The sequence below is a fragment of the Pinus tabuliformis genome, chromosome 6 (genome assembly GCF_031772625.1).
Source record: "Pinus tabuliformis cultivar Carrire ecotype Pingquan chromosome 6, CPIR1, whole genome shotgun sequence".
Classification (NCBI taxonomy): Eukaryota; Viridiplantae; Streptophyta; class Pinopsida; order Pinales; family Pinaceae; genus Pinus; species Pinus tabuliformis.
Genome location: NC_142292.1, coordinates 1,016,374,882 through 1,016,951,597, shown reverse-complemented (window position 1 = coordinate 1,016,951,597; position 576,716 = coordinate 1,016,374,882). Strand labels below are relative to the sequence as shown.

The following is a 576,716-nucleotide window of genomic DNA, read 5'->3' as shown; positions in this document are numbered from 1 at the left end:
AGTTTAGTGTTATGAAATGTAATAGGAGAATCTATAGCCAAGGTTTTATGGGATGAGTTATAGGATTTTTATCGGTCCAAGTCCCTAGTAAACAAACATTTCCTTCAAAACAAATTGCACCTCCTAAGAATGAAAGTTGGAGACTTTGTGTGGAGAATCTAAATGCTTTTAATATTGTTGTGTGTGAATTATTTCTATCGATATTAAAATTTATGATGAAGATAAGTGGATTTGTATACTAGGTTCTTTCCAGATTCATAAGATAGTCTCAGTGTAGCTATTGGCAATAATGTGACCACATTGAAGTTTGATGAAGTGGTTTCATCCTTTCTATCTAGAGAAATGAAAAAGAAAATCATGGATGGTTAGAGCACCAAGTTCCTGAAAAAAAATAAAAATAAAAAATAAAAAAAATAATAAAGATAAAAATGATAATAAAAATAAAAATAAAAAATAAAATAAAAAAATTGATGGGAGGGAGATCTAAACCTATGGGTCCTATATAATATAATATTTAATGAATTGCTAGAAATGTGGTAAAGTTAGGCATTAAAAAAAGGAGTGTGCATCTAAAAATATTGATAAAGGAAGAGGCTTGATGTTATTCCTTCCATATAAGGGAATACCTTCTCAAAGCATGGAGGGGATGTGTACTTGGCTTCGACAAGCACATATTCAAATCATGATGTATGGTTGAGTGAACTAGGTGTTTCTATTCATACGACTCCTCATATTGTGAATATGAAAAGTATAATGGAGTTCATGTTTCCTTAAAAATGGCTCGACAATGAGAATAACAGGGCATGGAAGAGTTAAGTTGTTACCCAAGAATGAAGGATGATCTCTTAGACGAGCTACACGATGCTAAGTCCTTCTCCAAACTTGATCTTCACTTTGGTTATCATCAAATTTGCATGAAGGAAGAAGATATCCTTACAATTTCTTTCCATGGTCACAAAGGTCATTACACATTTGTGGTGACACCTTTTGATATTTACAACGTACCTTTCACTTTTCAGAGCCTTATGCACAAATTAATTTGACCCCTTTCACACCATCTTGCTTCAGTCTTCTTTGATAACAACTTGGTCTATACCAAAGCTTGGGAAGCAAATGTGGCACTTTAGGATCAAATCTTACAACTCCTCCATAATCACTAATTGTTCCTCAAATGTTCTAAATATACGTTTGTTGTCTTCGAAGTGGAACATCTGGGACATATGGTGAATGGGTAGCTTATGTGTTGATCGTACGAAGATTTAGGCCGGTAAAAATTGGCCTCACAACAAGACCCTCAAACTTTTTTAGGGATTTCTTGGCCTTATAAGAAATTGCAGGAAATTCACACATGGCTATGGTAAAAAAATTCTTCCCCTCACCACATTTCTCAAAAATAATTTATTCAATTGGAATGAGGAGGCTAAACAAGATTTTCAAGTTTTAAAATATATTGTGTACTACCATAGTTCTAGCCAAGCTTGCCTTCATTAAGATTTTGTCCTGGAATGGAACATCTCTTACAAATAAATTGGGGTAGTGCAAGAGGTACATATGTTGGAGTTCACTAGTAAGAAATTATGTGATAGAAACTTGGGAAAATCCACTTATAAAAATGAAATGTTGGTTATTCTTCATGAATTTTTTTGTTGCATTCTCACTTAATTAGGTGTTGTTTCGACATTAAAACAAGGTACTGCAAATTGAAATATTTATTGGAACAAAGTTTGTCCCCCCTAGAGAAGCAAAAGTGGGCCACTAAAATGTTAGACTATGATGATGAGGTCATCTACTAGAAGGGAAAGGCGACTGTGGTGGTTGAATGTGACATTTTTTATCGCAAAAAGAGAAACATCTAAGTTCCCTTGAACATTACAAATTTTGCCTACTATAGCCACAATGCAAAATTACATTCATGTGGATTTCTTTGTGGAGTTACCAAAATTAGTTGGAAAATAAATGATCATGGAACTTGATGGAATTTCTAATTATTCTCAATTTTCTTCTTTACAAATCCCATTCAAGGCCTACTCGATAGAATAATTATTCATGGACAATATTTTTAAACTCCATGGCATGCCTAAATTAATTGTGACTAATTATGGCCCCACCTAAACTAATAATTTCTAGCAAGAGTTGTTTCAACTTCAAGGTACCTAATTCGTTCTTAGATTGGCATATCACTCCAATTAGTATTTGAACCTCAAAGGTACTAGTTATGTTGTCTTTACTCAAATTAGCAAGCCCAATGGGTCCATTTGTTATCCTTGGATGAATGGTGGTACAATAACACCTATCATGGTGCTACTAAAATGACCCCCTTTGAGGCATTCTATTGACAACAACCATTGTTAGTGATCTCTTACTTTTCAGGCTTCTCTAAGGTTCATGACGTGGTAAAAACCTTAACAATTTGTCCTAACATTCTTCATACCCCCAAGGATAATCTTTTGTTGGTACAAATCTACATCAAATACAATTTGATTACCATCACTCTAAATTCTAGTTTGGAGAAGGGGACCAAGTCTTCCTACATATTTATATCTATAAGAATACATCACTAAATGAGTAGAGCCACTATATTTTACCGCCTAAGTTTTGCAAAAACTATATTATACTAAAACATTTAATTTGATGGATTACAAATTGACTCTTTCGAGCCCGTATGAGTGTCATCTAATCTACCATGTGTGCTTGTTGAAGAAAGTCTTTGGGCCCACTTGTCGAATTCAAACTAGCTTTATCTAACTAGATCATGAGGTTTTCGTTTGGTTGCAACCTGTGGTTGTTTCAAAAAAACAATAGAGTCGTCTTCTTAAGTGCACTTTACAGGAGGTCTTGATCCAATGGAAGAATACACATTCTAAATATGTTACATGTGACCCACTAGTGATTCTCCACTAATTTTCCTCATCTCTAGCCTTCAGGACAATGTTGCTTTGCAAGGGGGAGGGCATATTAGGGTCCCACCCTAAACTTCCCTAGTTATGAGAAAAGGTCTTTACTTCATGTATTTGGGACATATCTGTTAAATAAGGCCCATGACGTTGTGGAGTGTGAAATCAATAAATCTAATTTAGCCTCGGTAAATAAGGTCTATTATTCAGTGGTTGAGGCCTCATTAAGGGAGGTACAGTAGGTTATTAGGCTTTTGACCAACTATAAACTATATATAGTACTAGAAGTTATGCAATCTATTTCCAAGTGAATATTGTTGTATGTGGAGCTATGAGTAGTAGTAGGTTTACCTCTTGGAGAGGCAAGTGAATATTATTCACAACTATTATATTTAGAGTTCCTAACTTTTGCATGAAGTGGATAAACTAGAAACATTTTTTCCAACCCTTGAAGATAAGTTAAATTTTAATGTTTTTATGTAGCAATGCACCCCACCCTCCAATTCGTAGGCAAAGGTAAGATATTCTTCAGGGTTCAAGGCCATACAGTAATAAGGTTCAAAGCCATTACAACAATATACTAAATATGAGCTCAACATCTCACTTGCAAGAAATAAAGTTGGGGAGGGAGGATAACAATCATTCCTCCCAACCACCCAAGATAAACTCGATTGACTACTAAATTTTACTATATTAATATGCGGTAATTAGAAAAAAAATCATATATACCTTTCTTATTATTTTTATCGTGATGGTGATGTTTATTGTCTCTTATGACCAATGATGTTTAATGGACATGTAAAGAGAACCATTTTTTGGCATGTCAATTTCTATATTGGAACAAGATAGAAATGAAAATGTCATGATCATAATGGTTTTTGTAAGCCATGAGGTCTTCTAGATGTAGCTAATGTATCTAACAAGGTAAAGTCACACATATTGTATTATTGAGGGTGTGACAGGTTAAAATGAAATGGTATTCATCCTCAACCTCTTTTATATCATATATTTTTATAAATTTGCTCATCCCAAGGTGTTTTTTAGTTAGTCCAATGGCCAATTTCACTGAGGTCATGGACATTGGCCTTAATTTTGGTGATGTTCATTTCATTCTTTATGTCCATATTATATTTATAGATGTTAAAGGTTTTTATATTAAAAATATTAAATTCACATGTAATTTATCTTTCCGTAGTCTATATGTTATATTTTTTCCCCAAGGGAAAATCGTATTCTTCATTAATGAGTTGAAAATTACATGTTGTATATTCTTGTAAGCTTGTGCTATAAGGGTGGCTCTGCCACTATCTGTGTGATGCTATCAATAATTATACTATCCCAGATTGGGAGACTAAGAAAATTTACATATGACATGTCTCTCAAATATAAATTATGTACATAAATAACCAAAATTATATTCATAGTTAGAAGTCGTGAAAAAAACATACAATCAGGGCATGTCAACCCCATTTTGTTGTTGGTCATCATATGGTCGATGAAAATATCTGTAGAATTCATGCTTTGTCTTCTCCTGGATCATCCAGAGCCCCCGTGGTTGGTGCGTGGCCTCCTTGGATAATCCATTAGAAACCTGGTTGCGCTCCCTGTATATATGATGACAAGAGATATAATCAAATTGAGATTTCAGAAGCATAGTCTCATCCAAAATGTTTCGGAGTGTGTGCACGTGACATGTAGATTGTTGGTTAAACCAATTTATGATAAGTTTGGAATCACCAAAAATCTGTATGCGACGACATCCCTTCTCAAGTGCAAAATATAGTAAATGTTAGAGCGTAATGAGTTCAACAAAATTATTTGTTCCATCCCCCAATCCCATATGTATCTTATAGGAAAGATTTTCATATATATGTAGTAATACACCCCCACCACAACCATGTTGTTGTGCAGAACCATAAAATATGCGCATGGAATATGTTTGTCGATAATCTCATCATTTATATTGCGGGTTGTGTGAGGGTGTTCTTCCTCCAGAATTTTGTGATAAATAGAGATGAGATATGTTGTAGCATGTGGCCATCGTGGGGTAATACCAGAAAAAATAAATTTATTTCTTTGTAGCCAAATACACCAGCAAATCAAGAGAGGGAGGTTCCTAATCCTAGGAGAGTGTGCTGCAAACCACCACGATTTTCATGCTTCCAATATATTAGCTCCTTTCCATCTATAGTGAAGGTGTATATTTGTACGTACATCATGCCAAAATGCTATAATAATAGGGCATGAAAGAAATAAATGATCAATAGATTCTGAGGCCTGTTTGCAGAGTATACACCAAGTTGGTCCATGATATGATCGCTTTTGTAAATTGTCCCATGTGGGTTCCTTGTTTTGGAGTATACACCACATAAGTAGTTTAGCTCTGGGAGGCACCTTCAGTTTCCAGAGAGAATGCCACCACCAATCAGAAACAGGGGGTTTGTGATCAGAATAGATGAGTGGGTATCATTCCCTTGGGGAATAAATACCATGTTGCGAGTGTGCCAAAATGAGCTCATCCTCTCCCTCAGAGATCAAGACATGTGATTCTATGAGAGAACTAATATAGGTTTTCCAAACAATAAGCTAGTTGGGAGGTATGCCCATTAGGTCTATAGATTTCCAGGCTTGATAGAAGATAATGGAATTGTCCTGATAAGCTATATGAGTAAGTTTAGTAATACCTGTATTCGAGAGGAAGTGTAGGAGCTCCTGTGGGAGCTGAAAAGCGTTCCCACATCCAGACCAGGGATCCAAGACAATACGAACCAAGTTGTCACTACCAATCCTCCAAGTTAATCTATCACGAATGAATGATAGAGAGTTAAGAACCACTCTCCAAACCGTGGATATATTTGTTCTAATCCAAGTTAGTTGCATGATCCAATCAAGTTTATGGAGTGGGTAATTGTACTTATGTGTGACCACCACAAACCATAGATTCTTAGAAGTGAGAACATTCCATCCCATTTGGGCTACTAAATCTTTTGCAAAGGCGTCCAAATTTTTCATTCCCCATCCGCCCCATTTATTTGGAAGTGAAATGTTATCCCATCTAACCCAAGCATATGTATGGCCTTCTTTTTTTCCTTTTCATAATAATTTGCAACGCAATTGTTGTATTATGTGCAGTATGCCCCTAGGAATCCATGCCAAGGATATCCAATACACCAGAGTAGCTTCCAATACAGATTTGATGAGATTGAGTCGTCCTACCCTCGAGAGCCATTTATGTTTCCAAATATTCAGTCGCCTTTCAATTTTTTCCACAAGACAAACCAATCAACTATCTTACACTTTATAGGCTTGAGTCTAAATACCATGTATTTAAGTACATCATCAAAAGGGAGGATAGTATAAGGAAATCATTGTTGTGTTGTGTGTACTTCATTTAAAGAGAAACCAACAGTAGTCAGAGTCAATTTAAGTTGATTTCTTTCCATGCCTGTGGAAAAACAGGAAGATCTGAGGATAGTGGAAAAAGTTGTAGTATCTCCAATCAAACCATTGAGAAATATAAGAACATCATCAACGAAAAGGAAATGGGTAAGGATGAAATTGTTGGTGATCTTAATTCCCTACAATCTTCCCAATCTCTTATCCTCGGATATGTACCAACTCAAACCTTCCATGACCAGTACGAAGAGTAGAGGTGAGAGTGGAGAACCTTTTCTAAGGCCTCGTTTAGCGTGAAAGAAAGATGAGGCAGATCCATTGATGAATACACTATATGAAACATTGGTAATACAACACATGATCCATTGTATGAAGCCTAAAGGAAAACCCAGATGAGTCAATAGCTTTATCAGGTAAAGCCAATTGGTACGATCAAAAGCCTCTGCCAAATCAATCTTGAGTATCATACCTTTTAACCTCTTGATATTGATGGAGTGGAGGACCTCTTGTGTAGTACCAATTGCTTCATGAATCTTCCAGTGGTTAAGGAAAGCAAACTGTTCTGGAGAGATATGCTCAGATAAGCTAGCTTTAAGGTGGTTGGAAATAATCTTGGCAATGATATTATATATACAATTGCAGAGAGAGATGGGCCAAAATCTGAGGGGCATCCGACCTGGGTATGAGAGCAATGAAAATAGAATTAAATGCATCATACATTCGACCACTAACCTGACATTATTCTGTAACATGGAGAAGATCATTACCCATAACATCAAAAAAGGCAAGATAAAATTCTACCAGCCATCCATCCAATCCAGGGCTCTTTTCTTTCTTGAACCATTTGAGAGTGCCTTCCAATTCACCCATAGTTATAGCTTGTACAAGTTTCTCTGCTTCTTCATGATTTACAAATCTAGGGCCACCTTGATAATCTCAGCAAGGGTAGCTTCCTGTGGTACTTAGTATAGCCGACTGAAGTGTGAGGTACTAAGGGTGGCTAGTTGATTGAATGTATTTACCTGATGGCCAGTATCATCCTCCAAGTTCCAGACGGTATTGATGGCCCGCCATCCATTTGCAAACTGATGATAATACTCCGTATTGTCAACCCCAGATTGAAGCCAGTTACCTCGACTCCAAAGTCTCCAGTTTTCCTCTATGTCTTTAGAATTTTGTTCCACTCTGCCTCAAGTTTGATAAGTCGTTCTTTAGCTTCAATAGGTTCAAATCCTCGACCATCCTTATCAACCATATTTTCAATTTCTAATTCGATATATTTTAGGAGATGGTAATCCCTTGCTCTTTTTTCTCTGGCCCATTCGATTATTTTTTATCTAAGACAGAGCATCTTTTTAGCAAAATCTTCAGTGTGTGTCTGTCCGAGAGTAGGGGGATGAGATTTCCAATAATCAGTAACCATATTGGTATACCCCTCATCCTTGAGCCAGGTCGAGCTAAACTTATAGGGGTCTTTTGGCTTGCAATCAATGCTTGTGAATTTCAGGTATATAGGGGAGTGATCAGATAAGCCACCCGAACCCACCCATTGCTTATACAGAGATAAATTACCCAGAAGATCTTCTCTAATAAGGAACTAGTCCAGAATTCTTGAAAACATAGCCTCTCCAATCCTCCGATTATGTCAGATAGGTTGGACCCGAGCCATAGGAATATCAATAAGGTGATGATCCTCCAACAGTGAACTGATGGGATCAGATAGAGGGTCAATCTGGGCATTATGACCCCAATATTCCGCATGGACAATAGATAAATTAAGATCACCTACAAGGATGATGTTATCAGTTTGCATGAATGAATTGAGTAGGTTTTCCCAAAAAGAAGCCCGATTAATCCAAAGACCATAGACATTGATCAATCTCAATTCCTTCCCAAGATCAGAGGTAAATATATCTGCCCCAATGATACCACCCCCCCCCCAAAAAAATATTGAGAAACTTTATAGTCTGAAGGTTATAACCTAATGCAATGCCTCCATATCATCCTCCGAAGGAGGGGATGATAAGTAAGTAAATGATATCCACCTTCTCAAGTTCAAGAAGTCTTCTGAAGGCTAGTTTTTTTCAAGACTAGCGATCCCACGATAATTGAAAGATAACCACTTCATGGAGAACCAGGGGGGGAGAGGTCAGTGCTCTAAGGACCTTGTTAACGGGTAATTGTTGGCCATGAAATACATCCAATCTAGCTTGGATGATAGCCTTGGAGATATTGGAATGTCTTCCTCAGGGAGGTTTGATGGACATGGAGGAGGGGACAATACCAATGCCACAACAATCTTTGGATGAGGATTAACTAATGATCAGAGGAGGTAAGGATGACTCTGACAGGAAGGCTCCAATGAGGGAGTAGAGTGAGGGACATTAGGGATACTAGGAGGAGTAATAGAGAAAGTGGGGGGAGAGGATAGCAGGGGGCAAGTAATAGGAGGGTGGTCAAATGCAGGTGCAAAGATGCAATACGAAATGGATGCACAGAGATGAGATACAGATATAGAGGCAGTAAAAAGAGGAAGAGTAGAGGAAGAAATACCCAAAGTGTTGGCAGCAGCAGTTGCACGTGATCTGGTGATGCGAGGGGAGGTAGGGCGAACAGGTTCCTTGCTCAGTCCATGCATTTGTGAGGAGGTCTTCGATGGGCACCCAACAGCCTTTGCAGGTCTCTTGCCCGGTGAACCTATTGGAATACTTGCTACAATGTGATATGGTTGTGATACAAAAGAAGAACTAGAAGTGACCAAAGGCCAATCCTTGTATAGGTGCCCAATTTTATGGCACCGACGACATCTATAGGGTACCCCCTCGTAATCTAGTATCTAGATGTGACATGTGTTCCTCCCTTGAATTTGTAAATTTTCCTCCAAACCTTCTCACGTATCCAAGTGCACCAAGATGCAAGTCATTTCCATATTCCCGGTGACGATGTATGATTTATCATAGTCCAGAAAGGTCCCCAGGACATTACCAATTCACTTAAAGACATCCTCGGACCATAAATGAAGCAGAAGTCTAGGCAAATGAACCCGGATGGGCCAGCCCCCAAATGCTCACGTTATGGGTCAAATAGAGGACTCCATTTCTTCAGTTATACCGGTGTGAGCTCAATGTGCCAGTACTTTGATAGGACCCAAGGGATGTATTTAGGTCGCTAGAAACGAAGGGTGAACCAACCTCAGGAGAAAGTAACCACCGAAGGAATTTCATCACGCACCTGGCCCCAAATTTCCAAAATCCATTTTTCTCAATGGAGCAACAGTATAAGATCAACCCCAGACCCGACCGACCAGTACCCTATCAGCAGTGTCGAGCACATCGACCATCTCAAGGTCGTCACCAAAAGTTAGTGAAATCTTCCTGCTCCCGACCCTAATTCATTTGAACTTCTTAACAGTCCTATCCAGCTTCCCAAAGGGTAGATTAACAGAGGGATCAGAGGCAATACCTAGTCCATTACTAGCCCTAGGTCCTTCTCTAAAATCAGGTGGCGGAAGAGAGGTGCCTTCAAAAAACCAAATGTGGAAGGGTTGGTAACCCGAGGAGGGGAGACAAGGGTGGAATGATTCGATGTGAGAGAGAAATGAAGACCAGGGTCCAGTGGGTTAGATGGGAAAGGGTCCACAGAGGTGGTAAAATACGTGAGATCCTGTGAGAAGGAGGATGAAGACGAGTCTAAATAGGATGCAAAGAACTGAAGCGAAGCCAGAGAGGGTTGTGAATTGTCAAAGCCCAACAAATCAAAAGAAGCGTCCAATGAACCAGAAAGCAGCAATGATGATGATGAAGGATCAACCAATGACACAAAACGCCGAGCCGGGGGACAGGGACGAGAAAATATCGACATCGAGAAAACCTTAAGGTCACATGCCAACGTCATAGGGAGCTACAGGGAGATGTTTGAGGAGGTCACCAGCAGCTGTGGAGGAGAAGGCATCTAGATAGGCACAGAGTCATAAGGATCCTCAGAGTAATCGATCATATCCACCTCCATCTTAGCCGACATAGAGCGAAAGGAGGTCTGCACAAAAATCACGTTGACCGACAGTTGCCCAGACAAGTGCACCGATGTGTGCCCCAGGTGCCAGAATAACGGAAGACGAACAGTGCTAGCAGAGAGCTGCAGTCAGCTAAGGAGATAGAAAAGGTGTCTAACCCCAATCATGAGGTGTACATGCCCTAGCAATGAGTGATCGAGTTCCAGAGTGCTGAGGTCACAGAGCCTCCATCATCGGCCCGTCCAATCTATTTTTTTCATAGTTGCAAAGAAAATCAATCTATATCTTATATGTTTTGAAGCCTTTCCAACAATATTTTATAGTCAAAGTTTCCTAAAATCCAACAGGAATTTGATAGAATCACAGGTTTGAGTTATGAAGTCTCCACAATCCAAGTGATCCAGGACTATTTCAAGGTGTTGAATCCATATATGCAATTAAAAACACATTTTAAACAACAAACAATCACAATTTCACCAAATTCCAACCAAAACTCCAAACGTATAATAGTTAGACAATGTTATTTATATTTACATGTGTTATTAAACCAAAGAATCAATGGTAAAACTATTGATAAATTAAACTTACAAAGGAAGCATAGATATTTTCATTTCATGTATCTTTTATTAGTCCTTGCCAAACCATGGGGTATACTTTTCATTTGTAAGTCAAATTTATTTAACTTTATATTCGTTTGATTTCATGATATAAAGTTTTATAAAGTTTTTCTATAATTAAAAAAACAATTTAATAAATTTATTTTTAAAACTAAAACTAATTTATTTATTTTTTAATTTCATCCATTCATTTTTTTGTTCGTTCAAAATGACTATCAATGGAAAATTAATCCTAGAGAGTAAAACCTTATTTTTAAGGGAGTTGCCTTTAGTGCAACTTTTTGGGCTTTCTGGTGTTGGAATCTGGCTGAAACAAAATGAGGTAAAATCTTGATTTGTGTTATTTAAACTAGTATTTTGACTGTATATACGGATTCAGCACCCTGAAAAACTCCTAGGGCACTTCGTTATGCAGGGTTACCCATCAAGCTTGTGATTTCAATAAATTCTTTCTGGATTTTACAGAAATTAGACCGGAAAAACCCACCAGAAAAGCTTCCAAAAAGTCTCACTAAAGACAACTCGTTTTTTAAGTACATAAAATAAGATTAAAAATATTTAATATGGAATTTCAAAAAATGGCATGTCATAACTTTCGCATCTCTTGTTTACTAAAAGACAAAAAAAAATCACAATGCTTGTAATTGATATATATATTCTCAATTTTTATTTTCAACCTAATGCTTATTTACTTTCTCATCTTCTACAATTGGTAAAGGATAGCCACTTTAATGCATGTTATCTTATTGAAAAATGATCGCAACTTACGGGTTGTTGGTGGTAGTGTTAAATATTAATTGTGTAAGGTTTCTTTTTTCTTTTTTTCTTCTAAAGAACCGAAAGAACCAAAAGAGATGTGATATTTATATTAAAGGGATGTGCAAAAACCGTTGAAATTACATACTTGTATACAAAAAGAGTATGTTACTTGACAAAATTTATAGATTTCTGATATAGCCTCTACATCATTTTTCTTCACAATTACCTTACTAATCCAATTTTTTTAACAAGTAGCTTGCTTTACAAAAAGACCCAATACACGTAAATTCCAAATAGACATAAAACATTTTAATTATTTTCAATCCCAAATAGACACAAAACATTTTAATTATTTTCACTACCTTTAATGTCTAGGCTCTCATAGTGATGGGGTTCAGTTCCTCAATCTCCATTAACTCATTGTTTTGTTGAATAATTTCTTCTTTAGCTTGCCTTGCATGTGAGAATGCCCTAAAGTTAACTTATTTGAGGCCAAAGGCAAAGCATCCATACATGGAAAAAGGAACATGTTATGAATATGATTTCATACCACTTCCAGAGAATGAATCCATTGATTTTGCAAATGCAAGATACTCATTATGTTTTTACTATGAGTTGTATTGGCTTGTTCCAACTTTGTTAACTTAGTAGTAATGACCATCAAGGACTTTTGTATGATTTATTTATCTCTTCCTATTTACATAGGACGTAATAAACCTTCTTACTGTTCTCCTTATGCATCTCTACCATGTCCGATGAACATGGCCCAGGACAAAGAAAACTAGGGAAAGTGAATAGTTGCAAATTAAAACCAAACACTAGTCAGATTAAAACTAGAGTGCCCTTCACTCAAGATCAGAATAATTTTGATTATAGAATCGTATTTATGAGTGAAACAAATTTATTCAATCCACTTAAAGCCATGAAAGGACGCTGGAAGTACAAAGGGACCTAAGTAAATGATTTTTTAGGAATTATCCTATTGTATAACTTTGTTAAACTAATAAAGTAGTTAGAATTTATTTTTTAAAGGACTTATCATTGTTAAAAAAAATTGTTGTTTTTTTTAGGACCATGGGTTTCTTAGAAATAAACATTTTGCATGATTATTATTACCCTCTTTTCTTTGTGCCGTGACTTTTATAGCAAAATATAATTGTTGATGTATTTTAGTAATAAACATTTTGCATGATTATTATTCCCCTCTTTTCTTTGTGCCATGAATTTTATGGCAAAATATAATTATTGATGTATTTTGTTATAGTATTCAATGTAATCCATTTTTCAGCATGAAAAAAAGCTCTATAGTTATATTATGTTTGTCCAAAAAACATCATGAAAAATACAGCAACGAGAACATGTGGACATCTGATTTGAGAAGAGAAAGAAGGCATAAGACCTCCAGGAGAAAGGATATGTGCCTCCTAGGCAGATCTGCTTCATAGCAGCCATGAGGAAAAAGATGTATATTGGGGATATCTTCATATAGAAAAACTAATAAACAGTCCCATGAGCCGGAGTTATGAGTGAAATATCAACAAAAAATGAGACAAAAGATGGGGAGCAAAATTCCTATCAGTGAAGTTCTCACAAAATAGTGAAAGAAGAACCCTGCATAGAAAAGTCTTGGATCTGGTGGGAGGAGTTGTCAACTGAAATCAGCAGCCTCCATATTCCTTGCGGCGCTGACAGTCCCTGCTTTGACAATGCATCAGCTCTCTGGTTTTTTCCTCTGTCGATGTGGGAGATTGTGTAGTCCTTCCTGTTAAGCCACAAAGCCTCAAGCCTGTCCAACCAGCCAGATAGGTGAATATTTTTAATGCGATTTTTGGACAAAACATGGTCAATGGTGACTTTGGAGTCTCCAAAAATGTGAAGATTTTTGAGACCAAGGAAATCAGAGAAAATGATGAGACCAGCCAGAGCCATGATTTCCGCTTTGTTATTGGTTCCAGGTCCTCCATTCCAATGAATATCAAAAGCTTGACCTTCAACTGGAATAATATAAAAGCCACAGGCGCAAATGTCCAGCTGAGCAGCGCCGTCAAAAAAAGCATAAGGATATTCGAATTTATCTATGGGTCGCTGATTCACTCCATGCTTGATTTTGGGAAGACGGGGCTGGTCAAGCGCTTCATATAGTTGAAGGATAGATTCGAAGACCAAATTAAACGGGCTCCTTTTGGAATCAAAGATCAACTGATTGCGCCATTTCCAGATGGTCCATATGGTGATCAAAGGGATCGATCGCTTCTTGTTACACATGTTGCTCCATATATAGAAGGCCTCGTAGATTGTAGGCAAGTTGGCATAAGTGAATCCAAAGTGTGCAGATACTTTCTGCCAAATCAATAGGGTTTGGGGACATTGTAGAAATATGTGAACATTATTTTCAGAATTCGATCTGCAGAGGGGGAAAATAGCAGGTCCAAACCAATGACGCCTCTGGAGATTCTCCCAAGTGAGATTCCGGTTATGAAATACCAGCCATGCAAAAATATTAATTTTAATAGGGCAACCAGATTTCCAGAAAATTGGCGGAAAGATATGATCAGAGGTATCGGATTCTGTAAGTAAAATCTGGGAGTATATGTGTCTTGCACATACAGCCGAGGATCCACTAAGTCCTTTCCAAATGATGCCATCCCTGTCCAAAGAACGATAGAGACCACGCGTTTGTAATGAAAGAGTGATGTCTTTCCATTGGGCCGCAAGTACACCGTTCAGCTGTAACTCATTTGCAGATTTCCATATTGGGATGGCGCCGTCCCATTTTTTGATAACACTGGCCCAGAAATAATGTCCCCTGCAATGAAGATATCTTAGGAGATGTTGGGAGAAGTGGATCGATTCACCTGAACCTGCAAACTCATCATAACCCATAATAATGTTGGACCCAGTTTGGAATTTCCATATCAAATTTTTCCTGAAGAACGGCTCCAATTTTTTAAACCCTCTCCAAATGATTGAGCCAATGGAGCGCTGCCTGAACCAATAAGTTATGTCGCGGTCATCCATGTATTTCGCCCTGATAGAATTGCTCCAGCTGGACTCTCCCATTATCGCCTTCCACATAGTTTTGCATAGAAGTGCTCTTATGAAGGAGTGTAAATCTAATATGCCCCAGCCCCCCATGAATCTTGGCCGGGTCAGCATCGACAGCTTGCAGAGATGGAATTTATTCTTCTCTTTCTGTCCACCCCAAATGAAAATGGTGATCATCCTGTTTAATTTGTTAATAATGGCGGGGGGGATATAGAAGAGAAGGGCCCAGTAAACCATGATTTGAACCAGCACCGATTGGGTAAGGATGGCACGACCCCCAATTGATAAACATCTAAACTCCCAAGAGGAAATTTTGTTGTAGAAACGATCTAGTATCCATGTCCAATCAGCCACTCTGTAGCATGCAAGTTTCAAATAGAAACCAAGGTATTTGAAACCCTTCATAATAGGAAAGCCCTTAATATGGAAAAGTTTTGAAATAAAAGTGATGGTATCAGCATTTTCATCAGCGACATGGAAAGAAGATTTCAGATCGTTGATCAGCATTCCGGTGGCTTTTTGGAACCTCTCCAGAATTTCAAAGATACACAGCCACGTAGATCTGCACAAAATCGCTGATAGAAGAATATCATCGACAAAAAGAGAGTGAGACATGTAATTATGCTTGCTAATGGGAAGAGGCTTAATTCTCGCTTGTTGAACCACTATCTTGATGTGTAAGCTTAGGGATTCCATGACAAGTATGAAGATAAGTGGAGATAGGGAGCAGCCCTGGCGTAATCCCCTGGCTGCTCTGAAATAAGGAGTAGGAACCCCGTTTATGAGGACCGCGAAATTTATATCCACCACACAAGCCAATATCCATCGAGAACACCTGTCATCTAGGCCGATCCTGGTCAGAAGGCATCTGATAAAGCTCCAGCTCACACAGTCGTAAGCCTTTTTCAGGTCGATTTTCAGAAGTGCCGCATTAATTTTCCTGCTGTGCATAGAATGTATACATTCCTGGGTGAGAGCCACCGCTTCAGTAATGCTTCTGTCTTTGAGGAACCCGTGTTGTTCTGTAGACAAGTGGAGAGAGAGAGTATTCCTGATTCGAGTGGCGATAATCTTAGATATTATCTTATATAGCACGTTGCATAAGGATATGGGGCGATAATCAACGAATGTAGATGAGAGCTTCTTCTTAGGAATAAGGGCGATATATGTAGAGGAAATATTTTGACTGATGAATCCTTGAGTTCTGGAAACCTCGACCATCTTGAGGATATCTTCCTTGAATAATTCGAAGAAATGGATAAAGAAGTCAATGGTCCACCCATCCGGCCCGGGGCACTTATCTTTCTGGAAAGTTTTCATTGTAGCCAATAATTCTTCTTCTGAAACTTCAGCAATGAGCGCATTGTTTAGGCCTTCATCATACATAGAGGGGTAAGGGTCAATACCCCAAAAAATATCCTCAAAACCGCAGACGGAGCCCTCGTTGTATGCCCTTTTGAAATATTTTACAGCCTCTCTAGAGATGTCTTCCTGTGTGGAATGAGAATTTTCATACTCATCCTCGATAACATTGCATGATCACACCATGAATTAAATAAGAGGATTGACGAAAATATATCTTAGTATAGTATTATACATGGTCGTATTTTATTTCATAATTAGAGTTTATAATGCATTATTTTTATCATTTTTATATGTAATGTATCTAGCACATAAGAGTAAGGGTGAGATATCTTTCAAGTCTCACAAGGAGCTTCTATCAACAATTGGCTTCCAAAGAGCGAACATGTCATCAGTGGGATTTGAGCCTAGGTAGGGAAGACAATAATTCATCCTCTCTACCACTCAAGTTAAATCCAATTAGAAAAACATGGCAATAGACATTATGATTAGCGTCTAATCTTAAAAATGGCAAGAATGTGGGCTTTGATGCACTTATGTGTGCATGGGATTGCAATGTAAGCCTCACATGTTCCACTACCTCTAAGTGACCCATGCATTCTTAAGGGCCATATTATTACAGAATGCAGCCTTATAATACAACCTCATTGTGTTATGTACATAGTCACAGACAACTGCCTCTATGTCAATCATATTTAACCTTTTACTAAGTGACCTTATTAGTCCCTACCAAAGAAGGGAGTATAGAAATCAAATTATATTCAACACCTTCAATACCCCTAGTTAAATTTTAAAAAAATATTATATTTTCAATAATTTGTTGTAATGTTCCCCAATCGGGGTGTGAGTTGGCCACAATGGGCACACCCTAGCCCACAGCTTAATGCATATCTCAAAGATATCTACAGTGATCCCCTACATGCATGCAACACTTGGAGATGTGGTGGTGCGCATATGAAGTTTTATTTCCAACCTTGAAGGTGGTAGAGTCATTACGACAAGCGTTAAGGTGAGTTTTCCCTCCGATGAGTTGGGTAAGCTAGTCTGCATCCTTCATTCGTTGTGGATCTGGTTCGGGTTGTTCGTGCTAGGGAAATCCCGGTCATTGTCTTCTTCCAGTCTTGGATGCAACCACTGGTAAGTCCCCACTCTTAATTTTTCTCCCTCTACATATATGGATCTATGTATCTGCCCTTCGGTCTCTAGGATGCATGGTACAGTGGTTTGGCGAGATTGGAATTGTAAGTTCCTGGAGCATGGCATAGTATGGTTTTAGTTATGTGTTGAGTCATTAGTCTTTTATGTCTCGATTTCTATGGTCTATGAGATTTGGTTGTCCCGTATGGGCTCACATAGGGTTTGGCCAACGGGCTGCTTTGGGTGTCGAGGTACTCCCTACTTGGATAATTTCGTAATTGTAAGGGTTTTGGTTTATGGTAAATTATGTTCATTCTTGGGTATTATTAATTTGTATGGGTTAGATATCAAGCCAAAGTTGTTTGTAATCATTGCCTTAACCTTATTCGGTATAGGGTTGTGGTTTGGGGAGCTCTATTGGAAATGCTTAGCATCAGTCCAACCCTAGTGGATAGGGTTCGTTGTATCTAGTTATATCATCTGATTGTGAGTGGGTACTGGTCAAAGGGAAATTCTCGGCTCAAATCCTATTAGTATAGGTCTGATTATGGGCAATTAGGTTTAGTTTTTGCAACATGGGCATATCGCATTTGGTTTCGGTGTAAGGTTGTTTGTGGGTTGCGGGAAAGGGGAAGCTCTCAGCTCAAATGTTCTTTCTTTATTTCATGCATTGTTTTGTTGGTTGAATCGACAAACTTTGGGGCTTTCTCGGACAATTTTTGGGTTTTGCCTATGGATGGTGTTGTCAACGAGTTTAGGCCCATAAGTGGGCACCAGTGGAACACTGGTAGAAGTGGGCGAGTAATAATGTGTTGGCTTCCGGTTGACAACATGCTTCAGAGCTAGTTCCTTACTCAGTTAGTTTCATTTTTAATTCATTTGGCAATTCTATAGAGCTGGAGTGACCCTTGGCAACATCATGCTTCCAAGCTTCGACTTTGTGAGGGTCAACCTCCAAATCTCAACACAAGTCAGCATTTGCTTGATAGGAGCTGAAACATGGTATGGGCCACTAGTAAAGGAAGGAATGGTCGTGGAGGTCGTGGCCGTGGGAAACTGAGGAAAGCCTCCTCGTCTCAAACTAGTCAACTTGGTTCATCCGGGGGGATTGTGTGTGGGCATAAATCGACCTCTCTAATTATTCAGGAAGTCACTCAAGCTTATCATTCAAGCAGTTCAAATCAGGACAAGCAACTTATTGCAAATTGGGAAGAAGAGATTTGACACACCGAGGAGGTATTTCAAATTGATTGAGAAGATTAGAAAACTTTGATTCCGGACCCTAGTCACACCCGTGGCAAATCCTCTCAATATAAAAAAATAGTCCACATGTTTTGATGATGAAGAGCATTCTAGCCAAAGCCTTGGAGTCGTTTCCACCTGATATGCATATGTTCTCCCATGGACACTCAGATTATACCAAAGAGTTTCAAAAGATTCATTTTCAATTGCAGCAATAGAATGGTCGACTCAACTGCAAAGAGCAGCACATCCCTTGTATTCCCCACACGAAGCTGTCAAGTTTCACTGTAAAGGACCCTGCTCCGTGGATTCAGCTGATGATGAGTAGTGGCAATGCATCTTTGGTTACATTTTTGTATGAAGCAATTTTAAATTTTTAGGTATATTAGTAGTTATGTTTATCGATATCTAGCAAAATAGGAAGAACAAATACTCTCAGACATATATAGCGTGGCTAGTTAGAGTTATTATTTTTTGTTTCTGGATGGCATATTTTGCGGTTAGGTGGCCAACAAACTCAGTTTCCCTCAGGCAAAGTTGAGGCCACCTAACCTTCAGACATATGGATGTTACCTGCATTATGTTAGAAAATTAATGGAAAGGTACCACCAAGCTTGCAAAAATAAAAATAGTTTATTGTAATATTTTGAAAAATTAAATAATTATGGGAATATTGTAAATAAAATAAACATAGTTTTTAATTTTTGAAAAATGAAATTCCAAACTTTTGATTTGATTGAGAAATATGGAAAGAGTAATTAGTTGTGATTGGACATAATAGAACAGAGAGAGAGAAATATATATATATATATATATATATATAACAAATGGCATTGGTGGCATTTATTTTTGGTTGGGATGTAAAGGCCACTTCACAATTTCTATTTTTTTCTAGCCATATATATATATATATATATATATATATATATATATAATGCCACCAATGCCACTAACAAATGTTCCCAATCCCCATGATTTAAATGGTTGATGGGACTAATAAACCCTAGTTGGAGGTGACTTTTAAGAAAAATAAAAATGCCATCTATAGGTTTACATTTATTCATTTTCTCCACATCACGCTCGGAGATTGAATTAATTGTGTTTGGAGGTGGGAGAGTTAAAGTGCCATCAACAATATGACAATGTTTCTGACATTTCATCCCTTCTAGCTAGTGCAACCATAAATCGCTAGACTTAATTGAAATATGCAAGGGGTGAAAACATTTATTATAAAAATTAAGCAGAATAAATTACTTAGTTAATATGCATTTAATAAGTCATAATTTGGTATGAGCTTCAGTTTCCTCATCTACTTGTTAATTCAAATTTAAGCGAAGTAGCAATTGAAAGTGTTGTTAAAATTGTTCACACTGGCAAGGAAAAGACTATTGGTTTGATTGATGATGAAGGAATTGCATAATTGACATTCAGTGATACGAGCTATTCAAGGTATGGGATTTGAACTAGCACTAGGTTTCAATTTCAAATTATATGTGGGAATTTTGTTGAAAGATTTAAAGTTATGTTTGATTTGGTCTTGGAAATCAATGTTATTAAAAAGTAGTTCCTCATAAAAATGCTCAAACCCTAGCAAGGTTGGGCCTTGACATTTCTCCCCTAGCCTAGTCATGGCTTTGATTAAGACTATCAAGTTGTCTAGCTTCTTTACACATGCAAGACCTAGGAGAAATTTGTTGTTACTTGACATGACTCTCCTCATTCCTTCCAACATTATGACCTCAATTTGAATTCGAATAATTTCCTCTTCACACAATGAGTGACAAAGTTGGATCAATTTTGACATCAAATTCACTATCTTGCAAGCCAAAACCGCAATCAAAGCCTTGTTGGATTTCAACCTATTCTTTTTTTTCTAAGGTCGAAGTTGGCCTTTTTTATGGTCGTTTTGAAGGTATTTCTCACAATATTTCCCAAGTGATTGAGTCATGTTTCCAATACCATCTTGATCTACAATTCGCACAATGAAGGTGGATTTAAGGATCTTTTCTAGATGGGTTACTTCTCAAATGAACCAGGCCAATGCTTTGCTACAAATTAAATTCATGGATTAAGCATTGATTTGCACTAAAAAATTGCAAAACCCTATCATTTATATTATTGATAGAGAACTGATTAAACATGTGACACTATAAATAGATATCATCATATTCACTAATTTTCACTGACATAGATTCAAATTATCATACTCATGATATGTCAAATGGAACTTCAATCATACATTTCCCAAATAAGATCTTGCTTATCTACAAGCAAGCATATACATGAGCAAGATGTCCTTGTACAAAAGAACTCTAAATACCATGAAATAAATATATAATGCATTTAAAAAAACTAATTATATAAAAAAAATTCAACACAAAAATATGAAATGAATTAGAACGAAATATAAAATTACTTTTGGCAACACAAATCTATAGTTGTCTCTTACCACTCAACGAGATCTTTTTCTACAATAAAAATTTTATCAACGTGAAAGTATAGTTTCTAATTGCAATTGCTTTATTCGATCAAAAATGTTTGAAGTTTGTATGCATTATATTATATCATATTTTATTTATATTATAAGTTAAAACATTTTTATTATTTTTTTTGTAAGCTGAGGCGGTACTCTGTTTTTCCATTACTGAAAATAAAAGACAATACATATATAGGCAGGTCTCAACCCGCCCTTAAGGGAAACCGGGTTTCTTGACCATCTGAAGTTTTTAAAAGCCATCCAAAAAAAGTATATTACCAGTCTATCTATCCAAGCTAAATACACCTCTATTCTTGCTATAGTCAAACTGTTTTTTCTCTGAGTCATTGACATCTAATATTGCAAAAAACAAAATAGAAAAATATAAAAACCTCCTTGCAGCAGCTCCATCTTCTACTGGTTCATTGTATCTAACTTTGGCTCTCTCTCTACCTTGACTCCCATTCCACCCGCTTGAAGCATCTGCTGAATCTCGTCCATCTTTCTGTCTTGCATAAGTAGAGTGACCTGGATATTCTTCAATTCCTTTTTCAGGGTGGGGATTCCTTGGACCAATTCGGCCATTTCCATGGCCACCTGCTCCATTGCTTTGGCCAGTAACCGCTTCATTCCCCAGTAAACATGTAACGATTGTTTATACAGGGACATTCTTCCTCTCGTATGCCCCGGGTCAGGGAGGAACCGCTCCCAATCTTCCATTTCGGGATCTGAAATCTCCTGCATGGCTTCTTCCTCTAAGTGATCAATTATCCTTCTGATATTCGGATTTGTATCGTGGTAATACGCTTCTTCTGCTTCCTGTAGCTTTTTCCTCATGTCCTTCTTACCTCTTATTCTGCCTCTTGCCTCACTGGCTTCTTCCTTATCGTGTCCCCGTCTTACGCCCCTACTCCCTCGACCGCCTCGTCCACCAATCCCCTCTCTGCCTCTCTGGTTACCGCGCCCTCGCGTTCCTCTACCCCTTACTCGTCTGCCATCCTCCTCTTCTTCGTCTTCTTCCTGGTACTCTTCCTCGACTTCTCGGTCTCCCGTTCCAGTCTTTTTCCCCTTCAACTTACCTTCTTTTCCAGCCTTTGCTCGTCCTGGCTCCTCATCTATAATGTAATTCCGGATGTCAAACTCTTCCTCCGACTCATCCGGGATCGTTAGATAGATCTTCTGCAGGGCTTCCGCTGCTATGCTCTTTCCTTTCTCCTCTGGATTAGCCGCCTTGCTTCTCATCCACCTTCCTGCTCCCCTTTCTTGGTCCTCTGCCATTTTCCTTGCTCTCTTTTGCTTCCGCTGACCCACCCTCGTCTGCTGCGATTTCCTAATTCTCCCCCTCACTCGGCTTTGGTTCATTAATACAACCAATATAATTAATTAAAAATTAATACTTTAAATTATTTAAATTAATCTAAATTTTCTATTTAAGTTGTTATCATCATAATTTTTTATTTACATTATTGATTTACATTGAATTCCGATGGAGATGTTTAAAAAGTATTTGCCATGTTTTGGGGGCTTAGTTCAACCTTGGTAGTCATACTTGATTCATTTGAGAGAATTCATACTTAACTTTACCGAAACGAAAAATAGAGCGACAAAATAGCAATCACATTAATCTATGATGAAGTCACTCATATAGGTATTTCAATGTTCATGGCGCAATTCAAACATCATTGTTATGGTTGTTAATTTGACTGGACATTATTTACAACATTTAAAAGATTAATAGAAAGGAGTGTACATGTGAGAAGGCATTAATGAAACTATTCTGTGATATAATTTATAAAAGTTCTTTTAATAAATTTGAAATGTTTTTAATTTTTTTAAATAATTGAGATTAATTTCTAAATATTAAAATATTTATTTTATTTATTTAAATATTTAATAAATATAAATAATTAACAGTTTAATTCATGTTTATTAATGTATTATTAAGGATGTCGAGTGAATGTTAAATATCACTTTATTTCTTTGTAATAAAATTATTATAGTATTGTTTATGGTAAATTTTAGATATAATTATCAAATTTTAAAATTTGATTTATATGAATGGTAAAGAATAAAAATCATTAATATTTGTATTGTTTTCTTATTGAAAATATTTATGTTAATTGTTTGTTTTTCTTATTTTCTAAAAGATCCTCTCAAAACTAGTTTTCCTATATTTCATTTCAATTATTAGTTTTAATTCTTGTGTATTATGGATACTGTGAATAATTCGATATAATGTGCTTCTAATACGTTTAATTTATTGATGATTTTTGTTCGAGTGATTGATGGCATGCCTTGTTTAATGTAGGATTAATATAAAAATGACTTGTTTTGAAGAGACTTCAAACAATAAGATTAAAGAAATATTCAAAGTGGTTGATGACTATATCTTTAAAAATGAACTTAAAATCAATATATAGTGGTCCAAATGGTTGTACTTGGTCACCCTAATTTCAATGGTTTTTATTTATTGCACGGTCTTATTTCTTTAATCAAAAACAACAACAAGTTTGGCCCCTCCAAGCACACTATACAAAGCACAAGATGGGATCTTTGGGAAAATAAATATCCATGAACACCATAAGCTCTATTAGTTGAACCATCTATGTTGGTGAAGCAACATCCACTCCATCTTGAACCAAAATTACTAGCTTACTTGTGTTTAAGGACTATCCTTGTGAATGATGGTCGACTTTATATAGCTTAGAAAACCATCATGGTTTTTTTCTATGTAGAATATGGATTCACTATGTGCATCTAAAGATAGCCATTTTTATTTCAAAAAGTCATGCCTGCGAGTATAGAACGACAAAGCAGTCATCAATCTACGACTAAAGTTGCCTTTATTGAGAATCAATGTAATGTTTTTAGAAATAAGATAACCAAAAGCTCAGGACTTAGTAAGTTTAGATTGCAACCAACATTAGTGTTTAACTATCACTTATGTAATAACAAATTCGTAGAAAAAAAATCTAAATCAAATATTTCACTTAACCTATATTGGTCAAATGCATTTTGGTTTTTGTTGATTTATGCATTTCTATTTTAGATTAATTATTTTTCTCGACACCATTTAGTACCTCATGCTTTTCTCCACAAAATCTTTCTTCTCGCACAACTTGTCTCCTTCAAGAAGCATTGAATGATGATTTAAAAGTGATATTTATGACCTTCTTTCTTCAAATGCTCTATACCATAGAAAATAGTACATATAAAGGGAACAATTGCAGTAAAACTTTGTTGTGAGAGTTCGAATGTTAAAATATTCAACAACACCAAAACTATTTTTATGCACGATTTTGCCCTACATACTATGTCATAATAGAATTTGAGCACTATCTATTGTATAAGCATTGCATCAAAAACTAAATATAATTTTATGAGCATCATGCAATAACTAAAGTAATCTTGAATAACTAAAATAATTTCATCAAAACCAAAGCTTCCAATAGATTTCTTGTAACCGTGAAAACAATGCCATCCCATTGCATTTGTGATATTTGTTTATTTTTAATTAGGTTGAAAGTTTACTTATTATGATGCAAGCATGCATGTGAATGTATATTGATATGTTATTTTCTTCAAATAAACCATTTTGTAACAATTATTAATTGTTTTTGAAAATATATTAATTTATATTAAATAAAATTGTCAAAATAATTATCATAATCTAAGTTTGTACAATAAAAATATTTTAGTTTACAAAAAAAATAGACTCTAAGAATTTATTAAATGTGAGTATAGTAAAAAAATTGCTATTAGGTGACAAAAATTTTATTATCAATCCTTCAGCAATTTCAAATCATTTTGAACCTAATTACATTTTTAAATAATTTAAATTTAATTACATGAATTTCCATTCCATATGTTGTATTATATACAATCTTCTTATAACATATTTTAATTTTACCAAATGGATATGGTGATGTCATTTTTTTTGTATCACATATTAATTAAACATTAATTCAAGCCAATAAAAATTAGAAACCTAATACAACTCAAAGATATATAAATATTAGAAGATTGCAAATAAAATGTTGAATTATCTTGAAAACTTTGTCATACTAAGGTACAGACTAACTACTTAACATTTGTTACTCTAGTTTTTAAATATTTTATTGTGTTGCTTGATCAATGTTATTTATATAATAAATACACAAATCCTTTATCAAAGTTGTTTAACATAAATATCATTCAATATAATTAAGACAAATTGATTTATTAACAAGCAGGAATTGCAAATCAAACTGTCATACATTTATATCATTAATTCAATATCTTTAAAATACATAAGAACAATCTATTGTGTAATCAATTAAGTATAAAAAACCAATCTACTGGTTAAAAAAACACATTAACATTTTCATTTCCAACTTAATTGTCAAAAATGCGCACTAACATTTTCATTTCTATAAGTGAATCTCTAGATATAATAAATGTTTTTAAGATCTACTAAAATTAATTTGGTGACCTAATTCACTATTCAACTCACACTCTTTAGAGGAAATAGCCATGTTTTTTTATAGCCAAGTTCATTAGTGATCTACACATTTTGAGATATGAGACAATTTTTTTGTATTTCATTTTTAAGTCATAATTCCTCTTGATACATGGGAATTTTAATAATAAGTAAATTAGAGTGTCTGCAGGCTCGCGCATATGAATTAAATGTTCAGGAGGGTAGGATTAATCAACCCAAGGGCCGATTGCTCATTCCAAGAAGGAAAGGGGACAGGGTACCGAGGACGGGAGGTAGTTTTGTCAGAGTGATGGTGATCGTTCCCAATTATGATAACACAAATGGAATGCGGATTAATGACGAGGCCGGGACGCAAGGAAGCTTCAAGAAGCTAAGGTGGTCGAGCAACAATACATTAAGCTATGCATGCAGTCGAATAAACCGAAGTAGGAAATTATTCCTGAACCAGAGCAAGGTGAAGAGAAGTGATAGGATTTTGGAGCAGACGGGGGTAGAAGAAATGGCAGAGGGTCAAGACAGAGATGTTGGGAGATGGACGAGAAGTAAGGAGGCCAGTCGAGAGCTAAAAGGTAAGCGCCAAGTCGAGGAGACCATGAAGAAGATTTTGCTGAATATCTCAGATGATTCAGAGGATGAGTTTGATATACGGGATTATCTTTTGGAGGAGGAACCCCGGCGAGTACAGGCAGGTAAAGATGGTAAGGGGAAGGAGCAGAAGACTGAGGAAGAGGACCGGGAAGCAGATGATGAGTATAAGGAAGCGGGCGAACAAACGACGGGTGGCCGACGAGGGAGGAGAAGTGGAACGCGAGGGCAGAAGAAGGAATGTGTCAGCCAGCGAGGCAGAGGGGGATCGAGCGGACGAGGAGGACGAGTGAGTAGGAATGAAAGATCAGAGTTTGAAGAAGGAACTGCGAGTGAGGCCAGGGGAAGGAAAAGAGGTAAAAGAGATATGAGGAAGAAATTGCAGGAGGCAGAAGAGGCTTATTATCAGAACACCAACCCGAATATTCGAAGAATCATTGAGCAATTGGAAGATGAAGCTATGCAGGAGATCTCAGAGCCAGAAATGGAAGATTGGGAGCAGTATTTGCCTGACCCGGGGCATACAAGAGGGAGAATGTCATTGTATAAACAATCTTTACATGTTTATTGGGGAATGAAGAGATTATTAGCCAAAGCAATGGAGCAGGTAGCCATGGAAATGGTTGAATTGGCTCAAGGTATCCCTGTCCTGAAAAAGGAGCTGAAAAATATCCAAGTTACTTTACTGATGCAAGAGAGGAAGATGGACGAGATTATGAAGCTATTCCAAGCAAGCGGTGTGGGAGTCAAGACAGAGAAAGAGGCCAACCCGGAGACAAGGCATCAGTAGAAGATGGAGCTGCTGCAAGGAGGTTTTTTACTTTCAGTTTTGTTTTGATATACTAGTTACTAATGACTCAGATGAAACTTAGTTTGAATGTAGTAAGATTAGATGGATATATAGCATGGACAGAAAGACTGGTTGTATTCTTTTTTTGGATGGCTGTTAAAAATTTCAGGTGGTCAAGAAACTCGGTTTCCCTTAAGGGCGGGTTGAGACCTGCTCATGTATGTACTGTTCTTTTTTTCCAGTAATAGAAATATAGTATCTCGCCTCAGCTTACAAAAAAAAAAAAAAAAAGTAAATTAGAGTGGAACCTTCACAAAAAAATGGAGACCATTTACTAGGGAGAGCCTTCCATAATTTTAAATTATTTTAAATCTCTATGTAGGTAGTGCTGGATAGAAACAAGAAAACAAAAGACAATTTAATCTACTAAATAATGAATTAATCTAATGAATTATATAAGAATTTCAAAAAAGTTGAAGATTGCTACTACTTTATTCCAAATTGAAATGACACTTGTGGAGTTTACTGCAATTAACTCAAGTTCAGTTCATATTAGGCTTTACATGAGAATTCCCAAGTAACCAGAGATAGTGTTTTTTTCTTTGACTAGATATTTATGGACAAAAGACAATTTAATCTACTAAATAATGAATTAATCTAATGAATCATATAAAAATTTCAAAAAAAATGAAGATTGCTACTACTTTATTCCAAATTGAAGTGACACTAGTGGAGTTTAATGCAATTAACTCAAGTTTCAATTCATATTAGGTTTTACATGAGAATTCCCAAGTAATTAGAAATAGTGTTTTTCTATTTGACTAGATATTTATGGATAACAATATTTATGAATAACAATAGTAAGTGATATCTTAAATTTGAATATTCAAGGATAACAAAATTTATGAATAACAATAGTAGGTGATATCTTAAATTTGAATATTGATAGATGCAATATGTAAAGAATCTTTGAGCTAAATATCAATTTCATTAAAGTCATCCAAAACTTAGTAGGTGATATCTTAAATTTGAATACTGATAGATGCAATAGGTAAAGAATCTTTGAGCTAAATATCAATTTCATTAAAGTCATCCAAAACTTTTGGCTAAATTCAATAATTACGTTGGGTTGTTTTTTACCATGTAATTCAAGATAAATATATATTTAATAAAATATTGGTATTTATGTTTTATTAATAAAATATTGGTATTTGTGTTTTATTATTGAATTTATTAATTTTTTGATATTTATTATATTATTAATATAAAAATGTGATATAATGTAAATGTTTTCTATATATATTTAGCAAGTTTCGTTTCTTTGTGTGAAGAAAGAAAACTAAATCTAAATACTTATGTAATTCTAGAAAACGAAATAAAACTCAAATCTTTTCTAATAACATCAAACTAAACAAAACCCAAGTCCTTATAATAAGATAAAATAATATCGCATATTAGACCCCCGGATGAGGTGACTCTCAAGATGGATGGGGGAGGTGGCAACACGTCCCCACATAAATTAATGTATACAAGCGATATACAGGATATGTTTCATAAATGACACATCAAATGATTAAGCATAGTATTGAAGAACGGGGGTGATGGACATAGAGCACACATCTTGAGCCTGTAATTCATGTGAAGATTAAAGGTAATAGGACCTCCCTTACGAAGTATCCCTACAAAAAAAAAAAATATGGCTTTCTATATATCTTCTTGGCAACTCCTCGTGTGGATAGGGAAGGTGAAAAGAGAAGTCTCTCGTAAGGTGGCAATGGAATTACATAGGCTTAGGGTACTTTTGCATTGAGATAAAAACAAACCAACCGGTTTTTCAGTATTATGGGGATGTTGTTTCCTTTCACAGTATGGAAAAGATCTAGCATGTGGGTAATTCCTTTTTATTTTTCAGTGTTGTTTTTGGTATCTTATTCTCTAATCGCAGAATTTTAAGCGTCAAGAACGAGAAAGGAAAGAAGGTGGTGGTGTTGTTTTTTTAGGTGTGTAGAGGCTCTGTGTATGAAAGAAGGTGAGAAAGGAAAGAAGGTGGTGGTGTTGTTTTTTAAGGTGTGTAGAGGCTTTGTGTATGAGTCACTCCTTCTGGGTTTGATGGTGAATTTTTTGAACCTCATTGTCGATTATATCTTTATGTCTATAATTCTGAAGCATTCTCTATATACTTAAATTTGTTTTTTTTTGTCGTTATCTTATCGGTGTCTCTGCTACACTCCTTAAAGTTTTATTGTAAACCAATTGGGTGGTGTTTTTGGTAAATTTGGAGGGACTAGTGGTTGGTTATCCTAGTACCTAACTTTGGTACATTATTTTATCTAAATCCATGTCTGAGGCATCTCTCTCTTAGTAGTAATTGTGTACGTGTTTTTAATGACAGTGGGTGGAAATCAATTTTGAATCTGATATGTGTAATTTTCCAAAATAGGAAAAACAGTGATATGCAAGAAAATAACAATTTTCACCATAGAAATTTTAAAACAATTTAGTAAACACCCAGAATAATCAGAAATATGGAAGCAATGGAGCCATTTTATTATATACTAGTGCAAGAGTACAAAATATGGAAGGAATGCACTTGGGCTTGCCTCAAAGGCAAGCGGAGCAAATCCCAAGTGAAGCAATGACAATGTAGAGCTACAATCAACTGACCAACTGTTGCGCTGCGCAATCCCTAGTGATTATGCATTGTTTGTTACAAATATGTGGTTGAAAACCCCACCTCCAATGCTTAGAGAATTCTAGAAATTTATAAATAGGCTCCTCAGGCAAAACCCACAAAAACCCAAAAATGGTTTCGTTTGATTTTGACCTCCCAAAATCGACCCCCAAAGGCACTGTGCAGTCCTTGACAATACCACATTGTCTGCTACAAAGATATGGTTGAAAAACCCACCTCCGGTGCTTAGAATATTCTGAAAATTGATATGTAGGCTCCTCAAGAAAAACCCCCAAAAACCCAGAAATGGTTTGGCCTAATTTTGAGGTTCCAAAATCGACCCCCAAAAGCCCTACGCTTTCCAATAGTTGTTTAAACACGTTGTCTATCAAACCACCAGTACAATACTCCCCAAACACTCCTGAAATGTAGCAATAAACTCCACCAATACTTCCCTTATTTCTCCAACAAGAAATAGCCCCAATGGTTGAAACTCTATCTCCCACATATGCTTAGTTTCTCTCTTTTGCGCTTGCCATAGAGTCTACAAAATCACTCATGAATATTGTTGCCACTTCCATCCCTAAAACTCACCCAATAGCCAACAAATCTATTGAGACTCCTTCTCCTAATTTCTCCTGGAAATAGCCCTCTGGAAGAATGTTTCAATGGCCACACTAGATCCACTACTGCCTCCTCCAGAAATATGCACTGCTAGGGCGAACTTAATACAAATGCTAGAAATATCTCTACAAGTCTCCTCCGGATGATAATGGATGAACCTCTCTAGGGTGGCACTCAAAGTCCCCAGAATAAAGGGTGAGTTCTCCACTTGGAAAACTCTTGCTAAACAACAAGTGACCCAGCTAAACAACTCGAGCAATAGAATCAAATTCGATAAGCCAAGAATGCCAAATGAAGTGTGCTATCTTCCTTTTATAACTTTTGTGGAGCCTTTCTTCCTGCCTTTTTTTTTCCTCTCATGCATTTCGAATCATTTGCTTAGGGAGTGTGTATTTCTTATGTGGGTCGTCCCCACATATCATTAACAAAACAAAATAAAATAAAAATAACTTGTCTCTAACTCCTAAGTCTTCTATCAAAAATCAAATGGACCCCGTCTTCACAAAAATTGGCCCCCAAAATGTAGAAATAAATCATGTTCCAAAATAATTTAGGAATGGACATTACAGTCCTCCCTACCAAAAATTTATTTTCCTCAAGTAATTCCTAAACAATTTCCCTCTCTGACTATTAATCACCATTGTAACCACCAATAATACCAGGGTCCCAAATGTACCATTGAGTCATCCCCAATCTAGCATTGTTCTGACATTAAGGAATCCCTCGATACCAGGATCCCAAGCCATCCTAATCAATGTGAAGCACACCTTTCTCCACTCACTATCCAACCAGATACAAGTACCAAAAGCCCTATGCATACTACCAATAATTAGAGCATCATGATAATGTAGGAATCTTCCCAACTCCCCATGAAATTTTCCTCCTGAGTAGTCCATCTCGTGCACTACAAGAGTAAACTCTTGAAGATGCAATCCAATCCTGGTGGGATTGAACCCTCGTCTACCCAGGCCTCCCCTAATCTCCTCTTGTCGATCATCCTGCCACACCGGTGAAGTTCCCCACACCATCAACGAATCACTAAAACCAAATGGAAGATCATGATGACCCTCCCTTGTAGAAACCAGCACACCTCTACGAGTAGCTGAACTACTCAACCCTGTTATGTCGAAATCCCCTGCCCATCGCAGAAGGAACCTATCCTACTGACATTGTGACACTCTGGTCATGATTGACTGCCTAGCATGCTCGTACCAGAGCCTCCTCTCCCATAACTCTCGGCCATAATCTATGCGATGATCGAGGCTAGGCCAATCTTGCCAAAGCAACTCAACAATGTCAATGCCTATCACTCCCTGGCTAGCCCCAATCCTGAGAAACAACCTGTGTCGTCCTATGGTGAGGGCTTTAATGATCCCTCATGTGTTTGCATGTGAATGAATCTGTCTGCCAGTTATCCCGAACATGCTCACGAGGAGTGGAGTATCCCACCAATCCACTGGATCCCTAGATCCCATAACCATACTGGAGGTCCAAAACCCCCAATCCTCTCTATCTATCGTTGTGATATGATGCTAGCTGTTGGGACCCCTCTGTGCCTCGTCTCTACCTCCTATAGGTATCCAATAGGTAGGCACCGAGCATCAAGGACCTATTTCGCGAATATCCAACTACTTTGCGCCTGCCAAATCACACAGTGAGATTTTTTATCCCAACCCCTGATGATGTGCCCAGGTACTATTGGAAGCCTAGGCATCATCTTTCCAACAAGGACTACCATCCTCTGCACCTCATGCTCACCTAATGCCTCGAGTTGTCCAGCTGAAAAAGCACCATGTAACTCCCTCTCGGTCACCTCCCCAAGTGTGAGCCTAGGGGTGGAACATATGCTACCTCAACAATCAACCATGTCATCTTTAAGCTTATAACCGTCAACTCGTGCACCTACCAAGTGTCTTAACTGGAGAGTCTCCTCTCGGCCCATGACACGCGGTGTCTCATCCAACTACCTAGGATGAGCCTCCCATACCTTGCTGCCTGAATTGAGAGTGTCAAAGGGAAACATCCAAACCCTCTATGACTATAAGCAACACTAGAGGATGATAGGTGGGTATGTCCCAAAGAATATGATCAAGAGTCTTCCGGAATTCTCAAGAGTAATCTTGTGGACGACCCTCTCTGCCTCGGATCTGCTGATAACCCCCTCGAGGCCTTGCCTCCACTAAACATGTTGTCCCAATATGCTCAACAATGTCCTCATCGATCCTAGGTGAGTTGCGTCCAATGGTACAACTATTGTCCATGTCCATAAGTCTCCCTGGAGGCAACACTCCAAGAGCCCGTTATGCTACATCATGTGTCATTTCATACCACCAAGTACCACCACACTCCTCGACATGCCACTATACGTCGCAACATGTCCCTGTACACCACTAGATACCCCTGGCTACGGCTATACCATCATGTGTCATTCCTGTTTCACTGCACCTGTAACTTCCTGCACGTCCTCAATGTGATGCGAGTCACTCCTCCTACCCCACAGTGTAAACTAGCATGATGTAGTATACCAACATGCATATTCATGCTCCTCTACAGGCCACTGCTCCTTGCTACATAGCCCTACACACTACTGGGTGTTATGGCCTAGAATTGCGTTTGTATGCATCAGGCCACATCCCTGTATATAACAATGGATGCTACAACCTGACTCTGTGTAGTCTTGTGTACCACTGCCTACTGTCATACCACCCTGTAACATATGGTATCCCGCATGTGCCAAAGTGTCTGCCACTATGCTAGTGACCCCACCATGATACGTGTCATGTCCCCTCGTCCATCTTGGTAGACCTAAGCACTGTAACTCCACTCCTGCTAGAGGGGGTATCTCTCCTGTGTCAGTTCTCTGTGACCCCTGAGTCCTAAACGTCAATGGGAGAACATCGTCTCCATACAATATCTGGTCTAGTAGCCTACCCATGCCACCTCCTCTAACCAGCTCCTACCAAAGAATGCTAATCATCCTGCACCCCCATGCTCAACCAACATGCCAAAACAACCAATGGATCCTGCTCACAAACCACCTAGCCACTAGCACCGACTGGAACTCCCTTAAGGAATGCATGCGCTCAGGCACTGGGTTGACTACCAATTACATAGCCATCCCACATGTTTGATATCAGATAGGAAGCCCTGCCTATATCCCAATGCCAACCTGAGCCTCCAGTACCCTCGATGTCTAAGAGCTCCCACTGAGCTTTACTTTGGACTACAACCATCTCCATGAGTCTAGCCCACTCCACCGAGTACCAAATCAAAATCTCTCACCATCCAACCCCAAGAGAGGGATCGAATGCACAAACTCTAGCACATATAACAAGCCCTCCATCCTACGAGTGTTGCACCCTATGTAACTCATGTCGCCTCAACTCACCATCCTGGTCAATACATAAAAAAAAAATTGGGGGTCTCTGCATCTCTCTCTCTATGTTGCAAAGGTAGTTTAGCAATGCTATGAACCCTATCTATATAAGCCCATGGAGAGCTACTATCTAGAAATACTACAACTTTGTTGACGGTTTGTGCATCTATCTGCTCTAAGTCAGTGATTGGCCCAAAAGAAGATTGCTCGTCCTCCTCCACCATGGACTCAACATGAGTAATAAACTACCCCTCCATTATTAGCTCACGCCCCTCTATGTGCTGTCCATGTTTTTGTAGGTGATTGTCATCCCGCAACTATGTCGTAGATCTGGGTTCTTTTGTACCTATCGGCTCCTCATCAAGGGTAGTAATGTCTCTCGGCACCTCGTCATCTTGTAGTGCGTTGTTATTACTTGAAAACTCGGTCACAACCTCGGATACCTCATCAATGGATACCTCAACAACGGATGTCACCTCCTTAATGTTGGACATGTTTGTGTCTCTTGACACCTCGTTAATGGATGGCCCTATGGGTGTAGGCTCTACACTCTCCCCCAAGGTGACAACTGGTGCTATCAAAGAGGCCTCCAACAATGGCGACTCTTGTGCCACACTGAATATACCAATGTTCTCCTCACACTCCTGCGTTTCCTCTACCTCATGCTCAATCTCCTCCTCAGGCCACTCATATCTAAATCTAGGTCTCCACCAGTAGAAGTGCTTCCTAGTCTCACCCTCTAATTGTTCTTGTCTTGTTTTCTCCTTTGGAGGAGATCTAGTGCCTTGAGTCTGTCGATTTACCCCACATGGTGTAGATGCTTGCACCCCCACAGTTTGTGTACCTGTAGTGTCTCTACTGTAAGGATGAGGACGAGTTTGGTCTATCACCCTCCTCAACTGGGCCAACCTCTCATTGTCCCAATGGATTCCACCCCAGAATTTCTGCACAATAAATTTCTCTTGAGCCATGGGTTTGTCTATGGTTTCATCTATTAATGTGCCTACATACCCGAATATACCAAAATCACACCAAAACACCAAGCCAAAACTGTTTTGCCTCAACCGGAAAACAAGGAAGGATACATAGTCCGCATCTAATCCGCCATCTCCCATGTAGCTTCATCGGGCCCAAAGTGTTTCCATTGCACCTTAACTTGCTCGATTGCTCTGTTCCAGAGCATGAGCACCTTTTTCTGCAATATACACTAAGGCTCCGCTGGAATTCTCCATCTGGTTCCACCTGCAATACAGACCAGGCAATCACATGAGCAGCATCCTTAACATACTTCTTAAGCAATGATACATGGAAAACATCATGGACTTTGACTATCAGAGGCAGTGCAAGTCGACAGGCTATTGGTCCAATCCTCTTAATAATGTTGAAGGCTCCACAAAATCACGGTGCCAACTTGGCACATGATCCAATCCACAAGGAGATCTTGTTCGGTTTGATGCGCAAGTACACCTGTTCCCCAACCTGGAACTCCTTGAACAACCTGCTCCTATCTGCATAACTCTTCTGCCTATCATGTGTTGCCTTTATATTCTTCTTGATCACCTACATTTCCCTGTTCCATGTCTACCAACATATCTATTCCAATCAATACCCTGCTAACCGGATCACTCCAACTAATAGGAGTGTTACAACTTCGTCCATACAATGCCTCAAAATGACTCATCCTCAATGACTCCTGGTAACTGTTGTTGTATGCAAACTCTACCAAAGGGAGATACTCTTCCCACTTTCATTTTTGATGCATCATATACATCCTCAGCATGTCCTCCAATATCATGTTGACCCTCTCTATCTATCCATCTGTCTATGGATGATAATTTGTGTTGAAGTCCAACTCTATGCCCAAAACTGCAAATAACTCCTTCCAAAACTTCGAAGTGAACTTCGCATCCTTGTCTGACACAATATTCTTCAGAACACCATGCAATCTGATCACATCTCGAATGAATACTTGTGCTACATCACTAGCTAAGAATGTAGACTTCACCAGAATAAAATGTGCAACATTTCTCAACCTGTCCACAATGACCATGATGGAATCATGTTGTCTCACTGTCTTCGGCAACCCTGTGATGAAGTCCATGGAAATAAATTTCCATTTCCACTCTAGAATCACAATCAGCTGCAGGAGTCCACCTAGATGTTTACACTCTCCTTTCACTGCTGACAATTGAAACACCTCGCCACAAACTCTGCAACATCCCTCTTCAAATTCAGCCAATAGTAGAATCTCTTCACCATTGTCAGTATCTTCTAATAACTTGGGTGACCTGAATAAGGTTTCACATGAAACTCCCTCAAGAGCACCTTCTTGAGCTCACTACTATTTAGTACATATACACTGTCTCGGAACCTGACCAATCCATTTGATATAAGACAATAATCATACCCTATGTACTTGTACCTGCACCTGTACCTATACCTGTACTTGTACTACCACCTGTACCTATACTACTACCTGTACTTGTACCTGTACCTACACTTATACCTGTACCAGCATCTTGTTGCAACCTGTTCACAATCTCCATATACTTGACATCCCGTTGACATGCTTGCAAGATCATATCCTGTAAGTCTGTCGCTCCCTCCTCCTATAGTCCTTGCTAGTCTCCTGCTCTACTCTCGCTTACTTATAATGCCATCCTGATCCGATCATCCTGCATCCAATAATGCCATCCCATAATAAGGGGTATAGTTAGTAACCCCTTGAGTAGTTACGTAGTCTAACCCTTGATTAGCCCCATATTACTTAGGGGTCACTCACTCATTCATATGCCCCCACCCAATAAGCAATCAAGGACCGGCAATGGCCACAGGAACTCATAATTGCCATGTGATTTACTTGTACTTGTTTGCTGAGAGAATTTTCCATCTTGTTCTCTTTACCTTTGATGTACTTGATCTCGAAATCAAACTCGCTAATTGTGGCCAACCATCTAGCCTGCCTGGAATTCAGATTCGGCTAGTCAAACAAATACCTCAACCCAATGCGATCACTCATAATTACAAATCTCCTGCCAAGAAGATAGTGTCTCCACATCTTCAATGCCTATTAGATTGTTGCTAACTCCAAATCATGTTTCAGGTAGTTCTACTCGTGCTCGTTTAGTTTCCCAGACTCGTAGCATACCACATGTCCATCATGTATAAGGACTCCACCAAGTCCTCTCTTGCAAGCATATGTGCATACCACAAACTCTCTGTCTAGATCTGCAATCTGTAGTACCGGTGCATGCGTCAACAACTGCTTAAGATTTTCAAATCGAGCCTCACACTGCTTTGTCCATTCGAACTTCTTACCTTTCCTTTGCAATGATGTGATAAGATAAGAAATCTGTGAGAAGTTCTTGATGAACCTCCTATAGTAGTCTGCCAAACCCATGAAATATCTCACCTCGTCCACACTCTTAGGAGCTACCCACTCCATGATGGCTCTTATATTTTCTAGATCTACTGAAATGCCCTCCTTGGAGACTACATGCACCAAGTAGTGTACCTCATTCTGAAATAAACTACACTTGTTGAGGTTAGCATACAACTGATGCTCCCTCAACAACCTCAATACTGCTTCTAAATGCTTGAAATTCTCTTCCTCATTTTTAGAATATACCAGTATATAATCAATGAACACAATAACAAACTTATCCAAATATGGACGCAACACACCATTCATCAAACACATAAATATAGTTGGAGCATTAGTTAAGCCAAATGGAACTACAACAAACTCATAATGCCCATACCTGGTCCCGAACGCAATCCTGTAAATGTCCTCCTCTTTGATGCGTACTTGATGGTATCTAGATCTCAAGTCAATCTTCGAGAACATTGTTACTCCCTTCAGCTGATCGAATAAGTCATCAATCCTCGATAAAGGGTACTTGTTCTTGATATTCACTTTGTTCAATTGCTTGTAATCAATGCATAGTATGAGAGTACCATCTTTCTTCTTCACAAATAATATCAGTGCGCCCCATGGGGATACACTTGGCCTAATGTATCCCTTTTCCAACATTTCCTTCAACTGCAACTTTAACTCAACCAACTCAGGTGTGCTCATCTTGTAAGGTGCTTTTGATGTCGAAGCTAACACTGCAACTAACTCAATAGAAAATTCTACCTCCTTGTGAGGTGTTAACTCTATAATGTCCTCAGGAAATACATCCTTGAACTATTGTAAAATGGGTACCTGCTCAACACATCCATATCCTCAACTTCCTTACCCTTATCACTAGAAATGTGCACTGCAAATAGCTTACACCCTTTCTTGTGGCTACGCTTTTCTTTCATAGTTGTCACCATCCTAACTGATGTAGATTTCTTCTTACCCTATAAGACTCTTGGTTATCCATTGTCATCAACACACTCAATGGCTTTGTCATAATTGTCTACCTTGGTTCTATGAAGATACAACCAGTCCATGCCCAACAGCATATTGTATGAATCGGTTGATGCCTCTAAAATCGTTGCAACAACATTGGGGGATAACCACCCGGTCCGGCCCTTAATACAGTTCCTTTTCCGTTTGATATGGTGGCTCCGACTAGATAATATGGGACCAGTTTCCCTATAAAGATGTGTTTTGATGAGTGGGTGTTTAAAATATGTGAAAGGATGATAGATGGTTTGAATGGTAATACTTCTGAAAAATATACTAATATATCTATATATATATTTAACCTGGGTAACTCAATATCTATGCGATTTATGATGACTTCAGGTAATCAATCACTAATAAAGATTAATCAATCAATTACAGAAGTTAAGCATGAATGATGATTACTTCAAACAAAGTAATATAAGATAGATCGCATATCATAATAACATTAATTTCTAGCATACATGTTCAGGATATCAATTCCAGAATTACTCAGAAGTGATATAAATGCAGAATTGAATGGATAGTCACATATACAACAATATTGAATCAAAAGACTGTTAAATTGCCTAACATGAAACAAAATGACATAGATATAAGTACCATATGTATTTGAACGTGCTACTGAAGTAACAGTCTGGTTCATTCCTTTTTATTTCTGAAAACTCCAAAAAGATACAGAAATGCAAGTCCTTTTGAAATCTGCTTACAAAAAAAAAAAGTTTGAACCTTGATCCTTGCTTTCTACAAAAAATAAATTAAGAAGTGCAAAAGTGCTCTCTTCTTCAATCCAATTTTAATACAAATTTAGGACCCTTTCTAAAATGACATGAAAGGGTCTTTATAGTAAAAATAAAAACAAACTGTTCGTAAAAGATGCTTGGAGTGGTTGGAACAGCCTCTCTAAAAATATGGGATTTCATGACAAAAATAGAATTGCAAATAACTTCAAAAAGATGCATTGCATCTATCATTCCTCCTGTGGCTTTAGTTGACAAATCTCGAGCATAGTTTGGACTTCTGGTGGATGACTCATCCTGGCATGCAATTGACCTGTGTACACCGCATCCGAGAGTTTGGGTATCATGCGATCGACTGCATCCGCAAGACATTTGACTATCATTTGTTGGCTATGCGGTTTGACCAAATAGATCCAATGTGTATCCCAATTGAGGCCTTTTAATTTTTTGAGTTTTTCTTCTCTGGTGTTCGAATCTTGCTTCCATTGTTTTTCCAATATTTTTACCTTAGGAAGATTTTCAGGGGTGCACTCAAAAATTAAGTTGGCGCTGTGTAAATTATCATTTATCAATTCAATGATATTATTCCTTGCTGCCTTGGCCCTTGAAGTTGCTCTTTCTACTTTGATCAGTTGTGTCTCCCATTCTGAGAATAATATCTCTTTATGAGATTCTTCAATCACTGGTAATTTAGTAGCCCTTCCCTTTTCTGTGTTTTGCCAAGAGATATAATCTGTAATCTTGTCATCTGCTTCCTCGAATTCCAATCTAGAATTGACCGCTTGATCTACCAGTGTGTTGGTTTTGATGCATAATGGATGAATGAGGGATATCTTTTGGCAGAGTTGGGTTAGCTGTTGAGATAAGAAATTATTTATTGCTAAGGCTTCCTTTATAAACTCTTCAACTTTAGGATTTTCTTTGAACTTCTCTATTGAGAGTTGTAGCTGCATTATTTTCTCATCCTTAGCTTTAATCTCTTCATGATGCGCCAATTTTAGCTGTTCAAACTCTTGGGATAGCTATTGTTGTCTTTCAATTGCCTACTGATTAATCCTATGTTTCTTGGCCTTTAGCTGATCTTCAAGTTGTTTAATATTTTGATATTTTTCCTTGATCAATTGATTAACTTCAGTTGCTTTATCAATCGTGGCAGTTGTATATGCACTTGCAAACTAAGATAATTTAGTCAAGTCTTCGGAGGGATCAACTTCTGAATCTTTCCAAATGACATTCATGTATTCATCTTGAGAGACGGTTGCCGATACTTGGTCTATTTTCCTCTTCTTCCTCTGCCTTTTGACTACAGCCCTGTGTTTAGGGCTATAAAACACATCCAACGGTGGGATCTCCTCAATACTCAATATAATCTCTGATGAAGGATTCTCAAGGATTATCTCGACTTCCCTCACAGTTGAATCCTTGTTGGATGCCTTTTCAACCACAGGATCATGAACTATGGGTTGTTGTCTTAAGGGAGATTGCAGTGTGATAATAGTTTGGGTATCACTTTGACCCTTAATCTAAAGGTCAAATTGTTCCCATTCTTTGATCAACACCGGATCAATGTGAACATCTGTATCCAACTGTTCACTGGCTTTCTCGCTTGTCTCGACTTCACCAAAATTTTCTCTATGTCCTGCTTTGTGCTTTGCTTTGTGATGTGCCCTGTTTGATGGATGACCGATGTAGTGTTCAATAAGTCCAATGGTACTGAATGAAGCCTTTGTACCCTATACTGAATGAATTGGTCCATTTTTCCTGGTCCCAGCTTGATCTTTGCGAGATGACTCACTTGCGCAAATGTCTCTGCTGATCTAAAGAAGTCATCAAATTCATCTTTTTTATGGATGAATTGCTTAATCTTTACCTGAGTAGTAAAATTTAAAGCAACTTTATTTGGCTCATATTGTCTTCTGGGAATAACAGCTAGGTTCAGACCCCTTATTTTCTCAACTTCAACTTGTGCATGTTTGTATTCATGCAACGAATAGATACCGCATCGGATCGAAAAGGTAGGCCATAACTGTTTCTTGGCGTCTTTGAGATTTTTTGTAAGGCCCTTTTCAACCGTCTGACAAGCTATTTCCCTAGCCAATAGTTTATCTAGGACATATAGAGGAAGGACATGCGGATCAGTGATGCTACCATAAACCCTAATGTATGTAAACAATTCTTCCCCAAACCAACTGCCAATTGAAGTTAGATCAATGCTAGCTTCCTCGGACAGCCAAGGGGCTGGTCTATTAAAGATAGCCTGATGAATGGGTAGGATGAAGCCATGGAAAATATTGTAAAAATGTTTCTTATATTTATTTTGCCACAGGTCTTTATGGTAAATATGGATAGGGGTTGGGTCCTGCATGATCTATTTCCATCCCATGATAGGAAAATCGAAGTTAAAACAAATGGTGTCAACTATATATGCACTCATATAAAATGGGGGAACCACTCGAGTGGTAACAAACCTATTCTTCCTATAATCAAGTATTTGGACAGCCATTTTATCTGATAGAATGGTTGCCCAATCCATCACATAAGAATTCAAAGCCGCTTCTATTAAGGGAACCATTTCAATGGAAAACTTAGCAGAATTGGGGCTTCCAAATAATCTACACATCATTGTGGCAACATAACAATATGGAGATGCTAGGGAGTCCATAGAATACATACCGGATGACTCGTGCTTGTGTTTGTTAGGGAAATGCCTCCATTGTTTGATGGGGTTAGACTCTACTTCATTTTCCTTCGCGAAAGCTTCAAGGAATGATTTGTTGTAGCACTTCTGAGGCTTTGGCAAATGATACATTTTCTTTAAATCCTCAGGCTTGAAGGACCCAAATATTCTCCCATCAGATGTGAAGAGCGTTCTGTCTATTATGTTGATACCTTCAACTACCCATTTTACCATGTCATTGTATGGCAAAATCTTTGCGCGGGCCACTATTCGGTGAAGGAAAGAATCGGCTAAATCACTAAGTGTATTTTCTGACTCTGCAGGTCTGTCAGTCGTTGCTTGTCCTTCTGTTACCTTTGGGTTTTCCCTTTCCAACATATCATATATTCCTTCCCATGAAATCTTCCCACAATCCTGGCATGTCGTATCTGAGATCAACACAACTTTTTATGTTCCTTTGGCTACTGCAGGGGAAGCTTTCGTCTTTCGGGCTTTCTTTGTCATTTTAGCTGGCTGCATACTTCCAGATTCAAACTGCAATTATATGAAACAGAAAAGAGCGATAAACTTAAACTTTCAGAGCGGCTAATGCTTGAACAGATAGTGGTGATAATAGTACAGTCGAAAATCAGGGTAGGAGCATTTGGTGCGAAAGATTTCGTATTATGAATTGATATTAACACGCAAGACGAAATCTTTGAAGGACCGAAGTCATTACTGTTCTTAATGCCTCACCATATTGAATGACGTCAAACTTAAATGCTTCAATAAATAGATCGCATCGCAGTTTTCCCAAGGCCTAATTAGAATGTGTGCCATCAATCTTCCGATTTTGCGATGAGCGATTTCAATATATATTATTTTAATATTCTGAGAGCCATCGCATATCGCAAATTGGGAGGTGTAGGCACCATGTTCTAAAAGCCTTTAGAATTTATGCGATTGCGATGTATGATGACTTGGCACAAAGAGTTGGGGAAATCCTTATTTACCCGCCCGCATAATGTTTTCTTTTTATTATCACTTTATTTATATTTAACATTGCATCGCATTCCCCGAAGTGAGTCTTATCTATCTCTGTTGGGATTGCGATATGCGATCAATACATATCGCATCACAAGTTTTCAAGTGTGGCTTCATACGGTTTTTTAGCGATATGCGAGATGCGAGAATCTTATCGCATCACAAAGTTTCAATGGCCCATTACAACTTGTTTATTGGAATTGGTGATATGCGATATGCGATAGTTTTATCGCAATCGCATGTTCACCGATGAATTGTTTTAAGAAGCCTAACGTTTAGGATTGTGCGGTAACTTCACATTACTACACTAATATTTAGATTGAATGCCTTTTGGCCTTAAGCGCATGCGATGTGTGTTGTTTTTAGAGGGTTTTTTGAAGCACTTTTATTTAAAAAACGAGAAACAAAGAAATTGATTTATATGTAAAGATTTTATTGCTTTTTACAAACTAAAGGGACCCTATTTCCTATTTAGCATCTAAGAATAAAATTAAGAAAAAATTGAAATTGGGAAGGTTGTTGTATAGCACAACAAAACCCAACGGTAATACATTCAAATGTGATGCGATAAGAATATCATTCAAGTCAAATGCACAAGCTCTTACCCAATGATGAACTTGTTTCTTTGTACCTGTATCCAACTGCACTAACCAAGACTCTGCATGCAATTCCTTACTCAAACCACACTTATCCACCAAGTCAAAATAACATAGACATAATTAGATCCAAGGTCAATCAAAATAGAAATAACTTGATCAGAAAGCTTACCGTCCATCTCAATGATAGATGCCTGATGCTCTACTTGTTTTTCATCCAATGTTGCATAGATGCATGGAATACTCTGACCAACATATCCAATAGTTTGTGCCTTCTACTCACTGTATATCTTAGGCCTACCACTCTGGTATTGTGGATAATCCTTCCTGCGATGATCTCCTCCACAAGTCCAACATCGCACGGGCTCCTTATTCTGCTCCTCAAATATGTGTCCTTGTCCTCTATCTGATGCATTGAACCTCTTAGGTGGTGCAACATTCTCCTTGTTACCTGTGTCATGTGGTCATACTCGCTTCTTGTCCCATTTTCCTTTATTCTTTGCATTACCTCTCTAGTTTGGCTTAGTCTCAATTTTGCGCTTCAATTGTTCATAGCAATGCTTCAGTTTTCAGATAGCCTCCTCCAATGATCTAGGCTCATTGAACTCAATCCTATATTTGAATGCAACTGGTAACCCACTAACGAATCTATAAATATTAGCCTTCTCCTCCTTGAGGTAAGGCACATACCTCAACAACTCCAAGAATCTGCTAGTGTACTCATCATCTGTCATGGATCCCATCTTTAGCTCATAGAATTCTTTCGCCCTGTCATCAAAGTATCTTTTCGACAAATACTTATTCTTGAATAGTCACTCAAACTCACTCCAAGTCAAATCATCCTCATTTATACCTCTGACATTCTTCACGTCTTCCCACCAAATGTCCACTTTTCCTTTGAGAGTGAATGTAGCCACTCTAGCTTTCATGTTCTCTGAATATTCATGCAATTTGAAGAACTTATTCATGCCTAGCAACCATGCCTCTGTATATTGTGATTTCTTTACCTCTCCATCAAAAGTAGGTGGCTTTGATTTCTTAAACTCATCTGGAAAATACCCTTATCACTCCTCCTGTAAGGATGATACCAATGACGATCATAGTGCTTATCTGAATCAGAACTAGAATCATACATGTGTCTATCCCTTCTCCTATCTAGAGTGTCCAACAATCTTCCATCTCTAATTGTGTCATCTATATCTGATATGTGACCACCATGCGATCTACTACCATATGCCCCATTAGTTCTATCCTCCTGCTCATGGCTAATCTGAAGCAGTCCCTGTCACTGCAAATCTGACAAGCTCTGAAGTATGACTGCATTTACCTCTGCTAATTTTTCCTGTGCCTATATGATTCTGTCATTATCTGCCTTACAACTCCTTATCTCTTCCTTTAAGCTTCTCAATGTAACTACCAAATTGGAAGGGTTCCCAACACCATACTGCTCTTCGGATTCATAAGGAGAGTCTTTGCAGTCAACCATCTTACTAGCCATTTGATATTTCTTCAGCAAGGTATATTATGTCAGCTAAACCAAATCATAATAAACCAACATACCTTAGTACATCTCAGGGAGGATACCTTATCTGCAAGATCAACAAATCAATTTCATACATGTATAACACAATCATGACATCATATAGAAACATAAAACATAAGCATATGACCATGCAACTATCATTCTAGCTAGAGTCCAGTCATTAATGCATGACCTCAACAACAACACACACCACAACCTCATGCATGAAAACCACCACTACATCAATGTACACTTGACCACATGCAAACATGAACATGCATAAGCAATGCATAACCATCCACACATACGCATAAGCACATATTATCAAGCATGAGTGAACGATACTTGAAATCAAACCTGCAAGAATGATACATGCAACCAAGCATACAATAATGTAACCAAAGCATGCAATAATTTAACCAAGCATACTACAACGATACATGTAAGTGACATAAATTGACATGTAACCAATCATACACTCACAATGTTGCATTCCACCACAACAACCTCAAGTTCCACATAACGACGTCACTACAACCATGATCAACATCATGCAAATGCAACAAGCACATGGAATGCAAGTGTGAGATACACACATGTAACTGACATGCATGCATGACCAACACATAGCCCATCCAGTCTGAGGGATGAACCATGCTCTAATACCACTCTGTAACACCCTCCTTCCACATATACCCAAGCAACTGGGTAGCTGGGGTAAACATGCGACGAGAGGTAACTATGATATGAGTCGACCTCCTAAGTCATGTTAAGGAAGTGGAACTAACAGAAACACACCATACACACACCCAACATCAGCTTCAGAATCCTCAGGAGACATTTCAACCACTCAGACAGCCTGTCCCTAGGTCCCAGTATTTTTTTATATCTCTTGGGCCATAGTCGCTCTCATGCTATGGGCAAGGGAACGACCAGAAACATAAATTCCCTCTCACAAGCTTGCCTACCAGTGACTAGAGACCAAAGTTTCCAATGCTACGCAAGCAAATCTCATATTTGAGCCACTTTTTCAATCCCAGAGCCCAGGTCACTGCCCAGAATTGATTCATCTCTTCAAATCAGCAAAACAACATGGAAATGACAGTATTAAAGCAATCACTTGTTCAAGACCTTGACTTGACCCCTACTAGCCATCACAGGCATTTCGTCAAACATATTGCAGATGTGTAATCTACATGTGTAATTAACAGTTCTTAGCATAGGGGTCTCATGCTTATCTGAGAACCGCTAAGAACCATTGATGCCTCAACACATCAATTTCCATTCCATATGTTAGATCACAGATACATTGATCATTCAATTACAAGTAAAAACATGATGAGAGCCACACATGATTGTTGTCATAAAACACATACGTAACCAGTATAATAGAAGCAAAAATACTCATGAAAGTACAACCATATAGACCACATACAATCCATCAAAATGCTCATAGAAATACAAGGAGAAATAACCTTTCATTAATGATGCAAAATCCAAACTTGGGATGGGACTTCCACATTCCACCCGACTGTAGAATGGCTGAGCCAAATATCTCTTCATTCATTCACCCTCGTGCCATATTCCAAGCATGAATGTGGGATCTCATAGAACACATTAATCAAAACACATCCATGGCTTCCAGAGGCCATCCACCTCAACCCATCAAACATTGATTCCACCTCATGGTCGGACATCACAAAACCATCGTCACATCGGTCTTTATCCAAGCCTTCCAAGGCTCCAGACCTTTTGTCCAACCAAGGCTCCAAGACTAGTAACTAAACCCACAGCTTTTACCGGGCTCCAGAGCATTTGTCCAACCAAGGCTTTAGGACTAGTAACTCAACCCACCAAGGGCTCCAGAGTGTTTGTCCAACCAAGGCTTCAGGACTAGTAACTCAACTGAAGCTAAGGAAACATGAGAACCAACCAAAAACACAACAATGAAAATAAGCCCACAATCACCATGGCTATCTAGGAAATGGCAAGGCTAGGAAATCCACTGTCAATCTCGGCCATCCTCTATGCCAATGACAGATCACAAAGAAAAATCCACATGCATGCCAAAACTAGTGAAGGAAATAAATATGCAACTCGGTACCTGCAAGAAAATCTGATGTAACTGCCAATCTAGATGCCTTCTTGCGCTTTCCCGCTCTTCCTTTGCCTTCTTGCTCCAAGAATCCAAGTATGACACACCCTCCAAGAGTGCTCCAAGAAAAATCTAAGTCTCCAAGAGTATGAGAGAGAGAGAGAATAATGATAGAGCTCCAAAACTGAACTGAAAAAAGGTTACCAATTGATCCTCTGAAGCCTTTTTATGAATGAGGCCTCTATTTTCTTCATTTTCTGTTATTTTCCTTCAATTTCCTCCTCACGTGAAACCTGTGACCTTTCACCTCCCTTTTCTCCTAATTTCCACTATTTTCATAAATAAATGTGCCAAAAATGCCATTTTTCCTTTCCAAAGCCTCAGCCATTGCTTTAGTACTGTCATTTCCATGTTTTTTTGTTGATTTGATGAGATGAATCAATTTTGGGTAGTGATCTGGGCTCTAGTCCTGAAAAAGTGGCTCAAATCCCGGAGTCGCTTGCATAGCACTGGAAACTTTGGTCTTTGGTCGTTGGCAGGAAGCATGTGAGAGCTACTTTGAGTTTCTGGTCGCCCCCTTTCCCATAGCATGAGAGTGACTATGACCTAAGAGATCCAGAACATCAATGGAACCTAGGGACAGGTTGTCTGAGTGGTTGACATGTCTCTTGAGGATTATGAAGTTGATGTTGGATGTTTGTATGGTGTGTTTCCATCGGTTCCACTTCCTTAATGTGACTTAGGAGGTCGAATCATATCATAGTGGCCTCTCGCCACATGTTTACCCCGTCTGGTCAGTTGCTTTGGTAGATGTGGGAGGAGGGTGTTACGCATTCAACTAGAGGTAACCACTTGACCCATTGTGTTTGTTTATTAGATACAAAGCAACGAAGATATCCTTCCAAACATTTTTTCACCATCTCAGTTTTCCCATCAGATTGAGGACGATAAAATGAGCTATGAGCTAATTGAGTACCAAGACAAGAAAATAATTTCGTCCAAAAGTTTCCAGTGAAAATGGGATCTCTGTCACTTACTATAATCTTTGGATTTCCATGAAGCTTTTGAATTGTTTCAATAATTACAGTAGCAACTATGTTGGCTTTAAAAGGATCAGATAATGCAAAAAAGTGAGCATATTTAGTAAGTCTATCAACTACCACTATGATGACACTCTTTCCTTCAAACTTGGGTAAACCTATGATAAAATACATTGAGACCTCCTCCCAATGCTGACTTGGAATGGCTAAAGGTTGTAACAGACCCGAGGTCTTAATTGTCTCAACGTTATTTTGTTGCCAAACCAAACATTCTGCCACAAACTTATGAACATCAGATTCAAGGTCATCCTAAAATAAATCCTTCATGACCCTATGATTAGTTTTTTAAAATCCTAAGTTCCATCCTAAGGGAGAGGTGTGCAATTCCAAAAGAATCTTTTGTTTGGGTTGGGAATTCTTACAAATATATAAGTGATCTTTGTACCATAATGAATCATTTTTCCAGCGAAATGTATCAGATGTATTAGGATCTTGCTGCAACTTTTGAGTGAGTCACCAAACCTCTTCATCATTCTTCCATTCATTCCTTGCTTCGGTTATCCACTTAGGTTGGATAATAGAAATCGCACAAAGCAATGCTTTCACATCCTCATCCTTTCTTGAGAGTGCATCTACAACAACATTTTTCTTCCCTTTTTTGTAGATGATTTTCAAAGTCATAACCCAACATCTTTGTCACCCATTTTTCCTGCTCTTATGAAGATAATATTTATTCCAAAAAGTATTTAAGACTATAATGATATGTTTTTACCTTGAAGTGTCTTCCCATTAGATAAGGTCGCCATTTCTTTAGTGCCTGTAATATTGCCAACATTTCCTTCTCATAGATAGGTTTCTATAAATATGTTCCTTTGATTGGATGATTTTCAAAACCAATGGGTCTTCCTTCTTGCATTAAAATAGAACCAATTTCATTTCTTGAAGCATCGCATTCCACAATAAAAAAAATTGTTAAGTTTGGCGTAGCTAAGACAGATGTCGCGCACATTACCTCTTTAATATGTTCAAAGGCTTTCATTGCTTCTGGAGTCCAAGAAAAATGAATCTTTCTCTAGTAATGATGTTATAGGTCTCGTTATTCCCCCATAATTCTTAACAAACTTGCGATAATACCCTGTCAACCTGAGAAATCCTCGAAGATTCTTTATGGTTGTGGGGATTTTCCATTCTTTAATGGCTTTAATTTTGTTAGGGTCTACCTTAACACCCTCATGAGATACAATATGACCCAAATATTCCACCTCTTATGCTCCAAAGAAACATTTGGAGCTTTTTGCATATAATTTTTTCTCCTCTAATAGTTTGAGCACCCTATCAACATGTTAAACATGATACTTCCTAGACTTGTTGTAGATTAGTATATCAACAAAAAATACTAACAAAAATTTTCCAAGGAAGGGTTTGAAAATGGAATTCATCAAACCTTGAAATGTGGAAGGTGTATTAGTAAGGCCAAAACGCATGACCAAAAATTCATAATGAACCTCATGAGTTCTAAATATTGTTTTCAGAATGTCTTCAATCTTCATTCTAATTTGATGGTATCCTGAACGAAGATCCAACTTGGTGAAGTAAATTGCTCCATGTAATTCATCTAAAAATTCATCAATGGTAGGAATGGAAAATTTATCTTTAATAATAATCTTCTTGAGCTCCCTATAATCTGGATACATACGCCATGATCCATCCTTCTTGTGCACCAATACTATTGGAGCAAAGAAATAACTTTGACTAGGTTGAATTATACCAACCTCTAACATTTATGTAACCATACGTTCAATTTCACTCTTTTGGGCATAAGGATATATGTAAGGCCTGATGTATGGAGGAACACTTCCTGGAATCAAGTGAATCGCATGATCATGATCATGAATATGTGGGAGGCCTTTGGGAGTCTCAAACACCTTGGAATGATTTTCCAAGACTTTTTGGAAATCTGGAGAAATAGATGTTTTTGATGTTTGAACCCCTAATGAGCATAATTGTGCAATTATGCCCTGTTGTTCTTTCTTCAGAATACTTGTCATGCCATTAGAGCTTATTATCTTTCCTGGTTTCCCTGTGATACCCCTTAATTCAACTTCCTTTCCTTCCCAAAAAAAAAATTTAAAAAAGTTCTTGAAAATTGAAAGCTATCATCCCCAAATATTATAACCATTGGACTCCTCATTAGAGAACTTTTGAGGTCTAAAATGGGCCTCCTAAGAAAAATGTACAAACAAAATCAACTTTATGAGAACCAATAGGATTCAAGATGATTATGTCAACCATGGGGGATGATTCACCATTTTTTGGGTAAAAATGTAAAAAGATTAAAAAAATAATAAAATAATAAACTATTTTTTCAACTTGTATTTCCAACTTATCTCCCAAAGGTTTAACTCAAATTTCAAGCAGGAATACTTGTTGGATGACAAATTTAATTCCTCATCCAAGGAGTACCCATGTTGCATAATTTCGATGGACCCCGCTACATGAAAAATGAGAAATACATGAAAAACGTGATTGCAATCACGTTTTTTCATGTATTTCTCATTTTTCGTGTAGTAGGGTCCATCAAAAGTATGCAACAAAGGTACTCCTTGGATGAGGATCAAATTCTACATCCAATTAGTACTCCCGCTCGAAATTTGAATAAACCCATAGAGAAAAATTGAAAATACGAGTTGAAAAAATAGTTTTTTCTTTTTTCCCTCTAAAATTTGATGATGTAATTTAATCTTATTTTATTCTTTCCACTATTATTTTATAATTTCCTTAGGACTATTCAATACATATTCCCCCATGGTTAGCTTGATACTATGGCACTTTCCGGAGTAATTTATAGTTCCTCCATTTGCAACCATCACTTGACACTTTGGTGTTGGATATAGGAAGCAAATCAATTCCTTGGCTATCTTACAATGAATAAAATTATGGGTACTACCTGAATCAGTCAGCACTATTACATTTTTCTTCTTGATATATCATTCTATCTTGAGAGTTTTAGGATTGGTAATTCCTACCAATGCATTACATGATATGGTCGGATTCATTTCTTCTTTCTCTGGGGTTGGTTCCTGGTGTAGATCCTCCTCTTTTGATGTTTCTTGTTCATTTTCTTCCTCCTCTTCACAATCTATGTAGAATAATTTCTTCTCAGCACACTTATGACCTTTAGTGTATTTGTTATCACAACTGTAACAAAGCCCTTTTGGTCATTTTTCCTCTAATTTTTGTGGTTTCAACCTTGTAGGTTGTGGAAGGCTTTGAGCAGCAACACTTCCATTTTTATAGTTGTGAGTGGTAGACTTCCTTGTTTCCATAATTTGCTTTCAACTTTTCTTGCACCCAAAATGCCTTCTCCAATGAATCGGGTTCCCAAAGGTGAACTTCATGTTGGATGTTATCGTTTAAGGTTCCTATGAATACATCAATCATATGCTCCTTTGGAATATCATTTACCCTAATATTGAATTTTTGGAAGACCTCAATGTGCTTCGCCATTGAACCCTTTTGTTTGAGATTTATCAATTGGCTAAAGAAGGTGTTTCTCTTTGTATCTTGATAATTTGCTATCATTTCCTCTGTACAAATTGACCAACTGACAAGTGGTTTATGAGAACAAATCCATCGATACCATACAAACTAATTGGGTTCTAAATATAAATTTTCAATGTGTACCTTTTGTGTGTTTTGCACATTACGGAGATTGAAATATTGCTCCATCTGTAGTATCCATCTTACCGGATCATTGCCATCAAACTTCCTCATATCGAAATTTGGAATATGGTGGGTCTTCAATCCAAAGTTAGAGTCTATGGAATCATGATTAACATTCATTTTATTTTCATCACGAGTTTCATCTAATACCTTTTCGCCATTAAGAATAATTTCTTGTAACAACTTTGTCAAACCTTCCTGCAAACATTTCATGTCTTCTTTTAAACCATTATTCAAATCTTCCATGTTGTCTTTCATTTTTGCTTTTATACCATCCATTTTAACTTCCATACCATTCTTCAAGCCATTTATCTTAGCTTCCATTTCATTTTTGGTTACTCTTTGCGAGAGCGAAATTTGTTGCACTTGGTCTCGTAATTTTGATATATCATGTTGCATTTCTTCCTCTTCTTCATGCACCATAGTAGATATTTCTGGTTTCTTATTAGGTGTTTCCATTTTATTGCTTTGAGTCATTTTGTAATCAAACAATGATATTTATGCTTTACTATGCCCCTTGAATCACTTCAAACTGATTTTTCAAACAAAACTTATGCCAATTAAAATAAATAAATAAATAAAAATACATACATTTTTCTGGCTTTGTAGGAGCTCGATATTGAAACTGTTGTCTCTCTGTAAATTTGAATCTCAAAGGTCTGAAATTCAGTCCTGTGATATCCCTTTGAGTTTTCTTTCCAATGACACAAGTTAGACCAAATTTGTATTCTTCAAGATAAATTCATGTTCAATCTCCCATAATGGCCTGATTATGGACTAGTTCAATAGAGCGAACTTATACAGAGTTCCATGTGTCACTGTTTCGACCTTCATCCATGAAAATGATACACAACATCCTATAGTACATGCAATTTCTGTGATTTTTTACACAATTGAAATATGATACTCGTAGAGGAAGACATGACGATTTTCCCAAGGTCACCTATTTGAGACGAAATTCTAGAGCATGCAAAAACTCTAACTTTCACAAATCATATATTTGAAAATATAGTGAACCAAGATTTGAAATTTGTACACAAGGTTCACCAATATTTCTTCTCCTTGTTATTTCAATTTTAGCTTCTGAAGCTTCGTAGGAAAAAGTTATAGCAAAACTTCCAAGATGACCTGTTTGAAGAAGAGAAACCCTAGAATCCAAAGCTCTGATACCAAATGTTATGTAACGAGTTCACAAAAAGATAGATCAATGACTTAAAAAGTATCCTATTGGATGATACAAATGAAAATACCTCCTTTTTATATATAGGAGTCTAAGGGGTCACAATATCATCAGAGCCTACATAACAATAATAATGTAAGGGAACAAGTCCGCTTGGGGTAGCTCAATTGGAAATGGATGTGGAAATGAAGTATCACCGAACCGAAAGTCTTGGGTTCAAATCTTGTGTTATCCCCCCTGATCAGGGTGAGAAGTTGGACATGATGAAGATGTATTCCTACCAAGCTTACAAAAAAAAATAATGTAAGGGCACAACAATAACAATAGTAGGATTCTATGGGGCACAACAATAAAAATATGGGGGCTACATGGGCAAAACAATAATAATAAGGGGGATACACTGGTATTATAGGGACCTAACACCGACTTGTTGTATTTATTTGGGGGTTGCTTGTAGGTGGGATGGAGCATATTTTGAAGTTATTTGGAAAGGCTAGAATGTTGATCCTTGCACTTACACATTATAAACTCTACCTCTCATTATATCATGGGGTATTTGGCTTGCTCACAACTGGACGATTTTCCTAGACTCCCTCTCCCTCCTGGTTAGGATTGCTGCTGATTGCTTCTATATCCTTAAGCATTATCCTCGGACTTGACCTATTGCTTAGGGTCATACAGTCCTTGTTGAAACTCCAGATATTAGTTTTCCCTAGGGATATTTTGATGGGGATTCATAGGATGGTGGGGCTTCTTATAGTGGTAGATTTATTCTACATCTCATAGAGTGGGTTTATTTCCATATCAACATGGGTATTAGGAGGGGCACATATAACTAGGTTGAGTTAATGGCTCTTAAATCCCCAATGGTCTTCGCATTAGAAAAGGGTTGTGATTGTCTTCAGATATTTGTGGATTCTCTCTTAGTGGTGAATTGAGTTAACTCAACCCAAGAGTGTCATACTATATATCTTTCACATGTTTGTTTGATATTATTCAACTGAGAGATGCATTTGTCTCCTTGTCTGTTCATCATGTTTACAGGGAACCAAATCGGGTTGTTGACAGGCTTTCTAAAGAAGGCATGCAATTGGATAGGGGGCTTTAGAAAGTGACTGATTTCAGTAGTGTTTCTCCTTTTTAATTCTTTCATCGACCCTTTTTGGACGAGCCTGTTCCTGATGATCATGGTTGATTGCTATCATCCCTTTATATTGTGTACATATTTATGTTTTCATTTTCATTTCAGTAAATAGTTTTTATTTATGTTTATGGACATTAGATTATATATTTGGGTGCTTAAGGCAGAATGATTGAACTTATTTTGAAGTTGTTCATATACAACTTATTTTTGGGCCATTGTATTTTATGGACAATATTTGTAACCTTTGGGTATTTACATGACTATTTTTTTCCTCTCGTGGGATCAGGGTAGATTCCATTGAATACACACTTGATTGCATATACATGATGTATTTTGATTAGTAATATGAATGAAAATACAGGATTTTTTCGAGGAAAAAAATACTTTCTTTCTTTTCTAATTCAAGATTTAAATCATGATTGAATATCTTCAAATTGATAACAATCCCCTACAATACCTCCTTGATACTTGAAATCTATTCAAAATAAAAACAAATTCCTTAATTATAAGCTCAAAATAATTAACAAATTGTTATAGTTAAAGAATCACTAACAATAAAATGTAAAGTAAGAAAATAATGGAAGAATATATTAGTATTCCTTTCACTCCTTTTCTCTAGGATGTTAGTTTTTATTTTATAGAATTAAATAATAAAATCTCTATTATAAGAACCAAAATATATTGGGTTTTCCTCTGGAGTTCATCAATTGGATAATGTGTTGTATTAATAAGGTATCTTTCAGTGTTCTTATTAATGACTCTGCTTCTCCATTTTTTCATGCGGAAAGGGGACTCAGACAAGGATATCCCCTCTCCCCACTTCTATTTTTGCTTATCATGGAAGGACTTAGCAGACTTATATTGGAAGAGAGCCGCTTGGGGGACATTCAGGGCATCAAAATCACCAACGACTACACATTGACTCACTTATTATTTGTAGATGATGTCCTGCTTTTACTTAACGATAGTATTGGGGATTTGACTGATTTACATTCAGTCATGCTACTATTCAATATAGCCACTGGAATGGAGATCAATGACAGTAAATCTACCATCACTACATCTAGATGCTCCCCACATGAGATTCATTATGCTCTTCATAGGTTCCCCTTTACATTACAATCTTTGGATGAAGGACTCAAATATCTTGGGTATCAGCTAAAACCTCAGCACTACAGAATTGCAGATTAGATATGGTTGGTGGCTAAGATTGAGCGTAGGCTCAATATCTGGCATCACAAATATCTCTCAAGAGCTGGTCGACTTGTTCTCATAAAATCTGTTCTAGAAGCTACTCTTGTCTACTGGATGTCCTTGGCATGGATCCCAAGGGGCATCCTCTCGAGAATTCAAAAACTATGTTGCAGATTCCTATGGAAGGGAAGTTAGGAAGGAAGACTATTTGCATGGGTACGTTGGGAGCTGATTGCCCTACCTAAGAAATGGGGAGGGTGGGGTATTAAAAGCCTGTCACATTTTTCATCTGCCCTTACAGCTAAATTGGGGTGGAAAATTCTCACATCTCGAAGCTTATGGACTGTGGTTGTCCTTCAAAAATACATCCACCCTCTTGGCATTCTAGATTGGATCAGACTACCCTCTTGGAGCAGATCGGGCATATCGATTATATGGAAAGTTGTCCTCAATTATATATCATATATCTGAGATGGGCTAACCTAGCGAATTAAATTAGGCTCCTCTGTCAGAGTTGGTATGGACTCATGGACAGGAAGTGGCAATGCATACAGGCTTCCATAGGAACTGATCAATCATCTATCCAATTCGGGCATCACACATCTTGAATAGATAGCAGATCCTGAGAAGACCAATCTATTTTCACAAGCCTGGAAATCAGCTAATCAATTGGACATCCCAGATATTTGGCATCAAGATTGGGAAATCTACATTAATGCCCTCACAGAATCACATGTCAGGATCACTACAGGAGACGATGAAATGATTCAGGCTATGGAAAAGCATGGCAAGTACACACCTAAGGACGGATACCCTATCATCTTCTCAGCTCATCGACTACCAGTCCTTGAGAGGTGGTGGTGCTTACTCTGGAAGTTGAAGCACATCCTCGCTCTTGAGTTTTCATGTGGACGGTACTCCGAAACAAAGCCCCCACTGGGGATAATATTATGAAACTCTCATTCAATGGTCCTTCATGGTGTTGTTTATGTCAACAAAGCTCTGAAACAACTGAACATCTTTTTTTGCATTGTCCTGTCACTTTGGATCTGTGGGGTATGCTCCTTATGTCTATCCCCATTCATACTCGATGGCAAGGAAACACTATTCAGGAGGCCTGGATCAACTGGTGGTCGATGGTCAAGCCACTTAAGGCCTAGAATATCCCCATCCTTATCTACTGGGCCATTTGGCTAGCTAGGAACAAGATTATTTTCAGTAACCTATCACCTAACTGGAACCTTATATCTGCTCGGGTCCTGTCCATCTATAACCTTATTCCTGATGATGATACTCCCACTTCCCACCGTACTGTTATCCTTGAATCTATAGATAAAAACATACCCTCGACATACTTCGATGGTTCTGCACAAGAGGAGGGGTGTGGGGGGGGAGTTGTACTACATCTTTTTGACACACACTTCTACAAAATCCAAATGGGGCTGGGTAATGGGACAAATAACTTTGCTGAACTAATCACCCTCAGACATCTTCTACAATTTGCATTAGAAAAACAATGTAGACATTTGCAAATTTTTGGGGACTCCAAGATCATTATCAATTGGTTCAACAATATATCTAACTGTCATGCATATTCTCTGAGGCATATATTGGATGAGGCACTTCGATTAAAGGCACAATTTGATTCCATTGTTTGCCATCATATCTACAAGGAACGTAATCAAATTTCCGACCAGCTTTCCAAGGAGGTTGCAGTCCGGCCTAGGGCTTCATGGATGATACAGGAGCAGAGGGACGGGGACCACTACCAGTACTACCACAGACCTTACATGGACATCAGAGCATAGGTGCTCGATGGGCCTATTTTTTTTGTATTTTTTATTTCCTTAGAGTATATACTCAGATACCATTATGATGTAAATATTGACAGATATCACTATCAGCACTCCCACTGAGGGTTTTTTGTACACAATATTTTTTGAAGGGCGAGTCATGCCAACTTACAGCATATGCTTTTATAAGCATCTACAACATGTAATTTTCTTATCTTAATGAAAATTACGATTTTTCCTTATGGAAAAAAAAAAACACCAAAATATATTTTAACGCTTTGCAAAATCTTTTATATATTTATTTATTTTAAATATTGAAGAAATCCTAATATATAGAATAAATCTTTATTATTGTATGTGTATTTATAAAGTCAAATAATTAATAAAAAGAGAATAAATTATTAACATGTCACAAACTAATAAAATTGGTGAATAAAACTATGAAAAATAACAAGCATGGCAATTGAAGTATAAAGTCTTTCTTCATTTAAATAGTTATTTAAAAAATTGAATATAAAAAATATATAATAATTAAAAATTATTCAAGAAAGTATGCTAATAATCCAACATATTTCATCCATGAGATACCTATAATTTGCACTTTATCAAACTTCTATCATTTGAAATGATTTCATGAACATCAAAAACCAAGAGTAAATTGTTCGAGAGAAAAAAATAATCAAATCCATGATAAAAACAAAATAGTTAAAAAAACATTTTTTAATGAAAATAAGAGCTTTGTAAAAACGATGTCTTGCTTAAATTGAATATCATGGGCTCATCTCTAATATTTAAGATATATTCTTTTAAGACGTAGAGTGAGTTACATATTTGTAAGTCTTAATTGAATTGTTTTAATTTTCCGAAAAATGTAAAACAAATCGGACATAATTTTGAAACAAAAGTTAAAGGCTTATAAAATATGATGCATTATTCAAACTAAAAACTATTAGTTCATTTTCACTCTTTAACATATATTCTTTCGAGATGTAGATTCAACTTTTAAGACTTAACTTTTAGTAAATAGTTTTTATTTTTGTTTATGGACATTACATTATATATTTGGGTGCTTAAGGCAGAATGATTGAACTTATTTTGAAGTTGTTCATATACAACTTATTTTTGGGCCATTGTATTTTGCAGACAATATTTGTAACCTTTGGGTATTTGCATGACTATTTTTTTCCTCTCATGGGATCAGGGTAGATTCCAGTGAATGCACACTTGATTGCATATACATGATGTATTTTGATCAGTAATATGAATGAAAATACAGGCTTTTTTCAAGGAAAAAAAATACTTTCTTTCTTTTCTAATTCAAGATTTATATCATGACTTAATATCTTCGAATTGATAACAATCCCCTACAATACCTCCTTCATACTCGAAATCTATTGAAAATAAAAGCAAAATCATTAATTATAAGCTCAAAATAATTAACAAAATGTTATAGTTAAAGAATCACTAACAATAAAATGTAAAGCAAGAAAATAATGGACGAATATATTAGTATTCCTTTAACTCCTTTTCTCTAGGATTTTAGTTTTTATTTTATAGAAGTAAATAATAAAATATCTATTATAATAACCAAAATATATTGGGTTTTCCTCTAGAGTTCATCAATTGGATAATGTGTTGTATTACTAAGGTATCTTTCAGTGTTCTTATTAATGGCTCGGCTTCTCCATTTTTTCATGCAGAAAGGGGACTCAGACAAGGATATCCCCTCTCCCCACTTCTATTTTTGCTTATCATGGAAGGACTTAGCAGACTTATATTGGAAGAGAGTCGCTTAGGGGACATTCAGGGCATCAAAATCACCAACGACTACACATTGACTCACTTATTATTTGTAGATGATGTCCTGCTTTTACTTAACGATAGTATTGGGGATTTGACTGATTTACATTCAGTCATGCTACTATTCAGTATAGCCACTGGAATGGAGATCAATGACAGTAAATCTACCATCACTACATCTAGATGCTCCCCACATGAGATTCATTATGCTCTTCATAGGTTCCCCTTTACATTACAATCTTTGGATGAAGGACTCAAATATCTTGGGTATCAGCTAAAACCTCAGCACTACAGAATTGCAGATTAGATATGGTTGGTGGCCAAGATTGAGCATAGGCTCAATATCTGGCATCACAAATATCTCTCAAGATCTAGTCAACTTGTTCTCATAAAATCTGTTCTGGAAGCTACTCTTGTCTACTGGATGTCCTTGGCATGGATCCCAAGGGGCATCCTCTCGAGAATTCAAAAACTATGCTACAAATTCCTATGGAAGGGAAGACAGGAAGGAATACTATTTGCATGGGTACGTTGGGAGCTAATTGCCCTACCTAAGAAATGGGGAGAGTGGGGTATTAAGAGCCTGTCTCATTTTTCATCTGTCCTAACAGCTAAATTGGGGTGGAAAACTCTCACATCTCAAAGTTTATGGACCGTGGTTGTCATTCAAAAATACATCCACCCTCTTGGCATTTTAGATTGGATCAGACTCCCCTCTTGGAGCAAATCGGGCATATCAATTATATGGAAATTTGTCCTCAATTCTATATCATATATCTGAGATGGGCTAACATAGCGAATTAAATCAGGCTCCTCAGTCAGCGTTGGTCTGGACTCATGGAAAGGAAGTGGCAATGCTTACAGGCTTCCACAGGAACTGATCATTCATCTATCCAATTCGAGCATCACACATATTGAATAGATAATAGATCCTGAGAACACCAATCTATTTTCACAAGCCTGGAAATTAGCTAATCAATTGGACATCCCAGATATCTGGCATCAAGATTGGGAAATCTACATTAATGCCCTCTTAGAATCACATGTCAAGATCACTATAGGAGACGATGAAATGATTTGGGCTTTGGAAAAACATGGCAAGTATACACCTAAGGACGGATACCCTATCATCTTCTCAGCTCATCGACCACCAGTCCTTGAGAGGTGGTGGTGCTTACTCTGGAAGTTGAAAGCACCTCCTCGCTCTTGACTTTTCATGTGGACGATACTCCGGAACAAAGCCCCCACTGGGGATAATCTTATGAAACGCTCATTCAATGGTCCTTCATGGTGTTGTTTATGTCGACAAAGCTCTGAAACAATTGAACATCTTTTTTTGCATTGTCCTGTCACATTGGATCTGTGGGGTATGCTCCTTATGTCTATCCCCATTCATACTCGATGGCAAGGAAACACTATTCAGGAGACCTTGCTCAACTGGTGGTCGATGGTTAGGCCACTTAAGGCCTGGAATATCCCCATCCTTATCTGCTGGGCCATTTGGCTAGCTAGGAACAAGATTATTTTCAGTAACCTATCACCCAAATGGAACCTTATATCTGCTCGAGTCCTGTCCATCTATAACCTTATTCTTGATGATGATACTCCCACTTCTCACCGTATTGTTATCCCTGAATCTATAGATAAAAACATACCCTGGACATACTTCGATGGTTCTGCTCAAGAGGAGGGTTGTGGGGGGGGGAGGTGTACTACATCTTTCTGACACACACTTCTACAAAATCCATATGGGGTTGGGTAATGGGACAAACAACTTTGTTGAACTAATCACCCTCAGACATCTTCTTCAATTTGCATTAGAAAAACAGTATAGACATTTGCAAATTTTTGGGGACTCCAAGATCATTATCAATTGATTCAACATATATTGGATGAGGCACTTCGATTAAAGGCTCAATTTGATTCCATTGTTTTCCATCATTTCTACAAGGAACGTAATCAAATTTCCGACCAGCTTTCCAAGGAGGCTGTGATCCGGCCTAGGGGTTCATGGATGATACAGGAGCAGAGGGACAGGGAACACTACCAGTACTACCACAGACCTTACATGGACATCAGAGCATAGGGGTCCGATGGGCCTATTTTTTTTGTATTTTTTATTTCCTTACAATATATATTCAGATATCATTATGATGTAAATATTGATAGATATCACTATCAGCACTCCCACTGAGGGTTTTTTGTACACAATAGTTTTTGAAGGGCGAGTTGTCCCAACTTACAGCATATGATTTTATAAGAACCTACAACATGTAATTTTCTTATCTTAATGAAAATTACTATTTTTCCTTAAGGAAAAAAAAAAAACTCCAAAATATATTTTAAAGCTTTGCAAAATCTTTGATTTATTTATTTATTTTAAATATTGAAGAAATCCTAATATAAAAAATAAATCTTTATTACTGTATGTATATTTATAAATTCAAATAATTAATAAAAAGAGAATAAATTATTAACGCCACAAACTAATAAAATTGGTGAATAAAACTATGAAAAATAACACGCGTGACAATTAAAACATAGAGTCTTTCTTTTTTTAAATAGTTTATTTTAAAAATTGAATATAAAAAATATATAATAATTAAAAATTATTCAAGAAAGTATGCTAATAATCAAATATATTTCATGATACCTATAATTTGCACTTTATCAAACTTCTATCATTTGAAATGAGTTCATGAACATCAAAAACTAAGAGTAAATTGTTTGAGAGAAAACAAAAAAAAAAAATCAAATCCATGAAAAAACAAAATAGTTTAAAAAAAAAAACATTTTTTTAATGAAAATAAAAGCTTTGTAAAAACGATGTTTTGCTTAAATTGAATATCATTGGCTCATCTCTAGTATTTAAGATATATTCCTTTAAGACGTAGAGTGACTTACATATGCGTAAGTCTTAATTGAATTGTTTTAATTTTCCGAAAAATGTAAAACAAATCAGACATAATTTTGAAACAAAAGTTAAAGGCTTGTAAAATATGACGCATTATTCAAACTAAAAACTATTAGTTCATTTTCACTCTTTAACATATATTCTTTCGAGATGTGGATTCAACTTTTAAGACTTAACGTTTAGTTGAATTATTTTAATATACCAAAATGCCAAATTAATTCATTCATTCACTGGAAACCAAATTTTGATCAAAGTATCGAGACATCATGATATCTCAGATTTAAGCAAACAAAGACATAAAATCACTTTAAGTTAATCTAAATAACTGTTTAAACAATAATCATAAAGCAAATAGACTCAAGTGGCACAATTATTATACATGCCAAGAAATGCAATGAAATAGCTAGCTTTCATGACATCACAAGTTTGTTATGAAATCATGATCATTAAGCTACATGTATTTAATGGTTCTTCACTTTCATTCAAATTATGCTCATACTAATCATCTTTTCAAGGTTCCATTCCAATGAATAAGGTGATCACTCCATGAACCAAAATCAATCATAAAACACTTCAAAACTTAAAAAGAATGAAAATATTGAAAAAGAAAATACCATAGAACCACCCCTTCAAATTAAGAAATGTAAGATCAAGTGACATGAAAAAGACAACAATTTAAAATTGTAATGGGGGGCTTTTATTTTTGCCAAATATTAAGGGGAGTTGTTGAGGGTTCAATAGGTTGATACACTTTGAATATTCTATCTTGACCTTATATTCCACTATCATGATCCCAAATTGTAGTTTACTTGAAGGTTCTAATTAAGTGGCTTATTGAACTACAAATAAGTGAGGCAGTTGGCCTTGAGCTAATTGCTCCATTTTTTTGTACTAAGGTCCTAACTATATTTCATCATTGAGCATCAAACATTGATTTATTATAACATCAAATGATTTTGATTGATGTAAGGCACAATAATAAAGCTTTTATGTTTCTCTCACAATGTTCCCTTCTTAGAGAGTTTTACCACATAAATCATGATGTTCTTTCTCTAATATTTGTGTGCGCTGGTGCTGAGGTATTCAATCTTACTACAATATAAAAATATGGTTAAGGGAACAACATTTGTGGGTTAAGACGTCGATGGAAAGATATTAAGGCTTTTTGGGTCATGAGTTTTGGGTTGAGAGTTAGTATGTTAGGACCTGAAGGGTTAAGTGGTTCAAGGTTAGTTAATTAAGGGGTGATCTTAATAAAAAAAACGAAAATAAAAAATGTAACATTAGAAATTATCATTTTGTGGTCGTGACTAATTAATTAACTGTTGAATTAATGGTGGCTCTAAGACAACCTTATTAGTTTTAAGAGTGGATCAAAAACCCATTATCAAAGGAGATCAAATGATCCATTCTTTTAATAGTGGTTATTATTCAATCATTACTAATAAATATGAATTTACAGTAGAATTAACAATGTTCTAAGCTACCATTATTTCTTAGGGTGGTTAAAAAAATCATCATAAATAAAATCTAAAATGATATATTATTTTAACAACATAATTAGTCACCTTCGTGGGTAGTTTTCAACCATTATTATAGGCACTATAAGAGGAAATTATGAACTTTCCTTATTGGCACTTTTAGGAGTAGTTTTGAACCCTCTGCATTACCATTTATGAGGATGATTTTAAATTGTTGCCATAAGTTCCTATAGAGATAGTTCAAAATTGTGCCAAGCACTTTTTTTTGGAAATTTTGAGATATGACCATAAGTTTCAATGAAGGAAATTCAAAAATTTCCCTAAAAGTGCATATAGGGATAGTTCCATACAACCTCCAAATATGCATACAGTAATAATCATGTTACTACTAAAAAATCCTTTTTGGGCGACAATTTTTAAATCAACTCAAAAAGCATTTTTGTGCAATAATGATTTTGCCGACATTATTTTTCTTTACCGATGAGTATGTCCAAATGAAACTTAATTCCACTTTTCATGACAAAAAACAACCATTGCTAAAGTTATAAAAGTTAGTGGTGAGAAACATTGCAATACTAATTTATTTAAGTTTATATTGATTTAAAGACAAGACATATCATGTAGTTTAAGATTCTAGGAGCAAGAGATTTCCTTCATAATGTCAATCAATTTAGAGACCTATTCAAGTATAGGGTATAAATTTCACCATTTAGTTAATCTTCCATTTTTTTCAAAAAAATGATTTGCTAATTTTCATTTTATTCCAAATTATTTTATTTTAGAAATCTTCATTTTTTCTAAAAGTAACATAATTTTTTAGAAATGTCAATATCTCTATAAAAATATACATAAACATATTATAGGTGACATTTAATGATTTAGTAAGATTCACCAAAGTTTTTATAGTTTTTTTTGTAAGTTTAAGTTTATATTGCCTCAAAATTTCAAAACATTAGCATACATTTGTCATATGTCCAAGTTTTTCAAAGGTCAATGAAGGCAGTCTCAATCTGCCTCTAGGAAAATCAGATATATTGACCTCCTTCTTGAAAGAAGTCATACCAGTGCAAATTTAACTGAAATTCAAACTTCATATCAACTAAAGCATTGAATAACAGAATATCTATGGAAATCATTAGAACTCAGGGATCGAAAGAGGTCACATGTGTAGGATCTTTCGCATTGGAACCAGGAGGAGCTGGGGGCTTAAGCTCACATTAGAGGTGGATCTTCATGTGAGCTAGACAAGCATCCAAAACTTCTAGACGTGAATGTTGAAATCTTGAACACGATTTATATCATTCGGAGTAACAAAAATAGAATATTATTCCTCTTGATTCTCCTTTAATACTCTTCTAAGAAGATTTTTGACTTTCCAGTGGAGATTTATTGAGTTAATATATTGTTTCCATATTCCCTTGGTGCGTTCAAGGTCATGAACCCGATGGGAATCATCCTCAATAATATATGCGTCTGAAAAAACTAGACGTTCATTAAAAGGTTGAGTCTCTAGGTGTCTAATCTATACTCAAATCTCAAAACGAACAACAACGTAATAAATTTCCACAGCTTCATGTGCCTAAGCTTGGGCACGGTTTCTATTCTGGGGAGAACAACCACTCTCACCTCCACATCCACCCCGCCCACCTAGGCAGTTCCACATGTGCTATCAAGGTTGGTTGTCGATGTTGTACAAACACCAAGGAAATAATACAGTAGAAAAATAACCAGCAAAGAATGAGGAAACAGCAAGATAAAGTTAAGACTTATATAAGTAGAAAATGGGAGCAAGCTTACAAACAAAGGAAAAGAAACAAAGGGAGCTAGAGAAAAGTAAAAAGATATCCCAACAAAAATACAAGATATATATATATATCGAAGCTTCTATAGTTATAAGATATTTATAGATCCTTAAATTTTTCCTAATTGAAATTAGAGAAAGAATGCATCAAATTTGAATAAGTCAAGTCCGTCCTTCTTTTTCCTGACATTCTTCTCATAATCGATAATTTGAAGATAAACTTATTAGTTTGGATGGTGATTAAAACAAACCATTATTGAAGGAGAGAAAATGATATTTAATTTTAGGAACCGTCATTTTATGATCATGGTTGAAATATGAATTGATTTTCAAATTATCAATGCAATTTTGGGGTGGATATTAAATATGGATTAATTATTGAATTAACAATGGTTTGAAATTACCATTATTATTTTTATGGGTGGTTTAATAAAATTATGGTTAAAAATAAAGAAAATAATACATTCTAATGGTATTATTAATTTTTTAGGTAGTTTTTAACTATTGCTATAGTAATTTTAAATAATGTTTTGAATTTGTCTATATTGGCACTTTTAATGGTAGTTTTTAAACATCTTCATATGCATTTGTAGTAAACCACCATCACAAGTGTTTATGGAGATATTTCAAAATTACACCAAATTTTGTTTTTTTTGTGGTTTTAAATTATCGTTATAAACTTTTATGGAGGCGACTCAAAACTTTTTATGAGTGCTTATAGAGGTTGTTCAATTCCACACTCAAGAGTGCTTATAGTGATAGCTATGTAGTTGTCTGTAAAATTCTTTTTTTAACGATGGTTTTTTAATCGCCACTAAAACTCTTTTCTGTAATCGATATTTTTAGTGGTATTTTTTTTAACAACAATTATGTTTAAAACAACTTTAAATTCCACTCTTATTAGTCCATGTCGTCTACAACATGGGACTCTTAGTAATCGAATTATTACGTTAGCATTAGTACTTTCTCAAATTAACGTAAAGTTTTATTTCATATTTAATAAAACATAATCGTTAAACCTATCAGTAGATGAAATTATTTTCCCAACGAATAGGATTTTTGGCCATCTTATTTGGCCTCTTTTTGAGAGAAAGATTTATATTCTTAATATAATTTCTTACTTCAAAGGATTTACGTCTTTCGTATTTTTCCAACCGAAAATAATGCTGCCATTAGTCACTTAGCATCAAATGTTTGGTTTGGGAATGTTGGCTTTGGAATGTTTGGTTTCATAATATATATGTTGACTTGTCACTTAAGCCACGCCACATGGCTATATGTATGTATTGGCTATGTGCATGCTTGACCACCTGTCACTATCTTTGCATTGTTACCATTGCATAGCAATACATCATCTACTACCTCTGCATCGCTACCTTTGCACAACAATATATCGTCTACTATCGTTGAACGGTTCAGCGAACTATGTTTTCCTCTCCCCCTGCAATAGCTCAAGAGCAAGGCATTTTATTTCTATAATACTCCAGTCAGATGACTAACCGAAAATATGCCATGTGCTTGATGGTGCCCCATCCAGTTGGCTAGGAGGCACGACGGTGCCCTTCCTGTTGACTAAGAGGCATGACAAACCTCCGATGAGTTCACTGTAATTTTCCCTTCACAATATGGAATAAATCATTTATTCAACCTTTTTTTATTCTAATCTAGAATAGCATATTAATAACTGAATGATATTGTGTCATGCAGGAGGGACTATAACAGGCACTGGAGGTTGGTTTCCCCTGATGTGTGACTTTTTTTTATAAATTTTCGTAAGGTATATACAATAAGTGAGGGAAAAGTGTTTGACTACAAATCCATGGATATCTATTTCCAGACCTAGCAGCATAAGTCATATCTATTAATGGCAAGCACTACAATGCCACCATTACCACGAAAGGTTGTGGACTATATCGACTAAGAAAACCTTTACGGTTACAAAAGCTAGGTCTCCCACCTACCCTTTAAAATTGAATCAGTATGATTATAAACAATCTTTAATGCATAACTTGTAACTATTGCGAGAGGACTTAACCTATATGCTACTTCAAAAATTTGCAATGTTTTTGGTTAAGCAATTCATTTATCCTTGAGAGTGTTTTTTCATTTATCTTGTGAGTGTGTGTTTCTTCCCATAGTGCTTTAGTTTTTTCCTGCAAACATTTTTGCAAAGTTGTCTGAATTCGTCAATTCATGCTTATGTTTTTCCTACAATGAAATCCATCAATCCATAACACAACACTCATGAATATGCAAAAGTAAACCATTATGAAACTTATTTAACTAGCAATTATTTTATTTAATTAGAAAATAATTTATCTATTTATCTATATGTTGTTGATCCTCTGTTTTTGTTTGTAAATTAAAGTGAATGCTTTCCTAAGGTTGAAGAAATTGATTCTAAATGCAAAACATCAAGATGTGCAAAAACATAATATATATTGAAGTAACAATAGTTTCTATTAACTATTTAAAAAGGAAATTCTTATGTTATTTTTTTAACCACAAGTTTTACCAATAGTTTTAAATTTCTATATGTTAAATAAATTGATTTAGTTAGCACTTAATAGAACAATTGATTTATGTATTTATTTATGTGCTTTTTATCTATTTATTTATATATTGCTTCGTTTAATTTATTTATGTATTTATTTATGTGTTTCTTATCTATTTATTTCTATGTTGCTTATCTTTATTTGATATATTTTACTACAAATGTTACCAATTGTTCTGTTTTTAAGTTTTTTTAAAAATAAATAGATTTAGCTAACAATTAAATTACGAATTTAACTCTTGTTCTATTTTTAAGTTTTTAAAAAATAAATAGATTTAACTAGCAATTAATTTACAAATTTAATTGAATAATTTATCTATTGATTTATTCATTTGTTGCTTATGTTTTTGTTTATAAAATTGAAGAAATTGCTTCTAGAATTTAAAATGCAAAAAAACATCTTAGAAACACTCGTTCAGATTTGAAACCACACTCCTCTTTTAGCTAGCTTGGATTAGCCCAAACTTGTGATTAGGCGGATGGTGATGCTATAAAAATGGTTTTCAAATAATAATGATGATAATTCTTCTTTGCAGTGAATATCCCAAGCCTAAAAGACTCGAGGATGGAGAAATGAAGCAATCCACCTATGTATGCCAAAGGTCCTAAACGTATTCCGAAAGTCCTGAACCAGAAATTGTACCTAAAGTTGTACCTAACCATCTTGCCCATCACCTGTTTCCAATTGATAGTAGCCTAACTTAAGTTGGACCTAGTGGAAAACCCATCTTGCTTTTGTATTATTCTTGTCACCTATTTGATTGATAACCATTCAACTCAAATTGGACCTGGTGAAAAAAACCCAACATGATGAGAGGGAATTTCACTTTATATTTCTCAAAAAACTAAAATCAGCAATAAAGGATTTGAGCCTTAGCTTGAGATATGGAGGACCAACATTTGATACTAGGGCCCGTCATTTGTTCCAAGGATGAGTTGTTCCTTCCATTCGGGGTTGATTGTGAGTCATTTTTCTGTGTCATTTGTTTCGAGCTTCTCATCTCATGTGGGGTTTGATTCAAAGGCATTTTTACATCATCGTAGCAGGTGGTTAAAGTATTTGGCACGTGGTTGAAGTGTTTCCTTCAATAATACAACACAAGTGTATGAGCATTGGCACATGGTTGAAGAGTTGTCTTAAATAATGCAACACATAATTGTGAGCATTGGCGCGACCTTTGATACAATTGCATTGTATTCGGATGCCATACACCTAACTTCACCATATTCCAACAAAAAATAACAACATTCTTTGGTGAACATCCAGTTGTAGGTTCACCATATTCCAATAACATACTTTGGGGTTTGGAGTTGTGCCACACGTAACAACCCCTATTAAATTTTATGTATGAATCTATTGTATAAAACTTTTAATTTTTTTATTAACAAATTATTATGTGCATTATTTTAATTAAAAAATTATTAAATTGGTATTCTTTCTTTTCCTATTTTTTTTTGTATGTTATACTATGGAGGTTATATATAGAGGGAGTAGATTACTATTTTTCTTTTTCATCATGTTTATGTTATTTTAAGAAACTTGTATTCAAAACCATGCATTTTTGGTTTGGAATTCCAATCACGAAAATCATTTCATAATGTTAGAAAATAAAAATGTGACATTTTTTCATAATAATAATAATAATAATTATTATTATTATTATTATTATTATTATTAACTTGTTGCTATGATCTGGTTCATCATCTTGTCCTAACATTGAACCACACTTGTTGGTTCATCTTGTCCTAACAATGAACCACACTTGTTGGTTCATCTTGTCTTGACGATGAACCACACTTGTTGGTTCAAACACGTCGACAAATGAATTTTGATGATTTGGTTCATCATCTTGTCCTGACGATGAACCACACTGGTTGGATGATTTGGTTCATCATCTTGTCCTGACGATGCACCACACTTGTTGGTTGGAAATGTGTCGACAAATGAATTTTGATGTGATTATCATCGAAAACACGTCTTAATAAATATGTAAAAATATTTACAAATTTTTTCTATAATCCATAATATTAAATAAAAATATTTAATTATGTTGATAGACATGTCCATTTTGGAATAAGGCTTCTATAATTTTAATTTAATTATCAATAATTATTAAGTAAAGGGTAAGGATTTAACTTTCATAGAATATTCTTAAAATAATTAATAGTATACATATATTTTTAATATTTTTAATAGTATGAACAAATCAAGGATTGTGATTTATTTTCAAATATGTTTTTTTTATCATTAAATATTATGTTTTTTTGTCATTAAATAAAAAAACATATCATATGAACAAGTGTCATTAAAATACCTTATGGTTTTTTGGGCATGTGGTATTGATAAAGTATATCAGATAAACAAGTGTCTTTTGAAATATGTTATGATTTTTTGGTATATGGTCTTGATAAATCAGAATATTGTAACCAAACTTATTTATAAATTAAAAATCTTGATAAAGAAAATTATCTTTTTTTAATACATATGTTTAATTTATATATTAATTTTGTACCATTACAAATAATTTAATAAAATTATAATTTAGTTAAAAAAAAATTAATAATAATAATAATTCTTTAAAAAAAACAAAAAAAACTACGTATTTTTAATATAAAAAACAAAAGTAAAAAGAAAAGTGATGAATTCGAAGAAGATGGAGCCTGCAGCTAGGGTTTATAGAGATCTCTATTTTTGTCGTTAATCAATTGGAGATGGCCAGAGTATGTTGTGTTTTGTAGAGTATGCTGAGATAGATGACCAGTTCCCTATAACAGAAAGGGTGGCATGCCTCTAGTTTCTTGCCTATGGCAGTCGCGAGTCTGCACAGGGTAGGAGAAGGATGCTTCGACTAGCAGAAGTGGAGAACAGACTCCCTGACAGTAACGGCCAGCGGCGGAACTGTGAAAACAATGGGGATATGGAGTTTTTTTTATCTTTGTATTTTTTTATCAACATGAGAACACGCTCGTGTTTTTAATGGTTGTTGTCGTTGCAGGTTATGCGGACGTGCCATATAGAGAAGAAGGGCGTCGATTGGAAGACAATTTTCGCCTTTTTCTTCGCTGCAGCGTTCGCATATGGACCTGGAAACAAGATTCTGCATCTGATGATCGCTTTAGTGATGGGGTGATCGGCCAAAACGAGTTTTCTTGACATTGCGATGACAGGAAAAAATCCCAGATCTTCCCTTAGAATCAAAGATCTCGGGAGGAAAAATCGGATCTGAAGGAGCCCTTTCGGATCTTTGTTAAAACCCTAAAAGGGAACACGAATTTTTTTGGGTTTCTGGAAATGATTGTGCTATAGTTTTAAAAAGGCAAATAAAGCATCGGACCGGGCACTCCCTTCCCTATTATATGAAGGGAAACAGGTAAAGTATTTTTCTTCGTTGCAACGCTTTAGTATCTCAAGGAACTCCACCATTGTCATGGTTGTGAGAATATGTGGTGGAGCTACATTGTAATAAAAAATTCAAGAGGTCTTAAGATTTCATTAAGAAGTTGATGATCCAGACACTTCATGGGTGGAGTTTCAGGATTCAGAAACTTTAATACATCAGTGTTATCTAAAGATGTAGTGAAAGGGAAGGTTTCCATGTAGGATTTTATTTTTGCAAACCATATTCAAAATGTGTCACTGCTCTATATTGTCCAACAAATAGAACAAGTTCTATTTATGGAAGTTAAAAACACAAAAATAAACTTGCTTTTCTTTGATATTCAATCATTTGCTTATAATATGCAAGTATTCAATTTTTGGCTATAATATGCAAGTTTAATGGTATTTTTTGCTAAGACTTGAAAATTCACACCAATGGACACCCAACTGTAACATCTACTTATGGTCACAAGGTTTTTTCAATGTTGAATTTGAAACACAAAAAGATCTAAAGAGAGCCTTAAATAATGGGCCATGGTTTTGAGGTAGAGTAGGGCTCTTTATTACCCCATGGTTTCCATATTTAGATGCCACAAGCATGGTGGTCACAACAATGCCAATTTGGATGAAATTACCAAACCTCTATCTTCCTTTCTAGCAACATCAAGTGATAGAAGATATTGGAAATACGCATGGTGGTCACAACAATGCCAATTTGGATGAGATTACCAACCTCCCTCTTCCTTTCTAGCATCATCAAGTGATAGAAGATATTGGAAATACTCTCGCAAAATTCAAAAAGATGGATCTTGATAGAACAGTAAAAAGAATCTTCACTTTTGCCTAAATTTTTGTAGAGATTAACCTCAGTAAATGTCTACATGACAACATCCATCTGAAACACAAAAACTTTTAATGTACCCAAGTATTGGATTAAGAGAACATGACATTTAGATGTAGAATTTGTACCCAAGTATTGGATTAAGAGAACATGACATTTAGATGTAGAATTTGTACCCAAGTATTGGATTAAGAGAACATGACATTTAGATGTAGAATTTGTTTTCAAACGGGACACCTACAAATCCCCAAAAAAAAAACCCAAAAAGAAAAAGAGGCAAACCCATAATCCAAATGGTTGTCAAGTATTTGACCCTCTCTCTTTTGTGAAAGAAGAAGAAGAGAACGTGGAGGAAAACCCAACAAAGGATGCACGGGCACAACATGGTAATCAAGCAGACAAAGGGATGTTGACTAGTCAAGAATTGAGATCCACATCTAGAAAGATATTGAACTAGTAGAGATCAAAGAAATTGAACAACAAAAAGAGAAAACACTCAACAAAGAGAGCATGGTGGGTATAAAGAGAACTCATGTATGTGAGAGCCCTGACTCATACAAAGAAGTATCTATGCAAACAATAGGAAATGAATTGGCCATGGCAACAGTTGAACCACACTCAACAAAGAGAGCATGGGGTATAAAGAGAACTCATGTATGTGAGAGCCTTGACTCATACAAAGAAGTCCCTATGCAAATAATAGGAAATGAAGAGCATGGGGGGTATAAAAAGAACTCATGTATGTGAGAGCCCTGACTCGTACAAAGAAGTCCCTAGGAAATGAATTGGCCATGGTAACAGTTGAACCCAGCGAGCAAGTAAAAAGAAAGGCAAAAATGGGAAGTTAAGTGATTTTTATCACACTTAACCCAAGCAAACTTTATGTAATTTTTACTTTTTCTTTTTATAGTTCATCAGCCAAAAGGTTGACATGGATGAATGCTTAACAACATCTGCATGTAATTTTCTTCCTTGTTTTTGAGGTTGAATAAAATTACGATCTTTTCCTTAAAATATATATATATAGTGATATATTAAATAATTAAATATTTACTTATGTAATTAAAAATTAATTTTTATTGTCCATTGGGTCTTTGTTAGACTGTGATTGGGTCCTTTGTTAAGGCACTTCTTGATGTGAAGTCACCGGTTCAATTCCCTACCTCGATCTGCATGATATATTGGACATGATGAAGATGTAGTCCCACCAAGCTCATAATATATATATATATATATATATATATATATATATATATATATATATATATACATGATGAAGATGTAGTCCCACCAAGCTTACAATATATCTATATAATTGGTAAAGAGAATTGAAAATTTATTTTAAAACAATGATTAAGTAGCAATCAAATTGGAAATAGAGGAAAAATTAAAAATACTAAATAATAAAAACAAACAAACTTTACCACAATAAAAATAAATAAATAAATTTTAAAATAATAAAAAAATTGATTTACCAAGAAGTGGCACAAGCGGGAGGGGTTATCTTTTGCCACGACGAAAAACATGAGATTCAATATGCTTGGGGTCTGGGAGTTGCATCCAATAATTGGGCAAAATTTTTTTGCTCTTTGGAAATGCTTAGAGCCAGCAATTGCAAGGAAAACCCCAAAAAATATGTTGTTTAGAGACTCATTGATATAATACGGTGGGTTTGGGAAGTAAAAGGATCACAGTCAAGAAGTTTGTCCCCCATATTACAAAGAATTGTCAATTAGTTACACGAATTCGAACAAATAGAATGCTTCCACATTTTCAAGCATCTAAATTCTAAAGCGGATGCATTGGCAAATAATGGGACCATACTAGACCAAGAGTCCTTAGAATTGGGCAATAGACCCCCAATAAACTCCCCATTGTCATGATGTGTTTCTTCCAACCATGTGGCGTTAAAGCTTTATATAAAGGCTTAAAGCGTCATCAAATTGAGAATAAGAATGGAGAGACAGAGGTGTAGGCATATGTTAATGATTTAACCCATCTCCCAATGAAGGGAATAATGGATTGGTGACAAATAATTAATCACTAGCACTAGAAACCATCAAATTGGTACCCCTACCCAAATCGCAATTACGTTTGGCATATAATCTCTGCTCAGCATGTGCATAGGTGTCTACAGTTCTTAACAATCAACCATGGCAAGTGGAATTCTAAAGCGGTGAGAAGAATGGAGTTGATTTCACATTTAATTCGTCACAGGTTGGCGTTAATCCTTCATCCCCTCCATATTAGCTTGCAATTTGTGCAAGGAATTCGAAGTAAATCTAGAATGTCGACTATGCTGCTATGCAATTAAATGCTACAAGGAGGATGAATGATGGTCGAGGAGGACATAACATGCTTAGTGTCAGGCTCATCAGAGTACACATAATGTTGAGTGCCCACCATCCTGCTCTACGCAGGTGTTGATAGTACTGGATCTACCAACATGTAAGGGGATCTCCTGGTAAGAAATCCCAATTAGACCTCAGACCGTTTGGTGTAGGAGTCCCAGCAGTGGGTCGTAAAGCAATGCCTTGACCGTGATCTCACACAAAGGCAAGTAAGATAACACTGTCAGTAGCAAGGGTGTGACTGTTGCAATGAGTCAAGGGAGGTATATGAGAGGTTCTAACACAGGTGGGTTGAAATGAGGGTGAAGGTGAGTTCGAGGTTGAAAGGGATCAGTCCCAACTCGGCTAGGAACACACAACACACAGGACACACACAGCTTCTGGTGGACGAGTCCACTCGGATGCGGTAGTCACAACATACAAGGTAAGATAACATGTAAAGCACTCACGGATCGGTCAGAACGAGTGCAATGGTTGTTACAGCAAGGGTCATGTGAAAGGTTTGTCTAATGTCCGGAAGAGCAGTCGACATGGACGGTATAACATTAACAACATATACAATACATTTCCATTAATATATTATCCATTACAAATAATGAATCAGTTCAGATGTAGAACACAAGTTAAAGCAACATGCATTACAAGTGTTAAAGATCAGTCTTACAACAGATACAATACATGTGTGAAAACGTGTTGGCTCTTATTATATAAAGAAGTGTAAGTTCCAATCATACAATACATCCATGTAAACCCGCTAGCCCCAACAGTGGAATGTTACAGCCACATCCGCCTGCTCCTCCAAAGAGATGAACTAGCTTCGTGCAGTGGAGAAGCCAAGGCACGTTACAATATTGTCCAAGCTCTTTCCAAGATAGTCTTATCGGAAGCTTAGCTGACCAAAAGCCTCTACAATGAGTTATGAAGGACTATTTATAGCAAAGGGTGGGGTCACCCTTAACATTCCCCTTTGTGACAATTCAACTACCCTCATGACTCTTCACCTACTCTATGACCGTTACATCCAACTATTAACACTTGACTTACACTTGACATGACTCAACATTACAATGCACATGTACTCATGTGATACAACATGGCTTGAGCAATCCTTGCAAGACATCACTAACACTCGGTCCGCTGTGATGAGACCAACTCTTTGACATGCTTGTGATGGTGAAGGTGGTGAGTTGATGCCAAGCTTGGTCATCCGTGATGGTGTGTATGCACCTCATGGTGACATCTTGCTGAAGCGAACTCTTGCCTCCGTTGCAACCGGTGCATTGGTTCACCCCTTCATCCAACTCGTCTGCTAACATGCGCATGGTCTTCTTGGGTGCGGCTAAACCGGCAACACACTAATGCATAGTGTTTGTGCTGATCTTCAAGTGTGTGTTGGTGGTCATGCGCATCAACTTGCCGAAGTACCTGTTCAACTCCAGTTGGACTTGCTTCTTGTCTTCGCCTTGGTGAGTGTGTTGAATGGGTTGGATTACATGTGTGCCCATAATGACATGCATGCTGCTGAATCCCTTGCATGTGATCAACAACATTGTTCACCATGTATGTTCCGTGTCAACTATTGGGATGGATCTTTAACTTATACGGGCGTAGTTTCATCCGTGAGTGAATGTTGCGCCCACTATTGTTCCTGTTCCATTCTTTGTCTTCACATGATCTTCATGTCGTGCTGTCACCTCATAGCCTGAGTCTCCAAAGTTGCTTTCATTATTAGTGGATCTACTTGATCTTGAAACTTTGTTCCACCTCTGTGTTGTCAACAACCTTCCTCTTGCATTCATTGCATCCGCTGCGTTCAGTATGCTGCCTTCAGCTGTTGTTCATGATGTTGCTCGTTGTGATATCTTGATGTTCTTATCTATGAACAACTTGACATCTTTGTGAGTAGGCAAGCTCATAGACATTTGATCAACTACATCTCCAAGTGTGCTCTGAACGGTGTCTTCAACTTCGCTCTCTTGGAAACCATTGTACCTGCACTATTGAGAGGCAGATGAACACCTGCAATACCTAGAGACATGGCAACACTCATGGAAATAAATCTGTCAGTTGAAAACCAAAATGGACTTGAGAACTAACTTGCAACATACCTATGTGACTGATCATGAAGGTTGCGCAATTTCAGCCGGGAGGTCGGGAGACTGACTGCCAAGACTGCACAAGGCATAGTCTAGGCTGCTGGGAGACTGACTGACTACTGGAACTGCGCAATGCACAGTCCAGTCTGGCTATTGACTACTGGAATTGTGCAATTCGCAATCTCAGCTGGAAATGGTTGCAGGATCAGTAACTGCATTGCACAATTTTCTTGGCCAATAGTCATTGTCCCTCATGATTGTGCAAAGCAGGCCTGGGGAACAGTTGCTGGGCCAAAATGCACATTTCTGGAGAGGAAGGTAGAGCCTTCCCTCTCAGGATTATGCAATGTTGTCTTGGTGAGGCTCTTGGTGGGGCAGAGTCTGAGCCAAGGTTGGCCAAACTCGTCGACAGGAAACTACAAGTGAATGTGAGTACGAATGCATGTTGATACTGAGTGTAAGCATAAGTGAATGATCATGCATGCAAATGGTGAATGACATATTCAGAAAATGGAACAACATGCATGTGGGTGAGGCAAGTCGTCGAATTGGCGACTGTTCGCAAAAAACAGTTTCATGCATGCGACAGCAGTGAGATGTTGACGAAAACTGAAACGGTGCTAGGACAAGCTAATATACATGTAAACGACAGCAAGCATTCAAAGAAATCAAGCAAATAGTACTCATACAAGCGAAAACACAAAAAGCGACAAAAATGCAACACAAGGCATGGAAAGCGGGCTTACCCCAAAACAATTGAGTTGAATGTGCCGACTGCACCTAGATGTGATGTGGGATGTCAGAGCTACAAGGTTGATGTGAGGAATGAGCTCTGCAGTGTCTGGTTGATGAGTTTTGATAACATCGAGGTTGTGACGCGCATGCCACAAATCTAGGGAAAGCGACACTTGATGAGAGGTTTCGGAAATGATCCTTGCATGTAGCCTCCAACTGCTAGAAAAAGATCCCTGAAACAAGAGATACCTTTGTATGCTGCCTTGGGAGACGCAGCCCATGCATGCAAGCCAGTTTTGCTCGGTCCGGGAGGAAACCAGTCAACTCAGCTGCACATGCAAGAGACTGCTCGACTGCTAGGAGAAAATGCGCATTTCTCGCTGGGAGCTGAGTTGGCTGCCTAGGAGATTTGCACAATTTCTGGGCAGAGCAACTGACTGCTGCCCATATTTGCGCAAATTCTGGGCTGAGCAGCCCTGCTAGGGAAGAATGTGCAATTCTTGCTGGGAATGTTGCCTAGCAGAATTACGCAATCTTGGAGCCCAACAGGCTACCAGACATGATTGCGCAATTTCTAGAGGGAAGGTTAGTTTCTCTCTAGAAATGCACAACTTTCTTGTTGAAGCTGCTTAGCCTGCAGCTGGACCAAGTCTGGGTGAACAGCCTGTGAGGGGAATGCATTAAGTTGTGATCGACAGGCTACCTTTTGCGCAAGCAAAACACTGAATCTTGTGAACCTGATGAAGCAAGACAAGTTGTTGTGAAGGTTGGAAGGGAGGCTCCAAAACGAAGCTAAGGAAAAATTCTGGAGGGTGGTTGTAGCCGCTACAACAGCAGGGTAATGATCGGAAGGAAATTTCGACAAGGTGTGGCTTTTCTCAAGCCAACTTTGTCTTGGTTCTAAGTACCTACATATGTGTGTTGAGACAATCATTCTCACCGGGGAGCTAAGTTACATCGCTTCGCAACCCTCCCATGGAGAACATAGGCACTTCATCCCTTGGAAATGAACAAGGGCATACGAGACAACTTCTAGAAAGGTTCTTGAAGGCACTGGAAGGAATTCTAAACGCTCTGAACCACATGAATGAAACAGAGGAGAGGGAGAGGAAAACATTACAGTTGCTCATAAACACTAAACTCGAGTTGATGCAGAGCAAAATTGAAAGGTTCCAAGGAGAAGTCACGATATAACTGGCAGTCATCAATTGCAAGATGGTCGAGGTCGCAGAAAACTACACCAATGGAGCATAGATTGCACTGGCAAAGGTCAAACCCAATGCAAGTCAAACATGGAAAAAATAAAGAAAGTCCAAGATCTGAAGTGACAAGTTTGACTTGATGAAATCAAGCCTGAACGAGAGCCTAGAGTGACAAGCTAGTCATCCATCTAATAACTTCCCTTGTTAAATCATGTTTGATGCTATGTAGATTCATTTGTTTTTAGGGCTTTTCGTTGAGAATATGGTAGGCACCTCTCTAGGATATTAGGCAAAATGCTATAAGCACAGGCTTTTAATTTTTTGGACAATGGAATGTAGTATTATTATGGAATTGGTTGAAACATGTAAGGGTTCTGACCCATAAACCAATCTCTCTTTTTAATAGAAAAATCTTAATTGTTCCTTTGAAAAAAAAATACCAGCCAACGGGGCTTAGAATAGATAGTGACAAGGTGCTCTGTTAAGACAGAGTATGGTGAAAAGGTCACCAGTTCGAAACTTCATAAGTAAGAATCCACGCATGCTAAGACTTAGTGTGCCACATGCCAAATGTGATCCTCGGGTGATTTTGATGACTTAGATGCCCCTAGATCACGTCTGCTCAAACCACAAATTAGACGAGTTGGTATGCCACATGCCAGATGCAATCCTCGGGTGATTTTGATGGCTTAGATGCCCTTAGATCATGTCTACTCAAACTACAAATTAGACATATAAATTATCTCAAAACTCACATTACCACAATTTACCCATATATAATATTTATTAAGTGTATAATTAAAATATGAATTAATACGAAAGCAATGAAAATATAATTACCGTATATTGCAAATAATATTAAAAAAACCTTCGAAGAAAAATCGTTTATCCTTTATCCCAACCTCCCAGGTCAAACATGGCAAGTGAATTTAGGTAAACATATCATAGTCGTTTACGTTGGTATTTCTTATCAAATGTTACTTTTTAGCTTTTACTCGCCTTTTAGCTTTTATTTTTTAATTTAGTGAGATTGCTACTTTAACATTAAAAAGTTCAAAAACATAAGATACATTGGATCGTATCAATATGCTTTATTCACACGCATTTAAGTATTGACTATTTCATCAGCTTTATATTAATCTATCTTTTATCTTTTATAAAATAAAATTATATATTTACGAGTTTGATGTAAAACATTAATAAATACAATGATGATCATGATAATGATGGATACTATTAACTTATATAGGGTGCTAGTTTTGAATAGCCTAAATATTATTGACTTTTTCCAATAAATCATCATTATTTATCTTTGTAAGTAATTGTTACATCGGAGAATGGAAACACTTTGATAGGAGTGACAAGATGGGGTTTTAAGGATTATCATCTCATATAGTGAAGATATTTATGGAAGGTTACTTAACATATGAATATAATTACGGTCGAGCTTAAGAGTCTTTTTTCATGATGATGGAGAAGATCAAGGTCTTTGGGTAAGATGGTGTTAAAAATATCAAGTTTGTTTAGCTTTGTTGCAATTTCTTTTGGTATTTTGGGTAAGTTTCCACCACATCACTTGGTCTCTCCATTCCATTATGCATATGTCTATGATTTTCTTCAAAGTTCAATCCACAGGGCATCCTTCCTCATCTGGTCTCCTTAACCTAACTCTTTGCATTCTTTCTTGTTTCATTTTTCTCTTCAAATTATTAGTCCCAAATAGGGTTCAATAGCTCAAAACCTCCCTAATTTAACTCATGGGCTAGTGGGTTTTGTCTAGTTGGTTACTTCCATGGGCTCCTTCCCCTACACACTTTGTCCCTTCCCCTCGCCCCTCAATCTAGTATACATTGTTTTATGACCTGGTTCTTCATGTAGTCATCATATAAGTTGAGGTTGAGGAGTCTCCTCCCGGAAGAGCACAAGCACATGAAGAGGCCTTTACAACACACCATCAAGAGCACACCTCCAAGGCTACCAGAGAGGAAATAGAAATTGAAAAAATGAAGTAAAAGTGGAAAGAAGATTTCTATCAGACATAGAGGTTGAATAAAAGATAGGGAAGTGGATTCCAAACCTAGATAATACTAGCTCAAGATAAACCTGGAATATGCATACCACAGACCTCTACTAGCAAGTTAAAACTATTTTGGGCAAATTCTTGGTAGAGAGAAGCAAAGCACAATAGGATATTCTTGTGTGCATGGATTCTTTGTAGCTACAAGTGACTAAGTTGGATCACAAGTTAACTACTCTTGCCAAGAAAGCAACAGACCTGGAATTCCTAGACAACAAGGAGGAGGAGGTTGAACCTTCAACCCAATAAGAAAATTCCTTCACTGAATAAATGGGTAGGATATCTATTTATGTTTTTACATTTTAGTGTAGGCTATACAACCTTCTCATTAGCTCCAGTATTAAGCCCTTTATATATTTTCTAACAGTCTTAGACTATATGACTTACATATTTCTGCAATTACAATCAAACTAATAATTTTGTCAAAGATATTATATATGTGTTATTGTCTCAGTTTCCCCATTGGTAGACCAATAACTACATGAATAATGTCCTTTGATTAAATTAATACAATGTTGTGACTAGCTTATAAAAAAATAACTATGGATATTATTCAACTTCATCCTCAAAGGAAAGTTACCTTACTCCTTTTGTAATTCTTATTTTGCAGGATTGCACTCTTACTTTGGTTGCTTCAACTTCTACTATTTTGAAACTTTGACAAACCTTGCATCATCATTGGATTCATCATATAAATATTTATATATGTCATCACTTGAATTCGATATTGATCCATAGGAAAGACATTGTGTATTTTTCAGCAACTAATTCCAGACACTTATTGAGCCATGTCTTGTCCATTTTGACAGCCTCATCATTGTGTTTAGAGCCCTCCTCAACCTTCATTCATGTATTGGAATTCCTACCAAGTGGTGCTTCTTAGAAATATTTTGGGAAGAGTTGCAAGAGGGAAGAACTTGGATTGATACCTTCTATGAGGATTTTATTGTTGGATTGATGATTTGTCATGGCATTATTCGAGTAATAGTTTTAAGGGATTTATTGATTTTTTCATATATTAAGCAATACTATAATATGTGCTTATGTCTTTGATTACTTGATTATTATTGCCAACATTATGGTTTTCCCCTTACAACTCTTACCACTTGTGAATTTACCCTTTTAAACTTGTTTTTGCTTCGCCATTTATTGTGAAGGAGTTTTGGAGGCTATTCTTAGTTGCATGTCTCTTCCTTAAAAACTATTTTTTTCTTGATTATTTTCCATAGGGGATAATGTGATGGTCTTCAAAAGGTTTTAGTTATGCAAATGGGGTCTCTAATTAGAGTTTGTTAGCACCTTTTCTTGATTATAATTATCATTTTTAGTATTTCAATTGCCTTCCCTTTAAACAACTCCAACTTCTTCATTTGTATTATTTGTGAACAATTGAGGATGGAAATTACTTCCTACTCTCATTTTCCCAAGTTAAAAAGCTTGAGGAAAACCCCTGAATACTTCCCCTCATTTCAAGGATGGTGCCCAAAGTTTTCAGGAAACTAGGTTGGTCAACAATATGGCTCAGAGTAATTACAACAATATACTCATTGTGAGCTCAACATGTCACTTGTAGGAAGTGAACCTAGATGGGGAGGATAACAATCATTCCTCCTGACCACCTGAGATAAACCCAATTGACTTACCTTTTACTCTTGCAATTGTGTCTTACTTTAATTGTAGTTTTGGTGTTTTCTTGTATTTTATATAGTAATTTTATATCTTTGTAAGCTAACATGACCTCATGCTTAGAGTGCTTACACTGACAAGTCAAAAGTTATTCCCTTTGGAGCATTTACTTCAGATATTCTTCAACTTCGAAACATTTAACCATATTGACTATTTCCATGCTTGACTTTCACGCCCCTGTTTTGTTTCTGGCATCTAATATGCTAGTCTTAATTCATTAATCCATTTCCATAAACAATTCCTAACTCATTTAGCATATTTGCTAAGAGTGAAGGAAGATGTAATTAAGGGAAAATCGCCCGTGATGCCTCCTTCCTTCTTTTTATCTCTAGGTAAATATTATAGAGGGTTGTTAATGCATGATTATTTATGCATCTTGGAATCATTGAAATTAAGCTTTGAAGTTATCAATACAAGGTTGGTGTACCTTGAATATTCTATATTTACCTTATCTTCCACTTGGCATGATCCCAAATTGTATGTAAACTTAACTTGGAGATTCTAACTAGGTGGCTTAGTGAGTTGTGAATAGGTGGCTTGTCGAACTGCAAACAAGTGAGGTAGTTAGCTTCGATTTAATTACTCTCTTTATTTGATCATCAAGTATCAAACATGGATATATTGTAGCATCAATGATTTTGATTAATGTAAGGAACAATAATACAAAATTGATGTTATTCTAAGAAGGTTTCCTTCTTAGGGGGTTTTACCATGTAAATGATGATGTTCTTCCCCTAATCTTTATGTGAGATAATTCCTAGGTATTCAATCTTATGACCATCTCCAAATTGTTGTAGTTATGGGATTAACATTCATTGGTTTGTCGAAGGAACTTAGCTTGAGTGGTAGGGCACACATTTCGTGTCCCCAACTACATGGGTTCAAGTCTTCGGGTACATTATGTTAAGTCGGCCCTAAAGGAATTTATGAAATTGTTGTTCTACTTGGTGAAATAGTGGAAGTCGTTTATATGAAGTTACCAATTCCATCAAGGCATAATGTATTGATTCCTCTTAAAAAAAAGGATTTGTTGGTTAGGAGTCTAGAGGAAAGGGATTAAGGCTTTGAAGGTCATGGGCATTAGGGATAGGAGTTAGTATGTTCCATATTTAGGAGTCAAGGGTTCAAGGTTAATTAGCTGGGGATTTATTTGAAAAAAAAATAAACACTTTAGAAATGATCATTCTATGATTGTGACCAATAAATATGAATTAATTATTGAATTAATGGTGACTATAAGCCACCTTTATTCGTTTTGAGGGTAGTTCAAAAAACGATATGTCGATTCATTTCCTTGATTTCGTGTTCTCATAAGTGTCTAGTCCAATTACATGCGTGATCTCTCTGGACATGATCAATTCCATCATTTCAGGGAAAACATAATTTCACAAATAAAAATTAACATAATTTATTCATTTGGATCTTTATGTTTGAGAGAAAATTATGCATACTTTTGACAATAGTCATCCTACAACCATGACTATTAAATATGAACTCACTATTGAATTAACAATGTTCTACGATATCATTATTATTTTTATAGTGCTTAAACATGTCACCATAAAACTAAATTAATTAATTAAAATTATACATACTTTTACAAGCAATAATAGTCTTTGGGGTAGTTTTTAACTATCATTGTAGGCACTTTGGGGGTAGTCTTGAACTTTTCTTATTGGAGCTTTTAGGTGTAGTTTTAAACCCCACACATTGATACTTATGGGGATGGTTTTAAGTTGTCACCATAAGTTCCCTTGGAGATAGTTAAAAATTATGCCAAATGTTGTTTTTGGCACAATTTTGAGCTATGACCACAAATTTCTATGGAGGCAATTCAAAATTTTCCCAAAAAGTACATATAGGGATGGTTTAATACCACCCCCAAAAGTGCATATAGTGATAATAATGTCAGTACCACTAAAACTCATGTATAGGGATAGTTCCTAATTGTGTAGTAAGACCCTTTTTTTTGCAATGGTACTTTTGGTGACATTTTTTCTTTTGCGATGATCATGCTTAAAATAAAACATAATTCCACTCTTAATGACAAAAGAAACCATACTAAAAGGTCGAAAAGGTATCAGTGAGAAATTTTGTAATACTAATTTCTACAGGTTTATTTTCTTTTATAGAGGAGACACCTAATGCTAACCAAGTACAAGATTCTAGGAGCAAGGCATTACCTTGATAACATCAATTGAAATAAAGAATTGCTTAGGTAGATGTGGATTAAAAATTGAAAATTTTGGGGTTTAAATTTCATTGTTTGACCAATCTTTCATTTTTTCCCCAAATTTCAATATGGGAATTTGCCCAAATTTCAATATGTTCAATTATTTTACTTAAGCATTCTCCAGTTTTTTTAGAAGTAATATAAATCCTTAGAAATTTCTATATTTAAAAAAAAAATACAGCCAAACATATTGTAATTAGCATTTTAAGAATTAGTAAGATTCACCAAGGTTTCTATAGGTATAATATATGTATGGATCCTTAACTTTTCCCTAATAATTATAAAAAGAATGAATCAACATCTTCTTTTAGGGGACTAGTGGAATTGACAACTAGGATAGACGCGTACTCACATGACACGTGTTTTACTCCAATTGCTACCTATATAACCTCTAGGTGTATGCATACAACCCCAAACATGGTACACAAGCTAGTTAGTGTTTAAACCAACGATGTCGCATGGAGTGTCTTAACAATGTACCCTATCACAAGTAAGTCTTATCCATCCATTATTTGCATAAAATTATTCTCATAAGTAGTAATTTGAAGCCACCCTTATTAGTTTTGATGGTGACTATAAAAAACCATTGTCAAAGGAGAGAAAATGATTTACAGTTTTAATAACATTTATTCTACAAATGTTTACTAACGTATATGAATTGATTTTTGAATTAAAAATACAATTTTGGTGACGGTGATTCTATAACCATTTCTTATAAATATGCATTGATTATTGAATTAACAATGGTTGTAAGGTACCCTTATCACTTTTGAGGGTGGTTTAAGAAAATTACTGTTAAAAGGGAGAAAATGATACATACTTTTAGCAATGGTATTAGTTACTTTTGGGTGTAGTTTTCAACCATTATTGTAGGTACTTTTGAGAAAAGTTTTGAATTGTCCATATTGAATATTTATAGGTTATTTTTTAATGGACTTCATAGGCAATTAAGGGAGTGCTTTTAAATCACCATCATAATTTCCTACAGAGGTAGGTATTTCAAAACTGCCCCCAAAATTGTCTCTATGAGTGGCTTTTAACATCACCATAAGCTTCTATAGAGGTAATTCAAAACTTCCATAGAAATGCCTATAGGGACTATTGAAATCTACCTCGGAGAGTTCCTACAGTGATCATTATGTGAATGCTTCTAAACTCCTTTTTAGTAATGGTTCTTTAATTGCCACTAAAACTTTTTTTTGTAATGATATTTTTTACAACGTTTTTTCTTTAATAAAGATTGTGTTTTATTTTACAGTAAAATCCACTTTTAGTGTAAAAAAAACCATCTCTAATAGTTAAAAATGTGAGAGTGAAAAATAATTACCACTAATTTCTAGGGATTTGTATCACTTTGCAAAGAAGACACCTCATGCTAACCAAATATAAGTTTTTATTAGCAACACATTTAATCATTAATGCAAATAATTATATATACTTTTCTAGGTAAGTGTTGGTTGAAATTATAAAAAACATGTAACCAATATAATGGTGTCTCTAAGTTGCCCTTATCATTGAATTTTGAGGGTGGTTCAAAAGCCAGTGTTAAAGGAAAGAAAATGATACACACTTTTAACAACAATTATCCTACAATCATTACTGGTAAATACAAATTCATTGTTGAATTAAATAATGCCAGAGCAACCATTATTAATTTTTAGAGTGGTTAAAAAATCATCATAAATAAAAGTGGAAGTGATACATAATTTCACTAATGATATTAGTCCCTTCTGGGGGGTAGTTTTCAACCATCGTTGTAGGCACTTTTGGGGAAATTTTTTAACTTTCCTTATTGGTGCTTTCAAGAGAAGTTTTCAACCACTTGCGACAGCACTTATGGGGACAATTTTAAATTTCCACCACAATTTCCTATGGAGATAGTTCAAAATTGTGCCAAAAAATATTTTTGTAGGTAATTTCGAGCTATCGCCATAAGCTTGTAGTAAGGAAATTCAATAATTTCCCATAAAGTGTGTATAGTGATAGTTCCATAACGCCCCAAAAAATGTAAATAGTGGTAATCATGTGGCCATTACAAAAACTCATTTTTAGTTTCAAATCTTAAATCAACACTAAAACCCTTTTTGTTTGCAATCGTACTCTTAGCGATATTTTTTCCCTAGCAATGACTATGTCTATAACAACACCTAAGTTTGCTTTTAATGGCAAAAAGTAATTGGTCTTTAATGTGTAAAAGTTAGTGATGAGAAATATTATAATACTAATTCTTAGAGGTTTGTATTACTTTAAAGAGAAGACACTCTAAGTTAAGTAAGTACAAGCTTCTAGGAGCAAGACAATTACTTTGTAATGTCAAACAATTTATAGACTTGTTTAAATAGGTACGGATTGAAATTGAAAATTTTAGGGGCTAAATTTCACTTTTTGATTAATCTTCCATTTTTTTCTAAAAATGAATTGTTAATTTTCATTTTATTCCAAAAGGGATTTCATCCAAATTTAAATAGAATCAATCGTTTTACTTTAAAAATCTCAAAATATTTGTAGAAATAATATATATCCTTGAAAATTTAAATATTTTTACAAAAATATGGCAAAACATATTATAATTAATTTTTATAAATCACCAAGATTTACCAAAAAAAATTAAGTATAAAATATGCATGTTCTTAAATTTTCACTAATTAAAATTAATCCATCTCCAATTTTTCATAAAATTCTTCTCATAAGTAATAATGTGAAGTCGCACTTAATAGTTTTTATGGTGACTACAATGTTAGTAATAGTCATTCTATGACCATTGCTCATAAATATGAATTGACTTTTGAACTAACAATATATTTTTGGTGATGATCATACATTAAAATTAATCCATCTCCAATTTTTCATAAAATTCTTCTCATAAGTAATAATGTGAAGCCGCACTTAATAGTTTTTATGGTGACTACAGTGTTAGTAATAGTCATTCTATGACCATTGCTCATAAATATGAATTGACTTTTGAACTAACAATATATTTTTGGTGATGATCATACGACCATTGCTAATGAATATTTATTGATTTTTTAATTAACAATGGTTATAATCTACCTTTATTATCTTTCCTTGTAGTCCAAGAATTTTTTGTTAAAAAATAGAAAATGATACATACTTTTAGTAATGGTATTAGTAGCTTTTGAGGTTAGTTTTCAATTGTTGTTGTAAACAATTTTGAGGGAAGTTTTGAATAGTCTATATTGACACTTTTAAGGATGGTTTTTAACCACCTTTATAGACACTTATAAAGGTGGTTTTAAATTACCATCATAAGTGTCTAGGGAGTTATTTCGAAATTTCCCCCGAGCGTATCTATGTGGGTGGTTTTGAATCATCACCATATGTTTCCATGGAGATAATTCAAAACTTTCCCAATAATGCCAATAGGGACTGTTGAATTCCATCCCCAAAGGTTTTTATCATTGGATAGATGATTAGTCATAGCAATATTATTTGAGGAATAGTTTCAAGGGATCTTATTGACTTGTTTTATCAATTCATCACTAGTATAACATGTACTTCTCTATTTAATTGCTTCATTGATCATTATCAACATTATGGTTTTCATCTTACCACTCTAATGACTTGTGAATTTTCCCCTTTTCTTGATTATTTTCCACGAGGGATATTGTGATGATATTCAAAAGGTTCCAGTTATGCAAATGGGCTCTCTAATGAAAAACTTGTCGGTACCTTGTCTTTGTTAGTTTATCATTGCTAGTATTTGAATTCCCTTTCCTTTAACAAAACTCCAGTTTCTGCATTTGTAGTATTTGTGAGTAAGTGAGGATGATAGTTACTTTCTATACTTGCAGTCATGTCTTTTTAACTATTGTTTTGGTCTTTACTTGTATTTCATGTAGCACTTTTATATCCTTGTAAGCTAGCATCACTTTATGCTAAGAGTGCTTATGTTGACAAGTCAACAATTATTTAATTTTGTGCATTTACTTCAAATATTCTTCAACTTCGACACGTTCAATCATCTTGACTATTTTAATGGTTGACTTTCACGTACCTATTTTGTTTTCCAACATCTAATAGGCTAGTCTTACTTCATTAAGCCATTGACATAAGCAAAGTTCATAATTCATTTGGGATATCTGCTAATAGTGAAGGAATATGTAATTAAGGGGGATAGCATGTAATGCCTCCTTCATTCTCCTAAAATCGAATTAAATCTTATAGGGGGTGTTGGTGCATAATTATTTGTGCATCTTGAAATCATCAAAATTAAACTTTGTAATTATCAAGATAATCTTGATACACTTTGAATATTCTATGTTGAACTTATCTTCCATTGTCATGATCCTCAATTGTAGTTTACATATAGATTCTAGTTAGGTGGCTTATAAAACTACAAATAAGTTGGACTAAGGATGTAATTTCATTTCGTCTTTGAGCATCAAGCATGAATCTATTATAACATCAATTGATTTTGATTTTTATAAGCACAATAAGCTATGAGAATGTTTCCTTATTAGTGGTTTTTACCATGTAGATCATGATTTTCTTCCTCTAATCTCTGTGTGTTTTAGTGCTTAGGTATTCAATCTTATTTACATCTCCAAATCCCTATAGTTTGGGGATTAAGTTTTTTGGATAAGGAGGTTAGAGGCAAGGGATTAAGGCTTTTGGGGTTATGGGGTTCAGGGATAGCAGTTAGTATGTTAGGGCTGAATTAAGGGGTTTACGATTCATTGGTTAGGGCGGTTACTTGAAAAAAAAAACAATAAAAGATGTGGTAATGATCATTCTATGACTATGACTAATAAATATTAGTTAATTGTTGAAATAATGGTGGGTTTAAGCCACCCTTATTAGTTCTAGGGGTGATTGAAAAAATATTTTTCAAACAAGAGAAAATATACATACTTACAGTTATTCTACAACACTTACTAGTAAATATGAAATCTCTATTGAATTAACAATGTTCTAAGTTGTCATTATTATTTTTTAGGGTGGTTTTAAAAAATCATAACTAAAAGAAAAAATAGTATGCTCTTTTAACAACAATATTAATCACCTTTGGGGATAATTTTCAACCATAGTTGTAGGCACTTTTGGGGCAATTTTGGAATTTCCTTGTTGGTGATTTTAGGAGTAGTTTTGAACCACCTACATTAGCACTTATGGGGACACCTTTGAATTGTCACCATAAGTTCCTATGGAGATAGTTCAAAATGTGTCAAACATTATTTCAATGGGCACTTTTGAGTTATCACCATAAGTTTCTATGGAGGCAACTCAAAAGTTTCCCAAAAAGTGCATATAGGGACAATTCCACTCCACTCCCAAAAGTGCATATAGGGACAATTCCACTCCACTCCCAAAAGTGCATATAGTGATAATCATGTCATCATTAAAAACTTATTTTTGGGTAATGGTTTCTAAATCAACACTAAAACCCTTTTTTTGCAATAATAATTTTCACAAATTTTTTTTCTTTAGTAATAATTGACACCTAATTCCACTTTTTGTGGCAAAAAGCAATCATTGCTAAAGGTCTAAAAGGTATTGATGTGAAACACCTAATTCCACTTTTTGTGACAAAAGGTAATCATTGTTAAAGGTCTAAAAGGTACTGATGTGAAACATTGTGATACTACTTTTTGTAGGTTTGTATTGTTTTAAAGAGAAGACGTGTCATGCTCATCAAGTGCAAACTTTTAGGAGCAAGTCATTTCTTTAATAATGTCATTTGATTTAGAGACTTGTTCGAGATTGGAAATAGAAAATTTTAGGATATAAATTTCACCATTTAGCTAATCTTCCATTCTTGTTTTCAAAAAATAATTTGTTAATTTTCATTTTATTATATTTGTTGCACACATGTTATTACGCATTTAGCTTTGCCTCTAACTCTGTGTTATTTTGTCTTTGACCAAAAATTTATGTCGCTTATCCATAGTTTAACCTTGGGAATTCAATTTTTGTTATTTATTATTATTATTTAAATTTATTTATCTTTAAGGTGATTGGTTGAGGTCTTATTATGGGTTATCTAGTAACTTCCATTTCTATTAATTACTAATTTTTTGTTTTTAGTTTTATTTCCTTTTTATTTAACTTTTTGATTTTTTTCTCTTTCTTCTATTATTTCCATTCACATGAATTATAATTTTTTCTTCATATTTTCAATTTAAGATAACTTATTATTTTTTTTTCTCAGTAAAGACTAATTCTATTAAGAGGACATATGGTACAATAAGAAGTTACAACCTAGAGAAGCAAGAAAACAGGTAGCCAGAAAGGATAGACTATCCACCTCGGCCCCTAAGAGAAAACAAGAAGAGAGCAAAGCTGAACAAGAAGTGACAAGAAGAACAGAGTAACAAGAGCGGAACAGAGGATTCTACCCAACATGGGCAGAATCAGCTATTCGGCATTTTTTTCCTTTCTTTTTACCAACTGTGACCCAACCAAGATTACTCTGCTGAGCTGGTATGATTTGCAAACTGAGCTGGGCTGAAGGAGAGGCCTCCTTGTCTGAATCCGAGGGAGAGGACTCATGAGTTCTTTTCTGTGCGTTGGGAGGAGCAGAAGAGTCCTCAGGACCAGTCGAGGGCGGATCCTGTGTCCGCATTGCGTCCATTCCTTCCACATCCCCTTCCTCTTCATCTGAGCTGGAATCAAAATCATCCATGGGGGGAGGATCATGAGGTTTCCAGCTTTTTGATTTCGGCTTAGGATTGGCTTTCTTCTTTTGGGCAGGCCTCGAGGGACAAGAGCTCTGGAGGTGCCCTGTGAGATGGCAATGCCGGCAGCGAAAGGCTGTGTTCTCGTAATCCAGGGTCTGAGTCCAATGAAAGTCTCCAATTTTGAGATTAATCTGATCAGGTAGACCTTTGCTCATGTCTATTTCTGCACAGATTCTGGCGAAGGTGTACATGCCCTTTTCCCCTCTAGAGGTGTCTGTGGCAAGAAAGTGACCTAGAGAATCGTCGATCCCTTGGAATACAGCAAAGTGCCATAGATGCGCCGGTAGATTAGGAAGTCTGACCCAGATGGGGAGCTTGGTGATGACTGCTGTAGAGGGATCGAAATCTGGAAACCAAGGGGTGAGGAATAAACCTGCAGAGCCCCAGAACCATGGGCCTTCAGTTAGGGCTTTTTGGTAGTCCTCACTGAAAGCAAACACAACAATGAAGAAACCCTTTGAGCAGAGGAGAACCTTGCAGTTTTTGGTCCAGTTAGAGTGGATCCATTGGTAGAGATCTGTTGTGCATGGCCAAAGCCCATTGAACCTGCAAATAATGGCATGCTCTGCATACGTTTGGATTTGCTCATCCAGCGATGGGTGCATTATTTCAATGGAAGGGGTTTCCTCCAATTTGTCCACTAAAAAAGGTTTGGGAGCCTGAGCTGGTGGAGCTGTTTTCTTGGGCAACTGAGCATGGACAACATCTTTGTATGAAAAAGCCGCAGCAGAGGATGATTGTCCAGCAGCTCCCCCTCTCAAACGAGCAGAAAAAATGATGGAGGCATTTCTCTTAATGTTGTAAAAAGAAAGGGGAGAAAGATCCTCAAGTTGTTTACCTTCGTGGAGGAGTCGTTGAAATGCTAAGGGAATCCCCAGCCTAAACTCCAGGGCTTGCTTGAGGTCCTGCACTAGATCCGAAGGGCTTACCCATTGAAGCAGAGTTTTTCCAGAAAGGAGCATGATCTAGATCTGGAAAGAGACAGAGTGCTCAGCCTGCTGATTCCCTTTGCACAACTGAGACGAGCGGCTTCTGGTGCTTTGGAAGCTCCTAGACGATTCATTTTTGATGGTGTTTCCCTTGGAGCTAGGGCTTTGCTGCCTGGTGAACTCTGTAGTAGTCCTTTGGAACAATGGACTGTTGAGGAGCCGGGGCTGGCAAGAGAAATCCCATCCTTGCTCCATGACTGTTATTGCTCGTGAGTTCCTGGCTAAGTCGTGCTGGATCCAAAAGCTATTAGGATGTAGGGTTAGACTGGATCCCTCTAGATTTGATTTGTTTCCTTTCAAAGCATCCAGAATCAAGGCCGCCTGCAAAAATCTTCCGAGGCTGGGGGTTATCCTTATCCTCACCGCAAGGTTGCTAACGACCTGAAAATGAAGATTATCTGCCTCCCTGTAGGGCACCGCCTCTGCGAGATGGAAAAGAATAGCATCGGTTTGATTTGGACCTGCATTTAGGGGCGGCAGGGCCAAGGGAATATGGCGCGGCAGCGATATTATCTCTGCACCTGCGGATATAGCTTTTGAAGATACCAGGTCTAAGCCTGAAGAATCAGTTTTTTCCAGCTTCAAACCCTCGCAGACAAAACCGCCCTCGTCTCTTATCCACTGCATCAGATCTGGCTTGTCAGGGTTCCACATCAAATCTCGCACGGCTGCGCTCAATCTTGCAGAATACAGAGCCATTGAGGGAGGCAGCCGCAAGTGTTCATTCCTGAGGACGCGTCGATGTGTTCTTTCCTTCCAACAATCACTTCCTGAGCTTGAATCTGACGCCGAAAGCAGTGGGAAGCGAAGGCAGAGTCCAAACCCTAGCTCCATGAGTAGTTGCAGAGCCGAAATTTTTTCTCCAACTCGTGTTGTTGAGATAACTTATTATTATATTAAAAACATATTTTAATAAATTTAATTATAAAAATTATATATATTAATACAAAATAAAAATAAAAAACATAAACATATATATATATATATATATATTATAAACAATATGGTTATTTTTGGTGATGACATTCATAAATATAATATTTTATTAGTTGTTTTATTTTTGTGATGAAATTTGTCTTTATTGATTTTTAGTTGCATTAAGCTATATTTAAGTTAAGCGACATGTACTAGCTACCATATAACTCTGGTTCCAAAAAGAATTGGCTCCAATTACAATGGGATTAGTTATTTTACTTAAAATATCTTCAAATTTTATAGAAATAATATAAATATTTAGAATTTCAATATTTATAAAAAAATATAGCCAAACCTAAAGTTGGCATTTTAAGAATTACTAAGTTCTCTATAATTATAAGATAGGTATAGATTTTTAAATTTTCCATAATTAAAATTATAAAAAAAATTGCTAACAACTTTTAAGCTAGTTATATTCATCATTTTTTATTATAAAATTATGGTCATAAGTAGTAATTTGAAGTCATCCTTGATCGTTGAGAAAGTGAAGCCATCCTTGATAGTTGAGAAGGCGACTTAAAAAAAACCATTAATAAAGGACGGAAAATGATTATTAATAGTTATTCTTAACTGTTACTAATGTATTTGATTTGATTTTAGATTAACAAAATAATTTTATGGTGACACTGGTTCTATGATCATTGCTACCATTATTATTTTTAAGGTCACTCAAGAAAATGACACACACTTTTAGGAATGATATTAATCAGTTTTGAGGATAGTTTTCAACCACTACTATAGCCACTTTTAAGAGAATTTTCAAACTATCCATATTGGTACTTTTAAGGGTAGTTTTTAACAACCTTCATAGGCACTTAAGGTGGTGGTATAAACCACCATAAGTGTATATCAAGGTATTTCAAAATTGCCCGCAAAATTGTCTCCATTGGTAATTTTTTACCATGGGCATAAGCTTTTATAGAGGTTGTTCAAAATTCTCCTATAAGTGTTTATATGAATTGTTAAATCCACCTCCAAGAGTGTTTATAGTGATAGTTATGTGTTTCCTCTAAAATCTTTTTTAGAAATGGTTCTTTAATTACGACATAGTCTAACTTATAGGCGAAATAACCTTTTTCATTGGAATTCGACAATACAATTTCAAGCAAGAATGTGAATTTTTGTTGTTTAAAATATATTTTTGAATGCATAAATAGATTCAACACCCTAAGAAACCCCTAGGGCACTCAAATTCTATACATTAAACAACTTAAACTGAAGTGTTTAAAAATCTCTATTGAATTTTGGTTAAAATTAACCAGAAAAATTACCATGAAAAGGGTTATTTCATCTATAAGTTAGACTAGGCCTTTAATCACCACTGAAACTATTTTCTAGTAATGGTGCTATTAATAAGATTTTTTCTTTAATGGTGGCTATACACTAAATAACATTTTTTGTGTAATATCCATACTATGATTTCTATTAATATTCCGAAAAGAGAATAGATTTACATATGTTGTTTCTTGAAGACCGTGATTTACATATGAAGACCATGTTGACCTGGTTGAGAACTAGTATCTTACTAACAAAAGTATGCATATTTTTTAAAAGCCAAAGTAACATGGTTTCCTATCATATTCCCAAAAATATCCAGAGTTTAAAACTACTAATCAACCCTTGACACACTGGTAGTAGGAGGCTAAAATGAGGACTTAACAGTGAAACAGTGAACAAACACACACACACATATATATATGAGCTGACTATACTTCCAGATAATGAGAGACCAGACAAAACTAGAAACATTGGTAAATTTAGTCATCCAGTATAATCACCGAGGGATCCAGGGAAGGAAGTGCACTATGATTTCTATTAATATTCCGAAAAGAGAATAGATTTACATATGTTGTTTCTTGAAGACCGTGATTTACATATGAAGACCATGTTGACCTGGTTGAGAACTAGTATCTTACTAACAAAAGTATGCATATTTTTTAAAAGCCAAAGTAACATGGTTTCCTATCATATTCCCAAAAATATCCAGAGTTTAAAACTACTAATCAACCCTTGACACACTGGTAGTAGGAGGCTAAAATGAGGACTTAACAGTGAAACAGTGAACAAACACACACACACATATATATATGAGCTGACTATACTTCCAGATAATGAGATACCAGACAAAACTAGAAACATTGGTAAATTTAGTCATCCAGTATAATCACCGAGGGATCCAGGGAAGGAAGTGCATAAGCCATGTTGTGTTGGGTCCCTATAATACTAGTGATTACCCCATTACTATTGTAGTTATACCCCTTATTTATATTGTTGTGCCCCTATTACCCACATATTGTTATTTCTGTGCCCCTTAGAATCCCTCTATTATTATTTTTGTGGCTTTATATTATTATTGTTAGGTCGGCTGGATTATATTGTGACTCCTTAGACTCCTATATATAGAAAGGAGGTTTTGTCATTTGTATCATCCAAGAATTGTTCATTTATGTAATGTAAAGGAGGTTTCCCCTCGAAGAGGCTGAATTCTAAGGCGTTGATCTTTCTTTTCTATCTTTTCTTGAGCTGGTTTCATAACATTTGGTATCAGAGCTTTGGATTATAGGGTTTCGCTGCTCCAAACAGGTCATCGTGGCATTTTCACTATAACTTTTTTTCTGTGACTTTTCAGAAGTCGCAAAAAAAACCCATTTGAGAAGAAATCGCGCTGAACCTTGGGTCCGAATTTCAGAGTGTTTCGCGCGATATTTTCGGAGATATGATCTGAGGAAGTTGGTCTTTTTGCAGACTCCTGAATTACACTCAAAACAGGTGACCTGGGGAAAATCGTCATAACTTTCTTTCTGAGCATCGGATTGAAATTTCGTAAGAAGGTACAGAAAGAGGACGGACTGTAGTTTTCTTTATATATTTTTTAGAGTCAAAGGTTGAAACAGTGACACGTGGCATGTCGTACAAGTTCGCTCTACTGAACTAGTCTATAATCAAGTCACTGTGGGAGATTTCGCATAACTCTTCCTTGGAGAATCCAATTTGGGTCAAACTTGTGGCATTGGAAAGAGGACACAGAGGGCTACTACGGTCACAAATTCAGAACTAGATAATCAGAAAGTACAGAGATACATCGGAGGCAATATCGAGCTCCTACAAAGTGAAAAAAGGTGTGTAGATTTTCTTTAATTTTTGCTTAAGCTTGGTTTGAAAATTTATTTTGAAGGCATTCAAAGGGCATATTAGAGAATTATTATCGGTAACTGATGCCCCGAGGAAAGAAAATGCAAACACCTAGTAAGGAGCCTGAAAGCTCTAGCATGACTCATGAAGAAGAAGAAGAAATGCTATATGATATATCAAAATTACAAGAACAAGTGCAACAAGTGTCACTTGCACAAAAAGTAACAGAATCTAAAATGGATGGTTTAAGGAAAGATGTAGAAGCTAAGATGGATGGTTTAAAGAAAGGTGTAGAAGCTAAGATGGATGGCATGGAAGCTAAGGTGAATGGCATGGACGCTAAAATTGATGGCATGGATGATAAGATGATAAGTTGCTACAAGAAATAGTCACTAAGGTGAAAGAGTACTAAAGGAAACTCATGATGAGAACAAAAGAAATGTTAATCATGATTCCATAGACTCTAATGTTGGATCGAAGACTCACCATGTTCCAAAAATCGATATGAGGAAGTTTGATGGCAAGGATCCCGCCACATGGATATTACAGATGGAGCAATTCTTCGATCTCAATAATGTGCAAAACACACAAAAGGTACGTATGGCAACTTTATATTTGGAACCAAATCAGTTTGTATGGTATCAATGGCTTTGTTCTCGTAAACAATTTATCACTTGGGCAATTTTTACGGAAGAATTGATAGCACATTATGAGGATACAAAAAGCAACACTTTTTTTAGCCAATTGATAAGTCTCAAACAAAAGGGTTCAATAATGGAGCACATTGAGGAGTTCCAAAAATTGAACATAAGGGTAAAAGATATTCCAAGGAGCATAGGATTGATGTGTTCATAGGGTCTTTAAAGGATAATATCCAACATGATGTGCGCCTTTGGGAACCTGATTCATTAGAGAAGGCATTCAGGTTAGCAAGAAAAATGGAAAGCAAAATTATGGCAACTAGGAAGCATACCATTCACAACTATAAAGACGGAAGTGTTGTTGCCCATAGTCTTCCACAACCTACAAGGTTGACACCACAACAATTGGAAGAAAAAAGAGCAAAAGGGCTTTGTTACAATTGTGATAGCAAATACACAAAAGGTCATAAGTGTGCTGAGAAGAAATTATTCTACATAGATTGTGAAGAGGAAGAAGAAAAGGAGCAAGAAAGGTCAAAAGAAGAGGATATATTCCAGGAACAAAGCCTAGATGAAGAACAAATAAATCCGACCATATCTTGTAATGCATTGGCGGGAATTACCACTCCTCAAACCATCAAGATAGAAGGACAAATCAAGAAGAAAAAGGTAATAGTGTTGATTGATTCAGGAAGCACCCACAATTTTATTCATTGTAGGGTAGCAAAAGAATTGAATTGCTTCCTATATCCAGCACCAGAGTGTCAAGTGATGATTGCAAATGGAGGAACAATAAATTGTTCTGGAAAGTGCCATAATATCAAGCTATCCATGGGAGAATATGTATTGACTAGCCCAATGCTTTCCATTCCAATGGGAGGTGCTGATGTTGTACTAGGAGTCCAATGGCTACAATCCTTGGGTACAATAGCTTTTAATTTTCAAGAACTTTTCATGAAATTTTCTGTGGAAGGAAAGGAAGTTGAATTAAGGGGTATTGCAGGGAAACCAGGAAAGATAATCAGCTCTAATGGCATGACAAAGCTTCTAAAAAAGGAGCAAAGAGGTGTAATTGCACAATTATGTTCGCTAGATGTTTCCACATTGGAATCATCTATTTCTCCAGATCTCCAAAAAGTCCTGGACAATCATTCCAAGGTATTTGAGACTCCCAAAGGTCTCCCACCTATGCGTGATCATGATCATGCTATTCATCTGATTCCAGGAAGTGTTCCTCCAAACATCAGGCCGTACAGATATCCATATGTCCAAAAAAGTGAAATTGAACGTATGGTTGCAGAAATGCTAGAGGCTGGTATAATTCAACCGAGTCAAAGTTCTTTCTCAGCTCCAGTAGTATTGGTGCACAAGAAGGATGGATCATGGCGCATGTGTCCAGATTATAGGGAGCTCAACAAGCTCACTATTAAAGATAAGTTCCCCATTCCTGTCATTGATGAATTACTGGATGAATTGCATGGATCAATTTACTTCACCAAGTTGGATCTTCGTTCAGGATATCATCAAATCAGAATGAAGATTGAAGACATTCTGAAAACGGCATTTAGAACTCATGAGGGTCATTATGAATTTTTGGTCATGCCTTTTGGCCTTACCAATGCACCTTCAACATTTCAAGGTTTGATGAATTCAATTTTCAAACCATTCCTTAGAAAATTTGTGTTAGTATTTTTTGATGATATACTAATCTACAGCAAGTCTTGGAAGGATCATGTTGAACATGTTGACAAGGGTGCTACAACTATTGGAGGAGAAACAATTATATGCAAAAAGATCCAAATGTTTCTTTGGAGTCCAGGAGGTGGAATATTTGGGTCATATTGTATCTCATGAAGGAGTTAAGGTAGACCCTAGCAAAATTAAAGCCATTAAGGAATGGAAAATCCCCACATCCATAAAGCATCTGCGAGGATTTCTTGGGTTGACAGGGTATTATCGCAAGTTTGTTAAGAATTATGGGAGAATAGCAGCACCTCTAACAACATTATTGAAGAAAGATTCATTTTCATGGACTCCGGAAGCAACAAAGGCCTTTAAACATCTTAAAGAGGCAATGTGCCAAGCACCAGTCTTAGCTACACCGGACTTCACAAAAACCTTTATTGTGGAATGTGATGCTTCAGGAAATGGAATTGGTGCTGTTCTAATGCAAGATGAAAGACCCATTGCTTTTGAAAGTCGTCCAATCAAGGGAAAGTTTTTAAGCAAAGCTATTTATGAGAAGGAAATGTTGGCAATACTCCATGCACTTAAGAAATGGCGACCCTACCTAATGGGAAGACACTTCAAGGTAAAAACGGATCATGATAGCCTTAAATACTTTTTAGAACAAAGATTATCCTCTGAAGAGCAACAAAAGTGGGTCACAAAGATGTTGGGTTATGACTTTGAAATCATCTACAAAAAAGGGAAGCAAAATGTGGTGGCAGATGCACTCTCAAGAAAGGATGAGGATGTGGAAGCATTGTTGTGTGCCATTTCTATTATCCAACCAGATTGGATAAATGAAGCAAGGAGGAATGGAAGAATGACGAAGAAGTGTGGGCACTTATTCGAAAGCTACAACAAGATTCAAGTACTTCTGATACATTTAGCTGGCAAAATGATTCGTTATGGTACAAAGATCGCTTATACCTCTGTAAGAATTCCCAGCTAAAACAAAAGATTCTTATGGAATTGCACACTTCTCCCTTAGGAGGGCACTCAGGATTTTTAAAAACTTACCACAGGGTTAAGAAGGAATTTTTTTGGGATGGCCTTAAATCAGATATTCAAAAGTTTGTGGCGGAATGTTTGGTTTGCCAACAAAATAAAGTTGAAACAATTAAGACACCGGGTCTATTACAACCTTTATCCATTCCAAGCCAACGTTGGGAGGAGGTTTCAATGGATTTTATCACAGGTTTACCCAAGTCTGAGGGAAAGAGTGTCATCATGGTGGTAGTTGACAGACTTACCAAGTATGCACACTTTTGTGCATTATCACATCCATTTAAAGCCAGTACAGTTTCTACTGCATTTATGGAAACAGTTCAAAAGCTACATGGAAACCCAAAGATTATTGTAAGTGACAGAGATCCCATTTTCACTGGAAATTTTTGGACAGAATTATTTTCTTGTCTTGGTACTCAGTTAGCTCATAGCTCATCTTATCATCCTCAATCTGATGGGCAAACTGAGATAGTAAACAAATGTTTGGAAGGATATCTTCGTTGCTTTGTATCTGATAAACAGACACAATGGGTCAAATGGTTGCCTCTGGCTGAATGGTGGTATAACACTTCCTTCCATACAGCAACAAAAATGACCCCATTTATGGCACTTTATGGGTACCAACCACCATCAATCACATCATATTTAAGAGAAAATTCTAAGGTTCAGGCAGTGGAACATCACATCGAACATCAACAACAAGTCCTCCAACTCTTAAAGGATAACCTCGTGTTGGCACAAAATAGAATGAAACAACAGGCAGATCAACATCGCAGTGAAAGAAGTTTTGATGTAGGTGATTGGGTATTCCTACGGCTACAACCATATAAGCAAATGTCCCTAAAGCAAGCTAAGAAGGATAATAAATTATCACCAAAGTATTATGGTCCGTACAAGGTGTTGGAAAAGATTGGTACTATGGCATACAAATTGGAGCTTCCTGCAGCTTCTCGATTGCACCCAGTTTTCCATGTTTCATGTTTAAAGAAGGTTATAGGCGACAAGCTCCCAGTTCAAACAATATTGCCAGAACTTGACGAGGAAGGAAAAATTATATTGGAACCGGAAGCAGTCACAGAAACAAGAACTCGACAGCTACGAAATCGATCAATTTCAGAGTATCTTATCAAGTGGAAGAACTTATCCGCTGAAGATTCCACATGGGAGGATGAGAATTTTATGCAGAAGTATCCAGAACTGCTCAAGCGTTGAGGACAACACTTTTTTGAAGGAGAGGGGCATGTTGGGTCCCTATAATACTAGTGATTACCCCATTACTATTGTAGTTATACCCCTTATTTATATTGTTGTGCCCCTATTACCCCATATTGTTATTTTTGTGCCCCATAGAATCCCTCTATTGTTATTTTTGTGGCTTTATATTATTATTGTTAGGTCGGCTGGATTATATTGTGACTCCTTAGACTCCTATATATAGAAAGGAGGTTTTGTCATTTGTATCATCCAAGAATTGTTCATTTATGTAATGTAAAGGAGGTTGCCCCCTCGAAGAGGCTGAATTCTAAGGCGTTGATCTTTCTTTTCTATCTTTTCTTGAGCTGGTTTCATAACATGTTGAGTGGAGTAGCATTGATGATCACCTTGCCATTTTGGGGTTCCTCAGAGGTAGTATCTAAATTTGATACAATGTAACGTTCCATTTTATTGAGACGAACAATGATTTCATTCATATCATAGCAAATGTCCCATAGAATCCTCTTTATATCTTCTTGTCTAGTGAACAGCTTGTAATTGTCTACCTATTGTGAAAATTTTATCTATTGTAGTAACTGGAAATTATTCTCCTAACTGTAAATTGAATTATGTAGTTTGTTTGCTACGGACAACAATTAATAAATCACTACTGCAAATTTCACCATAAAAATACTACAGAAAATAAAAATGTTGGAGACTAAGAAATTCTAGCATACACACACAAATTTAACACTATTGTTTTTGGACAATTTCCCCCCGAAAAACCCAATGTGAGAAAACTAGTGTACCAGATGAGGGTTTTATTATTATTCTCCAGCAGCGAATTTGAGTACAAAAAATTAGATGTGAAACTGGCAATCCAATCTAAGAGAATCACTGGCAAAATTATTGTGAGGATTTTTCCTCACCCCACAACTGATTTCAGCTTCCAAAATTGGCCCCACAGTAATACATCTTTTCTTTTGTGTCAGCCTCTGCGCAAGAATTGTTACTACCTTCAGAAACTTCTAAAATCTATAACTCTGCTTCTCTCTAGCTCTAGAACTGATTCATTGGTCCTCCTGATAAAAATCCCAATCACCAACTACTAAATCAACTTCTCCCCCGACTAGATCGAATTGTTCTCCATTTGTTGCCTACATAGTCCCTCTGGGCCAACTTGCACTCACTCAATCTAACTCTTTAGGCACTAAAAACCTCCATCGGAATATTGCCTTACTCCTCTCCCACCTACTACTTGATCTATGGCTCGAATTCTCTTGTTGAATCACTCTGCTACTGGAAAATGAATCTGCTTAGATCATTAAGTGTCTGCACCGGTGTATCTTCTCTAAGTGCCCATCGACTTCCTCTTATAATCCATTGTTGGAGCACCAACAACCAAGATTGAAACTTAATCAATGGCCAAGATCATCTTGGAGTCGATTGTGTGAGTTTCTATATTATTCTCACCTTATCTCAATTAATATTGATTAATTAACCATATTCCCTAAGTTTAGACTTAAAAAAAAAATTAAAAAACAACTAATAATCTAATTGAGACACTTATAGGTGTAATTTTTAGAAATAATTTATGGGTTTTGGAGAACTCATGTATTCTAGCCTCTCCACCAAATTTCGTGGCTAGAACACATCGTATGCTACAAAAACTAGCACTCCCTCTTAGCGAGGAATGTGTTCTAGTGTTGCACACCCTGTCACAAGACCCTGTCTTTGCATCACCTCTTGTCACGTTGGTGATGTCTGGATGTTGTTGCCCACCAACTACTGCGCAAATCTGATGTTCCAACTGTGTTTATGCTGACATTGTTGTATTGTTGCCAACTCTGCATTTGCATTGCAACTCCCTCTCATATGTTGTTGTTGCAACAACAACAACTCTAACTGAGAAGAATCCAAAATAATATGTCCATGTTACTGAAATGGGTTCTCCACCATACCCATTTTTTCTCTGAAATAGACGAACTTATCTCTCCCTAAAGCTTCTGTGAGTATATATGCAACCTTCTCTTGTGTGGGAACATACTATAGCTGGAACACACCACGTTGTACACAATCTTTAATGAAATGACATCAAATATCTATATGTTTCGGCTTGTCTAGAAAAACTGGATTCTCAGAGAGCTTGATGCAACTCTACTTATCACAGTAGACATTGGTCACCTCCATGCTCTGCCTGAACAAGTTTACTAGTAGCTTCCAAAGCCATATGGCTTCGCATGTAGTTGTGCTTGCTACCATATACTCTGCTTCTACAGAGCTCAATGCTACTGACTTTTGCTTCATGTTGCACCACGAAACCATCCCTGATCCAACACAAACACAGTACCTGGAGGTGATTTTCCTGTCTATTGAACTGTCTGCCCAATCTGCATCTTTGAACCCACATAGTCTGACGTCATCCCCTCAAGTATATCTCAACTCACACTCGACTGTGCTACGCACATACCTCGAAATATGCCTCATTGTTGCCCAATGTACCCTCTTCGGCTCTACCATAAACTAACTAAGGATATTGACTGTGAAGCAAATATCTGGCCTAATGTTGACCAGATACATGAGAGATCCAATAAGTTGTCTATAAAAGGTGGGGTCAATATCCTTCTCATCTGATGCATTTATCTTCTTCTAGTTGGTGATCATGGGTGTAGACATGGGTCTACAATCCTGCATTATGAACCTCTTCAGAATATTTGTAGTGTATCTTCCCTACCCAAGGAAGATCTCCCCATCCTTCTACCACACTTCCAATCCTAGGAAATAGTGCATCAACCCCAAATCCTTCATATCAAACTATGTTGCTACGTTCCTCTTGCAGTCCTCTATGAGCCATGATGATCTTGTCAAGAAGATATCATCCACATACCATACTAGGATGAGTGGGTCACCCTCTACCATCAAGTAGTAAAGGTTGGGATTTTCGTCAACCTTGACGACCATTTGGTGTAAGTAGTTGTCAATCCGACCATACCATGCCCTGGGAGCCTGCTTGATTCCGTATAAGCTTTCTTCAATCTACACACATGAGTGCACCTCTCATGAGCCTTGAATCCCTATGGGTATTCTATGTACACATCTTCCTCTATCACCTCATTCAGGAATGTTGTCTTGAGGTCCATCTGGTGAATCTGCCATCACATTTGAGTTGTTAGGGATATAATTGACCAAATAGAAGTGTATCTGGAAACTAGGGTGAAGGTCTCCTCATAATATATCCCTTCTTTCTGTGCATACCCCTTTTCCACGAACCTAGCCTTGTACTTTTCCACACAGCCATCTGCATCATACTTGATCTTGTAGATCCATCTAGAACCTATAACTAACTTGTCTTCAGGCCTTAGCACCACCTCCCAAACATCATTTGTCATGATAGAGCTATACTCTTCTACCATGGAATCTACCCACACCTAATGTTGTGCAGCCTCCTGAAAGATGGAAGGTTTTGCAACTTGAGCCACCAATGCTTGGTACATGTTAGGTTGTCTGCGTTATCTCTTGTTCATCCTAGGAGTTCCAATAAACTCCTCTGCATCTCTTAATTTCTGACGAACCTCTTTGCTGGCATGACCACTAGTGGTGGGAGGTTCAACCAGCTCCTCCTCATCCTACATTTGTCTCTTTGTCTGCTGTGAACTCCCTGGATCTCTTGAAACTGAGGAAATACTCATACTAGTCATTGTACTTTGTCCCTGTGACTATCCTACTATCAGTCCCATTGGTTGCCCCTGTTGTTGGACCAAGGGAACTTCTGTTGATTGATTACAATTACCTACAAGCATCTCAGGAGATCTCCTGAAACCTGAATCTCCATGAACTTCGCGTCTCGTCTCACCACAATCTTCTTATTTCTAAGAATGTAGATCATGTATGCCTTTGAGGTTTTTCTATACCAAAGGATAAACCCCTTCTCTACTGTTTGGTCCAATTCGGTGTGCTTCTCATCTGGCACATGGCAATAAGAAATGCTGCCAAAGGTCCTGAAGTGACTAACTTTTGGCTTCTTCCCAGTGAAGACCCCTTCTGGAATTTTCTTCACCAATGCTCTATGAGGAGTCTTGTTCTGAATATACATTGTTTTGTTACATGCCTATGCCCATAAAAACCTGGGCAAATCCTAGTCATACAACATAGCTTTTACAACCCCTACTATGGTTCTTTTTTTCCGCTCCGCTACCCCATTTTGCTATAGATTATATGGATTTTTCCATTCTCTTATGATGCCTTCCTTCGGACAAAAATATGTGAAGTCTTTATTAATATATTCTCCACCATTATCTGAGCGAAGCACCTTGATATTCTTCTATGTTGCATTCTCCACAAGAGCCTTAAACTCTCTGAAATGATTGAAGACCTCATCTTTTGTCTTCAAGAAGTAGATCCAATATTTTCTGGAATAGTCATCAATAAAGGTGACGAAGTATTCGGTAACACTTAGAGCTCTAGTATACATCGGGCCACAAATATTTGAATGTATAAGTTCTAATCACTCCATCTACTCTATTGTCACTTCTTGGGAATGTTGCCTCGGCATACTTCCCAAGTACACATGTTATATACCTAGGGGGGGATAATATGGGGTACAAAGGGAGGTACCCAAGGGAATAATATAATAATGGGATGGGCCATAGTAATAAATAAGGTGGTTAACCCATAACATGTAAGGGACCACAAGTAATTAGTAATAATGTAATGGGCCTATGGTATTAGTTCGATGGTATGAGGGATCCATAGTAATGACCCATGGTATTGTATGTATGAGGCCTATATAGAGGCTAGAGACTCCACATGGAGGTGTGTCAAGGAATATTGTATGAACAGGCATATGGCTTGTGGAGTGTTCTCCTTCCTTAAGGAGTGAATGTATGGTGTTGCCCTACCTTAAAGGTTTTAATCAATAAAGAATCATTTCATATTATTTCTAGGTATATGTGCATTATCTTATATTTTTAGATCAGATCTATAACAAGTGGGATCAGAGCACTTTCTTGGGCAAAAGTGGAGAATTTTTTTTCATTTTTGCAGGAACTTTCAGGGGTGGCAAGTTTGCATATTAGATATTTACATTTTGGGGCAAAATATATAAAATCTAATTACAGATCTGAATTCTTTGTGAAAAAATACCCGATTTCAAAAAAAAAAATCAGCCGAATCGGAGTCTGGATGAAGGAGATATCGTTGATCTAAAAATCAGTGGTGTTGTAGACAATTTTTCGGGGCAGCGAGTTTGCGGTGCAGTTTTGGACGTCCTGGTGCAATATCTGCAAAATCTAATTGCAGATCTGGATTCTTTGTGAAAAATACCCAATTTCAAAAAAAAATCAGTCGAATCAGAGTCCAAATGAGGGAGATATCGCTGATTTAAAATCAGCTCTTTTTTTTCAGAATTTTAGGTGACGGCGGGAGAGTTGCAGCGCGGATATGAAATTCCAGTGCCTAGATCAGGATTTCTATTACATGGGCAAATGCAGAATGGTTGTTCCATTTCTGAAAACAGGTCATGATAGATATTCTGAGCAATATTGATGGAATTGTGGCCATTTCAAATTTTCGCCAAGTAGGTGAATTTTTTTCAAAACCCTCTTCATGGCAGTTCTATGTTTTACAGGAAAAGATAATGGTCCTACTATTGAAGAATACATAAAAAAAAAAACATAAGTCATTATGGAAAAACAATTGGAAATGGTGGGTAGTGGAGCTATTTAGAGAGGAGGCAGCCACATGGTGGGGATTACTTAACAAAACGAAGTGTTACAACCTGCCTGATGAAGAATTTGAAAAATTCCTTTTAAACAGATGGTCTCATGCTAGAAAACAAGATAATGAGAAACATGTGGGGTTATTTTCTACTGGTATCTCCTTATTGCAGGTTCATGGATTCATTCAAAAGGAGAAGATCATTGTGTTTATAAATCCCAGGTGTAAGCATAATTTTATCAATTTTAATTTGGCAAAAACATTGCAAGTTCCAGCAAAACACATTGAAAAATACCACTTGTTATAGATCTAATCAAAAAATATAGAAATAAACCCAGAAATAATAAGATAGAAATAGATAAAAATGCTTCTTTATTAATCAAACCCTTAAGGTAAGGCAACACCATACATTCACTCCTTAAGGAAGGAGAACACTCCACAAGCCATATGCATGTTCATACAATATTCCTTGACACACCTCCATGTGGAGTCTCTAGCCTCTATATAGGCCTCATACATACAATACCATGGGTCATTACTATGGTTCCCTCATACCATCGAACTAATACCATGGGCTCATTACATTATTACTAACTACTTGTGGTCCCTTACATTATATGGGTTAACCACCTTATTTATTACTATGGCCCATCCCATTATTACATTATTCCCTTGGGTACCTCCCTTTGTACCCCATATTATCCCCCCTAGGTATATAACAACACATCCTCTGCACACAACATCGTGTTTTGTGCTAAGTTTTGGAACCCATGTTACCATTTCCCTGAGAATCATGAGTGCTCCATTGATCTGAAAATGGGGCGTTTAAGGCTTCTTGCCAGCTTACAAGAACCTCTCCCACTTCCAAAGCTTAAATATTCCCAAGATATTATGTTTAACCAAATGCGGAATTAATAATGTGCTTGAAAATAAGTGTATCCTTGTGCTTATTTTTGAACTGTTTATGTGCTTTGAGTTTTGTTACTTATGTTGATATATAAATACATGTAATAGTAATAATGCACCAATAAAACAAAGACACAGAACATCGATGTAATATGGAGTTCACCCAAAACTCTTGGGTTACGTCTCCTTGAGCTCTATTCAACTCGACTAAGCTCTTTGGGATTATGGCAAAGTCCTTTTACAAGCTCCATGCTCAACTCCACTAGTTTACACAGAACACAACGGGCTTAGAACACCATCTTATCCCTGGCTCTGAAGCTCTCTGGCTTTCTGGCTCTAGCTCTCGGCTCTGGCTCTGGCTTTGGCTTTGGCTCTGGCTCTTGGCTCTGCCTCGTGGCGCTGGCTCTGGCTCTAGCTCTGGCTCTAGCTTTGGCTCTGGCTCTTGGCTCTGGCTCGTGGCTCTGGATCTGGCTCTAGCTCTGGCTCTGGCTCTGGCTCTCGGCTTTTAGCTCTGGCTCTCTCTGAGTTTCTCTCAACCTCTACATGCCTGTGTAGTCCGCTTAACCTCCAAGCGACTCTCAACAACCTTTTTTAGTCCTCCAGCTCCCTCGACAACCTTCAGCTCTTTGGCTTTTCGCTCAACCTCCGAGCGACTCCAAAAACTCCCTCAGTTGCCTGCGCTTTCCGCTCTGCCCGCTCTCAATCGTGCTCTCTGGCTTCTTTGAGGCATTCTTCCGGCTTTGCGGCTTCCTGTTCATTTCTCTACGTATAATCATTCCTTTGTCTCTTCATCTGGCCCTCTACCTTCTGGCTCTATGGCTCTGCGCATTACAAACGCATCATTGTTTACAAAACGCCCGCTTGCCGCGTGGCACAATGATCAGGGTCTATTACAAAGGAATCGTGCCCTTTCCTTAGGCGAAAACCCGAGAATGGAACAAAATTCCAATACACAGAGTTTTACCGAAAATACATTATAGGGCGCGAAATATGGACTTCAAACATTATGAAATCGCCCCTGTAAACCCCTTTAGGTCCACCTTTTATGGTTGTCGCAAGCCCACCGTTGATCTGTGTGATCTCCGATCCAACAACTGACAGTCCGTTTCGGGTGGCTTATGTGCATGGAGATTACTCGCCCAAAAAGGCAGTTTTCTCTCTCATGCGCCATGCCACGTGTCGGCGTGTGTATGGGTTTAGGCGGAGCCCATTCAATACCACTTACCGCCTGAGGCCCACCTGAAATCCCGCTTACCACGGAACTCAAATAACCCAAAGCCGCATCTATAAACCTTTCAGGTCCGGCTTTATCGCTTTTGAGTCATTTCCTTTGTATTTCGGTTTTATAGCGGAAATGCGTTAATACACAGAAAACTTGAAAAACCTAGATTTAAAATTTTATGCAATAGGGCTTATAATTCCAATCGAGTTCGGCCTTGATCGCTAATCGCAATCGCGTTGTGTCAACGACCCTTTGTATCAGGGATCACCGATCACCCGATCGTCGATCTGCCAATCCACTGATCCGCCAATCATCGATATTGCACCTCACGTATCGCATCGGCGGGGGTCTATGCCTTCTGCTCCTCCAATCGTCGATCGGCTGATCACTCCGATTGCTGATTATCGCAATCACTAATCGCATGTCACCTTGTCTTGGGTCCCGATATCGGGCGAAGGCCTACCTCCGATGCGATAAGTCGGAAGTCACAATCGGGGGAGTCCTTCCGCCTTTGCCTTAAGTCCACCCCTTTGCACATTTGCGATGTGATTTCTTTAAGGAGCCTTTTTAGGCCATTTTTAGAAGAAATGCCTCCTTTTCCAAAGGACAAAGACAATCTTCTTTCTGCGATAACTTCTTCATCCAAAGTCCATTTTAGCCCATTCAAGTTGCCATAGATTCAGAATGAAAAGAACTTTTTGTCTCCAAAAGACTGATATACTAATCTGAACAGTAAATGAGAGTACCTCACCCTCTTCTTTCAGCGCCCATACGCTTGCCTTGCATAGTGCCTCTGAACCAAAGTCTCTGACCACTCTCCTTCGTGGATGTGCTGGTCCTCTTGGGAAGAACTGTGTTCCTTCTTGACTTCATGCAGAACTCCTGCTGAGATGGTCACAGAAGGTAGTTTGAACTTCTCTGCCTTGATCATTGTTCCAAGGTGGCTCAAACAAATGTGAAGTTACATCTGCTTCACAAAATTTTCATTTGTACCCGCTTGAAAAGCTGTCAACAACAACTGTTAACAATAACAGAAATACAAACAACAACTAGATGGCTTAACCTCCTGCTTCAACAAAAGAAACAGATTTCACATCTTGTGAACACCTCCATGTCTTACATCTGCATACAAATGATGGACTAGATAACAAGCCCACAAAACATGCCTTTAAACAAATGACCCTTCAAGTCAAGCATGTAGAAAAAGACCATTAGGACTCTTTTTCAAAAGATGAAACACTTCATCATTATCTCCATCTTGGAGACCAAGTTAACTTCTCCCAAGTCAACATTACATGCATGTTTACAACAAAGCAATCAACCCTTCAAGTTATGTGCTTTGAGTTCTATTACTTATGCTGATATTTAAATACATTTAACAGTAAATAATGCAGCAATAAAACAAACACACAGAATAGCAATGCAATATGGAGTTCACCCAAAACTCTTGGGCTACATCTCCTTGAGCTCTAGTCAACTTGACTAGGCTCTCTGGGATTATGGCAAATTCCTTTTACAAGCGCCACGCTCAACTCCATTGGTTTACACATAACACAATGGGCTTAGAACACCATGTTATCCCTGGCTCTGAAGCTCTCCAGCTTTCTGGCTTTGACTTTGGCTCTGGCTCTTGGCTCTGGCTCTTAGCTCTAACTTGTGGCTCTGGCTCTCTGTGAGCTTCTCTCGGCCTCTGCGTGCCTCTATAGTCTGCTTGACCTCCAAGCGACTCTCAGCAACCTTCCAGCAATCTTTTTCAGTCCTCCATCTCCCTCGGAAACCTTCAGCTCTCTGGCTTTTCGCTCAACCTCTGAGCGACTCCAAAAACTCCTTTAGTTGCCTGCACTTTCCGCTCTGCCCGCTCTCAATCGTGCTCTCTGGCTTCTTTGAGGCATTCTTCCAGCTTTGCGGCTTCATGTCTATTTCTCTGTGTATAATCATTCCTCTGTCTCTTCATCTGGCCCTCTGCCTTCTTGCTCTGTGGCTTTACACGTTACAAACACATCATTGTTTACAAAATGCCCACTTGCCACATGACATAATGATGAGGGGCTGTTACAAAGGAATAGGGCCCTTTCCTCGGGCAAAAACCCGAGAATGGAACAAAATTCCAATACACAGAGTTTTACTGAAAATACACTATTGGGCACGAAATCCGAACTTCAAACATTATGAAATCACCCCTATAAACCGCTTCAGGTCTGCTTTTTATGGTTGTCGCAAGCCCACCGTTGATCTGCGTGATCTGCGATCCAACCGCTGATAGTCCATTTCGGGTGGCTTATGTGCACGGAGATTACCCGCCCGAAAAGGCGGTTTTCTCTCTCCTGCGCCATGCCACCTGTCGGACTATGTATGGGTTCGGGCAGAGCCCGTTCAATACCACTTATCGCCCGAGGCCCGCCCGAAATCCCGCTTACCACGGAACTAAAATAACCCAATGCCGCATCTATAAACCTTTCAGGTCCGAATTTATCACTTTCGGGTCATTTCCTTTGTATTTTGGTGTTATAGCGGAAATGCGCTAATACACAGAAAATTTAAAAAACCCAGATTTAAAATTGTATGCAATCGGGCTTATAATTCCCATCGGGTCCGGCCCTGATCGCTAATCACAATCATGTTGTGTCAACGGCCCTTTGTATCGGGGATCACTGATCACTGATCTTTCGATCCGCCGATCGTCGATATCGCACCTCGCGTATCGCATCGGCGGGGGTCTATGCCTTCTGCTCCTCTGATCGTCGATTATCGCAACCGCTAATCGCATGTTTCCTTGTCTGGGGTCCCGATATCGGGCGAAGGCCTACCTCCGATGCGATAAGTTGGAAGTCGCAATCAGGGGAGTCCTTCCACCTTTGCCTTAAGTCCACCCCTTTTCACATTTGCGCTGCGATTTCCTTAAGGAGCCTTTTTAGGCCATTTTTAGAAGAAATGCCTCCAATTCCAAAGGACAAAGTCAATCTTCTTTCTGCAATAACTTCTTCATCCAAAGTCCATTTTAGCCCATTCAAGTTGCAGTAGATTCAGAATGAAAAGATCTACGCAATGGGACTATTTCCAAGAGCATCCTTGGACTTTCATTTTCCTCTGTGAGGAACACTTTAGACTTAGAAGTCTATCCAAGATCCATTTTGGATCATCCATGGTGTAGATGTATCCTTCTTTTATGCCATAACTCTTTCAGTTCCTTCCCATTGTTATTGTTATAACCTATTAGTGTCATTGGAGAGTTGATTTGTAACCTATACAATATGTTGCCTTGAACTCCAATTTTTCTTACCTTGTTCTGATCGAGTGTTTGACAAACACTTTCTTCCCCACGAAGTGGATATCATATCTATTATCCTGTAACTAGGATACTGAAATCAGGTTCATACCCAATCCTGGCACATGTTATACATCTGTAGCGTTGGTTCTTGCTCCTGAATCCCTCTAAAAATCGATGGTACCTATCCCTATTGGAGTACACTTTGTTTTGTTTCCCATCGTAATCTAAAATTCCATATGCTCTTCCTTGTAGCTAGAGAAATATTCTCTAACCCCTATCATATGAGTTGATGCTCCATTATCTATATACCAGACACCCTATGAAGTTGATCCTGACAAGCAAGAAAATTGGTCCTCCAACCTGGAAGACAAATTTGAAGCCTCCTGAATGTCAATTATGTCCATGGTCATACTGAAGAATTTACAAGGTGTTATTCCTCTTTCCACCCAATGTTTATTCTACAACTCCAGACTACTGTAAAACCATCTGCGTCCAACCAGAAATCTTCTCAACGAAAATTTGAGTTGTTGATGCTCCCTCTGACTGTTGGAATCACCATCCTGGGAAAATCAAATTTTTCTTCCAATCCTGCACTGAAAAACTGAACTCCTGCCCCAGCAATTCAAACAGCTTGTTTTGGTCTCTATGCAGTTTCTCTGGGAAATTCAGTTTGCTACTCCCTCTGAACATCAAAATTCCTTTCTCCACTTCTGAGCTTTCCAATTGATCAATTAAGCTTTGTATACCATGTGAAAAATTCTTTTATTGCAGTAACTGGAAATTATTCTCCTAACTGTAAATTTAATTATGCAATTTATTTTCTATAGCAAACAATGAATAAATCACTACTACAATTTTCACCATAAAAATATTGCGAAAAATAAAAATGTTGGAAACTCAGAAATTCTAGATACAAAAAAAAAAAAAAAAAAAAAAATCACATTATTTTTTTGGACAATTTTCCCCGGAAAAACCCAATGTGGGAAAACCGGTGCAACAGATGAGGGTTTTATTATTATTCTTCAGCAACAAATCTGAGTACAATAATTTGGATGTCAAACTGGAAATCTAATCTGAGAGAATCACTGGTAAAAATATTGTGAGGATTTTCCCTCACCCCACAACTGATATCAGCTTCCAAAACTGGCCCCAGAGTAATACGTTCTTTCTTCTACATCAGCCTCTACGTAGTGCTTGCACAGGCCTTGTTTTTACTGCCTTCGGAAACTTATGAAATCCATAACTCTGCTTCTCTTTGCCTCTGGAACTGATTCACTGGTCCTCCTAATCAAAATCCGATCACCAACTACTGAATCAACTGCTCCCCCAACTAGATTGAATTGTTCTCCTATTACTGCCTACATAGTCCCTTTGGGCCAACTCGCACTCCCTCATTCTGACTCTTTCAGCACTAGAAACCTCCACCGAAATACTGCCTTACTCCTCTCCCACCTATTACTCGATCTCTGGCTTGAATTCTCCTGCTGAATCACTCTGTTGCTGGAAAATCGATGTGCCTAGATCACTTAGTGTCTGCTCTAGTGTATCTTCTCCAATATCCCATCAAGTTCTTCTTATAATCCACTGTTAGAGCACCAACAACCAAGATCAAAACTTAATCAATGGCTAAGATCATCTTGGAGTCGATCCATGTGATTTTCTCAATGATTCTCACCTTATCTCAATTAATATTAATTAATTAACCTTATTCCCTAAGTTTAGACTTATGAAATATTTAAAAAACAACTAATAATCTAATTGAGACACTTCTAGGTGGAATTTCCAGAAAATATTTATGGGTTTTTGAGAAATCATGTATTTTAGTCTCTCCACCAAATTGTGTGGCTAGAACACATTTGATTCTACAAAAACTAACACTTGCTTGTCGCGTAATACCATGTGGAGGAGGTTCACCATTTACCTGTGAGTTGCAATTGAGTGGAGAAAATATAGTCGTCTCTTCCTCCATTTACCTGGGTCAGGAACCCAATTTGTATTTCCCCTGCAAACAACTTCTGAATCTGAATGGTATAGGTGTTCTCCAAATTCTTTTACCTCAATATTGTGAATTTCCTTTCAAACTTTGGAAGGCACCGAGTTGAAGAAATTTGATGTTGATTCCCAACCAAAGAGGCGGCGCTGCCTAGAATAATATGCCCCTAGTGTGCTACCTCATCAACTGATCATTCATTGACGTGGTTTCATATGCGAGCAAAACCTACAGAAGATTGTAACACGGACACAATCTACTAACCTGACTAGATTTGACTACAGATCGAACAACGTCTATTTTGACCCGAAGGACCTCGTGATGAGTAGTGTGCAGGTGGGGGAGAGCAAGAGATATCTCAAATTTGATATCGTCAATATAACGACGTCGGATTGTACCCAAAACAAAATAGGAAACATAGTGACTATAGACAAAACTAATCGAGAGCGTAAATTTGTTTGGCAATCAGATTTTCTCTTGGAATATGGATGTTGAAAGATCATTAGAACCAAACCGAAAAGGTGCCACTATACTAGACTCTGGAAAGCAAAATGAGACAGTTAAAGGAGATGTCAGATGGTTTAGCAGTTTGAAGGTCTGCAGAGGGAAAAACAACCACTAAATCAAAAGACGGACCAGAGGAGGAGTTATGTAAGAAGCATACAAAGAACATTTGTGACTGACACTAATACCCTGCAAACTCTGTGAAAAATAACTAACAATAGTACGAACTTGGAGGAACCAACAGCTGTGGAACCAAACGCCTTTAAAATTTCTGAGATGTTCACAGAGATAGAGTAATGAACGTAAGCAAATGAAACAACAAAATGAGCCATAGATGGCTAGCACATACCCAGGACGATATTGATACTGAAATCACTACCATGAGTCAATAAAGTGTGTCTGCCACCTTGCTCTTGAAAATAGACTAAAGTGCAAAATAACTAACCAGTGTCCAATTTTAAGGGGCATGAAGTCATGGTGAGAATCGGTTCCTTGATAAAAACAAGAGTTTCCTTGCTTCCTAGGATCCTCCATCTGAATGCACTGAATGATGAAGTCATTAATACTTTGAAATCGCCTATTAAAGGGGATCTTGGTCTTAGCCAATCACCCCACATCTCTCTGCATCGCCATACCTGCAACCATAGTTCGATGGAATGTCAGGACAATTAAAAACCCAGATGCATCGCTCCCTTGTGTTGTGAAGTTAATGCGACCACCCTCCCCACCTATGAACATGTTATGGGACTTAACTTTGTGCCACGCATTGGAGGTAGGATGCCAAGTGGAGGCATTGGCACGTTGTCCAAAGGTCGCCTCCAACCTGGCCAAGCGAAACTGTTTCATGTCATTGATTGCTGACAAGAAAGGGTGTCGGTGGAATTCCATCGTTCTAAACATTCCAGTAATTGGTCACCAAGACACCACCCCCATCGGGGGCACTAAATACCAATTTGGGTATCAAAGAGTAATCACAGTTAAAGGTCAAAAATACAAGAGAAAAAAATCCTTTAAAACTAAATTTTAAAACTTATTTGTGTGACATTTGTAGAGACAACATTCTCATACTAACCAAGTATAAACTTTAAGAAAATAAAAAACATTTCATTATTAATATCAATTTATTTAAACAAATGTTTAAATAAATATTACTTAAAACTATAGATTAAAATAAAAATCTACATCTATTATTTTTTAAATAAAATAAATCTCATAATTAATAATATTAAAATATAAAGGGGCAGCAGGAGTGGGAGAGGTACTTCTTTGCCCCAGCGAACAAGTCGGAACAAAATACTCATGGGGATTAGGAGTAGCAACAAACAACAAAGCTGAATTGTTAGCAATGTGGAAAGGCTTGGATATAGCTATATCCCGAGGGATAAAAAACATTAAAGTGATCGACAATTCCTTATTAGCCTTAAGGATGTTCTCTCCTTTTGTTGCAAATTCAAAGGATCAAAAATCAAACCTTGTATTAAGAATTGAATTTCAATTAAAAAAAATTGACAAATTTGAATTGTTTCACATTTTCCATCACCTCAATTCCACTACTGATAGTTTGGAAAATCGTGGGGTTCTCTTGGGTGTTGGTGAGTGTGAGACAGATGGAGGGGCAATATGCCTCACCCCCATCCCATAAGAATATGTTGATCATAGCAGTTGAGATCACCCTCAATCAGCTTGAGGGTTGGAAGATGTGCGAACTCGTGGCAAGGTGGTTGGACAGATGGTGGATAGGATGTATGGTATTAATGCATGAAGCTCATGCAGATCCCCAGGACATTCGTTTTGTTCGCTCGCACAAGGTTTGGTTTATTCTCATTCAGAGAGCAACGCCCTCGTCCTTTCAGCAAGGAATTGAGCCTGCAAAAATCAAAGGTAATTTAATAGTGAAGTGATGGCCATCTTATCCTATGGGGAATTGGCTGCAAGGGTGGTTCGATAGATCCATCGGCCTACAAAATTATTTAATGGGCCTTCAAATCGAGGATATACAAGTGATTATGGCATGAGCATGAGTGAAGGATGAAACATAAGTTTTGGTATATAAATGGATGCAGCCTCTGTCGAATCTCATTGATGAGGTAATCAAAGAGCGTGATTGTGGGCATAGTTTAATTTGGGAGGATTCTGTGATGGAGTCGCAGAATGCTCAGGGTGAGAAGCCCCTAGTGGAGGACTTAGCTAGGTGGAAGAGGGCTATGGAGTTCCTGTTGAAACTGCTCATGGGCAGGATGGACCTCCTTACACACTGTGTTGAGTTACTGGAGAAAGATCGTTCAACGAATGCTGAGCGAATTAATGCCAAGTTCGAAAGTGTGGAAGCCACTCTGGAAAGGAGAATTGTGAAGATGGAAACAGACTTGCTTTCCTCCAACTCGGAGCTGATAAGTGATAGCATATTCAGCGAAGTGCAAGAGATCATAGTTGGGTTGCCTGAGGAGGTTGTTGTTCAATTGTAAACTCAAGACGAAGCAGGAGATGCAGGTGTAGGATCAAGCAGGCAGGAGAAGGAGGAATGCAAGGAAGCCGGGAAGTTAAGCTCAATTTAATGTATGTCATATGTTATGTCGCTTTGTGTTTATATTAGGTTTGTTTTATAGATATTATGGGAATTATTAGTGTTATGTAATAGTGGTCAAGGCATGTAGAAGGAAGAAATTAGTTTTATGGATGTACTAGGATCTGGAAATTGATACACAAACTATTACCAGTTTTAATAAAAAATTATAAATACAATTATCGCTATGTAATTCCAAATTTTAAATATATATCAAATACCTATTCTTACTAAAAAAATATTAAAATATAAATCAAACATGTGTTAATAATTTAATTTTAAAATATAAAATACATCTCATAATTAGTAATATAAAAATATAAATAAAACATGTCTTAATAATTTAATTTTAAAATATAAACAAAAACCATGTCGATTGATAAAGTCAAACCAATACAACTTTCTGACACCATTATCAAATATTAGAGATCAAACCAATTGATATTAATGGCCAAAAGCATTAGAAATTTTCTCTATGGCCCACACATGTAAAGAAAACACTTTATTATAAATGAAAAGAAAATGACTACCACCAATGATCTAACCATAAACAAAGACATCATAATGGAATGGGAAGCAATACGAAATGGACCACCTCCAACACGTCTATTATAAAAAGCTGTGGCCCACGAATCTCTTAATAGCAATGCTAATTTTTAATATTCTCTTCTTTTCCTTTTAATAAAATATTTACATATAACAATTAATAATAGTGTTCAATTTTTCCAATTTCCATGGAAATTTCTAATGTTTACGTTTGCTCTGATCAAATATTTAGCTTTCGTTGAAATTTCTCAACCCTAAACGTCAAACATCGTTACTCAGTTAGGTAAACGTACAGTAGCAGTTTATGTTGGCATTTCCTATGAAATACCACTTTGTAGCTTTTACTTTTTTATTGAATAAGACTGCAGCGCTAATATTAAAAAATTAAAAACATAAAATGCATATGCTTTACTGAACTGCCATTATTAAGTTTTGACTTAATTTCATCAGTTTTATATTATTTTATTACATGTTTCAGTTTTTTTATTATATTATTTTATTATGAATTTAAAATTAAAAAATAAAATGCCATCATTTTTTCCAATTTTTAAATGTTTAAATTATTATTATTTTTTTAATTATTTAAATTTATAAATTTATTATTTAAATTTTTATATATTTTATGAAAAAAATATTATTTAAAATTTATTAATAAACAAATAATAAAAATGATTGTGTTTAGAGGTGTTTTTTAATTTAATATAAAAAGATGTTATAATATCTTATTTTATTATATAAATATTTTGACTCAGTAAAATTATATAAAAAATAAAATACAATAAATAATTATAATTATTAAAAAATAAAATACAATAAATAATTATAATTATTAATTAAAACATTTTGATTGAATAAAATTACATAAAAATAAAAATAAAATAAATAAATACAAATTAAAAAAAATATTATCAATAATTAAATTAAAAACATAAAATGCATATGCTTTCCTCAACTGCCATTATTAAGTTTTTGACTATTGCATGAGTTTTATATTATTTTATTACATGTTTAAGTTTTTGACTATTTCATCAGTTTTATATTATTTTATTATATGTTTAAGTTTTTGACTATTTCATCCGTGTTATATTATTTTATTATGTATTTAAAATAAAATGATATCATTTTTCTCAATTTTTTTAAATGTATAAATATTATTATTTTTTTCCAATTATTTAAATTTATAAATTCATTATTTAAATTTTATATATTTTAGAAAAAATAATTATTATTTAAAATTTATTAATAAATAAATAATAAATGTGATTGTATTGAGAGTGGCTCTTCATTCCAATATCGAAAAGATGTTGTGTCATATTATGATGATGATGGTGGTGGTTAACGTCCGGTGAGACCAAACATTTTGAATTGGTAAAAAAAAAAAGGTAAAAAAATGAATAATTATAATTATTGATTAAAATATTTTGACTCAATCAAATTACATAAAAATAAAAATAAAAATAATATATATATATATATAACTTAGATCCATTTTAATTCTCGATTAACAAGCACCAAGAGGGACTATCTCTTGTGGTGCAAACCTTTTTTAAAATGAAAAGGGATTTGATCTCTCTCCACACTTGGAGTGTGGTAGATCCAGAATTACGATGGATGTAAGTTCCTAGTAATAATGATAATTGACATCCATTAAAATTAACTTAATATTAAATTTTAAGAAAATTAAAAATTACTTAATTTACCCTAAAATTATATATTGTATTCTAATTCTTTTAACAAAAGCAATTTTAAATCAATATTGTTTATTTTTTATTTTATTTTTTGGATTTAAAAAAATGAATATACATTTTTATTAATATTAAATTGAATCATTGTTTAAAGAATAGAGTTAAAATGAAATTATTAAAGTAAAAGAAATTATTTATTTATTTATTTATTTTTATTATGGTGATTAGGTTGAGGCCATCCGGTTTATTGGATGGAATAAGAATGATCACCCCACTGTGGATGTTATCACCAAGATTGTGCAAAGCTCAGTCAAGCCTAGACGTCCCTTGGAATAGTTTAATTCCCCCAAAGCGGCTTCCATCCTCAGCCCCTCCCCATGAGGTTCGAATCTGAGACATGATAGGGATTAAACCCCCCTTATACCCACTAGTCTACACCTCAAGGGTAAGTAAAAGATAAAATTTAAGCATATTGTATCACTTTATTACTCTCCTTTACTCTCCTTTGCATGATGTTTGATGGAATCATTATTTCACATAAACAAAGAAGTAAAAATTTCATGGAATCTATTACACCATGTTTTACTTGTTAATTTATTCAACATATCTTTGACATAATCATATTTTTTCATGTTATAAAGTATATTATTACCAACCTAGATCCATCTAAACCCTGGAGTTGAGAGGGATCAAATCTCTCGAGTGCAAACATCTTTTTTGAGTGCAAAACTTGAGGAAATGTTTGCACCTCGAGAGATTTGATCCCTCTCAACACTTAATAAATCCAGGGTCAAGATGGATCTAGGTTGGTTTCAATCGTGTGTGGTCATACAAAATTTGATGAACATCTAATTATTTTAACCATTTTAAATATGTTAAATTTGTCTAATATTAATTTGGTTAATTTAATTTTAAATTTGCTTAGTTACCTCAGCTTGTTGAGATGAGAGAGACTGTTAGTAACTTGAATGCTTAAAAACGAAGAAATCAAAATTTTGAGTGCAAAGTGACAATGTAACAATGTTGAATGATAGAAAATGTGAATAATAAGAATATATCCAATTTCAAACAGGGTTCATTGCGATCAATCTGAAACTATTTTCTTTTACTGTTCTTATTGTCATGCCTATTAGTTTTGCCATTTTCTCATATCGATCGTATGAAAATGGCAGTTGAAATCATAGACCATTCAAATATTTAACTCGAGCTACTGTAGTAAACATCATACCTTGTCTTTGTTGCTCTCCAATACTAATAGTAGTTTTCTCTAAAGTTAATCATTGTGACTTATGGAGTGTTAAACCCCAAATAATTTTCAATGGTAGTTATTTTCTATTACCGTGTTTGAATGCAAAGTGATTAACAATGTTGAATGATAGAAAATGGGAATAAAAAGAATGTAGCCAATTACAAATAGTTTACAGTTTTAGGAAGAAACATTTTGGGTAAGTGAACATTTTATTTAGGATGAAAATTCAAGTATTGTATTTATGGTTGGATTACTGTAACACATATGTCAATGCATGTCATGAATTTTTTTATGTGCTTACATTGAGAGAGAGTGTGTGTATGTTTTGGGGGTGAGAAGGAGAGAAGGGGATATAGAGATATAGATGGAGAGGGGAGGAGGGGAGAAGAGAGAGGAAAAGACAATGAGGGAGGGAGAGATATAGATATGGAGAGAGAAGTGTTAGAGGGGGGGGGGAGGGGAAAAGGGAGGGAGAGAGATAGATAGATAGATATGGAGAGAGAGTGTGTATGTTTGGGGGTGAGATAGAGAGATAAAGAAGGAGAGACAATGGGAGATAGAGATATAGATGGAGGGGGAAGATATGTGCTTACACTAAAATCAATGCACAATATTAATCTAATTACTTTGAAATTAATGTACATCATACATCTAGTTGCATCAAATCAGAAATCAACATCTACACTGAAATCAATGCATTTAGTGCAAACAATCAAATAGGATTAGAAATCAACATCTACATTGAAATCAATGCATCTAGTGCAAGCAATCAAATAGGATTAGAAATAAATATCTACACTGAAACCAATGCATCTAGTGCAAGCAATCAAATAGGAGTAGAAATCAACATCTACATTGAAATCAATGCATCTAGTGTAAGGTATTAAATAGGATTAGAAATTGACATCTACACTGAAATTAATGCATCAAGTGCAAGTGATCAAATAGGATTAGAAATCAATATCTACACTAAAACCAATGCATCCAGTGCAAGCAATCAAATAGGAGTAGAAATCAACATCTACACTGAAATCAATGCATCTAGTGTAAGGTATTAAATAGGATTATAAATCAACATCTACACTGAAATCAATGCATCTAGTGTAAGCGATCAAATAGGATTAGAAACCAACAACTACATTGAAATCAATACGTCTATTTTAGTGAAAAACCAAAATATTCATGACTTTCTATATCTAACTTCTATGTTTGTATTTGTCTTTGTGTGTCTCTTACTTCTTCCCTCTCTCCCCACCTTCCATTTTGTGTTTATCTCTCTCCCTCTCTCTTTCTCTCTCTCTCCCCTTCCCTCCCTCCCCCATCTCCCTCTCTCTGCCTCTCTCTCCCTTTCTCTATCTTTCTTTTCTCCCCTCCCCCCTGCCATCTATATCTATGCCTCCCTCCATCTCTCCTTATTTGTCTTCCTATCTTGGCCCCATAAACACATCTCTCTCTCTCTCTCTCTCTCTCTCTCTCTCTCTCTCTCTCTGCCCCCTCCATCTATATCTTTATCTCCCATTGTCTCTCTATCTCAACCCCCAAATATACACACCCTCTCTCCACATCTGTCTACCTCTCTCTCTCTCTCTCTCTCCCCCTCCCTCTTCCTCTCTCTCTCCCTCCATCTTCATCTCTCTCTCTCTCTCTCTCTCTCTCTCTCTCTCTCTCTCTCTCTCTCTTCCACTTCTCTCTCCATATCTATCTCTCTTCCTCCCCCCTCTCTTTGCCTCTCTCTTCTGCCCTCTCTCCCCCCTTCATATATATCTCTATCTCCCCTTTCTCTCCTTCTCACCCCCAAAACATACATACTCGCTCTCTATATTTATTTATCTCTCTCTCCCTCCCTCTTCCTCTCTCTATTCCCCTCTATCTCTCTCTCTTTCTCTCACCGTCTCTCCATCTCTCCCTTGACACTCCCTCTCCCTCTCCACCTTTCTCTCTATGTATTTCTTCCCCTTCCAACTCCATCTTTTTCTCTCTCCTCTCTCTCCCTTTCTCTCCCACCTCCCTTTGTCTCTCCCCCCTCATCACACACTCTCTCTCTCTCCACCCTCCAACTCTTTCATTATCTCCCTCCCTCTCTCCTTCTCTCTTTCCCCCCTCCATATCTATGTCTCCCTGTCTCTCTCTTCCCCTTATTTCCCTATCTCTATCCTCTCATTTTCTCTCTCTTACCTCGTCTCCTCTCTCCCTTGTCGATCCCTCTCTCTCTCCACCTATATCTCTCAATGTATTTGTTCTTCCTCCCCTCTCTTTCCCCCTACAAATCCATCTCTCTCTCCCTTCCTCCCTCTCTTCTCATCTCCCCGCCCTCCTCTCTCTCCCTATCTTTCCCACCTCTATGTCTCTCTCCCCCACTCCATTCCCCCTCCATCCCACTCTCTCTCTCTTAAATATGGTCCCATTGTATTTTATTTAAGAAAGTATCTAAAAAAATCATAATTGGTTGTAAAATATTAAACCTATATATTTTTTTTTAACTGAAACGGGTATTTTTATTTATGGGAGGCCGAAGCCAGATCACGCATTACATTTCGCTGTTACAAACAATACATTTCTCTGCATTGCAAGACCGCCTTGCCCTTTTAGGGAATAGTTGCCATATTCGGTGCTCCTGCATTTATGTTGATCATGCTCTTTTCGAGATTACATCCTGTGTTTGCCAGTCTGTCTGCTTTTGTGTTTAATTCTCTGATGATATGGAAGAGTTGTACTGAGGAAAAGTCCTTCATGAGTCTAGTCACTCTTGTAAGTTATTTGTTTAGTGCTGGATCCTTGAGCCCTTTCTTGTTTATTAGGGATTTTATCAGCAATTTTGAGTCTCCAAAAACTATGATTTCCTTTGGGTTTCCTTTTCTGGCCAGTTGACAAGCTTTTAAAAGACTAAGAATTTCTGCTTGATTGTTGGTTTTAATCCCAAGTCCCCAGCTGAAGTCCTCTTTTCTCGCATTCGGGAGGTAGATGACCCCCCCTGCTCTTGACCTGCCTGGATTGCCTTTCGAGGCTCCGTCAAAGAAGATAGTGCATTTTCCTTGTGATTTCCACCACTTCTGGAAACTATCCGAGGTGTCTCTAATCTGCCAATTTTCCTTATGAATTGGGCGAGTGAATGCTGAAGGTCTCGGCGTGGGGGAGAAGCCATCCAGCCAAGCCCTTTCTTCATTTCGAAGGGAGCTATCTTTGACATTGGATTGTCTCAGAGTTTCTATTAGGAGTTTCTTGGCTTGCTCCGCTACTGTTTCTGCAGTGATTTCTTTTTGGTTGAAGACAGTTTCGTTCCGGGAAAGCCACAACTTCCAGCAGACATATTTTGGAGCTGCAATCCACACCTTATGCCAAAGAGATTTATCAATGATGTTGTAGGGGTATCGAGCTTTCCAAGACGAGAACATGTCTGTGATCGTACAATGTGCTGGGGGTCTTACATTCAGCCCTGTCAAGAAGCTGGTCCAGGCCTTCTGTGCATACTCGCATTCGATGAACATGTGAACTGAGGTTTCCAATGCATTTTTGCAGAGCGCACATCGATGAGGGCCAGCAATGTTTCTTCTGCACAGATTATCTCCAGTCAAGATTTTATTGTGGAATAAAGTCCAACAGAAGAAGTTGATCTTGGGAATGCTGAAGTTTTCCCAGATCTGCTTCCACACTGTTTCCGTATGCGGAGAGTCCTTTTTACCTTGCATCTGTAGGTATCCTTGTTTGGCTATGTACACCCCTGTTTTTCCCCATCCCCATGAATCTTCCTCATCCTTATGCACTGGAGTAAAGTCTGTAATTGCATCTGTGAAAGTTTTTAACTTATCTTTTAAGTGCGATGGAATGTTAGGCAATGACCAGCACTGCCAATTGCCTTTGTTATCCCACTCTGCTATATCCTCGATTTTCCAGATTCCTTTTGAACTTAACCAAGCTCTTAAATCAGCAATTTCATTAATGGATGAAAGTGGAGGATGACCCATGATTCGATCTCTCCACAGCAATATATTTTTGTCGTTCCCTGGAATTTTATACAGATGAGTTCTGAAGAATTCGATCCCTTTACAGCAGAGCCTCCAAGCCTGCGTTCCTCTAGGAGAAAGCGCTGGATTGAAGGAGGTGATCGACTGATTTTGGAGGTACTTGAGATTTAAGAGCTGACTGATAGGGTGCGTGGGCTCGGTTATTAACTGCCACAGAAGTTTACAACCCAAAGCTAGATTTGCTTGCTGGGGGTCACGAATTTGGAGTCCGCCTTCGGCAATGGGACGCTTCACTGTTTCCCAGTTAATAAGATGAAAGCGGTTGTTGTTTCCCTTCCCACCGTTCCACAGAAAATTCCGCATTAGACAGGAGATTTGGTCTGCGATTTGTCTTGGAGCCATCAGCAGAGAGGCTTGGAATGTAGGCAAGGCTGAAAGCACAGAACGTATTAGAGTGAGCTTGCCGCCTGTGGTGAGCCAAACGCCACCCCACGCTGCAATCTTTTTTTTGAACTTAGAAATCACCTCCTCCCACAAGTGATTGCGGTTGGATCCCATCGTCAGAGGTAAACCAAGATACTTTATTTTATCCCACGCTGCATAGCCTTTGAACCCCAATTCGCTGGCAATCCTTTCAATTGTTTGCTGATCTGTATTCCATCCATAAACAACACTTTTCCTCTCACTAACTAACGCTCCGGAGATGCTGCAATACTTTTGAAGAATGATTTTGAATGAGTTAGCGATTCTCATGGAAGCACCCCCGAGTAGGAGTGAATCATCAGCAAAAAGCGCGTGATTCACTGGGGCTATACCTTGCACAATTCTTATCCCAGGTATGGAGCCGATTTGTTTCTCCTGAGTCAGCTTCCTGCTTAATGAATCTGCCATCAGAATGTAAATAAAGGGAGAAAGAGGGCAGCCCTGCCTCAATCCCCTGGTGGCTAGAAAAAACTCTGATGGTCTGCCATTCACCATTGGGGCGATCCAGATGTTTTCAATGCAAGCTTTGATTAGGTTTATGAATTCCTGGTTGAATCCAAAGGCTGCAAGAACCCTGAACAGAAAAGAATGGTTAACTCGATCAAAAGCATTACACATATCCAATTTGATAATCATACCTTGTTCTTTCCGTGTTTGACTAGAATGGAGGGCTTCTTGGATCTGAATGACATTGTCCAGGATTTGTCTGCCTTTCACAAATCCACCTTGGGCCGGAGAGATAAGCTTTTGGAGAAGGGGCTTCATTCTGTTAGCCAGCAGTTTGGCCACGATCTTGTAGGATGAATTGCAGAGTGAGATCGGCCTGTATCTGTCGAAGGAGCCTGGGTTTGTTTCCTTGGGGATTAAAGCGAGAAAGGTGGAGTTTATTCCTCCTCCCACTTTTGCCTTCCTCAGGATTCCTCTTATCATTCTGAAGAGATCAGTTTTGATTATCTCCCAGCAAATTCTATAAAAATGAACTGAGAATCCGTCAGGTCCTGGAGCTTTGTCTGGTTCCATGGACCAGACTATATTAGTTATCTCTTCTTCCGTGACTGGGCTCAACAGAGAGTCATTATCTTCCATGCTGACAAGATTTGGAATAGTTGTGAGAAATTCTTCTGCATCCTCCTCATTCCCATTTCTTTCCGCACTTAGAAGATTCTGAAAATGGTTTACAGCTGCTTCTTTGATTTGAGAAAATCCTTTGTACACCTGACCACTAGTGCTGGTGATTTCTGCTATATGATTGCGTGAGAGGCGAGCCCTGCACTGTCTATGGAAGTATGTGGTATTTCTATCCCCAGATTTGAGCCACAGGCTTCGAGACTTTAAGCGCCAATGTTCTTCTTCATTTCTAAAAGAGCAATATGCATTCCTTTGGGCAGATTTTTCATTGGCTAAGTCTGTGGGAGAGGGATCTTTCTCCTCCATTTCGAATTGCATTCTTTCCAACTGAAGAACTGCTTCCTTCCTCTGCCTAGTGGGGGTTTGCATAGATTTCTTTATCCAATCTTTAAGAGCTTTTTTTGTGTTTTTTATTTTTTGTTCCCACACGAAGCTTGGGGATCCGAGAACATCTATCCTCCATGTTGTTTGGACTGTTTCAAAGAACCCTTCTTTACCTGCCCAAAGAGGGCTGAAACGAAATGGGAGGGGGCCGAGATCTTCTTCTTCTTTTATGCATAAAAGGATTGGCTTATGGTCCGATGTGAGCTTTGGGAGGATCTTGGAAAAAACTATTCTGTTGTCCATCATTAATGAGCTGCTGATGAGAAATCTGTCCAACCTAGCAGAGATTTGATTTTCTCCTGTTCTGTTGTTAGTCCAGGTGTATTTGCCTTTCACGGGTTTGAAGTCAACTAAGTCCCACTGCAGAATCAGATTTCCCACTGTGTTGATGAAAGGATCCCTAGAGTAAATCCCTCCTCTTTTTTCTTTGGGATCTAGAATTATATTCAGATCACCGCCCATGACTATATTTGTGGGGTTGATCTGCTCTATATAATCCAAGAGTGTCCTCCAGCACTCTCTCTTTTCTTCATAATGAACAGGGACATACAAGTTAAACAGAGCAAGGGAGAGATTGCTTACAGTGTGACGCAGTTCTGTGTAGATCCAATGTTGAGTCTCAGAGGATCGCTCTAATGAGAAGGAGTTTTTTGACCAAAATGTGCCTATTCCTCCGGCCGAGCCCCTTGCACTGACAGCCTTTCTTGAATCATATTTCCATTTCATGATGCTAGTGTTTAGAAGGGCTTCCCCTTCTATTTTAGTCTCTTGGAGCATAAGGATGTCCGCGGTTTCCATCTTCAATAAGTCTTTGATGGCCTCTGCCTTATTGGGATTACCCAGTCCCCTACAGTTCCAAGAGACCAGCTGCATCATTTACCACTTGATGGGGTGGGGCCTCCTCCCTTGGACGCCCTTGGTCTTGTATTTCTCCCGATGGTCATTTCAATGGTAGTTTGATTGCCTAGGGTTTTCTGCCGCTCTGATTCTTCTTCCCTAGTTTCCTTGTTTGTTCTTCTTCCCACTTTCTTTGTTGGCCTTTCAAATGTTTCCTCATCAGATGAGCCCGTGTTTTCTAGGTTCTTCTTCTTTTGTTTTATGATGTCAGCATAAGAAGGAGAAGGGGTATTGCTAGAGTTCAGATTTGGGATGTTACCTGGCTCTTGAATGTCTGCATTATTCATCTGTGGTGGATCTTCCTGCTCGGCCTCTGGAGGATCTGCCGGTGGTGTGAGAGATTCGAAGGGGTTTTTGTCTCCTGCAATGCTGTTAGCTTCCCTGCTTCCACTGTTTTGATTACTTGCATCTTCTTGCCCTGATTTGTTCCCTGTCTCTTTTGCTTTGTTTTTGTTGTTTTGCCTGTTGCTTGCTGTTCTCTTTGCTTGCTTCCACTGCTCACCTTTTTCTTTTTCTGCTATTTCCTCATTTTTTTTTTTGCAATATCTTGCAAAATGCCCATATTCATGGCAATGTCGGCATTTAAAGGGCAGTTGTTCGTAATCTAGTTCTTGAATATGCGACCAATCTGCCACTGAAAGTTTGATGGCTTTAGGAAGCCCGACCTCCAGATCGAATTCCACACAGATGCTGCGCAGGAGAACTGATCCTTCCTAGGGGCCTGATCAATATACCTGCCTAGGGAATTGCCAATGGATTTCAGTGAGCTCTGACTCCAGCAGTGGAGAGGGAGGTGCGGGAGGCGCACCCAAACAGGGACGGCTGTGGGCACATCTTGAGCGGGATCAAAATTTGGAGACCATTTGTTCAAATATAACCCTCGAGGGCCCATGAAATAAGGTCCATTTCTGAAAATCAAACTTCGGTCTTCCCTGCTTTCAAACACGAAGACGAAGAACCCCTTGCCTACAAAATGGCTTTTTATTCCTTCCTTAACCAGAGGGATCCAGTTTCGATTGACCCATTCGTCTACTGCCTTCGGGGATGGCCATAGCCCTGTGAACTGGCCAATGAGGCCCCTTTCGGCTAGGTTTAGCGCTGATCTACACGCATCATCTACTGGTAGAGACACCGTAGGGATGTTGTCCAACTTTTTTACGAACTTTTGTTGCGAGAGCGAGATCGGCCGCTTATCAGCTGCAGCAACAAGGGCACAGAATGCTTCTAGATCTGAAGGCGGAAGGGGATCGCCTCCATTCGCCATGGACGAGGATTGAGGGGCGGGGGTCAAAGCAGGGACCCCAAGCACCAACTCAGATCGACCCCCAAATCTGTCAAAACGCGATTGCAGCACGAAGCCTGAGCCTCTTCAATCCTAAACGCCCCGCACACCGAAGATCGCTCCGGAGAGCAGAGCTCCACGCCCAGATCGGGCAGGGCAAAGCCGAGCCCAAGGGAAGCAGAGCAAACACGAATTAAGTTTTGCATTTATAAGGGATTCACATTTTTAAAATATTAAACCTATATTTTGGATCAATCATGTCAAAGAAAATACAATAATCAAAAACTTAAAAGAATCAACCACTATCTTTCCTCTATCATTGTTAGTCACTTTGCTTTCTCTCTTCACTTGGATTCTTGGTTAAGATGCATCTATCTAGTTATTTATAATATTATTTATGTTATATAAATTTCACATACCTATATATGTTAAAGTATTCTCATTTTTAAGTTATTAAAACCTTGATTTAATCTCTATGGGAGTATTTTGTTGGAAATAATACTGAGAGGGGGGGGGGGGGGGGGGGGTGAATCAGTATTATCAGATCAATCAAACTTTTCAATTTCATACTCAGAAACATATACGCTACTTCAATTAAGTGAACCCGCATGTACACGCTACTGTGTCTAATGAAACTCGCGTATATCCAGAGATCTTATAATTCAGTTAGCTTAATCTTCAGTAAATGCATCAGATCATTATTAAGCATATTAACAGTAAACAGGTGCAGAATAACAGAACAGAACATCACACAAGAGCCACACACATGAACACAAAGATATAAGGTGGAAACCCAATGTGGGTGAAAACCACCTGCTGCAAGTCATCTCAATCTTCTTCTTAATAAGAAAATCCTTTTACAATATTTGTACTGGTGCAGTCTTATACCAGTACGGGAGCTACAACCCCCTTTGCTCTTGTACTAGCCGATCCATTTACTAGTACGCAGGCTGCTACCTGCTACAATGCTCCAAAGATCTCCTTTAGCTTTTGTACTAGCTTAGATACTAGTACGTAGGTGCTTGCCTACAATCTTCTCACCTCCAGGTACCACGTTTCATCAATTTTCAGACTGGATACACTGAAGCACAACACATAATCTGTAAGGCCACTTTTCATCCAATTTTCATACTGGACCCATAACTATCATTGAAGCTCAAAACAATCATCAAACTCTGAATCACTGAAACCCTGTTAACAACAGTCACCAGAACACAGAGCAGACACAGAACTCTGTAATAACCATCAGATCCATCTGCAACTTCAAATATCAAGCTTTACAATGTATACGCTACTTCGATGAATCAAACCCGCGTGTATACGCGCTTTTGCCAAAGACAACCCGCGTACAGATCTAAAAATAATTTCTCATAACTTGCAGCTGTACCAGACATCAGTCATACTCATAACATTTATAGAATAATACATGCGTCAGTATATAGATCTAGAATAAGCATCATAAAGATAGTTCATTTCAAACCATTTGATCCCGATCTCTCCTTAGATCTAGTTCTCCATCAACCGGTGAGATCTCTCCTTAGCTCAGATCAAGCAATGCATCATCAACCCATAACCCTGCATACTGGATCTAATGCTTCATCAGATATTCAAGACATTTCAGATACACTTGCCTAATGATTTCCTTCTCCTTATATAGCCTTAGGCCTTGTTCAATACCAAGAGCCAAAACCATAGAAATCCAATACCATCAACTTCAAAACTAGGGATCGACACGCCCGTCGAGACACAATGGTCCGAAACCATAGGCACAACTTCCAAGGACTAACCGCCATGGACCAAAGGTACTTTTCCACATACACGCGCTTTTGCTGAAGCCAACCAGCGTGTACACGCGACTTGGGCTTAACGAACCTGCGTGTATGAACTTTCTCTTCTTCTTATAGTCTGATCATCAATTCCTTGCTGCTGACCTTCTGTACTATGATTTGTCATCAGTGAGGTTTGCCATCAAGGACAACACTTATCTCATAATGCCAACAATCTCCCCCTTTGGACTTGATGGCAAAGCTAATTTGTCACACTTAGAACTATCATCTGATTCCTTTGAGCTGTCCTCCATCAGTCACATCTGATATCTCGTCTGAAGATTCATCCAGTTATACATAAGTGAGATATTCTTCCATCAGTCACATCTGATATCTCTTCTGAAGATTCATCATCTGATTCCTTTGAGCTATCCTCCATCAGTTACATCTGATATCTCGTCTGAAGATTCATCCAGTTATACATAAGTGAGATATGAGAGGGTTGCCATCAAGTACAACACATGCATCATAATGCCAACATATTTTTAGTAGTCGTGAAGATGGAGGGTTTAGATATACCTCAAAAGTAATTATAACCTTTTTGCTTTTAGATTTAATTAAAAAATGTTATAAAATTAAATTAAAATAAAGTATTTGTAAAATATTTTGATTTTGAAATAAGTTATGGTTTTTGGGCATCTAGTATTGATAAACCATGGTATTAGCCCATGGTATTGTAACCGAATAAATAAAAGTCTAGGTCCATAACATAATAATCAAAAGCTTAGATGGCCCATGGTATTGTAAAAAAAACTATTTAGAAGTTAATAATATCTATAGTAAATATTTATGATTAAAAATCTTGATTATGTTGTAAAATTAATTTTTTATTCCCTTATTAATGAAATTTAAAGATGGTTATGGAATCATTATTTTAATTTATATGGTAAAAAGGATGTTAATTTATAAGTACTATTTATGTGTTATATATTTTAATGTGATATGTATATTATATTTTCTTTTATCTAAAAAATTGTTAGTAATTTTATTAATAAAAAACAAAATTACAAAAAAAAATGAATTTAAAATATATCTAACATTTCACATCTCACATCTACCCTATACTGGGTTATAAAGTGCCTCTTGGCCCAAATATTATTATTTTGTAAGACCATAATAATTATATTTTTATAAAACATCAATGGTTGTCATTATTGGTCTGTCACTTGGGAAACTAGACCAGCAGCATAAGCACAATTTTTTCTGATTGTTCATGTTGTTTTTAACTTGAAAATCTAATAACAAAAAAACTACACAAAGTGTTATATAGGAAAACAAAGATAAACTGGAAAACATAAAAAGACTATTGGAAATTAAACTTATGTTGCACGGTAGTGCCTTGTTGATCTTCATTCTGCAAGTGTGCCCCCCCCCCCGGGCCAGGCAACTATGGATCTCTATCAGAGTTTGATATAGAAGGGTCGTGATTTCCAGACTCTTAGTTAATAGTGTGACCTTTCTATTGATTTTTCCACTTTCTCCAGAAGCTCTAACATGCATATGATGATTTCTTGTTGTATGTATGCCTTGTCCGTGAGGACTCTTCCCATTAGATTTTTTATGTGCTAATATAAATTGTCAATCTGCATGTAGTAGGAGGCGATGTCTCTGGTAGAGTTCCCAATGTTTGGGATCCAATCTCTAGTTTCTTGCTCCATGTGCATGTCAGGAAGGAACCTATGGGATTTCTTGACTTGTTCTTCCAAGTAAGAGATATCTCTCTGAATAGTTGTAGGGATGATATCCATGTATCTTTCCATTGTTTTTATGGTATCTAATTGAGAACGAGTGCCATGAATGGAAGGAGGAATGCAGTAGAGGGGGAAAACAAGGCAACTTGAATAATCTGTGTCTAGCTATGCAGTAGAGGGGGAAAACAAGGGCTTCAGTAGAAGGGTGGATCTATTTGGGAGGAAAAATATGAAGGGGGGATGGAGAAGAGGAGGGAAAGAGGGGAGTGAGGAAGCACAACATAGGGAAGGGGAGAGAATTAGAGAAACATAATGGTGAATGAATAATAGGGGAGGAGAAGGACATAGGGATGAGAGGGATGACCAAAAAGTCAACCAGGGACATAGGGGGAGAGACTAGAGAGGGATCGGGAGAGGAGAACAATGAAAAGGGAAGGAGAGAAAACTAAGACATAAACCCAACAAGAGAAGACAAATTTAGAATCCCATAAAACCTGAGAATGAATGAAAACTGCTAACAAGAGATTTCAATATAAAAACATAATTCCAAGGGGGCAAGACCAACTGAACCTAAAAGTATCGGTTTCTCTATGGGAGGGCATCAAATATGGAGTGACGAGTTTGAAACACACATTGCATCAAGATTAGGCCCTCTAGCCTCAATTATTCCATGGATTAACTTTGTCAATCTGATAGCTCTAAGTTTTTTCCCCCCTGCTATGGTTGGCTACTTAAAAACATGCACAGGCACTCTCTCCTTACCACCTGATCTCCTTCTCACCACCTTTCAACATTTCTTGTCTACCTATTCCCATGACCTCCCATAATGAACAACCACCTTCCTTCGTTGTACAAAAACCCATGCGAGTGTAACTTCCCTAAACTCCACATGAACCAGCTCCTCGTCTCTGAAAAAATACTAACTTACCACAAACTCGTCTCCTCCTACAACGAATTATGATCCATGCAGGATGCTAGGTGGAAGGAAGCTTGCCCTCCCTTGCGTTTGCAGCTACTCTCATCTCGAGGGTGGGTGAGGTGCCCTCCTCTGCACACCCATCATGGGGAGTGTATTATCATTATTATTGGAAGATATTTATACTATACAAAGTTATAATTTATGTTCACAACGAGATTACAAAAGATGTCTTGGATTTTAAGCAAAATTCTTAGTTCTTTGTATGTTGAGTACATAAAATATTTATGTCCACAAAAACTTTATCCTAATATTTCTTACATGAGTAAATTTTGACAAATTGCTAACACAGTAAAGGATATAAATATTTATGACTGAACTGGATTATGACCCCAACTTCTTGTCTCCATTGGTTATGTTATTGAAGGAGATTTGTTCTTCTTTATGACTATTGTCCAAGCATCCTTTGTCTTTGATGAAGTCTTTTATCTTCCTATCAGTCCTGATTTGTCTTAATCTAGGGGTTCTAATTGTTTATGTGTCTCATTTTCTTCATTATGATCAACCTAGCTCACCTTATTAATGTGCTAAGTGGGGGTTGTGCATCTTAATCCCGATCATAGGGAAAAGTAGGTTCCTCTTCCATCGGACCTTGTAATGTTGATCCTTGTTAAGATGGAGGGTCTTCTTTGGATGGATTACCCCTAGTTTTCTCTAAATCCATTAATTTGTCTCTAATTTCCTCTAGATCCACTTTTGGCTATTCCATGGGAGGGTCCAATTAAGGTGGATATTCCTTGGTAATTAATCATTATTCTTCCTTGGCTCTAACCCAGCAAGTTGGTTTTCATTGATGCTTCCTAAATTTCCTTTGTATTTTGGCTAGTCTATTGCTAAATGCCATGTTTCAAAGTAAATGTTATAGTGAAAAAATGAAATAAAATAATAATGTTCATAATCAAGCTTTTATGTCCAAGAGTAGTTTTCACGTGTCAAAATTATTTGTATTAGAAATAGTTAGTTGAAGTCCATTTCCACGCATATTTAAGTGCATGTAGCTGTGCTTCAATTCTTTGCTTAAAAACTTATAAAATAATCTCTTCCAAGGTCTTTGTAAATGGCTCAAAGAGAGTTTGAGCGCCAAGAATGAAAAGGTAGATTTGTAAATTAAATCCACACAAGACCTTAGGAAAGGGTATCTATCATTGGGTTGAAGGATGGAGTCCAGTGTTTCATACATAATCATGAATTTCCCCATAATCAAGGTCCAAAGTTTACTATCAATATATATTCTACAAGATCAAACTCAATAATGAAGGATTTCTTTGCATATGGATAAACAAAAACCATCTCTTTTAACTTAGGTTTCTCGATGTTAAAAATCCATCAAAGTAGATTAATTAAATGAAGCCAAAGATCCTTAAAATGACACATAAGACCATTAGTGTTGTAAAAGGTCACTTTAACTACAACATATTTCACTATGAGAATAATTATGATTAGAGCTCACTGAATGAAAAGACGAGGAGAACACAAGATCATATTCACAAATTATTGAAAGAAACCTTACTCGGATTATCATTAGAAATAAGAGAAGCAAACTTCATCCACTATCCATACTGACTCCCATAAATTTTCCAAGACTAGCTTCCATCTCAGTAACAAGTGCACCACATGAGGGAGACGCAACTAGAGTAGAAAGTGCCACCTTTATGCAAATATCAATCATTGAAAATGGAAGAGTGATTTAGATCAACTGTCGCCAAGGAGGAATCCTTGGAATCCAAGCTTAAAGATATTAGACTAATCATGCAAGGCCAAATTGAGGTCGGGGGATGACTTATACTCATGACAAGGACAAAACTCTAATCATCGCCATTTCTTCCTATCACGTAAACTCAATACAATATATATATATATATATATATCGTGAGTTAAGTTTGCATTACCTCAAAATGTCAAAATACATCACCCCAATCAACACAGTTCATATTATTATCAGTCTCAATACGCCACGAGGTGTTAGTTTATTTAGCTCAAACACATGTTCTAGTCTCAAGTGGTGTCAATGAGGCTAAGAACACAATTCAATTAGTTATCTCTAAGCCCAATTCATTTTATATATAGAAAATGTCTTGATTAAATTTATTAACTAGTTTCAATTATTTTCCTAAGTCTAACTTAGGGAAATGGGATTATTTATCAATAGTATTTGAGACAAGTCGATTTTTCTCTAGTGACTTCTAGAAAAGTGACATGATGAGGTCAAGATGATCTTAGCCATCGATTATGATTAGATAATGGTCATTGATTGATCAATGAGAGATTGTAAGAGGAAGTCGATGGGTTTCTTGGAGACACACACAATTCGAGTAAGAAAAGGCGCAGTGATAACATGGAAGACACCAGCGGTAGGGTTCAATAGTGATTGAGATCGATTTTCTGGAGAGAATTTCTTCGTAATGATATCTAATTTCTTAGTGATAAAGGGAGATCAAATTATTCTATAGAGGCTAAGTGTCTCTAAGTGGTTTGAATTGACAAAGAGAGGCTAATTTTATAGAGAGAGGCTAAGTTTCCAAAAGAAGAGTGAATTTTCCAGAGTGATCTATTTGGAGGGGAAAAGTCGAGTTTGCCAGTGAAGATCAATTTTCCAGTGGTGGCTGAAATATTTTTCTAGGTGGTGTGAGTTCCTAGTGGACGCCAAGTTCATCTACAAGGACACACATGTGGATCAATTCATGGTCGTACAGGAGGGCCAAATTGATTCTGAAGGGTCGAATAGCTTTCAAGAGGTCAAAGTTACTTGCAGAAGTGAAGGAAATAATTTGTCGGAGCTTTGCCATTTTAAGGCAAGCAACTTATGTTTTATTTCAAGTACAAATTTGTTGAATATTAATAAAACCATCACCTACAGAAATGGTTTTCCCCACCTTGGGGTTTTTCCAGGGACAATTTGTCCAAAATATTGGTGTCAATTTTATGTGTTGTTTTCTCAGTTCCTGTGATTTATTATTTGGTGAAATTTGTAGTTGTGTTTTTATTCAGTATTTGTAGTAAAGAATTTACTGGGGCAATAATCTAAATCACAGGTGAATACTTACCAAATTAACTACAACAGAATTTTCACATGGTATCACAACTGATTTAAGGGAAGAAGAAGCTCAATGCAAGGTACAAGAAGAGAAAACCGAGGGTTTATAAAACCCAGGTCAATTGCTTTAGATTTATTTGGGGTTTGTTTATATTTTCGAGGGTTTCAGATATGGCTTCAACCGGTTTGAAGCATTAGGATAGATTGGATGTTGCATCTAAATTTGGTGTCTAGAAAGCCATGATTTTATTGTTGCTGGAAGAGAATGTTCTTAGAGAATATGCGACTAGTGTTGTAACTATGGTGGAAAATGCAGCACAAATTCTTGCATACAGGAAGAAAGATGCCAAGGCTAGGTGTATTATCTAGGATGGGATAAAAGATCACATCATTCCCCATATCACAGAGTTGGATACAACCAAGAAGATGTGGGATTCCACCCTAAAGTTATTCCAAAGTGCTACTATAAACAAGAAGTTGATCCTCAAAGAGAAGCTAAGAAGCACCGAGATGGACAAGGGAAAAGGTGTAGTCACTTACCTTATCAAAGTTAGACTTGTCAAAGATGATTTAGTAGTTTTCAAGGAAAATATAGAAGATGACGAGCTTGTGAGAACTGCCTTGAACGGGTTCTCAAAGCAATGGGATGTGTTTGTCCAAGTGATAAATGGACAACGAGACCTACCTTACTACGTATGTTGTGGAGCGATTTCACTCAGGAGGAGTTTAGGTTGATTCTTTTCAATGGCAGCAATATTTGATAGAAGGGTGAGGGGAATAGGAAAATGTGGCTCTAGCGGGAAAGGGAAAAGAAAATAAGTGTTCTAGTAAAGGACTTAACCCCAAAGGATAGAAGAAGAAGAAGGATGTTTCAAAGGTCAAGTGTTATGGTTGTCATGGGTTTGGCCATTATGTTAGAAATTACTTGTAGAGGAAGAAAAGTGAAAAGAAGGGCATGAAGCATATGACAACTTCAACAAGTGCAAATGATTTTTCTAGTTCGACGGAACAAGAGTTCACACTCATGGCTTGCATAACTAACTCAACCTCACTATCTATTTGGTATATAAACAGTGGGGTGTCATTTAATATGACAGGAGTTAGGGAGTGCTTCTCCAACTATAAGGAGGAGGACATCATATTCAAGTTCGATATAGGGAAAAATTCTAAGTGCAATCCAATTGGGAGAGGGACCATTCTATTTTAAAGGGAATTTAGCAAGTTGATTCCCATTCATGATGTGTTGCATGTGTCAGAAATGGGGATGACCTTGATTTCCATGTCTATTCTTAAGGAAAAAAGGTACAATGTACTCTTTAGAGGGGTGTGTGTGTTGATAAAACGTCAAGAGTGGAAGTCACCAATAGTTATTGGGGTCGAGAGTGACATACTTTACAAGTTGCAGTTAGATACTCCACAGGCACTTGTGAGCAACAACGATTCAAGAGATCGGGAAGAGATATGGCATAGGATGATGGGCCATATTCATCATGGGGTACTTATATTTCTCTGGGAGATAGTGACATGTGTTCTAGAGGTGAGCATGGAGCATGATGATGTGTGCAAGGGATGTGTGTTGGGGAAGTTTGCTAAGGAAACTTTTCCAAGGAGTGACACTAGATCCAAAGGTGTTCTTGATTTAGTTCATTTTGATATATGTAGTATGATTTTGACACAGTCTCTCAAAGGGTACAAATATTTCATTACCTTTATTGATGATTTCTCTAAGAAGACCTGGATATACTTCTTGAAGACCAAGGATGAGGTCTTCAGTCGCTTCCAAGAGTTCAAATCTATGGAGAATTCAACAAGTGATAAGGTGAAGGTTATTCAGTTAGATAATGGAGGCGAGTATATGGGGAAATCATTCCAAGAATTCTATACCAGGGAGGGGATCAAGAGAGAGTGGACAATTCCTTGCAACTCACAGTAGAATGGGGTTGCTGAGAGGAAGAATCGTTCGATATCAGAGGCAGTGAGGGCCATGTTATATGATTTGGATATGTCGTGATACTTATGGGAAGAGGCATGCAAAATTATGGTATATATTCAAAACAGGGTTCCACATAAGGTGTTGGGAAAGATGACATCGGAGGAAGCATTTATAGGGAAGAGGTCAAATGTCAGCCACTTCAAGATATTTGGTAGCTTGGATTATTGTCATATTCTAGGGGATACACATTATAAGGTAGATTAGATTGCAGAGAAGGGGTACTTTGTTGGGTATAGTGAGACTTCTAAGGCATATCGAATTTTCATTCCAAGGTCCAAGAGGATTATTGTCAAGAGAGATGTCTAATTTATGGAGGACAAGGCATATAGGAGGTTCAGAGATTTTCCAGCAATAATTCATCAAAGTGAGCAACCCACAAAAGCTCCTATGGTATAACAACAAGTATAGGGACAAGGCAGTACGTGTATAGTTACCAGTATAAGCAAAGGCACAAGTATATGTGTTCTTGAGAGCTCACAAAGTATGGAGCAACACATGCATTATATTTGTGAGAGGCATTAGGAGGATGTGGAAGTTAAAATTCCACACTCTACAATTGGCAGGAGGAATCGAGAGGTTCAACAGACACTTCGTGATGCTCATGAGTTTGTGGGGATTCTTAGGACATGTAGAAGAGAGCGAAGACAACCATAAATTTACACTAGCTACATAAAATTGGTGAGTAAAATCATGGATAACGAGCCTTCCAACTATTAGGAGGCCACATAAAAATAGGTGTGGTGCGATGCAATGGTTGATGAGTATACCTCAATCATGCAGAACAATGTTTGGGAGGTGGTGCCTAGACTAACAGATAGGGTGGTGGTTGGATCACATTGGATTTACAAGATCACACATAGTGCATATGGAAACATTGAGAAATACAAGGAAAGGTTTCTGGCCAAGGGATTCTCTCAAAAGGAGGGGATTGACTATGAGGATATCGCTCCTATGGCTAGTTATACTTCTATCAAGGATGTGATCTCACAAGCAGCTTAGATGGGATCACAGATACATTAGATGGATGTCAAGATGACATTACTCAATAGCGAGTTGGAGAAGGAAGTGTACATTGAATAACTGGAGGGATTTGTAGCACATAACATCGATACCCACAAGTGCATATTGAAGAGAGCATTGTATGGGATCAAGTAGGATCCCAAGGCATAATATGAGTTCATAGACAAATAATTGCAAGGGATGGGATTCATGAAGAGTGTAATGGATGCAAGCTTATACTATTTGATGGTTAGGGGTGAGGTACTCATTCTTGTCCTATATGTGGATGACTTGTTTTTTATAATTTCATTGGGGCTCATAGAGGAGCACAAGAGGGACCTAGCAAGAGAGCTTGAGATGAAATACTTGGGGGGTATGCATTATTTTCTAGGCATGGAGGTGTGGCAAACAAATGGGGAGATTTTCCTTGGGCAAGGGAAATATTGCATCGAGATTATAAGGAGATTTGGGATGGACGACTGCAAAGCCATGTCTAAACCCATGATCACCAATTGGAGGAAGTTAGATCCATCCAGGGAGAAGGACATGGACTCCACACTCTACAGACACTTGATTGTCTCTCTTATGTATTTGGTCAACACTAGGCCAAATATATCATTTGCGATAAACTGTCTTAGTCAATTCATGGTTGAACCGAAGAGGGTGCACTGGACAACAATGAAGCATGTGTTGCGATATTTGCGAGGTAAAATTGAGTATGTGATCAGATATACTCAAGGTGATTATATCATATCGATGAGCTATACTAATGCAGATTGGGCAGGAAGTATATTGGACAAGAAAAGCACTTCAGGGTGTTGCTTTAGCTTGGGATTGAGAGTTGTCTCTTGGTACAACATTGAAGCAAAAGTTCATGGCACTGAGCTCTACAAAAGTAGAGTACATTGCTACTAGCATGGCAACATGAAATTTGGCTTCGAAAGCTATTAGTAAACTTGTTTGGTTAAAGGGTGGAGATGACAGTGATACACTGCGATAATCAAAGTTGCATCAGGTTATCTAAGAATATGGTGTTTCATGCTTGGTCCAAACATATAGACAACATGTATCATTTCATCAGGGATTGTATATAACGTGGGACAATTCAACTACAATATATATCTACAAATCAACAGGTAGCAGACATTCCGATGAAGGATTTGGGGAAGGCAAGATTCATCTTCTTCAGATACAAGATAGTGTTGTGTAGACAACCTTCCTTGATAAGAGGGAGTATTAGTTTATGTAGCTCAAACAAGTGTTCTAGTCTCAAGTGGTGTTAATGAGGCTAAGGACAAAATTTGATTAATTATCTCCAAGTCCAATTTAATTTATAAGGGAAAATGGCTTAATTAGATTATTAACTAGTTTTAATTATTTTTCTAATTCTAACTTAGGGAAATGGGTTAATTAATCAATATTAATTGAGGCAAGTCAATTTTTCTCTAGTGAGTTCTAGAAAAGTGACTGGATGAGGTCAAGATGATCTTAGCCATCAATTGTGATTAGATCTTGGTTGTTGATTGATTAACAAGAGATTATAAGAGGAATTCGATGGGAATATTGGAGACACACAAAATTCAAGTAAGCAAGGGTACAATTATAGCGTGGAAGACGCCAACAATAGGGTTCAACAGTGATTGAGATCAATTTGTTGAAGAGAATTTATTGAGATTGATTTCTAGTTTCTTTGCGACATAGGGAGATCGAATTATTTTGCAAAGGCCAAGTTTCTCTAGGTGGTGTGAATTGGCAGAGAGAGGTTGATTTTCCAGAGAGAGATTGAGTTGCCGAAAGAAGATCAAATTTTCTCGAGTTATCATTTTGGAGGAGAAAAGTTGAGTCTACCAATGAAGATCAATTTTCCTATGGTGGCAGAATTATTTTTCCAGGTGGTGTGAGTTCCCAACAGAGGTCAAGTTCATCTCCAGGACCGCATGTGTGGATTGATTCAAGGTCATATAGGAGGGCCGAATAGCTTCCACGAGGTCGAAGTTTCTTGCAGAAGTGAAGGAAATAATTTGTCAGACCTTTACCATTTTACGACAAGCAATTTATGTATTATTTCAATTATAGATTTGTTGAAGAGTAATAAAACCCTCATCTGCAAAACTATTTTTCCCCGCCTTGTGGTTTTTCAAGGACAATTTGTCCAAAAATATTGGTGTCGATTTTATGTGTGATGTTTCCTTAGTTCATGTGATTTATTATTTGGTGAAATTTACAATTGTGTTTTTATTCAGTATTTGCAGTAAATAATTTACTAGGACAAATATTCTAAAAGATAGGTGAATAATTACTAGATTAACCGCAATATGATTTTCACAGGAGGGAAACCAAATCTGTTAACCGAGAATTCAATAACAAGTACCAAAATTAAGTGTTCAATGTTGAAAACAATAAGTACTATGATAGACAAAGTTACATAAAGAAACAAAATATCTAAATCATAGAAAATCATGTGATTAAGAGTATAAAGAGGTGACTAGAGCAAGGTCCTGGGAAATTGTACCAGTTGGAGCAGAAGGCTTGAGTTCACATTGAAGATGACTTTCCAAGTGAGCCAGTCAAGCATCCAAGCTAGCTAAACATGAAAACTGATATCATTGCACCCACTTGATCCTGTTCAAGGAAGAGATGATGTCATTCCAATCATTGCGCTTCTCTTTCAAGACTTTGCCCAAAAGAGTTTTCATCTGCCAATGGAAGGCAATGGAGTTCATATATTGACTCCTTCTTCCCCCAGTATGACCAGGGTCAAGAACCTAATTAACTACTTCCTCCACGATTTTAGAGTCAGAGTATGCCTGGTGGTCATTAGTGGCGAGGGCTACAAGCTAGCAACTTTCTTCGCGGATGTCAAGAGGAGTAAAAGAGTGAAAGGTGGTTGCAGATTTCTGTGTCTGAGCTTGGGTTCACAACCAACCTTGCAGGCCTCTACCCCTAGCTGTGACTGCACATGCATTGCCGAGGCATCCTACAACAACATGGAAAATACCAAGCAAGACAATTGTTCCACAATAGACATGGACTAAGGAGAGTGAAACTAAACAAACCAAACAAGAAGAAAATTTGGAAGAAGCATAGATTTTGGGACAACCCAAGTCAATAAGAAAAGAAAAGCCAAAATACTAAAGATACAATCAAACACCTCTAGGCAGGGGCACCCTCGCACCAAGAAACTCCAAAGATCAGGTCACTCTGAACCCCTGAAAATTTTAAAATCAAACCACCATAATTAATCCATAAGTGTTGATTAGAGTAGAGCATTAAGGGTTATACTTCCCTAGGCGCTATGCTAGCAGAAGGACCCATAAGACAACAACTTCAATTGAATATTAATTTATTTAACTATTTTCTAAAGTTGAACGTAGGTAAAATTAAAAATTTCTACGTTAAATTATGATTTAATATTATCCCTTCATCATGATTTAATCTCAGTCATTGAGAGTGATGTTAGGGTTAAGGTCGAAATTATAAGAGGAGATAGAGCAAGTGAGCGGCTAGATCGAGGGGCATAAAGAGTGTGTGATTGGATTAACAAGAGAAGGGTTTTCAACAGTCGGCGAGCAGATCAGGGAATGCGGGGTAGGAAGGAAGAGGCTGAATAGCCTTAGCCCAACTCATAACCAATGCAATCATACATCGAGTGACAATGCACGGGAAGAGGTCGACCTACACAACTGTACAATGCACATTAGTGCACAAAGGAGCAAATATTCGCAAGCATTGCGCAAAGGTTGTCATGCTTTTGATATAGAACATATTTTGAGTGGAGTTTTTCTTGAGAAGGGAAGCATTCCCTTGTTGTATAAATATCTAGAAATTTTTTTATTTGTTGAGCTAATAGAAAACACACAAAGTTGCATGTTTTCCTTGGAGTTGGGTTTTCCTGGGTATATCTTGTGTTCTATGTGTTGAATGTGTTTTAGATTTATGAATTATTTTATGTTGTGCACACTAAGTTAGAAAACTTCGTGTATTTGCAATTTAAGTTTCAAGTGCAACAACTGTTTTTATTTATGGTTTTACACTTAGAAAATTGTAAATCAATTATCATGTTTTAAGAAAGTCTAACATGGTATCAGAGCTTAGCCTTTGATTGGTTCCCAAACAAAATTTTTATCTTTAAGCGCAGGTGTTGTGATTGAGAGGAAGTGAGTTTATCAATTCGATATGGATGCTAGGGTTTCTGGCTAGTGCGTATTGTTTTTGGGCAATGTGATTTGGCAATATGGTGCATCAGGGTCTCAGATTTGAAGAAAAATTAGACAAAGCATCCAACTTTTGTTCATGGTGTGATAGGATATCAGTGGTGTTGGATGAGTAAGGGGCGTAGGAGTTTGTTGAAAACATCTCATTTGTGCCCATTGACCCTCAAGAGTTGGCTCAACATAACAAGTAGGATGCCAAGGCAAGACGAATAATCTTGGAGGGAGTCCAAGACCACACTATCCCTCACTTGACTGGGAAGAATACAACCAAAGTCACGTGGACAACCATCATTGGTATTTGTATGGGAAGAGTTGGTTGGTGTGGGTGAGACAGTTCCAGATAGAGATTTGGTGAATTTTGTCGAGTTAGGTTTCACCAAATCTTGGAAATCCTTCATAGGTGGGATTTTTTTTAGAAAAAGGCTTCCAGATTGGGAGCGAATATGGGGTGACTGCATCCAAGAGGAGATTCACAGACAAGTTGGGTCTTGTGTTAAGACCAAAGAAGATGAAGAAAATGTTACCCTATCCAGCAAAGTGGGCAAGTCAAAGGGAAAAAGAGCAGTGGTGGTGGAGAGCCAAGCTCCAAGACCGAGAAGAAGAAAAAGGATCTCAACAAGATCAAGTGATTTTTGTGCCACCAATTTGGGCATTTTGCTGCTAAATGCCCTAATGGGAAGAAAAGGTCCAAGAAGGACCAAGTAGCTCCCTCTGTAGAGATAGATGAGTTCTCTTATCATTTTGAGAAGGAGTTTTCACTCATTGCTTGCATGGAAATCTTAGTGGATACCAATTTATGGTATGTGGACAACAATGCATCCTATCATATGAAAAGAAGCAAGTAGTATTTCAACAAACTGTCTGAAAGGGACATATTGTTCGACATTGAGATGGGAGAAGATGGGAAGTATCAGGTTGAGGCTACTGGTACAATTCAATTTGAGAGGGAGTTTGGAAACCCTCTATATCTTAGAGATGTCCTTTACGTACCTGGGCTTAAGAAGAACCTCGTTTAGTTTCAACATTGGAGGATAAGGGGTATGAGGTGGCCTTCAGATAAGGTAGGATTTTTATAAGACCCCCAAACTCCAAGGTGGCTAAGAAAATTAGGATTAGGCAAAAGAGCCTATACACATTGCAGTTTGAGACAACCGCAACATTGATAAACAAAGAGGTTGTGACTCAGGCAGTGAGCTTGGGGAGTTATGGCATAGACGAAAGGGGAATTTGCACCATAGTGTATTGAACTTTCGTAGGGAGATAACAACAGGGCTTCCACAGTGCAATGTGGATCAACGTGAGGTGTGCAAGGGCTGCACACTTGGAAAGTATGTCAAAACCTCTTTTCCTAGCAAAGATAATAGGGTCAAGGGTATCTTGGACCTTGTCATTCAGATGTTTGTGGTCCTTTCTCTATAGTATCCCTTAGTGGGTATAAGTATTATGTCACCTTTATAGATGATTTTAATAAGTCCTTAGAGCATGAGTAGGCTAGAATACAGGAGGAGGAGGAGCAAGCTCCCAAGCAAGAGGCCCAACCAACACCTCAGATTATAGGTGTACAAGTTGATGGAGGGTGAACAACATGAAGACGAGAGGGACATGTGGATGGAGGAGAGAGTGGTGTCAACTCAAAAAATGACTTCCAATATTAGGAGAAGGAGAGTGAGGTGGGAAGATTAGCTGATATAGGAGTTGCAAGAGCAAGTTGGTGCTCGTAGCACACCAGTTAGACAGAGCAGACAACCACATAGGTACATTGGATGTATGGCACTTATGACAAAGTTGTTGGATGCCAGACCTTCCAGATACTAGGAGGAAACCTCTCAGTAGGTGTGGAGAGATGCCGTGGTGGAGGAGTGTACCTCCATCATGAATAATGATGTTTGGGAAGTGGTCTTGAGGCCATAGGGAAAATATGTGGTGTTATATCGCTGGGTCTACAAGGTCAAGAATGGGGCTGAGGGGAGCATCGAGAAATATGAGGCAAGATCTATGGAAAATGGGTTCTCGCAAGTAGAGGGGATCGGTTATGACAATACCTTTGTCGCAATGCCCATATATTCGTCTATCAGAGCTATTATAGCTATTGCAACATAGATGGGGTGGAGGATCCACCAAATGGACGTTAAAACAACATTCCTCATTGTGGTTGACAAGGAGGAGATTTATATTGAGTGACAAGAGGGATTTGAGACATGCAACATGGATGCTCATGTTTGCAGACTCAAGAAAGCCTTGTATGGGCTCAAATAGTCTCCACAGGCATGGTATGCTCATATAGACAATTACCTTCAACGATTGGGCTTCACCAAGAGTGAAGCAGACCCTAATCTCTACTACATTATTGTTGGAGGTGAGTCGCTTATTCTGGTGTTATATGTGGACGATCTGATTTTGACAGGCACATACAAGGTCATCCAGGAGTACAAGCGAGAAATTGTAGGTGAGTTTGAGAGGAAGGATATGGGGTTGATGCATTATTTCCTTGGGCTGGAGGTTTGGTAAGGTGAAGGAGAGATCTTCCTGGGGAAGGGAAAGTATGCCCTGAATATTTTGAGGAGATTTCACATGCAGGATTGCAGGGCCATGACCATGAATTTAGTCACAAAATGAAGGAAGGTGGATACATCCAGATCAGAGTGAGTGGATAACTCACTTTACTGACAATTGAAGGGTCGTTGATCTATTTTTTAAACACACAACCAAACATATGTTTTGTAGTTAACTCTTTGAGCCAGTTTATGGTCGAACCTACCAGAGCACATTGGGTTGCCACTAAGCACATATTGAGATATCTCAGGGGGATAGTAGAGTTTGGATTATGGTATAGACATGTTGATGAGGTGAGGTTTGAGGGCTTCATTGCTGTAGATTGGGAAGGGAGCTCCACAGACAAGAAGAGCACATCGTGAAGCACATCTAGTCTTGAATCAACAATTTTTTCTTGGTTTAGCCAGAAGAAGAGATTAATTGCATTAAGCTCAGCTGAGGCCAAGTACATTGTTGCCAGTTGGCATGGTACAAAGCTATTTCATTGAGGAAAATTCTTGTGGGCTTGTTTTGGATAGAGTGGAGCCTAGCATGATCCACTGTGACAATCAGAGCTGAATCAAGCTCTCTAAGAATCTAATGTTTCATTATCGCTCAAATCACATCGACATACGTTATCATCACATTAGCGATATTGTTCATAAATGCATAGTTACACTCCAATATGTACCAACATAGGAGTAGACACCAAACATTCTGACCAAGGCTTTGCCAAGGACCATATTTGTTTACCTTAGAGAGAAATTTGATGCAATGCAAATCACCTTCCTCTCTAAGAGGGAGTATTGATTAGATTAGAGCAGTAAGGATTCTGCTTGCCTAGGTGTTAAGGCTAGTAGAGGGACCCACAAGACAACCACCTTAGTAGAATATTAATTTATTTAACTATTTCCTAAAATTGGACTTAGAAAAATTAAAAATTCCTAAGTTAAGTTATGATTTAATCTTATCCCTTCATCACGATTTAATCTCAACCCTTGAGAGTGATGCTAGGGTTGAGGTCGAAATTATAAGAGGAGATAGAGTGAGTGAGTGGCCAGATCGAGGAGCGCAAAGAGTGTGTGATTGACTTAACAAGAGAAGGGTTTTCAACATTTAGCGAGTAGATCAAGGATTGAGAAGCAAAAAGGAAGAGGCCAAATAACCTTAGCATAGATCAAAACTAATGCAACTGTACATCAAGTGACAGTTGCAGGAAGAGATCGACCTGCATAACCATATAGTGCACATTAGTGTGTAGATAAGCAAATCTGCGCAAGCATTGCACAATGGTTGTCTTTATTTTGATGCAGATCAAATTTTGAGTGGAGTATTGTTGGAGAAGGGAAGCATTCCCTTGCTATATACATCTTTGAATTTTTTTATTTTATTTGCTGAGCTAAAACACACACATACACACACACATTGTAGGTTTTCCTAGGAGTTGGGGTTCCCTGGGTAGATCTTGTGTTCTATGTGTTGAATGCGTTTGTCTTCATATTTATTATTGATTTTCCGTTGTTAAGGCTAAGTTAGAAAACTTAGTGTATTTGCAATTTAAGTTTCCAATGTAATAATTGTTTGTATTTTTGGTTTTACACTTAGAAAATTGTGAACCAATTACAAGGTTTTAAGGAAATCTAACAATAAGAACTCAAAACCATAACAATAGAAAACACGGATATAGAGATAAGTTGAAAGCTTGCTAACATCGTTCCGCTTTGCCGAAGCCACTAAATTCTTAGACATTTCGTGCACGGTGGCACCAACAACATGTACCTTCAACCCTAGATAATTTCACAACCTCTCGTGGCATGAAGTCTTTGCGTACAGGTTTTGATTTTAGTCCTAAATCCAACATTCCACACGAGTAGTCGATCCTTCGAGGCGTGATGGTCGAATGAGTTAGCATGTTAGCCTAATGCACTGCCACTGCAATGCTTGGGCAAGTGACCTAGTCCCAAGAAATGGTCAAGGGTCACGCTATGGTTTTGCAAACCTTCCTCTAAGCACAAGCCCAACATTATCAGACAACCGAGACAATAATCCCACCAACAACAGAGAGGAAGGCCATGCACACCATAAATTCTGGTGAGTAAGGTCTTGATTAACAAGACAAACAAGTATAAGGAGGTACCAAGATTGAAGAATAAAAAATCATGTGTTATGCATGGAGTGAGTTGACTTTACCACACCTCTCTTAAATACTATAAAAAGCGACAAAGTAATGAACACCCCACCATTATTACCACCTCACCCCAACCAAAAATAAACAAAATACAATATTTAAAAAAAATATTTACACGAATAAAATTAATATTCACAATAAAATCATCTAATTTATTTATATCAAACATCTATCACACCACAAATCTCTTACTTACACCTCCTTAAAACCACTGGCCTTTTGTTAATACAACCTAGGTTAATACAACCTAATGGAAAAACACAATATAGTTTGATCGAAGAAATCATGAATGGTTGACATAGTCTTTAGATTAAATATTCTATACAAAGAATATTAGCCCAACTTGCACGCCAAAAAATCTAGTCTCGAGTTTATCATTATCATTCAATTTTTAATCTACTATAAAATTGATTGTTCATAGAAATCTATAACACGTCATAGAGATAAAGACATAATCTATTATTACAAAATGACAATATAAGATCCAATCGCATCCAGCTTTCCGACTTTTTCAGAAATGTTAACCATTTAATTAATATATAAGAAAAATAACGTAACTTAACTATCTTGTACAAATATATACATTACATATTCTATTAAAAAGAAATATATATATATATATATAACCATTTCATAAATCTAGCAACTCTACTCATTTTACACAATATGTACTTTACATTAATTAAATCAATTCATAAAGTCCGTACTTTACATTAATTAAATCAATTTATAAACAGACTTTATGGTAATTGTTTACCATTCCTGTAAAAAGGGAATTCCATCATACATAATTAATGAGCCTTAGCACGTGAGATTAATTGTATAGAATTCCTTAATTTTGCTAACTTTTCAGTCATCTCTGAACTGTCATCAGTGGTACAAACTTCGAAGTAATTGTAAAGAACTGGTTGTGAATGATGCTGTTATTATTATTTTTATCTTCGTAACAGAAACTGCGTTGAAAATTGCATTTGCCTTACAATGCACCAATATCCAGGCATCGTTTTAGAATGATTCCAACTGCTACTAGCGATGAATCATAGTTTTACTTGGAACTTCGGTAATGGATCATGTTTCTTATTAAAATTTTTATTTGCTTGCTTGCAACAGACTTGAAGGATATCAGAGGTTTCCAAATCTCCCTGTATATAAAATTTATTAAATCAATTTCTCAAAATTCGACAAAAATCGGTTGAAAAAAAATGTATTTTCAGTAACACATCAAACTCCATGAATCTCCTGCCAAACCTTATGATCAATGCTTCTGTCAAGGGGTCGCCGAAGCACATTTTGGGTTTTTTCGGTTACTCCATCAATTCATTATAGGGGTCAAATTGGGGTTTTTGCTTGCTCCATCAATCCATTCCAGGGTCCCAAACCTAGATTTAGTGAGCCATGGGTACCGAGAGACAGCACAGAAGCTAGAAAGAAAGAAAGGAGTGAGAAAACGTAGGTCCCATACTAGTGGCCACGTTTGCTGACGCTATTCACTATTTAGGTGCTCAGAGAGGACGTCAAAGCCAATGATGATGAATTCCCGATGCCCAATCCGCGGTCACGGGACGCATTCAAACCGTAAGCTGGTGGTCGGCTGAAAGGCAAAAAGGAATAAAACACACCATGAACGTGCACTGCCTAGTTACAGTCTGTGCGTGGAATTATAAACGCAACCACGCTGTATCTTCTGAACTCCTGGCCAATCCGCGTGAAAATCTGGGCATACCCCTATCATAAAACTCTCCAAAATCTCAGAATTCTACGGGCTCCGCAACGATGGACGTCGTAAGGGAGATGAAGCGCAGTGTCAGCAGGCAATTTTCGTTGGATTCGTTGAGAAAGAGCGGGAGGAAGTTCAGCCATGGGAGGCAGAGCTCTTTTGAGCCCAGCCGGTATGTGAAAACATACATGAGATTTAGCTTCGGGAGACAGTCTTCTTTGGATCCCAATAAGAGGAATAATGAAGATATAGACAAATTGAAGATTGACAAATCGTGGGTTCCGGAGCAACTGGATGCTACCATGCAGATGCTGTTTTTGGCCTGCAATGGGGATGTGAAGGGCGTGGAGGATTTGTTGAACGAGGGCAAGGTGGACGTAAACAATGCAGATTTTGATGACAGGACGGCTCTGCATGTGGCTTCCTGCGAAGGACATGTTGAGGTAGTTAAGGTGTTGCTGAGAAGAGGAGCCAATGTCAATGCCCGGGATCGCTGGGGTAGCACGGTGAGCAATTCATTATGCTCATGCCCTTTTTTACTTGTTACAAGTATTTTCGATTTTGATTGGTCTGTCTGGAGCTACCAATCCCAAGTCCTCAACTCAGAATCAATGTGTTACAAATCCATTTTGAAAATAACTGTAGTAATATTTAATATCCCAACTCCTTAACGCAGAATCAACTCAGAATCAATGTGGTACAGAACCATTTTAAAAATAATAGTAATAATATTTGATTAAGGTCACGGCCTAGATTTCAAATTGAGGGATGAGACCTGGGACGAGGGACTCCATGGTGCAGCAATTTGGCTGTTTAGTCTCTGGAGATATACATATCTTACACATACGGATTCGAACCTGTGACCACCAAGGTGGTAATACATATTCTAATTGTTAAGGAAAGAGAATTGATTTTTGCACCTCTCCAAGGGCAATGGCTCTACTACATCATGGGAAAAAAAATTCCCATGATATTCATTGTTCTCGCGCCTGCTTTAATTCTCCCTTTTTGATTATTTGTTCAAAAAGTCGAGGGTTTTGAAGGATTGAAATGCTTGTTCTCCTGCCCAATGTTGGTTCCCTTCACATTTTCTGGCTTGAAAAGATGAAGATAGAAGGGTTCTATCCATCATAATCACATCCCTGTAATCCTCACTGTAATTGCTTTTTTATCAGTAAGTGGATATGTTTGCTCGTTGGAATCGGAGAGCAAACTCTGCAGTTAACTTGGCACTACGCACCACAGATTGACCAGTGAACTTGAATATTGGATCAGCATCAACCCTCTGTGAATCTTATTCAAGTAATCATTCTCCCCAGAGCTTTTGCCAGGTTGATTTATGTATATGTGGAATTCAGGAAATTGCATTGTAATTGGATTCTTACGCAGCGCAATTTATGTGACTCATCTCTGATCAGGATCTAGAAGAACACACCAGATAACAATCACTTGACATGAGTTTTGGGTGGGCTAAGTTGTATTTTTTTTTTTTGATTTATAATTTATTTTGGATTTGTTTATGTGCACACATGATAAGTCAGGCAACTTTGCTTTCTTGAATTTATCGATCTGAGGTACCGTGGACTTCTTTGGCACTGGAGCTAATGCAGTTGGGCAAACGTTACAGAAACGATCACATACCCACCTCAATCAAAAGATCAAACAAATTTTGTCCTTTATCAAGACTAACATTCTATGAAATTGTCTCATGTGATGGGCTACATCGGGACCTTATTTAGTGAGTGCGCGATGCTTTGTGTATTGTTTAAAAACTGCATTGATTCCAGTGCCAAAGAAATCCATAGACTGCTACCTGCCGATGAGTTAGGAATTTTTTAGAATCAGCTCAATTTATGATCGGTGCCTGGCACTATGTACCTGCTGATGAGTTAATTTATGATCAACACCTGGCAATATGTACTGCAACAAGCTGCTAACCAGAAAGCAGACCAGATCTGTTATTATCATGGTGATTTTGTCTGTAGATCTATTCTTATTATACTCTGGAACATAACCTATTCTAAGAAGAGCATAGAAGAGTAGCGGGAAAATGTTTTTTGAATTTTAAAAAGGATCATGGAAATTGAGTTAGAGGATACATCTACAGTACGGTTTAATTAGGTATTCTATACCATAGTTAAGATGGGTTTATTATTAATGGCACTTCGAGTTGATTATTTGATCTAGATTATGAGTAAGACAGGTTTAGTTATTATATATGGCACCTTTTGGATGAAATCACCTAAAAGGGGTATTAATTGTCATTTTAGTTCTGGTTTGCATATCACATTGTAGGCTTATCAACTCGTTTGAAGAGACTATACTTATGCTTAAATAGAAAGTCAGTTGACTACAGTATGTAGTTTCTAAATATGATAGTTGTCATGCATTTCTGGTTGCATAATCCTGAGGTCTCAAAGTTCAAACCCATGTGGTAGCCTTCTCTATTTGCCCATGCTCTAATGGTCCGAGGAATGTGGACAAGCCTCATGGAATTTTCTTGAAAGGGGTTAGGGCTTGACTGATTTGGGGTCCAGGGAATACTAATAAAAGATACATGCATCTAGGTGGGGGTATCTTTGAGTGGTGAAATGACTCTACTGTAACTTGTGTGCTTTGAGGATGATGCACCCTTGTAGGCCCATATAAGCTACGTTGGGGCCTTTTTCAATTCATCAATGGGTATATTAAGGGATTCTATTAGTGATTATGTTCAATTAGTTATTGTTAACATCCCATCAGTGTATTAGAGGATGTTCACCTTCCTCAATGTGTATATTAAGGGATTCTATTAGTGATTATGTTCAATTAGTTACTGTTAACATCCCATCAGTGTTTAGCAGATGTTCACCTTCCTCTTCTCCTATGTCCAGGATAGGTCTCATACCCAAATGAGGCTTACAAGAAAATGTCACCAGCCTGTGAGAAATAATGCACTTATAGGCTCTTTAAATTAACCTCTATAATTCATTCAAACCCTTAGATTCCATTGGTATAGTTTTTAGTAACATTTAATTTTGTTATGTCTAATTGAATGCATGCATGTATGGTGTTTTGCGCATAAATGTAGTGCGATCCTTGTTTTTCTTAGGCTTTGACCTTTTAAATATGACAAAGCTACAATGTTGTGTTAAGATAACTTATGAAGTTTGTTAAATCTTGGAATCAACTTTAATTATGGCTTCGAGAATTGTTATTTTTTTCCTCTATGAGCTTAAAACCATAATAGGGGTCTTTTATTTTTTATTTTTTGCATGATTATAATTTATGAGTACCAAAAAGGTGGGATTATACATGACATCTCTTTAGGTAAGGTTGGGCATAACAATTTACATTTTCATTAAATTTAAGATTGTATTCTTCATAATACATGTTCATATGAGAGCCAGTGCCTTACAAGTCGTTTGAGAGGAGATATGACATGATACCTTCAAAGAAAAAAATAACTATAGAAGTAAAATTTAAGCAGAAAACTTGATCCTTCGTCATTGAAAAATTCACATGCCTTCATAATCATACAAGTTCGTAATAATCGTTGGCTTTTTGAATGGTCCTTGTTGTCAAGTCTTGAATCAGGGTTTGTCCAAAAAAGGATGTGCGACAAATGGTTGTGCTTGCGATCATAACCAGATTAGAAAGGGGATCAATCATGTGTGTGGGTGCTAGGGTTCATGAGGATCTGTAATGTTCCTAATTAGGAAAAACAGTGATATACAAAGCAAAATAATACATGCAAGCACAAAATTCAGACAAATCAGTAAACACCCATGAGACCACCAAAAATGCCATCCAACTGAGACATTTTATTAAATGTATGGAGCAAGAGTACAATGGAAGGAATGCACCTAGGCTTGCCTCAAAGGCAAGCTTTACAAGACACAGGTGAGAAAGCACAATGCTAAGATGAGAGAGTGAGCTGCTCCAAATATGCCCTGCGCTGCCCCAGAAAATTGCATTGTCTGCTAGAAAGATACTGCTGAAAGACCCACCTCCACTGACCAAAAAATTCTGCAAAATTAGCCCCAAGCTCCTCTCAAATAACCCACCAAAACCCAGAAAGGGTTTGGTCTGGTTCTGACCTCCGAAAATTGGCCCCAATTACCATGTCGTCCTCAACTGTTTGGGAAATACGGCCTGTCTGCAATTCCCCTGAAAAAGCCCTCCAATCACTGCCAAAATGTTGAGTTTCACAACCCCAAAGATCCCTTTAAGTTCCCCGGCAAAATCCAACTCCCAAACCTTTTCCCTAATCTCCTACGTGTGCCCAAGAAATGGCTCCTGGTGAGTGGACTTCACTCTGCCTTCAAACAACAATCTTCTGGCACCAAACTCCCCCACTAGCTCAGTTTTCCCCTGGAGCAACTATGTAAAATATCTCCTGGCAAACACCTCTCGGAAGATAGCTGAAATGGGCAGTACATGGTCCTCTACTGCGTCCTCTTGGAGTATGCACTGGCTGAGAGAAGGTTGTACGATGTGCTCTGAAACTCCTCCAATCTCCCCTCCAAATTGGTACAATCTTACCTCCCTAGGGTGGCACTCGTAGTCCACCGAAAGAAGGGTGAGCTATCCCCTTGGAAAGCTCTGCGCTAAACAACACTATGACCTGGCTAAGCAGCTCGAGCAACAAGAGAAATGTGTAATTGACAAAGAGCCCCTAAAAGTTGCTAAGGTCCTTCTATTTATAAATTTGAGCTGCCTTCCCATGTGGGCCCATCCATCAAGCATTTCGACCCCCTTGGCAAATTGAATTCCCTTCTAAGGAAATGCGTATTTCTAGTGGGTGTGGCCCCCACGTCCCACCAGCAAAAAGATTTTCGGCCTCCCTTTTCCTAAGTCTTAGCCCAAAATTTTGTGGGTCCCATAGTAAACAAAATTGCCAAAATTGTGATAATAAACTCAAGGAAATTATTCTAGGAAGGGACATTACAGTCCTCCCCTCCCAAATGTTGCTTGTCCCTAAGCAACTGCAGTGATGGATGCTCAAGTATGTGCTCACCCTCCCAAGTGGCATCCTCATCCGGTAAGTTTCTCCAGCGTACTAAGTATTTTCTGATGGTTCTGCTCCTCAACTTTCTTTCTCTAGTCTCCAAAATGGCTTTCGGATCTAAAACCAGATGCCCCTCATCATCTAGTGGAGGTAACTCTATAGTTGTTGTCACCTGCTGTCCCAACACCTTTTTGCAGCATGAGACATGAAAGACATGATGGATCTTGCTCCCTGGTGGAAATGCCAACTCATAGGCCACCTCTTCAACTCTCTTGATCACCTGGTACGACCCATAGAAACGGGTTGTAGCTTCTCGGCCCTCTTCTGTTTTATTGTGGACTGACGATGTGGCTGTAGCCGCAGGAAAACTAAGTCTCCCTTCTCAAACTGCCTCTCAATCTTGTGCTTGTCTGCGTACACTTTCTGTTGGTTTTGGGCCATCAGTAAGTTATCCTCGAGAACCTTGAGGATATCTTGGTTGTCTCGGATCCAATCTTTTTGGCCTTTGGGGCCGGAATGTCTCCAAAAACAATGTTAGAAAAATATGAAGCATCATAACCATACAAGGCTCGAAAAGGTGACATACTAATGGACATGTGGTGGGTGGTGTTGTAGCAGTGCTTGCCCAAATGCAACCACCGAATCCATGCCCTTTGCTGATTGGTCACATAGTTCCGTAGATAGCCCTCCAACCATTTGTTGACCCTCTCGGTTTGACTGTCTGTCTGTCGGTGGTAGATAGTGTTGGGGGTGAGCTTAGTGCCCACTAACCTAAAAAGCTCCTGCTAGAATGCCCCCATGAATCGATTGTCGCTGTCATTGAATATGGTCTTGGGAAGACCATGCAAGCGAAAGACCTCCTGGAAAAACAACTCTGCTACATGTGACGCAGAATACTGGGCTGGAATCACGCTGGAATGGCAAAGAAATGTGCATATTTGGTCAACCAATCCACTGCCACATAGATACAATCTCTGCCTTGCACCATAGGGAGCCCCGTGATAACATCCATGGAGATACTTTCACATTTCCCCTTAGGGATGGGAAGTGGCTGCAACAACCTGGCTGTATGGGTCAACTCCCCCTTGTTCCTCTGACAAGGCTCACACTCCTGCACATATCTCAACACATCTCCCTTGGGGCCTTTCCTTCTAAAGCACTATATGACCATCATGTATGTCTTTCGGAACCCCTGGTGCTCCGACAATGGAGAGTCATGAGATGCATGGAGAATCCTCTCCCTCAACTGTGAACCTGACACCAAGAATATGCGTCCTTTGTAGTATATGACGTCAGCCATCACCCTGTAATGCTCATCAGTGTGTGTACCCTCCAAAATCTCACATGCTCGCCAATCTTTGGAGTACTCCACCAACAACTGTGCCTTCCAATCATGGAAAATGCTCATGAGTGAAAGTGTCATTGGTCTCCTGGATAATGCATCTGCTACCACATTGTGTTTTCCCTTGACATTCTCAATATCAAAATCATAGGCCTGGACTTTGCTAACCTACCTCTGCTGCTTGTCATTGAGGCTCTGTTGCCCCATAAAATGGCGAAGATTATTGTGATTAGTCTTCACTCGGAATCTGTTGCCCACCAGATACTGCCGGAATTTGGCCAATGCATGCATAATGGCCAACGTCTCCTTGTCGTAAATAGAATATGACCTCTCATGTGGAAGGAGCTTCCGACTCTCAAAAGCGATGGGGTGACCATCCTGAGATAATACTGTGCCAACTCCCTCACCTAATGCATCGCACTCCAAGGTGAAAGGCTGAGTGAAATCTGGGAGTGCTAAAATTGGACAGCTGCTCATCACCTCCTTGAGGCGCTCAAACGCTGATTGCGCTCTATCTGTCCATGCGAAAGCCCCCTTCTTGGTTAGATATGTGAGGGGAGCTGCCAACTGTGAGAATCCCTTCATGAACTTCCTGTAATAGGTGCATATGCCCACAAAACCCCTCAACTCGGTCACATTCCGGGGCACTGGCCAATCCCGGATGGCCCTAATCTTCTCCTCATGCACCCTTACTCCATGCTCCCTAATAATATGCCCCAAATAGAGCATCTTTGTTAACCAGAACTCGCACTTGGTCAGTTTGGCGTAGAATTGTTGCTCCTCTAAAATGCGTAACACCACCTCCAAGTGCTGTAGGTGCTCCTTCTAGGTCTCGCTATAAATCAGGATGTCGTCGAAGAATACCAACACAAACTTCCACAACTGCAAGCGGAACACATGGTTCATGCATGACTGGAAGGTGGCAGGTGCGTTGGTCAACTCGAAGGGCAAAACCAAGAACTTAAAATGCCCATAGTGGCATTTGAAGGCCGTCTTGGGGATGTCCTAATCCCTCCCTCTGATCTGGTGGTACCCCATGTGAAGTCTATCTTAGAGAAGTACTTGGATCCTCTAAGCTCATCCATTCAACTCATCAATGCATGGAATGGGTTAGCAGTTCTTCAGGGTCTTCTTGTTGAGCGTTCGATAATCTATGCACATGCATAATGTCCCATCCTTCTTCTTCACCAGAACAACTGGTGAGGCGAAGGGACTAGAGCTCGGCCTAACGTGCCCAAGTGCCAACAACTCCTTAATGGCACGCTCAATCTCATCCTTGTAGGCCTTGGGATGTCTATAAGGAGTTGTGATAACTACTTGTACCCCCAACTCTAGCTCAATCTTGTGCTCAAATCCTCTGTCAAGGGGTTGCCCTGGTGGTATGTCCCCAAACACTATTGGGTACCTATCCAAGATGGCCTGTATATCGGGGTGTGGTAGCTTGGGCTGTCCCCCAACCTCTGAAACCCTCAACTCCATCGCCCATGCTATACCCCCATGCCTCAAGTCATCCTCCATTTTGTGCGCTGAAACTGTCTGTGGAGGATATGAATGCATACCTCGAAGAGCCACCAACTTGCCATCCGGCCTGATGAACTCCATCTCCAACTTCCTCCAATCTGTAGTGACCCGCCCAAGGGAGTAGAGCCACTGGACACTCGTCACCACATTGGTGTCCGACGCATCCACAACAAAAATTGATTTATCACCGAGTAGTTCACTATGGTCATTGTCAAAGCACGGACTTATCAAGTACATTGCATAGTCCTATCCCCTGACACCAAAATTGAAAACCCCTCGAACTCCTCTCTAGTGATTACCTCGCCTTTGAACCATCTGTACATCAATGAAATTGTGGGTGGCCCCACTATCTACCAAATCTAAGACACGCTGCCCTTGCACCGTGCTTTTGATCCTTAGGGTAAAAAATCTGGGAACCCCACGCAAAGAAGCAAGGACTCCCGCAGATGGTGTGAAAGGTGCTCCACCAGGTGGTGGTCCCCTCTCTGCACGAGTCTCGCTATCACCCCTGCATATCTCCAACTCCACGTCATCCTCGTGGTCGCTATCAGAGAATCCCTTAATGTAATGGGCCTTGCCCGCTGTGCATCTATGGCCTGGTGCCCAAGGCTCCTGACAAGTGAAGCATAGCTTCCTCCTCTGGAGGTCTCTCTTGGTCTCCTCATCTAACTGCCCATGCCCTGGGTTGCTCGCTGTGGTGGGGGCCTCGTGTCATGCCCCTTCTGTGGGTAGGGAGCCCGTGATGGTATGGGTGCTCGAGTCTTGGGGATTGCCCCTTGCAAATCCCTGGCACAAGTCACAACCTCCTGCAAAGTAGTGGGTCTGCAGGATTTCACCAATCCACGCAATGGCTCAAGCAAGCCCTCTACAAATGTGTACACCCTCCTGACATCGGACAAATATAGCACCATGAATGAGACCCTCAAAAACTTTGATATATACTGCTTTAGATGGCCAATCTGCATACTCTGGGTTAGCTCTCTGAAATGAGCCTTTGGGTCCCTCCTATCGAAACACTTCACCACTCTCCATGTAAAGTCCTCATAAGAGGTCACGCTGGCATGCCCTGGTGTGGTCAAGCCATGAAACCACCAGTCGTGTGCCTCTCCCTCCAAGTGCAAGATAGCCATTTTGATGGCTTCCACCTCTGTTATCCGATTAAGCCGGAAATAGGTATCCAGCTTCTCCACCCAAGCCCGAGCTGTAATCTTTCTTTATGAGAGAATGTCCAAATCAACCAATTTGCACATCAGAGAATTATAGTCAAAAGGTCAACCATTGACCACATTAAATGCCAAGTTCAATTAAGTCAAAGGAGAGATAAAGAGTCAACATTCTGCTCACTGGTCAAGTTTGGTCAAGGGGTCGAATTTCGGCCTGCAACTCTTGGTCAAAGGGTCGAAATTCAATCTTGTAATTCCACATAAGAAACTCGGTCAACAAATGGCCAATAATTCTAGAATAATTTAACCTCTAACCTTTGTCAAGAATTTGGTCAAACAACAACAAAAAGATCAAGTCAATTTGGTCAATGCAGAGAACAGAGAAGTCAACTTGTTGGTCAAACAAATCTTCTTCTTTTTTGCACGTGTGAGCAAATTCTCCTTGTGGGACAGGTCCAAATTGTTGTGTGTGTGATGATCAAATGAGTGAGTCGAATTGCCAATATATAGTTGTCCAAACAAGTGGGTTTTAACCTTGGGTCAAACCCCTTCAAGAGGTGGGGCCGACTTGGACAACTAGAAATCAATTTAATTCTCGTTTGATTTAGACAATGAAAATACCAACCGCGGCTACAATTTTCCAACACTCCCTCTTAGCTAGGAAGGTACTTTTCATTCTCTTTATTAGATGTTCAAATCTCATTATAAGGAAAGGTTGATAGCATCAAGCTCATCCCACGAGCCAAAACCCATGGCATCAGGGTTAGAATCCAACTGACCATGGGCTCAATCAATATTTTTCATGAGTGTTAGATCTAAGACTTTTGTGATCCATAATGTAGAAGAAAGTCTTTCAGATTAATCACATTGTTAGGATTTTGGTCGACGTTTCGAACCAACTAATGTGTTTCATCCCCAGGACTAGGTGAGAAATCCATCGACCAGAAGGAATAAATAGTAAGGATGTAACATTGCCCAGAGTTAGCCGTTAAAAACTAGTTGTTGGTGAATTGGTTAATAGGTAAAGAAAATAATTATTAAGGAGTTAGTGGTAAGGAGAAACTATTTGTTAAGGAATAAATAAAAATAAAATATCGAGTTTTAATATTATTGAATTAATGTAAATTAGTTATTTAATAATAATTATATCATTTTATTTGTTATAGGTTGACTAATTAGAAAACTAGTCGTTATGAATTAAAAATTATTAAAATCAAGTTTATAATATTTTAGAAAGGGATGATTAAGTTCTTCAAAGAGGAAGCCATGAAAAATAAATCGAATTAGAGTTAAAGGATAGCAAGAAGAAATATAATATAGAAATTTTATATTGTTATACACAAAAAAATAAAAAAATCTAATAAATAAATACATGAATAATTAAATGATAATAATAATAATAATTAATAAATAAAAATCGAAATAGGGGATCAAGGTAGGAAAAAAAATCCCATCTTCTTGAAGTGTTTAGAAATAATGGGTATAGCAGATCTCAAAGCCTCAAGGCCTTTCACAGAGCTTGCAAAGAGTCTAGAGTTAAGCCTGCTCGTGATGATCCTATCTCTAAGGTTCATCTCCCGTATATCCAAGGAACCACAGATAGGATTGCCCATATCCTCAAGAAGATTAATATCGCTTCTTTGTTCAAACCTCTCAAGACCATTAAGAACTCTCTTAGATCTGTTAAAGACCCTATTGATCCTAAGGACTTGAAAGGGGTCTACCTTGTTCCCTGCTCCTGTGGTATTCCCTACATTGGAGAAACAGGTAGATCTATTAAGCAGAGAATCAATGAGCATGCTGCAGACATTAGACACAACTGCTCCCGCTCATCAGCCTTAGCCGAGCATGCAGAAAAATCAAAACACCATGTCTGCATTGAAGAATCCAAAGTCATCGCTAAGGTAGATCACTTCCACCACAGGAAGCTTAGGGAGGCAATTGAGATCGAGAGGCATGCCAATAATCTCAATAGGGATGATGGTTGGAAATTGAGTAAGAGTTGGATTCCAGCTCTCTCATCGTAACTCATCATTCTTTTCTTCTCCCCTGTCCTCCTCCTTTTCTTTTTGCCTTGATCCCTTATTTTTATTGATATATTTATTTTATTTATATATATATAGAGAGAGAGAGAGATATTTTTTATTGCCCTGATCCCCTATTTTCATTTTTATTGATTTATTTATTTATTTTTTCCTGCCTTTATCCCCTATTTTGATTTTGATTTATTAATTATTATTATTATTATCATTTAATTATTCATGTATTTATTTATTTATTAATTTTTTTTTTTGTTTTTGTCTATAACAATATAAAATTTCTAGTATTATATTTCTTCTTGCTATCCTTTAACTCTAATTCGATTTATTTTTCATGGCTTCCTCTTTGATGAACTTAATCATCCCTTTCTAAAATATCATAAACTTGATTTTAATAATTTTTAATTCATAACGGCTAGTTTTCTAATTAGTCAACCTATAACAAATAAAATGATATAATTTATTATTAAATAACTAATTTACATTAATTCGATAATATTAAAACTCAATATTTTATTTTTATTTATTTTTTAACAACTAGTTTCTCCTTACCACTAACTTCCTAATAATTAATTTCTTTACCTATTAACCAATTCACCAACAACTAGTTTTTAACGACTAACTCTGGGCAATGTTGCATCCTTACTATTTATTCCTTCTGATCGATGGATTTCTCACCTAGTCCTGAGGATGAACCACATTAGTTGGTTCGAAACGTCGACCAAAATCCTAGCAATGTGGTTAATCCGAAAAACTTTCTTCTATATTGTTCATGAGGCCAAACTCTCCAACCATATGAAATGGTTTTCTCAGTCAAGCCAAATGACCCAAGAGGGTAATCAAAGTCAATCTCTCCCACCATAACAATGGTCCAATGGTCAAACCCAATGACCTAAGAGAGTACAAAGGGCCCATCTCTCCAACCATAAACAAAGGTCTCTTGGTCCATGACTTGAGGGAGGAATCCATTTCTCGATATCAAACTCCCTGACTATATAGTCTCTCAATCAAACACAATGACTTAAGGGAGAGAACTCAAAATCAATGTCCCCAACCAAACCCACTAGTCTCTCGGTCAAACACAATGACCTAAGGGATCACTCCAGGCCTTAGAACCAACCTCCCCAACCATAATGGTTTCTTAGTCAAACTCAATGACCCAAGGGAGTAACCAAAACAATCTTCCCAACCATAAACCATGGTTTCTTAGCCAAGCCCAAGGAAGATTCATGATGCTATATAATCAATGCTGTCTCTCTCCAAGAGAAATTCTCAACCACTCTAAAATTCTCACAGAAGCAAGCAAACTTCATCTTGGACAGTGGCTTTATCAACAACTTGCTTATCAATAGAAATGTATTCGAACCTCACAACTCTTCTTTGGACAACATCGCATATATATTGACACTTGATCTCAATGTGCTTCAACCTGTCATGAAAAAGCAAATTCTTAGAAAGCTTCACACAACTTTGATTGTCACATTATATCACGGTCAATTCCAGTGCCTAATAAAACAAACCAACAAACAACTTTCGAAGCCAAACTGCTTCACAATAGGCTGAACAATTAGTTGTATACTCAGCTTCAACCATGCTATGCGCAACGCAGGTCTGTATCATACTCATCCATGATATTCAGGCTAAAACAACATCTAGAAGTGCTCTTCTTGTCTTTAGAACATCCAAAACAATCAAAATCTCTAAATCCATGTAGCAGATATTTCAATGAGCCAATTAGTAGGATCAACCAAGTCAGAATCAGAGTCTCACAACTTCTTCAAATTTGTCATCACGGGAGTGTCTAGGGACTCATAGTCCATCATGCCAAATTTTAGAAGGATCTCAACAAGGATTTCAACGATCTTTTGTCACACTTCTAATCCAATGCATTAAACCTAGATCCTTCATTTAAAAAAATCAGCTCCCTCTTACACTAGACAAACAGGTCCTCAACCCTTGTTAGAAACATATCATCAAAATATGGTAGAAGGGCTCATCTTCAACAACTTTGTAGTATATATTACGATCAACATCGCTCTTCAATTCAAGCTCGAGGTGCCTAACTTCATAGTCTTCTCCCTCTTACTAAGGTAATCCTTCGCTTTGTACTTCTAGCAATCTTCATCTTGGAAGTCACAATTGACTTTTTGTTTGACATAGATCAAAACAAGCTTCAATATGGCTGATTTGTTTGCTCCCTTTGAGTCCAGAGCTCATCCAATACAATATCTCTCAACATGAGTCTTCTTGTCACAAGCTTTACTTTGTTCTTCCAATATTTTCATCTATTGCCACAACCTTGGAAGCCTTCATTATGTACCTGCAATCCTCATTAGGAAGCCATGGAAGAAAAAATACAACCAAGCAAGATATGCAAAGACAAGAGACTAATAGTAAAAATAACAATAATAGTAATAATCAAGGAGAGATATAAAATACTTATCTTTTGAGAACATGTCGGCTCCCTCTTGATCTTAGCCTTCTTGCATCCAACTTGCAAATCAACCTTGTCCACATCATCATCATGATGTCATTCCTTCCTTGCAGGAGCTAGGGTTTCTTCTTTCAATAGAAGCAATCAATCCTAGGGTTTTTTCCATAAACCCTAGGGCTTTCTTATCCAAGCCTTGTTGCTTGCTAGGGTTTACAAACCCTAGATCTTCAATTATTAGAATTAATGATGATCCTGATCTAATCAAATCAAGAAACCCTTATTTCACAAAATCATTGTAACAACAACAACATTTGCTTCTTAAAGACTTGCAATAAATTTCATCATCCAGGTCTTAGCCTTATACTCAAACATTCATGCAAACACTTAATATGTCTTTAGTCATTTATGACTTTATCAAGAGAGGCTTTGGTCTTCAAGGCTTGAAGAGGGACTTAGACAAGTGACATCTTTAGATTTAGCAGGCTTTTCAAAGAAGGTAAATAAGATGACCTTGCTTTCAATGATATATCACGATCTTAAAGGACAACTCAACATCTTCCAACCCTTATTCAATACTTGAGACTTCAAAGTAATGTCCTTCCTTTATACAACCTTTCAAGACATGCATAAGAGTAACACGATTCTTTTCATTTTAGCAATCATGTATTCTAGTTTAAGCATAATCTAGTCCCTCAATCAAGTAGACTCTGCTCCAACAAGTTCTGCACTTCAACCTTGAAAAGGCACTTGGCCTCCTTTTTCGTTATAGTCTTGTCCTAACTTGTTTTAGCAAGGTATATGCAATAACGCAAGGCATTTTGCAATCTTTGTAACTTCAGCAGAATGTTCAATGCTGTGTAACTTTGACCAACCATTTGATCTGAGATGGTTACACATCTTCCTATGGAGTAATACAAGACATAGCAGACTTTGCATCTTCAACACTTTATACACAGGCTTATTTAAATCAGCCCATATCATCATACCGCTCGTCATTAGATGTATGCACAACTGCCCTTGGTTTGTCATAATACTAGGTCTTCTTTCCTCCTTTCAAGTTTGAGTGGCCATGGATTATAAAATAGATATCATTCTTCAAATGCTCTATCAAGAACCATATGCAGTACAAGGTTCATGACATATCTTGGAAGAGCATAGATATATCATACTTCATCCTTTTGATGTGAAGGTTACATGTTTCCCTTATATGGCGGTGCCACAGACACAAGCGTTTCACTCATCTGAGAGAAACATCCTATGCAACTCCAACATCAGATTGTGGAGAGATTGAAGAGAAATGAAGCTAGTTGCAAAATGTGTGATAGCAGGATGGACCAACTCCTTGCCCACTGTGAACTGTCTCATGAGTGTTAGAACAAATGTATGATTGTAAATATATTTTGTAACAGTCCTAGCCGACTCAACAATTTCTTTGATCCAAGGAACTTTTCCCATGTCCTATAGCATCAAATCAATGCAATGGGCGGCACAAGGAGTCCAATATAAGCTTCGATACCTCTCCATGAGCAACTTGCTGACGACAACATAGTTAGCGACATTGTCTGTAATGACTTGGACAACATACTGCGAACCCATCTCCCAGATGAAGTTATCCAATACCTCACATAATGATGGTGCATCTTTAACATATGCAAATGCATCAATAGATTTTATAAACATTGTCCCCCTGGGACAATTAACCAAGAAATTCAGAATGGACTTGCCCTTCCTATCTGTCCAACCATCTGACGTAATGGTGCATCCGTGATCTCCCATGATTCTTTTAACTCAACAAATCTCCTTGTGCAATTAGCCTTTTCCCCTTGAAGGTGATGCAACAATGGCAACAACTTCAAACATGGAATGGTAGAATGGGTTGTTCTTAGAAATGTTGAATGGTATGTCACTCCATAGAAAGCATATCACCATAATTTTGTCAGCTTCTTCCTTCTCCTTCGATTTCACCATTGATTGAATAGAAGGTTGCCCCCTAAGCACGGATCTTGGCATAAAGAAAGGTCAGGATGTTGGATGCTGAGGGGCTAGGAATTGCAAAATGCGAGCTCGAGGATTAGATTTTCCCCACTCTTGAGATTATTGTGGAAATACTCACAAGCTCAAGCCTCACTTCTTCCTTTTGATCTCTCTTCTTATCCATTTGAAAAATGGCTTGGTTTGCAATATGGATAATTTCTGGATTATATGTTTAGAAAAGATCCACTTTATTCCTTGGTATTATGTAATATCCCCAATTTTTAATCTTCATGTGAGGAGGTCAGTGAAGATCCTTGGGATGGTGCTAAGCATAGCGCAATTTTGAAATTCAGGTATGGGAGGCATAAGGACTTAGGAGAAATTTCAGCCTTGGTGGATTGTGGGGGCCACGAAAATAAGGCAATTCGACCCTTGGGGATAATTCGCACTTGTGAAGGAAGAGAGAGAAAGAAAGGGGGTGCAAGTTAGTGGAAAATGGGGTTCACCAAGAGAGTGAGGACCAACTTCTCTAAATAAGACAATGAGGCCTCCATTTGGTATCTTTTGACAATCTAACTTTGAACACAAGTTTCCTTGAGTTGTTTGGCCAAGTAAACTAGTGCTGTTTAGCACAAGGAATTCCCAAGCGAGAATTCCACCTCTACCTTCGGTGAACTTCGAGTGTCACCCTAGGAGAGTATTTTAGAACTTAGTGGGGAGAGTTTTGCTGGAGTTCATGGGACACATCAGCGCTTGCTTTAGCTATTTCGAACTTCCAGGAGGACGCATGGGCATAAATCGTACCATTGAGCTGAGGGAGTTTCAAGAGGAATCCAGGCTAGCGAATTTAGGAGAAATTTCATTGAGGGTGGACCAACATTTGGGGAGAATTTTGGGGCTGAAAGTTACTGCTCCTGAGAGAGCCAAACTTTCCATTTGAGGGCCCGAGCAGAAGTGTTACTGGGCCGAATTTGTGGGGTTGGATTCATCTTATTGGTGTTGGGTTTTGGAAGGAATTTCACTCACATCTTCTGAGGAAAATTTTTCGGGCAATCCTATAGTTAATTGAGAAGGAATTTATGACATATTCAACAGTTTGAATCGTGAGGGACATAGACACTGTCAAGGAGGGCGTAGCACCAAATTTGGGTAATTTCGGGAGGTTGAAATTAGCCCAAATTACTTTTGGGTTTTGCTGGACTAGCTTCAAGGAGTCTGCTCCTAATTTTGCAAGATTTTTGGAGGATTTTTGGTGTGCCAAACCAAAAGAATTATTTGGCAGCCAGTGGGGAGGAGTGAGCTCAAATTTTGGGTTCGGGGTGGTCGGTAAAATTAGGCCAGATCATTTCTGGGTCTTTCTGGGTTTATTGAGGAGAGGCCAAGATCAATTTGGCGGAATTTCTTGAGCAGTCTAGAAGGCTCAAACAGGTGTCCCTTTCCAGCTAGCAGTGCAAATTTTCAAGGTAGTGCAAAGCCTAGAGGAGCAACTACTTCCCATCATCCGGGCACCTTGTTTTCTCACTTGGGATTTGTCTAGCTTGCATTTGGCAAGCCCAGGTGCACTTGTTCTTGCCAATTGTACTCCTACCATGATAGATAATAAAATGGCTCAGTCTCTTTGGAGTAAATTGTGATGCGCTAATATTTCTGCGGTGTTTTTGATTTTTGGTTGCATGTAAGAATTTTTTGGCTATTATCACTTAATATTTCCATTAGGAATATTACAATGGTATCAGAGCCATGATCTTGGCCAACTGTGGGGTAGCCAACAAGATCATGGAAGATTTGGGCATGTTTGCACTGTGACGAGTGAAACTGTAGATAGACCCATGGCTTAGGGGAGATTCAGTATGCAGGAATTCTAGGGTGGAATCTGCTGGAACGATGAGAAGTTGGCCCATTTAAGGAGGGTGACAAACCAGATCCATCCTCATCCTTACAGTAGAGACACTAGAGGTATGTAGGTCGTGGGGGCGCAACCATCTACACCATGTGGGGAAAATTGACAACATCAGGGGCAGTTAGAGGGTGAGACCAGGAGGCGCTTTTGCTGGGGGAGACATGGCTTTAGATATTAGGAGCCCGAGGAGGAGGTTGAGCATGACATTGAGAGCGCACATGATGGTGAGGAGCACATTGAAATACCATGTGTGGTGCAAGAGTCACCATTATTAACCACCTCTTTGGTATCCCAGTTGACACCTTGGTTGAGAGGATAGAGCCTACACCCACAGAGCCATCTATTGAGGAGGTGCCATCCATGGATGAGATGCCGATAGTTGCTGAGGTATCTAGAGTTGTGACCGAGTCTGCAGGTGATAGATGCCCTTGACAATGTCATCAGTTCCGGGTCGGCCTTCTAGCATTGAGAGAGAAGGCCACGACAGTACGAGAGGCCATTTTGCAGCAAAACGAGGGGCTGGAGGGCATGAGAGCGGTTTGTGCTGAGTCAACAACCAAACTGACTTGCGTTGGGGAATGGTTGGATTCCATAATGGTCCAGCTAGAGTGCACATTAGAGCATCAGAGCAGCCCTGTTCAGGCATACATAGATGGGCTTGGTAGCATGAGTAGGTTGCCTCTGCACATTGGAGAGGGAGAAGCAGAGTCACCTCGACATATTTTATGTGTTGACCAGGATGATGAGATGAGGCGACATGAGTTGCACAGGGTGCAACATTCGCAGGATGGGGGGCCAGTTTCATGTACGGGAGTTCAATTCAAGCCCTCGATCCTTCCCTTGGGGTTGGATGGCCAAAGGTATTGAGTTGGTACCTGATGGGGCTAGCTAGGTTTTTCGATACACCCATGGTTGGGAGCATAGTTCAGTCGGGGCTGTGGGTTACTAGAGGGGCTCGAGGGCCAAACTATTTTTGGGATCTAGGTGGGACTCCCCATCACATCATGGAGTCAGTCGAAGATGGTAGTAGCTGTGCGTTGGATCCGGGGATTGAGTACACACATACCCACAAATTTCCATCAGAGTTTCGAGCAGCACTAGTGGCTGATTGCACTGACAGGGGAGTAGGTAGACTCCGTGAGTTGTTCTGGCATGGAGTCACAGGATGATCATCATGCTCTAGAAGGGGCTGATTGGAGGAGGTGGCATCGGGCCACCAGACAAAGCATTGTACGGGGATGAGGATTTTTCGTAGATATGTGGGGTGCAGAGGACACTAGGTAGCAACACCTTAGTGAGACCGCCACTGGCACGTAGGGAGGTTTTCTAGTCAAATCTCTCCGAGGTGATCAGGAGGGGAGGTCCACCTCTCCGAGGTCATGGAGGTGTGATAGTAGAGATGGCGATCTTGATAGGGTACAAGTTGTTGCACACTGACTCGGCCTTTGGCTGTGGCATTCTTTGGTGTATAGAGATATGTAGCGATGAGCGCCTCTTGACTATATCAATAGGGATTTGCATACAGTGATAGGGGAGCTGGTTGTTGTCCCTTGATGCCCTCGTCATGAGCAGTAGGGCACAAGAGACTCACTTGAGGCGGATGGATGTGACCCAGAGTATCGTGGACAACAGAGGAGTTTTCCCGTTGGGGCAGACAAACTAGAGCGTGTTGGCATGTGGAGGCACAGGGATGACATGGTCTATTGCAGAGGTAGCACATACTTTGCCAACGAGTCCTCACTTGAGGGTATGATTATAGGGGATCTGTATGACACACCTTCGGTAGGGCATTTTGAAGCATTGCAGGGGCATGCGATGCAAAGGATGATGGACCTTTTCTGTAGGAGGGCATGTAGGCTTCTGACTGTTTTTGGGTTTACCATTAGTAGACAGGATGGTAGAGTTTGTCGTTTGACTAGGCAGGAGCAAGGCCGTGGGGTATACACCAAATTTTCCCTTGATATATGGAGCCTATACTTGCAGGGATCAGAGGTGAGACGCGGATAGATCCCAATAGTTGTCAGAATTGTGTCGTCGCAGACTTGGGAGTCAGGGGTTCAGTTGATGAGTGGATTAGTCCACTTTGAGATGAGTAGGATCCTGACAGAGAGAGATCTAGCTTATTCTAGGGAGATCACTGAGGCTTTCTCCACGTGGCGAGGTGGGTATTCCCTGTTGTTGCTTAGGATCGAGGCTAGCCATGGGGAGGGAGGCTTGGGCATTGCTGAGTTGTCTTCGCATGTTGGGCATAGCTTTGGTCATTTCCTGTATGATGGTCGAGGGATACAGGAAGGGAGGGCCCCGTATGAGCATGTTGGACAACCAATTATAACTAGAGAGTTGCAGCGTTAGCATGGCAGTTTCCTTTTGCGATTAGCACGGGATCTCGGCCTCTCAAGGCTTGGCAGTTCAACACATACAGGGATGCACTTGTTTCTACAAGGGAGGATCATACAGGTCTTCCATTGGGTTTCAATTGCACAGAGAGTAGTGCGCCCCCTAGAGATCCATTGATGACTTGGGGCACTGCGCTAGTATGGTAGGATGATTGGCACATGTGGTTCTTGGCAGTCATTGGAACTACGTAGTGGCAGGTAGTAGGATTTGGGAGCGATGTGCTTCCAATCTGGCTATGGATTCAGGGTTCCATCGGGTTAGAGGATTACTTTGTTTTACGAGGATCATGGGGATGACAGAGACAAGATTGCATCCTCCTTCGGATGACAGGTCAGAGACTATCAAGATGATCACTACGAGTCGAGGAAGGCCTTTCTCACTATTGTTTCAACAAGAGAGTGAGCGTGGATTGGTAGATGGTGACCTTGGTGGGGTGCCCTGGCAAGATAGACTGCGCATAGTGTATGGCAAAGGTTTATCGGAGTGGATGACTCTGCAGGAGCATGAGAGGATCGCAGTTATGACTAGACCGGTGCAACATCTACTTGGTAAACTCACTTGGAGATTAGTTTAGTACCTGGGATCTATAGGATTGAGCAATTGGGTTATAGATTGGGGAGAGTGGGTTCTCAAAGGGGGAGATCACCCAAATCTGCCATTGGGACTTTCTTTGATAGCAAGCACTTCACTTCCCAGGGACTAGTTGAGATGGGATAACACCTCACTTGGGGGGCTATGTGATGGGCAGGAGGTGGCCGTGATTGACACGCTAAGGTTAGGGATCTATCTTATGAGACTTGGATTGTACCTTCAGGAGTTCTCTCTTGAGGCACCTAGGATCGTTTTTCCAGTGGGACGACTTACTGAGGAACAATGTTTTAAAAACCGGAACCGGTGACCGAACTGGTCCACCTAATGAACCGGGTTACCGACCGGAACCGGTCGAACCAGGACTGGTTAGGTCTAAACGAACTAGTTTTAGAAAAATACATTAAATAATTAATTTTTAATGAAACAAAACTATTTTTAAGATTTAAAACCATGATTCCAAGCCAATAAAGACAAAATATGCAAAGTTTGCTCATTTATATACCATGTAAAGGTGAATATATCAAAATGGCACCGAGTGCAATACATATCATTAACAAAATACATAAGCAATGAGGTTCTAAATGGTCTCTAGAGTGCAAAAAAAAGCCTACAAACTATGGGGCCAGTGGCCTACTACAAGACTCAAGTCTACATATATGATAATAGTGATCAACATTATCACTTGAAACTTCTCATGAGTCATCATGATCAACCTCAGTTGGTTGAGTCTCGACTCCCAAACTTTGCAGTCACAAACTTCTCTATTGGTTTAGTGATTTTTGTCTCAAATTTCTGAAGGTATTTTGCCTTAATATGCCCTATTACTTCATTTGGTGCTCCACAAGGCTTTACATGGCCTCCTATCCCAACCAAGTGTTGCTTGAACCTATTAATACCCCCTCCTTCAATGGATTTTTGGCAATATTTGCAGATCATTTTGCCATCAATCACATCACAATGAGCCCATGCAGTATCTTTGGCTTTTGGAGGCATGATGACTACTACTTAGCTTAAACTCTTTGTTGTTCCACTACTCCAGCAAAAACTCAACACTCTCCAAGCTCCCAATCAAACTCACAAATACTCCAAATGAGATGTGTGAGACAAATGAGAGGGAGAAGGGCCTTTTAAAGGCTTGGAGAGGGTGTTTTTGGAGGGAAAGGACCCTTACTTTCCCTCCAAAACACCCTAACCACCTTGGATAAATCACTGCATGAGTCCTTCGCGGCTATCGCAGTTAACCGATCGGTTTAGGACGGAACCGACCGGTTTGTGCTGGTTAGGGCTCAAAATTGGCAAAATGGGGTTGTTGACCGGGTTTTTCAACCGGTTTGGACTGGTGGCCTTACTGACCCGCTGGTTTGATCGGTTATCGGTTTCGACTGGCCGGTTTTAAAAACATTGTTGAAGAATTGACAGGGGCTTGGCAACATTAGAGTTTTCTGTTGATTGACAGTAGGTGGGAGGACTCTCGCACTCATACACTTTGTGTTTGCAAGAGGAGCGAGGGGCACCTCACATTGAGCCAAATAACTTGGGACCCTATAGTATCGGGGGACTCCTTTATGACAAGATAGGGCATGGATTAGGAGTGGCTTAGTGGTACAATTGGGACCACGGTATTGCTTGCAATGACAAGTTGGGTTATCAAATAAGGAGAACACTTGTTTGAGCACTGCTTGAGGACAAGCAATTTTTGGCGGGGAGGACTGTAATATCCCCAATTTTTAATCTTCATGTGAGGAGGTCAGTGGAGATGCTTAGGATGGTGCTAAGCATAACACAATTTTGAAATTCAGGTATGGGAGGTAATTTTAATATGGGAGGCATAAGGACTTAGGAGAATAGGAGAAATTTTAGCCTTGGTGGAATGTGGGGGCCATGAAAAGAAGGCAATTCGACCCTTGGGGATAATTCACACTTGTAAAAGAAGAGAGAGAGAAAGGGGGTGCGAGTTAGTGGAAAATGGGGTCTGTTGATTTGGGGTAGCATCAGATGTGCTCTAAGCCTCAAATTTTGCAAGAAGGCTTGCGCACAGGTATTCCAAATAAACCATAAAGCGTTTTGGGAAATTCCACCCAGAAGTGATTTTATTAAAATAACTAATATTTTTAATGGGGTTCCTAAGTTTAATCTTAGGAAAATTAAAATATTAATGGGTATTAATCTAATCAGGGGTGAAACTTCTAGAAAAATCCACGGATCAAGCCAAAACGATCTGAGCCTTTGATTAAGATGTAATCTAGGCCGTTGGTTGTCCAATAGGAAGATATAAGAAGGGGCTTGAGGGTCATTTGGAAAACACAAAGAGAGAGAAAATCGATTTTTTCAAGTGAGTAGTTCTCAGGAGGAAAAATTGATTGAGGAGATCTCTTGCAGTTGAGGGGCAGGGATAGTAGCTTCCGGAGAGAGAGATTCCCAGTTGGAGATACATCAATAGAGAGAGGTAGTGAGTGATCCAGAAGCCTTGATGCAGAGGCTGACGTAGGGTTAGAAGGGCCACTTAGAACCAACACAGAGGGAGAGAGAGGAGTCCGAAATCTGCAAAGGAATTCGATTTTCAGAAGCCGGGAGCCAGGTTGTGAGACTGGGAGGTAGAAATCGAATTTCCTGGGCAGCAGATCAACCAGCGAGAGAAGCGACGGAACACCCAAAGGGCTTGACGCTGGGCTGACGCAAACACTGCGCAGAGGCAACGCAGAGGTAGCCAGAAAAGCTGGGGGGCAGTCAATTTGTTGTTAGATCAACCAAGATTTCTCAGTGATTTTGTGAGGTAAAACTCACAAAGATTCTGCTAGTGTTTCTCTCTGTAACTAAATAACCCTGTGAGGTATTCAGTTATGTATTCAAAATTTGCTACTGCTTAATAATAATAAACCCTCAGAGCTGTTGCATCGGTTTTCCCGCATTGGGTTTTATTGGGGACATTTTTCCAAAAATAATTGTCCTATGTGTTTTTATTTTCCTTGCTCAGTTTCTATGTTTCAGAATCATAATTAATTGGTGTAGGTTGCTTCACTAATTTACTTCAATGTTTCATGAAGAAATCTGAAATAAGCCTGTAATGTAATTTACAATCTAGGTGAAGTAGATTTAGCTGGTTGCAGTAGGATTCTTGAGATTATTAGATCTAGGAATTTTCACATGGTATCACAACTGTTGATGTGAAACAGGGGAAGAGCAGATCTAACACTGAAGAAAGGGCCAACTTTTTGCAGCAAGCAGCAGTTCGAATCCCCCAAGGTATTGCGCAGTTATAAGCCAGGAGGGTTGTATTTTCGTGGGTGTCTCTCTCTGAGTGAGCCGACAAAGAGGTAAGACTACCGGATCAAGAATTTGCCGAGGCAGACGGAGCTACGTAGAGCCACGCAAAGTTAGAAGGATACAATTTTCTGCAAGCTAAGTGCTGGGTAGAGACACTGCCAGAAGGAAGAAGAAGATCACATAGTGAGGGAATACTTCCTTGATGATTTCTTGCCGAGGAAATCAATATTTCTCATTTGCTGAGCAACAAAGGACCAACATCGTACCATCTCCATCAGGGATTGCGTGAGGCAGCCTAGGAGCTACGCAGTAGGGAGAAATAGGGAGTTGTTCGACATTTTTTTGGAGGAGATGGCAACTAGTGGCTTGAGGGATCAAGACAGGTTGGACGGGGCTTCTAACTATGCCATCTGGAAGGCTAGAATGACTTTCCTTCTAGATGAGCATGCCCTCAAGACATATGTTGATAATGTGGTAGCTGTTCCGGCGGATGCAGATCCGCTGAAGAAGTACAAAGTTGAGATGGCTAAGGCGAAGAGGAATATCCTGGATGGAGTCAAGGATCATGTCGTGTGCCACGTTGCTAGCAAAGGGACTATTAAGGAGATGTGGGATTCCTTGGCCACATTGTATCAGGGATCATCCGAGCAGCGGAAGATGTACTTAGCGCAGAAGTTGAGATCTGCTCAGATGCAGAAGGGAGAACGTGTGGATATGTTTATCACGAAACTGAAGGAGACCCTGTCAGCTGCGGGACATACACCTCAGGATTCAGAGTTAGTGAGACTGGCTCTAAATTCCGTCTCGGATGAGTGGCAAATCTTTGTCCAGAGTATCCTGGGTAGAGCAACATTGCCAAATTGGGACAAGATGTGGGCAGCTCTGAAACAAGAAGAGCTGAGGAGAGACCTGCTCAAGGTCAAACTTGACGGGAGCAACAACAACAGTGGGTCGAAGCCCAAAGTAGAGGAGGAGGATAACACAACCCTTGCATCGAAGGGACAACAGGGGCAACAGAGACGTAAGAAGGACGTCTCCAAGGTGAAGTGCTTCAAATGTGGCAAGATGGGCCGCTATGCATCCTAGTTTCCTTTGAAGAAAAAGGACAAGGATGAGAAGCATATCCCAAGGTTGCAGCCGCAAAGATTGAACAAGAGGAGTTTGCTATGACAGCCAAGATACCTCTAGGAGGGAGGTGGGATGATATAAAACTGTAGTTCGATAGACCTACAGATGGGCAGGATCCTTGAGGAGCCCACCTCTTGGATCATCACCTTGCTACGGGAGCCCATGATCAGTAGTAGCGGTGTTGAAGAAAATGTAACTAGGTTCAGTCTTCATAATGACATGATCTTTGTAATTGAGGTAATAAAGAGAATAAATTATTTTTGTATGTCTTGCTTCATGGGTTTCATGAGCAAGAAGTGTAATTAGGTCAAAGACTTCTTCTTGATGTCTTTAGGATTTGATTATTTGTCAAAGAGTCATGTCATGTAATGAAAGCTCTTCATGAGCCTATGTAAATGTATAAAAGTTCTCAAAGTTGTGTAACATCCCTCCAAGACCAAGATCAATACCTCAAAAGCAAGCCTATCGAAGTCTACAAGCACAACATCAAAGGAATCTTAATGTCGGCTCAAAAAATGAATTAAATGTATAAATGGAAATCACGTCGGCTAAATCAAAGGAACACGTTGACCTAAAGGTGAGGAGGCAAGCCTATATAAAGGCTGGGTTGACTCCTCCTCAAGACACAATCTTCATCTTTCATTCACGATCACAAGCCAAGTTGTTAGGCCGGGAGGTAACTCCTCAAAAATGAGATTCTATATTCATTTAGGCTGTTCATTATTATATACATAAGCGAGTGACTATTGAATTTCATCTCCCGATGACTCTCCATTTTCTCTATTATTTATTTACACTATTTACAGTTCACCTAATCCCTATGATTAGGTGTCAACATTCCCCCCCTTAATCTGAAGGGATGTTGGTGAGTCCAAGCATCGTTTTGAATCTTTCAAGCTTTTCTCTTCCAAGCGCTTTGGTGAAGATGTCTGCAATCTGCTCATTAGTGGAACAATGGCGAAGATGGATTGTTTCGGCCTCAACATGATGTTGAATCAGATGATATTTTGTATTGATGTGCTTCGTTCGATCATGGAACTTTGGGGTCTTGGCCAACTTTATTGCCAAGGTATTGTCAATCATGAGTGGAGTCGAATGTACTTGTTTTACCTGCAAATCTTCTAGAATTTCCCTGAGCCACACAATTTCTTTTGTTGCCTCCGCTGTTGCAACATATTCTGTCTCTGTTGTGGAATCTGCTGGAACTGATTGTTTGCGTGATCTCCAAGAGACAAATCCTGATCCAAGACTCATAGCAAAACCCGAAGTAGATACCCCAGTTTCTTTGTCTCCATCGAAGTCTGAATCAGAGTATCCAATCACGCTGAAGTCGCCCACCTGTGTATACCTGAGTCTAAAGTCTTGAGTTTCCTTCAAGTACTTTAGAACTCTTTTTGCAGCAGACCAATGTCCCTCACAAGGCTTTTTCATAAACCTGGAGAGGATTCCAACAACAAACGAAATGTCTGGTATGGTAGTAGTCAGGTAGTTGAGACTTCTTACAAGCTGTCTATACTTTGTTGCATTCTCAAATTCTTTTCCTTCAATGGATGTGAGCTTTAAGTTTTGTTCCATTGGAGTAGTCAGAGGATTGCATTCAGCCATGCCAAACCTGTTCAACAGATCTCCAATTTACTTCTTTTGAGAAATGAATATGGACTTCGGATGTTGAGTTACTTCAATACCAAGATAGTAATGAACATAGCCCAAATCAGTGATTTCAAAACCTTTTCTCAATTCTTATTTTATGGCTGCAATGTGGCTCTCATTATTCCCTGTCATCAAAAGATCATCTACATATACCACAAGATATACAACTGTTTTGCCAACTTTCTTGACAAACAAAGTTGCATCATCAAGATCATAATGTTTGAAATTGAGTTTCAGAAGATGCTCAGTTAGTTTTTCATACCAGGCTCGTGGTGCTTGTTTGAGGCCATACAAGGATTTCACAAGTTTGCATACTTTATGTTCATGTCCTTTCACAACAAATCCTTCAAGCTGGGACATAAAAACATTCTCTTTTAGATATCCATTCAAGAAAGCAGTTTTTACATCTATTTGATGGACTTTCCAACCATTCTGAGCTGCTAGGGCAAAGAGTGTTCGGATGGTAGCCCATTTTGTTGTGGGGACAAAAGTCTCCTCATAAACGACCCCTACCTTCTGTGCAAAACCTTTTGCCACAAGCCTGGCTTTGTGCTTGTCAAGTGAGCCATCAGCTTTATACTTGTTCTTGTAGACCCACTTGCATCCAATTGGTTTGGTTCCCAATGGAGGATCAACTAGCTTCCAAGTGCCATTCTTTATCAAGGCATCATACTCCTTTTGCATTGCTTCTTTCCATTCATCATGAGAAGCAACTTCTTTGAAGGAAGTTGGCTCGAAATCTGTAGACAAATTCAATTCACAATCATAAGAAACATCCATATCAACAGGTGAATCAAAGTCATCTATATCACCTCCATTTTGCTGGGTTGAATTTCTAGTTCTTGTCTTTCCAACCTCATCAGGATGAACACTTTCAAGTGTCTTTGTCAGCCACTTTGGGGGACCTTTCTGAGATGGTCCAGACTGCTTAGTTTGATTGAGTTGGGACTGAATCAAGATTGAGTCTCCCAATTCTGTCAATCACATCACTAAAAAATTCATTTGTTGTTGGAGTTTCATGCGGGGGAGAGAGTGCTTCAGAAGAAGATTCCATAGGTTGATCTAGTATAGGAATCCCCCCTTCAAGATGTGGAATCTGATTATCAAATTCTTGAAATGATTTTGCATTTGCGAATCTATCCAAGCGATCAAGTTGCCGCTCAACAACATTGTCAGCTTTGGATGATTCAAGAAAGGTTACATCTCTAGATACAACAAACTTTTTATTGACTTCATCATAGAGACGGTATGCTTTGGAGGTGTTTGAATACCCCAAGAAGATACACTTACGACTCCTTGCACCAAGTTTGTTTCTATGTACCTTTGGTATCAAGGCATAACATGTGGAACCAAAGACTCTGAGATGCTTTACCAAAGGAATGTGTCCATATCACATTTCATAAGGAGTCTTGTTTCTAATAGCATTAGATGGACATCTATTCTTTACATATACAACACATAGAACTGCATCAGCCCAAAACATCAATTTTACATTTTTGAAAAACATCATGGAGTGCACCATATTTAAGATTGTCCTATTCATTCTTTCAGCTACTCCGTTCTGTTGGGGATTATAAGGCACAATTGTTTGATGTTTGATCCCATGTTGGCAAAGATAGTTTTCAAATTCATTTGAAGTGTATTCTTTTCCATTATTAGTGCGATAGAGCCAATATGAGATTGTGCATCATTTTCAATCCATGTATGAAAGTTCTTGAATGTTTGAAAAACATCAGATTTGTTCTTCAATAAATAAACCCAACACATTCTAGTGTAGTCATCAATAAATGTCATCATATATTTATTTCCATTTGCAGAAGGAACAGGCATTGGACCGCATAAATCTGAATTAATGAGTTCAAGTTTTCTATGTGCTTTGGAATGTGCATCATGAAAAGACTGTTTGCTATGCTTTCCTAGAATGCAAGCATCACATTGCTTAAGTTTCCTAGGAATTGTAGGCAAACCAGTAACACCATTTTTCTTCAACAAGTGGATGCTTTCATAGTTCAAGTGTCCAAATCTAGCATGCCATAATAAACTTGATGGAAATGTACCTTCTTCATAATGAGAATTGTATGAGAAATTTTGTGCATGAGCAGAGGTACCCTGCAACTTGAGAAGCCTTTATTCTTCTATCCCCGTCATGACAAGTGAGTGGTCTGATGCTTTTCTCACCTCAATGTTGCCATCAAACATATGAATGGAGTGTCCTTGCTGGCGGATGTGGAGCAAGGACAAGAAGTTTCTCCTCAGCTGTGGGAGATATAAAACATGATGCAGAAAAAAGTCTGGAAGACCAGACAATTTAAGCCTGATTGTGCCAAGACCTGATGGCTTGAGTTTTGATTTGTCTGCATAGTATACTGCTCCATCAACATTGTCAATAAATTTTTCAAAAAAATCTCTTCTAAAAGTCACGTGGCAAGTTGCTCCTGAATCAAGCAACCAATCATTTTTCCAAGAAGCAAGTGAAGTATTAAATAAGTCTTCATTTACTCCAATATTACAGTGTGCCACAACATAGTGAGCGGATTCAAGTGCTTTACCTTTCTCTTTGTCATTAGTTTTACCTTTGGGTTGGTTTCTTTCCTGCTCAATTTTGTCCCAAGGCAACTTGCATGTGGATGCATTATGTGATCCATCTCATGATAAGGGTAGCCATAGTCATTGAGGAGGTTTGTTCCCTCATCCGAAAGTCTATTCTCTCTTGCAGCATTCTGATCCGGTCTAGGGCATCACATTTTATAAGTATATTGTTGGGTTAAAAGTCCATTCTAGCTGTAGTTGAAAGGAGGAAGCCATTGTCGATGAGATCGAAGTGATCGTAGGGCTAGAAGAGCCCTAACCCTCCTAGTATATGTGCTTATGTTCTGAAGCGGAAAGCTCTGTTCTCGCAACCCTAGAATAGTCATCACTTTGGCATCACTAAATCTCAGAACAAGAGGCTATTAAGGTGTGTGATGGGTCTACATGAAGTGCGAAGATAGAAAGAGGCTAGAAGAGCCTATCCGAGACCATCATTGCTGACTGTCACACCTTTTGCTACAGACCTAATATACTGTTCAGAATTGCAGAAGGATACATTATGTTTGGAGGTATTGTCGTCTGATGTTGAAGGTATTATTGATTCAATGTTTGGGTCATGTAATTTCTCAATAAGGATTCTATAAGAAAGAGTTCAAAGGGTTTTTCCTCTCACAGTTTGGAGAGGTTTTTGCCCTGGCTTGGTGCCAATATCTTGTGTATTTGTGCATTTTGATCTTCTTTTTTTGATAGCTTGTTGATGATAATAATTCATGTAAACAATAAGGAGCAAAATCTAAAGAAATAATATCACAAGCAGTTATCACAGTTAAGAGAAATCAAATATTAAAAATTGCCCTTCTTTTCTCAACAGGTGGGATGGCAGAGTTTCAATTAGTGCCATGGAGTGTTGATTTGACAGATGCAGTGGTTAGTAGAGCCAGAATGTGAGCAGCGCGGAGCAGAGAGGCAACAGTGTGAGGAGGCACAGTGCAGAGCTTCAACAACGTAGTGGCTTCAAAGGCAGGGTGGGACTAGCAACAGTTAGGATTTAAGCACCGAGGAGTATCCACTGAATACTTGTCCAGCTTTGGGAGTTTTTAGTTGCTTCTCTCAACAACTGAGTTGCAGTATGGATGCAGTGTTAGCAATGGCAGTGCTAGCAGCGTAAGAGATGCAACGTTTGAGAGGGAGCTGGAGTACAAATGCAGCGTTGACAGTGGCAGTGCCAAACGCAGCAGTGCAGTAGCAGCAACAACGCAGTGGTTGATGGACAGCATGTCAGGCATTAGCAGCGCAGGGACGATGCTTCAGAGTCATAGCAGTATGCAGTAGCAGTGTATTGCTAGAGCACATTCCTCGCTAAGAGGGAGTGTTGATTTGGGGTAGCATCGGATGTGCTCTAAGCCTCAAATTTTGCAGGAAGGCTTGGGCACAGGTATTCCAAAGAAACCAGAAAGCATTTTGGGAAATTCCACCGAGAAGTGATTTTATTAAAATAATTAATATTTTTAATGGGGTTCCTAAGTCTAAACTTAAGAAAATTAAAATATTAATGGTATTAATCTAATCAGGGGTGAAACTTCTAGAAAAAGCCACAGATCAAGCCAAAACGATCTGAGCCTTTGATTAAGATGTAATCTAGGTCGTTGGTTGTCCAACAGGAAGATATAAGAAGGGGCTTGAGGGTCATTTGGAAAACACACAAAGAGATAGAGAAAATTGATTTTCTAAAGTGAGAAGTTCTCAAGAGGAAAAATCGATTGAGGAGATCTCTTGCAGTTGAGGGGCAGGGATAACAGCTTCCGGAGAGAGAGATTCTCAGCTGGAGATACATCAACAGAGAGAGGTAGTGAGTGATCCAGAAGCCTTGATGCAGAGGCTGACACAGGGCCAGAAGGGCCACACAGAACCAATGCAGAGGGAGAGAGAGGAGTCCAAAATTTGCAGAGGAATTCAATTTTCAGAAGCCGGGAGCCGGGGTGTGAGATCGGGAGGTAGAAATTGAATTTCTTGGGCAGTAGATCGACTAGCCAGAGAAGAGTGACGAAGCACCTAGAGGGCTTGACGCTTGGCTGACGCAGACACCGCGCAGAGGCAGCCAGGAAAGCCGGCGGTAGTCAGTTTGGGGCTGGATCAGCCAGGATTTCTCAGTGATTGTGTGAGGTAAAACTCACAAAGCTTCTGCCAGTATTTCTCTTTGTAATTGAATAACCCTGTGAGGTATTTAGTGATGTATTCAGAATTTTCTACTGCTTAATAATAGTAAACCCTCAGAGCTGCTGCGCCGGTTTTCCTGCATCGGGTTTCTCCGAGGACATTTGTTTAAAAATAACTGTGTCCTATGTGTTTTTATTTTCCTTGCTCAGTTTCTATGTTTCAGAATCATAATTAATTGGTGTAGGCTGCTTCAGTAATTTACTTCAATGTTTCATGAAGAAATCTGAAATAAACATGTAATGTAATTTACAATCTAGGTGAAGTAGATTTAGTTGGTTGCAGTAGGATTCTTGAGATTGTTAGATCTAGGAATTTTCACAGGGTCCACCAAGAGAGAGAGGACCAACTTCTATAAATAAGACAAGGAGGCCTCAATTTGGTATCTTTTGACAATCTAACTTTGAATACAAGTTTCCTTGAGCTGTTTGGCCAAGTAAACCAGTGTTATTTAGCACAAGGAATTCCTTAGTGAGAATTCCACCTCTACCTTCAATGGAATTTGAGTGTCACCCTAGGAGAGTATTTCAGAACTTAGCGGGGAGAGTTTTGCTGGAGTTCGTCGGACACATCAACTCTTACTTTAGCTATTTCAAACTTCTAGGAGGACGAAGGGGCAAGAATCGTACCACTGAGTTGAGGGAGTTTCAAGAGGAATTTGGGCCAACTAATTTAGGAGAAATTTCATTGAGGGTGGACCAACATTTGGGGAGAATTTCGGGCTGGAAGTTACTGCTCCTGAGAGAGCCAAACTCGCCATTTGAGGGTCTGCGCAGAAGTGTTACTGGGTTGAATTTGTGGGGTTGGATTCATTTTATTGGTGTTGGGTTTTGGAAGGAATTTCACTCACATCTTCCGGGGAAATTTTTCGGGCAATCCTATAGCTAATTGAAAAGGAATTTGTGACATATTCAACAGTTTGAATTGTGGGGGATGTAGACACTGTCAAGGAGGGCGTAACATCAAATTTGGGTAATTCCGCGAGGTTGGAATTAGCCCAAATCATTTTTAGGTTTTGCTGGACTAGCCTCAAGGAGTCTGCTCCTAATTTTGCAGAATTTTTGGAGGAGTATTGGTGCCCCAAACCAGAGGAATTATTTGGTTGCTAGTTGGGAGGAGTGAGCTCAAATTTTGGGTTTCGGGTGATCAATAAAACTAGGCCTAATCCTTTCTGGGTTTATTGAGGAGAGGCCAAGATTAATTTGGCAGAATTTTCTGAGCAGTCTAGAGGGCTCAAACAGGGGTCCCTTTCCAGCTTGCAGTGCAGATTTTCAGGGCAGCACAGAGCCTAGAGCAGCAGCTACTTCCCATCATCCAGGCACCTTGTTTTCTCACCTGGGATTTGTCTAGCTTGCATTTGGCAAGCCCGGGTGCACTTGTTCTTGCCTATTGTACTCCTACCATGATATATAATAAAATGGCTCGGTCTCTTTGGAGTAAATTGTGATGTGTTGATATTTCTACCATGTTTTTGATTTTTGGTTGCATTTAAGAAATTTTTGGCTATTATCACTTAATATTTCCATTAGGAATATTACAAATTCTGGCAAGGTGATATTTCAAATTGCTATTCCACCAAACATTTCCATACCACATAACTTGCAATTCAACCTCATTCTATTATGACTCTCATAGGGTAGATTATACTCCCACATTGAATCCAATGGCTTTGGCGTTTTGATTCTTGAAATTTGTAGACTCTAGATTCTAGAGCATTGATTCAATTTGTAAACCTATGGGACAAAAAAGGGAGGGGAACTTAGAAATATAATTCAAATCCACAAAATTGAAAAAGGCATTAAAAATGCTCCAATTAAAATACCGTAACTACATATGTATTAAATCCTCCATTCAAAAAGGGAAAAAAGAGGTATATCTAATGAACATTGCATACCCTACACTAGATCTTGAAAAACAAAGAAAAGGAAAACAACTTTACTTACATATCTAGAAATATGGAAATGGTATTTTGGAGTAGATCTCCACTCCACAAATACTCAGCTAATGGAAAATAAAACTATGGATTTCCCCTTGTTTGCTGGTTGAAAAATGGTCAGAAGGCAACTTTTCCTCTTAGAGCTCAATCTCAACAACATAGAAACCCAAAATGACCAAGACTCAGACACTTTAATTCACAAAAATGAGCAGCAACACGATAATTACCATCGTCTTGTGATAATTACTGAAATTAGCATGATAAATTCAAAATAGCGAAATTATCGCAATAAATTTCGGCAATAATATCAGCGAAGGGAAGTTTGGCAATAATATCGTGATAATTCTGATAATGTCATGATATCTGCAACACTGATTTCTAGACTTGCATTTGGGAAAAGTTCTATATTTTGTTTCAGAATTTGTCCTAGATGGTATTTCAATCGGTTGATGCCCCCTAACATATGCTTCCCACACAACTTGCAATTCAAAATCTGTTTATTGACAACACTTAGGGTTCACCATATTTCCTTACAAGGTCCAAATGCCTTGGCATTTTGTCTTCAATGTAATGATTGGAGTTTGAAGTTTGAACCTAGAGCACAAAAAAAATTTGAAACAAAATTATAAACTAACATTTTTTAAAATTGGAATGAAGATTCAAAATATAAAGAATTTGAAGATGGAACAAATATAAAATTTAGTAGTTTACCTCACTATAGATCTCCTACAGTCCCAATAAAATTTGAGGAAGGAAAACCCTCTTCACTCAAGGAAGTTGGGCGCTGTTGGGAAACCCTCTCCACTGAAGGAAACATTTATGGCTAAGAAGACACTCCTATCTCCCTAACAATTTCATGATAAAATAAGAGTATTGAAACCCCCATAGAAATAGAAAAAAATAGGAAAAAAGGAGGTGAAATCGCTTCCCATACTTGCAAGTCCGTGGCTGCTAGAGAGAACTCGTTGAACAGTGGAGAAAAATCGACCAACAATCGAAAAAACTCACTTTTATTCTCCTCCTCGGTGCTTAGAAACCCTTTTCTTTTCCTTTGAGGTTGACACACATCATTGGGCATGCAAAGTGACCCAAAAGAAACCCTCAAAACCTAATTTAACTTGCCCCGACAACAGCTCACAATTTTTCCATTGACTCGGCAAAAAGTTGTGACTTTTATGACAAAATTGGCTGATAAAATCAACGCTCCAAAAAAATCGCAAGTCGTTGATTTTATTGAGACTTTTGCAACACTTTTCGGTGTATTCTCTGTGGCTCGATTTCCTTGTTAAAGGAGGCCCTAATTTTCCTGAGTAATAGAAAGTGAAGGAGAATTTGTTGGGCATAAATTTCTGCCGTGTTATGTGACTGATTTAGCATTTATTTTCTGCTGCAAATTTTATTTAAAGTTAAATACCAGTGTATTTATTTTCAACAGTTTTCAGAAAAATATTTTACTGGGTGAATCATTTTTTGGGTATAAAATAAATTGCTAGGAAAATCAAATCAGATCTGGTATTAGAAAATTAACATTTTATAAAATTTCTAGAAGCATTTTTTGCACATTGAGGTTATGAGGGTGAAGACTGGCTTACCATTATCCAAAGTATCAAGAAATTAGGTGAGTGGCAAAGGCTCATTGAAGAAAAGTTTGGACCTCCCCTGGAAAGTGATGAAATAGCCATCATTAAAGAAGGCCCTAATCCTCCTATTGAAGATGATAAAACCGGGTAAGGAGAGGTAGCTATGGAAGACCAAATGTGCAAGCCTGTGTCTGAAAGCAATGAATCCAACCCTATTTTTGAAGAAATTTCCAAGTTTGATTTCAAGGAAAATGTTGTCCTTGATTTGGAGGAAGAGCAGTTTTACGAATTTGATTAGCCAGAAATCAAACATATGAAGCTGTCCAAATTGCTTGGCCTTTACAATTACATAAGATCTGTCTTTTCTTAAGCTTAGCAACCTCGACAAATGCTTTATATTTGTAATGTTCCAAACTTGGATGAACAATGATATATAAAGCAAACTCGATTTACAACACAAATTTTTTAAACATTCAGCAAATACTCATAAAAACTCCAGAAGCAAGAAACAACTGAGCCATTTTATCAATCCAATGGAGCAAGTACAATAGTATGGAGAAATGCACCTGGGCTTGCCTCAATGGCAAGCGTGAAAAAACCCAGGTGATAAGACAATGATATCAAATGCTGATAATAACTGCTCCTCTAATGCTCTGCGCTGCCCAAAAGACCGCATTGCTGGTTGGAAAGGAATTGTTAGAAACTCCACCTCTGGTGCTCAGAAAACGTTGCAAAATTAACCTGAAGCTCCTTGATCAAAACCCACAAAAACCCAGAAAGGATTTGGTCTGAATCCAACCTCCCAAAATCAACCTCCGAGAGGCCCTATGCCCTCCAAGACTGCTCTAGAACACATCTTGCAAAGATACCGACAAAGTTCTCCTCCAAGGCTCCAAAAAAGTATCTATCTCCTCTACAAGTGCTTCCCTTAATTCTCTCGGCAAATATCAACCTCAAACGTTAAGACTCCACCTCCCACGTGTGCATAATATGCCGCCTTTGCACTAGCCCAGGAAGTGCAAAAGTCACACTGAATAGGAGCTCTCTCCTCCAGCTACAAAACTCACCAAAATGGCAGCCAAACACCTATGCCTCTGTTCCGTAATTTCTCCTGGACAAAGCTCCTCTGGATGATATAGCAATCACAACTCAACCTCCCTTCACTATGTCCTCCAGAAATACGCACCACCTGGAGATGATGAATGCAACTGCTGGAAATCACAATGAAATCCTCCTCCGAAAGAATGTAGATGAACCTCTCTAGGGTGGCACTCGAAGTCCCTTGAAGAAAGGGTGAACTCCCCACTTGAAGAACTCTTGCTGAACAACAAGTGACTCGGCTAAGCAGCTTGAGCAACCAAAGAAAAATTCGATATGCCAAAGATAATGAAATGAGGAGAGCTTCCCTCATTTTATAGATTTCGTGGAGCACTTTTCCCTCCATTTTCCCTCCATCGTGGGCCCCTCACTTAACCATCGACTTCCCCTCTCATGCAATTCAAACTAGGGAGTGTGTATTCTCCTAGTGTGGGTGGCCCCCATGTATAACTCAACCACACCAAAATAACTTCTACTAAGTCTAAGCCTCCTAATATAATGAATGGGCCCCATCACCTCCAAAATTGGCCCCAAAATGTAGTGATTAATTCTGCTCCAAATTAATTGAGGAAGGGACATTACAATTTTTAACAGCACCACCCTGGGCTACAACAGGCTCAACCATATCAAGGTTGCATTGCTTGATTTCAACACCAGGTCACAATTTATCTAGTTTGCCTTAAACAAAATTTTACCTTTCATTAAGTAGGCCATATGAATTTGGAGTAGATTGCTAATAATGTTACAAAAATGCTAGCTTCTACTTTGCATATTGATAATCACCACCTTCTTTGGTGTAATGCTACTAGTTATATCCTTCTCATAGCCTACCTTAATGAATGCAAAATCTTTAGTCATGGCCTTAAAGCAAGTCAAATTTGTTGTGGTACCCATTGCAAGTAATGGGGTAATTGTTGAAAATGGTTGTTATTGATGTCAAAAGCTGTCCAAATGAAAGAGGAAATTAAATAGTCAAATAGCATATTCTAAATGCATTTCCAACGTTATGTGGTACTCCATCTAATTCCATAGGAATGAGGAGATATGAAATATTTTGTTAGGATGACCCAACCAAAGTACAAGCAGGCCCCATTAGGATACCCCATCTCTGAAGTCATTTTTACTCCAATTACCTAGCTCAAATGGGAACATCAGGTATATGGTTGGAAGGCTTAATCCAAGACCTTTCCAACAATATATGGCACGCCTTCTAACTCCTCACAGTTGAGGAGAAATGAATTTTTGAATATTCAGTATACGTTCTTCTAGTTGCATCAGTCAGCCCAGCCAGTGGACAAGTCAGCTCTAACCTAGCATCCAAATGCACTATAAAGAGGCATGAGAAGGAGCTTTTTTAATCACTTGGCTCAAGCATTCGGTTCTGTGTTTAGGGGAGGGAAGGAGCATGTCCGAAGTTCATACTCATGAACCAAGAAGAAGTGAAGTGAAGCCGAGTTGAAACAACTTTCTGTGGAAGGGTTGTGGCACATATTTTGAAGGTTTTTTTGGCATTGTTCTTGGGAAGGGTTTCTAGTTTGTTTGAGGTCTTTTTTGAGGGTCGAGTACAAGTGTCTTTGGAGGCCGAGTAGGCCAAGTTCTGGTGAGGAGAAGGCTGAGCTTCAGGCCTGTCTTGAGGGTCGAATTTTGTCCTTGTAGAGGTTGAGTTTCAGGCTTGTCTTAAGGCTGAGTTGTAGTTCTGATTTGAGGGCTGAGTTTTGTCCCTTTGAAGGCCAAGTTTCAGGGTTGAGTACTGCTATTTGAAGACCGAGTTTCAGGGGTTGAGTTCTGCTGTTTGAAGGTTGAGTTTTAGCATCGATTTCTGCTATTTGAAGATCTAGTTTAGGCCTGGTTTGAAGGCCAATTCCTAATGTCTTAAAGGTCAAGTTCAAGCCTGATTTGAAGTCCAAGTTCTAGTGTATTAAAGGCTGAGTTCAGGTTGGAGCCTGAAATTTCTGTAAGTTGGTGCTCACTGAGGATTTGTGTCCTCACAAGATATTGTACTAAGTTAAAGATTGTTTTCAAGTGATTCTTCTTTCAAAATTTGCTTTGCACTTTAACTTTTGTGTTCATACATTGTGGATGATTGATTATGTGATGCAAATTTAGTTTCAAGATTAACTAAGTGAAAAATTGTCAAAAGTAACTAAATACTGATTCACCCCTCCTCTTAGTAATTCCAATAGTAATAGACCTCGTAGCAAGGTGGCATAGCTTAAGCTTTATTATTTTTGGATTTTAACTTTATTTGCTCTCCACCTCTAGCCTTTTCATTTTTATTGACTTAGTCTTTCTTAGTTAGAATTTTCTAGTGACATTTGATAAGTCAAGCATGAACACATATATTTTTTAGGGATGGAATGGAGTGAATAGGGAGAACGGAAAGTGAAAATGTTAAGTATGTTTAGGATGTGGAGTATGCTACCTCAACCAGTTTCCTAGTAGTACAACCTGACCCCGGAAATGAGGATACTTCTAAAGGATAGTTATGGTCCCCCATGGGTTGACGAGGCAAATAATAAAATTATAAGTGTTTTGAAATGTTATTAGATCTCATTTTAGTGTTTATCACTTTCACGACTAACTTAGAAGTTATACCACTAGGTCTAAGTATCAAACCAATGCACGAAATATTAATGAAGCATGAAGTACCATCCTTAAACCTGTGAGGGATGAGATCTGATATACCATGGTTGAGTGAGCACAAGCACATATCTAAAGGAGGAATTCAGAAAATTGGCCGAGTTTGGAGAATACGATCAAGACAACTCACAAAATCAACAACAGAACACCCTCATGAGGGTGCCCCTAGGAGTAGTTACCCTTTGGGGGGCAATATGCGCTTTCTTGTGACACTTGTAATATCATATATGTCATCTGATTCTAGTACTTAGTACCATGATCTGAAGAAGATGTCTCCTCCTTACCCTTCATTGGTCCCTCTTTTCTTTCCACCTTTCCTCACCTTCTTGAGAAGTGTCTTGGTCCTCTTCTTTTTGTGGTAACACTGTTTCTTGCCTTGTTTCTTTGTGGACAAAGATATCCTGAAGTTTCTCATAAGTTGGTAGGTTTTCTTGAGCACACACACCTTGAACAAAGGCTTCCCAAACATGAGAGGAATCATTTTGTGCAACAAAAACTATTTCCTTACCTTTGGTCTTCATAACAAAGGCAAAGGGTTGATCTTTGAGTTCAATGATCTTCATAAGGTAACTTAACACTGTCTGAATTACTCATGCATGTTTGGGTGAGCTTGTTCTTCAAGAGCTCATCCTAGAAATATTGGCACTCTGATACGGAGTTTTCAATGCATTGAAAGTTTCCTTTTCCAATTTTCTGGAATGTGGGGAATGAGGTGTCCTTCAGAGTCCAGAAGTGTCCCCCTCGCCTTAGCAGCTGTCTTCTCATATTGAGATAATTGTTGAGGACTGGTAGGAATTGTAACTTTGCCCTAGACTATGCCCCAAAGATCAATCCTCTCCATAAGCATTTGCAACCTGTACTTTCAAGTGGTGAATTTGGAGGCTCCTTCTAATTGGTCACATTCTCTAAGGGCTGACATTCTGAAGTTTGCCATTCCTACAATCCTTTGGATCACAACTCGAACAAAAAATAGTTAACCAAAATCAACAACGTTTCCCAGGTTCAATTTTCCTTTAACACAAACATAAAATGTAGTTCAACCTCTCTCAGGCATGGATTGCTCCAATCACTTGAGCTTGTTGGGAATCACACTCATTGAAATATTTGTCAAGTCCCTCTCATACGTAGCTACCATTTCCATTCACTGGATGGAAGAATTTCAACAATACAGCTTTGATGGCATGTTAAATTTTCTAATTCATGATAGGAGGTCTGCACTCAAAGATTTTACCCTACTCCTGTTTAAGTAAAACAGATCCAAGCAAAGTCAGGTGTTTTTGTTGAGTGTCCAATTGACTCTTACAATTTATCTTGCCAAGTTGCCCTAGTCCAAGTCACAAGAGTTTGCTACAGATGCCAGTTGATAGTAATATGAAAGCACACAATTTCATCTAGTGTATAGCCTAACTGCTTCGCTGAGTATCCCTTCTCAATTTTTTCTCATCTATGCCTTTGGAATTATAATAGATCACCTGCACAATATGAATGTCATTTAACACTTGCGGCTATAAGAATGGAAGCGGCCTCCAGTATCATTCTTTGGTTCATATGTATTGATTAGTTGTGACCTTTCAGGCTTTCATCTTTAATGAATCTACAATTTGATTCTTTTCTTCAATTAGCATGCCCATTGCCACATAGCTAGTCTTAACATGAGGGTCACTTGACAGTTCTATCACAACACTAATGATTAGCTCACAATCACATACTTCTAATGCCAGAATTGATAAGAAGCTAACTGTATGGGTCTATTTAGCACCCTTCCAGCTCTCTCAAGTTAACCTCCATCTGGCTTGAAGGGCATGGATTGTGTTCAATATATATATATATATATATATATACAGCTTGAGTGGGCCTAATGGTTAAGAGCATGTGTTTCCTCCTAAGAGGTCACAGGTTCAAAACTAGAGGTGGTAGAGTGTGTATGCCTTTGTAGACTTAGCAGTCAAATTGCGAGGTGGGTCCCTTGTCCCACAAACAAGGGGGTCTCATACACCAATTTGGTGTCTGGCTTGGCCTTGACCTTAAAAATGGATAATAATAATAATAATATATTATGAATTATACTGTTTTCCGTCATAGAGAGAGAACTTGATAAATCTGCATCTAACTAAGTTTTTTTGTTATGTGGTGGATATTATTGCAGCCAATAGCTGATGCAAAGCATTATGGCAACACCAAAATATGCAATATCTTAAAAGCAAAAGGAGCAAAAATGCCTGTATGTTTCTTTCCTATTTAAGGGTAGCCTTAGAGTAGAACCTATTTTGGTACATTCATATGAAAATTTATAGTTGTTGATTTGGGGTGTCATTCTTAAGCACCACAAGTGTTTGATTTCTCTTGAATGTTTGGATTTTCAGAAAACACCAATGAGTGTATCAAATCCTCTCCAGATTCCAGAATATGAAGTAAATCCAGCAGAGCTGTCATTTCCACAAGGTGCAGAGACATCAAAGGTGGGTTGAAATAACTTCATGAGTTTTGTGATCAGAGAACATGACCTAATTTCTTCCCTCTTATGATGACAATGTGAAAAAATATTCAAGATTCTAAGCAGGTATTCCACAAAGGTGGGTTACATTGAAACCATTGCTGAAAAAATTGGCATTGGCAAAAGATTGCCAAGGGTATGGAATACAACTTCTTGGCAACATTGAAAAATCATTGATAAACCATGACAGGGAGTAAAAAATGCAAAATAGTTTCTTTTATTTTTCAAAATTTTAAACATATAAACCAACAACAACATGAAATAAACAGATTGGCATGTAACTATGGAAAAAACACCAATATGTATGATGATAAAAAAATAATACATCAAAGTTGATACTGAATTTTGAATCTTGATCCGTCCAATTAAGGAATCCAATGTGGACAACCAATACAAAATGACATCAAATAATAAATGTATCTCATCATTATGAGTCATCTACAATGAAAAATCTACCAAGTAGCTATCTAGCATCAAATCCCTCTCTGCATTTTATGGGAAAAGGTCCATGGCTTGTTCGCCACCAAAAGGTGCTACATCATTTGTTTGACATTGACTAGTGGGTTTATCTGTATCAGTCTGTGTAGAAGCTGGCGCTGATGATGCCACATCACCCTCCATGATGTCGAACTCCTTTGCTCCCCACTCTTGTTGCTCCTCCCTTGTCCACTATCCTTGCTGTCGCTGTTGCTCCTTCTCTAAACACATAGGTGCCTCCTCCATGATAGGCACCTTGTACCGCACCCTCCACTTAGAAAATATGTTAATATTGTCGAAGGAAATGACATCCGCATTAGGTATCTTCTCAAGCGTCCTCACCCATACTCGGAGATTGTAGTGGACCTATATCAAATCATTAAGACAGGGGAAATCCAACCTGTAAGATGATCATAAATTTTAATAGTTGTAATTGCTTAGTTGAAGTTCAAAGTTTCAAACCTATTGTGCTTCTTTAAATTTAATTTTTACAAACACACTCCAATTTTTTCACTTGCATTTTGAGACTCTACAGGTTTGGGTGAGGATCCTGTTACCTCCCGTGACTATTGCTTGTGTAAAAGTCCCAAGCACAATGTGATCTTCTTGACTTGGTCCTTGGTCCACTTGACTTGGTCATTGATCCACTTGACTTGCTTGATTAATGGCTTGATTTGGTTGAATGAGAACTACCTTGACTTTACAATAGCTAGTATGATGTCCACTTGCTAATTCCTTGGTCCAAGATGCTCATATGCTCCTCTTTGACCTTCAAACGACAAATTTATGACCCCAAACGACTAGTTGACTTGACCTTTAATGGATAACAAATTTGACTTCACCACCTTTTTGCCCTATCTCCAATGCCTTGATGAAGTTGTTAATTTTGCCACTTGGGTTTACTGTAAATTGACCTGATTTCACCTAGGCCTCCCTTCATTTGTCCATATCCTGACCTATGTTTCCACATCATCTTTGCATTTGCCACGTCATTCACTTCCAAATGGTGGATCTCTAATGCCTTGAGGAATCTGAAGAATCTAAGACATGGGTTTTGTTCCTCTTTTTCTACAAACCATCTTTGATGTAATGCATGTCCAAAACTGCCCATGTTGCCATTGTTATTCCATCTGGAAACTTGTTATACCTATTGATTTACTATGACTACATGTAATTTGGCAATGGCTTCATTGTTTAGAAAAATTTCTACGTGGCATGTCATCTTCTCATCAAGTTGAGCATTTTGGGACCAAGTTGACTTTTTGACTTCCGGGACCACTTGCATAGGGAAATGCAAGCTGCCTCGAGAAATGTGAAAAGTTGACTTTGTGAGGCTTCCATGGTGAGGGTTATCTGAGGGACACTGCACCAAGGCCAAGGCCACATATAGACAAAATAAACACATAACCATGCAGTAGGACATAGGTATACCCTGACATAGGCTAGACTAGCTCGTAAATTGGTGATCACCGCCACATAAGCAGGTTCCTTTAAAACCATGAGTCCCAAATAAGCCTTTGCAAGGACCTTTGGTCATGGCTTGATTTGGTTGAATGAGAACTACCTTGACTTTGCAGTAGTTAGTATGATGTCCACTTGCTAATTCCTTGGTCCAAGATGCTCAAATGTTCCTATTTGACCTTCAAACGACAATTTATGACCCAAACGACTAGTTGACTTAACCTTTAATGGATAACAAATTTGACTTCACCACCTTTTTGCCCTATCTCCAATGCCTTGATGAATTTGTTAATTTTGCCACTTGGGTTTATTGTAAATTGACCTGATTTCACCTAGGTCTCCCTTCATTTGTCCATATCCTGCCCTATGTTTCCACATCATCTTTTCATTTGCCACGTCATTCACTTCCCAATGGTGGATCTCTAATGCCTTAAGGAATTTGAAGAATCTAAGACATGGTTTTGTTCCTATTTTTCTACAAACCACCTTTGATGTAATGCATGTCCAAAATTGCCCAATGTTGCCCTTTTTATTCCATCTGGAAACTTGTTATACCTACTGATTTACTATGACTACATGTAATTTGGCAATGCCTTCATCTTCTCATCAAGTTGAGCATTTTGGGACCAAGTTGACTTTTTTACTTCTGGGACCACTTGCATAGGGAAATGCAAGTTGCCTCGAGAAATGTGAAAAGTTGATTTTGTAAGGCTTCCGTGGTGAGAACTATCTGAGGGACATTGCACCAAGGCCAAGGCCATATATAGACAAAATAAACACATAACCATGTAGCAGGACATAGGTACACCCTGACATAGGCTGGACTAGCTCGTAAACTGGGGATCACCGCCACATAAGCAGGTTTCTTTAAAACCATGGGTCCCAAATAAGCCCATGCAAGGACCTCTGGTCCTACCCAGGATGAAAGGAACCAGAGATGTACCCAAAGGGATTGGCCATGGCTTGACCAAACACAAGGTTCGAGTGTGTATGGTGAGGAGTCAATGGACACTATGGGAGACATTCGGGATGATGGGTCACCAGTGATGATTCAGCAGGAGAAACATATGGTGGAGCATGAGTCAACTCAGGAGGATGATATGCACAGTATGCATGATGAGCCTTTTGGGGAGACCCAGTTGGAGGTTCTTATTGAGCCCATGATGGAGGAGGATGAGCAGCCATCCTTGGGGCCGGCCATTGATGAGGAGCAGATAGATGTGCAGACAACTAACAAGGAGGCAGTATTTGTAGACACATGTCTTCAGGAGGTGCTGGAGTATAACATGATAGTTTGGCAGGAGATTGGTGGACTGGATGAGCGTGAAGTTTCCTATCAGGCAAGGAAGATGGCAGTGCATCCATCTTTGGGTCTGCCCATTGATGAGTTGCAAATTGATGTAGCAGTAGTCAACCGAGCTGCAGCATTTTCAGGCAGCAGCCTTCTCCAGGTGTACATAGACAGGGCTTGTAGCATAGTTTGCCCACTTTTTCCCATTAGAGGGAGAGAGGAAGGATTTCTTGGACATGTTTTGATTGTCTAGGTAGAGCATCAGGAGTTGAGCATGGACCAGTATCAGCATAGCAGACGTATTCCTTGCACATGAGTCCATGCATTGGATTGGTGAGAGATCATGAGTTGGTACCCTACTGATGGAGTATCATTTTTAGTTAGAGGCATTGTCTTGCATGAGCCCTTAGAGGTGAGGGGTATTACATGCTTCAGTTGGCAGCAGGATGTACACTGTCCACTCATTAGTATCTCAGAACAACATCAGCATGATGAGATTGACCTTGGTTTATGCCAAGAGTTGGATTGGAGAGAGGTGATGAGTTGGTACGCGGTGGATGGAGCAGCATTCACGGTTGGAGTTATAGCACAACAAGAGCTTTGGATCCTTGATACTTGTTCTTGGTGGCATTGGGATCCAGGCGGATTTGTTGATGACAAGTTCAGTCAGAGATTATTCTGGGATCCAGGCATTGAGGGCTCCATTCATGATGGGTTGACATAGGAGCAGAGCATCACCCAGTGGTTTGTATGGGATCCGAGCATTGGGTCTCAGTTGCATCGGGTCACTAGATTGGTCCACATATTTGGATTGCTTGAGGACAAGCAATCTTGGGGTGGGAGGGCTGTCATGTCCCCATTTTTATTCTTCTTCATAGTACAACCAAGGTGTATTTCCAGGGCAGGGGATGGCTAGGTCAGTGGAGTAGGTTTATGTCATCAGGGGTCCCGATGGAGTTTTGAGGAGTTTTTATGGGATTTGATGGCATTTGCTGGGCATATTCCATCATCTGCACACTTTGCCTTTCGTTCTGTCGCATTCCAACAACTTTAAAAAATAAGCATTATTATTTGGCATAACGTAATTAATTATGCTCGAGGTGGCATTCTAGAGAGATTAATTGATGGAACACATCAGTGTAATAGCTCGTTGGGTCCGGAACGAGAAGATCTACAAGATGTGATGCTGAGAAGAGATTTCCAGTGGCCAAAGAGAGTATGGTGGGTGATTTTCCATTTTCCTTAATTAAAAATGACTTTAATTAGTTATTTAATTAAGAAAAAATAACTAATTAGAGAAAAGGGCCAAAAGTGACTTAAGTGAAATAAAATAAAATTAAAAGGTCACTTGATAAAGTCAACGGAGGAGCTTCTAGAAAAATAATTAAATAATAAAATAAGATGCTTCTAGAGGCTTGGGGATCTATCCATGAGTTCTATAAAAGAGGAGGAGAAGGTCATTTGGAAGCATATTGGATCTTGGATTGAGTATTGTTTCTTGTATGAGAGGTTGAGAATCCGGTTCTCTACTCCATTGGTAGCCCTAGGACGAAAACCCTCGAGTGATTTAGAGAGACTGGGCGAGCACCCATCTCCCCTTGATGGATTCATTCAGAATCCACAGGTGTAGAGATTGTTTCTCTATTTCAGTTTGGAGACCGGAAGGTCATTCCCAGCTATTGTATTGGCATCTATCTATATATAATAAAGCTAGATTTTGGTCGTTGCATTTCTCATTGTTTCTCATGTTGTGATATTTTAATGAGATTTTGTGCAATTTATAGATTTATGGTTCTAGTTTTACATGGCAATCTTCTGGAAAATGCATGATGGTTTAATATGAAGTGCTTGTTCCTAAATTAGTTGATTTGGGACATTACCTCCTGTGTCTGTCTGTATACACTTTTGGTTGATTTTGGGCTGTCAGCAGGTTGTCCTTGAGAGCCTTGAGGATATCTTGGCTCTCTTGGATCCAATCTTTGGCCTTGGGGCCCGACTATCTCCAAAAGCAAGGTCAGCAAAAGACAATGTGTCATAACCATACAAGGCACAAAAAGGTGACATACCAATGGACATGTGGTGAGTGGTGTTGTAGCAGTACTCACCCAAATGCAACCACCGGATCCACACTCTTTGTCATCCAGTCACATAGTTTCGTAGGTAACCCTCTAACCATTTGTGGACCCTCTCGGTTTGGCCGTCTGTTTGTGGGTAGTAACTGGTGCTGGGGGTGAGCTCAGTGCCCACTAATCGGAAAAGTTCCTTCCAGAATGCTCCCATGAAGCGATTGTCCCTATCACTAACTAGGGTCTTGGGAAGACCATGTAAGGCGGAAGACCTCTTTGAAAAATAGCTCCACTATCTGTGAAGTAGAATATCGGGTTGGAATCGCAAAGAAATGTGCATATTTTGTCAACCGATCCACCACCACGTATATACAATCTCTGCCCTGCACCATACGAAGCCCCATGATAAAATCCATGGAGATACTTTTCCATTTCCCCTCAGGAATGGGAAGTGGCTGCAACAACCTAGATGGATGGGTCAACTCTCCCTTGTTCCTCTGACAAGCCTCACACTCTTGCACATACATCAACACACCTCCCTTGAGGCCTTTCCACGTGAAGCGTTCTCTGACCGTCCTGTACGTCTTTAAGAACCCTTGGTGTCGTGACAATTGAGAGTCATGGGCTACATGGAGAATCCTCGCCCTCAACTGTGAGCTTGACACCAAGAATATGCGTCCTTTGTAGTAAATGATGTTAGTCATCACCCTGTAACACTCATCAACATGTGAAACTCGAAAAATATCACACGCCCGCTAGTCTTTGGAGTACTTCACCAACAACTGTGCCTTCCAATCATGACAAATGCTCATGAGTGAAAGTGTCGCGGGCCTCTTGGATAATGCATCTGCTACCACATTGTGTTTTCCCTTGACATATTCAATATCAAAATCGTAGGCTTGGACCTTGCTGACCCACCTCTACTGCATGTCAATGAGGCCCTATTGCCCCATAACATGGCGAAGACTATTGTGTTTCATCTTCACTCTAAATTTGTTGCTCACTAGGTTCTGCCGGAATTTGGCCAATGCATGCATGCATAGAATACGACCTCTCACGCGGAAGGAGTTTCCGACTCTCAAAAGCGATGTGGTGGCCTCATGTGATAACACTGGGCCAACTCCCTTACCTGATGCATTGCACTCTAAGGTGAAGGGATGAATGAAATCCGGGAGTGATAATACTGGATAATTGCTCATCACCTCCTTGAGGCACTCAAATGCTAACTGTGCTGTATCTGTCCATGCAAAAGCCCCCTTCTTGGTCAAATCTATGAGGGGAGTTGCCAACTGTGAGAAGCCCTTTATGAACTTCCTGTAATAGGTGTATATGCCCACGAAGCCCCTCAACTTAGTCACATTCCGGGGCACTGAACAATCTCGGATGGCCCTGATCTTCTCCTCATTCCATCCTCTCCAATAATATGCCCCAAATAGAGCATCTCTGTCAATCCAAACTTGTGCTTGGATCGTTTGGCGTAGACTGCTGCTCTAAAATCGTAACACCACCTCCAAGCGCTGTAGATGCTCCTTGCATGTCCTGCTGTAAATCAGGATGTCATTGAAGAATACCAATTCAAATTTCCGCAACTTCGCCGCGGACACATGGTTCATGCAGGACTGGGAGGTGGCAGGTGCGTTGGTTAGCCCGAAGGGCATAAACAAGAACTCAAAATGCCCATAGTGGCATTTGAAGGCCATCTTGGGGATGTCCTGATCCCTCAATCTAATCTAGTGATACCCTGAACGCAAGTCTATCTTAGAGAAGTACTTGGCTCCTCTAAGCTCATCAATGCGTGGAATGGGGTAGCGGTTCTTCAGGGTCTTCTTGTTGAGTGCCCGGTAATCTATGCACATGCGTAACGTCCCATCCTTCTTCTTCACCAGAACAACTAATGAAGCGAAGGGGCTAGAGATAGGCCAGTGTGCCCAAGTGTCAACAACTCTTGAATGGCTCGCTCAATCTCATCCTTGTAGGCCTTGGGATGTCCATAAGGAGTGGTAATAACTGCCTGCACCCCCGACTCTAGCTAGCTCAATTGTGTGCTCAAATCCTCTGTCAGGTGGCTGCCCTGGTGGTATGTCCCTAAACACTACCGGGTACCTGTCCAAGATGGCTTGTATGTTGGGGTGTGGTGGCTTGGGCTGTCCCCTAGCCTCTGAAATCCTCAACTCCACTGACCATGCTATGGCCCCATGCCTTAAGTCAACCTCCATCCTGTCCGCTGAAACTATCTGTGGAGGATATGAATGCATACCCCGAAGAACAACTAACTTGCCATCCGACGCAGTGAACTCCATCTCCAAGTTCCTCCAATCCGTAGTGACCCGTCCAAGGGAGTAGAGCCACTCGACACCCATCACCACATTGGTGTCCGGTACATCCACCACGAAGAAATGATCTGTCACTGAGTAGTTCCCCATGGTCACTGTCAAAGCGGGGACATATCGGGTACACTGCATGGTCCTATCCCATGGCACTAGGACTGAAAACCCCTCAAACTCCTCCATAGTGATACCCCGCCTCTGAACCATCTGCGCTTCAATGAAATTGTGCGTGGCCCCACTATCTACCAAAATCGAGACACACTGCCCTTGCACTATGCCTCTGATCGTCAGGGTCAAAAATTTGGGAATCCCACGCAAAGAAGCTAAGACTCCTCCAGATGGTGTGAAGGTGCTCCCCCAGGTGGTGGTGGTGGTGATGGTCCCCCCTCTGCGTGAGTCTCGCTTGTCACCCCGCCTATCTCCAACTCCACATCATACTCTTGGTCACTATCAGAGAAGACCCCAATGTAATGGGCCTTGCTCGATGCATCTATGGCCTGGTGCCCAAGGCTCTCGACAAGTGAAGCATAGCTTCCTCCTTTAGAGGTCTCTCCTGGTCTCCTCATCTAACTTTCCATGCCCCTGGACTACTCGTTGTGGTGGGGGCCATGTGTCATGCCCCTTCTGTGGGTAAGGAGTCCGTGATGGTATGGGTGCTCAGAGTTGGAGATTGCCCCTTGCAAATCCCTGGCACAAGTCACAACCTATTGCAAAGTGTACACCTCTACAAATATGTACACCCTCCCGGCATCGGACAAATTTGGCACCATGATTGAGACCCTCAAAAACTCTGATATATACTGCTCTGGATGGCCAGTCTGCCTGAGTTGGGTCAGCTCTCTGAAATGAGCCTTCAGGTCACTCCTATCAAATGCTCCACCATTCCCCATGTAAAGTCCTCATAAGAGGTCACGTTGGCATGCCCGAGCATGGTCAAGCCATGAAACCACCAATTGTGTGCCTCTCCCTCCAAGTGCAAGGTAGCCATTTTGATGGCTTCCACCTCTGTCATCTGATTAAGCTGGAAATAGGTATCTAGCCTCTCCACCCAAGCTTGAGCTGTGCACTTAGTAGATCATTCATACACGGGAAAATACATCCTCCCAATGGTACGCTGCAACTCTGAACTCTGCGTGCTAGAACCCCCACTGTATCTGCCCTTCTCATTTTGCTTGAGCTGGCAGTAATCTTTGAAGGATGAAGTTGCTTTGAAATCTTGCCCCCTGGACTGCCATTCTCAGAAATAATCGCCTATGGGCATTTGATCATCCGGCCCTCCCTGCTGACTTGGTCCTGAAGGTAAAAATGTAGGCAGCGTGGTCCTGGTTGGCTCACTGAAAGCTAGTGGGTGAGTGGCTGGTGAAGGGTGGTCATACTGTTGTGAGGCCCTTGAAGTCTCCCCAAATAGGAACTCACGATGGATGCTCTTGTCCCTATTCTGCTGCTTGAGTTCCTCCAACATCTCCTTCTGCCCTTTGGCTAGATCATTTAGGGCCTTCAAGAGGCTATCAAATGCTGCTTCCTCCTTGCTCCTTGGCTCCCCCATATTTGCCACCACTACTGCATTCCGGGATGTCTCCGTATCAGGTGTAATCTCCAACTCCCATTCCCTGCTCCGATACCTCTGCCTTCGATAGGTAATGTTTTTCCTATCCTCCTTGCTCATAGGAAAGATCACCCATGGCTGAGCCAAGAACGGAGCTCTGATACCATTGTAATGTTCCTAATTAGGAAAAACAATGAAAAACAAAGCCATAGCTGACATGCATACACAAAATTCAAAAATATAAGTAAACACCCATGTGATGACCAAAAAACACCATCCAACTGAGCCATTTTTTTATATATTTGGAGCAATAGTACAATGGGTATGGAAGGACTTCACCTGGGCTTGCCTTAATCGCAAGCTAGACAAGACCCAGGTTGGAGAATACAACGCCCAAATGATAGAATGAGCTGTCCCAAATATGCCCTGCGTTGCCCAGGAGGAACTGCACTGTCTGCTGGAAAAGAACTGATGAAAGACCCACCTCTGGTGCTCAAAAAATTCTGCAAAGTTAGATCCGGGCTCTTCTCAATAAGCCGACCAAAACATAGAAAGGGTTTGGTCTAGTTTTGACCTCCGAAAATTGACCCCAAATACCACGCCCTCCTCAAACTGGTTGGGAAATACGGTCTGCCTGGAAATTCGCTGAAGCAACCCTCCAAACACCCCAAAAATGCTGAATTCTACTCCCCAGATGATTTCCTCAAACTCCCAGTACAACCTAGCTCCCCAACTCCTCTCCTCAACCTCCCATGTGTGCCCAGATATTAGCTCATGCGTTGGCCTTGGGTAAGAAGAATTCGTGCTGTCTTAATGCAGTGATCTTTGGCCCCAAAACCCCTCACCCAGCTTGGACTTCCCCTGGAGTTGGTATGCAAAATTTCTCGTGGCAAATGGCACCCAGAAGATAGCTGAAATGAGTGGCACGTTATCCCCTACTGCATCCTCCTGGAGTGCAAAATTGGCTGAATGAAATAGTTGTACGATGCACCTTGAGCTCCACAAATCATCCTCGAAAATGGCACAATTTTACCTTCCTAGGGTGGCACTCGTGATCCACCAAAAGAAGGGTGAGCTCTCCCCTTGGAAAGCTCTGCACTGAACAACACTGTGACCTGATTAAGTAGCTTGAGCAACAAGAGAGATATTAGATTGACAAATGACCCCAATAGCTGCTAGGCCCCTTATATTTATAATTTTTGAGCTTCCTCCCCATGTGGGCCCCTCCATCAAGTATTTCAACCTCCTACCTTAGCAACTCGACTTTCCCTCTAAGGAAATGCGTACTTCATGTGGGTGTGGCCCACACATCCCACTAACAAAATGATTTTCAGCCTCCATCTCCTAGTCTTAGTCCAAAATTTTGTGGGTCCCATAATAGACAAAATTGCCAAAATTGTGAAATTAAGTTGAAATTAAATTGTGACATAATCCCGATTAAAGGATTATGGTTGTAATCTAATTCATGGTAATGGACTAGGGTTAATTGAAGTTGCAAAATACATAAATATTTGAATGGTAAATAGTTGAGTTCATAGAATGAGATAGAGAGGTGCAACATTTCGTTAGGTTGGTTTGTTTAGTCAAGGGTTTCCAGTGTAAATTTTGTGCACACTGTGTGAATGTGCCATTATTATTCTTCCATTTTAAATTTTGTTGGTACTTGCTTTTCTTGCATAGATCGATCAAACTCTTCAGTACAAATATATTTTTATTAAATATCTCTCTCTCTCTCTCTCTTGCGTTCTTGTGCGCATGCTGATTGTTGAATTTTGTGCAACTAAGGGCGAGATTTACACTAGAGTTAACCCCTTTCACCCTTGAAGCGAATTATTTTTGAGTGGCTCCACAAGTGCTAGGCTGAATCTTTTAGATGGTCAATTCAAGTTGCCTAGAAACTTACATGATGGCTAGTTGGCTTGCCTTGAAACACTCTCATTAAGATCACATGATGGCTATATAGAGAGGTCAATCTACTTTCCTTGATATGTAATTCAATCATGCATACATTGCTCATCTGCTCTCCTACGCGAAGGTATTCAAAGAGATGTTTAAGGGTCAGATCAAGTGAAGAAATTTCTCTTCTATCTTTTATTGAAGACTGTGATTTGGTTGTTCATTATTCTGTGATCTGAGCTCATTGATTGGTCAGAGATTATAACTGCTCCAGGCCTGTAAGTAGGCCGAGATTTACTTCAGATCTGCTTCCAAAATTCTAGATCTGATACATTTCAGATCTACCTCACACAGATCTAGATCCAAGCCACCTCAGGATGCCTCCATTGATTTAGATCTGAGCCATTTTTGAATTGTGATTTGGTCCAAGCTTATGCCTTCACAGAGCTGTATTCTATCTCAAGTTTGAGCCTCAGAAGGGAAGAAGATCTGAGATCTGTCTCTATGGTATGGTGAGAGGATCAACCTCTTGTTTCAGATCTAGCTGGAAGACATTGTGAAGAAGACCTTAAAACTTGTGGAAGTTATCTTGATTGATCTCTTATTGTTAGCAGATCTATTGCAGATTGGCAGATCTCTTATCATCATTTGCAGATCTCTTATTATCAGTGGCAGATCTCTGATTATCAGTGGTAGATCTTTGATTATCAGTGGTAGGTCTCTTATCATCACAGATCCAGTGGAGATTTCTCTTTCACATTTCGTGAGATTTCTTTCTTGCATTATTGTTTGGCAGATTTCGTATTATTAGCAAGATCTCTATCTTGTATTATCATTGGTGGCAGATCTCCCTTGTATCAGTTTTTGCATTTGTGATCATATCTCACACTTCAGAAGATCTATCCTAGTTTGAAAAGTGGTTATGTTGCTGAACATTTGAAGATGATCTTATAGAAGAGCATTTTAAAAGGGTTTTACCCCATAGTGGGGTTTTCCCCGACACTTGGACCAAATCCTGTGTGTTGCTGTTCATTAACAATCTTCTATGGTTTATGATCTCAAAAATTAAATTTTAAATCTGCAAAATTTAACACTCATCTCATGTAGTGAGCCCCTTCCCCTTTGCTCCCATCCTAGTAGACCATCATTTTTATCTTTAAGCCCTTGCCACCACACTCCTATTCCTGTAGAACCCTAAAACCCTAGTTGCTCCCATGAGGCCCTCTTCGCATCCTAAAAGCCTTGTCTACTTACTTGAGCTCCTCTCCTCTCCTTCGCATCTGTGTAAGTCCCCATTTGTTGTTTTGAGTCCCTCATCCCTCCCTCTCATATCTACAAGCCCCAATTTATTGTCGTAAATGCCCCAATTCATTGTTGTTAATGCGTCCCCTCTATTTCGTCCTTATTGGCCTTTGTCTGCTACTGTGAGCTCCTCTCCTCTCCCACCTATCCTTTGTAGGACTCTATTTGTGCAACTAAGCTCCCCCAGCCCCCTTGTCCCTGCATGTGCCATTTGCTCATGTGAGACCATCTTCATGCCCTCCTATTCTTGAATAATTTTGTCTACTCATGTGAGCCCCTACCCTCTCACTCTCATTCCTCCATAACCATTGTTTGCTCTCGTTAGCCCTTCTTCATCCCACCTTCTTTTTAAAAATCTTGTCTATTCCCATATTCAAGATTCCCATCTTGGTCCCAGGATTGTATAGGTGGTCTACAACCTTGTAAATATGCTCTTGTTTCCCTCATCTATCCTTGGAGTTGATAGAGAGGGGGTTATTATTTGCACTCTTGGTTGCAGAGGGTCTCCTATTTAGATCGCATTATGAACAATCTTGTTTGATAATTATAAAAATATCCAATTACATTACGATAAAATAGAGAAATTTATAAGGATAAAAATATAATTGATAATAATGAATGTGATGAGTGATACCATCATATATGAAGGCATTGGTCACTACTCTACTCAGTTTTGCAAACTGTCATCTCCTCTACAACAATGGATAAGGTTCCCCTAACCAATATGGTTCCTCATTAGTAAGGTTTCTTGACAAGTTGGTCAATAACAATGAATAGAAAACAATTTATAGTCCCATAATCACCTACCTGGTTGAAAATGTAGTGATGATTGATTTATCATTCTGGGCAGCTCACATGTAGGGTTTGCTTGAGAGATTGGAATGGATTGAGATTGAGAATTGTCGGTAAATGGGTAGCCACACAGAAACATTTATATAGAGAAAGATCATATCAAAACATCGATATACTCTAAAGATCACTTATTAATTACAATAATAATACATCACACACTCACTTACATCAATATAGTACATGAGGCCTCGTAATATGGCATTGAAGTGCTCATAACAAGATTTCCAATATGGCTAATTGGTTCAACCATCGTTACAACTATCTCCATAAATATATTAATTGATTCTAAGTGATCTCCATCCCTAACTTCTTACATTGTCTTCATCTTTGATCATATGTTGACTTTGTTACATAATAATTTCATCATACATCATTAGTATGAATTATTCCTTCATACTCCTCCTTAATGAATACTTATGATTTAGTTTGGATGTTTTGATTTGTATTCTGTGAAAATTCCTTGAAATGCAACAACTGGAATTTATTCTTCTAACTGATTAATTATGCAGTTTATTTGTTACGACAAATAACGAATAAATCACACTGCAATTCTTCACAATAAAATTACATTGTGGAAAATAAACTGGAACTGAGAAAATAAATGCGCACACAATAAAAATGACACCAATATTTTTGGACAAAAGTCCCCGGAAAAACCCAACTGGGAAAACCGGTGCAACAAATGAGGGTTTATTTTATTATGCAACAGCAAAATCTGAGTACAATATCTGGATGCCCAAACTGGTAATCCTCCAGCAAAATAATCTGGCCAAAATATTAGTGAGACAATTTGTCTCACCCGACAACTGATCTCAACTCATACTAGTCACAAACTCCACAACTTAAATAGTTGCTTACTGCAGTAACATGCTTATGCTGGAAGCTTGAATTTCTATAACATAAGTCTAATATCTTTTTCCATTTTCATGTATTTGTCTGGATAATAGATTGCACTTTCTGTGGAGGTCATTCTAATTTGGAGACTTAAGTGTTTACACCCTTTTCAGATGACATTAAAACTGTTTTTTTTTAAATGTCTAACCAGGGTAGCTATCAATTAGCCAAGTGGAACGGGACAAGAGTTGCTGTAAAGATTCTTAACAAGGACTATTATTCTGACCCAGAAATCATGTGAGTATTTTCTGGTTTGCTGTTCCTCTCATCCAAAGCTAACACCAGTATTCATTTATCTTTGGTGTCCATCTTTATGCTGTTGTGCATGCATATAGACACACATAAAATAGTCTTCCTATAAGATTGAGTTATCCATGTTGAATATTGAGGGGTGATTTGCTTAATATAGAAAAATTAATGGATATACATAGCCCATGTTCAGTACTGAGTTCAATGGAAAATTGAAGTGATAGCTAAAAACCTGGGTTGTGTCTTTCTCATGATCAGTATGATATTAATAAATTTCTCATAGGGTAGTGGCTATTTTGATTTCTTTATCAACGTTTTACCTTTTGTGTTTACTGCTTTGCACTCTTTACCTTTATTTGTGCCTAAGAGTCACCTTTAGCATTCCCACTTTGCCATTATGACTTGTGCTTTCTAGTCCCATTGTTCTTTTTGGGTTATATGTGGACATTAATATAATTTTCTTCTTTTCTTTCTCCTTTCTCAGAGTCAGGAGAGCTCATTGTGAAATATTTTACCATGGATCCAGAACAGAAACGTGAAATTATTTTTAGCAATTTCTCATAGCATATAGAAATAATTGTCCCTCATATTGGAGAGAAATAAATACTCCACCTGAGTTAACGGGTTTTAGTTGCAAACATTTCAGTGGTTATTCTGAAAAACTGTTAGAGAGGACACGGGCTTCTGCTTACAATTCGTAATTGATGAGTTCAAGGCTCAAGCTGTTCCAAATGCTTCACTAGTTCATGCATCCTGAATTCCAGATCTGTTTGCGGTTTGTCCATAATATGCAGCGCTACCATGCTTGCTTTACCTGCTATACCTGCTATCCATGCTGGGTATTTTCTGCATGTCTCTATTGTGCTGGAGTTCAAGTATAGTGTGGGTGAGCCCATGGCGAGGGACCGGATTGGATTGAGAGTAAGGGGGATAGGACAATTGGAAAGGGCAGGGAGCCAAGAGGAGGGAACCATGAGATTGGGTTTGCAGGAGTAGGTGAAGAAGGCCAGGTAGAGGGAAATGGGGTTGAAGTCATAGGGAATGGGGGTGTGTCAGAGCAGTGAAGGATGTTGGCTTAGGGAGTAAGGTTCCAAGGAAAGGAGTGAGGATAGGTGGGTGAGAATGTGGAGGATGTGATCATGGAGGTTGGGGCTGGTGGCTAACGAAGAGGAATGCGGTCCCTAGTGGAGGATGCTCACCTTAAGTGTGTTGCCATGGTTGGAGGGTAGTTATGGGTAGGGTGCTGATAGACTAGTGATCACCCACAGTTTGTCGCTGTTGCTGGAGGGCGTTCATGGGTATATGCACAATGATAATGAGACAATTAATTACAAAACAGTGCAGGATGAGGTCATGGTGATTAGGATCGAGGGCTCATGGAGATAAATGGAGTCCTACAACAGAGGGTGCTCATGGGTATATGTAAATGACTATGAGACCAAGTTAATTGAGAAATAGTATGTGTGCATGTAACTTAATTAATAAATGCTGCAAGAAGAATCTACAAAACCTCCAAACATAGCTCAAGATAGCAGATTGGTAAAAGTGTTGAATGTTCAAGGGAAGGAGGAAGTTGAGGAAGGGCCATTTATACTTGGCAAATCCCATTTATTGTGGTTTGTTCTCCCTACTAACATGATTTGATGATGACGATTAATGGAGTCCCTAAAGGTTTAAAGGGGCCAAACTATGAAATGTTTGAACCAAATTGCTATAAAAATGTAGGTAGCTTATTGCATGTAATGCCCCAAACGGGATATTTTGCTAAATTTGCAGAAATCGAACTCAACCCATATTAAACCATTAAATTATCATTCATTTAACAGAAGATTTCCATGTAAAATAAAACAAACAGACCACTGTAATCCTATGACACAATGAACAGGAAAATTCTCATCTTTTATTATAATGGATACACTGGGGTTACATGCATATACAACCAAAATAGCTAAAGATGAACGTTGGCCTCCAAGATAATTTGCTGCACTGCTTCGGCCTCAAAAACTGAACTAAATCGCCACTGCTAAGGTCTCCTATGAATTCTGGATGAATTCACCAAGGGGAGATGGGTGCTCACCCAATCTAACAAAATCATGTTAAAATTGGCAACTAGGGCCAAACTCCATGTAGGTCATCTTATTTATGGCAACTGATACTTTTCTTGGATTCCTCTCGTCGAGAGGTGTAGGATTGAGCTAATGATCATCCGATTCCGACAAGTATTTATGGAGATATGAATTTATTTGTATTTACTTGACAAATTGTCAAGGTTGGCTAGCAGCTAAATGTGTGGCACACATGCTCAACGATTCATATAAACACAAGTGAGGTTGAGGCATTATTGCACCATCTCATCTCTCACATTCTTCTCTCCTTTATTGATTGGGTTTACACACAAGGAGTAGCACACACCCGTGGGAAAGAAGAGGACGCAGAAAGACGCAGGAAAGGACCTAGATCTGTTTGACTGTGTTGACTTTGTCCAGGGTTGCAGCAAGTCGTTTTGACCAGCGTTGACCTTTCAGGAGTGCGGTTTTGGTGTGGCTGTCTCTCCTAGGCAGGCCGCAGATTTTGGCACACAAACTGAGGCATTCTGACCTCTGGTTTGACCAGCGTTGACTGCCCTAGTTTGTGGCAGCAGGTTGACTTCAGTTGATTGCAGTTTGACTGGGGTTTTCAGACTGTTTATGGGCTGCCTCTTCTTGTTGTTGGAGGCCTAGATGACCGGGAAATTGACCAAGCATATTGGAGGTCAATTTCATCTTGTTTGACCAGATTTGACTTTGTTGGTTAGGGTTTGCTGCTGCCCTAAAATTACAGATTTATGTATTTATACTATCTCTCTTTGCTGAACTATTGAAGATTAGAGAAGAATTGATCAAAGGGTTTCCCTACATTGGGGTTTGTCCCTGGCTAGCCGCCACATATGGTGTCTCTTGTCTTGGCTTGTTTTCGGTTGATCTATTAATGTTCTATCTACATTTTACTATATGTTAATGTGATTGCTAATCAGTGGCTAATAAGAAGAAATTGAAGTAAACTGCACTAAGCATAGAACATACCATAAATTAACAAATCACCCGAGGGTTTCCATCCTGGGCTACCAAGGAAGTAGAAAACCGAGTTCCCAACCACTCATACAAGAAGAAATATCAAATCAAAGATGTCCTTGTAATGTCCCAAATGGAACAATTTGAGGTTTTCTTAAAATTTGTAGAAAATAACTTAAGAAATTTAAGCCGTCAATACCATAAACAATTTGCACAAATTTTCACCATGAAGTTAACAACAAAACCACGAAGCATAAACTGCAACTTAAAATGGACAAGAAATATATGCAGAATCCTCAGCCTTATGTTATTAAAAATAAAGAGTACATAGAAAGCTGGAAATGGCTAAGAGTATGGCCACTAAAGAAATCTGCTCCAATACTGTACTGGGCCTCCAAAACTGAACTGACCAATCAATATGCGGCAACTTGTGAACCCTGAATGGATCCACCAAGGGAAGAGATGGGTGATCACCCACTCTCACTAAATCACCCGAGGGTTTCCGTCATTAGGCTACTGATGAAGTAGAGAATCGGGTTCTCAAAACCTCATCACAAAGACAATGCCCAAATCCAAGATGTGACCAAATGGTCTCCTCTTCCTCTTTTATAGATCTGATGGATAGATCTCCAAGCCTCTAGAAGCATCTTATTTTATTATTTTATTATTATTCTAGAAGCTCCTCCATTGACTTTATCTTAAGTGACCTTTAATTTTATTTTATTTCACTTAAGTCACTTTTGGCCCTTTTTCTCCAATTAATTATTTTTCCTTAATTAAATGACTAATTAAAGTCATTTTTAACTAAGGAAAATGGAAAATTGCCCACCATACTCTCTTCGGCCACTGGAAGTCTCTTCTCAGCATCCCATCCTGTAGATCTTCTCGTTCCGGTTCCAACGAGCTATTACACTGAGGTGTTCCATCAATTAATCTCCCCAGAATGCCACCTCGAGCATAAATAATTAAGTTATGCCCAATGATAACGATGATTTTTGAAAATTGTCAGAATGCGACGGAACGAAAGGAAAATTGTGCGGATGATGGAATATGCCAAGAGAATGCCATCAAATCCCATAAAAACTATTCAAAACTCCATCGAGACCCCTGATGACATAAACTTGCTCCACTGACCTGGCCATCCCTTGCCATGGAAATCCACCATGGCTGTACTATGAATAAGAATAAAAATGAGGACATGACAACCCTTTCACCCCAAGATTGCTTGCCATCAAGTAATCCAAATCTGTGGACCAATTTGGTGGCCCGACCCAATGTCCGGATCTTGTACGAACCACTGGGTGATGCTCTGCTCCTGTGTCGACCCATCATGAACGAACCCCCCAATGCCCGAATCCTAGACCAATCTCTCTGACTGAACCCGTTATGAACGAATCCTCTTGGATCCCAATGCCACCAAGAACAAATATGAAATATCAAGGCTCCATGGCTCCTGCTGTGTGATAACTCCAACCATGAATGCTACTCCATCCACTGCGTACCAACTCATCACCTCTCTCCAATCCAACCCTTGGCATATGCCACGGTCAATCTCATCATGCTGATGTCGTGCTGCAATACTAATGAGTGGCCAACCTACATCCTGCTGCCAACTGAAGCATGTGATATGCCTTACCTTTGAGGGTTCCTACAATACAATGCTCCTGGCTAAAAATGATACTCCATCAAAAGGATACCAGCTCATGGTCTCTCACCAATCCAATGCATGGACACCTGTGCAAGGGATACGTCTGCTATGCTGAAATTGGTCCATGGTCAATCAAAACATGTTTGAGAAATTATGCCTTCCTCCCTCTAATGGGAAGAAGTGGGCACACTGTGCTACAAGCCCTATCTATATACTCCTGGAGAGGGTTGCTCCCTGAAAGTCTTGCAGCGCTACCAGCTGCCTGTGCATCTACCTGGACCTCATCAGTGGGTCGGCCCAAAGATGGATGCACCTCCATCTCCAACAGCTCCTGCCGTCTACTAGCCTCCTGCAAGACTACCCTGTCAATCTCCAACATCTACTGTGAACAAGTGTCTACAAATACTACCACCCTAGTGGCTGCCTGCACATCTGTTTGCTCCACTCCAATGGCTGGCCCCAAGGGTGTCTGCTCATCCTCCATCATGGGCTCAACATGAGTCACTCACTGACTCTCCAAGACTGGCCCATCTTGCACACACTGTGTGTCATCTGTCTCATGCTCCTCTATGTGCTCCCTATGTTGAATCATCTGTCGCTCATTTGCTCCCAGATCTCCTTCCCTCAGGGGAACAATCAGCTGCTCGTCATACTCCTCTACCACACATGGATGCACATCTGGGCTACTGACATCAACTCCACATGATTGCTCGTGGTCCTCAGAGGTATCATCGTATGAACCCATGGACTCGTCCAAAGAAGAGTCCTCATCCTAAAAGTCAGAAGGAATCTCTTCTTGCTCTACCTAAAAGTCAGAAGGAATCTCTTCTTCAAGCATGAGTGGTTAGGTCCCCAAGGTCCCTTGTAGACAAAGCAAAGTCCCTTCCTCCTCATTTCATTCTTGCTGCATGATCCCCCAATCTTGAGCTGCTCCTCCTTGGTCAACTCTCTCCTGAACAACCCAATGTTTTTCTCAACTAACCTCTTGGCTAGTTCATAAGCAGCAGGTGAGACCAACTGTTCTCTCCTCCAAACAGACAACAATCGAGATTGCAACTCCCGACAAATGGCATCACGACCTCTCATACATGATGATAGGATGGACTGCATGTGTGCTATCACTGTGTCAGGATGATGTTTCCTAATGCTGAAGAAGCATTGGAACATCTGCAAGATCAAACCATCACACTCTAGATCTAACATGATTTCATATGTCCTACTTATGGCCATAATTTTCAGAACCTAAAGCTTCTTCCCAAATGTAGGACCTGTACTATTTTCCAAGTCCTGAAAAGTCTCTACTATCAACTTGAAAACTATCCTCATAACTTCATCATTGAAAGGAGGTATAGGTGCAGTCAGTTTCATGATGTGACTGAGACAAGATGCAACTAGAAGTCTAACCCCTTGACGAGGTTCCTCCAAGAACTTGTGTTGTATGAGAGCAAGCATAGTTGGTTTTAGAGCCCAAATTAGTCTCTTCCCTTCTAATTGGCTCACTTTGGAAAGGAGGGCATCGAGTTCATCATGTTTGAAGAGGACTTTCCATGTGACCCTCATGTGCTTCAAATCTATCCCAAGAGCAAAAATCTTGTGTCCTATTTCTTGCCCCTTTTGCACATCCTTTATTTGTTCTCTTTTGTTAAATACACATGGACAACAAACAATGTGAAAGATAAATCAGTGAGTACTATTTTTCATTAACATCAGATATACATTTATAGTACAAATATGTGACTCTTGGGTTTCAGATCCCAAGGTCTCTTGGACTGCTTTTGTCCATTCGACTTCCACACTAACCCACTTAGGATTAGGTGTCCAACATTCCCCCCCTTAATCCGAAGGGTTATGCATGAGTCCAAGAAGAGAGCTATAATACAAAATGTGCAAAAATGCATGGCAGCACTAGGCTGAATGTGCTCTATGAAATGTTGGTATAAAGGGCGGTGGTTTAAGGATGACCACCAACACTGGAACGCTTAGTGCAGTTCCTGGAACTCTTCCAAAACTGGCAAGAAGCTGGAGTCTTCTGCTAGAGGAAGTGTTCTTAATCTGTGATGGTTTAAGGATGACCAACAACTCTGGAATGCTTAATGCAATTCCTGGAACTCTTCCAAAACTGGCAAGAAACTGAAGTTTTCTGCTAGAGGAAGTGTTCTCAATCTGTGATGGTTTAAGGATGACCAACAACTCTGCGATTCCTGGAACTCTTCCAAAACTGGCAAGAAGCTGGAGTCTTCTGCTAGAGGAAGTGTCCCAGATTGCCAACTGAAGGCATGTTCAGGGGCATCTTTGTCTCTGGCTACAATTCTGAAACTGGTGTGGTAGGTTGTGGCTCAGGCTCGCTTGATGTGACTTCGAAGCTTGTAGATGACCATCATTTCCCCCCCTGTCAGATACAAGGTGAGAAGATGGAGAAAACTCAACTGCAAGACTGTTCAATATTCTGGAACAAGTTCTGACATGTGTTTGGAATATCTTCTTGGCTGTTGATGCCCATTGCCAAGAAGCGATCCATCCAAGATGAATCTTTGTTCTTGCAGGACGTTTGTTTTTGAAGCATCTGTGTGAAGAATGGCTGGTTTTATGACAGTGCTTACATGGATGAAGATCAAAACAGTGATCTTTCAGATGGCCAACTCGATCACAGTGTTGGCATTTCACAATCTGTTGTTTTTGTTGTTGCTGTGGAAGAGGGGCAGATTCTGGAACAGCTGTAGCTGAACTGTCATGAGAAGCAGGTGAACTGTCATCAATGAATCCAGCACTCTGAAACTGAATGGGCTTTGAGTAGTCTGGAATATGAAAGGACAAGTCCTTGTCATATCCAAGACCAGTTCTGTGCTTGTTGTGGACAAGCTGTTCCCAAGGTCTGATGATGGTCTTGGGAAGTGCAGACTGAGTTTCTGCATCTGCATATACAACTGCTGCTTTATTTGAATGAACTGTAACATTATTAACATGCTGCTGATGGGTGGTTGTCTCAATGTTCTGAACAAAAACAGGTTCAGAATGGTGTCTATTTTGATGTAGCTCTTCTTGCTGTAGCTGTGATTCAAGCTGCAAAAAATCAATGTTTTCTTGTGCATGTTGTAAAGATGTTTGAATATCTTTGAGAGTGTCTTTGCTGACTTTAACTGTGCTTCCATCAGCAGATAATATTAGAGTGTTTAAAAACTCCAATAATCCATAAATTTTCTCCATTATTTAAACAATCAAACCACGTTTCCTACTTTCGTACCAAACCAGAAATCTGACTTGTAGAGCTCCAAAATTTGTGTAGCCTCTGTTAGAAAAGTTCATCAACCGTATAGCCTAAATTAAGCAAGCTCTTGTTTCCAAACTCACGCTGCCGACCAGAAATAAGAAATCCTTTTTGTTTCTCCTGCTTAATGGCGTATGGAAGCAACCATAATTAAAAACACACAATGATGTGAGAGACCCTTTACATAGAGTCACATGAGACAGCGTTACTTAAATGGACAACGATGGTATATGGACAACGTATGCATATGGAGGTATGAGCAGCGCAATGTTATACAAGGAAACAAATAGAAAACAATGGTATGTTAATGAATGGAGACAGCGTAAATATCAATGACTAGAGACAACATATGGTTAACGCTACAATATCACAAGAATGGCCTCAAACTCTGTCCTGCTCTGGGTTTCTTGATAACAAAAATATCAGTTGGAAATAAAACTGGTGAGCTTGATGTCAGAAAAAAGTTTACAACCAGAAGAACTTTCATCTACTACAGCAGTACAGGATGCTATTTTCTTCGCCTCCGTGTGCTTCCATGTGTCTTAAAGAGCCATCCTGCATAGGTCCAGCATGCTGTAAAATTTCTTCAACATTCTTATGCCTATAGTTTATATCTTCTGTAAGAGAGGATGCTGAGTCAGCTGGAAGTGCATTGGAACCATTGTCAATGGCTGCACGTAAAGCTGATCCTGAAATACGATAACTATGTTCACGGTGTGCTATGAAGTCCTCTATGGGTCCAGAAGCTAACTCCTCATGCTGGTCTGTATGAGTTAGCAGACACTCTCAAAGATGCGATGCTCTAGAAACTGATAGGGTTTTCTGATCTGAAGAAAGATGTTCATCACAATCTTCAGCATCATCATCCAAATCAACCTTGCGATTATTCGACTCCTGAAGCTTTTCTAACTCTTGGTGCAAGTAAGCCTTCGTACAAAGATGAATGATACATGCTCATTTAGAAAACAACACTCCGCAAAACTCTTCAGCAGAAAGAGCACGAAATTCTGCAGTCATGTCATGAGCTAAGCTGGACCGTAACGCTTGTCTCTGCACAGTCGCTCCTGTACTTTCTAAGAAGCGCTTCCTTTCAAGTGGAAATGATGGTCAGAAAATAAATGTCGCCCACAGATTGTTATACATTTGATTGTAAGATAAGCTGTTCCAGATGTCTCAGAGCTGGAAGATAAGCTGTCTGAACAGACAAAGAAGTTGTCAAGCTTACAGCAAATTGTTAATGAGTTGGCTTCAAAGCAAAACTACAACAGAGGCAGAAGGACAACTGCGCCTGCAATTAGAAGCCTTCCTTGAAACTGCAAGAGCCTTCAACATAATTTACACAAAGGAAATTCGACCCTGGACTCATATGATGGAGCTTTCAAGATGCAGATTTGATCAAAAAGAGCGAAAAACCCGCTGCTGCTATTTTCCTTTTTTTTTTTTTTTCTGTTTCTCGCTTCTGAGAAAATTTGTTAGTGCTATCTATATTCCAAAAACAACGAGGATATGAAATATAACAGCACAAATGTGACGGTCAAAGCACACAGCTTTATATGTTGAGGATACGATGATATTCATCCCAGGTAGAACTTGCAGGTTTATAACTTTAGAGATCCAATGTTCTTCGTATGAAAATAAACAAGAAAATCCTCCAGAGTTAAAGGAATGAATACTCTGGCAAAATGCATTCCCAAACAGAAGTGATCATCACAAAGTTGCATTCTAGAATATCTAAGAATCAATCATTACAATTTTGTAATGTCGTGCTAAACGCTCTGCAGTCTTGTCGTCATATAACTTCTCAATCAATTCAAATTTACTGTAATTACTTCGAAGTGACTTGGCCCACTTTGTTGTGGCAGCTTACAGTAGCTTGCATAAAAATGAATCGACCAGAATTAGCAAGGAAAGCAGCAGCAGTTAGGAATAAACTGAAGGAAAACACAGACTCTACGGCAGGCGCTAACGCATATGGCAACCACAGCCAATACAAACGAATCGACACACACCAACAGCACAATGCTTTGTCATGGGAATACACGATCAGAGATTATGTAAAGAATGGCTTCTGCGATAAAGCACTGAGGCTGTATTATCAAATGCAACGCGCAGGCATACAGCCAGGCAAGTTGGTATTTATTTCTGTTATTAATGCATGTGGTAGCCTCTCAGATCTCCAAACAGGCAGGAAGATTCACGAAGATATTATCGCAGGGGGAATTGAGTCGGATGTGTTTGTGGGTACCGCGCTTCTGTCAATGTATGTCAAATGTGGGAGTTTAGAGACTGTTTCAAAGGCGTGAACTGTTATCTGACAGGACAGAGCAGCGCATGCATAGGGATATCATACTAAAAATACCATATGGCAGAGAGGAGCAGCGAACAGTCACCTACTGGCAGACGTTTATGAACAGTGAATGTTTATGGACAGAGAACGCAGGTCTCATAAATAGAATATAGAAGACAGACATCTCAGAACGGCTTGGATAGATGCGTTATATGGCAGAGGCAGCATGTCAGGAGCGGAAAAGAATATGGCAGAGGGCCAGGACTGACATGACATGCACATAACAGGCCACAGAAAAACAAGCGGCTCCGATACCATGTTAAATACACATGGACAGCAAACAATGTGAAAGATAAATCAGTGAGTACTATTTTTCATTAACATCAGATATACATTTATAGTACAAATATGTGACTCTTGGGTTTCAGATCCCAAGGTCTCTTGGACTGCTTTTGTCCATTCGACTTCCACACTAACCCACTTAGGATTAGGTGTCCAACATCTTTGAAGAATGGCATAGACCCCCTTTGGAAAGGGTCTGATGTTTGCTGCTGCTAGTTTATTAAGGGAGTTTAGGAAGGTTTGATCCATGTTTAGTCTAATGATGAGAAGTACATCAATCTGTTTTGACTGACATTCTCTCAACATGCAATGATGGCAGCTCAAGACTCTGACTCATACAAGCAGGACTAATAACTCTTCATGAGTAAGTGACTAATACATGCTCAACAATACAATGGTTATGACAAAACTACAACAATATAATTTTGTTCTTTCAAACATCCACAATGACTCAACCTTGATAGACCCCCTAACAAAGACAACAATATTGTTTCTTCCCTCGTTGCACAGGTATATGTATTTGGTTCTCCATGGTTTAGTTCAACGGGGACAATATATCTGGCTGTATTCTACAAGACTTTGACTGACATCGATATGACCAACAGACTTAAACATTTCATATGCAACTCAATAATATTCTCATCATGCCCCCAACATACAAACAAGCTACTCAAACCCTACATAACTCAAAACATTGGCCCAAACATATAGACTGTCACTCAACAATGTCAAGACTCAACCACCCTCATATCAAACCCTTGATCGATAGATCTAGATTCTATAGTCAACACAACTCATTATAGGGCTTTTAATCAATTCTGTCGGACAAGCTACATATACAAACTCAGAATTTACACCATTGTCTCAAAGTGACATTGCGCATTTGCTTGATTGAATACAAGAAACTTATAGAAGAATAACACCTGGTATATATGACGCCCCAGAGAGTTTCCACAGTCATCTTCAGCAAAATGAACTTCAGCAACCAGCTCTGGATAATCCCAAGCTTGGATATTTGTTGACAGAGCTCTCAACGAGACTGTTTTCCTGGACCATCTCTGTCATAATTTCGCATCCTTCAGCTGATAGGAAATAAATTAATGCTGATGAGAGTTGAAGCACGTCCCTCGTCTGCCAGTGCAACTCGACCCTTTGCATATGAAATCTCGACGTATATACTGACATCCCCACAATCTAATGCTCCAGTTACAATCTCTCATCCGTTCACTCTTCATGCATGTAGATACCAAAACGTACTCCAAAGTCTGCCTCTTACCCAACACATTTCAGGCTTATCGCATTAGGCATTTGATCGCATTTTGCTTTAGGACAACCCACGCCATATACTTCATTCCAATCTTTGGCACACATTAGTTACAGGACATTGCATCAATCGTACCAGCCAGTCTCAATGATCGATTAGTGAAACTGATCCCCACGAAGTTTGTTGCAGGACTATCACAAAGTTGAATTTCAAGTGTCTAGATCCTCAGAGCCGATGTATTTCTTTGATCACTGATTCAAATAGTGCATCTTTACCACGATGATGGCGACTCATACACATGTGACGCGAGCTTAGCTCCTAGTCAGCGAGTAAGATTTGAATTTGACTTTTGGCACTGATCCCTTGTCAGTCTAGTCACAATGGATCGACCCCCGATATATTTTGACTCATCCAGTTGAAAACCCACGACGATTGTTGTATCGGTTAATAAAAATTTGGCTAGCACCCACAGTTCTGCAAATAATTGCTTACTGGGCATTCATTGCATTCCCTTGACCTCTTGGAATAGTCTAGGCACCAGGTCGATTTCACAATTCTTTGGCACGATTCGGTTACCAAATAAGCTCAATCAACTCTCGCGACACGTTTGGATGTGGGACCTCTTCCACTGTGTTATGATTGTAGGTTCTATGATCTTTCGCTTGGATAATTGTATGCCTAGCGCAGGTTGGTAAATCCAACGTTTCCGTGCACCCATTTGCAATAGAGAATGCACAGTGGCTACCGAAAGTGACCAACTGGCCGCTAGATTGATGTGCAGGAATCGATGACGCAATGGTCTTTATTTGGCCTCTATTTTGGACGGGCTTGGTGCAGGGGAATGCGTCGATTTGGTCTTGGGTTCTCATGGCCAATAATCTTGAATTCAAAATTCAATTGGCTCGATCAATTGATTGATTCGACCCTCATAAAATTACACTACAACCCTTTAATTGCTGTTCTGAAAGATGTTGATCTCGACCTCTGAATTTAGGAACTCAGACTGCGAATTAAAGGATCAATTCTCCTTCGTAAACTCGTCCTAGTCAAATGAGGAATTGATTTGCTTACACCCAATTCGATCAGGATCAATAGATGGATCTCCGAATGATGTATTGGCAAATATAAATGAAACCCTTCGAACCCTTGGAAGAAATTTATGCCACCTATGCTCTATTGTTCGATCTTTGGAATGAGAAATTTTGAACTTTTGTCTCAAAATGGAGACATCCTCAGACAAAACAATATTAGCTTCAACCCTTTCAAAATTAATCCCACAAACTTAGCTCAAAATTCATTCTTTAAATAAACCTGAAACCCTTGAACCATAATAGCGGCAACTAAAATTGAAAACCCACAGGTTGAGCCAAGATCAAGGCTCTGGTACCACTGTAATTTCTCCAATGGAACATTTTGAGGTTTTCTTAAAATTTGTAGAAAATAACTTCATAAATTTACGTTGTCAATACCATAAACAATTTGCACAAATTTTCACCATGAAATTAACAACAAAACCACGAAGCATAAATTGCAACTCAAAATGGACAAGAAATATATGCAGAATCCTTAGCCTCGTAGGAATTTACAGGGTAAGTTCCTCAGATAGAACACCAAAGGACATCGATCACAGATCAATACACCAGTTTTCTTGACGTGTTTAAAACCCTCAAAGAGGGAAAGAGTCCACGACCTGAGCCAACGCGACCACTTCAGGAAATTTATTAATGAAAGAAATAAAATTTACATAAGCTTCTCTCATGAACAGTCACCCTACAAATAACCCTCCATGCTCTTTAAAAAGAGATCATGGACCAATCGGGTGTTAAGCCACGGATCAAGTGTCGGTAATACCGAGGAGAGAATGAAACATCAGATCATTTCATGTCTAGAACATATCGTGACCGTCAGATTGTAAGTTACAAATGTACATAGTAAAGAAACACACTTTACCTAACTCTACACTAGATCAAGTTATACTTAACTATTTCCTATGTGTCGAATATCCTAACATTCCCCTTAAGAACAACGTGGGATAGGTTGAAGGATGTACAAATATGACACAATAGGAGAAGGAAGGAGGCATTAGAGCCTACCCCCCCTTAGTGACTTGAACTCCAACCATAAATCGAAGTTCAGTAAACTTCGCCTCTGTGAGAGCCTTTGTAAAGGTGTCTGCAACTTGATCATTAGTTGAACAATATTGCACTTCAAGAACATGGTCATGAATGAGCTTTCTGATGAAGTGCATGTGTAGTTCAATGTGTTTGTTGTGCTGATGTTGGACTGGATCTTTTCATAGTTGAATTGCACTTTGATTATCACACCAAAGTGTAGTTGAATGCTGCTGCTGAAAGCCAAACTCTGATAGGATCTGACGAAGCCACAAGGCTTCCTTACTAGCTTCTACGGCGCCATGATACTCTGCTTCTGCTGAAGAAAGAGAAATGGCACTTTGTTTCTTGCAAGCCCATGTAATAGGTCTAGAACCAAGGGTGAAGACATAACTTGCAGTAGACTTCCGATCATCAGGGTCACCAACCCAATCGGAATCAGTGAAACTAACCAATAGAGGAGATGCTTTTGCACTGTAATGAATCCCAAACTGAACTGTGCCTCGAACATAACGAAGTATTCTTTTAGTTGCTTTCAATTGACTTTCATGTGGGTTTTGCATAAATCGAGCAATAAGGCCAACAACAAAGGAAAGGTCAGGATGGGTATGGGTCCGATACAAAAGTTTTCCTACAAGCTGACGGTATAAGGTAGCATCAACTTCAGGGGAAGTACAAGTGGCTGAAAGTTTGGCTCCAGACTGAAAGGGAGAAGGGGCTGGCTTACAGTCTTCCATGTGAAAGTGGCGTAGAAGATCACATGCATACTTGGACTGAGAAAGGGAAATGCCTTCCTTGGATTGCAAGACTTGAAGACCAAGAAAATAATACAAGTGTCCTAAGTCTGTCATTTCAAACTTCTTTTTAAGGCTGGACTTCACAGGGTTTATAAGGTTGGGATCACTACCAGTAAGGATAAGATCATCAACATAAAGAACAAGAATGATAAGAGACTTACCCACTTTCTTGGTGTAGATAGTATTGTCAAGAATGATACCTAGAAAAGCCAGTATCTAAAAGAAAGCTATCCATTGTGGCATACCAAGCCCGAGGGGCTTGCTTGAGACCATAAAGGATTTCTTAAACCGACATACAAGGCTAGAGTCTGTTTGTATAAAGCCAGTAGGTTGTTCCATATAGATTTCTTCATGCAAGTCCCCATGCAAGAAGGCAGATTTAACATCCATCTGGTGGACTTCCCATTTGAAAGAGGCAACGAGGGAAGGAACAAGGCGGATAGAGTTCATTTTGGCAACACGGGAGAAGGTTTCAGTATAGTCAATGCCTTCAACTTGTGAAAAACCCTTAGCAACAAGACGAGCTTTATGTTTATCAACTTTTCCATCTAGTCCATACTTAGTTTTGTAAACCCATTTGCATCTAACAAGTTTTCGTCCCTTTGGAAGAGGAACAAGATCCCATGTATCATTTGCCAATAATGAACAATATTCTTCATTCATAGCTGCGTCCCAATCTGGATGGCCTGAAGCTTCTGCAAAGGTGTCAGGATCATAATTAGTTGAAGTTTGAGCCAGTAAAGAAGAAGCTCTATCGAACTGAGAATGTGTACGTCGCTGATCTGTAGGATCACCTGCAAGAGCACTTGCTGCATCTCGAGTAACACAGACCCATTTTGGACGCTGAGGAGCTGAAGGAGGATCCTGAGAAGGTGGAGGAGGATTGTCATCCTCGCTGTCATCATCTGAAGAAGAAATATTTTCAGAAGTAGAAGGGATAGAGAGAGGTGGCACATCCGCCAAACTAGGCTCGTAGGCCGATATATTTTCAACAAACTTTACATCTCTTCTAATGATAACATTTTTGGACTTAAGTGGAATAAGTCTATATCCTTTGACATATTCAGAATATCCAACAAAAATACATTTTTCACTCTTAGGTTCTAAAGCTTTATGCTTCTCATCTGGAATATGGGCCCATGCTTCACTTCCAAAAACACGAAAGTGACTTACATCTGGTTTAATTGAGCTCCATGCTTCTTTTGGAGTGATATTCTTTAAAACCTTAGTAGGAGTGCGATTTACTATGTAATTTGCACAATTAATTGTTTCTGCCCAAAAATTAAGACTAAGTCCTTTAGATTGAAGCATAGAATTAGCCATTTCCTTTAAGGTGCGATTCTTCCTTTCAGCTACACCATTTTGTTGTGGAGTATATGGAACAATATGTTGCATTTGAATTCCATTCTCAGTGCAAAATTTGATGAATTTGTTGTTAACATATTCTTTACTATTATCAGATCTTAACTTAAGAATTTGATGTCCAGATTGTTTTTCAACAAAGGCCTTAAAGGCCAGGGACATGTTAAATACTTCACTCTTGAGTTTTAAGAAGTATACCCAAGTGCGTTTGGAGAAATCATCAATGAAAGTTAAGAAATACTTGTAGCCAGAGAATGAAACAACTGGAAGTGGACCACATAAATCACTATGCACAAGCTATAAAGGGGCTGAGGCGTGCCAAGAGGCACGTCTTTCACAACTATCCCGATGATGTTTTCCGAGTACACATCCGGAACAAACATCATCTCTGCAAGTTACCATAGGAAGACCTGTCACCATATTTTTTTACATAGATTTTGAAGGGAGCGATAGTTTAAGTGACCAAATCGCTCATGCCAAAGTTTGTTCACTTCATCATTATGAACAACAAATACCGAGGGAAGAGTTGATGATCCAAAGTTGTTAAACTTATACAACCTTGTAGAATCATCAGCAATTCCAGTAACTAAAATTTGTCTAGGATCTCTTAGGTCCTTAATTACAACATCGTGAGGTGAAAATTCAACGGTTTTACCTTCACCTGAATGAGTTATGTGATATACAGATAGAAGGTTGCAGGATAAGGTTGGAACACATAGTACATCATTAAATTGCCCATTGTCTAGATGAATAGTTCCAGTCCCTACAACACTAATAGATCTACCATCACCAACATATATATTTTTGGTGTTACAATCATTTAAAGAAGAAAACATGGCTTTGTTTTTGGCCATGTGATAAGAAGATCCAGAATCAATGAGCCACTCATGAGAATGAGAAGAAGAAGATACATTTAGTGTATAACTAGACCAAGATGCTTGACAACCACATGCAGAAAGTGCTATTCCTGAAGATGAAGTTGAAGTTGAAGAGTGCTCCAAATGGATGTTATGCTTCTTCATTGCTGCTTTCAAGGCTTCCATCTTCTTAAAGCATTTGGATTCGAAGTGGCCATATCGATTACAAAAGTTGCAATGTCTATCAGTGCTCTTCCCTTTGCTTTTATTTGCCTTGTCATTTTGTTGAATTGATTTTTCATTTTGAGAATGAAATTTCTTAGGACCCTTGTTTGGTTTAGGACCATTCCTTTTAGGATACTGCTTCTTAAGATTCTTTGAATTTGGTTGTTGCTGGGCGGCTAAGGATTTCTTAGAAGAGTTTCCAAGATTAAGAAGACCAAGATGTAAGAGTTTTTCTTGTTCTCTTATTAAAGAATCACAAAAGGCAACAAAAGAGGGGGACTTGTAGTCTTGTCCTTTAGAAATAAATGCTTCTCTAATAGAATGGAATGTGGAAACAAACACAGAGTAGACTAGTCCCAACTTAGTAAGAATGGAATAGATAAGGCTACCATCTTCTTTCTTAACCTTAACACCTTCTAAGAGAAGTCTAAGGGTCTTGAACTTGGACAAAAAATCTTCAATGGAAGAAATTTTTTTGGGGTCCAACGTAAGCAACTCATTTTCGAGTTGATGGGCTCTAATTTCATTTTTAATTCCAAAAACTTTAGTGAGTTGTTTCATTGCTTCATTAGGGATATCAATTTCTGCGATATGGAATCTAAGGTCTGGAGAAATAGACATCCCTATCAACCCATGTGCTTGATTTTGCCTATTTTCCCATTTGACTGCCTTATTTTCATCTTTAGGTTTAGTTTCTTGGCCTGAGGCTATTCTGTAAAGACCTTTACTTTTACCTAAATCCACAGTGTAGGACCACCATTGAAAGTAGTTGGTGCTGTCAAGAATAACTTGGCATGGACTTTCCATTTTAACAGAAACTGACGCTGTAGACGCTGAAATTAAGTGTTCCAATGGAAAGATATCGAAAAATTAGGCAGATTAAAAACGGCTTCCGGATGAAGTGGTTATGGACTTTTGAAGAAAATTTGTTGAAGATGCCAACGAAGTGCGTGAATGTGCAGAAGTGAATGATAATGTTATATTTTAAAATAAACCCCCCCCCTTTACAAACTTAATCTAATTAGCTCACTTTAAAAAAAGATTTTATGTGACCTACTTTTATAAATAAGTGAAAGTCACTTTTACAATGATACTTTATGAGATACCCACTAAATTGTAACTTAAATAAAAGATAAAGAGACTTTAGAATTATAAGTGACTCACTTTTTATAATGGGTGAGAACACTTTTACATAAAGTAACTTTAAAACATAAGTTACATGTGCTTTTTGAAAAAGTAACTCAACAAAAAGAAAGACTTGAACTCAAGACCTCTATTCTCATAAAGTAACTTTGGACCAAGTGAGCTAGTTTAAAAGGTTAGTAATTTTTGGAAAAGAGGAAAGGGTTTTTTTTTTAGTCACTGAAGCTTTGGGGTGCGTGCTTACTTGAAAAAGCTCTTTTTGCTTACAAAACAAAAAACCACACAACCCAACACGGACATACCAAAAAAACCAAACCTTATGGCTTGAAGTTAGCTTTCGCCAGAAACTAAATATTTTCTTCAATGTTTCTGATTTTCCGAGATCACACTAAGGCGCGGTGGAAAAGAGCATACGCATGAGAAAAATCCTTCATTTCTGTTTCTGATTTGCCCAGATCTCACAGAGTCGCAGGGCAAAGAGCATACATAGAAATGAAAGTTAGATCCGGTGATTAAAAAACAAAGAGTTAAATAAACCGAAATAAACAGAGAGATGAATAACTAAAATTGCAAATAAAGACTGTATACCTCCAGATCTTAAAAATGACGTAGCTAGGGCTACTGGAAACCTTTTCGCGTGAAACGAAAGGGGTTCCTCACTGGAACAAATGCTCCTAACAAAATAGAGCAGTCCTCTCGGCTCGAAAGCAGTCAGAAACAATAGATCTAGGAAACGACAGTTGCATGCACTTGTACCGGCTTCGGATTTGGATCACCAATGGAAGCGGCCCTCAAATTGCTCCGATACCATGTAGCAATTTATAGGGTAAGTTTGTTAGATAGAACACCAAAGGACACCGCTCACAAACAGATCACAGATCAATACACTAGTATTCTTGACGTGGTTAAAACCCTCAAAGAGGGAAACAGTCCATGGCCTTAGCCAACGCAGCCACTTCAGCCAATTTATTAATAAAAGAAATAAAATTTACATAAGCTTCTCTCATGAACGGATCTTTAAATAGAGATCATGGACCAATCAGGTGTTAAGCCACAGATCAAGTGTCGGTAATACCGAGAGTATGGACCGTCGGATCACTTCATGTCTAGAACATATCGTGACTGTCGGATTGTAAGTTACAAATGTTCATAGTAAAGAAACACACTTTACCTAACTGCACTAGACCAAGTTATACTTAACTATTTCCTATGTGTTGGAATATACTAACAAGCCTTATTTTATTAAAAATAAAGAGTACATAGAAAGCTGGAAATGGCTGAGTATGGCCACTAAAGAAATATGCTCCAATACTGCACTGGGACTCCAAAACTAAACTGATCAATCAATATGATGCAACCTGAGATGGGTGCTCGCCCACTCTCACTAAATCACCCGAGGGTTTTCGTCCTGGGGCTATTGCTGAAGTAAAGAACCGGGTTCTCAAAACCTCACCTCAAAGACAATACCCAAATCCAAGATGTGATCAAATGATCTCCTCTTCCTCTTTTATAGATCTGATGGATAGATCTCCAAGCTTGTAGAAGCATCTTATTTTATTATTATTCTAGAAGCTCCTCCATTGACTTTATCTGAAGTGAGATTTAATTTAATTTTATTTCACTTAAGTCACTTTTGGCCCTTTTTCTCCAATTAATTATTTTTCCTTAATTAAATGACTAACTAAAGTCATTTTTAACTAAGGAAAATGGAAAATCGCCCACCATACTCTCTTCGGCCAGTGGAAGTCTCTTCTCAGCATCCATCCTGTAGATCTTCTCGTTCCGGTTCCAACGAGCTATTACACTGAGGTGTTCCATCAATTAATCTCCCCAGAATGCCACCTCTAGCATAAATAATTAAGTTATGCCCAATAATAACGCTGCTTATTGAAAGTTGTCGGAATGCAACGGAACGAAAGGAAAATTGTGCGCATGATGGAATATGCCAAGCGAATGTCATCAAATCACATAAAAACTCCTCAAAACTCCATCGGGACCCCTGATGACATAAACCTGCTCCACTGACCTGGCCATCCCCTGCCCTGGAAATCCACCCTCGTTGTACTATGAAAAAGAATAAAAATGGGGACATGACAGTCCTCCAATGGCCTCCTCCTCTTCTTTTATAGATCTGATTGACCCCTCTAGAACCTCCTATTTTATTATTATTTTAATCATGGAGCACTTTTCCCTCTTTTATTTTAATTAAAATATTCTTTTTAATGTGGGAAAAGGGTAAATCAGCCACCATGTCTCCTCAATTCAATGAAACTAATATCTAACTATCCCATCCTATAGATCTTCTCGTTCCGGCTCCAACGAGCTATTACACTAAGGTGTTTTGTCAAGTATTCCTCCCGGAATGCCACCTTAAGGGTAATTAATTGAGTAAGGCCCAATAATAACTTTGTTTATTGAAAGTTGTCAAAATGCACCGGAACAAAAGGCAAATTGTGCGGATGATGGAATATACCGAGCGAATGCCATCAGACCTCACAAAAACTCCTCAAAACCCCTTCAAAAGCCCTTGGGCCCATTGATGACACCAACTTGCACCTGTGGCTTGTCGGCCACCAACTCTGAAAGTTCATCTTAACCATGTCATAAGGAACACCAGAAAAATGAACATTACAAATCCTCCCGCCCCAAGGTTGCTTTCCCTCAAGCAATCCAAATATGTGGACCAATCTAGTGCTCCAATGCAACTGAGACCCAATGCCCGAATTCCATACGAACCATTGGGTTATGGTCTACCTCTGTATCAACCCACCATGAACGGACCCTTCAATGCCCGGATCCTAGACCAATCTCTGGCTGAACTTGTTATCAACAAATCCTCTTGGATCCCAATGCCACTAAGAACAAGTATCAAGGCTCCATGGTTCCTGCTGTGCTATAACTCCAACCATGAATGCTACTCCATCTACCGCGTACCAACTCATCACTTCTCTCCAATCCAACCCATCGCATAGATCAGGTCAATCTCATCACGCTAATGCTGTGCTGAAGTACTGATGAGTGGTTAGCTTACATCCTGATGCCAACTGAAGCAAGTAATATCCCTCACCTCTAAGGGCTCTTGCAGTACAATGCTTCTGACTAAAAATGATACTCCATCAATAGGGTGTGAAAATTCGGAAACCCCAAATCCTACTGCAACAACTGATAATGTTTCTTCTATTTTTTAAATTAATCAAACAAATTACTTGCAGTTTCCTATGGTAAATATCGAAACATATACATTGCAGCCTTCACAAATATAATACCGCGGAAACAAAATATTGCACAGGAGAGAAATAAGCACACACACAATTACACTGTTGTTTTTGGACAAATGTCCCCAAAAAAACCCAATGTGGGAAAACCGGTGCAACAGTTGAGGGTTTGATTATTATGCAACAGTAATCTGAGTACAATAATTGGATGCCCAAACTAGCTATACAATACAGAGAATAAACTAGCAAAGAGGTAGTGAGAAAATATCTCACATTGCCATTAGAGATCCGACACTGATCCAAGCTTTGGATGAGCTGCCCTACGCTATCTCTGCGCAGTCTTTGCATGGACTCACGCAGTCACTGCGTCACAGTGCAAGGGACTGCGCCACCCTTCCTTCTGATCTTCTGCCCACTGGAAACTCGACTCCCTAGCCTTTTGGACTCACACCTCGTCTTCGGGCACTGGATCTTGATTGCTCTCTAGAAAAATTGCGAACTCCCTATGACGGACTGCATTGCCTCTGTGTGGCATTGCATTACCTCTCCGAACCTCTCGATGCCTTCACTGCCTTGCACTCATCGGGACTGGAAAAGCCCCCTTTCGTCTACTATCCCTGCCCCTCACTGCAAGAAGATCACTTGATCTCTCTCCAGAAACTCAGCGCTGCTACTCTTCAGAAATTTGATCTCTAGATCTCACCATCTCGGTGTGTTTTCCAAGTGGCCATCAAGCTCCTTCTTATAATCTCTTATTGGAGCACCAACGACCAAGATTAAAACATAATCAAGGGCTAAGATTAATTGGGAGTTGATCCTCGTCTTTATCTAGAAAATTCACACCAGATTTAATTAATACCCTTTAATTAATCACATTTCCTAAGTTTAGACTTAGGAATACATTGAAAATGCTTAGTTATTTTAATTAAACCATCTCTAGGTGGAATTTTCCCAAACGATTTCTGGGTCTTGGAGAATGCATGTGTCTTAGCCTTTCTGCAAAATCTCGAGGCTAGAGCACATTCGATGCTACATAAATCAACACTCCCTCTTAGCGAGGAATATGCTCTAGTGCTACAACCCACTGAAGCATCACTCTGTCTCTGCACCATCTCCTGCTGCGCTGCTGATGTCTGTCTCTGTTGCCCATCAACTACTGCGCAACTCTAATTGCTGTATCCGTGTTGCTGCTGACTCTGTTGAGCCGCTGCCAACATTGCATTTGCATTGCAACCTTCTTGAACTGCTGCTGATGCAACTACAACAGAAAAGTATCCAAAATACTGAACCAACTGTGGCCTAGTATGATGCATTTGTCACTTTAGTCCTGACTGCTGCTAGACTCTGCGCTGCCATTGAAGCCTCTGCGCTGCTGCTGATTTTGCTCTGTGCCATCTGCATTGCTGCCTACTCTGCACTGCGCTGCCCAGTATCTGACATGCTACTAGCTACTGCATCTGTCACTCTAGCACCTAATTGCACCAACTACCATTGGTCCATTCTTCTACTACATGATATGGGCTCCCGTAGCAAGGTATTGATTCATGAGGTGGACCTCCTTAAGAATCCTGGCCATCCTGTAGTTCTCTGGGGCTACAACTCTAGATCATCCCACCTCACTCCTGGAGGTAACCTGGTGATCATGGAAAACTCTTCCTCCAATCTAGAGGACAACTTGTCGATCTCTGTGGATGCAGCCTGTTGATCCTGCTTCTCCTCCTTGTCCTTCTTTTTGAGAGGACATTGAGTGTTGTAGTGGCCAAGCTCACCACACTTGAAGCACTTGATCTTGGAAATGTCCTTATTCCTCTTGCACTGCTCCTACTGCCCCTTAGATGCGAGGGCCACATCTTCCTCTTCCTTTACTTGCTTCGTCCCACTACTGCTGCTAGCACCACTGATGGTGCTCTTCACTAGATCTCGCCTCATCTCCTCCTGCTACAAATCAGCCCACATACGATCCCATTCTGGTAGTTTTTCTCTGCCCAGGATACTCTAGACGAAAACTTGCCATTCTTCAGAAACGCTATTTAGAGCTAATCGCACCAACTCTGTAGGCTGGGGTGCTGACCCTACTGAAGCCAGCTGGTCCTGGACATCCTGAAGCCTAGTAAGGAAGGGGTCTATACGCTCCCCTTTCTGCATCCTCGTGCATCTCAGCTTCTCCTCAATATACATCTTCCGTTGCTTGGAAGATCCTTCATACAACGTAGCTAGTGCCTCCCACATCTGCCGGGCAATATCTTTGCCAACTATGTGAGATACTACGTGTTCTCGAACCCCAACAAGAATCAACCTCTTAGCTTTCGCCATCTCCTTCTTGTACTTCTTAAGCGGATCTGCATCTGCGGGTACAAATACCACACTATCGATATAAGTCTTGAGATCATGTTCATCTAGAAGACAGGAAATTCTAGCCTTGGAGGCTTTGTTCAACCGATCTTGATCTCTCAACCTTGCTGATGCCATCTCTAAAAAAATGTCGAATTCCTCCTCTTCTCCTCTACGCAATTTCTACCCAACTAATCACGCTCCCTTCTGGAGTGAGAAATTCTGCACACAGCTACTGCTGCTCTGCTAGGAAAATTCAAACTTCTTGGCTAGAAGTCCCGTGAGGAAAGAATTCCCTTAGTGTGTGCTCTTCATTCCTCCTGACGCTATTTGCACTAGCAAACTGCTGCAAAATTTGCGTCACGGCTGAAGATCTTCTCTGCAAGAAAATTGCTGCTACTCCCTCTACCTCTGGTGCTCTTCGATTTGAAATTTTTTATTCTCTGTCGACTCACTTAGAGAAGTAAAATTTCCACGAAAAACTGACCCTCTTGGCCAAGGAAATATGCTGCCCTTGGGGTTTCGAATTGCTGCCTACGCAAAAATTCGACCCTCCTCCTTCCCTTCTCCTTTGAGCTCTCTGGTTTATGAACTGTGCTCTAATACCATGTGAAAATTCGGAAACCCCAAATCGTACTGCAACAATTGATAATGTTTCTTCTGTTTGTTGAATTAATCAAACAAATTATTTGCAGTTTCCTAAGACAAATATCGAAACATATACACTGCAGCCTTCACAAATATAATACCACGGAAACAAAATACTGCACATGAGAGAAATAAACACACACAATTACATCGTTGCTTCTGGACAAATGTCCCCGGAAAAACCCAATATGGGAAAACCAGTGCAACAGTTGAGGGTTTGATTATTATGCAATAGTAATCTGAGTTCAAATCATTGGATGCCTAAACTGGCTATCCGATACGGAGAATAACTTGGCAAATAGGTAGTGAGAAAATATCTCACACTGTCATTGTAGATTCGACACTGATCCAGGCTTTGAATGAGCGCCCTACGCTATCTCTGCGTAGTCTCTGCATGGGCTCATGCAGTGATTGCGTCAAATCTCAAGGGACTGCGTCACCCTTCCTTTTGATCTTTTGCCCACTAGAAACTCGACTCCCTAGCCTTCCAGACTCACACCTCGACCTTTGGCACTGGATCTCGACTACTCTCTAGCAAAATTGTAGACTCCCCCTAAAGCACTACGCTGCCTTTGCGTGGCACTGCGCTGCCTCTCTGGACCTCTTGATGCCTTCACTGCCTTGCACTCATTGGGACTAGAAAAATCCCCTCTAGTCTACTATCCCTCCTCCTCACTGCAAGATCACTCGATCTCTCTTCGACAACTTAGCGCTGCTACTCTTGAGAGATTCGATCTTTAGATCTCACTATCTCGATGTGTTCTCCAAGTGCCCATTAAGCTCCTCCTTATAATTTCTCATTGGAGCACCAACGACCAAGATTAAAACATAATCAAGGGCTAAGATTAACAGGGAGTTGATCCTTGTCTTTATCTAGAAGATTCACACCAGATTTAATTAATACCCTTTAATTAATCACATTTCCTAAGTTTAGACTTACGAATACATTAAAAATGATTAATTATTTTAATTAAACCATCTCTAGGTGGAATTTTCCCAAACGATTGCTGGGTCTTGGAGAATGCTAGAGTACATCCGATGCGAAATCTTCAGGCTAGAGCACATCTGATGCTACAAAAATCAACATAAGGTACCAGCTCATGATCTCTCGCCAATCTAATGCATGGACACTAGTGTAAGGAACAAGTCTACTGGGCTGATGTGGGTCCCTGCTCAATTGATGATGCTCTATCTGGTCAATCAACCAGATCTGTTTAAGGAAACCTGCCTCTCTCACTATAATAGCTAAAAGCGGGCAAGATGTGCTACAAGCCTTGTCTATGTACTCCTGGAGAGCACTGCGTCCTGGAAATACTACAGCTCTATCAGCTGCCACTGCACTTATCTACTTTGGAGTTTGCATCAATGGGTAGGCCCAAGGACGGATGCACCACCATCTCCAACAAATCCTCCCTCATCTGATTGGGAACTCTGTGCTCTTGCCATCTACTAGCCTCTCGCAAAACTATCCTATTAGCGTCCAACACTGCCTGAGGACAAGTGTCTGCAAATACTGCCACCCTGCAAGCTGTCTATACAATTGTCTGCTCCTCATCAATGGCTAACCCCAAGGGTGGTTGCTCATCCTCCACCATCACGGGCTCAATATGAACCTCCAATTGGCTCTCCCCAGAAGGCTCATCATGCATACTATGCACATCATCCTCCTCAGCTGACTCATGCTCCACCATATGCTGCTCATGCTGAATCACCACTGGTGACTCATCATCCTGAATGTCTCCCATAGGGTCCACTGACTGCTCATCATATGAATCTGGCATGTTGTCAACAACTCTACATGACTCATGCTCCTCGGAGGCGTCCTCGTATGAACCCATGGACTTGTCCAAAGAAGAATCCTTGCCCCGAAGGTCGGAAGGAATCTCCATTTGCTCTACCTTTGTAATCTCCTCAATGTCACTCAAGCATGAGTGGTCAGGTCCCCTGCAGATGCAGCAAATTTCCTTCCTTCTCAACTCATTCCCGTTGCATGATCCACTAAACCGGAGCAATCTCTCCCTGGTCAACAGTCTTTTGAGCAACTCAATGTTTTGCTCAACCAACCCTTCGTCTAGCTCATAAGAAACAGGTGAGACCAGTTGTTGTCTCCTCCAAATGCTCAACAATCTGTTCCACAACTCCTTGCAAATGGCATCACACCTCCCATACATGAAGACAAAATGAACGACATATGCGTTATCGCCCCATTAGGATGATGTTTCCTAATGCTAAAGAAGCATTGGAACATATGATGAATCAAGTCATCACACTCCAGATCGAAAATGATTTCATATGTTCTAATTATGGCCATGACTTCTAAAATCTCAAGATTCTTCCCAAAGGTAGAGCCTGCACTGTTGTCCAAGTCCTGGAAAGTCTCTACTATTTGTCTAAAAACCTGCGCCTCTCACTATAATAGGTAAAAGTGGGCAAGATGTTCTACAAGCTCTGTTTATGTACTCCTGGAGAGGGCTGCGTCTTGGAAATACTACAGCTCTATCGGCTGCCACTGCACTTATCTACTCTGAATCAATGGGTAGGCCCAAAGACTGATGCACCACCATCTCCAACAGATCCTCACTCCTCTGATCGGGAACTCCGCGCTCCTGCTGTCTACTAGCCTCTCGCAAAACTATCCTATCAGCCTCCAACACTGCTTGAGGACAAGTGTCTGCAAACACTGTCACCCTGCAAACTATCTATACAATTGTCTGCTCCTCATCAATGGCTGACCCCAAGGGTGGTTGCTCATCCTCCACCATCACGGGCTCAATATGAACCTCCAACTGGCTCTCCCCAGAAGGCTCATCATGCATACTGTGCACATCATCCTCCTCAACTGACTCATGCTCCACCATATGCTGCTCATGCTGAATCACCATTGGTGACTCATCATCCTGAATGGCTCCCATAGGGTCCACTGATTGCTCATCATAAGAATTCGGCCTGTTGTCAACGACTCTACATGACTCATGCTCATCGCAGGCGTCCTCGTATGAACCCATGGACTTGTCCAAAGAAGAATCCTCGCCCTGAAGGTCAGAAGGAATCTCCATTTTCTCTACCTCTGTAATCTCTTCAGTGTCACTCAAGCATGAGTGGTTAGGTGCCCAAGGTCCCCTGCAGATGCAACAAATTCCCTTCCTCCTTAACTCATTCCAGCTGCATTATCCACCAAACCGGAGCAACTCATCCTTGGTCAATTGTCTTTTGAGCAACTCAATGTTCTGCTCAAGCAACCCTTTGGCTAGTTCATAAGCAACAGGTGAGACCAGTTGTTCTCTCCTCCAAATGGTTAACAATCTATTCCACAACTCCTTGCAGATGGCATCATGACCTCCCATACATGAAGACAAAATGAACGACATATGTGTTATGACCCCATCAGGATGATGTTCCTAATGCTAAAGAAGCATTATAACATCTAATGAATCAATCCATCACACTCCAGATCGAACATGATTTCATATGTTCTGATTATGGCCATGACTTCTAAAATCTCAAGATTCTTCCCAAAGATAGAGTCTGCACTGTTGTCCAAGTCTTGGAAAGTCTTTACTATTAGTTTGAAAACTCTCCTCATAACATCATCATTGTAAGGGGCTATAGGGGTGTTTAGTCTCATGATGTCATTGAGACAAGATGCAACTGGAAGTCTAACCCCTTCACAAGGTTCCTCCAAGAACTTGTGTTGTATGAGAGCAAGCATAGCTGGTTTTAGAGCCCAAATTAGTTTCTTCCCTTCTAATTGGCTTACTTTGGAAAGGAGTGAATCTAGTTCATCAAGTTTGAAAAGAACTTTCCATGTGACCCTCATGTGTTTTAAATCTGTCCCAAGTGCAAGGATTTTGTGTCCTATTTCTTTCCCCTTCTGCACATCCTTTTGTTGCTCTTTTTGGAGAATGATATAGACCCCTTTTGATAAAGGTTTGTTGTATTGCAAGGGTTTCCGGTCCAATGATGCATGGTGGTTCCAGGAAATAACTTCTGTATTGTTCAATCTTTTCAAGAGTTTTGTGAGGGTCTCCATAGTTTATCCTAACAGTGATAGGGACATTAAGCTGACTCATACATGACTTTGACAATAGTTCATCAATCTCCTTATCAAAATGACTTAGCAATATTACATCACAGGGACATGTCAAGACATACTCTCTACTCTCAATACTATACCCTCAATACATCAACCTTCAAACCCCCATGACAGTAGACATTCACATCATAGTGCACACAATACAATGGATAGTTGCATATATCACAAGCAAACACTGACCTCAATTACAGACCCTGGCTAGAACACTTGATGCAGATGAAAGGAAGACTCCAACAATCTTGAGCACTAGACAATACTCGGGACCATTCACACACATTGAGACAACCACATACAATATATTTGATCAACTGGAAATAACTCAGGGGTGCCGACACCATATAAAAGGAAATTTTGAGTTTATGAGAATAAATATTCACGCAAAATAGAGGAACTTGGATTTTACGTCAGTCCCCTCTCCACAGGGACACTCCATAATTTGTGGATGATATTCTTGGTTATCTGTTTTAGGCACAATGCTAACGTACAACTCTTGCTCCAATAACCTGAACCACCAACTTTGATCTTCCACAATTGCAATTCTACCTGCACGCGTGAATGCACCAGTGGGTATCGCTCCTTTGTTCGGCTAATCCTCCTAGGATCCACGTACAATCATACTTGCCTCATTAATCTCTGCATTCTACGTTCAAATTCTGCGGGCAGCTTCGCTACCAATCCTCACGCACAACAGCGACGTACCATATGTAGGAGCACTCCACATTGCATTCATAGTCAACACTCAGGCAATAATTACATCCGTGCTCGATCCAATGTGATGGCTAGTTGATTCTCGACGTTGTAATAGGGACGCTCCTCTGCCCAATATGGCTCCAGAGTTTGGCTGGTTCCGCTCTCGGTTTTGTTCTCTGATACTAGGATTTTTCGTGGCAGGGTTGACTTCTATGTGGGCCTTCGACTGCGCTGACCTCCTCGCTGGGTAATGCGCAACTAATGAGTATGCCGTAACTCAAACAACTTCACCATGGTACTTCAACGAACCCTGTAAAATAATAAACGTTGGCCGTTTTTATTTTGCTTTTGATAAGAATATGGCTCACGGTTTCTCAAATTTAAATCTGGCCGCTTCCATAAAAGAAATTCTCGGCTTCCACCCGACGAACGCTGCTTACAATGCTAAGTCCATGCACTCTGGCTCCAATTACACATCGCCCAACGGACATACGCACAATCAATCGCTCACTCACCAATCTGAAAATCGCTCCATGAATGTTCGTCCAACACCCATCTTTTCAACACATATCACTCAACATCTCTAGTGTCGTTGAATCATACACGAAGCTTGTTGCATCGATTTGGTCTATGCACCGACTGATCCGGATCAACGTTGCATGTATTTCAAAGCTGCTCCACTCAACCGTTAGCTGGTCAGAGTTTTCGGTCCTCAATTTGCACAGTCTTCGACAACTGGCGATCGAGCAAGACATTCTGCTTTAGGCATCGTCCAACAACCACGATCATTCCCTCGATTTCGAACTCTACAATGTAACCACTCTAATAAATTTGTTTAACCATTGAATCTATGCCAATGCCTTTCCCAGTGAGCGTACACGCTGGTATTAACCGAGGTGCCAACGTGACCAACAGAGACGGTTCCCGAAAGTGGACACGAGCTTGTACTATGAGAATGCGAGCCCGTTCAAAGAGAAGTTCGGCCTTCCATTGGATACCTTGAATCCCTCAGATCCACGTACATATTCCTTGCATCCGCTATTGATAACTTAATGCTGGATTTGGCCAATAATTGTTGATTTGGGGTAGCATCGGATGTGCTCTAGCCATGAAAATTGGTGGAGAGGCTAAAGCACATGAGATCTCCAGACCTAGAAATGGTTTGGGCAGATTCTAACTGGTTTGGGAGATATTACAATAATTAATATTTTTAATGGAGTTCCTAAGTCTAAACTTAGGAAAAATAAAATATTAATGGGTATTAATATAAAACTAGGTTAGAAGGTTCCAAAAGTCATGGATCAAGCCAAATCTAATCTTAACAGTTGATTAGAGATTTAATCTCGGTCGTTGATGGACCAACGAGAAAAGTATAAGAGGAGGCTTGAGGGTCAGTTGGAGAACACACCAGAGTGATCAGTCATTCATTTTGCTAGAGCGGGGTTGCTAAGCAAAGTTGAATCAGTGATCAGCGGCGAGGGGCAGTGAGTACGATGTAGAGAGGCAGAGACAATATTGGGAGACCATCATAGAAGCAGCGAGAGCGAGAGCAACAACGAGTCCAGGCTACGCTGAGGCTCCTAGAGGCCCCCAGAGGCTGCGCAGTGCCTCAGAGGGCTGACGCGGAGGTTCCTGGGGCTGACATAGATGCCAAAAGGGCTAGCATTGAGCTTCAGTTGTGTCGGAGAGGGTTCCGTGGGACATGTTTTCTGAATACTTGATTTCGAATATAGAGATATTGCTGCAGTGTATTTTTCTCTGTTGGGTGGGCCAGTTAGGCACCCAATTGTACTCAGATAGACTGCATAATAATATAACCCTCTGAATAGCTGCATCGGTTTTCTCGCATTGGGTTTTTCCGGGGACATTTGTCCAAAAATAACGTTGTCACTTGTGTGCTTGTTTTCTTTCATTTGATGATCTGTAGATGTTGTGACTGTATTGTGTTTATTTCAGTATTTAAATGCATTAAATAACTTGTTCGAATTTAAATAGGTAGAAGAAATAAATTAGCAGAATACAGATTAATTTTCTAACGGACAGACTTAGAAAGTTCAACATGGTATCAGAGCGTGGTTGCAGATCACAGGAAAACTGAAGGCATTAGTTTAGCAGAGCATTTGCAACAGATTCAGGTGTCTCAAGTGACAGAGCTGATCCTTGCAGAAAGCAACAGCGGAAGGAGTGACGCAGAGGGACTGCGTCATCATTCTGGGCCAAAGAGAGGCAGCGCAGAGGCTAAGGAGGGCAGAAACAGGCTAACGCAGAGCCACGCAGAAGCCAGGAGGGTTGACGCAGTTGGCTGAGGGTGCTGGTTTTCCATTGCCGGGATTGCGCAGAGCCAAAAGGCTCAATCTTTCAGTTGCTGGGGCATAGGATGCTGTGGGTAGTTTGTGGAGCGAAGCTGGTGGGGTACTGTAGTCAGAACAATACCTAACAGGGCAAGACCAAGGTGGAGGGAGTCGCTGCCGAAGCGAATTTCTAGCCAAGGAATCCATATCAGTGTTGTAGTTGCACAAACGATCAGAGTGGGGCAACTTGACGTTGGCAGAAGGATTTCCAGGAGGGAAATCGGGACTCAGAGGGAGTACAAAAGAGAACTTCCAGGCGGGAAGTAGAGAGACTCAACAGGAGTCGAACCGAGAACTTCCAAGCGGGAAGTAGAGAGACTTGGAGGAGTCGACAAAGAAGAGCAGAGAGATGGCCGTGAATGGGCTGAGAGATCAAGATAGGTTGGATGGAGTGTCCAACTTTGTGGTCTGGAAGGCTAGGATCTTGTCCATTTTAGACAGGCATCGCATCAAGGGCTTCGCCTTGAGAGCTATGGCTATCCCAGTTGACCCGGTAGCAAATGATAGGTACGAGGATGCAATGGCTAAGGCTAAGTGCATCATCCTTGATGGGGTCAAGGATCATGTGATACCACATATTGCCGAGAAGGAAATGACAAAGGAGATGTGGGACGCCTTGAAGACATTGTACTAGCATATTTCCGTGCAGAGGAAGATGCTCCTGGAGAATCAACTAAGGGCATACCAGATGTAGAAGGGAGAGTCGATAGATGTCTTCCTCGGTCGGTTGAAGGAGATCCGTGATCAGCTAACTTCCATAGGGGCCATGCCAGATGAGGAATTAATGGTGAGGACCGCACTTAATGCAGTTTTTGAGGATTAGGAGGTATTTGTCCAGAGCATATTGGGCAGGACGAATCTTCCGGATTGGGAAGAATTGTGGGCGACTCGTCGTCAAGAAGAGATCAGACGACTGACTAAGGCGGGGAGTAGCGGAAAAGGGGCCAGGATTAAGAAGGAGGAAGAAGAGGATGCGGCTCTAGCATTTGCGGGAAAGCAAGAGAAGAGGAAGAAGAAGGACCTCTCCAAGTTCAAGTGCTTCCATTGTGGGGAACTGGGTCATTTTGCGAACTAGTGTCTGAGGAAGAAGAGTAAGGGAGAGGCTTCTGAGTCTAAGGCAGCGCCAACGAAGGAGGAGAAAGAAGTCGAGGAGGATGAGGATTGTCCCATGAGTGCTCATGTATCTCTAGAGAAGAGGTGGGGGGACATCGAGCTATAGTCAGGAGGACTATAAGCAATGAGGGGCAGGATCCTTGAGGTACCCAACCTCTTGGATTATACCTTGTTACAGGAGCTCCGAAGAGGAGTAACAGGATTGTCGGATGTCGGTAGAGATGGATGCAGATGAAGCGGTAGAGAGTGCTATAGTGCAGGAGTCCCCGGGTAGTGTGAGGCTAGCAAGCTGCAATAGTGCGAGAGGCACAGGAGTGTTGCACCAGTGCAGGATGGCACATAGAGGTGTGCAACGGTGCGAGATGCAGGGAGTTGTTGCAGCAGCGTAGAGGTCAGTAGAGGGAGCACTTGTTAGTGGCAGAGGGAGCTTCAACATTGGGAGTGTTTCTAGCCTGACAGGGATGTCAGAAGTTGGGTGGATCAGTTACTTCTCAGTAACTGAGTTGCAGTGCAGTAGCACTATGTAGCATGATGAAAGGGGATGCAGTGCTGGGAGGATGGACCAGTAGTAGCACGGATGCAGAGGGAGCTGCTGTATGGATGTAACAGTGGTAGTGGCAGGGCCATGGGAAGCAATATAGGATGCAACAGTGTAGAGGATGTTGGGCGGGGAGGCCTAGCATCAGCACAGGGACCGATGCCTGATAATCAGGGTGATGCTCATTGTGGAGTATTACTAGAGCACAGTAAGAGGGAGTGTTGATTTCGGGTAGCATCAAATGTGCTTTAGCCATGAAAATTGGTGGAGAGGCTAAAGTACATGAGATCTCCAAGACCCAGAAATGGTTTGGGCAGATTCTAATTGGTTTGAGAGATGTTAAAATAATTAATATTTTTAATGGAATTCCCAAGTCTAAACATAAGAAAAATAAAATATAAATGGGTGTTATTATAAAACTGGGTTAGAAGGTTCCAAAAGTCATGGATGAAGCCAAATCTAATCTTAGCCGTTGATTAGAGATTTAATCTCGGCCATTGATAGAGCAACGAGAAAAGTATAAGAGGAGGCTTGAGGGTCAGTTGGAGAACACACCAGAGTGATCAGTCATTCATTTTGCTAGAGCGGCGTTGCTAAGCGAATTAGTGATCAGTAGCGAGGGGCAGCGAGTACGAGGCAGAGAGGTAGAGACAATATTGGGAGACTAGCACAGAAGCAGAGAGAGCGAGAGCGAGAGCAACAGCGAGTCCAAGCTACGCAGAGGTTCCCAAAGGCTGTGCAGTGCCTCAAAGGGTTGAAGCAGAGGGTCCTGGGGCTGACGCTGAAGCTAGAAGGGCTAGTGCTGAGCTTCAGTTGTGCTGGAGAGGGTTTCGTGGGACAGGTTTTCTAAATACTTGTTTCCAAATATAGAGGTATTGCTGCAGTGTATTTTTCTCTGTTGGGTGAGCTGGTTAGGCATCTAGTTGTACTCAGATAGACTGCATAATAATATAACCCTCTGAATAGCTGCACTGGTTTTCCTGCATTGGGTTTTTCCGAGGACATTTGTCCAAAAATAATGGTGTCACTTGTGTGCTTGTTTTCTTTCAGTTGATGATCTGTAGATGTTGTGACTGTATTGTGTTTATTTCGGTATTTGGATATATTAAATAACTTGTTCGAATTTAAACAAGTAGAAGAAATAAACCAGTAGAATACAAATTAATTTTCTAACAGATAGACTTAGAAAATTCAACAATAATGCCGAACTCTTGTGACGTTCAGTAGTGCGGCCGTTAACTCCATAACAACCAACTGCACAATAACTGACTTCTAGCTTTTTGGCTCCACTGATAAATTTATCGGCCTCCTTCATATATATGTATATATATGTATGTATGTATGGTTCGCTCCTTCAAAAATTTTGCAGTGGCTATGACAATCAAAATAGTAATCCACCCAACAAAAGCTCTGGCCTTCGAATAATTTTTGCGGTCCCCCACTTAAAATAATGTGCCACAATTTTGGATTAAAAATCAAACTCTTCTTTTTGCCTAGCGCACTTGTCAATTTTTTGAATCTATCAAAAATTTGTAGGACATTTACAAAGAAAAATTTGATTAGCCCTTTTAATAAATTCTCATTTTATTACAGGAATTGGGTATTTCGACTTCTCCGACAAACCTTCCAACAGTAATAGCTGCCACTAAAAAGGGAAAACCCTGCAGGCTGAGCCTAGGCCGAGACTCTAATACCACTGTAATGTCCCAAACGAGATATTTTGCTACATTTGCAGAAATAGAACTCAACCCGAATTTCACCATTAAATTATCATTCATTTAACAAAAGATTGCCATGTAAAATAAAACAAACAGAGTATTGCAATCTTATGACACAATGAATAGGAAAATGTTCAACTTTTATTATAATGGATAAATCATAAACTGGGGTTACATGCATATACAACCAAAATAGCGGAGATGAATGCTCGCCTCCAAAATAATCTGCTGTGTTGTTCCAACCACAAAAACTGAACTGAACTGCCACTGCTAAGCTCTCTTGTGAATTCTGGATGAATTCACCAAGGGGAAATCGAGGAAATCGAGGAATTCACCTAGTTCGAATTGCATGGAGGGGAAATCGATGGTTAGGTGAGGAACCCACGATGGAGGGAAAATGGAGGGAAAAATGCTCCACGAAATCTGTATAAGGAAGGCAACTCTCCTCATTTGGGGATCTTATCTTTTGACATATTGAACTCAATCTTAGTTGCTCGAGTTGCTTAGCCAGGTTACTGTGTTGTTTAACACACGAGTGTCTCCGGGGGAAGATCTCAACCCTTGCTTCGGTGGACTTTGAGTGTTAACCCTAGGAGGGAGTTCTTCTTCATCTCAATTCGTAGTAGCAACAGGGAGATGAGTTACAACAAGCTATAGTCGAGTTCCAACGGTAGGGAGACACGTTACAGCAGTTGTAGTCGAGTTCTAGCAGCAGGGGAAGTAATAGAAAGGAGGCCGAGTTACAACTGCAGGGAAAGGAGCAGCAGGAGGGCCGAGTTACAGCAACAGGAAAATAACAACAAGGAGACTGAGTTATAGCAGTAGGGAGAGTAACAACAGTGTAGGGACTGCGCAACCATTGGAGTGAGATTTGTTGGGGCAACATTATCCCAGGGATTTGGAGCGAGGGGGCTGGGAGATCATTTGGAGGGCCATTTGAGGAGGATTGTTGGAGTTGGGAGTGCATAGATTGACAGGATCAGTCACAACAACAAAATTCGTATTTGGAGGAGGGTCAAGCTATAAAGTCTATTTTTAAAGGTTGGAACCAATGGAAACTCTTTCTGGGTTTTTTTGGGTTTTTGGCAAGGAGTATATTCCTAATTTTATAGAAATTTCTGGGCAGATTTGTGGGGTCAAACAGGGTCCCAATTTAGTCGCAATTGGAGGAGCTCGGGGGAATTTGGGCCAAAATTCTGAGGTCAACCTTTGGCCAATTCCTTTGTGGGTTATTTTGGGTTTCTTGCGTAGAGGTTGGGGTAAAATTCCCAGATTTTTTGAGCAACAGGGAAGGCTCTAACAACTTTTCATTTTAGGTAGCAACACCTTTCTAGGCGGTAACAACGCAGCTCTTGGGCCGGATTACCAACAAATTTGAGGAGGGTGTTCCATTGTTTTTTTTGGGTTTTTTCTAGCTTGCCTAGAGCAAGCACACATTCCAGCACCTTGTTGTACACCTCTTCCTATTTAATAAAATGAGTAGACAACGTAGTTTGGATGCCAATTTTGCGGTCTGATGGTCTGATTTAATTTTATGGTGTTGTTTTAATTGTTCACTTTGCATAGCACTATTTTTCTTAGTTTGGAACATTACAGTGGTATCAGAGCATGATCTTGGCCCAACTGTGGGAAACTAGCCAGAAGATCATGGAAGCTTTGGGTATGAGTGCACAGTGATGGGGGAAATTGGAGACAAACCCATGGCTCAAGGGAAACCTAGTATGCAAAAATTCTGGGGTAGAATTCATTGGGATAATGAGAGTTTGGCCCAATTGAGGAGGGTGACAAACCAAACCCATACTCACCCTCACAACACAGACGTTAGAGGTGAGCACGCAGTGGGGGTGCAACCATCTACATCATGTGGGGAAAGTCGACTAGATCAGGGCACCAGATCTCTTGAGAAGGAGCACACAGGACAAAGATGGTTAGAGGGTGAGACCAAGGGACGCTTTTGCTGGTGGAGACATGGCTTTAGATATCAGGAGCCTGAGGAGTAGGTCGAGCATGATGTTGAGAGCCCATAGGATGGTGAGGAACACATCAATATACCTTGTGTGGTGCAAGGGTCACCTTTATTAGAGACCTCTTTGATAGCCCCAGTTGACACCTTGGTGGAAAGGATAGAGCCTGCACACATAGAGACGTCTGTTGAGGAGGTGCCACCCATGGATGAGATGCCAATAGTTGCTGAGGTATCTGGAGTTGTGACTGATTTTACAGGTGGTAGATGCCCACGACAGTTCCATCAGTTTCAGGCCGACCTCCTAGCATTAAAAAGGAAGGTCGTATCAGTATGAGAGGCTATTCTGCAACAGAACGAGGAGTTGGAGGGCATGAGAGCGGTTTGTGTCGAGTCCACGACCAAATTGACTCACGTTGGGGAGCGGTTGGATTCCCTACTGGTGTAGCTAGAGTGCACGTTGGGGCGTGAGAGCAGCCCTCTTCAAGCATACATAGATGGGGCTGGCAGCACTGTGAGGTTACCTTTACCCATTGGACAAAGAGAGACAGAGCGACCTAGTCAGATTTCATGTGTTGACCAAGGTAGCGAGATGAGACGACCTGAGCTGCATAGGGTGTAACACCCGCATGCTGGGGTTGTCCTATGTGCAGGAGTTCATGCGTTTGATCCCTCTCTTGGGGTTGGATGGCAAGAGATTCTTTGTTGGTACCCTATGGAGTGGGCTATGGAGATGGTGGTGGACTTGGGTGTAGCTTAGTAGGAGCTTCCAGGCACTGGGGATATCGACAACGCAGACTGGCATTGGTTCTAAGTGGGACTACCTATCATTTCCCATGTATGCTGGTTGACTATAACTGGAATGGTGCAGTTGGGCGTGCACATTGGCTAGGGGAGTCTCGGTCAGCACCAGTGGCTGACCAGTTTATGGACAAACTCTTTTGGTTTTCTTGGTATGGAATTTGTACATGAGATCACTGGGTGATCAACATACTCTGGTAGGAGTTTGTTGGACGAGGTGGCATTGGCAGGCCACCAGACAGTGCCTTGCATGGAGCTGGGGGATCTTCACTATTGTGTGGGGCATAAAGGACGTAGAGGAGCAGAGCAATGGTGGCATCATTGTTGACACATAGGGAGAGTCACTTCTTGGATCCCTCAGGGGGGATTTGGAGGGAAGATCCATTCATCGACGGGGATAATGATGCGATGGTTAGAGGTGATGATACTGTTTGGGTGTGGCCTGACACGTAGAGACATATCTCTATGCCATCACATCCAGGGCTGTGTGGGAGCATCTAGCGTTGAGCAGTGGTCACAGGTGGGCATGGAGATGCATGGTGGTGTGCTGTAGTGCGTTGGACTGCGTTGCGGAGTGGGAGTGCCTCACATCGCATTGAGTACATGCAGGGAGTGACAGGTGCAGTGACACAGGTAGGAAGTAGGATGGAACGGGATGTCATAGTTGCAGCCCAGGGTATCCACCAGTGTACAAGGGTTGGCCATGGTTTACAATGGCATGTCCAAGAGTACTGGGATGATTGGTGGTATGTAGAGGCGTATGGTGCTACACAACGAGGTCTTGGAGTGTTGCCTCCAGGGACACCCATGGATGAGATATTGGGTATACCTTTGGGTGTGGTTCACCCAGGATTGATGGGGACATAGATGAGCAATACTTGATGGTATCCACAGGGACTCACATGCCTAACCGTCTTCTACATCACTTACAGGAACGGGCGATCTGGTTGTTGTCCTCTGACACTCTAGGCACAGGCAGCAGGGGACACGGAGCTCACCCAAGATATTTGGATGACACTTGGTGCGATAGAGGGGAGACTTCTCAGCGGGGTCATCGAGTCGGTGCGCGAGTTGACAGCTACAAGTCGATGGATGAGGTGATCACCGACAAGGATGGCATATCATTCATCACTGATCCTATGCTTGGGGAGCTCGTCACAGGGGAGGCATGTTTCACTCTTTCCACAGGGCATGTCTAGACCATGCATGAGCAAAGGATACCGTGTACATGGCTAAGATAGTTGTTCAGTATGTTCCCGGGCTCTCGACATTGTATCGACACATTCTCTAGGGGGTGGGTAGCCGAACTAGTGGCGATGGTTGGCAGGACCAAGATGGATCCGCATACACTGAGACGATTGCGCGTATCAGATACCCATCTATTGGTTGCATTCAGGGGGTAGCTATTTGGCACACATGGTTTCCAATGGTCATCAGTACTACACAGTGGCAGGCATCAGACAGTTTAACATGCCTCAAATTAGTTCATGATGTATGGAGCCAATATATGGGTGGCATGCAGGGACTAGAGATGAGGGCCAGAGGAATTCCATCGGTTGTCAGGGCTATGCCGCAACAAGTCTGGCTATGGGATGTAAGGATTCAGTTGATGGATAGATCACACGTGATGAGCGGAGCCGTGGCAGAGAGTGATATAGTTCGCTCTTGGGATGACACATGGGTGTTCGCAGAGGGTTTCATCATATGGGGAGGTAGACATTCTCTATTGCTGCACAGGTTCGGAGTTAGATTTGGATGGGTAGGCCTTGGCGCCATGGAGATGCCCAAGCAGGATGTGTCTCGCCTCTTTCAATATTCCACCGTCGAGCTCCAGGAGAGGAGGATTCTATTTGCGCACGATGGGGAGTATGACATAGTCAGAGTAGCACAGCGTCAACATGGTGGCACCACTCTGGGACTAGCAGGGAACTGGGGCATCACAACTCTTCACAGTTCAATAACCTTTAGGTATGCGCCGGCTACTGCACGGGGAGATAATATAGATCTTCCATTGGGCTTTAGCGAGTCATAGATGGAATACTTGCAATGGGCACGATAGCGAGTGGAGCTTCATGTTGGATAGGATGGCCTGGGATCTTGGTATTGAAGGATTCTTTCATATCAGGACAGTGCTGAGTTCAGGGACGATTCAGTGGCACATCTGGGACCCTGGCACATGTTGCAGTGACAGTGGGGAGCAACAGTTAGAGAGGATGCTCGTTCAGGCATTGCTTGAGGACAAGTGATTTTTGGTGCATTAGAGGAGCTTGCTGTTGAGAATGCTACTTGGGAGGGCAAGCACATACTTGAGCGTCCAACACTGAAGTTGCTTGGGGACAAGCAACATTTGGGAGGGGAGGACTGTCATGTCCCTTACTAAATTATTTTGGAGCAATATTAATTTCCAAAATTTGGGGCCAATTTTGGAGGTGGTGGGGGCCCATTCGATTTTATTAGGAGGCTAGACTGAGTAGAAGTTATTTTGATGTGGTTAAATATACATGAGGGTCACTCATAGTCGGGGAATACGCTTTCGCTAGTTCGAATTGCATGGAGGGGAAGTCGATGGTTAGGTGAGGGACCCACGATGGAGGGAAAATGGAGGGAAAAGTGCTCCACGAAATCTATACAAGGAAGGCAACTCTCCTCATTGGGGATCTTATCTTTTGACATATTGAACTCAATCTTAGTTGCCCAAGTTGCTTAGCTAGGTTATTGGGTTGTTTAGCACACGAGTGTCTCCGAGCGGAGATTTCAACCCTTGCTTTGGTGGACTTTGAGTGCTAGCCCTAGGAGGGAGTTCTTCTTCATCTCAGTTCGTAGCAACAACAAGGAGACGAGTTATAACAAGCTATAATCGAGTTGGAACAGTAGGGAGACGAGTTACAACAGTTGTAGTCGAGTTCCAGAAGCAAGGGAAGTAACAACAAGGAGGCTGAGTTACAGCCGCAGGGAAAGGAGTAGCAGGGGGGCTGCACTACAACAACAAGAAAATAAGAACAAGGAGACTGAGTTCCAGTAGCAAGAGAGTAGAAGCAGCGCAGAGTAGGGAGAGTAACAATAGTGTAGGGACTGCGCAACCATTGGAGTGAGATTTGTTGGGGCAACATTATCCCAGGGATTTGGAGCGGGAGGCTGGGAGATCATTTGGAGGGCTATTTGAGGAGGATTGTTGGAGTTGGGAGTGCATAGATTGACAGGATTATTCATAGCAATAGAATTTGTATTTGGAGGAGGGTCATGTTCTAAAGGGTCAATTTTTCAAGGTTGGAACCAAGGTAAACCCTTTTTGGGTTTTTGGCAAGGAGTACGTTCCTAATTTTATAGAATTTTTTGGGTAGATATGAGGGGTCAAACGGGGGTCCCAACTCAGCCAGCAACGGGTGGAGCTAGGGGGAATTTGGGCCAAAATTCCGAGTTCAACATTTTGGTCAATTCCTTTGTGGGTTATTCTGGGTTTCTTGTGTAGAGGCTGGGATAAATTTCTCAGAATTTTTTGAGCAACGGGGAAGGCTCTAACAACAGATCATTTCAAGCACCTTTCTGGGCAGTAACAACGCAACTCTTGGGCTGGATTACCAACATATTTGAGGAGGGTTTTCCATTGTTTTTTTTGGGTTTTTGCTAGCTTGCCTCGAACAAGCCCAGGTGCACACATTCCAACACCTTTTTGTACACCTCTTCCCATTTAATAAAATGAGTAGACAATGCAGTTTGGTTGCCAATTTTGTGGTCTGATGGTCTGATTTAATTTTATGGTGTCTTTTTTATTGTTCACATTGCATAGCACTATTTTTCTTAGTTTGGAACATTACGCGCCCAATCTCACTAAATCACTCGAGGGTTTCCGTCTACCAAGGAAAATAGAGAATCGAGTTTCCAACCTCTCATACGAGAAGAAATATCAAATCCAAGATGTCCTCCAATAGCCTCCTCTTCTTCTTTCATAGATCTGATGGACCCCTCTAGAACCTCCTATTTTATTATTATTTTAATTATGGAACACTTTTCCCTCCTTTATTTTAATTAAAATATTCTTTTTAATGCGGGAAAAGGGTAAATCGGTCACCATGTCTCCTTAAGTCACTGAAACTCATACCTAACCATCCCAACTTGTAGATATTCTCGTTTCGGTTCCAACGAGCTATTACACTAAGGTGTTCTATCAAGTATTCCTCCCAGAATGCTGCCTTAAGCGTAATTAATTGAGTCAGGCCCAATAACAACTTTGTTTTTTGAAAGTTGTCGGAATGCACCGGAACAAAAGGAAAACTATGCGGATGATGGAATATACTAAGTGAATGCTGTCAAACCTCACAGTAACTCCTCAAAACCCCTCCAAAAGCCCCTGGGCCTGCTGATGAAACCAACCTGCACCTATGACCTGTCCGCCCCCAACTCTGAAAGTCCATCCTAACCACGTCATAAGGAACACCAGAAAAAGAAACATTACATTGAAGATGTCATAGTACCAATTCGTTCTTCATGGAGTAGCTCGGGGGTTTCTATTATCAAGAATGGGTGGACATATATAACATGTAGGTCATTAGTCAACATCATTTTCTCCTTACCAAAATATACACATTTTTTGAAGCTTTAACACTTCTTTTCCAGGGAAAATATTTTGGGGAAATTCAAAGGATGCTTCCCCACATTCTTGGATGGAATCCTCGTTGAGCCTGTCAATGTGGACTATTACCCATGCATATGCATGGGTAACCCTAGGAGAATTTTTTTCTCCTAGTATGTTGCTTGCCAACTAGCACCCCCTACTATGATCCACAGATGACCAACCTCAGATGCCTCTCTCCCTTTCTTTAGTCAATACATTTATTGGTCTAGCCTACTCATCTGATGAAGGTGGGTCATTTATTGTGAGGTACATTAATCATTTTTGCATTCAAGTGTTTGCATTTAATGTATAAGGCATCATAGTATGGATTGTTATCCACCGAAATATGGGTAACCCATAGGATAAATCTTTCTCCTCCTTAGACAGCTAGCCAACCAAGAGTCTTATTGATCAATACTTTGATCAATACTTGATGTGATGCCATGGATCCTCCATATATATGCTCTGGTCAGATTTCTTTCTCCCTTCTGACATTCCTCCCTGAAGGAAGGTGGGTCATCCATCTGCGGGTACTTCTACCAGTTTGTAATAATTCACTTTTGCTTGTTGTTTCAGGGCATCTTAATATGAATCTTGGGGTGATCTGGATGATTGCCTGATCTTGGCTCTATTTTTGTCCTCACTTCACCTGGGTGGTTAGTCTTTGATCCTAGTCTAGTGGGACCTCCTGTGAGCCGTTAAGGTTATAGGAAGGACACTACTGGGGAGGTTTTGATTGAAGTAGCATGTCCACGATATTTCGTACTTACCACTTTCCATCATTCTGTAAGATACCCTCCCAGAAATCTCGATTTTTGCCACTAAAATTTCTGAGTTTTACTGAGTTTGTCTTTGATGTGTTTTGTCAAACAGTTTGGGGACAAACGGCTGTAGGTGTGTTTTTTATCATATATTTCAAATAAAATGAACAACGACCATAGTAACACCATGAAATTGCTTCAATCCATCAAAATATAATTTATATCAGATTATGCAGGGGTACATACTACATACCACTGTCAAATGTGTTCCAGCAATAATAAGAGAGATTAAATGAGAAAACCAGCAGACTGATAACAAAGATTAGGCTGTTACAAAACCCAGAAAGTACCAACGATATAGTATTTTCTCCAACAGGAGCTACAACACTTGGCCATAAATATGAAGCATATAACTCAGAGGTTTATCCCTTCCTCACAGCAAATCTTTGATAAATATCTATTGCTGAAGATGACTGATTTAAGAGTCCAGAAATGCACCAGCACTATAACAATTTCTCCAATAGAATATCAGCATACATTCAGCCTTGAAACAGATGCAAATAACTCAGAGGATCATTACCCACAAACAACAGTTTTTCTTGAATTTGTAGTGATCTCAGCCTCCTAGAGGGAACTCGACCCAGTAGACAGAGGTGTCTACCTACAGCAACTCAAACAGCAAAGGTAACAGACTCGACCTCCACTGATGACAAATCTCGGCCCACGAAATGACAGCCAACTCTGTCCTCTAATGGTACAGACTTCAACCCTTTCTTTAATACTGCCCCCATCCGGCAAGACAAGTTATACTGAGCCCTTTCAGCAGTGATAATCTCTACCCCTTGGAAAGACGTACATGGCCAACAAACACAGTAAAACTCAGCCCTTTACAAAGGAGAAACTTGACCAGCAATAGAGGGAAACTCGACTAGGAAAACAATGGATAACTCAGTCTCCTCTTTGACAATGGAACTTGGCCCCTGTTTCTTCAGATATCAGTCCTTTCTTTGCCCGAAATATCCTTCTCCACTAAAGCACACTGTCAGAATCTGAGTGATCCCACTCCCAAACTATCTAGGGTTTATGGTTTAAACACCGAAACTAGCAACCAGCAAAGAGGGCTTCCAAAAACCCTAGACTATCTCTCAAGAGTTCTCCAAAATTCTAATTTTCCAATGAGCAAATGCAAGAGTGAGGAGAGACCCCCTCATTTCCTTTTTTGTAACTCACTTGACTCTTTTTCCACCCTTTTTACCTTTTCCCTCCAATTAAATAGTAAAAGCAATTTTCCTTTCTTATTTAATAAAGTAACTTTTATTAACTAATTAAAACCACTTTTAACCATGGAATATGCTTGATTCACCTCCATGGTCACATCGGCTACCCAAAGCCCACTTTCATTGTCTTGCCATGTAGATCTCTTCGTCCCGATTCCAACAAGCTATTATATTAAGGTGTTTCTCCAAGTAATCATCCTGAAACAACACCTTAAGCATAATTAATTAAAATATGCCCGATAATAACTTTGTTTTACAGAAATTGTCGGAATGTAGTGAAACCAAGATCGAACTGTGCATAATTGATCTTGATGATGAAAAATAGCAAGCGATCATAGTTGGACCCTGTAAAACTCCTCAAAACCCTTTGGGCTTGTTGTCACTCAAATTGTATAGGCACGGTGCGACAATGACTCAGGTCAGGGATTGTCACTTTGACCCCCGGCCTCTCTGTTCTAGTTGTCTGCGAACAACAGGCTATGGGGGGTAGTCCCTATGGAAAATGAAAATGAAAGACCCGTTGGCAACCAACAAGTCAGGGGGACACGATTGAATGGCCTAGCCACTTGGTTGATTTTAGCAAGTTAGGGGATTAGATTAGATTGTTATACGAGACCAATGCCTTATGGAGTCAACTACCTACTTTATATCGATTAAATACTAAATGACCGGATCAACAATCGCTGCTTGAGATGCTTTGCTAATCTATATGTTATGCAAATCCTATGACCTAGGTGACATGCAACAATCTTGGTTTATTTTAATTATATGCGTAATTAAGTATATCCCTTAATCTTCAACTATTTTGAGGCTAGTCTCTAGAGTAGGTTGTAGAGAGAATTCAAGGCGAAGCAAGCAAAGACTTGGTTAACGATACCTCCCTTTGAAATCTAACATACCCGGTGCCTCCGGCGCTGTAGAGACTGTGGCTTTGACGACTGCAAGGCCACCGTTTTAACTACTAGAGAGGTTATATCCTTTGCAAGCTAAGAGATGAAAGATGTTCCTATCTCTCTATCAACCAAGTTTGTGCTTGGGGGCAAGTTAATTAGTGCACGTTAGATCTAGGATGCAAATGCAAATTGATTTGAGTGCCCTTGAGTTAAGATTGAATATGACCTTAAGTACTTATTTACAGTTGATCCTTAGTTATCACACAAGAGTAGTTAATGGATGAAAGACAATCTTAAACATAAGATGAAGTGCTTAATTTCAATAGCACTCAAAAGATATATCAATGTAATCAAGAGATAATTGCTCGAAGTACCAAATGATAACAAGATAGATGCTCTTAGTAACAATTTGCCAATATGTCAAATATAAAATTATCATCCACAATAGATATTAACCGTGAAACAATATTGACAATGATGGCAGGTAAAAGAAATTAGAGCACCTATCACCAAGATATTACTTAGAACAATTAACCAAGGCTCTTTTTAGAGACAATCACAATAGTGAAAAGGTTGCTTAAGAGATAGATAATTAGATGAGCGATTCTCCAAAATTTTGTCAAGCAATTATCACAATGCCAAATTAAATGTGTAACAATTAGATCTTCAAGAGATGCCAATATCCAATAAATCCTTGAATTACCAATTTAGGCAATACTAACCAATCAATTAGATCTTAGGATTATGTGCTTATGCGAGTGAGCTTATTAAGTGCAAAATTGTAACTTTGGAGGTCATGATACTCACAAGAAACCAAAGCGTTAGTGTCCTTATTAACAATGAAACAAGTTAAACAATTGTCAAATCACTTAAACAATTTAATGTAAACAATATTTTTCACAATGAACTATGCTTATCAATGACTAATGCTAGGAACCTTATGCAACTTATGCTCAATTTTATGACAACAATAAGTATGTTTCAATTAAAGAACATTAGGATGCAAAATTCGAAATGCATATGAGTATTAAATGCAAAATGAGGCAGCTCAAATGATAGACTACTTTGACAATACAAGATTCTCAATGAATTAGATTCTTTTAGATGCCAATGCCACTGTTAAGATAAGACCTTAGTATGATTATGGCAGTCATCAAATTTTCATGAAATAAGCCCAAAAGTGAATACCCAAATTATGCAAGTGACTTAGCAAAATTATGAATGATTTTTAGGCCGCTTAAATGAGTTATTTATAAATGATCAGAGGCTTCAACTAAAACATAGATGGAAGAGAGGGTTTGAAGAGGCAAACCAATAGGCCTTTTGGGCTAGAAGATGACCAACTTGCTCACCCAAATTTTTTCCAATGAGTTGACCACGTGCAGCCACAAATATTGGCCAAAAATATCTGCAAACACAAAGTGTTAGAGGCAAAAATCAAATGATACCCAAACAATCATTGAAACGAGGCAAAGGAGGCAAAGATAGGACAACGATGAATGCTAAGGGGCCAAGAAGAGGCAACGACTAAGGGAAAAGGCCAAGGAGGCTTGCCGCAAGGAGGGGGGAGGCCTTTAGGCCTGCCATCAAGGGCTTCTAGGGCTTGTGACACCTAGGATAAGCCTCCAAGGGTTTTCCGCAAGGGATGAAGGGGTTGCGGCCTAAAGGAATGAGGCCTTTCGGCCTGCGGGAGGGCTGAAGGAGGAGGAAAGAGGGCAATGAAGGGAGGAAGAGGCCTACGACAAGGTGAGGAGATGCTGCTGAGAGGGAGAGGAGCCACGACAAGGGGCAAAGGAGTCTAGTGGAGGAGGGAGAGAGGCCTAATGGGTTGCGGCTAGGGCTTAGAAGCACTTTAGGATTGATGGTTAGACAAACAAGGGTTGTAGCTAGGGTTTGAAGGCCCAAATGGGGCAACGACTCACCAAGAAGGGAGAAAACTTTAAAGGGTCACGACTAGGGTAAATGAGGGATACACTAGGCCTCAAAGAAAAAAAATTTAGATCCCTACAAAAATTCAGAATTCGCCACCAAACCCCAAATTTCCCCACAAGATGCAGTGAAAATGCTTCCAAGTAGGGTTGCAGGGGAGTGCCCTCCCCCAATCCTCTCTCGAATCGCACTCTGCATGGGAGCGGATAGGGAGTGACCTTGGGAGCGTGCTCCCTTAAAAAAAATTCCGCTTCCTGTTTTTAAGGGAGCGATTTAGGAAGCAGTGTCTCCTCGACTGCTCCCTTTCGCTTCAGAAGCAAAAAATTAAAGGAGGGAGCGGTTGCTCCCGATCGCTTTCTCCTTTATTTTTTTGCTCTCGTTGGCGAAAAACCTGCATGGCGGACGGGCGACGGCGGGGAGGGAAGGGTAGGGGCAAAAAGGTTAAAAGGCCCTCCTACCCTCCCATTATTCATTTTTTTCTTGTGTGAGAGAGCAAGAGAGAGCTTGGAGCTTGAGTTGAGGAGGGAGATTGAGGGAGCTTGCAAGGGAGATTGGAGCTTGGGATTGAAGGCTAAAGATGTAGGATCTACACTCTAATCTAGCATTTTTGTTTTTATATGTTCATTGCTAAGTGAAAATGTTCTCTTTGTTGATTTGTGGTAACATCGGATGTGCTCTAGCCACGAAATTTGGTGGAGAGGTTGGGGCACATGAGATCTCCAATACCTAGAAAGGGTTTGGGTAGATTCTAAATAGTTTGAAAAATATTAAAACAATTAATATTTTTAATGGAGTCCCTAAGTCTAAACTTAGGGAAATTAAAATATTAATGTGGATTAATATAAAATTGTGTTAGAATGGTCCAAAAGACATGGATCAAGCTAGATCTAATCTTAGCCGTTGATTAGGGACTTAATCTCGACCGTTGATATGTCAACGAGAAAAGTATAAGATGAGGCTTGAGGGTCACTTGTAGAATACACTAGATGATCAGTCATTCTATTCTCTAGAGCGGGGTCTGCTAAGAGAGAATCAGTGATCGGACTTGCAGCTGAGGGGCATTGAGTACAGAGAGGCAGAGCGACAGGGATAGTGCCGGTAGATCAGCACAGGAGCCAAAGAGAGTGACACAGTAGCAGCCAGGGCTCATGGAGGGCCACGCAGAGTTAGCCAGGAGCTGCGTAGTGCTTCAGAGAGGCTAGTGTTGCTAACGTAGAGGGCCAGAAGGTTGACGCAGGGCCTCTTGAGGCTGACGCAGACCCATTCAAGGTGACACAGGGCCTCCTGAGGTTGACGCAGACCCATTCAGGGTGACGCAGGGCCGGCACTCGGCAGAGAGAGGCTGACATAGTCCAGAGAGAGGTTGACGTTGGGGTTTCTGGGGCAGATTGGAGCCGAGGAACTGCCAGAGGGTTTATCTGGGGTTTCAGCCAGGACATTTGTCTCAGACTGAGAGGTACTACTGCCAAGGGTATTCTCTGTTGGGTAAGCTGGATTTGGCACCCAGATTGTACTTTGAAATTGCTTAATAAGAAAACCCTCAGATCGCTGCACCGGTTTTCTCGCATTGGGTTTTTTCGGGGACATTGGTCCAAAAATAAAGGTGTCATTTTGTGTGCTTGTTTCTATTTCCTTCAGTTGATGATCTGTAATATATTGAGCATGCACTAGTGTTTATTTTCAGTACTTACATTGTAAATAACTTGTTAAGTAATGAAACAAGTAGGTAGGAATAAATTAGTAAAGTGCATGGAGGGTTTCTAGCTGGTAGAATTAGAAACTTCAACATGGTATCAGAGCGTGGTCGCAGATCACAAGGGAATTGAGGACATCAACCGAGTGGAGCAATAGTAGCAGAAAACAGCTATCCCAAGTGACAAAAGCTGTTTCTAGCAGAGCAGCAACAAGGGAAGGGTGATGCAGTGCCTGCATCATCAAGGGTGAGCTAGAAAGAGGCAGCACAGAGGCTAAGGGAAGCAAAGGGAGACTCACGCAGAAGCTAGGAGGGCTAACGCAGTTGGCTGAGGAGGCTGGGTTGCTAGTGACGGGATTGCACAAAGCCTAGGAGCTCTGACCTTCAGGTTTTTGGGGTTTAGGAGGTTGTGGGAAAGTTGCAGAGTGGAGCTGGTAAGGTACTGTAGTCAGAATAGTACTTGACAGGGAAAGGCCAAGAGGAGGGAGTTGCTACCGAGGGTTTCTAGCCGAGAAATCCGGATTAGTGGTGCGGTTGCACAGAGGATCAGAGTAGGGGGCATCTCGTCATCGGCATAAGGATTTTGAGGAGGGAAATCGAGACTCCAAGGGAGTCACATCGAGAACTTCCAGGAGGGAAGTAGAAGAGAATCATGGTACTACACGGAGGAAGACAGCAGGATAGGTTGGACAGAGCGTCAAACTTCGCAGTGTGGAAGGCCAGAATCTTATCCGTACTTGATAGAAATCGTGTCAAGCACTTCGCCTTGAAGATGATAGCTATCCCAGTCGACCCAGCTGAGAACGACAAGTATGAGGAGGCAATGGCGAGGGCCAAGAGCATCATCCTTAACGGGGTCAAGGACCATGTAGTAACACACATTGCCAAGAAGGAAATGACAAATGAGATGTGGGAGGCCAAGCATCATCCTTGACGGGGTCAAGGACCATATAGTACCACACATTGCCGAGAAGGAAACGACAAATGAGATGTGGGAGGCCCTAAAGAAATTGTACCAGCATACTTCTGTGCAGAGAAGAATGTTACTTGAAAATCAGTTGAGGTCATATCAGATGAAGAAGGGAGAACCTATTGACACCTTCCTCGGAGGACTGAATGAGATCCGAGATCAGTTGACTGCCATGGAAGCCACGACAGATCAGGAATTGATGGTGAGGACATCCTTGAATGCAGTGTCAGAAGACTGGGAGGTATACTGGGCAGAGGGACACTTCCACCTTGGGATGAGATGTGGGCGGCTCTTTGCCAAGAAGAGATCAGACGACAGTCAAAGGCAGGAAGCAGCGGTAAGGGGATCAGAGTCAAAAAGGAAGAGGAGGAAGATGTTGCCCTAACATCTGAGGGAAAGCAAGAAAAGCGGAAGAAGAAGGATCTCTCCAAGATCAAGTGCTTCCACTGTGGGGAGCTGGGTCATTATGTGACCCAGTGTCCAAGGAAGAAGAGTAAGGGAGAGTCTTCCAAGACTAAGGCAACGCCAACAAGGGTAGAGAAGGAAGTGGAGACAGACGATGACTGTGCCATGAGTGCACACGCACCACTTGAGCGGAAGTGGGGAGACATCGAGCTATAGTCAGGCGGACTACAGGCGATGAGGGGTAGGATCCTCGAGGTACCCAGCCTCTTGGATTAGACCTTGCTACGGGAGCCCCGAAGAGTAGTAGGACTGGATGATGTGGGTAGAGATGGATGCGGATGGAGCAGCAGAGAGAGTTACAGTGCAAGATTCTCGAGATAGTGTGAGCCTAGCACGCTGCAACAGTGCGAGAGGCACAGGAGTGTTGCACTAGTGCAGGATGGCACAGAGAGGTGTGCAACAGTGCGAGATGCAGGGAGTTGCTGCAGCAGCACAGAGGTCAGAGAGGGAGCACTTGTCAGCAGCAGAGGGAGCTTCAACATCAGCGAGTGCCTCTAGCCCAACAGAGAGGTAAGAGTTGGGAGATCAGTTACTTACTTCTCAGTAACTGAGTTGTAGTGCAACAGTGGGAAACACGATGCAACATGAGGAGAGGAGTTGCAGTGCAGATGCAGTGTTGGGAGAAAGGACCAGCAACAACACAGATGTAGAGGGAGCTGTCGTACAGATGCAGGAGTGGCAGTGGTAGAACCATGGGGAGCAGTATAGGATGCAGCAGTGCAGAGGATGGTGGGCAACAAGCCTAGCATCAGCACAGAGATGCGGATGATTAGAGTAATACTCAGTGAGGAGTATTGCTAGAGCACAATCCTTGCTAAAAGGGAGTGTTGATTTGTGGTAGCATCAGATGTGCTCTAGCCACGAAATTTGGTGGAGAGGTTGGGGGACATGAGATCTCCAATACCCAGAAAGGGTTTGGGCAGATTCTAAACAGCTTGAGAAATATTAAAATAATTAATATTTTTAATGGAGTCCCTAAGTCTAAATTTAGGGAAATTAAAATATTAATGTGGATTAATATAAAACTGTGTTAGAATGGTCCAAAAGACATGGATCAAGCCAGATCTAATCTTAGCCATTGATTAGGGACTTAGTCTCGACCGTTGATATGTCAACGAGAAAAGTATAAGAGGAGGCTTGAGGGTCACTTGGAGAGTACACTAGATGATTAGTCATTCTATTCTCTAGAGCGGGGTTTGCTAAGAGAGATAGAATCAGTGATCGGAGTTGCAGTTGAGGGGCATTGAGTACAGAGAGATAGAGAGGCAGAGATAGTGCCGGGAGATTAGCACAGAAGCTAGAGAGAGTGACGTAGTAGCAGCCAGGGCTCACGCAGGGCCATGCAGAGGCAGCCAGGAGCTGCGTAGTGCTTTAGAGAGGCTAGCGTTGCTGACGCAGAGGGCTAGAAGGCTGACGCAAGGCCTCCTGAGGCTGACATAGACCCATTCAGGGTGACGTGGGGCCTCCTGAAGTTGATGCAGACCCATTCAGGGTGATGCAGGGCCAACGCTGGGCAGAGAGAGGCCGACGCTAGGGATTTTGAGGCAGATTAGAGCTGAGGAAATACTGGAGGGTTTATCTGGGGTTTCAGCTGGGACATTTGTCTCAGACTGAGAGGTACTACTACCAAGGGCATTCTCTGTTGGGTAAGCTGGATTTGGCACCTAGATTGTACTCTGAAATTGTTTAATAAGAAAACCCTCAGATAGTTGCATTAATTTTCTCGCATTGGGTTTTTCTGGGGACGTTGGTCCAAAAATAATGGTGTCATTTTATGTGCTTGTTTTTGTTTCCTTTAGTTGATGATCTGTAATATGTTGAGCACGCACTAGTGTTTATTTTCAATATTTACATTGTAAATAACTTGTTAAGTAACGGAACAAGTAGGTAGGAATAAATCAGTAAAGTGCATGGAGGGTTTCTAACTGGTAGAATTAGAAACTTCAACACTTTTCTCTCTTACCCCTTTCTATTCCATTTTTTTGCAAACTCAAAACTCCAAACATCATGGCTATATGGCTTGGCATTCTCTTGTTGTTGGTTCCCTTTTTTGTTATTATGGTGTTGGAGAGTAGGAGGAGGGTTGATCATGATGAAGAGGATGAAGAAGTCGGGTTATAGTTGGTTTGATGAAAGCAGGGAAAGGGGGTGGAACCACTAAATTTACTTGTCTCCATTGCAAAAACACTTACACAGGTTCATACACCCGTGCTAGAAGGCAACACTGTGGGAAAAGGCCATGAGATGGAGATAAACAAATAGGAATCAAAGCTTGTGTAAGTGTGTCAGCAACACAAAGAGCCAAATACATAAGGGAAGAGGAGGAAGCCCAATACAGATCTAAAAGATCAAACTCGTACCAAAAGGCACCTATGTGGGAAAGGCCATGAGATGGAGATAAACAAATAGGAATCAAAGCTTGTGTAAGTGTGTCAACAACACAAAGAGCCAAATACATAAGGGAAGAGGAGGAAGCCCAATACAGATCTAAAAGATCAAAGGGTTTTGAACATAGCTCACAATCACATGCACAAAGAACTCCATCAGTATCCTCCTATGGTAGTGGATATGGAGGCATAGGAACAAACATCTCTTGAAGGTGTAGAACCATATCAAATTTCCTTGACGAAGGGTGTAGGAATGATGTAGATTTGAAAATTTTACTAGTTTCTCTATGCATGTGGGATACCATTCAATGTTCTTCGCTCACCTTATTGCCATGAAATGGTTTCTGCCATAAATGATGCCCCCAAAGTATACAAGAGCCCTGGGTATGACAAGGCTAGAATTGTGGGACTTGATCATGAAAAAGCAAAAATAGCACATTCATTGAGTAAAATGACAAAATTCTTGGAATGAGCATGGGGTGTCCATTGTATCTGATGGATGGACAAATGTAAAAGGCAAGCCATTGATAAGTGTTCTTGCTGTGTCTGTTAATGGTGCAATCTTCCTTTCAACATATGATTACTCAGAAAATTTCAAGACCGCCATCAACATTGCAGAACCATTACTTGAAACAATTGAACGTATTGGACCATACAATGTCATCCAAGTCATCACTGATAATGCTGCTAATAGTAAGGCAGCGAGAACAATTATTGAGGATAGATACCCCAACATATTTTAGTTTGGGTGTTTGGTTCACACGATGAACCTTTTGATGCATGATATTATTAAGAACAAAAACCATCAATACGAATGGATTGGTGATTTGTACAAGAGAGGCAAAAAAATGATAAAATTTATTACAAATCATAGCATACCCATGGGCTTTTCCGCAGTCACTCAAGATTGGAGCTGTTGAAAATTGTGAAGACTAGATTTGCTAGCTATTACCTCACCTTCAGGTGCCTTTTGAAGGTAAGGGAGTCATTGGCTAGCATGGCATCAAGTCAACGCTGACAGGTATTAAAGGACGGCTCCAAATGCAGTTGACAAGCAAGGTTTTGAACAGGTGGAGGAGACTGCTCTTGATGGTCTGTTTTGGTCATGTGAGGAAAGTTTGCAATTCACCAAGCCCATTTATAGCATGATTCGTTTTGCAGGTACAGATAAACCAGTGACTGGGGAGGTGTATGAGCAGATGGATAGCATGTTGGGGCAAATAAAAGATATTGTTCAGGAAAATGATCCCAACTTGTATACAATGATTTACAATTGCGTGTGCACGGTGGAATAAACTTAATGTTCCACTACATGCATAGCATACATATTGAAATGAGTACAACAGTTATGAAGACCGAAACTAGTTACATTTTTCAACAGCTGCTTCCTCTATTGGACATGCAGGCTATTCAGAAGTCTTCACTAGTCTTTCATGGACTTGTTTGAAGTGGACTGATCAATAGGGCACTATCTGGGTATCACAAGATCTTTTAAAGATGGTGCTGCAGCCCTTGAACATCTAATGGATACATGAGATTGAGGTGGTGCCAGCATCAATTTTTCTACCTTCCAATTGCAGGAATTTAACATGGATTCTATGCATGCATATGTAATATTGATTGTACAAGATTTTGGTGAAAATATAATTTTTTGTTTGTTTATCCTGAAAAATCTAACATCGATGATATACAAACTACTAAAGATAGCTACTACATTTACCAGCGTATCTGAGCCAAACATCAAATGAGGACAAGAATGAATTTGAAGTTGGCATCATTGCTTGAATTTGAAGTCGGATGAATATCTAACTTCTTTTATTGGTAGCACCACCTACCATATTTTTCAAAAGGAGATGCGGCTTTCTTTTTGACAACATATGATCTGTTGGATGTTTCTTTCCGTTTTAACTTTTAACCTTTGTGGCAACTAAAGAATTCCTATTTAAAGCTGACAAATTACTACGGTCAGAATGCCTTGCATTAAGTATCTATTTATGAATCAGTCTGGTTTTGGTTGCAAGGGAGAAATTAATTAAGGTCATATACAGAATCATGGAACTTGTTATTTTATCATCTTAGAAAAGATGGGGGTGTTTCAAGGCACTGCTAATTAATGTAATTATTAACTATGGTTTTATTTACACGGATGGAGACACAAATTCAATAACATATTTATATGTTGCTAAAAACTTTATAGCTTGTAAGAGAGATGTACACAAATTTTATCTATATTGACTTGATGGTTGGTATATAACTGGGCACTTCTTTTTTTGGGGCAGAAAACGTTTCAAGAATGAATTGACACTGCTACAAAAGGTTCGGCATCCTCATGTGGTTCAGTTTGTGGGTGCTGTCACACAAAATGTTCCTATGATGATCATTGCAGAGTATCTTCCAAATGTAAGTTTAACCTCTTTCTTTCTACGAGGTTTTAGTCTTTAGGATGATTTAATGACAAATGTGGATAAAACAATGCAATGGTGGTCATGCTGTGTGCATTTTTACTCTGTAGATAGTCACTCGCTGAAGAAGGTTACTGATTTTTTGTATGCCAATCTCACAAGTTAGTACAGGATTCTTGTGGGTTGATTTCTACGCCTATTGATCACTCAATTTTTTTTTGTAGATTCCATAGGTATTTTGTATGTTTGTGTAGGTGGATATAGACATCTATGCTCATGTTTGTCCATGCAATTTCTTAACTGAGACTGCTTAACTGAACACTTAAAATGGACTTATTTTGCTTATTTTACAATTTTTTGCCATTGGTTGTCAAAATTCAAGATTGTTGCTTGAAAGCTAAAGCTTCTTTTGTCCATAATTTAGAGGTTCTTTCTCTAGATCAATTATCCTGCTTGGTGAGTATGATCAACTTGCTTCTTGTTTTTGTCATTTGAATTCCCTTGTGTATGGGATATAAAAGATAGGCTCTATTTCAAATGCATGGCCACCAGACAATGACAAAGATGATATATTTTACATATACTGGTAAACAGCTAATTTTCTATCATGCTAGATTAGGCTTTATTCCTTCACTAAGAAACTCTGTTCTGCTGTGGATCTTTAGGATGCTAAAATATGTTATGGTCCTTGGAGCAGTTGCAGCATAAAATATAGGCAGAAGATATAATGTCTGAGGCAAATCCCAACTGGTTGACAAGTGGAACTCATTTGTCAATATGCTATTTGTACAATGTCACTTATGTACATTTATGTGGTAGGCAAGGGCATAGATCATACACATTCTGTAGGGCTATACTTGCCTGTATCCTTTGTTACCATTCAAACTAAAGTTTGCCATGGACCCTGCAAACTTTTAAGATGGTACACATAGAACAAGTGCCCATTCTCACCTTGGCACGAGTTCCCACTGTTTAAGCCTAACTCCTACCTGAATGGCTATGGGAGAATTTCCTATGTGAGATGCTTCACCCAACAATTAGTAGTCTAGTGCTTCAAATGGGGCATTTGGTGAAGAGAAGGGGTTTATTCTTTCTTATTAAGTTGATCTGGAAATGATATGTATATAGAAAAGCAATGCAGACTAGCAAGGCAATTTGCTCTAAACTTGATATATTAGACATGTAAATAGTTCAAAAGAGTAAAATTTAATATATCTACCAAGTATATAAGTTATTTTTGAAGTGTACCTTTGGTAAGGGGATGTCCCATGTTTCTGCTTGTTGTCCAGTGACTGCAGATCTGAAAAAACACATTAAATGCAGAAAAGAGTAAAGAGACTCCCTTTTCAGGGTCACCGACAAGTGTCTATAGTATATACATTGTTAGATTGATAATATACGGCTGGGGAAGCTAGGACAACAAATGGTATATCAATTTAACCCTTCCTAAGATTCATATCTACAACAGATCTGTGTTTTTAGCAAGCTGGAAAATTGTCGCAGAGGTTTGGGGTCAAATCCCCACTAGGTAAAGACCCAGAAATTTATTCCAGCTTGTAATTTAATTTTCTAATTGCTGGAATAAGCTATAAATTGTCACAGAAGAACAGTGATATAAACTGGAAAATAAATCTGGAAACCAATGTAAGGTTTTTATGGATGTATACTCACTTGGAAAATGCCCTTGTAACTTGAATTTTGTCAGATTTGAAGTACTTAGTGCTGTAAATTAATGAAGATACGCAAAACTAACTCTATATCTTGTGAAATATGTGTGTTTGAAAGCCCAAAATAAGGTATATCTTTCCCTTGGATAAGATTTGAAAATTATGGCTTAAATTTTAAAACTCCAAGGGTTAACTAGCTAATCTCGAGATAAAATTCATGAAAGTGCAAGCTAGTAAATATTTTTATTTTTTATTTTTTATTTATAAACAGGAAAGTGAAAAGGCTTTGAGTTATTTAGAATAAGACAGTTGCTGAGATATGCTTATCTTAGCCCAATATTCCCTTCAGGTGTTAGTTTGCGAATCACAACAACTCTTAAGTTGGCCTTGCACTTTGGACAATGAGATGAGTTTGGAGTGAAGAAGACTGTATCGCCCCCACCTTTGTCTAAGATAGCTCCACAAGTTCCCAAGTTCAACTAGTAGTGGCTTCTAGTGAAGTGTATTCGATCTTTGGGTTGACTATGGAATTGGAAGAGATCTTCACCTAGTTGAAGATACCTCCAATAAGGGTCTGTCCAACCACTGGATCCAATAGCTCCGACCTCCACCAAGTTTACAATGAATAATGGTGCCTTGGTTGTGCCTTACATGTTACTATGTAGCCCCTCGGTGGATCGTCCCTTTGATTTTGGTCCACTGGGATTTTTCTTTCTATCTTATCAAGTACTATTACAACAAGAGGCAAAAAAATTGAAGTAGAACAAATCAACTCACAAATTGTACACAAAATGTTTGTAAATGAAAGTTCGATTATGGCATTTGATCTCATAGTTCAACAACAACAAGAATGATATTAGGGACTGTCCTTTTATAATTCCATTAGTAATGGCTAGTTGGACCTCACTCTCAAATAATATCTTTTACTTGTCATCCACAACTTGGAGACTAAGTAAATTGAAGATAAAATATTTTTATTACATAGATTGTTTGCATGAAGAGTTCAAGTTCAAATTGACTTGATTTGACCCTTGAAAGTGCAATGTTCCCTTTTGATTTGACCCTGGAGAGTCAATAAATGAAGAATAGTATCCAAGCATGCTCAACGTCCAACTAAAGATGACCCAATAACTAGATGAGGTGGTTCAACTTGCTTTGCATGGTTCAATTTGGTAAGAAACTTGACTTGGTCGAGGGAACTTTGCTTTGGTGGAAAGAAGAATGACTTGATTTTGTAATGGCTACCTTTTGTCCACAAGAAGTCCAACATTACACTTTGACTCATCCAACACAACATTCTACTTTACTGACCTCCAATGGCTAGTAGAAAGGGCTCAAATTCGTCCATGAGGCTAGATCTCTAGCACTTTGGATTCTTGTGACTTGTTTGCTTGACTATTCCTAGTATCCTTGACCATCTTCAACATTCCACTAGCCCCAATGGCTAGTTTGAAATCTGTAATATCCCCATTTTTGGTTTCCCTTATGATGCGGTTAGGATGGATTTCTAGGGTTTGTGTCAGCGAGGTTAGAGGAGTGAGATTACGTCACTAGTGGGTCCGAAGGGTTTTGGAGGAGTTTTATGGGGTCCGACGGGGTTCACTTGCTGTATTTCATCATCGAGGTTAGTTCCACATAGTTCGTTCTTGTTTCTGTTGCATTCCAACGATTCCCGTAAAATTTAGGCTATTATCGAGCATATTTTAATTAAATATGCTCAAGGTGTGTTTTGGAGCAAATTAGTTGGAGAAACACCCTAGTGTAATAGTTCGTTGGAATCGGGATGAAGAGATCTATAGGATGTGATGGTGAAAAGTGACTTTCAGTGGTCGGGGAAAGCATGGAGGTAGATTAATCATTCTTCAGGATTAAAAATGAATTTAATTAGTCATTTTATTAAATAAAAAAGGAGAAAGTGACTTAAAACAAAATAAAAGGGTCACTTAAATAAATTAAAAGGGAGAAGCTTCTAGAATGGAAATAAAATAATAAAATTAAAGTGCTTCTAGAAGGTTGAAGAGAGATCCATCAGATTTATAAAAAGGAGGGGAAGCTAGCCTTTTGGATCATCCAAAGTTATTCATTTATCTTTGTGAAGATTGGGGAAGTTGTCCTCATAGGTTCATTGTGCCTGGGACGAAAACCCATCTCTACCAATCCCTTGGTGAATTCATAGGTGTGTTTATAAGTTCTAGTTTTATATTTGGGAGGCCGTGCGCTGTTGATTTGGGGTAGCATCGGATGTGCTCTACCCACGAAATTTGGTGGAGAGGTTGGGGCACATGAGATCTCCAATGCCCAGAAAGGGTTTGGGCAGATTCTAAACAGATCAAGAGATATTAAAATAATTAATATTTTTAATGGAGTCCCTAAGTTTAAACTTACGGAAAATAAAATATTAATGTGTATTAATATGAATCTGTGTTAGAATGGTCCAAAAGACATGGATCAAGCCAGACCTAATCTTAGCCGTTGATTAGGGACTTAATCTCGACCGTTGAGATGTCAACAAAAAAAGTATAAGAGGAGGCTTGAGGGGCACTTGGATAACACACTGAGGGAAACCAGTCAGTTCAATTTCTAGAGCGGGGTTTGCTGAGAAATTGAACCAGTGGTATGGAGAGCAGTTAGGAGGTAGCAAGTACAGAACAAAGAGACGGGAGATCAGTGCATAAGGGGCAGACGCAGAGCTAGAGGAAGCCACGCAGAGGTAGCAAAGACTGCGCAAAGCTAGAAGGGCCTGCGTCATCCATGTAGAGGCTGCAGGAGTGACGCCGAAGCCCATAGAGGCAGAGGGTTTCAGGCTGACACAGAGGTCAGTAGGGCCTACACCGGGTTTAGGAAAGTGCTGGAAGTTTGTCTATCTGTGGGTAAGCCAGTTTAGCACCCTGTTGTACAAGAAAATTGCTGAATAATAAAATCCTCCCTTGCTGCACCAATTTTCCCACATTGGGTTTTTCCAGGGACATTAGTCCAAAATAACTGTGTCAATGCGTGCATATTTTTGTTTCTGTATTACGATGTGATATCTGTAGCAATATTTATTTTAATGTTTGTTGAAGTAATTTCATGAATAACTTATGATGAAATAAGTAGGAAAAGTAAATCAGTTGCTGCAGTGGTAGAATTTTCACATGGTATCAGAGCAAGTAATCAGAGACAGAAAGGGAAAATCAGTTATGGGTCGAGACCACGATGCAGAGGCATCCACCTCAGGGGACTTGCACAGATTTTCAGACGATTGCACAAGCGAGAGAGATTTCAATTTCTCTATGTTGGCTTCCAGGTTGGAAGAAGAAGTGGCGTGCATGACTAGTGCTGCATCATTAGAAGTATGGTATATAGACAGTGGAGCCTCGCGGCATATGACGAGAATCAAGGAGTGTTTCTCAGAATATCGAGAAGAGAAGATGAACTTTCAGATCACCATGGGGAACAAGGCGAAGTGTACTGCAGTAGGAAAGGGTACCATAGCTTTTCAGACAGAATCGACAGAGCGGTTCTGTGCCACAAATGTGCTACATGTGCCAGGATTGGGGATGAACTTACTTTCCGTGTCACAACTACAAGGCAAGGGCTATGACGTCTACTTCATCAAGGAAAAGGTATACGTCAAACACCCGAGCTGGAAAAAGAAAGTGCAGATCGGGATCAAAAGTAATCGGTTGTATAGATTACAACTAGAATCTCCAATGGCACTAATAGGCAGTCATGGGGACAAAGACTTGAATGAACTATGGCATAGAAGGATGGGTCACTTGCACCATGGAGCTCTGAGAATTCTCAGGAGCACTGTAATAGGAATTTTGGATCTGAGTACGGAACGAGATGATGTATGCAGGGGATGCACTCTAGGAAGGTATGCCAAGGCGACATTTCCTAGGAGAAACCACAGGGCCAAGAGTGTACTAGGATTGATACACTCAGATATCTGTGGACCTATGTTCGTTAAAGCTCTCAGCGGTGCCGAGTATTTCCTTACTTTCATTGATGACCACTCGAGGAAAACTTGGATCTATTTTTGAAAACCAAGGATGTGGTTTTTTGTCGATTCAAGGAGTTCAAGGCTCTAGTGGAGAATTTGACAGGTAAGAAAATAAAAGTCTTGCGCTCAAATAATGGTGGAGAATATGTCGATAAGGACTTCATTGATTTTTGCACTAAGGAGGGCATCAGAAGAGAGTGGATAGCTCCTTACAATCCAGAGCAGAATGGAGTAGTAGAAAGGAAAAACAGGACTATTGTAGAAGTAGCTAGGGCCATGCTGTATGATCAGGATATGCCAAAATTCTTGTGGGCAGAAGCATGCAACACAACTTTCTACGTTCAGAACAGGACTCCTCATCGGGCATCGGGCAAGATTACTCAAGAGAAAGTCTTCACTAGGAAGACACCTGAAGTCAGTCATTTCAGGATATTTGGGAGTTTGGCATATTGTCGCATACCCGAAGAAAAGAGGAAGAAGCTGGATCAGACTGCAGAAAAGGGGTATCTGGCAGGATATAGCGAGAACGCTAAGGCATACAGGATCTATCTTCCAGGGAGCAGGAAGGTAGTAGTACGACGAGATGTAAAGTTCATGGAGGACAGAGCTTTCAGAAGATCTCGCGAAATGCCTTCCAAGGAGCAGTCAAAAGAGGATCCGTTGGTCATGCCTCTTCAACCAACGGAAGTGAAGAATCCTTCCTCAGATCAGGAAGATTCTCAGGATGAGGAAGAGGAGCAAACAGAAGCACCTATTGGCAGAGGAAGAACCAGCAGGGAACTTCGTTAGATTTTGCGTGATGCAGAGAACTTCATCGGAGAGCCAAGGAACAGTAAAAGGGAGCAAAAACAACGAGACATGTATTAGGCGTTAGTAGCTCAGGATGGAGAGCTTGCCAGCTTCAAGGAGGCAGCTCAACATCAAGTCTGGCTAGATGCGATGGTGGAGGAGTATAACTCCATAATGGTAAATGATGTCTGAGAGGTGGTGTCAAGGCCTCAAGACAGATCTGTGGTAGGTTCAAGATGGATCTACAAGATCAAGTATGCTGCGGACGACAGTATTGAAAAATACAAGGCCAGGTTTGTGGCTAAGGGATATGCTCAAAAGGAAGGGATTGCCTATGAGGAAACCTTCTCTCCGGTAGCCACGTATACATCTATTAGGACCGTGATATCTCTTGCAGCTCAGATGGGATGGGAGATCCATCAGATGGATGTCAAGACGACATTTTTGAATGGGGTAATAGAAGAAGAAGTATACATTGAACAACCAAAGGGATTTGAAACTCATGAGAAGAAGTATCATGTATGCAGAGTAAAGAAAGCCTTGTATGGGTTGAAGCAGGCACCAAGAGCGTGGTATGGTCGAATAGATGGCTACTTGCAGAAGATGGGGTTTGTCAAGAGTGACGCGGATCCGAATCTCTACTATCTGGTCGTAGAGAGCGAGCCACTTATCTTAGTATTATATGTGGATGATCTCTTCTTGACAGGATCATCCAGACTCATTGAAGACTGCAAGAAGAATCTAGCCACAGAGTTCAATATGAAGGATCTGGGACGAATGCACTATTTTCTAGGGTTGGAAGTTTGGCAGCAGAAAGGAGAAATCTTCCTTGGGCAAGGAAGGTATGCTACAGAAATTTTGAAAAGGTTCGGGATGGGAGACTGTAGACCTATGGCTACGCCAATGATCACCAACTAGAAGAAGATTGATGCATCATAAGACAAGGATGTCGATCTCACCCTATACCGACAGCTCATAAGGTCCCTGATGTATCTAGTCAATACCAGGCCAAATATTTGCTACGTTGTCAACACCCTCAGTCAGTTCATGGTGGAACCAAAGAGGGTTCATTGGGCAGCAACCAAGCACGTTCTCAGGTATTTACAGGGACAGTTGATTATGTGCTCTTGTACAACAAGGGGAAGGATATCATGTTGAGTGGATTTACTAATGCAGATTGGGTAGGAAGTTTAGTGGATCGGAAAAGTACCTCTGGGTACTGTTTTAACATTGGATCAGGAATAACCTCCTGGTGCAGTAGGAAACAAAAGTCTGTGGCTCTGAGCTCGTCTGAGGCAAAATATATGGCAGCAAGCACAGCTTCGTGTGAGGCCATATGGCTTAGAAAACTGCTGGTAAACGTATTCAGAAGAAATATGGAGGCGACCAGGATTATGTGTGATAATCAGAGTTGCATCAAACTCTCTGAGAATCCAGTATTTCATGATAGGTCAAAGCATATTGATATCCGGTGTCACTTTGTCAGAGATTGTGTCCAACGTGGAGCTGTACAGTTGAGCTACACTCCTACAGGGGAACAAGTGGCAGATATCCTCACCAAGGCCCTTGGAAAGTAAAAAATTGACTACTTCAGAGAAAAGATGGGGATGGTAAAGGACCCCTTTCAAAAGTAGTGTGTTAGCAGCTTGAATGAAGAGGGAGTTGCAGTGCAAATGCAGTGTTGGGAGAAAGGATCAACAGCAACAAAAATGCAGAGGGAGTTGCAGTGCAGATGCAGTGTTGGGAGAAAGGACCAACAACAGCACAAATGCAGAGGAAGGTGCAGTGCGGATGCAGTGTGGGGAGAAAGGACCAACAGCAACACGGATGCAAAGGGAGCTGTCGTGCAGATGCAACAGTGGCAGTGGCAGAACCATGGGCAGTAGTACAAGATGTAGCAGTGCAGAGGATTTGGGTAGGGAGGCCTAGCATCAGCGCAGGTACCGATGCGGGATGATCAGAGTAATACTCAATGAGGAGTATTGCTAGAGCACAGTCCTCGTTAAGAGGGATTGTTGATTTGGGGTAGCATCGGATGTGCTCTAGCCACGAAATTTGGTGGAGAGGTTGGGGCACATGAGATCTCCAATACCCAAAAAGGGTTTGGGTAGATTCTAAACAAATTAGGAGATGTTAAAATAATTAATATTCTTAATGGAGTCCCTATGTCTAAACTTAGGGAAAATAAAATATTAATGTGTATTAATATGAATCTGTGTTAGAACGGTCCAAAAGACATGGATCAAGCCAGACCTAATCTTAACTGTTGATTAGGGACTTAATCTCGGTCGTTGAGATGTCAACAGAAAAAGTATAAGAGGAGGCTTGAGGGGCACTTGGAGAACACACTGAGGGAGACCAGTCAGTTCAATTTCTGGAGCGGGGTTTGCTGAGAAATTGAACTAGTGGTCTGGAGAGCAGTCAGGAGGTAGCAAGTACAGAACAAAGAGATAGGAGATCAGCGCAGAAGAGGCAGACGTAGAGCCAGAGGAAGCCATGCAGAGGCAACAAAGACTGCGTAGAGCCAGAAGGGCCTGTGTCATCCACGCAGAGGCTGCAGGAGTGACGCAGAAGCCCAGAGAGGCTGTGCAGAGCCTTAGTAGGCTGACGTAGAGGGTTTCAGGCTGACACAGAGGGTTTCAGGCTATAGCAGAGGTCAGTAGGGCCTACGCTAGGTTTAGGAAAGTGCTGGAAGTTTGTCTATCTGTGGGTAAGCCAGTTTGGCACCCTGTTGTACGAGAAAATTGCTGAATAATAAAATTCTCCCTTGCTGCACTGGTTTTCTCACATTGGGTTTTTCCAGGGACATTAGTCCAAAATAATTGTCAATCTGTGCATATTTTTGTTTCTGTATTACGATGTGATATCTGCAGCAGTATTTATTTTAATGTTTGTTGAAGTAATTTCATGAATATCTTATGATGAGATAAGTAGGAAAAGTAAATTAGTTGTTGCAGTGGTAGAATTTTCACACGAGCTGTATTGTCGGAGCTATTTCGGATCACCTTAGCCATTTTCCAAATATTTTGTATTGGCATGTAATATTAGATTTCATATTAATATAATAATGCTGAGATTTGTTGCATGTTCCTATTGTTTATTTTGAGTTACAACATTATGGTGGTTTTCATATTGTTAGTTTTGCCAATATTTTCATGGTGTAAATTGTTTAATTTGATTTATGACTTAATTTTCTAAAGTTAAACTGCAGAAAATTTGTTAAAATTATTTTTGGAATATTACGACCTCTGCACCATCTATCTTGACGCCCATGTGGCCTCTAGTGAGGTCATTGTATGGAATGTGGAGTCATAATGCCTTAGGGAATTTAAGGATTCTACCACTTTGGTTTTGTTAAATCAATTTTGTAGATAACTTTTGACATAAGGATTGTCTCTTCATGTCAAGATTTGACTCTATTTTACCACTTGGAACCCCCATGTGTCAGTAGACCACCTATAACTACCATTTTCTGAGTGATGCTTCCATTTTTTTACTAACATTTCCACATGGCATATCATCTACATTTTATTCTAAGCAATTTAAGACCAAGTTCACTTTTTGACTCCTAGGACAAAATGCATCGGGAAACATGTATTTCTTCGGGAAACATGAATTGCTAAGAATTGTGAGGCTTCCATGTTGAGAACTATCTAATCAATGTTGTACCAAATCCAGGGATGCATACAAATTCTATGACACATGACCATGTGGTAAGACATAGGTGCATATGGCATGTGCTGGATTGGCCCCCAAAACTATGATCACCCCTATGTAAGTAGATGCCCTCGTAAACTTTGAGTCACAATGTGATCCACTCGAATTCCTCCAGTCCTATCTAGGACGTGTTTACTACTCAGTATCAACTACTCCATGAGCAGGGTACATGACAGAGTAGTCAGAAAAGTTTTCAAAATTCATCATCAGGTCATTCCAGGTAATCCAAATTTTGTTGCCTTGTGGGACATTATGTAAAAATGATTCTACCAAAGAGTGTCACTCTAGGGAATTTTCTTTTCCTCTGCTAATTATTTGTGTTTTTCAACTACAAATAATTAGTAGACATTTTCTCCCAGCTGTTCCCGGAAGGTAGAGTGGGGCTTGATGGTAAGGTCTTAGGTGAGTCCTAGTGTATTGAGTACATGTAAATTATCATACTATATCATGTCTAACGTGATGCAAAATTTGGTAAAGTTATTATTTTTATTTTCTAGCAAAAAATGGCAAAATAATTAGCCAGAATAATGAAAAAATTAAAATGAGAGGAAATAAAATTCTCTCCAAGTGGAGAAATATTTAAAAAGGGAATGTGCACTTTTCAAGAAAGGGCTCAAATTAAAAGTTGAGAAAAGTTTTTGTGTTGATTCTTTCTCTCTCTCTCTCTCACATGTTCGAAGATAAGGCCAGGGTTTTGCAGCTACAAGGTCGAAGATATCAAGTTGCAGAAAGAAGGTCGAAATTGGTGGAAGAAAGGACCTTTAGGTCACCTATTAGCCCTAGAAGGAGAAGCAGCCCAAGCGAAGCAACAACTGTTGTAGGGGCCGAAAATGTGTAGTTGGATGAAATTTGACTGGGTTTGATTTGATAGTCGAAGCATTTCATCAAGAAGGCCTGGCTTGGTCTTGGAAGGGTATTGGTCTTGGTCTAGAGGTATTGGAATTCATCATTTGAAGAATCTACAAGAAGAGAATGGATTTGTGGGTTTTCCTCTCAAGAGGAGAGGTTTTGGACTTGGCTTGTAGCCTACGTCTTGTGTTCTTGTGTACTATTGATCTTCATGTTTTTGGTAGTTGTTTGATGATAAGAAAAACATAATAATAAGTGTAGAAGCTAAAATCAAGAAAAAGTAAAAAATACATCACAAACAATTATCAAGTATAAGAAAAATCACCCTAATTATAGCCCTATTGATTTTTCAACACCAAGTTTATTTTCATCATCATAGTACAAATACTCACAGCTTTACTTTGAGAGCTATCATGCAAGAAGGCTCATGTCCTTTGTTGTTTTAGTCTATAGAATGCCTTTGACCCAAATCTGAGACATATTTCTGATTACCTATAGTGGCTGGGTATTTTGATGTAATACCAATGGCCATTATGTCTCCTTACAAGATAATCTCATAGCAGATCCTCACTTTGAGAGGACTCACTGAGGTCATCGTAAACATCTCTGCAATAAATCGGGGGTGTGCATTCTTACTCCTTTTTTGTCTGTATTGATGAACTCTATGAGTGTCTTTGAGTTATAGCTTCGATTCTTAGATGGTTGTCACCTCATTTCATTTACAGTTTACATTCTCCTCTTTGTAGGTGATTTGGAAATTCTTTCCCATACGGTGGAAAGTTTGCAAAAACAATTGAACATTCTCAAGAAATTTTGCAATGATTTAATTTGATAAGACCATGATTATGGTTTAAGCCTTTTGAAAAGATGATTCGTAGATCTCATTCACCTTCCTGGGATAGGTCATGGAAGTCATCTCATATCCTTATGTGGGATTTCTTTTCCTGGGCCCTTTCTTCTCCATGTGAGTAGTTGCGCTAAAACATCAAGAGGGTATGTTGTCCTCTCTGTTTTGGAGGATGATACTTCTTCTTCCACTTCTAATCAAGTTTAAGATTCATTTATTGACAATATTTTTAGAGCTAGTTTAAGATTCATTTATTGACAATATTTTTAGAGCTAAAGTCCCTCATGGGTTACTCTAGATACCATGGGGATCAAGCTTGACCAAGACAGAATGGTCACATGGTGAGGCTCACTGTTCTCACATTTTCCAGAATCATTAGGACTAAATGTGCTTTTCCTTCCAATGTCATTATGGCAAAATACGTTGTGCCACTGTTGCTTATGGGTATTCTTCAGTCTTCACTGCATTAGGGGTCTCGCTGATATCCCAAGTAAGAAAGAGATATCAATGTCATGCTCTCCAATCCTCCATGGCTCTTGCCTCTGAGTTATGGTGTTGTTGTACTAATGGGAGTGAACAATTGGTTTTGATTGGTATCCACACTGATATACTCCTTCCCACTCAATTCTCCAATGATGCTCTTGGGTTGACTCCAGAGAGAATAAAAATGAGCATGTGAGTTGAGATCTACTGATACTCCATTTAGGCTACTTCGATGTATCGAAATTATTTTCTTCTCCTATGTTGGATCATTACTATAGAGTTACCTCTAGGGCGATGCACTTGGATCCGTTTATTACATGGGCCAAAATACCTTATAGGCTAGCTTCAAGTATCTTCTAACTAGCTTCTAATTGTGAAGGGTCACATTATAGAGCAAGAATTTTGCATATGGAAACTGTGCTCCTTTGAACCTGAAGGAAAGGATCACTTGATCTTTTAATCTACTATAATTTCAGAGAATGTCCTACTCTTGTTGATTTGGGGTAGCATTGGATGTGCTCTAGCCACAAAATTTGGTGGAGAGGCTAAGGCACATGAGATCTCCAATACCCAGAAAGGGTTTTGGCAAATTCTAAACAGTTTGGGAGATATTAAAATAATTAATATTTTTAATGGAGCCCCTAAGTCTAAACTTAGGGAAAATAAAATATTAATGTGAATTAATATAAAACTATGTTAGAATGGTCCAAAAGTCATGGATCAAGCTAGATGTAATCTTAGCCATTGATTAGGGACTTAATCTTGGTCGTTGATTTGTCAACGAGAAAAGTATAAGAGGAGGCTTGAGGTTCACTTGGAGAACACACCGAGTTGATCAAGATTTCGACTTTCTTGGGCAGGGTTTGTTGAGGAAGTCGAGAGAGTGATCAGAGTTGCAGCTGAGGGGCAGTGAATACAGAAGCAGAGAGGCAGAGATAATGCCGAGAGAATTAGCGCAACAGTCGGGAAAGTTGACGTAGAGGGCAGAAGACGGAACTGCCGGAACAACTGGGAAAGCTGACGTAGAGGGCTGAAGTCGGAACTGCCGGAACAACCGGGAAAGTTGACGCAGAGGGTGGAAGCCGGAACTGCCAGGAACAGTTGGAACTTCCAGGAAAGCTGACGCAGAGGGCAGAAGAGACTGACGCAGTCCCTAGAGGCTGATGCTGGGGTTTTTCGTGGGGCAGATTGTAGCTGAGGAGCTGCCGGAGTGTTTATCCCGGGTTTCAGCTGGAGCATCTGTCTCTGAAAGAGAGGTACTACTGTCGAGATTATTCTCTGTTGGGTGAGCCGGTTTTGGCACCCAGATTGTATTCAGAAACTGCATAATAATAAAACCCTCAGATAGTTGCACCGGTTTTCCCGCATTGGGTTTTTCTGGGGACATTGGTCCAAAAACAACAGTGTCACTTGTGTGTTTGTTTTGTTTCCTTCAGTTGATGATCTGTAATGTGTTGAGCATGTACTCATATTTATTTCTAGTATTTACATGGTAAATAACTTGTTAATTAACAGAACTAGTAGGTAAGAATAAATCAGAAAGTACATGAAGGGTTTCTAACGGGTTAGACTTAGAAATTCCAACAACTCTCTCTTTAGGTATTCATAGGATTATCTTCCTACTATCTTCCGGTACTGAAATTAGAGATGACTAGCACTTTTATTAGGGAATTCACTTTATACCAAGCATTAAATTCTAACACCTAAGGCTGCAACTCTAAATCTAGGGTGTGACTAGTTAATTCGTTTTTCGATGCTATACATGAGAACCTAGGTAGGAAGTGCCATCTAGATCATAATGGAAGAACACAAAGGGGAGTCAGATAGTGGATAGTGTACTGTCAATTGAGCAGCAAGAGGCCCCAAAAACACCAACAAAGTTTTCATATCTCAGAGGGTTCTCCATGTTTGAACCAACATATCATGTGCTTTTTCCTACATTGCAGACCTTTGGATGTTAATACAGGCACTGTTGGAGTCTCAATCTCACCTCCCAAACATTTGATTTAGTCCAAGAGATAGAGGGAATAGGAAATCCTCCAGGTTAAGGATAAACTTTAGACATTGCAATGGCACTTTACCTGTTATTGATGTATGTTGTGCCCTCCTAGAAGTTTCTCCTTTGTCATTTACGTATATTGTGTCTTCCTTTAGAAGTTTCTCCTTTGTCAGCTCCTTTGGCTCATTGATCTATATATTTGGATTTGTAGTTATACTTTATTTATACTTGATTAGTCCTAGATACAATTTCTTCAATTGGAACACATGATCCTGTCCCCTTAGCACCTATGCAGATGGAATGTTTTGATGTATTTTCTGTCCCATTAGCTACTTTGGGCCATCAGTGGATACTAATGTACGCTTTCTTTCCGTTTCTTTCTCACTAAATAAAAAATGTATTAATATGCTGTTATCTCTATTAAGAAAGTGTAAAGCATCTGCAGTGCAAAATTTTTCTCCAATTAACTTTTTGTGTACTAGAAAACTATCACCACTGAAAGCATCATGACTGTATATTACTGGGCATTCCAAGAATCTTCATTTGTGAATTTCTTGTTTATTTTACAGGGAGATTTGAGCAGTTACCTCCAAAAGAAAGGACGTTTACAACCTGCAAAGGCAGTGAGAATTGCTCTTGAGATTGCAAGGTAAGTTCTGTCTTCAATTTTTTTCATTGAAATTGTACATGATAACATGCCTTATGTGAAATGGTTGTGTGTATTGAAATGGATAACTTCTGAGGACCTTTTACATATTTACAACTGAATAATGCATCTAAACTTCTTAACTAGGTCTCTGCCAAAGGTATAGAGTTTGTCTTCAGCAATCCTTGCTATTCCTATTATATGACATACAAAAAGAAGTTGGCTAGAGTTTAAATTTGGAAACTTGTGGGATTTTTAAGTTAACATTTCTTGAGTTGCAATCTCAAAAGTTTAGAGACTTTTCTTCAACAATCATGAACAACCAAAATATATGATAAATAGAAGAAAAGTTCAACAAATCCTGTTGAAAATAATAGCGGGAAAGGGTTTCTTGATTTGTGCCTTAATTCAAGGAGCTTCAATGAGTTTCTCCTTGAGCATGCACGAGTTCCTATGGGTTAGGAGCTAATTCCTAAAATTTAGGGAAAATTTCCAAAAGTTAGGAGTGCAAGAAGCAGTTGACTAGTGCTAATTAGTGGAAGGCTAATTTACCGGAAACGACTACCCTAACCCCTGAAACGGCGTTTTCCCGTTTCAGATATGGATCCGGGAATGAAACGCCAGAAAAACGCCACAAAAATGTTTTGGTGCCGTTTTTTGTTTTTGGATACGAGACGTTTTTTTCAAATGGCGTTTTTGTAGAAAAAACGTGCTGTTTTAAAAATTTGAAAACGTTTTCTGAAATTCTAAAACGTATTTGGAAAAATTTTAAATGTTTTACAACAAAAAAAAAACTGTTTTGAGGTTCGCAAATACCCCATCCATTTTTTCTGGCAGCCATATTCCATTATTGTATATCAAAAATTTTATCAGGAATTGCTTCTTAAACCGAATGAATGGTAATCTGGAAAATTTAATGGGCCGCCTTCACATTACAACTAAGCACCTTGCCAATCCGCATCGTTTATGCATCGGCTGAGTATGATAAATTGGACGGAGCCATGTTAAAACAAGTTATGAGCTCGATATTTCATGGGTGATCAGCTAAAGGGATTTTTTGATATAATTAATGCATCGAGCTTAGAAGGGGCCAAAAAGTATTTCAACGCTACATCTCTTTATGTTGAACTCTGGTCTTTGAGGACGCGAATACAGGTTCAGTTTTCGGGTCCACGAAGATATGGTTTACAGGAGATGATTTAACCATGCGGTTGACCTGAGCGTTGTAGAGAGAGCCGTCCATATTATGGCGTTTTGGTCAACCTCATGATGGGGCCATCCCCATTATCTAGTATCAAGGGCATTGATGTGGCCACCAAGTCCATCTAATTTCTTCATGTTGTGTTTTGTGTAGGCTCTGTTGATCTATTTCGCCCATTTAGGATACTTTTATAATTCTCTCAACATATGTTAGAGTAAATAAAAATAATATTTTATTTTGTGAGGTAGGTTGAACTATTTATAGTTCTTTCCAACGTCTTGTAGAATAAATAAAAATAATAATTCATTTTGGACCTTAATGGCAATAAGCAAATCTTTTTCTGTTTGGAGAATCAGTGATTTGTTCTGGTGTAGATGTTTTTATAATACTATGCCATCATGTAGTTTTGATTAACGTGTTTGTTCCCGATGAAGTTCTTTCCAAGTTAGTAAATTCACTCTCTTCGTTTCCGATTGAGAAACCTCAAACCTGTTCTTGAAGTTATATAAAAAAAGTTAACTACTTGCCATTTTCTTGAAGTTTCATCAACCCTGTTTTACTGTTTTTGGATGTATTAATATATTATGCTTTTCTTTGAGGCACAATTCAAATTTTATCGATAATCGTTAATGATGTTGACATTGGACAATGTTGAATGGTTATGGCATATGTTGAATTGATGATGATGAATCATGATAGATCATAAATGATAATCTAGATTTTGAAATATGAATGGTAATATGAAATTCTTATTTTTAAAATATATATATATTTATATATATGTGTGCCGTTTCCTGCCGTATCGTATCCAGATTGTTTGAAAATTTGCTGTATCCGTTTCAAACCCCGTACCCGTATCCTTTCCCGTATCCGTTTTCTGATAACTTAGGTGGAAGGCTGAGTTTATTGTCTTTTAGTGTGAGTTATTTTGGGTAAAGGACAAGTTGATTGAGTCAGACTCCTAAATTATAGGAAGGACGAGTTAACACAACCAATGAGCTTTTGTTAATTAGTCAATCAACTACTGACTTTCCTCAAATAGAACTTGCCAGTAATATCCTAATCAATCATTGCCTTGTGAGCATGAGTTGGTGAGACAAGATAATAGAGCTCACAGGTTTATATGTGGAGCTTGTATGAGAAAGGTGTGCCAAGATAAGATTGTGTGCATAGATTTAGGAGGCAAGTATCAGCAATCTTGCAAGGGTTTCAAGCCTGGTTCAAGGTATGAAAACAAGGTTGTTTTCAGATTGAAACAATTGTATTTGTAAGAGATCAATTACTCAGTTTCTATCAATAATATTCTCAAACAAGCAGAGGGTTTTCCCAATTGGATTCCCTAGAAAAAAATTGTGATTGTGTTTATTTCTATTCCTATTCTGCTTCAAAGTTTAGTAGAGAAATTATGTATTTATATGAGAAGAAATTATATTTCAGATTGCTCATATTAGTAGATCAAAATTTCGTGGATTTTCTACATGGTATTACTGTGTGGATTAGAATAAAGATAACACATCCAAGAGCAACTCATCATAGAGGAGGAATACATTTGATTAGGTTGCAGACCTTTGGAACCTAGTGAAGGTGAGAACGAGTCCTGGTTGGTTCGTTCTTGTGACTATCTAGGAGCGGAGTTTGGTAGAAGAGCAGACCGAGTAGAGGAGGGCAGATCTGTGCATTTTTTTTTGTTGTGAAATTTTCAGCTACACAGGCCAAGATTTTTCTGTGTATTCTGGAAGGTGGGCCGAGCCCTGTAACCTCTGTTTTGGAGGGGCCGAAAGGTCTGAGGAGGTGACAGAACTGTCCTATAGTCTAGCACATATAGAAGGCTTGTAGAAGGAGGATAACCGCATGTTCCTGAGGGAGTTTTGGACCAGGTTTAGGGGAGCTGACGTTGACAGTCACTAGACTAAGCACAGAATTTTGTATGAAGAACTTAGAAAGAGAAAGAGACAACCTAAGATTGTTGTTGAAAGTCAATTTTGTGAGTAATTGGTGTTGCAAACTGCATAGGACGAACACCATTGGTTGTAGGAGTTCCCTTGTAGTCTTTTTGTTGATGTGGATCTTGTGGGTGTGAGATGGATAGTTGTACTTTGATATGAGAGTTTAACAATATATGATGAATAGAAAGGACTAATATGTGTTTATTGTGGATGTTAAGTCCACTAAATAAACATTTATATTGGGCAAAAACGGGACCATATGGTTACTGGCAGGAGGATGTGTAGTTACATCTGACAAATGATAATAATTTCCTGTTCAAAAATGTTCTTTACATTCCCGGTCTAAGTGGAAATCTATTTTTATTGACCAAGCTAGTGAGCTATGTTTGCATGTTCACAAGAAGAAGATGTTTGGCACATGCAAAGCTTGGAGAACAAGCGTGCAACTTGTGCATGCAGAGATTTTTGGTTTGATGATGACACCATCATTGTAAAGTGCAAGGTACTTTTTGTTTCTTGTCAAGGATTTTTGCAGAAGTGATGGGGTGGATGTTTTAAATGCCTTGAAGACATTCAAGTCAATAGTAGAAGAAGAATGCAGTAGAAAGATAAATATTCTCTAAATAAATAGTGGAGAAGATTTTGAGATGTTTGTTGAATCTAGTAAGAAAGATAAAGTCCAGAGGGAAAATGGACAAATGAAAGAAGAAGCTGAAGAGTCTTAGAAATGACAAAGAATACACTGCATGGAAAATTAGTTCTCTATAGAAACTGGGTTAAAGCAATCCATACAACAATATATATTTTCAATAGGAGTCTCACTAGAAGGGTGAAAGGAGTCAGAACCAAGGAAGATGTCACGTCCCTTCTCAAACACATTTGTAACAGGGTGTTGCTACACAATTTTGCACAATTTTGGCTAAGAAAGAGAACTCATCATTTTTGACATAGGGACTTATGCGGCAATTCGACTTTATTTGGTTGCTAGTGGAATGTGGGGGCCACCCACATGGGAGTTCGAATTGGCCCATTTGAATAGCTTGGAGGGAAAGTCGAATAGGTGGATGGAGGGGCCCACATGAGGCTAGGGAGGCCCAAGGAGTTATAAGGAGGGAGCAACTCTCATTTTGGATTCATTCTTACACCTTGCAATCAAAATTACTTCACTGTTCGCTTTGTTGTTTAGCTGAGTCAACCGACTGTTTAGCCACGAATCTCTCAAGCGGGAGATTCAACCTCTACTTTGAGGGACCATCCGTGCCCGCCCTATAGAGGCAGTTCTATAAGTATTTTAGGAGTTCCGGGAGTGTGTTACAACACTGCTATTCAGCCACAACAGGGAGTGCGTATTTCTAGCTAGCTAGAGAATACGCAGGGGGAGTTTGGAGCTATCAGTGATCAAGCATTTGCCGGGAGAGTTAGAGGATTGGGAGAGCAACAAAGGGCCAACCTTTCTTGTGAGTTTGGAGCCAGTAGAGCCAACATCCCAGCAGTTTGATTTACAGTGACCTGGGTTTGCGCAAAGAGTCATCACTAGGCTCACGTGGGAGTTGGAGGAAGGAATTGTAGAGCTAGAGTTGGTCGGGAGAAGTAGGAGATCACTTGGAGGGCCATTTGAGGAGGATTGTTGGAGTTGGGAGAGCAGAGATTGATAGGATAAGTCACAGTGACAAAATTCAAAATTGGAGGAGGACCAAGCTGTGAAGGGTCAATTTTTGAAGGTTGGAACCAAGGGAAACCCTTTCTGGGTGTTTCTAGGTTTTGGGCAAGGATCACACTCCTAATTTTATAGAATTTTTTTGGGTAGATCTATGGGGTCAAGCAGGGGTCCCAACTCAGCCAACAACTAGAGGAGCTAAGTGGAATTTGGGCCAAAATTCCAAGGTCAACATTTGGCCAATTCCTTCATGTGTTTTTCTGGGTTTAGGCCAAGGAGCAAGGAGTTGAAATCTCATAATATTCTGAGCACGGGAAGCGATGATTCTAGCCCTTCAAAGTCAGCAGATAAAGCAGTTTTTTGGGGCAACGCAATTAAATTTGGTGCAGCAGTTGTAGCAGCCTTCAGTTCAACATTTTCTCACCTGGGTTTTGTCATGCTTGTCCATTGAGACAAGCCCAGGTGCACCATTCTATTTTACTATTGTATTTTCTCCTGAAGAAGTAATAAAATGGCTCAACAATTCTCTATTTCCAGTGTTTCCATGGGTGCTTAATGTATATTTCGTTTTTCTGATTGTTGGATTGTTTGCATGCTTTGTATATCACTTACATTCCTGTTTAGGAACATTACAGTGGTATCAGAGCCATAATCTTGGCTCAACTTGTGGGAAAGATTAGAATCAAACAACATGGCGGTCACCTGGAATGAGGTGGTGAGGATACAACAAATGATGATTGATGTGGGGAAGAAGTTGATTCATTCCTCAGTTGGATATCCGGACATGATTGCAACTGATGTGGAGTTATTGGCGGAAACTGGAGGGCATACCAATCATTGGGTCATGGCATTCAGGGGTCCATCTCTTTTTGGGAATTCTGTTAACTAAGGGGTATGCACAAACCAATGGAGATTCAATGGGATTTTGCAGGGATCATGAGAAGTATTAAGAAAAAAGATGAAAGAGTAGTTGAAGGGGCCATGGTTGGCAAAGAGATAGTTGAGCATACACCCATTGATGAGGCGTCATCAATTGATGAGGTATTTGGGGTTGTGACCGAGTTCTCAGGTGATAACAATGCACCACAGGTTGGTGAGGTGCTGGAAGACACCTCTGTGAAAATTCTATCACTGCAACAACTAATTTATTTTACCTACTTATTTCCCAATAAATTATTTATTAAAATCCTTCAGTAAACCATAAAATAAATTATGCTGCAGATATCACATCATAATACAGAAACAAATACATGCACAAGAATTAACACATCGACACAAATATTTTGGACAATCAGTCCCCGGAAAAACCCAATGTGGGAAAACCGATGCAGCAAGGGAGGATTTTATTATTCAGCAATTCTTTAGTACAACTGGGTGCCAAACTGGCTTACCCAACAGAGAGAAAATTCCTCAGCACTTCCCCCAGTCTCAGCGTCAGCCTAGTTGACCTCTGCGTAGCTCCCAGACCCTCTGCGTCAGCCCCTGCCTCTCTGTGTCAGCACTGGGCCTCTCTGTGTCACCCACGCAGGCCCTCCAGTGATTGCGCAGTCTGCAACCTCTGCGTCTGCCTCTCCAACCTCTGCGTTGTTCCCCTGGTGCTGTTCCCGACTCTCTGTTCCGTACTTGCTGCCTCCTGCTGCTCTCCAGACCACTAGTTCGAATTTCTCAGCTAACCTCGCTCCAAAAATCAAACTCATTGGTCTCCCTTAGTGTATTCTCCAACTGACCCTCAAGCCTCTTCTTATACTTTTCCTGTTGGTCCTTCAACGGCCGAGATTAAATCTCTAATCAACGGCTAAGATTAGATTTGGCTTGATCCATGACTTTTGGAACCTTCTAACCCAGTTTTATATTAATACCCATTAATATTTTATTTTTCCTAAGTTTAGACTTAGGAACTCTATTAAAAACATTAATTATTTTAATATCTCCCAAACTAGTTAGAATCTGCCCAAACCATTTCTTGGTCTTTGAGATCTCATGTGCTTTAGTCTATCCACCAATTTTCATGGCTAAAGCACATCCGATGCTACCCTAAATCAACATTCCCTCTTAGCGAGGACTGTGCTCTAGTAATACTCCACACATAGCATTACTCTGATCATACGACATCGGTACTTGTGCTGATGCTAAGTCTCCTTGCCCAACATCCTCTGCTCTGCTGCCCATGGCTCTATCACTCCCATTGCTACATCTGTACTGTAGCTCCCTCTGCATCCGTGCTGCTGCTGGTCCATCTTCTCAACACTGCATCTGCACTGCAACTCCCTTTGCATCCGTGTTGTTGTTGGTCCTTCTTCCCAACACTGCATCTGCACTACAAACTCCTTCTCATCATGTTGCATCATGCTACTGCTGACTGCTACTGCACTGTAACATCATACCCATTTTTGCTACTGAAATGGATTCTTTATCATCCCCACTTCTGCCTGAAATAATCAAACTTGGTTCTTCCAAGGGCCTTGGTAAGGATGTTTGCCACCTGTTCTTTTGTAGGAGTGTAGCTCAACTGTACAACTCCTCGTTGGACACAGTCTTTGACAAAGTGACACTGGATATCAATATGCTTTGACCAATCGTGAAACAATGGATTCTCAGAGAGCTTGATGCAACTTTGATTATCACACATGATCCTGGTCACCTCCATCTTTCTTCTGAATAGGTTCACAAGCAGTTTTCTAAGCCATATGGCCTTGCATGAAGCTGTGCTTGCAACCATATATTCTGCCTCAGCTGAGCTCAGAGCCACAGATTTTTGTTTCCTACTGCTGCAGGGGGTCATTGCTGATCCAATGTTGAAACAACTCCCAGAGGTACTTTTCTGATCCACTGAACTCTCTGCCCAATCTGCATCAGTAAACCCACTCAATCTGATATCTTTACCCCTGGTGTACAAGAGTCCATAATCGATCATTCCCTGTAAATATCTGAGAACATGTTTGGCTATTGCCCAATGCGCCCTCTTCGGCTCCACTGTGAACTGACTGAGGGTGTTGACAGCGTAGCAAATGTCTGGCCTGGTATTGACCAGATACATCAGGGACCCTATGAGTTGCCTATATGAGGTGGGATCGACATCTTTGTCTTCTAATGCATCAATCTTCTTCCCGTTGGTTATCATTGGAGTAGCCATGGGTCTACAGTCTTCCACCCTGAATCTCTTCAGGATTTCTGTAGCATATCTCCCTTGCCCAAGGAAGATCTCCCCCTTTTTGTGCTAAACTTCCAACCCCAGGAAATAATGCATTCGTCCCAAATCTTTCATGTCGAACTCCGTGGCTAGATTTTTCTTGCAGTCCCCTATGAGCCTGGATGATCCTATCAGAAAGAGATCATCCACATATAATACTTAGATTAGAGGCTCATTCTCTACAACCAGATAGTAGAGATTTGGATTTGCGTCACTTTTGACAAATCCCATTTGCTGCAAGTAGCCATCGATTCGCCCTTTCCACGCTCTAGGTGTTTGTTTCAGCCCATACAAGGCTTTCTTCAATTTTCATACATGAGACTTCTTCTCATGTGTCTCAAAGCCCTTTGGTTGTTCAATGTATACCTCTTCTTCTATCACACCCTTCAGAAATTCCTTTTTGACATCCATCTGATGAATCTCCCACCCCATATGTGCTGCAAGAGATATCATGTTTCTAATAGATGTATACCTGGCTACCGGGGCGAAGGTCTCTTCGTAGTCAGTTCCTTCCTTCTGAGCAAACCCCTTAGCCACAAACCTGGCTTTGTATTTCTCAACACTGCCGTCTGCAGCGTATTTAATCTTGTAGATCCATCTCAAGCCTACCACTAATCTGTCTTGAGGCCTTGGCACTACCTCCCAGACATCATTCACTATTATGGAGTTGCACTCGTCTACCATCGCATCCATCCCAACTTGATGTTGAGCTGCCTCCTGAAAACTGGCAGGCTCCCCATCCTAAGCTACTAATGCCTGATATCTATCTAGTTGTTTTTCGCTCCCTCTTATTGTTCCTTGGCTCACCGATGAAGTCCTCTGCATCTCGCAGAATTTGACGAAGTTCCCTGCTCGTTCTTCCTCTGCCAGTAGGTGCTTCTGTTAGATCCTCCTCATCCTGTGATTCTTCCTGACTCGAAGAAGAATTCTTTTCTTCCGTTGGTTGAAGAGGTTTGACCAATGGTTCCTCTTTTGAGTACTCCTCGGAAGGCATTTCTTGAGATTTTCTGAAAGCCCTATCTTCCATGAAATTCACATCTCGTCGAACTACTACCTTCCTGCTCCCTGGAAGATAGATTCTGTATGCCTTAGCGTTCTCGCTATATCCCACTAGATATCCTTTCTTTGTAGTTTGATCCAACGTCTTACTCTTTTCCTTGGGTATGCGACAATATGTTAAGCTTCCAAATATCCTGAAATGAATGACTTCAGGCGTCTTCCTTGTGAAGACTTTCTCTGGAGTAATCTTGCCCAATGCCCGATGACGAGTTCTATTATGAACATAGATTGTTGTGTTGCATGCTTTTGTCCATAGGAATTTTGGCATACCCTGATCATACATCATGGCCCTATTTGCTTCTACAATAGTCTTGTTCTTTCTTTCTGCTACTCCATTATGCTCCGGATTGTACGGAGATGTCCACTCTCTTCTGATGCCCTCCTTAGCGCAAAAATCAGTGAAGTCCTTATCGACATACTCTGCACCATTATTTGAGCGCAAAACTTTTATTTTCTTCCCAGTCAGATTCTCCACCAAATCCTTGAATTCTTTGAATCGATAGAAAACCTCGTCCTTGGTTTTCAGAAAATAAATCCAAGTTTTCCTTGAGTGGTCATCAATGAAGGTAAGGAAGTACTCGACACCACTAAGAGCTTTACTGGACATGGGTCCGCAGATATCTGAGTGTATCAATCCTAGTACACTCTTGGCCCTGTTTTTATTTCTGGGAAATGTCACCTTGGCATACTTTCCTAGAGCACATCCTTTGCATACATCATCTCCTTTCATACTAAGATTCAAAACTCTTGTTACAGTGCTCCTAAAAATTCTTAGAGCCCCATAGTGCAAATGTCCCATTCTTTTGTGCCATAGTTCGTTCAAATCCTTGTCTCCATGACTGCCTATTAGTGCCATTGGTGATTTTGGTTGTAGTCTGTACAACCTGTTACTTTTGATCCCGATCTACACTTTCTTTTTCCAGCTCAGGTGTTTGACGTATACTTTCTCCCTGATGAAGAAAACGTCATAGCCTTTAACTTGAAGTTGCAACACGAAAAGTAAGTTCATCCCTAATCCTGGTACATGCAGCACATTGGTAGCACGGAACCACTCTCGTTTCTGTTTGAAAAACTATGGTACCCCTCCCTACTGGAGTACATTTTGCCTTATTCCCCATGGTGATCTGAAAGTTCATCTTTTCCTCCCGATAATCTGAGAAACATTTGCAGATTCCCGTCATATGCCAAGAGGCCCCACTGTCTATATACCACTGATGATGCAGAGCTAGTCACACAAGCCACTTCTTCTTCCAGCCTAGAAGCCAACATAGAGAAATCGAAATCACTTTCTCTTTTGCAATTTTCTGAAAATCTGTGCGAGTCTCTTGACGTAGATGCCTCTGCATCATGATCTCGACCCATAATTGATTTTCCCTTCCTGTCCCTGATTACTTTCTCTGATACCATGTGAAAATTCTATCACTGCAACAACTGATTTATTTTACCTACTTATTTCCCGATAAGTTATTTATGAAAATCCTTCAGTAAACATTAAAATTAATTCTGTTGCAGATATTACATCATAATACAGAAACAAATACATGCATAAGAATTAACACATCGACACAAATATTTTGGACAATCAGTCCCTGGAAAAACCCAATGTAGGAAAACTGGTGCAACTGGGAGGTTTTTATTATTCAACAATTCTTCAGTACAACTGGGTGCCAAACTGGTTTACACAACAAAGAGAAAATTCCTCAACACTTCCCCCAGTCAGCGTAAGCTTGGCTGACCTCTGCGTAGCTCCCAGACCCTCTGCGTCAGCACTGGGCCTCTTTGCGTCACCCACGTAGGTCGTGATGCATGCCCTCCAGTGACTGAACAGTCTGCAGCCTCTACATCTGCCTAACAGGCTCTGCGTCTGCCTCTCCAACCTCTACACTTTTTCCCTGGTGCTGTTCTCGACTCTCTGTTACGTAGTTGCTACCTCCTGCTGCTCTCCAGACCACTAGCTCAAATTTCTCAGCTAACCCCGCTCCAGAAATCGAACTGACTGGTCTCCCTCAATGTATTCTCCAATTGACCCTCAAGCCTCTTCTTATACTTTTCCTGTTGGTCCTTCAACGACCGAGATTAAATCTCTAATCAACGACTAAGATTAGATATTGCTTGATCCATGACTTTTGGAACCTTCTAACCCAGTTTTATATTAATACCCATTAATATTTTATTTTTCCCAAGTTTTAGACTTAGGAACTCCATTAAAAATGTTAATTATTTTAATATCTCCCAAACTAGTTAGAATCTGCCCAAACCATTTATGGGTCTTTGAGATCTCATGTGCTTTAGCCTCTCCACCAATTTTCATGGCTAGAGCACATCCGATGCTACCCTAAATCAACAAGCTCCACTCTTGTTGAGGAGCCGATAGGTACAGAGGCCTCCAGATCTATGATGGAGTTGCCAGACGACAGTCGCCGACAATTGACTGGTGAGCATATCGTGCATATTGGGTTGTCTATGGAGGAGTAGTCGAAGGCTCATGTCAAGCCCGTGATGGAGGAGGATGTGCAGCCATCCCTTGGGCTAGCCATTGATGAGGGGCAGCATAGAGGTCACGCGTTGGGTTTTCAGCATAGTTCACTTCAGAGGCCCACTGGCGGGGTCTATAGCGTTATCAACCCACCCTTATGTGTTGGATTGAGGGAGGCCAAGTTGTCTAGATGTACCCGAGGGGGTGGACAGGTTAGCAGGACTGAGCTGAGCATGATACCACATCAGCTTGGAGGGCTTGTTCCTTCCACAAAGGATTACACATTCGATCTCTCCTTTGGGATTGGATGGCGAGAGGTACTGAGCTGGTACTTGATGGAGCAGGTTAGGCAGTTGGATACATCCATGGCCACATGTCAACAGAGGCCATGGATTACCAGAGGAACTCGAGGGCCAGACTATTTTTGGGATCCAGGTGGGATTTTCCATCACATCATAGAGCTGGTAGGTGATGGTAGTAGCTACAGGATGGATTTGACGCTTGAGCGCACCCACATTTTCAGATCTCCATCAGAGCCCTAGTTAGCACTAGTGATAGGATGGTTTGACAGGCGAGCAGACATATTTCATGAGTTGTCTTGGCATATTGACGGTGTGTGGAGTCACAGGGTGACTAGCTTACTCTGGCAGGAGATGGTAGGAGGAGGTGGCATCGACAGGTTATCAGACAAGGCATTGTATGGAGAGAGTGCTCTCTTACTAGCATATGGGACACAGGGACTATTGAGGATAGGCACAGTAGTGTCATTTCCATTAGCATGTGGGGAGTCGGGCCGCTCAGGTCTTTCAGAGCAGATGGGGGGATGTAGCCCACATCATGGAGGGCGTACTAGCAGAGAGGTGGATATTTTGGCCCATGCAGGATACTGTATGTTATAAGGTGGTACGACAGTGGGCAGTGGTACATAGGACTACACAGAGTTATGTAGAGGAATGTAGTCTGATGCATACAGACCCAACATTAGGCCATAACATCCAGTGGTGTGCGGGGCTATGGAGCGAGGAGTAGGGGCCTGCAGAGGAGCATGGAGATGCAGGGTGGTATGTCATTGTATGTTGGACTACGCTGTGGAGTGGGAGTGCCTCACATCACATTGAGTACATGCGAGGAGTGATAGGGACAATGAAACATGCGGGTCCCAGGCCATTACAGGATGGCCTAGCAGTGTACAGGGGTAGGCCATGGTGTACAGTGGCATGTCCAGGAGTACTAGGATGATCGGTGGCATGCAGGGATGTATAGTGCTGCACAACGAGGTCATGGAGTGTTGCCTCGAGGGAGACCCTTGGACGAAAACATTGGGCATACCTTTGGGTGTAGTTCACCCAGTATCGACGGGGACACAGACGAGCAATACTTGATGGTATCCGCGAGGACTCACACGCCTGACCCTCTTCTACATCCCTCATGGGCGCAGTCAATTGTTGTCGACTTTCTGCACTTTGGGCATGAGCCACGGGGGACGAGGAGCTCACCCAAGATATTTGGGTGAGACTCGGCGCACTAGGGGGGAGACTTTTCAACGATGGCGCTGGGTTGGTGCATCAGTTGACAACCAAAGGTTGGGGGATGAGGTGATCATCTGCAGGGGTGGCATATTGTTCATCACCGAGCCTATGTCTAGGGATCTAGTCCCGAGGGAGACATGTGTCACTCTTTTCTCAGGGCATGTCGGGATCGAGCATGAGCAGAGGATAGCGGTTACCACTGAGGTAGATTCCCAATATGTGTTCGGGCTCCAGACCTTATATTGGCTTATTATCGAGAGGGTGGATGGCAGACTCAGGGGAGATGGTTGGCAGGGACAGGAGGGATCCACATACCCTGAGTCGATTATGAGTATTGGATACCCATCTTTTGGTTGCATTCAGAGGGTAGCTTTTTGGCATATGTGGCTTCCAGCGATCATCGATACTACACAGTGGCAAGCACAGGGCCGATTAGCATGCATTAGATTAGCCCATGATATATGGAGCCTATATAGTGATCACCTACAAGGACTAAAGACGAGGGCCAGAGGGATTCCATTGGTTGACAGGGCTATGTCGCAACAGGTCTGGCTATGGGATGCAGGGATTCAGTTGATCGATAGATCACTCGTGATGAGCAGAGTTGTGACAGAGAGTGATATAGTTTGCTCTTGGGATGACACATGGGGGTTCACAGAGGGTTTCATCATATGGGGAGGCAGACATTCTCTGTTGTTGCACAGGTTTGAAGTTGGATTTGGATGGGTAGGCTTGGGTGCCATGGAGATGCCCAGGCAGGCTGTGTCTCGCCTCTTTCAGTATTCCACCATCAAGTTCCAAGAGAGGAGGATATTGACTGCGCACGATGGGGAGTATGACATAGTCAGAGTAGTGCAGCGTCAACATGGTGGCACCACTCTGGGACTAGCAGGGAACTGGGGCATCACAACTCTTCACAGCTCAATAACCTTTAGGGATGCACTGACTACTACAGAGGGAGATCATAAAGATCTTCCATTGGGCTTTAGTGAGTCACTGATGGAGTAGGGGACTTCTGGTACTTTCACTAGGCAGGATAGTGAGTGGAGCAAGGGGAGCTTCATGTTGGACAGGATTGCCTGAGATCCTAGTATTGAAGGATTCTTCCATGTCAGGACAGTGAAGAGGTCAGGCACGATCTAGTGGCACATTTGGGACCCTGACACATTTTGCAGTGACAGTGGGGAGCAATAGTGAGACAGGTTGCATGCTTAGGCATTGCTTAAGGACAAGCGATTTTTGGTGCATTGGAAGAGCTTGCTGGATGAGGATGCCACTTGGGAAGGTGAGCACATTTTGGAGCACCCAACTTTGAGGTTGCTTCAGGGCAAGCAACATTTGGGAGGGGAGGATTGTCATGTCCCTTCTCAAACACATTTCCAACAAGGTGTTGCTATACAATTTTGCACAATTTTGGCTAAGAAAGAGAATCCATCGTTTTCGACTTAGGGACTTAGGAGGCAATTCGACTTTATTTGGTTGCTAGTGGAATGTGGGGGCCACCCACATGGGAGTTTGAATTGGCCCATTCGAATAGCTTGGAGGGAAAGTGGAATAGGTGGATGGAGGGACCCACATGAGCCTAGGGAGGCCCAAGGAGTTATAAGGAGGGAGCAACTCTCATTTTGGATTCATTTTTACACCTTGCAATCAAAATTACTTGACTCGCTGTTTAGCCACGAATTTCTCAAGCAGGAGATTCAACCTCTACTTTGGGGGACCATCCGTGCCAGTGTTGCACGAAGCGGGAGCGAAGCGGAAGCGCGAAGCGGAAGCGCGAAGCGCGGAAGCGTCATTTTCCAAAAATCTAGGGAGCGAAGCGTCCGCGGAAGCGTCTGCTATATATATATATTTTTATATATTTTTTTGCATTTATACTCAAAACAAACATCCCAAATACCAAATTAATTGTAGAAGACATGAAAACATGCATATTTTTGCATAAATCAAGATAGATATGGCATCCATGATTCCATTGTAGTTACTAGTATGTACAACAATCATCTATATTCTAGCTATTACAAACATACATCAAATTTTTAAGCATATTATAAAACATAAAACATTTAAGCATATTATGATTTATCTAGCAAGTGAGCAACTGTCAACATTTGTCATGTCCAAAATTCAAATAATAATGTTTACAAAATATGTCACTTGGTCACCGCCAAGCCAAAAAGGTTCAAAATTCAAATTCACAAGTCTACAAGTCTAATGAGTAATCTATAGACTATGACAAAAAGAAGTAGATTGTGAATATATCTACTAATCTCTCCTCCTTCCACCACGAATAGAACGTGATGGCGTGCCTCCACGTGGTGGCAATGAAGAAGATGGTCCCTGTGTAAGTCGTGGCACTGGAACTGATGAAGAAGAACCCCCTGCTGTTGGTGTTGAACCATGGAACCTAGGACCAGATGGGGGTGGGGGTGGTGGCATATCAACACGGTCATCATCATCCTAGAATCGCTCAAAAAATTCATGCAAAAAAAAAAAACACTAGTTAACAAAAAAATTAAAAACATGAATTAGAGAAATGCTTTATAAGGGAAAATTGGAAAATTCATACGGTATACCATAATGGACATACCAGGAGAGCATCCTCTAATTGCTCTAGTTGCAACACTCCATCCTCCAAATTGGGCTCCTCTGGATGCTTGTCCCAAATCAACAAGTCTTTATTAGACTTTGCATCTTCACAGTAATGGGACAACAATCGCAAGTTGTAATGAACATAAACCAAGCTCTCTGCCCGGTCTAAACTCAACCTGTTCCTTTTAACACTGTGGATGAAAGAATAAGAGCTCCAACACCTCTCTGCAGAAGAAGTGTTTACCACCTGTGATAGCACCCGCAATGCCAAACTCTGTAGAACTGGAGTAGGCCCTCCATGCATGTTCCACCACTCAAGAGCAGAAAAATGCTCTCGATCTTCAATTGAATGCATGCTCCCAAATGGACCAGTGTTGAGCGTATAGTTGCTCAGCTGTCTCCGTACCAATGCAGCCTCCTCATTATCAGGGATTAATCTACTCAATGCAGCCATATATTTTTCGTGAACCTCTTTATCTTGGTGTGGTTTTTTCCTGCTTCCCCCCCCAGGTGCTGGTTTTGAAAGCCATGATGGATGATAGTACCTAGGTGTCAAAACATATGCTAATGCATGCAATGGAACATTTAGCATATCCCATCGCTTTTCCACCTCTTCACGAATATAATTGTACAAGGTGGTATCTCTAGGCTCAACAATGTCTTTAATCTGCCCCAACATGCTATCCATTTGCTCATACACCTCCCCAATTACTGGTCGATCTGAATCTGCAAACTTGATCATGTAATAAATTGGTTTGGTGAATTGCAAAACATATTTAACCTGTGACCAAAAGTAAGTGTCAAGAACAGTGTCCTTGACTACATCTGCAGTAGCACCATCTGTACACTGGTTAATTTCATCCCATGTTTCAGCACACACCAGATTAGTTAAAGCTTGTCTCACCCTCACTAGCCGCCTAAAGGTGAGGTAATAACTAGCAAATCTTGTCTTTGCAATTTTAAGCAATTGCAACTTGGAGTAAGTGCCATAGAAGTAGTTTACCCTTGTATGCCCTGTGATGAATTTAATGAGCTGCTTCCCTTTCCTGTAAACCTCAGCAATCCACCCACATTCTTTGTGTTTCACAATATCATGCATCAAAAGGTTCAATGTGTGAACCAGGCACCCAGACCAAAAGATGTGTGGATGAGTACGCTCAATAATTTTTCCTGCTGCCTTACAATTTGCTGCATTATCTGTGATCACTTGAACCACATTATTCGGACCAACATCTTTGATTGATTTCAATAGGAGATCTGCAATGTTTTGTGCAGTTGCACTGATGGAGGAGGAGTCATGACATGCAATAAATACTGCACCCTTAGAAGAAACACCAAGAACATTTATCAAATGTTGGTTTCTAATATTTGTCCACCCATCTGATACAATGGATACCCCATAATCCACCCACTCATGTGTAAAACGTGTCAAAGCTCTTTGAACCTTAGCTTTTTCTCTTTCTAATAACACTGTTCTAGCTTTCTCATAGTTGGGGGCCTTGTATCCTTTTGGGGCTTCATTGATGGCCTTTACCATGTCATGCCAATAGGGAGAGCGAAGCACATTGAATGGTACACCGCAAGCACAAAGAAAACGGACTACCTTTCCATCCACATCATCCCTCCCAGCAACATTAAGGAAATCCCCTATTGTTTTTCTACCTCCAGAGGTTGCAGAAGTACCATAAGGAGATGGGCAACTACCAAATTTAGAGGTTGCACTTGATTCTGAATGAGTTTTTTGTTTCTTGTTTTTTTGTTGTGCAGCCATCTCTATTTTGATGTATTTTTGTCTTTGTTCACTTGAAATTTTTGTGCAAATGGCTACCCCCACAGAACCCTTTTTTTCATCACTCTCTAGCACCCCACAAAGATGCCTCCTCAGACGGGTATATGAACCCGTATATGGTTTTCCTCCATGACAATCATGAGGGCACATCCATTTGTAAGATCCACCACCCTTTCCCCCTTCAAGTTTGGTCACAAAGGTCCACAAGGGATTTGATGTACCTTTCCCATCTTGTGCTTCAGTGTCCTCTTCAAGTTCATCCCCTTCCTCTTCAAACCCTTCCTCCTCATCATACATTGGGTCACTACTATTAGGAGTCCCAAGTTCATCCCCTTCCTCTTCCCCTCTATTCCTCACCCTTGCCATCATTAAAACCAAGAGTGGAATGATACATAGAAGCCAAAAGAACACCATCTTGGAATATGGATATAGGTGGTGGACAACCTGTAAATAAAGGAGCAAGTAGAAACAATGGGAAAGAGTAGGAGAGGGAGGAGAAAAATACAATTTTTTTTTCAAAAAAACAAGGGAGTTTGGGGTTTGAACTTACCTCTTTAGCTCTTGTAGATGAAGTCCTCCAAGCTCTTGCTCCAAGCTCCTCCTCCTTCTCCTAGCTCCTCCTTCTTCACTCCTCCAAGCTCTCCTCTCTTCTCCTCTCTTCTCCTCTCCTTTCCTCTCTTCTCTTCTCCTCTCCTCTCTTCTCTTCTCCAACTCTCATAAACTCAAAGTGAGAAAATGAGAAGAGAATGGGGGCTTTATTCTTTTCTAAACTCACCCTAAAGTGACCCTAACCCACCCCTAACCCACCCCCTCATGCTTAGTTAAGTTAGATATTAAATGAAATTAAAAAAAAAATTTGAACTGCGCGGGTTGCGTTCGGGTTGCGCCCGGGTGGCGTGCGGGTGGCGTGCGCTTCCGGGCAGGTTGCGTGGCGCCACCCCATGCCCGAACCGCATGCCGAAGCGCGATTCCGGGGTGGCGCAACCTGTTTTGGCAGGAATCGTTAAAAAAAATCGGAACCGCGCAACCTTGAAAACGGAACCGCGATTCCTCTGTGGATTCCGGAACGCAACCGCTCGGGGCGCGGTTCCGGGTTTGGATCCTCCGGGGGGGGGGCGATTCCGGTAACATTGATCCGTGCCCGCCCTAGAGAGGCAGTTCCATAAGTATTTCAGGAATTTCAGGAGTGTGTTACAACACTACCATTCAACGACAACAGGGAGTGCGTATTTCTAGCTAGCTGGAGAATACGCAGGGGGAGTTTGGAGCTATCAGTGATCAAGCATTTGCAGGGAGAGTTAGAGGATTGGGAGAGCAGCAAAGGGCTAGCCTTTCTTGTGAGTTTGGAGCCAGTAGAGCCAACATCCCAGCAATCTGATTTACAGTTACCTGGGTCTGCGCAACGAGCCATCACTAGGCTCACGTGGGAGTTGGAGGAAGGAATTGTAGAGCTGGAGCTAGTTGGGAGAAGTAGGAGATCACTTGGAGGGCCATTTGAGGAGGATTGTTGGAGTTGGGAGAGCAGAGATTGACAAGATCAGTCACAACAACAAAATTCGAAATTGGAGGAGGGCCAAGCTATGAAGGGTCAATTTTTGAAGGTTGGAACCAAGGGAAACCCTTTCTGGGTTTTGGGCAAGGATCACACTCCTAATTTATAGAATTTTCTGGGCAGATCTAAGGGGTCAAACAGGGGTCCTAACTCAGCCAACAACTAGAGGAGCTAAGTGGAATTTGGGCCAAAATTCCAAGGTCAACATTTGGCCAATTCCTTCGTGGGTTTTTCTGGGTTTAGGCCAAGGATCAATGAACTGAAATCTCATAATTTTCTGAGCATGGGAAGCAGTGATTCCAGTCCTTCAAAGTTAGTAGACAAAGCAGTTTTTTGGGGCAATGCAATTCAGTATGGTGCAGCAGTTGTAGCAGCCTTCAGTTCAGCATTTTCTCACTTGGGTTTTGTCATGCTTGTCCATTGAGACAAGCACATGTGCACTATTCTATTTTACTATTGTATTTGCTCATGAAGAAGTAATAAAATGGCTCAACAATTCTCTATTTCCAGTGTTTCCATGGGTGCTTAATGTATATTTCGTTTTTCTGATTGTTGGATTGTTTGCATGCTTTGTATATCACTTACATTCCTGTTTAGGAACATTACAGAATAAATTGTGTGCGTGCATTATTTGACAACTAGATTCACCAAGGAGGCGAGGACTAGTCTACCTTTCATGTCAACTTAGAGCCAGAAAGCTAGGAATGCTTGTCATAATCAGGTTTAGATTAATGCAATGATTAGTTTACCAAAGAATGTTTTAGCAGCCTCGTAAATTCCAATTTGATACCAGATTTTGGTTCATATTCATGTTATAAGTTTCCAACACTTGAAAATTTTGCTATTTGGAATGGCAGAGGAATGAATTATCTTCACGAATCCAAACCGGAGGCAATCATCCATTGTAATTTGAAGCCAAGGTAAGTGCTGGTTTAATTTTATTGCTTAAGCCCCTTATTTGAATCATCTTTTGTTATTATCCTCTCCGGTTAATTGAGTACTGTTTTCAGTTAAATCTTGTTATGAACTGTTGTTCACTCTTTGAAGTGTTGATAAGGTGCCAGAAATATTTTGCGTGATAGTGGGGGGCATTGGAAAGTGACAGATTTTGGATTGAGTCAATTGTTGAAGTTATCATCAGATAATGTTCGAGAATGGCATCAACGTCCCTTGGATGATACCTCAAGTAAGTTTGTACTTGGTTCTAAAATTATTACCCTTCATATTTTGTTTGTTTGGTATGTTGCGAGCACTTGAAATTAGGGTGTGAGTTGAAAATGAACATGTATATTTCCATTCCTTTATAGTCATTTGCAAATTTTATATCTTCCACAAAATTTCTGACAGTTTTTTTTATTTAGTCAAGCATGATATGAGGTTTTTTTCTGGTAAAATTACTGGGGACATGCAGGGATAGCTGGTATCATGGAAAATCAAAGATGAGAATCCAAAAGTGATTGATGATTTCAAAAAGACTATTGTGAGAACTTTTGGGTCTTATGGAAAGTGAACAATGTCATGAACCTTTTGGATCTTGATATCATCTATATCGAAGCGCATTTTTAATTATAGATTATAGAACAAAGATTTTCAATTAGATTAATCCCCAGTCCTGTGAACATTGGAAAAGAATATAACTGACTGCAAGTTATTCTGAACATACATTGGTCTCTATTATAACGTTGAATAGAGAATGATAACCTGTTTGTCAATATAATACCTTTTGTATGCAGGTTGATGATCTATGATTCTATTCTATAGCCCAACGGCTATTGATTTCCTTCTAGCAAATGAACTATACGCATATATTATTTATATGTTTAAGCATATACTTAGGTCTGTTTCAGTGTTCCACAGGGATGTGTCCTCCAGTGTAGGGGACGTGTTCCATATTACCGCTCAAATTAGCAGTGTTGGCAAGGTTCAACCAAGACTTCTATATGGTAAGCACTATTATGTGTATGCCCAATGCCACCTCAGCATAGTCCTCTCGCTTTAGGCCAACTTCCTCTAAATGCCACGGGTGGTATCCCTACACACAACTCAACCAAAGAAATAATAGACTAGTGCCTAGATGGGGAATATAGAAGAGGTAGGAGTTAGTTAATTATCCAAATTTTGATCTGATTAGTGATGTAACAGCAAACTAATATTGCAGACCAACGATGGAAAAATACTCAATATGCTGAGAAAATGGACTTGAAAATGCCACAAATTGTGTATAATAACTTCTTACTACAGTAGAAGACAAAATAGGGCTGTAATACCTGTTCTATATGGCTGTAAGAAGACAAAATACTTTCTTTTCAAACCTATAACTTTGGTATTTCAGAAGAATGCATCAGGCTAGCACGCAGAGGGCCACTCCAGGGGCCTGAAAATAGATTTGAGTAGACCTGAAGCTCAAAGGGGTTGACTGGAGATGTTGGTACTATCAAAAACTTTCTAATGAGCACAAGAACACTAAATTTGGGTAGGTAGTTTGAAAGATATTCCACAGAAAATAGGCCACAATTGCAAGGGCTGAAAATTGACTTGACCAAAAATGATGATCAGACCAACAAATCGTTTTGGGTAGCCAATATATGATCTAAAAGTAATAATTAATCAATGAAAAATCTCTTTAGATCAATTATAATGGCTACAAGAGATTTTATCTTGGTTTTCACATATCGCAAGGCAAGGATTTGCCTCCAATCACTCCCAATTGCTACAAGATGTTTCCAGGGCCTGTAATGAGCTTCAAAACACTTGGAAATATGATAGTACAAAAATATATAGCAAATTAAAGGGGTTGTATAGGGTTAGGCCCTAGGGCTTCCCCAAATACAACTTTTTGTGGTGATTTTTTCAATGAAATGATCAATAAATGGAATGTAAACTACAATTTAGTGAAGATATCTGCTCTTGAAATATTTTTTGGATTTTCTATAAGAAATGATTTTGATTTTTTTGAAATTTAAAATTTTTAGGTTTTTTTTATGTTTAAAACTAACTACAAATTTACAGAAAAGATACGAGGAGTTTTGAGATTTATTTTTGTAAAGAAATTGATTGCAAATTGTTGGAATAAGGATATGATCCTTCTTCCACAAGAGTCAAACAGAAGAAATTATGTCCTTTTGGATTTGATATCTCAATGCTTGAGGTTTTGGAATGCTAGGTGGAAGACCAAGGATACAACTCTAGCATCAAAACAAGACAGGTAATAGAACCAAAATTCTACTAGGACGGCCTGACAAGAAGTAAATCCTCCAACCAAGCAACCAACAATTATAGAAGATAAGCTTATTTACCTCTAGAGGGGAGAGAAAATCATGTCCCAAAATGGGACAACAGTACTGTTACCACAAAATCTAGCAAGCCTTGGAGAGGGAAACCCTACAGGACAAAAACTAGACTAAGTGCTAACAATGGGGCAATGACCCACTGTCAGCACAACCAAGACCCCTGCTCTTTACAGATTTTCACCAATGGGAGGAGTCCCAGTAGGATTGGATCACATAGTGAACAATATTCTAATGCTAAGGTATGAGGTGATAGGCTAGAATCTCTTAAGAAAGGCTCAAATTTCAGGTATACGGCTTCACTAAAAAGAAATATACCTTCAATGAGAGACCTAGGAAGAAAATGCACAAAACCTAGGGTTTGTTGATATTGCTAAAGTATAGGAGTTCCCTAGGTTAAGGCAATATAGAGAAAAGGATTCTTAGGATATACTTCAACAAGTAATAAACTCATACAACCTTCAAGAAATCCCTCAAGTTGAGGAATAGAAACTAGGGTTAGCCTCTCAAAGCAACACCTAGGGCATGAGATTTTATGGAGGAAACTTAAGTGGAAACCAACAAAATTTGTAGGTCAAGTGGCCAAGACCTTCCACTTGATGTTTACGCTCTCAACCTTCCACAAAACCTCTCCCTAAAGATTTCGCTCTAAGCCCTAGTTAGATGTCCTTGTTGGACATTGGATAAACCAATGCTCCCCATTTGTTTCGCGACATGGACTACCAACCTCTCGTGGATCCTTGTCTCTGACGATGCAATCATTGACTAACACCTGTGGGTTTCGGTCGAACAACGATCATGATTCCCAACTATTGGTATCAGAATCAGTACCTTCACTCAAAGCCTAATAGCTTAAAGGTAGATCCTTAGAACACAAATGGGAAAGCCAAGGAAGAAAGTCTCCAATCCTTCTAAAGATGTATCTTCTTCAACCGTGAAAATTGAAGACAATCAAATTGGGAGAGTTCCATTCTTCAATGGAAACTTTGATATATGGAAGGTAAGAATGAGGAATTTCTTAATGGGAATCAATGATTACTAAAAGCATGATGGAAGTAGAATATAAGGAGTATAATGCAAGAGCGATGAAGGCAATCTTGAATGGGCTATCCGATCCTATAAAAGGCCAAAGTGGAAAAATGTTCATCAACAAAAGATATGTGGGACAAACTTCATGATCTTCACTCAAAGGGAGCGTTGACCATGACTGCTAGTTAAGAAGATGATGGAAACCAAGAAGGAGATCCATAACCCATTAAGGAAGCTGAAAACAAGAGTAAAGATATCAAGGCCAAAGAAGACCTAGAAGATGAAGAAAATAAAGAAGGCTTCGAAGAAAATCTCATGGCTAAACTTATAACTACCCTAGAAGAGATTAATAGTTTGAAAAAGGAAAATGAGGAGCTTAAGAAGCAATTACAAGATGGTGACCATAACCTTGACAAGACAAGGAAGGAAGTTGACATTTTCAAGCTTCAAGTACAAGAAAGAGATGAGGAGCTCACCAAGCTAAAGGAGGAATTTCATCAAAACAAGAAAAGGCATCATGAAGAAGTCATATCCATGACAAATCAATTGGATAAAGCAAAGAAAAAGGAAGACACTTTGTCAAGCCATCTTGAACAAAGACACAAGGACTTGAACAAACTTGAAGCGAAAATTGGTCAATACAAGGAAGAGGTCTCCTCCCTTAAATCTCAACTAGAAGAAGCAAAGAAACAAGCACAAGGAGTTGAAAAGGTGATGGAAGCTTTGGCACTCCTAGAAGGACAAGTTGATGAAGCAGAAAAGGAAAGAAATTCCATGATATGCCAACTTGAAGAAAAGAATGAGGATATCTCCAAGTTAAAATAAAAAATCACCTCACTTAAGGCCCAAGCATGTGAAGCAACCAAGATAAAGTAAGAAATGGATAACCATCCAACAAAGAATGATGAAGAATGCAAGATGATGAAAGAAGAAATTGATCTCCCAAGGAAAGAAGTTGATCATCTGAACAAGAGACGAAAGAACTCTCAAACCCTAGATGACATCCTAAGTCATTCAAGATATCCTCTTGATAAATCAGGTCTTGGTTATGCGGGTGAACCCTAAAACAAGAATGATGCAAACCCTAATGCTTCAAACAACAAGTGGAGAAGCTTGGGAGAAATATTGATGCCCCTAGTTACAACAAAAGCAAGGAGAAGGGGCAAGATAACATTGGAAGAAACCCTACTCCAAGAAGATATGCAAATGGTGTCAAGGATGCAAGAGGCAATGGATATCATCAAAGGATCACAAGACAGTATGACTTTAGAAGTACATCAAGGCAATCTCCATCATCCAAGTACCAAAGTATATTTTTTTGGTTATTGCTATTCTTGTACAAACTTTGGGCATATGGAAAAGGATTGTAGGGCATACCACAAGGACAAATATAATGGTCCCCATTAGTTTCCGAGAAGAAACTTTGCAGGGATAATTTATGATTCCTCATTCATGAACAAGATGGATGTTGGAATTTCTAAGTCTGACACGTTAGAAACCCTTCATGTACTTTACTGATTTATTCCTACCTACTTTTTCTGTTAATTAACAAGTTATTTACCATGTAAATATTGGAAATAAATACAAGTACATGCTCAAAACATTACAGATCATCAACTGAAGGAAATAGAAACAAGCACACAAGTGACACCGTTGTTTTTGGACTAACGTCCCCGGAAAAACCCAATACGGGAAAATTGGTGCAGCTATCTGAGGGTTTGATTTATTAAGTAGTTTCAGAATACAATCCGGGTGCCAAATCCGGTTCACCCAACAGAGAAAAATCTCAGCAGTAGTACCTCTCTACTCGGAAACAGATATTCCGGTAAACCCCAGATAAACACTTCGGTAGCTCCACAGCTCCAATCTGCCCCACAAAACCCCAACGTCAGCCTCTATGGACCGCGTCAGCCTCTCTCTGGCCCAACATTAGCCCAACGTCACTCTGGCTTGGCCTACATCAGCCTCTGGAGGCATTGCGTCAACCCTTTGGCCCTCTGTGTCACCCACGTTGGCCCTCTGAGGCACTGCGCAACTGCTAGGTGTCTCTGCGTGAGCCCTGGCTGGGTCTGTGTGAACCCTTCGCTGCTTCTGCGTCCCTCTCTCCGGCTACTGCACCGATCCTCCCGGTGCTATCTCTGCCTCTCCGCTTTTGTATTCACTACCCTTCAGTTGCAACTCTGATCACTCTCTCAACTTTCTCAGCAAACCCAACCCTAGAAAGTCGAAATCTTGATCTCTTTGTGTGTTTTCCAAGTGACCCTCAAGCCTCCTCATACTTTTCTCGTTGACAAATCAACGGCCGAGATTAAGTCCCTAATTAATGACTAAGATTAGATCTGTCTTGATCCATGCCTTTTGGACCATTCTAACACAGGTTTATATTAATTCACATTATTATTTTATTTTCCCTAAGTTTAGACTTAGGGACTCCATTAAAAATATTAATTATTTTAATATCTCCCAAACTATTTAGAAACTGCCCAAATCATTTCTGGGTATTGGAGATCTCATGTGCCTTAGCCTCTCTACCAATTTTCGTGGCTAGAGCACATTTGATGCTAACCCAAATCAACACTCCCTCTTAGCGAGGACTGTGCTCTAGCAATACTCCTCACTGATCTTCACCCTGATCATCTGGCATTGGTCCATGTGCTGATGCTAGGCCTGCTGCTTAACATCCTCTACACTGCTGCATCCTATACTACTACCCATAGCCCTGCCACTGCCACTGGTGAATCCATATTGCAACTCCCTCTACATTCGTGTTGATGCCCATGGCCCTGCCACTGCCACTGGTGAATCCATATTGCAACTCCCTCTACATCCGTGTTGATGCCCATGGCCCTGCCACTGCCACTGCTGCATCTGCACTGCAACCCCTCTCATCATGCTGCATCGTGCTTCCCATAGCACTACCACTGCTAACTGTTGCACTGCAACTCAGTTACTGAGAAGTAAGTAATTGATCTACCAACTCTGACATCTCCGTCAGGCTAGAAACACTCCTGATGCTGAAGCTCCCTTTGTCACTGACAAGTGCTCCCTCTCTGACCTCTGCACTGCTACAACAACTCCATGCATCTCGCACCGTTGCACACCTCTCTATGCCATCCTGCACTGGTGCAAAACTCCCGTGCCTCAAGCACTATTGCAGCTTGCTAGCCTCACACTATCCTGGGAATCTTGCACTGTAGCTCCCTTTGTCGCTCCATCCGCATCCGTCTCTATTGACATCGCCAATACTGCTACTCCTCTTCGGGGCTTCCGTAGCAAGGTCTAATCCAAGAGGCTGGGTACCTCGAGGATCCTGCCCCTCATTGCCTGTAGTCTGCCTGACTACAGCTCGATGTCTCCCCACTTCTTCTGAAGTGGAACATGAGCACTCATGACACAATCATCGTCTGTCTCCACATCCTTCTCTGCCCTTGCTGGAGCTACCTTGGTCTCGAAGGCCTCTCCCTTACTCTTCTTCCTTGGACACTGGGTCGCATAATGACCCAGCTCCCCACAGTGGAAGCATTTGACCTTTGAGAGGTCCTTCTTCCGTTTCTCCTGCTTTCCCTTAGATGCTAGGTCAACATCCTCCTCCTCCTCCTTGATTCCGATCCCCTTGCCGTTGCTTCCCGCCTTGCTCAGCCTTCTGACCTCTTCTTGGCGAAGAGCAGCCCACATTTTCTCCCAATTTGGAAGGGTCGCCCTACGCAATATCCTTTGGACAAACACGTCCCAGTCTTCTGAGACTGCGTTCAGGGTTGTTCTCACCATCAATTCTGGATCCGACGTTGCCTCTATGGAAGTCAACTAATCCCGGATCTCCTTCAATCGACTGAGGAATGGATTGATCTGTTCTCCCTTCTTCATTTGGTATGATCGCAGTTGATTTTATAGTAGCATCTTCCTCTGCACGGAAGTATGCTGATACAACTTGGTCAGGGCCTCCCACTTCTCCTGTGTCATGTTCTTCTCGGCAATATGTGGTACTATATGATCCTAAACCCCGTCAAGGATGATACTCTTAGCCCTCGTCATTGCATCCTCATACTTGTCGTTATCAGCAAGATCAACTAAGATAGCTATCGTCCTCAAGGCGAAGTGCTTGACATGATTCTTGTCTAGTACGGATAAGATTCTGGCCTTCCAGACTACGAAGTTTGAGGCTCCGTCTAGTCTTTCCTGGTCAGTTACTCCATGTAGTGCCATTTCGTTGCTCCTCTACTTCTCTCCTGGAAGTTCTCGGTATGACTCTCTCTGAGCCTCGATTTCCCTCCTGGAAACCCTTCTGCCAATGTCGAGATGCCCCTTTCCAATCGTCTGTGCAACTGCAACACTGATCTGGATTCCTTGGCTAGAAATCCACCTCGGCAGCAACTCCCTCTACCTTGGCCTTGCCCTGTTAGGTACTGTTCTGACTATAGTACCCCACCAACTTCACTCTGCATCTTACCCACAGCCTCCTAAACCCGAGAAAACTGAAGGTTAGAGCTCCTAGGCTCTGTGCAATCTTGGCACCAACAAATAAACCTCCTCATCCAACTGTGTCAACCCTCCAGCCTCTATGTGAGCCTGCCTTTGCCTCCCTCAACCTCTGCACTGCCTCTTCCTGGCTCAATCTTGATGATGCAGGCACTGCGTCACCCCTTGCTGCTACTCTACTAGGAACAACTTCTGTCACTCGGGACAACTGTTTTCTGCTGCTGCTGCTCTGTTCCGCTGATGTCCTCAGTTCTCCTGTGATCTGCAACCACCCTCTGATACCATGTTGGAATTTCTAAATCTGACACGTTAGAAACCCTTCATGTACTTTACTGATTTATTCCTACCTACTTGTTCTGTTAATTAACAAGTTATTTACCATGTAAATATTGGAAATACAAGTACATGCTTAACACATTATAGATCATCAATTGAAGGAAATAGAAACAAGCACAAAAGTGACACCATTGTTTTTGGACTAATGTCCCCGGAATAACCCAATGTGGGAAAATCGGTGTAGTTATCTGAGGGTTTGATTTATTAAGCAGTTTCAGAATACAATGTAGGTGCCAAATCCGGCTCACCCAATAGAGAAAAATCTCAGTAGTAGTACCTCTCTACTCGGAAGCAGATATTCCGACTGAAACCTCGAATAAACACTCCGGCAGCTCCACAGCTCCAATCTCCCTCACGAAACCCCAACATCAACCTCTAGGGACTGCGTCAGCCTCTCTGGCCCAACGTTAACCCAACGTCACTCTGGCTTGCCCTGCGTCAGCCTCTGGAGGCACTGCGTTAGCCCTCTAGACCTCTGAGGCACTGCGCAACTCCTGGCTATCTCTGTGTGAGCCCTGACTGGCTCTGCATGAACCCTTGGCTGCTTCTGCGTCCCTCTCTTCGGCTACTGCACTAATCCTCCCGGAGCTATCTCTGCCTCTCTGCTTTTGTATTCACTTCCCCTCAGCTGCAACTCTGATCACTCTCTCAACTTTCTCAGCAAACCCAGCCCTAGAAAGTTGAAATTTTGATCTTTTGGTGTGTTTTCCAAGTGACCCTCAAGCCTCCTCTTATACTTTTCTCGTTGACAATCAACGGCCGAGATTAAGTCCCTAATCAACGGCTAAGATTAGATCTGGCTCGATCCATGCCTTTTGGACCATTCTAACATAGTTTTATATTAATTCACATTAATAATTTATTTTCCCTAAGTTTAGACTAGGGACTCCATTAAAAATTTTAATTATTTTAATATCTCCCAAACTGTTTAGAATCTGCCAAACCCTTTTTAGGTATTGGAGATCTGATGTGCCTTAGCCTCTCCACCAATTTTCGTGGCTAGAGCACATACGATGCTACCCCAAATCAACAATGGAATGCTTCAAATGTCATAACATTGGACATATGGATCGTGATTGTGACTTGACTTGGGTCCCTAAGTAAGCTACAAACACGACTACCAAGCAAGAAAAGAAGGTTACACAAGTAAGGAGAAGGAAGCGATTTGGATCCGAAAGTCTCTTGAACGCTCAAGCCAACAACACATGTTGTTGATTTGATAAAGACATCCTTCGCAGATGTAATATTCCAAGTGTTTGATGGTGATACTCTGCCAAAAAAGGAGACCATGCATACAGTTAGGGGGAGCTTGTGATTCTTGATCATTCTTGCAGAAGCTATCCGTGAAAGGGCCTTATGAAACCCTTGATGAGTCACACATGGACAATCATCTTTTGATAGATCATCTCTTGGGAGCAACTCCATTAAAGAACATAATCCTTTACTCATCCGATGGACCATTGTTGAAGATGTCTTCCACTTGATCACAAGGCAAGCAATCTTTCTTGAGCTAGAGGAATTTATGCAGGCAGGGGGAGTTGGTTCATCACATAAAGAAATGCAAACACATCTATTATGGACCACATTGCCAGAAGGAAGAGCACCTTGATAGGGGGAGCAACATATATATCATGAAGAACTATCATTGATGAAGAAAATACGATGGGAGCAGCATATCAAGAAGCAACTTGATAGGGGGAGTACTTGGGTACCCCATTTTCCATTGATGTCAAAGGGGGAGAAAATGTTGGAAGGGCAAGAATATTGCCATCAATGACAAAGGGGGAGACTGTTAGTCAAGGTTGTCATTGATGTCAATATGGCATTGTTTGTGATGGCAAATTCTTGTGATCCATGATGTTTCCCTAAGATGCTCATTGACCTTAATGCCCTAGTGATGAAATTTCTTATGAAGATGCCATAACCTCATGTATATTATGATATCCTTGCTCTTGATAAAGAAGCACTAAAAACCATGACATCCTTACCGTTGATGGATATTGCATTATTGCAGGACTTAATGACATATGATGACATACATGAATGACTACACTTGATGATGGCATAAATGATGACACCCTTGATGATGACATGAATGGTGACACCTTTGATGATAAACCTCATTCTAGCTCCATTAATATTATTCCCAAGGTCCGTATAAAAAATTTCAAGAATAATCACAAAGAAAAATATTTTTTGACATCTTGGAGGCATCCTATCACATTGGCTCCTTCACCATCTTGAAGAGGACTTTCCCCCCTTTCTAATGAGCCCTCAGTTGCTCTCAAACTCCCAGTAGTTGAAGAGAAAATGAATTTTTAAGTTGAGAAATATATATTTTATTGCAAGTCGACCTACACTCAGTGATATAAGTCGGCGTCACTTCAAATAGACACGTCCCTTCATTTTCATAGAAAAATGCATATAAATAGAGCCACATACCTTCATTTCAAATCATCATTTTGGTCAAGCAATTTCAAAGATATCTATAGGAGGCTGAGGAGCAGGAAAATATTATTTTGGGCAATTTCAGTTAACTTGTGAGAGGCTTAACCTGTGGAGGATAGAGAAGAGGCATACAAAACTTGTGAACAATTCAGGAATTCAGATAGATTTGAAGTATACACTTGTTGTAAAGCTCTGATTGCAGATTACAGCTCGGTGCTTTGATTTGTGAAGGAACAATGAAGAATTAAGCCTCGGTGCTCAGCGTCAAGGGTATAACCTTAGACCAGTCCTCACCTACAACTCGGTGCGTGGACAGTTACATTGTTTTGGCTCAGACCTTTCTTATACACATTGAACTTAAGGTTGAACAGTGATCAGTCTCTTGGAGGCACAGTTTTGGAGATCACCTCGTACCTATTGCTACACGATGCTATAATACGCTTGAAGAATAGTCTCATTTTGGAGAGACACACCTACAGTCACACTTGTACAGACCTATGTTTGTTGGGAGCTCAGACTATACTACATAATAGAGAGCTCGGACTTGTGCAGACCCCGGACCAGTAAACAGTTTGAGAGACTCGGATTAACAATGACAATTTTGGAAGCTCAAACTTAAGGCTTTCAGACATATGAACAGTCTCAAACTAGTGAACACTGACACTTGTACAACTTAGATTTGTGACAGGCAGTAAATAAGTTTTGAAGGCTAGCTTTAGTGCTCGGTCAGACTTGCAGTGACAATCACCTCGGTTGAAGGCTTAGTAAGTGGACTCAATTGTATTGTCTCTGACTAGGAATTATGGTGCTCAATTTTGAAGGGCTCAGATATACATCCTTTGGAGTTTACTCAAGACAGTCATCTTGAAAGAAGGCTCGGGCCCGTTGCTTTGAAGAAGCTCAGATTATAGTAGTAGCATTTAGAAATATATTGTTGAAGAAGCATTGTGAAGACTCCCTTGGAGAGTTCTTGAAGAAGCCCTTGAAGAGGCTTAGAGCAGGTGCAAAACTTGGGCAGCCTATTGAAGACACCTTGAAGGTCTTGGAGATATCATTGGAGACCATGATGTGTTGAAGCAATCATGAAGTGACTTTAGAGATCTTTGCTTGGGTAATATGAAGAGCAGTGGTGACACTTTCTAAGAAGACAAGGTTATCATTGATGAAGTAATTTGGAGGAGGCATTGTTGAAGATAGACAGGGCTCATTGAAGAAGATATTGGGAGCCGTGAAATCATTAAACCTATCTTGACGAATTGAAGTTGAGGGTTGAAGCCCTAGAGGTAGGGGCCTCTTAGAGACAAGGTTGGTGCCTTGGAAGATAGGGTTGGAGCCCTAGAGGATAGGAGTCCTCAAGAGATCAGGTTGGAGCCTGTACCAGAGATAGGATTGGAGCCCTAGAGGTTGGTGCCTCAAAGTAACAAGGTTGGAGCCTTGGGAAGTCCAAGTCAGTGCTTGGAAAACTATAGGTTGGAGCTTTGGAGATTGAAGATTGGTGTCTTCATCTAGGGTTGGAGCCCTACACATTATTGTAAAGAAGAGATTAATAAAAGTATTTATTCTTATTATTCATTTTGTGTTCTAACTATAAGTGATCTAACTGGTAAAAATAACAATTGAAAAGAAATATTGATTCACCCCCTCTCAATATTTCCAACAATTGGTATCAGAGCGTAGGTCACGAGTTTGATACACACCCGACTTGCATTGGGGGAGAGATTGTTGGACATTGGATAAACCAATGCTCCTCGTGTGTTTCACGACATGAACTAATCGCCTCTCGTGGATCCTTATCTCTGGCGATGCAATTTTTCACCAACCCCTGCGAGTTTTGGTCTAACGACAATCGTGATTCTCAACAGTCGTAGCCTTAAAAGGGCTAAAACTTCAAGAGGAGAGTTTATGGATAAAAAGTGAGAATGATCACCAAGAACTTGGACTAGTGCCTCGTCCTTTGGGCATATGGAGTCAAGGATGCTCAAGATAAGCTAAATTTGTGTCTAAGGAGGCCAAAAATTGATGCCCTAGGTATCGATTTCTAGTAATTACCCACTCCTAAGGAAAATGGAATTTGATGGAGAGTTGTAAGAATTCCTCTATTAGGAACATTCATTACATGTTATTCATGTTGGAAATACTAAGAGGGGGGTGAATCAATATTTCTTTTGAATCAATTAATTTTAACTTCATATAGCATTAATTATCAATAGCATTAAATCAAGGCATAAATAAACAACACCATTAAAAAATGTACAATATACAAGACAATACACAAGATATTTTAGATGGAAACCCTTTTGGGAGAAAAACCACCAAACGCTTCTTAAGATAGGTCTTCAGAATTTACATCAATTAGGAAGCTCCAACTTCCAAGTTTCAGCATCAACTGAAGGAGGCTCCAACCACCCGGTTTACAAGCTTCAACCTGAAGGATCCCCCAACGCCATGATTTACCAGCTCTAATTTGAAGGATGCTCCAACGTCTTAATTTATAGGCTCCAGCTTGAAGGATGCTCCAACAACTTGTTTACCAACTCCCACTTGAAGGACACTCCAATGCCTTGCACAAACTCCAACCTGCCCTAGCACCACCCTGCAACCTTGAAGTGTTCTCAGGATTCAATCTGAAGGAGACTCCACTCTCCTGCTTAGAACCACCTTGCCACCGTAATCAGCAAGCTTCCACTTGCCCTAAAGGCTCCAACCTTCAGCTCATCAAGGCAGACCATGCTTCACAATTTTCAAACTAGATCCACCTATGCTCAATAAAAAAATAAAAAAATGTCAAGAAACTTTGCTAACTTTGTCAATTTGCAATACTGACATAAGGTCGTCAACAACATTAATGATCAAACTCTAATAGCATATAGTCTGTCAAGTCCACTGTCATAATCAATTCTGCCTCTACTCAACATCAATACCAAAACTTGACTATCAATATACCACTTCACTGCCTCTGCTTCTTCTCAACGATCGATTCTTCAATGATCAAACCTTAGCAGCACAAGCAAATTTGCCAACTACAATCCATATATTAACAACGTACCCATAATTTCATTTGGCACTACATGTTGTTTTTCCAGGATACTGGTGTCTAGGATATAATCTTAAATCACTGACGCTACCAAACCAAGTATCACAACGAAACTACTTTGCACACTGGAATATAAACAACAATAAATCTACTAGTGCACAAAATTTACACAAATTTTTACATAATTTTGTACAATAACCCAACTTCGTTATATTAATCAATCTGAATAATACAACAGTTTAGGGTTCCCTACTCAGGGATAATTTCCCTCAAATATCCACTAGTGCAAGAATACAAAACTGGGGCTTGGTGTTAGTCCATCGACAACCAATCTACCTTCAACAAGATACTCTGACCATCTGGTTGTCGCATGCTCTCTCAGCTCCTCTCAGTCAAACCCTATACCTGCCTGTCTTTTAGCTATCAATCTGGAACACTGCCTCTATCAACGATCCAAGTTCATCTGGCCACTGAACCTCGGCTATCCAGTTTGCTTACTAGTTGTGCCTTAGTCTATCAAGGGCACAACACGTCGAAACTCTTGTCGAGTTGTTCACAGCTCCACTTGTGAACAACTCTGAACTACCCAATGTTGCTCCTCAGCTACTTAGGGACTTCAGACCACTATAGTCTTCCTGCGCTGCTCCAATGACGACAAACATAAGGCACGGAGGGTTGCCACCTATCATTGCAAGATGTCCATCTCCCACAATGAACACATGCTTGAAGGACGACCTATATTCTGATGTAGATGTCCTTCTCCACACACAAGTAAAGGGCTTCTCAAAATGCTCCTGGTTGATCAGACCCTTGAGCTCAACCACTGCCACAATAGCAACCACTTAAGTCCATGAAGATGGTGCACACCAGGCTCCAACTTGGGAACTATCACACTGCCCTCCAACAGACGATAAATGCCCAATCCACTGTCTACACTTGGTCCACTCTCACGTTGCCCTCCAACAGACCATGAGTGACCAATCCTTTGTTAGTTTTTGGTAGCATCTGAAGTGCTCTAGCCTTGAAAATTGGTGGAGAGGCTAAAGCACATGAGTTCCAAAGAACCCAGAAACCGTTTGGTGAAATACCACCCGGATTGTATTTTATTAAAATAATTAATATTTTTAATGGAGTTCCTAAGTCTAAACTTAGGGAAATTAAAATATTAATGGGTATTAATCAAAATATGGGTGAGAATGATCTAAAAGGCAGATCAATTCATGTTTTAATCTTAGCCGTTGATTAGAGACTTAATCTCAGTTGTTGAAGACTCAACAGAAAAAGTATAAATGGAGGCTTGGGGTTGATTTGGAAAGACACATAGAGAGATTGAGGAAATCGATTTTCTGAGGAGAGAAGTTCTCAAGGGGAAAATCAATTGGGGAGATCTTGTAGCTGAGGGGCAAAGAGGATCAGGGAGAAGTACTTTCCGGAAAATAGAGAGCTTACAGAGAGGTAGCGCAGTCGCCGAGAGAGTTGACGCAGAAAAGCGGCCTGTCACGCAAAATCCAGAATTGTCGAAACAACCGAAACTGCCAAAACTGCTGGGAACTGTTGGAACAGCTGGGAGAGCTGACACAGAGGCAACACAGTAGCTGGGAGAGCTGATGCAGAAAAGTTGCCTGTCATGTAGAATCTAGAATTGTAGGAACAACCGGGAGAGCTAACGCAAAGGCAACATAGTAGCCGGGAGGGCTGACACAGAGGCAACGTAGTAGCGGGAGAGCTGACGCAGAAATAGTCGAGGTTAGCCAGTCTTGTGTTGGATCAGTGGGAATTCTGCCGAGTGAAGTGAGGTAAAATTCACTCAGATTTTCCGCCAGTATTTTTTCTGTAAAGGATTTCTAGATGAGCATCCTAGATTTGTATTCAGGGATTTCTCCTGCATAATAATAAACCCTCAGAACCGTTGCACCGGTTTTCCCGCATCGGGTTTTCCCGGCGACTATTGTGTCCAAAAATAAGTGTCCTATGTATCTTGTTCTTTGCTCTATTTTCTGTTTCATAAGATCAAACATTTAATTAGTGTAGGCTGCAGAAGTAATTTTCTTCAGTATTCAGAAGAATAACTTGATGAATTAATTTAAAAATCAAGTAGGTGAAGTAGATTTAGATTTGCTACAGTAGGGGTTCCTTTGAGTCTAGGAATTTTCACATGGTATCAAAGCATTGATTTTGAAACAGGAAGAGCAGATCCAGTGCTGAGAAGTGAGGTTGAACGCTGCACTTGGTAGCAATTCGAATCCCCTTGAAGGGATTCCGTAGTCCTTGCCGGGAAGCAGATCCGAGGAAATCTCTCTCTGATGAGACAATAGAGAGGTATGATTGCTAGTTTGTGAGTTTGCAGAGGCAGAGGGAGTGACGCAGAGCTTCAACACAGTGCTTGAAGGGCGCAATTTCTGCCGGGCTAGAATTCCACTAGAAAAGAACGAAGACACGTAGAAGGGGAATTTTCTCCTCAGAGAACTTTCCACCAAAAAGTTTGAATTTCTCACTTATTGAGAAGTTGAGCAATGCTAAGCAGTGACTAGAGGAGTTAGTTCGACAGTTGGGTGAGATGGCATCGATGGGCTCAAAGATCAGGACAGGTTGGAAGGAGCTTCCAACTATGTCATATGGAAGACCAGAATCATAGCTGTTCTGGAGCAACATGATCTCGAGACCTACATCAATAGTGTTGTAGTTGTTCCTGCTGATAATGATCAAAAGAAGAAATACAAGGCCGAGTAGGGGAAGGAAAAGAGGCTCATTCTCGATGGAGTTTGAGATCATGTGGTCTCACACTTACAAGGCAAGGATAAAACCTGAGAGATGTGGGAAGCTTTGTCTCTTTAGTATGAAGGCTCTTCTGAACAACGAAAGATGTATTTGGAGTAGAAGTTGCAGCGGACTTTGATGCAGAAAGGAGAAGGGGTGAACCTCTATCTTCAGCGTCTTCAGGACACTAGAGACCAGCTTGCTGCAGTGGGATCCACTCCTCAGCCAATCGCGATGGTGAGGATATCCTTGAATGGAGTCTCGGATGAATGGCAAGTTTTCGTCCAAAGCATATTGGGTAGAGAAAAACTACCTTCATGGGAGGAGATGTGGGCGACTCTTCAATAGGAGGAGTTAAGGAGGGACCTAATGAAGGTCAACCTCAGTGGCAGCAGTGGGAGTGGCATAAAAGAGGAGGAGTAGAACGCAGCTCTAGCATCAAAGAGACAACAAAAACTTAAGCGAAAGAAGGACATTTCGAAGGTGAAATGTTTCAATTGTGGTGAGATGGGCCACTATGCATCCCAATGTCCATTGAAGAAAAAGGACCAGGATGAGAAACATGATCCTAAGGCTGCTTCAGCAAAGATTGACGAGGATGAGTTTTCTATGAGTGCCCATGCATCTCTAGGAGGGAGATGGGGCAATATTGAGTTGTAGTTGGGAGGACTACATGTGGGTAGGATCCTTGAGGAGTCCACCTCTTGGATCAATTCCTTGCTATGGGAGCCCAAGATTCAGCAGTAGCGACATGGACTTAGTGTCAGATGATGTAGTGGAGTGTTTGGAGGACAGATGCAGTCGCTAGGGACCAAAGACTGATCAACGTAGAGCAAGGATGGCAGCAATGCAGTTGGCACAGTGTAGGAGTCAGCAACAATGCAAAAGATTCAGAGGGTCAGAATAAAAAACAGTCAGATTCCAACAATCATTGTATATTGTTGAACACAATTAAGTTCAACTAATTTTGGATGTTTTTCAGTTGCTTCTCTCAGCAACTGAGTTGCAGTACAGATGCAATGTTAGCAGTGGCAATAGATGCAACATTTGAGAGGGAAATGTAGTACAAACGCAGTAGTGGCAGTGGCAGTGTCATGGGCAACAATACAGTAGCAACAACAACACAGTGTTGGTGGCAGCAACAACGCAGAAAGGACGTGCTTCAGAAACGAAGCAGCATATAGGTAGACATTGTTGCTAGAGCACTTTACTCGCTAAGAGGGAGTGTTAGTTTTTGGTAGCATTAGAAGTGCTCTAGCCTTGAAATTTGGTGGAGAGGCTAAAGCACATGAGTTCTAAAGAAACCAAAAATCGTATGGTGAAATTCCACCAAGATTGTATTTTATTAAAATAATTTTTTTTTTAGTGGAGTTCCTAAGTCTAAGCTTAGGGAAATTAAAATATTAATGGGTATTAATCAAAATATGGGTGAGAATGATCTAGAAGGTGGATTAAGTCATGTTTTAATCTTAGCCATTGATTAGAGACTTAATCTCGGTTGTTGAAGACTCAACAGGAAAAGTATAAAATGGAGGCTTGGGGTTCATTTGGAAACACACACAGAGAGACTGAGGAAATCGATTTTCTGAGGTGAGAAGTTCTCAGGAGATCTTGCAGTTGAGGGGCAGAGAGAATCCGGGAGAAGGACTTTTCGGAAAATATAGAACAGAGAGGTGAAGAGAGATGCAGAGAGGCAACCCAATAGCCGGGAGAGCTGATGCAAAAAGTTGCCTGTTACACAGAATCTAGAACTACTGGAATAGCCGAAACTGCGGGGAGAGCTGGCGCAAAGGCAGTGCAGTAGCCGAGAGAGCTGACGCATAGGTAGTGTAGTAGCTGGGAGAGCCGACGCAGAAAAGCTGCCTTTCACGCAAAATCCAGAATTCCTTGAACATCCGGAACTCCCGGGAACTACCGGAACTGGCAGGAGCGCTGACGCAGAGTGCAAAGAAGGTGACGCAGGGCTGATGTAGAGCTAGTGCAGAAATTGCCAGGGTTAGCCCGTCTTGTGCTCGATTAGTTGGACTTCTGCAGGGTGAAGTGGAGGTAAAATTCAATTAGATTTTCCTCCAGTGTTTTCTCTGTAAGGGATTGCTTTATGAGCATCTTAGATTTGTATTCAGATATTTCTCCTGCATAATAATAAACACTTAGAACTGCTGCACCGATTTTCCCGCATTGGGTTTTTTTGGGGACTATTGTGTCCAAAAATAAGTGTGTCCTATGTATCTTGTTCTTTGCTTTGTTTTTAGTTTCATGAGATCAAATATTTAATTAGTGTAGGCTGCAAAAGTAATTTGCTTCAGTATTCACAAGAATAACTTGATGAATTAATTTAAAAATGAAGTAGGTGAAGTAGATTCAGATTTGCTGTAGTAGGGATTCCTTCAAGTCTAGGAATTTTCACATCCTTGTTGTAGCATCTACTCCTGGTTAGAGCATCCAACCTCCTAAGAAACCCTTCCTCTTGGCTACTAACAAAGTTCTAAACTATCCTCTCCTAGAACACTCATCCACCTCATGAGTTGATGTGCCACTGCTGCAAAGTCTACGCCCTGGTTAGGGTTAATATCAGACCACATCAACGCCAGATCCTTGCCTCTAGACCTCCTCTACAGCCGCAATTTACTTCTCACTATAAGTTGCTCCCTTTTTTGCCACATGGGACAAGTGTGTGGTGGTTTTTGGTTCCTCCAAACAACCACTACAACTTTTTTCCTCTGTAATTTGGCTGCCCACAAATCTGAGACAGAACCACACCTTACATCAGCGCAAACTTGTCCTATACCTAGGTCTTCCAACTTGCACCTCTCCTCATTGAAGACCTCCACAACTTCTCTTCCAATTGCCTTGAAATTTGAGTTGTCTTCTCTTAAGAACTCGACCCTGGTTAGGGCACCTATCCTTGCACAAAACCACCCTTTCTCCCACTTGTAAGCCTTCTCCTTGTTGCGTTCTTGTTGGAGACAATTGTGGCCTTGTTTAGGGATCCTAGTAGACTACTTGACCTCCCTAAACAGGCCCTCCTTCCTATCTGTGGTCACACAAAGGTACACGGCCTGCTACAAGGAGACAATATGTTGGTTGTTTGTGCCTAGAACAACCCTTAACCTCCACGACCAAGTCTCATCTTAAATGTTGCCTTCACCTGCAAACACCACAACTTGACCCAAAACAGACCCAAAGTTGTTTCGACCTCCTCCTTTTCTTGACTGCGGCTACCTCAGGGAAGTCAACTTCCATTTCAGACCTTACATGAGAGAGAGGGATGCTATTATGGATGATCTAATGAGTGTCCTCCTCATCTTTATTTATATTTCTCTTGTGGTAGCGTCTAGCCCTCTTCTAGGGTCACCTCATGTCAAAGCCGACTTTAATTTTCTAGACAATTTGTCGACACTTGTACTTCGACAACTCAGATTTCGATGATTTTCGATCCATCTAGTTGCTCTCGAAGTCTTTGATCATCTCCATCCATCACATGTCAAAATATCATCACGGTTTTGGCCTAACAACTTTGGGTGCAAACCCCCAGGCTTGGGTTTCAAGCCCACAAGGCCACTTGTGGAGCTCCTTCCTCCAAACCCTCGATCCTCAAGGCTTGGAGTACCTCTCAAGCCACAAATCTCAACACAACATAACATAAATTAAATCTTTTGAATTTGCCTAAGTTTTACCATGGGGTAATTTACACATGTGACAAATCCTAGGACAAGGAGTATTCCCTAAGTCCTTAAGTAAAAGGTATGTGATGGTGATTAATAATCATGGAAAGGGAAAGGAGAAAACTTCATGTGATGACCCTCAAAAAACATATAAGATACAATATAGGTCTTACAACTTTGTTTAACTAGCTTTCAAGAGAAAAGATCTTATATGGAAGCCTTTAGCTATAAAATTGAGTTGCTTTTCTTGGCTTTGTTTCTTACTACCCCTTTTTCTTATTTCTTTATTTGTTCACTTTCATTGAATGTTCCCATTTTCTTTAGATATTCATAAACAAGCATGGGACTAGGGTAATTGGCCTCATAGTGAGGTGGCATGGCTCAAGCTTTATCATTTTTGGCTTTTAACTTGATTAACTTTCCACCTATAGCCTTTTTGGCTTTATTGACTTAGGCTTCCCCAATTATGTTGGAGAATCAAGTACGTCAACAATTGAAACAATTCTCCTTCCTTAATAGATGTTTGTGAACTTATATTAACTTCTTATAATTCTTTGTTAGATTATTTCGTCAAATGATTATCAAGACCATAAACCATGAAGATCATAAAAGACAGTGGATACAAGATGTAGGCTCCAAGCCAGGGCAAAACCCCTCCAAGGGGAAAGCCTAGGAAGAATCTCTTTTGTTCTTTTAGAATTAGATCAAATGAGAAATCCATGACCCAAATACCAAATTCAAGACCTCTTCCAAGCACTAATTCAACCCTCCAACAAGTCCTTCCTTAAGCAAGTCAAAGTCCTCAAAGTCGACGAAAGTAAACCTCCAAAATTCTGCTCCAGTCAAACTTTTCGGCCATCTCCCTCAAGTCAGATTTTTGGACCTACAATTTTTGGCTGACCAACAGCGGCAGAAACCCTAGTTTCACACGTGAAAGAGAGCAAGCGCAAAAATGAGTTCTTCTCTTCTTCTCTGACTTTCTTCTTGTCTTCTTTTCCTTCTCTCTTCTTGCTTCCTTCTTCTTGTTGCAAGTTGAACTTCTGAAGTGTTCTACCAAATGAGTCGAAGTCTCTTCTATATATACTCTTCTCAAGGGATTGAATAGGCCTCTTCTGGGTCAACTTCTCCTTGGCAGGGCCGACTTGGTCTTGGAGGAAAAAATGACTTACTAGACTAAAAAATAATGCTTTTCTTTTATTACAACAAGTCCAAATAGGACCACAATACATGACAAAAATTGTTCTTTGACTCAAGATGCCCTAGAAGCATGAAGAACATGCTTTCACCTAGACTTTAAGCATGAAACCCGTGCTTGAATAAATAAAAATTGTTTTTCTCTTTTTATATAAAATATACAATGTCATGATTACAAAAGTCATTATGAAGACCGAATCTAGTTACATTGTCCAACACTCCCTCTTAACTTGGGAGGTATTCATAATTACATAACTGGTACAAGGATTCTCTCAAATTGAAATATTCTCCTAAGAAGAGTTGGATTGATAAGCCATCTTTAAGCATCGACATCATATCCAACATTGTCAACATAACAAGGCCTTAACTAACAAGCTCTACTTATATCCGAGCATAATGCTAGTAGGCTTTACGTGAGACACCACACTACCTCTTAAGGCACATACCCCATCTGGATGTTCACTAGGTATGTCCTTTTAGGACTATTCTTATCTTGGATTCCCAATCCTCAAAGAATATTGGTCCTCTTCGACCACTCTTGTCTTGGATAGGTTATCCAATTCTAAAAGAGTGTCAGTCTACTTCCTATCTTGGATTCTATATCCTTAAGGAGTATCAATCTTAGATGCTTACCCAATCCTCCATTCTCCTTTCTAGTGCCTTCTCTAGACTTACGACTGTTAGTCCTGGTCTAGCGCATGACACATGGTGAATATGATGTCTAACATCACTCCCTCTCAAGTAGTGAGAAGATCCTCATTCCATCTTGATCAGGGAATAGGTCCTTTCTCCTTCACAATCATTTAAGGAGACTTCTTACTCCCTCTCAAGCATCGAGGAGTTTCCTTACTTCCTTTTAATTAGGAAGACAACCACAAGCTCTTTAGCTTGTCTTAGACTTCATCAATACATCAACTACTAGTTCTTCATGGAGATCTTCAAGTAGTCATGGCATGACTTCTCCTCTCCTTTACATCTCATCATATTGAGTTTTTGTAATGGAGCCAAAATTTCTTTAGTCTGTGACAAGGTTCAGGCCATCAACCTTTCATATCACTTTCCTCTAGTCATCATCAATAAAGGCATTATATTCAGCCAATCATAGCTCCCTCTAATCATGAAAGTGATCTTCTTTGTCGTTGAAACATAAACTTTACGTTATCCTTTTGTACTGCTACCTTTCAATCCCAAGATGATGTAGACATCTTGACCACATAATCCTCCAAGGATTACCAAAGCCATCCACTCAATCCATGTATTCATTGAATTGAGTTCAAAACAAACAGTTGTAGATACACTTGTCTCAACTGCCATTATGCATTTCTGCAACATTCTTCAATTAGCAAAACTATATACCAACCAAATAACCAAAACATGAATATCATAATTACCTCAACATGATGGTCTTTTGTTAAGATATGAGATTCTACTTACTTGTTTCCTTTGTGATCAACATCCTTCCGCATGGTCTATCTCTATATTGTACAAAAATCCTTCTCTATACTTTCGATTTTAATCAAAGTGCCCATGGAGCAAGCTGCAATATATTCTTTCTTGGAGTTGTCATTGTCAACTCTCTTTCTTTCTTTAAGAGGCCATTTGGATGTTTTGAACAAAATCGTCATGTATATGCCATGGTATCTTATGGAAGAGTCTTGATCTTTAGCCATTCCAAAGCATACGAAATTCCTTCTTCCAAGCATAGAGTAACCACATGGAAGACTTCTCATGCTCATGTTATCGAGCACACTATTTCTGCAAGATTCTTGTAGACATGAATTATGCCTTCTAGAAAAGAGTTAAAGACATGTATACCTTTTCTTTTATACAACAATCTAGTCATCCATCCTTTGAATGAGCTTGCTTCTTATCCTTATCGAAGATAAGTTTCCCTTTTTAAGAGGAGAAAGACAAATTATGCATTTCATACTGCAACTTGACCATCTGCATGTGTTCATCCTTCAATACTATTGTTTCCATATTAAGTGGAATATACTAGTCATGTCATAATGCTTCTTCCAAATATTAAAGAACATTCCCTAAATGATGGTTCTTATTGGAGGGTGCTGGTGATCCTTTTTGCAAGATGACTACCTCTAACATTATGCTAGAAAATGCTTGGATGAACTGTGATGTGCAAGATGGTCCTGTGGTCGCTCAGGTTGTACAGGGACTGCGACAACGAATCAGGTCGGTGGCTGTCACTCTGATCTCCGTGTTGAGAAATCTAGGGCATAACAATTAAGTGATTTCTCTTCTATTAGTAACTACTTGTGAGTGCTTTTTACTTCTTTAGATTAAGTTCTTCTTTTACTTAAGTTATTAGTGTTCTTCTTCATCAAACAACTACCAATGCATAAACCATAAAGAGACAAGAGACACAAAATATAGGCTATCAGCTAGGGCCAAAACCTCTCACTCTTGAGAGGAAAAACTTGAACAAATTCTTCTTCTTATAGAGATTCCAATTGACAAATACCAAGACCAAGACCTTTGACCTATTTGCCATTCCAAGACCAAGACACAAACAATCCTTCTGCTCCTTTCTTCTTCTCGGCTACTCTTCAACTTTGGCTTCCTTCTGCTTTAGACTTGTACCTTATTTTGGCCTTCTTGGAAGCCCTAGTTGTAACACTCATGAGAGAGATATATGGTGATCCAATCCCTTAACCTTCTTTGCTTGCACTGTATACCTATCTTCTCCAACTCAGCTTGTTCATATGACTTCACAAGCAATCTTGCAGACCTTAGTTCTTCTTGGTTTCTTTCTGCAACATATGTTGCCTTCTTTCTTCGCACTTGTGGCAAGAAACAACCCTAAAATAGTCTCCAAACCACTCCAAAAGACTTCACTTTTCCCTTTCCTTACTTCATTGTTTGTAGGACCATCTATTGAGAAATCTAGGGCATCAATAGATAGGTGATTTCTCTACTTATGATAATTGCTTGTGATAGTCTTTTTACTTCTTGATTATGATCTTCTCTTCTTGAGTTATTATTGTGTTCTTTTCATCAAGACAATTACCAAATCATGAACAATAAAGAGACAAGAGACACAGTATATAGGCTTGTCAGCTAGGGCCAAAACCTCTCACTCTTTGAGAGGAAAACCCAAACGAAATTCTTCTTATAGATCTTCAATTGACGAATACCAAGACCATGACAAAGACCCTTGACACTAGAGTCCTCCCAAGACCAAGTCACTAGCCTCCTCTTGAACCCTGCTCTTCCTCTTCTCCTTCTCAACTTCCTCCAGAATTTCGGCCTCTCCTTGTCATTCTGCAACTCCTTTTCTTGACAGCAGAAACCCTAGATCAGATTTTCCACTTGAATAGACTCCTCCTTGAAGGAGATTCTTTCCTCTCTTACTCAGCTTCCTATAGCGAAGATTTCCACCCAAACAAGAGCACTTCAATGTGACTGCAATCCTTCGACCTCCTCTTGACACCTTCAGATCTGCTACCTTCGCACGTGGGAGGGTAAACTAGCCCAAAACAGTCCACAACGATCTTCGCTATCCTTCCTTCTTGCTTCGCTGATGTAGAGGCTTCTTCTAGTATGTTTCTCGCACTTCTTTGTAGACTTGCTTCACTGAATTCCATGTCTCCAAATGAGGCCGAGTATGGGTATATATACTTGTTTGTCCATGTCCATTAGGCCGACATGATCTTCTAGAATAGGCCGACATGATCCCTTGGAGAAAGGTCGACTTCATCTTCTAGATTTTTCTCTTCGTTGTAGGTTGACTTGAGTGAGGGCTAGTGACAAGGTCTTGGAGGGTTACTTACAAAGACAAGTATGACTCTTTTACAATGTGTAACATGCCTTCATTACATGACAATGAATCTTTAGACTTTTATGGCTAGATGACAATATCCCTAAGGGATCTGAATGGGAGCCTTTACTAAAATAAATTCTCTTGCTCATGAAACCCATGATGCATTATAATAATTTTATTTTTCTTCTTTACATCTCTTACATAAAAATCACCTTTTCATGTCATTATGAAGACCGAACCTAGTTACACTTTTCAACACCATCTTCGTTGACCTTTCTCGCACTTCTATTTCAGACCTATGCTTCACCGAAATTCTGTCTTCAAATGAAATTCACACTACCCTATTTATAGTTATTGGAACCTATAATAAGCCGACCTGAAGAGGGTGAACCGACATGACCTTTTGTGCAATTTATTTACTCCATCTTGTAGCCGACTTAAAGGAGAGATCTTGTGCTTGTCTTGGAGGATTTTCATACTATAATAAGCCGACCTAAAGAGGGTGAACCGACATGACCTTTTGTGCAATTTATTTACTCCATCTTGTAGCCGACTTAAAGGAGAGATCTTGTGCTTGTCTTGGAGGGTTTTCATACTTATTTCATGACTCATACAATTGTGTAACATGCCCAAGAAGGGTCTTTCGTACATGACATAGACTCAAATTGACTTTTATGATTAGATGACAAATCCTAAAGGCTCACAATGAGAGTCATCACTAAAAATAAAATTCCTTGCTCATGAAACCCATGAAACAAGCATTACAAAAATAATTTTATTTTTCTTCTTTACATCAATTACATAAAATGACAATTACACATGTCATTATGAAGACCGAACCTAGTTACACTTTTCAAAACTCCCTCTTAACTAGGGAGGTATTCATAATGGTACTCGGTCATTCTCAATCTGAAGAATTCTCATAAGAAGAGTCAGATTGGTAACCCATCTGTTTAGCATCATATCAACCAGCATTGTCACATGGCAAGGCCTTGACTAACAACTCTATCTCTCCATGAGATCTGAGCAAAATGTTGGCGAGACCAATGATGTATAGACATCCTCATCATTGTCTCTCTCGGAACATACCCCACCGGGTTCTCAGGGTGTGTTCCACCAGGAATATTATTATCTTGGATTCCCAATCCTCAAAGAATATTGGTCCTCTTCGACTCCTCTTATCTTGGATGCATTAACTCATCCTCAAAAAGTATCAGATGCTAGATGTTTACCCAATCCTCCATTCTATCTTCCCAAGTGAAGACAAGAATGATGTGTCTATCTTTCCCTCTTAATTAGGGAGGACATATCTATTCCAAGAAAGGAATGTACTCATTCCTATGAAAGGAATGTACTTAAGCTCCCTCTTGGCTTAGGAATTTCCAAGTTTCTTCCAAGTAAGAAACTTGTTTCCAGGCTCCCTCTTAATTAGGGACCTACAACAATTCCTTAGGCGGAGATGATGGGACAACCAATTGCTTGAAGAACTCCTCACGATGTCATGAACTTCTTTTTGTTATCTAGGAGTCTTCATGTTTGGCACTTCTACATGGGGCACCGACCATCCATCACTTTCATCCATGAGTCAGCCATGTCATCATCGGAAAGTGATTCATTAGTCCATATCTGGCCTTCCTTCATGCCATGCTGCTTTCTTCATGCCATGTTTACTTAAGGATCTTTCATCCTAGTACATGTGCATTGGTGGTGGAAGACATCCATAGATCTTTCCTTGGCAGCCCTGCATAAACCTATCCAGATATTTGTTAAAAAATAACGGAATGAACATTAAAATCAACATTACATTTGTGATGGTCTTTCATCATGACATCTTCTAGTTTGCATCAACACCTTGCATACATATCGACACGTCTCCCAAAGATATATATTGTCAAGGGTCTCTTTTTTAGACTCCATTAGTCTTCATATCTTCCATGGAGATATCCTAGTCAAATATTCTTGGTCTTCCGGATGTTGATTTCCTTTACCATGGTTGCATATTCCATTATCTCTTCCTTCCTTTCTTCACTCATTTCATTCCTAGGAGCTTTCAATCAGAGTTCGTCAATTGTAGTCAACCACCTCATATTTCATATGGGGACATATTATGTTGATTTCATCTAGTGAATGTGTGACCCATGCATTTGTTGCATTCCTTTGAAGGAGGGGATCCTTCCTTTGATTATGCATTCAAGATAGAGCATTGATCCATGTTACCTGCAACCATATGACATGAATTCTACAATATCAAATGTAAGCACACATACTTCTTTTTTCCTTTGGGTCATCCAGACTTCCTACAGAAGCTTCCTTGATTGAAAGAGCTTCAATCCCTTGAAGGAGGATGATTTTGTTGGTATATTTGCAGGTCGTGTGTTTCAATGGTCTTGGAGGGCATAGAGCCTCTTGGGAGTCAATTTTGGGAGGTCGGAACTAGACCAAACCATTTCTAGGTTTTGGTGGGTTTTGGTCCAGGAGCTTGAGACATGGAGACATAGCGTGGCCAGTGGAACTGAGGATTTCAGAGGCTGGGGGAAAGGCCAAGCCACCACATCCAGACATACAAGCGATACTGGATAGATATCCGATGGTTTTTGGAGACATACCACTAGGACAACCACCTGGCAGGGGGTTCAAGCACACTATAGCGCTGGGGCCTGGTGTGCAGGCAATTATTACTACACACTGTAGGCATCCAAAAACCTATAAGGATGAAATTGAGAGGGCCATTAGGGAGCTATTGGCATTGAGCCACATCAGACCGAATTCTAGTCCATTCACTTCTTCAATTGTGTTGGTGAAGAAGAAGGATGGGACTCTTTGCATGTGCATTGACTATAGGGCCCTCAACAAGAAGACACTGAAGAACAAGTATCCCATTCCGCGTATTGATGAGTTGATGGATGAACTTAGAGGAGCCAAGTACTTCTCTAAGATAGATTTGCGGTTTGAGTATCATCAGATTCAGGTGAGGGAGTAGGATATTTCGAAGACAACCTTCAGGTGTCATTATGGGCATTTCAAGTTCTTGGTCATGCCTTTTGGGTTGACCAACGCACCTGCTACCTTTCAGTCATGCATGAACCATGTGTTCAGAGGCTAGTTGAGGATATTTGTACTATTGTTCTTTGATGACATCTTGATCTACAACAGGATGTGGGAGGAGCACCTGCAGCATCTAGAGACAGTGTTGCATATCTTGGAGGAGCTAGAGTTCTATGCCAAGGTGTCCAAGTGTGAGTTTGGTTTGACAAAGATGCTCTACTTGGGATACATCATAAGCGCAGATGGGGTCAAAGTGCACGAGGAGAAGATCAGGGCCATTCGGGATTGGCCAAAGCCTAGAGCTGTGACAACACTGAGAGGATTCTTGGGCATTTGTACTTATTATCGAAAGTCCGTTAAGGGCTTCTCACAGTTGGCAACACCCCTTACTGATCTGACTAAGAAGGGGGCTTTTGCATGGACAGAGGGAGCTCAAGAATCATTCGATCGCCTCAAGTAGGTGATGAATTGTTGCCTGGTATTAGAACTCTCGAATTTCACACAACCCTTCACATTGGAGGGTGATGCATTGAGTGAGGGGATTGGGGTAGTCTTGTCCCAAGGAGGGTACCTCGTTGCTTTCGAGAGCCGGAAGCTCCTACCACATGAGAGGTTGTATTCCATATACGACAAGGAGATGTTGGCCATAATGCATGCATTAGCCAAGTTTAGACAGTACTTGGTGGGCAACCGGTTTCGGGTGAAGACGGATCACAACAGTCTTCGCCACTTCATGGGGCAATAGGGCCTCAATGATAGACAACAGAGATGGGTCAGCAAGGTGCAGGCCTACGATTTTGATATTGAGTATGTGTGGGGAAAGCACAATGTGGTGGCAGATGCACTATCCAGGAGACCTGCAGGACTTTCACTCATGAGCATCTTCCATGATTGGAAGGCACAACTATTAGTAGAGTACTCCAAGGATTGTCGAGCATGTGAGATCTTGGAGGGCAGCTATGCAGATGAGCACTACAGGTTGATGGATGAGGTTATATACTACAAAGGGCGCATATTCTTGGTTTCGGGGTCCCAATTGAGGGAGCGCATACTTCGTGCAGTTCATGATTCTCCTTTGTTTGGACATTAGGGGTTCACGAAGACCTATATGGTGGTGAGAGAGCACTTCACCTGGAAGGGCCTCAAGGGGGACATGTTGAGATATGTGTAGGAGTGTGAGGCTTGTCAGAGGAACAAGGGGGAGTTGACCCATCCAGAGGGACTATTGTAGCCTCTTCCCATTCTTGAGGGGAAATGGGAAGTATCTCTATGGACTTCATCACCAGGTTTCTCTCGATGTAGGGAAAGGATTGCATTTTTGTGGTGGTTGACCGACTGACCAAAATTGCACATTTATTTACCATTCCGACATGGTATTCAACTTCACAAGTGGCAGAGTGTTCTTTAGGGAGGTCTTTCGCCTGCACGAACTCCCTAAGACTATTGTCAGTGACTGAGATAGCCGATTCATGGGGGGATTTTGGTAGAAGCTTTTAAGGACACTGAGCTCACCCTGAACACCAGTTACCATCCACAGATCGACGACCAAATAGAGAGAGTGAACAAATGGGTAGAGGGTTATCTCAAGAACTATGTGACAAGGCAACAGAAGGCTTGGATTCGATGGTTGCATTTGGGAGAGTATTGTTACAACACGACACATCATATGTCCATTGGTATGACTCCTTTCTGTGCTCTATATGGTTATGATGCTTTATCTTTTCCTGACATTGTTTTTGGAGATAGTTGGGCCCCAAAGGCCAAAGATTGGATCCTAGAGAGCCAAGATATCCTCAAGGCTCTTAATGATAATTTGCAGACAACTCGGAATCAGCAGAAGATGTATGGTGATAGGCATCGGGTGGAGAGGCATTTTGAGGAAGGGGACTTGGTGTACCTTTGATTGCATCCATAACAATAGTCCACTTTGAAACAGAAGGGGGCCAAAAAGATGCAACCACGATGTTTTGGGCCCTACAAGGTGATCAGGAAGGTTGGAGGGGTAGCTTATAAGTTGGAGCTACCATCGGGCAGTAGGATCCACAATATTTTCCATGTTTCATGCCTCAAGAGGGTGTTGGGGCAATAGGTTACAATAGTTGTTGAGTTGCCTCCACTTGATGATGAGGGGCACCTGGTTTTAGAACCGGTTTTAGAGTGTTCTTATCATATTTATGTGTCAATGTATTTATTTTATGTTGTAGATGGTTTAGATATTAAAAAAATTGAAAAAAAATGAAAAAAAATCAATATTTTTGTACCAAACGCTTTTTTCCCGCTTTTTTCCGCTTTTTTCCTGCTTTTTCCGATTTTTTCCGCTTCATTCCCGGCGCCGTTTTAATCCCGCTCGCGCTTTTAACAACATTGGTTCATGCTTCTAGAGTTTTTATGAGTATTTGCTGAATGTTTAAAATTTCTGGTGTTGTATTTGTTTTTTCTTTACATATCACTGATTGTCCAAGTTTGGAACATCACATTGTTCCATGCAAGATAGTTTGAAACCCAAACCAATTTGTTGCTTTCATTGCAAAAAGACTTTTTGACAGATTCAGATGTGGACATAAATATACTTACTTGATGGGATGCTCCTTGCTGCTTCTTTGATGTTGATGATGATATAGAGGATATAAAACTTCTCCTTGATGAAGGTAGTTTTCTTCAAGAATGATCCTCGATCCCATAGAGAGTGAGATGACACTGCCTTTCGATCTAGCTTCCTTTTGATGAATAGTCTTCAAAACTTTTTAACCTGAGTATATGTAGGGTTTTGGCCGTCTTTTCTTGATGATGATCCCAATACTTCTTTCTAGACTTTTGTGATATTCCTACTTAGTATTTTGCTAAGTAAATATCATTTTTTCTGATTTTTGGTTTATTGCACAGATGCACTTAGGAAAAGTGGGCTTAGAGGACCCACATTTGGCTGTTGGCTTAAGAGGCACTCAAACATTAGAGCTAGAAGAAAAATTGCGGCTTTGGTGGAGCATGGGGGGCACTAGAAGAGAACTTCGACCCACATGGGAAGTACGCTCTCATTGGAGTGGAATTGGTGTGAGGAGTTCGATGTGGGCCCACATGGGCATTTTTGGAGGCATTTTGACAAGAGGAGGAAGGGACACTCATTTTTCTGATTCATCTGTCATTTACAAAATTTGCTAAGACAAGAGCACACTTGAGTTGAAGCCAAGTCTGGAAGTGTTGTTTAGCACACGAGTGTCTCCGAGAAAAGACCTCAACGCCTACTTTGGTGGACTTTGAGTGCCAGCGCAAGGAGGGAGTTTCAGCTTTCCATTTTCACACTACCAGTAGGAGGATTGAATTTATGGGAGAGGGGCAGCTAGAATAGCGCAGGGACTGCGTAGTCTTTTGTGGGAGCACTCCGAGAGGTGAGGAGTGAGTTGGGGATTGGGCTGAAACTTTGAGTGAAGGCCCGGGGGACATTTTGAGGAGTATTGCAACCATCTTGGAGGCCACTTGCATTAGAAATTATAGGTGGGTCGAATTACCCAGCAGTTGAGCCATAGAGGGGAAATAGGGCCGAATTTTCGAAGTCAAGCAAAGACCAATTCTTTCGTGGGTTATTCTGGGTATTTGGTGGAGAGGCTGAGATTAATTTCCCAGAATTTTTTGAGCACCAGAGAGGGCCCTAAAAATAGATCCATTCATCCAACAACGTATTTCTGGGCATCTTCAGTGTAGAGCTTGAGCAACAGATCAAAGGAGGGTGTCTTATTTGTCATTTGGGGCTTTGCTAGCTTGCCTTGAGAAAGCCCAGGTGCGCTCATTCGAGCACCTTATTGTACACCCATTTTTATTAATAAAAAGAGCTCAGCAACGTAGTTTTGGTGCCAATTTGTGATATGATTGTTTGTCTCTGTTTTATGGTGTTTTTGTCTATGTTTGCTTTGCATACTTACTGCTAATTTTCCTGAGGGATATTACAATGGTATCAGAGCTCATTGACTTGGCACAGTTTGTGGGAGTAGCGCAATCTATGATGTTGGAGGATAGGAAAAACGTGACATATCGAAGGCAAAGGTATAGAAGCAGAGAGAGGCAGTTGTAGTTACTCATGGCCCTGTGACAATAGAGCCTGAGGTCGAAGAAGAAGACATGGGGGACAACGAGGGAGACAAAAGGAGCGAGGAAAAGGAGTTTGTCCATCTTTTGTTGAAGGCAATCCAGGACTTGTCTTGGAATATCGAAGGAAATTGGAATAGGCCAACGAAATGGCAATGGCAACAAGGGTAAATGCATCCAAGGGGATTTCCAGTTTGGAGAAGGGTTTGACACTTCGCAACACCACACATCCCTTAATCCCAACATGCCATTGATTCCCAACGTTCCTAAAATTTGGAGCTGGTGGGCAACTGAAGCAGGAGGACTCAGGAGGCACCTTATGGGGACTATTTCTTGGAGTATCAGTTTTATGGACCTGATTTTGGGAAGGCCATTACTTTTAAATATTTCTGCCAGTTGAAGGGTAACAATAGGCCCAAGGGACAGAATGGAGGAGGCTACATGTAGGGGACATAATTGCAACACACTATAGGGTGGTTGTTTCTCCCAACTTTCGATGGGTCCTCCAAGAGCTCGGCCAAGGCATGGGTCGAAAAGTTGGATGTCTATTTCCAATTGAATCGGCTGAGGGAGGGAGAGGCAATCAAGGTTGCCACATTTCATCTGGAGGGGGAAGCTCATGATTGGTGGTTCCATAGGTTGACCATGTTGGGACATGCAGGAGTAATCGCTTATGATGATTTCACTAGGAGGGTGTTAGTGCGGTTTGAAAGGAAAGATCTTGAGGAGTATTTTGGGGAGCTGACAAGGATCAAGCAGATCGGGAGTGTTGAAGCATACATTTCAGAGTTTTTGCGATTGTTTGTGATGGTGCTAGATTTGTCAGAGTCTAGGAGGATCTACATGTTTGTAGATGGGCTAGCAGAGCCATTGTGCGGAATCCGGATTAGTGAGATTCAATAGGCCCCACTACATTACAGGATGCAGTAGGGAGAGCCCGATATTTACATGATGCCCTACCTAGGGCTCGAGCACCACTAACCCCCTAGATAGGGTTTCCAGCAGAGGGGAAAAGACACCAGACCTCCACCACTGAGGGCCAATCAGGGGCGTGGGTCTCTGGATGAGAAGACTCGGAGAGACCTAAGGAGGAGGAAATTGTGTTTCACTTGTCAGGAGCCATGGGCACCAGGCCATAGATGTGCAGCGGGCAAGGCCCACTACATCAAGGTCTTCTCTGACAGCGATGCAGAGGATGAGACCTATTTTGACATGGGTGGAGATGACAGTTCAACACCTCAGGAGAGAGGACCACCACCACCAGGGGGAGTTTCCTTTGCACCTTTTGGAGGGGTCCTTGCATCACTGCGTGGGGTACCCAAGTTTTTGACCCTGAGGATTAGAGGTATTGTTTAGGGGCATCATGTATCAGTTTTGGTGGACAGTGGGGCGACCCACAATTTCATTGATGCTCAGTTGGTCCAGAGGAGAGGCATCACAACTGAGGAGTTTGAGGGATTCTCAGTTCTCGTGCCGAGGGACAGGACCATGCAGTGCCCCCACTATGTGCCAACTTTTATAGTGACTATGGGAAACTACTCTGTGACCGATCATTTTTTTGTAGTAGATGTATCGGACACCAATGTGGTGTTGGGAGTCCAGTGGCTCTGTTTGCTTGGCAGAGTCACAACTGACTAGAGGAAGTTGGAGATGGAATTTGTAGGGCCAGATGGCAAGCTAGTGTTGCTACTGGAATGCACTCATACCCGCCACAGATTGTTTTGGCCCATAGGATGGAGGCTGATTTGAGACATGGGGACATTGAGTGGGCTGTGTAGTTGAGGATCTCAGAGGCTGGGGGCAAGCCCAAGCCACCACATCCAAAGATACAACGTATTCTTGACAGGTACCTAGTTGTATTTGGAGACATACCGCCAGGAGTGCAGGCCGTCATCACCACTCCTAATCGACATACCAAGGGCCATCCACGAGCTATTGGCACTTGGGCATATCAGGCCTAGTTCTAGCCCTTTTGCTTCATCGGTTGTGCTGGTGATAAAGAAGGATGGGTCCTTACATATGTGCATAGATTACTGGGCCCTGAACAAGAAGACACTGAAGTACCGCTACCCCGCTGCACGTATAAATGAGATGATGGATGAGTTGAGGGGGCTGAGTTCTTTTCGAAGTTTGATTTGCGGTTGGGGTATCATCAGATACGTGTGAGGGACCAGGATGTCCTGAAGACAACATTCTGGTGCCATTATGGGCACTTCAAGTTCTTGGTTATGCCCTTTGGGCTGACCAATGCGCCAACGACCTTCCAGTCATGCATGAACCATGTATTTTGTGGGTAGTTGAGGAAGTTCGTGCTGGTGTTCTTTGATGACATACTGATTTATAGCCAGACCTGGGAGGAGCACTTGCAACACCTTGAGAGAGTACTGCGCATTCTGGAGGAGCAACAATTCTATGCTAAACTATCCAAGTGCAAGTTTGGGCTGACTGAGATTCTCTATCTAGGGCACATCATTGGGGTGGACGGTGTGAGAGTACATGAGAAGATCAGAGCTATCTGGGATTGGCCAGAGCCTCAGAATGTGATTGAGCTGAGGGGTTTCGTGGGCATCTACACTTATTTCAGGAAGTTCGTGAACGGCTTCTCCCAACTAGCAGCACCCCTCACTGACTTGACGAAGAAAGGGGCATTCCAGTGGAGCACTACAGCACAGGAGGCTTTTGACCGCCTCAAGGAGGTCATGAGTAGTTTTCCGGTGTTGGCACTTCCTGACTTCACTCAGCCTTTCGTGTTGGAGTGTGATGCATCAGGAGTGGGTGTGGGGGCTGTGTTGATGCAGGGAGGGCACCCCATAGCTTTCGAGAGTCGAAAGCTACTACCCCATGAGCTACTGTACTCCATATATGATAAGGAGATGCTAACCATCATGCATGCGTTGGCCAAGTTCAGGCGGTATTTGGTGGGGAATAGGTTTAAAGTCAAGACAGATCACAACAACCTCAGATTATTCTTCGAGCAGAAACAATTGCAAGAGAGGCAGCAAAAGTGGGTGAGCAAGCTCCAAGCATATGACTTTGACATTGAGTATGTCAAAGGGAAGCACAACGTGGTGGCTGATGCGTTGTCCAGGAGGCCAACCACTCTTTCTTTGATGAGCATTACCCCGGATTGGAGGGCACAACTACCCAAGGATCGGTTTGCCTCTGAGGTCCTTGATGGGTTGGTGACAGATGGCCGGTACAGGGTGATGAACGAGGTGATCTACTTTCGAGACCGGATTTACTTGGTACCCAACTCCCAACTAAGGGAGAAGATTCTACAAGCTGCCCATGACTCACCACTAGCAGGGCACCAGGGGTTCACGAAGACATACATGGCCATTAGAGAGCGCCTTTCATGGAGGGGCCTCAAGGATGATGTTTTGAGGCATATCTGAGAGTGTGACACATGCCAGCGGATAAAGGGTGAGCAGTCATATCCTGCAGGCCTATTACAACCACTTCCCATTTGGGAGGGGAAATGGGAGAGCATATCGATGGATTTCATTACCGGGTTGCCCACAGTACAGGGAAAACACTGTATTTATGTAGTGGTGGACCGCCTGATGAAGTTTGCTCATTGCTTTGCCATTTAAGCCTGCTACTGAGCCTCACAGGCGGCCGAATTGTTCTTCAGGGAGGTGTTTCAGCTGCATGGTCTTCTAAAGACCATTGTCAATGACCGGGACAGCCTGTTCATCGGTAGATTTTGGCAGGAGTTGTTTTGGTTGGTGGGTATTGACCTCACTCCGAGTACCAGCTATCTCCCTCAAACAGACGGGCAGACGGAGATAGCTAACAAGTGGTTGCATGGCTACTTGCATAACTATGTGACATGACAACAGAGAGCATGGATATGGTGGTTGCACTTGGGTGAATATTGCTACAACACTACGTACCACATGTCCATAGGTATGTCACCATTCTGAGCCTTGTATGGTTATGATGCATTGTCTTTCGCTGACATTATGTTTGGAGACAGCAGGGCCCCAAGGGCCAAGGATTGGATACAAAAGAGCCAAGACATCTTGAGGGCTCTTAAAGACAACAGGCAGATGGCCCAAAACCAACAAAAGCTTTATGGAGACGGGGGCAGAGTTGAGAGGCAGTTCGAAGTAGGCTACTTGGTCTTCTTGAGGCTTCAACCATATCGGTAGTCTACCCTCAAACAAAAGGGGGCCGAGAAGCTCAAACCCAGCTTCTGTGGATCATATCATGTCACTCGGAGGGTGGGGGAGGTAGCATATGAGTTGGCGCTACCCCTGGGAAGCCGGGTGCACAACATCTTTCATGTGTCTTTCTTGAAGAAGCCACTAGGACAACAGGTTACAGTAGCGACAAAGCTACCCGCTATGGACAATGAGGGGCATTTGGTGCTAGAACCAGAGGTCGTTTTGGATACCATGGAGAGGCATTTGAGAAACAAGATCATGGAGTTTCTGATCCGATGGAGGAATCTGCTAGATGAGGTTGCCACCTCGGAGGGGGATCAGATACTCTAGCATCCTTCATTGCAGTTGCTTGAGGACAAGCAACATTTTGGCGGCGAGGACTATGATATTCCTACTTAGTATTTTGCTAAGTAAATATCAATTTTGCTCATTTTTGGTTTATTGCACGGATGCAGTTAGGAAAAGTTGGGACCCACATTTGACTTTTGGCTTAAGAGGCACTCAAACATTAGAGCTAGAGGAAAAATTGTAGCTTTGGTGGAACGTGGGGGCCACCATAGGAGAATTTTGGCCCACATGGAAAGTACGCTCTCATTGGAGTAGAATTGGTGTGAGGAGTTCGATGTGGGCCCACATGGGCATTTCTGGAGGCATGTTGCAAAAGGAGGAAGGGACACTCATTTTGCTCATTCATCTATCATTTGCAAAATTGTCTAAGACAAGAGCATGCTTGAGCTAAAGCCAAGTCTGCAAGTGTTGTTTATCACATGAGTGTCTCCAAATAGAGACCTCAGCCCTTGCTTCGGTGGACGTCGAGTGCCAGCACAAGGAGGGAGTTTCACCTTGCCATTTTCGCACTATCAACAAGAGGATCAAATTTATGGGAGAGGGGCAGCGCAAGGACTATGCAGTCTTTTGTGGGAGCACTCCGGGAAGTGGAGGAGTGAGTTGGGGATTGTGCTGAAACTTTGAGTGAAGGCCGGGTGGACATTTTGAGGAGTATTGCAGCCATTTTGGAGGCCATTTGCAGCAGAAATTGCGGTTGGGTTGAATTACCCAGCAGTTAAGCCATAGAGGGGAAATAGGGCCGAATTTCTGAAGTTAAGCAAAGGCCAATTCCTTCATGGGTTATTCTGGGCATTTGGTCAAGAGGATGGGATTAATTTCCCAGAATTTTCTGAGAACCGGAGAGGGTCCTAACAACAGATCCATTCAGCCAGCAACGTATTTTTGGGCATCTTCAACACATAGCTTGAGTAGCATAGCAGCAGATCAGAGGAGGGTGTCTTATTTGTCATTTGGGGCTTTGCTAGCTTGCCTTGAGCAAGCCTAGGTGCACTTATTCCATCATCTTATTGTACACCCATTTTCATTAATAAAAAGAGCACACTAGCGCAGTTTTGGTGCCCATTTGTGATCTGATTGTTTGTCTCTGTTTTATGGTGTTTTTGTCTATGTTTGCTTTGCATATTTAATGTTAATTTTGCTTAGGGATATTACAACTTCTTTGATCCTAGGGTTATGATGCTTCCTTTGACTTCAAGACGATCTTCTCTTTGATGCCTTCCTTGAGATGTGATCCTCGAGTGTCCCTTGATAAGATGCCCTTCTTTGACTTAGTCACCTTAGCTTTGATACCATGTTGAGAAATCTAGGGCATATAAATCAAGTGATTTCTCTTCTATTAGTAACTACTTGTGAGTGTTTTTTACTTCTTTAGATTAGGATCTTCTTTTACTTAAGTTATTAGTGTTCTTCTTCATCAAACAACTACCATGGCATAAACCATAAAGAGACAAGAGACACAAAATATAGGCTATCATCCATGGCCAAAACCTCTCACTCTTGAGAGGAAGACCCCAAACAAATTCTTCTTCTTATAGAGATTCCAGTTGATGAAAAAGAAGGCAAAGACCCTTGACCTATTTGCCACTCCAAGACCAAGACCCAAACAATCCTTCTGCTCCTTTCTTCTTCTCGGCTACTCCTCAACTTTGACTTCCTTCTGCTTCGGACTTCTACCTTATTTCGACCTCGTTGGAAGCCCTAGTTGCAACACTCATGAGAGAGATATATGGTGATGCAATCCCTTAACCTTCTTCGCTTGGACTGTATACTTATCTTCTCCAACTCAGCTTGCTGATATGACTTCACAAGTAATCTTGCAGACCTTGGTTCTTCTTGGTTTCTTTATGCAACATATGCTGCCTTCTTTCTTTGCACTTGTGGCAAGAAACAACCCTAAAACAGTCCCCAAACCAATCCAAAAGACTTCACTGTTCTCTTTCCTTCATTGTTTGTAGGACTATCTTCGTTGACCTTTCTTGCCCTTCTGTTTCAGACCTATGCTTCACCAAAATTTTGTCTTCAAATGAAATTTGCACTGCCCTATTTCTAGTTGTTGGAGCCTGTAATAAGCTCACTTGAAGAGGGTGAACCGACATAACCTTTTGTGTAGTTTATTTACTCCATCTTGTAGTTGACTTGAAGGAGAGATCTCGTGCTTATCTTAGAGGGCTTTCATACTTATTTAATGACTCATACAAATGTGTAACATGCCCAAGAATGGTCCTTCATACATGACATAGACTGAAATTGACTTTTATGACTAGATGACAAATCCTAAATGCTCACAATGAGAGCCAACACTAAAAACAAAATTCCTTGCTCATGAAACCCATGAGACAAGCATTACAAAAACAATTTTATTTTTCTTCTTTACATCAATTGCATAAAATCACAATTACACATGTCATTATGAAGACTGAACCTACTTACACTTTTCAACACCCCAACCTCTCCAATCTAGTTGTCTCCAAACAACAACCTATGGGGGGTAGTCCCTGCGGAAATGTGAAGATGGAAGACAAGTTGGCAACCAACAAGTCTTGGAGACGCGATTGAGTGGCCTAGCTACATGTTTAATTTTAGCAAGATTTAAAGAATAGATTAAATTCAAATGTGAGAGTAGTGCCTTATGGTGATCTGAAAATGTGGCTCTTAGGCTTCTTGTCTAGCTTACAAGAACCTCTCCCACTTCCAAAGCTTGAATTTTCCCAAGTCTTAATGATTAACCAATGCGGAATTAAGAAATGCTTGAAAATATGGGTGTATGCTTGTAGCTATTTTAAACTGATTATGTGCTGTAAATTAATATGCTGAAACTGATATATAAATACATATAACAGTAAATAAAGTAGTAGAGATAATGCAGCAATAAAACACACACAGAAACAACAATATTAATTTGGAGTTCACCCACAACTCTTGGGCTACATCTCCGTGAGCTCTTGTCAATTTGACTTGGCTCTCTGGGATTATGGTGTAAGTCTTTTTACAAGCTCTTTGGCTCAACTCCTGTTGTTCTACACATAAATAGTGGGTTCAGACACCTTTTTATCCCTTGGCTCTTGAAGCTCTGGCTCTTGGCTCTCTAGCTCTTGGTTCTGGCTCTTGGCTCTGACTCTGGCTCTTTGGCTCTTGGTTCTGGCTCTTGGCTCTGACTCTTTGGCTCTCGGCTCTTCAGCTCTGGCTTCTTTGGCTCTCTATCATAAAAACAGTCCCCTTGGCTTTTCACTTGGCTTCCAAGTGACCCCGTAGGCTGCTCTTTTGCTTCTGCGCTGCTGTCTCAGCGTTGCCTGTTTGTGCTCGGCTTTAGCAACTCGGCCACCATCAACAATTTAGCAGCCCCTGCACAATAGATCTTTGGCTCTCTATCACTTTTCTCTCTCGGCTCTCGACTGCTACTACTTTCAGCATTTAGCAGCAAACAATAACTTGGCCACCATTCAACAACCCAGCAGCCCTGTGTCTTTGACATTCATGGCTTAAAAGCCAAATCGCGCTGCCTGTTGGTTTTCCCTTTCGGGCTCTGCAACTTCCGGCCATGTTTGCTCGAATCCCTTCTTTGGCATTCAATAATCATTGTATAACGCACTCAGGGGAAGCAACCACATGTTTCTGCAACGGATGAGGGCAATCGGCACTTGAATCCTTAGTAACAGTCGTTCTCTGTTTACACAAAGAATGCTGTGAAAACACGGGGAAACCCGCATAAAACCTAATATTTTGGACTTTAAAAGTCCTAAAATCCACCTTATTCTTCTATCGGGTCTGCTTGCAAGTCACCATTGCATATTGTAGTTGGCCTTCGTCCTTCGCATTTCGTTTAATAAACGAAATTGCGAAAATACATTAAAAGGGGGTGTTTGACGGATCTCAAGATCCATACAATATGGCTTATAATATTATCGGGTCCGCTGATCGCATATCGCATGTCGCTAGGCCTGGGGTCCTTCCCTTTTGGGATCGCCAACAGCGATCCACCGATATCGGCGATCGCAGTCGCAAGTCGCACCAGCCCGGGGCCTTTCCTTTTGGGATCGCCGACAGCGATCCGCCGATATCGGCGATCGCAGTTGCAAGTCGCATCGGCCCGGGACCTTTGCTTGTATACACTGCCTGCCTCTGATCCGACCCGTCGATCCGATCATCGGAGGTTGCTGATCGGGGGTGCCTTCTGCCCGACTTTAAGCCTTGGCCTTATGCGATGCGATTTTCTTCATTAAGGCCTTAAGCCCATTTTTCAAAGAATTTGCCTCATTTTCAAAGGAACAAGGGGAGCTTCTTTTCATGATAACTTCTTCATCTGAAATCCGTTTTCGCCCATTCAAGTTGTGTTGGCTTCAGAATGAAGAGATCTTTGCAATAAGATTATTTCCGAGAGCAACCTGCGATTTTCAATTTCCTTTAATTTACAAAGGATTTGTGCCATTTGACACTTTTCACCTCTTGCATGAAGTCTTTTAGACTTAGAGGTTTATCCAGGATCCAATTTTGGATCATATGGAGTCAACTTCTTGCTTATTATCAATTAGAGACCAAGTAACCGGATGTACAATCGCTGCTCAGATGCTTCACTAACCTATATGCTATGCAAATCCTAAGATCTAAGTGTGATGCAAGAATCTTGGTTACTTTTAGTTATATGCCGATTCTAAGTATGACGTTCCTCTTAACTGTTTTGGAACCAGTCTTTAGAGTAGGTTATGTGATGGAAAGCAAGAAAAGGCTTGATTAACGATACTTCCCCTTTGTGTTCCAACCACCCAATGCTTTCGACATTGTAGAGACTATGGCTCTGACGGCTGCAAGTTCACTGTGTTAATCACTAGAAAGGTGCTGAATCCCTCAAGCTAAATTGAGAAAGAGTGGCCTTAAATGTCTATCAACCAAGCTTATGCTTGGAGGTAAGTTATTAGTGCAACTTGACTTAGAATGCAATGGAAGGATTATGAGTGTTTCTTGGGTTAAGATTTGCTCAAGGTTCTAAGTACTTTAGTTATGATTAGCTTTTATGACGAGAGTACTTAACAATAAATAGAGAGACAATCTTATCACCAAGAATGTGCCAATTATCGAGTGCCAATACTAAACAATAAATTAACACAAGGATAAACTTATCTCCCACCAGATGCTTAATGATAGAAAATTAGAACAACAATAATCACAATTACTTGAGACAATTTAAAATCTTCCAAGATATTTTAACAAAGTAAATGCCAATGATCTTATGCCAATATTGAGAGATGCTCACTTAGAATGATTCACCACCATACAACCAATAATTCTTAAATATGCCAATGCTTAAGATAGACAATAAAATTATCAAAGCCTCTTAAAATATGATGGCAAAACAAGACTACTTGTTTAGCAATTATCCAATCATTCCTTTTGAGATTATCAATGTTCCTTAGACAATTAGATACTCAACACAACAATGCTAATTAGATGCCAAGATACTCAAGAGAGAGAGATACTTCAATGGCAATTAAGTTTCAATGCCCAAAGTAACTTAAACCATCCAATAAGATTAGAAGATTAGAGCTTAGATGTGTAAGTGCTTATTGAGTGATTTTTTAGTGTAAGGTTAATGATTCGTAGATCTAACTCAAGACAAGCAAATATTAAGCAACCCTATTCACAATAGCACAATAAAACAAATCTTCTCACAATGAACTTATTAGAGCATGAAACAATGAAAACCACTTATGTATCTTGTAGTTTACTTTTAAGATAGATTTAGGACAACAGTAAACAAAATCACTTTTACTCCAAAATGACAAGCAAGTAATGAACCAAATGTGAGCAATGAGACACCCAATGACTTTCCAAATGAAAACTCGAGCTAACCAACCTTCTTATGATGTATCTGTGTTATATAAGATCTTAAAACACTTATGGCAACAGTAAGAAAAGTGTGAAAACATTGAGCCACTGTTAAATTTTAGGTATGTTCTATGCTTAGAACAATTTATTTCAATTTTCATTGTTAGTTCAATATCATTCCCAAATTAGCAATCACATCAACATTAAAGTAAATTGCAGATAGAACATAAGCATAGATCGCAAAAGACAAGCCAAGACAAGAGGACACAAGATGTGGTGCTAGCCAGGGACAAACCCCAATGTGGGGAAACCCTTAATCAATTCTTCTTATATGTTCTTCAATAGTTCAGCAAAGAGAGAGAGAGATAGATAGTACATATACAACAGAGATCAACACTTTGACTTATCTAAATAAGAGCATAGATCATCTCTAAGGAGATGATACATAAGGTCGCTGAACTCAGTTGAAGGCAAGCTGCTTCAACTGATTCTCCTAGATGACTCCATCACCATGCTGCACCTATCATTGTGCTGCTCCTCATCATCATGCTGCACCTCTCCGTGCTGCACCATGCTGCACCCATGTGCCATTGCTGCACCATGTCATAGATTGCTGCACCATGCTTGCCATGTTGTCCTGATGTGACATTGTTGTACCATGTCATAGCTGCTGTCCCATTATGTCTTGCTCCACCAAGCACCGTGTCCTTGCTGTCCCATTTGCCATGCTCCACCAAGCATCATATCCTGGCTGTCCCATTTGCCATGCTCCACCAAGCGTCATATCCTTGCTTTCCCATTTGCCATGCTGCACAATGTCATTGCTACTATCCCATTGTGCCTTGCTCCACCAAACATCATATCCTTGCTGTCCCATTAGCCATGCTGCACAATGTCATTGCTGCCCTATTTGTTAGCATGTTATTGCGCTGTCCCATCATTGTTATTGCGTTGTCCTATCATTGTGCTGTCCTATCATGATGCTGTCCCAACATGCTGCTGTCCCATTGTTGTTGTTGTACCATGTTTCTGTCCCAATTGCAGCACCATGCTATTGTTGACATGTGCTTGTTGTTGTTGTTGTTCCATTGTAACCTACAACGACCCAAAAACCTTAAACACTGTTGTTCTAAGTCTACTTTCACTGCTGTTTATATTGTGATTGGTTAGGGCATCTGGTCATGCTGCAACAACCCTTAACCATCCACCAAAACAACTCTTAATCTCTGCGGTCCTACTAAGGAAGAGTCCTCCACATACGTGCTGCTGTTCTGGGCACAAATCTAGCCCAAAACCTCTCCACGCTGTCCCTGTTTTGAAGTGGTTAGGCCTGCGGCCTACCACAGTCCTTGCTGTCACCTACAACCCATTCAAAACAGACTTCCCTTACCTTTTCACTGCACCAATCAGACCTGCGTTCACCCTTCTTCAACTCGGCCTCCAAGCTCAGCTCCTCGGCCCTCTAACAACAGCTCAGTTAGCCTTGAAACAGACCTTAACTCCTTTGCTGCCTTGGCCTCTTCTTGCTGCGGCTTATCCTCCTTCACCTTGCACTAGGGCATCCTTAGGACTGCGGCTAGGGCATCCTTAGGACTGCGGTTAGGGCTTCTTTAGGTCAGTGTTAGGGCAGCGTAGAGGTTCCTTCCATGGCTTCGCTGGCCTGTCTTCTTTGCTGCGGCTAGGGCAGCCTCCTTTCCTCCAACATCTAGGGCTTCTTCCTCCTAGATTTCTCTCACACTAAAACCCAAGACAAGTGGAGAGAAATCAAGAGAGAATTGTGTGTGAAATGACTCTCATGTCATCTATTTTTACACTAAAACGTTGAGCACATGTGGTGTTGTTTAGTTGCTGGCCGACCTTGACGAATTGTCTTATAACACAAATAAATTCATAACTCCATGAATACTTATCAGAATTGGATGATCTTTAGATCAATCCTACACCTCTCAATGAGAGGGATCCAAGAAAAATATCCGCTGCCATAGATAAGATGACCGACATGGAGTTTGGCCCTAGTTGCCAATTTAACAACTACCAATGTGAGAATGTGTGCTAAAATGTGCCCCAAAATTTCCAAATGTCAAAACAAGTTTATCAAATTTAAATTTTGGATTTTTTAGCCATTTGAGATGTATTTATCAGATCTGATTTCTCTTATTATGTAGAGATATTCAGTCAACCAATTATTTAGATCTATGCCCAAGAAACAATTCCCAATTCACAAATTTGACCTTTCCCTTGGGCTTCGACAGAATGTCTGCGACCTGTACATCAGTCTCAATGCGATGGAGCCTCCTCTCACATCGATGTATCATATCCCAGATAAGGTAGTATCTGATGCCTATATGCTAGAGCAATCATAGAATACGAGATTCCTCAATAATCAAACCCCCCCTGGTTGACACATAAGATCACAGTGGTATCCATCATATGTACAAACAACTCACTGAAGAGCTTCCCTAACGAGGAAGCTTCACACGAGGCTATACTCGTAGCTATGTATTCGGTCTCAGTGGTGCTTATAGCAACCGACTTTTGCTTCCTGCTCATCCAGGATATCGAAGCAGAACCCAAAGAGAATTGACACTCAGAAGTGCTCTTGCGATCCTCCACACTGCCTGCTCAGTCAACATTTGAATAATCATGCAGCGTCACATTTCTGACAGTGTATCTCAATCCATGAGAGATCGTGCTCCAAAGATATCTCAGAAGATTCTTGGCACCAATCCAGTGAGGCTCAACCAAATATGAGCCCAACATGCTAACTACAAAACATATATTCGGACGGAAGTTCACCAAGAACATCAATGCGAATGAGTGTATGAAACTTAGAGGCATTTCCCAAATCTGGTCCAGCATCACTACCATATAACTTTTGAAAGTTAAGCTCCATCAAGGTAGTCATGGGCTTGCAGTTTACCATTCCAAATCCGGAATCCAACTCCCTCTTACCCTGAACTCAAAAGCATCTTTGAAAATTCCATTTTAAAACACGTACCTTTCCATTGATGAATTCCATGCTGTAACCTTTGAATTCCATTGCCGAAATGGACACCAGGGTCTTCTTGCGATCAGGTACATAAAAGAGATTCTTGTTAATGAATCGAGTTACCCTCATTCAATTTAGGGGTAACATTCCCTACACCCTTTTCGAGATAGGTGGCGTCGACTGCAAGTATAATCCCACAATTGTTTCCATCTCTATCAAATTAGAGAGAGAACCCTTCTATCCGATGTAAGCCAGATTCCCAAAGAGTCTGGAGGAGAGGGCCAATACAAGACAACACTTCTTTATCTTATCAGAAGCAATATTTGATTCTTCATACCTGGGGTTCCTTGCTTTCTTTGAAGAGTAGGCTATTTCCTTGATGATCTACATTCTTTCGATCATTGAAGATGTCCTTGGAATGATTGTTATCATCATCAAGTGATGTGTCCCTGCCATTCGGACACTCCTTCGCATAATGGTCGAACTTATTACAAACAAGGCATTTGCCTTTCCTTCTGTCCTTAGATCCAGACTTCCCATTGAAGTCATCTTTAGGTAGGCCATCAGAAGCTTCCGCTGCGCCATTATGATAATATTCTCTGCTTCGACTTCACCCTTGGTGAATTTGAAGAGGGATGAGGAATCCATTGATCCTATTGTCCTTTCCCAACTGTCTTCAGTGATTGCCCTTTCACTCTTGCTTGGGCTTTGTCTTCACCTTACCTCTGATACCATGTTAAATTTTAGGTATGTTCTATGCTTAGAGCAATTTATTTCAATTTTCATAGCTAGCTCAATATCATTTCCAGATTAGCAATCACATCAGCATTAAAGTAAATTGCAGATAGAACATAAACATAGATCGCAGAAGACAAGCCAAGACAAGAGGACACAAGAGGACACAAGATGTGGTGCTAGCTAGGGACAAACCCCAATGTGGGGAAACCCTTGATCAATTTTTCTTATATGTTCTTCAATAGTTCAGCAGAGAGAGAGAGAGAAAGATAGTACATATACAACAGAAGTCAACACTTTGACTTATCTAAATAAGAGCATAGATCATCTCTAAGAAGATGATACATGAGGTAGTTGAACTCAGTTGAAGGCAAGTTGCTTCAACTGATTCTCCCAGGTGACTCCATCACCATGCTGCACCTATCATTGTGCTGCTCTTCATCATCATGCTGCACCTCACCGTGCTGCACCATGCTGCACCCATGTGCCATTGCTGCACCATGTCATAGATTACTGCACCATGCTTGCCATGCTGTCCCGATGTGACATTGTTGTACCATGTCATAGCTGCTGTCCCATTGTGCCTTGCTCCACCAAGCACCATGTCCTTGCTGTCCCATTTGCCATGCTCCACCAAGCATCATATCCTTGCTGTCCCATTTGCCATGCCGCACAATGTCATTGCTGCTGTCCCATTGTGCCTTGCTCCACCAAACATCATATCCTTGCTGTCCCATTTGCCATGCTGCACAATGTCATTGCTGTCCTATTTGTTAGCATGTTATTGCATTGTCCCATCATTGTTATTGCGTTGTCCTATCATGCTGCTGTCCCACTGTTGTTGCTGTCCCAACATGCTGCTGTCCCATTGTTGTTGTTGTACCATGTTTCTGTCCCAATTGCAGCACCATGCTATTGCTGCCATGTGCTTGCTGCACGTTGTTGTTGCTGTCCCATTGTAACCTACAGCAACCCAACAACCTTAAACACTGATGTTCTAAGTCTGCTTTCACTGCTGTTTATATTGTGACTGGTTAGGGCATCTGGTCATGTTGCAACAGCCCTTAACCATCCACCAAAACAACTCTTAATCACTGTGGTCCTACTAAGGAAGAGTCCTCCACATACGTGCTGTTTTTTTGGGCACAAATCTAGCCCAAAACCTCTCCACGCTGTCCCTGTTTTGAAGTGGTTAGGCCTGCGGCCTACTGCAGTCCTTGCTGTCACCTACAGCCCATTCAAAACAGACTTCCCTTACCTTTTCACTGCACCAATCAGACCTGTGTTCACCCTTCTTCAACTCGGCCTCCAAGCTCAGCTCCTCGGCCCTCTAACAGCAGCTCGGTTAGCCTTGAAACAGACCTTAACTCCTTTGCTGCCTTGGCCTCTTCTTGTTGCGGCTTATCCTCTTTCACCTTGCACTAGGGCATCCTTAGGACTGCGGCTAGGGCATCCTTAGGACAGTGTTAGGGCAGCGTAGAGGTTCCTTCCATGGCTTCGCTGGCCTGTCTACTTTGCTGCGGCTAGGGCAGCATCTTTTCCTTCCAACGTTTAGGGCTTCTTCCTCCTAGATTTCTCACACTAAAACCCAAGACAAGTGGAGAGAAATCAAGAGAGAATTGTGTGTGAAATGACTCTCATGTCATCTCTTTTTATACTAAAACATTGAGCACATGTGGGTGTTGTTTAGTTGCTGGCCGACCTTGACGAATTGTCTTATAACACAAATACATTCATAACTCCATGAATATTTATCGGAATCAGATGATCTTTAGATCCATCCTACACCTCTCGATGAGAGGGATCCAAGAAAAATATCCGCTGCCATAGATAAGATGACCGACATGGAGTTTGGCCCTAGTTGCCAATTTTAACAACCACCAATGTGAGAATGTGTGCTAAAATGTGCCCCAAAATTTCCAAATGTCAAAACAAGTTTATCAAATTTAAATTTTGGATTTTTTAGCCCTTTGAGATGTATTTATCAGATCTGATTTCTCTTATTATGCAGAGATATTCAGTCAACCAATTATTTAGATCTATGCCCAAGAAACAATTCCCAATTCACCAAATGGCCAATAAAACTTTACCATGAATTTCTTAGTGCATTTAGGCAATTTGTATGTGATTTTTAGGGCACTTAAACTTTAACTTTATCACTGTTATGAATGTATTCAGAGAGCTGTAGCAAACAGTGAGAGAAAATGAGGATATAGAGATCAAACCCTAGGCCCAAGGCTTTGAAGATTGCTTTTCCAATTTGTTCAAAAAAATTTTCAATGACTTGGTACCTGAAAACACCAAATTTGAGCCAAAATACCCCTGCAAAATCCACCAATATTCAGTCCCAAAATTTTCAAAGATGAAATGAAGGCAAGAGAGGGCTAAAAGGTCAAGGGAGAGGCAAAGGCACTCAAGAAAGGCCACAAAGGCCTACGACACAAGGGAAGGAGCTATAAGGGGCTACCATGGATCCCACAAGGGCCACGACTAAGAGAAAACGGGCCTTAAAGACCTGTCGTAAGCCCTTAAGGGTTGCGGCTAAGGGAGCATAGTCCACAAGGGGTTGTCGCAAGCCCTAGAGGGGCTGTGACTAAGCGCTAAAGCCTCAAATGAGGTTGTGGCTGAGTCTAGGTGGGAGGTTGAGAGGGAACGAGGGGAAGAGAAGGAGAGTGGAGGGAGGAGAAGGGAGAGAAAGGAGGACAGAGGGCAGTCGAGAGGAGGAGGAGGCTAGCGGAGGAGGGATAAGGGGCCGAAACTACAACGTTTTAAAACTCCGACTTGGGTTTGGAACCAGCCCAGGGTCGACTCCAACTTCGACTCGATATCCACTCGGCCGGTTTGATTTCAATGACTCGATCGTTGTAATAAATACATTAAATATTCATTTTTTTACGAAAAACATAATTTTAAAGATTTTCATTCATGTTTCCAAACACAAAGCATTAGAATATAGAGAGAAGACAACATATGATCAAAGTAGGCTCATGAATATATCCATTATATCAAAATGGCACCCAATGCATTGTCTAATACATACATGATATAGAGATCGAAACAAAAACACATAACCAAGGAGGCTCTAAATGGCCTCTACAACAAAAGTAAACTGTAAAACATCACTAGTCACCAGTACTACTGGCTACTGCTCGAGAGGCCAACATCATCTGGCTCAAACTCTGAATCAGAGTTAGACAGGGTAACCCATGGCTCCTCCTCCTCATTACCATCTCCAAATGCAACTGTAGAAGTAGTAGCACTAGCAGGCATAGTAGCTACAGGCTGAGATAGATGAGATATGTGCTTTTGTCGTGGCTGAGTAGAGGAAGTGCCTACAACTGGAGGACTTGGGGCTGGGCCTGGTACAAGTGGATCTGCATTCCACTGAACATTATGTTCAACTAATGCCTCCATCTGTAAATCCAAATCAAGACTAATATCCTCATCAAATTCAAATTCTGTTGGATCACTCTCCATTGCCCAATCTGATGCTGGATCAATATCTTCCAACACAATGGGATCTGCATCAGGTCTTTTGTTTAGCAATTGGTTGCGTCTTAGTTGGAGGTTGTATTGGACATAGACTAGATCATTTAAATGTTTTTGTTCCAAACAATTTCTCTTCTTCGTGTGAATCCTCTCAAAGATAGACCAATTGCGCTTTGCAAGTTTGACTCAAAATATAGATTGCAAACTTCTGCAATTGAGGGTAATGGCTACCAAAAGCCTCCCACCATTGTCCTGCAAAAAACATAATAGTGTAATGAGTTAGCTCAACAAATTATATCCAACTTTCAAATCATAAACAATTTAACAAAATAAGAATTTGAAAATTGAAATTTTTGTTTACCTGGCTCATTTGCTTCCTTTGCAATCCTTGCTAGGTTCTTGCTAAAGGTACTTGTGGCTCTGCTCAAACAAGTGATCTGTCGGTGTATCTCTAGTTGATCACTCTCCTTAGGGACCATGTGGTCAATGCAATCAATCAATCTATCTCTAACCTTCCCAGTCAAAGCTTCTGCCTCCAGAGCTTTATAATGATACACTGGGTTTAGAAAAAACCCAGCTGCATGTATAGGGTGATGGAGTTGATTGTTCCATCTTTAATCAATGATTTCCCAAATGGGCCCATACTTAGCCACTCTATCCTTGTATACTACTTTTATTTTCTCCTTTGCTTGATCCATAGCCTCATAAATGAAGCCCATAGCCAATCTTTCCCCATCCACCAACTGCAACACCTTAATCAGTGGCTCAACAACCTTCACAATATTTGCTACCTTTTTCCAAAATATTTTTTCATTAGCTTTCTTTCTCACATCTTTGCCATCCTATTTGTGAGACCATTGACATTCATTCCATTCCTCATTGGAAAACACCCTTTGCAAGTTTCTATGTTGGGAAAGCATAGATTGCAATGTCAAAAATGAGTTTCAAATCTAGTGATGGCAGGCCTAATAATATCCCTGCCCCCTATGTGTTTCCTCATCAAGCTCAAAATCCATGAGTGATTGTAGATATATTTTGTGATGCTTTTGGCATGTTCTATAGTGTGCTTGACCCAATCTATTTTGCCAATATCCTCAAGCATGAGGTCTATGCAATGTGCAACACATGGGGTCCAAAAGACGGTTTTGTGTTTTTTCCTCTAACATTTTACTAGCAAGAACATAGTTAGAGGCATTATCTGTGATGATTTGAACAACATTAGCCACTACCGCCTCTTCAACAACCTCATCCAAAAGATGAAACAACGAGTGTGCATCTTTCACCCTATCAGATGCATCAACTGATTTTAGAAACATGGTTCGCTGTGGGAAAAATATAAGAAAGTTTATGATGGTACGGTTCCTTTGATCAGTGTATCCATCTGACATGATGGTACATCCTGTTTTTTCCCATGAGCTTTTGAAATCTTTCAAATATTCATCAATGGAGGAAACTTCTTTTTGCAAAAGAGATCCCCTTAACTCATGCATAGTAGGGCCTTTGAAGCCCTTTCTAGCAGCAAATATGGCATCAAACATAGGTTCATAATATGGTGAACGAGAAGCATTGAAGGGGATATTAGAATCATACCACCATCTAGCTATGTAATCACAGGCAATCTCTCTCAATTCTTTCTTCCAATGGTCATCTAAAGTGGGCTGCATATGACTCCTATTAACTTGAGGACCATGTGCATCTAATGGAGAGGAGGGTGTGAAATAACTTTTGATATCACCCTTCTTTTTTATTTTACCCTTAGGCTTTTCTTGAATAGTGTAATGACCCACCTACAATTTCAATTAGAGTGTGAATATTAACATGTGTATGGGACACCCATATAATAGCTACATATGCATGACCCTCATTTTTTGCAATAGTATACATACCGACTAATATTGGAAAATATCTAAGCTTAAGTTAATAACTCAATTATTGAAGTAAATTTCTAACTTATCAAAATATAATGAATATATCAAGTTGGGTACTTGATATGTATACCACCCTTATATACACATATATGATAAATCCTTAATCAAAAGAAAATATAATTTAAGTTACAAACTATATTTGTTTAAAATAAATTAAATAATAATATAATTTAATTAAATTATAAAGTAAATTAAAATAATTAAATATTTAAATAAAATTAATATTAAGTAAACTAATCAAATAAAACCTACGTAGCCTAGCCTCTAAAAAGTATAAACCTACTCAATCATATCTTTATAAATTAAAAGGCTCAATCAAATATTTATAATTTAAAAGGTTCAATTAAATTTTTGAGCATGCAGAGCTCCACGCAACCAGGGCAAAAGACACAGAGATAGAAAGAAGGAGAAAGATGGTGAATTAGAAAGGTATAAGGAGAAGGCGGAACACATAGAGAAGGGGGTATTTTTCAAGGAGTTTGTTTTCAGAGAAATAGAGGGCGAATCTACAACAGAGAGCCAGAAATAGAGAAAGCAAATGAAGCTTTGATTGTTCTTGGAGTTTTTGGGCACGGGGGCTAGAGTGCTTCAAATTGAAGTATTCTGGAGTTGGGTACCGAGGTTGTGCGTAGTTTGACAGGGAGGTTTTGGCCTTTTGGTAACAGGAGCAAATTGGGAAACATCAAGCACAAAACTTCTTCAAATTAAATTCCAGGTATTCTTCTACATTTTATTTTCAAATTTACTGTCTGGTCAATGATAAATTAGGGAAAAAATCATGAATTATGGTTAAATTGTTAAGGCAAGTCTCATATTCTGGTTAAAATTAATGTCCAAGTAACTTACAGAGATTCGATATATTTTATGTAATTTAGAGCTTTACAAATAGACTCCAAAGAGGGAGGAACATAGAGAAAGAGGTTGGATACATTAGTGCAAGGGATAGATGAAGAGCCCTCATAATCAAAATTCGGGTTGGTAGGCATCATTTGTTGTATACTCCTCTTCCTCCCAATTTCAACCTTTATTTCTTTTTGCCAAACTTTTTCTTGCTCAAAATTACCTAGCAACTCCTTTCTAATCTCCCCAATTTGTGCTGATGGTGCTTCACATGGAGTAATTTGGCCTCTAACACCAACCAAGTGTTGTTTTAGCTTATGAATACCCCCTCCACCCTCCTTAATTTTTCTATGACAAAATTTGCATGCATTTGATTATCAATCATTTCAGCATATGCCCAAGCAACATCTTTCATTCTAGGAGCCATTTTTTGATATTTGGACTTGGAAATGAAAGGAAAAAATCTAAAAATGAAAAAACAATGCTTCAATGTTCATTTCTTTTACAAAAAAAACTCTTTTCAATTTCCAGACTTGCACAAAAAAAAAGCAAAAACTGATTTTAAAAGTGAAAAAAATACCTCTAGGCACAAACTACCTCCCCAATGCTGCTCCAACAAACCAACTCCTCAATGTTGCTCCAATGGCTGCCCAAGAAGCTCCTCACTACTGCTCCAATTATTGCCCAAGACTCCTCATCGCTGCTCCATAAACAAATTCCACAACTCTTCACAAACTCCTCACAAATTCTCACACAAATGAAATGAGATAGCTGTGAGGAAATGTGAGGGGGTTGGGTAGCTTTTATAGGCTTGGGAGAGGTAAGTGGCCTTCAAGATAACCTAAAACCCAATAAGAATGAAGTTTGGGGTTTGTTTTTCTCCCCAAAAAGCTTTGTTGGGTGTGTTTGGGCGTAGCTGGCTGAATCGGTCGGTTTAACTCGAGCTTGGACGAGCTGGCCGGTTTGTTACCGAACTAGTCGAGTCGGTGGCCGGCTTGGTCGGTTCGGTAACAAACTGACCATCGGACCAATTTTTCTGTCGAGCCGGATCAGGCAGGGGTATGGCTCGGTTGACTTTGCCAAATCGGAGCCGGCTATGCCGATATTTAAAACAGAGGTCGAAAGGGAGGATAAAGGAGGGAGAAGGCCAAGTAGAGGGATAAGGAGGGAGGTTGAGGCCTCTAAACCTCACTACCAGGCTTAATAGAGAAAAAAGGACTGACACAGGGGCTAAAGGTCTGACGCAGGAGGCCAAGGAGGCAACGCTAGGCCTAGTGACACTGAAAAGCCTTGAAACCCTTCCTCAAAAAATATTTTGCTTTAGATCTTCAATTTCCTGCAAATTCTTCAGTGTGTTGGCCCTGAAAATTTTTGTAAAGGCTAGATCACTCTCAATGGCCTAGATCTAGCTCTAATCCAACTCTTTTCCCTTGATCTTGTCTGCACAAATAAATTTACAATAACCCAAAACCCCAATATATACAAAAAATTCAAAATCTCAAAACCTGAGAAAACCCCAGTTGCAACACAAGGATTAGAAAATAAAATAATTTATAGATCTATTATACAAAATTACATTTAAAAAATATACAAGTGTACAATGCTTAGAGAAATTTTCAGAAATAAATTTTTGTAGATTTTGACGATGGCTTAATGCATTTCAAAAAATAAATGCCAAACTATAGCCTTAGCAAAGTTAGAAAACCATATAAAATATTCAGGATCCAAACATAGTTAGTCTATGCCCACAGTTTGTGAACTTGGAGCCCAAGGGCTGGGGAACCTGCAAACACTATATAATTTCTCAAGAATAAACCGTTAGAACAACAATGAATCAGATCACCTAAGATAAGCCCAAAACTTATCAATAGAATGTTCTTATCATCTACAATGAAATAACGATTTAATAAAAATTTAAAGCATAATATAGGAATCCCCGTACTTAGCACATACCACAAATCAATAGAACAAAGACACCATGAACTGCATCCCAAAGTCTTTTATTATGATTATTCAAAATGTTCCTAGCAGGACAATAGCTTTACATAAATTTTTACAAAGTTACATTAGCTAAACATAAGATGGCTTGAGACATAAATAACCTCTAATTTATAGCTAAATCTTCCAAGTGGAAATAATGGCTAGTTGGCTTGATCCTCGTCAAAATAATCTCGGTCGTTGATAAATCTTTTGATAATCTTTTAACCTCTGCCATCGAAAATATTTATTTTTGAGGAATTTTCGAGTTTCTCATTAAACCCATTTTTATTGGCTCAAAAATAAATATTTTGAGCTAATTTCTTCAAAAATTTGACTTTGACTTGACCATTAGGGCCCAACAGTTCAATTTTTCTTAAAATTTTCAATATTCCCTTGATGGGGGACCTCCAAAAATTAATTTCTTTGAGACCCACGAATTTTTCCACATGGAGAATTTAATTTCTCTAGCAATTTAATTTTTTGACTCTAATTAATTATTTTTTGACTTAGGATTAATTTTATTTTTGCCAAAAAAATTAATTAATTGACACTTGAAAGGATTAATTATTTTTCCACCCTCAAATATTTTAGTCGTGATGTCTAAGTATGAGGGACCATACATTAAAATATTTTTTACATAAGATTTTACAAATGCAACCCTCAAAGGGGGAATACTCGTTCGTTATAGACCCTCAAATAACTTACCTAATTCTGCGACACAATATGATCTAGTAGACCAAGTGACTTGTAATAAAATAATTTAGCCAATTAGCTTAAATTATTCCCAAATCACTTTTACAGAAGACTCGACTAAAACACTAGGACTCACCTAAGACTTTGGATGATAAATTCCACCCTAGCTTTAGGGTGAGGCTGGAGGGAAAAACCCTGCCGATCATCCATGTTTAGAAACACAGATGAATTAGTGAGGCAAAAAACTTCCTAGGATGAAATTCGTTGCCAAAATAATAGGCTTACTTAGGTTGTTACATACATACGCAACCTTACTAGCATCATTTAGATTACAATTTTTGCAAAATGGGTCTACAATGACTCAAAAACTGATGGCTGATGATCTTGAACTTTGAAGGAAAATATTGTACCATTTCTTCCTTGGAACTTTGACAAAATGTATGCAACAGGTCCAAATCTTCTCATTCTTGTCTGCGAGATGACTTCTTTCAAACTATGTTCCACCAAGACTTTGGTGCGGGGAGACGCATAGGGGAGGCATGTGGGAGTAACCTCAAATTTTAGGGAAATTTTGGTGGTACGGGGGCGCGTCAGGATATATATATATATATATATATATATATATATATATATATATCGCACAGGGGGGGAATGTGGGAGTACCCTCAAATTTTAGGGAAATTTCGGGGGTGCGGGGGGGCGTCAGGAATTTTGAGGGAACTCCCACATGAAATATATATATATATATATATAAAATTCAAGTTCATATTCAATAATCAAAGCATAAATAGACTTATAGTAATACTAAATACATTGATCCATATCATTCATCATTCTATAATCTACATTGATTTAAAAATTAAATTCATCATTCATCATTCTAGAATCTAAATTAAAATTTAAAAGCATAACAGACAAGTATATTACTATATACTAGATATTGAAGTTTGAACACTAAAATTGTAAATTACTAAATTACTAAATTCAAAATTGATATACCTCAAAGTCTCGAACTCAAAAATAGTTAAGAGTGAGGAGATCGGTTTGAGGTCATCAATATCTAGTGTCACACAAAGTTAAAACTGAAAAGTAAAAATGGACAATGAAGACTAAAAATAAAATCAATGTCAAGCAGTCAATCTTCATGATTGGTCCTCTTAAGTGTTATTAGACAAATTCAAGGAGGGATGCATTGCCCCTCAAAAGGGGATGCCCAAAAGCATCCCTTTTAAGGGGGGTCAACCACAAGCACCTCGTTTGGGGAATCGCGTCCCCCAAAGGGGATTCCCAGAAGCATCCCTTTCGGGGGGGACACCCAGAAGCACCCCTTTTGAGGGGGGACACCCAGAAGCACCCCTTGTGGGGAGTTGCGTCCCCCACATTAGGGAAATGCACCCCCTTGCATCTTCCCATGACTCCCCAAAAGGGGTGCGTGGGAAAATGCACCCGCAGACGTCCCCCTGTCTTGGGTGCGTGGGTTGCGAAGGGTGCATGGACGTGACCTTGGGGGACACGTCCCCATGGAACACTGCTTTGAAAGAAATTTGATCATGTAGACTCTAGATCTTCTATCGTCATATGCTTCCTTTTATGATGCCATGCTTTACAGAAAAACAAGACTCTTGCTCTAAATGCACGACCAAATCTTTTCCCCTTAGATCTAGGGATTGGCACCAGATATGCCCTCATTTAGGGCTCCTTTCCATTCATTGTCCATACACTGTGAACAGGCCTTCAATACTTCATTTTTCTCTCCTAGAAAACTTCCTTTCATCCCTCTGGAATACTTCAGATCTGAGCATTATTCCTATGATTTTCCTACTCTGTCCAAGGCATCCTGGAACAACCTCAAACTACCTGCAAACAAACTCCAATAGACCTCAATCTATGCATTGTTGCTCCAGGTGAATGTGGCCTAATCTAGGCTGCCAAGTAGGCTACTTGGTCTTCCAAAAATCACTATTCCGTCCACTTGTAATAGTTCGGAAATTCTCGGTATGTTGTAGAGAGATTGCTCCTTTTTGTGCCCAGAACCACCCTCAGAACTTCGGCCTGCTCATGCTCAGATCATCCTTGTCTTTGTTGCCAATCCATGCCCAAACATGGCCCCAAACAGTCACAAGAAGACTATCCAATAACCAGTCTCTTTCTCCCTTCATGTATCTTGCTAATTCTTGAGTCTTTTGGTTCAGTTATTTTACCAAGAACATAGTCCATGACTTCATTTTCTCTGAGCACTAAATCAATCCTTTTCTTCCATGCTAGGAAGTTTGTTAATCCAATGAGCTTGTTGTTTTCCTTACAAAATGAAGCCATTTAATTTGTAGATTGAGACATGGAAGACAATATGGTACTTACTTGTCAAGAGATCTACTTGTTTGAAGATGATATCTCCTTGATGCCTTCAAGATTTATTTCAATGGTGTGATGGTACATTCAAGCTTGCTTCATTGATGTTCCTCAGATACTTTACAGTTCTCCAAAGATGTCTTTGAAAGTTTTTCAAAAGATCTTCCGAGTGAGACAAAGGTGCTCTCTTCCTTGTGCCCTTTCTTCATTCTCCAAAGACTCTCCTCAAGCCATGAACCTTCTTTGTTTTTAAGTTGCTTTCTTTCGCTATCTCTAGGGCTGCTTCTAGCCCACTGTAATATTTTTCGGTCTCCATCAAACTATGGTTATAGGTCTTGGCCTTCTTGCACAGAACTTGTGGCTTTATTTTAGAGGTTTGTTCCTTCTAGAAAACTCATACAAATGTTGCCCAAAATTCTCCTCCAAGGTTCGATTTGCAAGCTACAAAACTCGGTCCTTGTCCAATCACAAAATGACACAAAGATCGATTTTTTTCTCTCGCTAGGTAGCTTTGGATCTGGGGTTGTCTTCATTATGTTTTGGTGTACTTGTATGGCTTCTCAAAGCAACTAGAATGTCTTGTGATACCATGTTGGAGAATCAAGTAGGGCAGCAAGTAAAACAAATCTCCATCCTTAATAACTGTTCGTGAACTTAAATTTAACTTCGTATTATTCTTTGTTAGATTATTTCCATAAAACAATTATCAAGACCATAAACCATGAAGATCATAAAAGACAATGGACACAAGATGTAGGCTCCAAGCCATTTAATTTGTAGATTGAGACATGGAAGACAATATGGTACTTACTTGTCAAGAGATCTACTTGTTTGAAGATGATGTCTCCTTGATGCCTTCAAGATTTATTTCAATGGTATGATGGTACATTCAAGCTTGCTTCATTAATATTCCTAAGATCCTTTACAGTTCTCCAAAGATGTCTTCGAAAATTTTTCAAAAGATCTTCCTGTTGGAATTTCCAAGTCTAACCCGTTAGAAACCCTTCATGTACTTTTTGATTTATTCCTACCTACTTGTTTTGTTAATTAACAAGTTATTTACCATGTAAATATTGGAAATAAATACAAGTACATGCTCAACACATTACAGATCATGAACTGAAGGAAACAAAAACAAGCACACAAGTGACACCGTTGTTTTTGGACTAATGTCCCCGGAAAAACCCAATGCGGAAAAACTGGTGCAACTATACGAGGGTTTGATTTATTAAGTAGTTTCAAAATATAATCTGGGTGCCAAATCCGGATCACCCAATAGAGAAAAATCTTGGCAGTAGTACCTCTCAGGCCAGGCAGTAACTCCTCAAAGCAAAAATGATTCATATGTTTATTCCTTCAGGTTGGTCTTCATTATATACATGAGGGAGAGACTATTCTCTTCATCTCTCGATGACTGTTCACATTACTTATTTATTTATTTACATTATGTTCACCCAATCCTAACGATTAGGTGTCAACATTCTCCCCCTTAATCTGAAGGGATGTTGGTGAGTCCAAGCATCATTCTGAATCGTATTAGAATATTCCTATTTAGTATTTAATGCTCATTCTTTTAGCTGTTGCTATTTTTATTCTTTTAGCAGTTTCTTAGATGAAACTGATTGTTTCCATATTCTACATAGAAACTTGATGTTTCTATTATTGTAAATATCTCTGTATTATTATTGAGCCTTAGCTTGCTCATGATTAATTGATTTGATTGGAAATCCATATGCGTTGTTCGCACTGTTTTATGGTATCAGAGCACAGGGATTTTTTTTCGAAATAAATTTTCATAGTTTGAAAAATTCAGTAGTTCATTCCTTTCTAAGGTCGAGCCCTCTGTAAGCCAGGTAGCCTTCACTGAGTCTTAGCCTCGGCTTTGCTCACTGTGATAAAAGCTTACAGTCGTCAATCTCGATACAGAAAGGGATTCTTCTCCTGCATTATCATTTTATGAGGAATTAACGTTGTGGCAGTGCTCGGAATCGTGAAATTGCCTTGAAATTAAAACCCGGCATTTTGAATCCGGGGGCAGCAGTCTATTTGTCGTTTGAACAGTTTATTTGTTTGAAGCCTTGTTGTCTCATCGTGGCCCTTGAAGCCTAGCCACTGAGCATATCAGTGTTCGCTGCGAGGCGTGCCCTGACTTGGTCCCTCGTTTTGACGGTGAATCCTCATTTAACGTTTCAGCTGAGGATTTGCTTCGCCACACGGGAACGTTTCAGGTGAGTCTTCTCTCGTTTGTTTTTCCGGAGATAAAAGACCAGGAGGAAGAATACACGCAGGCCCCGGGAGTAAAGGCCGGGAGGAACGATACTGTGGCTCCGTCACGATACTTGGAATCGCACGGCCGGTATTTTTTTTTTTGGTCACGTATTTTGGCAGCGGAAGCGGTGGGACCCAAACCCAGTCTACGTATTTTCAGTCTACGTATCAGTCCAAGCTTTATATGTATGTGTTGAGAAATATGTCGACTAATAACAGCTGAAGCCGACATATCTGTGAACTGATACAGATCTGAAGCATGGTGTTGACACTTGCACATATTCTTTTCTAAAACAGAGTGTGGAGAATTCAAGCCTGAGACAACGTTTTTTTTTTTTTGTGAAAATTCAGGTCTGTATAGTCAGTGAAACCTACTCTATTGCTACAACAGTGTAAGGGTACAGCTACAGCAGTGGAACCTGCTCTATTGCTACTAGAGAGTTTGGGAAGAAATTCATTCAAGTAAATCAGCATTGTTATTACAGTAAAACAGAGGTTTTAACTTTCCAGAACTTTTGTGCCTCTTCATATCCGTCTTGAGTTTCCTGCCTATGCCTGTGGGCCCAATTTGTTGCTTCTTCCTATCTAGTGTTTGTTTAAGAAAATTGTGCTTCTTACAGTAAATCAGTTTCCTTTGGGAATCATTTTATATTTATATCAGCATCTGTCAATTTTGTCTGGATCAGCCAGCATCCGCATTGAAATCCGTGCAGGATTTTTTGTATTTTTTTCATATCTTGGGAAACGTGCAGATGGCTTCGTTAACCAGTCTCATGTTGGAAGGCAGTCAGGAATATTCCGAGCAGACAGCATCTGCCTTTTACGCCTTTATGGCTAAAAGGTCGTCAGATCATGTACCGTTTTCTGCTTGGTACATTGACTCTGGTGCATCATGCCATTTCTCTCACAGGCGTGACTGGTTTATTGACTTCTCACCTTTCAGTGATTCCGTGGTATTTGTTGGAAGGGAAAAATATACAGTGGTTGGCAGAGGTACCGTTCAGATCCAGTCTGGTGGGCGCACACTCATCTTCTTGAATGTATACTATGTTCCTGGTATGGAAATTAATCTGCTGTCTGTCAGCCAGATTATGAGGAATTCTCCTCAGCTTGATGTAGTGTTCAGTGCGCACAAGTGCTCCATTATTGATAGGGAGACTAGTATAACAATTGCTGTTGGCCTAGAGGACCATGGTCTATATAGGCTACTTGACACCGGTGACTCTCCAGAAGTGGCTCTAGCAGCACGTGTCTCTCCCATCAGTACTCTATGGCATCAGCGACATGGGCATCTAAATATGCAGTATCTCTCTCAGCTCTCTCGGGAGGGACTTGTGTCAGGATTACCTGATATTCAGACTCAGCAATTGGGGGTATGCGGCGCCTGTCAAGCGGGAAAGCAACATCGGTCTCCATTCAAGGATGGAGAATCTTGGCGAGCATCTAAGGTACTTCAATTACTTCATGCTGATATTTGTGGACCTATGAATACAACTTCTATCACTGCTTGCAAATATTTTTTACTTATTGTAGATGATTTCAGCAGAAAGATGTGGGTGTATTTTCTAAAAAATAAATCTGATGCACTTAGTACCTTTCAGAAGTTTAAAACCTTAGTTGAAAAAGAGTCTGGCTATAACATCATGACTCTTAGGACCGACAATGGGGGGGAATTTTGTTCTTCAGCTTTTGCCAACTTCTGTGAGATTCATGGCATCAAACGTCAGTTAACCACACCCTACACTCCTCAGCAGAACAGTGTTGTCGAGCGTCGCAACCGCACGGTTGTTGAAATGGCTCATTCCATGTTACAACACAGGAGTGTTCCAAACAGATTCTGGGCTGAAGCAGTATTTACTGCTGTTTACCTTCTTAACTGATCACCCACTCAGGCTGTTACAGGGAAGACTCCTGAAGAGGTTTGGTCTGGTCGTAAGCCTAAGATCAGTCATCTCAAAGTATTTGGCTCAGTTGCATATGTTTGGATTCCAGCTGCTAAGCGCTCTAAGTTGGATTCCAAAAGTCAGAAACTCATGATGACAGGGTACAGTGATCATCACAAGGCCTATAGGCTGATAGATATAGCCACTGGTCGTCTTAGCTTCAGTCGGGATGTAGTATTTGATGAAGACAGAGGATTCTTTCAGTCTTCTTCTTCTGAGCAGTGTTCTGAGGATCAGCCTCACAGTGTTCTTCTTCCGGTCGGTCCACCTGATGGGAGGGATGATGTAGCATCAGTATTTGATAATACTCTATCTGAACTTCCTCCAGAAAATAACCCTCCCCTTGCGGCCCCTATTGCTCTTGAGTCTTCTCCACCTCCTCCTGATATTGATTCCTCTACTCCTGATATTGGTTCTTCTACTCTTCGGCCTAAATGGTGGGCTAAAACCATTGGTGATCTCCGGGATGATGAGCTCCTTGAAGGTAGAACTTCTAGACATAAGAACAGACAACAGTCTACAGTTAATTTTGCTTAAATGGCTAACCTACACAGTATTTTTGAACCTCAAACATATTCAGAGGCTAAGGGTACATCTGAGTGGGAACAGGCTATGGAAGCCGAATTCCAGAGTCTTCAGAAGAATCACACATGGACACTTTCTGATCTTCCTGCAGGGAAAAAGCCCATAGGTTGCAAATGGGTGTATAAAGTGAAATACAAAGCTGATGGAACCATAGACAAGTATAAAGCTCGGCTTGTGGCTAGAGGGTTCTCACAGAAGGAAGGCATCGACTATGAGGAGACTTTTGCTCCTACAGCCAAGATGAGTACCATAAGGCTTGTCCTTGCTCTAGCAGCTTAGTTCAATTGGAAAGTTCATCAGATGGATGTAAAAAGTGCTTTCCTAAATGGTGATCTCCAAGAAGAAGTCTACATGACGCAACATCCAGGATTCAAGGTTGCTGGTCAAGAACAGAAAGTGTGTCGGTTAGCTAAAGCAATCTATGGATTGAAACAAGCTCCTCGGGCTTGGTACATGAAAATTGATCAGTACCTGACAGATCAGGGTTTTCAGCGGAGCCCATCTGATGCAAACCTGTACATCAAGCATACTGGTGATGATATCTTGTTTGTGGTTGTCTATGTGGATGACCTTATCATTACTGGCAGCTCTGCACATTTGATCCATGGTATCAAACAAGATTTATGCAGAACTTTTGAGATGACAGACTTAGGACTTCTTCATTACTGTCTGGGGGTTGAAGTTTGGCAGACTGAAAATCAGATCTTTCTCTCTCAGTCCAAGTATGCCAAAAATCTTGTGGACAGGTTCAGAATGCAGGATTGCAAACCGGCCACGACTCCTATGGAACCAGGGCTCAAACTTTTAGCACAGTCATCCTCTCCCCTTGTGGATGAAACTTTATTCAGGCAATTAGTGGGCAGTCTCATCTATCTTACTGCTACCAGACCTGACATCAGTTTTGCAGTAAGCTACATTTCCCGCTTCATGTTAGCTCCTAAAGCTGATCATTGGAAAGCAGCAAAGCGTGTGCTACGATATGTGCGTGGCACTTCTGATTATGGCCTCCTATACACTCGAAGTTCCAATCCTATACTCAGTGGTTACACTGATTTTGACTGGGCTGGTTCGGTTGATGATCGTAAATCTACAGCTGGGTATGTGTTTAATCTAGGATCTGGTGCTGTTACTTGGACTAGTAAGAAGCAACAGGCAGTGGCTCTCTCCTCAACAGAAGCAGAGTATCGGGGAGCAGTCAAGGCATCTTGTGAGGCAGTTTGGCTTCGACGTATGCTGGCAGATATGCATGTTTCCCAGACAGGGCCTACTTCTTTGTTTTGTGATAATCAGGGAGTGCTCAAACTTGCCAAGAATCCAGTCTTTCATGAACGAACAAAGCATGTGGAAACTCATTGCCACTACATTCGCCAGCTCGTTGAAGATGGTTCAGTTCAGTTGCAATATGTTCCCACAACAGAGCAGCCCGCCGACATTTTCACCAAGCCTCTTGGTCCTGATAAATTTGTAAAATTCAGAGGGTCTATTGGTGTTGTAAATAGATTGAGCATTAAGGGAGGGTATTAGAATATTCCTATTTAGTATTTAATGCTCATTCTTTTAGCTGTTGCTATTTTTATTCTTTTAGCAGTTTCTTAGATGAAACTGATTGTTTCCATATTCTACATAGAAACTTGATGTTTCTATTATTGTAAATATCTCTGTATTATTATTGAGCCTTAGCTTGCTCATGATTAATTGATTTGATTGGAAATCCATATGCGTTGTTCGCACTGTTTTAAATCGTTCAAGTTTTTCTCTTCCAAGCGCTTTGGTGAAGATGTCGGCAATTTGCTCATTAGTGGAACAATTACGGAGATGGATTGTTTTGGCCTCAACATGATGTCGAATCAGATGATATTTAGTATTGATGTGCTTCGTTCGATCATGGAACTTTGGGTTCTTGGCCAACTTTATTGCAGAGGTATTGTCAATCATGAGTGGAGTTGATTGTACTTGTTTTACCTGCAAATCTTCAAGAATTTTCATGAGCCACAAAATTTCTTTTGTTGCTTCAGTTGCTGCCACGTATTTTGCTTCTGTTGTGGAATCTACTGGAACTGATTGTTTGCGTGATCTCCAGGAGACAACCCCTGATCCAAGACTCATAGCATATCCTGAAGTAGATACCCCAGTTTCTTTGTCTCCATCGAAGTCTGAATCAGAGTATGCAATCAAGCTGAAGTCGTCCACCTGTGTATACTTGATTCCAAAATCTTGAGTTCCCTTCAAGTACCTTAGAACTCTTTTTGCAGCAGACCAATGTCCCTCACAAGGCTTTTGCATAAACCTAGAGGAGATTCCAACAACAAACGAAATGTCTGGTCTAGTAGTAGTTAGGTAGTTGAGACTTCCTACAAGCTGTCTATACTTTGTTGCATCCTCAAATTCTTTTCCTTCAATAGATGTGAGCTTTAAGTTTTGTTCCATTGGAGTGGTAAGAGGATTGCATTCTGTCATGCCAAACCTGTTCAACAGATCTCCAATGTATTTCTTTTGAGAAAGAAATATGGACTTCGGATGTTGGGTTACTTCAATATCAAGATAGTAATGAACATAGCGCAAATCAGTCATTTCAAAACTTTTCCCCAATTCTTTCTTTATGGATACAATGTAGCTTTCATTGTTCCCTGTCATCAAAAGATCATCTACATATAACACAAGATATACAACTGTTTTGCCAACTTTCTTGACAAATAAAGTTGCATCATCAAGATCATAATTTTTGAAATTGAGTTTCAGAAGATGCTTAGTTAGTTTTTCATACTAGGCTCACGGTGCTTGTTTGAGACCATACAAGGACTTCACAAGTTTGCATACTTTATGTTCATGTCCTTTCACAGCAAATCCTTCAGGCTAGGACATAAAAACATTCTCTTTTAGATATCCATTCAAGAAAGCAGTTTTTACATCCATTTGATGGACTTTCCAACCGTTCTGAGCTGCTAGGGCAAAGAGTGTCCGGATGGTAGCCCATTTTGCTGTGGGAGCAAAAGTATCATCATAATCGACCCATTCCTTCTGTGCAAAACCTTTTGCCACAAGCCTGGCTTTGTGCTTGTCAAGTGAGCCATCAACTTATACTTGTTCTTGTAGACCCACTTGCAGCCATTTGGTTTGGTTCCTAATGGAGGATCAACCAGCTTCCAAGTACCGTTCTTTATGAGGGCATCATACTCCTTTTGCATCGATTCTTTCCATTCATCATGAGAAGCAACTTCTTTGAAGGAAGTTGGTTCAAAATCTGTAGACAAGTTCAATTCACAATCATAAGAAACATCCATATCAACAGGTGAATTAGAGTCATCTACATCACCTCCATTTTGCCGGTTTGAATTTCTAGTTCCTGCCTTTACAACCTCATCAGGATGAACACTTTCAAGTGTCTTTTTCAGCGACTTTGGGAGACCTTTCTCAGATGGTCCAGGCTGCTCTGTTGATTGAGTTGGGACTGAATCAAGATTGAGTCTCGCAATTCTATCAATCACATCACTTAAAGCATCATCCGTTGTTGGAGTTTCATGCGGGGGAGAGTGTTCTTCAGGAGAAGATTCCACATGTTGATCTAGTATAGAAATCCCCCCTTCAAGATGTGGAATCTGATTACCAAATTCTTGAAATGATTTTGCTTTTGTGAATCTATCCAAGCGATCAAGTTGCCGCTCAACAACATTGTCATTTTTGGATGATTCAAGGAAAATTACATCTCTAGATACAAATTTTTATTTATTTATTTCATCATAGAGATGGTATGCTTTGGAGGTGTTTGAATACCCCAAGAAGATACACTTACGACTTTTTGCACCAAGTTTGTTTCTATGTACCTTTGGTATCAAGGCATAACAGGTGGAACCAAAGACCCTGAGATGCTTTACCGAAGGAACATGTCCATACCACATTTCATAAGGAGTCTTGTTTCTAATAGCATTAGATGGACATATATTCTTTATATATGCAGCACATAGAACAGCATCAACCCAAAACATTATCTTTACATTTTTGAAGAAGAGCATGGATCGTACCATATTTAAGATTGTCCTATTCATTCTTTCAACTACACCATTCTGTTGGGGATCATAAGGCACAGTTGTTTGATGTTTGATCCCATGTTGGTGAAGATAGTTTTCAAATTCATTTGATGTGTATTCTTTTCCATTATCAGTGCGAATAGACCCAATATGAGATTGTGCACCATTTTCAATCCATTTATGAAAGTTCTTGAATGTTTGAAAAGCATCAGATTTGTTCTTCAATAAATAAACCCAACACATTTTGGTGTAGTCATCAATAAATGTCATCATATATTTATTTCCATTTGCAGAAGGAACAGGCATTGGACCACATAAATCTGAACGAATGAATTCAAGTTTTCTATGTGCTCTTGAATGTGAATCATGAAAAGACTGTTTGCTATGCTTTCCTAGAATACAAGCATCACATTGCTTAAATTTCCTAGGAATTGTAGGCAAACCAGCAACACCATTTTTCTTCAACAAGCGGAGACTGTCATAGTTCAAATGTCCAGATCTAGCACGCCATAATAAACTTGATGGAAGTGTACCTTCTTCATAATGAAAATTGTATGAGAAATGTTGTGCACGAGCAGAGATTCCTTGCAGCTTGAGAAGTCTTCTTCTTCTATTCCCCTCATGACAAGTGAGTGGTCAGATGCTTTTCTTACCTGAAACTTGCCATCAAACATATGAATGTAGTGACCTTGCTGGCGGATGTGGACCAAGAGCAACAAGTTTCTCTTGAGTTGTGGGAGATATAGAGCATGATGCAGAAGAAAGTCTGGAAGAGCAGGCAATTTAAGCCTGATTGTGCCAAGCCTTGATGGCTTGATTTTTGATTGGTTTGCAAAGTATACTGCTCCATCAAAATTGTTAGTAAATTCTTCAAAAAAATCTTTTCTATGAGTCATGTGGCAGGTTGCTCCTAAATCAAGCAACCAATCATTTTTCCAAGAAGCAAGTGAAGCATTAAATAAATCTTCATTTACTCCAATATTACATTGTGCCACAACATAGTGAGCGGATTCAGGTGCTTTACCTTTGTCTGTATCATCAGTTTTACCTTTATGTTGGTTTCTTTGCTGCTCAATTTTGTCCCATGGTAACTTGCATGTAGAGGCATCATGTGATCCATTTCTTTTGCAGCGTATGCAGTGCAAATCTGCCTTTTCTCCTTGAGAGTGTTTGCCCCCTTGCCTCTGAAATATCATCCTCTTCCTCTTTGACCACCTCTTCCTCTTGAAGAATCTTGAGCAGGATGCTTTTCTTTATGAGCAAGGCACACAACCTCTTCAGAAGATTCAGGTGCTGTCTTCTTTCCAAAAGCTTTCTCTCTTTCAGCAAACTTTTTCACAAGAGAGTCAAAAGTGATATCTTTGAGATTTCTATGTGCTTGCAATGACTCAAGATAATTGGAGTAAGTAGGATAAAGTGCCTTGAGAAAAGCGATAAGAGGAATATCCAATTCAACCTTAGTGGATTTGATATCATGCATTATAGACTTTACTTCATATGCAAGAGCAAGAGGATTATTATTTTGCAGTTCAACAGTGAAGAGTTTAATTATGAGTTGAACAACTTCAAGTGCAGAATGTGAGTCATAGAGTTCTTTCAGCTTTTGTAAGGCTTCAAAAGCAGTTGAAAATGGCGCAATATGGCGACTCACCTCTTCATTTACAGATGCTGCGATTAATGCATAAGCTTTGCTGTTCTTGTTTTCCCAAATGATGAGCTCTTTGTCTGATATAGGCTGTTCTGGCTCTTTGTCTCCATCTCCAACACGCACTTATTTCCACAACTCATTGAAAATGAGGGTGTGTTTTATCATTCGGGACCACTCAAGATAGGTCTCTTTGCCAGTGAGAACTATTCCCACAATGGATATGATTGAATGCATACTGTAACAAAAACTTCTGTTGCAAATTTTTTTTTATTAACTCCTAATGGAAAAAATATATTTCTGATATGAATGGACAAAAAATTCAAATGTCAATACGCAAGACTATAAATACACAAAAGTAACAGCACATTCAACTGGACAACACTCTGAATTGGACAGTGTAAGTACAAAAATTTCTAGCGCATTCAACAGAGGTATATACAACACTCCAACAGCGTCTCTCGGCTACCACCGTGGGCTCAAATCAGTGCAACACTTTACCAATACACCACTGCAATGAACAATGCAACTTGAAAACAGTTCAACACATACCATTTAACATATTTTACATGGCTTACCAATGTCCCAAGACAACGTTCAACGTATGGCATACCAAAACAACTTTAATACAATGCCAAACAGTGTGAAGATGCTAGCCAACCTTTCACAATTCCATATAATACCACAGGCCAAGCGTTAATATAATACCACAAACTTCAGGCCAACGTTAATATAATACCACAAACTTCAGGCCAACATTAATATAATACCAAAAACTTCAGGCTAGCGTTAAAAAACTTTAGCACATGTCAGCGTAGCTTTTCATGTATAATTGATTTAAAATAAAAAATCGTACCTAGCTTTGCTCGGAAAATCACCATATCAACGTAGCTTTTCATGCACAATTGATTTAAAATAAAAATCGTTTCCAGACACCCGGCCTCCTTGAAATCAAACGAGCATCCAACACTTGAAACCCGTCAATCCCACACGCTTTCTGCAAGATTGGCATCCGTTCGGAGTCCTCGTCGGCTCTTCGGAAGATGCACCAGCAGAATTCCCATCATCTGAGGATGACCCAACAACTCTAGCAAGGTTTCGAAACAATGGGCGGAATGGTTCGTTCAACGCAGAGAAACAAAGGGCGGATTGGTTTGTTCAATGCAGAGAAACAATTCAAATGTTATGCTGTTGCTTCTTCCAACAGTGCGTTAGACAGTGGCAGCGATCATGGAGGGGACAGAGAGTGCAGTAGACAGTGGACAGAGAGTAGTATGCAGAAGGGAGTTACAACTATTTTGGGAGCTGGCTCTAATACCATGTTAGACTAGGCAGTAACTCCTCAAAGAAAAAATGGTTCGTATGTTTATTCCTTCAGGTTGGTCTTCATTATATACATGAGGGAGAGACTGTTCACTTCATCTCTCAATGACTGTTCACATTACTTATTTATTTATTTACATTATGTTCACCCAATCTTGATGATTTGGTGTCAACAGTACCTCTCTACTCAGAAGTAGATATTCCAGCTGAAACCTCAGATAAACACTCCGGCAACTCCACAGCTCCAATCTGCCCCACGAAATCCCAGCGTCAGCCTCTCTCTTGCGCAACGTTAGCCCAGTGTCACTCTGGCTTGGCCTGCGTCAGCCTCTGGAGGCACTGCGTTAGTCCTTTGGCCCTCTGCGTCACCCACATTGGCCTTTTGAGGCACTGCGCAGCTCCTGGCTGCCTCTACGTGATCCCTCGCTGGCTCTGCGTGAACCCTTGGCTGCTTCTGCGTCCCTGTCTCTGGCTACTGCGCTGATCCTCTCAGTGCTATCTCTGCCTCTCTGCTTTGAGGCACTGTGCAGCGCCTGGCTGCCTCTATGTGAGCCCTAGCTGGCTCTGCGTGAACCCTTGGTTGCTTCTGCGTCCCTCTCTCCGACTACTACGTTGATCCTCCTGGTGCTATCTCTACCTCTTTGCTTCTGTATTCACTGCCCCTGAGCTGCAACTCTGATCACTCTCTCAAATTTCTCAGCAAACCCAACCTCAGAAAGTCGAAATCTTGATCTCTTGGTGTGTTCTCCAAGTGACTCTCAAGCCTCCTCTTACACTTTTTTCGTTGACAAATCAACGTCCGAGATTAAGTCCCTAATCAACGGCTAAGATTAGATCTGGCTTGATCCATGCCTTTTGGACCATTTTAACACATTTTTATATTAATTCACATTAATATTTTATTTTCCCTAAGTTTAGACTTAGGGACTCCATTAAAAATATTAATCATTTGAATATTTCCCAAATTGTTTAGAATCTGCCCAAACCCTTTCTGGGTATTGGAGATCTCATGTGCCTTAGCATCTCCACCAATTTTTCGTGGCTAGAGCACATCCGATGCTACCCCAAATCAACACTCCCTCTTAGCGAGGACTGTGCTCTAGTAATACTCCTCACTGAGTATCACCCTGATCATCCGGCATCGGTCCCTGTGCTGATGCTAGGCCTGCTGCCCATCATCTGCATTGCTGCATCTTGTACTGCTACCCATGGCCCTGCCACTGCCACTGCTGCATTCGTACTGCAACTCCCTCTCATCCTGTTGCATCGCGCTACCCATAGCATTGTCACTGCTAACTGCTGCACTACAACCTAGTTACTAAGAAGTAAGTAACTGATCTCCCAACTCTGACATCTCTGTTAGGCTAGAGACATTGTTGATGTTAAACTCCCTCTGCCGCTGACAAGTACTCCCTCTCTGACCTCTGCGCTGCAGCAACAACTCCATGCATCTCGCACCGTTACACACCTCTTTGTGCCATCATGCACTGGTGCAATACTCCCGTACTTCTCGCACTGCTGCCTCACACTGTCTTGGGAATCCTGCACTGTAGCTCACTCTGTTGCTCCATCTGCATCTGTCTCTACTAACATCCGCTAGTACTGCTACTCCTCTTTGGGGCTCCCGTAGCAAGGTCTAAGCCAAGAGGCTGGGTACCTCGACGATCCTGCCCCTCATCGCCTATAGTCCGTCTGACTACAGCTCAATGTCTCCCCACTTTCGCTCAAGTGGTGTGTGTGCACTCATGGCACAGTCATTGTCTGTCTCCACTTCCTTCTCTGCCCTTGCTGGCGCAACCTTGGTCTTGGAGGCCTCTCCCTTGCTCTTCTTCCTTGGACACTAGGTCGCATAATGACCCATCTCCCCACAGTGGAAGCATTTGAACTTGGAGAGGTCCTTCTTCCGTTTCTCCTTCTTTCCCTCAGATGCTAGGGTAGCATCCACCTCCTCCTCCTTCTTGATTCTGATCCCCTTGCCACTGCTTCCCGCCTTGCTCAGCCTTCTGATCTCTTCTTGGCGAAGAGCAGCCCACATTTCCTCCCAATCTGGAAGAGTCGCCTTGCCCAGTATGCTTTGGACAAACACCTCCCAGTCTTCTGACACTGCATTCAGGGTTGTTCTCACCATCAATTCTTGATCTGGTGTGGCCCCTATGGAAGTCAGTTGATCTCAGATCTCCTTCAATCGACCGAGGAAGGGGTCGATCTGTTCTCCCTTCTGCATCTGGTATGATCGCAACTGATTTTCTAGTAACATCCTTCTCTGCAGAGAAGTATGCTGGTACAATTTCTTTAGGACCTCCCACATCTCATTTTTCGTTTTCTTTTTGGCAATATGTGGTACTACATGGTCCTTGACCCCGTCGAGAATAATGCTCTTGGCCCTCGCCATTGCCTTCTCGTACTTGTCGTTATCAGCAGGGTCAATTGGGATAGCTATCGTCCTCAAGGCGAAGTGCTTGACATGATTCCTATCTAGAACGGATAGGAATCTGGCCTTCCAGACTACAAAGTCCGAGGCTCCATCCAGTTTGTCCTGGTCTCTTACCCCATTCACTTCCATCTCGCTTTTCCTCTACTTCCCTCCTGGAAGTTCTTGGTGTGACTCCCACTGAGCCTCGATTTCTCTCCTGGAAACCCTTCTGCCAATGTTGAGATGCCCCCACTCCGATCGTCAGTGCAACTGCACCACTGATTCAAATTTCTTAGCTAGAAATCCTCGGTAGCAACTCCCTCCTCCTTGGCCTTGCCCTGTTAGGTATTGTTCTGACTATAGTACCCCACTAGCTCTTCTCTGCAACTTACCCACAGCCTCCTAAACCCCAGCAAACTGAAGGTTAGAGCTCTTAGGCTCTGCGCAATCCCGACACCGGCAAATCAACTTCCTCAGCCAACTGCGTCAGCCCTCCTGGCCTTTGTGTGGCTCTGTGTGAGCTTGTCTTTGCCTCCCTCAGCCTCTGCGCTGCCTCTTCCTGGCTCAATCTTGATGACGCAGGCACTGCGTCACCCCTTCCTTGCTGCTATTCTGCTAGTAACAACTTTTGTCACATGGGACCACTGTTTTCTGTTGCTGCTGCTCTGCTTGGGTGATGTCCTCAGTTCTCCTGTGATCTGCAACCACGCTCTGATACCATGTTATAATTTCTAAGTCTAACCCTTTAGAAACCCTTCATGTGCTTTCTGATTTATTCCTACCTACTTGTTTTGTTAATTAACAAGTTATTTACCATGTAAATACTGGAAGTAAATACAAGTACATGCTCAACACATTACAGATCATCAACTGAAGGAAACAAAAACAAGCACACAAGTGACACTGTTGTTTTTGGACTAATGTTCCCGAAAAAACCCATTGCGGGAAAATCGGTGCAACGATTTGAGGGTTCGATTTATTAAGCAGTTTCAGAATACAATCTGGGTGCCAAATCCAGCGCACCCAAGAGAGAAAAATCTCAGCAGTAGTACCTTTCTACTCGGAAGCAGATATTCCGGTTGAAACCCCGGATAAACACTCTGGCAGCTCCACAGCTCCAATCTGCCCCACAAAATCCTAGCATTAGCCTCCAGGGACTGCGTCAGCCACTCTTTGGCCCAACTTTAGCCCAGCGTCACTCTGGCTTGGCCTACGTCAACCTCTGGAGGCACTGCGTAGCTCCTGGCTACCTCTACGTGAGCCCTGGCTAGCTCTGCGTGAACCCTTGGCTGCTTCTGCTTCCCTCTCTCTGGCTACTGCGCTGATCCTCCCAATGCTATCTCTACCTATTTGCTTCTGTATTCACTGCCCCTCAGCTGCAACTCTGATTACTCTCTCAACTTTCTCAAGAAACCTAGCCCCAGAAAGTCGAAATCTTATCTCTTGGTGTGTTCTCCAAGTGACCCTCAAGCCTCCTCTTATACTTTTCTCGTTGACAAATCAACGGCCGAGATTAAGTCCCTAATCAACGGCTAAGATTAGATCTGGCTTGATCCATGCCTTTTGGACCATTCTGACACAGTTTTATATTAATTCACATTAATATTTTATTTTCCCTAAGTTTAGACTTTAGGGACTCCATTAAAAATATTAATTATTTGAATATTTCCCAAACTATTTAGAATCTGCCCAAACCCTTTCTGGGTATTGGAGATCTCATGTGCCTTAGCCTCTCCACCAATTTTTGTGGCTAGAGCACATCCGATGTTACCCCAAATCAACATTTCCAAGAGAGAGAGACCAAGGTGCTCTCTTCCTTGTGTCCTTTCTTCATTCTCCACAGACTCTCCTCAAGCCATGAACCTTCTTTGTTTATAAGTTGCTTTCTTTTGCTATGTCTAGGGCTGCTTCTAGCCCACTATAATGTTTTTTGGTCTCCATCAAACTATGGTTATAGTTCTTGGCCTTCTTGCACAGAACTTGCAGCGTTATTTTAGAGGTTTGTTCCTTCAAGAAAACTCATACAAATGTTGCCCAAAATTCTCCTCCAAGGCCAATTTGCAAGCTACAAAACTCTGTCCTTCTCCAATCACAAAAAGACACAAAAGATAGATTTTTTTTCTCGCTGGGTAGCTTTGGATTTGAGGTTGTCTTAGAGATGTCTTCATTATGTTTTGGAGTACTTGTATGTCTTCTCAAAGCAACTAGAATGTCTTGTGATCTTCAAGCTGCCATCTCCTTTACCTTAGCTCAGATACCATGTTAGAGAATCAAGTAGGGCAGCATGTAAAACAATTCTCTATCCTAAATAACTATTTGTGAACTTAAATTTAACTTCCTATTATTCTTTCTTAGATTATTTCCATCAAACAATTATCAAGACCATAAACCATGAAGATCATAAAAGACAATGGACACAAGATGTAGGCTCCAAGCCAAAGCAAAACCCCTCCAATGGGAAAACCCATAAATAATCTCTTCTCTTCTTATAGAATCAAATCAAATGAGAAATCCATGACCCAGATACCAAAGTCAAGACCTACTCCAACCGCCAAGTCAACCCTCCAGCAAGTCCTTCCTTAAGCAAGTCAAAGTCCTCAAAGTCAACGAAAGTCAAACCTCCAAAATTTTGCTCCAGTCAAACTTTTCGGCCCTCTCCCTTAGGTCATATTTTCAAACCTGCGATTTTCGGCCTACTAACAGCTATAGAAACCCTAGTTTCACATGTGTGAAAGAGAGCACAAAAATATGTTCTTCTTTTCATCTTTGACTTTCTTCTTGTCTTCTTGTCCTTCGCTCTTCTTGCTTCCTTCTTGTTGCAGATCAAACTTGTGAAGTGTTAGACCAAATGAGTTGAAGTCTCTTATATATACTCTTCTCAAGGGATCAAATAGGTCTCTTTTGGGCCGACTTCTCCTTGGCAGGGTTGACTTGGTCTTGGAGGACAAAATGACTTACTAGACTAAAAAATAAAGATTTTATTTTGTAACAAGTCCAAATAGGACTACAATACATGACAAAAATTCTTCTTTAACTCAAGAAGCCCTAGAAGCATGAAGAACATGCTTTGACCTAGACTTTGAGCATGAAACCCATGCTTGAATAAATAAAAATTCTTTTTTTCTTTTTAAATAAAATATACAATGTCATGATTACAAAAGTCATTATGAAGACCGAATCTAGTTACGTTCTTCAACAAATTATACCTCTTTAATGATAATTTACAAGTCAAACATGAGTGGAATAGCCTTATTTTTAAATGGATGGAATGGTGTGAATAGAGAGAATGGAAAGGGTTAAGTATGGCTAGGATGTGGAATACACTACCTCAACCAGTTTCGAAGTAGTGCAACTTGACTTGAGAAATGATGACAATTCTAAAGGATAAGTATGGTCTCCCATGGTACAGCAAGGCTAATAATAAAATTATAAATGTTAGGAAGTGTTATTAGATCTCATTTCAATGTTCACCACTTTTGTGACTAACTCAAAAGTTATACCACCATGTCGAAGTATCAAACCAATGCTTGGAATATTAAGTGATGTATGAACTGCCATCCATAAATGCATCTATCATTTGAGGAGTGAGGAAGGAGATCTGATATACCATGGTTGAGATAGCACAATCACATATCTAAAAGAGAAACTGAGAGAACTGTTTGAGTCTGGAAAATATGAGCAAGAGAGATCATGCAAATCAGCAACACAACACTCTTGTTAAGGTGCCTTTGGAAGTAGTTACCCCTGGGGCGAAACACGACATTGGCTCCCTCTAGGGTGGGTAAATTATTGAAAACACCTTTAAATGTAGTTTAAACTCCTCTGGATGCGTGGAGCCCCTAATTTGTTGTTCTAATTTCAATAAAAATGAAAGCTTTAACTTCTGCAGTCATACCCATTAATTAGACATTAAATTTTTGTTATATATGCCTTGTTTAGGTCCAATCCATGTTATCTCTCTTTATCAAACCCATTCGTATTTTCAAAATTGTGTTTTTTATGAGAACAGTTTGAAGTTGTTTTCAGTATTGTATTTTTTACCAATGTTGCAAATATCATTTTGGGGAATATATTGTCAAGCGGATAAAATGAAACTTATTGGAAATACCAGGGAAAATATTGGCAAGCATAAAGTTGTACATGAAAAACATGAAAAAATCAACAACCTGAAAACTTGAAAAATATTAGAAAATCGAGAGCAATCGGAGGTGTTTGCAGCACTTTTCTACACGGGCACAGGGCACTTCAAAGTTGTATTAGATCATATTGTGAAATGGAGGACTCATCTCTTTACATTAATATATTTATCTTATCTACCTTTTCAAGAAGCAACTTCATTCAACAAAGGCAATAAGAGATTTTATAAGGACACTAAGTTAAGAAAATGGCTTTTCTGTGTCAGTGAAAACAAATCAGAGATATTCACGGTTTCTCATTGATTTGTATACTGGATAAATGATGAGTTGGCAAGCCCTGATATACTTATAAGGAATAGTTTTCTCTGCTAGGAAGAATGAGTTCTTATAGCATTCCAAAATTCTCTTTGGGCACTAATCTTTAGAGTAAAGCAACTTTAAGTAAGTAGATGCCAACCATCTGCAGTTTAAATTGAATATATTATCTTACCTTTCTTGTCTTGCTTTTTGTATCAGATATGTGATATCTATTTTATCCCAATATTGTCATGTGAACAGGGTTATATATGGCGCCAGAGGTTTACAAAAATGAAGCATTTGATAGAAGTGTGGACGTTTTCTCGTTTGGTCTTATTCTTTATGAGGTTTTACCAAACCTTTCCAATGGTTTAAAACAAGTACAGCAGTCAGCATTTTGAGATAAAATATAAAATGTGTTTTTCATATGCATGATTATTATGTTATTTGTTTGAAAGTAAGGTAATGGGTAAACTATATTATAAACTATGCAGGAACATGTGAAATAATATATTACCTTGAGGGGAACCAAAGTTTTACCTTGACATCAAACACCATAGGATATTATTGGCTGGAATTTCTGCCATTGTTTGGGGCTTTGGGTGCCCTGTTACATCTCAACCCCTCACTTCTTGAGATAAAATCCTAAAACTCAAGTGATGCCTTGGAGGAACTAAGAGGGAGACCGATGTCACCTCACCAACCCTCTCCACACTTTAGGCTGCCTCTCCTCTAGCTCAAAGGGAGTTTCCCTAGACTAGGATTACTAGAGCTTATGCAGTAAACTCCATGGTGGTTTTTGATTTGAGGACCACTAACCAATTCGATTTGAATAATGTGGTGGTTTTTGGTTTTCCACTAACATTTTCACTTCATCAATTTACTGCCCCCGTTAAAGCTGTAGGAGAGTTTTTCTTTTAATCATTGTGCTCCCCCACTTTGTTGGAAATGTAACTAGTGTCGGTCTTCATAATGTAATTCAAATTTACTATTGACATATTCATTTACATTATTAGTATTTTATTTATAGTCAAAGCATATTCTTCATGCTTATAGGGTCAATTGAGTTGAAAGAAAAACTATTATGAGTCAAAGAAATGTAATTGAGTCAAAGTCCCAATTAGACTTGTTGTAAGAAAAAGGAGAAATTATTTTATTTGAGTCAAAAATTCAAAATGTCATCCACAAGACCAAGTCGGCCCTCCTTGGTCAAGTCGGCCTAAAGAGGTAGTAGCTATTCGACCTCCTGGACATGTATAAATACAAGATAGTTCAACCTTAGGCTCATTCATTTGCTCATCCATCACATCGATTTTTGTGCCAAGATAAGAAGAAAAACAATGAAGTCAAGGGAGAGAGAAGATAGAGTTATTTCTTCCCTAGTTCTGCTCACACATGCGAGTTTTTTTGAGGCAAATTTTGTGCTACTTGTTGACCAGTACCGGTCAACTACCCGTGCAGTATACCCCCCTTTTTCTTTGCAAAAAGGGGCAGCACCTGATTAGCGTATCGTGCCATCCTGCAGTCATCAGCAACTTAATCATTTTGATTGTTAACCCAGTCTGCATATATGAATTGTAAATAATCTTAGCAGACATGAGTCATGTATGTAAATTGCCTAGGTGGACCTAACTTTCTGATGGTAATCTACGTCCCGGAAGGTTTTTCGTCTCACCGATCCATGATCGGCAGAGTTTTCCTTCAAACCTGACCCCAAAGCCGGGATGGATTTTGTCATTCGAATTTTAGGAGAATCCTAGTGTGTTAATCTGCTAGATTATAGTTGTGTCACAGAAACTGGGTGATTTGTGAGGGTCTATGTTAAAGGGGTTTTTCCCCCTTAAGATGTAAATTGTAAAAGTCATCATGAAATGTGTCTTGAGGGTTGAAAAATGTTTTAAAACCCCTCATGAGTCCTAAGTCCTAGGTCCTAGGAGATTTTTCCAAAGGCTAAGTTCGAGGATCCATTTTAAAATGAATTAAGAAATTAAAAAATGAGTAAAAATAATAAAATAATAAAATAAATAAAAATTAAAAAATTGAAAAAATTAAAAAATGAAATAAATAAAAAATAATAAAAAAATTATAAAATAAGGCAAAAACCCTAAATAATAAAATAATAATATTTTAAGTGAATGCATGCAAAATATTATTTTTTAATAAATCAACGGATGAGATTAAGAGATGTCTTGATCTTCATCAACGGTCGAGATCATTTCGACATGGATCACTCGAACTAACCGTTGGGATCATTTCCTTTATATAGGGTGCTAGGGGTCATTTCAGAGGAATTAAGATCTGTGAGTCTGGTACTGAAGAAGCTTTCTTATAAATCTGTTTCTGGTTAATAAAAGAAGACTTTGGGGTCCATATCTTGCTGGTGTTACTCTCTTGAAATGCTGTGAGATTGTTTAATTTTCTGCATATTTTCTTTTCAGCCATTAATAATAGCTTTTTGTAGAGTATTGTGAGCACAGGTATCTTGTTCACTTGCTAGGGTTTGAGTGTTGTTAGGGTTTCTGAAGTAATGGCAGGTATCTCCATTACTTTTTGAGATCTAGCAGCATTTTTGCCCTCTTTACTGATGGTTGTTTTGAGCTGTGCAGAAAACCCTTTCTGAAGGAAATTTGTGGGCGTTTGGGGAAGTTCTCGGCTGAACCAGCCAACTCCCGCAAGCATTTTTTGCTGAGCCCAGTTGGATTTGATCCTGGGTCTATCATTCAGTTTATTTTTTAAATTTTACATGAGAGATTTTCTGAAGTTCTTCACAGTGAAAAACTTAAAATTTTATTTCTTTAAAATATTTCCGTGCTTATTGCTGAATCTGGCTATTAAGGGGCCAAATCTGTACATTAATCAGCTGTCCTAGGGTTTTAAATTTCTGCTTCGCACAGATTTTTCAATTGGGTTTTTGTTTTCTTTTGTGATTGCAGGCATAGGGTTTTGTCTCTTTGCAATAATGGGTCACGCGATTTAGAGGTTCGGGGTTTCATCAAACAAATTTTGAGCCAAGCATACCACCGTCAAAATTGACAAGCAGACATACTGTGCATAAGGAGCAGAAGATAGTCGTGCCATTTCAAAATCCAGAGTACAGATTCAAGCCATTGGAAAGCTAATATTACTTTGCCGGAGATTGAATAGCTGCTATCGGTATCAGAATTATTGAAGGCCATATTCGTAATCGTTTTCATCACATTAGAGCCATGACTCTCAATCCCACATAAGCCAATCCTCTGAGGTCTTTCATGTCCATGGAAGAATCCATTTGGGTTCGCAAGAGGCCACGTTGTTGTTACATGGGCAGGGTTCATTAAAGAGAGAGCCATCTTAAATTGATTTGAAGCTATCACCTCGACGGGAGCTGGAAGCTCATGATCTGATGCGTGTGTGCATTCAAGAAACATGATTTGATCTGTCAGTAGCAGACAGTGGAGCTCTAAACCGATTTCGATCAGAGGTATATCTGTTCTCAGCATCCGCTGTCAAGTCCCTTCGCTGCGTTGTGCGTGGAGGTATCAAAACATTAACAGTGGGAGCTCCAGGTAAGAAAACCAGCTTCGATTCGATCCTTAATCACTGAAATTTGTCTAGCGTCTTCATCATCGGGGCAGGTGATATCCTGAAATCGTATTCCGATTCTTCTAAAATTCGCGTGGGCATCAAAACTTATTCGCGCCGGCAGCAGGCCTATTCCCTTCATTACGCAGACGGTAATATCGATCCAAGTTCTGAAAAGGTAAAAGGTATTGCGTTAGTTTTTTCATTCTTTACTTTTCATGCGTTAGGTTCTAACTTAAATGAAAAAAAAAAAAAAAAAATATAAATCGACTTTCATTTTGTTTTGGATTTTATATGGTATTTAGGTTATTTTAATTTTAGATTTAAGTTTAAGGTTAGAGTGTTAGTTTTAGTATTTAGATTTTAATAGCTTTTAGTTTAGGAATTAAATATTTTGGGTTTCGTAGTTTAAATTTTATTAATTTTTTAAGCTTTAGTTTAGTTTAGATTTTTTTTATTTTCTATTTAGATATTATTTTTGTTTTAGTTAAGTTTTAAATTTAGATATAGGTTATTTTTAAGGTTTGATATAAATTTAGGATCTTTTAATTTTCTTAAAAAAAAATAAAAAATAAAAAAGTAGCATTCAGTTTTTTTTTAAATTGTTATTTTTTTAGGATTTTGTTGTATTATAATTAAATTTTAATTCTTTTGTTTTAAAATAGTTTCATTTTATTAAATATAGATTCATAAAAATAAAACAAAAAATGTTTATGTTTTAATTAGTTTTTTAGGCTTAGTTTTATTTTTAATATAGTTTAGTTTTAGATTAATTTTTAGATTTCATTTTTTAGCTTTTGTTTTAAAAAAAAAATAAAATTTGGAAATTTTTCCTTTTTGCCAGATCCAGTTTTTTCTCGGGAATTATCATGTTATATCTTTATGCTGAGATCTAAAATTTTCAAGTCGAGATGCGAATATGATGTCTGGTTAATGATTTACGATTCTCTTGGTGGTTTAAAGCATTCATCTTTTCAAAATTCTCAGTTGCTGGATATCGTTTTGGTCATTCTTAAAGCATTGTGATTTAGCTGATGTCTTTTGATGACAAATGATTGCTGTTCACGGTTTATGTTTCTATATCATCTAATAGGTAATCGTTTTAACAACAATCTCTTAAGGCACTGGTCTGCTAAATTAATTAAATCCTTTTAGTGCTTATCTCATCGTGTTTCGTGTCTCCCAACCAACTAGTCGACAGTTGGTCTCATCATCTCACAGGGTCTACCCCCCTTAGCCGCGGGAGACAGGCTTAAACGGAGGGATCGGGGATCAGAGTGACAGCCCCCGGTCTGAGGGTTGTCGTGTCAATCCGCGCGACAACATTTTTTGGCGTCGTTGCCGGGGACATTGTTTTCTCGGCGTTTCAACGACAATCATTTTTCTCATTTCTTATCTTTTCATCTGGCCCGGCAACGCCAACATTTTTTGGCGCCGTTGCCGGGGATAGAGTTTTTCTGTTCCTGGAAGTTTCATCGACATTCACCTTCTCATCTTTCTCATCTCTCATTTTGAGCTGGCAAATTCAACCTTTTGGGTTATCATTTGGATCTTTTATTGCCTTATTTTTCGCCATATCAGTAGCATCTCTTCGGTTTGTTTCTTGTTTGGGTGGCGACTCCACTTTCTCATTTTTCCCAGACAAGAAGCTTTCCTCATATCTGCTTGTGGTTACTTTTTGGATCCTAGAATCAGATTCATTGTTCAAGTGGCGACTCCACTTCTTTCATCTCTTAATTTTCTTGAGCAGAAATCTCTTTCTATCATCCATTTGATCCCTTATTGTTCATCATGGATTATTCATGTAAACCATGTCATTTTACTGATAATCTCCATGATCTTCCAAAAGAGGCCATTTCTAAATTATTTAAGTTCTCGGGTGGTGATTCGGTCGCTGTTAGACAACATTTAAACAGGTTTACTTGTGTAATGATCATATATTGTAGACTTCCTCAATATAATCATGAAGATTTCAAGATGCGTCTATTTGTCCATTCTTTAGAGGGTGATGCCTTGAATTGGTTTAATAATTTTCCTAATGATTTTTTCACTTCTTTACAAGACATTCTCAATGCTTTTAAAGATAGATATGATAGTCCAAACAGCTTGCCTTCTACCTCTAAAATTGTGCAAAAGGAAGAAAGTAATCATATTAAAGGTCAAGCTGTTGAAGAAAGATTTCAAGATCAGAATGTGTCATCCACCAGTACTAATGCAGATCAAGTCCATGATAGTGGAAAATCAGGGACAAATGACAATGAAAAGGAAGAGCAAAAGCAAATTATACAAGAACTAATGATGCTGGTAAAAAATATGGAGGCTAATCAAACTAATTATGTCAATGACGTAAGAACTTTGTGCACCCACCTTGAAAAACGTAATAGGGAGATAGAGATTATGCAAAATCAGCATGCTAAAGAAATTGAGGCCATGAAGACTAATCGTGAAACAGAAATTAGATTCATGCAAAGCAAGATGTCAGGCTTAGAAGAAAATATGGCGACCATGAAAGCTGATCATGATAGGGAAATTGATTCTATGCAAAACAAGTTATTAATTATGGATGAAGAAATGACTATCATGACGTTTGATCATAATAATCAGTTGGCCACCATGCAAGCAAATCATAAAGAAGAAATAAACTCTATGCAGTATTTCTTGATGAACTTAAAGGAAAAGACCGATAAAGTAATAAAAGATATGGAAGAAGACCATGCCATGCAAATCAGTGATTTAAAGGTTGAACACTCTAGTCAGATGGATGCCACTAAAATACAGGTTCAAAAGTTTCAACAATGGTCAAAGGATGAGAGAGACCAGGGGACATCAACAGATGAGGAGCCGTCTCATTTGTTGCAACAAGTTCCATCTTATTATGAGGAGGTCATTAGGTGGTTAATTGAAGGAGATCCAGATAGACTTAAAAACGACAAAGATCAGATGCAAGATAAAAAAAGACATATCACGCATACTTCATCTGACAGTTTTGAAACAGAAAGTTCCAGGTCATCAGCCACAAAGAAAAAGTGCAAGAGAAAGAAAATGAGAAGAAGATTTGATACATCAGACGGTCGTGAGCAACTTGATTTGTGGATAGGAAAAAGTCCTACTATATGCAAAATTGGACATGGCACATCCGACAAGCAACCGACAGATTTGCCTGAAAGCAGGAAAATGCTCAGTATGCACTATATTGAACACATCTGATGCCATGGGGCATCTTTTGTATTGTATTTCTAACCCTACTCCTTGTTTTTTCCGCATTTTTATTTCTGCTTTAGATAGTTAATAAATGAAGAGCTTTTATCTTTCCTGTGCTTAATGTATATGATGATTTTTTGGATGGACGCTACTTATTTTTGTGTTGTATGGATGCAGATTCTGGATTCTCACATTCCTGCAAGCAGCAACGTGTCCCCAAGTAGAGCCAGATGTTGACCAGTACCGGTCAACTACCCGTGCAGTACACCCCCCTTTTTCTTTGCAAAAAGGGGCAGCACCTGATCAGCGTATCGTGCCATCCTGCAGTCATCAGCAGCTTAATCATTTTGATTGTAAACCTAGTCTGCATATATGAATTGTAAATAATCTTAGTAGACATGAGTCATGTATGTAAATTGCCTAGGTGGACCTAACTTTCTGATGGTAATCTACGTCCCAGAAGGTTTTTCGTCTCACCAATCCATGATCGGCAGAGTTTTCCTTCAAACCTGACCCCAAAGCCGGGATGGATTTTGTCATTCGAATTTTAGGAGAATCCTAGTGTGTTAATCTGCTAGATTATAGTTGTGTCGCAAAAACTGGGTGATTTGTGAGGGTCTATGTTAAAGGGGCTTTTCCCCCTTAAGATGTAAATTGTAAAAGTCATCATGAAATGTGTCTTGAGGGTTGAAAAATGTTTTAAAACCCCTCATGAGTCCTAAGTCCTAGGTCCTAGGAGATTTTTCCAAAGGCTAAGTTCGAGGATCCATTTTAAAATGAATTAAGAAATTAAAAAATGAGTAAAAATAATAAAATAATAAAATAAATAAAAATTAAAAAATTGAAAAAATTAAAAAATGAAATAAATAAAAAATAATAAAAAAATTATAAAATAAGGCAAAAACCTTAAATAATAAAATAATAATATTTTAAGTGAATGCATGCAAAATATTATTTTTTAATAAATCGACGGATGAGATTAAGAGATGTCTTGATCTTCATCGACGGTCGAGATCATTTCGACATGGATCACTCGAACTAACCGTTGGGATCATTTCCTTTATATAGGGTGCTAGGGGTCATTTCAGAGGAATTAAGATCTGTGAGTCTGGTACTGAAGAAGCTCTCTTGTAAATCTGTTTCTGGTTAATAAAAGAAGACTTTGTGGTCCATATCTTGTTGGTGTTACTCTCTTGAAATGCTGTGAGATTGTTTAATTTTCTGCATATTTTCTTTTCAGCCATTAATAATAGCTTTTTGTAGAGTATTGTGAGCACAGGTATCTTGTTCACTTGCTAGGGTTTGAGTGTTGTTAGGGTTTCTGAAGTAATGGCAGGTATCTCCATTATTTTTTGAGATCTAGCAGCATTTTTGCCCTCTTTACTGATAGTTGTTTTGAGCTGTGCAGAAAACCCTTTCTGAAGGAAATTTGTGGGCGTTTGGGGAAGTTCTCGGCTGAACCAATCAACTCCCGCAAGCATTTTTTGCTGAGCCCAGTTGGATTTGATCCTGGGTCTATCATTCAGTTTATTTTTTAAATTTTACATGAGAGATTTTCTGAAGTTCTTCAGAGTGAAAAACTTAAAATTTTATTTCTTTAAAATATTTCCGTGCTTATTTGCTGAATCTGGCTATTAAGGGGCCAAATCTGTACATTAATCAGCTGTCCTAGGGTTTTAAATTTCTGCTTCGCACAGATTTTTCAATTGGGTTTTTGTTTTCTTTTGTGATTGCAGGCATATGGTTTTGTCTCTTTGCAATAATGGGTCACGCGATTTAGAGGTTCAGGCTTTCATCAAAAAATTTTTGAGCCAAGCATACCACCGTCAAAATTGACAAGCAGACATACTGTGCATAAGGAGCAGAAGATAATCGTGCCATTTCAAAATCCAGAGTACAGATTCAAGCCATTGGAAAGCTAATATTACTTTGCCGGAGATTGAATAACTACTATCGGTATCAGAATTATTGAAGGCCATATTCGTAATCATCACATTAGAGCCATGACTCTCAATCCCACATAAGCCAATCCTCTGAGGTCTTTCTTAAAGCATTGTGATTTAGCTGATGTCTTTTGATGACAAATGATTGCTGTTCACGGTTTATGTTTCTATATCATCTAATAGGTAATCGTTTTAACAACAATCTCTTAAGGCACTGGTCTGCTAAATTAATTAAATCCTTGTAGTGCTTATCTCATCGTGTCTCGTGTCTCCCAACCAACTGGTCGACAGTTGGTCTCATCATCTCACAGGGTCTACCCCCTTTAGCCGCGGGAGACAGGCTTAAACGGAGGGATCGGGGATCAGAGTGACAGCCCCCGGTCTGAGGGTTGTCGTGTCAATCTGCGCGACAACACTACTGTAGGCCCGAAATTTCAGGAGATGACCAAATTTCAGAAATTTGACCATCATTGAATTTTATTGACTATGACTTGTTGGAGATGGCTTGGAGGAGGGTTGACTTGGGTCTTTGTGGTAGTCTTGGTCTTGGGTCTTGAATATCTCACTTTGACTTGATTTTGTAAGAAGAGGATTTCTTGGGTTTTCCTCCTTGTGGGGTTTTGCTTTGGCTTGGAACCTAATTTCTTGTGTCCTTTGTCTCTTTGTGATCTTCATGTTTTGTATGCTTTTGGTAATTTCTTGATGAAGAGAATATAAATTTAATAGGAATGCAACAAACATTCAAAGTAATTATCAAGTTAAGAGAAATGGACCCTAATTTACAAGAATATTGGTTTCTCAACACCCTTTGAGGTGTGGAAAGTACCATCTTTGATTTCAGAGAACTTACATAATGGATCTAGGCCATGCGTAAAATCATCTGGAATAATTGATTGGCAATTTTCTTTTCCTTTTCTTCCTTTTATTTACCTGTCTTGACTAGGCAGTGAGACATATGTAGCTTCTTTACTTGTAGATTCCATCTCCAAGAATGTATCCATTCATAATGAACTATCTTCTTAATTTGTTTCTGCTTTCAACATTTTTCTGATATGTGATTTGTCTTCCCACAATGAAGACAATGATGGAGATCAAAACATTGACTCTCCATATGGCCAACTCTTTGATAATGTTGGAACTTATTAGCAAGATTCTGAACAACTTCAAGGAATCCCACACTAACAAACTGAATTAGTTTGGAGTAATCTAGAACATACAAGTTGTTTCCTTTGTCATATCCTGAGCCATGTCAATTTCTATTGAATGATAACGCTTCCCAAGGTATAACGAACATTTTGGGTAGACCCTTTGGTTGTTTCTTTTCTTTTTCACATAGATGAGCATATAGTCCCCCAATAGTCTTGTAGACAACTCATAGATATTCAAACTTAAGAAGATCTCAGACAAGGATTCACTTCACCCCTTGCTTCCACATGTGATAGTTATGAACAAAAATGAGTTAAACAATTTTGAGTTCCCCGCTACTTGTGCTTACATTCAAACGTTTCGAGAGTGTGGAGCAAAGCGAGAATGTCATTTCCCAAAAGAAACCTTGGGAGAGGAGTGTCCTCAAAGCCTATGTTATGTCTGAATATGTATGTTTTCATATATTCTGCAATTTATTTGTCATTCAACATGTTTTTTTTTAAAATATAAATGTGCATTAAAAAACATGTTGAATGCCAAAATAATTGCAGAATATATGAAAAAATGCATATTAGGATATTAATGGAAGTAGAAATGGCACCCATAGTACATTAATGATTAATCATTTGAGCATCAATCATCTAGTATCTAGTTTCTAGTAATTACAAACAAACATACAAAGTTTTGAGCCATATAATACAAAGTAGACCATTAACTTATGGAATGAAATAGGTTATCCAACAACTGTCAACTATAACATGACCAAATAGTCTTTTTCAAAAAAAGGGCCATCTACAAACCAAAATGTGAACATTGAAAAGTCCAAAAAATAAGTTCAGCTAGTTGCTAAAGTTCATGAATGTATCATTTATGATATATAAAGTAGTTAAAAAGGACAAACAATTTTATAATATCTATGATTCTATCTACTATTCCTTCCTTTTTGCACCACCACGACTGTCGCATGGACGTTATGTACCTAGGGGGGATAATATGGGGTACCAAGGGAGGTACCCAAGGTAATAATGTAATAATGAGATGGGCCATAGTAATAAATAAGGTGGTTAACCCATGTCATGTAAGGGACCACAAGTAATTAATAATAATGTAATGGGCCCATGGTATTAGTTGATGGTATGAGGAAACCATGGTAATGATGCATGGTATTGTATGTATGAGGCCTATATAGAGGCTAGAGACTCCACATGGAGAGATATGAAGATGAAGAGAAGTATTCTTGTATGAACAGGCATATGGCTTGTGGAGTGTTCTCCTTCCTTAAGGAGTGAATGTATGGTGTTGCCCTACCATAAGGGTTTTGATAATAAAGAAGAATTTCTATCCATTTCTATCTTATTGTTTCTGGGTTTATTTCTATTCTCATATATCTTTTGGATCAGATCTACAACAATTGGTATCAGAGCACTTTCTTGGGCAAACCGTGGATTTTTTTTTTTTAATTGTTGTAGGGATTTTTGGGTGGCGAAATTGCAGATCAGATCTGTAGAATCTAATTACAGATCTGTATTCCTTGTGAAAAAATACCCAAATTCAAAAAAAAAATCAGTTGAATCGGAGTCCGGATGAAGGAGATATCGCTGATCTAAAAATCAGTGGGGTTGCAGACAATTTTCAGGGCAGCGAGTTTTGCGGCGCAGATCTAGAATTCCTGGTGCAAGATCTGCAAGATCTAATTGTAGATCTGGAATCTTTGTGAAAAAACACATGATTTCAAAAAAAAAATCAGTCGAATCGGAGTCCGGATGAGGGAGATATCGCTGATTTAAAATCAGCTCTTTTTGCAGAAATTTTGGGTGACGCCGGGAGAGTAGCAGCGCAGATCTGAAATTCTAGTGTCTGAATTAGGATTTCTATCACATGGGCAGATGCAGAATGGTTGTTCCATTTCTAAAAACAGGTTATAATAAAGATTCTGAGCAATATTGACTAAACTGTGGCCACTTTAAATTTTCGCCAAGTGAGGAATTTTTCTCAAACCCTCTTCATGGAGATACTAGATTTTACAGGGAAAGATGATGGTCCTACTCTTGAAGAATTCATACAAAGATCCAAGTCTACACATGGGAAATATTGGAGGATTCCAATCATATGTAATATGAGAGATGAGGCTAAAAATTGGTGGTTATCACTTGACCACCAGCAGGTGACCAAACTTTCAGATGCAGAATATGAAAAAGTCCTTCTGGACAAATGGTCTCGGGCTAGAAAAAAGGAGAATAAGACACATAAAGGGTTAATTGCTACGGGTGTCTCCTTATTGCAGGTTCATGGATTGATTCAGAAGGAGAAAATCATTGTGTCTATAAATCCGAGTTGCAAGCAAAATCTCATAAATGTCAATTTGGCAAAAAAATTGCAAGTCTCAGCAAAACAAATTGCACATACACAGGATGATGATAAGGATGTTCAAATCTATAAGGATTTGAAGCTTTCTATGGATAAGTATGTGTTTCATGGTGATTTTTATGCTTCAGAGATGGATAATATCGATGTTGTTTTGGGATATCCTTGGATGGAATCTGTGGGTACTATCAATATTAATGTGCAGAAGAAATTCTTGAAGCTATGGTATAAAAAGAAGAAAATTACATTACAGGATATTTCCATCCATAAACAGGTAGAGTCCACGGAGGTTGATGCACAAGATGTTACAGGGATTGACATATCAGATGATGAGCAGTTGATGGTCGACAATCAAACACAAACAGAGGCTGAAGCAGAAAAGGTTACAGGTGCTGATACATCTGAGGACGATTCAGTGGTTGAAGTCATATTGAAAAAGAAGACACCACAAGAGGCACCACAGCAAGGTGAAGTAAAGAAAAAGCCATCGTGGGTTAAAACTTCAACATATCATCACCCACATCACCCAGCAAGACAACAATCAAGATGGCAACCAATTAGCCACATGGACAACAAACCTCGCAGGACAGATCGAGAGGAACAAAGATCCACCTAATACACATCCACACAGAAGAGCTACCGCAGTCAACTTCCATCTCAAGCGAGCGAGGCACCAGCGAGATCGAGGGTTCACCTTTCTCTTGGATGGCTAGATGCACGTGCATGGTATCAGTGGACTACTCTTTTGAGTAGATCTTATTATTTATGTTCTTCCCATGTTTCGGGGACGAAACATGTTTAGGGGGGTGGAATGTTATGTACCTAGGGGGATAATATGGGGTACCAAGGGAGGTACCCAAGGTAATAATGTAATAATGGGATGGGCCATAGTAATAAATAAGGTGGTTAACCCATGTCATGTAAGGGACCACAAGTAATTAATAATAATGTAATGGGCCCATGGTATTAGTTGATGGTATGAGGAAACCATGGTAATGATGCATGGTATTGTATGTATGAGGCCTATATAGAGGCTAGAGACTCCACATGGAGAGATATGAAGATGAAGAGAAGTATTCTTGTATGAACAGGCATATGGCTTGTGGAGTGTTCTCCTTCCTTAAGGAGTGAATGTATGGTGTTGCCCTACCATAAGGGTTTTGATAATAAAGAAGAATTTCTATCCATTTCTATCTTATTGTTTCTGGGTTTATTTCTATTCTCATATATCTTTTGGATCAGATCTACAACAACCTCCAAGTGGTGGTAGTGGAGTGAAAGCAAGATGAAATTGTGTAGAAGCTATAGGTTGAATTGAAGATGAAGCCCCTAGTGTTGTATCTAGAGCCTTCATCATGGTGACCATAGTAGAGGATGGAGCTGGCATCTCAACATGTCACCGTCATCCATAAGGAAATTCTCCAATTACTCTTAAACCAATACTCCATCCTCCAAAGTATCCTCCTTTGGATCATTGTCCCATGTCTTAAAGCTTTTACCCGTCTTTGCCTTCTCATGGTGATGGGACACAAATCACAAGTTGTAATGAACATAAACCAAGTTCTTTGACCAATTTACATTCAACTTCTTTCTTTTAATGCCATGGATGGAATTGTAGGTGCTCCTTCCAACCTCCAACACCTCTCTATAGAAGAAGTGTTCACCCCATGTGAAAGCACCCATGTTGCAAAACATTGTTGCTTTAAGGTAGCACCGCCATGCATATTCCACCACTCATTGACAAGCAATTTTCCACCATCGCTTATTTTGGGATCCTTGTCATTAGTATCACCCTTCATCCCTTGCCTTTTGTCTAGCATTTTCTGTTGAAGAATGTAGCTAGCTTTGGTCTTCATAATTGTTCTTGAAGTCAAAATGTAATATATTTATCAAAAGAAAGAAAAAAGAATTTTATTATTATTGAATTGACTTGTTAAAGCATGGATTTCATGTTTGGGTCAATTGTCGTAAGTCAAGCCTCCATTGTAGGCTTTAGGATTGTTTATTTGAGTGAAAAACAATTTATTGTTTGGTCAAAGATTTCTCCATCAAGTCTCCTTGTTGTTGGCCTCAACAATATCATCCACAAGTTAGCCTAACTTTATATGAAGACACAACTGTTCATAAACACATGTCAACTCATTTATGTAATGTTCCAAAATAGGAAAAAAAGTGATATGCAAGCAAATAACAATTTTTCACCACATAAATTTTAAAACAATTAGAAAACACCCATAAGAATCAGAAATATGGAAGCAACTGAGCCATTTTATTATAAACTGGTGCAAGTGTACAAAATATGGAAGGAATGCACTTGGGCTTGCCTCAAAGGCAAGTGGAGCAAAGCCCATGTGAAGCAATGACAACCCAGAACTACAATCAACTAACCAACTGTTGCATTGCGCAGTCCCCAACAATTTTGCACTGTCTACTGCAAAGATATGGCTCAAAAACCCACCTTCGGCGCTTAGAAAATTCTGCAAAGTTATTTCTAGGCTTCTCAGCCAAAACCTAGAAAAACCCATAAATGGTTTGATCTGGTTTTGACCTTCCAAAATCGACCCCCAAAACGCCCTAGCTCTCCAAAACTGTTGAAGCACACTGCCTGCCAATACACCAACAAAATCCTCCTCAAATACTCCGGAAAGGTAGCAATCCTCTCCACTAATGCTTCCCTTATTTTTCCCAACAAGGATCAACCTCAATGGTTGAATCTTCATCTCCCACATGTGCCCAATATCTTCCCTCTGCGCTGGCCCAAGAAGTGCGAAATCCCCACTGACTGATATCTCTCTCCTCTAGCCCCAAAACTCACCCAAATGGCAGCAAATCACCAAGCTTCTCTTTCAAAATTTCTTCTGACAAAAGCTCCCTTGAAGAATGCAAAATATCTCAACTTGGCTTCTCCCAATGCGTCCTCCAGAATTACGCACCACTTGGAGAGACTGAATACAAATGCTAAAAAGTACACTGAAAATCACCTCCGGAAGATTGTGGATGAACCTCTCTAGGGTGGCATTTGAAGTCCCTCGAAGGAAGGGTGAGTTCTCCGCTTGGAAAACTCTTGCTAAACAACAAGTGACCCAGCTAAGTAGCACGAGCAACTAAGAGAAATTTGATATGCCAAAGATGAAGAAATGAGGAGCGCTGCCTTCCTTTTATAGATTTCGTGGAGTGTTTTTCCCTCCAATTTCCCTCCTTTGTGGGTCCTTCACTAAGCCATCGATTTTCCCTCTCATGCAATTCGAACTATGGCTCAGGGAGTGCATATTTTCCTTGTGTGGGTGCCCCCCACATGCTATTGGCAAAACCAAAATACTTACTTCTAAGTCCTAACTCTTCTAATAAAATAGAATGGGCCCCATCTCCTCCAAAATTAGCCCCCAAAATGTAGAAATTAATCCTGTTCCAAAATAAGACATTACAGTCATCTCCTCCCAAATGTTGCTTGTCCCCAAGCAACTTCAATGTTGGATGCTCAAGTATGTGCTCACCCTCCCAAGTAGCATCCTCATCTGGCAAGCTCTTCCAACGCATCAAGTATTCTCTGATTATCTTTCTTCTGAGCTTCCCTTCCTCGGTCTCGAAGATGGCTTCCGGTTCCAAAACTAGATTCCCCTCATCATCAAGTGGAGGCAACTCCACAACTGCTGTAACCTGTTTCCTCAACATCCTCTTGAGGCATGAAACATGGAAAAGATTATGGATCTCCTTCCCTGGCGGCAGCTCCAACTCATAATCTACATCTCCAACCCTCCTGATCACCCTGTAGGGCCCATAAAATCGTGGTTGTAGCTTTTTGGCCCCCTTCTGCTTTAGAGTGGACCGTTGGTATGATTGCAATCGAAGTTACACCAAATCCCCTTCCTCAAAATGCCTCTCAACCCGATGCTTGTCAGCATATATCTTCTGCTGATTTTGAGTTGTCTGCAAATAATCCTTGAGAGCCTTGAGGATGTCTTGGCTCTCTAGGATCCAATCTTTGGCCTTTGGGACCCACTGTCTCCAAAAACAATGTTAGCAAAACATAAAGTATCATAACCATATAGAGCACAGAAAGGAGTCATACCAATGGACATATGGTGTGTAGTGTTGTAGCAGTACTCTCCCAAGTGCAACCATCGAATCCATGCCCTTTGCTGCCCTGTCACATAGTTCTTGAGATAACACTCAAGCCATTTGTTTACCATCTCTGTCTAGTCGTCGGTCTCTGGATAATAACTAGTGCTCGAGGTGAGCTCGGTGCCTACTAGCTTGAAAAGCTCTTGCTAGAATACCCCATAAATCGGTTGTCTCGTTCACTGACTATAATCATAGGGAGTCCATGCAGGCGGAAGACCTACCTAAAGAACAGCTTTGCCACTTGTGAAGCTGAATACCGTGTCAGAATTGCAAAGAAATGTGCAAATTTGGTCAGCCGGTCAACCACCACAAAAATGCAATCCTTCCCCTGCACCGAGGGAAGCCCCGTGATGAAGTCCATAGAAATACTCTCCCATTACCCTCAGGAATGGGGGGAGGCTGCAACAATCCCACTAGATGGGTCAACTCCCCCTTGTTCCTTTGACAAGCCTCACACTCCTACACATATCTCAATACGTCCCCCTTGACGCCCTTCCAAGTGAAGCACTCTCTCACTGCCATGTACGTCTTTTTGAATCCCTGGTGCCCAGACAAAGGGAATCATGAGCTGCATGAAGAACAACTGTGACCCCAAAACCAAAAATATGTGCCCCTTGTAGTATATAACCTCGTCCATCACCCTGTAGCGCTCACCTGCATAACTTCCCTCCAAGATCTCACATGCCCGCCGATCCTTGGAGTACTCCACTAATAGTTGTGCCTTCTAGTCATGGCAAATGCTCATGAGTGAAAGTTCTGTGGGCATTTTGGATAGTGCATCGGCTACTACATTGTGCTTCCCCTGCACATAATATCAAAATTGTAGGCCTGCACCTTGCTGACTCATCTTTGTTGTCTATCGTTGAGGCCTTGTTGCCCCATGAAGTGGCGAAGACTATTGTGATCTGTCTTCACCCGAAACCGGTGACCCACCAAATACTGTCGAAACTTGGCCAATGCATGCATTATGGCCAACCTCTCCTTGTCGTATATGGAATACGACCTCTCATGTGGTAGGAGCTTCCAACTCTTGAAAGCAATGGGGTGCCCACCTTGGGAGAAGACTGCCTCGATCCACTCACCCGATGCATCACACTCGAATGTAAAGGGTTGTGGAAGTCTGGGAGTCCTAATACCGGTCAATGACTCATCACCTCCTTGAGGCGATCAAATGTTGTCTGAGCTCCATCTATTCATGCAAAATCCCCCTTAGTCAGATCAGTAAGGGGTGTTGTCAACTGTGAGAAGCCCTTAACAAAATTTCAGTAATAAGTACAGATGCCCAAGAATCCTCTTAGCGCTGTCACATCTCTAGGCATTGGCAAATCCTGAATGGCCCTAATCTTCTCCTCGTGCACCTTGACCCCATCTGTGCCTATGATGTGTCCCAAGTAGAGCATCTTCGTCAGCTCAAACTTGTACTTGGACATCTTGGCGTAGAACTGCTGCTGCTCCAAGCTACGTAACACCGTCTCTAGATGTTGCAAGTGCTCCTCCCATGTCCTGTTGTAGATCAAGATATCATTAAATAATACCAACAAAAGTCTCCTCAGTTGACCCCTGAACACATGGTTCATGCATGATTGAAAGGTAGCAGGTCCATTGGTCAACCCTAAGGGCATGACTAAGAACTCGAAATGCCCATAATGACATATGAAAGTTGTCTTCGGAATATCCTGCTCCATCACCCGAATCTGATGATACCCAAATCGCAAGTCTATCTGAGAGAAGTATTTGGCTCCTCTAAGCTCATGCATCAGCTCATCAATACCTGGAATGTGATACCGGTTCTTCTGTGTCTTCTTGTTGAGTGCCCTGAAGTCAATGCACATGTGTAGAGTCCCATCCTTCTTCTTCACCAGCACGTTTGAAGAAGCGAATGGACTAGAACTCGATCTGATGTGGCCCAACGCCAATAGCTCCTTGATGGCTCTCTTAATCTCATCCTTATAGGCATTGGGATGCCTATACAATGTAGTAATGACTGCTTGCACACCTGGCTCCAGCTCTATAGTGTGCTCAAACCCCTTGTTAGGTGGCTGTCCTTGTGGTATATCTTCAAGAACTACCGGATATCTGTCCAGTTTCGCCTGGATGTCTGGATCTGTTGGCTTGGTCCATCCCCCAACCTTTGAAATCCTCAGCTCTACTGCCAATGCTATGTACTCATGCCACAAATCGGCCTCCATCCCGTGGGCCAAAACTGTCTGTGGAGGATATGAATGAATGCCCCGAAGAACCACTAGCTTACCATCCATCCTAGTAAACTCTATCTCTAGTTTCCTCGAGTCGGTGGTAGCTCAGCCAAGGGAATACAAACATTGGACACCATCACCACATTAGTGTCTAATCCATCCACCACGAAGAAATGGTTTGTCATCAAATAGTTCCCCATGGTCACTGTCAAAGCGGGAACATATCGAGTGCACTGCATAGTTCTGTCTCCTAGTACCAAAACTGAAACCCTTCAAACTCTACATTGGTGATGCCTCTCCTCTAGACCATCTGAGCATCAATAAAATTGTGGGTGGCCCCACTGTCTACTAAGATTAAGACACTCTGCCCCTGCACTATGCCTCTGATCCTCATGGTAAAAAATTTGGGAACCCCACACAAAGAGGCTAGGACTCCCTTGGATGGTGCAAAAGATGCTCCCCCATGTGGTGGTGGTGGTGGTGGTCCCCTTTTTGCTGGACCCTCGCTGTCTCCCCCACCAAACTCCAACTCCACCTCATCCTCCTAATCATTGTTCGAGAAGACCTCGATATAATGGGCCTTGCCCATTGTGCACCGATGGCCTGGCGCCCATGGCTCCGGACATGTAAAACACAACTTCCTCCTCCTGAGGTTTCTCCTAGTCTCATCATCTAGTCGCCCTCGCCCTTGGATTGCTCTCTCCACTGGGGGTGCTCTAGTGTCATTCCCCTTTTGAGGTAGGGAGTGCGTGGTGGAAAGGGTGTCCGGGTCTTGGGGATGGCCCCTGCAAGCCTCTCGTACAAGTCACAACCTCCAGTAGAGTAGAGGGCATGCGTGACTTCACCAGTCCACACAATGGCTTTGCCAACCCTTCTACAAATGTGTAAACTCTCCTAGCATCCGACAAATCCGGTACCATGACTGAGACCCTCAGGGACTCTGAAATATAATGCTTTGGATGTCTTGTTTGCATGAGTTGGGTCAACTCCCTGAAGTGACCCTGCAGATCCCTCCGATCAAAATGCTCCACTACTCTACATGTGAAGTCCTCATAGGAGGTAAGTTGGCATGCCTCAGAGTGGTCAAGCCATGAAACTGCCAGTCATGTGCTTCCCCCTCCAAATGCAAAGTGGCCATTTTAATGGCCTCTACCTCCATCATCCTGTTGAGTTGGAAATAGGTGTCCAGCGTCTCCACCCAAGCACGAGCTGTGCACTTGATAGTGCCATCGTAAGTGGGGAAGTACATCTTCCCAATGGTACGTTGCAACTCGTAGTTCTGTGTGCCATGGCCTCCATAGGTAGTGCTTCTCTGAAGTCTGCTCCCATGGACTGCCACTCCCTAAAATGCTCCCCCATATGTGATTGATCATCAACTCCCCCCGGTTTGCTTGGTGCCATAGGTAGGAAAGAAGGTAGCATGACTCTAGTTGGCCCACTATAGGATGGTGGCTGTGGAGTAGGTGAAGGGTGATCAAACTGTGAGAAGCTCTTGATGTCTCTCCAAATAGAAAATCTCGGTGAGTGCTTCGTTCTCGGTTTTGCATTTTGATCTCATCTAACATTTGCTTCTGCCCCTTTGCCAAATCACTCAGGGCCTTCAAGACACTGTCAAAGGCCACCTCGTCTCTGCTCTTGGGCTCCCTCATGTCTTCCTCTATCACTGCCTTCCCACAATCCTCAGTATCAGGAGTTATCTCTAGCTCCCTCTCCTTGCTTCGGTACCTTTGCATCTTGTAGATATTATTATGTCTGTCCTCCTCACTCATAGGAAAGTCCTCCACGGCTGAGCCAAGATTTGAGCTCTTATACCACTGTAATGTTCCAAAATAGGAAAAACAATGATATGCAAGCAAATAACAAGTTTTCAAGACAAAAATATTAAAACAATTAGAACACACCCATAACAATCAAAAATATGGAAGTAGCTGAGCCATTTTATTATGTGGAAGAGTACAAAATATGGAAGGAATGCACTTGGGTTTGCCTCAAAGGCAAGCGGAGCAAAGCCCAGGTGAAGCAATGACAACTCGGAGCTACAATCAACTGACCAATTGTTGCACTGCGCAGTCCCCAGTAATTATGTACTGTCTGCTACAAAGATATGGCTGAAAAACCCATCTCCAGTGCTCAGAAAATTCTACAAAATTATTTCTAAGCTCCTCAGCCAAAACCCAGAAAAACCCAGAAATGGTTTGGCCAGGTTTTGACCTTACAAAATCGACACCCAAAAGGCCCTACGCCCTCCAAAACTACTGAAGGACATTGCCTACCAACACACCAGCGAAATCCTCAAATACTCCAGAAAGGTACCAATCCCCTCCCCTAGCGCTTACCTTATTTCTCCAGACAAGGATTAGCCTTAGTGGTTGAGTCTCCCCTTCCCACGTGTGCCCAATATCTTCCCTCTGCGTTGGCTCAAGAAGTGTGAAATCCCCACTGACTAATAGCTCTCTCCTTCCGCCCAAAAACTCACCAAATGGCAACAAATCACCAGAGCTTCTCTTCCGAAATTTCTCCCAACAAAAGCTCCCCTGAAGACAACTCGGCTTCTCCCACTGCATCCTCCAGAAATATGCACCACCTGGAGAGACTGAATACAAATGCTAAAAGCCACACTGAAATCCACCTTCGAAAGATTATGGATGAACCTCTTTATGGTGGCACTCGAAGTCCCCCGAAGAAAGGGTGAGTTCTCTGCTTGGAAAACTCTTGCTAAACAACAAGTGACCCAGCTAAGCAGCTCGAGCAACTAAGAGGAAATTCGATATGCCAAAGATGATGAAATGAGGAGTGTTGCCTTTGATAGATTTTGTGGAGCCTTTTTCCCTCCATTTTCCCTCCTTCGTGGGTCCCTCACTAAGCCATCGATTTTCCCTCTCATGCAATTCAAACTATTGGCTTAGGGAGTGCGTATTTTCCTTGTGTGGGTGCCCCCCACATGCTACTAACAAAACAAAAATACTTATTTCTAACTCCTAAGTCTTCTAATAAAATCAAATGGGTCCCATCTCCTCCAAAATTGGCCCCCAAAATGTAGAAATTAATCATGTTCCAAAATAATTTGGGAAGGGACATTACAATTTATGATAGACAAACAACTATATTTACAATCCTAAGAACTTCGCATAAAATACAATTCAGAGTTCAGATTTCAGAGAGGAATTTCGGTGGTCTCAGAAATAGAGTTTCGTTGATCTCAGAGATAGTTTTTCGATGATCTTAGAGAGACAGAATTTTGGTGAAGGCACAATATAATGAAGAGATGACTTTGTTGTAAATTGCAGAGATGATTCCGGTACAGTGACAAGGTCTAGGTGCAGTGACAAGGTTTCAGTGCTGCCACAGTGAAAAGGTCTAAGAGCAGTGACAAGTTTTCGGTGCTGCCACAATGACAAGGTCTCGATGCAGTGACAAGGTATCGATGCTATCACAGTGAAGATGATTTTGTTGCTATCACAATGATAAGAATTCGGTCTATCACATGATAAGGACTCGGTGCTCACGCAATGACATGAATGACAAACTGAAGAAGATCAAACAAGGATGACTTGATGGAGGAAGCCTCTAGTCTAGGTTGTGAGGGTCTTGGTTATTTCATCTTGTTTTTGAATCTATTGAAGGAAGAATTTTGACTGGGTTTTCCCCTAGAGTGGGGTTTTTCCCTAGTTGCGTGCCTACATCTTGTGCCCTCTTCTATTTGTTGCTCGACATTAGTCTTGATGATAAGAAAAGATGAATTGAAAGAACGAATAATAATAACGAAAAAATCACAAGATAATGTCATAATAAGAGAAATCATTTAACTGCCACACTTTTGGATTTCTCAACATTTTCTCTACCTTGATCCTTTAGGAACATAGTTGACACCGCCCAATTTTGATGAAACTACCTTATCCAAGTCTTAAAATATGGTATAAGAATCTTAACATTCATAATCAGTGATTTTGGTTTGAGTTAAGGGCACATTTTTGCTAAGGCCATGACAAAGGAGTTGAAAAATCAACACCACGAACATTGAGGTACATAAAGAACTCAATGCTTTTGATTAGATGTCAATGACATACCCTCATATGTGATGGAATCCAAGGAAAATGTTGCAGTGCAATAAATCTTGAAATCTTGAAAGCTGTGAAGTCTATTGAATTTTGAATGGGATATGAAATTTTACTGTCTCCATATGAAGTTCGATGAGGTCAAAATTAGTCTCAAACATTTCGTAACAATTAATGGTAATGTTAAAATTTTATGCAAATGTTGACATTTGCTTCATCTTTCCTTTTTAATTCTTACTTCAAGATTTTAACGTTGCCATTAAGGAGTGTCAAAGGAGCACCTTGGGAGCGTGCTCCTTCTCTCTATAAGTGTCCTAGGATGTTCCATGCTCCCAAAAGGCTAGGGTACATCTCAAATTCGTCTAAAGCACACTCCCTAGTCACTCCTACTCAAAGCACGACTCCATGGGGGGCACTCTTGGTACTACTTACATCGTTCATGTCCCTTCTACATTAGTGCTCTTCCTTCTTGGGTTTTAGCATGCTCCTTCAAGTTTTCCTTTTCAACAACCTCCCCCAATGTTCTTTCATGAATACTCTTTGAAATGGCATTCTGTGATTGGTTCAAACACTCTTTTAGTTGGGACATGGGTCTATCTAGAGACCCCAACTACACTAGATCCAAGGATTATGTTTTCCTTCGTTGGAAGGGTTGTACCCTAGCTATAGTAGAAATTAGGGACGACTTCCTTTCAACATGGATAAATTGACAACACTTTAGTTGACATGTATTGAACTTGTACTTCTCTATTTTGTACTTATTTTTATCTTTTTGGGGTGATTACTCTAAATTGTTCACTCACCCTCTTTATTTATTGGAAACATGGTCAAAATTTATCACCCTCCCACAATTTTTGTGTTAATTTCTTAATTCCAGATCTGGCTTTAATTCTTTGCATCCTTTTTTATATTCCAAAAATGTTTTTACAATTATTGAATCTAAAACAAACTAGAATTTTTAATAGAAAAATAAATAGTGGAAGCACACACAAAGGAAATTTTTCACACAATAAATAACCCTCCAATTACTCTTCAATTTTATTATTTGAATAATTAGGGCTCCCTTACTAGGATAATGGCCCACAGAGAAAATATTGGAAAATTTACAATTTAGAACTTGGCTTATCAGCCCCGGAGAACACCTGATCTGCACCTTTTCTAGCTTCTCTCCACTCATGTTGCTCTTCAGAAGCTAGTACTCACTCACATGTGCGACGTTGCACTCAACTAGTTGTCACACATGTAGCCCATGCACTATCTCTCCTGCACATGCAACATACATCTCTCCTTGTTGTTACATGTGTGGCTTTCCTGCATAAACACTTCGCTCGTGTGACCTCTCTAAAGCTAAACCTTGTTCACACATGCGGTTGTCTGCAAATGTAATATTCCTACTAAGAATTAACAATGATAATCTAAACAAAAACTCCACATGCAACACAAAAATTCAACATACAATTAGACACCCATAAATTTAGCCAAAAACTATGCCATGTTGAGCCATTTATTATCAAAGAGGAATGTACAATATATGTGTGGAATATGTGCACCTGAGCTTGCTAAAGCAAGCTAAACAAAACCCAAGTGATAAAATGTGTTGCCCGAATGCTAGGAAGTAATTCCTCTTCAAGATCTATGCTGACCTTGGAAATCTACAATTGTTGGCTGGCAAGAGACTATTGTTTGACCCTAAAATTACCCCTAGTCATAGCAAGATCCTCCTTCAACTGGGTAATTCATACCACCAGGAATTCTACTACCAAAACCCTCCAAAATGCTGAGCAAACTCCCCAACAATCCTTCTTATGTCCCCTACCAAAACTCAGCCCCAAACTCCTGATCAAGCCTCCACAACGAATGGCCTCTACAAGTGACTATGTAGGCCCCAGTCAAGCCACCTTTGCGCATGCCTAAGAATAAGAAATTCGGCCTAAAGAATGGCCACCCAATCTACCTGTCAATCCACTGCAAAAATGTTGCTAAACACTAAGGAAATGTGCCCCTAAGTTCCCGAAAGAAGCCCTGCTCTGAAGCTCACTCCCAAAAGAGTGTGTGGTCCCTTTCTGCGCCCAAACTGCTCCAAAATGACTCGAATCTCCTTGTAGAATCTCCTCCAGAAAGGCTCCACAATGTAGTAAAAACTCCCCTAGGGTGGCACTTGAAATCCACTGAAGGAGTTGTGATTTTCCCTTGGAAATCTTGTGTGCTGAACAACACTAGTAGACTTGGTTCAATAGCTCAAGCGTACAAGATGAGCTGGTTTGTCAAAGTATCAAAAACCCCCAAATGATGTCTTGTTCTCCTATTTATCATTGAGCTTTCCCTCTCCAAGTTGACTCCATACATTGACCCCCTTTTCCTCTCTCTCTCTCTCTGCAAATGCACTTTTCTCCAAGGGGTGCGTATTCCTCTTGGGGTGACCTCCACTTCCCACTAAGAGATCGATTTGCCTTCTTTTACCTATGTGGGAGCCTTCTCAAGTCAAAAATGTCAAGTGAGGTCATCCTAACCCACTTTTCCTAAGTCTATGATGCCAAAACTGCAAAATTGGCGAAAAGTGTAATTACTTAGCAAAATCGCTAAGTAGTAACATCATAGTCTTCCCTGCATAGATGTTGCTTGTCCCCAAGCAACTGCAATGATGGGTGCTGAGGGATTTGTTCCCTCTCACAAGTGGCATCCTTCTCTGGTAAGTCCTTCCACTTCACCAAGAACTCTTGAATGGTCTTGTTTTTGTGCCTCCTCTCTCTCACCTCCAAAATGGCCTCTGGCACCAACCCCAAATGTCCCTCATCATCCAAAGGGGGTAAATCAATAGTCGTTGCCACCTGTTGTCCTAAGGCCTTTTTCAGGCATGAGACTGAAACACATTGTGTACCTTGCTCCCTGGTTGGAGCTCTAGCTCATATGCCACCTCTCTAACCTACCTAGTCACCCTGTAAGGCCCATAGAAACACGATTTGAGCTTCTCAACTCCCTTCTACTTTAGAGTGGACTACCTGTATGGTTGGAGCCTCAGAAAGACTAAGTCCCCAACCTCTAAGTGCCTCTCGACTCTATGCCTGTTTGCATATACCTTCTGTTGATTTTGGGTTGTTTATAAATTATCCTTGAGAGCCCTAAGGATGTCCTGTCTCTCCTGTACCCAGTCTTTGGCCCCTGGAGCCCTGCTATATCTAAAAACCAAATTAGCAAATGTCAAAGAATCATAACCATACATAGCATGAAATGGGGACATACTTATCGACATGTGGAACGTGGTGTTGTTGCAGTACTCTCCAAGGTGAAGCCACTTCACCCATGCGTGCTGCTGCCCGGTCACATAGTTGTGCAAGAACCCCTCCAACCACTTGTTGACAATCTCTATCTAGCTATCGGTTTGTGGGTGATAACTAGTACTAGGTGTGAGCTTAGTTCGCACTAACCGAAATATCTCCTTCCAGAATTCCCCCTTGAATTGGTTGCCCCTATCACTCACAATGGTCTTGGTGAGACCATGCAACCTAAACACCTCCCTAAAAACAACTCAACCACTTGTGAAGCCGATGACCAAGAGGGTATGGCAAAGAAGTGGGCGTACTTGGTAAGCCTGTCGACCACTACATATATGCAGTCCCGCCTCTGTACTGTCGACAACCCTGCAGTAATCCTGCGGGGTGTGTTTACTCCCCCTTGTTCCTCTGACAAGCATCGCACTCCTATACATGCCTTAGAACATCCCCCTTCAGGCCCCTCCATGAGAAACGCTCCTAGATAGCTTGGTATGTCTTGAGGAACCGCTAATGCCCTGCTAGTGGAGAGTCATACACATCCTGCATAATCCTCTCCCTCAACTCTGAACCAAGTACCAAATAGATCTAGTTCATGTAGTAGATCACCTCATCCATCATATGGAGCCAGTGATATGTATGGGTGCCATCTAAGATCTCACAAGCCTTCCTGTCCTTAGAGTACTCCACCAACAACTGCGCCCTCCAATCCTAGCAAATACTCATAAGGGATAATGTCGTAGGCCTCCTGGATAAAGCATCAGCCACCACATTCTGCTTGCCCTTGACATACTCTATGTCAAAATCGTAGGCCTGGATCTTGCTGACCCACTTCTGCTGCCTCTCGTTGAGCTCCCTCTACTCTAAAAAGAACCGAAGACTGTTGTGATCAGTCTTCACCATACCTGTTGCCCACCAAATACTGTCGAAATTTGGCCAACACATCCATGATGACCAACATCTCCTTGTCATATATGGAGTAGAGCCTCTCATGACTAAAGAGCCTCTCACTCTCAAAGGCTATGGGGTGCCCACCCTACATCAAAACAACCCCAATGCCTTCACCAGGCGCATCACACTCAAGTACAAATGGCTGTGAAAAATCTGGCAATGCTAACACTGGACAACTACTCATCACCTGTTTGAGGCGCTCAAAAGCCCCCTGCGCTACATTTGTCCACTCAAATGCATCTTTCTTGGTTAGATCATTGAGGGGTGCTTTCAACTATGAAAACCCCTTCATGAACTTCCGGTAATAGGTGTAGATGCCCAAAAGTCCCTGTAGCTCAATCACACTCCTGGGTGTAGGTTGATTAAATATGGCCTCGATTTTCTCCTGGTGCACACACACCCCATCCTCTCCAATGATGGGGCCAAGGTATTTCATCTTTGACAGTCCAAAATCACATTTTGACACCTTGGCATATAATTGTCACTCCTCAAGAATACGAAGCACCTCCTCCAAATGCTTCAAGTGCTCCTCCCAAGTCCTGCTATAGATCAAGATGTCATCAAAGAACACCAACACGAACTTGCGAAGCTGCTTGCGGAACACGTGGTTCATGCAAGATTGGAAAGTAGCAGGGGCATTAGTTAGCCCGAAGGGCATCACCAAAAACTCGAAATGCCCATAATGGCATTGGAAGGTTGTCTTTGGGATGTCCTGCTCTCAAACTTTGATCTGGTGGTAGCTCGAGCACAAATCAATCTTAGAGAAGTATTTAGCTCCTCTAAGCTCATCCAGCTACTCATCAATGCGTGGGATCGGGTACTGGTTCTTCATCGTCTTCTTGTTCAAGGCCTTATAATCGCTGCACATGCGGAGGGTCCCATCCTTCTTCTTCACCAGTGCAACTAAAGAAGTGAAGGGACTTGATCTGGGTCTGATGTGCCCCAAGGCAAAGAGCTCATGTATAGCATGGTCAATCTCATCCTGGTATGCCTTGGGATGTCTATACAGCAGGGTAATCACTACATGCATGCCCTCCTCCAGCTCGATCATGTGCTCAAATCTCCTGTCAAGTGGCCTACCCGGAGGAATATCTCCAAAAACTGTTGGGTACCTATCCAAAATCTCCTTGATGTCTAGGTGTATTGGTCGTGGCTGAGTCCTTGCCTCTATAATCCTGAGCTCCACTGCCCACTCTATATCTCCATGTTGTAAGTCAGCCTCCACCCTGTTGGAAATAATACAGAGAGGGGGGGTGAATCAGTATTATCTAATCAATTGAAATTTTTTTCAATTTCATACTCAGATTCATATACGCTACTTCAGTTAAGTATACCCGCATATATACGCGACTGTGTCTATTGCAACTAGTGTATAACGATTAAACTCATGATTCAGTTATGTGATCTTCAATGGATGCATCAGAACATTATTAGTCATATTAACAGTCAATAGTAGCAGTAAAACAGATAGATCAACACACATAAGCAGCACACATGAACACCATGATATAAGGTGGAAACCCAATGTGGGTGAAAACCATCTGCTGCAATTCGTTTCTATCTTCCTTTATTAAGAAACTTCTTTTACAATGTACTGGTGCTGTCCTTTACCAGCACGCAGGCTACAACCTGCAGAAGGCTACAACCTTCTCTCGTTCTCCAGACTTTCCTGGAAGGGAGCTCCAACCCCCTTTGCTCTTGTACTAGCTAAGATACTAGTACGTAGGCGCTGGCCTACAATCTTCTCTCCTCCAGGTACCACGTTTCATACATTTTCAGACTGGATACTCCTGAAGCACAACACATAATCTGAAAGGCCACGTTTCATCCAATTTTCATACTGGACCCATAACTATCATTGAAGCTCAAAACAATCACTACTAACAACATCAATCTCTGAATCACTGAAACACTGAAACCATATCAATAACACAGTCACCAGAACAGACTACAAAACTCTGCCATAACAATCAGACCCATCTGCAACTTTAAATATTATACTTCATAATGTATATGCTACTACGATGAATCAAACCCGCGTACATACGCGCTTTTGCCAAAGACAACCCGCGTACAGATCTATAAATATTCAATCATGACTTGCAGCGATTACAAACTTAAGTTATACCCAGTTCAGATCATTGCATGCATCAGTATATAGATCTAGAATAAACATAATCAATCATATAGAGATAGTTCATTTCAAACCATTTGATCCCGATCTATCCTTAGATCTTGTTCTCCATCCACCGGTGAGGTCCCCCCTTAGCATAGATCAAGCAATGCATCATCAACCCATAACCTGCATACTAGATCTCATACTTCATCAGATATTCTTGTCTTCTCAGATACCCTTGCCTAATGGTCTTCTTCTCCTTTTATAGTCTTAGGCCTTGCTCAATACCACGGTCCAAAACCATAATAAATCAATACCAAGCGCTCAATACTTGGGATCAACACACTTGTCGAGATACCACGGTCCAAAACCATAGGTTCAAATACCGAGGACTAACTACCACGGACCAAAAGTAAGCTTTCCGACATGTACGTGCTTTTCGTGCATGAAACTGCGTGTATACCCAACTTGGTATATAGCGAACCTGCGTATACGCGACTTGGTATATAGTGAACCTGCGTGTATACCCTACTTGGTATATAGTGAACCTGCGTATACGCGACTTGGTATATAGTGAACCTGCGTGTATACCCTACTTGGTATATAGTGAACCTGCGTATATACTCTTCTTTCTTCATTCTTTGTAGTCTGATCATCAATTCTTTGTTACTGATCTGCTGCACTATGATCTACCATCTGTGTGAGTTGCCATCAAGGACAACACTTGTCTCATAATGCCAACAATCTCCCCCTTTGGACTTGATGGAAAAGCTAACTTGTCATACTTAGAACTTGATCTTCTTATTCCTTTGCGCTGTCCTGCATCCCATGCATTTAGTCACATCTGTAGATTGATCCAGTTATATGTAAGTGAGATGTTCTTCTATGAGAGGGTTGCCATCAAGTACAACACATGCATCATAATGCCAACACACCCTATGCGCTGACATCCTCTATGGTGCGTACGAGTGCATCCATCTCAGCAACACCAACTTCCCATCTGGCCCCGTGAGCTCCATCTCCAGCTTCTTCTAATCTGTACTAGCCCACCTCAAAGAATAGAGCCACTAGACACCCATGACAATGTTTGTGTCCAGAACATCGACCACAAAGAAGTGATCAGTCATAGAATAATTTCCCAAAGTCACTGTCAGACTAGGGACATACTATGTGCACTGCATAGTCTTGACTCCTTGCACCAGGATTGAAAACTCCTCAAAGCTCTCAGTCTGTTTTCTTCTCCGCTCCACCATCTGTGCATCAATAAAGCTGTGGGTTGCCCCACTGTCCACCAATATTACTACACGTTGACTGTGTACAGTGCCCTTGATCCTCAACATGAGATATTTGGGGACTCCCCTCAGTGAAGTGATGACCCCTCTAGTGGGTTTGAAGAGGTCTCCATCAGGTGGGGGTGATGCTCCTCCTCCACTGCCTCCAATGATCTGCAACTCACCACCTCCTACATCATCCTCCTGTGCTACACCATCCTCCGACTCATTATTAGAAAACACCTCTATATAATGGGCCTTGCACTTGGAACACCTATGCCTAGGTGCCCATGGCTCCTGGCAAGTGAAGCACAACTTCCTCCTATAGAGGTCTTTTTTGGTCTCATCATTTAGTTGCCCATGCTCCTGGACTTCTCTCTATGGTGGGGGTCTAATGTCATGACCCCTTTGTGGGAAAGGAGCCCATGGTGGAACTAGTGCCCTAGCCTTTGGAATTGCATCCTACAAATCCCTTGTGCGATCAATGCCTCCTGTAAAGTAGTGGGCCTGCTTACCCTCACTAGACCACGCAAGGACTCAACCAATCCCTCCAGAAAGGTGTAGACCCTCTTGGCATCTGACAAATCTGACAGCATCACTGACACCCTCAAGAACTCTACAATATAATGCTCGAGGTTGCTTGTCTGCTTGAGCTGAGTCAGCTATCGGAAGTGTGCCTCCGGATCCCTCCTGTCAAAATGATCCACAACCTTCCATGTGAAATCCTCATAAGAAGTCACCCTGACGTGCCCTATTCTGGACAACCCATGGAACCACTAGTCGTGTGCCTACCCCTCCAAGTGCAAGGTAGCCATTTTGATGGCCTCCACCTCAATCAATTGGTTAATTTGGAAATACGTATCTATCTATTCCACCCAAGCCCTAGCCGTGCACTTGGAAGAACCATCGAACGTGGGTAGGTACATCCTCCCAATGGTGCGTTGCAACTCAAAATTCGGCATGCCTGAACCTCTTGTGCCGTTTCCCTTGTCATTCTGCTTGAGTTAGCAATAGTGCTTGAAACATAGTGTAGCACGAAAATCCTCCCCCATTGGCTTCCACTCCTGAAAGTACTCGCCCATGGGCATCTCGTCTTGCCCAGCCTGCTCACCAACTCCTAAAGGTAAAAACGTGGGCAATGTGGTTCTGGTTGGCCCACTAAAAGCGTGTGGGTGAGTCAAAAGGGAATGGTGATCATGCTAGTGGGAAGCCCTAGAAGTCTCCCCAAACATGAAATCCCTGTGGACACTCTTTTCACAGTTCTGTTGCTTAAGCTCCTCCATCATTTCTTTCTACCCCTTTGCGAGGTCATTCGAAGCCTTCAAGAGACTATTAAATGATGCCTCCTCTTTGCTTGATGGTTCCCCCATGCTCTCTTCAACTACCTCCTATTCTGGGGTCTCAGTATTAAGTGTAATCTGTGATTCTCTCTCCCGACTCTTGTATTTATGCCTCTTGTAAGTAATGTTCTACTTTTCTTTTGTGGTCATAGAATATTCCCCCCATGGCTTAGCCATGACTGGTGCTCTAATACCACTGTAATATTCCTACTAGGAATTAATAGTGATAATCAAAACAAAAACTCCACATGCAACACAAAAATTCAACATGCAATTAGACACCCATAAATTTAGCCAAAAACTGTGCCAAGCTGAGCCATTTTATTATCAAAGAGGAATGTACAATATATGTGTGGAATATGTGCACCTGGGCTTGCTAAAGCAAGCTAGACAAACCCCAAGTGAGAAAACGTGTTGCTCGGATGCTAGAAAGTAATTCCCCTTCAAGATCTGCGCTGGGCTTGCAAATCTACAACTGCTGGCTGGAAAGAGACTATTGTTTGACCCCTCTGAAGTGCTCATAAAATTATATAAAATGAGCCTTGTGCTCTCCTCAACAAACCCACAAAGACCCAGAAAGGGTTGGGCCTAGTTCCAACCTTTCGAAATTACCCCCAATTATAGCAAGTTCCTTCTTCAGTTGGGTAATTTGTACCACCAGGAATTCTTCTACCAAATCCCTCCAAAATGTTGAGCAAACTCCCCAACAATCCTCCTTATGTCCCCTAGCAAAACTCAACCCCAAACTCCCGATCAAGCCTCCACAACGAATGGCCTCCACAAGTGACTGTGCAGGCCCTAGTCAAGCCACATTTGCGCATGCCCATGAATGAGAAATTCGTCTTGAAGAATGGGCACCCAATATGCCTGTCAATCCATTGCAAAAATGCTGCTAAACGCCAAGGGAATGTGCCCCTAAATTCCCGGAATCAACCCTGCCCTAAAGCTCACTCCCCACAAGAATGCATGGTCCCTTTCTACACCCAGACTGCTCCAAAATTACTCAAATCTCACTGTAGAATCTCCTTCGGAACAAATCCACAATGTAGCAAAGGCTCCCTAGGGTGGCACTCGAAGTCCACCAAAGGAGTTGAGATTTCCCCTCGGAAATCTCATGTGTTGAACAACACTCGTAGAGTTGGCTCAACAGCTCAAGCATACAAGATGAGTTGATTTGTCAAAGTATCAAAGCCCCAAAATGATGTCTTCTCCTCCTATTTATCATTGAGCTTTCCCTCTCCATGTGGGCCCCATACATTGGCCCCCTTTTCCTCTCCCTCTCTTCGCAAATGCGCTTTTCTCCAAGGGTTGCATATTCCTCTTGGGGTGGCCACCACTTCCCACTAAGAGATCGATTTGCCTTCTTTTCCCTATGTTGGAGCCTTCACAAGTCAAAAATGTCAAGTGGGGTCCTCCTAACCCACTTTTCCTAAGTCTACGATGGCAAAATTGGCAAAATGGGTAATTACTTAGCAAAATTTCTTAGTAGGAACATCACAACAAATCTGGTGCTCAATAAATTAGTACAACCTTGGCCTCCACTCAATCTTCCTTCTCTAGATGTTTCTCCGCTGTTGCAACACATCCTTTCTCTTCAGCCTTTGAGTATTACACACTCTCTCATATCATTTGCTTCTCCTTAGCCTTGATTTTATAATTTCTCATTGAGCTAAATCCCTAACCTTAATCTCCAAAGTGATGGATGGATAGGATTAAATCCTAACCCACTTGAGATCAATGGTTGAGATTAAAACAAATTCATTAAAGTAAATAATTTATTTTTCCTTAGTTTCTTTAGCTCAATAGCCAACATAATTAATTATGTGTTTTTTCTAAGTTAGACTTAGGCTAAATTACAAAAGCAACTTACTCAATAAATTGAGCAAGTATGCTAAGAAGACTTTGGATGAATCCTAAATGCTTGACAATTATCCAATACAAAAGTACTTGTTTGTTGTTATAATCATCAACACTCCCTCTTAGCAAGAAGTTATTTTGCACCATTCCTAGCTTATCTCTGTAGAAGAAAAGCTTCCCTTTCACCAAGGGCTTGGTGAGAATAATTGCAACCTACTCATCTATGGAGATATAATGAACCTTCACTGCGCCCCCCCCCCCCCCCCCCCACAAACTTTGTCTCTGATGAAGTAATATTTTGTCTCAATATTCTTGGACCTATCATGGAACATTGGATTCTCCGAGACTTTAATGCAACTCTGATTATCACAATGTATGATAGTAGGATCCAATTCATGACCAAATAATCCTATCAACAATTTGCAAAGCCAAATAGTTTCAGGACTTGCCAAACTCATTTTCACATACTCTACCTCTGTTGAGCTGAGTGCCACAGAACTTTGCTTCCTACTAAACCGGGAATTTTGGGAATCACGACTGTCGTTAGACCAAAACCTGCAAGTATCAGTCAACGATCGCATCGTCAGAGATAAGGATCCACGAGAGGTGGTTAGTCCATGTCGCAAAACACACGGGGAGCATTGGTTTATCCAATGTCCAACAATCTACCCCCCAATGTGAGTTGGGTGAGTATCGAACTCGTGACCTATGCTCTGATACCACTTGTTGGGAATCACGATTTTCGTTAGACCAAAACCCGCAGGTATTAATCAACGATCGCATCACTAGAGATAAGGATCCATGAGAGTTGGTTAGTCCATGTTGCAAAACACACGGGGAGCATTGGTTTATCCAATGTCCAACAAGGAAACCACTACTAATCCCAAGCTAAAGTAGCACTCTGAGGTTCTTTTCTTGTCTGTTGCACTCTTAGCCCAATTTGAGTCTCTATAACCTTGCAACTGCACTTTGTCACTCCTAACATATGTCAGTGCATACTTCGTTGTACCACGCAAGTACCTGAGCACATGCTTCATTGCAATCCATTGCACACACTTCACTTTCACCATGAAATAGATCAGGGTGTTCACAAAAAAGCGTATATCTAGCTAGTGTTGATTAGATACATCAAAGAACTAATCAACCACCTATACAAAGTGGGATCCATCGACTCTAAATCTGAAGCACTTGAACTTCTTTAGATTAGTGATCATAGGTGTAGTCATAGGCCTACAGTCTATCATCTTGAACCTCAGAATATCAATTGCATATTTCCTATGTTACTCGATTCATTAGGATCAAGGGTTGTATCCATGGATCCCCGGATCAGATATGGATTTGTATTTGGATCCACTAAGACTCGCCCACGATTTTTATTTGACAATGCAAAATCTATTTACGAGGTCATCCCTCCACTCAACTGCTTCTTGCTTACAACTTTTAACAAAAGATTATTTTCTTGACAATTTTCTTGCACTACGTGTTGGTCCATTTGGGAACATCCATGATTGAACCTTTCCTTCACGCTCAATCAATCTATTTCAACACTCACTTTGTTCAACGGAAATATTATGATGGTTCTATCGTGGTTGTGCTAATCAGAATATCCATATGCATGGTTGCACCTTGTGGAAATATCCATGGTTTTTATGTTTCAAGATCTGGGATATACATATTTGATTTCAATAAATAACGTTAACTGCGTAGGAAACTGAATTGCAGGGTAAGCACTCCCATGCTTGCAGGATACGATGCCAATGCAAGCCGGAGTTGCGACATCTATCATTACAGTTTGTGTCCTGAGTCCTGACTAGTGTGGGTTCAAATCTTTTTAACTCAATTATCAAGAGATATAAGTAATATATTATTTTATATTAATATAGTTATTTATTATTAATATAGAAATATATTATTAATATAGAAATATATTATTAATATAGTTATATTATAATTGTTATATAATACATAGTTTTATTATTAATATACTTATTATATATTATTAAATTATTAATGAGGTTACATAAGTTTTGTATTATAATTCACTGATTATACATTATAACCGTTTTATATATATAGTAAAGTCATATATCTAGGTTATATATTTACAAGCTTGTGTATTTTTTATGCAATTTTTTTAATTATAAAAATATATTTATATTGTTTATATTTGTTGTATCCAAATCCTGGCTTTTCAAGAAACTGATGGATCTACATCCATATCCGAATCTGTATTTGAATCCTGGTAGCTTAACATATTTCCCATCCCTAAGAAAAATCTTCCCTGACTGTTGCTACACCTCCAACCCCAAGAAGTAATGCATCATGTCGATGTCCTTCATCTCAAATTCCGAAGCCAAATCCTGTGTGCACATTTCAATGAGCTTCCATAACCTTGTGAGAAATAGGTCATCAACATAAAGTACCAATATGAATGGATCATCACCGACATGTAGTGCGGGTTGGGATCCACCTCACTCTTAGTGATGCCCATGCTTAGCAAGTACCCATCAATACTTGAGTACCATGATCTAAGTGTTGGCTTGAGTTCGTATATAGCTAAGTTACAGGAAATGTCCACTCCAAACCCCCAAAAACATCATTCAATGTTTCGGAAACGAAAACGAGTACAAAATGGCATGGAAATGACACTGAAACATTTCAGTGTTTTTGGAAACGCAGGATCCTATTTCTAAAACATTTCAGTTTTTTTGGAAATGCAGGATCCTATTTCTGAAACGTTTCAGTTTTTTGGGAAACACAGGATCCTATTTTCTGAAACGTTTCAGACATTTTTAAGGGTTTTGGATTTGTTTCCAAAGTTGCCTAACTTGGATATGACATTGAATGCCATGTCTCATATGACTTTATTTGGTGAGGAGGCACCAATAATTTCATCTTCAAGTGGACATGGCAGCAATGCTGCCACTCATGGAGAGGATCCAAATGTTGATGTGGACCTTAATTACATGGATGAAGACATATTGGATGATATGTAAATGTAATTATGATGATGTTTTAAACTTTTTAACAATGAACATTGAGTACCATAATATGAACATTGAATGCCATAATATGTCATATGATAGTAGACTGCCAGTCATAGTTCATTTTGTAATTTGTACTATGTTGTGTGCATTTAACATTATTAACTTTGGTGATGATGTTGATGATTGAAATCAGAAACAAAAACTTGATGATATGTTGAATGTTAGAATAATCACTAATGATGATGACAATGTTTATGCTGAATTGATGATGATGATTTGTTTATGTTGAATTCATGATGACGATTATTTATTTTTAAATATAGAACTAGATTCAAAAAGATGAATGGTAATATGACATTTTTATTTTGTCATATATATATCTGTGTGTGTGTGTGTCCTTTCCCTGCCGTATCATATCCAAATTTTTTGAAAATTCACTGCATTCATTTCAAATCTCATTTCTGTATCCATTTCAATGCAACTTAGGTATAAAGTCTTCTTCAACTTGCACACATGATAATTCCTCCCATGTACCTCAAAGCTCTGAGGATGCTCAATGTACACCTCCTCCTCAATAACTCCAATGAGGAAGGTTGTCTTCACATCCATTTGATGTATCATCCACTCCATCTCTAAAGCAATAGATATAATAGCTTAAATATAAGTATACTTGGCGATTGGAGCAAACATCTCCTTGTAGTCAACTCCGTCTTTCTGAGAGAACCTTTTTTCCACAAACCTTGCCTTGTACTTCTTGATGCTACTATCTGCAACATGCTTGATCTTGTAGATCCATCTAGAGCTCACAACTGATTTCCCTTTTAGCCTCAGTACAATGTCCCACACATCATTCTTCATGATGGATGCATACTCCTCTATCGTGGCATCCCTCCAAACTTGCTACTTTGTTGCCTCCTCAAAACTAGTAGGCTTGGAATCAATGATGCTACTCATGAGAGTCATGTAACAAGGAAGCTTTCTTGGAGACCTGCTCTCCCTGAAAGTACTTCTAAGAGCCTCTACATGGTCCTGAGCATCTTGTAGTGCCTGCACTAGCCATCTCAACCTCTTCCTGATAGAACTGGAAGGAGCCTTTAACTCCTCCTAATATAAAGACTAAGCCTCTATTGTGGGCGGTGATGGTCTCTCCTTAATCTTTGGAGCCTCCTACTCGTATTTTGTCAATGCTAGATGGGGTTCATGTGACTTCCTGAATGCCCAACCCTCCTCAAACCTGACATCCCAACTTACCACAACCTTCCTCTTCATTATAATATAGAATATTACTATATACACCCTATATGCCTTTGAAGTCTCACTATAACCCATGAAAGTTGCCTTCTCTGCCAAGGGCTCTAGCTTGGTCCACTAATCCAAAGATACATGGGCATATACTAGACCACCGAAAATGCGAAATTCCCAATTTGCGCTTTCACTCCTACGAATGACTCCTCAAAAGTCTTTTGCCACAATACCTTATGAGGACTCTCGTTTTGCACATACAATGTCATATTGCATGCCTCTGCCCAAAGGAACATGGGCAGATTCTGATCTTGAATCACCACCTTGGCAGCTCCAATGATGACCCTGTTCCTCCTCGCAACAACTATATTCTATTGTGGATTGTAAGGTACCATTAGCTCCCTCTTGATTCATGCCTCTACAAAAGTTCTCGAAGTCATTGTAGGTATATTCACCCCCATTATCTAACCTCAAAACTCTGGTCTTCCTCCTCATTTGATTCTCCACGTGAGCCTTCAACTCTCAAAACCGACTAAAGACTTCATCCCTAGTCCTTATGAAGTAGATCCACATCCTCCAAGAGAAATCATCAATGAAGGTTGCATAGTAACTATAACCTACTAACCGCTCAAGGATGCTACTGACATAGGACCACACATGTCTGTATGTACTGGATCCAATATTCCCATGGACTTGCTCTTGTTGCTAGGATAAGTAGCCTTGGCATACTTTCCAAGTGCACATCCCTTGCATGCCCCTTGCTGCTCTACACTGAATTCTGGAAGACCAATGACAATCCCCCTTAGTATCAATATAGTTCTATGATGCAAGTGACCCATCCTCCTATACCATAACACACATAGGTTGTTATTGTCATGAACTAGGGCTTGCACAAGCAGAGCCTTCAACATATATAAGTTACCCTCTCTACCTCCAATCACTCTTCATGAGTCGAGGCTAGATTTTGTCGACTTGACAAGTACCTGTCCATCCCAGAAATAGACCGCATACCTCTTGTCCTCCATGGTTGAGACTGAGAGTAAATTCTTGGTTAGCCCTAGAACATATAATACATTTGTCACCTCCAAAGGACATCCTAACTCTAGTTGAAATTGGATGGTACCAACTCCCTCTACACCATGCTTGGCATTATTTCCAAGCACCACATGTAGATCTGAGTCGTCTCTCGTGGTCACATCATGTGCCTAGAAGCACCACTATCCATGAACCAAGCACCTTTGGCTATACTGCTAGCAAGGCAAGACACTAATGAGGATTCCTCAAATCTCGCAACATACTCATTGACTCGAGTATCTACAGAAGTTGCAACTTGCTATGCTTTTCAAGTTTTCCCTTACCCTTCTTGTTTGGACATTGTGACGCATAATGGACACTCTTGTGACACACAAAGCTTTTTGATTTGCTTAGACCTTTCTTCTTTCCAACCTGTGAATTAGCCTCTCCACCTGTATCCTTGTTGACCTTCTCCTTACCCTTCCTTGCCTAACTAGCAAGAGAAAGATTCTCATTGTTTCCCCTGTGCTAGCCTCCTAATAGAGATTCCTCTAAAATCTCTTCTTGGATGGAATCATCCCACGGTCTGTCCCAATCAAGAAGTTTCTCTCGTGCCACAATGCCCTTGATGAAAGGATCCCATGGCTTAGCGAAACCATTTAGGGTTGTACTTACCATCTCCCCATTTGTCATGGTCTCCCCAACTACAACCAACTCATCACGAACCTATGTGATCTTGGTAAGGGAAGAGGTCACGATATTTGATCTGGCCATCTTGGTGCCCCTGAGTTTCTCTCTCAGCACCATATTCCTGATGGTGTTACCACTCTAGTATAGCTTTGTCATACTCCCTTGTTATATTCTTCTCGGATAAGTGAGAAATCACACGATCCTTCACCACATCCAAGATAATCCTTTTGGATTGCACATCCTTTTGATTGTGGATGACCAATTCTGCAGCATTTGTAGGCAGGGTGAGTTTGGTGTTGGCAAAATTCCATATGCCATTCTCCATGAGAATCAATGGAACCCTCGCCTTTCATGGGATGAAGTTAGATGTGCCATCCAACCTGTCCTCAAACCTCAAACTGGTTGCAGCCATCTCCCAAATCAGAAACCCAAAGGAAAATCTATTACTGGAAATTAAAAAAAATCTTATGTAATCTGTATGAAATATGATCTCCTTATTTGAGTTATTGTTCTGATACCATGTTAATTTCTTAATTCCAAATCTGGTTTTAATTCATAGCAATCATTTTTTATACACAAAAAATATTTTTGCAGTTATGAGTATAAAACACACTGGAATTTTTAACAGAAAATTAAATAGCGAAAACACAGCAAATAACCCTCCAATTACTCTTCAATCTTACTATTTGAATAATGAGGGCTTCCTTATTGGGGAAATGGCCCATAGACAAAATACCAAAAAATGTATAGCAATTTAGAACTTAGCTTACCATCTCCTGAGAAAACCTGATCTGGACCTTTGTTTCCTTCTCTCCACTCATGTGGCCCTCTAAAAGTTGGCACTCACTGACATGTGCGGTCTCATACTCTCACAGCAATCATACATGTGCCCCACGTGCTACCTCTCTCACATGTCCATCTTGAATCTCTCCTTTGTTGTAACATGTGTGGCTCCATTGCACAAACCCTTCGCTCGTGCAGCCTCTCTGAAGCTGAAATTCGTTCACACGTGTGACCCGCTACAAATATGGTGCTCAGAAAATTAGTATGGCCTCGGCCTCCATTCAATCTTCCTTCTCTGGAATTTTCTCCACTACTATGACACTTCCTTTCTCTTCATCCCTGAGTATCACACTCTCCCTTGTGTTGTTCTCCTCTCCTTAGCCTTGCTTTTAAAATTTCTCATTGAGCTAAATCTCTAACCTTAATTTCCAAAGTGATGGATGGCTAAGATTAAATCCTAACCCACTTGAAATCAATGGTTGAGATTAAAACAAATTTACTAAAGTAAATAATTTACTTTTCCTTAATTTCTTTAGCTCAATAGCCAACATAATTAATTATGTGTTTTTCCTAAATTATACTTCGGCTAAATTACAAAAGCGACTTACTCAATAATTTGAGCAAGTATGCTAAGGAGACTTTGGATGACACCCTCATGCTTGACACTTAAGTCTGTGCAGAAGTACCTGTCTGCTGCTATAATCATCAACATTTTGTACTCTATTTATATTTCTTAATACAAATGAGTGTATACGTACATGTACAATCCTGGCAATCTTCTTTCTAATACTTGCTCTCTTGTGTTTTTTTGTACGAGTATTTGCATTGTTGGTGCTGCACTCGCCTAGTAAATAGAGATATCAAATAACTTAATTGATAGCAAGGGTCTTTATTAATTTTCCAGAGCCCAGACTCTTTTCCAGCTTTCGTGTGCTTTTGGGCTTGATTACAGGTGTAGTTTTCCATGGTCATATGCCATGCACTACTGTGAATATAATTGTTAGCAAGCTAGAGTTAAATTGAAATTGAATTATTAACCAATGTTTGAAAAAGTGAAATTAAACTTTGGGTCATGAATGCATTTCCATGCTCCTATATTTCTTTTCAAGTTGTCTGCCGACTTTTGTATTTATAGGAATACTTCTATATATCCATGGGAAGTTATTGCTACTGGAAAAATCGAAGGATTTGCATTAGCACCTCAGGTCTTCTATTCATTTTGCAGTTTTGGCAACAGGGATTTCAATGACCATTACCAATTTGAATCTTCTCAATCTATTTGGCTTTGTCTCTTTGCTTTCAGATGATTGAAGGAACCCCACCTTTCCACCCAAAATCACCAGAAGAAGTCTCCAAACTGATGGCTTTGGAGGATAAGAGACCGGCATTCAAACACAAGCCAAAGCATTATCCAAGTGATCTAAAAGAGTAAGTTTTTGAAATTTCTTTGATAATTGTCCTGGACAAATCTCTTTCGGACATCCTGAACTCCGATGTCTTTAATCTATGCATTCAACAGCAAAAATTAGTTGAGTTCGTTGTCCTATGTCCAAATGACTACATAGTATCATTCTCTTGAGGAGAGATTGGAGTCTACAATAGGAGGGTCACATGAGACAGCATTGGAATTACTTAGATGAAACATGTTAAATCTTAAATGGATTTATTGTAAAACATTTGTAATTTTAAACCGGCAAATTGTGTAAGTAGGTCTGCGGTTTTATGACAATCAATTCAACTTTGGCTGGATGTATATTGATTCATGTTTATGTTCTGTGAATTATCTTGTTCATCTTCAGTCGAAATGTTGAACCTATAAATATCTGTTAACTTGTCCTTTTGAGTGGAAAACCATCCTAGGAGGGTTGTTTGACCTAGCTTTTTTGTCTACAGTATCTTGGCATAAAAGCAAACCCTTGTTTCAAGCAATTATAATTATATTATTTATTTCTAAACTATATAGAAAAAAGTTAAGAGTGGCTTACCTATTCATCTTGCAGGTTGATTGAGGAATGTTGGGATAGAAACCCATGTGTCAGGCCAATCTTTTCTGCGATTATTGTGCGTCTAGACAGAATAAGGCCCTTATGTGTCAAGCAGAGCTTTTGGAAGGGAACATTCAAATTTTCCAGGTTTGAAACTGTTTGGTGTTTTCCATAGTCTAGATATTAGTCTTTCTGTTGAAGTTGGAAACTAAATGAGCATATTCTGCTAATGTTAGATGTGAATTTTCCTGATACCTGCACATCAGATGACCTTTACACCAGAGTCTGGATGATGGAAAATAAATTCCTGTTTTCACTAGCTTATAGTTAGTGAAGTTGGATGAAAATTAACTAGAACTTATATATATTTATTTATAGTGATATAATCATAAGTCATGAGAATGAGCTGGATACCAAAATTACTTCATTCTTCTTTTGCTGGACTGACGTACCTTTTTTATGTTCATTTCAGGAGAAACGAGTTTTAAGTGCAGCGTTTCTTATTACTGGCTGGCTTTATCTTACGATTTCTTCAAAAATGAAATGAAAAAGTAAGTATATTTCGTAATAAATATGGTCAATACAAACAACAACTAGATGTAAGAAGAGTACATCTCGTTGATACTTAGCTAAACCTATGTTTTCATACCTGGGCTAATACCTAGGGAAAATCTCACTTTGATCTATCATTGGAAATAATCCTGTTGTAAATTGAAGTTTTACTTCTTATTTAGAACCTGGGCATGCACTTGTCTTGCATTTGTACCCAGTTTCTTCATGTCTTCTGTTGAAGATGACAGGCCCTCGTAGCTTTTCTCCTATAGGAGAAGAGATATCTCCATTGTATCATATATTGGGACATTAATAAGGAATTCTTACCGTTAACACTTTCACTTCCTCATCAGTACATTTGGTTTAACAAAATAAATACTAAATGCCATGTTCAGCTATATAGTAATGGAAGAGTGCACAAGTCATTCCAATTTTTTTGTTATTTGGAATATTTTGGAAAGCATCAGATGTCATATATAATTAGTTGCAGTGAACTGAATTTTTCTTAGAGACAATTACTCGTAACATACTCTTGCAAACTTGATTACAGAGTAGATAGACCAAAGACATAACATTGCTAACTTTTTTACCTATATGGTGTTCTATGTTAGTCATGTTGCTGGAAATATGCCAATCTGTATTGCTTAACTCATCCTGCTTTATTTCCATTGCAAACTTTGAAGCACTGGAATAAAAGTAAACTAGCATAGATCTGTCTTAACCCTGGATCTTTTAAGCAGCAAGAGGTTTGTAGCTGGTTTAGTTAGATCATTCTAGATGCTCGTTAGATCCATGGTTAAGGTTAAGTTGGATCTTTTTCTCTTGGAGTACTTGTAAACCATGATACCATCTATTTTATATGAAAAATAACTATGAAAGAGTCTGGGGAACTTCTGTATCAACTCAGTTTAGATTTCAAACAAATACAATATAGGCAATAATAACAATTCATGTTAACCTCTGTCAATCACAAGTAGATGCATCATTTTATTACTACAATCTTTCCTGCAACTGTTATTTTAGTGAAAAAGGCTTATAATACTAGCAAGATTAGATGTTTCCAATGCTAACAAAGTTACATTCCAAGGTATGAACAGTTACAAAACTAAAACTCTCTTTACAACGATCTCTATGATCAATGGAATAATTTGATATAGTTTCATCCCACAAATGTGGCAGCCTTTGCAATGCTGTTGAAACCTTTTGTAGTTATTTTAGCCCATGCTACTTTCTACTGCTCTTACAGTAGCACTTCCATAACCCATCAATGTGCCTGTCAACTGTATAATGATATAGTAAGGTGCTACGCTCTCAGTAAACTATATCTGAAGATTGGAAGGTCTGCTATATCCACTAATAAAAAGGAATTTACAGTATTGAGATTGATACGTCATATTACAGTTTCTTCTTTGTCCATCATCTTCTTGCATAAGTTCTTTGAGTCTAGTCTTTGTGTGGTTTGGTTATGGTTACCAAATTCAACACGAAGGAGAAATTCTATGAAAATTGGTTTAGCTTGATCCGTTTGGATAAAATGGGTTATGATTGGATGTTTCTAGGGATTTGTTTTATGCAACCAATAATTGTTGAAATGTGTAACTAGGTTTGGTCTTCATAATATTCTATGTACTATTGATTTTACGTATTTGATGTAAAAAGAGAGAAAATTATTATTGTCATAAAGCATGGGGTTTCAGGCTCAAAATCAATTTGTTTTAGGTCAAAGCACCCATTGTGTGATTCTAGGTTTTGTCAGAGTCTAGAAGTCAAAAGTCATTGTCATATGTATTAGATCCTATTGGGCATTTTGTATCAAGTCAAAAGAATTTATTTTTAGTCAAAATGTGTCAAAGTAACCCTCCAATATCAAGTGGGCCTGCAGAAGACAAGTCAGCCCTATTTAGGGCTATTCGTTCTCCATGAATATACACACACAACACACACACACACACACACACATATATATATATATATCACTCTACCTCACTTGAAGATCATCTATCAAGCTCAATCAAGAGATAAGAAAAAGAAGTCCAAGGCTAGCGAAGAAGAAGATAATTAATAGAAATTTGAAATCTGATTTTTGGGCCACATTGTTCCACATGTGCGAAGGAATTAGGGCACACTTTGTTGCTACAAGACCGAACTGCAGATTCATTAAGGGAAGCCAAAATTTGGATCAATCTTGAAAGCCTCATTACTTAGAAGAAGAAAGCAAGTCAAGCGAAGAAAGAGACACATTTTTTGCCATCTTTTCATCCACACGTGCGAATTAGGGTTTCTGCAGTAAGGCTGAAATCTGCAATCAGAAATCACAGGTCTGAACTTGTGATCAAAAGTGAAGTTGCAGCGGTTTTGAAGCAGTTTGACTTGGGTTGACTTTTTGATAGAGTTAATTTTAAATAACATTGGTATGTTCTATGCTTTAGCACAATTTACTTCAATGTTCCTTATCAACCCAATGACAATTTCCAATTATTTCCAGTAGCAATCATATTAACTTAAACACATTGATAGTAAATGCAGATAGAACATAAAAACGTGTAAAAGACAAGCCAAGACAAGATGACACATGATTTGACAGATGCTAGGGAAAGACCCCAATGTGGGGAAAACCCTTTGATCAAATCTTCTTATTATTATTCAATAGTTCAGCAGAGAGAGTACATAGATCAAATTCACTTTCCCAATACATAGTCAAAACACCGCTATCAAATCGATAGTCAACTGCAGCCCTAACCAGAAAGTCAACGTTGGTCAAATTAGTACCAAAACCTCCTCCAAGCAGCTCAGTGAACAACAATCCAATTCAGCCTTCAAGGGGAGTCAAAGTCAGCCCAAAACATTTCAGCCAAACCTAGTCAAAGGAGAGAGAAACACTACTGTAATTTCTATGGTCAAATCTGAAGTCAATGCAGAGGTTAACGCTGGTCAAACTCCTCAAAACATCTCAATTTATGTGCCCAACAATTCAGCCTAGGAAAAACGAATTTCTGCCCTAAAAACCGAAGTCAAACTTGGTCAAATGAGCCCTGGTCAACGCTGATCTGATTCTTTGAAATTTCAGCCCGTCCTTGTCTTGAAATTTTCAGCCTCCTGCCACACGTGTGAAGAAGAGAGAGAGGTTGCCCACGCTGTACGAACCAATCAAGAGAAGAGAGAGAGAGAGATGAATGATGTGTTGAGTGATGGTCCAAATGAGGAGAGATGTCACTCTTATTTATACAATTTGTTGAGGGTGAGGTGGCACATCCATTGGGCTTCTTGAGCCTACATTTCACTGAGGCCGACCTTGACAATTTGTATGAGAGAGAATAAATTCAAAATTCCACTTCTACTTGTCAGAATGAGATGATCTTTATATCAAAATTGGACCTCTCGAAAAGAGGAATCCAATGCAATAATCATCTCTGTCATATGAGTTGTCCTAAGGTGGAATTTGGCCTTAGTTTCCAATTTTAACACTCCCTCTCAACTAGTGAAAATTCCACCTGCCAATCCATCTGTCATCATCATGTACCATCTCTATCATCACTGCTCTGCTCTGCTCTATTGAATGATGAAGTAATAATGAAGAAGTGATCGAGAGTGAGTCACAAGATCATACCACTCTCGACTAATAAAAGTCGGTCCTTGATCCCATATCAAGTTGTTGAACACCATGCCTCCTAGTCATAGGGAGTATGGAAGTACATGATGTGTCCATCAGTAGTGCTATGGTCCCTAACCACTTTCCCCAACTCATTGGCTAGATAAGAGGTACTTCCCATGAATCTCAGACTTCATGGGTAGGATGTGTGCTAGGGCATCGATAGGAGAAGGTGAACCACTCACCCTATGCATATGAAAATCGTAGGGGAAGGTGAGACACTCACCCTACACATGTCAACCATCATGGGGTATCACAGGGGAAGGTGAACCACTCACCCTATGGTCGCTCATGGCTCCAAGAAGTACCCCAAGCCCCTAGATGCTTCCAGAGCTCAGTGTCCAACTCATACGGGACCCTCATAGGAGGGTCTTTCCACGACTCCAAGTCTCTCTCAGAAGGTTTAGAATTTGACCTTCTCCAAAGGCTTTGTGAGAATGTCTGTGACCTGCTCATCTGTTCTAATGTGTTGGAGCCTTATTGCTCCCCATTGTACCGTATTCCAGATAAAGTGGTACCTAATATCAATGTTTGGAGTGATCATGGAACACAGGATTCTTTGATAGGCGAATCCCACTTTGGTCATCGCAGAAGATCACAGTGGTATCTAGCACGTGCTCAAATAGCTCACTGAAGAGCTTTCTCAACCAAACAACTTCAAAACAAGTCGTGCTCACAACAATGTATTCGGCCTCGATGGTGCTTAAAGCAACCAATTTTTGCTTCCTGGTCATCCAAGATATTGAAGCAAACCCCAAAGGGAAGCAACACTGAGACGTGCTCTTACGATCCACCATACTGCCAGCCCAATCAACATCTGAATATCCATGTAGCCTTAAGTTCGCAATAGAGTATCTCAATCCATAGTGGATTATGCCCTGGAGGTATCTCAAGTGATTCTTAGTAGCAGTCCAATGAATGTGATGATGCTCGACCATAAATTGACTCAACGTGTTCACATTGAAGCATATGTTAGGATGGGAGTTTACCAAGAACGTCACGACCCCCATAAGTTGACGATACTCAAAAGGGTTTGCTAATCCATTCCTAGCAACACTTCCACACAACTTCTTGAAGTTGAGTTCCATCTGAGTAGTCATGGGCTTGCAATCCACCATCCCATATCTCTCAAGTAGCTTTACAATGTATTTTCCTTGAGAAAGGAAAATCTCACCTGGATTTTGCCAGACATCCAACCCTAGGAAGTGGTGCATCAGTCCTAGGTCCATATCGAATTTGGAAGCCAGCTCCCTCTTGCATTGATGAATGAGAGGGTCATCACCTGTTAGAAAGAGATCATCCACATAAAGGACTAGAATGAGAGGCTTGTCCTTTTCAACGTTGAAGTATAGGTTCGATTTTGCATCACTCCTTATAAATCTCAGTTTCATAAAATAGTTATCGATCCTCTCATACCAAGCCCTGGGGGCTTGCTTCAACCCATAGAGAGCTTTCTTCAACCTGCATACATGTGTCTTACGATCATGAACTTCAAACCCCTGGGGTTGTTCTACATAGACTTCCTTCTTAAGTGAGCCATGCAAGAAGGCTATTTTGACATCTATTTGGTGTAGGCTCCATCCTTGCAAGGTAGCAAGGGCTATGATCAAATAAATGGTGGTATATTGGGAAATTGGTGCAAATAACTCATCGTAGTCTACTCCTTTTTTAGAGAAACCTCGTGCAACGAATCTGGCCTTGAACTTTTCAACACTCCCATCAACTCCATGTTTTATCTTGTAGAGCCATTTTGAAGTGACCAATGACTTATCCTTAGGTCTAGGAACCACAACCTAGACATCATTCTTCATGATCAATTCATATTCCTCGTTCATCGCATCCTTCCAAACTTGGTGTTTCACGGCTTCTTCGAATGTACATGGCTTAGATTGTACAATGGTACTCATGGAAGCTAAGTACCCTTGGTACTTGTCTGACTTCTTTCTTTCACAAAATGTCCCCCTCGGTGCAATATGTCTCTCAACATCTTCAAGAGTATCTTTGAGCCATAATGGTCTTTTTCTTGAAATAGAGGGCTCACTAGGAGTTGGATCAATGGGATCCATTAGACCTTCCACATCAGGCATTGGGTCATCAGGGGGAGGTTCATCCTGCGTTCCTGCATCACCATTGTCCTTCCTAGGGATAAGAAGATCTCATACTTTCCTAAGGGCAGAATCTTCATTGAAAGTGAAATCATGACTTATTTCCACTTCTCTTTGACCAGGCACATAGATTCTATATGCGTTCGAAGTTTCACTGTAGCCTACAAACGTTCCTTTCTTCTTAGATGCATCTAGCTTGTTTCCTTTCTCTTTCGACACATGAAAATATACGGGACAACCAAAAATTCTAAAATGAGAAACATCAGGTTTCTTACCGGTAAAAACTTCTTTGGGTGTCTTGAAGTCTAATGCTTGATGTGGGCATCTATTTTGAACATACACAATGGTGTTGGTAGCTTCTCCCCATAAGAACTTCAGTAGGTCTTGGTGATGAAGCATGGCACGAGTGGCTTCTATGATAGTTCGATTCTTCCTTTCAACAGCACCGTTTTGTTCAGGAGTATATGTAGTAGTGGTCTCCCTCTTAATGCCAACTTCTCTACAATAGTAATTGTTAGTTTTAGGTATGTTCTATGCTAGAGCAATTTATTTAAATTTTCACAGTTAGCAATCACATCAGCGTTAAAGTAAACCGCAGATAGAACATAAGTATAAATCGCAGAAGACAAACCAAGACAAGAGGATACAAGATGTAGTGCTAGCTAGGGACAAACCCTACAATGTGGGGAAACCCTTGATCAATTCTTCTTTTATGTTCTTCAAAGTTCAGTAGAAAAAGTGAGAGAGATAGTACATTTACAACAGAAGTCAACACTTTGGCTTATCTAGATTTGAGCATAGATCATTTCCTATAACGATGAGATCAGTTGAAGACATTCTGCTTCAACTAATTCTCCAAGGTGACAGCGTCACCTATCGTAGTGCTGCCTCTCGTTCATCATCTTCATGCTGCATCTTCCATGGTCTTATTCATCATCAAATTGCCCATGCTCATATCATTATGCTGTGCTGCACCCAAATATCACTGAGTTGTTCTCAACATCATGGATTTGCACCCATCTGATGTATACTCAATGACTGTTACGCCGCTCTCATCATACAACATCATATTGCTACCCCAAATCAACAAGTATTCTGAGAATGACAGATTCGGTCTTCTCATTGTAATATACTCCTATGCCGAGTTAGTACTGTTGTAGGGTTTCATAGATCTTCTTTGCCACAGGAATACGCTGTCATTGATCCCATTCATGGAGATGAATACCACCAAGGAGGACTGTGTTCATCACCGAAGCTTTGGGTAGTCCGAGGTACTGTTGTCTGCTACAGGGATATCATTCTTGAGACCAACGAGATTTCTGCGTCCTCATATGAAGATTGTCTTGATTCATTTATCCGAGATAGATATGAAATTTCCAGATCACATACATCCCTTTCTGCTTTCTTCATACAGGTATCCAACTGAGACAGCTACAGGAATACCATCTAGATCTTCATCAATCGTATGCCAATATAAGCAGACAGTGAGGAGGCCAAAACTTCTGCATATAACTGTCTTTATGATCTGCATATAAGTGCCTTCATGAACAACATTCTCCATGACTGCGTATGGACCTGCGTATAAGAGTCTTAACTGCGGCTCTTACATGTTGTGGCTACCATCTATTGCGGCTATGTTTCCTTCGTGGCTATCATTTATGCCTGTCGCTACATCATTTATGATCTGTGGCTTACTTAATTATCACTGCGGCTATATGACAACGGATCCATCATGGCTACCATCTACTACTCCATCGTGGCTGCCATATATGCATGCGGCTGCATCATGTATGATCTGCAGCTATATGACAACAGAGCCATCGTGGATTTCTTCATTGCCTGCTCAGCATATAGGGTTTCCATAACTGTGCGTATATTGTCTTCATGACAACATATAAACTGTGTGGATGTCTTCATCCAGCGTATTAGGCTTCCATAACTGTGTGTATATGTATCTGCGTATATGACTGTGTGGATGTCTTCATCTATTAATTGCATAAGGTCTCCCTCTTGTGCATACATATATTGCTGGGCATTTTAGCGTCATTACCAGCATATATATGTATTTCCAATGCATGCGTATAAGGTCTTTTATGTCTGCGTATAGGTTAGGGCATCATCTTGCAGCTAGGGCTCCTTTTGGGCCAGTGTATTCTTTTGTTCTCTCCTTATCCAAAAACCCAAGACGTGGAGAGGAGATCACCTCAAGAATACATGTCTAAAATGGCTTCAAGTCCTCACCAATTTATACTAAAACATGGATGATGAATAGACACATCTATTGGTCTTCTGAGCCTACTCAAGTTGTTGGCCGACTTGACAATTTGATTTATAACATAAATAAATTCATAACTTCATAAATACTTATTGGAATTGGATGATCTTTAGATCAATCCTACACCTCTCGATGAGAGGGATCCAATAAATATATCAACTGCCATAAATAAGATGACCCACATGGAGTTTGGCCCTAGTTGCCAATTTTAATAGTAATTGAATTCATTTGACTCATATTCGGTCCCATTACCGGTCAATATTTTTATCTTCTTCCATGTTTGATTCTCGACCAAGGATTTGAAAGAGCGGAACCATTTGAACACTTCATCCTTCTTCTTTAAGAAATATATCCATGTTTTGCGAGAGAAATCATCCAGAAAAATTGCATAGTACAAATATCCACCCAAAATATATGGGACAACCAAAAATTCTAAAATGAGACACATTAGGGTTCTTATCGGTAAAAACTTCTTTTGGTGTCTTGAAGTCCAATGCTTGATGTGGGCATCTATTCTTAACATACACAACGGTGTTGGTAGATTCTCACCATAAGAACTTCGGTAGCCCTGGGTCATGAAGCATGGCACGAGTGGCTTCTATGATAGTTTGATTCTTCCTTTCAGAAACACCATTTTGTTCAGGAGTATATGTAGTAGTGGTCTCCCTCTTAATGCCATCTTCTCTACAATAGTAATTGAATTCATTTGACTCATATTTGGTCCCATTATCGGTCAATATTTTTATTTTCTTCCATGTTTGATTCTTGACCAAGGATTTGAAAGAGCAGAACCATTTGAACACTTCTTCTTTCTTCTTTAAGAAATAGATCCATGTTTTGCAAGAGAAATTATTCAAAAAAATTGCATAGTACAAATATCCACCCAAAGATGTCACGAGCAACATATCTGATAGATCAGAATGGACCAATTGAAGAATATTGGTAGTTTGACTTTTGACTTGAGGGGAATGGTCCCCTTGTATGTTTTCCAGCTGCGCAACCCTGACACACAACTTCATTATCTAAGTTGAATTCGGGCATGCCTGTGACCATCTTCCTTACATCAAGTAAGGCTTTGTAATGAAGGTGAGCAAATCTTCAGTGCCATAATTCAGATTGAAGAGAAGTATCGCAGGTCATTGCCCCCAACAGACTTCCTCCAACCTGATAGAGACCTTCAACCCTGAATCCAAGAGTGAATGCATCTCTTGGGTTCCTTTTCCAAACACGAACCTTCCAATCAATGAATGTCACTTTGAAACCTTTATCTTCCATTGTAGAAATAGAGACCAGGTTCTTTTTCAGATCAGGTGCATACAACACTTCTTGTAAATGAATGGTTTGACCTTGATTTAAGTGAAGAGTAACAGTCCCAATTGCTTTCACGGGATAAGTGGCATTATCCCCAAGTATAATCTCCATATTCGTCTTCTTTTCAATCAAGTTTGAGAGAGCCTATTTGTACCTAGTGAAATGCCTTGAGGCACCACTATCAATCAAATAATAATCTAATGTATCTGGACGAGAGGCGGTGGTGAGAGCAGAAATAAGATAAAATTATTTTTGCTTTTCACCAACATTAACTTCTTCATACCTAGAGTTTCTCAACTTCTTGGGAGGACGACCATTTCCATTTCGAGCAGCAAGAGCATTCCTTTTTCCTTTGTTGTTGAACCTGTTGTTGCTTTGATTTCCACTGCCCTTGTAGTTATTTTTATGGTTGTCATCATCCCTTGGAGTATCCTTCTTGTGAGGACGCTCTCTAGCAAAATGTCCAAACCTGTTGCAATTGAAACATCTTCCTTTTCTTCCTTCTTTGAATCCTGGCTTGAACCCTTGACCTTGTGTTCTTGGACCAGCGTTGTTCTTCCTCTTAGCATGAGCGGAGAAGGTGCTAGGATTGCCTCCATTTGAGGGTTTGTCTCTTTCCATCATCCTTATTTATTCTTGAGTGCATCTAGCCAATAATTCATCAAATCCCGGAACCCTTTCTTGTACTTTGTTTGTGTAGTTGTGGATGCATTTGAGGAGGCTCCACTACTCTTCATTTGACATAGTCCATGGCATCATTTTCTTCCAATGTCAAATCTAGAGACATCTTCCATGCATGATAGTCGGATTTGTTCTTAAGCTTGTCCTCGGATTTGAAGTAGGATGTAGTTGTCATTGGGACTAGTTCCAAGTTCTTGTCCAACAACTTCCCTTAGTGATTGCTTTTCCTGACTCTTGCTTGGGCTTTGTCTTCACCTGAGCTCTGATACCATGTTAATTTTAGATAACAATGGTATGTTCTATTCTTTAGCACAATTTACTTCAATGTTCTTTATCAACCCAATGACAATTTCCAATTATTTCCAGTAGAAATCACATTCACTTAAACACATTGACAATAAATGTAGATAGAACATAGAAACATGTGTAGAAGACAAGCCAAGACAAGAGGACACAAGATTTGGCAGATGCTAGGGAAAAACCCTAATGTGGGGAAAACCCTTTGATCAAATCTTCTTATTATTATTCAGTAGTTCAGTAGAGAGAGAGTACATAGATCAAATTCACTTGCCCAATACATAGTCAAAACAACCTTGTCAAAATCAGCGGTCAACTGCAGCCTTAACCAGGAAGTCAACGTTAGTCAAATCAGCACTAAAACTTCCTCCAAGCAGCTTGGTCAACAATAGTCCAATTTAGCCTTCAAGGAGAGTCAAAATCAACCCAAAATAGTTTAGTCAAACCCATTAAAAAGAGAGAGAAACACTGTTGTAAATTTTGTGGTCAAATTTGAAGTCAATGCAGATCGAATGAGCCCTGGTCAACGCTGGTCTGATTCTTTGAATTTTCGGCTTGTCCTTGTCCTGAATTTCGGCCTCTTGCCACACGTGCGAAGAAGAGAGAGCGGTTGCCCAAGTTGTACGAACCAATCAAGAGAGAGATGAATGACGTGTTGAGTGATGTCCAAATGAGGAGAGAGGTCACTCCTATCTATACAATTCGTTGAGGGTGAGGTGACACATCCATTGGGCTTCTTGAGCCTACATTCGACTAACACTGACCTTGACAATTTGTACATGAGAGAGAATAAATTCAAAATTCCACTTTTGCTTGTCAGAATGAGATGATCTTTATATAAAAATTGGACCTCTCGAAAAGAGGAATCTAATTCAATAATCATCTCCATCATATGAGTTGTCTTAAGGTGGAATTTGGCTTTAGTTGCCAATTTTATCATAGAGAGACTCATCTAAAAGAAGATTGACTTGGTCTTGGTATAGGGTCTAAAAAGTATTGGAATTCCTCATTTGAAGATTCTATAAGAAGAGAAGAATTTCTTGTGGGTTTTTCCTGTCTAGGAGAGGTTTTTGTTGAGAAATCAATGCTAGTGGAGTTAGGGTTAGATTTCTCTTTTTTGATATTTGTGAATTATGTTGGCTTCTTTTACTTATTTGTTATATTATATTTCATCAAGCAATTTCCAAATTATGTATGTATGAAGATCGCAAAAACACAAGACAAGATGTAGGCACTCTGCTAGGGAAAAACCCCTATCTAAGGGAAAACCCAGTCAAAATATCTTCCTTCAATATTTTTCTTGAGACTCTTCAACCGAGACATAGACCTCCTCCAACCACCAAGTTAGCCTCCTCTTACAACAACTTCGAACCAACATTTTGACCTTGAAGCAACAACACTTCGACCTAGAAAATGGCAGTAGGAGCAACTTTGACTAGACAAGAAAAACTTTGATCTCCCAGAGGAATCCAAACGAGAGAGAGATCAGATAGCCCAAAATTTTGATTTTCTTTTTTCCTTCCTCTTTCTCCAACTTCACACTTTTTTTAGTCTCCTTTTTATGGATATCAAACTTATGAGTGAGCGAGTGAATGAATGTTCCAAATGAATTCGATTTGCTTGTATATATAGGCTTGAGGCGAGGTCAAATTGCCGTGTTTGATGCTGACTTGGTGTGGAGGTGTCAAATACCTAATTTGACTCAATAATAAATCTTTGTACATGATTCAAAAGTCCATGAAGGGTCTCATAAAATGTACAATGACTATATTGGCTCAATATAAATCCTAGGAGTCCATAATGGGGATTTTGACTAATAAAAGATGATGAAACATGAAACCCATGCTTTAATAAGTTATCATAATAATAATAATAAAATATTTTTTTCATTATTTTGACAAGTACATTATACAATGAATCAAATACATTTATGAAAACCGAACATAGTTACATTTTACAACATTCCCTCTTAATTAGGGAGGTATTCAAGTACAAGGAGATCTCAAACCATATGAACTATGAAGAGTTTAGGCACCACAATGCCATGGACTAGATTCTTCACTAGGACAATCTATCCAAGGTCTTCCAACAGTTTAGGCACTCAAGATACCATGGACTAGATTCCTGACCAGGGAAATCAATCCTGGTGGGACTAAGATGGAATAAAGCTTTAAGCCTCTCTAGGTACCATCAGGCTTATTAGCTAACCATCAACCCAAAGGTCCAGGTGCGTATCCGAGGTCAGAGCTCTATGACCAATGCCACTATGTTGAAATAATACTAAGAGAGGGGGTGAATCAGTGTTAGCAACTTAACAATATTTCATTTCCATAAACAGATTTATATACGCTACTTCTGTTAATGCAACTTGCGTATATATGCAACTCTGTTTAGAGCAACCAACGTATACCTTGTAAAATTATTATTTAGTTAGTTGATTTTTAATCTGTGTATTAGAACCATATAAGCAGTAACAGGTACAGTAAAAACAGAGCAAACAATCACACATAAGAACACAAGATATAAGGTGGAAACCCAATGTGGGTGAAAACCATCTGTTGCAATTTGGCTCTATCTTCTTTAATAAGAAACTTCTTTTTACAGTATTTCGGTATTGGTGCAGTCTTATACCAGTATGCAGGCTTCTACCTACAGAAAGCTACAACCTTCTCTTGTTCTCCAACTTCTCCTGGAAGGGAGCTACAACCCCCTTAGCTCTTGTACTAGTTGATGTATTAGTATGTAGGTACTGACCTACAGAAGGCTACAACCTTCTCTTTTCTTCCAGGGACCACGTTTCATAAATTTTCAGACTAGATCCATCAATAGCATCAATTAGACATGCATCAGTGAATCTCCCTTGCACTTAACCAAACATGAACCAAACAATCACTTCTCTGAAAGCTGTAACCAGAATACAGTAACAGTACTAGAACCCAACTAGAACCCAGAACACTGCAACAGTAAATAGAAGTAGCTAAAACATATTTTATGAGACGTATGCCACTTCAAAATGTCCAACCTACATGCATACGTTGATATATGAAATCAAACCCGCGTATACGCTGTTTTGTCTTGCTGAACCAACGTGTATACACACTTTTGCTACACTGAACCTGCGTACAGATCTGTAAAAGATAATTTACCTTTTTCAACTATTCAGACATCAGTTATACCCTGATCATCATATTTACAGATCACGACATGCGCTAATTATAAAAAATCAAAACCACACAAAGATATTTCTCTTCAAGCCTTAAGATCTTGACCCATCAATAGAACTTATCCTTCTTCAAGCGCTCAGGTTCCTCCTTGATTCAGATACGGCAATGCACCATAACCGAATGATTAGTGTTCTAGATCTTCTTCTTCATAATGCTTGAGTACCCTTGCCTAATGATCTTCTCCACCTTTTATAGTCTTAGGCCTTACTCAATACCATGGTCCAAAACCACTTGGAAGCAATAGACCAAATACCTGGGATCAACACTTCGGTCAAGATACCTTGGATCAATACCACGGGTCAAAATACCAGGGACCAAATACCATGGACCAAAACCAAGTTTTCCCACATGTACGTGCTTTTCCTTGCGCGAAAGTGTGTGCATACGCATACGCTCATTTTGGTCAGCGATACCGCATGTATACGCGGTTCGGTTAAGTGGAACCTGCGTATATCTCTTTTTCCTTCATTCTGAGAGCTTGAACTGAGATTTGTTATCTGAGTGAGTTGCCATCAAGGACAACACCTGTGTCATAGTGCCAAACCTGTGTCATAATGCCAACAATCTCCCCCTTTGGACTTGATGGAAACCCCAAGTCACTCTCCCCCTTTGTCATCAAGGGCAAAGGGTTATGCTCCCCTTGAGTACATGCTGAATTCTCTGATCTGCTGAAGAGTGTTGTCCATGCTCCCCCTGACTATAAGCAAGGTCTGCAAAAAGATGTTCTACAAGAAGAACATGACTCTATACATCATAAATGACCTTCCTATCACCAAAGATTCATACATACATCCATCTCCCAACCAAGTGGGGATATACCAAGATCGACTCATCCACCCATCTAAGTGGGGATATACCAAAAATTTATACATGATAAAACAAGAACATTACATCATCCATCCTAGGCATAGTGAGGAAACAAAATAGGTCGTTACATGACCTCGATAATAAAAGATATACATGACATAGAGACAACATATCTAAAACAAGACTATGATAGTCATTAACAACTATCATCAGTAGAATCTGTTAATCATCATCCAGACCAGCACCATGATTTCCCTCTGCACCTGCTCCACCTGAAACAAAAACCACTATGAAATTGTACCAAGATCTTCTAAGATAATGCCAACAATGCATTATTAGAGTATATGCTCCCCCTGAACCTGTGCCAGATGGTCTTTGTCAGACCCATATCAGACTCTTTTCATCCTGAGTCTAGCCCACTGTCTTTCTTCAAACCAACATATACGCGACTGTACCCACATAAACCGGCGCATGTACGAGAAAACTCTTCATGAAACTCGCGTACAATCACTTTTCTCTGAAACGGATAAGTGTCAACAGCAAGATGATGCATCAACTACTCCCAGCGTCTGTCTGAGGTATTCAAATGTCTCCCTGGGCAGTGGTTTGGTGAATATATCAGCAACCTGTTCCTTGGGGGGAACATACTCCAATTTGACCTTTTGTTCAAGCACTTGTTCTCAGAGAAAATGATATTTGATAGGTATGTGCTTGGTCTTTGAATGCATGACTGGATTCTTTGAAATATTGATTGCACTTGTATTATCACGTAGAATGGAGATAGGTGGAGTGCATGTGATTTGAATGTCTTGCAACGTTTGCATCATCCAAAGGAGTTGTGTGCAGCAAGATGCAACAACCACATATTCTGCTTCAGCTGTAGATAATGCAATTGAACTTTGTTTTTGCTGAACCAAGGTACTAATCTGGAACCCATATAAAATGCACCACCACTAGTGCTTTTTCTGTCATCCACGCTTCCTACCCAATCTGCATCTGTATATACATGAAGTGTAAGATCTATATCCCTAGGATACCATAAACCAAAATTTTGAGTTCTTTGAAGATATTTGAAGATCCTTTTGACTTCCTGAAGGTGTGCTTCCTTTGGATTTGCTTGGAATCTTCCAACTATCCGTACTACATGCATGATGTCTGGTCGGGTACCTGTTAGATAGAGCAGACTACCAATCATGGATCTGTAGGTTGGTTGATGTACATCTGTTGATTCATCATTTGCGCTGAGGCTGCATCTTGTTACCATAGGGGTACATACTGGTTTAGATTCTTCCATGCCATATTTCTTCAAGATTTGTTTGAGGTACTTGGTTTGTGATAGAAAAATACCATCTTTATTTTGTTGAACTTGTAAACCAAGAAAATATGTGAGATGACCAAGAAGGGACATTTCAATTTCTTTTTGCATTACCAAAGCAAAGTTTTGACTCATGGCTTCTTCATTACTCCCAAAAATGATATCATCAACATACACAACAAGCATTAGGAATTCATCATTGGCAACTTTTATATATAGATTTCTATCAGCTAATCCTTTTGAAAAACCTTGTTGATGAAGGTATTTGTCAAGACGATAATACCAGGCCCTTGGAGCTTGTTTTAGACCATAGAGAGATTTTCTGAGTCTGCATACAAGTTTTGGATCATTTCCCAGGATGAATCCGTCTGGTTGCTCAATATAAACTTCTTCTTCTAGGTCTCCATTAAGAAAGGTAGATTTCACATCCATTTGATATACTTTGAACTTCTGAAAGCTAGAAAGAGCAAGGAACATTCTTATGGCTTCTAGTCTAGCAGCAGGTGCAAAAGTTTATTCAAACTCTGCACCTTCTTGTTGAGCATACCCTTTACAAACAAGTTTGGCCTTGTTTCTAATAACTTTTCCATTTTCATTCATCTTGTTTTTGAATATCCATTTGGTTCCTATGACATTTTTATTATGAGGTCTAAGAACTAATTCCCAAGTATTATTCTTTTCAATTTGCTCAAGCTCTTCATTCATGGCCTTGACCCAACATTCATCTTTGCATGCTTCATGTAGATTTTGTGGTTCGATGGAGGAAAGCAATGCTAGATAGCTTGAAGGTTCTGTGATAGTTCGTCTTGTCTGTACCCCGGCCTATTTATGTTCCAAAATTTGAGTCTCTGGATGATTTTTCTAAACATATATGGATGGATTCTTTTCTTCTACTGTTATCTTCTCTTTGGTGCTTCATTGGTTTCTTCTTCTTCAACATTAGTTTGATTTGATGTGGAAGGATAATCGTCATCTTCTTCCCACTCATCAATTTTTACCTGCTTTGAATTTTCCCCTGCTTCATCAATCATAACATCAATACTTTCAACAGTTTTCCTTAGTCTTTTATTATAACACTTGTATCCTATACTTCGGGAAGAGTAACCAAGGAGAATCTCTTCATCTGCTCTAGGTTCAAACTTGCCAAGTTTTTCATCAGTCCTTTTGATGTAACATTTGCTTCCAAAAACTTTGAAGTATTTTACAGTAGAAGTCTTGCCATACCAAAGTTCATGAGGAGTTTGAGTGTTGTTTACCCGGACATTTGTTTTGTTGAGAATAGTGACGGCAGAAAATGCAGCTTCATCCCAGAGGGTTGTAGGAGTTCCAAACTCATCTAGCATAGCACGAGCCATTTGTTGAACAGTTCTGTTCATCCTTTCTACCACTCCATTTTGTTGAGGAGTCCTTGCATTAGAGAATTCCCTTCTTATTCCATGTTCTTCACAGAAGTCAAAGAATTCATCCAAGGTAAATTCCCCTCCTCAATTGGATCTGAGGCAATTGATTTTGTGATCTGATTCATTTTCAACCAAATCTTTGAAGGCTTTGAACTTTTCAAATGCTTCGTCTTTATGCTTTAGAAGTCCTATCCAACACATTCTTGAAAAGTCGTCAATGAACAATATAAAGTATTCTTCTCCACGAGGTGAATTTTTCTTTGATGGACCGCATAAATCAGTATGGACAATTTCAAGCGGCTTATTAGCCGATCCTTCTTTCTCAGGGAAATGTGTTCTGGTTTTCTTACCAAATTGACATGATTTGCATATTGTATTTTCAGGAATTCTGATGTCAGGAGGATCACGAACAACCTAGAATTTACATGCTTCCCTTATCTGAGAGAAGCTTAGATGCCCCAATCTTCTGTGCCATAGTCAGTGTTCATCATTTTTGCTTAGATAACATTGTTGATGTCCTCCCTTGAGTATGTATAAATTATTTGGAGTTCTTATGCTTTTGATCACTGTTTTTCCTGTATTAAGCTCACGAACAACACATCCATTTGATCGAAATACTACCTCATTTCCTTGATCACACATTTGACTAACACTCAATTATTTATGCTTTAGACCATCAACATACATAAAATTCCCATCTTTGACCTTTTCTTTTAAGACAATAGAGCCTTTACCTCTTATGACTGCAGGGGTGTCATTTCCAAATGAGACCTTCCTTTTCTTTTCTAAGGCACTATATGACATAAATTTTTCTTTATCACCTGTCATGTGTTTTAAGCATCCATTGTCAATGTACCATTGATTTTCTTGTCCTTCTACATATAAGGCTATACCACATCTTTCGGTTTGCGGTTCTTTCTTTTTCCATGTTTTGGGAACCAATGAGGCTTGCTCCTTTTGAGGTGTTTGCCAAAATTTACTCTTGCATTCAGAGTCTTCATGACCAAAGTTGTTACAGATAGAGCATTCTATTTCATTGTCAAGAGCAGAAAAGTTATTGTAGGTCCTTTTCATGATCCCAGTCACATTCCTTTGATTTTGTGCTTCTCTAGTCATGATGGTCTTGTAAGCAACACATTGAGCAGCTTTGTGTCCAAAATTATGACATGAAAAACATTGGCCATTAAAGAAATTCTCGCAATTATCGAATCTACTGACCTGATGATTGTAGTTTCCATTGACATTCATTCTTGAATCAAATTGAGAATCATTTTTCTGTTCATCCTTGAAGTAGATTGAACTCGATTTACCTGGTGATCTGCTTTAAGCCTCTGCTGACGATTGTCAACCTGTTCACTTCTCCTTGCTGCATCAAGATAGATTTTGGAGGTTGATGGCTTCTGTGCTTGAGATGGTTCTTCAATATATCCAAGACTTGCCTTTATCAGAGGAGAATGTTGCACTTTGATAATTTCATCTAAAGTTTCGAATCCTTTAGCAAACCTAAGATTGAGAGCTTTTGTTTTATCAATTTCTTTTCTTAGACCCACAATTTCACATTCTAACTTTTCATTATCTTTTTCCCTTTCAGCAAGTTGAAATGTCAGAGTATCTATAATCATACTCTTTTCTTCTAAACAAATTTTAAGTTTAGAAATTTCTTTATAGAGACCATCTTCATCTAAAGCATCCAAGAAATCATCATCTGCAAAAGCCATTAGAAGTCTATAATCATTATTTTTTTCATCTTCATCACTATTTGATAACCCATCACTATCTTCATGCGTATAGTAGCTCTTCTTATTTACACTTTGTTTTCTGTTCCATTTGGCTAATTCCTTACCTTTATCAAGCTTATCTTTGTGAGGACATTTGGCAACATAATGACCTACTCTTCCATAAGAAAAACATTTGAAAGACAGTTTACCTTTGAATCTTCTATAACCCCGTTGAAGGTTCTTGACAAAGTTTGATTCTTCCTCTCCTTCTAACATATGTCTTGACTCATTGAGCTCCCCTTTTCTTGAAGCTTTGAATGCGGCTTCTCTCATATCTGATGGACCCCCTTTCCTTATTTCGAAAGTAGTTAGGATTCCGTGCAGCTGTGACATAGTAATACTCTGAAGATCTTGTTTTTCTTCTATGGCAGAAAATTTTGATTCAAATTTGGAAGACAAGGATCTTAGAACCTTTTCCTCTAATGTAACTTATACTATCTCTTCACCCAAGTTCTTCATGCGATTAACAATCTCATCTATACATAAGAAATAATTAGCTACACTTTCATCATTGTGCATTCTGAGAGTTTCATATTGAATTATGAGAGATTGTAGTTTTGCACGTTTTACCTGATCGTATCCAGTTCATAGCTTAGAATGATCTTGTCCCATATTTCTTTGGTGGTTTTGAGCTGCATAACCTTGACGAATTTTGATTGTGACAGACTCCCAAATAGAGTGTTGACAGCCTTTGCATTTGTTTCATACTGCTTTTTACCTACCATATCTATAGGAGTTGCTGATGGAAATGTGTATCCTCCTTCCACGATATCCCAAACTTCTGTTCCAAGAGATTGAAGATAGGATGTGGTTTTTACCTTCCAATAGACAAAATTGCTCCCATCAACAATTGGTGGCCTGATGGATGCCTCTCTTTCGTAGTTGCTCATGATGATAGATCTTCCTTCAAGCGATCAAGCTTCTTCTGAAGGACCTGCTCTGATACCAATTGTTAAAATAATACTGAGAGGGGGGGGGGGTGAATCAATATTAGCAACTTAACAATATTTCATTTCCATAAACATATTTATATACGCTACTTCTGTTAATGCAACTTGCGTATATGCACAACTGTGTTTAGAGCAACCATCATATACCTTGTAAACTTATTATTTAGTCAGTTGATTTTTAATCTGTGTATCAAAACCATATAAGCAATAACATGTACAGTAAAAACAGAGCAGACAATCACACACAAGAACACAAGATATAAGGTGGAAACCCAATGTGGGTGAAAACCACCTGCTGCAATTTGTCTCTATCTTCTTTAAATAAGAAACTTTTTTTTACAGTATTTCTATACTGGTGTAGTTTTATACCAGTACGCAGGCTTCTACCTACAGAAAGCTACAACATTCTCTCGTTCTCCAGCTTCTCCTGGAAGGGAGCTACAACCCCGTTAGCTCTTGTACTAGCTGATGTACTAGTACGTAGGTGCTGGCCTACAGAGGGCTACAACCTTCTCTTTTCTTCCAGGGACTACGTTTCATAAATTTTCAGACTAGATCCATCAATAGCATCAATTAGACATGCATCAATCAATCTCCCTTGCACTTAACCAAATCTGAACTAAACAATCACTTCTATGAAAGCTGTCACCAGAGTACAATAACAGTATTAGAACCCAACCAGAACCTAGAACACTGCAACAGTAAACAGAAGTAGCTAAAACATAGTTTATAAGACGTACGCCACTTTAAAGTGTCCAACCTGCGTGTATATACTGATGTATGAAATCAAACCTGTGTATACGCTGTTTTGTCTTGCCGAACCAGCGTGTATACGCGCTTTTGCTATATTGAACCTGCGTACAGATTTGTAAAAGATAATTTACCCTTTTCAACTATTCAGACATCAGTTATACCCAGATCATCAGATTTACAGATCACGACATGCGCCAATTATAAAAAAATCAAAACCACACAAAGATACTTCTCTTCAAGCCTTAAGATCTTGACCCATCAATAGAACTTATTTTTCTTCAAGCGATCAGGTTCCTCCTTGATTCAAATCCACCAATGCACCATAACCCAATGATTAGTGTTCTAGATCTTCTTCTTCATAAGATATTCAATGCTTGAGTACCCTTGCCTAATGATTTCCTCCTCCTTTTATAGTCTTAGGCCTTACTCAATACCATGGTCCAAAACCACTTGGAAGCAATACGTTGGACCAAATACCTGGGGTCAACACTTCGGTTAAGATACCTTGGATCAATACCACGGGTCAAAATACCAGGGACCAAATACCATGGACCAAAACCAAGTTTTCCCACATGTTCGCTCTTTTCCTTGCATGAAAGTGCGTGCATATGCATATGCTCATTTTGGTTGGTGATACCACGTGTATACGCGGCTTGGTTAAGTGGAACTTGTGTATATCTCTTTTTCCTTCATTTTGAGAGCCTGAACTGAGATCTGTCATCTGAGTGAGTTGCCATCAAGGACAACACTTGTGTCATAGTGCCAAACCTGTGTCATAATGCCAACACACCCTCCCTACTTCAGGATCCAGACATCAACACATAATGCTGGCCAGATGTCCTCCCAACAATGTGTCTCACACACAAAGCCTCAACAAATCTCTTCCAAACCTTTATCATCATCAACAAGATCAACAATATCAACTAAACCAAGCATGCTGCTAAGATATTCAAACTTCTTATTAGGAAGAGACTTTGTTAGTATATCAACTACATGATCGTCTGTTGGGACATACTATAGCTTCACGATCCCATCCTACACCAAGTTCGTAATGTAGTGGAACTTATTGTTGATATGCTTCGTCCTAGCATGAAACACGAGATCTCTAGGCATCTTGATGCAACTTTGATTATCACAGTTTATCACAATAGGAACCAGAGGCTTCTCGAACAAATATGTCAAAAGCTTCCTCAACTTTACAACCTCCTTTCCTACTTTACATGTAGCCACATACTCTACTTCAACACTACTCAAAGCAACGGGATCTTACTTTCTACTCATCCATGAGACCATGGCAGATCCCAAACTAAAGCATCCACCTGTAGTGCTTCTTCCATCGATTTCATTGTCACCCCAATCAGAATTTGTGAAGTTAATCATCTTGACATCCTTACTATCATACATTAGGTAGTGATATATAGTGCCACAATGATATCTCAATATATGTTTTGCAGTTATCTGGTGATCACGACGAGGCTCCAACTGAAACTAACTAAGAATGTTCACAACAAAGCATATATCTGGCCTAGTATTTACCAGATACATCAGAGAACCCACCAATTGATGATAGGAGGTAGGATCTATGAGACTTGAGTTAGAGCTCCTCAACTTCTTGAGATTGGTGATCATAGAAGTAGTCATGGGCTTGGAATCCATCATCCCAAATTTCTGCAACAACTTGATGATATACTTTCCTTGCCCCAAATATATCTCCCCAGACTTTTGTCATACTTCTAGATCTAGATAATAGTGCATTAGTTCTAGATCCTTTATTTCAAATTCAACTGCCAACATCTTCTTGCGTTCTTGTATCCTTCGCTCCACACCTATAATGAATATATCATCCACATATAGTAGAACACTGACTGACTCATTATCCACAACCTTGATGTAGAGATTTGGATCAATAGTACATTTCATGAACCTAATTCTTAGAAGGTATGCATCCATTCTTGCATACCATGCTCTAGGAGCTTGCTTTAAACCAGATAGGGCCTTTTTCAGTCTACAGACATGAGTGCCTTTGCTATTTACTTCAAAGCCTTCAGGTTGTTCAATGTATGCTTCTTCATTAATTGTCCCATTCAAAAATGTTGTCTTTACATCCATTTGATGGATATTCCATCCCATTGTAGTAGCCAATGAAACCAAAGATCTAATGGTAGTATACCTTGTAGTGGGTGCAAAGGTTTCTTCATAATCTATGCCTTCCTTTTGAGAGAAACCCCTTGCAACAAATCTAGCTTTGTATTTTTCTGTACTTCCATCAACAACGTGCTTGATCTTGTAGATCCATTTGGAGGTGACAATCGATTTGTCACTAGGTCTAGGAACAATTTGCCAAACCCCATTCTTCATGATGGATTGATATTCTTCCTGCATTGCCTTCTTCCATACTTCTTGATGAGCAACTTCTTCAAATGTAGATAGTTCAACTTCATTTAGTTTTGTCATATATGCAGCGTATCCATAATATATTTTCGGCCTTCTACTTTCTCTAAAGGTTCATTTCGTAGCTCCATGTCCTTCAAGAGTAGCTTTTAACCAATTTGGACACTTCCTTGTGTTCAATATGATCACAGGTTGAATATGCTCATTCTTCTTCTTGAATTGTAGATGGACTGTTGTGTTGTACTTCTTCTTCTTCGAATATAAGTATATCTTCATCACCGAAATCAATAGGAATGTCCTTGGATATTTTGTAGGCACGATTTTCATCAACTGTAACATCCCTACTTACTTCAATATGTATTCCTTCCTTGATGTAGATTCTATATGCCTTTGAGAAGAGACTATAGCCAACGAAGATCCCTTTGATGCTTGTAGAATCTAACTTCTTTAGTTTGTCCTTTGGAATGTGGATATAAGTAGGACTCCTAAAAGATTCGGAGATGGTCCACATTTGGTTTCTTTCCTATGAATGCTTCCCCAAGTGTCATATTCTCAAGAATTCTATGAGGACTTCTATTTTGAATATATACAATTGTCATTTCTGCTTCTCCCCATAGAATTTTTGGTAACCCTTGATCAAAGAGCATTGTTCGTATACCTTCTTCAATTGTCCTATTCTTTCTTTTGGCAACTCCATTTTGTTTGGGATAGTGGGGAACAATAAGTTCCCTCTTAATTCCTACTTGTTTACAATATGCAATCAATTCTTTAGAAGTGTATTCCTCGCCATTGTCGGATCTCAAAGTCTTTATTTTTCTTTCGGTTCGGGTTTCCACTTCATATCTAAATTCCTTGATTTTTTAAATACTTCATTCTTTTTCTTGAGAAGGTAGAGCCATGTCTTTCTAGAGTGATAATCAATGAATGTTACATAGTAAAATGACCTCCAAGTGATTTGTCATACATAGGCCCACACACATCAGAATGAATGAGGTCTAATATTTCTTTAGACCTTGTTTCACTCATTGAAAATGGTTTTCTTGTATGTTTACCCAAAGAATATCCCTTGCAAATTCCTTCACGATATTCTTTGATATCGAGGATGCTATGAACTAGTTGATTAATAATGGGAATAACCTTGTAGTGAAGATGACCATATCTTCTATGCCATAGTTCAATGGGATTGATGAACTAAGGCTTGAGGATATGGTGTAATGACTCTATATAAGCTTCCTTCACGAACTCCAATAACCCTAGCTTTATCAATACTTGAATCTTGTTAGAAAATGTAACTATGTTTGGTCTTCAATAACGTACTTGCGTCATTATGAATTGTACTTGTCAAAAGAATAAGGAAAATAATTTTTATTATTGTAACAATGACTTATTAAAGCACGGGTTTCATGCTTGGGTCATCATTATATTAATCAAAGTCCCATTGTGGACTCCTAGGATTAATATTGAGTTTATAGAGTCATTGTACATTCAAAGAGACCCTTCTTGGGCTTTTGAATCATGTAAAAAGGTTTTGTATCAAGTCAAATATGAGTTATGTACCTTCCACATCATGTTGGTCTAAGAGAGATCAAGTTAGCCTAAGGACCCACATTCGACCCATAAGAAGCCTATATATACAAGGAGGTCGAAGTCATTTGGAGCATTCACTCTCAAGCAAGTTTGATATTTCAAGAAGAGTTGGAGAAGTGTGAAGTATGTTTTCAGCAGGTCGAAAGAAGTGCGAGTTTGGGAAAGTGTGAAGTATGTTGCCGGGAGGTCGAAAGAAGTGCGAGTTTGGGGAAGTCTATAGAGAGGAAGAAAATCGAGATTTTGGTGCCTCTCTCTCTATTTCGTGGTCTAGGATGGAGATCATAGTCTCCTAAGATTTCACTGTTTCCTGAAGCTGTTGCCTAGTCGAAGTTGCTGGAAGGGGTCGAAGATCTGGGAGGCTGACATGGCATGGAGGGAAAGTCTGGTCTTGCTCTAGGATAAAGAGTCTCGAAGAATAATATTGAAAGGAAGAATTATCTTGATTGGGTTTTCCCCTCGAGGGGGGTTTTTCCCTGGCATGTGCCTATATCTTGTGTCACTTGTTTTGTGATCTGTGTACATACATAATATGGTAATTGCTTGATGAAAGATAATATGATAAAGAAGTAAAAGAAGCCAACACACTCACAAGTAATTATGAAGAAAGGAGAATCAAACCTTAATATAATATCTTTGATTTTCCAACATGGGATCAGAGCTAAGGTCAAGAGAAGTCGAAGATCACTTTGTTGGCATGGATTGCCCCTCTATGGTGAACTACATAAGATTGGGTTACAACACTGCTGGAAGCTGGATCAAGAAGGCCATCTTCTACTTGTTCGACAAGGTCAAAAGTCAAGGATTCTTGGTTGCACGCATAAGTTCTCTTACTGATGACGATGCATGGATCATTGATAGTGGAGCATCGAGACACATGATAGGTGAAAGCAAGCAACTTCATACACTATCAAAGGAGCCATCCTATCATGCAGTGGAATTGGGGGACAACAAAAGCTATGTTGTTAGAGGCCTGGGATCAACATCATTAAAGTTAGATAATGGATCGAGTTGCATCTCAACAACATTCTTTATGTTCCAGGTTTGAAAAATATTTTACTTTCTATTTCTTGTTTAGAAGATAAAGGGGAAAGGATTGCTTTTGCTAATGGATAAGTATTGGTTTGGGGAAAAGACTCTAGCATTGATAAATCTAGGGTTATTGGATTTTGTGAAGGAAGTCTTTACCGAGTCATTACACCATCTCCTCAAGCTTTGGTTCATATGGAAATAAGTCCCATTAAGCTATGGCATCACAGGTATGGTCATCTCCATTACAAGGTCATCCCTACTCTTAGTCAATTGGTTCATGGTATTCCTAATATGAAGTTAGATCATGAAGTTGTGTACAAGGGATGCTCATTGGAAAAATATACTAGAAAGCCATTTCATAATAGCGAAACTAGGTCTACAGAAATATTAGACCTCATCCATTCTGATGTGTGTGGGCCCATGTCTGACAAATCTCTTGGAGGCCATCTCTACAATGTAACATTCATTGATGACCATTCTAGGAAGACATGGTTCTACTTACTCAAAATTAAAGATGAAGTATTTGATAAGTTCAAGGAGTTTAAGGTTGAAGTGGAAACCCTAACAGAAAGAAAGATAAAGACTTTGAGGTCTGACAATGGTGGGGAATTTACATAAAGGAGGACACATTGAAGTACGCACGGATGTCATGTTCAATGAAAATCAAGCTTACAAGAAATCAAAGGATATTCCTATTGATTCTAATGACAAAGAAGTTTCCATATTTGAAGAAGAAGAAGTTCATCATGAGAACTCTATTACAAATGTTGAAGAAGGACCAAGTGAGCCAATTCAATCGATGGTTGTCCCAACTACAAGGAAGAGGCCAAATTGGTTGTAAGCTACATTAGAAGATGTTGAAGGATATGAAGCTACAAAAGGGTCCTCCAGGGAAAGTAAGAAACTGAGGAGATATTTTGGCTATGCTACATATATGACAAAGTTAATTGAAGCTGAACCATCTACATTCAAGGAAGTTGAGCATGAAGAGGTTTGGAAGAAATCTATGTAGGAAGAATATCAATCCATAATGAAGAATGGGGTTTGGGAGATTGTTTCTAGACTTAGTGACAAATTGGTTGTCACATCGAAGTGGATTTATAAGATCAAACATGTTGTTGATGGAAGTATAGACAAGTACAAAGCAAATTTCATCGCAAGGGGTTTCTCTTGACTATGAAGAAACCTTTGCACCTACAACAAGGTACACTACCATTAGATCGTTGGTTTCATTGGTTGCTACAATGGGTTGGAATATCCATCAAATGGATGTTAAGACCAAATTTATAAATGGGACCATTGATGAGAAAGTGTACATCGAACAACCTGTGGGATTTGAAGTGAATAGAAGGGACTCTCATGTTTGTAGACTCAAGAAGGACCTATACAGTTTGAAGCAAGCACCAAGGGCATGGTATGCAATAATGGATGCATATCTACTTAGAATTGGGTTCGTGAAGAGTTCTGCTAATACAAATCTATACATCAAGGTCGTGAATAATGACCCTGTCATTATTCTATTATATGTGGATGATCTATTCATCATAGGTATAGAGAGAAGAATTCAAGAATGCAAGAAGTCGTTGGCAATTGAATTTGAAATGAAGGATCTAAAACTGATGCACCATTACCTAGGTCTAGAAGTACGACAAAGACCTAGGGAGATATATTTGGGGCAAGGAAAGTACATCATCAAGTTATTGCAGAAATTTGGGATGATGGATTCCAAGCCGATGACTACTCCTATGATCACCAACCTCAAGAAGTTGAGGAGCTCCAACTCTAGTCTCATGGATCCTACCTCATATCGACAGTTGGTGGGTTCCTTGATGTATCTGGTAAATACTAGGCCAGATATATGTTTTGCAGTGAACATTCTTAGTCAGTTTCAGTTGGAGCCTCGTCATGATCACTGGATAACTGCCAAAGATATATTGAGTTATCTCCATGGCACTATACATCACTGCCAAAAGTATGATAGTAAAGAAGTCAAGCTAATTGGCTTCAAAGACTTTGATTGGGGTGGCAGTGAGACCGATGGAAGGAGCACTACTAGAGGATGCTTTAGTCTGGTAGTTGCTATGATATCATGGATGAGTAGGAAGCAAGATCTCATTGCATTGAGTAGTGCTGACGCAAAATATGTGGTTGCATGTGAAGTAGGAAAAGAGGTTGTTTGGTTAAGGAAGCCTCTGATAGATTTGTTTGAGAAGTATCTGGGTCCTATTGTGATTAATTGTGACAATCAAAGCTGTATCAATATGTCTGGAGATCCTATGTTTCATTCGAGGACGAATCATATCAATAATAAGTTCCACTTTATTAGGAACTTGATGCAGGATGGGATCGTGAAGTTAGAGTATGTCCTGACAGATGAACAGGTAGCAGACATACGGACAAAAGGATCTTCCTAATAGGATGTTCGAATATCTAAGGAAACTATTGGGTTTGGTAGATATTGGTGATTGTATTAATGATAAAGAAATGGAAGAGACTTGTTGAGGCTTTGCGAGTGAAGCATTACTTGGGGGTACATCACGCTAGTATTCTGTGTTGATGTCTGGATCTCGAATTTGAAAAGGAGGTATTGTTTATTGAGCTTTGTTTTGGATAAATACATGTATGTTTGGGTTGGTGGTTAGCAAGTAAGCCTGATGGTACCTAAAGGGGCTGAAACCTTGAGTCCACCTTAGTTCCCCCTGGATAAATTGCCCTAGTCAAGAATTTAGTTCATCGCATTGTGGTGCCTAAAAGTTCTTCATGTTTTCATAGTTTGAGATCTTCCATTGTATGTGTACATTATAAATACCTCCCTAGTTAAGTGGGAGTTTTATAAAATGTAACTATGTTCAGTCTTCAATAATGTACCTGAGTCATTATGAAATGTATTTGTCAAAAGAATAAAGAAAATAATTTTTATTATTGTAACAGTTAATGGCAGAAGTGTCCTCAGACACGTAATTTTATTAATCAGAAAAAAACAATTACATAATTGATTTGCAAGAGTTTACACCCGAACAACCAAAAACTCTTGCAATGAGCTATTTATAAGCTCCATGTCCTAACTACCTCTAATTATGGATCACTTATTAAATAACAAGTGTCCATTTACATTAAATGCTATTCAAACCAACTAGCTAACTAATCTCCTAAGATACGACACATTTGGATAGTCATATCTTGTTACAACAATATACTAATTTCTAATTGTTTCCATTAAATAATTAATCATTCTAGAATAATAATTATTAATTTAATTTATTAAATTAATAATTATTTTATTTCAATTTTATAACCTATGATAATAAATTATTTTTGGATCATCTAACATTCCCCCCTATGATCCAAAGATACATTACAACAGATACCAAGTTCATCCCTGAACTTAGTAAATTTTATTCTGCCAAGCGGTTTCATGAAAATGTCGGAGATCTGATCTTCGGAAGGACAATAAACTGGTTTGAGGACATCTTTGGCAATGAGAGACCTGATATGATGATACTTGGTGTCCACATGCTTTGTCTTTGAATGAAAAACTGGGTTCTTGGCAAGTTTGATGGCTGACTGGCTGTCAATGAACAATGATGTAGCTTCTACCTGAGAAATGCCCAAGTCCTGCAAAATTCGATGCAACCAAACAATTTCACATGCTGAAATGTACTCTGCTTCTGTTGAAGAAGTGGCCACTGTAGCTTGTTTTTTACAACTCCAAGATACTGCTGCTGACCCCATATTCATTAAATAACCTGATGTTGATGCTCGATCATCAATACTCCCAGCAAAGTCGGCATCAGAATATCCACCAAGTACAAAATTTTTAGTCTTTGTGTAAAGAAGACCAAGATCTTTTGTTCCTTGGATATATCGAATAACTCTTTTGGCTGCATTCCAGTGGCTGTCTCGTGGTTCCTGCATAAAACGTGAAAGAATACTGACTGCATAAGATAGATCAGGACGAGTATTTGTCAAATAAATCAAGCTGCCAATCAACTGTCTGTAAGTTGTACTGTCCACCTTTTCCCCCCCTTCAAATTTTGAAAGTTTTAGGTTTTGCTCCATGGGGGTGAGAACGGGATTGCAATCTTGCATGCCAAATCGCTGAAGAACCTCTGCGGCATACTTGCTCTGAGAAATGAAAATATGATGTGGACGTTGGAAGACTTCAACTCAAGATAGTAGTGAAGTAATCCCAAATTTGTCATCTTAAAACTTGCATGTAACTCCTTTTTCACCTGTGCAATATGATCATCATGGTTGCCAGTAATGATCAAATCATCTACGTACATAACAAGAATTACCATATATTTTCCCTGTTGTCGCACATACAAAGTATCATCAGATTCACTTCATTGAAAACCAACTTTCTTAAGGTATTCATCCATCTTTGCATACCAAGCTCGGGGAGCTTGTTTTAATCCATATAAAGCCTTGATCAATTTGCAGACTTTATGTTCTTGTCCTTCAACTTCAAAACCTAGTGGTTGGGTCATATACACTTCCTCCTGTAAATCCCCGTTGAGAAAAGCACTTTTCACATCCATTTGATGAACTTTCCATCCTTTTTGAGCGGCCAATGCAAGTGTTAATCGGATGGTGTTCCATTTAGCTGTAGGAGCAAAAGTTTCTTCATAATCAACGCCTTCCTGCTGCGCAAAACCCTTTGCGACAAGTCGTGCTTTATACTTTTCAAGTTCACCCTTCTGATTATACTTAATTTTGTAAACCCATTTACAGCCTATGGGTTTAACATTTGCTGGACAATCAACAAGTTTCCAAGTGTTGTTATCAATTACTACTTGATATTCTTCAACCATAGCCTGTTGCCATTCTTTATGTTTTACTGCCTCTTTGTATGTGGAAGGTTCAGTAAAATCATTTGCTATCAAGGCAAAATTGCCTTCACTTCTATGTGCCCTTCTGGTGCTCGTTTTATTCTGTTCATCAGGCTTGACATCTTTCAAAAGTTGAACTGCCCATTTCGGAAGTTGGTGCTCACTTGTTTGTGCTTCTGTAAAGTCCCCATCATTGTAAAGAGGATTAATATAAACTGATGTTCGTCGTTTAGGTGAGGAATGTGGAGAATCACTGTCAGAAGAACTGCTGCTGCTTGGAGATGCGGATGAACTGCTAGAAGACCCAGATGAAGTTGTTGATGTAGATGGACTGGAGGACTCATCTTCAAAGGAAGGAAAATCAAGTTCATACCAATTTGGTGAAGTTGGTTGACTTTGCATTTTTCCATTTCTTTTACTTCCTTTAGTTTCTAACTTGTGAAGAAGATTTTCAATTTCTTCAGCACTCTTACTCTCTGTTTCATCAAAAATGACATCCCTGCTCACAATGAATTTTCCATTGGTCAAAAGACGATACCCTTTCTTCTCATCAGAATAGCCAATCATTGTGCATTTTAAACTTCTTGAGTCAAGCTTAGTTCGTTTTTCTTTCGGAACTAAGGCATAACACACTGACCCAAAAACTCTAAGATGTTTAACTCGAGGTTTGAAACCAAACCAAGCTTCATAAGGTGTGATTCCGTCTAAAGAAGCAGTTGGAGATCTGTTTCTTAAGTAGACAGATGTATGAATTGCTTCTGCCCAATATGTTGGACTTAACCTCTTGAATGTTAACATGGATCTCGCCATTCCTAACAAAGTGCGATTCATTCTTTCGACTACTCCATTTTGCTGTGGAGTGTAAACATTAGTTTTGTCTATGAAATGATACTTGAGCTGTATATGTTTTGTCTTGGAATGAAATGCAGGGTTCTTTGCAATATGTATGGAACTATGGCTATCACTGTATAACCTTGCGAAGTCCTGCTTCTTACCTAATTCATCTAGAAACCTTTGTAACCCAATCATTTTTTTACTAGCTTCTATAGCAGCAACATACTCTGCTTCCGTTGTTGAGAGTGCAACAACACTTTGCAGTTTTGAAACCCAACTGACAGTTGTTCCACCTATAGTAAACACATACCCTATTGTGCTCCTCCTGTTATCTCTATCACTCGCCATATCTACATCAACATATCCTTGTACATCAATGTTTGAACCACCAAAGCATAATGCTTGATTTGTGGTACCTCTCAAATACCTGAAATCCCACTTCACCACCATCCAATGTTCTTTTCCTGGATTGTTCATGTATCTGGTTACAACTCCCACTGCATGTGCAATATTAGGCCTTGTGCAGACCATTGCATACATTAAGCTTCCAACTGCTGATGCATATGGAACTTTAGACGTATAAGCCATTTCTACCTGAGTCTTCGGACACACCTCCTTACTTAGTTTGAAATGGTTAGCCAAAGGTATACTAACTGGTTTTGCATTTTGCATATTAAATCTTTTTAACACTTCTTCAATGTACTCACTCTGAGACAATGTTAATTTTTGATTCTTCCTGTTTCTAGTTATTCTCATACCAAGGATTTGTTTTGCAACACCCAAATCCTTCATTACAAATGAGTTTGAAAATTTTCTTTTGAACACATTTATTTCCTACATGTTAGAACCTGCAAAAAGCATGTCATCTACATACAATAACAATATAATATAGCTACCATCATTTTTACTTTTGAGATAAACACAATGATTAGAGTGACATATAGTATAACCTTGTTCAGACATAAAGCTGTCAAATTTTAAATACCACTGCTTTCGAGTCTGTTTTAAGCCATACAAGCTCTTTTTCAACCTGCACACTAGTTTCTCTTTCCCTTTTACCTCATATCCTTGTGGATGTTGCATATATATCTCTTCCTCCAAATCCTCATGGAGAAAGGCTGTCTTTACATCTAACTGCGCAAGATGCAAATCTTTAGCTGCTACTAGACTTAAAATAGTTATGACTAAAGTCATTTTAACAACAGGAGAAAATATCTCATCAAAGTTTATACCATTTTTCTGTGCAAACCCCTTCACCACAAGTCTAGCATTATATCTTTTTCTACCTCTATCTTCTTCCTTCAACTTGTAAACCCATTTATCTGCAATGTTGTTTTATTTGCAGGGAACCTGACTAAGTCCCCGTTAGCTCTGCTACATGTTTAGGCATTTGGATGACCAAATATCAACTCGGCCATGTGTTATTGCAGAAAAGGGAGCTCGCAGCGCTTTTTTAGCTTCTTCTCCTTCATTTTCGCTTATCCTCACATCCTCTGCTATCTCCGTTTTTTCCTCCATTAGGCCTTTCCATCGCCCGTTTAAACATTTTCGAAACCCAACAAGGTCCTTGATAGCCCCTTTTCTTTAGTCCCCGGGCGTTTAAACTATGAACCCGCGCCCATATAGCCTTCTGCCTTAACTATAGCCATTGATTGTCGTGCCTTAATCTAACGGTCTTCGTCTTTTCCCCGCATGATAAATCACGATCAATTTTCCCGCCGTCTGACCGTCCGTCGAATAATCTGACGACATTCGCTCATTCCTTACCTGCGAATCTGCCCGTGTGATAACTCGTGATCGCGGCGGTTTTCCGCCTGTCCCATCGGCCACGTGTCGGTCGGTGATTCACATCGCAGGCCCTCATATGGAAACCGTCGCGACCTCGAAGGCGGTGCGGGGAATACCACCTGCCCGTTATACAACTGTCCCCCGACCGTTAACCTCCGCACTCCTTTTGCACCCGATCGCTGTTGGATCTGCCCGATCGCGATTCGACCGCTCACATTCATTTCGCTTCCGTGTCACCTCCCGCTAACCCTCATCATGCGATCTCCGCCGTTGATTTGTATGATCTGACGGCTGGGCTTCGTTCCTCCGTTCAGTCTGCCTCCGCTATTCCGTCCACGCCCATAGCCTGTTTTATGCTCCTAAAGAACGAAGGTGGATGGCGACCAGTGCCGGTACTGTCTGTAATAAATCCTCAACAACTGCATTTAAAGGAAAGCATGGCCGAGGAGGGAGAGTACAAACCTCGGGCAGATAAACGCATTTATTAATTATGGAGCCTTGTATCAGTCAGTACTCCGCCTGCTCAGAGAAGAACTGCAGAACACCAGAGAAAGGTCAATTTGTTCATTAAAGCCAGCAGACCGTGGCAGAGGCCTATTCCAAAGAATTAATGTGGTTGGTGGTTCATTATGACCCCTCCACACATAGCACAACAGAGCAATTTTGTAAACAAACTCCATATATACCCATAAAGAAGATGTAATCAAGGTTGATAAATGTTATTTTGATGTAAAATTCAACTTTTGGAGACTGTAACTACTGTGATACCTGCAACGTCTAGTATTCATTTTCAGCTAATGCGAGCTTCTTTTGCTGTTAATTGCTGACTTTCCACTTCTTCTTCTTTGTTCCAGGCTGTCCCTGTTATGCATTTTATTGTGCTTTTGATATTTAGCATTAGAGGGGCTGTCATCCCACCTCTGTGTTAGAATCTAGCAAGTATTATTGAATGTGTATGCAGGTTTCTGTTATTTTAATGCCAGAGAGCTGTCATCCTGTCTGTGTATTAGGAAATAGATTTACAGACCTCCTTACTAGTTGCAGCTGGCCATCACAGGGTCCTGTGCATCTGCTGGTGTGATCAGTATTCTCCATCTTCATCTGTTCCTCAAACTGTGAGTAATTGGTGGTCTAAAGCCTTGTAGTCTGGGGGTGTTCACCCATGTCTGGGGTTAAGCATAGTAGAAGTGGTTATCTGGCTTGAATATGCATCATTCCTTCCATTCATCCACCATTTTCCAACATTTTTGTTGAGTTTGTAATGTTCCCGAGCATATTTGATATACAACCTAGGAGAGTTTCTTGGGGTGATAACATTAATTGGCGCCATTGCCGGGGAGAGGAGATTGAAGCTCAGCTTCCCTGGGAGAACGACACAGTTCCAGATTTTGATGATAGACAAGGTTTGGGCACATTTTCTGGTTGTAATAATCTATCTGGCGACTCTATTGGAGGAAGACCAACCTTTGGCGACTCCACTTTGCAGTTCTCGCTCAGTTTGTGAGGCATGCTCGGAGAAATCTTTAGAAATCACCAACTGAACCATTGCCTGATCCTGAGAAGATCATTAAGCAGAAGAAAGTATCGTAGAAAGGATCATTAGGACTAGGTAAGCCTTAAAATTTCCATGTATCTCTGCTAGTGAAAGTCACCTTCAGAGATTCATAAAGCTCCTTAGTCATTCATTTCCCTTTCGGACCTCAGTAGAAAGAAGCATCCATGTTGTCCATTATGTTCCTCTATCTCTGTCATTTTTTTCATTGATCCATTCCACTCAATCCACCAGTATCCTTTCATATACCCTAGTCATGGCAGGTCAGCAAGCCCTTACAAAGATAGAAAGAATCGTAGTTTCCAGGTATGGACCTTTGGTCTTCCTGTTCCTTTGAATGCCATGCCTGCAGGAGATTATCAAGAATTTATGCCTAAGTTTACTGGTACAGAAGGAGTAACAGTTGAAGAGCACCTCGAGGCCTATTATAGCTATGTTGATAACTTGGATATCAACGAAGAGGATGTCTGGATGAGGGTTTTTGTCCAAAGCCTAGAGGGAGAGGCTAAAAAATGGTTTAGAGAATTACCCCCTAGGTCTATTGCAGACATTGAGGCCTTAGACGATGTGTTCCTAAAGCACTGGGGGAATAGTAAAGATCTTCTCTATTATCATACCGAATTTGGGAACTTGCAGAGAGAAGATGGTGAGCTGCTGTCTGATTTCAACATCATATTCAATCATATGTACAGCAGAATGCCAGCTGAAGTAAGACCCACCCCTGCTTCTGCTATGATTACTTATGCCAATGCTTTCGATTCTCAGTTCTGCCTGCTGTTAAGAGAAAGAAGATGTGCTTCTTTCGCTGATATGCAAAATGCATCCTTTGAGGTAGAAGCAAACATCATTGCTGCAGACAGACTTGAAGGTGATGCTGAAAGGAGAAGACAGGGAGGAGAGTTCTCATTATCCTCAGATCGATGAATTAGCTAGGATGATTGAGTTTTTGGCCTCTGAAGTTTCCAAATTAAAGGTTGAGCAATATTTTGATGAAGCAGGAGCTCCTTGTTCCTTTTCTCTTCCAACCCAAAATCCATATAGAGGAACACAAGAGCAGTTGCAGATTTTGTAGAGAAACAGAGATGCAAACGAAGATCAAAGGGTGAAGACCCTTTGTCAGAATTTAGTCATGGAAGAAGAGCAGCCTGAAGAAGAGGAGGAGGTTCATGGTTTGGAAGATAAGGGCAATGCTCTCTTCTTAACCAGAGCTGCCTATGAAGAAGCATTATCTATAGGCACTGCTCATGAGTTTGTTGTAGCTGCAGAACAACAAGGTTATCAGCAGGAGCAGATAGCAGCATATCCTTTCATCCTCGAAGAATCTGAGCCTAAAGCCTGCTCATCTTCCCATGATTATGCAGATCTGCAAGTTGGCCAACCTGCTTTTGTCCCATGCCCAGTGATTAATAAGGGAGAAGAAAGCGCCCCATCATCTTATGTTTCTCTGTCTGCTCAAATGAGAATCCCTCACAGTTGCCCACTAGGCACTAAGACAAGAAATAGTTCCATTCTCAAGGCCGAGACTGATCATCTCAGTTTTGATTTTCTGAAACCTGCTCAGGTGGCCTCCACACAGATTAAATGGCAGCTTGCCAGATGACAGAGGAAGAGGATGTTCAGTTTTGGGACTCCTCCTTGGATGTGGGCTGTTCTAAGAAAGATGCAGGAGCAAATGATGTCTCTGTGTCCTCCACACATGAACACATTGGTACACCATTCATATTAATGGTGCAGGCCACAGGGGACAAAGATAAGTACACAACAACAATGGTTAATCAGCAGGTGTACAGAGGCTCCCATGAAAAACATCCAAGGAGGAGAGTATACAGAAAGGGAATGAAAGTTGATCCATATCTACCTATTAAGCTCAAATGTCCTAAACTATTTGAGGTAGATGATCAAATCAATCCAGTTTTGCTAATCTATGATGAACCTGTCGAGAAGAGGAGAAATAGTTTTGATGGCCCAGCAGCTGGCCAATTTTTGAAAGATTTATGTTCTCAGGCCTTAATGATTGTAAGCAATTTTTTTTTCCAGGTTTTAGAGTAGACTTGGTTTGACTCCATGCCCAATGGATATTAGGAAATGTTTTTGAAGCTGGTTTTGAATGAAAGCGTTGATCTGCAGTTCTTGAGACCTTACAGGGAGGATCTCATCCCTAGAAGGAGCCAGTGTTAGCTCTGCTACATGTTTAGGCGTTTGGATGACCAAATATCAACTCGGCCATGTGTTATCGCAGAAAAGGGAGCTCGCAGTGTTTTTTTTTAGCTTCTTCTCCTTCATTTTCGCTTATCCTCACATCCTCTGCTATCTCCGTTTTTTCCTCCATTAGGCCTTTCCATCTCCCGTTTAAACCTTCTGAAACCCAACAAGGTCCTTGATAGCCCCTTTTCTTTAGTCCCCGGGCGTTTAAACTATGAAACCGCGTCCATATAGCCTTCCGCCTTAACTATAGTCGTTGATTGCCATGCCTCAATCTAACGGTCTTCATCTTTTCCTCGCACGATAAATCACGATCAGTTTTCCCACCGTCTGACCGTCCGTCCAATAACCTGATGACATTCGCTCATTCCTTACCCGCTAACCTACCCGCGTGATAACTCGTGATCGCGGTGGTTTTCTGCCTGTCCCATCGACCACGTGTCGGCCGGTGATTCGCGTCGCATGCCCTCATACGGAAACCGTCGCGACCCTGAAGGTGGTGTGGGGAATACTGCCCGCCCGCTATACCACTCTCCCCCGGCCGTTAACCACCACACTCCTTTCGCACCTGATCGCCGTTGGATCTGCCCGATCGCAATCCAACATCTCACATTCATTTTGCTTCTGCGTCACCTCCCGATAACCCTCATCATGCGATCTCTGCCGTTGATTTGTATGATCCGACGACTGGGCTTCGTTCCTCCGTTCAGTCTGCCTTCACTATTCCGTCCACGCCCATAGCCTGTTCTATGCTCCCGAAGAACGAAGGTGTCCAACTACCAGTCCGGTACTATCTATAATAAATCCTCAACAACCGCATTTAAAAGAAAGCATGGCCAAGGAGGGAGAGTACAGAGCTCGAGCAGATAAACGCAATTATTAGTTATGGAGTCTTGTATCAGTCAGTACTCCGTCTGCTCAAAGAAGGACTGCAGAACACCAGAGAAAGGTCAATTTGTTCATTAAAGCCAGCAGACCATGGCAGAGGACCTTTCCAAAAAATTAATGTGGTTGGTGGTCCATTATGACCCCTCCACACAGAGCACAATAGAGCAATTTTGTAAACAAACTCCATATATACCCATAAAGAAGATATAATCAAGGTTGATGAATGTTATTTTGATGTAAAGTTCAATTTCTGGAGACTGTAACTACTGTAATACTTGCAGCGTCTGGTCTTCATTTTCAGCTAATGCAAGTTTCTTTTGCTGTTAATTGCTCACTTTCCACTTCTTCTTCTTTGTTCCAGGCTATGCCTCTTATGCATTTTATTGTGCTTTTGATATTTAGCATTAGAGGGGCTGTCATCCCACCTCTGTGTTAGAATCTAGCAAGTATTATTGAATGTGTATGCAAGTTTCTGTTATTTTAATGCCAGAGAGCTGTCATCTTGTCTGTGTATTAGGAAATAGATTTGCAGACCTTCTTACTGGTTGCAGTTGGCCATCACAGGGTTCTGTGCATCTGCAGGTGTGATTAGTATTCTCCATCTTCATCTGTTCCTCAAATTGTGAGTAATTGGTGGTCTAAAGCCTTGTAGTCTGGGGGTGTTCACCCATGTCTGGGGTTAAGCATAGTAGAAGTGGTTATCTGGCTTGAATATGCATCATTCCTTCCATTCATCCACCATTTTCCAACATTTTTGTTGAGTTTGTAATGTTCTCGAGCATCTATGATATACAACCTAGGAGAGTTTCTTGGGGTGATAACAGTCCCAAGTCTGGTTATGTGCTAAGGAGTCCATCTCTTCTTTTATGGCTTGCTCCCACTTCTCCCTGGTTTCTACCTGCATTGCTTTTCGATAACATTCTAGTTCACCATAATCAATCAACAATACATAATATAATGAAGGTGAGTATCGTTCAGGGGGTTTGCTTATCTTGGTAGATCTTCTAACACAACTTTCATGTGTTTGAAATGCTTCTTGTTGTTGTGGTTGTTGTTGTTGTTGTTGTTATGGTTGATCATTATGATTTTCAGGCACCATCACTTTTTTTGTGAACTCATCAAGCACTGTGTATTCTCTATTTTCTTTTTCCTGTTTCTTTTCTTGCAGCTAATCCTTATACAAAACCTTTTCATTGAATATGACATCTCTGTTTCTAATGATTTTGTGTTTTTCATAATCATAAAAGCGATAACCAAAATCATTAACACCATATCCAATAAAGGTACATTTCTTTGATTTTTCTTCAAGCTTTGTTCTATTTTCTTTATTAATGTGGACAAAGGCTTCACAACCAAAAGATTTTAAAAATGAGTAGTTTACCTTTTTACCTGTCCATCCCTCCTTTGGAATACCACCATCCAAGGAACTTGAAGGCCCTCTGTTTATTAGATAAACAACAGTGTCTACAACATCTGCCCAAAATTGTAAAGGCAATCCTGCATGAAATCTCATGCACCTTGCACGCTCCATGATTGTCCTGTTCATAATTTCTGACACACCATTTTCTTGTGGTGTTCCTGGAATTGTCTACTTTCTGCGATTTCCATTCTCTGAATAGTACCTATCAAACTCTTTGCTGCAATATTCACCTCCATTCTCTGATCTAAGACACTTCAATATTTTTCCTGTCTCATTTTAAACCGAAGCTTTCCATTTCTTGAAAGTATCAAATACATCAGATTTATTTCAAATACAATAAATCTAGGTTTTTCTGGTTGCATCATCAATATAAGTAACATAATAACGAGATCCATTGAAAGATGATACCTGAGCAGGTCCCCATACATGTGTATGCACAAGCTCTAATTTTTCTCTTTTCTTTTCTTTTCCAACTCTGAGGAATCTGACTCTCTTCTGTTTTCCATAAACAAAATTCTCACAGAATTTTAAATCAACATGCTTCAAACCTGGCGACAAATTTCTTGAGTGAAGAATTTGCATCCCCTTCTCACTCATGTGCCCAAGCCTATGATGCCACAATGTCATATCTTCTCCTGTACAGGTTAAAGCATTAACATAATTAGAAATACCATTGTATAAGTACAATGTGCCAAGCTTTTCTCCTTTTGCTATTACTAGGGATCCTTTAGTGACCTTCCAGGTTTTATCTGTAAAAGTAGACACACATCCTTCACCTCCCAACTGCTATGTTGAAATTAGATTTTTCTTCAGATCTAGAACATGCCTTACCTCCTTCAATAGCCATTGATTTCCATTCTGTTGTTTTATTAAAATGTACCCATTCCAATGATTTTATAGGGTTTATCATCACCCAATCAAACCTGTCCAAAATCTCCTTGAACATAATCATGAAAATGTTTCCTATAAGGTGTGGCATGGAATGAGGCCCCTAAATCTACCATCCATGCATCAATAATATTTTCTAATGAAATAATCAAAGCATATTGCAACACATCAACTATCACATTCGCTTCATGATTGTTTTCTTGTTGCACGTCTCATTTTTTCCCTTCCGAGACTTGCAGTCTTTCTTCAGGTGTCCTTTCTTCCCACATTTCCAGCGCACTATCCCCAATCTGGACTTGGTTCTGCCTTTCCTTAACTTACTGCGATATCCTGGGTTCTGTCCTCTTTCCATTTTTCTTCCCCTAGTCTTTGCAGTCAAAGCATTACCTGATGTCTCACTGGAGATTTTCCGTCACATTTCCTCGCTAAAGATTGCACCGACAACATTATCAAACTTTAAAGTACTAGATCCAGAGATAGAGTTACTAATGGCCATAGCTAAACCATTCCAACTTTTTGGCAATGAGTATAGAAATAACAGAGCCCTAACTTCATCATCAAAAGTTACCCCTACATAACTTAACTAATTGGTAATTATATTAAATTCATTTAAATGATCAACAACTGATCCACCTTCTGACATCTTTATATTAAATAAACGTTTCATAAGTAATACCTTATTTGAGGCCAAGGGTTTTTCATATAGTTTGGCTAATGCCTTCATTAAACCCTCCTTTGTTGTTTCCTTTGAAATATTAAAAGACACTGACGCTACTAGGCACATCCATATTGTTCAAAGTGCCTTTCTGTAGAGAATATCCCATTCTATGTCTGTCATACTCGTCGAATTCTTTGTCTTTCCGCTCAATGGTTGGTACAAATCTTTCTGGTACAAATAACTTTCCATTTGCATCTACCATAACTGGTAGTTTTGGCCGTTAAATGTTTCGACCCTAAACCTACCATTTTCTGCCATTGCTCCTACTAGAACCAGGAACCCTTCTCTCCTACGAGTTTATCTACCAAATAGACCTTTGGATCTCATACCAGTTGTTAAATAATTGTATATTACAAAGCAATGGAACACATAAAAAATATTACAGAAATATAAGCACATAAAACAAGAGAGACACAGATATATGTGGTTCACCCAATTTGGATTACGTCCACAGAGAAACAGCCAGTCTTTTCTTTTATATTATCTATCAAACTAAAGAGATACAACCTACAACATATCCGCTTTTATAATTGCTTCTTCGCTCTCACACAATATCTTCTCTCCTTCTCACTCAGAATATAGATCTACATAGACACAATATAATTCCCTCACATATAGCGAGGGGTTTCCTTCTAGGGAAAAAACCCTAAATTAAACATAACTTATACTGTCAAATCTCCGCCTAATGAATGGCCCAAATTGACTACGAAATTACAACGTTTTACAAGGAAATTTTACATCTATTTTTTAGCTTTGGGGGCATTGCCGCCAATCCCCCGCCAGGTGGGGGCTCCTAAAGATCGCTATCGCCCCCCCCGAACCTCTCTTGCAGCGCAAATATTATGGGCAGTGTTGTCTCCACATTATGAATTGGGGTCCAATGTGGTGATACCTCTGAATAAGGAAGATAATTAGGGTCCATACCCAACATATTTTTCATCTTCACCATTTAATTTTAAACTTGATTTCCCCCACAAGAAGAGGGAGCTTTAACTCGATGTCATTAACATAAAAGATTTGTAATGACAATGAGCATGAGGTAGGGAAAGTGGTGTGAAATAAGGAATGGGTTAGTGACAGTTATAGGCACCAATGGTTGGACTGACAACACCTTCCGTAGTGTCGGATAATATGGAGACTTGTAAATTAGATCATATTTTCCTTGTTATGATAATTACTTGGGATGTTAGTTGGTTCTCTAGTGGTTGGCTTGGTTTTTCTGATATTTGACATACATACATATTGATTTGGTGGATATCACTTCCCTAATTGAGAGGGAGTGATATTATATAGTTCTTTTCTTTATGGGTTAGGCACTTGACTAGGACGAACAACTGTAAGTCTTAGTTAAGACCATAAAGAAAGAATGGAGTTTGGAGGATTGGATAAGAATCTAGATTGGAACTTCTTATGGATTGGGGAATCTAGGGAGATAAGTTGATGATCGATGCTCTTTGAAGATGAGGTAGGACATCCAAAATAAGAGTAGTCAAAGAGGATTGATATTCTTTGAGGATCCAAGTTTTGGAATCCAAGATAAGAATAGTCCTATAAGGACATACCTTGTATACATTCATATGGGGTATGTGCCTTGAGAGTTAATGTGGTAGCTCACGTAAAGCCTCCCAACATAATGCTCAAAATTAAAGATGAGTTTGTCCAGATAAGGCCTTCAGGGACAATGATGGTTATGATAAAGATGCTTGACAAAAGATAGCTTATCAATCTGACTATTCTTATGAGAATGTTTCAAGATTGATATTCCTTATACCACGAATATCTCTCTAGTTAAGAGGCAGTGTTGAAAATTGTAACTAGGTTCGGTCTTCATTATGATGTAACTGTAATTATGAAATTATATATTATTTATAAAGAAAGAAAAAATTATATTTTATTTTTGGAGTATGGGATTCATACTCTGTGCTTTTAGATATTCTAGGTATTTTTAGGTCTTTCTAGGATAAAGAATAATATTGGTCATGTGTCATAGTCCCATTTGGATTCATTATAATGAAGATAAATATGTATTTTGTCAAAAAAAAACCATGGATAATCCCAAGGCCAAGTTGTCCTAAAGGGAGGGAATTCGACCCTTAAGAAAGGCTATATAAAGGAGTGAAGCTCAAATCATTTGGTCACACATCTAAAGCAAGTTCGAATTGCAATAGCGAAGGTGAAGAAGATTAGCCGGGAGGACGAAGAAGAGGAGCATAAGTTGAAGTATATCAAATAATCTCTTTCCTTGTCTCGAAAGGGTTTGCAAAGCTACTAGTTGCAGGAGGCCAAACTTGCAGGGCCAAAATTCTCTTGTAGGGGTTGAAGTTGCAACATCAATGTTCTAAAGTTCTCTCAAGGAAGATCTTGCTAGGGGTTGGCTTGGGGTTTGGAGAGTTTGTTGGCTTTGGCATTTGGGTCTTGAAAGTCTCTTTTTAAAGTAGATTCTAAAGAAAAAGAGAAGCAGTTTCTGGGTTTTCCCCTTGTGAGTATGTCAGTATGTCAACTATCAGTTCATCTGTAGGTAGATATTTCAACTCCACGGCCTTATCTTGTACCAAGCTTATGATATAGTGGTTCTTGTTGTTTATATGCTTTGTCTTCACATGAAACACTGGGTCTTCCATCAATATTATGAAACTCTAATTATCACAATGTATCCATGTAGGGCTAAGCGATCCTTCAAATAAGTTTGATAACAACTTGTTGAGCTAAACTACTTCTCGACAGGCCTTGCTTGCAACAACATATTTAGCTTCAGCACTAAAAGAAATTGTATCCTACTTTTTTCTCATCCATGACATGGAAGATCCTAGGTTGAAGCATCCACCTGACGTGCTTCTTATGTCTGTCTCATTGCCACCCCAATATGAATTTGTATATCCCACGAGTTTGACTTCATTACCAGTGTACCAGAGGCAGTGAACTATAGTCCCATGTAAATACCTTAGGATATGCTTGGCTGCAATCCAATGATCATGTTTTGTCTCTATTTGGAACTGATTGAGGACATTTACTGCAAAACAAATGTCTGGTATTGTATTTACCAGATACATCAAGGACTGAATCAATTGTTTATATCAAGTAGGATCCACCAGAGTAGATTTTGAACTCCTCAACTTCTTCAAATTACTAATCATAGGAGTCATCATAGGCTTGCAATCCATCATGCCATACTTTTGAAGGTTCTTGATCACATACTTACCTTGAGCAAGATATATCTCTCCTAGCTTCTGCCATACTTATAGTCCCAAATAATAATGCATTATCCCAAGATCCTTCATATTGAAGTTGATTACTAACTGCTTCTTGCATTCTTGAATTCAATGTTCTACACCTGTGGCTAGTATATCATCCACATACAAGAGTATGATAACCGATTCACCCTGTAACACCTTGATTTATAGGTTAGGATCTGTAGTACTCTTGGTGAAACCAAGTCTCAATAGGTATGCATCCATTATTGCATGCCAAGGCCTAGAAGCTTGCTTTAAGCCATATATAGCCTTCTTCAATCTGCAGACATGAGTCTCCCTCTAATTTATTTCAAATACTTGAGGCTTCTCAATGTAAACCTCCTCATCGATGGTCCCATTCAGGAAAGTTCCATTTGATGGATGTTCCATCCCTTAGCAGCAGCCAACGAAACCAATGATCTTATTGTTGCATACCTAGTTGTGTGAGCAAATGTTTCTTCGTAATCAATTCCTTCTTTTTGTGAGAATTGTCTTGCGAAAAACCTTGCTTTGTATTTGTCTATGCTCCAACTTACAATGTGCTTTATCTTGTATATCCATTTTGAAGTGACAATAGATTTTTCGCTTGGCCTCAGGACAATCTCCTAGACATCATTCTTCATTATGGACTGGTATTCTTCGTGCATAACGTTCCTCCACTCTTGATGTTTAGCTTCATCTTCATAGGAGGAAGTTTATGCTTCAATAAGATTTTCCATATATGTAGCATATCTAAATACCTCTTTGGTCTTTTACTTTCCCTAGAGCTCCTTGATGTCATATGCCCTTTTGCTTCTTGAAGAGTAGTTTTCAACCAATCATGCCTCTTCTGATTTTCTGGAATAATTACTTGTTGTATAGGCTCACAAGGACCTTCAACATTTTCTTGAGTAGATTTCTTCTCTTGATCATCATTGCCCCTAGAGATATCCTCAAATATAGGTATCTCTTCTTCATCATAGTCAATCGAAACATCCTTTGATTTCTTGTAAGCTATGCTCTCGTCAAAGATGACATCCCTACTTACTTCAATTCGACGACCCTCCTTGATATATATTCTATATGCTTTTGATGAAGCATTATATCTCACAACTATGCCCTTCAGACTAGTAGGATCTAGCTTCTTTCTCTTGTCCTTGTGTATATGAATATATACACAAGACACCCAAATATTCGAAGATGATCCACATTTGGATTCTTTCTTGTAAATGCTTCTTTTGAATTCATGTTGTTAAGAATCCTATGAGGGCTTCGATTTTGTAAGTAGATAGTTTTCATGCATGCCTCTCCCCATAGAAATTGAGGGAGATCTTGATCATGTAGCATAGCCCTAACACATTACTCAATAGTTCTATTCTTTGTTTCTGCCACGTCATTTTGTTCAGGATTATAAGGAATAACGAGCTCCCTCTTAATTATTACTTCCTTGTAGAATGCTATTAATTCCTTGGAGGTGCTTCTCCACCATTATCAAACCTCAGAATATTTATCTTTCTCTCAGTTAGATTTTTCACTTCATTCTTGAACTCCTGAAACTTTTCGAATACCTCATCCTTGTTCTTGAGAAGGTATAACCAAGTCTTCCTTGAGTAATCATCAATGAAGGTTACATAATATTGATTCCCACCAAGAGACTTTACTTCCATAGGTCCACATACATTCGAGTGTATGAGATCTAAAATTTCCTTAGATCTGGTGTCACTACTTACATATGGTTTCTTTACGTTCTTGCCTAGAGCACATCCCTTATAGGTCCCTTCATGATCTTCCTTCAATTCGAGGATGACATTGACCATTTGACTTAGAGATGGAAAAATCTTAAAGTGAATGTGTCCATACCTTCTATGCCATAGTTTAGAAGGACTCACATCCAAGTGAACTAGATCATGGGCCAGAGGTGTATAGAGTCTATATAATGTCCCCTCACAAATCCCAATTACCATACCATCATCAATACTTGAGCCCTTACCCCAAACAAAAACCTTGCCATCAACAAAATCAATTATGTCGCCTTTATCCTCTAGAAAATAAATAGATAGTAAGTTTTTCTTCAAACCTGGAACATATAAAATGTTGTTGAGGTTAATATTTCCACTTGAATCAAGCTCCAATGATGTAGACCCAATTCCTTTCACTAGATAGCTCTTGTTGTCTCGAAGTTCAATATAATTAGATGAGTTTCCATTAGATAGGGTTTGGAGTTGACTAAATTCTCCCATCATATGTCTAGAGGCACCGCTGTCAGTAACCCATACATTCTCATCCTTAAATGTGTCAGATAAAGTGGAGAACAAACATCCGTTTGCTACTTCCTTTGCGAGCCTGTAGATGATCTTCAATAGACAATTCTTGATAGATGTAGCAATATTTCCAAGAACCTTGAAACCTTTCCTTATAACCCTTTCCATAGTGCCAACAAAGATGTGATCTTCAGTCTCCTTCTTGCACCTTAGCTCTGATACCATGTTGGAAAATATGGACACTTGTAGATTAGAACTTATTTTCCTTATCATGATATTTACTTGTGATGTTAGTTGGTTCTTTATTACTTTTTTAGTTATGTTCATCGAGAAATTACCAAAGCAATGAAGATGACAAAGAGAGAGTACACAAGATATAGGCTCCAAGCCAAGGAAAAACCCCTCCAAGGGGAAACCCATAAAATGCTTCTCTTTTTCTTTAGAATCTGCTTACAAAAGAGGCTTCTAAGACCCAAATACCAAATCCAATAAACATTACAAATTCCAAGCTATCCCCTAGCAAGATCTTCCTTGAGACAACTTCAAAACTTTGATGTTGCTTCCTTGATGTTGCAACTTCGGCCCCTGCAACAGAATTTCAACCCTGTGATTTTAGCCTCCTGCAACTGCTTCAGAATTTTGGCCTCCTGCAACTCGCAGCTTCACAAACCCTAGCGAGACAAGGAAAGAGATTCTTTGATATACTTTGACTTTTGCTCCTCTTCTTTGACCTCCCAGCTACTCTTCTTGACCTTCGCTATTGCAGATCGAACTTCCTTGAGATGAGTGACCAAATGAGTTGAGCTTCACTCCATTATACAACCTTTCTTAAGGGTAAAATTCTCTCCCTTTAGGCTGACTTGATCTACTCCTTGGGCTGACTTGGTCTTGGGTTTTTCCATGGATTTTTTTCGACAAAATAAATATTTTTCTTCATTACAATGAGTCCAAATGGGACTATGACACATTACCAATATTATTATCTTGGAAAGACCTAGAAAGACCTAGAAGACCTAAAAGCACGAATAATACTTTTGAATCAAACTTGAGTATGAAACCCATACTCAACAATTAAAATATTAATTATTTTTCTTTCTTTATAAAGAATATACAATGTCATGATTACAATTACATCATAATGAATACAAAACCTAGTTACAATTTTTAGCAAGTAGTAAGTGTCGTCTACCTTTTTTATTGTCACATGTCATTCATGGAATTTCAAATCCTGCTCCTTATCCTCATATTAAATATTTAATAAGCACTTTATGAGGGTGTTGAGATATAAAGTTTATGTTTTGGCAATGAAGAATTGTGATCACACTGTTTAGATGCTCAAATAATAATATTATTAATAGATAGTTTAAAATGGGTTTAATTTATTATTTATTGGAATTAATTTATATTTATTTGATTTTAAATTTTTTATTTCATATTTAAGTATTTGAGAAAAGTTTTCTTTAATTTTATGATTTTGTTAAGTTAATAGTTTATAAACTTTTTAGGATTAAGGGCTTTGAATTATTAAATTCAATTTAAAGAAATAAAAATTACAATGACAATAGGGGCTTTTGGTAAGAGTCTACTTTTTTGTCATAAATATCCACAAATTTTCAATATGTTGATATAAATTAATGATTACAAACAATAGCCCATGGATTTCATTGCATATCGCAATCATATGTCTCAAGAACAAATTGGGTTTTGCCATTAGATTTTCATCATGACCCAGCGACTTATTGGTAACTACTAATCATTGTCATCATGGACACATGGATTTTGCATTTAGTGCCTTTGTCATTGGGGCTCTTGGCCATCTTCCTTTTATTTTTAATTGAGTTGATCCAATAACATATAGAAGGTTCATTATGGCGTATTTATATCTATGTTACAAAAAACGCCACTTCAGGGGACATATCAAACTCATTTCCATACAGAAGTGTTAAAATGTGAGATGCAACCTTGAAATGTGTCTCCAACCATATGAAAACATCCTGCATGTGGGAAACATGTTTCAATGTTGTACCCACGCTTGTATAATGTGTTTCCATCTCTAATTTTGTCAATTTGACTCTTTTTACCCATTGGGACCTTCTATTTTGGACTTAACTAGTGGTTAATTAATAATTAATGTGATTTCCATAAGTATCTAAGAATAAAAATAAATTGTATAAAGAAAATTTCACTCTTTTTGTGCCTCCCCTGGTTTGAGCAAGGGTAATTTGATAGACAATAATGAATATTTCTATATTCAGGCTTTTGTGATCCATAATAAATTAATCAAAGTCTCTCAGTAGAAATCACATAAGAGAAATCTGGTCCTGATGATGAACCACACATGTTGGTTCAAAACGCGTCAGCCAAAAATTTCTCTTATGTGATTTCTACCAAAAGACTTCACTTAATAATGATGATGTTAAAATTTTAAAGTAAAAGAATAAAAAGGAAAAGATAAATGATATGCCAATGATAAAAAAGAAAGATAAAGAAAGTGTCAACTTTCACTTAAATTTTTAACATCACCATTAATTGTTTTAATATGTTTGATATTGGTTCCAATGTCATTAGACTTCATCTAGAGAAAGTAAAATTTTATATCCCTGTCAAAATTTAATAGACTTGACAATTTTCAGGATTTTAGGATCAACAAGATTGCAACATTTTCATTAGATTATATCATGTATGAAGGTATGGGATGGGATTTAATAAAAAACACGAATCCCACATTGGTGGTGTTAATTATAGAAATCATATATCATGGTCTTAGCAAGAACGTGCCTTTTACTAAAACCAAGATAAATTATTAGGCATGCTAAGTTTTTTCTTTCAAATTTTAAGGCTTGGATTAGGCAGTTTCGTCAAAATTGAGTGGTGTTGCTTGATTTCCCTAGAAGATCAAGGTGGAGGCAAAGGCTAGACAAGAGGCAAAGTGTGATCTTAATGTTGAGGATCCACATATAAGAAATTATGTAACATTGTTTATCTTTTATGTTTGTCATTTAAAGTTCTCACTCATTTATTCATTATTTTTTAGGGGTCACATTCTTGGTGTGTTTCCATTTTGGAATTGGTTGCTATTTCCTCATATCAAGCGCTTAGATTTTTATTATTAGGGTAATTGTATCCACTATTCTATTGATCAATCTTGCTTTTTGGAAACGTTGATCCATGGAAAATGCAAACCTACTTATCACTTAGATTAACATAGATATTTATGCAATTATATAAGATAATTGAGTAATAAATGATCGATATAATAATGATGATGTTACAATGAGCCTCATGATGATGTACTTACACATTCATTGGTTACAAGGTGAAAGGGTGTGTTTCCTTTGACCTTTCATTATCCTAATATTATTATTATTATTATTATAACATTACCACCCTCTTATGGAATGCATTTTCTTGAAAACATCGTAAATAAGATCCTCTCTCTCTAACCATGCTTCTATGGGAGTGTCATCTATGTTTTTATTTGATTTGTATGTTTATATGGTGGTATCATCAATGTGTTTGTCTATGGATCGTCTTTGTGTTAGTGAGGCTCCTTTGTATTGATTGTGTCATATCTTAGTCTTTTGACTTTATTGTTTAACATAAAACCTTGTTGCTTCTTGGTATTATATTTTCCTTGCTCCCACTGTGTCATGTTCATTTGTGCTTCTTGCACTTTTTTATTAACTGCTATTCATATTTCTTGTGAGTGGAATGTTGAACACCATATTATTTATAATATTGACCTTGCTAGTTAAACTCCATTAACTATTCTTTAAGATTCATGGTATGAGTGCCCCACAAAAACTATTTTGCACCTAGCACCATATCCATCTATTCAAGTGGAAGAGGGTATAAACACGTTTGTACTTCCAAATTTTTTATTTGAACCAAGACTTTATGACATTTTTCTACTCCTTTGACCTTTTTTCCATTAGCCATTGAAATTGTGAGGTCCGTGGTCGGGTACAGAAAAACATCTAATTGTTTAATGATGATGATGTCTATATGGTTATCAGTTCTATTGGAATATATAAGTATTGCTACTTTTCTATTTTTGTCAATACCTTTGAGCTTTAATGTCTTAGGTTGTAATTCCCTCGTCTCGATTACATGTAGAATCATATTTTCTCTTTTCTCTTTTCTTGGAACATGGGTGTCATCAAACGACCTAAGATGAGGCAAAATATAGTTTGTACTCAATTGTTGTATTTGTTCCTTTTGAGTCATAGCGTCATCTTGAGGCACATTGTTTTCATGTTTGTTTTTTTGGGCACATGAAATTGAAGCTAATGATATTTTTCGAACAATTGATTATTGATTATTGGATATTTTTCTTTTAAATCTATTGTGTTGAATTAACCTACCCGTTGACGGTGCTAGACCTGCCAAAATTCAGGGGATCTCCCATGTAAGATGTCCCAACTAGACCTCACACTGTTTGGTGTAGCAGTCTCATCCGATATGATGGCCCGGTTGCCATTGTCTTAAAAGTTTTCCTTAACTCTTACTTGTCGGCACATGAGAGTGGTCTACTTTGTCTTCGAACAACGAGGTTCGCATGCCTACTGAGTGCTTAGTGTTACTTGTGTCAAGGTTCTTTCAACACAGAGGGAGAGGGTGGAAGTGAGTCTCAAGTCGAAGGGAAATAGTCCCAACTCTGTTGGAGACACACTAAACAATAGGACATGCACAACTTCTGGCGGAGTAGTCCACACGAATGCAGTAGTCACAAACACACAGTAAATGGATAACACATACAACACCTAGTGGAGTAGTCCACACGAGTGTGACAGTCGTTATAGCAACATTTTGAGAATGGTTCTGTCGAGTGTCTGGCCGGAAAGCGCACACGGGTGAGACAATGTTAACAACTTATACAACACATTTTCGTAAGCATATGTATTAGAACAACCAAAATAGTTCAACTGTTTTAACACAAGTTAAAGAAACATGCATTAAAAGTGTCCAAAGAATAGTCTTACAAACAAATGCAATGCATGTGTGAAAACATGTTGGCTTGTTATCAGGCTTCTAAATTAAGAAAAAGTTCCAAGAAACGTCAATATACCATATATCAATAACTCTGATAGCGGGGCATTGGAGCCACTGCTCGCTCCTCAAAGAAAAGACTACAGACTATCAATGCTATGTGGGAGGAGCCAAGGTGAAAATTCTTTTGCATGTGCAAATGAGGTGTATTTATAACTAAGTGTAAAACTGGCCCTTGTGAGTGTTCGACTTCCCTCATGACTCTTTCACTTACATGTCTCTTAAAATTTAGATGTGGGTCTCTTGGAATTCCACATTACATTACATTAATTACAACAACGTGACCCACCGTAGTGATGTGGCCGAGATGACTCATGACATGACTCGACACGACAACGCTAATGTGTTCATGTTGTTGGTAGTGTGCATGTCGAGCTACAATGCTGCTGAGTGATGGATGTCCTCTTGGTGTATCATAGCTTCACCTCCGCATGGCAAGGTGTGCAGAGTCTTTGATGGTCTTGGTTTTCGCTTGATGTTGCATGTGCACGTTGTTCCTTTGTTTGTACTTTGGCATGCTCCAGGGTAATCTCCTCGCACGCGGTCCTTGTTCATCCTATTCGTCGTTACGTCATGTCTCATCCATGTACCTATATCTGAAATCACTCATGACGAGACGACATCAAATCCAAAAATCTCCTAGTCTACCATGATGCATTGTCGTTCGTTGTCGGATGCAGGTGACCGGGAGAGAGGACAAGGCTCTGAAACTGCATAAGGCAGATTTCAATTTGGGATGCCGACTTCGGGCACTATTCATAAAAAATGCGCAGAGGTCCATGGGATTTGGATCGACTAGAGGGAAGATCTGCGCAATTTTGTAAGGGAGACAGTGCAAGCAGCAAAGGGAGACTAGCAGTGAAAACTGTGCAATTTCTCCGGGGAGCTGGAAACGGGCTATGAGAGGCTGCTTGGAAAATTTGCGCAATTTTTTTGGGGAGATGGTAGTGGGCTGTAGGAGGTTTCTGGAAAAAACTACGCAATTTTGGGAGGCTAGCATGCTGGACATCCTTGTGTAGTTTCTGAACTAAACAGGATGTTGGGCAGTCGGGGGACTACTCATGAAAATTGTGTAGTTTTCTAGGTGAGCAGCAGGCCGACTGACTGGCTGGAAAAACTTCACAATTTTTTAGGGAAGTGTTGTGATGGACATAGGGTGTCTATCCGGCATGTCTGCGTAGTTTCTTTAGTCAGCGGAGCAGGCATGCTTGGTAGATTTTGTGCAATTTTCTGGAGGAGTGAGACCCGAGGTCATTGCCCAATCAAACTCTTTGGTTGGCCAATTGGAGGCTTGGTTAATGTGCTTGTGGGCAACGTAGATTGAGATGGATTGTTGGGAAACTTTTGCGCTGCTTTGGGTGACAGTTGGTCAAATCGATTCCAGGATTGCGCAATATAGACTGCTTGGGGGTTAGCGTCAATATCTTCACAATTTTGGGCAGCAGTACATGATCACTGAGAGCTGAAACTACACAACACAGCTCAGCGTATGTCCGATTGTTGGAGGATGGTTCGGTCGATAGAGATTCAAAAGAATGACCAAGTGTGTGAATGTGTGACTTCGTACATGCATGACCTCATGAACACACATTCAACATGACTTGATGATAAGACACCTTGAACCATCAAGACAACATACACTCAGTGTGACTAACCAATGGTTTGAGCGACAAGCGTGATACTTGTGATAGATCGTTGAATGACTGCGATGATGCTTGCGCGACAGTACATACAACTTCGTGTGTGAGTGCGACGAATGTTTATATAGCAGACACAACTTGTACACACAAAGGCGGACCTTATGCATGGCTAGAACATGATTGCAAGCATGACATTGTGACCAACATGCAAAAATACATCCGTTGAATGGTCAAGTGAGGAGGGTGAAAAGACTCAACATGGGCTCACAGGATGAGCCCAAGTTCTTGCAAACATCAAGGAAAAACCTAGGGTAAGCTCCAAAATTGAATGCAGGCCAAAATTTTGGAGGGTGTTGCAGCCACTACAACACTTGGCGACACACTGGTTGAATTCAAACTTCTTTGTTTTGGTCCACTGACAACATAGGGCATTGGTCTTTCAGGGAGTATTGAATTGTTGTGTGGGTTACTTCGACTTCCCCACGTACCCCATGGGCAGACATGGTTCACCTTTCACCAACTTAGTCAAACACAACAACAAGTTTCAAATTGATCACAGTGTTTCGAAATTGGGAAGGGTAGTTTGGCTTGTGAGTTAAAAAATTTAAGAGTATAAGTTTTCATCTATGGCGTTGCTCTGCTGCCAGTAGGCTTGGACAATACCTAGGTGGAGTCACGTAGGACCACATGCATTTCTCCACTGCCAGTGGCCCTAGCTAGTACCTCGGTGGAGTTGCATGCTTCACCTCTCTGCACAAGAAGCCTTCCTCTTCTTTCGCCTTTGTAATTTTTTTTAATTTTTTTTTTGTAAAAGAGGATTGTGCATAGAACTTATTTATTTTTGGGGCAGAAGATACATCTCAACTTATTGAGAACAGAAGAGGTTGTTCCTTCAAAGAAGCATGTAAGACCTTAACATAGGTTTGCTCGTTCAGATTTTGCCTTTCTCTGTTAATACTAGTTGGATGAACTTGAACACATAGAGCAGAAGGTGGAGTGCATGCATGGGGTTTCCAAGTGTGGACATAGGTTCGTGGTTGGACCCAAGCTTCCCTTGAAGACGGCTCGTATTTTCCGTCAAGACTTCACCGGCCAAAGGTTACAACCAAACAAAGAGAAGACGAATGCAGGATTGGCCAAGTGTTGCAATGTCACAAGACTCTTTAAATCTCAACTACATACTCATTCAAAAGGTAGAACTTAGTAGAGGGCATCACTTATTTACAAAACTAGGAATAGCATGATACTAAAGAAGAAAAACGAAATAGAAAGCAAAGCGAAAAAATAATAAGTAGTAAACAACTATGTACATGGCGCAGGGCACGACCTCGACTTATTGAAAATAATGTTAGAGATCTTGGCTATTGACAAAAAAGATGTCAATCTATTATGCTCCTATACCAATAGGTGTCATATTTCATGATTGACTTGATGAGCTCTGTAATATGTTCATTCCTTTCCTTGTTGCAAAGGTTTTCCATATTATCAAAAAATTAAAAAAAATGTAAAAAAAGTAAAGACGATATACCCTAAAAGAAAAATCAAAGGATGAAAATAAATAAAATGGTCAAAAAAGTGAAAGAAATGAACCCCAAACAAAAATAGACCAGGAAAGTGTGCAAGTCCAAAATGCCACTACTTTTTCATTTTCTGTAATAAGCATTATGTGCTGTTCGTTAACTCATGCCACAATTGATGAAGAGTCAAACAGCTTAAACTTGACCCATTCATATTTGAATTTCATGTTTTAGAGATAGAGAATAAAACCTGACCAAACTATTTAATCTTGATAGATAAGTAGATAGGTAGAGTAAATAAAAAGGAGCTCAAGAATTTAATCTGAGCCCTTGGATGCAATAAGTGCAGACTTAGGTAGGCTTACTATGCTAAGAAAAGAAAAGTTGATGAGGGTTTGCCAGTCTAAGCGCACCCAAATAAAGAAGAAAAAATGCTAAGCCAAAGTAGGCACGGTAGGTAGAATGGTGTAGTAGAATGATACTTGTGATAGATTATGTCTCTAAATGTGTTAATCTTTATCTCTATCACAAGTGCTAGGCGGACATTATACCTGATGCAGCTCAAGCAAGACAAGGTTGAATAACTAACTCCCCTTCATATTTTTCCCTAATCATTCACTAATTCCCCCTAAAATATTAAGACCTGTGCTTAATATCACTCATAAACCATTCAGTCCATTTCATAAAGTTTGCCTAAGTGAATTCCTATTTTTACTTAGGAAAAATGCGCAATATCATATGAAAAACCCTTTTTTTTACCCTTCAAAACCTAAGTTTAAATTGTAAATTTAACTTGGCGCTTATTATCATTTCGAATTCGTATTAACTCTTAACAACTATTATATAAATCCCAAAAAATATTACCCTTCCCGTAATATGTAAATATATTAAAATACCCCAAATGCTATATATATCCCGCCCCGGTCGATTACGATCATAGTCTGCGATTTCAACAGGAATTAATAAACTTATCCGAAGTTTTTTAATAACCTTTCCCCACAAACTATGGGATTAGTTAACCCCCGGTTAACTAATAACCATTTCCCTGACCAATCAAAATAGCCCTGAAACGATTAAAACACATTTTATCATGTCGGGCCCGCTGCATTAACTCTCCACCATGTTCCCTGCCCGTCCGCCGTCCGATCTCCGCCTTCACATCCAACAGTCGATAACAATATCGCGACCCCCCTTTTGACTGCGCGTTAACTTGCGATCACCGACGGTTTTCCGCCCGTACCAAATCCACGTGTCACGCAGCTGATGTGCTCGCTCGCCCTCCGTCCAAAACCACCCAGCCCCAAAAGCGGTGCGAGCAAACCACTTACCGCCCTCCACTGATGTCAGTCTAATTCCACCTACGTCATCCGCCCAATGAAATCCAAAAAATCCCGCCAAACCTTCGTTTTGTCAAATAAAACCGATAAAATGTCATTTTTGCTATAGTTTGCTGCATACCGCGCTCTTATGCAAGCAACGTCCTGCTCCAGTTTTTCAGCCGCCACCTGACCAGAAAGACTACAATGAAGAAGCTCCGCAGCCTGTCAGCCAACCTGCTACTGTACGGTTTCCTTCTTTAACGCAGTCGGTGTTGCCGTGAAGAGTTCCCAAACCATCTGTTGGTCTATTTTTCCTCAGAAGGCCCAAATTCCAGTTTCAATATACAAAGAACTAAAGATAGAAACCCATTTTTTTCACCCCTCGACGCTCCTCACACCTGAGGAAACTTCAGAAGCATGAATTACCAGAGAAAAGTGGTGAGAAGACACGTTAGCAGTTTTGTAAATTTACCCTTGGTGAAATGTAAAATTTGAGCTATTTACCAGAACACGATGGACAGAGATGAACAGGGTAAGCAGGTCGAAGTGTATCAGACCAGGGTTAAAGAGTATCCGTAAAGACAGGGTAGCCAACACATTCAATAAAAACAGGACCAGTACAACATCAGTTTATCTTTTCCGTATTTTCAAGACTAGCTGTTTCTATTTACTTGTAAAACTATTTTTAGTCATCCTAGATATTATCTCACTCTGTTATGAGATATTTGTTGTATAATTTTCTGCATAAATACCCCCTCAATTGGAGTATTGAGGGGTGGATTCCTAGACTTTGCTGTAATATTGATTTTTTGGAATAAAGAGTTGTTGGAATAAAATATTGCATGGCTTACTGGATGAAGAATTGAAGCAGAGGATTTGTCACAGACTTCTTGAATCAACCACCGGATCAATAAGTCCTCTATATCTTGTGTTTTAAAGTTTTTCTTGTTTATTATATCATCTGTGTTTCAAAATTTGAATAATAAAGAAAAAGAGATTAATTTCAAAATATGCTTGATTGCACCCTGTTTTCAGTCATTATTGTTCTCTGTGTTTTCTTCAGAAGTAGGATAAGCAGTGAAATCTTAATTGCTCTTGTTTGCTAATTCTTTCATTTTGATAATTTGTTAAAGAATACTTAACTGCTCTTTATTAGTGATCATCCAATTTCCCTCCTAAAATAGGTTGAAGGATTCTTAATTGCCCTTCACTCATTTTGAAACCATTCCATTGATTCCAATTCGTTATTTATTCCCTGTTTGACAATCTTGCCATGTGAAACCATCCTTTGTCAAGAAACCAAGTCCAGTTAAGCCAGCTACTTTGACTCCATTAGCCCAATGGCCTGAACTACTCAGTCTTACCCCTCTGCTCTATTGAATCTCATCACCCAAACTCAAACAAAACTCCTAAACTTCATAACTAGCCTAATACCTTTAAAAACAAAGGTAAATCATAAAGAGAGAGACCTCTCTGGATACAAATTGGCTAGATTCTGTATCTAAAAGATTGGATTATTGTTACATCGGCCTTCTTTCCATTTCTTACAACTTTCAGGAAAACCTGAGTGATAACATTAATGGTGACTCCACTGGGGACCTGAATAATTTGTTTGTTACTACTGTTTTCTGTATAAGCTACAGACGGAGCCTGAAGTTAGCAAGGTAGCCTTTGAAATGTTTTTGCTTTGCAATTGCAGAAGTAAATGAACGCTACTTCAGTCTATCTCTGGTCTAGCTTATAGATTGGACAGTTGGTTTCAAATACTTGATCAGTTCCTCTTTTCAAATAAGTCTTTAAGAAAATTCAAAATTCCCACATCTAAAACTTCTTAGAAGAGACTGTTAAAGTTGTATTGTCAAATCTATTTCAAGAAAAAACCAAAAACACACCTAGAAACCTGGCTTCAAAAAGGATTCATTACACCAGATCGAATCTGGATCCAAATCCCCCACCTGTGTTTGAAAATCCTAATATGATTCCTAGGATTCTTAGAAGACAAGAGAGCCAAGAAAATTCTACTAGTTCTCGGCCTCTATACAGATCAAGATCCTGTCCTGTGAGGTGGATCTACGTCGAGGATGAACCTTTTGATGAGTATTTTGAAAACTCTTTATTTGTGACTTTTCAGAATCTGGGTTAATCCACACAGTTCAAGATCCAATATTCATTGAAAATTTGCAGATTGAAGTTGTTACTTCACACCTTGACAGACATTTGTAGAACTCCATTCAATTTGAGCTTACCTCTGAAAGAACACCAAACCTTTCTGTGATTACTACAGTTTCTCCAAGTTCACCATCAACACCTCAGACTTCCCAACCTCTAACTACAATTTCCACTTCTCCATCCACAACACACATTCCCATTGTTATTCCTACTCTTCCAGTTGTCACATCTATTTCTGAAACCATGGCAAACCGATATACTCCCTTGCACTTACTTGCCAATACAGGGGCTATGCCCCAAGACTATCAAAGTAAAATCACTTCTTTTGAAGGTACTGGCACTTACATAGCTCAACAACATACCAAGAAAATGACCGACTATTTTGAAATATATGAGGTTGATGCTGATGATGTTAGAATGAAAGTATTTGTTCAATGTTTGACTGGAGATGTTAGAACATGGTTTAGAGCCCTCCCTGCAAACAATATCAATGACCCACAAGCTCTTTATCAGACTTTCTTGAATAGATAGGAAAATAAGAAAGATCCTCTCCACATTTTATCAGAATACGAAAACCTTAGAAGAGGCACACAAGAAACTGTCCAAGATTACTGTACCAGATTCAATAATGTCTACAATGTTATTCATCAAAATCTTAGACCTCCTCTAGATTTGGCATTAATCAAATTCCCTGATGGATTTGATTCTGATATGGCATACCAACTTAGGGAAAGAGCTCCTCGAAACTTAGAAGAGATGCAAAGTATAGCTGTCAGCGTTGAGGCCAACCTGATTTCTAAACGATATCGAGCCAGAGCTGAAAGGAGGACACCTTTCAAAGAGAAACCTTCTGCCTTTGAACAAAATTTTATGCTATTATTAAAGGAATGGATACACTGGAAGATAGAGTAGAAACAATTGAGAGAAAATCCCTTTGGAATGGTCAACCAAGCAATACTGGGAGAAATCCAAATTTTAGGAAGAACCAAAATCCTAACACTGGAAAGAGAGACCCTGACCAAAATATTAGGCCCCCATTTCAAGAAAATTATGCTGAAGCCTAAACTTCTAATGAACCAATAGAAGACACTCAAATTAATTTGATGGGACTCAAAAATGAACAAGAAGTTTTCTTGACCCAAGAGGATCAAGAAGCTCACATTCTTAAATAATTCCAAACTCAGTGAGGTGAATCATTTGACTTTAGGGAGGGATATGATACAACTATTTATGAAGTCCACAAACAATACAATCTGAAGAGCAGAAGAATAGATGTCCCTGAAACTAATAAACAGAAAGATACCAAGCAGCCTAGCAAAGGTAAGACCAATAACCCCCCTGTACATATTCTTTCTAGAACATGTCCTAACCCAAATCCAATTGTTGAAGATGTATCAGATAATCAACCACTTAACAGACAACCTTCCACTTCTATTCCTTCTAAAGGAAACATAGAAGAGCCTTTAGAACTTGATTTGGAAACAACTTCAGCCCATAATCCCACTCTTGAAGAGGAGAGAAATGCAGAAAATCCATCTGTCTGAAATACAAGAACTCAGACCAAAAAACCTTTTAATCTTGAGACAGAAGTAGGTAAACTAAAGATAGTTGTTCCATTATCAGAATTAGTTAAACATGATGTCTACAGAAGTCAAATCAACAGATCACTCAAAATTTCTGTGAACGAAGATTTAGTAAACGTTTTTTATGACCAGCGTGAATTGATCTTTGACCCTGGAGTAATGGAAAAACAGTAGAAGGAGAAGTTCCTCCTTTCTATGTAAGTTTAAACATACATGATAAAATACTTCATAATGCCATGTTTGATTCCGGTGCTTCCCATAACTTAATGCCTAAATCTGCAATGGAGAGACTAGACCTTGACATCACCAGGCCATATAAAGACCTTTTCTCTTTTGATTCAAGTCAGGTCAGATGTTTGGGTTTAATCAAAGACTTATGTGTATCACTAGTCCAATATCCTGCCAAAACCATCTTAATGGACATAGTAGTAGCTGATATTCCACCAAAGTATGGCATGTTATTGTCTAGATCTTGGGGTGCAAAGCTTCAAGGATCTCTACAGTTAGACATGTCTTACGCTACTATTTCAGTATTTGGTCAACCTAAGAAACTGTACAGAGAAACCTTAATGAAGTATGTGGTAAGTAGTCAGGAGAAACCTCAAAATTTCCCTATCTACTCAGTGCATTCAGATATGGATTCTTTTATCCTTTACAATGCTGAAATTGATCCCTCAACTGAAGCAAAAGTTTTAGCAGATAAAACAGAAGAAATTGCGAATGAAAAGTATAGTGTTCAAATACAAGAAATTTCTGAAAATCATGAAACATCAGATAAACCAGAAGAAACTAAAAATCCAGATCTCCCTATTAAACAGATTCCTAAAACTCCATATACTAATTATGAACATGAAATCTTTTGGTACTTACAACTTGATGGTTCTGTGAACAAATTAGGAGCAGGAGCAGGAGTCTGGGTGCACAATCTTGAAAACAATTATGCTGAAAGCCATGCCTATAGATTAAACTTTAAGTGCACTAATAATATGTCTGAATATGAAGTTCTATTGCTAGGTCTTAAACTGGTCAAGAAATTGGGAGCAACTAGAGTATCAGTCCCAGGAGATTCTGATTTAATCATTCAACAGATAAAAGGGAAGTTCTTAACAAATGATCCCAGATTAAGAGAGTACAGAGGAACAACTATAGAGATCTTCAATACATTTCTAGAAACTCAGCTTGCCAAAATCCCGAGAAAACATAACTTGCAAGCTCATAGCCCGACAATGTTTGCCAGCACCTGTAAATTACCATTTGAACCAAATCATCAATTCACAGCTGAAATTAGACACAAGCTAGCGATACCGGACAATGTAAAGAACTGGCAAGTGTTTGACAGTGATAATCAGATCAACAATTTTTTAACTCTAGAAGAAGAATTTTCTAGCACTAACATAGATGTAGATATAGTTAGTAAGTCTGATCTAACAAATCAGATAGAAACTGACATTTCAGCAGAAAATGTAACTCAAATGCTTCATCTAACGAAACTAATCAAAAAGGAAATACAGGATCATAAAGAAATAGACGTTGATGAGATTATTGAAGGAGAATCTGAAGTTATCAATTTAAAAGACAATCATTTGCCCAAAGGATTAACTCCTTTGGAAGATCTCTTTGATTTCAACGATATTCCAAAGAAACCCAAGATGGAACCTCTAAAAGCAGACATTGAAGACTATAACATAGGAACTGAAGAAAATCCAAAAATGGTAAAATTATCCAAATCTTTGCCCCTTGATAAAAAACTTAAGTATGTTGAACTAATCAAAGAATTCCAGGATGTTTTCGCCTGGAGCTATGAAGACTTGAAATCTTATGACACCTCTGTAATTCAACATACAATTCCCCTCAAGGAAAATAAAAAACCATTCAAACAAAAGCTCAGAATAATTAACCCTGCACTGCTTCCTTTAATTGAAAAAGAAATCAAACGAATACATGATGCAGGGATAATTGCTCCAATCAGATTTTCAGAGTGGGTGTCTAATTTAGTGCCTACCAGGAAGAAAACAGGAGAACTCAGATTATGTGTTGACGTAAGAAATGTAAACAAGGTTTCTTTGAAAGACAATTACCCTTTACCTAAGATGGATCATATTTTACAAAGGGTAGTAGGTGCTTCTAGGATTTCACTTTTGGATGGGTTTTCAGGTTATAATCAGATTCTGGTTCATCCCGATGATCAAGAAAACACTGCATTTACGACACCATGGGGTACATTCAAATATGTTAAAATGCCATTCAGACTTAAAAATGCAGGGGCTACCTTTCAACGAGCAATGGACATAGCTTTTGCAAAAGAAATTCACGATTTTCTGGTTATATATCTAGATGACCTCACTGTGTTTTCTAAATCAGATCAGCAACATTTAGATCATTTGAGACAAGTGTTTTTAAAATGCAGAAAGTATGGTATTTCATTAAATCCTAAAAAGTCTTTGTTTGGTCTAGAAGAAGGCAAACTATTAGGCCATATTATCTCCAAATATGGCATCAGAATTGATCCTGCTAGAATAGAAGCTATTCTGCAAATACCCCACCCCAGAAATGTCAAAGAACTTCAAGCTTTCCTAGGAAAGATTAACTTTTTAAGAAGATTCATATCTAATTTGGCTGAATTAAGTAGATTGTTAAACAATATGTTAAAAAAGGATTCAAAGGTTAAATGGACAGTAGAAGCCAAACAAGCATTTGAAGAAATTAAAATGGCTTTAACCAGAACACCAGTCCTTACAAGTCCAAAGTTCGATAGAGACTTCATAATTTTTTCATTTGCATCAGAACACACTATAACAACCATTTTACTGCAAAAAGATGATCAAGGAGGTGAAAAATCCATAGCATTTTTCAGTAAAGCACTTAGAGATGCACCTCTAAATTACAAAATCATGGAAAAACAAGCTTTTACACTTGTGAAAGCTATTAAGGACTTTAGAGCCTATATATTATACTCCCATGTAATAGCTTATGTACCAAATGCTATTGTCAAAGACATCCTGACTCAGGATGGAATTGAAGGCAAATGAGGTAAATGGATAGCTAGTATATTGGAGTATGATATTGAAATAAAACCTACAAAGATTATAAAATGACAGGGATTAGCTAAACTCATGACTGAAACAAACTTTCAAGCCCTGGATATTAATGAACTGGATAATGAACAGGAGATGGCGACTCCACAAATCAGCTAGGCCTTCTTAGAATCACCTTGGTATGCTGATATAACTCATGTATTATTAAACCTACAGGCTACTCCAGGGTTATCTAGAACAAGGAAAAGGTTTTTAAAGATGAAAGCTTCAAAATTTTGTATTTTAGATAATGCTCTCTTTTGTAAAAATCATGAAGGTATTCTATTGAATTGTTTAATAAAAGAAGAAGCAAACAAGGCTCTCAAAGAATTTCATGCAGGGGAATGCAGTGGAAACCTTTACTGGAAATCAACTGCAGACAAAATCCTCAGAGCTGGATTTTATTGGCCAACCTTGTTCGCTGATGTAAAGAAATTTGTCACTACTTGCCATAAATGTCAAATTTTTGAAGGCAAGAGAAAACTTTTACCTCTACCCCTTAGACCAATTTCCACTGAAAAGCCCTTTCAACAATGGGGTTTGGACTTCATTGGAGAAATCCATCCTCCCTCTTCTGGGCAACATAAATGGATCCTCACTGCCGCAGACTATTTCACCAAATGGATAGAAGCCATTCCTTTTAGACAAGCCAATGATACAGTGATTATAGGATTCTTAGAAACCAACATATTGTCTAGATTTGGTTGTCCTGAAAAGATCATAACTGATAATGCTGTTGCCTTCAAGTCCAAGAAAATGATAAATTTTTGTAACAAATACCATATCACTTTAGGCCATTCCACAACCTATTACCCTCAAGGTAATGGTCTAGCTAAGTCTTCCAATAAAAGCCTGATTAATATTATTAAGAAATTGTTGGAAGAGAACAAGAAAAACTGGCACAAGAAACTTACAAATGCACTATGGGCAGACAGACTTACTACAAAAAGATCTATTGGAACTAGCCCTTATGAGTTAGTTTATGGCATGGAGGCCGTATTTCCTTCATCTTTAGGAGTTCCTATAAAGAAATTACTGCAAGAAGCTCAGGTGGAACCCAATGACATTCAAAGGAAAATAAATCAGACCATCCATTTGTAGCAGACCAGATAAGAAGTGCACCAAAGATCCCAAGTGTTACAAGAAAAACTCAAGAAAATATTTGATAAAAGGACCAAAGCAGAAGACTTCTACCTTGGAGACAAAGTTTTAAGATGGGATTCCAAGAGAGAAGACAAAGGAAAACATGGGAAGTTTGACTTCCTGTGGAAAGGGCCATTTATCATTCAGGCATTGCAAGGGAGCAATACTTACTTTCTGAAAAGCTTGGATGGCACAAAAACAGAAGAAGGACTAGTGAATGGTCGGATGTTGAAACATTACTTCGATCCAGTTTTTTAATGTATTCTGACTATATCCTTGATAATGTAAAAATTTGGATTGGATAGTAACTTGCTGGAGTTGAAGCCCGAAGAGAAGGCCCTAAGCTTGACAAGTGTGTTGTCATACATACAATAAAGCAACCAGCCGAAGGAGATTTCAGAGCACAGTAAAAGTTATTCAGAAGGCCATCTGACCTGATGTTCTTGACTTTCCACCAGGAAAAGCCATCCCCAAGTGGAGCCACTGTTATGCTCCTATACCAATAGGTGTCATATTTCATGATTGACTTGATGAGCTCTGTAATATGTTCATTCCTTTCCTTGTTGCAAAGGTTTTTCATATTATCAAAAAATTAAAAAAATGTAAAAAATGTAAAGAGGGTATACCGTAAAAGAAAAATCAAAAGGTGAAAATAAATAAAATGGTCAAAAAAGTGAAAAAAATGAACCCCAAACAAAAATAGACCAGGAAAGTGTGCAAGTCCAAAATTCCACTACTTTTTCATTTTCTGTAATAAGCATTGTGTGCTACTCGTTAACTCATGCCACAATTGATGAAGAGTCAAACAACTTAAACTTGGCTCATTCATATTTGAATTTCATGTTTTAGAGATAGAGAATAAAATCTGACCAAACTGTTTAATCTTGGCAGATAAGTAGATAGGTAGAGTAAATAAAAAGGAGCTCAACAGTTTAATCTGAGCCCTTGGATGCAATAAGTGCAGACTTAGGTAGGCTTACTATGCTAAGAAAAGAAAAGTTGACGAGGGTTTGCCAGTCTAAGCGCACCCAAATAAAGAAGAAAAAATGCTAGGCCAAAGTAGGCAGGGTAGGTAGAATGGTGTAGCAGAATGATACTTGTGATAGATTATGTCTCTAAATGTGTTAATCTTTATCTCTATTACAAGTGCCAGGCGGACATTATACCTGATGCAACTCAAGCAAGACGAAGTTGAATAACTAACTCCCCTTCATATTTTTCCCTAATCATTCACTAATTCCCTCTAAAATATTAAGACCTGTGCTTAATATCACTCATAAACCATTTAGTCCATTTCATAAAGTTTGCCCAAGTGAATTCCTATTTTTACTTAGGAAAAATGCGCAATATCATATGAAAAACCCTTTTTTTACCCTTCAAAACCTAAGTTTAAATTGTAAATTTAACCTGGCGCTTATTATCATTTCGAATTCGTATTAACTCTTAACAACTATTATATAAATCCCAAAAAATATTACCCTTCCCGTAATATGTAAATATATTAAAAAACCCCAAATACTATATATATCCCGCCCCGGTCGATTACGATCATAGTCCGCCGTTTCAACAGGAATTAATAAACTTATCCGAAGTTTTTTAATAACCTTTCCCCACAAACTACGGGATTAGTTAACCCCCGGTTAACTAATAACCATTTCCCCGACCAATCAAAATAGCCCCGAAACGATTAAAACACGTTTTATCATGCCGGACCCGCTGCATTAACTCTCCGCCATGTTCCCTGCCTGTCCGCCGTCCGATCTCCGCCTTCACATCCAATGGTCGATAATAATATCGCAACCCCCCTTTTGATCGTGCATTAACTCACGATCGTCGGCGGTTTTCTGCCCGTACCACATCCACGTGTCATGCAACCGATGTGCTCGCTCGCCCTCCATCCAAAACCACACAACCCCAAAAGCGGTGCGAGCAAACTGCTTACCGCCCTCCGCTGACGTCAATCTAATTCCGCCTACGTCATCCGCTCAATGAAATCCAAAAAATCCTGCCAAACCTTCATTTTGTCAAATAAAACCAATAAAATGTCATTTTTGCTATAGTTTGCTGCATACTGCGCTCTTATGCAAGTAACGTCCTGCTCCAGTTTTTCAGCGGCCACCTGACTAGAAAGACTACAGCGAAGAAGCTCTGCAGCCTGTCAGCCAACCTGCTACTGTACGATTTCTTTATTTAACGCAGTCGCTGTTGCCATGAAGAGTTCCCAAACCATCTGTTGGTCTATTTTTCCTCAGAAGGCCTGAATTCCAGTTTCAATATACAAAGAACTAAAGATAGAAACCCCTTTTTTTCGCCCCTCGACGCTCCTCACACTTGAGGAAATTTCAGAAGCATGAATTACCAGAGAAAAGTGGTGAGAAGACACGTTAGCAGTTATGTAAATTTACCCTTGTTGAAATGTAAAATTTGAGCTATTTACTGGAACACGATGGATAGAAATGAACAGGGTAAGCAGGTCGAAGTGTATCATACCAGGGTTAAAGAGTATCCGTAAAGACAGGGTAGCCAACACATTAAAAAAAAACAGGACTAGCACAACATCAGTTTATCTTTTCCCTATTTTCAAGACTGGCTGTTTCTATTTACTTGTAAAATTATTTTTAGTCATCCTAGATATTATCTCACTCTGTTATGATATATTTGTTGTATAATTTTCTGCATAAATACACCCTCAGTTGGAATATTGAGGGGTGGATTCCTAGACTTTACTGTAATATTGATTTTTTGGAATAAAGAGCTGTTGGAATCAAATGTTGCATGGCTTACTGGATGAAAAATTGAAGGAGAGGATTTGTCACAGACTTCTTGAATCATCCACCGGATCAATAAGTCCTCTATATCTTGTGTTTTAAAGTTTTTCTTGTTTATTATATCATCTGTGTTTCAAAATCTGAATGATAAAGAAAAAAGATTAATTTCAGAATATGCTTGATTGCACTCTGTTTTCAGTCATTATTGTTTTCTGTGTTTTCTTCAAAATTAGGATAAGCAGTGAAATCTTAATTGCTCATGTTTGCTAATTCTTTCATTTTGATTATTTGTTAAAGAATACTTAACTGCTCTTTATCAGTAATCATCCAATTTCCCTCCTGAAATAGGTTGAAGGATTCTTAATTTCTCTTCAATCATTTTGAAACCATTCCATTGATTCCAGTTCGTTCTTTGTTCCCTGTTTGACCATCTTGCCCTATGAAACCACCATTTGTCAAGAAACCAAGTCCAGTTAAGCCAGCTACTTTGACTCCATTAGCCCAATGGCCTGAACTACTCAGTCTTACCCCTCTGCTCTATTGAATCTCACCACCCAAACTCAAACAAAACTCCTAAACTTCATAACTATCCTAATACCTTTAAAAACAAAGGTAAATCATAAAGATAGATCCTTCTCTGGATACAGATTGACTAGATTCTGTATCTAAAATATTTGTTTGTGGTTACCTCGGCCTCCTTTCCCTTTCTTACAACTTTTGGGAAAACCTGAGTGATAACACAATCCTCCTGTCAAGTGATTGCAAAAGGTGTGTGTGTGGGCCAAGCATCTCATGTATAGTGTACGGACCAATCCACAAGGACTGGAACTTCGTATGCTTGCCTTTGTCTTCATGGGGTTTATCCCATTTCAAGACTAAGTCACCAATATCGAAGTTAGCGTTCCCTGCAGACTTCTTGTCGAACCATCTCTTAATACAGTTCTAGTAGAGTGTAAACTTTTATTTTGCTTTCATCCTTATTATTGTAGTTTGTGAAATGTATCCATCCCACGCTGAACTAGCATACAAGGCTTGCCTTGGGATTCTTGAGACAGCTCAAGTGCAGGCAAGTAGATGTTGGGCAGTAGGATGTCTTCTTTCCCATATACCAAGAAGTATGGCGAGGTATTCAAAGAGGTTTTGGGTGTTACATGATCATCCCATAAAGAATTCGTCAAGGCATAGTTCCAGTTACACTACTTAAAGTAAATGGTCTTTTTTATTATGCAGATAAGGTTTTTGTCTGTGGATTCTATGAGACCATTTCCCTGTGGGTAGTAGTTAGATGAGTGTTTCATCACAATACCATATTGCAATGCAAAATCATAAAGATTCAAAGATGAAAAGTAAGTTGCATTGTCAAACACAAGTGATACCGGAACACCAAAGCGTGAGATGATGTTCTGTTGGAGGAAGTTGATGACTTCCTAGTCATTCACTTGCTTGAGTGGAACTGCTTTTGTCCACCGCGTGAAATAATCAGTTGCTGTCAGAATGTAGTGGTGTTATTTTGATGAATATGGGAAAATTTCTGCGATGGTGTCCAGGAACCATTGTTGGAATGGTTCAGTCACTACAACAGGGTGCAGTGGGGCTGCCGACCTTCATGTTTTGCTGGCGCATCGCTGACAGAACAGGAACTTGCGGGCATAAGCGTGTGCATCCTTGAATAATGTGGGCCATTAGAAAATGACTCACATAACTTTTTGCGCACTGGTATTTCCCTCGAAGTGGCCCCCACTGGTCTGTCATGTAGATCATGCAAGACCTTCTTTGAATCATGCGCCTCCAGGCACTTGAGCAAGATTTCATTACTGTTGTTTCTGTAAAGCACTCCGTGCACCAATTGATTGGCTAAAGCTTTAAGGCATAGTGCCCTCTTCTGTCTCATGGAGAAGTGAGAGGGTAAGGTTCCATGCTCAAGGTACTGGCGCACATCTTCGTACCATGAGTTTCTGCCTACAGTGGGCGGTGCTCTCTCTACATCATACATCTCGATTTTGTGCTCCCTACCAATGATCTCTTCTTCTTCCTCTTGTGCATGTCCTGCCTCAGCTGTGAGTATGCAGAGACCATGACCCTTAATAGTGTGAACTGGCTTGATGTCAAGATCATACTCTTGTAAGCCTGTCATCTAGTTCGCACGTCGTTCACCCAGCTCTTGCTGTACAAGCAGCAAGTAGACTGTTGGGTGAGGCACATAAATTATGCAATGGTTCTTCAGCAAGTAGGGTCTGAAGTGTTTCACCGCCTTGTATACTGCATAAGCCTATTTTTCATTGGTGGGGTAGTTGAGTTCAAGTCCCTGCATGCTTGCTATCATGAAGGAGATGGGACGTTCGTTGTTCAGCTCATCCTTTTGAATGAGTACTGCAGCAAGCGAGTTGTCAGAGGGGAAGGTGTATAGCACGAAATCTTTGTTGAATCCTGGGTTGTAAAGTGCATGCACTTCTGCTATAGCTTGCTTTATATGGGTGAATGCATTCTTTTTCCTCTTGCCCCAGCTGTAGACTGCATCCTTCTTGACCATGTCTTGCATTGGTTTCACTATCTACGAATAGTCCAAGATGAACTTCTGGAGGAAGTTTATCTTTCCCAAGAAGGACTGCATTAGTTTCTTGTTGGCTGGGTGAGGGATTTGTGTGATGGTCCGGACTCGATCCGAATCAACCTTGATCCAGCTTTTGGAAATGATGTGCCCAAGGAGGTTCCCCTCAGACACTACAAATACGCTCTTTGTGGGATTCAAGGAAATATCGTATTTCCGGCATCATTCAAAGATTTCATTCAGGTGGCGTATGTGGTCCGACCATTTTCTGGAAAACACAGTCACATCATTGAGGTATACCACTATGCTCTCTCTAATGAGTCCACAGAAAGCAATGTCCATGGTGCGCTAAAAGGTTGCGCCTGCATTCACGAGCCCAAATGGCATTTGTCTATATGCGAACGTACCCCACTTGGTATGGAAGTTAGTTTTGAGTCGATCATGTTTTGCTACCAGGACCTGATTATATCTTGAAAACCCATCAAGTAAGGACAACATTTCTACCCCAGATATTGTCTAAATATGCTCCATAGATGGCACAGGTAATTTTATTTGTCTGAGGCACGGTTCAAGTTCCGTAAATCAACGCACAAGCGTATCTTCCTAGGCTTCTTGCGTACAGGAACAAGGTTGGAAACCCATGTGGAATGACAAACTCTGTATATGATCCATGCATCCAACAACTTGGTCAGCTCTTTCTGTATAAGGGGTTCAAGTGACAGATGGAATTTCCTCAGCTTCTATTGAAACGACTTGACCCCTTCCCTGATTGGAATGACATGTTGGATGATTTGCATGTCGTAAGTTTTCACCTCATCATATGTCCATGCGAACACATCCTGAAACTGTTTGAACAAGCGGACAAAGGCTTGTCGCTCTTGCTATGTGTAACATGTATTGAGATTGACGAACTTCAGATCTTCTTTTGTTCCTAGGTTTATCTGTTCATGCATCATGGTGGAGCTGTGGGTTTTGCTGTTCCTTGGCCCTTGAAAGAATTTCTGCAAGTCATAGAGATTTTCCAAAGATACCACACCCTTGGGGATGTGGTTTCCTTTCTTATCATCAACCCCAGCTTGAAGAGACTGCCCATGCTTGTCTTCACCAATCGTTGCGTCTTTGAAGACATCAACATGGGCCATGAAATGTAGTATCTATTGATCATCATCAAAAATTAGTTATGTTATCAGGGATAGAAGGCTTATACACAATTTCAATAGTAAATCTATCCCTAAGAGGTGACATTCTAGAAGCTGTGTTTGCTAAAGCATTGGCAGTTGCATTACGCTTTATTGGCACAACAATGATATTAAATGCTTAGAAGTTAGAGATCAATCACCATACCTCTTGCTGGTAACTTTTTAGATGAGGTGATAAACAGTGTATGGTGTTACGCACCTATCCTACCACTATTTCCAAATCACCTACCACTTTGAGTGCAACCACGTTGAGGTTGATGGCTCTTTGCAAGCCCAACATGAGTGCTTTGTCTTCAACAATGTTATTTGTGCACTCAAACTCCAAGTGGTTCCAAATCAAATGTTCCTGTTTTTTGGGTCGATCAAGACACACCCGACTCTAGATCCATCTTGTGTTTTTTATCTGTCAAAGTACATGGTCCACAACTCATCCGTACATGGACCATTTGACGCGCTTGTACTATTGATATTGTTGCTGCTACCACTGTTAATGTTACAATGTGTTGTACAAGTTTCATTTCCATTAGTTGGGAAAGGAAGGAGACCCACTTGCATGTCTGGTGGGGTTGTAGCTAGTTGTGCGAGATAACACCCCAGCATTGTTTCCAAGAGGAAATTGTCGAACATGAGCTCTGCGAAGGCCAACGATTCGTTCTCTCCATTGATGGGAGTGATGTTATGCATCATGTATCTCTCGGATAACACTTGAATTTGGTTGCTTTTTCTTTGATACGGAAGCCAGAAGTGTGACTAGTCTGTAGCGAAGTATCCGTTCAAATTGCTAGACCAATCTCTATTGCATAGTAAGCCATATGCTTCCGGCATGTCCACAACAACAATGTTTATGCACTGGTGAACTCGGCCATCATGAGATAATCGGATGATCACATCCCGAAGTTCACCAATGGATGGTACGCATGTTCGATCGAGTTGGATGATCTGCACGGATGTCTTGCTCCATTGTGCATTGATCTTCTTGGCAATGGAGAGTGGCATGATATTGGCTGATGTGCCAAAATCAACCAAACAATTGTGAACATTACAGTTAAAGATTTCAAATGAAAGCAGGAATGGAGGGCAAACAAAGTTTTCTTCTTCCATCCAGAGTGTTGAGCATAGTTGTGAGTGATCTGGGAGATGTGCTTGCTCCCTTGCTGGTAGAGGTTGCGTTGTCTGTAGATGTCTGCCTCAATGTGAGTAGCAGAATATTTCACTGAATCTGAATCTTAGCCAAATCGAACAAACTGATGTTTGCATGAGTTTTCTTCATGTCTTCCTATTGTAGCGGCTACAACCACCCTCCAAAATTTTTCCTTAGCTTCGTTTTGGAGCCTCCTTACCGACTCTTGCTTCGTCAAGTACACAAGCTTTAGTGTTTTTCTCGCAGAAAGGAAGCCTGTCTATGAGAGCTTGATGCATCCCCCTCACAGGCTGTTTATCCAGACTTGGTCCAATTGCAGGTTGAGCAACTCCCTCAAGAAATTTCCCAATTCTAGAGGGCAACCAACCTTCCCTCTAGAAATTACGCAATTCAGTTTGGCAGCCTATTGGGCTCCAGAATTGCGCAATTCTGCCAATCAGGCTTCATCCAGAAAATTACGCAATTCCTCCCAGCAGCGCTGCTCAACCCAAGAATTTCACAATCCTGGGCATCAGTCAGCTGCTCTGCGCAGAAACTGCGCAAATATCCTGGGTAGCTAGCCCATCTCCCTTCCAGAAATGCGCATTTTCTCCCAGCAGTTGAGCAGCCTCTTGCATGTGAAACTACTTGACCGGTTCCCTCCGGGACCGAGCAAAACCGATTTGCATGCGTGGGATGCTTCTCCCAAGGCAACATGAAAAGGCATCCCTTGATTTAGGGATCTACTTTTAGCAGTTAGTGGTTGCATGCAAGGATCATTTCGGAAACCTCCCACCAAGTGTTGCTCTTCCTAGATTTGTGGCATGCGCGTCACATCTTCAATTTTATCAAAACTCATGAATCGGACGCTGCAAAGACATCAACCTTTCAGCTCTGACATCCCATATCGCATTTAGGATTCGTTGGCACATTCAACTCAGTTGTTTTGGGGTAAGCCCTCCTTCCATGTCTTGTGTTGCATTTTTGGTGCTTTTTGTGTTTCACTTCATATGAATGTTGTTTGCTTGATTTCAGTGAGCACTTGGTGTCGTTTTGATACATACTAGCTTGTTCTAGCACCGTTTTAGTTTTCGTTAACATCTCACTGCTGTCACATGCATGACACTATTTTTCACGAACAGACACTGATTTAGCGACTCGCCTCACCCATATGCATGTTGTTCTATTTTCTGAATCTTTCATTCACTATTTGAATGCACGATCATTCACTTATTCTTACACTCTATATCACCATGCATTCACATTCACATTCACCTTTAGTTGCTCATTGGTGAGTTTGGGCAACCATGGCTCAGACTCTGCCTCACCAAGACAATATTACACAATCTTGAGAGGGAAGGCTATGTCTTTCTCTCAGGAAATGCTCATTTTTGACCATTGATTGTCCTTTAGTCTTGAATTGCACAATTCTGAGGGACAGTGACTGCTTGCCCATAAAATTGCGCAATGCAGTCACTAAGCCTGCAACCATTGCCAGCTGAGATTGCGCATTACGCACATCCAACAGTTAGCAGCCAGACTGGACTGTGCATTGCATAGTCCCAACAGTCAGTCAGCCTCCCAGTAGCTCAAACTGTGCCTTGCACAGTCTCGGCAGTCAGTCTCCTGACCTCCTAACAGAAATTGTGCAACCTTCATGATCAGTCGCACAGGTATGCTGCAAGTTAGTTCTCAAGTTCATTTTGGTTTTCAACTGACAAATTTCTTGCCATGAGTGTTTCCATGTCTCCAAATATCGCAAATGTTCATATGCCTCTCATTAGTACAGGAACAATGGTTTCCAAGAGAGCAGAGTTGAAGACACCATTCAGAGCACACTTGGAGATGTAGTCGATCAAGTGTTTATAGACCCACGAAGACATCAAGTTGTTCGTAGACAAGGACATCAAGATATGACGGCAGTAACATTACAACAAGCAGCATCATGAACAACAGTTGAGGGCAGCATACCGGATGCAACGAATGCAAGAGAAAGGTTGTTGACAATAGAGAGGTGGAACAAATTTGCAAGCTCAAGCATATCCACTAGTGGTGAAAGCAACTTTGGAGACTTAGGCTATGAGGTGACGACGCAACATGAAGATCACATGAAAACAGAGAATGGAACAAAGAAGGAGTTGCATGTGTTGAAGCAACAACTTAAGGAAGAACATGAGTTGCACAGACAAGCGAATGAGTTACAACAAGAACATGAACAACAGGGGGCACAACATGCACTCACGAATGAAACTATGCCCGTACAAGTTATATATCCATCCTAGCAGCTGGCATGAAGCAGACAAGGTGAGCAGTGTTGTTGATTGCATGCAAGGGAATGAAACAATATGCATGTCATTATGTGCACGCATGCGATCCCACCCATTTAACACACTCATCAAGGCGAAGACAAGAAGTGAGTCCAACTGGAACTGAACATGTAGTTGATAGTTGATGTGCATGATCACCAGCATACACTGGAAGATCATCACGAACACTATGCATCAGTGTATTGCGGTTCGGTCACACCCAAGAATACCATGTGAATGCTAGTAGACGAGTTGGATGGAGGATCCATACCAATGCACCTGGATACAACATAGGAAATCTTTCGCTTCAATAAGATGTCATTGTTGAGCGCATGCACACCATCACAGACGACCAAGCTTGGCATTAGCTCACCACCTTCACCATCACAAGCATGTCAAAGAGTTGGTCTCACCACAATAGGACCGAGTGTCAGTGATGTCTTGCATGGCTTTCTTAAGCCATTTTGTCTCACATGAGCACATGTGCATTGTAATGTAATGTCTTGTCAAGTGGAAGTTCAAGTGTCGATAGTTGGATGTAACAGTCATAGAGTAGATGAAGAGTCATGAGGGTAGATGAACTGTTACAAAGGCGAATGTCAAGAGTCACCCCACCCTTTTTTATAAATAGAACCTCATGACTCATTGTAAAGGATTTTGGTCAGTCAAGCTTCCAATAATACTATCTTGGAGAAAGCTTGGACAGTATTGTAATGAGCATTGGCTTCTCCACTGTGTAGAGCTAGTACATCTCTTTGCAGGAGCAGGCGGTTGTGGCTGTAACATTTTGCTATCGGAACTAGTTGTTGGACATGGATGTATTTTATGAATGGAACTTTCACTTCTTAATATAACAAGAGCCAACACGTTTCATGCATATGTTGTATTGTGTTCTATGTTATATGGTTTACTCTAAATGATATATGTATTGGTTGGCTTATGCATGCATGTATAGCTATCTTTGTATGTATGTATTAATATTTCTGAAATTTGTTTTTGGTTTAACCATCACTTTGGATTGCTTGCTAACTTGCTTTCCATGTTGTGATGCATCTTTGCTCGTGTGTTCCCTTCTTAACTGCGTGCTATCACAGGTTTCCAAGGGGTGCACTCATCTCAACTCCCATGTGTTAGAACCTCTCATGCACCTTCCTTGGCTCACTGCAGTTGTTACACCCTTGCTACCAATAGAATTATCTTACTTGCCTCTGTACGAAGTCGTGGTTAAGGCATTACCGTATGACCAATTATTGGGACTCGTACACCAAACAGTGTGAGGTCTAATTGGGACTTCTTACCGGGGAGATCCCATTACATGTTGGCGGGTCCAACACCTTTAACACTTCCATGATATTGTAATCCAGAGCTGGTAGAATCACCGAGATGTCTGGGGTGAGACTGGTGTTCATGTTGTCCAACGAAGTTTTCTGCAGTTTGCTGCTCATGGACGTACTCTTTTCCGTCACTATCTTCCCAGGCTTACTTTGTGTTTTCTACTTTTGGACGGCTGGTGGATCAACATTCCTCAGCAGTTTGAGCCTTTGTTGCATTTCCCTAACTGTAGGGGGAGCCCCTTGACTTCTAAGACTGTATCGACTGTTTTTATTTTGGGGCTGCTTCTCAGTGTTTTTCTTCTACGATGCTCGCGAGCACTGATACATGTTGATCACCTGCCCAGTGCTTCATGTATCATCAGGTGCAGCATCTTTGTCATCGTCCGTGTCTCCCGTCTGGCCCTGCGAACTGCTCGCTATATTTGGCATATGTTCACATACGGAGCTTGCAACTCATTTCTAGTCCGAGCAAGATCCTTCTGGGTGCTTATCTTCATGAAATGCGCAAAATTCGTTGTTCACGCACTATTTGTTAAAATTGGCAACCAGGGAAAAACTTCATGTGGGTCATCTTATTCATGTCTGATAATATTTTTATTAGATTCCTCTCATCGAGAGGTGTAGGATTGATATAAAGATCATCCGATTCCGATAAGTATTCATGGAGATATGAATTTATTTTGATTATGGAATTATTATCAAGCCGACCTACAACTCATGTAGGCTCAGAAGCCCAATAGTCGCATCTATTCACCCACCAACGTTGTGTATAAATATAAGAGGAATTTCCCTCATTTGGACTCACTCATCTCATCACATCTCTCTCTCTCTCTCTACTACGCAGAAATGAGTCTCTTCTCTACTGCGCTGAAATGGGTCTCTCTCTCACACATGTGAAGCCAGAAACTGCTGAAACTAAAGCTGCAACTGCAGAAGTAAAGATTGACTTGCGTGGCCTAGAAGATCTCCTCTTTGGAACTGCGCTGTAGGTTCATCTGAACCTCCTTTGAAAGCCGCAACTTTTGGTGGTGGAATGAAGTCAATCCGATGAATGGTTTGCAAGATATCGACTGCCCTAGTTTGAAGCCAAAAACTGCTAAAACTGAAGTTGCAACTGTAGAAGTAAAGATTGACTTACGTGGCCTAGAAGATCTCCTCTTTGGAACTGTTTTGTAGGTTCATCTGAACCTCCTCTGAAAGCCGCAACTTTTGGTGGTGGAATGAAGTCAATCCGACGAACGGTTTGCAAGATATCGTATGCCCTAGTTTGATAATGAAGTCGCTAATGTTGATGCTGTTGATCTAGGGTTTGCTACTGCTGATATGAATCAGATTTATTGTACTATTTCTCTCTGCTGAATTATTGAAGATAAAAGAAGATTTGATCAAAGGGTTTCCCCACACATTGTGGGGTTTGTCCCTGGCTAGCCGCCACATCTTGTGTCTCTTGTCTTGGCTTGTTTTCTGTCGATCGTTTAATGTTCTATCTGCACTTTACTTTATGTACATGTGATTGCTAATCTTTGGAATATAATAAGGAAAAGAAGTAAACTGTTATAAGCATAGAACATACCATAACTTAACATGGTATCGGAGTTGAGGTGAAGACAAAGCCCGAGCAAGAGCAAGAGCAATCATTGAAGAGAAGATTGGCAAGGCTATTGTAAAAGAACTATGGGGTCCTCAACACTCTTTGCTACCGAAGACAAGCTCCGTGAGGAAGATGAATATCACGCATGGAAGATGTCTATCGATCTAACCCTAGAATATCCAGGAGTGTTGGACCATGTAAGAGGCAATATCGTTGAGCCTCCATCAAATGCATCCGCTGCTGCATGGAACAAATGGAAAACCGAAGAAGTCAAAGTAGAAGATCATCCGAGACTCTATCGACAAGCACTTGGTGGCCTACATCTATGAACTAGACACCTCCAAGGAAATCTACGATAGACTGGGAAATGGCACTCATGACTCTTGGAGGATTACCATCTGAATGGTCACTATGCAAGGGAGTGCCCTAATAGAAAGGACTCACACCGGGACGATGATCAAAATCCCTCTGATGGCAATCAAAGGAATGACAAATTCAACAGCAAAGGTAAGAGGAGAGCTGGGAATCAAGGAAGAGGACAAGCATTCAAGAAGGCTAGAAATTCTAGGATGTATTAAATGCACCTGACCTCAAAAGGAACCTACTGTCCATCTTGGCAATGGAAGACAGAGGCTACAAGGTAACCTTCAGCAATGGCAAGGTATGTATATGGAAAAATAATGTTAAAGATGCCTTTACTCTTGGGTTTAGTGTTGATTCATTATATCAGGTCGATGGAAGTCCGCTAGGTGTCATGTCTTGTGACACAACTCTTTAGTCTGAACTTTGGCATCAGAGGTTTGCCCACCTTCATTACAAAGCTCTACCCGATGTAAGACAGATGGTAACAGGGATGCCCGAATTCCAAGTAGAGAAAGAAGGTGTATGTCCGGGATGTGCCAAAGGAAAGCTCAAAAGGGGACCATTCCCCTCAAGCCAAAGCAAGACCTCCGATATATTACAATTGGTTTACTCAGGTTGGCATTAAGAGGGAGACTACTACACCACATACTCCTGAGCAGAATGGTGTGGTGGGAAGGAAGAACCACACGATGATGGAAGCTGTCCGGGCCATGCTACATGATCAAAGACTTCCAAAGTTTCTATGGGTTGAAACTACAATCACTGCCATATATGTACAAAATCGACGCCCTCATCAAACATTGGGTTCCAAGGCTCCTAAAGAAAAGTTCACCGCAAGGTGAACAATCTTCCGACTTTGAGGAGCTCTCAAGAAGCTTACATCAGAGGAACCGAAAGACAAGGATGATGAATCAATGCCTGATGTAGAAGAACCCAAGGATCTGATTGATTCTCATCCACATGAGGCTTCCTCTTCTAGGAAGAGGCCTTCATGGCTTAGGGGGATACTTGATGATGCTGAAGGACATGCTGCACCCTGAGGATCCTTCTGTCAAAGTGAGAAACTTAACAGCTATCAGGGATACCTGACCATCATGAGCACGATCATACAAAATGAACCTTCATCATTCTTAGATGTCATCAAGCATTAACTATGGAAGGATGCTATGACCATAGAATATGAGTCTATTATGGAGAATGATGTCTGGGAAGTGGTTCCCAGACCCTGGACAAGACAATTGTTACTTCAAAATGGCTTTACAAGATAAAGCATGCAGCAAATGGAAGTATGGAAAAGTATAAGGTTCATTTTGTTGCTCGTGGTTTATCCCAGAAGGGAGGTATAGACTATGATATTTGCACCTGTTGCCAGATATACGACCATCCGCTTGATCATAGCCCTTGTGGCTTCACAAGGATGGAACCTACATTAGATGGATGTTAAGACCGCGTTCTTGCATGGTTCTATCAAAGAAGAGGTCTATTTGGAGCAACCTGAAGGATTTGAGATTTATGATTGAAAATCTCATGTATGCAGGTTGAAGAAGGCTCTCTATGGGTTGAAGCAAGCACCCCGAGCATGGTATGAGAGGATCGATAGTTACTTGATGAAGCTGGGATTCACTAGGAGTGAAGCTGATCCTAACCTTTACTTTAAGGTTGAAGATGACAAGCCTCTCATACTGGTGTTGTATGTGGATGACCTCTTTCTAACAGGTGCAAACCCTCTCATTCACAAATGTAAGAGGGAGATGGCTTCTGAATTTGAAATGAAGGACCAAGGAGTTGAAGTGTGGCAGAAGCCAAGGGAAATTTTCCTATCTCAAGGAAAATATGTGGTAAATATATTGGAAAGATTCGGTATGATGGACTGCTAACCTGTGACTACCTCGAGGATCTTAACTTTTAGAAGTTATATGGTAGTGATGTCAGACTAGACTTGGGAAATGCCTCTGAGTTTCGAAAACTCATTCGCATTGATGTTCTTGGTGAACCTCCGTTCGAACATATGTTTTGCAGTTAGCATTGTGAGCTCATATTTGGTTGAGCCTCACTAGATTGATGCCAGGAATCTTCTGAGATGTCTTCAGGACACAATCTCTCATGGATTAAGATACACTGCCGGAGATGTGAGACTGCTTGGATATACTGATGTTGATTGGGCAAGCAGTGTGGTGGACCGTAAGAGCACTTTCGGGTACTGTTTCACCTTGGGATCTGCCTCGATATCCTGGATGAGCAGGAAGTAGAAGTCGGTGGCTTTGAGCACCGTCGAAGCAGGATATATTGTTGCTAGCATAACCTCGTGTGAGGCAGTCTGGTTGCGAAAGCTCTTCAGTGAGTTGTTTGGATTTACATTGGATACCACTATGATTCTCTGTAACAACCAGAGGTGGGATTCGATTATTGAGGAATCCCATATTCATCAATTGCTCCAGTAGATAGACATCATCTAGGATATGGTAAGTCGATGAGCAAGGAAGCTCCATCACATTAAGATGATGTACAGGTTGATACACCTTGTCAAAGCCCCAAGGAAAGATCTAATCTGTGATTTCCCAAACGACTTGGAGTCGGCAAGAAACCCTTGTACAAGGGTCCTGCATGTTGCGTACATTGAGCTCTGAGAGCTCTGAGGGCTTGCGGTTCCTACTGGAGCAACATATGACAACAGGGTGACTCACCCTCCCCTGGTGGTGAACATTAGAACAAGATGATTCGCTCTCTTGTGGGACAAGATGATTCGCTCTCCTGTGTAGCAGGATGATTAGTTCTCCTGTGAGGCCTGGATTGATGTGTTCTCCATGGCAGCCTGGATTGATGTGTTCTCCACGGCGATTGTAGCAGGATTGATGTGTTCTCCTGTGAGGACAGGATTGATTAGTTCTCCTATCGAGGCATCCTACCCATGTAGTCTGGGACTCATGGGAAGTACCTCTCATCTGATCAATGAGCAGGGAAATGAAGTTAGGGACCATAGTAGTACCGATGGACGCATCGTTGTATCTACCGTACTCCCTACACTAGGATGACCTGCATTGATCTGGGATCAATGATACTGGTCTGGGACTAGTGGTAGGAGTTGTACCATACTATGACGCTGACTTCGGGTCAGTTGAGACTGGTCTGGGACCAGTGGTACATACTCCAAGGCAGACTTCGTGTCAGTGCAGTATTGGTTTGGGACCAGTGAGAGTGGTACACACTATGACACTGACTTCGGGTCAGTTGAGACTGGTCTGGGACTAGTAGTACACTCTCTGAGACTGCGATACTGGTCTGGGACCAGTGGTAGGAGTGGTACTTACTATGAAGCTGACTTCGGGTCGGCTGAGACTGGTCTAGGACCAGTGGTACGCACTCTGAGACTGACTTTGAGTTAGTGGAGGATGATACTGGTCTAAGACCAGTGGAGTTGTACTCACTATGACGCTGACTTCGGGTTGGTTGAGACTGGTCTGGGACCAGTGGTACATACTCTGAGACTGACTTTGAGTCAGTATGATACATCCTCGATCATTTCTTCTTCTTCATAATTCAGACAAAAGCAGAGCAAAACATAACAATGCAAGAGCAGAGCAGAACAGAGCAAAACAATACAGATCAGTGCAGGGCAGAACAAGACAAAGCAGAACAGGCAAAATAGAGCAGAGCAGGGCAAGGGTTAGGCTGTACAGGGCAGTGCATTTGATGGATGAATAGTAACGACCGATAGACAGATTGCAGATGAAGTTCTCCATGGTTGAGAGGGAGTGTTAAAATTGGCAACCAGGGCAAAAATTCATGTGGGTCATCTTATTCATGGCTGATAATATTTTTATTAGATTCCTCTCATTGAGAGGTGTAGGATTGATATAAAGATCATCCGATTCCGATAATTATTCATGGAGATATGAATTTATTTTGATTATGGAATTATTATCAAGCTGACCTACAACTCATGTAGGCTCAGAAGCCCAACAGTCGCATCTATTCACCCACCAACGTTGTGTATAAATATAAGATGACTTTTCCTCATTTGGACTCACTCATCTCATCACATCTCTCTCTCTCTCTACTACGCAGAAATGAGTCTCTTCTCTACTGCGCTGAAATGGGTCTCTCTCTCACACATGTGAAGCCGGAAATTGCTGAAACTAAAGCTGCAACTGCAGAAGTAAAGATTGGCTTGCGTGGCCTAGAAGATCTCCTCTTTGGAACTGCGTTGTAGGTTCATCTGAACCTCCTCTGAAAGCCGCAACTTTTGGTGGTGGAATGAAGTCAATCCGATGAACGGTTTGCAAGATATCGATTGCCCTAGTTTGAAGCTGGAAACTGCTGAAACTGAAGCTGCAACTGCAGAAGTAAAGATTGACTTGCGTGGCCTAGAAGATCTCCTCTTTGGAATTGCGCTGTAGGTTCATCTGAACCTCCTCTGAAGCCACAACTTTTGGTGGTGGAATGAAGTCAATCCGACGAACGGTTTGCAAGATATCGTATGCCCTAGTTTGATAATGAAGCCACTAATGTTGATGCTGTTGATCTAGGGTTTGCCACTGCTGATATGAATCAGATTTATTGTACTATTTCTCTTTGCTGAATTATTGAAGATAAAAGAAGATTTGATCAAAGGGTTTCCCCACACATTGTGGGGTTTGTCCCTGGCTATTCGCCACATCTTGTGTCTCTTGTCTTGGCTTGTTTTCTGTCGATCGTTTAATGTTCTATCTGCACTTTACTTTATGTACGTGTGATTGCTAATCTTTGGAATATAATAAGGAAAAGAAGTAAAATGTTATAAGCATAGAACATACCATAACTTAACACTATTCTACCTGTAACATTGAGCTAGAGCTCTGCGCAGTTTTAGCCACGAAGCGATTGCTACTTGATGACTTGCTTCCTTGTCTTTATTAGGGCAGTCGACTACTCGCAGATGTGTCGATTGTTTGTTGTTTGAGCTCAGACACTTCTGTTGTCAAGTTATTGACAAGACGAGTAAGGGTTTCAATATCACTTGCTTCCTTGTCTTTACCCCTGATTATCGCAACTTGGGACTTCCTGCTCACGTCTCTGGAGTCCTTTGTTGGTTCGTCATCCTTGATGACTCCAATTACGTGCATGTCTTTTTCTACAATGATTGCCTCTTCACATTTTTCTAGTAATTTTGGCTTCGTAGCTCACTTGACGAACTGCGCAATGCTGTTTAGCAGTGCAACGTGTAGTAATTGACATTAATGGAGTCATGAGTGTAGAAATTTTGAATAATAAACACTTATTCAACAGAGATTATCCCGATTATACACTATTGCAGAAAACATGCATAATACATAACCTCCTCTACGTTGATCATCAATTTACAGAAGCAGAAACGATAACATGCACACATAGAAGCATCAATCACACATATCAACACAATATTTTCCCGGGGAAAGCATCTCGCTAAAAACCCCAACTATCTATATATTATATTGATTGAGAACATGTAACAATACATAATACAATACTCCTCACAAGTACTCAGTACTATCTCCACATGTTACACACAATACAACTCAGATCTGATCTCCAAATCTCCTCCGCTGCTTGCCTACCTCCACTGCACAATACCTGCTGAGAATTAATAAGAATGGCTGATCCAAACTCCTATTTACCTTGTGAAAATCACCCACACTGTAAATCACGTGAGCACAAGCTATATTTCACTTGGTATTGGCCCACACTACGCAGAGATCATTGGCATAACTCAATCCCATGCATGTGCACAATCTCATGCACAACTGATAGCAATCTCAACCTCTAACACCTGTCTCCACTAAACTGTACATGCACTGAGTTAACTTATGTATTCTTCAGTTGCATTATGAGTTAATAATTAGTGAATTAATTAATAACTAATTCACACAACTCATCACTTATTCTATTGATTAGTTAGACTAAATACAACTAGTTCAACTAAGTCAAATTGAACACAACTCCATTAACTGCTCATCTAACTCCACAGAACTCAACCACATGAGTTCTAACTGATGTCCTGCACGAAATAGCTCAACTGACCCACAAAGAAAGCGTATTTCCTTCTGACAGCTGCATGTGCCACATCTGTAGCTCAAACTTAAGTGCTCCAAGAGGATAAGATAATGTTTATAGTCTAAATATTATTATGAGACAATAATATTTGACTTTTCTATTTTTGACTAGCAGTCTAAAAATAGACTCTGATCACTCCTGCTATGATCACTCCTGTTGTGATCCAAAAATAGACTTTGCGCCATAATTTGCTTGGGGACCCACTTAGTGAAGGCAACTCCTTTCCACTAAGCTCCCTCATCTTGTTGCATTCTCAACAAGCATTTCTTGTTGCACACTTTTCAACAATGAGGTTTTGTGTCCACCACATACTTGTTCAATATGTGTAAAAACCTTTGATTAAAGTCCTTTGCCTTTTCTTTTTCCTCCATCTTCAAGCTTCCCAACTCTTTGAGAAACATGGCTGAGGTATTGTCATCATCAAATTTTTCTAGAAACATGTGTTTGAACATACCCCAGTTATGGATGGAGTTGATAGGGAGGATGTGATACCATACTGTTGCATGGTCATCCAAGGTACATGGTATCAGTCTGCATGCAATGTCGTCATACAGTACCTCGAGTGTCTGCAGTTGTAGTTAGAAGTTGTCCAAGTGGTCTTCTGCCTTCACTTGCTCTCTCAAGGTCAAACTTTGTGAGCATTCTCTCCAAACGCTTTGGCATCCTGTGAAAAGTACCCAGGAGAGGCAATGGTCCTTGAGTCATCCATTCCAATTTTTAGTCATCCATGTCTTCTTCTTCTTCGTCCTCCTCCTCTTCTTTAGAATCTGACGATTCCGACTTTGAGTCTGCTAGTCCGTCTCTGCCTCTTCTTCCTTTGTTGCCTTCTCCTCTGCCTCCTGTACCAGAATCTAAGCCCAATATTATGAGGATGTCTCGTTCTCCTTGTTGGAAGACCGAAGGTTCCTTGCCATTCTCAACAACTTCTGCCAGACCTTCAAGTGTGGCAAGAACTTCTTCTTCCACCGATGATACAACAACCCCCGTGGGAGTGGTTTTTGGGTTTCTTGATGTGTATGGAAGATGTTTTATTCCTGGGATCAGTCTGAGTGCTTTCATGAGCTAACAGGTGATAGGACGGACATAACAGAGGTTCTGATATGAAATTTTGTGTTCACCTCTGGGAGGTGAGGAGTAACCAACTTCAGAGTAGTGCGTAGGTGAGAGGGAGTGTGAGTTACTGCCTTGACCAAGATTGATGAGAGGGGGTGAGAGGAAATTCAGCCATAAACAATTGGCGGCCCTCCTTCTAGCACCAGAAATGTTGACGATGTTGGACCCGCCAACATTCAGGGGATCTCCCCGATATGAAGTCCCAACTAGATCTCACATCGTTTCGTGTAGGAGTCCCATCCAGTATGATGGCTCAGTTGCCATTGTCTTAAAGGTTTTCCTTAGCTCTTTCTTGTCAGCACATGAGAGTGATCTTCTTTGTCTTCGGACATCGAGGTTCGCGTGCCTGGTGAGTGCTTAGTGTTACTTATGTCAAGGTTCTTTCACCACAGAGGGAGAGAGTGGAAGTGAGTCTCAAGTCGAAAGGCAATAGTCCCAACTCCGTCGGAGACACACAACATGACAAGACAAGCGCAGCTTCCGACAGAGTAATCCATATGGATGCGACAGTCACAAACACACAGTAAATGGATAGCATGCACAACACCTAGCGAAGTAGTCCACACGAGTGCGGTGGTTGTTATAACAATTTTTTGGGAATGGTTTTGTCGAGTGTCTAGCAGGATAGCCCACACGGGCGAGACAACGTTAACAACTTATGCAACACATTTTCGTAAGCATATTTATTAGAACAACCAAAATAGTTCAATTGTTTCAACACAAGTTAAAGCAACATGCATTACAAATGTCCAAAGAATAGTCTTACAAACAGATACAATACATGTGTGAAAATGTGCTGGCCTGTTATCATGCTTCTGAATTAAGCAAAAGTTACAAGACACATCGGTACACCATACATCACTAACCCCAATAACAAGGTGTTGGAGCCACTACTTGCTCCTCAAAGAAAAAACTATGGACTCTCAAGGCTATGTGGGAGGATCCAAGGTGAAAAGCATTTTGCATGTACAAATGAGGGGTATTTATAGCCAAGGGTAAAATTGGTCCTTGTGACTGTTCGACTTCCCTCATGATTGTTTGACTTACATGACTCTTCAACTTTGCATGACTCCATATTTACATGTGGGTCTCTTGGACTTCCACGTTACATTACATTGATTACAACAATGTGGCACACAATAGTGATGTGGCCGAGATGACTCATGACATGACTCGACTCAACAGAGTTGGTGTGTTCATGCTGCTGGTGGTGTGCATGTTGAGTTGCAGTGCTGTTGAGTGATGGATGCCCTCTTGGTGTATCATAGCTTCACCTCCGCATGGCAAGGTGTGTGGAGTCTTCGATGGTCTTGGTGTTTGCTTGATGTTGCATGTGCACATTGCTCCTTTGCTTGTACTTTGGCATGATCCATGTGTTCGTCCGTTCGTGAAAAAATCTCCTCGCATGCATTCCTTGTTCATTCGTTCGCAAAACAATCTCCTCGCATGCACTCCTTATTCATCCTGTTCGTCGTAGCGTCATGTCTCATCCATGTACTTGTATCTGTAATCAATCATGAAGAGATGACATCAAATCCAAAAATATCATAGTCTACCATGATGCATTGTCATTCGTTGTCGGATACAGGTGACCGGGAGAGAGTACAAGGCTCTGAAACTGTGCAAGACAGATTTCAAGTTGGGATGCGGGCTATGAGCAGTGTTCATGAAAACTACGCAGAGGTCACTAGGAGGTTGAGATGGGCAATCTGGATCAGAAATGACTCTCCGCGGGATTTGTCTTGGCTAGAGGGCATATCTTCTCAATTTTTTGAGGAGAAAGTGCAAGCAGCAAAGGGAGATTGGCAATGAAAATTACACAATTTCTTTGGGGAGCTAGTAGCGGGTTGCGGGGGCTGCTTGGAAAAATTGCACAATTTTTCTGGGGAGTTGGCAGCAAGTTGCGGGAGATTGCTAGAAAAAAATACGCTTTGCTGGGACACTTGCTTGCTGGACATCCTTGTGCAGTTTCTGAGCTGAGCAGGATGCTAGGAATCTCAGGGTCTTCTCATGAAAATTGCGTAGTTTTTTGGGTGAGCAACAAGTCGGCTGACTGGGTGATTGGATGGAAAAACTACGCAATTTTTTAGGGTAGTCTAGTGACGGACACTGGGTGTCTATCCGACATGTCTGCGCAGTTTCTTCATTTAGAGGAGCGGGCATGCTTGGCAGCTTTTGCATAATTTTTTGGAGGAGTGAGGCTCGGGGTCGCTTCCTGGTCAAACTCTCCGGTTGGCCAGTTGAAGGCTTGGTTGATGTGCTTGCAAGCGACACAGATTGAGATGGCTTGCTGGGAAACGTCTATGTTGTTTTGGGTGACAGTCGGTCAAGTCGACTCTAGGATTGTGTAGTGCAGATTTCTTGGGGGGAAGCCTCAAGCTCTGTGCAATTCTGGGTAGCAGTACATGATCACTAAGAGATGAAACTGCGCAATGCAGCTCAACGGATGTTCGGTTGTTGGACGTTGGCCTGGTCAACAGATCTTCAACAAAATTACCAAATGTGTGAATGAGTGAATTCATACATGCATGACCTTGTGAACACACATTCAAGATGACTTGACGACAAGACACCTCAAACCATCAAGACAACATACACTCGGTGTGATTGACTGACGATGTGAGCGACAAGCGTGACACTTGTGATAGATCATTGAATGACCACGACGACGCTTGCGCGACAGTGCATACAACTTTGTGCGTGAGTGTGGCGGATGTTTACATAGCGGACACAACTTGTACACACGAAGGCAGACCTTGTGCATGCCCAGAACATGACTGCAAGCATGACATTGTGACTAACATGCAAAAAAACGTTCGATGAATGATGAAGCGAGGACAGTGCAAAGACTCAACATGGGCTCATGGGATGAGCCCAAGTGCTTGCAAACATCAAGGAAAAACCCAAGGAAGGCTTCAAAATTGATTGCAGGCCAAAATTTTGGATGGTGTTGCAACCGCTACAACAATACCCTAATTTTTTTCATGAATTATGATCAATAAATTCAAAGTTACTAATGGATTTTAATAAGTTCTGGGTTCTATTGTTTCCTCATCTTGGATTTTATTTAATTGATTAACTCATTCTCTATTCTCATCAATCATTATTAACACCCTATCTTATGTATTTCATAATGGTGGTATTATTGCATTCATGATAAAAAATTTGAGCCATTATCAAATAAGGTTGCCATCCTTGCTAATGAGTGGCTCTGGTTGTCTAGGATATGAGATGTTTTTTATATACACATTCAATTCACCCATCTTTTTGAGATGGCTATATTTCTTTATCCTTGTACCTGGACATGATTAATGAAAGAAGTAATAGCGTGTAAGCATAGAGAAATAAAAATTTTGAATAGCAACCAAGGAAAATAAAGGGTAGTTGCTAAGGAGTATAAAAACACATATAAACATTGTTTGATGTGTCTTGTGAACAAGTTAAAGAACAATTTTTCAAGCTTGTCATGTGTTCTAAAGATGCTTCTTAAAATTTTAGAAAAATAAGTCTCCTACTTTAGAATATTGGAAATCGACTTTGTATTAAATATTATAAGTAAAAAACTCCATTAAATAAGCAAATTGTAACATAATTGGCATTTTGTTTTGCTTGAGGTTGCTTCTCAATGAGTGAAACAATTATTTGACTAATGTGTAAAATAGCCTAAAAAATCCTTAATTGCACCACTAATGGTATGTACGTCTTACTTTTAAATGGAATCTCATTTTATTTTGATTTTATAGTGCACGAAAACACATAATGTGCATGTTCAACCATTAATATGTCCTCATAGTTCAATAACTATTGTCCAATATTAAGGCTATGTAAGGATCATGCTTAACATATAATATGTCGTCTATCTAATTAAAGTATTATTAGGAAATACTAATGTACCATGTTCATTTCTAAATGAAATTCACAAGAAATAGCATTTATCCCTCTATTAACAAGTAGTACAAGTTAATAAGGATAAATATAGAAGTACAAAAACCAACAAGAATAATATCTCTAAGATAATAATCCAACCATAACCATTAATCCATTTCTAAACAAAATTTACTTAATATTTCATAAATAAAGAGAAGTGGGAGCATTGTATAGAATGTAATTGAAATTAGACTTACAAAAGGTAGAAAAAGAGGGATAACCAAAGCTCCGACAACCAACATCAATATAGTATAATTTATAGTAAACCATGGGAAAATTGGGGAAATAAGGGGACACTTCTCCCTTCCAAATTCCTAATCTTAAGCACCTAAGTCCCTCAAGCCCACAACCATCAAATTGTCATTAATCTCATGCAATAACACAATATGCAAACCATCATCACTCAAAGAAAATGCCAAAACATTCATGTAGGTTGCAGGTTTATACATGGGACAAGCATTCAAGTGTGCGTGTTATACCTTATACAATCCAAAGACCCTCTCTAACTTCTCCTATACTTTTCCCCTAGAAATAATTAGATTCTCCCAAGTTTTCCCCCTTTTCTTTTATTCACCCTCCAATAAAATAATATAAATTGCATGCCTCTTACCAAGTGGGGTGCGTACACATTTTCTCCAATTTATTTTTATTAATTCACTTTAATTGCATCTATTAATTATATCATAAAAAATATAATTATGGAATATGCTTTCACCCTTGGAAAATGATATTACTTAATCATCCCCAAATTTCACTTAGTATACATTGCATTTCTAAGAGACATTATTATGACAAACACGCAGCTTAAATCAAACAAGCAGCTAAATTATTCAATAAGAAGCATAATTCAAGAAGAATATCATCGTTACTTTCATTATGTATATTCATCAATATTAAAGGTGATTAGAAAAGGGTTGAAGGTTTTGTCATACTCCTACCCTAGACCCATGTGAGAATATTCTATGAACCCCTTCGTATTTGTGGGCCTTCAAAAGTTATATTGATACTAATGTGCTTGCTATAGAGCACCTAATTACCCCAAGCCCATTCACCACCAATCAATCATTACTATCCACATAATCAAATGGATAAATTTGTAAGTAACCTATTATGTGAAAGCATCATAACATATATATGTAATCACGAAAACATGTAAGTTTATAACATCTCAGAATAAACATCAATTAACCTTTAATAAGGATCTTGCATAAAGTTTGTTATTTTATTCTATGCATACTAAATTTATCGCTCACCAATCAATTAGGAGTAGTTAAGTTGGGTCATTACATACACCCCTCCTTCAAGAAATTGTATATTGGAATTAAGTTCTCAAAATAAAGTTTTACATGCCCACTATAAAGACCTCACCTACTCAACAATAGTTCTAAGTATTAATATGGTTCAATTCTCATAAAAGGTAATAATATGTTTCCTTTTGGCTCAATGTAGTAGCCAAAGTGGTTGGGAAGTAGGTTTTTATACTCTCCCATCTAGGTTCAATTCTTATCAAGTCCATTTGTCCCATTTTGATGAGGCTATAAAAGTGTGTATCCCCCAAGTATGGGACCCCCATAAGTGTGTCTCTGGTTGTCTTAGCCCTTTGCTAAGTCATAAGTTCCCTAACTAGTTCTAGTTTGTGGGTTGTTGGTGCTACTAAGGGTTTATACTGGGAGTCGCTCCTAGAATCCCATAAAGGCTTATATATATTAACAAAAATATGTTTCTTTTTAGAATATTTGAATAATTATAATATTTTATGGTACTTTCCATTAATGGGAGTAAACTAATAGAGTCTAAATTGCTTCATAAATTTTCTAATCAATGAATGATATAGGGTATTTTATACTTATCACACATAAGTATTTAATACAAAATTCACACATAAATTTTCCAAGAATGATCAATATAATTTTATATGACTTATTAGTGACAATCTCATCATGAATTCATATCCATAATGAGTATGAAAATAATAAATTCACAATTGAGCTTCACTAATCGTCCATTAAGCTACAATATAAAAACAAGGTCTATAAGTTTCCTTTCCATTTTAAGAACTCCTCAAGGCTACTCCCATTGTGATTATACCAATTTACCTACTATTTTAGGTTAATTTTAATAAAATGTCATTATACACACTACCTTGATCTCCCTTTGCCTCTCAGCCAATTGGTTAGAAGTTGCCCAACAAGAGTAGTTCACAACCCAAATACACAAGCAAAAACATCCAACATTCATAAAGAATTGAGATAAATCTTGGTTTCTAGCTATTTTATAATAAAATTAAAATAGTGTTAGTACCCTATTCACATTAAAAATATATATACATTTGTTTTTTGGTAATTCAAATTGAGCATGTGTAACAACAACATTCCCAATATAGACTAAATCCAAAATATGTAATCATCAATTATCTCCATTGAATATCTCTTCATTTGTAGCTTAGTTTTCTCCCTCTTGTGCTTGGATAGCCCATTTAATAATTTATTATTATGTATCCCCTAGTTTCCCCCTTCAATCAATCCCCCCCACATGATGTCTAAATAATATATCTAACCCTTTATCACTCATAGCCACAATTTTTTTCCTCTTAGTGCTTGAAGGATCCCACCCATCATGGTAATATGAGTCCCTCCACTAAAACTTGTCTTTATATGCCTCATGGGATGGTATGTTAACTTATCACATGGGTGATTATAACATGCATCAAAATTCCTAACACTACTTTGAGGTTCTATTCAACCTTTGTCATTTATAAGGCTCTGTAGCACCCATTATCTACATGGCTCTCTTGTCTCAAGTAATATAAATAGGTTTGTGGTAGTTGGTATAGTTTTAGTTGTACTGCTTTTATTCGCTTGACCCATGATTGTTGGATTTTTGTTTTGATACTCTTATTCACTTCTATTCACACTTTTTCAACCTTTAATCATTTAACACATTCCTCATTATTACTTATTTTCCCATGTTATTCTAATTTTCGACAACATATCTATATAAAAAATATTACAATGTACAAGTTGACTATTTTTTATACATTTTCCACCTTTTGATATGCAAATAAACTTGAAAATAGTTTTACTAATCTATTGCTACATGAATCACAAATCCTGTAAAAACTATCCAATTCATGTAGAAATTTTGACGTTTTATGTTATTGTGCAAGTTTTAATGGGAAACCACACTTGGAGATGATTCTTGACCTTTTGAAGATGGTTATGTGTCCCTCAAACAAAATCTAGATCAAATTGGGTAAACGACAAAGCATGTCAAAATTTAGGTAAACTTGGGCACCATAATAAAACATGTCAAGCCATATTAACATTGAATAAACTCAAGATCAGTAAATGAATCACATGAATAATTTCATGCATGTTTTCATGAAATTATTAAAGTGGTTAACTATTTCACCAAGGGATGATTAAGGCAATAATTTTATTTTTATTTTTATTTATTTTTTATTTTCCATTTTTAGTTAAAATATCGTGGGCCATGGGCACTATTATCGCCATAGATAGCATAGATTCTAGAGGAATGTTGTAATTATTACATAAACAATGGTTTAGAGAGATCGGGGGAAATATCGATTGGAAGAAATAGTGTTGTAACTTAATTATGAGCATAACTATAAATTTGCTAATTTTCTAGTTTATGTGTTGATCTTTGCACATTCCATTGATTCGTTTTTAGTTTTGTAACTTATTTATGTCATATCCTGAGTGAGGAACACCTCCTTGTGCATTGGTATGCATTTTACTATCCAATAGTTGGCAACTTATTCATCTTGATTAATCTTTCAACTAAGGAATAATGATGATGGTACTAAGCTATAGATCTAGATATGTCCTTTTAAAATTTTTCCTAGATCTTAAGGGCCCCGTTGACAATGATGTACTCATATGCCAATTCTTTTTCACTGATCCTAGAGACCTTTGATGGATCCCATGGGTATTCCTTGGGAAATTTCTCAAGCTGGTTCATTAACATTCCATACTCCTTGAAGTTGGGTGTATCTTTCCTTAGCCAATTCCCACAATGATAGTAGCTTGGTGGATATATTCTAGAATTGTTGGAACCCTAGGTAGACTTGTTTAACCATGGTCTGTTAGGATTCATGCACTTTATATGCATAAGACTTATAATCCTTCATGTTATTTCCCTCTTGCTTAAAATTTATGTTGTCAGCCTTTAATAGCTTGACCTATGGATCCAACTTTACTATGAGGTCATATTTCTACATTAGTTGTTTAGGGAGGTATTTCACGATTATTTCATTGAAATGAGAAAATTTTATTCCTGTCAATTCCATATAAAGTGGATATTTTCTAGTGTCTGGCACAATGGGCTTTTTTTGGTGAATAACATTGGAGGTAGACGAGAAATTGGTAGTGTCTTCTCCTTGTGCTCCACTATCTTGTTCAAGGTGTGATCATATCTGAATCTACCCAAGTTAACCATTTTCCTCTTCCTTATTGGTGTGATTCCCATCTCTATACATGATAAGTGACCACCTGTGATGGTAGGAGATACCAGTTCAACTAGGTCAATGTCCATGGAAACTATGCTTTTGTGGGCATCATGCTCGTGTGCTTCATGTTGGGCCTTAAGAGATTCTTCCTTTGCTTTGGCCTCATATTCTTGTTATAGTATCTTATCTTCTTCTTGCTGTGCTTTTCTTCTTTCTTCTTCTACTTTTCTCTTTCGTTCTTTCTCCCTCCTCATTTGTTCCTATTCCTTATTTTTGAGGTCAAGTTCCTAGGCTCTCCATACTGCTTCTTGCTCATGTTTTAGCTTCTTCTTGTAGGAGAATGTAACTAGATTCAGTCTTCATAATGATTTTTGTAATCATGATATTGTATATTTTATATAAAAAGAGAAAAATAATTTTTATTTATCCAAGCATGAGTTTCATGCTCAAAGTCTAGTTCATGTTCTTCATGCTTCTAGGGATTATCAAGTCAAATATATTTGTTTTCATATATTATAGTCATATTTGGACTTATTGTAACAAAATAAAATCATTATCTTTTGAGTCTAGAAAGTCATTTTGTCCTCCAAACCAAGTTAGCCCTGCCAAGGAGAAGTTAGCCTAGAAGATGCCTATTCGACCTCTTGAGAAGTTTATATATAGCATGAGACTTCAACTCATTTGGAGGGACTTCATAGTTCTATTTGCAACAAGATAAGAAGAAAATATAGAGTGAAAAAGTCAAGGAGAAAAGGAGAAGTCATAATGAAGGAAGAAGGCCTAAAATATGATGTTTTATGCCCACACGTGAGAGATAATTAGGGTTTCTTATCGAGTTGCAGTTTTGAATTGAAAACCTAAAGTTGTAGGGCTAAAGTTTTGGCAGAAGCATATTTTGGAGAGTTAGACCTTCTTTGTCTTTAGTAGACTTTGACTTGCTTGGAAGAGATCTTATTGGAAGGTTGACCTAGTGCTTGCAGGAATCTTGACTTTGGTATTTGGGTCTTGGAGGTCCCATTTTAATTTGATTCTATAAGAAGAGAAGTATTTTTTCTGGGTTTTCTCCTTAGAGGGGTTTCGCCCTAGCTTGGAGCCTATATCTTGTGTTTTTTGTGATCTTCATGTTTTGTTAATTACTTGATGAAAATAAATAAAGGCAATAAAATGCCAACTAATATCACAAGTAATTATCATGTAAATAAAATCAAGCCTAATCTACACTTATATTGATTTTCCAACATGTGATCACAACTAAGGTATCAAAGAGGTTGATTGAAGATCACTCGTGTTGGCATAGTTGAAGATAGCTCTACGAGAGTTCCTCCATCAAAGAATCTATTAAACAAGTGCAAAGAGTGAAGGCAAGTTTTCCTCTTAATAAAGATACGAGAATGTGATTCAAGGTAGTTCACTTTGATGTGAGTTGATACAAGCATAATAGATCTAGGTTCATGAAAGGTATTGTGGTTCAAGTGCTCTAAGGAATGAAGGCATATGAATTATGAAGACATCCAAATTATATGTATGTGGAAAGGAATCCAAATTCGAATTTTGTTTTGGAAGGCTTTGCAATGAATATGTTATCGAAATTTTTGTTGGAAAGATACACAAGTTCTGCCATAACTCTGAAAGAATAAATGAGATCCAAGAGAAGGACACTAGAATTATATACAAGGAAAAATATTTTGTCTTGTCATGAGAAAAGTATGATATCTGAGTTGCTGCAGTGTGCAAATATTCAAGTTGCTACAAACAATGTGAATTCTCTACCTTACAAGTTTGAGAATCTATCTACAAAGCAAATTTCTTGATGAAATGCAAGAGATAGGATTTTGTTCTAGTTATAGCGAATTTGAAACCTTGACATGACAATGGGATAGTAATGTGGGAACAAAAAAACTAATTGGTATAGAAGACAAATCGAATCTTCAAGGAAAAATGACTAAGGTATGTACAAATTTTATGTACATTTCAAGTTATGTGTCAAGGTTATGATGATGATCAAGTAAAAGAGGACCTGCATAATTATTAGTGAAAACAACACAAAGGAATTTAATGATGTTTTAGGTATTGTAGATTAATGATTTCGTTAGGGTTTTGCAACATAATAATAAATTTAAAATTTCTAGGGTTTGTTTAAGTTTTGTATGACATATCTTGAAGACCTTAAAATTTATGGTTTTGAAACTAACTTTCTTGTGTATAGTTGTAGAACCTTACAATTTGTAAGTGACACGTCTTTGACATCTAAGGTTTGTAAAACCTAGCATGTATGGAATAAAAGGATAAACTCTAGAGATGGAAAACCTAACTGATTGTTTTCGTTATGGAAGGAAGAGAGACCTAATTCTTAGGCATGGTAGGTACTATGTCATGTTGATAAGAAGAACATATTTGAATGGTCTAGGTATTTGGTTGAATATGAAGATTAAATATGAGATCTTGAAATGAAATGCATTAAGGTTTTGTAGCATACTTATAGAAATTTTGCAAGATATCACTTGATGACTAAAATGAATCTAGGATTTGTAATATCTTCATAAATTTTGATATCTAGGGCTTGTGAACCCTAAATAGGACTTGGTCTAAAAAACCTAGAAAAGGAATCCCTATCTAATTCTTGGTTCTTGGGAAATTGTATCTAGGATTTGAAAGCTAAATATCTAAAAACCCTAGTATAAAAGAGTTTTGAGAGGAAGAATCTAGGGTATGTATTAAACCATAATAAAAGGATTAAGATAAACCATAGGATTGGATATTTTTGCTAAAGTAAAAACCCTAATAATGGATGGATCATGGAATGTCTAGGGTTTATTATTAGAACCCAAGAAAAACACTTTTAAGATATGATGATTGACTGGTTGAAATTATGCTCTTATCTTTGTATATCTTTCTAATGAGAATTACAGGCACATGATGAAGCTTGTCAAAAAATTATGAAAGCAGGATGAGAAGGATGGAAAGGAAAGACTTGTGCTTGGTAATGACTCATTGATGATGATGATCATGGTGGAAAGAGGTAGCAAGTACCAAAATTTAACATGGAACTCTAACTAGAGAATATAATTTGGCAAATATAATATTGATGATTTGCTTGGGATTTGACCTCGCACCCTGAAAGGATATATTGCAAAACATATGAAAAAAATGGAAGGAAAGTATGCATGATGATACTAATCAACATACGATGTGATCTCTTGAAGGAAGTAAGCAATGACATCTTCAAGAAATAAAGTCGATCATAAAAAAAAAACAATTTGATGGATATGATATTGAATTTGGCTTATTGGATCATTCCATAAACATATTAATTGATGATTGATATCATGGAGAAATATTCTGGTACAATATGAAGAAATACCATGCTAAAGGATGTTGATTTCAAAAAGTAACAAGAAATAAGAATCTATTATCTTGATGAGAGGTCATCATGATGAGGTAACTATGATATTGACGATTTGGTACTAGTTATCTATGGTTCTACTATCTAGAAGAATGTTGCATGATAATCGAGATAATGTATCTACAATTGTCTAGTTTGAACTCAATTCAAAGAATACATGGTGTTAGAGTCGGTCTAGTAGCCCTCCATCAGCGATCAAAGCTCTTTGCATTTGCATAAGTAGGTGTCTCATCAGTGTCAATTTTTGCATTCCATTAGGCATGCCATAACCCTGATGGAGGAGCTGGTGTTTTTGTCCCCCTCTTGGCATTGCTGGATTTGGTCATTTCTGTCCTTAACCTCTTTCAAGCTTGTCTTGTCTTGTCTTGAGGTCAAATTCCTAGGTCTAGGGTTTTGGTCAAGTTTGTTTACAAGGTCATGTCTTTGAAGGTCAATAAGTGCTCAGCAAGCCAGAGGGATGATTTTAAAGGTGTTTCTTTGCAAATTTTTATCTTGTACAGTTAATTTTCACCTTGGATTTAAAAAATCTGTTTTTAAAGCCAAGGTCATTTTTCAAATTTTTGTAAAAAGTGATGAAATTTCAAAAAACTTCCAGAGATAGCATGTAACTCTGGCTCCCTTGCCAAGATCCCTCAGATGATATCCCTGCAAAAAGTATCAAGCAAAAGCGTTAAATCAGTCAATTTCAGGACAAAGGAAACCAAGAAAAGTCAATTTTAAAAAGTGTCATGGAAAAACATTAGAAAGTGGGTTGTGACATGAAATTTATTCAAAGCAAGGCTATAAAGTCTCTCTTTCCCTCCATTAAGCTTCATTGTGCCTTCAAGCAATAGAGAAATCAATTTCAAGAGCAGTTGGGCGAATTTGGTGAAGTGTGAAGGCGCGCGAACCGTCAGACCAGGCGCACGACCCGTCAAAGGCGCGCGACCCATCAGGCACCCTCCGACAGTGCAATTTTTTAACGGGCGCGACCCATCAGTGGCGCGCGACCTGTTGGGTGAGGCGCGCGACCCGTCAGCGCCCGCTTTGTAAAACCGCCTGCAAATTCATCAAGGAACCACAAATCGCCAAACTTCGTAAGGTAGGCCCTCAATCTTAAACAATTCTTGCTTGCCATGGTTAAAGGAAATCATGATTGCATTCTCAAAGGCCTTCATTTGCAAATGAAAAGTTCCACTTTGCTTTGGTTTAAAGTTGTAAAAGGCTGTTTTAAGGTATTCCCTTGTAATCATTTTTTCCCCATTCCCATTTCTTTTTCCTTGACATTCCATGTAAATTTCCCTTGCAAAATTAGTGAAAAGCCCTAAACCCTACCCCTCTTCCCTAACAAGTAAAAATCAAACCCTAACCCTACCTTCCATAACATCCTTGCAAATGAAATTGTATGATGATGTTGATGTCATGATTCCTCTCTTTAACCCCTGTTTCATATATTTTTCCCAATTTCCCCTCCAAGTCTCCCTTCCCTAACATTTCCCTTGTGCTACTTGTCCCCTTGAAACAACATTTCAAAACAGTTAAAACAGCAGATTTCAAAGCAGAAGCAACAGTACATTTCAGCCACTTTGCCCCTGAAATCATGTCAGAAACCGAAACCGACTATGAGCAAAGTGATGACCATGAGTCAACACCAGAAGTTGAGCCTGCTCCGGAACATGAAAAACCATTATTGGGCGCGGATGCATGTGTGCAAGGCAAAGATGAAGATGTTCCAAAGGCGGTTGGCCAAGGCACAAAAAAAGAGAAAGAGGCCCGATCCCCTCCATATCTTGGCCGAGGCTTCACTGAAGGACCAAGGCACTAAATAGCCTAGCCATAGCACAAATCCCAAGAAATTTTGAGCATTTTGGGTAAATTTTGGTTTTTTCAGGCAATTTACAGGTTTTCTCCATTAACGGGTCTCACCCCCCGCGCGACCCTTCATCCCGGCAACTCCATTTTGCAAAAACTCAGCATTTCCAGATTTGTCATGAGAAGTTACATATGCTCATCAATGGACTTGAGATTTTATGAAGTTTTGGGCCTCCAGAAAGTCAAAAAAGGAGAAAAAAATGACTTTCTGCCACATTTTTGAGACACAGAAAGCAGTCTTGGGAGATTGCAATTTTGGAGGGGCAAATAACCACCAAATTCAGAAATTCCAATTGGGTTGGAAAGTATACTCACAGAACGTTCAAACAAGCCTACTCTTGCTCAATTTGGACACCTGGAAGTGCCCCAAAAGTGCCCTCAAAGGCGTGCAACCCGTCAGGCAGAGGCGCGCGACCTATCAGGCAATTTTCTCAAAATTTCACTGTACAGCTCAGAAAAAAGCAGATTTGACCATGTTTGACTTTTTGGAGTGGATTGTTATCCTCCTTGATGTAAATAATGTAATTTTTTGATACTTTTACACTTATGTATCTCTTCTAGAAGATTCATTCATGAAATAGGTGAAAATTAAATGAATGAATTGGTTTCCTAGCTTATAGAGGCAAGTTGTTTTGACTGCCTAGATTTTAGTGCTCAGTTTAGAATTGGTTGAAACAGCTCCTAGGATGATGAGCTCGACCCCTAGAGGCAAGGAAAGGTGTTAGCTTACCTATATTATGTATTTTCTTAGTCATTTTGAGAGGTTGGAAGGTTGGACTCTTGAGGGAGAAGCTCTTATTGTATTACTCACTGTATCTCTGCAATTTTTGGCAAAGGAAGACCAGGGTTTTGCAGTCCTTTTTGGGATTCTTGTGGTCACATGTATTGATGGTGTGTTTCTCTTTGTACTTGTAAGTGTGTTATGTGAATCATTTCCTTACTTTTCCTTCTGCACATTAAGCAAATGAAGTGTTAACGTAGAACTCATGACTGTCATGCTCTGCTTTTAAGTTTGCTTAGTTTCAATGTTTTCTACTGTTTAAGGAGAATTCAAAGTTATTGTTTGCTCTCCTTAACTTCTCATCTATCATTCTTAATCATCCACCTCAATCAAAGGCATCAATACTGTCTCCTACCTCGCCCCAAAGACTCCCCTGCAGAAACTGTGTCCAATCCCCGCACCCAAAATTGCCATCTCCTCAATTTGCCACCAAAAACCCTAAAAACCCCAAATCAACCTTTTTGATCAGTTTACTAGCCTAAAATCAGTGTTACCCTATTGGTCATCTCATCCATTGAATATTTCACCGAGATAGACCGGAGAGAGCCCTCTCCTGCCCCGTAGGGCTAGCTACGAGGCTAAGTGGTTTGATGTTGCCTTGAGGTTTACCTTTCTCAGCCTGAGGTGAAATTTCAAGCCCTAACATATTGGCGACCATACTGGGGAGAACAAACATGTCTGTTGATTGATGTGTTTGTTTCATAAGTCTTAGACGGAGCCTGAAGTTATGCCAGGTAGCCTTCGAAACGCTTTTTCTTTGCATTAGCGGAAGTAGATAAATGCTGCTTCAGTCCATCTCCGTGAGCTTGTGAATACAACACTTCATTTGCATTTTACCCCAGTACATGTATCAAGTTTAGATCTGATTGTTGATGGTGGACAACGATCAGACACTGACAAGGCTGAAATCATTCACTTGGCGACTCCTTTCACTGAAGAATCCAGCAACCTGTGCTTCATGGTGACTTCACTATAGAGAGATCAGTGACTGTGAGATGGACCGAATCAAAAGAAGATATGCTCCCTTGAGCCGAGATCACATCCCTGGTTTTCCAAATAAAATTTCGAAGGTAGATTGGTCAAGGAATCTGCCTATATTTAATGATGATGGTAAGAAGGATGTTGCTTTACATCTAGTTAGATTTCATATGCATATTCGCAAGTTGAAGGTGGATTTTCCTGAAGATTGCTTGATGAAGATATTCTTGGCCACTCTTGAAGGTACAGCTCAATCATGGTATGAAAGTTTGCCGCCTGCTTGTATTTACTGTTTAAAGGATTTTCATGCTATGTTCATTGAACGATATAAGGACTCTTATCCATCATTAAATCTAGTTCAAGACTGTTGCCAGCATGCATATAGTTTTATTGAAAGCCTTGAGAAGTTTTATGAAGATGATAATTTCATGGATGCTGAGATCATGGAGGCTCTGTATGAGAATCCATTTCAGCAAAATGAAGAGAACCTGGTGGATACCTATCAAGATGATCAGGAAATTTTGCAGCAGAATCAAGATCAGCAGGTTGAAGATAATATGGCTGAAAATGATGAAAGAGATGGTTCTATTTCACATCTGCCCACAGAAGAAGACAGCATGTAGGTCACGCAGGAAAATAATGTTCCAATCTCAGAAGGTGATGATGATAAATCAGATCGGGAGATAAATTGTGATGAGGCAAAACATGTTGTTCTAGATCTCATAAAAGAGAGTTGTATTGTCGCGGCTGCCTCAAATGAAGAAAATGGAGTAGCAGACCTAAATGCTCTCATTTCACCAACACTAGACCTTCATGAGGGGTTAGTTCATTGCCTCTGTGAAAAACAAGACAAGATCTCCGTTCAAGTAAGTGAAAAGGTTTCTCTGGATGAATCTATGATAGCTGATAGAAATGTTAGTGTTGGGTTTCATGAAACATCTGAAATTTCTTTTCTCATGATTGATGAATGTAATGAGAATCTGGCTATCATATCATATGAGGATGACTTACCATATATTCAAACCACAAAAGATCAAACCATTCAAGATTCCATTTCAGATTCTTCCTCATATGTCTCATGTTTTGAAATGTTATTTCAAGAGGAGATCTGCTCATCTACTTGTTCAGAATTTTTTGAGGACCAGGAACATACTCTTACTGAAGCACATGATGAAGGCAGATCAGAATTTGAAACAAAGGACACCTTGTTCTTTCAACAGGAGGTGGCAGTGGCAAATCTTCATGTTTTTCACGATCCTCTAGCAAGTTTGTTGCAGCCAGCAGTGAAGGTGATTATTGCAGTATTTAGTGATGAAGGAGAATATGGTCAACTATGTTTTTGGATGCCTAGTGATAGGTTTGTACTGTTGACCAGAAGTTCTGATAGGAAGAATCAGTCAAGGAGCCATCTTCTTGATTGGTTGCATTGGCATTTTGAAATAGTTTGATGGTATATTGTTTTGTAAGAAACACAGGTGGTTGTCATCATGATTTCAAATCTTGATGCACTGCTGCCCTTCAAAAAGCTTTGTAAGTTCCTGTTTTAGTTAAGTCAGTCATGAGTCATTTGTGTTTGGTCTGTTGAGTGAGTTTTTCAAGTTATTTCAGTTTGCCATCGAGTCGGTTTGAGTCAAGTTCCAGTTAAGTTTCAGTCAGTTTTCAGTCAAGTTTTCATTCAATAAATGAGTCAAAGTCTTGTATTGTTTGTTAAATAATGACTCCATTGCCCAATAATGATAAGGCACTGGTCTGCTCTCCCAGAGGTCTAAGGTTCTTGGTACCTCCAAGGAGCTACCATCCCCATTGGAGCCAATGTTAGAGTCGGTCTAGTAGCCCTCCATTAGCGATCAAAGCTCTTTGCATTTGCATAAGTAGGTGTCTCATCAGTGTCAATTTTTGCATTCCATTAGGCATGCCATAACCATGATGGAGGAGCTGGTGTTTTTTTTCCCCTCTTGGCATTGCTGGATTTGATCATTTCTGTCCTTAACCTCTTTCAAGCTTGTCTTGTCTTGTCTTGAGGTCAAATTCCTAGGTCTAAGGTTTTGGTCATGTTTGTTTACAAGGTCATGTCTTTGAAGGTCAATAAGTGCTCAGCAAGCCAGAGGGATGATTTTAAAGGTGTTTCTTTGCAAATTTTTATCTTGTACAGTTAATTTTCACCTTGGATTTGAAAACTCTGTTTTTAAAGCCAAGGTCATTTTTCAAATTTTTGTAAAAAGTGATGAAATTTCAAAAAACTTCCAGAGACAACATGTAACTCTGGCTCCCTTGCCAAGATCCCTTAGATGATATCCCTGCAAAAAGTATCAAGCAAAAGCATTAAATCAGTCAATTTCAGGACAAAGGAAACCAAGAAAAGTCAATTTTAAAAAGTGTCATGGAAAAACATTAGAAAGTGGGTTGTGACATGAAATTTATTCAAAGCAAGGCTATAAGTCTCTCTTTCCCTCCATTAAGCTTCATTATGCCTTCAAGCAATAGAGAAATCGATTTCAAGAGCAGTTGGGCGAATTTGGTGAAGTGTGAAGGCGCGCGACCTGTCAGACCAGGCGCGCGACCCGTCAGAGGCGCGCGACCCGTCAGGCGCCCTCCGACAGTGCAATTTTTTAACGGGCGCGACCCGTCAGTGGCGCGCGACCCGTTGGGTGAGGCGCGCGACCCGTCAGCGCCCTCTTTGTAAAACCGCCTGCAAATTCATCAAGGAGCCACAAATCGCCAAACTTCGTAAGGTAGGCCCTCAATCTTAAACAATTCTTGCTTGCCATGGTTAAAGGAAATCATGATTGCATTCTCAAAGGCCTTCATTTGCAAATGAAAAGTTCCACTTTGCTTTGGTTTAAAGTTGTAAAAGGTTGTTTTAAGGTATTCCCTTGTAATCATTTTTTCCCCATTCCCATTTCTTTTTCCTTGACATTCCATGTAAATTTCCCTTGCAAAATTAGTGAAAAGCCCTAAACCCTACCCCTCTTCCCTAACAAGTAAAAATCAAACCCTAATCCTACCTTCCATAACATCCTTGCAAATGAAATTGTATGATGATGTTGATGTCATGATTCCTCTCTTTAACCCCTGTTTCATATATTTTTCCCAATTTCCCCTCCAAGTCTCCCTTCCCTAACATTTCCCTTGTGCTACTTGTCCCCTAGAAACAACATTTCAAAACAGTTAAAACAGCAGATTTCAAAGCAGAAGCAACAGTACATTTCAGCCACTTTGCCCCTGAAACCATGTCAGAAACCGAAACCGACTATGAGCAAAGTGATGACCATGAGTCAACACCAGAAGTTGAACCTGCTCCGGAACATGAAAAACCATTATTGGGCACGGATGCATGTGTGCAAGGCAAAGATGAAGATGTTCCAAAGGCGGTTGGCCAAGGTACAAAAAAGGAGAAAGAGGCCCGATCCCCTCCATATCTTGGTCGAGGCTTCACTGAAGGACCAAGGCACTAAATAGCCTAGCCACATCACAAATCCCAAGAAATTTTGAGCATTTTGGGTAAATTTTGGTTTTTTCAGGCAATTTACAGGTTTTCTCCATTAACAGGTCTCACCCCCCGCGCGACCCTTCATCCCGGCAACTCCAGTTTGCAAAAACTCAGTATTTCCAGATTTGTCATGAAAAGTTACATATGCTCATCAATGGACTTGAGATTTTATGAAGTTTTGGGCCTCCAGAAAGTCAAAAAAGGAGCAAAAAATGACTTTCTGCCACATTTTTGAGACACAGAAAGCAGTCTTGGGAGATTGCAATTTTGGAGGGGCAAATGACCACCAAATTCAGAAATTCCAGTTGGGTTGGAAAGTAGACTCACAGACCTTTCCAACAAGCCTACTCGTGCTCAATTTGGACACCTGGAAGTGCCCCAAAAGTTCCCTCAAAGGCGCACGACCCGTTAGGCAGAGGCGCGCGACCTATCAGGCAATTTTCTCAAAATTTCACTGTACAACTCAGAAAAACGCAGATTTGACCATGTTTGACTTTTTGGAGTGGATTGTTATCCTCCTTGATGTAAATAATGTAATTTTTTGATACTTTTACACTTATGTATCTCTTCTAGAAGATTCATTCATGAAATAGGTGAAAATTAAATGAATGAATTGGTTTCCTAGCTTATAGAGGCAAGTTGTTTTGACTGCCTAGATTTTAGTGCTCAGTTTAGAATTGGTTGAAACAGCTCCTAGGATGATGAGCTCGACCCCTAGAGGCAAGGAAAGGTGTTAGCTTACCTATATTATGTATTTTCTTAGTCATTTTGAGAGGTTGGAAGGTTGGACTCTTGAGGGAGAAGCTCTTATTGTATTACTCACTGTATCGCTGCAATTTTTGGCAAAGGAAGACCAGGGTTTTGCAGTCCTTTTTGGGATTCTTGTGGTCACATGTATTGATGGTGTGTTTCTCTTTGTACTTGTAAGTGTGTTATGTGAATCATTTCCTTACTTTTCCTTCTGCACATTAAGCAAATGAAGTGTTAAAGTAGAAATCATGACTGTCATGCTCTGCTTTTAAGTTTGCTTAGTTTCAATGTTTTCTACTGTTTAAGGAGAATTCAAAGTTATTGTTTGCTCTCCTTAACTTCTCATCTGTCATTCTTAATCATCCACCTCAATCAAAGGCATCAATACTGTCTCCTACCTCGCCCCAAAGACTCCCCTGCAGAAACTGTGTCCAATCCCCGCACCCAAAATTGCCATCTCCTCAATTTGCCACCAAAAACCCTAAAAACCCCAAATCAACCTTTTTGATCAGTTTACTAGCCTAAAATCAGTGTTACCCTATTGGTCATCTCATCCATTGAAGATTTCACTGAGATAGACCGGAGAGAGCCCTCTCCTTCCCCGTAGGGCTAGCTACGAGGCTAAGTGGTTTGATGTTGCCTTGAGGTTTACCTTTCTCAGCCCGAGGTGAAATTTCAAGAGCTAACACATGGATTGAGTGGATGGATTTGATAATCCTTGAAAGGTTTTATGGCCAAGATGTCGACATCATTTTGGGATAGAAAGGTAGCAGTACAAAAATATAACCTAATAATCATGTTTTTATGATAATGAACACCACATTCCAATATGAATGAACAAATCTATGATTAGCTCGACTTTTTGGATCGATACAATGACTCTACTGATGCTAATAATGATTAGATGAAAGTGATATGAAAAGTTTATGGTCTAAAACTTGTCACAAATTGAAAGAAATGTTTGGTTCCATAACAAAAAGGATGATCCATGCAACTATTACTTGAAAATATCCATGACAGAACTAGCAGTTGAATTATTGGTGAAGTATGAGACAAGCTAAAGAGATTGTGGTTATATCTTCCTAGATGAAAGGAAGTAAGGAATCTCCTCTATGCTAGAGAGGGAGTAAGAATTCTCCTTAAATGTTTTAGAAGGAGCGAGGATTTGTTCCTTAATCAAGAGGGAATGAGGATCTCCTCTCTGGTTTAGAGGGAGTGACAATGGACATCATATTCTCCATGTGTCATGCACTAGACAAGGACTAACAATCATAAGTCTAGTGAAGTCACTAGGAAGGAGAATGGATGTTTGGATGATAATTTGGGATTATTACTCCTTGAGGATAAAGAATCCAAGATAGGAAGTAGTCCTGTGTACCAACACTCTTTAAGGATTTGACAGGGTATCCAAGATAAGAGTGGTCGAAGAGGATATTCTTTGAGGATATGTTAATTCAAGATAAGAATGATCCTAAAAGGACATACCTGTGGAACATCCAAATGGGGTATGTGCCTTAATAGGTAGTGTGGTATCTCACATAAATCCTTCCAACATTGTGCTCTATTCCAGTGGAGAGATAGATATTTTCAGTCAAGGCCTTGCTATGTTTGACAATGTTGGTTATGATTTTGATGCTTTAAGATGGCTTATCAATCCAAATGTTCTTAATAGAATACTTCAATTTGAGAATCCTTGTACCACATGATGAGATTATGAAAACCTCCCTAGTTAAGAGGGAATGTTGGAGAATGTAACTAGATTCGGTCTTCATAATGACTTTTTCAATCATGACATTGTATATTTTATATAAAAAGAGAAATAAATTTTGTTTATTCAAGTATGGGTTTCATGCTCAAAGTCTAGGTCAAAGCATGTTCTTCATGCTTCTAGGGCTTTTTGAGTCAAAGAAGAATTTTTTTCATGTATTGTAGTCCTATTTGAACTTATTGTAACAAAATAAAATCATTATTTTTTGAGTCGAAATAGTTGCTTTTTCCTCCAAGACCAAGTCGGCCAAGAAGAGGCCTATTTTACCTCTTGAGAAGTGTATATATAGCATGATACTTCAAATCATGTCAAGGGACTTCATAGTTCGATCTGCAACAAGATAAGAAGACAATATAGAGCGAAAAAGTGAAGGAGAAAAGGAGAAGTCATAGTGAAGGAAGAAGACCTAAAATATAATCTTTTCTTCCCACACATGTGAGAGGATTAGGGTTTCTATGTGAGTTGCAAGGTTGAGAGTTGCAAGTCCAAATTGTAGACCATAATTTTTAGGGTCAAAGTTTTGACAGAAGAATATTTTGGAGAGTTTGACCTTCATTGACTTTAGTTGACTTTGAATTGCTTGGAAGAGATATTATTGGAGGGATGACCTGGTGCTTGGAGGAATCTTGATTTTGGTCTTTGGGTCTTGGAGGTCTCATTTTAATTTGATTCTATAAGAAGGGAGGTTTTCTTTCTAGGTTTCCCCTTGGAGGGGTTTCACCCTGGCTCGGAGCCTATATCTTGTGTTTTTTTTTATATTCATGTTTTGATAATTACTTGATGAAGAAATAAAAGTAATAAAATTCCAACTAATATGACAAGTAATTATCATGCAAGGAAAATAAATTACAATCTAAACTTATATTGATTTTCCAACACTCCTCTTTTGCAATTGTTGCTAGTTCCTTTTGGGAAGCTTCCTTCTTAGAAAGGGATTCTCTCTCAACTTGAAATTTCTCTCTTTTCAATTGAGATGAGTTACAACCTATCCTAAAAATAACTTATGAGAAATTTAAGGAAATTTTTAATTTTCTCCACCTTGGCCCATGTCTCTGATTGGTAGTCCCACATGTATCTAAATTCCTTACAATAATTTCTTACCGCAAAGTTAGGATAATATTTGTGGAATGTTAGATCTGAAAAATGGAATAGTGTCAAGGAATTAGATTCTACTATGGATTATTTCAAGTGTTTCATCTGATAAGGGCCTAGGTGTAATGGAATGTATGGCTAGGGAGCCTTCTTATCTCATGAGAATGCTTTTGCCTACCCGTATGCATACTCGATATGATATTTCCTATATTATCACTCAATTAATTACGAAATTTGGAAACATGTGAGGAGGTTTGGTTGCTCCAAATATTCTCAGATGTGTGTCATCTTGATCAACAAACCAATCACCAACCATGCACATCAGCTACCTAACTCTTTCATAAAAGCATGGAGTAGGCATATTGAATGGGATTTCATAAAGTGGGATCAAGAAGTCTTGGAAGATATTGGTGTAAGACCAGATGTAGTGAGACTCCTAAAGGACTTTGCAATAGATGTGGACTAGATCCTCTTGCACTCTCAACTTCTAACCCTTTTCCAAGAATGAGTGCTTGGCATAGACATTATCCAAGTGGTAGGAGGCCATGAAGGATTGAGGTTGTTGGCCTTCCGTTAGATTTTGATCTTGTTTAATATTGTCCTTTAGGGGGAGAGAGAGGATATTAGCCCAATTGAAGATGCAAGATGCTTCCTTCAACTATTATAAAATACATCAGTTGGATTCATCCTTCATAGAAGATCTCTTTGTTGGACTAACCATACAACCTGCATAACATTGTATCCACCAATTAAAAGGGAGTATTTAATAGATTTGTAGGATACTCCTTCTCTGGTTAGGAATGGAAGGTTCCTTTATTGGTCCCCATTCCTTTAGAATCTCTCTAGAGAGGATCATGAAATTTAACTTCCAGTCCTCATCTAAGGCCATATCTTCCATAGAGATCTTTCAATATATCTCAATGTCAAAGACACTAAATGAGGCAATAATATTTATGTGACTATCCTTGATCATGGCTTCCCTAGGATTAACATGGCTCACCAACCACTCAACTACCTCTACACATGGAAAGATAAGGGAATGAGAAAGTACCTTTTGTGTACAAGACCTTATAAGAACCCTGTAGAACTCAAAGTATGGATCTTCTAGAGAAATCCTTTCTCTCTAGAAAATTCGGTACACGTATATTCATCCATATGATGTATATATGTTGATGAAGCATGGGGTGTCCTTGAACTTAGGACCAAGTATACTAGTGGGTGACTCTTCATTTGAGGTCTCAACCATGGAGCTTTTGTAGGCTCTCTTATATCAAAACAAAAACACCTGTTATACTTATTAGCTCACAAAAATTAGATCTAAATAAATCTTAGGTTTAGGCTTGAGGTTAGTTGTGTTTTTCAATTGGTTTATTCTTCTTGTTTTTTAACCAAGTTAGAGGTAATAGGTTTTTATGGTGGTAGGAAAATAAAGGTTGATAATATTAACCAAGAGTAGCATTCTGAATGAAACTATGGCTAATGAACTCACAATCTTGACTAGGATGGCTCCATATCACTCTCTAGGGATGTTTCACTATGCTACGAATGTTGAGGCTATGGTTTCTGGGAGAAAAATACATGTGATCATGTCCTGAACGGTAATGTCCAATGTGTTGGTGACTGAATTTAGAACCAAGTTTTAATAGTGAGGTTGGGCAAGGGAGCTAAAGAGTGTGCCTAAAGGAGAAACCATAAGTGACTTGGTGAGGTCAATTCTAGGAAGTGAAGTGAGAACAAGCTCAATGTTAATAGACATAGAGAAAGAGAAATGTAGGGGTTTCACTGTCATAAAAAATCAATCCAAAGGCCAAAAACCATTTTGTGGTTGTTAGGGCATGATCTTGGGGCTCAAATTAACAAGAGGTGAATTTGATTATCTACTCGGGGTGTGCACCTCATCGACACTTACTAAGGGAATTTTCTAGGGTTCAATCAAGGTGATTTTGGTTCTTTCTAAGTGTTGAACCATGGTTTTCATTCCTATCAGCCCACACAACAGCTAGAAGAAGCCCCACTTTCGATGACAAAAAGGACAAGGAAGATCAGGGCCTTTGAGGTCAAGATCACCTTCATTTGATAGTCCTCATCATGGCAATTATAATGATAGGTGTCACACCTCTTAAATCCTCACAGTTGAGGAGATATGCTCAATCAAAGTTGGAGCCCCCTTCTTCAAATTAGATGATGTGGCGGCTCAACAATTAGCTAAATAATTATTTAATTAATGGGGTCAAGAAGAATTTTTATTGAAGAACTTAATCAAATATTTTTTTCAAGGTCAATATTGGCTGCAAAAGTGAATTTTATAAAGGGAACATTAACTAATATTTAAGGGATATGTCATCCCTAATGTTGTTACGGATTTTGGCTCCAAAAATCAAATTTGAGATTTAATCCTAAGGTTGGCTCCCTCCAAGTGTGTTAGTCAGATCCCTCCTACAAGACTCCATGAATCCTATATAAGGGACTTGTATTCCCTGCCATTTAGTAACAAATTTGAGGCAATAATGTATAAGTTTTCTCTACGGCCTTGAGTAGTTTGGTCCATCTGGAGTAGTAAGTCAAAGATGAAGAAGAGTTTTGGGTTTGATTTATAATTATTTTTGTTATGGCTACTCATTAGGATTTTTTAGTATCTCTAAAGGCATTTGACCTTCCTTTTTTGATGTTAATCCATACATTTTACCTTTGTTTATTCATGGGTTTTTGAGGCAATTTGTCTAAGGCCAATTTGGCCTTCTAAGGCCACATCCTGCAGCTCCTTCTAAAGCCAAAATTTTGTAGACCCTAAAGCCTTACTAGTAGCGTGAGGACACCCCTTGCGACAATCCTGAGGCCAATTTGATATACATATTTGAGGCATTTTTGGTAAAGAACACAAATTTCATTAAAATTGGAAAAATATTATTAAAAGGAAATCACTAGAATTGAGTTTTTTGGTTATTTTGAAATTCTAGATCCACTATTTAATTCCAAATTTAATGAAATATGTGTTAAAGGCTTATGCACTAGGTTATTATGGCTAAGAAAAACCTTGAAGTGTTCAAGCCCTAATGTGAGTAGACTTGTACATGTTTGTGGAGTTTTGAGGCATCAATATGAGCTCTCCTGAGGAATATGCTTATCATTTCTCTTGGGACAAATTCTAAACCTTTTTAGGCTCCTTCACTATGCCATATTTTCAGCATAACTCTTGTGACATGATCTTGACTTTCTTTAGGAATTGAAGCACCTCTTTGATGGTAGAATCCAATCCGAACCTAAGGTAAAGTATGTTTGGTTCATTCATTGTATTCTCTATGGAATATATGAGATTAGTGTGGATTGTGGCAAGGGTTCCAATATACAAACATCTTGGTGAGGTTTCAGGCATTCATCGACTCCTTTTCTGTGACATAATTTCTGCCTCTGGTTGAAGCCCATTATGACCCTTCACTTGAAAAATCTTGACATTGATTTATGGGATATTTTGTATCTTGGGAAAAACAAACTTGGATCTATGTATTCAATAAGTCAATTCTTGTGAGATAAGTCAAATTTGTTGAGCTAAAATCTGTATAATGGATTTCTGAACGTAATTTACTGTTGCATGGGCTTTCTTTCCTTAATTCACTGAATCAGTGGCATCTTGGGTCAATTCCTTTTTGTGTTGATTTTGAGAAGGGTTACAACCTATCCAATATTGAACTACTAAGGCATCTTAAGGTATTTTCAAGTCTAAGAGTTTATATTGGATTAGTTGATGCACAAGTTATGTTGATCAAAATGTCACACTTTGTTCTAAAATCTATCAACAACAATGGAATAAGAAGATTGTCACAAAGTTGTTCAATATCTGATATATCCTTGGAAGCTAGTGAATCACTTGACATTAGAAGAATGAAGAGCATCTATAGTGGCACACTTTGCTTGAATACTTGACGTACATGAGTTGTTAAGATTGATTGTTGCTTAGTTACATTGTTACATAATTTAGCAACAACTTTGAAGAAGTCTGATTTTCATTGTATTTTTGAACCACGCACTAGCAAAAAGGCTTTCATTGAATATCTTTGTAAGTGGGTCATTATCCCTGGTACAGGATTCCATGAACTGTTTCATTCAGTTTTATTTTAATGGAATTTGTGTGGTGCAAGGAAGGAGAGTGAAGTCTCCTTTAGTTTGGAGCCTGAAAGTACTTCGGGGTGGCAGAGTGGTGCTAGGGCAGGTTGGAGCCTATGCAGGGTGTTGTAGCATCCCTTCAGTCAGAGCTGATAAAATAGGGTGTTGGAGCGTACTTCCAATCAGAGATAGTAAAAATAGGGTGTAGGAGCATCCTTTCAGGTGTTGGAGCTGAAGTATTTTTGTACTCATAAAATATTAGAAAATCATTTGGTGGTTTTTCTCTCGAAAGAGTTTCCACCTAAAAGATTGTTGTGTACTTCTCTTGTGATGTGTTGATGATTATTGTTCTATTTTTAATGCTCTAAATTTTGTAATTCACTAATTGTAAGTGAAATATTGATTCAACCCCTTCTCAGTATTTCCATAAATTGGTATTAGAGCCAAGTTCCTTCACAAAGAGTTTAATAATCACTCAAAGGTAGAGATCATGCACTGCATAAATAACAAAGTTCATGTCTTCAATGGATAAAACTATGTTCTTTGGAGAGGAAGGATGAAAGCGTATGTGCAAACACAAGGATATGATGTTTGACACTCTGTAATGACTGGATACAAAGAACCCTAGACTCCTCCAACAGATGATGTAGGTAAGAAGCTTCATGATAGTAATGCTAAAGTCAAGAGTGCTATTTTGAATGGTCTAACAGAGTCAATATATTTATTTAATGCATTGCACATCAACGAAATATGTTTGGGATAAGCTCCAAAATATATATGAAGGGGAAAAAAGGTCAATGAGGCAAAGCTTCAGACTTTCAGATGAAAATTTGAGCAGATGAAAATGAATGATTATGAAAATATTGCAGCTTATTTTATATGAGTTTATGAAGTAGTAAATTCCATACAAGGATTGGGAGAACTAATGGAAAAAAAGGTAATTGTATGAAAAGATTAGAGATCACTTCCGATGAGATTTGACACTAAAGTCTCAGTGTTGGAATAACGATCAGACTTAGAAACTATTAGAATGGATGAGCTACATGGAATATTTACAACATGTGAAATGAAAACAAAGAAGGAGAAGACATCTAAGAGAGAAGTAGATTTTATGACATCTAAGAAGACAGAGAAAAAAATGCAACAGTCCAAGCCAAGCTCTAGTTCTAGTTGAAGTAAAATTTCAGATGAAGAAATAGCCAACTTTGTGAGAAAATTCAAAAGAGGAACAGACAAGTACAAAGTTAATATTTTCTTAAATTGTTTCAATTATGGTGAAATTTGTCTTTTGCTTCAAAGTGTCCTTATGAAAATAACTCAAACAATGATGATGAAGAAGAAGCTCCTAGGAAAGTAAAGAATATACAAGAAACAAAGTAAAGGGAAAGCCTTCAAGAAAATTTTCTACTCACAAGAAGATAGCTCTCCATCCTAGAAAGAAAGTGATAATGATAGTGAAAATAACACACAAAGAATATTATTCATGGCAAGGGATGACCAAAAGGAATCTCCCAAAGAAGATGAAGAGGAAGGTGAAGTAGACCTTGAAATGAAACTTATCAGTGCCTTAAAGGACCTAAAGGTAGAAAGAAGGAATGTCGAGATATTAGAAACTGAATTGAGTGAATTAAAGAAACACTCTAAAAGTCTCAACAAAATTTTTGAAGAATCCAAGAATATTATCATCAATCTAAAAGTGTAGTTAGAGGAGGCCAAGAAAATTGAAGAAACCCTCAAAAGGGAATTGGAAGAAATTAAATCACCCAAATAAAGGAGAGTTTGGAAGCAGAGATAGTCTCAAAAGGAAGCACATAAGAGGAATATTCAATAGAATTTCACAAACAAGACCAAAGTGTTGGATGAAATTATTAGTAGTCAAAGATCATGTGATGGCAAGATAGGATTAGGATACAAGAACATTCTTTTTAAAGTCTCAAGCTCCATGAAAATAGAAGCTAAACAAAAAACTTGTTCAAATATCATCAAGGACCTTATCAAGGAAGAGGAAAGCATACTTGTAAAAGAGAAGCTTCAAGATCAAAAGATGTGAAATTAGAAATCTGCAAAGGAAGGTCTCTAGAAAACCCATATCACATAAAAGATCCACCTATCCCAAGTATCAAACTATATTCCTTGGTGTATGTGACTCTTGCATTAACTTTGGGCACAAGTTTGTGAATTGTAAAGGTTATGCTAGGAACAAAAGCAAAAATGGAAGCTACTATGCGAATGATTATCCTAGAAAATCTCAAGAAAGGTATAACCAGAATTATAATAGATTTGGATCCCTAAGTAATGAAGTAGAATGTTATAAATGTTGAAAATTAGTAGTTGAGGGAGTAATTTCCCCAATTATGGAATCCCAGAAAACCTTAAGGAGACCCCAATTGCACTTGGAAAAAGTAAATTTTCTCATGGAAAAATATTATTTTTATTATTGGAACAAATCATATTGAAAAGTACAAGTCAACCTAAAGGAGAAATTTGACCCCCAAGTCCACATATAAATACACCCAACTTGGCATGACTTGGAAGCATCACATCACACATCAAATCTTCTTCATCTTGGTTCGATCACTTTTGAAATTGGAGGGCCAAGTTCACACGTGCGAAGGAGAGAAAGGATACTTCTGTTGACTATGTTGACTTTATGATTTTCGGCCTCCTTTGACCAATGTTGACTTGGGGTGACTTTGACTGGAATCTGATCTGTTTTGGAAGGTCACTTTGATTGGGATTTTGACTGAAGTTTTCTGGGATCTTTTATCATATTTGACCGCAGATCTGAAGCTAGGGTTTTTGTAGGTCAATTGTTGTCTTTAACCAATTTATGGACATAATTCTTGGATTTTTTTGACTAAGTTTGACCAAGCAAGGAAGGATGAACTTGTTGTTGCTTTGACCAAAATTTTATAAGCACTTTGGACCATTGACTTTAACTGGTTAGGGTTTCAATGACTGTTGTTGACTAAACTTTGATAGGGCCGAAAATTGCAGGATATGTACTTTGACCAAATTAATTTTTTTTCTTTTCATTGATTGGATATTGGATTGGTTGACTTGAAAGTCAAGGCTTTGACCTTTCACTAGTTGTGGCATGTACTTGGACTATCTATCTTTGTTGAACATTTGATGAACATTTAATAGAAGAATAATTTGGTTGGGTTTTCCCCATTGTGGGTTTTTCCCTGGTCTTTGACCTAAATATTTGTGTCTCATTGATCTTGTCTATTTTCTATTGTGCATATTCTTTATTGTTCTATCTACAATTGCTTACTATTATTGGGTGATTGAAATAAATTGGAAAAAGTGGTTGCTACTGAAATAATAAATTGTTAAAGTGTTACAACATAGAACATTGAAAAATTAACATGGTATCAAATTTTAGGTGAAGACAAGCCCAAGGAGACAAGAGAAATCACCCCTTTGAAGAGATCTTATTTGTTGTTGAAGTTCATTCGACTTAGTCAAGATGTCTACCTTATACTTCAAGATTGAGGAGAAGCTGAATGACTCATCAAACTTTGCTCCATGGAGTTGGAAGAAAATGATTTTATGGAATATGTTCAAGGTAAGGTACCTGAACCTTTGGAGAGTGCAACCACTGCTGCCAAGTCCAAATACAACAAGGGTGAGACCAAATCTAAGAAAATCATTACTGATTCTTTGAGAGATCATTATCACTTATGTTTAAAATTGAAGAAGTCCAAGGAAAAGTATGATAAGATGATTGGGATGCATGAAGTCAACAACTTGAGCCAATTTCTTGATTTGAAGAATCAAATCAAGGACATCAAGATGAATAAGGGTGAAACCATTCAAGCATATTTTATGAGGATATGTCAACTCAAGGATCAACTTTTGACTATAGGAGAGATTGTATCTAATATAGATTTGGTGTTGATTTCCCTTGGAGGTCTTCCTATGATATGGGAGACATTTATTATAACAATTAGCAACAATGGCAGGTTTCCCTCATTTAATAAGTTGTTAGGAAAGTGCACTCAAGATGAGTCCATGATGATCTATAGAGGAAGAATTCAAAAGCATGAAGAGGGAGATCCCAATGCCTTCTCTTCCCAAGACAAGAAGAGGAAATAAAGAGGAGGACCATCTAATTCAAGAAAGACTGCTCCAACATTCAAGAACTGCAATAGAAGATCTAAAAGGGATGTATGAAAAGTTCAATGTTTCAAATTCCACAACCATGGTCATTATGTGAAAGACTTCCTATAAAATAAAAGGTCTCCAAGGTTCAAAAACAACAATCGTGGCTACAACAACAAAAATTCTACAATAGAAGAATAAGAGAAGCGCCTGCTACTCATGAAGAAGGTCAGCATCCTCAAAAGTGATCAAGAAATCCATGGTATGATAATAATTTAGTTGAAACTCAATCTGTGCACTTTTTTTTTATGCTCTTTCTAGTTCCTCTCCTCCAAATTATTTTGGTAGGTGGTTGGTATATAGTGGGGCTTCTAGGCATTTTACTAGCTATAGAGAAGTCCTATCAAACCTGGTTGAGAGGGAGTTTGATTTAAACATAATACTTTGGGACAATTATACATATCCTGTGAAGGGGTTCAATTTTGTCTCTTTTCATTTGAATTATGATCAAATTATACACCTGGATGATGTCTTATATGTGTCCGGATTGAAGATAACCTTGTCTCGATTTTTAGCATGGAAGACAAGGGTTTCAAGGTTGCATTCATTAATGGGAACATCCTTGGTTGGCCAAGGAAAACTAGCATGAGAGGTTCCTTCACACTTGGGAATAGAAATGAAGGCCTATATAAAGTTAGTGGGAGTCCTATCCGAGCCTTGGTTCATGATACTTCTCACAAATGTGAACTATGGCGCTGAAGATTCACTCACCTTCACTATGAAACCTTGCCTAAGGTGAGAAAAATGGTTTCGAGAATGCCTGAGATTCAAATAAATCATGAAGAAGTTTGTCAGGGATGGGCAAGTGGTAAGGAGGTGAACGGACCATTTCCTTCAAGTAGAAGCAATACTAGTGGAATACTTTAGCTTATACATTTTGGTTTGTGTTGACCAATCTTGGTGACCTCTCTTGGTGTTTACTTGTACTATATAATCTTTGTGGATTACTTATCTCGAAAAAAATGATTTTCTTCTTAAAGAACAAGGACCAAGTGTTTGACATGTTCAAGGACTTCAAGGCATTGGTGGAAAATCAAATCAGAAAGAAGATCAAAATTTTCAAGTCTGATAAGTGAGGAGAATTCACTTCAAATGAATTCATTGAATTTTGCAAGAAAGATGGAATCAAGAAGAAGACAATTGTACCTTACAACCCTGAAAAAATGGTGTAGTTGAAAGGAAGAACAAGACTATCATGGAAGTAGCTAGAGCTATGCTGCATGATCAAAAGCTGCAAAAATTTCTATGGGGAGAAGCTGTTAAATTTTTTTTCTATGTTCAAAATATAACTCCTCACCAAACCTTATGCGACAAAACTCCCGAAGAAGCTTTCACAAGTGTAAAGCCCGAAGATGGAAAATTGAGGATCTTTGGTTGCCCCGTCTAATTTCATGTGTCGACAGAGAAGAGAACCAAGATGGAATATTTAGGAAAGAAAGTTATTTTTGTTGGTTATTGTGAAAATTATAAAGCTTATAGAATATATGTACCTGGTCAAAGGAATATAGAGTTTAGCAGGGATGTGACATTTGATGAAGATGTTTCTCTTGGGAAAGCAAGGGATACTCCTCCCCCTGCCAATGTTGAGAGGAACGATGATGCCATGGATGTACAATAAGGGCCTCCTATGTTTGAGCTTGAGCAAGATCTTCCTAATAATCCATTGGAAATTATGGACCCCTTAGATCCCCATCCATGTGATCCTCCCCCCAGAAAAAGACCATTATGGCTTTGTGACACCTTACATGATGCTGAGAGAAATCTTGCTACAAGAGGAACCTTCGGGTAAAGAAAGAAGTCATGTTGATATTAAGGATATGTTGTATCTATGTGCAACATTATATAGGTGAAAGAAAAAGTATGGAAGGATGTTATCGCTGAAGAATATGATACCATCATGAAGAATGATGTGTGGGAAGTAGTTCTAATACCTGAAGGAAAGTATGTCATGACTTCTAAATGGATATACAAAATTGAGCATGGTGCAGATGGAAGTATTAAGAAGTATGAAGCGATATTTTTGGCTAGGGATTTCCCCCATAAAAAGGGAGAGGACTATGATGATATTTTCTCACATGTTTCTCGATATACTACTATCTGATTTGTCGTTTCTCTCGTTGTTAGCCAAGGATGGACATTTCATCAAATGGATGTGAAGACCGCATCTCTACATGGCATACTCAAGGAAGATATATACTTGGAGGAACCAAAGGGCTTTGAGAATCATGCCAAGAAGACCCATGTGTATAGGTTGAAGAAATATCTTTATCGATTGAAGAAAGCTCCAAGGGATTGGTATGCCTGCATTGATAGATGTTTGATTGAGTTAGGATTTACAAGAAGAAATAATTATCCAAAACTCTATTTCAAAGTCCTCCAAGGTATGCCATTTATTTTGGTATTATATGTTGATGATTTATTCTTGACAGGTGGAGAGCCTCTTATTCCGTAGTGTAAAAGGGAGTTTGCCTCTAATTTTGAGATGAAATGCCTTGGCTTGATGCACTACTTCCTGATCTTAGAGGTGTGGTAGAGACATGATGATATTTTCCTTTCTCAAGGGAAATATGTTGTCAAGTTGTTAGAATATTTGGAATTGTGGAATGAAATTCCATGGCCACAATGATGGAGATGAATTTTAAGAAGTTATGTGGTGAAGCTATGGAACTTGATCTAACAAATCCTTCTAAGTATTGGAAACTGATTTGGGAACTGATGTTCTAAGTGAACACTAGATCGTACATATGATTTATTGTCAACACTCTAAGTCAATTTATGATAGAGTTGCTACATGCACATTGCGTTGCTACTAAACATGTGTTGAGATACCTACATTGGACTATCAATCTTGGATTGAGATACACTGTCAGAGATGTGAGACTTCATGGATACACTGATATTGATTGGGATGGAAATTTTGTTGACATGAAGATCACATCATGGTGTTGTTTTAGCCTAGGGTTTTCCATGATATCTTGGATGAGCATGAAGTAGAAGTGTGTTGCCCTTAGTAAGGTCGAGGTTGAGTACATTGGTGTTAGCATGGCTACTTGTGAGGTAGTATGGTTAAGGAAGATATTTGGAGAGTTGTTTGAGCAGGTAATAGATACGACTGTGATATACTGCAACAAAAAGAGTGGGATATAAATTTTAGATAATCTTGTGTCCCATGACAGGTCCAAGCATGTTGAGACTAGATATCACTATATCCGGGATATGGTGCAAAGAGAAGTTGTAAGGCTCCATAACATTTTTACTAATGAGCAAATAGTAGACATACTTACCAAGCTTAATGAAAGGGAAGTTCTTGGTTTTTAGAGAGAAACTTGGACCAGTGGATGTGACCCTTTTGTGAAGGGGTCACAATTGATTGAGAACAATGAGTTATGCTCTTCCCCCTTGTCTTTTGAATTCCATTAATTTGGTTTTTTTGGGGGTTGGGGGGGGGCGCAGCAATGAAGCCAGGGAGATCCTGGAGTTGAGCGTGCTAGGTTGTGTATGATCCTTATCACTTGTAGAAAGTTGCATCTATCCCCTACTCCCATGTTGTCATTGGAGGGATGTTTGATCCTTACCACTTGTGGCAAGTTGTATTTATTCCTGAGGCATGTTCGATCGTTGGAACTTATAGAAAGTGGTCTTTTTTGGCTACTTTCAACTCTGCGACTTGATCGAGTATACCCCAATATGCATCCTACCCACAAGTTGGGCTTGTCGAGATTTCCACCAATCTAGCAAATGGGTGAGGATATTTGAGATGAGTCTGATCCTTGAAATTTATGGCAAGTTGTATTTGTCATTAGGATGCAAGTGTTCTACCACTTGATTATTGAGTATCAAGGTGGGACGATCAGTGGACAATAGGTTGTGCATGATCCTTAACTCTCATGGTAAGTGGTATGTTCCTTATTGTCATTGGATATAGGGTTGAAGATTGATCTCTCCAGTGATGATTCTTCTTCTTTATATCGAGACATCATTTTTCAGTAGATAAGTAGAGATGAGACAAGATGTGATATGATGCAGTGATGATGAGATAGGTACATCGAAGATGAGACTTATGATGTAGTCGAACATTCCTCCCTAGTTGAGAGGGGGTGTTGAAAATTCGTTGTTAAGGGAGCCATTTCCCCATTAAGGAAGACTAACAAACCCTAAGGAGCCCCACTTGCACTTGGAAAAAATAAATTTTATCATGGAAAAATATAATTTTTGTTGTTGGACCAAGTCATCTTGAAAAGTACAAGTTAGCCTAAAGGAGAAATTCGACCCCCAAGTCTACATATAAATACACTTAACTTGGAATCACTTGGAGGAATCACATCACACATCAAATCTTCTTCTTCTTGGTTCGATCACTTTTGAAATTTCAAAGCCGAGTTCACACATTTGAAGGAGAGAGAGGATACTTTTGTTGATTGCGTTGACTTTCTAATTTTTGGCCTCGTTGATCAAAATTGACTTCAGGTGAATTTGACTAGAATCTCATCTATTTTAGAAGGCCACCTTGATTGGGATTTTGACCGAAGTTTTCAGGGAACTTTGACCATATTTGATCACATATATGAAGCTAGGGTTTATGCAGGTCAACTGTTGACTCTGACTGATTTATGGGAAGAATTCTTGGACTATTTTGACTGGATTTGAGCAAGAAAGAATGTCAAATTTATTACTTCTTTCACCGATTTTTTTTAGCACTTTGGACCATTGAATTTGACTGGTTAGGGATGCATTGACAACTATTGACTAAACTTTGATAGGGCCGAAAATCGCAGGACTGCTACTTTGACCAAATTTGACTTTTTGTTTTTCATTGATTGAATATTGGATTAGTTGACTTGAAAGTTAAGGCTTTGACCTTTGACTAGTTGTTGGATGTACTTGGACTATGTATCTCTACTAAACATTTGATGAAAATATAATAGAAGAAGAATATGGTTGGGTTTTCCCTTGGTATTTGACTTAAATCTTTGTGTCTCATTGATATTCTTTGTCTTATATTGTGCATATTGTTTATTGTTCTATCTACGATTGCTTAGTGTTATTGGGTGATTGAAATAAATTGGAAAAAGTGATTTCTAATGAAAGAAGAAATTGTTAAAGTGATAGTTACAACATAGAACATTGAAAAAATAATAATAAATGCAACAAGTTTGGACAAATTTAGCAAAATATTGTAGGTTTCACACTCTTCCAAGGGAGAGAAGGCGTGCATCAATTATTCCTCCAAAAGAAGCTTCAAGGTTCTAGAAGAAGAAGGATGAAAAATGTGTGATTTCTCTAAAGCCCAAAACAAGAAAATTGTATGGTATATCGATCTGGGTGTTCAACACACATGAAAGGGGATAAAAACAAATTTGTATCTTTGTAGAAAGAAAACGATGGAACAATCTCATTCAAAAATGATATTTCAACTAAGGTTATAGAAAAGGGTATAGTTAAGCTCAAAAGAAAGAATGCTAGGGCAAAAGATGTTTTACTGATTGAAATATGAACCATAACATGTTGAGTGTGAGTCAAATGTGTGATCAAGGACACACAATTTTGTTTGACTCAAGGAAATGGGAAATAATAAGGGAAAATCAAACAAATTAGTGGTGGTTGAAACAAGGATCCCAAATGATATATATACTCTGGATGAAATTGGAAAATAAGGATGATTTTTGGCTAAAGAGGATAAAAGTTGGCTTTGGCACAAAAGAATGGGACACATAAACTTTGATAACCTTGTGAGAATCAGTAAAAAAGAAGTTGTAAGATAAATTCCAGAGATTTCAAAACCATCTACCACCTCATGTAAGCATTGGAGGCATGGAAAACATATAAGAGTTGAATTCAAGACTAAGGAGCACTCCACTTCAAAACCATTAGAGTTGATACATACTCATCTATGTGATCCCATGAGAACTAAAGGACTAGAAGGAGAAGAGTACTTCATGATAATGATCGACGATTACACGAGAATGATAGTAGTAAGTTTTCTGAAGAAAAGGTAAGAAGCATTCATATTTTTTTGAATTTATAAAGAGATGGCAGAACATGAAATTGAATTGAAGATAAATGTCTAAGATCAGACAATAGAGGGGAATTCACTACTAAAGAATTCTAGCACTTCTGTGAGGAACAAAGAATAAAAGGACAATTCTTAGTAGCCCGGACACCATAACAAATTGGAGTCACTGAAAGAAAGAACATAACAATAGAAGAAACAGTTAGGGCCATGTTGAATGATTCCAAATTGAGCAATGTATTCTTGGTTCAAGTGGTGGAGAAAACATTGCATATTCTAAATAGAGTAATGCTTAGAAGCAACTATGACAAGACCTTGTACAAACTATGTAAGGGGAAGCCGACATATTTCAAACACTTAAAAGTATTTGGGAGCAAATGCTACATTAAGAGAGAAGACGAGAAAATCAGAAAATTTGATTCTCGGGTAGATGCAGGCATATCTGTTGGGTACTCACACAAAAATAAGGCTTACAAATGCTATAATTTGAGACTCAAGAAGATATTTGAAAGCATTAATGTAACATTTGATGAATTTCATGGAAGAAAGGGCAAGCAAGGAGGCTCATCTTCAAAGGAACTAATGTTGAAAATGTAACAAGGGCCATTTTCATAATTATCATTGTAATTGTATCAATATGTATTTCATGTAAAAGAAAAAAGAAGAAATAGTTATTTATTATTATTATTATTATTATTATTATTATTTTAGTCAAAGGGCGTTCTTCATGTTTCTAGGGTTTATTGAGTAAAAGGAAATTTTGTCTTGATTCAAAGTCCCATTTGTGCTTCTTGGAAGAAAAAGAAAATTATTTTTTTGCAAGTCAAAAGAACCAATTTGTCCACCAAGTTTTCCCTCCTAGACAAGTTAGATTAGAAAGGCACCTATTCAACCTCCTAGATTTGTATATATAGAGTGACGTTTGACCTAATTGGAGAACTCATTCACCACTTCGATTTTTGTGCCAAGAATAGAAGAATTTCAACGAGAAAGTCAAAGGGGAGAGAGAGAAGTCTAAGGAGAAAGATAGTCTTGCTTTTTGCCCTAATCTGTCCACACGTGTGAGTATTCTTTGCGGTTTTTCGGAGCTGTTAAGGGGTCAAAATTTCAAGGGCCAAATTTTTAGGAGATGACCAAAATTCATAGATTTAACCAGCGTTGACTTTATTGACTTTGATTTGTGGAAGATGCTTCTAAGAGGGATAACTTGGGTTCTTTGTGGTTGTTTTAGTCTTGGTCTTGGGTCTTGGATATCTCATTGTGATGTGATTCTATAAGAACATGATTTTCTGGGGTTTTCCCCCTTGTGGTGTTTTTAACTGACTTTGAGCCTAATTTCCTGTGTTCTTTGTCTCTTGTGATCTTCATATTTTGTATTTTGGTAATTGCTTGATGAAGAAGAACATAATAAATTAAATAAGAAACCAACAACCATTCACAAGTAAATATCAAGTAAGAGAAATCACCATAATCTACAAGCATATTGATTTCTCAACATGGGATCAGAGCTAAAGTAAAAGAAAGGCAGATTGAAGATCATATCCTATTGGCTTATTTGAAGACTCTTTGAAGATATAATTGCAACAGTTATAGGGTAGAAGGAGAAAATTTTGATGCAGTAATCACCATTCACTTTTGAAGAAGATATTTATTCTTGAAGCAGCTCAAGAACATTCTTGGAAGCTTGAATACATCCTCATACTCCCAATCAGATAACATCCATCTAAGAAGGTCATAGCTTATTAAAGGTATATGAAGTTTATCATTATGGCATCTTAAATCAAATTACTATGAGAACTTTATTGCTTATAAATCATTACCCTATGCAAATATCTGTAGAATATTCTATGCACTCGCTCAAGCATGAAGTGAAGGGATTTTCCTATGGTATACAAAATATCTATAGCATTGTGAGACAAGGAGAAACAATGGTGACCCTAGACAGAAGATCCACTTGTTATCGAAATTCAATCTTGTAAGAAGGTTTGCGATTCAAACTATCTGCAACGTTCTTCATTTAAGGACAAGGCTGTGGCAAACAAGAGGTATCTGAACCCTCTGTATTTGAAAATTCTACTAATAGTGACAATATTATCTGAAAAGACACTATCATGCAAGTAACAAGAAATGCAAGAAAAAACGACTCATAATAATGTCAAATAACTAAATCTACCATACAAGACATCCGAGTCTTCTACATCACTATCTTTTTATGTGAACAATACACATCAATTCTCAAGAAATGGCAAAAGACAAGAAGCATACACAATAGATCCAAACCTATTATGGCATCCAAATATTTTATGGAACTATATGGAATATAAGTCATGAAATCTCTATGGCATGATTCTTTGCGCTAATACAAAATTCAGAGATGGAAATTATTCCTCGCTCAAGTGGACTAATAAACCAAATTTTATGAAGACATCTTGAATAAATCACCGAGTAAAAAAGCTGAAGTATGCTCCTTCTCCATGCTTTACAAAATCCCAAAATTAGTATTCTTATTGCCATCCGAAGATCAAGATCGAAATAATTCCTGCCTCTAAGTGTTTGGTTTCCTTTGCAATTTGAAGTTGGTTTCTAGGCTAATCATTAAAAGGACAATATGAGATATATTGTGGTCCAAAGATGTGTATGACATAATGGAATTGATGATATATGCAACATATAAGATTTTTTTGTGGACTAGGCATATATATGAAGAACAAAATCTGGAACATGTCACCTTACGGTAGTAGATTATCTCTGAAGAAAAAATACGAAGGCTTCTCAAGGATCAAGCATCAAGTATAAAACCTACAACAATGAAGAATAAGACAACAAAAACTTGAAGCAGTAGCTTTGTGGAAACTTGATTCAATGCAAGAAAGGAACGTGACAAGAGTTTTATAAGGCCCATCTCTATGCTTTGTAGCTTAGCTTGAATAACGAAGGACTAAGATCAATATTCGACTTCTTGAAGACCATATAAAGACCTGGTTACGGTAGTGTATGGAAAAAATTGAATCCAAACTTAGTGTATACATGTCTTTGAACTTGCTATGTTATCAGTTGTCCAATACATAAAATAAGAACCTACTATATCCATGAAGCCGACCTATCTAGCAAGCCAAACGAATCTAGAACGAGATGTTGAAACTCTATGAAATAACTATGACATTAGCATTTGAAGCTTATCTCTGTGATACCAACACTTGTAGTAGAAGATGAAGGACCTAAAAAGAAACCTAAAGTCAAAGATTCTAGGATATCTACTATTTAAGTATGAGCATGTACCAGGTTTACAAGAAAAATTGTTTTCATTTCTTATAGCAGTTATATTTGCATTTGAAGAATATTTTAGGATTCACAAAGTTGTAAAGCATATCAAATTGAAATAGTTTACAAGGAATATTTAGTTTCATCTCATCACAAAGATTTGGAAGCAGCCATCATCATTAGCAAGAAACATCTACTAGCATCAGTACAATAGCATGATCCAGGACATTATGCAACATTAGAAGAAGTCTCTCTAGCATGATATTTTATGATACGACCATTTGAATGGAATGTAGTAGAAGTCTATTCTCCTAGAAGAATTTGGAGGCATAAATGAAGCATCTGTCATCACAAAGAAGGAACCTCATTCATGGACATTGTTGTAGGGGCTACAACCACCCTCCAAAATTTTGCCTTAGCATGTTTTGGAGCCTCCCTACCAACCTTCACAACAGCTTTCCTTGCTTCATCAAATCCTCAAGCTTCAATGTCTTTCTTGCTCAAAGGCAGCCTGTCGATCATAGTTTGATCTTTTCCCTTCACGAGTTGCTCACCCGGACTTGGTCCAGCTGTAGGCTGAGCAACTTCCCAGTGAAATTTATGCATTTCTAGAGGGAAACCAGCCTTTCCCTCCAGGAATTATGCAATTCCCTCTAACAGCCCGCTGGGCTCCATGATTGCGCAATCCTGCCAGCCAACCCTCCCAACAGGAATTGTGCAAATTTTCCCATCAACACGCAGTTCAGCCCAGGATTTACGCAAATATGGGTAGAAGTCAGCTGTTGGGCCCAGAAATGGCATAATCCCCTTGGGCAGTAGGTCTGTCTTACAGTTAGGAATGCACATTTTCCCCAAGCAATTGAGCACTGGCATGCATGGACAGTTCGGTTGACTAGTTCCACCCGGGACCGAGGGAACTTGACTTGCATGCATGCATGAATTAAACTTCTCAGAATAGCAAGAGACAAAATGCAAAAGGCATCCCATGATCCAGGGAGCTTTTTTTAACAGTTGGGGGGCTACATTCAAAGTTGTTTTAGAAGTTTCCCTCCAAGTGTCGCTTTTTCCTAGATTTGTGGCATGTACATCCTGAGACCAAAATTATCTATTCGATGCATCAGAGCTCATTCATTCACATCGATCTTGGATCTCTGACATCCCACATCACATCCAAGACTCTTCGACACATCCATCTCAGCTATTCACAAGTAAGTGGCCTAAACTTGTCTTTTTCAGCATTTCTGTCACTTTTTGTGTATTCACTTTTTGAGTGTTGTTTGCTTGATTTATTTGAACGTCTGTTGTTGTTTACATGTATTCTAGCTTGTCCTAGCTCTGTTTCAATTTTTGTTGCTATCTCACTGCTGTTGCATGCATGAAACTGTTTTGCACGAACGTTCGCCCAACCGACGAATGGCCTCACCCACATGCATGTTGATATGTTTTTTCAACTCTTCCATTCATGTTTTGCATGCATTGTTTATCACTTCTGCTATCACTTAGTGTCACCATGCATTTCATCGACTTACTTTCTTTTAGTTGCCTGTCGGCAAGTCGGACCAACCTTGGCCCGATCTCTGCCTTCACCAATGCTGCATTGTGCAATCTGGATAAGGAAGGCTCACTTTCCCCTCTAGATTTGTGCATTTTGGCCCAACATTGGCCTCCTTGACTGAATTGCACATTTCTAGAGGTCAATGGATGCTTGGGCCAAAAATTTGCGCAAATCTATCCCTAGGCCAACAGTCTTTTTTAGCCGGAATCGTGCATTCTACAATCCCAACAACCAACTGCCCAATTGGATTGCACATTTTGCAGTTCCAGCAGTCAGTTAGTCTCTTAGTAGCTGAGACTGTGCCTTGTGCAGTCTTGGCAGTCAATCTCCGGACCTCCCAGCGAAATTGTGCAACCTTCATGATCATTCACCCAAGTATGTTGCAAGTCAGTTCTCATGTTCATTTTGGTTTTGGACTGACATATTGCTTGCTATGAGTGTTTCCCTGTCTCCAGGTATCACAGGTGTTCATCTGTCTCTCAACAATACAGGTACAATGGTTTCCAAGAGAGTAAAGTCGAAGACACCGTTCAGAGCATGCTTGGGGATGCAGTCGATCAAGTGTCCATGGGCTTACCTACTCACGAAGACATCAAGTTGTTCATGGACAAGGACATCAAGCAACAACATCATGAACAACAACTGAAGGCAACATACCAAATGCAATGAACACAACATACTGAATGCAGCGAATGAAGCAAATGTAGCAAATGAAAGAGGAATGTTGTTGATAACATAGAGGCAGAACAAAGTTGCAAGATCAAGCAGATCCACTGATAATGAAAGCAACTTTGGAGACTAAGGCTATGAAGTGATGGCGCGACATGAAGATCGTGTGAAGGCAGAAGATGGAACAAAGGAGTTGCATGTGCTGAAGTAGAAACTCAGGAAGAACATGAAGCTGCATAGACAAACCAATGAGTTGCAGCAGGAACATGAACAATAGTGGGCGCAACATGCACTCACGGATGAAACTGCGCCAATACAAGTTAAGGATCCATCCCAGCAGCTGACACAAAGAAAACATGGTGAGCAATGTTGTTGATCGCATGCAAAGGATCCAGCAGCATGCATGTTGTTGAGTGCATGCATGCAATCCAACCAATTCAACACACTCACCAAGGTGAAGACAAGAAGCATGTCCAACTGGGGCTGAACATGCACTTCGGTAAGTTGATGCGCATGACCACCAACATGCACTTGAAGATCAACACAGACACTATGCATCAGTTTGTTTCTAGTTCAACTGGACCCGAGGAGACCATGCGCATGTTAGCATACGATTTGGATGAAGGGGCCGAACCAATGCAACGGAGACAACAGTTCGCTTCAATAGAATGCCACCATGAGGTGCATGCACACCATCACGGACGACCAAGATTAGCATCAGCTCACCAGCTTGACCATCACAAGCATGTCAAAGAGTTGGTCTCACCATAGTGGATCGAGTGTTAGTGATGTCTTGCAAGGCTTGCTTAAGCCATGATGTCTCACATGAGTACATGAGCATTGTAATGTTGAGTCATGTCAAGTGTAATTCGAGTGTCAAAAATTGGATGTAACAGCCATAGAGTAGGTGAAGAGTCATGAGGGTAGTTGAATTGTCACAAAGGGGAATGTCAAGGGTCACCCCACCCTTTGCTATAAATAGTCCCTAATAACTCATTGTATAGGATTTTGGTCAGCCAAGCTTCTACTAAGACTATCTTGAAGAAGGCTTGGACAATATTGTAATGCACCTTGGCTTCTCCACTGCATGGAGCTAGTACATCTCTTTGGAGACGCAAGCATATGTGGCTGTAACGTTCTACTGATAGGGCTAGCAAGTTTACATGGTGTATTATATGATTGTGACTTACACTTCTTTATATAACAAAATCCAACACATTTTCATGCATATGTTGTTATTGTATTTGGACTGCTCCGGTTGCCTTAATGATATATGTTGTTTAACTTATGTACTTATGTATGAACTGATTCACATGCAATTATATGAATATTGTTGTTAATGTGTTGCATATGTTGTTAATGCTGTCACCGTCTGTGTAAACTACTTTGCCGAACACTAGAAAAACCTTTTTCTAAACCTTGTTATATCAACTGTCACACTCATCTCAGACTGATCTATGAGTGTTGTCCATGTTATCTTACCTTGTATGTTGGGACTGTCGCATCTGTGTCGACTGCTCTGCTGGAAGCTGTGCATGTCCTTTGTGTTGTGTGTTCCTAGCCGAGTTGGGACTAATCCCTTTCAACCTAAAACTCACCTTCACCTCCCTCCCCCTTTGACGTGTTGGAACCTGTCATACTCATTCCTTGACTCACTGCATCAGTCACACCCTCGCTACTGACATAGTTATCTTACTTGCCTCTGTGCGACATCACGGTCAAGGCATTACCTTCCAACCCACTGCTGGGACTTCTACACCAAATGGTTTGAGGTCTAATTGGGACTTCGTACTGGGGAGATCCCCTTGAAATTTTGGCAGGTCCACCATTGCCAACAGACATCATCTTCAAAGAAGGTTAAAAAGGTAGCACATTCGAAGGAGTCAATTGAATGACAACCTGAAAGGAAGAAGTGTACTATTGTTTCATGAATACCTTAGGAAAGAACTCATATCTTCAGAGGGAGTTGAAGGAAGAATATGTTACATGAAGAATAGAAATATACTTGGGCAGAAATTCAAGAAGCATAACATGATACATTTTGGTCTATAAAAGGTTGAAAAATAAAGTCAAGATGGTGGACAAATTCCCTTTAATCTTGGTATAGCAACAAAACACATTATTGAGACAACTTATGTTGACACTATTAGTTGAGGAGCTAAATTATGCAAAGGAGTTAATGTTAACTTCAGAGAAAGCTAACAACAAGAATTGACATGAAGATTCTAGATTAGAAGTCACATTATAAATTTTTGGATATGTTTTGGCTCCCCGGAAGAAAACATAGTAGATATAAAGGTAGAAAAGATAGCAGTGATATGAAAATTTGTTTGATAATCTCATTGTACTGACAACTATTTGATCCTAGAACACACTGATTAAGGTGGACAATATTAATAATTGAAAGTTGATATGATTGGAAGAATTTGAGGCAGAACTCTGTTATGAAGACTTATACAAGTAGTTGTGAATGAATATGGGTATTTGATGATGTGTTGAATTTAAAGTTTTATGAATATAGTTAGAGAACCAGGAAGGTTGAAGCTCATTATGGTGTGATGCAAACGAGAGTCAAGAAGCTACAACTAGACCTCTGTGGAAGAAAAAGTAGTTAATGCATTGATGTAGAATGAGACAAGTTGAGGCTTGTGGTTATGTCTCCCTGTTTGAGAGAGAGTGAGGATGGACATCATATTCTCCATGTGCCATGCACTATGGCTAGGACTAACAGTGGTAAGCTTAGTAAAGGCATTGGTAGGGAGAATGGTGCACTGGATAAGCATTTGGAACTGATACTCTTTGAGGAATGGTATCCAAGATAGGAGTAGTCTCGAGGATCAATACTCTTTTAGGATTGGGAATCCAAGATAAGAGTAGTCCCAAGGACCGATATTCTTTGAGGATGAGGTGATATCCAAGATAAGAGTAGCCCCGAGGACCGATATTCTTTGAGGATGAGGTGATATCCAAGATAAGAATAGTCTTATAAGGACATACCTGGTGAACATCCAAATGGGTATGTTCCTTGAGAGGTGGTGGCGGTGTCCAAATGTATGCCTCCCAACATTGTGCTATGATTTAGTGGAGAGTTGGAGCTTGTCAGTCAATACCTTGCTATTTTTTTAATTGACAATGTTGGTTATCATGATCCTTGATGATTCTTATCAATCTGAACTATTCTTATGAGAATATTTCAATTTTAAAGTATCCTTGTATCCTGTTGAGTCATTATTAATACCTCCCCAGTTAAGAGGGAGTGTTGAAAATGTAACTAGGTTCAATCTTCATAATTATCATTGTAATTAATGAATATTTATTTCATGTAAAAGAAAAAAGAAGAAAAATAAATTTATTATTATTATTATTATTAAGTAAAAGCATGTTCTTCATGCTTCTAGGGTTTATTGAGTCAATTTTTTTTTTGTCTTGAGTCAAAGTCCCATTTCGACTTCTTGGAAGAAAAAGAAAATTACCTTTTTTTAGTCAAAAGAATCAATTTGTCCTCCACAAGACCAAGTCAGCCCTCTTGGAAAAGTTGTCCTAGAAAGGAACCTATTCGATCTCTTGAATGTGTATATATAGAGATTAGTTCAATCTCATTGGAGCACTCACTCACTACTTCGATTTTTGTGCCAAGAATAGAATATTTTTAACGAGAAATTAAAAGGAGAGAGAGAAGTCTAAGGAGAAAGAAAGTATTGTTTTCTGCCCTAATCTATCCACACGTGTGAGTATTCTCTGTGGTTTTCCAAAGTTGTTACAAAGTTAAAATTTTAGGGGTCAAATTTTTAGGAGTTGACCAAGATTCAAAGATTTTATCAACGTTGACTTTGTTGACTTTGATTTGGTGGAAGAGACTTGGAGGAGGGTTGACTTGGGCTTTTGTGGCTATTTCAGTCTTGGTCTTAGGTTTTGGATATCTCACTATGATATGGTTCTATAAGAAGAGGATTTTCTTGGGTTTTCCCCCTTATGGGGTTTTAGGGGTTTTTCCCTAGCTTGGAGCCTCATTTTTGATATTCTTGGTTTCTTATGATCTTCATATTTTGTATTTTGTTAATTGTTTGATGAAAGAGAACATAATAAATTAAATAAGAAGCCAACAACTATTCACATGTAATTACCCAGATGCGGGTGTCAATGAAGCTAATTAATGTGACAAGATGGCCGGTCGACGGACAGGAGAGCCATATGGCTTCAAGCTTCATCCCCCGCGCCAACCTCAAGGGAAGTTATAACACATTGCAGAAGGAAATTAATGATCCCGTAGGCCGAGATACCTCCATCTCCCTCATACCCATGGCTCCTGCAGATCGACAGACAATTCCTTCGTTGCTTCAAGGCGTTTGCCCTCTGCAAACTGTTGAACCTTGCATGCGCACCATGACCGGCAGTCGATGTTGGATACTTCCTTACCTGGATCTTGGAAATGGCTTTCATTTCTCGCACTCCAGACACTGCATTTTAGACCAGGCCCAGACCTCTTCTGCTCTCTCTTCATGTCGAAATTCTTCCAATTCCTTTGTTGCCAACATAACTCATAATTCTGCTATGGCTCACATTAGGCACAGAATGTGCAGTAGGCGCGGTGGAACCCGTGGAGGCTTCATTTTCACACCGGCTTCGACTAGCTCAGCCACCGATTCCCCTGACTCCTCCACAGATACACTCAATCCTCTAAGCCGCTACCCAAATGCTAGAAGTGGTAGGGGTTGTGCTAGAAATCAAGCCGTTGAAGGGAGAGGCATAGCAGTCCACACTGCGAATTTCCCTCTTTTGCCTTACCGTACTCCTCACAGGACCCAGTTCCGTTTCAGAAGTACCTTAAACTGCCCAATAATCATTGCGACTATAACAATTTCCTTTGCGGAAGAAGCTGAGCTACAAGCTCCTCCGACTGAACTCAAGGGCAAGCAGAGCATGGAGGCTTCAGGCAGCCGAGGAATCAGAATTCTTGGCAATAGGGCACAAAACGAAGGTAAAGCGACTCTGCATGGCAAGGATGCGGCTGGTGGTCCTTCAACTGAGAGTGGCAAGCATAGTGGCACGAAGGCTTCGGGCAGTAAACCGAATGACACTTCTGAAGCGCAGATGGGCACAGGTGGCACTGAGGAGGCTCCACCTACTCAAGGACGTGGTGTGTTTGATGCGGATGATGACTGGTATCAATTTGCGTGTAGAATCGAGGAGGAACCAACCTCGGAGGATCCTCCAAACTGACACATGGAAACCTATTCGTGCTGCTTTCTGCCAGGTGGATATGTGCTATTTTTAGTGATGTTTCCTGCGTGGAAACTTGTTAGTGTTGTTTTTTATTCTAGACATGCTTCTTACATTTTTGATTCAGTCCCTTTGGAAAAACTATGTTTACCCAGGAACGGTTTTCTTTCTAGTTCAATGGCTGGTTTCCCCTATGCTGGGGTAGTCTCTAAGGTTCAATGGACTGGTTTCCTCTATGTTGGGGCAATCCAAAACAAACTGATTTTTGGTGCTGATTGATGTTCAACAAATTTGAATTCAAGCCTCTCTGTAACTTTTTTGTACCATATCAATAGAACAATATTACTTAGAAAAGAAAAACTATTCACATGTAATTATCAAGTAATAGAAAAGAACCTAATATACAAGCATATTTATTTATCAACAACAAGGAAAAGAACCAAAAAAAGAAGAATAATTAAGGAGGGAGAAAAATCATATGAAGAGTCAACGATCAACCAAGAAGAGACATGAGATCATCAACATGTTCCTTCTAAGACCCCGGAAATATGGTATCAAAAGAATCATCCTTCATAGAAAATCATAACCTTCATAGCAAATCATAAGTAACATGAATGCAGGAATAGGAACCAGAAGAAGTCAACAAATACACATGCTAGAACAATGACATCTTGCATTGCTATCCATGTTTGAGCCTAACAATTTTGAAGAAACTAACCACGACGAAAACCGGATAAAATCCATGAGTGAAGAGTTGGATCAGATTGAAAAGAATGAAACATGTGAATTGTTTCCAAGACCTAGGGACAAAAATGTGATTGGTACAAAATGGGTCTTTAGGAATATGTTGAACGAATATGGAAAGGTGACTAAGAACAAAACAAGATTGGTATGTAAAAGATATGCACAAGTTGAAGGAATAAATTTTGAAGTTATGTTTGCACCTATTGTTGGGATGGAAGCTATCAGGATTTTATCAGTTTATGCTTACTCCAAAAATATTTAGGTATACCATATGGATGTGAAATCAACCTTTCTAAATGGAGAATTGGAAGAGTAAGTCTACATAGATAAACTAGAAGGATTTGTGCTTACAGACTACATGTGCAAGTTGAAGAAAGCCTTATACAGTCTCAAACAAGCCCCCAGAGTCTTGCATGCATTTCTAGACAAGTGTTTGCAGCAACAAGGATTAAAAGAGGAAGTGTCGATAGCAACCTATACATAATGATTGAACAAGATAGCTTGACTCTCATTGTGGTATACATGGACGATATCATCTTTGGAAGTGACGATGACATGTTGAGTAAGAAGTTTGACAATGACATTAGAATGAGTTTGAAATTCCCTTACTTGGTGAGTTGACGTTCTTCTTGGGACTCCAGATATCTCAGGAAGATGATGTCATATTCATTTATCAAACCAAGTACATCAAATAAATGTTAAAAATGTTTCAAATGGAAGACAGTAAACTAGTTAGCACTCTAATGGTGATTGGTTACAAGTTAAGGATGATATATCCAAGGTAGTATATCAAGTATATATCGATGATTGGTGGTCTATTGTATGTGTAAACTTCGAGACCAAATGTAATGTTGGAAGTTGGGTAGGTGGCTAGATTCCAAGCAACACCAAAAGAATCCCATGTTGTTTGAGTGAAAAGGATCTTGATATATATCAAGGGAACAATCTATTTTGGACTATGGTATTTGAAGGGAAATTAATTGACGTTGACATCTTATATAGATTCAGATTGGCCAGGTAGCATCGATGATCATAAAATAATTAGCGGAGTAGCCTTCTATTTGGGTGATTTCCTTGTATCATGGTTAAGAAAGAAGCAATATTCAGTGTTCTTGTCCATAATAGAAGAAGAATATATTGCAGTAGCCGCATGTTGTACTTAGGTTCTTTGGTTGAAGGTGGGTTGAAGAAAACTCTGCAGGATCTCCAAGTTAAATTTGATGAGACCATTCAAATGTTTTGTGACAACACCAATGCCATAAATATCTTTAATAATCCTGTCATGCACTAAAAAAAAAACATATTCCTATTAAATATCACTTTCTATGGGAGAATTAAAAAAGAATAGCAAGTTGGAATACATTGGGATAAAGGAACAAATAGCCAACATATTCACCAAACCTCTACATCAAGATATATTTGAGTATCTTCGATAGAAGCTTGGGATTCTACCAGGTTCACATTGATATATATTCCATCCATCCAAGAAGACAAGGGGGATACAGACATGTTGCAGGAAGAGAAAAATAGAGATCTCGTTAAGGGGAGTTACCCTTTTCCATTGATGTTAAGTGGGGAGAGAAATCATGGGAATAAGATTAGAGGCATGGAGTCAGGGGAAGTAGTGATCACAGGGGGAGTACATGAGTTTTCATCAATGATGAAGGGGGAGATTGTTGAACCATGGTTATCATTGATGTCAACCCAAGCAACAACCAGAAGAAGCCTCACTTTCAATGAAAAACATGACAAGGAATATTACATTCGTTGGGATCAAGATCACCTTCATTTCATGGACCTTGTCATTTAAATTCTAATGATAAGTGTTACACCTCATAACTCTTCATTGTTGAGGAGATATGATCAATCAAAGTTGGAGCCCCTTTCTTGTGGTCAAAGTCCCCAAAATTAGATGATGCGGTAGCTCAACAATTGGCTAAATAATTGTTTAATTCATGGGGTGAAGAAGATTTTTTATTGAAGAACTTAATCAAATATATTTTTCAAGGTCAACCTTGGTTGCAAAAGGACTTTTTATAAAGGGAAAATTAACTAATATTTAAGGGATATGTTGGCCCTAATGTTGTTGGGGATTTTTGCTCCAAAAATTAAATTTAAATTTAAAATTTGAGATTTAATCCTAAGGTCGGCACCCTCCAAGTGTATAAGTTGACTCCCTCCTAGAAGCCTCCACAAATCCTATATAAGAGACTCATATTCCTTTCCATTTAGAAACAAATCGAGGCAATTATATATGGGTTTTCTCTGCAGCCTTGAGTAGTCTCGACCATCTAGAGCAGTAGGCCAAAGTTGAGGAAGATTTATGGGTTTGATTTCTATTTCTTTTGTTATGGGTACTCATTGGGATATTTGAATATCTCTAAAGTCATTTGGAATCCTTTTTTTAGGCTAATCTGGGAATTTTATCTCTATTTATTCATGGGTTTTTGAGAGATTTTGAGTTAGAATCATGATTGTTGTTCCACCAAAACCCGCAAGTGTTAGTAAACAAACACATCTCCAAAGTGAATTGACCCTAAAGAGGAAGTTAAGCATATGTTGCAAAATGCACGAGGAGTGTTGGATTATCCAGTGTCCAAGAATCTCCCCCCCAACATGAGTCAAGGTGTTTTGAACTCGAGACCTTTGAATCTGATACCTGTTTTTGGAATCACGATTGTCATTATATTGAATAATACTGAGAGGGGGGGTGAATCAGTATTATCTAATTCTTTTAATAAATCTTCCTTATTTGTTCTTTGAATTAGTTTTGCATGTCAGTACCATAAAATAATGAGCATGAACAAAGAAAACAGATAGTCACACCAAAGAACACAAGATGTAAGGTGGAAACCCAATGTGGGTGAAAACCACCTGCTGCAATATGTCTCTATCTTCTTTCAAATTAGAAACTCCTTTTACAATGGTTTTGTACTGGTGCAGTCCTTTACCAGTACACAGGCTGCAACCTGCAGAGAGCTACAACTCTCTCTCGTTTTCCAGTCTCTCCTGGAAGGGAGCTACAACCCCCTACTTCTTTTCTTACAAGGACCACTTTTCATAAATTTTCAAACTGGATCCATAAGCATCAAATGATCATCAAGTATAAGAGAATCACCCAATCAACTGTAGTAACCAGATCAACAATAATAGGACCAAACCCAGAACATAGCAATGATAAACAAAGATTTTAAGAGAAGTAAGCACCCTGCTCAACTGCTGGCCTGCTTACGTAAGCACCCTGCTCAACTGCTGGCCTGCTTACAGTACTCACCCTGCTCAACTGCTTGCCTGCTTACAGTACGCACCCTGCTCAACTGCTAGCCTGCGTACCTCGCTCTGAGTCCATTGAACTGCCTGCGGACCTCCGCACCTGCAACCCTTCTGTGCCTGCGTACCGGCGCACCTGAAACCCTTCTGTGCCTGCGTACCGGCGCACCTGAAACCCTTCTGTGCCTGCGTACCGGCGCACCTGAAACCCTTCTGTGCCTGCATACGGGCGCACCTGAAACGCTTCGTTCCTGCGTATGTACGCACTTTTCTCTCACTGTACCTGCGTACCTTCGGGCATAGATGATTTCAAGACTTCAGAAATAACCCAGACAGTCAGATCTACAGATCTGAACATGCGCCGAAGAGATCTCGGTCCATCAATAGATTCACCTTATTTAGATCTAGACCAGATCTAGCCCTCATAAGATATTCAACCCAAAACATGCTCAAGCCAAATGATCTCCTTTGCTTTATATAGGAAAGCTCTTCCTTAAAACATGGATCAATACCACGAGCCGACACCATAATAACCCAATACCGTCGGCTAAATACCAAGAGTAAAACATAAGAAAACCCCACATGTGAATTTCTTTGCCTTGAAATGTGTGCACTGGGGGTACGCACCTCCTGAACGGGATAACTGCGAGTATGTATGCACTTTATGTAACACTGACCTGCGTGTACGCACCTTATGTAAGGTGCACCTGCGTACCCCTTATTTTCTTCAATATTTGATAGCTGAACATCAATCTCTGCTGTTGACTTGAAGTACTGTGATCTATCACCTGAATGGGTTGCCATCAAGGACAACACTTTAGCCATAATGCCAACAATCTCCCCCTTTGGACTTGATGGCAACCTCAAAACTTCAGCTTCATTCTCCCCCTTTGACATCAAGGGCAAAGGGTTATGCTCCCCCTAAGAACATGCTCCCCCTGAATATGAACCAGATCTGCAACGAAGAACCATAATCCACCATGAAAGAGATAGAGACATATTGCAGCTACTTCCAAGATCTCCTTCTGCACATCCTCCATAATGCCAAAAATGCATTATATGCTCCCCCTGAACCTGTACCATCAATGAGAAGAGGTTCAGCAATAAGATGATGCATCAACAACCCCCAGCTTTTGCCTGAGGTATTCAAAAGTGTCCCTGGGCAATGGTTTGGTGAGAATATCAGCAACTTGTTCCTTAGAAGGAACATACTCCAACTTGACCTTCTGTTCAAGCACTTGTTCCCGGAGAAAATGATATTTGATTGGTATGTGCTTGGTTTTTGAATGCATAACAGGATTCTTTGAGATGCTGATTGCACTTGTGTTATCACATAAGATGGGGATTGGTGGTGTACAAGTGATTTGAAAATCCTGCAAAGTCTGCATCATCCAAAGGAGTTGGGTGAAACAAGATGCAGCAGCAACATATTCCGCTTCAGCTGTAGACAAGGTAATCGAACTCTGTTTCTTGCTGAACCAAGATACCAGTCTGGAACCCATAAAGAACGCACCACCACTTGTGCTTTTCCTGTCATCCACGCTTCCGGCCCAATCTGCATCTGTATAAGCATGAAGTGTAAGATCTGTATCTCTAGGATACCATAAGCCATAATTTTGAGTCCCTTGAAGATATTTGAAAATTCTCTTCACTGCCTGAAGATGAGTCTCCTTCGGATTTGCCTGAAATCTTCCAACTATTCCAACTGCATGCATGATGTATGGTCGGGTACCTGTCAAATAAAGTAAACTTCCAATCATAGATCTGTAGGTTGGTTGATGTACTGCTGCAGATTCATCATTTGCACTGAGGCTACATCCTGTGACCATGGGTGTACATACTGGTTTTGCATCTTCCATACCATATTTCTTCAAAATCTGTTTGAGATACTTGGTTTGAGATAAAAAGATTCCTCCTTCTTTTTGTTGGATTTGCAAACCAAGGAAATATGTCAGTTCTCCTAGCAAGGACATTTCAAATTCTTTCTGCATGACCAAGGCAAAGTTTTGACTCATAGCTTCTTCATTGCTCCCAAAAATAATGTCATCTACATACACAACAAGTATTAGCAATTTGTCATTTTCAACTTTTATATAAAGATTGCTATCTGCCGATCCTTTTGAAAAGCCTTGTTGATGAAGATATTTGTCCAAACGGTAGTACCAAGCCCTTGGAGCTTGTTTGAGACCATAGAGAGCCTTTTTCAATCTGCATACAAGATTTGGATCATTTCCAAGAATGAACCCATCTGGCTGTTCAATGTACACTTCTTCTTCCAAGTCTCCATTCAGAAAGGCTGATTTCACGTCCATTTGAAATACTTTGAAGTTTTGAAAACTTGAGAGAGCAAGGAACATTCGGATGGCCTCAAGTCTTGCAACAGGAGCAAAGGTTTCTTCAAAGTCTATTCCTTCTTGCTGCGCATACCCTTTACAAACAAGTCTGGCTTTGTTTCTAATTACTTATCCATTTTCATTCAATTTGTTTTTGAAGACCCATTTTGTCCCGATAACATTCTTATCTTTTGGTCTAGGAACCAGCTCCCAAGTGTTGTTCTTTTCGATCTGCTCAAGTTCTTCATCCATTGCTTTCACCCAACATTCATCTTTGCATGCCTCTTTCACATTTTGTGGTTCAGTAGAGGAGAGTAATGCCAAATAGCTTGAAGCTTCTGCAACTGTTCTTCTTGTTTGTACACCTGCTTCTTTCTGCCCCATAATCTGAGATTCTGGATGGTTCTTCGGAACATATCTGGATGGAGTCTTTTCTTCTATTCTTGTTTGCTCCTCAGGTTCTTCTTGAGGTTCTTCTTCTTCATCATTCTGTCGTTGGGGGTAGCCTTCATCTTCTTCGATGTCTTCATGATGTACTTGCCTAGGAATGTATCCCTTTTCATCAACCACTACATCAATGTTGTCAACAATTCTGCCAAGTCTTTTATTGTAGCATTTGTATGCTTTGCTATGTGGAGAGTAACCAAGAAGAATGCCTTCATCTGCTCTAGGTTCAAGTTTGCCAAGCTGCTCATCAGTATTCTTGATAAAGCATTTGCTCCCAAAGATTTTGAAGTGCTTTACTGAAGGAGTCCTACCACTCTAGAGCTCATGAGGAGTTTGAGTGCTGTTCACCCGGACATTGGTTTTGTTGAGAATAACAACTGCAGCATGTGCAGCTTCACCCCAGAAAGTTGCAGGAGTTCCTGACTCATCAAGCATAGCACGAGCCATTTGTTGGACTGTTCTGTTCATTCTTTCCACAACTCCATTTTGCTGAGGAGTTCTTGCTGTAGAGAATTCTATTCTTATCCCATGTTCTTCACAGAAATCGAAAAATTCATTTGAAGTAAATTCCCCACCTCTGTCAGATCTGAGGCACTTAATTTTGTGACCTGATTCATTTTCAACCAAGGCTTTGAAGGATTTGAATTTTTCGAATGCTTCATCTTTGTGCTTCATAAGTCCTAACCAGACAAACCTGGGGAAATCGTTAATGAATAATATCAAGTATTCTTCTCCTCGAGGTGTTCTTTTCCTGAAAGGACCGCATGTATCTGTATGTACTAGCTCAAGAGGCATGCTAGCTGATCCTTCTTTCTCTGGAAAGTTAGTTCTGGTTTGTTTTCCAAACTGACATGATTTGCATATGGTGTTGTCAGGAATTTTGATATCTGGAAGATCGCGAACTGCCTGATATTTGCATGCTTTCCTTATTTGTGAAAAGCTTAGATGTCCCAACCTCCGATGCCATAACCAGTGCTCATCATCCTTGCTCAGATAGCATTGTTGTTGTCCTTCTTCAAATATGTACAGATTATTTGGAGTTCTTTTGCCTTTGATCACTGTTTTACCTGTGTCAAGATCACGAACAAGACATCCATTTGATCTGAATATAACCTCGGTTCTTTGATCACACATTTGGCTGACACTTAGAAGATTATGCTTCAATCCATCAACATACAAAACATTTCCAGCCTTGACCTTTTCTTTTAACTGAGCAATGCCTTTTCCTTTTATAGTTGCAGGAGTATCATTTCCAAAAGAGACTTTCTTTCCCTTTTCTAGAGTAGAATAAGACTCAAGTTTTTCTTTATCACCTGTCATATGCTTCGAACATCCACTGTCAATGTACCATAGATTTTCCTGTCCCTCTGCATAAAATGCTATCCCACATCTTTCTGTTTGAGGTTCCTTTATTCTCCATGTTTTGGTGCTTGAGGCGTGTTCCTTTTTCTGCTGAAACCTGCTCCTGCATTCAGAGTCTTCATGACCAAAGTTATTGCAAATAGAACATTCAACTTCATTTTCAAGAACCGAAAAGTTGTTATAGGTCCTTTTTGTAATCCCCGTCATACTTCTTTGTTTTTGAGCTTCCCTAGTCATGATCGTTTTATATGCAACACATTGAGCTGCTTTGTGACCAAAGTTATGGCAAGAAAAGTATTGTCCATTGAAGAAACTTCTGCGGTTATCGAATCTACCAGCCAATTGATTGTAATTTCTATTGTCATCTATTCTTGAACCAAATTGAGAAGATTTTACCTGTGGCTGGTTGTAGCTTTTGTTCACCCTTAAGATGGATTGCCCCTGATAATTTCTGTTTGTAATTCGTCCCTGCTTTACCTGATGATCTTCATTGTGCTTTTGCTCATTTCTTCTTGCTGCATCAAGATAACTTTTTGAGGTGGATGCTTGAGAAGTTTCTCCATTATAGCCCAGACTTGTCTTGTTTAGTGGAGACCGCTGCATATTGATAATCTCATCCAAAGTTTCAGATCCTTTGACAAACTTGAGATTAATAGCTTTCGTTTTCTCAATCTCTTTTCTAAGACCAACAATTTCACCTTCTAATTTTTCAAGATGTTTTTCCTTTTCATCAATTTGAAATTGTAGAGTATCAATGATCATGTTCTTTTCTTCTATACATCTCTTGAGTCTAGTAATTTCATCATAAAGGTTATCCACATCTATAGCATCCATATAATCATCATCTTCAAATGCCATTAACAACTTATATTCATTACCTTGTTCATCTTCATCACTGTTTGATAGACCATCACTATCTTCATGAGTGTAGTAGCTTTTCTTATTTGTGTTTTGTTTCTTGTTCCATCTAGCAGGTTCCTTTCCTTTATCCTTATAAGGACATTTTGCAGCATAATGACCTACTCTTCCACAAGCAAAGCATTTAAAAGGTAACTTACCTCTGAACCTTCCAGAACCCCTTTGAAGATTTCTGACAAAATTTGATTCTTCTTCCTCTTCTTCTGGGACGTGGCTTGCTTCATAATAATCTCCTTTGCCTGATGCCTTGAAAGCAGCTTCTCTTCTGTCTGATGGACCTCCCTTTCTCATTTCATAAGCAGTTAGAATTCCATGTAGCTGAGACATAGTAAGAATTCGTAGATTTTCCTTTTCTTCTATTGCAGATACTTTAGATTCAAACTTGGGGGACAATGATCTTAGAACCTTTTCAACCACAATAGCCTCTTTTATTTCTTCACCCAAATTTTTCATACAATTAACAACCTCATCTACCCGAAGAAAATAGTTAGCCACAATTTCATCATTATACATTTTGAGAGTCTCATACTGAATTCTGAGAGTTTGAAGTTTAGCACGCTTTACCTGTTCATCTCCTTCATAGCTCGTGACAATTTTGTCCCATATCTCTTTTGCGGATTTATAGTGCATTACCTTCATGAATTCTGATTGAGATATACATCCTAATAGAGTACTGACTGCTTTTGCATTTGTTTCATACTTCTTTTTCTCGGCTGCATCTGTAGGAGTAGCTGAAGGAAAAGCATAGCCTGTCTCTACGATGTCCCAAACTTCTGTACCAAGAGATTGAAGATAGGCAGTAACTCTTACCTTCCAATAATTGAAGTTTGTCCCATCAAAAACTGGTGGCCTGATTGATGCTTCTCTCTCGTAGTTGCTCATGATGAACGGTCTACCTTCAAGCGATCAAGCTTCTCTGAAGGACCTGCTCTGATACCAATTATTGGAAATAATACTGAGAGGGGGGGTGAATCAGTATTATCTAATTCTTTTAATAAATCTTCCTTATTTGTTCTTTGAATTAGTTTTGCATGTCAGTACCATAAAATAATGAGCATGAACAAAGAAAACAGATAGTCACACCAAAGAACACAAGATGTAAGGTGGAAACCCAATGTGGGTGAAAACCACCTGTTGCAATATGTCTCTATCTTCTTTCAAATTAGAAACTCCTTTTACAATGGTTTTGTACTGGTGCAGTCCTTTACCAGTACGCAGGCTTCAACCTGCAGAGAGCTACAACTCTCTCTCGTTTTCTAGTCTCTCCTGGAAGGGAGCTACAACCCCCTACTTCTTTTCTTACAAGGACCACTTTTCATAAATTTTCAAACTGGATCCATAAGCATCAAATGATCATCAAGTATAAGAGAATCACCCAATCAACTGTAGTAACCATATCAACAATAATAGGACCAAACCCAGAACATAGCAATGATAAACAAAGATTTTAAGAGAAGTAAGCACCCTGCTCAACTGCTGGCTTGCTTATGTAAGCACCCTGCTCAACTGCTGGCCTGCTTACAGTACTCACCCTGCTCAACTGCTTGCCTGCTTACAGTACGCACCCTACTCAACTGCTAGCCTGCTTATGTACGCACCCTGCTCAATTGCTAGCCTGCGTACCTCGCTCTGAGTCCATTGAACTGCCTGCGGACCTCCGCACCTGCAACCCTTCTGTGCCTACGTACTAGCGCACCTGAAACCCTTCTGTGCCTGCGTACCGGCGCACCTGAAACCCTTCTGTGCCTGCGTACCGGCGCACCTGAAACCCTTCTGTGCCTGCATACGGGCGCACCTGAAATGCTTCGTTCCTGCGTATGTACGCACTTTTCTCTCACTGTACCTGCGTACCTTCGGGCATAGATGATTTCAAGACTTCAGAAATAACCCAGACAGTCAGATCTACAGATCTGAACATGCGCCGAAGAGATCTCGGTCCATCAATAGATTCGCCTTATTTAGATCTAGACCAGATCTAGCCCTCATAAGATATTCAACCCAAAACATGCTCAAGCCAAATGATCTCCTTTGCTTTATATAGGAAAGCTCTTCCTTAAAACATGGATCAATACCACGAGCCGACACCATAATAACCCAATACCGTCGGCTAAATACCAAGAGTAAAACATAAGAAAACCCCACATGTGAATTTCTTTGCCTTGAAATGTGTGCACTGGGGGTACGCACCTCCTGAATAGGATAACTACGGGTATGTACACACTTTATGTAACACTGACCTGCGTGTACGCACCTTATGTAAGGTGTACCTGCGTACCCCTTATTTTCTTCAATATTTGATAGCTGAACATCAATCTCTGCTGCTGAATTGAAGTACTGTGATCTATCACCTGAATGGGTTGCCATCAAGGACAACACTTTAGCCATAATGCCAACAACACCAAAACCCACATGTGTTACTAAATAGATGCATCGACGAAGTCAATGGATCTTGAAGAGACGATTAAGCACATGTCAGGAAAAACACAAGGAGTGTTGGATTATCCAATGCTAAATAGTTCATCTAAGTTCAATTCAGCCTTCTAAGGCCACATCCTTGCAGCTTCTTCTGAGGCTAAAATTTCATAGACCCCGAGGCCTGCTTGGCCCCTTTGACAGGCCTCACTATGATATATTCTAAAGCTAATATGGAGGCATAATAACACAAGATTAAGGCCGGTTCACTGGCAGCTTGAGGACACCCCTTGTGAAAATCTTGAGGCTAATTTGATATACATATCTAAGGAATTTTTTGTAAAATTTTATGCACAAGGTTGTTGTAGCTAAGAAAAACCTTGAAGTGTCCAAGGCCTAGTGCGAGAATTCCTATACTTGTTTGTGGATTTTTGAGGCATCAATCTGATCTCTCTTGAGGATTGTGCTTGTCCTTTATCTTGGGACAAAGTATGAACCTTCTAAGGCTCCTTCTTTGTGCCATATTTAGGCCTAACTCTTGTGACATGACCTTGAATTTTATTCAAGCATTGAAGCACCTATTTGATGGCATAATCCAATCCGAACTGAACTGAGATAAAGTATGTTTGATTCATTCATAGTATTCTCTATGGAATATATGAGGTTATTGCGGACCGTGGCAAGGGTTCTAGTAGCAACACATCTTGGTGAGTTTTCAAGCATCTTGAGGCTTATTATCAGTGACATAATGTGTGCCTCTGCTTGAAGGCCATTCTAACCCTTCACTTGAAAAATATTGATGTTGATCTATGACATAGTTTGTGTATTTGGAAAAATTGACGTGGAGCTAAACATTCAATAAGTCATTTCCTATTATATAAGTGAATTTCAATGAGGTATTATCTATAAAATGGATTTCTGAATGTCATTTATTGTTGCATGGGATTTCTTTCCTTAATTCATTGAATTGTTCGCATATTGGGTCAATTCCTTTTTGTGTTCATTTTGGGAAGGGTTATTTACTGTCCAAGACCAAACTCCTAAGGCATCTTAAGGTATTTGTAATCTAAGGGTTTATATCAGATTTAGTTGAGGCACAATTTCTATTGATGAGACTATCACACTATGTTTTGAACTCTATTAACAACAACATAATAAGAATATTGTCACATAGTTGTTCAATGTATGAAATATCCTTGGTAGCTAGTGAATCACTTAACATCAAAAGACTTAAGGGAATCTACAATGACACATTTTTCTTGAAGACTTGGGGTACATGAGTTTTTCAAATTGATTTTTGCTCAGTTGCATTATTACATTATTTAGCAACAATTTTGAATAAGTTTGATTTTCATTGTATATTTGAACCACACATTAGCATAAATGGATTCGTTGAATATATTTGTAAGTGGATCATTATCAATGGTACAGGAGCCCACAAATTGTTTCATTCTGTTTTATTTTATGGGCGGTGCAAGGTAGGAGAGTAAGTCTCCTTCAGGTTGGATCCTGAAAATACTTTAGGGTGGCAGGGTGGTGCCAGGGTAGGTTAGAGCCTATGCAAGGTGTTGGAGCATCCTTCCAGTAAGAGTTGGTAAAACCAAGGTGTGGGAGCATCCCTTCAAGAGTTGGAGCTTCCTGACAAACTTGAATGCTTTTCTAGAGTATTAGGAAGTTGGAGCTTCTCTTTTAGTTGGAGTTGAAGTATTTTTGTACTCATAAAATATTAGAAAAGTGTTTAGTGGCTTTTATCCCAGAAGGTTTTCCACCTAAATGTTTTTAGTGTACTTCCCTTGTGATGTGTTGGGGATTATTGTTCTATTTTTCATGCTCTAAAATTTTATAATTAACTAATTGTAAGTGAAATACTGATTCACCCCCCTCTTAGTATTTCCAACACTAAGTGTTAGCATAGCCTTTTTGGATTGGTAAAGCATTTTTTATAGCTTAATCGATGAATAAAAGAGGTCAAGATCGTTGATATAGTGTGAGATAAAGAAGAAAATATATGCCATCAATTGAGATGGGTGATTTCAATCATACAATAACTAAAAAATGAAAACAAAAATCTATAGTTTAGTGGTATTGATTTGACCATATTTGGGCTACATTGACTGACACCTGATACTAATGAGGAATGAGGAAATTCTCTCTCCAATCTATGCCTTCAATATCACGAGAGGAAGATAACAATGAGCAATGTGGGGAAAGAGGGAAATATGGTGCCTTTTCAAAGAGTTTACTTGAGGTTCGATGTGAAAAATCAAGTATTAATCTCCTTTTTAAACTTTAATTTCACTAATAACCAAGCCAATGATACATTGGATACAAGTTAAGATTTTATGTGCCCTGGAAAAGAGGCAAAAATGGATTGGAAATATCATTGGGATAAGCATCACGAGTATATCACTAAGAGAATGATTAAATGTGTGATATATTGTTAGTCTGATAACTATTGAAGTGATAAACACTATGATTAATAAGTTTGTAGAGTCAGTTTTAAGCTAGTTGTGGTGAGTGTCGCTGCATTGAGCAATAGTGTGGTGTTGTATCACTAAGATAATGATCAGTGGAGTGATATGGATCTTGAAAAATGAGGTTTGATATGATCAATCCAAGTTGAGCACCTTTTAAGAGCTACATCGATGGCTAATTCATCAATGGAGTATACACTGCTTGAAAAAGTAAGATTGAGAGAGAAAAATTTGAATTTCTCATCCCTTGATTGTTGTGTTGTTGGGATGAAAAGGATCACAACACTATATTATTGGACTAGTCATCATTAGGGCGATATGGTGCTAGAGGAAGCAAGTTTGCAAGACCAATTTTATGATTTAAGTCAACATTTTTGAGTGCTATGTTACTAACATAACTCTTAATGGAGCATTGTGTCACTGGGGTAATCATCTTCCTAGTATTGTATCACTAGAGAGGTCATCATATAGCCATGTATCACTAGAAAGGGAATCACCTCAAAGATTTGCTTAAAACTCATCCTAAAGGATGGAAGGGACACCATAAATGTGATTTTGTCTAGAGAAAGGTCAATCAAGATTAGAAGGTGTATGATGAGTCTTTTAATTAGGTTGGACCCCCATTTTCCTATAGGTATAAGTAGTACTTAGAGAAAATGAGCAAGATCATTATAGCTACTACAAAAAAACATCAAGTGTTGAAGAAGATTTTGGATTTTCAATTTTTAAACCACCAAAAAATTTCCAAATGAAAAATATTCCACCATCAGCATTACTTAATTCCCATGGTATGAGAATTAAAGACCTTGAAACTTTCCTATTTGAATTTGATGTATTATGTCACATTTACAATTACTCTCTTGATGTTAAAAAACTCAAGTTGATTCCGACTACTCTTAAAGAGGTATTTATGGGATTGAGAACTAATACTATCAAACTTAGGATGAAATGCATCAATTTTTCCTTGCAAAATATCAATACTATTGTGTAAATTGAGTTTTACAAGAGGAAATGTCTAAAATGGCACAAAAATAGGAAGAAGCCATGAAGATTATATAAAAATATTTCATTATAATATAAAAAGGGTCAAGGAACATAACTTATATTTAAATACTCTTAAAACCCTTTTGCTTCATGGAATTAGAGTTCAATGGATAGAGGTACTTAATATTAGGGGAAAAGGAGATGTGTCATAATTAAATTATCTCGAAATTTGGGATCTATACAAACACGTTTCTTGAGAAAAAGATAAATATGGCAAGGAACCTAAAAATATCATTTCTATAATCAACAAATTAGCAATTGGTGAGGTAAGTAGAGATGAAATTGGTAATTTATTAGAAGATTCCAAAATTGATATTCTTATTACACTTAGCTCACAATTAGATACATTAAAAATTAATCAAATCCAAGAGGAAGAGAATCCAACTTTGTTTATCTTATGTCCCAAATGTAGAAAAAAGAATTCTTTGAGAGAATTTCCTTTGAATAACATTGAACTATGTGGCATTTATGCAGGGAAACATGCAGTAGAAATTTCCATTCAATACTAGAACTTAAAGCAGTGTATGAAGGAGATAAAGAAGCTATAGAACAAATTTTTTTGGTTGCACCAAAGAAACCTTGACATCCACGAACATCAGGTATGTCTCAATATCCTACAAAAAAAAAAAAATCTTATTATTCAAACCAACAATACCTGAATTAAATTCCTCCCATGCGTTGGAAAGAATGATCACCGCAACAAACTCAAAACCAACCTTGGCAACAAGGATGGCAAGTATCTACCTATGGAACATGCCAAATTATCCATATTTCCTATAGCAATATCCAAAATATCCTATGCAAACCCAATCTTCCCCACAAGTTTAGCAATCCTATCTTAAACCTCAACAACCACCAATTTCACGATCACAACAATTACATCACTATTAGGTAAACCTCCTCCATTGTCTACCCAGTTACCTACACAACCTATTCAAAACCACAACATAGCTCAACCTACTTATAATGCTAAGTTACAAAATTTCCCTACCTATATGATTACCTCTCTTGATTTAAATGATACTGATCTTAGACTAGGAAAAGTAATACATAAATATTCTCTTGTTATTATTCTAATCAATCAAACAATAATAATACTTCTACTCCAATGAAACAAACTTATTCTCCTACAATAGATCAATCTAAGGTATATAAATATCCTCCTTTTCCAAATAGGTTGACATTGGATAAACAAACCAAACAATATGAATATGATTTATTGGTGAATTAAGGATTTTTTGTATTAAAATTCCTTTTTTGCAACAAATATATGATATTACAATCTATTATAAAACAATTAGGGAATTATGTTTAAGAAAACCAAGAAAAAAGAAAAAATTATCCACAAATAGTACAAGTTATGGCCAAAATAGCATATTTAATGTCAGGTAAAATATCTATGGAAAACTATGTTGACCCAAGTTGTTCAATTGCTAAGATTCACATCAATAACATTCCAATTGTAACACTCTAATAGATCTAGGAGATGCAATTAATGTCATGGCAAAAGGAACTATGGATGATTAGCAATTATCTAATCTTTGTCACACACCTACAACATTACACTTAGTAGCTAGATCTATAATAAAACTTGGAGTGAAGGAAGATGTCATAGCCCCTTTATATTCTTGGGAGTATTCTATAAATTTCATGGTTTTTCAACCTAAATATATTTAGGGTGGCCATCCATTAATCTTAGGAAGACCCTAGTTATCTATAATCGAGGCATGTATTAGTTCTAGATCTAGAGACATGACAAATTCACATGGTGATTCAATTAAAAAATTTACCTTGTATCCACTAGCAAAATCCTTAACTGAATTAGAAAATACACAATGGCTTGATGATGCAAATAATGATGAAGAAATAGTACAACCAATCTTAAAAATTGACCAAGCTATGAATTTAAAAGAGGATATTGAAGTAAATCAAATCACTAATTTTATTTCTAATTTTGATTTAATTCAATATATTAGTGGGTAATCTTGTTTTGGTCATATTTTGGAAAATTATTTTTAGGAAAATTGTACAATAGACACTTTATCAACACTATTTGATTCTCTGTCTTTCATTTAACTTGATATCATAATCATGTACTACTTCTTTTGAGATTAAGGAGGAATTTTTTTAAACATAAATACTAAACTTGAAGAATCACAAAAATAATAGTTGATTCAAAAACTATAAAATCATTTTGGTGCATTTGCATGGGAGTATACTAATATGGGTGGAATTCATCCTAACACATGTATACATCAAATTTGTATTTAGGAAAATTCTATACCAATCAAGCAATCTCAAAGACATTGAATCTAGTTCTAAAAGAAATTGCAAAGGAGGAATTACAAAAATGACTAAATGGGAATTTCATAATCCTATTTTTGATAGCCAATGGATTTTATCTTTAGTAGTTAATCCTAAAAATAATAGTAAGTGGTGAGTTGTCATAGATTATCATGAATTAAACAAAGCTACCTTAAAGGATTATTTTTCTCTTCCATTCATAGATCAAGTTTCAGATACCTTAGCAAGGAAAATTATTTCTCTTTTCTTGATGGATGTAGTGGTTATAATAAAATTCAAATTGCTCCAAAAGATCAAGATAAAACTACGTGTACATTCCCATGGGGAACATATGCTTACATATGATTACCCTTTGGGTTATGCAATGCTCCTAATATTTTTCATCATGTCGTTTTAAGTATTTTTGCTAAATTGATCCATGATTGTGTAGAGATATATATGGATGGTTTTATTTTTTACATAAATTCTTTTGAGGAATCATTAGAAAAGCTTGAAAAAGTTTTGATTAGATGTCAAGCAAATAATATTTCATTAAGTCATGAAAAATGTCATATGTTGCTAACTGAAGGAATTGTTTTGGCTCATTGCATATTGTCTACGGGAATCAAGGTTTATCCAACAAAGATAAAATTCATTTCTAAACTTCCAGTGCCAAAGAATCAAAAGGATGTAAGGAGTTTCTTAGTAAATGCAAGCTATTACAAGAATTTCATAGAAAATTTCATAAAAACTGTTCCCCTTAATTTTATATTTATTTGAAGTATATGGCATCATAAATGAATTAAATAGGATAATCATGATTCTACTTGATATGGTTTATATGGTGGAATGCTAGGATTTGGAGTATGGAGGATGAAGATAGCATCACCTACTCGTAAGATCATGTGGATGACATGAGAAGCAGTGACATATTCTATACTTAGAAGGATTTTGTTAATCTTAGTTGCTACACAAATGACCATGTTTTTGTATGTTTTCTGTTGGAATAAGAACATTTATGTATTTAATATTATAAATTAGGGTCTCCAATGTACTTGTAAGATGTGCATTGTATATGAAGACTACAAATTTTTAACTTGCATTATTTTGCCTACTATGTTTCTACCAAAAGGAAATTGTATCACTACTTTCCTTGAATCCAAATTCCAATCACTCTTGTCAATGATCCATATACTTGAACACATGATCATGCTATTTAGAACCTTGTTGTCACTAGGAAATCTTATTGCATGAGTTAGGTAATTCTTTTTTCTATATGCTGCTAGGGGTAGTTCAATTGGTGATGATTGTGTAAGTAAGGTATGTCCCGGGGGGGAACTCAATTAGTGATCAAATTAATGTGGAATATATGAAAACTGATAGATCTAAGGTTCAAATCCACCTATTGTGACACAATTTATGAAGAGAAGGAAAAGTTGTAGACCCCTAGAGCTTTACTAGTAGTTATGTGTCAAGCGAGCTGTTGGGTTCCTCTGGGATACAATATTTTTTTCTATAGATCACAACTCCTATTGTTGGAAACTTTAAAATGTTATTGCATGGAGGAAACACATGCATAAATATTAAATTCATAAAAGGAAATAAAAATTCATAAACACACACAAGAAATGAAAATGATTACCAAACTATATAATTATTTGTTATAATGGAGTGAGCTTTATCTCCCAGATAATGGAACCATATTGAAACTGCAATAAAATAACTCAAACAAAATCATACACCACCATTAAAACTACAATTCAAATTGGAGCAAAGATCTCATGAAATTTTTATTCTATGCTATTATAATTTGGACTATGTGATCTAAGAGTACTCTCTTTCAAATGGAAATGACACTCTCTTTTATAAATGAGCTTGTTTGCAATTAAAATCTAAATATAGATCCACTTGAGAATATTCTCGAGTGGTTACAACAACTATCTAATATAGATCCACTTGAAGGTAGGATATTCTCAAGTGACTACAATAGCTCATAAAATAATTCCAAGATTCATGCTAACTCCCAACTAATTTCCAAATTCGAAATTATTCATGTGGGTTATAATATATTTCTCAATATATGTTATAAAATAGTTATTGATGTGTTGAGCTACCAATATCCATGGTATATACATGGGATACCTTTAAATCTATAATGAAAATGAATATGCACACTTGGGCACATATAAATTTTCCTTCCAATAATTGAGACCATGAAATATATGTTTCATCATCTTCCCCAAGTTTCTTCATGATTGGTGGTGGTCAATCTCCTCCTAATTTGTGGCATGCTAGATAAATTTTCCTTCCAATAATTGAGACCACAAAATATACGTTCTATCATCTTCCCCAAGTTGTTTCATGATTGGTGGTGGTCAATCTCCTCCTAATTTGTGGTTACAACAACTATCTAATATAGATCCACTTGAAGGTAGGATATTCTCAAGTGACTATAATAGCTCATAAAATAATTCCAAGATTCATGCTAACTCCCAACTAATTTTCAAATTCGAAATTATTCATGTGGGTTACAACAAATTTCTCAATATATGTTATAAAATAGTTATTGGTGTGTTGAGCTCCCAATATCCATGGTATATACATGGGATACCTTTAAATCTATAATGAAAATGAATATGCACACTTGGGCACATATAAATTTTCCTTCCAATAATTGAGACCACGAAATATATGTTCTATAATCTTCCCCAAGTTGCTTCATGATTGGTGGTGGTCAATCTCCTCCTAATTTGTGGCATGCTAGATATACAATACGTGAATCTACAAATTCTTTGCACCATTAACTCAAATTTCTTCAACCTTGTATTTTGTGGATCCATTCCTATAATAACTTGTTCACACATGAGATATTACTTCTAAATTAAACACATAATACAATAATTCTTCTTAATGTTAGTCACATACATGAGCATTAAAATGGACTAGTATAGTGTCATGGGTAAATGGAAAGGGAAAAAATAAGAAAAAGATGATGTCAAAAGGTAGTAATTTTATGACTCATCATTTCCCCCAAATAGAGTATGTTGCATGCCTTCATGCATCCCTATACCTTTGTATCAACCAAGCTATAAGGAGAAACATGAGGCAGTGGGTGATCATCAGGTGAATGAGGAGGAATAGGTGGTTGAGTACTACTAGATGGATCACTAGCACCCTAATCATCATCTAATCCATGTCCATCCCCAGGAGGTGGAGTACTACTAGAAGGATCACCACCCTAATCATCATGATCCAATGGTGTAGTACTAGATGAATACTTGGTATCTGCTGGATGGTGGTGATCCCTCCTCAATTCATGTATAAACCCACTAGCTTTGATGATATGACGCATAAGACTCATCATATCGCACGTCAAGTCCATCCAAAGCTCCAGGAACATAGCATATGCCCTGAAGTCTCGAGTCATCGCATGACAGACTCTCGCCTCAACCAAAAATATAGAGAGTCAGTTTCCCAGATCCATCCTAAATCCAATATAAGGCCTACGATGTGGGCACATGCCCACATGTATCCGATCAGGATGTCTGGCCTCACCCTCCATGGCCTCGACCATCTCTGCAGCTCCATCTGGTGGGGGAGGAGGCACATCCCCAACGAATGTGTTGATGACTACAAAATATATAGTACACAACAATAATTAGACAATTTCATTAAACAATATAATAAAACAAGTTAAAGAATGTGCTAGAATAAATTTTATTCTAATTAATTAATACAATAAAATGAAACTATATTCATTTAAAGAAAACACTAATATTACCTCTAGCGTATGTTGGCTCATCCTATGTGAAGAGGGTGTTAGGGCACTATCACCATTCCATCCTTGTGTAAGGACATGATGCCAAGATGAACATGTGATCGGCCTCACTGCCTAGTAGCTCCAATGCCTCAACAAAAATCCTAGGTAGATACTCCAGTTGGCCCCTCTTGGGCATCATATTTTCTCAATCCACATCCACACCTCAATCATCCACCTAAGAGGGTGACAGTTAAAATTAGCCCTCATCTCTAGAAACCTATCAAAAAATAAACAAAAAATATCTAAAGAAAAAGGGAAGTTTTTCATCCCATGTATCATAGCATGACACCTATATAAAGCTATACAAAAGTGCCACAAAAGGAAAACCATCTAGCACATCGTGGCTTGTTGATCCAGGTGGCTCTAGAGACACACACAGGACAAAGAGGACCCAGGAAAGCCAAAAAATCAAAGTGTTTGGATTATGCTCGAACTAGGACCAACGAGTAGATCTCGTCGACCTAATCGTGGCAGTGCGAACACTTTGTCAATACAAGTCCGAATGAGGAAGTTAGAAGAAGTCAAAGGTGGGTTGAATTTTTGCTAATTGGGCAGGCTTAAGGAGGCCACAATTTGGACAGAACCTGGCCACTGGATTCTGGCCAACTCCAGCTAGATTCCGAGTGAAATTTTGGCCTAGTTAAAAAGACTCCTACAACTAAAAACAAAATTTCAAAAAAATGCATAATGTTGTTATTAAAACAAAAATATATAAAAAAGGGGGGTGGGGGCCACCAACCCCACCACCCCCTAACCTTCATAACCTTATATATAAATATAGTGGAGGGGCAGGTCACAACCCCCAGCCCGCTCCCACGGAACCATCACAACACAATATGGGTGGTGGGCCGGCCCTTGGGGCACCGACCCAACCGCCCCACTCCTTAAACATAACTATTACATGGAGGAGGGTCGGCCTTGGGGAATGGACCCTCCAACTCATCAAACCTCACCACATGTCATTAACGTAAAGTGAAACGATGGGAGAATGTATGGGGGCGGGCCCAACCACCCCAATATTGTTTAAAAACAAAAAAAAAAGTGTAAAAAGAGGAGGCAGGGTTTGACCGCCCAACCTCCTCCCTATTAAACTGGACCACAACCAACTCCACTAACAGATTTATTGGGAAATCCATCACCCAATTTCTATTTAAAACACAACTTTCAATGCGCTCAATGGGGAAGGCAGTGCACGCAGTTCGAGGCAGAATTTTGTAGAGAGGCGAAATTTCATTTTGTCAGATTTTGACAAATTTTATATGGTTTCAACACTTCTCGATGCCACGAATGCAATGGAATTGTCCATTTCTCCATCAGAGTTTTGAATTTTTTTCCATTTTTAAGTATGCAAGTGGAACCATGACTATTGCAGAAACAGGGAGCGAAACCATGATCCTTGAAATTTTCACGAGGTAATTTTTTCCATGTCGGAATATAGTCAAGTTTACAATTGTTTTTCATGGTTTTCCGCAGGGATCACAATGGCAAGGTCAGATTCACCTTTTGAGTTGCAGATTTCTAGTCCACCCATGGAGCAAATTCTTTGAGGAATCTAGGGGGAATCTAAAAGATTCCTTGAGCCCTAGATTCTCAACTTCTCAGAATTCAAAAATTTGACAGTCGATTTTGCACTATTCGACGCCACAAATCTGATGGTGCGTTCATATTTCTAATTTTCTCATTCTATTCTTTAGCCACATTTCTAAGTGGAATGCAGGTGTTAGCATTCATGTGTGAGCAACCATTTCCATGTGATTGATGCCGTGAGATCGATGGCACTAACAGCTTCAGCGGTTTGACATCCACTTCTTTAGATGGCCCTTGGTTGTGAGGTATATGTTGTGTTCATGTACTTCTTCTTTATGCATTGTGCTGCACAGGTCCTTGCTTGATGTTTGATGTGGGATCCTGTTTCTTACTCATTTTCATGATTCCTAGTTGATGTGATGCGGAATCATTTGTGTGATGTACTTATTGTCATGATTTGTCATGTTGTGTTTTGAGATCCCTTTATTGTACGTTGATGGGATACTCATGTGTCGCCATGCATGTTTTCTTTGAGATCCCTTTTATGCCATGTTGGCGAGATGCTCATCATGCATGAATTTTGTGTCATACTGATAGGAGTCTTTTGAATGAGAGTTCCTGTAGTGGAACATCTTTTGGTGCCACACCTACATGAGGGAATTTTCCTAGTATGATAACAGCATCATGTTTTATGTACATTGTTACTATTGACATCACTTAATGCAACGACCTACACCATCTTGACACCGGGGCTCGGAGATGTAGTCCCTCCTGGATGAATTCTGTTATCAATGGCTTACGTTTTTATGTTGCTGATGATTGATATGTTCCTCTTCTTTACAGAATGCACATGTATTCATTTATGTTCTTTTAAAAATAAAATTTAACACATCACAAAAGTAAAAGGTCTTGGAAGGGTCCTTCGTTACACTCGGACCTAGATCAAGTGGTATCAGAGCGGTCTTTGCGTTGATGTGAATTGCAAGCGTGAACAATGGAACATGCAGTGACAGAGGATGAAAAAGTGATGTATGAGACCATACTCAACATTTCCAAAAAGGTAGAGATAATGTATGAAACTCTACAGAAAGAGACAGAGGAAAAGGAGCAATTGCAACTTCAGTTGTAAGCCACAGAAGAGTCCATGGAAGAAAGTAAGCACAACAAACATAATCTTCAAACAGAGAACATTGAATTGAAGATGCGTCTACAAGAAGAGAGAGAGGAGAAACATAGTTTGCTACGACATATGCAAGCAAAGGACGAGGCCTTGGAAAAGCTGCAGTGTGACCAATGTGAGGTAAAAAGTAGTTCTCTAAATTCATGTATGTTTCCTGATGATGATTTCGCTGTTTTTGAAAATCATATCACGGGAATTGGCTCCAAACTATTGAAGAGAATGGGGTTTGAAGGAAAAGGCTTGGGAATTAATGGCCAAGGCATTGTCAATCCCATCAAAGTGGAGGAATTACCCCGTCAGATAGGACTTGGATATGTCAGAAAATAAGTTGGGGAATGCGCCATGATAGTTAGTGAACCACCAACAATAGATGATGAGCAGCCCTCATCAGTTCTTTCCAAATCAACAGAGGAGGTAAAAAATGTTGATTTCCTTTCAGTTTTGTCTTCCCATAGTATGATTTCTATTGGAGATTTGGAGATCCCAATTATAGGGACAAACATGAGGCTCCTTACTAGGATGAGGCACGAGGAGGAAAAAGAACTTGGCGTTAATAACCAAGGCATAACTCAACCTTTGGAGGTTATGCAGAGACCTCAATTTGTAGGCTTGAGATACACCGAGGGAGAATGCTCGAAGGTGTCAGATTCTTTCGAGACATTGTCGAAATCATCAAGGAAAGAGAATGATGGGAACACATCCCCATCATCCCATGACAGTTTCCCTTGCAGGGAAAGAGCTGAGGCATGCTCTCATCGCCATACTTACATCAGCGACGGCAAGGAAAGGTATAACCAGTTTCAATATTCGAATGGTCATTTTGATTATGATCATGTTGTTAATGATGAATGAAGAACATGGCATCGAAAAACATGCACCTTTTGTGGATTACATAACCATACATTTTCTAAGTGTTGGAAAAGAATGGCAACACATAAAAGGATGAGGCGTGAAAGACCCTCTCAACAGCAGGGAAAGAAACAAGTTAAGAAAATTTGGAGGAAGAAGATGTATTGCAGTCACGGCAACAGAAATGGCCATCAAAGAGCCACTTGTTGGAGGCTCCATCCAGAGCAGCGCCTTAAAGATAAAGTGTCGGTGCATCAACCAGGTGAAATGATTAATCGACAAGCAAGACTATCACAGGGTGATGATCCATTCACCTTGATAAGTGAAAAATGGTTTCTAGACATGTTAGCATATCATCGTCGTACTTTTGTAAATCATTTGTTGCATTTTAAAATGTAAAAGTGATGATGTGTTTTCCATCACTTGTTCAACAACGGTGATGTCTGGTCTTATTTTGAGTCGCATTTTACGCTATGAAAGTGATGTTATTTTTCCATCACTTGTCAAAACAACAGTGTTTGGCCTTATGTTTGTAAATCATGTGTTGGAGTGATGATGAGTGTTCCATCACTTGTTGAAGCAACAATGATATGTTGGCCTTGTTTTCATAGCCAGGGTATTGTGTCCATCTTGTTGTAAACTTGACCACCGAGTTTGTGTTATAAACTCGTGGCAAGTGTGGGATGCTTGGGTCATTAGTCAGTCATGAAAGTAAAGCATGTAATTTGCAAAACAATGTACTATAGATTGCAGGTGTAAGCTCATCACAGGCTCCGAAGAACAAAGGTGAAGGAGATGGAAGCGAGACCTTTCAGGATGCTTGTGACGCAGACAAGGTATAGAAAATTTGCAGATTATTTTTCATGCTTTTGGAGGACCAAAAGCTCCTCAGTGGGGAGGATTGATCCAGGTGGCTCTAGAGACACACAAAAGACAAAGAGGACTCAAGAAAGTTCAAAAATCAAAGTGTTTGGATTATGCTCAAACTAGGACCAAAGAGTAGATCTTGTCGTCCTAGTCACGGTGGTGTGAATTGTTTGTCAATCTGAGTCTGGATGAGGAAGTTATAAGCAGTCAAAGTTGGGTTGAATTTTTGCTGAATAGGCAGGCTTAAGGAGGCCGCAATTTGGACAGAACCCGACCACCAGATTCTGGCCAACTCCGGCTTGATTCCAGGTGAAATTATGGCCTAGTTAAAAAGACTCCTACAGCTAAAAACGAAATTTCAAAAAAATGCATAATGTTGTTATTAAAACAAAAAAATATAAAAAAAAGGTGGTGGGGGCCACCAACCCTACCACCCCCTAACCTTCATAACCGCATATATAAATATGGTGGAGGGGTGGGCCACGACCCCCAACCCCCTCCCAAAAAACTGTCACAACACATTATAGGTGGTGGGCTGACCCTTGGGGCACGGACCCAACCACCCCACTCCTTAAACATAATCATTACATGGAGGAGGGCTGGCCTTGGGGCACGGACCCTCCACATCATCAAACCTCACCACATGCCATTAACGCAAAGTGAAATGACTGGAGAAGGTACGGGGGCAGGCCACCCAAGGTGGGCCCAGCCACCCGAATATTGTTTAAAAAGAAAAAAAAATGTGTAAAAAAAGGAGGAGGCGGGGTTTGACCACCCGACCTCCTCCCTATTAAACCAGATCACAACCAACTCCGCTAACAAATTTATTGGGAAATCTGTCACCCAATTTCTATTTAAAATGAAGTTTTTAGTGCGCTCAAGGGGGAAGGCAGTGCACATAGTTCGAGGCAGAATTTCGGAGGGGTGAAATTTCACTTTCTCAGATTTTGACAAATTTTATGTGGTTTCAGCACTTCTCGATGCCACGAATGCAATGGCACTGTATGTTTCTCCATCAGAGTTCTGCATTTTTTGGCCATTTTTCAGTATGCAGGTGGAACCACAACTGCTGCAGAAATAGGGAGCGGAACCATGATCCTTGAAATTTTCATGAGGAGGTAATTTTTTCCATGTCAGAATATAGTCAAGTTTACAATCTTTTTTCATGGTTTTCTGCAGGGATCGCAATGGTGAGGTCAAATTCACCTTTTGAGTTGCATATTTCCAGTCCACCCATGGAGTAGAATCTTTGAGGAATCTAAGGGGAATCTAAAAGATTCCTTGAGCCCTAGATTCTCAACTTCTCGTAATTCAGAAATTTGACAGTTGATTTTGCACTATTCGACACCACAAATTTGATGGTGCATTCAGATTTCTCATTTTCTCATTCTATTATTCAACCACTTTTCTAAGTGGAATGCAGGTGTCAACATTCATGTGCGAGCAACCATTTCCATGTGATTGATGCCATGAGATCGATGGAACTAACAGCTTTAGCGGTTTGATATCCACTTCTTCAGATGGCCCTTGGTTGTGAGGTATATGTTGTGTTCATGTACTTCTTCTTTATGCATTGTGTTGCACAGGTCCTTGCTTAATGTTTGATGTGGGATCCTGTTTCTTACTCATTTTCATGATTCCTACTTGGTGTGACGCGGAATCATCTATGTAATGTACTTATTGTCATGATTTGTCATGTTGTGTTTTGAGATCCCTTTGTTGTATGTTGATGGGATACTCATGTGTCCCATGCATGTTTTCTTTGAGATCCCTTTTATGCCACGCTGGTGGGATGCTCATCATGCATGAGTTTTGTGTGATACTGATAGGAGTCTTTTGACTGAGAGTTCCTATAGTGGAATATCTTTTGGCGCCACTCTTGTGTGAGGGAATTTTCCTAGTATGATAACGACATCACCTTTTATGTACATCATTACTACTGACAACACTTAATGCAATTACCTACACCATCTTGACACCAGGGCCTAGAGAGGTAGTCCCTCCTGGACAAACTCCATTATCAACGACGTATGTTTTTATGTTGTGGATGATTGATATGTTCCTCTTCTTTATATCATGCACATGTATTCATTTATGTTCCTTTAAACATACAATTTAACACATCACAAAAGTAAAAGGTCTTGGAAGGGTCCTTTGTTACACTCGGACCTAGATCACTTGTCCACCAAATAATCGACATAAAACAAAAGAGATCAACTAATGTGTTTCTCATCACTAGTATAGTGTGAAATGGTACTCACTAATAGTAAGAGGCACCTAACCTCCTCTACACCAAAAGAAGTGATCTGTAGTTGTCCATCAGACACTTGAAAATATACCAGAGAAAATACATGATCCCCAACATATCTCTAAGAGTTGAAAAAATGACTCTTTGTTGCAGCACCATGGGGAACATTAGGGATTTGGGGAAATATTCCCCTCTTCTGGATAAACTAGTGATAAAATAAATTTCCTCCTTAGTGGGCTGAAATCATTGATCACGACCGTCACAAAAAGCTTGTCGGTGGAAATCCCACAGACAGATTAGTTGTGCCAACAACCCAGAGTGCCCCTTTAGGGATGTAGTCTCCTCATAGTACTTAAGGAGGCAAAAATTCCTCAAGAAGCCTTGGGTCACTATGGTAATAGGGCAATGGTACAAATCCCTCTCCCTCTCTCATGCCTCCCACCCTCATACCATATTGTACTAGTTAACTCTATGCTCCTCCTATTATTGCTTCTTTCTCCTCTAACATCTCTCCATGATTGAAATATAAAATACATCAGCCTCATACATAAAACACAATATTTTTTTTATTAAATTAAAATTGTATTTATAAATATGGACATTACCTAGACATTTTCTTGTTGGGGAGGCATGGTTTCCAAGTAAACGTAAAAAATAAATTTCACCATAGTTTCACAAAATTTGAAATGCACATAATGAGAAATGGATGAGAGGATGGAAAGTAAGGGAATCACAGATGGAAGGGTTATTCACAGAGGAAAAGGTTGCATCGATGCTTGATGTTAAGAAATCTGGGGTAACTTAGTTGAGGAATTTAAATTTGATTTCTCTTTAACTTTGATAGATGCTTGTGATCTTCTTATTAAATTCTTCTTCTTCTTGTTATTATTATCTCTTTGATCATCAAACAACTACCAAAACATGAAAAACAAATAGACACCAGATATAAGCACTTAGCCTTGGAAAAACCCCTATCAAGGGGAAAACCCAGTAAAACTCTTCCACTAGTAGATTCAGATCAAATTGAGACAACCAGACCAAAAAAAATTATCTCCTTTTCTCCACCAAGTCAACCTCTCAAGTCCCAATTCTATTCTTCAACAAAATTCTTGGTATGTATAGTAACTTCATGGATATATGTCCTGCAACCTTGTGGTTCCATATCCTGCAATATCATGGATCTATCACAAATATTTTCAGCCCTGAAACTTAATGTATAATATTCCTTTATGATTAAAGTGTCCTTTAATATGTGAAAATCACATTCCTTTTATTCTTTACTAAATTCAGAACTCATCTTGTTATTCTTCTGGACATAGGATAAGATCTTCTTCCAATATTTCACACTTTCTTTCTACTTCATAGCTTCAAATTGAATCACATATATGTCACCTTCAATTGGCGTAGTTCACTTATATATATGTAGTAGTTAAAATATACAATATGAGGCCAACATGTCAACTTGTTCTGAGGCTGCAGCCCGACATGTAGGAGAGAGATTTAACTTGGTGGAAGAGTCTTTTTGACACAAGACAGATTTTCTTCTTTGACTTAAGGTGCCCATGAAAGGTGTTTTAAATTATGACTTTGACTCTGACACAATACACACATCCTAGAGCACTCAATGGGTGCTTTGATCTATTGACCATTGACTGATGCTTTAATAACTCAATTTCTTTTGTAATGAAATTTCCTTTTTATTTATTTTGAAAAATACAATTATGAAGACCGACACTAGTTACATTATTCAACACTCCCTCTTAACTAGGGAGGTATTCATAATTAAATAAATACATGGGTACATGGAAGATATCAAAATGATATGTTCTACGAAGAGTCACAACACATACAATGCTACATATTAGATACTTGACCAAGGTATCTAATCAGATGGGACTAAGGTGTGTTCCAAGATTTAGCCTCTAAAAGTACCATCAGGATTCAGCTCTAACACCAACCTAGGGATCTAGGTGCATATCCAAGATCAGAGCTCCAAGACCAATGCCACCCTCCCGACTTCAGGATTTAGACATCATCGTAGGTCATCCAGATGCCCTCCCAATCATCTTGTCACCCTAACATGCTTCATCTCTCCTTATCAACTAAATCAAATATATCCACCAATCCAAGCATGCTTCAAAATGTTCAACCTTCTTATGAAGATATCCTACACAATCACAACCCCAATTCGTGATAAAATTTTGATATATATATATATATATATATATATATATATATATATATATATATATATATATATATATATATCAGTTAAATCAAACCTCCTGGGTTCTCAAATGTACTGATGTTGATAGAACATCATCATATTATTCAAACACATCTAGGAAGTTCTCTTCTTTAACTTTTATAGCAACACCAAACTCAACCTCGACACTTCTTTTGGATAATAAAGTATTGTTTTACAACTTTGATATTCATGAATATCTATCGGCAAGGCTTCAATAATGATATTTTATTCTTTATTCAAGGTCTTAGTTTTCACATTATGCCCTCCTTGTCAACTAGGGAGATATACACTTTCTTTGATCCAAGCTCCCTCTCAACTTAGGGAGGTCAACAACTTCATTTTTATATGTATCTTTATCATAAAATCGGAGAAACTTCAACCTTTCAAAGCTTCATTTATAAATGAACATAGTTTTTTCTCATGTAAACAAGGTCTTCTAGTCATCATCATTATTATATCTCCCTTTATTCATTATGCTCATCACTATTATCAATTCTTATTCAATTATTAACATATTAAACATTTTGAGGATTATGTACTTGCAAATATTAAACAACAAGTACAACCAATAACAAATATACAGAAGCATGAAGTAAACTATGTCAAATAATATCAAAGCAATTAGGCTATAGACATCAAATACCTAAACCTAGTTAGGTTCATAGTAAAAAAGAGTTACAATTTTTATATTCTGGACTTCAACAACTTGCTATGGTTTTTCTCATAAACCCTAGATTTTCAATATTGAGACTTAAATATTTAGATATCAACAACTAAATCAAGTTATAAATCCAATCATAGCATTTTTATCTTCAAAACTATCCCCTATAACTTTATGTCAAATTATACAAGGTTTTTGTCACAAACCCTGTATTTCATTAATCAAATTAGCATACTAACATTTCATATCTAGGGAATCATTCTTATATCAATCTTCTACTAAGGTTTTATCGTAAAACCTAGATAAAAACATCAAAACCTAACAATTTTGACCAAACTCGGGTTTCAATCATGTGGAAGCTCATACACCCAGGTTTTCGTTTGACTATGGCAAGGGTTTTGTCCTAAACCCTAATTCACCAAACCATAAAATATAAGGTTTTATTATATAACTTAAACATCAACAACAAACCCTAAAAAGGTTAGGGTTAACAAACGATAAACATCAAGAGAGTAATATTTCATTATAGGTTCCAAACTTTATCAACAAATCTTAAGTAGACTAGGTTTCATCATTACCATACCCTAAGCATCGAAAGCCTAGTGTTTTATAGTGAACCCTAAAGGTTAGAGTCTCACCAAAATGAGCAAACAACAAAAGATAGTGTGGTAAGGGTATATTGAATCTAAATATTAATCACCCAAACAAGAATCTTTATGATTTGAAATCATAGACAAGAAAGAGTTAGTAATATAGAATAAATTTCAAAATGACTGCAACTTGTAATATGAAGAAGATTTAATATAAATCTTTATACATACTTTGAGTTACTTCCCGTTACTTCCCTCTAAAATATGATAGAATCTTCATAATTCATCCTTATTATTCAACCAAGTTACTATTCTTAATATATACCTACAATGTTTCTTGACAATCACAATCAAAATATGCAAGAACAATAATGTGATGATCATCTAGAATTTTTCATTAGAGTGAGTTTCGAGGGAATTGAGCTACAAAATCTAGACATCTTTTAATTTCATTATTTCCAAGAATTGTCCTATATAATGGACTATATATAAACCCTATACAATTGTGAAATACAATTTTTAAGAGGGAACAAGTTGATGAGAGGGAGACTATCATATGTACTATTCATAGATATTAAAAATCTTTAATGAGGATTTGTCATTCTTAGAGACATACTAGCAACTAACTCTAGAAAATAAGAAAGCTATACATACCTCAAAACTTACATACCTTTGAA

General features: G+C 39.4%; 2 protein-coding genes, 1 long non-coding RNA gene and 1 pseudogene across 4 annotated transcripts; 2 read left to right on the top strand and 2 right to left on the bottom strand.

Moving 5' to 3' along the window:
• Positions 1-13,265: 13,265 nt before the first annotated feature.
• Positions 13,266-22,218, bottom strand: LOC149262442 (uncharacterized). Its single transcript, XM_089379486.1, has 2 exons — positions 21,394-22,218; positions 13,266-16,214 (listed from the first exon to the last, which is right to left on the bottom strand). The coding sequence occupies exons 1-2, from the start codon at positions 22,216-22,218 to the stop codon at positions 13,266-13,268; spliced, it is 3,774 nt and encodes a 1,257-aa protein (XP_089235612.1).
• A 126,093-nt stretch (positions 22,219-148,311) lies between these two features.
• Positions 148,312-413,563, top strand: LOC149262440 (integrin-linked protein kinase 1-like; annotated as a pseudogene). The gene is made up of 12 exons (XR_016259129.1): positions 148,312-149,561; positions 189,592-189,666; positions 189,809-189,904; positions 204,203-204,288; positions 259,379-259,499; positions 274,407-274,486; positions 294,332-294,394; positions 294,539-294,660; positions 370,840-370,925; positions 411,989-412,113; positions 412,686-412,817; positions 413,153-413,563. The product of XR_016259129.1 is annotated as an integrin-linked protein kinase 1-like (transcript).
• On the bottom strand, positions 289,355-293,028 carry LOC149262441 (uncharacterized). The gene is made up of 2 exons (XM_089424616.1): positions 290,132-293,028; positions 289,355-290,001 (listed from the first exon to the last, which is right to left on the bottom strand). The coding sequence occupies exons 1-2, from the start codon at positions 292,334-292,336 to the stop codon at positions 289,807-289,809; spliced, it is 2,400 nt and encodes a 799-aa protein (XP_089280742.1). The 5' UTR covers positions 292,337-293,028; the 3' UTR covers positions 289,355-289,806.
• Positions 413,564-560,246: 146,683 nt separating the features above from the next.
• On the top strand, positions 560,247-563,145 carry LOC149262439 (uncharacterized). Its single transcript, XR_016249292.1, has 3 exons — positions 560,247-560,365; positions 562,680-562,739; positions 562,906-563,145. It is a non-coding gene; the product is annotated as an uncharacterized LOC149262439 (long non-coding RNA).
• The last annotated feature ends 13,571 nt before the right edge of the window (positions 563,146-576,716 follow it).

Coding starts and splice junctions, on each gene's coding strand:
- LOC149262441 (XM_089424616.1), bottom strand. CDS start 292,336: ATGGTGTTCTTTTGGCTTCTATGTATCATTCCACTCTTGGTTTTAATG. Junction 290,002..290,131: donor AATTAGAGGATGCTCTCCTG/GTATGTCCATTA, acceptor GAGCGATTCTAG/GATGATGATGACCGTGTTGA.
- LOC149262442 (XM_089379486.1), bottom strand. CDS start 22,218: ATGGCAGAGGACCAAGAAAGGGGAGCAGGAAGGTGGATGAGAAGCAAG. Junction 16,215..21,393: donor CGGGTGGAATGGGAGTCAAG/GTAGAGAGAGAG, acceptor CATTCCACACAG/GAAGACATCTCTAGAGAGGC.